At 45.6% G+C, this 576,716-nt stretch overlaps 1 protein-coding gene across 2 annotated transcripts; it reads right to left on the reverse strand.

Moving 5' to 3' along the window:
- Positions 1–74,923: 74,923 nt before the first annotated feature.
- On the reverse strand, positions 74,924–375,569 carry LOC146863776 (uncharacterized). 2 transcript variants are annotated; one of them, XM_085628004.1, is made up of 9 exons: positions 372,906–375,569; positions 363,087–363,419; positions 333,756–333,873; positions 310,073–310,159; positions 225,887–225,996; positions 145,079–145,131; positions 124,180–124,299; positions 91,765–91,884; positions 74,924–76,526 (listed from the first exon to the last, which is right to left on the reverse strand). In XM_085628004.1, the coding sequence occupies exons 1-9, from the start codon at positions 372,943–372,945 to the stop codon at positions 76,386–76,388; spliced, it is 1,122 nt and encodes a 373-aa protein (XP_085484130.1). In that variant the 5' UTR covers positions 372,946–375,569; the 3' UTR covers positions 74,924–76,385. The 2 variants fall into 2 exon arrangements, with proteins under 2 accessions (XP_085484130.1, XP_085484135.1); XM_085628009.1 differs by lacking the exon at positions 310,073–310,159 and having other exon boundaries at positions 372,906–375,567.
- Positions 375,570–576,716: the final 201,147 nt, after the last annotated feature.

Here is a 576,716-nt window from a genome sequence, read left to right on the forward strand (position 1 = left end):
AAAAACAAAGTGGCACCGGACCAGGTGACTCGTTGAGAGGATTTGGCCGCTGATAAAACCTTTAGCAAGTCCGTGTACTCCAAAAAGTACAGAATGACACCTCTTGGCCTCTGTGAAGGAGATGCACTCGATGGAAGACGTCCTAATCTATGGGCTCGCTGAATGTTGAGAGCGGTGCCTTCTGGCATGTGGAGAATCTTGGGCAAAAAAGATTTAAAGAAAGTAGGAGGGTCCGGTCCCTCTGATCCCTCCACCAGACCATAAATACGCAGGTTGTTCCGTCTATTACGGTTTTCAAGGTCTTCGACTTGGCGTTGGAGGACAGACACTTGAGATTGAAGGTGAGAGACATTAGTGTTAGTGTCCGTGAAGGAAGACATGTGACTTTCCACTGCGGTAATTCGTGTATCAAGTTGAGCCCAAGAGTCAGTGAGGACTTGTAATTTATTATTTGTTTCCTCCATAAAGGGACGAAGGGCCCTAATTTCTTCTAGTAGTGTTTCCATAGAAATAGGCGAATTAGGTTTAGGAGGAGAAGGGGGGTTGTGCTTTAGACGTTTGGTGACAGACTTCACAGCAGGTACTGGCGAGGGAGAGGGATCCATTTTCTCCGCGGGGTCTTGTGAGGATAACAGTGAATCCTCTAGTTTAGAGAAGGCAGTGAAAACTTTTGAATTTTTGATAAGGGTGTACTTGGGCGTAGGGTGTTTAGCAAGTGCGCCTTTCGTTCTCCCCATAAGAGGCAAGACCAACAGTTCGGGTAAGCGAGAAGGGCAGAAGGAGAGTTTCACTAGTCAGATGGTTAACATCACTGTCAGATCCAGCAATTAACAGGAAGTCTCATTGAAGAGCGTGTTCGAGCTGAGTTGGAGAAGTAGTCATTGAATTGACGTATCCGTGGAGATGAGGCAGTTCCATCAAACTATTTCAATATCTGAGAGAAGAATCCCCGTCAGAAACAGCCATGAGTGAGGAAGAGCTATATTATCGGAGGAGAACAGTGCAGAAAAAACACTCTCGTGAAGTGCGTACATAAAATGGCGGCTGAATCGGAGAAGAAGACGCTGCACAAACTACGCACCTCACGTATTTTTCCAAGAATATGTCATTGAGAATATCCAAAGTTGGTGAAGAAATGAAGACAAAAGCCAGAGTTGAGCAGAATAACAGCCAAAAGAGAAGAAAAATCACTTTTGCAGCATGTTTCTTCAGGTCATCAGCTTACATTCACCTCAGACGAAAAAACAAAATGGCGGCCGTTCCAAAAACGGAGCCTCCGAGGGAATTAAAGAGGGTTACATGCAGCTTACTGACATAGCGACTGCAAAATTCAGTGCTCCGGATGTTCAGACAGCTTGTCCCAACTTTGTGGCATCCTCGTACTCGTAATTACGAGAGAAAAAAATCGGCGTTGTTCTCCCGACTCCGGGAGCGTCAGGGAAGAGCCGCCATCTTCGTAAGGCGTTAGCCACGCCCCCCCACCATATACTCTTAAGTGCATTATGAACCTCGCGGTTAAATGCTAACTTTGGTTTGGCTTTATCAAAACATGTCTAGTAAGGTGTCATACGAATTGGAATACTAACCCCTCGCCAATTCTGGCGACGGGGTTAGCATTCCACCCTTCTAGAGGGACACGACATGTACAGTACCTGAAACCCGGGTAAAATCAGACATAGCCTCAGCTCCACAAAATGGATGCTGCCACCACAGACACAAGTCTGCCCTCCTGCTGCTGGGAGTCCTTCCAGCTTGGGAGGTGTGGACAAAGGGTTTCCTGCCAGGGGAGGTGCGTGCACCACCCCAGACAGGATTTTGTGTATTGGTCAGGTAGGGCTTGAAAGAAACCAGACATGCCTGAGGCTCACAAGGAGCCTCGGTGCATATGCCAGTCCAAACCGGTCCTGGGGCACACCAGTCCCGGGCCTGGGGCGAGCTGGACAAAGGATTGGGGGTGTAACCACCCCCCTTCCTGGTCCCACCCTTAGGGAGGGACCTAGCAGGTAGTCCGGCCCCTAGAATCCGCTTAAAGGTAGGAGCTGTGTCCCAAGACTTCAGACATCCTGGAATCAACTTGAAACTAAGAAGAAGACGGGAACTTCGACGCTCTGCCGCACAGAGGACTGAAGCCAATCTCCCCTGTGGTCAGGGAGTGACCACCTTGCTAACGCAAGCACCATCCAGCGAATCAACGTCTGCTTTGCCGCCGCCTCCCGCCGGAGCCCGAGCCCAGAGACTGACAAGACCTGGACCTCCAGACCTCTCACCGCCCGATCCACAGTCCCTGAAAAGAGGAGACCCGTGGAGGCACCGAGACACGTGGAGCCAGCCATCTTGAAAAGACCACGACAAGCTGCAAGCGCGACAACCAAGGCTCCCTCTGAGTTGTGCTTTGAGATCTGAGAAGCCCAACACCCGAGCAGCATCTGCACCAAAGGTGAGCCCTCCAGCATCTCCACGATCTGTGTGGGGCCCTCCTGCATTTTGCCACTCGACGCGCCTAACCGGTTGCTGGCCCGCTGGCTAGTGGCCATCTTGGCGACGAACTTTACGAAATACACCGCTGATCTGGTTGCTCCAGACTGGCCCTTGCTCCCCTCCAAAGGAGCAGTTCCTCTGACCTTGCTGGTCAGAACCATCAGCTTATTTCATCTCCTACAACAATTGCTTTTGCCAAGGCTTGTTTGCTTCGATCAAGTCGCGGACACCGCCAACAGCGAGAGCCTGCGTGGGACAGCTCGTGACTCGACTCCTGGACATCGTCGACCTTCAGGGACCACGTGGCTGCAGAGACAAGCTACACCTTTCTTCCTGTTTGCACCCGACATCGCCTGGTACCCACCTGGTGCCACGCTGGTCACTGGCTAGTGACTGTGAACACTGTCCCCTCTGCTTACAGGTCTTCAACATCACGGATCCACTCTTGGATCCACCGCATCTCTTCCGGGGCGACCGCCTGCAGCATCTTTATCTACAGGCTCCATTGAACAGATAGATGAAACCCGACGCACTTCGACGCCTATGCACCCGCTTCCTGTGGGTGAGGTAAAGCTGGCACTCCGGTGCCCAAGTGTAGAGAATCATCTCTAGTGTCTGTGTTTCCAATCTTAAGTTCCTAGCCCATCCGGAAGATTCCTTTTGCAGTAACTTTGTACTTTTTACGCACCCATTGAAACCTATGGGAGCTCGCGTGTGACTATTTGCTCTGCACACGCAACCCGTGGACCTCCTGGTCACTAACTGAAGTTAGCTCCTTGTAGGCCCAGCGATTCTAGAGGCCCTAGGCCTTTTCCCTTTTCTGTTCGTGGTACTTATACCACTATTTTAGTATATGGTTTGAGCGGCCACCAGGGCCTATCCATATAAAGTGCAACTTCTGTGTATTCTGTTATAATCTTGTTTGACGATTTGTGCTCCTGTGCTCATAAAGAGACTAGGGGTTACTTTGAGAAATAAATACATATATATTTTAAATATATATCTGTGTGGTGTCCTTTCATTGGTATAAAAGGGGGTTACATTTGGTAAAACAGCCTGCCTAACACGCTTCACGAGTTTAGCCTCAAAGACTGCTTAGCCTACGCTACCACTAGGGTAGCTAGTCCGAAAAGGTTGACTTACAACCACACCATAAGGGTTGCTTGGCATGGTACAAGGTGGTCACTTTAACTAGTGAACATCATATACCAGGCCAACTTCTCACACCCAGGTTATGCCGTTCTTGATAATATGGCCCTAAATTTGTCCGAGTCTGACAATCCTCAAAATGTTGTGAACTCCTCCTAGTGAGCAACACAAGCCCTTGAATAACATCCGGGAACCTTTTCACATGTTATGTTATGTTATGTTAGGGGCATTTGTAAAGCGCAACTGTTACCTGAGGTGTCCTGGCGCTAGCTACAGTCCTCTGAAAACATAGTTAAAAAACCGGAGCGAGCAATCGATCAAAAAAGCCAGGTTTTAAGGACCTTCCTAAAACGAAGTAAATCCGGGATGTTCCTCAGGTGGAAAGGCAAGGCGTTCCAAGCCTTGGCCACCCCTGCACTAAAGCTTTTTTCTCCCCACCTGGCCCTTTTTAGGTCTTGGCATGCGCAGTCTCGCTGGCGAGATTTAACGTTTTGAGGTCTTTTCAATAAAGGGCTTTAAGCCCCGCCCCTCTTTTCCATTGGCTGGCGTTACCGTTTATGGCAAACGGTGGCCAGCCATTGGAACAGAGCTGTGCATGACATATTTGTTCGGCTTTTTGATCCGTCCCATTTGGACGGGCTCATCTGCCTTCCGTGCGACACGAAAGGTTTCTTATCTTTATGGGGCCAAACACATGGCCCCATAAAGATAAGAAACCTTTTAGCAGGCGAGACCGTCCAAGTGGGACGGCAGAAAAAGCCAAACGAAAACGTCATGGCGAGCGCTTGTTCTTTGGGGCAATTTCCAGGGAAGCAAAATCCAAGTTTTCGAAGGTTCAAGCGAGCGGCGATGTCTCTCGGGGTCCGTCGAAGTGATGGCGCTGCTGCTGGATGATCACACATTGCTGCGTTTTTTAGGGGGGAATCCTTGAAACTCAATAAATGTATGACCGCATGCAAATATTTGTATATCTGTCCAGCTTCTGTGTGTTTGGGGTGAAATCTCTGCTTCGGCGGGTGGGGCCAGCGCGGCTTTTTTCGTGTGTTTGGGGTGAAATCTCTGCTTCGGCGGGTGGGGCCAGCTCGGCTTGTTTCCGGGGGAACAATTTGTGGAATCAATCCGAATGTTTGAAGTAAGAGGGAGTAGCGCAGATCGAACCAGGGGGACGTTTTGGACTAGATGACGGTGGATATCTGATCCTCATAAAGAAGATCCCTACAGCAGATCCCCAACTCCCATGAACCCCTCCCCGGTAGAGGACACCAAATGCAGGGGTCTTGTGGTTTTGTTTTAGGGGGGTTTAAAAATGAGTGCCCCCACGCTCCTCTTTCATTATCCGAGGGATCCGAAATGGGGTGGCGGACGTAGACCCCCAAAGTGTTTAGGGGTGTGCAACCACCACCCCCAGCTATCCCCCTCCACCTTACCCAGGGGATTTGATGCTGGTGCAGTGGCTTCAGTAGGGGGGGGCAGCGAAGAGAGTGAGTGTTGGATGGGGGCATCAGACGGGAGTGCCCCCCACTACGACCAGCCCCTCCACCACACCCCAGCCTGCTCCGACGACCCCTCCAGGCCCTGGAGCCTGCGGGAGGGAGAGGAGGAGGGAAGCCGAGTGGAATGCGTTTGTCGACTGGCAAAGGCTGCCACTTTCCAACTCGTTCTTATTCTCATATAGAGCAGTTTCTCCCCCAAGAGGCAGACTGGTCTGTGATCCTAGCTGCATCCTGTCCCAGGTCTCCCGTAGACCTATCATCTGAACTAGCATCTGCAGAGCATCACCACTCCAAATGAGCTTCCTTCGTTGACGTGTTGCTTGGTAGGGTTCAGGCAGCCACCGTCTCTAACATCATCACACCTTTCTGGAAGGTTCTTTCTTGGAGTCTCTGTAGACTTTATGCTTGAGGACACTGGTAATTGACTTTTAGTGCTTTTGAGTCACAGTGTCACGAAGTGGTAGGCCTGTGTTCAAACGGATGGCCTCTCTTGCTGGTGAACACTCAATCATGACGGCTAGCTCTGAATACAATTTCAAGCCTATCATCACTTGTGCGCCTAAGCTCATCACAAGCCTGGACCATGATGAGTCATAGAGTGGGAGGCATCCTGCACCACGATTAGTGGACTCATTCTCTGTCAGAATGCCCACTTTCTTGCTGTTATTTTAAAGCAAGTGTAGCCCATGTGATGTACCAGGTCAGGAAAGTCAAGCGTAGCTTCCCATTGATGTTCACTGATTCCCTGCCTGCAGAAAGTACTTATGACCGTTTTCGTGGGATACTGACTTATAACAGAGCTAGAATCGTGATACTTGCTGCTGCTTTTGGATATTTGGGGCATTTGTCTACGCACCCCCATCTACTTAGCCTTCCTGCTACAACGCTGTGGCAAAATAAACGTAGACGCAGCGGTGCTGCCATTTTGTTACCTGTATAAAACACTATAAAAAAAGCTTAAAAATGCGATAGGTCTCGCCTTTCATTAAGTTAAAGCCAATTGCTTTGCTGTAGAATACCATTAGCAAAGCAAATGGCTTTAACTTAATCAAAGGCGAGACCTATTGCATTTTCAATGCTTGTTGAAGATGGTGCAATCACCAGTTTTGCTTTAGAAGAGCGCAGTGGCCTATTGGGCACATACCACTGACATTGCCGCTTCAGGTGGTCAGGACCTATGCCTTGTAGAGCCTTAAATGCAGAGTGATTTAAACTGCACTCGTATTTTGACAGGGAGCCAGTGAAGTTTGCGAATCTCACTGGAGAAAGAAGCATATTTGGGTGTACCTGAAAGCAGTCTGCCTGCTGCGTTCTGCAACATTTGAAGTTTATGCAAAAACTGCTCCTGGATATTCAAATATAGGCTGTTGCAGTAGTCTAGTCTAGACATTATCAGTGAGGTGATCACCAAACGCTGACTGTCCCTTGGCAGCAAAGGCAGTATTTTCTTGCATGTCCTAAGGACATATGACGTGGCAGAGGCTACTGCATTAACTTGGGCCCCAAAGTTGAGTCTGTCATCTACAACGACTCCCAAGTTTTTTACCTTCCCGATGGGAGTCGGAAGGGAACCCATAGAGTCTGGCCACCAACTTGGGTTCCAAAAACTGTGATCGTTCCCAAACAAAACAACTTCCGTCGTATTTGAATTAAGTTTAAGGCAGTGTAGGGACATCCAACTCCCTACCGCTTCCATGCAGTCATGGAACCGTTTATCTATTCAAATCTCCTGTCCAGGCAGCAGCGACACCACAATTTGTGTGTCATCGGCATACGAGGTGGGACAAAAGCCAAAGGAGCCAATAAGGGGGGCCAGGGAGGACGCATACACATTGAAGAACTTATAGATGACCCCTGTGGGACTCCACAAGGCAGACAAAACGGTGTGGCACAGAAATCGCCCAGTGAGACCACTTGTGATCTGTCAGAGAGGAAGGACTTTAGTAGTTTCCAGGCTTTGCCCCGAACTCCACAGTCCCGCAACTTGTTCATCAACAGATCGTGATGGACCGTATGAAGGCCGCAGAGAGGTCCAGCATGATCAAGGCCGCCTTACCCCCCCTGGTCCAGGGCAGCCCTGATCTCGTCCGTAGATTTATTATGAGCGGACACCGTGCTGTGCCCCTCTCTGGAGCCAAATTGAGTAGGATCCAAGGCTTAAGTAACTCGCAAAAAGGTACTCAATTGAGCATTCATTCTTTTCTCAACCATTTTTGCCGTAACAGGAAGTCGAGAGATGGGGCGAAAGTTGTTTGGATCCTTAGGGTCCAAACTGGGCTTTTAGAGGAGTGACAGTATTGAAGCTTTTTTCCAGGCTCTAGGAAAATACCCCTCTAAGAGCATTGCATTAAACAAAGACGTAAGTGTCAATGCTATAGGTTCAGGGGCCATTTTTAATACCGCGACCGGACACGGGTCATAGGGGGAATCCCGATTTGGTGGACATAAGTAAATTATAGGTTTCAAAAGTAGATAGTGGTATAAACTTATTAAAAGTAGACTGCAGATTGGAGACTGACTTCTGTCCCTTATTTTGGTCCACTATATCTTTTGTGGATGGTTATTTGAACGTAGTGAAGATGGCCTCGACTTTACCGAAGAAAAATCTGGCAATATCTTCACAAAGTCCCTGGCTCATTGAGCTGTTTGCTGGGCGAGGGTGTGCCAAACTAGTTACTGTGTTGAAGAAATATTTGGCAGAATTCTTAGCTAGGTTTATTTGATTAGTGAAAAACTTCTGTTTCGTCTTAAAAAGTAGTTGTTTGTAGATCCTGAGGCTTTGATTATAGATGAATTTTTCTGAATCTTTGTATTCTTTCCTCCAATTTCTCTTCATCTGTTTAAAACACAATTTCTGGTTTTTAAGTTCTTGTGTGTACCATGGAGCAGAGGGCTGTGCCCTCTTTAGAACTAAGATTTTCTTTGGGGCTAGTCTATTGCAGGCTGCCTCCAGCCAGTTGGTATATAGCGTGGTGGCTTCCTCCACATCTAGAGGCATTGAGTGTGCTGTGGCTGTAAGTAGTTCTGCTAACTCTGAGCCGTCCACTTTATTCCATGCTCTCGATTCCCTCTATCTCCTAGGGGGTCTACCAGCCGCGCGATGATGTAAAACTGCCTAATTAAACAGTATTGCCACGTAGCCTGACCACTCCAAGGGCAACAGGCCAGTAATTGAGAGAGATGAATGATTAGAAAAGGTGCCATCCAGCGTATGGCCAGCCACATGCATGGGCCCTATTACTATTTGCCCAAGACCAGCACTATTCAACAAGTCTAAAAGGGAGATCGTATCAAGATCCGTATGTGCCTCAATATGAAAGCTGAATTCTCCCAACATAGTGTAGGAGTTGGCGCATAGCCCCTCTTCCAACAGATTATCAAATGATGTAACAAATGTATTCCTAGGACCCGGGGGTCTATACAATGGGGTATCTTTGAACGTATGGTGCGAGGCAAAGGTGAGGCTGAAGTCCAATGCCTCACAAGCTGTATTTGCAGCTATTTGAAAGGTTACCGCAATAGATTCATGGTAAATTACAGTTAACCCCCCCTTTCCTGTCTTGCCTATTCAAGGTATGACAAAGATATCCAGCGGGTGTGGCTTTTACTAAGTCTGGGCCTGAAGCATCGTCTGTCCAGGTTTCGGTGATAAATGCCACCTTTATTACCTCATCTTGGAATCAACTGCATCATCCGATGCCCTGGAGGAGTCTTTAACGCTTCCGGTGGCGTGATGACGTTGTGCACGCATGAGACCAGCGGTGCTTGGGAAGTGTAGTTCTTCCCGGCGCCGGTATCCTAGCAACGCCTATGAGTCTGCAGTGTTCCCACGGCCGCCGCGGTGAGCCGTGACATTTTCAAGGCCCCTGTGACCAAATTCACAACCACCTCAATAGAAGTAGGCACTGCAAACATCAAAACACCCATCTGCTGCCACTTCTTCAGACATTGGAAGTGGCACCAGTGTCAGAAAGTGGATCTCCTGAGTTTGGGACTTTTTTACAGTTAGCAAGCAGGAGGTCAACATTGCTATATGCTCGATTTGCAATGCAAGTGTTAGTTGGGGTAATCTTGGTACAAACTATAGTACCGGAGGCCAAACAACCCATTTGAGAAAACTCCACACAATCCACTAGGTGGCGCATCATAGCATAAAAACTGCAAGTGGTGTTGGTGAAGGTGGTGAGAGCCGGGAATCTTCTCCAATCACAGTGGAAGGTGAAGGTGAAGAAGAGAGTGGCATTTTTATTATACAAACCAGTCCTGTCCCCAGCAGTGCAGTTGTATCACCCAGACCAGCAAAATTGCAATGGCACACGACTCAGGTAGAGACACCAAGGCAAGAGCGTACATTGATTGTCCTGCTGAGAAGGACACTGAGTCTACCACCTTATGCTCTCAAGACGTCACCTGTGTAAGAGGCACCCAAAAAAAAATACGGGCTACGAATTCTGGCATTATTAGGCAGGAGGGGCAGTACGAATGCAACCACCCAATGGCATGTTTGTACAACGGGAAGTTGAAGGAGTGGGTTTTCTAGAATTTGAGGTGTCCATCTGTCTAAAATGGAAGGTTCTAAGCCAGATCTATTTTGCCAGAGTTGCTGTTCAAGCACTACATCATGATGTGCTGGATTGGTTGGACAAGCTTTGCAGCAGTGTGCTGTTCACAGTATCCACCTGAAAACAGACATGTGAAACAGTTGCCAATCCACTGAATACAAGTGCATCACTATACACTAAATCTCTTTTGTGGAGGTCAGAAAAATTATGTCTGCAGGTGTTGACACTGCTGAGTGTTTTTAATGGCATTCGTAAACATGCAACAGTAGCCATGTTTGCCATGGAGAGATCCCATACAGCTACAAACATATTGGATGACTTTAACAACAAGGTCTCTGAATTGCTGAGAACTAGAGGGCTTAACATTGGATTTGTTGCCACAGACAATGGCAGTAATATAGTTAAGGCCATGTCAGATGGTGGTTATTTCAGGGTCCTGTGTGTGGCACACTCAATTAACATCATTGTACAGTACTTTCTCAAAAAAGAAGACTGAGTCAGCAACTTACTGTACCCCTGCAGAAGAATATGCACTCATTTCAGCCATTCTTTTAAAGCCCTGAGTCAGCTGAGGATCATTCAGCCTGATATTAGAATGCCAGTTAGAGCACTCATACAGAAGTGCCAACATGTTGGAACTCGACCTATTACATGTTGCAGCATCTGAGCAGTACAGACTGATCAATGAATATGTAATGCAAAGAGGGGATGAAACTGTGAAGGGCTTGATCATTGAGATGGACCAATGGGGCGTAGTCACATTTACTGACAGATATGCTGCTTCCTTTTGAGGTCTTCACATAGAAAGTCAGCAAGGAGGACAGTGCCATGGGTCAAGCTATCCCGTTGTTGCATATGCTACAGGAACAGCTAAAGGAGGGGTCTGAAATGTATGCAGGTGTGGATGAAAAAAGATGCACATGAGTTGGTGGAGAGCTTAATCCTTTGTTTGGCTGTTAATACAAGGCTGCAAAGAGACATTTTGTCATCTAAACTTTGATTCTGTGCAACAAGTCTGATCCACTGGTCACTTTAATACCTTTTTCAGATGGGGATGTTTCACACTACAAGACATGGATTGCTCAGCAAGCTAGCAATGTAGAAAAAGAATGGCTGGGAATTGAAGCCCACTTCCGGGCAGAAGTTCTGGGGTGCAGCCTTCAACTTCCATAGAGCCTGACGTAAGTGCTATTGGCTCACAGCAACCAAAACCATCAACAAGAAGACCAGCAACAACAACAGGAACAGGAGGCTCTGTCCCAAAATCTGCATTTGATTGGTTTCTAAATGCGGGGCTTATGTCCAATGAAGAGGTGAAGGCAAAAGAGGTTGAGCAAGTTGGAACACCAATGCTTATTGAGAGGATGGTCCAGGCCTATCTGGAGGATCCAACAGAGGTCTATATGGATCAAAACCCAATGGTGTATTGGTACAGGAAGGGGCGCCACTGGACAGTGCTCAACATGCTGGTAATAAAGTATCTGGCTTGTCCGGTAGCCAGCGTATCTCTTCAGCCTGTGTTCAGTGCAGCTGGTGCAGTTGCCACAGTGAGAACAACTAATTTATTGGCCCAAATCTGTAGAGAATAACCATGATCAAAATGAATCTGCACTTTATACCACCAAATTACACCATACCTGAAGTACGACAGGAAGAAGATGATGGTGATTAGTCAGACTCAGGTCATGATAGTATGTTAGCTGACCAATATCTGGGTAAACCACCTAAGTTTGAGGACAAACTCAACTTCCCTGACAACTGAGTAGGCCTGAGCCAACATAGAACTTCCTATTGCCAAACTACTTTGAAACAAAAAAGGGGGAAAAGGGTATAGCTAAAGGAACATTATGTTATTTTGCTTGTTTGTGTCTGACTGACTAATGTAGTCCCACCATTTTAGACACATGTATGGCCGAATTAGAGTTGGACCAGTGTGCAGTGAAGAAGCTTCCCCCATCCCCTTCAAGGACTTTGGGGAGACAATGCCTGTTTCCATCCCATGCCTATCCTTCCTGTCACCCCCACCCCCAATAGGACTGCCCCAGAATATTTGATTTACAAGACTGGCCAATATTTGTTTCATGAATCAAAGTGGACCAGCAATGTACCACCGTGCTTGAATTGGAACAGGTTGCACTGCACCAATGAGTGATATATGAGTGATTGTTTGTGAGTGTTGAGATGATTCATGTGGTGGCAGACAGCGAGAGTTGGTGTTCAACTATAATTTGTAAGCTTGATTGTGTTTGTGATGATTTACAATGCTGGTAGGCTAATGGGTGACCATTTCTTTTCCTGAAAGTGATTTTTCCCTTCTCATTTGATACTTAGTGAGATTGCCGGATCCACACTGCTTTGTTTTCTGGTTCACACTCCTTAAATACCAGACCAGTGCATTTAGCTAACAAAGTCAAATCTAGTCTACACAGTCTAGTCTAGTGTTTCTCTTGTTGTTCATCAACAGCATTGCACTACAGGTTGATGTCTCTCATTTGAGTCAGGAGTTGGATCGGAGTTGGACTTATTCGTTACTCAGAGTCAGGAGGATGATGAAAGGACTCAGGGTGGGACCACCTCAACAACTTCCAGAAGGAAGTTATCAACTTCACAGAAACCAACATGCTGATGACTCTAAGAGGCCTACTCAGCTCTGTGAACTGGTTGATTACTTGATTTGGGAAACTGTAGGTAACTGAGACAGAGATGTCATGATGTCACATCATCACATTATGCACGCGGAAGGCTTAATGTTATGATGATAATCGTGACAGTTGTGAGTTTGATCAGCCTGATGCATGCAGCCACTTGTCTGTGATTGCTGGTTGTTGTAATTGCTCTCACTTAATTGTTCGCACATGAGTCATAAATAAATGATTGCAAAGGAATATGCTCCTGCTCTGCCTCTGAGTCTTCTTGGTGCACACCTCATGAAGCTTACCTTCGCTCCTTCACCTTGAGTCTTCAATATCATTTCTGTTTTGCAATCTGCAGGTCTTCTCCTCCTGCACAAAAGACAAAAGCACCATAACACCCATGCTTACCTTACAGGACCACTTCGTCCAGGAACCCAAGATTGATGGAAAAACGAAGAAAAATTGAACCACACAATGCACAATTTAACACTACAGCATAATTTTTCTTTTAAGAATCATTTTTTAGAGCTGTTTGGGTTCGCTTCACTTCTCCATAATTTGTATTGACTATTTTTCAAACCTAGGTGACAGGACTGTTAATAATATAACAATATAATTACTTGGGTTTCTGGGGCTGGCAGACTGTTTGCAGTGCATTTAACGTAAGTGTGTCATACTCATTCCTTCATTTCCTTCCATAACAGATTGATGATGGTTGGCTGTTAATCGCCCAGATGAATATTGTCTTTGTGTAGTGTTTGTCTTTGTCTCACCTTTCTCCAAATCCCCTTTACCATCCATTTATCAAAGCCTTAAGCACCTTCCCCCGGGCTGTGTGATTCATTTAGGTGTTACTTAATTTACACCATTACTTGATCAGACACTTGGTGTTGTGGATGTGGTGAAAGCAACATCAACTCACTGCAGGATCTTTAGTTCTATTATCTAAACAATAGCCCACACTAGCTCCATTTAACCACCTGCACATAAAAAGTGAATGCTTAACCTTGTCCACTCCAGAGTTTGAGTCCATTTCACGATTCGAGTATTTCATAACTTTAGTTTTTAATTAAAATACTAGTTCACCATTGCTCTTAAGAATTTATTATTGGCATTTGTTGTTATATTTTCACTATCAGGTACTCTTTGTTGTGTAGTAGTCTGGTATCAATTGTTTCTAAAGCTATGATATAATAATATATAACCCATTAACTCAGTGTTTTAATTTCAGATTAGTTTCCTGCAATGAATAAACCTTCTGAATAATCCTACAGTTGGAGTTCACCAAGGTGGGTGTGGGACCTCGCTTCTGATTCCTTCTCTGTGCTAGCCTGCTACTACTACCACCACCATAAGATGACACCTTAGGAAATCCTGCAGCCCTTGCTTCATTTATTCAGGTAAGAGAACTATGGAGTGTTGTTGTAGGCAATATAGTCAATGGCACCCCCACTTATTGGTCAATATAGTTGCAGACTGGAGGGGCTAGGAGAGTAGTACAAGGATACGGCATAACTAATTCTTATACACTATAAGGAGATTTTGAAAACAGGCTGCACTAAAAGGCAGGGGTGCAACGTAAAACACCCAAAAAAAGAGTTGAGGCGTAAATAAAGTAAAATAAATATTTATCACCCTTTTGAACAATATAATAAAACCCACCCCTTCTACCCACAACTCTCCCACCCCTCTCTCCAAACAAATCTCCCCAACCAATGTCAAATGTACAACAAAAAACTGAAGTCCAAACTGTCCCGTCATTCACACCCTCTCCACCCACAACAAGTCACACCCACCGAAACAACTGCTAGAAAACAGGGTAAAGAAGAGGGCACTAGACACAGCAGACAAAAGCTTTCTGAGGTGCCTCTCTGTTTCTGCCTGGCATCAATGCGCGCCAGCCCCAGCTGAATGAAACGTTGGAAGGTGTGGTCTGAAATTGATAGGGGGACAGTAGTGATGGAATGACGGCAGGTGGCTGCCAACAGACTGCGGTACTGTTGTTGTGGCTGAGAGATTGGAGAAACTGGCTGGCTGGGGCCCTGGACAGCTGCCTCCTCTTCCTCCTGGGCCACCTGCTGCTGGAACTCTGCCAGTATGGCCACCAGCCAGGATGCTACATCCTGTCTAGATGGATGACAAGCAGGAGTAGTCATATCAAGAAAGAAAACAGTCAAATTGTAAACAATGCTCTGTGCAAAACACTTGAATAAAATTATGTAATGGCACAGTATCAGTACATTGTTAGTTGCCTATAGCTATTCAATTTGATGTGCATAGAGTCACAGCCACTACCCACAATTGACTGTCATAAAACTAAAGGCAAATGGCAACTGTATTAACTGTTTGACAGGAATCAAGGCAGAATAAACAGCACACCAATTTATAAAAGCAGTTTTTTAAAGGATTTCCTAGTAAAAACTAAACAGACACTTTATTTTGCTAAATTAATGGAGGCATCCAGGCTGGTGCTCCAGTCGTACTCGTTGGCCATTCGTCGTACTTTGCTACTCTCTGCAGTCTGCAGCTGGGGCAGCTGTAATAGAAAATTAACTTATTCTAATGGCCCTGCTCTTCTCCAAAATATCTTTACATTTTACCCTTACTACAAGGAAAATGAATAATAATGAATGATACACATCACATATAAAATCATGCGGACAACCTGTCTTCCGTAAGTAGAAGGTGGGAAAAGTGAGGCACTGCAGTGCAGGGAAAGAATTAAGGATCAGGGTATAGATTGTATTTGGCACATTTGTCACAGACTATCCTATCTGCAAAAGGCAACGCACTTACTTAGTCCTACTTTACTCCCTGGCCTCACCTTCCACCAATATATATAATTATTTTTTCCCAAAATACATTTGCTTGGAAGTAAGAAAAGGAAACATAACTTACTCTACTGCAGGGTAACTTTGAGGGATTAGGTGGGATAAGTAGGCGTTTTACAACAGATTAGTGGGGTGTCACTGATCATCATCATGTGCCAAAGCTTTGGCTAGTGAGTCACTGTGGTTGACAAATTTTGAAAGGGAAACATTTGAACAAGCGTAATTCTGTAATGGAAGCCATGATGTAACATATCACTTGGCCAGAAAAATGTGGTGCATGCATGGAATGGATTTTTCACATTTTTTAGAAGGCTAGGACAGAAATTACGAGAGAATAAAGGACATAAGTACTAGGAAGTGACTGAGTGGGCACTGGGAGGAAGGGAAACAAACCTTGTTTTCACATCTCAATGCACTGAAAACTTTGTAAAGGCCACACTAACTGAAGCAGATGCACATTGCACAGCCAACACTGCATTGCCGAATTGAGCTATGAGGCAGTTAGATTATCATTGGTGGCACTGGCAAAATGCCATGGGTAGGGAGGGAGGTGATGATTGATGGGTGGGATACATAATATCTGACTTGCTTAAAAAATACTGTGAATCAATGGAATAGACAAAAATACCACCCCAAACCTTTGAATCAAAGCTTTGATAAAACCATTCCAAGCAAGAAGAGCTCCCTTGTTTCTTCATCCAAGTAACTATCCATTTATCATTTCCTTGGATTTGATATACACCATTTAAGCTGTACATTCTCTCATCCAATCTTTCACCATTGACACCATCCATCCATATATATCCATCCATCCAAACATGGCTCTCAATGAACCTTTCACCAACATCAATTTACCCACTCACGCATTCCTGCTTTAATCCACCCTAGTATTTCTCTTACCCAACAAGACCCTTTCACCCATACCCTTTCACCCAACCAGGCAGGCATTCTTTCACCGTTGTTCCCTTTCATCCATCCTTCACCCACCCATGCATCCAGTCACCCACATATGTGCACCCTTTCACCCACGCATCCTTTCACTCATATTGCATTTCACCCATCCTTTCTCCTTCCATCCTTTTTTCCCTTTTCCATCAACCCATCATTATAAAGTTCATTGTGATACTTTGCCTGCTGAGTTGCAGATAGAAGAGGCCATTAACTTCTCAACTCCCGCTGTATATGCTAAAGTTGGGTGTTCACGAGTCAACGCCCTTCCCTTGCAGAGAGTACATTATTAATTATCAATAAGCAATCAATGAGACTTACCACTGTCTGTCCCTGCCTCTGGTGTTACCCCTCTTTGACCGCCGCTGCCTCGTCAACTATGCTGAAGCTCTCACTGCCAACCCCGGCACTGGTGGTCTGTGCGGCTTGAAAAAACATTGCACATTTTAGATCCCAGATACTCCTCCCCCTATTATTTTTATTTTAGCAAAATACAACCATGATACATTACTACAGTTCAGTTACAGTATCTTCTATTTAAAAATCATGTTGGTAATTTCGTTGTTTGGCAATTTTTGAAAAACCAGGCAGTCAAAACAACCAAAATCCTTTGTAATGGAGGGGCAGAGCTATGAAGAATGAGTTATTAAAGTGAAATGAAGGAGTGGAATAATTGGTAAATTAGGGACATATGGTCTTGGTTGGCAAATTCATTGAGGCCGCCCTCATACTTCCAACCATGCAGCGTTGTCATCCACCGCTGGTATACTATTAAGACATACACAACACTGGGGGTCCACCATGATCATGGCCACTCTCGTTTTAATGTTTGAGCATGAGAAAGACAAAGAAAGCCTTCTCAACCAACCTGTGTAGAATACCTTACTTGGGCATGCAATCTTCACTGTAGAGTACCTGACATAAAATGGGTTCTCTGAGTCTTACAGTACCAGTCCACAAGAAATATAAGGGGCGAGGGAAAGCTTATTGATGAAGCAGAAGAAAGGACGCTACAGACTGACAGACGAGTACAAACGGTTATAAAAGATAAGAAGAATTTAGGAAATAGATGGAACAATGGAACAAAGAGGAGTTGGAAAAAAGTAGAAGACAAGCACAATAAAAAAAAAGGATAAATAATTCTAAATATGGAGCTGTAAAAGTTAGGGAAATAATAACAATATTAACAGGAGGACTTACTGGGGCCAGCAGAGCCATCTGCCATGGCACCTTGGAGGCACCCCCGGCTCTCTCACCAGCCTCTGTTGTTCCAAGCCCAGCCCTCTTCCTGCCCCTGGATGCTGAGGTAATAAATAAATTAAATAAAATTAAAAAATGACTAGTGGTACATGTAATAATCTCCCCAAAAATATTTTGACAGGAAAAGGCAACGCAGTAACATTGAACTTTTCTAAATAAGATACCCTGTAGTACTAGTACCGTGAACCTATTCCTAATTTCCTAAACCTAACTGTTAGACTCGGGGATCTCTGATTGGCGCAAGGATGTCCTTGTGTCAAGCAGGGACCCTCTCCTCCACGTCAGGGCAAAGGATAACCCCTTTTGGAATGACCCTTGCTCACCCTCTAGGTGCGTGGCGTGAGCAGCCAAGGCGATTCTTCAGGCGTTGTTGGTTAAGCAATTATAATCACACACACAGTAAACACATCAATCCCCCCAGAAACGGACACCAGGCTTAGGTATGTGAAAATACGCTTCTTTATATAAAAATAGTTATCTCAATATGCAGACTTATCACAAGACTAGTAACGTTGTTTCGATGCCACCAGGTTATAAAGCAGGCAAGCAGTTCTTTAAGCTGGTTCTTCTTTAGTCTTTTACCAATGTCACTTGAGGGATTCCAGTCTTGACTTACTTCAGGCCTACCGCGGCTCACGCATCTGTCGTGGGCGCGCCGGCGCCGTGCACAGCTCTTCCCGGCAGTTCCGGGGCGGCGGAAGGAGAGACGGGCGTGCGGTGCGGTGAGGATAACGGGGAAAAAAGGTGGTGCGGGCCCCGAGCCCGATACTGGAACTCCTTTAGTGATGTGGAGAGTCGGCACAGGTCGGTGCGACTCTCAGCTTGGGAAGTGTTCTTGGATCCTCAATCAGCGGGTGTGGGCAGGTAGGCAGGCACGGCCAGCGACCCTTAGCACGGCGGTGCAGGGGTGGTCTCCACAGCGGGGGCGGCGCGGCCTGGGGTGTTCCAAGGATAACGAAGCGGGGTCACAGGGCACGGTCCATGCAGCTGGTGACCCGGCGAAGATCACGATCGTCGGAAGGATTCCGGCGGGAGGGGGGACAGCGCTTTCAGCGCGCTCCAGTGGCAGGCGGTGACAGGGGCGCAGGCAACCTAGCCCGGGGACAGAGAGCGGCTCCGGACGGAGCGGGGCTCTCACGGGGTTGAGGCAGGCAAGCTCCTGAGTGTCACGGCCCTAGGAGGGGTGATGAGGGGTGCAGTCTCTTTCCAGCGGGATGCACACATGGCTCGAATTGGAGGACGAGCAAAAGCACAGAGAACCCACTGGTCCTGGGGTTCAGTTCAGGGGGCAAGCTCAGATCAAGCCCTTGGCGAATGTTCAAGCACAAAGCAGCAAAGTCTTTTCAGCAAGTCTTTTCCTCTCCTTTCTCAGCAAGGCAAGCAGTCCTTCCAGCGTCTTCTTCTCCTCCTAGTCGGGCAGAGGTTCTTTGTAGTAAACAGGATTCTGATTTCTTAGGAGCCAGGCTCCTACTTTTATACCGTGATTCTTTTGTTCCTTAGCGCCAGGGGGCCTGGGCCTGGCCCAGTCCAGTTCTGGAGCACTTTGTTATGGTGACTCTGCTCTTTCCTTTCAGCAGCAGGGCACAGACATCAGCCGCTCCACAGGGGGCGCCGCCGGCTTTGTGGTGGCAGAGCATAGGTCTATTCAAGAGTCAAGGTGTACTCCTCCCACCCATCCTGGTGTCATCTCTCTACCCACCACCTGGCAGCCAACCTGTCTCTGGGGATTCCCCAACCCTGCTCCTTACTGTTGCTAGGCAGAACACACACACACACACACAGCAGAGGCGGACTGAAATGGCCAGGTCAGTAAATACTAACTTTCTAAAAGTAGTATTTACAAACCCAGGATATTAAAATAAACTTGACTACAAGAAGTATTTTATTATTCTGAGTTCAGGCATACTAAACGCGATATTCTACCATGCTCTATGAGTCCACTGGGGTCACAGCGTGTAGCGACTCCAGCAGCCCATTCTGGCCTATGGAGAGCAGGTAGCCTTCAATAGTGAAAAACGAAAATGGCTGTAATTCACTACTAAGACATGCCACACACATCAGGGCATGTCCTACCTTACGCCTACAATGCACCCTGCGCTTGGGCCTACCAGAGGGGTGGCTAATATGTAGGTAAGGGAAGGTTTAGGGACTGGCAAGTGGGGGCACTTGCTCAGTCAGCGCGACAGTCCCAGACTGCACGCAGGGTCTGCGGTGGCAGACCCTAGACACATTTTACAAGGCCGCTTCTGTGGGTGGCGCAACCAGCGCTGCAAGCCCACCAGCAGCATTGGCATTCACAAGCCCTGGCACCCCTGGTGCACTTTACTGGGGACTGACAGTAAATCCAATAAACCAATCATGAACATCAATTACAGGTACACTTTACCTAGGGAGCACTTGCACTGCGGCACGGATTAGCCGTGGCGCAGTGCCCTGAGCGGACAATACCAGCAAAACATTTGAGGCACACCATCAAAAAAGTGGAAGGGAAACTCACGCCAAGGTGCCAGGTCTAACACTAACCCTATTCCAAATTTCCTAAACCACGTTTTGGAACTACTAATAAATTGCAACACATGATCTTTGATTCTTATCTTACTCTCAATCTCTCAACCCCCTGTGACTGGCCAACTTAGTCCGAATTGTTTTCAATGCATAAATCCATACATACTACACATCACTGGGAGATTGCTTGGGACTGTGCGAGCTACAAAAAGAGTGACACAGAGAGGTAAAAGAATGCTAAATCACTAATACTAATAACTACCACTATCTTAGTGACAGGATAGAGGAGTCTCCACATGACTTAAATATTCAGCCCAAGCGAGCGCAAACAAGTAGGGTTAGGTAGCGCCATGCACCTGGCTAGATGATGATCACATAATCTTTGTAACATAATCTTAACTTACCTCCGGATGTAAGCAGCATGCTTACTATTTGGGAAAAAATATTAGCATAGAACACAACAAATAAATAATCATTACTCATCGAGCCACGCAACCTCCACACCCAACAGGTCGAGCTATTGTTGGGTGCGACGGACCCCAGAGCTGCAGCGCACACCCCGGCGTACCCTCACCAAGCGCTGCTGATGCTCCCTGAGGCTGTACTCACTGCCAGGCCTACCACCTGCTGCAAGAGTGGAGGGGAGGCGGTGATGCATATAAAAAAAACTATCTCAGCCACCCGCACCTTTCAAAAAATGGTGGGGGCTGCACCCCTTCATGACGCCACTGACCACAAAGTAGATAGCAGGTGCTGCAGGTGGTTTGGTGGTGCCTAACGCTGCTGCTCCCCTGCCTTGCCATGGCACTGGGTGAGGGGGGGATATAGAAACAGGAAAAGGATGTAAGGTATGAAAAAATGAGGAAGTAAAGCAAAAAATGAAAACAGTACAAATGTCACAAAAAACACTTAAAAAATAGCAAAAAGCATAAAATACACAATCACAAAGACACACAATAAAATGATAAATAAAAATGAGGGGTAGATAAGCTAGATGGGGAAGGATTAAAGAGATTAAAGAAAGATTGAAAAAATAGGCCCAGCACCATAAACAGAGCAAAAAACAAGATGGCCATGCCCATGTGAACTGTGCTGTGCTGTTGACGTATAATTTCTGGTGCGATAGCGCACTTCGCATTGGAAAAAAAAGAATATGTCATACGAACGGAGCAGGGTGTAGCTCCGCCCGCTCGTGGAACTCCACATAGTGTGGCAGAGTTTTTGGAGAACTTCGCGGATTTCTACCAAGTGCAGGTCCACAAACTCTGCCTAGGCCTAGTTAGAGTAAAAATTCTACAGCTAGACACATTGCAAAAATGTGTCAGTTTTCAGTGGAAAAATGTGATGTATCCATGTTGTGTTTTGGGCAATTTCCTGTCGCGGGAACTAGGCCTACCCACACAAGTGTGGTATATTTTTATCGGGAGTCTTGAGGAAATGCTGGGTGGATGGAAGTTCGTGCCTCCCCGCAAATTCCAGAACTTTCCATCACAGAAATGTGAGGAAAATGTGTTTTTAGATACATTTTGAGGTTTGAAAGGGATTCTGGGTAAAAAAACATGAAAAGCCACGCAAATCAGCCTATCCTCGATTTCCCTAGGTGTCTTGTTTTTAAAAATGGTCAAGTTTCCTAGGCTTCCCTAGATGCTGGCTAAGTAAGGGCCCAAAATCTATAGACAGGTGATTTGCAAAATACAAGATCAGTTATCAGCGGAAAATATGATGTGTCCATGTTGCGTTTTGGGCCGTTTCCTGTTACGGACACTAGGCCTACCCACACAAATGAGGTACCATTGTTATCGGGAGACATGGGGAAATGCTGGGTGGGTGGAAGTTTGTGGCTCCCCACCGACTTCAGTACTTTCCATCACAGAAATGTGAGGAACATGTGTTTTTGTGGACAAATCTTGAGGTTAGCAAGGGATTCTGGGTACAAAAATGAGGAGAGAGCCACACAAGTCAGCCATCCTGGATTCCCCTAGGTGTCTAGGTTCCACAAATCTACAAGTTTGCTAGGTTTGCCTGAATGTCGGCTAAGCTAGGGCCCAAAATCCACACCTAGGCACATTGCAAAAAAAGGGTCAGTTTTCAGTGTTAAAATACAATGTGTCCACGTTGCGTTTTGAGCCGTTTCCTTTCACGGGCACTAGACCTAACCACACAAGTGAGGTGCCTTTTTTTATCAAGAGACTTAGGGGAACACAGAATAGTGTTATTATCTATTGTCTATCTCTCTATTTGTGCCTTCCAAATGTAAGACAGTGTGCAAAAAGATGTCATTTTAAAATATACCCTCTAATTCACATGCTAGTATGGGTACCCACAAATTCAGAGATGTGCAAATAGCCACTGCTTCTAAACTCCGTATCTTGTTCCCTTTTTGGAAAAACATAGGTTTCCTTGATACCTATTTTTCAGTGTTTATATTTTGCCAAATGAAGTGCATTATACCAGGTACACAATGGAAAACATTTGTTCAGTGCAGCTCAGTTATTGGCTCTGGGTACATTGTGTTCTTGGTGAACCCACAAGCCCTATATATCCCTACAACCGGAAGAGTACAGTGGACACAACGGTATATTGTTCTTGAAAATCTGCAATAGTTAAAAGCTACAGGAGAAAACGTAGGCAAAATGGCTGTTTTTTTCAACTCAATTTTTATATTTTTTATTTCAACCATTTCTTCCTACAAGAAAAACTTGAAAGATCCACACAAGTGGCTCCTTGCAGAATTCAGAATTGTATCTACTCTTCATAAATGTATATCTTTCCGGGATCCTCCATTGCTTTTACACCTATTTCTACCAATACCTGGAAGGAGGTTGAAAGCACAAAAATCCAAAGATAGGGGCTATGCCCCAGTAAAATGCCAAAACTAAGCAGAAAAAGTTTGATTTTCTGAGAAAAGTCTGCCTGTGCCAGAGAGCTGGTGATTTTAACACCGCAAACCCTTCATTTATTCCATTTGCAGGAACAAAACAGACGCTTTCTTCCAATTTTTCCCCGAAACCCCCAAATGTTGTTCTATTTTAGCTATTTTCTCTGACCCCTCTGGGAGAATCCACAAACCCTGAGTACCTTTCGAATCCCCAGGATGTTATAAAAAAGGCTCCCAAATTTCGCATTAATACCTTATGTGGCCAAAAAGTTATGGGAGCCTAAGCAAAAACGATCCCAAATAGCTAAATAAAAAAAGGCTTGGCACAGGAGGGGGAAAGGCCTGACAGAAAGGGGTTAAAGAACCATCCCATACAAATATAAATATCTTAATTTGTATGTCAACCACACATCAGTCACATAATAGAGCATGTGTACAATCACAGAGTCCAACATGCATAGTACTTATTTGTATATGTGCAGCAAAAAAGAAGGAAGATGGCTGCAGGATCTGTGTTTTATGCTTGTTCTACAATGTTAATGGTTTTTTGCACTTTGAAATTCTATCCTTGTTGCTGCATTATATGAAGGCAATGAAGGAGCTCAAGCATGATTGTGACCTCCCCGCCGTGCGTAAAATCTGGCCTAGTGCTATTGTCTGTGACCCTCGCTTGTACAGAGTGGGTTCTGGATTGCTGCAATACTCACCCTCTTAGTGTTAATTACATCGGGGATCAAGGGAAATGTCCACGACCTCCGATTCTTGTTGCCAGCCCAACAACAACATCAGGGGTGAAGCTTTGTCAGTGACATTTGGAGGGAGGTGAGTATCAGATTTTCCAACAATCACACTGCATTAATGTTCAAATAGATTTTAGAAGAACAGGGGTGGTTTATTCCTTAGAACTCAAGGGTGTTGCCCCGCCTCTTCAGTGTTCCGCCTCTTCACATAGTTTTCATTTAATAGGAACCGTACAAATCTACAATGAAGTGTTTTGTCCTAAGTGCCTTGCCTGAACGAGCGCTCTGTCTATTATTCCGAGTCTAGTGCAAGGTGGGGCCAATCCTGGATGAAGCAAGAACAGTAGACTTTGTGGGGGTATATGTAGTGTACGTCATGTTGGACAGATGCCTTGCTGGGTCTAGCCTGACATGCGCACTTGAGGCCTCCCTAATCCTTGCTGTAGTAGGAGCCAGAGATTTTGAAGATGCAGCCCCCCAGTTTCCTATGGAACGGAGATTTTGTCTGCTCCAACCAATCCCGACCCCTATAAGAGGCGGGCCGGCCCAACCCTCCAGCCTGTTTTTTTGTTTCTGCGCTGCAATTTCTCCAGAGCGTGTTTCAGGTAAGTGGTTCCTGCTGTAGCAGAAACATGGGTCCTTGGTTGGTGGTCCTGCTCTAGCGGGCCCCTGGGTTCTAGGACTCTTCCCCCCCTTTCTTCCCTCGGTTCCTGTCAGGGCCACTTAGGCTCTGCACTAGCGAGCCAAGGGTTAACAGGGGGGCGGCCGGGGTGGCCTGGGGCTCTGTCTGGCGGCCCATTCTGACCCCCGTCCATGTAGGCACTGTTTGTGCCTGGGCCTTCCGGCTGTTGCTCTCTTGATCTGGGGTTGTTTCCAGTTTGGTGTGTTTGCAGTCCCCAGTGTTCCGTCGCTGGGGAGGGTTGACCCTGCGTGGGAGGTGCTGTTTGTTAGAGAGGGTCCGGTTTGGCCGGGTGACTTGCACTGGCCTTTGGCATTTGCAATGGGGGCCCGGCAGTCCATTCTGCGGTTCCCTGCCTTGCCCCCGTGTTCCAATCCTGATGGCATCTCCGTGGTCCGCGGGGGTCTCGCAGAGGCAGACACTGTTTTGGTCACGAGGGGCTGGCGCCGGCTGCGGCGGGGCTTTGTTTTCTTTTGGGCCTTGGACTTTATTGCAGTGTGTGTGTTACCTGGTGTACTTGTTGCATTGTTGCTCAATCTGCTGGGTCGCTTTATCGAGTGGGCTGCCTTGTACGTGCTCAGAGCTGGTAGGTCTTACCTTCTTGATGCCAGGGCAGGAGCTGTTCCCGGGGCATGCTTGCTCTTTTTCGTACCTCTTCTGCGGTCCTCTGACCCCTGAGGGTCTTCCTAAGGGGCGTGGTGCTGATCTCGGCAGCAGTGCGGTCCATTCTCTGTGGGGTGGGCCGAGCTCGTCCGACTTCCCGCGCGGCTCTTCTCCCACGGGGGCTGAGCTCTATATTGGTATGCTAGTTTCCTGTGTAGGCACGCTGTCGGCTCAGTTTGGTTGACAGCCGACAGGATGGCTCAGTGAGTACCTATGCTCCTCACTGTGGATTTTCTGTTGCCGCCTGTCTCTGCATGGGGTGCAGCCCTGGGCAGGGCGTTGCGGCCTTTTTCCCTGTTGCGGATCTGGCCTCCGTGTTTGGGACCCAGTTTCCTTTGTTTTTGCAGGTCTCCATGTTTCCAGGGCTCTTACGGACTTCCTTTGCCCTTCCCCCTCCCTGTTACGCAGCTGGTGCTTTGGTGGCCGGTCAATCCAGGCCCAGCTGTTGTTCACATAGGGGTCACTGTGCATGGGGACCCAGAGCTGCTCACAGGGGTACTACGTACTCTGGGAGTGTGTTTTTTATACGGATGTATGTGTTGTTACTGATGTGGTTTCCGTCGCCCATTGCCGCAGTTTGTGTGTTTGCCTTGGGGCTTTCATTGGTTATTGGTGGTTACAGTATCCAATCTGTGTGCGGATACATCATTGTTTTTGACAGTTATACCCGGGTGTTGACGATGCACTGTGCGTGCAGTGTCACTTGAGCTTTAGCTCACGGTTTGTTCTTGTGCTTCTGGTGGCTCCGGCTCACACAGGCCAGGGTTCGGGTCCTGCCTCTGCTCCACATTACGAATTAGTGTTTTCTGTACGTAGGTCTTCTACATACTACTTTGGTTACATTATCTTTTTTGTTTGACACCGGCTGGTCGTTTTGATTGTTTTGTAGTGCCGTACGTGCACTGTAGCATGCACTGCAGGACACAGCATTGGGGCTTTCCATGTATTTCCTCAATCGGTCTTTGTTCTGGGGTTGTCAGGATGTTTTCCATTGGGTAGTTATACACATTTAATAGTGGAGCTGTGCCATTTGACGTTCTTGTCAATGCTGATGGCAGCACATATGTCATGGCTTCGGGCCTGCGGTCCGTCCATAATGCTCTCCTTTTTGTGGGCACATGAGCAGTCCCTGGTTGGTCTTCCTCCTGGAAATTCCGGGGGCTGTGGGCTGCTGCGTGTCTTATGGGGGCAGACTGCGGTTGGCTCCTGTCCGTCCTTCTCTAGGCTGCTTTGGTGCTCCCGTTTGGGGGTTCTTGCTTCTATTTCTGCTCCTGGAGGGCTTGCCCTTTCCTGTCCGGGGTCGCGGCCATGGCGCCCCTCCTCCTCCTGCTCCCTGGCTCAGGAAGGAGGCTCTTGCACCCCCATTCTGTCATGCTTCTTCTCACTTCCTGGGGGTTGGGGCTCTGTTGGGGGCCTGCTTTTCCTCCCATCCAGGATGGCCGCCGTCTCAGTTCCATGGGTCCTGCCTTCTGCCGAGCTGCTCCGGTGGTCGCCGGTTGTCGGTTGTTGGGCTCCCCATGCACCTGTCCGATGTGCTGTGGTCCTCTGGCTGTCCCCCTTCGGCTGTTTTCGTGTGGGCCCCTGGCTGTTCGTGTTGTGGTTGTCTCCCTTGGTGGGGGCCTTCCACAGGGAGTGCTTCGGGTGTGTTTGGACCTTGTTGCCTGGCGATGCTTGCCCGGTTTGTACATTGGGGGTCCTCCCCGTCCTGTTGGTCTCAGTGCCTCTGGGCTTTTTCCTTGACCAAGGAGCTATGGCTCTATGGTTGGTCTTGTAACTCTGGTGGCGCAGGCTCACTCAGTACATGGGTTCGTATCCTGCTTGTGTTTTCAAAGTTTCCCATAGTGGTACATGTTCATGCGGTGCTTTTCAAGGGCTTTTCCTGTTCCCATGGGGGTCCTTTCTCTTGCCCCAGTGGTTCCCTCCCCGCCATGTCTACTGGTGCGGTCGCTGGTCTTCTTGTTCTGGTCTCCCATTCCTGGGTGACGGCCTGTGGGGCGTGCTTGGGTTACCAGTCTGTACTGGGTCGGTCGGTACCCTTCTGACTGGTTTCTCGTCTGCCCTCTATTTGCCATTCCTTGGCTTGTCTGGGGTTTGCCCCTGCCCTGCGGATGCTTCTTGTTTCTATTCTGAGCAGTTTTTCACCTGCCTCGTTCTCTGGGGGGTTCCTGGGTTTGCCCCTTTGGTTTTTTGGCGTAGTTGTGCTGTCCTTGGCTGGGTCACTTTGTTCCGGTTTCCTTTTGAATCCCCGGTGGTGGCTCTGTCTACCTTCTCATCCAGGCTCCCGGCTTTGCCCTTTTCTCTGGTCTCTTTGCTTGCGTGAGTTCTGGGCTTTTTTTGGCCTGGTCAGGGCGTTTGACCTGTTGGTAGGTGCTCGCCTGGGTGCCTCTCCCTTGGTTTCTGCTGCTGTGGGTGTTGGTCCCCGGAGCTTTGGCTCACTGGTACGTATTGTGCTGGGGTCTCGGCTCGCTCGGGACACAGGTTTGTATCCTGCCACTGCTTTTGGTACTTCCCACAGTGGAATGTGTTCGCACGATGCTTTGTTTGGTCCGTGGGTGCTTGTTTTTCTCAGTTCTCCTTCCCCGGGCGGGGCCCTGCTCTTCCAGTGTGGATTTTTGCTTCCTCTTCTTCTCTGTCCCTGGTTTGGGCGTATTGGGGCCTGCTGGCTCGGGTTGGCTCCCTGGAGGTGTTGCCTTTGCTGGGGCTTGTTTCTCCCGGCTCTTCTGTCCTTCTCGCCTTTGGTGTGTTTTCTGCCTGCGGCCTTCCCTCCCTGTACGCTCCTGTACCTGTCAGCTCTCCGTGGTTCGGCTGGGTCGGGCCTGGTTGTTGGCTGCCTGTAAGGTCACCTGGGTGCTCGCTTCGACAGCTGGCTGAATTAGCTCGGATGGGAGAGCATTGGACTGAGCATCTGAAGATCCCTGGTTCATTCCTGGGTTTCAGCACAGTTTGTGCTGCTGCTTTGCTCGTCACAATGGATATTTTTTTGTAGCGGCTCGCTTTCTACTGGTGCAACGTTACTAGGACAGTTTGCTTGGCCCCTGTGCTGGGCGGTCTCGCTCCTCTGTGCTGCGTTCCCCTCCCTACCGAGTTCTATTTGCTTTCTGGTGCATGGTGGCCCCTGGGTGGCGTACGCTTCATTTCTGGTGGCTTAGTCTTGGGCCTGGTCCCTTCCACTCTTCGGGCTCCGTGGGCAGCCTTATGGGCTTTCTGCTGTTGGCCGGTTGGGTCCCCTTGGGGGCCGGGCCGTTCCTGCGGCTTCCTGGGTCTGTTTTGCCTTGTGCCTGCCTGGGTTCTCTCATTGGTGTCACGCTCCCTTCCGGGGGGGGGGTCCTTTGTGCGCCTGGGGTCCATGTCCCGTCTGTTTATCTCCTTGCTGGTGGGGTTTTGGTGACCTTCTTTTTTTGTTGTTCGGTTGGCGTGCTGGGTTCCTTTCTGCACCTCCATCCGTTTTTGCAGCTCCTGCCAGTCTGTCTTGTTTGCGTCTGGTTCTGCTGCTTTGGTCCTCGGGTAGATTCCACTCTCTGTTGTTGGTGGTCCACTGTGCGGTGTTGCTGTGTTTCGGTCGGCCTGTGTCTCTTTACTGCTGTGGCTTTTTGTTGGGTCACTGTGGTGGGGTTGCCCTCTGTTTCCTCGGTTCCGGCGTCTGGGTTTTTGCTCCCCTCTCGCATCTGGCTGTCCATTGGGCAGTCTTGGTGTGTTTGAACCGGCCTGCTACTTTCTGTTCTGGGCCTGTTTGTTGTTCCTTTTAGCCCCGTGTGGTCTGGTTCCGTGCCTTCTCTGTCCTCCTTCGGTGGTCAGTTCGGGCGGATTTTCTGATGGCCCTATGGGTCCCGGGGGTCCGGGTTCTCGGCCCTCCCAGTGTCTCTCTGCGCCCGGCTGCTTGCTCGTGGTTGCCTCTCTCTTGGGTGGTCCTTCCACTCGTCTGGTCTTTTGGGTTTGCCTGCCTCGTTGGCATCCCCTTCTGGTCCGTTGCTTTCTTGTGAGTTTCCATGAAGCCGCTTGACTTTGGTATGTGCTCACTTCGTTAGTCATGTGGCGAGGAAGACTTACGAGGAGGTAATGCCCCGGTTACTTACCGGTAATCTTCATTACTCCGAGTATAGTCTTCCTCACTGATGACATCTCAAATGACATCACTGATGACATCATCCATGTGTAAGAGTGGCAGACCTCCTCTTATCCTAATATAAACTTTGATACACACATTGAAAAATACAAACTAAAGTTTTGAAAACTATAGAGATACCAATACCAGTTAGAACAACCTATTCAGTAATTCCAAAATCTACATACGCATCCACTCATTCATCAACTCTTTTATATAGTCACTCATACATGTACTCAATCATCATATGTACTCATACACCTATACATCCTGTTACACACCTACACTCATACATTGAGTTACTCACACACATACTGACACATGCAAATAAACATCCATTTACTTGCATGTACAGCTATACACACACCAGTTCACTTACTTCTACAGAAACGTACACATACTTACTCTCTAAAACAATCACTTATAGAAACACATACTTATTTATACAGGATCTCTTCCAATCTCTCACTCTCATATATCCTCACTTATATGCATCAATACTCACATATACTAGTTCAAAACATATGGACTTACTCATAAAGACACTATTGAGACAGTCATTCACTCTCTTACTCACTGATACACACACTCATCCACCCATACTGTCCTGCTCACATACTGTCTTCAAAATACATAGAAACAGTGAGTCACTCATTCATGTGTCCATACGCTAAGTAACATCTCCCACTGAACCATACAGACACTCATACTGATACTCTAAAAACGAACTAATAACCCATATACACACTCATGCAGCTACTCTCCAACCCATGCAGCCACTTATCCACAAAGTGAGACACTGATACAGATATTTAAATATTTAAACATTCCTCACTAATACTTGTATTCACTAAGATACTGTTAATAAGTCAATTCAGTCAGTCAGTCATGAAAGCTTTATTCGATTTTCAGAGTAAAATCATAAAAGCATACATACATATGAAGAAAAATACATTACATGTTAAAAACAGATAAGAACAATTAAAAAAAAGATAAAAAGACATAACATGATTTTTAGGATGGTTGCATTGAGTTCCGAAATTTGATAATCAGTTTTAAAAAACTAGTTACTGCAGAGGTAACACATTCATCTTCTAATTGTAGGAGCCTAGTCATGGCAGATCTGCAGGTACGGATTCCCCAGGCTTTTAAAATCGGTTTTAGGAAGGCTCCTCTGGGCAGCTGATAAAATTTACAAAATAGAATACAATGTATGTTTGATTGGACAGAGATATTGTCACAGGGACACAGTAAAATTTCATTAGACCAAAGGTTACAAACAGGAAATGTAATCATGCGGAAAAAATTGCCAAATCTAAGACGGGTCAATAGCGTTCGTGCATAGCAATTTGGCTGCGTTATGAGGTACCTTTGAAGGCCTTCATTGGTAGTTACTTTTTGGAAATCAGTGACTGTAGTTTTAGATTTTTCTAAATTCCATCTCTTAGAGATTAGATGGTTAAGAGCCAACTTTCTTAAGGTTTTTCTGGGTACCATTTCCATACTTGATGGCCTCACAAAAAACTCCAAATGGCCAAGATCGATCAACATATTTTTTACATATGCAAGCCATTTAATGTTTGTCAGACCATCAAGGCTAAAACAGTCAGTAATTAGATCTCTATTTAGTGAGGTCTCAGGAGTAACCCAGATTTTATGCCACAAGAGTATGGGCGCAATTTTAATAACATCCGAGATGTATAGCATGCCCAGCTCAATGTGTATAAAATAAGTTGATGTTGATTTGGGGACTCCAAGTAAGTAGCGTAAAAACTGATTTTCTGTTTGTTGTATCAAGGATGGATTTTCAATCCCCCAAAGGCCTGCTCCATAGGTGGCGGTGGAAACGCATTTAGCTTTGTAGATTTCAATTAGCTCTTTCACTGGCCTGCCACCTATTTTTGTGGAGAACTTTTTTAGGGCGCCTAATTCTCGAGTGAAGGCTAAGTTTCTGGCATTAATTGCTGCTAGCCAGTTTCCTTTCCTATCAAAATTTATACCTAGATAGGAAAATTGGTCTATGGTCTCTATCCTCTTATTATCTAAGAAAATTGGGCAGGGCATTTTCTTTGTGCCAGGTCCACAGGCCATCGTAAAGGTTTTTGAGATATTAATTTTTAGCCCTCGTTCTTTCATATAGTTCGAGAATTTCTGGACAGCCCTCTGGAGGCCGATGTTAGTTCGAGACATGATGGCAGCGTCATCAGCGTAAAGAAATATTGGGGCAGGAGTGCCCAGAATTGTTGGGTAGTCGTACTGAGATTCCATTAATTGTTTACCGATGGAGTTTATGTATAGGGTGAAAAGGAGGGGGGCTAAGATGCACCCCTGTCTCACCCCTCTCTTAATACAAAATTTGCCAGAGCACTCCCCTTTGTTTCCAAAGCGTACCCTGGCTCCTGCATCGCTATAAAGTGCTTTTATAAAGTGTAAGATATTTAAATCTATACCCATCTCTGATAAAATGGACCATAATATCTCGTGATTCACGCAATCAAAAGCGGAACTTAGGTCCACAAACGTAACAAAAAGTTTTCCCTTTTTTGCCTGATTATATTTTGATAGAACTAAGGCCAAATTTAGGCTCTGTTCTATAGTACCTTTACCAGGGCTAAATCCATACTGTAAGTGTGACACTATCTTGTTCTCTTCCGCCCAAGATTGTATTCTGTCTAAAATTGCCCGGGCTGCTACCTTCATTAGTGCGTCTAAAAGCGATATTGGCCGGTAGCAGGTGGGGTCGTGCCTGTCTCCTTTCTTAAAGATCGGAACGACTATGGCTTCAGACCAAGACGGTGGGAACCCATGACGGTTAGAGTGGTTTAAAACATTTGTTAGCAGGGGGCCCCACAAGTCAGGTTCGGCTTTGTACACATCTGTCGGAACGCCATCCGGGCCTGGAGCTTTGCCTGAAGGGCTATCTTTGATTGCCTTTGTGATCTCCAGGCAAGAAAAGGTTATGTCTATAGGGAATGAGGTAGGTAAAGTTGTAGTTTTTTGGATAGATAACCCATCCGCCAGTAAGTTATCATAATTGAGATCTTCATGATTATCGTATAGAAGTTTAAAATGGTTCACCCAGGTTTCCCCATTGATGGCTATGTCTATGGTATCTGTCTGGTTATTTCGTAAATAGGGAGCGTTAAAAGCTTTCCAAAAAGCTGTATTGTCCTTAGCTTTAGAGGCATAAGTCAATTATACAATTAATTTTACAAAAAAAACATCCATTTACACACTTATTTACCCATTTTTTCTTCCATTAACCTTTAGATATACATATATAAAAAATATTTATTTTTCAGAAAGACACATATTCACTGGATGATGTCATCAGTGATGTCATTTGAGATGTCATCAGTGATGTCATGAGTGATGTCACTGACCATGTCATGAGTGATGTAATATGTGACGTCATCAGCAGTGGATTGCGGGCGCGCGAGTTATAGTTAGCTGAACTAACTATAACGGGGGAATTTCAATGGTTTTGTACGAGTGAAATGTCCAGCTAACTATAACATTTGTGAAACCTATGGTTTTTTCAGTGAATTTGCAAGGTTTTTTAAATGCTAATTCCTAACTATAACGTGTGTGAAACCTATGGTTTTTTCAGTGAATTTGCAAGGTTTTTTAAATGCTAATTCCTAACTATAACGTGTGTGAAACCTATGTTTTTTTCAGTGAATTTGCAAGGTTTTTTAAATGCTAATTTCTAACTATAACGTGTGTGAAACCTATGGTTTTTTCAGTGAATTTGTAAGGTTTTTTAAATGCTAATTTAGGTATGTATTATTATATTTTTTATATATTTATTTTACAATAAACTACCTATGTATATAGTTATAGATTGACTGTATCCTGTAATATGGAATGGCTCAGCTTTTCTTTTTTTTTAAATTTGGATAAAGTTGAACAGCATAGTTAATATCTTCTATAAACTTATGAACAGTTTAATTTTTTTTATTTTTTTTTTAGAGTTTTTGACGGTGCGCGCACCAGCAAAATCAAAAGCATTTTTTTTCCTCTTGCGGGTCCTTTTGAGACCCTGTGACAAGGCCTAGGGCGTTAGGAAGTGTCTTCCGTTACTTGTTTTCACATTCTTAACTTTTCTCTTTGGCTATCTACTGCCGCGGGGGTGCACGCACCGTGCGCGTACCGTGCGCGCACCGTGCGCGCACCGTGCGCGCACCGTCTTTGTGTGCGCATGCGTGCGTGCTCTGTGCGTGCTCCGTGCGTGCTCCGAGTGCGCATGCGTGCTCCGTGTGCGTACGTGTGCGTGCTCCGTGTGCGCATGAGTGCTTGCGCTGTGTGCGCATGCGTGCGTGCTCCATGCTCGGTGCGCGCACGGCAAGTCATGTGATTACAAAACAACACTTTTCATTGGTTCATATTAATTTCAGTTCCAGAATCTTCAAACACCACACCCACTCCCCTCATTATTTCTTCTTATTTTCTGGGAGAAGGAGCTGAGCAGCAATGGCAGAACAGCAGACTTCTTCAGAGAGTGAGGAGGAGACCTTTGTGGCAGCAAGGCAGAGGAAACAGAAGGACTCCTTCATCTGGAAGTACTTTACTTTTCCGGAGGGTCAGAAGAAGGTGAATGCCCCAAAAGTCACCTGCACTGTTTGTGGAGTTGTTTTGTCTCGAGGAGATCCTAAGAAAAAATACTCCTTTAGTATTTATACTATGTTGAGGGACTTTCAATCAGTGCATCCTGTGGCTTATGCACGTGAGTGTAGAACAGCCACAAGAGCCAACCCTCCGGATGCTCAGCTGAGCACATCATCTGCGGCCGCAGAATCACCGGGTTCCAGACCTCTGGATATCCACCCTCTGTTCCAGAGGGTTCATATCCGATGCAATGAGTGCAATGTTGTTCTCTGTTGTGTTGAGAGCAGCATTAACCTGATAGAGAATAAAATCCAACAGCACAAATGCACCACCTCATTTTTTTTTTGTTTTTTTCTTTGTTCCTGGTGAACAGATTTTTTTTTTGTCCACAAAAAAAACAGTTCTTTTCAGAACTCACTTCACTTCTCCAAGAAGAGCTATATTCTTAATATACTGTGTTGTAATTTTATTGAATGGATGTGTAGTGTATACATGAATGATTGAAATGGTTGAAATGACTGAGTGAAGAGGAGGAAACGACTGACAGAATGAGTGAGAAAAGGAAAGTATGATCAGTCATGAAAGGGAAGTGAAAGACTGAGTGCAACAAAAGGACTAAAGGTAGAGGATACAGGTAAGAAGAGTGAATGAGTAAGGGAATGGCAGTGAGTAATGGAGAGTGAGGGAGGGGTGAGTGAGAAAAGGGGAGTAAGGGACGGAGATAGGAAAAGGGAGTAACAGATGAAGAGGATGAAGTACAGCAGGGTAAAGGGATTGAAAGTAAGAGAAGTGGAGTGATGGTGAGATAACGGGTATGAGGATTAGAAAAGGGGGTAAGGGAAAGTGAGAGATGGGGAGTGAGGGGATGGAGGGATTTAGGAAACTGGAGTGAGAGAAAGGGAGACAGGATTTCAATGAGCAAAGCAGAGTGAGGGAGAGTGAAGGAAAGAATGCGAAAAGGTGAAGGGGTGTGAGATACAGACAGGAGGAAGTGACGTAGGAGAATAGGAGTGACTATGAGAAAAGGATAGTGACAGTTAGGGAAGGTGAGGGAAGGAGAATGACAGAGAAGGTAAAAAAATTAACACAGATGGAAAATGAGTGATGGAAAGAGGAGGAGTGGTAGAAACAGAGGGGCAGATTTATAACAAACTAACGCAGCACGGTGCAGCAAGTAATTTTGCTGCGCCGTGCTGTGTTAGTTTCGAAGCACAGAGATGCAACATATTTACAAGAATATGTCGCATCTCTATGCTTCCCCTGCGCTGTCGCACAAACTGCAGCCATGCGACGGCGCAGGCTCTCTTGCACCATGCTGCAAGGAAGCCTGCGTGGTGGGGAGATTGTTCTTGTGCAGGAAGGGACACCTTCCTGCACAAAAACAATCACAAGAGGCTTTTTCCTCTTTCAATGCGTGCTGTAGCATGCAGCACGCACTGAAAGAGGAAAAAACGAGGAGAAATGAAAACATTTCTCCTCATTGCGCCTCGCTACGCCACCTCTAGGGTGGCGTAGCATTCACACGTATCTCCAGAGTTACGATTTCTCGTAAATCTGGAGATGTGTCTAGTTCTATGGGTGTTGCGTGGGAACACCCACAACAACACCCATGGAACGCCCCTTCAACGCACAGTGCTGCGTGTGAAGTGGCTGTATTTACGAGGAGAGGAAAAGTCACGCAGGGTGGCTTTTCCTCTCCTTGTAAATATGGAGGAGCCCTCTGCGCCACCAGTACGTCATGAAAAGTGACGTAGTGTTGGCGCAGGGGGCTTGTAAATCTGCCCCAGAGATGTTAAGGATATTAAGGGTAAGTCAGACAAAGGGAGGGAGACAGAAACAGAGACAGAGAGCAAGGAACTGAGAAGGAGTAAGGCAGTTAGAATGACTGAGACATATGGAGACAGGGAGAGAAACATGGTTGAAACAATAGTGATGGAGGCACTAAACCTAGGGGAGTAGTAGAGAAGGAGTGAGGGAGTTACGAAAGAGCACTAAAGGAAGAAGAGAGAGGGAAGGGCAATGAGAAAAGCAGAGTGAGGAGAAGTGAAGAAAAGGGAGCATGAAAGTGAAGGGCTGAGAAATACAGGTATTTTAAACTTACCTGACCAACAAAATAACTTAATTAGAAATAAATGTTTTTTTTAATGACAAGAAAAATTGATTCAATTTCCTAAATTTTCTTTCTCGATCTGAAAAAAAGAAAAAAAGTAGTAATATTTAACAATACATTTTAGAATACAGTACACATATTTTTATATTTAACAAAGTAATTTTTTGCCCTTTTTTTGCTGTTTTCAGAATATATTGAATTTCACTGAAAATAGTGATATCAATTGCATTCATCACTTAACACCGGGCAAAAAAATTAACAATCTGAAAGATTGTTTAAAAAAGCCCTGAATCTATCCTCAGTAAAACATACCTTGATAGAAATGTAACATATATATTAAAAATATCTTCTAAGAACAATAACTATTTGCAATAAATAACATCTGTAAATCTTGTTGCTTAAGCACATACACCAAAATAATATCGGTCAAAGAAGTCCACAATAGAAATTTTTACCTTTCCATGAGGCCAAATGGTAATTTTTAAACCCTTTTTAGGTGAAATATCCAATGGTAATCTTATAAAATCGAAATAATGGTTTCTTCAGATGGTGCAATTTGTATCTAAAATTTTGGTTTTAGAAAAATTAAGTAGGAATTTGGTAATTCTGCAGGCAAAGGTTGCTTGAAAATCAATTGAGAATCATTACACAGTGTCCAGCCTTTTTCACATTTTATATAAACTGTGTAATGACCAGAACTTATAGAAGGTCCATCATGGAAAATGATTGCAACTGCAACAAAAGTCTTTCCTGATATTGATAATTGATTTCCTGTAAACTTCTTTATTAAAGTGTCCAATTTTGTTCCATCAGCTCTACAACGTTGCATCATTAAAATTATATACTGTCCATATTTCTTTAAAAATAACGTTGATAACATTTCTGATTTACATTGAGAACATTCCATGTTGTGATTTGCATCTTTAACTAATTTACTAAAAGTCACTGCTTTACTCTCTGGTAATGTTAAATGTATGAACATTTCAGAATCAATATTAGTGCTGCATGTGTTCATACAGTTTTCACAAGAATGTTCCCATTTATAAGAGAGACCAAACATATTTTCTATTTCTACCCCTTCATCTTCCAGTACCATAAGCATATACATTAAGAATTCCTGTGCATCTTGCTGGACATTTTCAGTAAACTGTGTACATCCAGAACATACATATAAAAGAGTTCTAACATCAGAAGCACTTTCTATTTTAGTTTTATCATTACTCAGCTTCTCATAAAGGAAACTCAGCAGAGAACAAAATCTTTTTTCATGATTTAGTATTATCTGCTCTTGCAAAGTTTCAAGATAAAATACAACATTCAGCACTACATTAGCGTAGCAGTTGACACCAGAGCTATTTTCAAAATGACAACCAACAACCTCTTCAACATTGTCCTTTTTCTTTTTGCTTGCAATCACATCACTCTCCTTTTTTTTTCTCTTCTATACATCCTCATTACAGATATTCTCAATTCTCCTTTTCCGACAAACAACACGTTTTTCAAACACAGGATACTGACCTAAATAAGGAGCATAGCTTCTTCTTAATCTATTATACTCCTTTAGACAATTTGCATCAGCACTAACTTTTGAGTCATCAAAGTCTATCATGAATAAACCAGATAATTTTTTCACTCGTGACAAAGAGACATATGACATACCTTCTTTAAACACACTAGATCCAATGTTTACAAAAGCACTATCTACAGTTAATCCTTGAGATTTGTGAATAGTTACAGCATATGCTAGAGAAAACAGAAACTGCTTCCTATGTACATATAAGTCTTTCACAAGCAAAAAACGAACTGACCAACGACTAATGTCTTTAACCTCTTCAATCTGATCAAATTTTATTTTTAAAAATTCAATTCCATCCTTTTTCTGGTAGTTAACAAAACCCACAACTTTACCCATAGCTCCATTCACTAAACCTTTTTCTACTTTTCAAATTACGTCTTAAAATTACTCGACAGTTCATACATACATAAAGATTCTTTTCTAAACCAGCTGTTTTCGATATGTTTTTCTCTAGAGAAACCAATTTAGTTTTCAATTTGCCTGTCAATGTAATAGTTATTCGTTCATGCTGTATTTTATCCACGGCTTCCATTTCCATAATCTCTTCATTTTCCAATTTCAAAAGTTCTTCATTGAATATAGAGCATTCATGTAGTGTTGGCATTAAGCAGATTACAGTATTTTTTTCTGCAATTTTCATGTATATTTTCTCTGGAACTATTTTTTCTGTTGGAAACAAATTACATAGCAATCGACTCTGTAAAGCTTTTCTGCCGTTTTCTGTGAGTAGTCCAATTCTGATATCTTTGAGAATACTTGCATAATCATCATCATTTGCTTGCCGCATATTGGTAATGAGTTCTTTGTACTCAAAGTATGACCAAATATTCACATTACCTATACTTCCTAACAACTTTTTCGTGTCTTCATGTGTAACAGTATTAAATACTGGTTGTCCTTTAACTGAAGTGAGCTGCAGTAGATCCCCAAAAACTATAACATGTTTTCCTACAAATAACACGTCATAGTCTGTCTTTAGAATTTGCTACATTCTTAAATGCACAAAGGCAAGCATTAAGTTTGATACCATGCTTACCTCATCAATAATGAGAACTTTCATTTTCTTCAACAGTCTTGAAACTTCAAAACATGCTTCTCCTGTTAGCTTGTGGTATTCTATTTTGTTCTCATGCTCTACTGGTAACATTAGCAAACGATGTAAGGTCATTCCTTTTATGTTATATGCTGCTAACCCAGTTGGAGCAGTAACAACACAAGATAAGGTGAATCAGTTTTTTTCTGTAGGTAGCTTCTAATTACTTTAATTAAGAAACTTTTTCCAGTTCCAGCTTGTCCACTCACATACATTCTGATTGGTTCAAATGCTGTGCATGAGCACTCTTTATTTTCATGTAGTAATCCATGATTAATTTGTTTTGTGACTTCTTCATAAATTTGTTGTTGTTCATCATTCAGTTGTTGTTCCAAATTTGGTAAGTCTATTAAATCTTCCTGAGCTTGATTCATGGCTGTTTCCACTTCAGTCATGGCTATTGCAGCTTCATTTTCTATGATTGGTTGTCCTAGGGGATCTTGACTGAGTGTACCAGAACTTTGACTGTCTTGAGAACTGTCTCTAGCTACTTCAGCTGCAATTGTAGCTTCTTGTTCAATTTCTTCATTTAACATTTGTACATAATTTGAGAAAGTATTGCATTCTATGTTATCTTTGCATGCATTAAAGGAATCTTCATAGCTCTGAAAATCTCCAAGTAATTCATCCTCTGAACGCCATGATTTAAACAGCTGTAAAAGTGCTAAGTAGTAAAATTCATTTTTGTCAGTAGTGTCGCAACTCAGCTTCCTGTGATTAATCAAACTTCCTTTTGTTTGTTTCACCAAACATCCTTCCTCACCAATGACTTTATATTTTCCATTGTTGATGTCTTCTGTGGCATTTCGTTTATAAATGTAGTTCTGCAGCACTTTATAGAGACACATGTTCTCAAGATGATGACTTCTGTTTGGGTAATATGTGTCCAACATATTTGTTTTCAAAATGTCTGTAGTTTCTGGTTCGTTCTCTGCTAAATATTCAATTTCTAGAATAGATTTCAGTACCCGATTTCGCATTCCTGCAAGGCCTAAACTTACCCAAATTATTCTTCTGGATTTGGAGTACAGACTTGCAGATGATAACCTATCTGAGCATTCGTATGAGCCAATTTCTCGATGTGATAACATCTTTAAACTGAAACTGTATAGCTTTTTACTGACAGTCTTCTCGTGAGAAATCTCTTCACACATTTCTTTCAATTCCGTTTTCTCAGATTTAGTCATGTAAGATGTGACATACCGAGCAACAGCAAAAGAATTGTCAGCTACATACTGAATATCCATGTTAGCATTCCACATGGATAAAATGACTGGGTTGTAGTCATTTATATATTTTGACTCTTCTTTTCTTCTTAGGTTGTAGGTATTTTTCAGACATTTTCTTGTAATGGTATGTCGCACAGCTGACATAAAACTGTTTACTCTTCCTTTTGAAAGAACAGGTCATGGAAATCCAAATCGACATTTTGTGTAGAATTTATCTTTACTCTTGTACTTTCGTCGACAGTATTTTCCACACCGATGACTTTGGAAACGTAAAACTTGCTCTTTTAAGTTTTTTTCTTTTGTGCTTTTAGGTATAGCACATGTTGCATATTCTTCAATGAAAGATAAAACTGCATCATCAGAATCTGTTCCAAATTTTGGGGCATCCTTGATCCACAGCAGCATATGAATATGAGGAGCACCTCTTGCTTGGTACTCTTTTCTTCAAAAGAAATCCACAACTTCTCCAAGAGGTGGATTTTTTTTATTGCAGATGAAGGACATCATAGCCTCAAATCTATGATTGAAATATCGGCAAACATTAACCGGATCTAATGAGCACAATTCTCCTGCTGTCTTGTATTGGATGTTTTCAATATTTGAATTTGCCTCTCGAAGAAAATCCAGTAAATCATCCCAAGCGTACTCAGCACAGCTTAGGGTAAGGAACCATGTAGAAGTTCCTAAATTCCGTAACATACATTTCAATTCTCCATGGCGTCGGTACCAATATTCATTAATTCCACGCTGACAAGCCATCAGATTAATCAATTGAGATTCCAAATGATCATCTCGCTGTTGCACTTTGTTCATAAAATCCTTTGCAGACACATTATGTAGATGTACTCCAGTTTTTAAAATGTGATTTACTGCATAAGATAGTGCAGATAAGTCACTTTCAAATTAAAGATGAAACAAATAAGGAATACTTTGATGAAATCTTGGATCTTCTGCATACAATCTTGTAGTCCGATACTCAGAAGCAGGAATCTGTACTGGACGTTCATCATATCGTCCACCTTTTCCTGTAGGAAACAGCTGGGGAAAACAACGAGCTTCCAAGCTCTCCTCCCATACACTCACTGGAGTTCCTTTTGCTTTTTTCATCTGAAACAGATCAATAGTGTTTCCCATAACTTCTTTAGAATGAAGAGGATGTATGCTGAAATGTTCATAAATTTCTTCTTCTTTTGACTTATCCATTTTTTCAATTTGCCCAGTTGGTATTCCTGTGTCTGCTAGTAAAACCTCTTCATCTTCATCCATATAAATTGATTCATAGTACTTATTATTTCTTTTCAAATATAAATTTGCTCTTTGTACTTTTCGTACATCTACTAGCATCTGCCAAATTTTCTTATTCTTTGTAGGTTCACCATTAACCAGAATAACTAATGGTTCAGTTTCCAAACTATCTGCATCAATTGTTTCAATATTTTTTTTCAAATCTAATGGCAAATAGACAACTCTTCCTTTTAAACCTCTTTGTAAATCTGAAGGAGGTAATTTACCTGTTTTGCGCTCAATACGAATTATAGTCTGAAACGGATGGACACATTGAATGAGTATAGACTCATACGTATCTAAATCACTAAGTTCTGCAGGAATATCAACCAATTCTAAATTATTATGTACAGCTCTAGCTGGCATTTTATTTTCTTCTAACTTGTTATAACAGTATTTACAAATACGCTGATCTTCACCCAAATCAAAACAATTTTCCAGAAACAAATATGTAGCAAAATCCTTCCACTCATAATTCTTTTCTTTTTCACTTTTTTTATAGAGATCAACATTCCTTGTTTGAGTTTTATAATGGCTTCCCCGGCAACAAATACAAGTAATATTTGGTCTTTCATTAGAGATGATAGTAAAACATTTGAAGATCAAATGACAAAATTTACTAACAGTGGGTTCTACATTCTCTTCCACATTTTCTTCAATAACTGTGTCATTTCCTGCACTTTCTTGCTCTGGAGCAAAGTAACAAAACTCAATATCCTCACAAACCTTCTTCACATCTGATACAGATCCACGGAACAGAGCACTATTCAACTCATGTAACTTTAGTGCTGGACTTTTAGCAAAATACAATCTTCTCACAAACTTTCTCATTTCAGTATGATGAACTGCCAGCATCCTAAAATGGTGAAAAACACTTTGACAAACTTTCCTAGAAAGACAAGCCAGAGAATGTCCTTGCAAACTAGTATTCTTTCTCACTCTGCATGGATCTAGTCTTTGGAGCACCTTAATCTTCTGTTTAACACTTTTTTTACTATATTCTCTTAGAAAGTCACGTAATTTATCAATAGATTCTTGTTGTACAGTACAAATACTACTACAATTCCAAGTGTACACTGGGGCTTTAGGACGTTTCCCCATAACCTCATCAGCTAACACTTCTTCCTCATTTCTTGGAAGCATTTTCTACTTTTCCATTACACAACCATCCTTACTTCATAAGCTCGACCACTGGTGTCAACTGCATGCAGCAAACTATTACTTTGAAGATAACTCTCTTCATTAAAAAATAGTTCAGTACTTGAACTATGCTTCCATTCTCCTAAGAACACTTTACAAAAGTTATTTTTTTTCACTAGTCTTTTCCTTTTGCTTTTTGACTTCATTACATTGACTATTTTATCTCTGGTACAGATCCTGTTCAAAATTAAAATGAATAGCTTTCTTTTTAATTCCAAAGCCTTTGCAACAATTGATTCAATATGTTTCTTTTTCTTATAAAATGTTGCTTTCTTCCTATATTTTTTCACATCCTTTAGCAAATTGAACATCACTCTTCTCTGAAACATTTTTCTACGAATGTTTTGAAATTCTGTTTTTCTTTTTAAGTCATCCTTTCTTGCTTCTGATTGTCCATTAGCATTTAGTATTTTCTGTCTATTGTCTTGTTGTTTTCTACTTGAAACACTATTTGCAGTGGATATATTGTTTACATTTTTTCTATGTTTGAAGATATTTTAAAAAAAATCCTTAGTCTGCTTACCGGAAGACTTTTTCTTTTTTCCAACATGAGGTTCTTCAACTAATTTGTGTTGTCCAGTTGTCTTCAAATATAGGTGTTTTTGCTGTTCTTTTCTCTTTCTTGATTTTATAGGCATGTTTAATTTATTGCAGTGTTGTTCACCAATACCTAAAAGAAACAAAAAAAAAAATACCTTTATGTAATTTAAATATATTACTATATTTTTTTTGAGCTTTTCAAATCCTATCATATGAGCTGCCCCTTTCCTACGAGTGCAAGTCTTACAGAACAAGAGCAACACAAATTAAATCTCTGACAACAATTCCTGTGTGCACACAGACTCATGGTGTGATTCTAGGCAGAAAACGATATTTGATTGGCAAATTCAAAGCACATTTACTACTGTGGTAGAGCAAGTGATAATTACTGTAACAGCCTGACACATTTTCCTTATAGTTTAGAGAGGCAGAAAAGAGCACATGTCCTAACAGCTACTTGTGACCATGAGCATGTGGAACCTGGGTGAGTGATTAGACTAGAGCAAAGGAAATGAGCCTTGGTGATGTTGAATGTGTTAGCGTTACACACTTCTATCTGAAATACCACACAGTGCTGAATAGTAAGCATGGGAGTGCAGGAGAAGCAGCTGGCTGTGTGCTAAAAGTGTATTTCTAGAGAATGTGTATTGTCAGGTGCAAGAGAGATCTGCATGGACACTTGCACAACTGCATGAAGACTGCATACATGTATGTAAGAGTACATATGGTAAGGGTTAATTGGGCTTTTGAACATGTAGGAACTACCTCACCCATTGCAGGAGTGGAACGAAAATCTACCATGTTGATTTCAAATGTGTTAGCATTTGCCTCTCAATTGTGAGATAGTGATTTCTGCTGAATGCTAACCATCACAGTTCAAGAAAACAAGCTGCCCCTTTCCTACGAGTGCAACTCTTACAGAACAAGAGCAACACAAATTAAATCTCTGACAACAATTCCTGTGTGCACACAGACTCATGGTGTGATTCTAGGCAGAAAACGATATTTGATTGGCAATATCAAAGCACATTTACTACTGTGGTAGAGCAAGTGATAATTACTGTAACAGCCTGATACATTTTCCTTATAGTTTAGAGAGGCAGAAAAGAGCACATGTCCTAACAGCTACTTGAGACCAAGAGCATGTTGAACCTGGGTGAGTGATTAGACTAGAGCAAAGGAAATGAGCCTTGGTGACGTTGAATGTGTTAGCATTACACACTACTACCTGAAACACCACATAGTGCTGAATAGTAAGCATGGGAGTGCAGGAGAAGCACCTGGCTGTGTGCTAAGAGTGTGTTTCTCGAGACTGTGTATTGTCAGGTGCAAGAGAGATCTGCATGGACAGTTGCACAACCGCATGAAGACTGCATACATGTATGTAAGAGCACAAGTGGTAAGGGTTAACTTTGCTTTTGAACATGTAGGAACTACCTCACCCATTGCAGGAGTGGAAGGAAAATCTACCCTGTTGTTTTCAAATGTGTTAGCATTTGCCTTTCATCTGTGAGATAGTGATTTCTGCTGAATGCTAACCATCACAGTTCAAGAAAACAAGCTGCCCCTTTCCTACGAGTCTAACTCTTACAGAACAAGAGCAACACAAAATAAATCTCTGACAACAATTCCTGTGTGCACACAGACTCATGGTGTGATTCTAGGCAGAAAACGATATTTGATTGGCAATATCAAAGCACATTTACTACTGTGGTAGAGCAAGTGATAATTACTGTAACAGCCTGACACATTTTCCTTATAGTTTAGAGAGGCAGAAAAGAGCACATGTCCTAACAGCTACTTGAGACCAAGAGCATGTTGAACCTGGGTGAGTGATTAGACTAGAGCAAAGGAAATGAGCCTTGGTGACGTTGAATGTATTAGCATTACACAATGCTATCTGAAACACCACATAGTGCTGAATAGTAAGCATGGGAGTGCAGGAGAAGCACCTGGCTGTGTGCTAAGAGTGTGTTTCTGTAGACTGTGTATTGTCAGGTGCAAGAGAGATCTGCATGGACACTTGCACAACTGCATGAAGACTGCATACATGTTTGTAAGAGCACATGTGGTAAGGGTAATTGGGCTTTTGAACATGTAGGAACTCCCTCACCTATTGCAGGAGTGGAAGGAAAATCTACCCTGTTGTTTTCAAATGTGTTAGCATTTGCCTCACATCTGTGAGATAGTGATTTCTGCTGAATGCTAACCATCACAGTTCGAGAAAACAAGCTGCCCCTTTCCTACGAGTGCAAGTCTTACAGAACAAGAGCAACACGAATTAAGTCTCTGACAACAATTCCTGTGTGCACACAGACTCATGGTGTGATTCTAGGCAGAAAACGATATTTGATTGGCAATTTCAAAGCACATTTACTACTGTGGTAGAGCAAGTGATAATTACTGTAACAGCCTGACACATTTTCCTTATAGTTTAGAGAGGCAGGAAAGAGCACATGTCCTAACAGCTACTTGAGACCATGAGCATGTGGAACCTGGGTGAGTGATTAGACTAGAGCAAAGGAAATGAGCCTTTGTGATGTTGAATGTGTTAGCGTTACACACTGCTATCTGAAATACCACACAGTGCTGAATAGTAAGCATGGGAGTGCAGGAGAAGCACCTGGCTGTGTGCTAAAAGTGTGTTTCTAGAGAATGTTTATTGTCAGGTGCAAGAGAGATCTGCATGGACACTTGCACAACTGCATGAAGACTGCATACGTGTATGTAAGAGTACATGTGGTAAGGGTTAATTGGGCTTTTGAACATGTAGGAACTACCTCACCCATTGCAGGAGTGAAACGAAAATATACCATGTTGATTTCAAATATTTTAGCATTTGCCTCTCATTTGTGAGATATTGATTTGTGCTGAATGCTAACCATCACAGTTCAAGAAAACAAGCTGCCCCTTTCCTACGAGTGCAAGTCTTACAGAACAAGATCAACACAAATTAAATCTCTGACAACAATTCCTGTGTGCACACAGACTCATGGTGTGATTCTAGGCAGAAAACGATATTTGATTGGCAATTTCAAAGCACATTTACTACTGTGGTAGAGCAAGTGATAATTACTGTAAGAGCCTGACACATTTTCCTTATAGTTTAGAGAGGCAGAAAAGAGCACATGTCCTAACAGCTACTTGAGACCATGAGCATGTGGAACCTGGGTGAGTGATTAGACTAGAGCAAAGGAAATGAGCTTTGGTGACGTTGAATGTGTTAGCCTTACACACTGCTATCTGAAATACCACACAGTGCTGAATAGTAAGCATGGGAGTGCAGGAGTAGCACCTGGCTGTGTGCTAAGAGTGTGTTTCTGGAGACTGTGTACTGTCAGGTGCAAGAGAGGTCTGCATGGACACTTGCACAACTGCATGAAGACTGCATACATGTATGTAAGAGCACATGTGGTAAGGGTTAATTGGGCTTTTGAACATGTAGCAACTACCTCACCGATAGCAGGAGTGGAAGCAAAATCTACCCTGTTGTTTTCAAATGTGTTAGCATTTGCCTCGCATCTGTGAGATAGTGATTTCTGCTGAATGCTAACCATCACAGTTCAAGAAAACAAGCTGCCCCTTTCCTACGAGTGCAAGTCTTACAGAACAAGAGCAACACGAATTAAATCTCTGACAACAATTCCTGTGTGCACACAGACTCTTGGTGTGATTCTAGGCAATAAACGATATTTAATTGGCAATTTTAAAGCACATTTACTACTGTGGTAGAGCAAGTGATAATTACTGTAAGAGCCTGACACATTTTCCTTATAGTTTAGAGAGGCAGAAAAGAGCACATGTCCTAACAGCTACTTGAGACCATGAGCATGTGGAACCTGGGTGAGTGATTAGACTAGAGCAAAGGAAATGAGCCTTCGCGATGTTGAATGTGTTAGCGTTACACACTGCTATCTGAAATACCACACAGTGCTGAATAGTAAGCATGGGAGTGCAGGAGAAGCACCTGGCTGTGTGCTAAAAGTGTGTTTCTAGAGAATGTTTATTGTCAGGTGCAAGAGAGATCTGCATGGACACTTGCACAACTGCATGAAGACTGCATACATGTATGTAAGAGTACATGTGGTAAGGGTTAATTGGGCTTTTGAAAATGTAGGAACTACCTCACCCATTGCAGGAGTGAAACGAAAATCTACCATGTTGATTTCAAATATTTTAGCATTTGCCTCTCATTTGTGAGATATTGATTTCTGCTGAATGCTAACCATCACAGTTCAAGAAAACAAGCTGCCCCTTTCCTACGAGTGCAAGTCTTACAGAACAAGAGCAACACAAATTTAATCTCTGACAACAATTCCTGTGTGCACACAGACTCATGGTGTGATTCTAGGCAGAAAACGATATTTGATTGGCAATTTCAAAGCACATTTACTACTGTGGTAGAGCAAGTGATAATTACTGTAAGAGCCTGACACATTTTCCTTATAGTTTAGAGAGGCAGAAAAGAGCACATGTCCTAACAGCTACTTGAGACCATGAGCATGTGGAACCTGGGTGAGTGATTAGACTAGAGCAAAGGAAATGAGCCTTGGTGACGTTGAATGTGTTAGCCTTACACACTGCTATCTGAAATACCACACAGTGCTGAATAGTAAGCATGGGAGTGCAGGAGTAGCACCTGGCTGTGTGCTAAGAGTGTGTTTCTGGAGACTGTGTACTGTCAGGTGCAAGAGAGGTCTGCATGGACACTTGCACAACTGCATGAAGACTGCATACATGTATGTAGGAGCACATGTGGTAAGGGTTAATTGGGCTTTTGAACATGTAGGAACTACCTCACCGATTGCAGGAGTGGAAGGAAAATCTACCCTGTTGTTTTCAAATGTGTTAGCATTTGCCTCGCATCTGTGAGATAGTGATTTCTGCTGAATGCTAACCATCACAGTTCAAGAAAACAAGCTGCCCCTTTCCTACGAGTGCAAGTCTTACAGAACAAGAGCAACACAAATTAAATCTCTGACAACAATTCCTGTGTGCACACAGACTCTTGGTGTGATTCTAGGCAATAAACGATATTTAATTGGCAATTTTAAAGCATATTTACTACTGTGGTAGAGCAAGTGATAATTACTGTAACAGCCTGACACATTTTCCTTATATTTTGGGAAGCAGAAAAGAGCACATGTCCTAACAGCTACTTGAGACCATGAGCATGTGGAACCTGGGTGAGTGATTAGACTAGAGCAAAGGAAATGAGCCTTGGTGACATTTAATGTGTTAGCGTTACACACTGCTATCTGAAATACTACACAGTGCTGAATAGTAAGCATGGGAGTGCAGGAGAAGCACCTGGCTGTGTGCTAAGAGTGTGTTTCTCGAGACTGTGTATTGTCAGGTGCAAGAGAGATCTGCATGGACACTTGCACAACTGTATGAAGACTGCATACATGTATGTAAGAGCACATGTGGTAAGGGTTAATTGGGCTTTTGAACATGTAGGAACTACCTCACCCATTGCAGGAGTGGAAGGAAAATCTACCCTGTTGTTTTCAAAAGTGTTAGCATTTGCCTCGCATCTGTGAGATAGTGATTTCTGCTGAATGCTAACCATCACAGTTCAAGAAAACAAGCTGCCCCTTTCCTACGAGTGCAAGTCTTACAGAACAAGAGCAACACAAATTAAATCTCTGACAACAATTCCTGTGTGCACACAGACTCATGGTGTGATTCTAGGCAGAAAACGATATTTGATTGGCAATTTCAAAGCACATTTACTACTGTGGTAGAGCAAGTGATAATTACTGTAACAGCCTGACACATTTTCCTTATAGTTGAGAGAGGCAGAAAAGAGCACATGTTCGAACAGCTACTTGAGACCATGAGCATGTGGAACCTGGGTGAGTGATTAGACTAGAGCAAAGGAAATGAGCCTTGGTGATGTTGAATGTGTTAGCGTTACACACTGCTATCTGAAATACCACACAGTGCTGAATAGTAAGCATGGGAGTGCAGGAAAATCAGCTGCCTGTGTGCTAAGAGTGTGCTTCTGGAGACTGTGTATTGTCAGGTGCAAGAGAGATCTGCATGGACGCTTGCACAACTGCATGAAGACTGCAGAGATGTATGTAAGAGTACATGTGTGGTAAGGGTTAATTGGAGTTTTGAACATGTAGGAACTACCTCACCCATTGCAGGAGTGGAAGGAAAATCTACCATGTTGATTTCAAATGTGTTAGCATTTGCCTCTCATTTGTGAGATATTGATTTGTGCTGAATGCTAACCATCACAGTTGAAGAAAACAAGCTGCCCCTTTCCTGCGAGTGCAAGTCTTACAGAACAAGAGCAACACAAATTAAATCTCTGACAACAATTCCTGTGTGCACACAAACTCATGATGTGATTCTAGGCACAAAACAGTATTCCTGAGTGATACCAGTACACCTTAACTTATGGTGAAGACATACTCCATAATATCTTACAAGTTCAAGGCAGTTAAATATCTTCCAAAACATAAAATGTAAAACACAACTTTAAAAGAAGAAACACATTTCTAATATTTATATCAAACTACACCACAGACATCCCCTCTCAAATTCATAACTCACCTTTAAAAGTAGTTAGTTGAGAAAGAAATGTGGCACTCACAGAGCAGATTATCAGAGCCAGAATCTCTGAACTGTACACCTCTCACCAGAACCAGTAAATGGCAAACTTTCCCTCTCTTTTTTCACACATATACATGTTAACTTCAAATCACATTGCTTCCCACATTTTTTTTAAATGGAAACACACATTTCTATTGGTTGCAAATTTCAACCCTTTTCCAAATCATTCCTACCCCCAACATGACTTCTGCCTGCTACCATAGCAACAGGTCATGGAACACTGGTGTGAGCAGAGAGGTCAGAAGTTCAGCACACAATGTTTCTAATCCAAAGAGCAAGAGTGCTTGACTTTTAAAACCTAACAGCAAATCCAAAGTAATGTTCTGTGGGAACACATTTTTCTGAACCAATACAAAACATGCTTTTAAAAATTTAAACATACAGCCTAGTTTTTAGTGTTGAATGGTCTGAAACAGCCAATGAGTTATTTTTATTTTAAAAAAAAAGTATGTAACGCTCCATTTTACAACCATCTTTCTTTTCATATTGCCATTCTACTGAAAGACACCTTCTGAGTGCATCTAGGTCTCCTCCTCACTCCCTGAAGAAGACTGCTGTTCTGCCATTTTCAAGTGAAATTGATAGCTGTTCACCTCCGTGTCCCAGGAAATAAGAAGAAATAGTGAGGGGAGTGGGTGTGGTGTTTGAAGATTCTGGAACAGAAACTACTATGAACCAATGCTTCTGAGTGGCATTTATAGAGGAGATGGTGTACATTTCACAGACTTGTGAGTGCATCCAGGTCTCCTCCTCACTCCCTGAAGTAGACTGCTGTTCTGCCATTTTCAAGTACTGGAAAACCTGTTCAGCTCCTTGTCCCAGCAAATAAGAAGAAATAGTGAGGGGAGTGGGTGTGGTGTTTGAAGATTCTGCAACAGAAACTACTATGAACCAATGCTTCTGAGTGGCATTTATAGAGGAGATGGTGTACATTGCACAGATGAAGGGAACGGAGTCTTCCTCTTCAACTTTAGACAGTGCATCGGTACTTACTTGTAGGTACCAAAAAACACTCAATGAACACAACGGCTCTTTTTAGAGCCAACCAACATCTAAACACTTAAACTTGATTTTTAATTCTATTTTTTTAATGAATTTTTTGCTGCCGTGTGCGCACCGTGCGCGCACCCCGCGATTTTTTGAAGAAAAAATAAAATGTTTTTTTCACCCTTCGGGGTCCTTCAGGGACCCCCTGACAAAGGCTAGGGGGTCAGGAACTCTATACCCTGCCCCCTTTTCACGTTCTCCACCTTTCTTTTTCACTGTCACACACAAAATGGCGGCAGACACTTCCTGATTTCGACCGATTCGACACGGTGCGCGCTTTTAGATATTTATGTGCTTTTAACTGCAATTTTCTCAGGAACTACTGAACAGATTGACACCATATATGCAAAAGGCACATGCCTGACCTGAGGACTACCTCTTTGCCAAATTTCAAGTAATTCTGTTCAGCCGTTCGGGCTGTACCTTCGACTAAAGGTCCTATTGGAAAATGCATAGGGAAAACGCGTTTTGGGACCCCCCTTTTTTCTCGGCCCCCGCTTGACGAATCACCCCGAGACTTTCAGGGTAGGAGCTGAGCAGAGCCCCCCATTAGTTTTGAAACTTTCACGAGGATTTGTCAACCGGCGCCAAAGTCATTCAAAATAGAATTTTCAGATTTCCTAATGAAACTCTGTCCTAACTATAACTATCTACTGGCGACTGCTGTGCACTGCCATTGCGATGCGGAGCTGGAGGGGTCTTCTTTAATTCCAGCGCTACACTTTCATCATTGTTGGTCCCATGAGAAAAACTTTTTAACAAGTATAAGGCAACACCCACTTGGATATGTAAATATGGACTACTAGTCCCATCATGCAAAGCGCATTACCCACCTGATTGTTATCGAGGGAGTGCATCATGCAGATTAAAGAAGGGACTAAATGGTTGAACTGTTTGCCTTTCATTTCTTGGTTTACCTGCCCAGAGGAAGGGAGTCATCCCGAAACGTGTCGGCAGCATCAGTATGGGGAGATGTTGCTTGTGTTGAGCGCTGTTCATGGCCTACCTTCAACGAGTGCGTGCCACCAGAGCGGCAACCTCTTTCCTTTCAAGTTTAGTGGCCAAGCCCAGGCCACGGCTTGCACCACCACGAGACCCGAGTGGTTCCGCTGCTGTGCACTGGCATTGCGATGCGGAGCTGGAGGGGTCTTCTTTAATTCCAGCGCTACACTTTCATCATTGTTGGTCCCATGAGAAAAACTTTTTAACAAGTATAAGGCAACACCCACTTGGATATGTAAATATGGACTACTAGTCCCATCATGCAAAGCGCATTACCCACCTGATTTTTATCGACGGAGTGCATCATGCAGATTAAAGAAGGGACTAAATGGTTGAACTGTTTGCCTTTCATTTCTTGGTTTACCTGCCCAGAGGAAGGGAGTCATCCCGAAACGCGTCGGCAGCATCAGTATGGGGAGATGTTGCTTGTGTTGAGCGCTGTTCATGGCCTACCTTCAACGAGTGCGTGCCACCAGAGCGGCAACCTCTTTCCTTTCAAGTTTAGTGGCCAAGCCCAGGCCACGGCTCGCACCACCACGAGACCCGAGTGGGTCCGCTGCTGTGCACTGGCATTGCGATGCGGAGCTGGAGGGGTCTTCTTTAATTCCAGCGCTACACTTTCATCATTGTTGGTCCCATGAGAAAAACTTTTTAACAAGTATAAGGCAACACCCACTTGGATATGTAAATATGGACTACTAGTCCCATCATGCAAAGCGCATTACCCACCTGATTGTTATCGAGGGAGTGCATCATGCAGATTAAAGAAGGGACTAAATGGTTGAACTGTTTGCCTTTCATTTCTTGGTTTACCTGCCCAGAGGAAGGGAGTCATCCCGAAACGCGTCGGCAGCATCAGTATGGGGAGATGTTGCTTGTGTTGAGCGCTGTTCATGGCCTACCTTCAACGAGTGCGTGCCACCAGAGCGGCAACCTCTTTCCTTTCAAGTTTAGTGGCCAAGCCCAGGCCACGGCTCGCACCACCACGAGACCCGAGTGGGTCCGCTGCTGTGCACTGGCATTGCGATGCGGAGCTGGAGGGGTCTTCTTTAATTCCAGCGCTACACTTTCATCATTGTTGGTCCCATGAGAAAAACTTTTTAACAAGTATAAGGCAACACCCACTTGGATATGTAAATATGGACTACTAGTCCCATCATGCAAAGCGCATTACCCACCTGATTGTTATCGAGGGAGTGCATCATGCAGATTAAAGAAGGGACTAAATGGTTGAACTGTTTGCCTTTCATTTCTTGGTTTACCTGCCCAGAGGAAGGGAGTCATCCCGAAACGCGTCGGCAGCATCAGTATGGGGAGATGTTGCTTGTGTTGAGCGCTGTTCATGGCCTACCTTCAACGAGTGCGTGCCACCAGAGCGGCAACCTCTTTCCTTTCATATATATATATATATATATATATATATATATATATATATATGGATACGTTAGAACTCCCACAACCTCCAAACGGCGAAGAAGGAGAGACGGACCACGGAAATCTTCAGGCAAGATGTTTATTCAACCATTTCTTCTCAGCACTAAGAAAGAAAACGCTCAAGGACACAGCGGGGATTTCCTCAGGGAACCTCTTTATTCACTGGTGCAGCGTGCAAATGCATTTCGGCATGATTGCCTTCTTCAGTGCTGCTGGTACCTCGTGACCAACTTCCCCCTCCTTCTTTGGCGCTCCCAATGACGGGGATCAACTACACCTGCTGGGCTGGGTCTAATGCGGTCTAATGGGAGACTGCAATTTCCAGAATGCAGCACGAAGTGTGCGCGAAGGTAGGATTCAATGTTTTTCCAGTGAACGCTGTTGTGTGCCAGGTAACATTGAGGGGGGGCCGTGTAGCAGCTGATGATTGGTCATACAAATATAGTGTTGAAAGTTCCCTCCGGTCCCCAACGCCCCAACTGCAACGTGGAATCAGCCGGGCCGTGGAGCATGTAGAAATCACACTTGCCTCCCCGTGTAATCACGGACTGCCGAAACAGCAGCCACAGGCGTGGTTCGTTGTCGTGGTGGTCCTGGGTAAATCAATCCCTTGATTGTCACACAGTCAAATGCCAACAGACTCAGGACACTTTGAAGGGCGGGTCCTTGTTTAGCGTTGTTGGCAGCCACGAAAAATATCACCAAGAAGCCCCTCCGGGAAGAAAAAGCTCAAGGACACAGCGGGGATTTCCTCAGGGAACCTCTTTATTCACTGGTACAGCGTGCAAATGCATTTCGGCATGATTGCCTTCTTCAGTGCTGCTGGTATCTCGTGACCAACTTCCCCCTCCTCTTAAAATTCTTTGGCGCTCCGAATGACGGGGGATCAGCTACACCTGCTGCGCTGGGTCTAATGCGGTCTAATGGGAGACTGCAATTCCCAGAATGCAGCACGAAGTGTGCGCGAAGGCAGGATTCAATGTTTTTTCCAGTGAACGCTGTATATATATAACCTACTGGCGGTTGCCAGTAGGTAGTTATAGTTACAACCTAGTTTCCATAGGAAAAGCATTTTTTGATTTGCTAATAACTTTGGTGTTGTTTAACGAATCTTTTTGGAATTTTCCAAAAAGTTCCACTTTTTAAGTCAGCTCCTTGAAAGTTTGGGGGTGATACCGTCAAGCAGGGTCGAGAAAAAAGGGGGGTCCCAAAACGCGTTTTCCCCATGTTAATTTCCATAAGAAATTTTGCGACGAGCTACAGCCCGAACTGCCGAACGGAATTACCTGAAATTTGGCAGAAAGGTAGAGCTTGGTTCAGAAAGCGACCTTTTTTTTTTAAATGGTGTAAATCCGTTCAGTAGTTTTTGAGAGTAGTTTTTGAAAAATTCAAAAAATAAGAGTGAAAAAATCCGTTCAGTAGTTGCTGAGAAATTAGAAAAATAAAAGTGTTGATATCTGGGCGGAGCCTAAGTCCCGTGCACGAGCTTCACTGTGATTGGCTGCAAACACTCCAAACCAGGAAGTGTTAGCAGCCATCTTGTGGCTCGGTAGAAGCGAGTCGCTAGAAAACAGAGAAACAAAGTTGGAAAACAAGAGAAGGGGGCAGAGTAGAAACACCCTGACCCTCTAGGCCTGGTCTCTTCCACTCTTCGGGGTCCATGGGCAGCCTTATGGGCCCCCAGGGCTCCCAAAATTAGTATTATTATTTTTTTTTAAATCGGCGTAATTCGCACTGGGGTCGCGGGTTCCCATGTTTTATTTTAATGAGACCCCGGTGTGGGCTAGGTCCCAGGGGTCATTTCTTAAAAAACAATAGCGGGGGCTCGCTGGGGCTGCGGATGCCCGCTGGGGTCCCCGTAGTCTTGGGGCTTCACTCATGTTGGGAGGGGGGTTGCGTGGCCCCCTTCCTGGAGCTCTCCATCTGCTTATAACTTTGGCGTCGTTTGACGATTCTTTACGAAATTTTCCAAAAAGTTTCTCTTTTTTGATCAGCTCCTCTCTTGAAAGTTTAGGGGTGGATTTTCCATAGGAGACTTTAGACAAGGCTACAGGTCAAACTGCTGAACGGAATTACGCCAAATTTGGCAGGGAGAAAGGTCTTGGTCCAGAAAGAGCGGTTTAGTTGAAATAGTGTAAATCTGTTCAGTAGTTTGTGAGATATGAAAGGGAAAAAAGATATATATATGTGGTCGGTGCCTTACTCCCAAGCACGAGCTTGCCTCTGATTGGCTGCTAACTCTTCAAAGCAAGAATTGACCTCTGATTGGCTGCTAACACTTGAAACCAGAAAGTGTTAGCAGCCATCTTGTGCCTCGCATCGAGTGAAAATATAAAAGAAAGGTTCGGGGGCAATTTAATATAGCGGAGCGCTATGTAATGATGATTTGGACGCAGTGAAGGTTTAAGATTTATTAACAATAAAGGAGAAACAGGTGAGCGCCAGACAGCACTTCCACTCCAGGCCACTAGTAGGAAGATAACCCTTTCACGCTCCGTGCCCAACATCACAACTTCGGAGGTATGCCTTTAGAAGCCGGGCCGTCAGCTCCCAGCTGTCTACCTTTGCGAGCTAGTACGCTGCTGTGCCTGTACCGCTGCGAGCTACTACGCTGCTGTTCCTTTGGGAGCGGATGGCTCGTAGTTCTGCCTCTGTGAGTCGAGCGGACGGGCCGCAGTTTTCCCTCTGCGAGCCTGGGTACGAACTGTTCAAAAGTCTTACTATATGAGCATTGAAAAGCCATTTTGTGATTCAGTCCTTCAGCTGCCATCTGTCCGAGGCATTTCTGAAAACATACTGGAGCTCTGTTTGTGAGAGATACCCCTTTCACGCTGCCTCTCCCCACATCAGCAGATAACGCACCCTCTTCCCACATCACTAGCATACCGTCAACAACCTTCTTGGGCCCGCAAGTATCCCTCTGCGAACCACTGGTGGGCTCGCAGCTCTTCCAGTGCGACTTCTTGGGCCTGCACTTTTACGAGCCAGGCCGCCGGTTTGCAGGTCTCTGAGAAGAGATTCAATAGAGGCAACGATGATGCAGGTCGGACACCCAAAAGTACTCCGACATCTCCCAGCAGCAGCTGCTTGTCTGCCATCCCGCTCACCCCCCACAAACACATGTGACAGGAACGTTTTTAAATGTGGAGCCTAACAAATCGGCTGGTGTTGCAGTTTTAATAAAAAAGATGCTTGTGAGGTTGGACAAATAAGAATCTTAGTCATGTATGGATTTACATATAAAACATTTTATTAAAACAAAACAACAACAAATAAAACTATGCGTGTAAAATATTTTATTAAAAGAAAACAACAACAAATAAAACTATGTACAGCCATGGCGTGTCATCCCTCGACAATTTGTGAATCACAGCCTGCAAGACAAAAAGAAAAATAAGATGGTGCGTTATGCGTCCAGTCAACGAGAGAGAAAGAGACGAAGACTGAGATACAAGGAAGATGGAAAGAGAGAAACAGTGTGAGAGAGAGGAAATGAGAGAAAGAGTGAGAGAGGGAGGAAGAGAGAGAGAGTGAAAGAGAAAGAGAGAGAGGAAAACAGAAAGAAAGAGGAAGACAGAGAGGAAGACAGAGAAAGAGTGAAAGAGTGAGAGAGAGAAAGAGAGATACAAGGAAGAGAGAAAGAGAGAAACACTGTGAGAGAGAAGAGAGAAAGAGAGAAAGAGAGAGACAGAGGAAGACAGAGAGAGAAAGAGAGGAGAGAGAAAAAGAGTGAGAGAGAGGAAGAGAGAAAGAGTGAAACAGCATCAGAGAGAGGAATAGAGAGGGAGAAAGAGTGAGTGAGAGGAAGAGAGAGAGACAAAGAGTGAGAGAGGAATAGAGGAATATTAAGAAAGAAAGAGTGAGATACAAGGAAGAGAGAAAGAATCAGTGTGAGAGAGAGGAAAAGAGACAAACAGTGTGAGAGAGAGGAAGAGAGAGAGAAGAAGTGAGAGAAAGAACGAATTAGAGAGAAAGGAAGAGACAGAGAAAGAGAGAAAGTGTGAGAGAGAGAGAAAAGAAGAGATGGAGAGGGAGTGTTGACACTGGAGAAAATCTTCGCAGCTCCCCTTTTTGTTTCACCGGTGTGTCTCCAACCACGTGCCGGGAGATACTGCACCCTCAAGTTTAGTTTTCTGAAAGATAGTATAGCATTAGTAATTGCAGACTATATACAACTGCATACGCATAATAGTCTCATTTGGCTCTGCGCACCCAGACTGCTGCATCCCATCCACTTCCACTGCCCAGAGGTATCTAACAGCTGCTGCGCACCCGGGGCCATATTATCGAGAACGGCAATAACATCATCGCCGCTTTAGCGGCAGGAAACTGCCGCAAAAGCAGCGATAAGGGGCTTGATAATATGCCCTTGTGAATTCCCATAGAAGCCCAGGTTTGATGTCCTTCACACCAGAACCTGGGCTTCTATGGGAATTCTCAAGGGCATATTATCAAACCACTTATCGCCGCTTTAGCCGTTCTTTATATTATGGTCCCCAGTCTGCTGTAGCCCATACACTTGCACTGCCCAGAGGTGTATAAAAGTCGCTGCACACCCAGGCTGCTGCACCTCATGCACTCCGACTATCTGGAGCTGACTTCCTGCCGCTGCGCATCCAGGCTGCTGCACCCCATCCACTCCCACTGGCCAGAGGTGAGTGCCTGCTGCTGCACAAACAAGCCTCTCTGCTCACCTTCCGCCACCGGTGTGTGTCGAAGAGAGTTGACCACTTGCCGAAGGAACCTCCTCAGCCTCAGTACACACGGTCAACGGAGCTCACATTTCAAAATGGGTGTTGATTGCCAGGATGGCCATGCATCATCGCAGTTCTACACGTGTTCAGCTCTGGTGGTGTTGGGTGGATGACAATTTATGAATCAGAGTCTGTTAGATAAAAAGCAAGATATGATTGTGCGTCATGCGTCCATCAAAGGAGAGAGGAAAAGAGTGAGAGAGAGAGAGAGGAAGAGTGAGAGAGTGACAACGGAGAAAATCTTTGCAGCTCACCTTTGTGTCACCAGTGTGTCTAAAACCACGTGCTGGGACATAGTGGACCCTCAAGCTCCCACATCTGAAAGATAGTACAGAATTAATATTTGTAGGAAAGACCAGTATGCAGGAATGAAAAGACAGAGACAGTAATTTTCTTGATGTGGTTTAATCCTCAGAACATGTTTTGTAAGCAGCAAGTATAAAGCCAAAATGAGTGAACCCCCGTTACCTTCTACCTCCCAACCTTCTCACATTCAAAACATAACATTCCCAACATGAGACAGCCACGAGCTGTGAGAGGAACGTCACGCTTACCTTACATCTTACCTCTTTAAAAAAAAACAGAGAAAGGAAAGTTTGTCAAAATTTGATGGCAAATTTAAGGGTACAAAGTATGAAAAAAGAAATACTCAACTACTTTGCTACAGATGTGGGAGCGATGGACATTAGGCTGAGTGTAAAATTTGTCCTGCTATTGGAAAACTTGTTCAAAATGCAATAAGAAAGGGTAATGGCAGGGTATATACGACTGCGTATGCCTAAATCGCTGTGCAGCCTTTCTGCATTCAGGCTGCTACACCCCATCCACTCCAGCCGCCCAGCGGTATCTGCCCGCCGCTGCACACGCAGACCTCACTGCTCACCTTTTTGCGGTCACGGCACCCTCCACATCATGCAGCTCCGTTCTGGAAAGTAATAGGTCTCACAATGGGGAATAAGTGTTGATATGACCATGGCAGAGAACATACTAGTGCACCTATCATCATCGCAGGTTGTACACCCGCTCAGTGCTTGCGTTGCTACTAACTCAATGAGAAGTGAGGCCATGTACTCTAAACTACAAAATGGCGTAGTGCACGCGTGCCTGGTCTTTTATATTAGCAGACTCACGTGTCCTGTAACGCCTGTGCTGGATGGGTGTCGTGTGGGTGTATACCAGCCGTGAGGGAGTGACTGTGGCATCAGTGTTGCCAGATTGGGCTAGATCACGCACAATAGGGCTATATTTTGCTGGTTGTGTGGTAAAATTTTGGTTTGTGCTAGTTGCCAGATTATAAATATATATACAACGCTCCAGCAAAGTAGTATGTTAAAGCACTTTTTTAGACAAATATTTACTTGGCATCCTGCTGCATCATCAATTCCAATGCATTCACCGCCTGCTTGATGCTGTCCCTGCCCCTCCTTCCCTAAAGTAGCAATATTTGGCTAGTTTGGGCTACTTTTTGGTTGGCTTTGGGCTATAGAAAGCTTAAAAAATCTGACAACACTGGATGCGGGTGTCCGTGTTGGGGTGCTACCGTCACCCGGGATGCAAAAGCCAAAGTGTCACTCTGTGAGCCAAGTCCCACAATATGGCCAACATGGAAAGTACGGGGAATTACTGACCCTATATTCATCCATAGTTCCACACAAGAAAGATGGTGGACATGAGATATCTGTGTAGATATGAATGTTTATTGCACATTCAGTGGAGTGCTGCAGCTGTAGCAATACAGGGCCATGGAAAGTTGAAGTTTCAGTTTTTGGTACATGGAGGGCAGCCAATTAGAGACAAGGTCATTGTCAGAGTTAGGCTGTGCCAACATATGTACTTATACAATCACTCTGACGATCCTCACACACTTATAAATTCAGTATACAATCTCCTTGCAGTACTCTAATGATGCAGTCTCTACATAGGTACTTGTATAATGACCGAGACAAAGTTACATAACTAAAGTTTTCCCCCACTGTCAAAGGTAAGATGGTTGCATACGCTGTCCAGAGCACTATGTAATGTGGAAGGGCCTAGGGACAGCATGTTGCATACATAATGAACACACGGACACAGATAGATAGTGGAACTGGGTACGGGCATGTGTGCTTGACTCCTTTTTATTACCAGGGTCACATGTCTAGTGACGTCTGTGCTGGATGTGTGTGGGGTGAGTGTAAGTCAGCCCATCGGGAATGGTTGGTGCTGGCAACAAGTACAACAGTAATCATTGGATCACACACGGAGATTCAATCATAAAGGATCCATGACTTGTGCTGCACTAAGGTTGGGGCACCAGATGTAAAATAACACACAAAAGATTCTATCATAAAGAGTCCATGACTTGTGGTGCACTGAGGTAGGGGCAGCAGATCTGAAATCATACACAAAAGATTCTATCATAAAGGGTCCATGAGTTGTGGTGCACTGAGGTAGGGGCATCAGAAGCATTCAGCGTGTGCGCAGCCAGCGATGATATGTAGTGTGGGCGGGCCGCACTGGGAGCAATGTCTCTTGCCTACTGGACTGCGTCATCTGCAATCGCGACTTGATCTGAATTGTGAGCCCTGCTGTCCGAAGTGTAGATCGAAGGCAGTAGTCAGCTCAGACATCGAGGAATGCTTTTTGTCACTTCTTCCTGACAAAATCGGAGGACATAGAGTACAGTTCACTCTGCAATTAATAAATCAAAACTGAATTTGAAATATGAGCTGTGCTGTCCGCAGTGTAGACTGCCATTCAGTGTTCATTTGGACTTGCAAGATGAATTTGGTCATTGTAGTAAAGCTATAAGTGATATAAAAGAAGTTCTTGAAGCAAGGATACTAAAAGGATATTGTGTAGGTTTCAGGGATGCTGTCGTTAGTAGCCTACTGGACTCTTGTGATGATGCGTGGTCTGGGCGGGCGCACTGGTAGCAATGTCTTTTGTCTAATAAATTCTGCCTTAATAAGGTTACGTGATGTTGACTTGTGGTGCACTGAGTTAGTGGTACCTCTGGTGCTCAGCGTGTAATCAGCCTGTGATGATGAGTGGTCCGGGCGGGCCGCATTGGGAGCAATTTGTCTTGCCTACTGGACTGCGTCATCTGCAATCGCCACTCCATCTCAATTGTGAGCCCTGCTGTCCGCAGTGTAGATCGAAGGCAGTAGTCTGTACAGACATAAGTCTGCGGTGCTGTGCTGCTGTGTTCGCAGGGGGCCTCTGTCGAGGAGGCCCGCGGTCATGGCAGCAGCCACATGGCAGGGTGAGGGCCGCTGCTCTGGCAGACGTGTTGGCCTTCATACAAGTGAACCACGCCCAGTGTCCCAGCCTATTTATTCACACTTCTACGCTGGAATGGCGTATGTTGGACCAGCCCACTGTACAAAACCATAGAAATTTGGCCGTTATAGTTAATAGAGATAACTATAACTCGCGCCCCGCAATGCACTGCTGATGACGTCACATATTACATCACTCATGACATGGTCAGTGACATCACTGATAACATCACTGATGACATCTCAAATGACATCACTGATGACATTACTGATGACATCATCCACATGATAATTTGATGCACCTCTTCACACCCTAATATAACCTTTGATACACCCACTCTAAAATACTGACTACCATTTTCTAAACCATAGACAAATCAATAGCAGTTACTATATACCCACTGACTACTTCCTAGTATACACACACATTCATTCATTCACCCATATAGTAACTCATACATGCAGTCACTCATCAATATAGTACTATTTTATGTACTCATACACCTATACAAACACTCATACACCGTCACTCATCCATAGAGTTATTGACACATGTAGCTAGTCATGTAAAGAATCTATAACACTGACATTTACTCACCTATACATTTATACATTCAGTATCTAACCTATTCATACAAATAGTAACATATACTGACTCTCTTATACAATCACTGACACAAGCACACACTCATTTATACAGCCACTCTCACAATTACTCACTATCACATAGAGTCATTTATATACTCCAACACTCACATATTCTGCCTTTCACATATGTAGTTACTCACACATATACCAGTGAGATATACATTCACTCTCCAACACAGTGATACACACACACACTCACCAAAACAGCTATTTCCACATGCACTATTGAACCCATGCACCTAGGAAATTAGCCACTCACACATGTCGGCAGAAAGTTTTGCACCGCCCACCCACCTACACACACAAACACTGAGCCACCCATACTAATAATTATGCTACCAATAAGTAAGCCATATAGACAGTCATGTACCTAATCATCAACCCATGCAGCAGTTTATACAACAACTTAGAGACTGATACAGACATTCAGACAGTTTAGTCACTAACCCATGCATTCAGTGAGAGACATTTAATCACTTACTTATACAGTCAGTCACACACCTATTAAATCCTCCACCCAGACACTTATACACCGACTCATTCTTCAATACACCTTGGCATTAACATATATAAAATATATAAGTTTACAAAAACACACATTCACTGGATGATGTCATGAGTGATGTCATTTGAGATGTCATCAGTGATGTCACTGACCATGTCATGAGTGATGTAATATGTGACGTCATCAGCAGTGCATTGCGGGGCACGAGTTATAGTTAGCTCTACTAACTATAACGGCCGAATTTCTATGGTTTTGTACGAGTTAAATGTGCAACTAACTATAATGTCCCTGAAACCTATGGTTTTTTTCAGTGACAAAAAAATATATATATATATATAACAAATTAAATATGCTCCAATACTATGTTATTGATAATGTTCCTGCAAACAAACAAGGAGGTAACCGCGAAAAAACAACTTAGGCAACTAGAGACCAAATACATAGTTGAGCTAGATACCAAGGCTCCGAGGGGTCTTAATTTATGTGAAGATTTACATCATTATCTTTCATTGTATCTAACCAGGTACAGCGAAAGTCTGAGCAGTCTCTGTGTAGACCTTAATTCTTCTAGAAAGGTTGATCAAAGGATGGTATAGGTACACAATTTTCATCCAACAGGGTATATATTGCGATGTCCCACTGTTTTGTCCTGTTCCAATGTTCTCTAATCACAGTACTTACTGAATCATGTACATATTTATATATAATTCTCAATGGACTAGCACGCTGCTTTCTCTCATAGGTATTTTTTCTTTCTTCTTTTTTATAAAAGAAACACTGTTTTTTATTGCACTTTGAGCACTTTTTTGTGACTATTTGCACTTTTGTAGAGCTTATGGAATTTGTTAGGCATTGTTTTAGGAGATCGTGCACACTTTGAATATTATAGTTCCTGCGTTTCAGCAAATCATTACTGATTTATTATGACCAATATTGAGTATTTGTACCTTTTATATATAGAATCAAGTGTAAGGGGATCAATTAGTTCGCAATGAATGTATTTCTTTTTTTTTTTTTTTGTCCTCATTGCTACCATGGTTTCAATGCCAGACCAAATTAACATACAAACAGCTGTCTCAGTTCATAGAAAAACTGGCAGGGATAGAGAAGCGACTTAATGGGTGCCCAATATCCCTCAGCTATTGCAGTCTCAATCTTAGAAGGCAAAGAACCAACCGGCTACCATCTTATAGGCAACCTTGGTAGGGGTGGCAGCCAAGTCAACCCGGGCTAGGACCAGGTGCCAGCTAATCTCATGGTGCAAAGGCAGGGGGGGCACCATAGTAGAGTAATCATCGGACCCGGGGAAAAAAAAAAAAAAAAAACTGATATTTCAGTGTACCCATGATAACAAGTACCAGAAAGCCCTTTTGCTCTGACTACCAGACCTAGCAAGGTCCATACGTGATGTGTACAAAACGGAAGCCTGCCATTCACTAAAGTTGGGGGGTGACGAATCCTTCCACTTCCTGCAGATCTCCCTTCTTGCCAACAGCACCGCGTAAAACACCACATTTTTGGCTGCACTTTGAACTCTTTACAAAATCCCGAAGATCACAAGAGGCAAGTCTGCGTTAACCTGGACACCCAGTGATGTGGTTAGAGTATTACTGATAGCTGCCCAATATGACTCTAGTCTAGGGCAATCAAAGAACATGTGAGTGTCTGATGCTGCTAGGAGGCCACACCTTGAGCATGCCACTGAATTGCCCTCAGAAAATTTAGATAGTCTGAGGGGAGAATAGTATGCCCTATGTAGGGTAAAAAGGTGGTTTCTGCGTAGCCATGAAGGCTTCACTATGCTACACAAGAGGCCGAATGACGCTGACCAGAGTTTTTGTAAGTTTTGACCAGAAATTGAAGGACTCCACAGCAAGTCCGGCAGACTGAAAACTCCATCCGTTTCCTCAAGTAGGAGTCTATACCACTGTGAAGTCTCCTTTTTACCCGATGGGTTGTTGACCATATTATTGATAAGTAGGCTATATCCTCCAAGTGGAAACTTATTTCTTTCGAGGGATTGAGTTTTATAGGCCTGAGTCCAACTAGTCATTTGCAAGTATTTGAACCTTGATAGGTTGGGGCCGATCTTGGCCTGAAGCTGTTCCCATGAAAGCAACTCCCCTTCAAAGAAGAGATCTCCCCAAACCTCTAGCCCTGCGTCTCTTATAGGCGCCGCTAAACTATCTCCAAGCCAGACGGGATTTTCAGGTAGCCCCCATAGCGGTGTTCTATCACAGAAATACCCTTGTTTTATAGATCTTGTGACTTCGGCCCACATTTTTGCCAATCCTTGTAAAACCTTCAGTTTGATTTTTTTTAAAGTACTTTGGGTTGCCAAATTTAAAAAGAAAGGCCGATTGGCTAACACCTTCCCCTTCTAGCATAGCTGAGAACATCAGGCCCACCCCGTAAACAGAAGGCATTTTTAACAACATACGGGAATGAGAAAACTGGCAGCCCCCCTTGTCTCTTCGCCGCCTTAGCTTTTTCCATGATATCCTTGCCTGTTTGTTGTTCCAGATAAAAGATGTTATGTCTGACTGTAGTTTAGCTAAACAAGAAGAATCGAAGTGCAAGGGAATGGTACAAAACAAAAAAGTAATTTTAGCAAGAATCGACATTTTAATTAGATTGACCCTCCCAATTAAAGAAAATTGAATATGAGACCATGAATGCAATAACCTACGGCATTCTTTAGCTTCTGCTGATAAATTAACTTGAACAATTTTTTCTATATCCTTCCCAATATATGGACCCAAATACCTCATTGAGGAACCTGCTTGTAACTCCCTAGCTCACCCGTCATCATTCCAGACGAGCATCTCGGTTTTTGTATCGTTAATCTCATAACCAGATACTTGGCCAAAAGAGTGGGCAGTCTTTAAAATTATGGGTAGTGCAGTGCCAACATCTGATGTAAGAATAAGCACGTCGTCGGCGTATAGGGCTACTTTCCTTTCCCACCCTTTATAAGAAAAAGGCTTGATAGTATCCTCCTCCCTCAGTTGTTGCGCGAAGGGCTCGATATAAAAATCAAACAACAGGGGGGAAAGTGGGCAGCCCTGCCGTGTCCCCCTAGTGATAGTTACCGGGTCAGACAGCTCTCCATTAACCAAAACACGTGCAACTGGACTGTGATATAACAAACCAATTGCCCTACGAAACCCTGCCCCCACGCCAAACTTAGCCAAAGCCCCCGACAGGTACACCCAATTGACCCTGTCGAAAGCTTTGGTCGCATCCAACGTGAGGGCCGCCAAAGGAAGGGACCGGGCCGATGCTATATCGATAGCACCTATTAAGTCGTAGGTTAGCTCAAATAATTGTCGCCCCTTCACAAAGCCCTTTTGGTCGGGATGGAGATCCGAGGGCGCTATCTCGGCCAACCTTGATGCCAAAATTGTGGTGAAGATCTTATAATCCGCATTGAGAATTGAAATTGGCCTATAGGATCCACAAGCGGTCTTTGGTTTCCCTGGTTTCAAGATAAGGGTGATTGAGGCATTATCCCAAGAGGCAGGCGGGATCTGTCCTTCCACTAAGATTTCATTAAATAGAACAGTAAGAAAGGGGACTAATTCTGTTTCAAGGGCTATATAGATTTCCGCCGGCAACCCATCGGGTCTGGCCGCCTTCCCCTTCTTACTTCTTTTAATGGCAGATCTTACCTCATCCTCAGTAATGGCATTATCTAAGAATTGAGACTGCTCAGCAGATAGCGAAGGAAGATTAATGTCCCTCAGTCAACCTTCAATGGATTCTAACGATATCTCCTTATCCTCCTCATAAATCACCTGAAAGTAATCTCTGAAGGCACCCCTGATATCCTCATCTGAAGAGAAGGTGTTATTATCAACAGTTATTGCGGCTATGTTATTGCGAACCAGATCTGTTTTGGTCTTCCAGGCCAGTAGTTTCCCCGCGCCCTCGCTGTATTCGAAATGGGCCAACTTACTGGCTTCCCATCTCTGTTGAAGTCGAAGGTTTAATATCGAGCTCAAACTACCCTTCAGAGCCACTAGTTGATTACAAAGAGTGGCTAGATCTAATCCGAAAGCCAAATACTTGGTGTCTATATCTTGTTGCGTTTGACGTATTTGAGCTTCAATAGAGATGACTTCCTCTCTATGTTTCTTCCTGCGGTATGAAACTTTCCCCATAATAACCCCTCTCAAAAAAGCTTTAAACGAATCCCAAATCATCCTGGTCGTAGCTGAACCCCTGTTGGAATCCAAAAAGTTATGGGTTTAAGATTTAAGAAATGTGATATCCTCAAAAGAAGAAAGAAGAGAGTGGTCAAAAGACCTTGTGTTGGAGGACCTCTTAATCGGTCTGACAAGTTCCATTACAACAGCCGCGTGGTCTGACAGATGTAATGGGAGGTAGCTAATGGCCTTGACGGAATCTACCAGCCTCAGACTAATTAAGATGAAATCAATTCTGGACTGGTGATGGTACTTGTAGTTCAGAAAAGAAACCCCTTGTTGTTGCCCCGACCTCTCTCTCCAAATATCAACATATCCATATTGCTTCATTACACTTTGCAGCAAGGCCCTGGTCTTAGAAAAAACTAGGGATCGATTATTAGTCGATTTGTCCAATAGGGGGTCCAGTAAGACATTAAAGTCGCCTGCCAAGATAATGGGTTCGGGGAAAGAAAGCAGGTGTGAAAATATAGACTCCAGAATGGAGGGGTCGTCCTGATTCAGACCATAGTACCCCAAGATTGTACTTTGCATACCAGACATAACAACTGACGCTATGGCCCATCTACCACTTGGGTCGACCACCTGTGATATCAGCCTAGCTTTAGCTCCTCTTTTGAATACAACTGAGCCCCCTCTTGTGTTAGTTGTTTGGGTAGTTGAAACTGCGAAGTCTATCCACCTATTTTTCTTGATGAGGGCAAGCATTTCAGTATGAGTTAGGTGCGTCTCCTGGAGCACAATGACCTGCGCATCCAAGTCCCGCAAGTATTGCATAATTCTATTAACTCTAGGCTTGGTGCGGAGGCCATTTACATTCCAGGAGAGATATTTTACACTACCCATATTTAAACAAGAAGAGAAAAAATAAGGCTAAGATTACCATTTGTTGCTTTAATTCTTTGCTCAACATCTGCCTGCTTCCATCCTTTTTAACACTTCTTCGATCAATGAGGACCTTTTTTTGCCATCTCCCACCCCCCCTCCTAACCCCGTGCAACCCCTCATCCCCACCCCCCCCCCCCTCCCTTGGAAAACCCTTGTGTTATCTAACCGGCACGTAGTCCGGTAGATAGCACCCCTTCCACAAGCTCCCGTCGAGAAAACCCCTCTACCCCAGAAAAAAGAAAAAAAATGCAGAGCAAAAAGAGTATAGGGCATAAAAAGTGAAACCTCCCCCCATCATGCCCTAAAAAAGAAGTTACCAAAGCTATTTTTAACAATTAACTAGGAAGTAGAAAGAAGAGGACATTTTAGTCAAAATAAATAAGTAGATGTGACCTAAGGTAAAGAAGCATACAGCTTCCTTTTAATAGTAGCACAATAACTATTAGGCTTATCTAAAAAGATTCACCAACGCTATCTCACAATATGCATAGTCTATTTATTCTCATTACCTAACGTCAACAAAAGCTCATCGGCTGCCTGCACTGACCTAATGTTGTACATCCGGTTATTGTGCATAACTTTGATGGCTGCCGGGAACATGAGCTGAGCTGTTGCTCCTACCTTTCTAAAGGCATCCAAACGCCTCCCAAACTCCCATTGTTTCTCCAATGTGATTCTGGAGAGGTCAGACCTAACTAGGAAAGTAAAACCTTTCCCTGTGAGAGTTTTTTGTTTTAATGCCAGGTTAAGAATCTGCTCCTTCAACACATAAGTGTGAAAGTTAACCAGTATTTTACGCGGCTTCGATCTTTGGGGATTCCGCCGAAAAGGGTCCCTATGGACTCGCCGTATATCCGTGGCTAACTCCTCAACTGAGTTCTCTAAGCCCAGGGACTCCTTTAACAAAACAGTAATGAAATGCTTAATATCTGAACCCTCAGTTCCTTCCGGAATATTGGGAATCCGTATATTCCCCCGCCTGGCGTTATTTTCTAACGTCTCCATCCTCTCACTTAGGACTTGCTCCTCTCTGGTAAGCTTCTTTATATCAGCCTTGGCTTGCTCCAAATTAATTGAAAGTGCAGCTGAGGTCTCTTCCAGGACTCCTGTTCTAATGTTCAGTCCGTCAATCTTGTTATCCAGCGCTTCACAATAGTTCCTTATCTCCAACTGATTTGCAGAGGACTCAGTAAACCCTTTCCTTATCTCCATTGTGAGCGCAGAAAACATCCCCAACAAAGAGATGGCTGAAATAGTGGACTCTCCTTCAAAGTCGGCTATACTGGCTCTAGCAGCGTCACCTTCCTCGTGCTGATCCTTAATGTTCTCTTCGTCCCCCCATTCTCCTCCGACTGCACCTTCCATCTCCAGTGTTGCTGCCAAATGTTTGCCAGAAGTTGGTCCTTCCGCCGTTATCATGCTCGGTGGGGGACTCTGTTCGATGGCAGACAAGCCTCCTGTGACTTGCACCCCCGAATCAATTTCTTGAACTGCTCCGGCTCCCTCTAAACCTTTCACATGTGGTGTGACCTGGGGTGTACCCATCCCCCCTGCTGTAACTTTGACCACAACCGGTGTACGGGAGGATAATAATAACACATTGGCAGACGGAGAAGGGAGGGCGTCCGGGGCAGACGAAACACCTGCTATGTTACGATCTTCCACGAGGTTAAGGATCTGAGGAACCACTTTGAAGTAAGATCGAAGTGAAGGGGTGATCTTAGACCCTAGAGATAATACTGCCTTAGGTCCCTTCACTTTAGTTTTAGACTTAGGCTTGTGCTTACTACCTCTAGCCTTCACTTCTATATTTAAATAGGAAGAAGATTTCCTCCTAACCGATACCTCGGAGCTCTGAGCAGTGACAGCCTCTCCAGCAGCCTCCCCCTCCTGCACATCCGCCTTATTTCGCCCTTGATTATCTTGCTCCTTATCAGTGGTATGCAACAAGTTACCAAAAGCACCACAAATAGCCGCAGACCCTGGCAATAACCCAGCCAGAGTTACAATACTCTCACTGTTCTTACCGTAGTCAAAAGCCTCTGTCTCTAGCCTTCCCTCCTCGACTGCCTTCAGAGGAGGTAACAGTATTGGTTTCTGCACCCCTCTAGAAGACGCTTTGTTAACTGCACTTCTTGAGTTTGCCACAAAGGCAGAGCCACGGAATGGCTGCCCAAGGCTCCGCAGCTTTCTCCCCCGCCTCAGCTCCAGCGCGACTGTCCAGAGACGCATCCTCGGCTTCCCCCGGGGCTCTCGCGGTATGGGTGCAGCAGTTCGACCAATTTCTGGCTCCCAGAGCGACGCTCCCTCTGAAAAACACTGGCTCCCTCCTGCCACTCTTGCCACTCTCAGAGGCGCAGAGCTTACAGCAGAAACAGCTTGGGGAAAAAATTCACGGCGTCCTCCGTCCTCCGAGAACACACACGGACAGAGGAAGCAGGCTGTTTGACGTGGGACATCCGGTGGCCAAACACGGTACTGCATCCCCAACGTGCCGCTTGAAGAGACAACCGCCGACACTCGACCAAACAGCAACCGGGCGAAAATGTGTTTTACCTGCTTCAAATGAAAAATTCTATTCCTCTACAAACTCCAGGACATATCCTACTTCTCCAACCGACGGGGTCACAGTCCTTGTCGAGGTATAGTAGGGTAGGGTTGACTCTGACGGGAGCTCGCCTCGGAGCACCACGGCAGCCTAGCTAGCTGCCGCCATGTTTTCCCAAGCAATGAATGTATTTCTTGTCGACTTGACTATTTACCTCATTTGGTTTAGGTCATGGGGTAATAGGATGTATTTGTGCAGATTTCATTAGATTCATTGGTCACTGTACGCTCAGTTTAAAGGGGGCGACTATAATGTTATGTTTCATAATACTTCACTGTATGCAAATGACCATGTCCACTTAAAGTGTCCTCTGATCATCAACAATAATGAGATTGGGTTAAAACGACATGAATCTTCATATGTAATTGCATTCCCTTTACGGATATCTTCAGTACATCCCGTTACATCATTGTTTTATCAGTATTTGCTGTATGATCACGATATAAATGTATTTTTGTCATATTATACATCTGCAACCAGTTTTCTATTTGAAGGAACTAGTGAACATTATAACTATTGTGCAACTTTACATAGTAATTTTTTCTATGTCTATGTAGTCAGCGGGCACCCAATCATGAGGCTCTTAGTCACTGTATATATATGTCACTTCCTTGCGACGCACTCATGTGAGCAAGGCCACTCAGTTGGCCGAAACACGTCATGTTCGAGTTTTTGCACTAGTCTGATGGATTAATAAATCACTACTATGGCGGGCAGTATCAGCGCAAGAACAGTTGTCTGTTTCTCCTTTCGGTGCCGTAATGCACCTTTGAGTGGTAATTGGATATATATATATATATATATATATATATATATATATATATATATATATATATATATATATTTATATATATATATATATATAAATATATATATATATATATATATATAAATAATATATTTTTTTAAATTGTCTGCTTTGGAATTTGCAAGCATTGAAGTTTAAAAAAAGCAGCAGCAGCTAGCCCTCTGACAACTTTGCACACCCCTTCTTAATATAATAATGCAGATTTTACCATTATTTATCCTCCCTTTCTGTGCACTTGTCTTTTAAAAATAACACAATTAAAACAGTTATGGTTTTGACATATGTGCAAAACCACCTCAACTGGGCCTGGGTCTTTCTCCTTTCTGTTTTGAGGCCATCCGTGTACTTTTTTTAAATACTGACTTTTTGACCATTATGGCCTCTAGCAGTCTTCCCTGTAGTGGTAATACTTCCAGCATTCACATCTCCCCCTTTATGGAAGAAGTAACAACATAGTTGAACTGCTAGTATTGAGTTGTCTGGTTGTTTTGTAGCGTGTCTTTGGTTTGCAATGTGTAAATGGTAATTAACGTGTACCAAGTATTAAAAGAAGCTTTACTCAGGAAAACAATACTGCAGTGCCCTAAACTAAACAAATATGCTCGGAATAGACAACTCTACAATATGCACTACAGAGCTCTGCTTAGCCACTCATGTAATAAACAAGACTGCCACAGGAGGTAAGGGTAAAAAGGGTAAAAAGGGTGTGCACTGTGAACCTCAAAACACCTATCTTTAAGGCACTGAAATACATCAGGTCCAAAAACCCGTGGTCATTCTTATGCATTCTTGCTTGGCCCTCACCAACATGACCCCAGAAGCTCAGCGTATCCTCTTGTCTGTAGGCTTCTGTTCACACTCAAGAATCCATAGGTGCTGCTCATCCTAAGACCTTCAGACCCTTTGCTCGCCATCAGTTGGTCTGTTAACGACCCACTTATTACCAGGACCCTGAAGTTCATTTCCACTCTCTGGTCCTCTGAGGCTCGTGCTCAAGTCCTTAGGATTCCAGCTCACTCATCATCTAGTCACGGGATTTCCCTGTTCACTGTAAGACGCTGTAGCTCTTGTTTACTCTTGCCCGGAAGCTCTAGGACCGCCTCATTTCCCTAAGGACCAAGTTTATCATAAGATTCCGCATTACTTATATATCTTACACTACTTATACTTGATGTTTTACTCACCTTAAGGGCATGAGGTGTACTATCACCACCAGACGACTGAAGCTCCTGCTCACCTTCAGTCCTCTCAGCGGGCATTGGGGGTGAACATATACTTCAGGGGCATTGCTCAGTTCAGGTCCCTGAGCCTCAAGCTCACCCTCAGGTGCCTGAGGTTTAAGCTCACTCCATGGTCTTCAATGCTCCTGCATGTCCCAATGGTTCTTGCTCAGCAGGGGGTGCTAAGGCTCACGCTAAGGGTCATTTACTTGTGGCGCCTTGTCCCACTCAAGTGCCCAGAGGTTCCTTCTCAGGGACATTATTCATTGGAGCCCCGGTCCATCTTACGCCCGTGGGGCACATGGCATACTCAAGTTTCCGAATCCTTTTATTTTACATACCAGAAGATCCTGTTTCCCTACAGATCACTGACTTTCCCAGTCACCCTGAGGTCTCCTGATATAATAAGTCAGAAAACTCACTGCTAAACTTCAGGCTCCAGTGGTAGTACACACCCAACTCTTTCATGGACCCTTTTGATTGCCACACAGAAGTATTTCTGAGTGTGATGTCTTAGGGGGTGTCACAGAGCTCAGTACTTGTTGACTTTCATACTGTGGGAAGAGACATGATCGGTATCTGCTTGACATGCTGAAAGAAACCCCTTCAACTGCAGCCCTTTTTTTCATTGTATGTATATTACCTGGGCCCTTGCTCTCTCTTTCGCTCTCCCACACATATGACCAGTCCTTCACTCCTCCTGCTAGCGTTTATCCCTCTCTTCCATTTATTTCCTCTCATTTCACCTGCACTCTAACGTTCTCACCCACCACATCTATTTAGATGTTCTATGTTTCTGTATGTCTATCCATATATCCTACCAACTTTTCATTCTGTCTCCCGCCCTTTGTCTTTCTGTCATTCTACAAATCCCTCTATTTTAGTCCCTTCCTATATCATTCTCCCTCCCATTATTCCGCCTCTCTTGCTTTACACTTCTTCTTTCCTGTCTTTCTTTCTCTGTAGTTGCCCTGATTTCCCCCATTTCCATCGCCCCTGCACTATTTCCCTTTCTCTCTGTTAGTCTGTAAACTCCCCCTCGTTCTCACTCCTCTGTCTCATACATACACTCTGTCATTCATTCCTTTTCTACCTCCCATGTCCTTATTCCCCACTCTCTTAATTTCTGTTGCCTCATCGAGTTTTACGTCAGTTCTTTTTCCGGTCTGAAAATTCTCCCATTCTTCAATTGTGTTATCTCATGCCAGTTGCCCTCATTTCCCTACACCTGTTATATTTCGTTGTGGCCAATTTTTCTGACTTGTTGCTGTCAGAAACAACTAGTTTTTTTCAAACCTTGACATTTGCAAAAGACCGTTTTCTGGAGTGTTTTCAGGTCTGCAGCGTCCAGAGGTTATTCAGGAAAGTGTAGGGGCCTTATTCTAACTCTAGTAGCGATCAGACCAAAAGTATGCTTTATTGTTGAGTGGTAAAGGAAAATCCACCTATTTCTGGAGAAATTGTTAGAAACAGTGGAGAATCCACAGGTGTCATTCCTTTTGCTATACCATCCCTTTCTTGAAGGGGTAGTTCCATAGTATCCCTTTCTTGGGTTTCACTCTAGATTTGGTGCCACCTCTTGGTACTGCCAGCCTCTAAATCAGGCTGTGGGCTGCTGGGACGTCAGAATAAGAAGTGGTTGTGACGCCTTACTCCACCCTTTTCTTATTACTGAGCAGGAACCTTCTAACACCCTCTTCTGCATCCATCCTTCACTTTGCCATTCACTGTTCTGTTTCTCCCTTTACCATCGCCCTTCTCTCCACTTTTGTTTCCTACCCACCCGGTGCTTGCGTCCCTCTTCAGAACTAGTTCTGTGAAGTGTAACCTATTGTGTACTCAGTTTTATGGCCAAGTTCTCTTTTATAAGCTGGACTGCAGCAGTTCAATAAGGAGCAGTGAATCTGACCCATGACGTTCCATTCCTGTTCTCTATGATTTTGTTTTCCAGGGCCCTACAACGTGGCTGAAGCCTCCTCTCATTCACAAACAAACATACACGCTTTCTTATCTCGGGAGACAATTTACCATGCTCACTAGTCTATAAAAATAATGTTTATGAAATGAGTGTACCCGGTCTCTTGCCTGCTTTATACCTGCTGTCTGATTTAAATGATTAATTTTCATGGCAAAATATGCCACACATGGTTGGGCTTTATAAACCAATTCGTTTTGAAAATGTGCTAAAAATGCATTATTTTGTCAGATTTTTCAAAAGCGAGAGCCCCCTTCACCCCTCAATTGGCTGGTGGACTTTTATGGTACACCACTTTCAAAAGTCACCAGCCGCCACTGAAAAACAAGGAGGGCGCATGAGAGGGGCTTCGGGGGCTTCAGGGGCAGTGGGAAGTGAGAGGATTGCAGATTGGTAGGATTACTAAATTAGAGCAAACAGAAGATTTGATCAAAATAACCAACATTTCTGAAGTCTCAGAACAGAGAGAGGGGGAGTGTGCGTGCGTTTTTATCTGTGTGTATCTAAGAAGTCTCTGGTGAAATAACACTGGCACCTCACCGTACCTGGCTGAAACCAGTTGTACCCAACTGTTCATCAAAAACTATATTTATTGGGGCATGTAACACCCCAGGCACCCCGCCGGAAGCGATACCCCTGACCACCTTCCTCTAGTCTAGAGGCGCGGCAGTGGCTCAATGCAGCAAGGAAGCAGCATCTCATACAAGCATGAGAACTAGCTGGACCCAGCTCTGGAGACGGATCACAGCACCAGCCTCCTCCAGAGCACCGGTGTAGGTAGAAGGTCCTCCTCTCTCTGCAGCAGCCGCATGCCCAAACACAGCGACTGTCCAGAGTTTCCAGAGAATCAACAACCTCATCTGGCGCGGCGTAGGGAAGACGCTCACAGGTAAGGTCAAAGGTGTCCTAGCACCCCAGCGGTCGCAAACTGCGGGCCTGATTTCAAAGCCTTTGTGATGGTTCAGTGTCACAAAAAGTGACGTGAGTCACACAGTCTTAATTTGTGATTTACTTACCAGCGCAAAACTTGAACTGCGCTGGAAAGCAATCCCAAAGTAGTGAACGTCATTGACAGCACACGCTGTCTACGACAGTGATGTAAACACTTCTTCCATGCTTGCATCGCCAATATGTAGTTCCAGTCAGTGATTAATGTGAGCCAGTGGTTGCCAGCGGGGCCCACCAGCACTCATGTTTGGGGACCAGCACTAATTTTCCCTCACGAGACACTGACTGCGAGCAAGAGAGGGAAATCACACACACAAAAAGGATGACGAGAAAGACAGGGAAACCGTCACAAAGGAAGAATGCAAGAATGAAATAAAGATGGAGGGAGTCTCTGAAAGTGGATTACAGATTGATTCAACACAACAACTCCTTTGTATTCGGCAAACCTTCATTTTAATAGACGGGAGCTTCTGAACAGAGCTTTGGGCTACTTATTCTTTCATAAATTAAGCACTGGTTCATGCATGTTACAATTCAAATGATAAGGAACGCCACAATGATGATATTTGCACAAAGTGTCCCTCTCACCATAACACCTCTGGACTTCAGCTTGCAATAGGACAGTCGGCCATTCCAGTGGATACGATCAAGCACCTCGGGGAGCCGACCTACGCCTACTCCCTCTTTGGTGCTCACCCACTGGGTGACCCTCAGGGTTTCTCTAAATAAGGGGCTATCACCAATAGAAAAAATCAAAGGAGAACTCCAGGGGACAAAGAAAAACATTTTGGGACTCCTCCCCAGTTTCTCATGAACTTTTGTCCATGCAGAAATCATTAAGGAATTTCTTAGGCTGGAGTTGCTGATACTTCACTAAGTTGCCATAGATGTACCCACGCAAGGCCACCATGGAAAGTGTGGCAGCTTTTCACAAGAAAGGTATACATAGTATCCAAAACATGCTACTAAGGCACTCTCCCATATGTTAGTGATACTAGATATGTGATCACTGACAATGTATCCTTATGCCGGAGGTACCTTTCCAACGCCCACATTTGGTGGTGGAAATTCCACCACCAGACACAGGCATTTGCAACTTTTCTACCAGAAGGCTCCAACATAAACTTGCTCTCATCAAATCAAATAGATCTGCTTGTGTTGAGAAACATCAACCACCTTTGCAGAGAACTTTAAAAGTTGCAGATTCTCCTCTGTTACCCTGACGGAGGAGGATGATTTCCAAGAAGAGTGAACAAAATAATGACCTTCTAAAGACTAAATCAATCCTAATGGTAATGAAAAATCCTCCTATTTTTGGAAGACCTTTGCTAGAGGGGTTTCCTCTAGTGTCAACTCCGCTGATTACATGATGGTGGAGGAGGAAGTTCTAAATGCAGATATCCAAAGGAGGGTTTTGCTCCTTCAGAAGATTTAGAAGTTCCTCCAGAAGTCAGAAGGTTTTCTGTGACCTCTTGAAACGCACCTAAACGTCTTTGATTTAAACTTATGAAACATTTGAAATAGAAATGTAATACAAAATACAAGGTCTGTGCTTTATGTTTGGCTTCTCTATGCAGAGAAAAGGATAGGGTTTAGAGAATTGGTGCCATTTGTGTTGCACCTTTTTGTGTCATAAAAAATCAAACTTTTCCAGTGTCCAGATGTGTTGAACTTGGTCATGTCAAATTGATTGTTGTTCCTTGGACCCCTGGTACTTAAAAAAGGAAAGTCTCATGCATTTATGGCAGCATTGTGTTAGTCAAGATGGAGATGACCTGGTAGTCACACAAGCCTGTCTGGTACATCGCAAGAGCCACTTGGCATCTGACAATGACCTCCTTCATGTCTGTATTGATTCTTCAGATGCAAAAGGAAGATCTCGACGGATTGTTCTATACTCTCACTGTGTCGTACTCGCATTCCAGAGAAGGATCTTTGCGAATAACCTGCATGTTGATGTAGACGTCTTGCTGCTGCTCAGCCTCCTTAAATTGAATGTCTGCGTAACAGACGCCCTGACTTCCTGCAGTCTCCTGAAATAGAAACATCAGTGGTTAGGACAGAAAAAGGGGGTGAACAGCAGGAGCTTGTATGCAGTGTGCAACATCAACCTATACAATTCAGGGTAGACTAGAGGGGCAGTGCAAGAGATATAGCTAGCATTTATGGGGCACTTCTATTGGCTACATACAGATGTCAGATTCATCGCTGGTGCAGTCTTTCTGAAAAATGACTCATTGAGGCCAGAGCTACTTCCGGATGCCAAAGGATGACTAGACCACGTCACACCATATGCATCCGACCCAACTCACTTCATAGAGGAAATATCACGAAGGCACTAATAATGCAGCTCTGCCTGTGAATGGGCAGGACAGTTGGAGTGCTGCGATGACACACTGGAGGTAGATGCACACGAAACAAATGCAACATCACAAAGAAAAGAATTCATCTGATTTTCTCAGAAAAATAGCATATGAAAGGAAACAAAATCCATGGCACCTGTAATTTAGCATGTAAATACACAGCAGCACAAGGGTACTTCCTTTATGAGGGTGGGGAGGTATACATGTTGGTTGGTGATACAAAGGGGCATATAAACATGCATGCACATTTAGCAATTGCTAACAACTAAAGCATGGTGTGTCGTGTGCACGTGTCTATGTATACATATTTACAGTTCACTAAGGGGTTAGTTTTTTGGGGGGCAGTTGTGCTGCACTAGGTGGGCAGAAGAGAGACCGGAGATGATGTTTATAATGACTGCAGGAGGAGGCCCAAGAGGTAAAATGTACTTGGCAGGGGGTGTGAGTACAGGGGTCAGCTAAACCATCACACAGTGAGCATGTGTTTGCCTGCACAGTTGACTGTAGTCATGAGCCCCCTGGCACGTGACTTATGTGAAGCGTGATTGCACACACTACTAAATGATGGCACATATGATGACACACAGGCGGCGATATTCACAGTGGATATAGAGAAGGCCTTTGGTAGCCTGGAATGGGCCTATCTCTATGCAGTTATGAGATGCTTTCGGAATGGTGACAACTTCATAGCCTGGACTAGGCTTCTATATATGGACCCTACGGCCAGGGCACGCACAGGGGACTATGTCGCGGCATGTTATCGAGTGGACAGAGAGACCAGGCACCGTTGTCTGCTCTCACCCTTGCTATTCACCCTGGAGATGGAACCACTCGTTGCCCACGCTAGGATGAGGAGCAAACATATACAATATAGTACACCAAATGACATTCATAAACCATAATCGATAGTCCAAAGGCAAATAATCTTTCAATTTTTGTTAGAATCTTCTTTTATTTTGAGCTTTTCAATTGGAACGGTCCTTTGATCGTGAAATATTCAAGCCGACAATACATTTCGTCCAAACAATGGACTTCTTCAGGGCAACATATGACAAGAAACAATGTCATAGCCAATAATGTGACTTCGTCAATCACTCTCTGAAAGGTAAGTCTTCAGGCTATGAAAATCCACAGCAACCACCGGCCCTTAAGCCATTACACCAGTCCATTAATTCAGGACATGTACAGCTGTGACCCATCCACACGCCCCTCAAATTTTGAACGCTGAGGACCCAAATAGAGTTTAAGGGGATAACAGCCAGACCCCACGTAAAACAGCAGGGTGGAAAAACTTGGAATTCCGAGACGACGGTCAGGTATCAAAACAACGTGAAGGGACCGTTACAATTGAAAAGCTCAAAGTAAAAAAAAATTCTAACAAAAATGTCAAGATTATTTACCTTTGGACTATCGATTATGGTTTATGAATGTCATTTTATGCACCATATTGTATATGTTTGATTTGGAAAATCCCTTTTTTTGAACTGCACCTTGACAGCGGGTTTGGATATGTGTGCACATTTTTAGGAATACATCCTTACATGACACTATTTTGGGGACATACAGATTAGGTGCGGCATTCTCAAGGGGTTTGCTGTTACTCTACGATGAGGAGCGCCTATAGGGGATTGACAGCAGAGGGCGGACACCTCAGATCGACCTATATGCTGATGACCTCCTGATCTTCTTGCACAATCCCTCAGAGGCGCTGGTGGGCGCCTGTGCTCTCTTGGATTGGTTCGAGCAGCATGCAGGACTGAGAGTTAATTGGCGAAAATCATAATTGTCCCCAACCTTGGTGGATCATTGCCAGCCACAGGATGCGCTGGGACTACAATGGGAACTGAGTTTCTTCCATTACCTGGGAGTAAAAGTCTTCCATGACTGTCCGGGCCAGCAGGAAGGAAATATAGGGAAGGTGATTAGAGATCTTAAAAGGAGCGCAGAGTTCTGGGGAATGCTTCCCCTCTCGGTAGCGGGAAGGGTCGCTCCATTGAAAATGATGGTGCTTCCGCTGCTCCTTTAGTATTTTGCGGGATTGCCAATATATATATGCCCTGGACCATGTTTTGGGACATAGATACCATTACCATAGCCTTCCTTTGTGGGACGGGCCAACACCAAGTGGATTTAAATACCCGAGTGACAGAGGTCTAGCAGTACCAGATTTAAAGACTTCATATCTGGCAACGCAATTTCAGGGGCTCACACAGTGGGTGGTGGATAAAGTGAGGCCCGGACGAGTAGAGAGACCCGATGTGCCAGATGCCCACACACTCCCCAATGTGTTCATAACACGTAAACACTCTAAAGCAGAGGACTTCAAAGGAGTTTAGGGTACTGAACCGATGTTGGGCTTGTTACTTACAGAAAAATAGGATGAAAACTCCATATGTACCGCACATACCTATGACATACTTTGATGTACTGACACATGTTGAGAAATAGTGAGGCTTGGCAGAATGGATGGAGGAAGAAGTTTCCAGGTTGGGCGACCTATTTGAATCTCAGGCACTCCTCCCCTTTGAAGGAATCTGAACAACACATGATCTGCCCAGCGGGCACTTCTTAACCTAAAGCTGTGACAAAGGCAATGCGTATGCACCGGGGGACAGTTCTTGAAGAGCCAAAGCAACATAACACTTGCCAATACATTGTCATATCAGCTGGCACTTTGACAGATGTCACCTGCTTAGATCAGTACGAGGAGATCTGTTGCTGCCTCTGCCAACTCTTTGGATCAAGTGGGAAGTGGACCTGGGGCCCCCCATTCTAGACAAAGACTGGACAGAAATCCTAGAAAAGATTTGATTTGATTTGATTTGATTTGATTTATCTACTTGTAGAGCGCGCGAATGCCCAAGGGCGTCTTGGCGCTGTGAGATGCCGCTGGCTCTTGAAGATGTTGATTAGGGCTATGTGGAGAAAAGCCACGTTTTACCTTCCTTTCTGAAGGATTTCAAAGATGGGCTGTTTTTTATGTCTAGCGGTAGTTGGTTCCAAATTCTTGCCGTGTGCACCAGGAAACTTCGTCCGCCCCAGTTAGCTCTCTTAAATCTTGGGACCCTGATTTTTTTCTTTTGGCTGGATCTAAGAAGTCTATTTGGCTCATACATTTTTAAATGGGATTTTAGAAATTGTGATCCAGTTCCATTAATTGCTTTATATGCTAGGCATAGTGATTTGAATTGTATCCTTTTTACAATTGGCAGCCAGTGCAGATTTTTTAGTTTGTGGCTGATTGTTTCAAATTTTGGTATCCCTAGTATCAGCCTGGCTGCTGTATTCTGCAGGCGTTGGAGTTTGAGTAGGATTTTCTTCCTGGCTCCGGCGTATAGGCCGTTCCCGTAGTCCAATCTGGACAAGGCTAATGCTGTCACCACTGTCTTGCGTGAGTCATGTGGTTGGTAAGGGAGGATTTTCTTGATCATTTTTAGAATGTACCAAAGGGATGACGCCAACTTACTGGCTTGGGCATCAAAGGAAAGATTGGTATCTAGAGTGATTCCCAGGTTTTTTACCTTTTCTGATGGTTCGGGACATCCTCCTAGTTCTTTTGGCCACCATGAATGGGACCATATTTTTGTGTCCCCTCCTAGTATCATGACCTCACTTTTATCCCCGTTTAGTTTTAGGCAGTTTGTTCTCATCCATTGGCTGATTTGTACCATGCAGATTTGAAATTTTTCTGCTGTGTTCTCTACGTCTTTATTTATTGAGACCACGATTTGGGTATCGTCGGCGTAGGATATTGGGGTGAAGCCACAGTTCCTTATTATTTGTGCAAGGGGAGTTACGTACAGATTAAAAAGAGTGGGGCTCATCGAGGAGCCCTGCGGGACTCCACACGGTAGGTTGAATTTGTTGGATTTTGCCTCTCCCGTTTCTACTGAGAAGGTTCTGTTCTCTAAATAGGAAGCAATGAGGGCACAAGCTGAGTCATGTAATTGTGCTGTTTTCAGGCGTGTTATCGGGATCTCATGGCTGACTGTATCGAAGGCCGCCGATAGATCAAGTAGAATCAAGGCGGCCTTCGATCCGTTGTCCAGTACTTGCCTGAGTTCCTCCACTGCTGTGATAAGAGCAGTCTCTGTTCCATGTCCTTCACGGAAACCAAACTGTGAGTGATCCAACCAGTTGCCGTCCAACAAGTATCGGGATAACTGTTTATTTACTAGTTTCTCTAAAACTTTAGCGGCATAAGGGATCCTGGCTATTGGTCTATAGTTGTTCGGGCTTTCGCAGTCTAAGTTAGGTTTTTTTAGAAGCGGCCTGATTGATATCATTTTCCAATCATCGGGGAAGATGTTGGTTTTGATAATTTGAGAAAATAGTTTTTCTAATACTATGCTCAGCTGTTCAGAGCAGATGTGCATTATTTTGGATGGACAGGGGTCCATTGGGCTACCTGAGTTAATGGTGTGGATCTCTTTTTGGATCTGTTCTGCTGTCGGGGGAGTGAAGAGGAACAATGTGGTTTGATCTGGGTGTTTACTCACTGGGGTTGTTGTCTGTAAATTATCCCTTTTAGCTGTTTCTTTGCTATGGTTTTTAAAGGAGTCATATACTGATGAAACTTTGCTGACTAAGAATTCACCTAGCACGTTGCAGAAGTCTGATGATAGTGCTTCTGGGTTGTTGTTCTCATATTTTGATAATTTTTTAACAGTGTCAAAAAGGGTTTTACTTGAATTTTTAGATTCGTTGATTTTATGGATAAAGTATTTACTTTTTTCTGTTATTATTAGTTTTTTATAGCATGCTAAGGTAGCTTTGTATTCTTGTTTGAGGTGAGTATCATAATTAGTTCTCCACTTTTTTTCCGCTCTTCTACACTTCTGTTTCTGGATTTTTAGTGCTTCCGAGAACCATGGTTGTGAGGGGGTTTTTCTTTTCAGAGTGGCTTTCTTTCGTGGGACTGTTAGCTTAACTGCATTCTCCAACCACTCATTAAATTGTTTGCAGGCTGTATTACAATCTTCGTGAAGTGTAGGGTATGATGATTGGAGTGTTTCAATAAATGCCTGGTTATCCATTTTAGACCATTCAAGGTAAGTTGTTTGTTTAATGTGTTCCATAGGTCTCCCAGTGTCCTCTTTAATTTCTAAAGTTAGTTTGTGGTCTGACCACGGGATAGGGATAGTATCTATTTTTGTTAGTCTTTCACATGAAGTGAAAATACCGTCGAATGTGTGGCCAGCATCATGGGTATCCATGTGTACTTTTTGTTTTAGATCAAAATGTGACATTGCATCAATAAATGGGGCTACCTAAAGGGACCTAAAGTGTCACAAAAGGCCTGTTTCAGTTTTGATGCATTTTTACGTACCACACAAGGCATACCTGACACCGAGATGTATTAATCAATATTTCGATACCCGAAGTGCCAACTGCCCAATATGCGGGAAAGAGGGCGTGACTTTTTCATATGTTTTGGGCTTGCACGACATTCACACCAGCAGTGAGCTCCCTTTAGGGCCCACTTAGTTCTCCCTTAATTTACCCCCATTTTACTCTAACTGCACATGGTAGGCCACTTAGCTTTGCACACATTACACATAACATGTTTGTTCTTGTGCCACAATATTTTAGAAATACGCTGCAGATGTTTTAATTATTCAGTTTCTCCTTCCTGGGATTCAGTCTGACCATTTCGTGCAAGATCAAACAACACCATGCTCTGCCATGCTCTGTTTTTCTGTGATCGGTGAGCAACATATCCTAACACTTAGACACAAAACAGAGATGCAGCTGCTGTTTTCCAACATGGCACTTCTTATCATATAAACAAAGACTTGCCTTGTTGAAAACAGAGAGGAGAAATGGTCCTGAAAAAGGCACACCGGTTTGCACAGCCTAAAATGCCGACCACCTATCTACAATGGCCAGGTATGGGGTTCAGTTTTTATCCCAGAGATTACTGATATATTTCCTGTGCTCATGTGTCAAGGGTAGGCTTAGACAAATATATCATTCACCTTGATAGGGCTTTTCATTGCATACAGTTTACTGGTAATGCTGATTATTCTGCTCAGTTGTATATGTTTTCTAATTGCAGCACAGTTCCTTCATGAGAGAGCACGGTAGTATAAATATTGATAACATTCATCGTGTCTTTCTCGTATGTATTATGGATATGCACGAGTGAGAACAAAAGGTGACAATCTGTTTCCACAGTTACCTTGGGACTAGAGTGTTGTGTTCTAGGTTTACAATTTACCTGTTACTCTTGGATGGTTAGGATGAAAGGTACGGCACTGTGGGCAAGTTGAACAGGTCCCATATATCCCACAACACTGCCTCCTCAGCTGGTTCCCACATACTGCTAAAACTAAGAGACAAGCAGATTTCAGTAACTGCCATTCCTGCTTGCAAAGCGAGAGACTACCTGAAACTGGAAAGTTCAGAGAGGCCCCTGGGAGAGAGTATGGCAGAAGGAACTCGAAAAAAGAGCTGGCAATGAGCGAGCAGTGCTGCTGGGAGAGGCCAGTGGTGTCTGGCGGCCAGATCCTAGGAAATGATAGTGGATAGCATGCAGCACTCAGATCTCTCATCGCTTGGGAACCTGGCTAATAGCCTCAAATAGCGGGTACCTATATCACAGATCCCAAACGTCCCCACCACACCAACGGCCAAGAACTTTGCACATGGGTTAGCTCCTTGACACCTTCAGGGATCCTTGTTGGCCATTGAGATTGATAGGGAACATTGGACTATCCACAAACACTGATATCGGGGGGGGGGGCACGGCAGGGAAGGACGGGTGGGACTGTTAGTGTGGGGCTGTAATGTTCCAGCGATACTGGATGAGTAATGATGACAACTGTACAATAAGATGCTTCAAACTTACAAGACATGTTGGATGGTTTATGTTAAAGAAAGTAAATAAAATCAGTTTTCAAAAAAAGAATGATTGCTTACAAATGGACATTCATGGGCACAGGAATGGTGTCACAGGAGCAGAGAAGAGGCTTACAATGGGGTTGGAGTGACATAAAAGCTGGCTGAGGAGATTATAGTATAAACTAAGAGGAGAAAATTGCTAAGGGGCAGATTTATTATTATTTCACGCAGCGCAGTAAGCCACCTTGCTGCGCTGAGTGAAAGGTCGGGAATGTGCTGTATTTAACATTATACTATGCACTCCTGTCCTTTCCGCGCACTGTCGCACAATGTGCTGCCTAGCTCCAATGCAGGTACCCTTGTGCTGTGGTGCAAGGCTGTCTGCTTTACAAATGGGATTGTTTATGTGCAGGAAGGGACATCTTCCTACAAAAATACAATCATCTGAAGCAGTTTCCTCTTTCTATGTGCGCTGCAGAATGTAGCACACAAATAAGGAGACAAAAACAGGGAGAAATAAAGATATTTCTCCTTGTTATGCCTCACCTGGGAAATGCAGCATTTTGATGCATTCCAAGGTCTAACAGTGATCTTAAATCAAGGGTGGATGCATGGGAACACCTTTGCTCCACCCATGGAACGCCACCCTCGGCAGAGTAACACAACACAGCGATTTGCGCTGTGTTACATTATTGTAGATTTATCAGGCCATCCAGGGCCACTCAAGGTGGCCTTCCGTGGTTTGATAAATCTGACTTCGTAGTTGCGTCACCCTTACAACCCCTTGTGTGTTGCATAGGCAACGCAACTCATTGATAAATCTGCCATTTAAAATGCTCTAGTAAGAGAAGGCTGTGTGTAGATCCTGCCCTGCTGTAAAATTACAAAGAGGACATTTTGAATTAGAAAACAGTAGGGTGTCAGTCAAATGCCTATCTGACATTTAGTGGTCTATCCTGTGGGAGTAATACATTCAAAAGGATTAATCCCCAGAGGAACTAAAATGTTTTCTTCTTCCTTCCTGCAAGAGCATGGCCATTGGCTTTCCTGGCTAATACCAGTGCTGTTCAAAAGATCTTTCTAGCTGTAATGGCTCTCCAGATATTGTCTTTTGAACCTGTGTTTAAACCACCCAATTATGTCCTGTACCCGCTTACAATTGTTGAAGCAATGGGTCCAGTAGATGCCCGGAGGTCCCCTGCTAATCAAGATTCAGATGAATAGTTTCTAAATATGTCACTAGTATCAAAATGTTGGACTTGGCCCTTTTTGCAGGGTCATCCCTGACTTTTTTGCCTTCCTCCTATATTTTTTCTGACCTGTTTTTGGCTGTTTTATGACTCTGGGCACTTTACCACTGCTGATCAGTGCTAAAGTGCATTAGCTCTCCCTATTGTAAATTAATGTATGAATTTGTGATTCCATGATTGGTTCGTTTGGTTTACCTGTCAGACCCTAGTACAGTGCACCAGCAGTATCCAGGGCTTGTAAATCCAAATACTGCTGGTGGGCTTGCAGCACTGGTTGTGCCACCCACAGAAGCAGCCTGTAAAAGTGTGTCTAAGGTCTGCCATTGCAGAACCTGCATGCAGTCTGGTACTGTCATGCTGACTGGGCAAGTGCACTCACTTGCCAGTCCCTAAACCTTCCCTTTTCTTCATATCAGACACCCCTATGGTAGGCCCAAGGGCAGGGTGCATTGTAAGGATAAGGTAGGACATGCCCTGGTGTGTGTGGCATGTTCTAATAGTGAATTACAGCCATTTTCGTTTTTTACTATTGCAAGGCTACTTGTTCTCCATAGGTCATAATGGGCAGTTTGGTTATTACATCTTATAATCCCAACTGACTCAGGGAACATGGTAGAAATTCAAATTTAGTATGCCTGAACTCAGAATGATACAATACATCTTTTAGTGAAGTTGGTTTTAACATTCTGTGTTTGAAAATGCCACTTTTAGAAAGTAAGAGTAGTAACAGCTTGGCGTGCACTCAAGATAAACTAGTGTAACTACTTGACCAAATAAACTATTGTTGTACTGGTTTGGTGTGCACTGCCGGAGGTGGTTCTACCCTGCCACCTGATAATAAAAATACATTTACTAGAGCGCTATGTTCTAGACAGGATGTGCACTACCATATGCACTCAATTATGAGTGTGTGTTAACAATTCATTGCCGCTTAAATGTACTCTACTTGATTGTACTTAATATAAACACGTAATGAAACACGAACTTCATAACATAATCAAAAGTATCCAAACGATAACTCAATAAACCAAAGTTGAATCCTTCGTCTACTAGAAAGTAGGCATTTTCTTGTTTAACCATTCAAACCTGCCTCTGCTAGGCTGTGTATTCCTTGTCTGGAGTTAGAGTGGCAGGGGCTGGGGAATTCCAGGGAGGAGTTGCACCTGGGACCTGAATAGGACGGTGCTTTCCATCCACAATGCTGGCTCCACCTCCTGTGGTGCGTCTAATGTCTCTGCCCTGCACTCTGAAAGGAAAGAAGGAGTCAGGTAAACAAAGTGCTCCAGGACTGACCAGAACCGGTTTGAACAAGGCAAAGGCCCCTCTGCCTTCAGAGGACAAAGGATTTTGGGGTATAAGTATTGGGACCCTGATCCTAAGAATTTAGATCACTTTGGGAAAACAAGAAGAACACTCTGCTGAGGAGAGGAACCAAGAAGAAGCTGAGGAGGAACTATCCCTGAAACTGGGGGATTGGCCTGCAGTGGTTGCCTACTGCCAAAGAGAGGAGAAAGGAACTTTGTGTGTACTTTTGCTCAACTTGTGAAGGATCTCCAAGGGCTTGGAAAAGAGCTTGCCTCATGCTGAAGTCTCAGGAACAACAAACTTCACCCCCCAGCTCCCCAGAGTTCTTTGGAAGTGCCTGCTGCTGTTGTTGGGCCTTCTGAGGGACTGTGTGTCGCAAGGAGCTGGAAGCGCGACTCAAGAAGGAGAAGCGTGCCGCCGTCGGAGCTGTTGTCGTCGCATCGCGTAAAGTGTGTCACCGCTGCAGCTGTCGCATCGAGCAGAAGCTCTCGCATCATCCAGGAAGTGTCTTGCAACGCCGAAGAAGTGTGTCGCCATCGCAGCCATCGTAGCTGACGCATTGCACTGCATCAAGAGAAGAGTCTCGCATCGAGGAAGAAGCGTGTCGCCATCACAGCCATCGTAGTTGTCGCATTGCACCGCATCAAGAAAAGCACCTCGCATCCACGGAGAAGCGTGCCTCCGTCGGAGCTGTTGTCGTCGCATTGCGTAAAGGAGTGTCGCTGCTGCAGCATCGCATCGAGCGGAAGCGTCTCGCAACGTCGGAGAAGAGTGCCGCTGCCAAGGCCGCTGTCGTCACATCGCGTAAAGTGTGTCGCCGCTGCAGCTGAAGCATCGAATCGAGTCTTCTCGCAACATCGGAGAAGCATACCGCATCTGGAAGATCTTCACGTCTTTATTTCTTTGCACCAAAATCTTCAACGCATCAACATCATTGCTACACTTTCGTTGCCCTGCGTGTCGCATCTAAAAGGTACATTGACTTAAAGTGTCGCATTTAAGAACTAAAGAGAACTAAGCAAAATTCTATCATCTAAAGTAACAGTATTGTGTATTTTTGTCGTTTAATGGTCTTGTGGTAAATCTATATAAAGAATACTTATTTTTGATAGAAAACCTGTGTGGTGTCCATCTGTAGTGTTGTCACTTGATTACTGTATGTGTTCAAAAATGATTTACACACTGCCTCTGAGATAAGCCTGTTTGATCGTGCCAAGCTACCAAGGGGGTGAGCAGGGGTTATTTTAGGAGTGTACCCCCTTACCCTGACTAGAGGCGAGGGTCCCTATTTGTCACAAGTGCATGCCTGTGCCAACTAGAGACCCCCAAGTCTAACACAAAGAGTGTACTTTTATTGTGTGAGTACGTCGTGCAGTAGCTTGAGAATGAGGCATACGTTTGGACCACTCTGGTCTTGCCTAAACTCTGCCCTGTGTTATAATCTTCTGACTGTCCGAGCCACAGTATGCCTGTACATAGATACCAGAATACTGGGCAGAGGATTAGAATCATCCTTAGTGAGGAGAGGATTTAGAGTCTGTAGTTTTATGGATTATTGTAAGTAAATGCCTCTGTTTGCATGATCACCCACAAAGTTTTGGACTAATGCTGCTGAGTTTTCGACTCAGAGTGCACTGAGGACAGCTTGCTAGACCTCAGTGCCAGTGTTATAAACCTCCACAAATCAAATGCTGAATTGCCTACCCCCAATTGCCATAAAGCAATTTACTTATAAGTCCATAGTATCTTGTACCAGGGGTACCCAGGGCCTGTAAGTTACACCGCCCACCCAGAAATGCAGCAATATTTGTGGGATCCTGAGTGTTACAACGAATAACATGGATCCAAGCTGCCGGAAGGGCAGTTTTACACTGCTAGTTTGACTTCACCATTTAAACCAAAGGCAAAGCCCCAGTTCCCCTTAATAATATACTTAGGACACCCTTAAAGAAGGTTTTGGGAGCCCCAAGGCATGGTAATGTATATTAGTAAATAAGACATGTATTTTAATATGACCTAACAATCCAAATCCCAAATGGTTGTTATTGCTGTGGAAAAATTGGTAGCACCATTGGTTTGTGCAGAGTTTCAGTTGCACTAACTTCTGATTGGGACAGCCAAAATGGATACTTCAGTGTATCAAATTAATCGTGGCACTAAACCCAAATTGATGCCAATGTTAAATTTATTGTCACTTTTAGGGAAAAGCAACTTTTAGAAAGTTGCCACTCAATTGCCTACTTTATCTGATGACCATTCAAAGATGTAGGCCACCAGACAGCCTTCTGCTCTCCTGGGGAGTGTAAATGACATCCAGACATAGGAACAAAAGTGACCTGCCACAGGTGGAGATTTTACCTCCTCCTTGCAGGAAGCCACGCAAAGTGGTGGTCCAAAAAGGCAAACTTCAAAGGTGACCACCAGTTGCAGCATCAGAGCCATAAAAGCTGCCATAAAATCTGAAGTAGTCAGTCCTGGCTAGTCAGTAGCCACCCACAAGGAATCTCTGCTGACCACCAACGTGCATACAAGAGGATCCCTACTCCAGACTCAAAAGATGCACCAGTGTCTGCCGGACCTCAGGGAGTCATCAGAGTGTGGATGGGGCACCAAATACAGACATTAACCCTCACCAAAAAAGCACTGGACCAGCTGTGTCGGGAGAACAGTAGCCCAGCTGCCAGTGGACTTCTACTAGCTCAAAGAGGACTTTGAAGGACACCAACCCCTGTGGCCAAAGTAGTCTTACCTTACCTCGGTACTGAGGAATAACTACAAGGAGACACCAGTCGACCACACAACACCCAGAGCATTCTTCAGCATCCTAAACATCCTGTACCCTCAGCATCTGGACCACTCTATTGACGTCTATGGTGTCTATGATTTAAAGTGTGTAACTGGACTTGAGAACGCTTTGGTGACCAAGTAACTGTCCAGATAGTCCTTATTGTCCTCCCTGACCTTCTCTCTGTCATAATTGGCCATTCATTCCGGGCTGGAGTAGCCAAACAAAACTCTTCCAAACTTTTTAAAAGTTTCCAAACTTAACAGTGCCATTGCTTGTTCGCGCTTTACACTAAAAAGCTGAGATTTGCGTGTTCTTTAAAAATCTATGTCTCCGGGACCGTGCGTTGGATTTTGCTCATTTAGGGTCTAAAAATGTGTAAAAATAAAGTCTATATGTATACATTGGTGTCAGGTTTCTTTTTGTGTTTTCACGACTCAATTATTATGTTGTTTATTGATCCTAAATGCTGTACTCTAACTAGTTTATTTGTTTAAGCCTTGGTGCTCAAAAGCCACAGCTACCCAGGGTTTAGGAAGATGTTTTATAAAAAAAACTTGACTGGATCTAAGATGGTTTTCCTGACAGTATTACACAATGAGGTCGCACAACCACACCATATGATAATAATAATAGAATTCTGACAATTATTCTCTCTGAATTTTAAATTTGTTGCTTCCAATGCTACTGAGTTGTCGCATCATGTGGCCGGGGCTGCTAAGACACTCTGGCTCGGAGCAGATGTTTTATAGCAAGCAGAATTCTCCATAACCTCTTGGGTGGACTCAGGCCCCATTAACTGTTAACAATAAAAACAGCAGAGTGGAAAGCAGACACCATGGGCCATTGGATCTTAATATGATTTTTCTACAGGACATTATCCTGTATGTACTATAACTATGTTTGAAGTCACCTGTTGGACACCGGAAGGTCTAGGACCCTCCATCTTTCTATGTGTTTTCTATGTGTAACTGCTCTACTCTTCCTACATGTGACTTTCAAAGTGCTTTTCTCCATAGAATGAGACAGTCAAGAGACTGCTATTGGTGTATAAATTAGGCATGAGTGATTTGAAATTTTATACATACACCGATGTGAGGTTCACAAGATTTGCATATTCATGTATTTTTGTGATAATCTTTCACTGAACATATTTTTTCCCTCCTGCAAATTTTAATAAGTACACAAAAAATACTGAAGAAAACCACAAAACTGTGATGGATGCAATGCCTAAATTAGTGTCAGTCACTGGTAATTACTCAACACTGCATCCCAATCCATCATTATTATGCACACCATGCTACCTCAACTTGGACCCTGTTATGTACAAATCAGTCTTTAGTCCTGCTCCAATTGGAACAGTTCAGCCTGAACTCTTGAGCCATTTCATCTCTGAACCGGAACACAAAGCAACCCAGGACCGGTGTTGCCCTACTTAGGGCTCATCAACCAGGCATAGCTTGGTTCCAGTCACACAGACTGCATGGGACCCACGTCTCGGCATACCTGCCCCACTTAGGGTGGCACTCTTTAGTACACAGAAAAGTGAATGATGCAATGCTTGAATTAATGTCAACCACTGGTAATTACTTGGGGGCACCCTAATTCAATGTTATTTTGCACACCATGCCACCTCAGTTTGAACCCAGATATATGCAAATCAGTCTTAACTCTGCTCCAATGGGAGCAGTCTGGCCCAAATGGCTAAGCCAGGTTGTCCCTGGAACTAGAACGCAAGCAACCAAGAAGAGGTTTTGCCCTACCTAGCACTCATCAGCCAGGTATAGCTTGGTTACAGTTACACAGTGTGCATGGGACCCACGTCTGGGCCTGCCCTGCCCTGTGTAACAACAAGAGGAGGGACAATAGGGCATTTTTTTAGGTCCAGCATACGTGCCCAGGGCAATGTGTATAAAGATGGGTATGCAGTTCCTAAGGGTGAGGAGACATATAAGGTCAGCGAGTACTAGGTTCGATATGTAGGTTCAATAAGTCAATCCTATTATTCAAAGTGAGAGGGAGGAGACCCCTCTTCGGAACTGGAGCCCTCACACACCCAGCAAGCTAGGTGTCATGCTTCATCATATGGGCTTGCTCCTCATCGGGCCGGCGCTGCAATGCCTGACGGGCTCCCATAAATGGGGCTCGTTGTCGGAGATCTTTTGTCCCTGCCGTTTGGTGCAGTGGGGGTGAGGGGCCCAGTAGTGTAGATGTAGTATAAGTGAGTTAAAACAGGTCAATTATTCCTTGAATTGTATTTATTCTGGTAGGTAAATTGCCTGATTAAAAGTCAATAGAGTGGCGTAAAGCTAGGGGTTAAGTGCCTGGATGCCTACGTCCTACTCTCATTCGGTCGACATGTTTCTTGCCTCTGTTGTCAGTAAGATCATGGGCAATTCATCACGACCAGGGTATCACATGCTATCTACACAACATGAGATACCAGACAGCACGAGGCTCTTTGCAAAAGTTGACTGGTCATCTTTTTGTAGCTTATTGCTGTATTTGGATATTAAATTCGTACTAATGAGGTACAACCAAGGCTCAGACAGTGATTAACAAGTGTAAAAATGTCAAAATAATGAAGGAACACTATTACAAAATGTGCACTTTACACCGCATAATTAACTGTTTCTTTCCACATAATTTACTCAACCCTGCGACATAATTCCTGTGGCCCTCCACTGCCACATAATTCCAGTGGCCCTGATTATTTGTATCTTACTTGTTCTAGGTCTCTGATTTCTGCATAGCATGTATCTGGAGTGGCTGAACTTGTAGCAGAAGCTGAAGCAGGAGGCTTCTTCACCACCGCGTATGCTGGGCTTTGCATAAGGTCTGGAGGCTGAAAGACAGAGACCATGGGCTGATCAGAAATGAGATGTGAGCTGCCCTGTGAATACTTAGCACAGCTGACCTGAGGTTCATGCAAAACAACTGATCCTGCTAGGTCCACCACTATCAAGGATGACTTATGCAACACACAGAGAGCTGGATTAGCAGTAGCAGGAGGGTGCACGAGAGATGGGAGTGCGGGGGGGGTGCACAAGAGGGGAGGGAGTAGTCCGAGTGTCTCCTTGTCCAAGCAGACACTGGGACTACGTAACAGACTGACTGTGCAATCCCAGGCTGCTCTCATACAATGAGCGGTACAAAAGGGGGTGGTGATGGACGGAGCATCAGAACCAATCAAACACTCACACCCAGTCAACAGATCTGGGTTTGATCCATCACCATTCTTTAGCCCACTCTGCCACCCCAGTTCAGACATGGCCATATGCAAATCAGTCTGACCCTGTGCCTCATGGGAACAGTCCAGCCCGAACTGCCAAGCCATGCCTTCCCTGAACCGGAAACAAGCTTCCTAGGACCGGTTTCTGGCATTTCAGCCGTCTTCAGCCAGGCTTGCTGACTGTGACTGCTGGCTGGACTGTTCCCATGAGGCACAGGGTCAAGACTGATTTGCATATGGCCATGTCTGAACTGGGGTGGCGTAGTGGGCAAAAGAACGATGGATTTAACCCAGATCTCTTGACTGGGGGAGAATGTCTGCATTGTCAGCATTCCGTCCATCATTTGTTTGTTGTAGCGCTCATACAATGAGAGCAGCCCGGGGATTGGCCTGAGTGGGCTGAAAAGACGCACAGCTCAGGATAGGGAGTCTATGCTGTTTCTCCGGCCTTGCTGTTTAATGTTGGAGAAACCTAAGTGTGCAGGTGTGTCTGATCGGCTCAAACGGCTGGCCAAACACACATGCGCACTTAGAGAGTGCACATAGCATCTCTCCTCCCCCTCCCATGGCTCTGGTCCCACTCCTCCCTGCTGCACGCTGGCTCAGCCAGCAACTGAAAAATTAAACAATAAGATATATTGTTTTATTTTACAGGTGCTGGCTCTGAGCCAGCGGGACGATGCTCCTCCACCACTGCAGTGGAGCCGCGCTGCATCATATGGTGTTTACAAACCAATAGGTTACACGTTTCAATCAACATATTGCACAGAGATCAGTAAATTACAAAAGTGAGCCAATAAAGTATACAAGTGAAACAGTACATTAAACATATGCATCAATATTTTACTCTTGAAAAGAACTATGAATGTATTTGGTAAGTCAACCACTATGAATGGCATGAGCCAATATGTGCCACATATCAGGTACCTAAAGATTGGTCTTCTTGGCCCTTAATGCTTAATACCTAACTACTTAAATCTAATCCTTCGATTATTTTAACTTGAAGTTTCAAAAATGGGATATGGAATGAAATTTTAGTAAAGGCAACGTCGGGTTTTAGTTCGTGTTGGGAAACGAGGAGTTTACGATTGCCTGACAACAAAATGGGCGACACCTACGTACCAAGTACGTCCAATTTACCAGCAAGTGTTCAAAACGCGACTTTCTTGAACCCGGCAATAGAACCGAAGCCCGAGACATACGCAATACCGACCAACAGAGGTAAGGAGCGGGGCAGACTTCCTAATAGACTGGGGTCTAAATTGAATTGAGACTAGAATTGAGGCGAAGTTATATTCGGAAGACTCTCCACTCACCGGATAAGGAGCTCTGTTCATCCTGAATCCCCAGACTTGCGGGGAAGTTGCCGTTGTCGTAGCGCTGGACGCTGGGGGAGCCTGATTGCCGGGACTGCGAGGACCAGGGTGCTGTCAGCGGACATCACTGGGCGCACCTGGAAGCTCTTCTCGGCCCATCCCCCCTTATTGACATTGACACTCCCATATAGATACCTTCCCACGCGCGCTAGCGGGACGCGCACGGGACGCTCACCGGGGCGAAGACCGGGCAAAGAGCGGGCCGTTTGAGGCCGTTCGAGACTGTTCGAGGCTGGGCTGGCCCCCCCCCCCTGGACGATATTCCTAGTAAGGCAAATACTATGGCAACCGGTTTTCTATGGGTGGGCAGCAAGGGGAGCAATGTTATGGGGACATTGGACAACTTCATAACTCGAGCGAGCAACGTTCTGGCTTACGAGATTGCTGCCACTGAACGAAGGTTATCCCATGATCCACTACTAGGGAAAAGATCTTCATTGGGGCCCATTGCGCTTGCTCCCTCTCCTAATAACTTCGAGCCTCCCTTAACAAGTGGCCATATAGATGAGGCACTGACAAGGGAATCATTGCCCCCTGTCGACGCCACCCTAGCCGAATCGTTTCTCTCTGGGTCCACCCAGGATGACAACTATGCCCCTGTACCCACTATTAATTGTCCCAAAACAAGGTTCATGGTTGATCGATCTGTTAGAAGGAAAAACACTGGGACAAACCCCCCAGCTACAAAGGCCAAGAAACGAGAGGGTGCTACAATGACATATCCTTCAAAAAAAAACCAAAGAACTCTAGCTCCTAACCCAGCCCACAATGCCCTCATCCGAAGCACAGACCCACAAATCATTTTGACCCAGGACCCTGATACACGTTCTACCCCCATAACATCAAGTGAGGAAACCTTGGGGGCGTTGCTCCCTAGTAATTTTTGGGATAAAATGGCCGATGTAATTGATGGAAGGCTGTCTCCTCTAGTTAGGCGCCTATCTGCTATAGAAACTAAGCTAGCTTCATTAGTTCAAAGGACCCAATCTGATATCGCACCTGCAGCACATTTAACCGCGAAATCAACTAGTCATAAACCAACTACAGTGCCCTCTAATACGCCAAGTAAAAGGCTTACAGTGAATACTACTCAGTGTAATCTAGTTGAGACTATAGGGTAATTAGCCCTCAGTGAGAACGGTAGACCTCCCCCCCCGCTCCCCCACACCAGCCGATTGCTTCCTCCATAGCGGGCAGCCTGGCAGACCCCCTAACTCAGCTTCCAACCAGGTTGCCGGGTTGAATATTCTATCCTGGAATGTGGCAGGTCTGACACGCCTGCTTGAACTCCCCGATTGGGGGGAATTCATTGATGGATATGATATCTGCCTATTACAGGAGACTTGGGCACTGAGGCCCTGCCATCGTGTAGGGTTCGCCACCTTCTGGGAACCCGCAGCAAAGTCAAAAAAGGGTAGACCGTCGGGAGGGATGCTCATTTGGGTCCGAACACATCTGGGATATGACTTCAAAAAAATATGTACTGACTCTCCAGATATTATGTGCCTAGACATGTCCTCTCAGGGTAGGCGCAAGCTGAACCTGATAAATATATACTCCCGCCCAGTGAGCTATGGTCAATTGTCCCCCACTCTGGCCAGCCTAGAGGCCTTTTTGAGTACGATTACTAACCCTGAGCATCTTATAATTGGTGGAGATTTCAATTGCCACCATGAACCATTGAATGGCCTAACCATGCCAGTATCACAGGAGGAGGATCAAGTATGGGATATACCACCACCCAATACCTATCCCACAAAGGCCTGGACGCCACTGGTCCTTCAACTCACACAAATTACACTCGCCTTTTCAGTACGAGCATGTAATGGCAGGTTTCCCCTAGATAGCCCAGGCAACCCAACTTTCGAAAGAAATGGGCAATCCTCCATTATTGATTACATTATGGTAAGTATGGGACTATGGTCAAGGACTTCAAATTTTGAAGTCATTAAACGTTACGAAAGTGACCACAATCCCATAGTTGTAACCATGGAGGGTTTTACCACTTCTCTTACTATTGCCAATGACTCACCTATCGCTCTACCGCTGACCACTACTGATAGGGCACGGAGAATCAGATGGGAGAAGATTGTCCAATCTGAAAGCGATCTCAGTGCAATGTATTCTGAGATCTATCCTCTCCTAGAGAAAACTATGGGAGAATCTATTATATCTGAGGGCTATGAAAATATTGAATTAATTGGATCCACCCATACCGAACTTTGTGCCATCCTTGGGACCCATTTTAGTCGAGTTATTAGGACTAAGTTAGCGCCAACTAGGGGGAAGTCCCCTTGGTTCAATAAATCCTGTAGGGAAGCAAAGCTATTGCTCTTGACAACTCTCAAGAATGGCAATACGCTAGAAATTAAGGAAGCCAGGGCCTCCTTTAAGAAAATCCTCCATGATGCGAAGAAAGACTGGGAAATTACTAGATGGGAGGAGATTTCTTTTGCATTGAAGAATAGGGACCTTAAATCCTTCTGGAATCTAGTTAAGACAGGATCATCAGCCCCCAACCAAGCTCTCCAACCCAACCTTGGGGAAGAAATTTGGTGTAGCCATTTTAAAGATCTATACGCTTTTAACGCATCAGCAGCAAACAAACACCACCCTTGCCCCTATGCCAGCCCACTTACTATTCTGGGGCCGGCAGAGATGTGCACCTTCAGCGAGATTAGAGTGGCTCTTAGCAAAGTATTGCCTAATAAAGCCCCCGGCTTAGACAAGATCCCAGGAGACCTTTTTAAAAGCGAGCCTGATATTTGGGTCCCATATCTCTATGGCCTTTATAACGCAATCCTAGGTGGAATGCCATTACCACCTACATGGGCCGGAGCCGAGATAATACCAATCTATAAAAAGGGCTCCCCACTCGATCCGGCTAATTATAGGCCTATTAGCCTCATCGACGTAGCTCAGAAGATTTTTGCTCGCATTCTTCTGGGGAGACTCCAGACCTGGATGGTGGATTCCAACATTTTAACTCCCCTACAGGTGGGCTTCAGAGCAAAGATGTCAACTGTGGATCAATTGTTTAGGCTGCAACTGATCCACTGGAAAACCATCATCCTAGAAGGGGGCAGTCTTTATCTCACGTTTGTTGACTTAAAGTCTGCCTTCGATATGGTGGACCGAAGCCAGCTTTGGGAGCTACTAAAGTAGATGGGAGTACCCCTTTATCTCTGCAACCTACTAGAGCGACTCCACAAAGACACTTTTGCCAGGGTCAGGTTCGGATTAAAGGGTGAATTTACGCACCCATTTGGGGTAGAAAAGGGGGTAAGGCAGGGGTGTGTCCTAGCCCCAACCCTCTTTGCCTTATTCTTAAATGGGCTCGTTGAGGACATTCTGACCCTAAGAGATATAGACGCCCCCAACCTGGCGGGTAGGAAAATCCCTGCATTAATGTTTGCAGATGACACCTTGCTTCTCTCCAGGACTCCTATGGGGATGGGAAGAGTCCTGGACGGCTTTGCAACCTTTTGTAGGAAAAGGAACTTAGTCATTAATGTAAGCAAAACTAAATATATGGTGTTCCATGCAGACACTACCAACCACCCTACCCCTAAATTGGACGGCCAGCCATTAGAACGGGTCACCACATTTGACTATCTGGGTTTGACCCTCAATAATAAAATGACCTGGGGACCCCAGATCTCTAAAGTAAACTTGAAACTTGTCCAAATAACCGGGGGCATCACTAAGATGCTCAAAAACAGCCACCTTAAATTGATCAGTCCACTTATAGAGATTTACAAAACCCAGGCCCGGGGTGTTGCAGCTTATGGGGCAGAACTATGGCGCCATACCCCCTTCCTGATTTTACTTAAGTCAGAAAACAATTTTTTTAGAAATATACTTGCACTTCCAACGAGCACTCCTATGCAGCCACTTAGGATGGACTTAGGCATCCAACAGATCACGGATATGGTTGCCTCTAGACCAGTAATGTATTGGCGCCGCCTATGGAGTACCCCTGAACTGATAAATTTTCAGGAGGAACTGAAGTCCATTCTGTCGATCCCAATGGCAGGTGCCATCCCTTGGCTAGCCTATATAAAGAAATCACTAAGGGAGATAGGGAGAGAAGACCTCTGGCACTCTCCAGAGTATGCATGCCTTTCTCTTCCAAAGAGATCCTTGGCAAAAATTCTGGAGGAAAGAAATTTGATCCACCTTATTCAATCTGCTACCACAGCAAACTTGACCTCTGCATTTTTAGAGGCCAAAATTAGTTATAAATTTGAGTCTGTAATAGACCTGATTCATCCAGTCATGGCCAAAAAACTATACCTACAGTTCAGGCACGGCTCCCTCCCGCTCTTCTCGAGAACAAACAAGTGGCAGGGCTCAGTTCGGCAATCCTGCCCTGGTTGTGGTACTCTTGAAGAAACTGAGGCACATGTCATTTTTTTCTGCCCGGCATATATAACCCCGCGTAGAATATGGATAATTCAACTTTACAAGTCTACAACTAGCTAAGAATATAGGGGCTAGACATTGTATGGAACTTCACAGGTTGCTAAAGTATGACACTTCTCCTCTATATGCTACTGTGATTGCCAAATTTCTTTTCTCAATGTGGCTAATTAGAAGAAAACTGTTACCTCACTAAGGTTAACCTGGTGTTATTACCCTTATCTTATTATTCTTTTTTTTTTTTTATCTTATGCAATGATGAATGAGTTTTATCAGATTAATGTTGTATCAATTTTAATAATATTATGTCTTTTTATGCACTTTTATGGCTAAAGCCGAAATAAAGTTTTCTGACTGACTGACTATATTCGGAAATAAGAAAAAGGGGGGACTCCTTAATACACTGGGGTTTAAATTTTAACTGTGATTACAACTGAGGCGAAGTAATACACTGAATGGACAGCTATATATGTAATGGGAGTAGTCGTAAATCGATAAGTAAAGTATTTTTTGCATGAAGGTATGGATTTAATAACGTGAGAATTTCAATAACTATTTATAATAATGGCATTACAAACTGACCTAATATGTCCTTGTAAGATTGATCACAGATAAAAGAATAAAATACACATAGGTATAAAAAAATGAGAGCGGGAGTGATAGTGCTGGGTCCATAACCATAAGCTACAACAAAGAGGATCCCATGGATTTAACATTTAGTGGAGGTCCTAAAATTGTACAGCACTAAGGAACAAAATACACAAATAAAACAGTAGGACAGGAGTAATGGTAGCGCTTTTAAATTCAAGACTATGGCATTAAAAGCAATATGTATTTGTTTATCCAATAGAAATCGGGGATCATAACAATTTAAAAGATATGACTAGGTGGATCTTGGGACCAAGGACGTTTGAAATACTATAAAGTAATGCACTTATTTAATTGATAATTAACTAAACTCAATCAGGCTAAGTTGCTACTTAGGAGTTGAAATGAATAGTCATATGCCATATAAGTTTCCGTAGGAATTTGATAATTTTGAAATCATTAAGACAATATTGTATATGTTTTTAAGGAGGTAATCTACATAATATCTGGCTATCAGTGAACCCTGAGAAATTTTGAATAAATTAAAAGTTTCCAGAGTTAGTTATTAGTTAAGTTATGCCTGGATAATTCATTATTAATGGAGGATTGAAACTATTAAAACTCATAAACCCCCCTTTCTTTACATATATCAAAGTAACATAGGTTTCTTATCTGGAAGACTGTTTTTCTAATGGATGGATACGATTGAAAAATAATAGCCTAAAATTAGAGGAAGTGCACCCTAATCTGGAGGATAGGGGCATAGAAGCGAACCTGACCTATAAAGGCATTGATTGGTGAGATGACAGGATTTATGATATATTAATGCATATAGAAATGACCCAGTGTTACAGATAAGAACCTTGGAGGTTTTTCTCAGCAATATTAGCTATAGAACTTTTTAAATAAAATTAAGATTAAGTAATAAGATAGTGCACACTGAACAAACCCAACATAGGAATGATAACTAATGTGTTTTCCTTCTCTCTCTTTTTTTCTTTTTCCTTTTTTTGTTTTAGACTGTTTATAGTCAATTGGGTTTTTAACACAATAAAGAAATACATGATTTACAAGTCCTGAAGAAGGCTGAAAAAGGCTGAGATAAAATCGCCGAAACGCTGCGTCGACACCTGTTTTATTTAATGTGAATCATTGTTTGTATTTTATGTGCAATTGTTTGAAATTATTTTAAAAGTTATATTGTTCGATACACAAAAAATAGATGTGAGTCTTGGTATTGATATGTGAAGACAAATGAGATTCTGAATCATATGCTAAAAAATACCGTGACAAGATGAATCCATCTCCATGAGATTTTAATAATATATTTTTACGTAATGTGTTACATGTTTTAATATGAATTTACTGTAATACACTGAATTCTACATATTAATTTTGTTATATAGTTATTTCGATGGAAGGTTTTGGTTCAGTGATTACTATTCGATTGACACTATCACTATTTGATTGACACTACTTCCATAAATTGAAGCACAGAGGGGAATCTTGTTGCGTATAACTTTCTTAACTAGTCCCTTCTGGTCAAACTGGGGTAACTCTCTTACTTTGTAAGATATAATTCTTGCCCACATTAAAAATTTAGGAGTCAAGCTGCTGCTCCTGTCAATAGTGTAGCCTTATAAATGTGAATACTTGTTGTTGTCAATGTGGTGCTCTCTAAAAACCACATGTAGCCTTGAAATGCATGTCCCTGTCAGCAGGCACCCCGGATGCTTACTAACCTTATAAGCCGGATACAGCAGGAGTGATCCACGACGCTAGAGTCCTCTCTCCCCAAGAACGGTATTACCTACAAGGACTCTTAGAAACCCTCTATAAGCAACACCACCCCAGGGGAAAAGGAGGGAAGAAGGATAACAGGGGAAGGGCTGCGGCGACTACACGGAACCTGCACTCAGGACACCTACTCCTGTTGAGAGAGAAGGGACAGAGTGAGCCACCGGAACCACTTACCCACACCTCAGGGAGTAACACAAATACAGAGGGGGTGATATCCCCAGCACACTCACTCAGACGGTTCTCTGTATCGCCCATGCAGTCTCACGCAGTTCAGAGGTACTCACTATCCAGCAGGTACCGGAGAGGAGGTGGAAGGAGTCCTTCCCAGTCGTGGTCACCAAGTAAATGGAGGCGGGGCCGCTCTCCGAGCCTTTCAAGCGGCTCCAAGCGCAGGAACAGCACACAGGATGGGCTCACGGCTGCAGCGTTGTCCGGGCGCTCTCCGAGCCTTTCAGTCGGCTCCAAGCGGGGGAAGAAGGGTCTTGAGGGAGATATGCAGTTCCCGAGGTGGGGAGAGACTCAGGCCAGGTCTCTAGTCGCAGCGGGGCCACAGGTAGAGCGAGCTTCAGTAATTCCCGGGACGAAGCGCCGCTAAGTTTCACACGGTGTCAAGGGTCCCGGCAGAGCGCTCTTGAGTGCGAAGGCCGTCCTTGCCGGAATCCGCAGGGTAGAGCCAGGTGTTAAATGGTAGCGGCAGTTTCAGTCGATAACCTTTTAAGTATTGCCCGGCGGTAATCGCCTCTTATACCATTCGATGATTAACCAACAAAAGAGGCAGGCGCCGGAGACTGGAAGGCAGGAAACAAAGTTTTATTCCGTCGGAGCAGAACACGTCAGATCGGACAGCAAGGTATCGTCTCGAGGTGCTCTAACCACATCTCTGAGGCCTGGCCTCTTATACACAGGTTTATTGCTTTATTACATGTGATACATTCTTGTTGAGACTTTGATGTACGGAAAGACATCCTTGGAATCCCCACTTCAAGCTTGTTCCCACACATATCTACAGTAGAAGTCCCCACCCCACCCATAGTAGGAGATGGCTATCACACAGCTGGACATTCCGCCAATTCCTGGGGGTGTGTGCGACTGGTCGGGTCTCAGGGGGTGGGATGTTGATCTACTGTAATCCCTTTGATGTGGGGTGTCTCCCTTACAGTAGGGGCAATAAACTGCATCCGCAGGGCTAGGTGATGGCCTGGGATCGGTTCGGACAATCGGGCGCAGAGGAAGGGGGTTATCAAAAGGATGCATGACCATGTATGGGATGAAAGGAGGTGTTGGTCAGGCGCGGGATGTGGTTCCATGGCAGGGTCACGCAGAAGGAGAGGGTTTATGGCCCATGTATGAGAGAGCGGGGGTGGCCGGCGCGCGGGGGGATGTTCGCAGCACCAGAGGGACGCGCTGGCGATCGGCAATGAGCGGGGAGAGGGGCCATGGTGTCTAAAATGGCCGCCGTGTGTTTCTGCGTGCGGCGCTGGAGAGAGACAAGATGGCGCAGATAATGTTCAGTTACGGACTAAATTTCCACAGTCCTCCCTTTTAACATATCTCGCCAGCTTGTTTAGTTCGGATCTATCCCCATAATACCACGTACTTCTACCTCGTACAGAGCTTTCATATGTTCTGCTTCAAAGTTCAGAGTCTTAGGGCAGATGCAGTTTGTGAAAAGTGAACATAGAGGTGGCAAGCATTGAATCCCCAGGCAACATCCACACAGTACCACAATCGGTATTAGGATAAACGTAAACAACCTCCACCCCCCAACTTTTAATAGTGTCCCAAAACCAACTGCCAAGCGACCATCCTTCTTGCTCCTGATGAACCTCTGCGGAAAGTCAGTGGAGGTGTTCAATCGCCTTGTAGACTGAGGGTGAGTTATCCGGTACGTAGGTGCAACAGCTGGACCCAATGATGATATCTACCACCTCCTAGCTGAAGAAAAACCTTGTGCGCTATTTCTAACAGAGACCTGGTTGCAAGATGGTGCAGGTCCTTATGTAGCCGCTGCCTTACCCTCTAACTATGCCATTGTTAGAGTAGACAGAGATAAACAAGTAGGAGGGGGCATCGCTGTGATCTTTAACAGGGATTTTAATTGTGATTTTGAAACAGTAAACATTCCTGGATGTGAAGCAGCTTTTTTTAAAATTTCATTGAATCCAAATTTTATGTTTTCTGGATTTCTAATTTATCGTCCTCCGGGAAACAGCAGTGGTTGGGCTGCGAACTTGGCTAATTTCATTTCGCCTTACTTTCTGAATGCCCAAAACTTGACCATACTGGGGGACTTAAATCTTCATTTGGATGACAAATCTAATAGCATAGCTGTTAACCTGTTAGAGGACTTTAATACTTTGAATATGTCTCTACGAAATGAGGGTCCCACTCATAAAGCTGGGCATCTGTTAGACCCCATTATTTCTAGTGTACAGGAGCTAAAATGGTTGAAAACAGACCCTATTTGTTGGTCGGACCATTTTTTAACGCTTTTTAGTATTACTCTTGAACAATTTAATTCGCCAGGCTCCGCTTGCCCTCCAATTTTTATGAGAAATTGGAAAAAGCTAGATCTAACTGAGTTACAGAACGCGTTACAGGCATCCCTCCTTGTTCTGGGTGCTGATATGGAAAGAAATGCGCTGGAAGCCCACACTTGGCTAGAGAGAGCAGTTGACATCTGTCTGCCCGCTACCAGGTGTAGAGGGAATGTCCATCGTCCCCCGGCCCCCTGGTATACGGAAGCACTGAAACTAGAAAAAACCAAGTGTAAGGGACTTGAGAGGAAATGGCACAAACAGTATGATCCTCTTAAAAAGGAAGCATATCGTAAGGCCAGAAACCTCTATCACACGGCCTGTGCTAGAGCTAAAGCATCCTATGTAACAGAGACCATTAATACTGCTGCCAATAAAGCACGGACCCTTTTTAACACAGTTAAAGAATTAGCCGGAGCTAATTCTATGGCAGTTGCACGTCCCCTGACCCCTCAAAAATGTCAAGACCTTGCCACATATTTTGTGGAAAAGATCGAGACTATTCTTGCCAACATTAATGTTCCGGTGAGGGATGACAGGAAAGTTCCTCCCTTAGAAAGCCTACCAGGAATCCGGCTTGTCTCCTGGCCATCCATCTCCCTGGACACCTTGAAATCTTTAGCCACCTCTATCAAGTCGGGCTCTCCATGTGACCCTCTCCCAATTAATATTCTGAGCCAACTGGACGACAGTGCTTTGGGGATTATTGCCGAGACACTAAACGCCTCCATTCATCTGGCAACCGTCCCAGCGTCCTGGAAGCACGCCATGGTCAGCCCTCTGCTGAAAAAGCCGTCAGCTGATCCAGAGGTACTGGCCAACTATCGTCCGATTTCCCTGCTGCCAGCATTCTCAAAAATACTGGAGAAGCGCATCCATGGTGTACTTTCAACTTACACAGAGAATAACAACCTACTCCATTTTTCCCAATCGGGTTTTAGGGCAGGCCACTCCACCGAATCTGCCCTCCTGGGAGTCACGGAGAAGATCAGGGGACTTTTGGACGACGGGCAAACGGTTGCTCTTGTTCTGCTTGATTTAAGCGCAGCCTTCGACACCATCTCACACAACAGACTGCTTGTCAGGATGAGTGAGGATGGTGTCGGAGGGGCAGCGCTGGACTGGATTAGATCTTACTTGAGCAACAGGACGTTTCAGATCTCGTCCTCACAGGCCCAGTCGGACATTTTTCTGTCACCCCACGGTGTGCCTCAGGGCTCAATTTTGAGCCCGCTATTTTTCAATCTGTATCTCCGCCCCCTCGCCGACTTGGCAGAGCGGGTAGGTCTAGAACTTATGACCTATGCGGACGATTCGCAGATTATTTTTTCCCTTACTAACTCAGAATCTTCATCCCCCTCTGTGCTGAAACTAGGCCTTCAGGAAATTTTCAGCTGGATGTCTACGAACCAGCTAAAGCTCAATGGGGAGAAGACAGAGATTCTTCTCCTGGGGAAAAATAAAGATCTGTGGCAGGATACCCACTGGCCACCATCTTTGGGCGCCTTCCCCACCCCGGCTACCCAAGCTAGAAATTTGGGGGTGTGCATTGATGATTCATTATCAATGAAACAGCAGGCCAACAAAGTGGCTGGTGTCTGCTTCACGATCCTTAAATGGCTGCGGAAGATTATCTGGATGCTGCCTGTGGATACCCAGAAGACCGTAGTCAATGCATTAATTACATCTAGGCTTGACTACGGTAACATCTTATACCTGGGTTCCAATCTAGCCGTGATCAGGAGATTGCAGCTGGTCCAGAACTCCGCAGCCAGGTTGCTGTGCAAGATTCCTAGGACAGCAAGGATCTCGAAGCATCTGAGGAACCTGCATTGGTTGAGGGTAGAGAACCGAGTTCGGTTCAAAGCCTTGACATACATGTTCAAGATTAGGGCAGGAACTGCACCAAAATACCTGCAAAAATTGGTTAGGCCCCATGTTCCTACACGCAATCTCCGTTCTTTAAATGGAGCAAATTTCGTGGTTCCCAGGTTCAAACTGGCCCGAATGGGGGGGAAATCTTTCTCCCATCTGGGACCAGTCCTTTGGAATTCCCTCCCCTTAGCCTTACGGAAGGAGGAGAATTTTGCCAGTTTTAAGAAAAACGTTAAAACTTGGCTTTTTAATAAATAATTGTGGTCCTTGACAGTTACTGCCTCTATGTTTTTGACCTCTTAGCCCTGGCGCCGGGAAACCCTTTGTGGGTATCTGTGCGCATTACAAATGCAAAAAATAAATAAATAAATAAATAAATGATGCGGCATGCTCCTCCACGATCAGCCAGAACCACGTCTAGAATGAGGCGGTTCTGAAGAGCTACCAGGCGGACGGCCTGAAGCTCAGCGGTGTTGTTGGTGAGGATGCCGGTTGTAATGTTCATTGTGGTTTCGACTGCCTGGGTTAGGTGCCGGATGGCACGGCTGTTTGCCATTGGACCCCATAGTGGAACAAGTCCCTTTACTGCATCCATGAACTGTGCTCCAGTGGAGTCGGCTTGTACAATGTCCTTTGCACGTTTCTGCCGGTGATGGTTTGCTGGAGCCACATATGTTGGAGGAAGGATAAAAGCGATGTAGCAGGTGCCTCCCCAACCCTTCGGAAGCCAGGTGTAGGCCTTAATACCACAGACGAAGTACATATTTGGGGAGGTAACAAAGGAGGGTGGGTCAACTGAGTCCAATGTTCGGGTGATGAGACAGGAACTGTGGCCTACCGGCTGTGTCCCTAGGCCTTCGAGGCACACCAGACCAGTGATGTTGACGACGGATAGGGCCACTGTTAGGGTGGCGGCCGTTCGTTTCCGGAGGTAAGAGAAGGTGGGTCTGGCTGGGTTGTTGAACACCTGCATTTCAACTCGCTCCTTGGCAGGGATGTCCATATGGAAAGAGGTGTTTGATCTCAGCGGACAAAAGGGGGCAGAGGTTTTTCCAGTTTGGTTCAGCCAGAACCCATTATAGAAGTGCGACACAGTTTTGCCGGAAATGGCATTGTCCTTGTAACTTTCTTGCAGGAGGATTAGCCAAGCGAGGCAGGAGCCATGGACAGAGAAGGGCGAAGGGATGAAAGGGATAGAATGTCCAGTGGCATGTGGTAGCAATCCACAGATCCAGCAGTTAGTGGCATTGGCGGCAAGATTGTGTTGCTGGAGCAGTTGCACAAAAGAGTTATTCCAGAACTCCTTACGTCTTTCTCGGAGTTGGGGTGAAAGTGAAATCAGATGGTGTTCTTTCATGGTGGTGGGTTGAGCAGTGGTCAGCAATGTCTTATGAGCGGGTGCGTTTTCTTCCATGATCCAGAAAGTGACCATGAGAAGGAGGCAAAGGAGAAGGGTAATAAAAAGTGCAATAGTCTTTGAGCTGTGCATTTTGTCAGTCTTTGGGTTTTTGTAGTGGATCTTCGGACGTCCGGTTGCTTCCATCATCTTCATGTCGGGCGCTTCCATCACCTTCAAGGGACTCGGTAGCGGGCAGGACCACAGACTTTGTTTAGTTTCTCTCCTGGAGGCCTTTGAGGTGACTAGGCTACCGCTCTGAGATTTCAACCTAGTTCGTGGTCTGCTTAGCCGAAGTTCCCTCCTTTCGTCGTAGGTTATACCCTTCTTTGGATGGCACAGTGGGATCGGGATATTCAGTCAATTCAAGTGTCTCTGTATTCGGGTAGCAGCTCAGGGATGGTCGGTCTTTGTCCAGAAGTTCCTCTTGGGCGGTGATGTTGTCCGTGGTCGTCAGGGTCGATGATACCTTCTTGCAGTGGTGTGCATGCAGCCAATTACGTTTCCCCTCCACTCGAAGAGCTGTTCGGGTGGTGATCAGGACTTGCAGGGGGCCCGTCCACCGGGGCTCCAGACTCTTGGTGCGCTGGAAGTTGCACACTAGGACAAAGTCACCGGGTTGGATGTCGTGTCCGGGGCCCCTGGAAGCATCGGGAATGGCTTGCAGCACCTGCTGATGGATAACAGACAACGTTTTAGTTAGATTGTACAGATAGTCAGACATGAGGACGTCCGGGACGTCGTGAATGGATGCTGGTTTTGGTGCAGTCCAAAGGTTCATGGGTCGCCCGAAGACGACCTCGTAAGGGGTTAAGTGGTGTTTGGTAGGAGTGGAACGCATTGATAGCAATGCTAGTGGGAGGGCGTCTGGCCATTTCAGTCCTGTGGTGGCAACTATTTTGGCTAGTTTGAGTTTCAATGTGGCATTATGTCGCTCAACCAAGCCTGCAGATTGGGGGTGGAAGACCGCATGAAACTTCTGTTTTACACCCAACCCTTTTAAGATGAGTGGGATAACTTCGGCTATGAAGTGGGGGCCTTTGTCGCTCCACAAAATTCGACAAAGGCCGTAGCGGGGGAAGAATTCTTTCAGTAGTACTTTTGCGGTAGTCATAGCAGTGTTGTCGCGGGTTGGGTAGGCTTCCACCCATTTGCTGAAGGCGCACACAACGACAAGCACGTACTTCAGGGTTTGGCACCTTTCTAACTGAATGTAGTCCATCTGTAGGACTTCAAAGGGGTGACTAGGAACCCCAAACCCTCCCCGGGGTACAGCAGTTCCTTTACCAGGGTTGTGTTGGAGGCATATCAGACATTGTTGGACTAGGCGTTTAGCTGAGTCTGGGATTTTGTCGTTGTGCCAGACTTTGGAGATGAGTTCAATCATGGGGGCAGACCCTATGTGTGCGGGGGAGTGTGTCATGGTCAGCATGGGAATCAGGTATGAGTCAGGTAGCAACCATTTGTTCGCCAGCAGCCTTCATCATCTTTCAATCCCACCCGTGCCCATTCAGTCAATTCGTGTGGTGAGCTGGCCAATTGTATGTCTCTAATGGTTTCCCTAGCATCCTTCCATTTTTCAGTTTGTGACCTGGTCACGTACATGCGTGTTGTTGACCTATTCTCGGCTGTGGTTCGGGCAGTGATGTCAGCCAGCGCATTTCCCTGTCCTATAATGTCCTTCACCTTTTTGTGTGCCTGGCATTTGATCACAGCTAGCCGTGTGGGGAGGAGGACTGCTTCGGTGTAGGATGGGTGTGCCATGGGAAGTCAGGAATCCCCTCTCCTTCCATAGGAGTCCAAAGTGGTGAACCACCCCGAAGGCGTACTGGCTGTCGGTGTAAATGTTTGCGGTTGTCCCCGCTGCTAGGATGCATGCTCGTGTGAGAGCAATCAGTTCAGCCGCCTGTGCGGATCGCTGTGTGATGCGGGCTGTCTCAACAACTGTTCGGGCCGTGGTGACTGCATAGGCGGCTGAAGTGGTGCCGTCGGGGAGCTTGATGCATGAGCCATCTACCCACAGCTCTCCGTCAGGATCTGGGAAGGCAGTATCTCGGAGGTCAACCCTACTCTTGGTCTGTTCGTCGGTGAGGGTCACACAGTCATGTATAGGGGACGCATTGGGGTCATTGTCAGGGAGAGGTAGCAGAGTGGCTGGGTTCAGAGTGGTGCATCGTTTCAACATGATGTGGGGTGCAAGCAGAGTCAGTTCATAACCAGTCAGTCGTGCGCTAGTCAGGTGTTGAGTCTTAGTCTGGTTCAGGAGGGTGTCAACTGCATGGGGTGCTAGCACGGTGAGGGGGTTCGAAAGCACGATCCCCTCACTTTGTCGGATAGAGACAGCAGTGGCGGCTACAGCTCGAAGGCATGCGGGCAAAGCTCTGGCTACAGGGTCAAGAGTGGCAGAGAAGTAGGCACAAGGGCATTGCTTGGGACCTATGGACTGGGTTAGAACAGACAACGCGCATCCCTCTCTTTCGTGGGTGAAGAGGGAGAAAGGTTTAGTGTAGTCTGGGGTTCCTAGGACTGGTGCTGAGCAAAGGGCATCTCGTAATTCTTTGAAGGAGGATTGGCATTCGGGTGTCCAGGGGAGGGGGAAGGGGACATCTTTAGCCAACAGGGAAAGCAGAGGTTTTATAATAAGACTGAAGTTTGGCAACCACTGTAGACAGAAGGAGGTGAGGCCTACCAGAGACCGCACTTGCTTCTGAGTTTTGGGAACAGGCGTTTCTAGGATGGTCTGAATTCGGTCAGGTGTAAGCTTCCTCCCACCTTTGGATAGGAGGTGGCCTAGGTATGTCACTTGGGGTTGGCAGAATTGCAACTTCTTCCTGGAGACCTTGTGACCGTTCTCCGCGAGGAAGTGGAGGAGGTGGATGGTGGCTGTGACTGCAAGTGGAGTGGTGTCGGCCGCCAAAAGAATATCATCGACGTACTGTATTAACACCACTCCGTCCGGTAGTTGAACTGCATCCAGCTGTCTTTTGAGGGCTTGGCTATATATGCTGGGACTCTCGGTGTAGCCTTGTGGTGCCCTACAAAATCTGTACGAACGGGCTTTTAAGGTGAAGCCGAAAAGGTAGCGGCTGTCTGGGTGGATGGGGATGGAAAAGAATGCGTTCTTGAGATCAATAATGGTAAAGGTAGTGGCAGTGTACGGAATCAGGGTGAGGATGGTGGTGATATCTGAGACTACGGGGTACTGAGGTATGACTCCTTTGTTAACCTCTCGTAAGTCGATAATGAAGCGGTATGCTTTCTCATCTCCCTCGCCTTGCTTCTTAACAATGGGTAAGATAGGGCTGTTGCAAACATTACTAACTACTTCTTCTACCACTCCTGCATCGACTAGGGACTGGATGATTTCCACCAATGCCTTCTCGCCTTCGGGTGATATCCGATACTGTGAAAGCTTTGGGAGCACTGCGTCCGGTCGGACAGTTATGTGTACAGGGTTGATCACCATGCGTCCTACGTCTGAGTCGGTTTTAGCCCATAGATGTGTGGGTAACGTGTCAAGTAGGGACAGGTCAGCATCGGTTATGGAGAACATACGTCGTGCGGGACAAGGCCCGAACAGATCTGGGTTATCGTGCAGTATGACTCGAACTCCGTCTGGGGAACATCTGATGGTAGCCCGGAAATGTTTTAGTAAATCAAGACCCATAATGGCGTCGGGGGTGTTGGAGGAGAGCAGAAATGTTGTGTCAGTGGTGTTATTTTCCAAGTCAAAGGAGATTGGTGCGGACAAGGGATTAGTGGAGGGCGTTCCATCAAAGCCTATTGAGGTTACATGTGAGCCAGACAAGGGTGCCCTTGGGATCAGCCATTTAGATAGCGCACTACGTGTCGCCCCAGTATCTACCAAAAATGGAGACTTTGTGCCCAGGACCTTAGCAGTGACGTAAGGACCTTGCTGGTCAACACGGAGTTCGACTGGATCCCTCCCTTGCCCCTGGTGGTCCTATGCAAAGTCATGGGTGTTTTCGTAGTCGGACTGCTGGCACTGGTTCTGTCGGGGGCGGTCGAAGGTGTTTGGTCTGTCCGGCCTGTCGTTGGTAGTGTCGTTCGTGTACCCTCGCCCCTGTCCTCTATTTCTGGGGCTGTTTGCTATGTCGCTTGTGTCCCTATTCTTGTTCATATCCAGAAGGACCGGGCACTGGGATTTCCAGTGTCCGAACCTTTTACAGAACGCATACTGATTCTCGTCTAAGTCCCTACGTCCAGCGTAGGGTGTGGGTGCATGGTCTCTAGGGGGTAGTCTTCTAGGAGCAGTCGGTTGGTAGTTTCCCTTGGGAGGTTCCCTTCCTATGGTCACCCCTTGCAATTGTGCGATCATTACCCTTTCCTTCAGCTCCTTTTTCTTTCTCTCGGAAGCCCTATCGTTCTCATTCTTTTGGTGTTCGTAGTACTGGGCCATCTGGAGGATAGCCGCGGGTTTGGAGGCTGCCCAACTACTCTCGCTGGTCTGTAACTTCTGGGAGACTTCCTGTGACAGACCCTTCACATAATTCTGGACAAAGAGGTGATGTCCGGTTGCAGTGGTCATGTCCTGGCCACTATAATCGGAAAACACTGTCTCGAATCGAGAGAAGTATTCGGATACATCCTCCTGGGGTTTCTGGCGGCAAGCCGTCACTATCGACCAGTCTACCTTCCTTTCTGGGATTAGGGTATTTAATTTCTGAACAATCTTGTCTGGAGTTCCAATATGGCCTTTAGAGGTTTCTGTCCAGGTTCTCGCTGCTTGTCTATGGTATCGAGTTGTACCCAGGTATATCCGAACGGCTCAGTGTGGTCGACTCTGCGGATTTGCTTCCACACATCAGCCGGCAGACATAACCCGAAGAACAAATCGATATCCGCCAAGGTCATTATAGTTGAACCTAAGGCCGTACCTAGTTCTGTGTAAAAGGCAGTCGGGTTCTTTCTTAAGTCGGGTAGGGTTTTTCTAAAGGTCAGGATGTCTTGTCGGTCCCATGGCTGATAGACCCAGTTATATGCAACCCTTCCCTTCGCATCTTGGTGGTTGATGTCATCGTGTGTTCCCTGACCTCGTGGGGGGACCCAGTAAGGAGCGGCTTCCTTGATGGGCATCATGGTATCAGCTTTCCCTGCCTGGGGTTCAGTCGCTATGGGGGTTTCTGTCTTGGTCGTCTGCCTGTGTTCTTTAAGATGTCGGAAGACTTCGAGTGTACGTGTGAAGAGGTCCGTCACATCGCTCTCTCCCCCTTCCCCAATATCAACCTTTCTATACAAGGTTGCTAAGCCTTCGGGACCTTTATCCTGGTACCTATCCTCATAGGCATTCAGAGTGCGATAACAAAGTCGTACGACAAAGTGTCGTCTGTGGTTGTCGGCATACGAGTTATACGTATCTGTCACATATTCCTCACTTTCCTTCCGTTCTACTAGTGTTCTCACTACCTTATCGATTCCGGCTCGTTCACCCTTTGTTAGCCGATTGATTCTGGCGGAATCTTTCTTTCTCGTCTCGGGGTCATCTAACGTTATTGCTAACGTTGTGTTTAGTACAAGAGGCTCGGCCGGCGCGGAGGCCGCGAGGACCGAGGCCCTGGTACTGCTTTCGTTTGCGTTCGGGGGTTGTGGGTGCTGCACTATAGGCTGGGAGGGAGCGTATGGAGGGGGCATGTAGATGATCGGAGGACCTAATAGCAATTCATCGTTCGCCCGTTGCTTGGAAGGCAACTCAGGGTAGAGCGTAGAGGGGGTCCTAACAGGGCACTGGCCTGACGTTTCAGATTCTTGTTTTTGTTTAGCTTCCTTTCTCTCCTTTATTTCTTCCTCTAACTTTCTGGCGGCAAGGTGAGCTGCCTTTCGTAGTTCTTTTTCTGCCTTTACGTCTTCTCTCTTTTTCCGTTGCGTTGTTTCATTGCGCCATATGCCGATACTGTCGAGCATAGTGGGCGTCGTTTTATTGCTACGTAGAGCTATTTCTAGCGTTTCTATTTTATGGTCATCAAAGGATCCCATCAGTGGCCACTGACTTTCGGAGTCCTTTTTTGTATATTTATGCCATAGTTTGCTATAAGCTACAGCGACTAGTCCATATTTAGTAAACATGTCCTTATTAGGGGTGCCTTCCAGTGGAGCCGGATGGTTCATCTCTAATAAGCGGTCCGGGCAGAACCAACTACCAATCAGTGGGGAGAAGATAGGCATGACGGGTTACAACGGGGACAAAAGTCTGCACTACCTATCTTTTCACTGCTTGCAAAGACTAGACAGAATATCTCTATTCCACGTTATTTGTAAGCAGAGAATACCTCAAAAGAACCAATATCGAACAACCAATGTTCGGACAATCAATCAATGGGGAGAAAAATAGGCACAACAGATTACAAAGGGGGACAAAATTCCGCGTTACCTACCCTTCACTATCTGCAAAGACTAGACAGAATATTTCTATTCTACGTTATTTGCAAACAGAGAATATCTCAAAGAGCACTATTCTTCAAAAACAATCAATGTTCGGACAATCAATTAGTGGGGAGAAAAATAGGCACGACAGATTACAAAGGGGGACAAAAGTCCGCGTTACCTACCCTTCACTATCTGCAAAGGGAGAGAGAGTATTTCTACTCTTCCCCGTTTGTAGGCAGTGAATATCTCAAAAAGAACAATCAAATAAGCAATACTAGTATTTTCAATCAATCAATCAATCGTTTCGCAATTTGTCGTGTTACACGACCTTACCCGGACCGCATGGACAGTTTCTCATCTTCCGTCTCCAGCGCCCGATCGTCCTCTACTCTCCGTATTTGCTGCGGCACTCCTGATGGTTCCCAGTCAGGACCGTAGATCACTCGAGAGAGGTCTGCTCGGAACCAGTGAAGTTCGGATGATCGGCTGCCAGACGAGGGTCTATCGGGCAGGATCTCTTCCCGATCGTTGCAGTCGTTCACTCTGTCGTTGGGACCTCTCCCGTTGGATCCACGTGTCGCTGATAGGCCCCACATTGGGCACCAATTGTTAAATGGTAGCGGCAGTTTCAGTCGATAACCTTTCAAGTATTGCCCGGCGGTAATCGCCTCTTATACCATTCGATGATTAACCAACAAAAGAGGCAGGCGCCGGAGACTGGAAGGCAGGAAACAAAGTTTTATTCCGTCGGAGCAGAACACGTCAGATCGGACAGCAAGGTATCGTCTCAAAGTGCTCTAACCACATCTCTGAGGCCTGGCCTCTTATACACAGGTTTTTTGCTTTATTACATGTGATACATTCTTGTTGAGACTTTGATGTACGGAAAGACATCCTTGGAATCCCCACTTCAAGTTTGTTCCCACACATATCTACAGTAGAAGTCCCCACCCCACCCATAGTAGGAGATGGCTATCACACAGCTGGACATTCCGCCAATTCCTGGGGGTGTGTGCGACTGGTCGGGTCTCAGGGGGTGGGATGTTGATCTACTGTAATCCCTTTGATGTGGGGTGTCTCCCTTACAGTAGGGGCAATAAACTGCATCCGCAGGGCTAGGTGATGGCCTGGGATCGGTTCGGACAATCGGGCGCAGAGGAAGGGGGTTATCAAAAGGATGTATGACCATGTATGGGATAAAAGGAGGTGTTGGTCAGGCACGGGATGTGGTTCCATGGCAGGGTCACGCAAAAGGAGAGGGTTTATGGCCCATGTATGAGAGAGCGGGGGTGGCCGGAGAGCGGGGGGATGTTCGCAGCGCCAGAGGGACGCGCTGGCGATCGGCAATGAGCGGGGAGAGGGGCCATGGTGTCTAAAATGGCCGCCGTGTGTTTCTGCGTGCGGCGCTGGAGAGAGACAAGATGGCGCAGATAATGTTCAGTTACGGACTAAATTTCCACACAGGTCCTGGCTCTCGAAACAAGAAAGCACGGGAAACAGGATACGCGAGGTCCGTAACCTCGCCGAACGCCAGGTGGGACTTGATTGACAAGCCCCTGGCCTTCCGTGTATAAGGCTTTTGTACTGCCTCCGGAAGTGCGTTCGCGTGTTCGCTAGGGGTGATGGGTATTGTAGTTTCATCCCCATCACCTCCCTAGCGACGCTTGGAGCGTCACTGTCTCGACGAACGCCAGCTCAACGTCGAAGCCTGACAGAACCCCCGGCAAGGGCCGGCGTCTCGACGGGCCTCCGGGTTTTATAGGATGAGCCGCGTGGAAGCGGCGAAGCAACACAGGGCAATGCAAATTGGCCAGAGGTTCCCAGGACCTCTCCACGGGCCCATAACCCTTCCAATCGATCAAGTAGTGTAGCCTACCTCTGATGTATCTGGAATCTAGTACCCCTTTAACTTCGTACTCTTCCCCGCCATCTAACAGTAGGGGCTGAGGTTTTGGGGGGAGTCTCGTGAGAGGGAGACATGGTCTTAGCAGAGAGACGTGGAACACTGGGTGTATGTGCCATGTGGGCGGGAGTGTCAGTTTCATGGCTACAGGGTTCACTACTTTTACAATGGGGTATGGGCCCACGTATTTTGGTTTCAGGCGGGTGTTCCCCTTTATTCGTAGGTGTCTTGTATCTAACCACGCCTTGTCTCCTACTGTGTAGGCCGGCTCAGAGGTTCTTCTTTTATTTGCGTAGTGTTTGTCTCTTTCTTGTGCTGTTTCCAGTTGTTTCTTTGCCGTCTGCAACACCTTTTTCAGGTGCGAGTGATGTTCTTGGATAGAAGGGTGTTTGGTTTGTGCAGGCCATTCAAAGGGCAACATGTTTGGATGGTATCCTGTTAAACAGAAGAAGGGGGAGCATCCCAGCGATGAGTGTTCGGCATTATTGTAGGCGAATTCCGCCATCCATAGCAGCGTACACCATTCCTCTTCGTGGAGCAACGTGAAGCATCTAAGGTATTGCTCCAACGTCTGGTTCAGCCTCTCCGTCTTGCCGTCTGTTTGAGGGTGGTAGCTAGTGGAGATACGGGCGTCCACCTTCATGACTTGACACAAGGCCTTCCAGAAATGCGACGTGAACTGCGTTCACCTGTCAGTAATGAGAACCGCTGGGATTCCATGGCTCCGTACGATATGTTGTAAGAACTGCTGGGATAGGCCCGCCGCTGAAGGGAGTTTCTCCATGGCAATAAAATGGCCTTAGTCAAGTGGTCTATGACGGCCAGGATGGTAGTCATTCCCCTACTGGGGGGCATATCCACTATAAAGTCCATAGACAGAGTGTGCCACGGAGCTGGAGGGATTGGAATAGGTTGGAGCAGTCCGCTCGGTCGTTGGTGCTGAGACTTCCCTTGCGTGCATATGGCACACCCTGCTACGTAGGCCGCAGTGTCCGTAGATAATGTAGACCACCAAAAATGGCGCTTCATTGCCATCGTGGTTTTATGTACTCCCAGATGTCCTCCCAAGGTGGAGTCGTGAACCCATCTGAAGGCTTGTTGTTGTAGGGAAGAAGTCGGCAGATATAAGCGTTCATCCTGATATAAGAGACGCTGCTTGGAGGACCGATGTAGCGGGTCTTCAGCTACCCAACCTACTTCATCGGCTACTGAGGTTTGGTTTCGCACTTCTTCTATGAAGTCAGGTGTAGTGGCGGCTGCCGTCCTCTCATCAGAGAACGATGCCGACTTCAGGATAAGGGGGTTGTCTGTGGCGGACGCAGGGCTCGTAATGAAGGGATTTTGGGGCCGGGACAGCGCATCGGCCTTTCCGTTCTGTGGCCCAGGACGATATTTGATTACGAAGTCGTAATCAGAGAAAAACAACGACCAGCGTAGTTGTCTGGGGGTCAGGGCTCTGGCGGTTTTTAAGAATAAGAGATTCCGATGGTCCGTATAGATTTCCACGGTGTGTCTTGCGCCGAGCAAATGATGTCGCCACTCTTCACACCCTCTTTTTATGGCCTGAAGCTCCTTATCCATAATGCTGTAGTTCACCTCACAGGGAGATAATTTCTTGAAAAAAAATGCAACGGGGTGCAACTGTCCGGTTTCTGGATGTCTCTGTGATAGAATGCCCCCTATTGCATATTGGGAGGCGTCGGTTTCGACCATAAAGGGACGTGTGGCATCCGGATGTCGGAGCACTGGGGCGGTTGTGAAGCAGACCTTCAATGTCTGAAAGGCTTGTTCCGCTGCAGTGGTCCACTCGAAGGAGGCTCCTTTCCTCAGGAGAAGGGTTAACGGTTGTATAATACCAGAAAAGTTCTTTATAAAGCGGCGATAAAAATTTGCGAAGCCCAAGAAGCTTTGTAGGGATTTCACATTGGTAGGTGATTCCCACTGGGTAATAGCCCGCGTTTTCTTATCGTCCATACACAATCCGTCGGGACCGATGACGTATCCCAAAAATTCCACCTCAGAAACGTGGAACAAACACTTCTCCAGTTTGGCGTATAGCGCAAACTTATGTAGGCGCTCCAGCACCACCGCCACGTGCTTCACATGTTCTTCCATGGACGCGGAGTACACCAAGATGTCATCGATGTACACGATGCATGATACGTCCAAGAGGCCCCTCAGTACTTCATCCATGAAGTACTGGAACGCGGCGGGGGCGTTGCACAGGCCAAAGGGCATTACCGTATATTCGAACAAGCCGAATTTGGTCTGGAAGGCGGTCTTCCACTCATCGCAATGTCTTACCCGCACCAAATGATAGGCTCCCCTGAGGTCCAGTTTGGTGAATATGTTTGCGGTTTTCAGTTGGTCTAAAAGAACAGGGATCAACGGCAGGGGATATCTGTTCTTTATAGTGACCTTGTTGATCGCCCTGTAGTCAATGCAGGCCCTTAATCCGCCCTCTTTCTTCGGAATGAAGAAGATCGGAGAGGAGGCAGGCAAGGAAGACGGACATATGAACCCAGAGGAAAGCATGTCGTCGAGATAACTCTGGAGGTACGAGGTTTCTGCTTCGGTGAGGGCGTAGATTCTACTGCAGGGTATGCTGGCTCCAGCCTCTAGCTCGATGACGCAATCATAGTCTCTCTGCGGAGGTAATCTTTTTGCCTCTTGCGTGTTGAAGACAGTCTTGTATCTTTCGTATACGCTTGGTAACTCGGTGACTGGATTTACACATGGCTGTTTGCAAGTGCTGGCAAGGAACCCCGCGGAACTTCCACTATGGGGCGAGGTCCTGACTCGTTCTGCGGTGCAGTGTTCTTGGCAAAATGAAGAATTCAGAGTCACGGTGCGTGCAGTCCACCTCACTAAGGGATCATGGAGAGTCAGCCAGGGCATTCCTAGTATGAGCTTGAAATGGGGGGCATCGATTAGGTCAAATCGTATCTGTTCGAAGTGGTTCAACCCTATTTGCATCACGAGGGGCTTAGTGTGATAACACACCGGACCCGAGGTCAGAGCCAAGCCGTCCACTGCCTTCACCATCTCGGGGATATCCTTTTGATCACAGGGTATATCTAGTTTCTTGGCGTATTGTTGGTCTATAAAATTACCGGTGGCGCCGGAATCCAGTAGGGCGTGGACAACCACAGATATGTCATGAGGCAAGTTCAACAAGACGCACACATTCATGTGGGCGACTGAGGGCTGTATAGTATTGGCTGCAGCCGGGAAGACCTCATCGATTCTAGGCCTCAAACAAGCGGTCCTCATCTTATTTGGGCTCGTCAGTTTCCCTGGTCCTCGGTCGTGTAATCCACTACGGACATGGTCTTAAGCCCAGGACTTCCTGTAGTTGCGTTCTTGGATCGACTTCGGCAGTCTTTGATGAAGTGGCCCGGCTTGCCGCAATATAAGCAGAGTTTCTGAGTTCTCCTTTTCTCTCTTTCTGCTTGACTCAGGGGGCCTCGGATGCCACCGATCTGCATGGGCTCGGTCCCTTCCCCTTGGGAAGGCCTTTCCTCAGAAACCGATCGGGGCCGGATGGGAAGGAACCTGGTATCGCTGCGATTCTTGTCCCCTTTCCGCTCTTGAAGCCGGTGGTCCAATTGGACAGTTAAATCAATTAATTCTTCACAAGTGGCCGGCATTTGTACCACTTGGGCCAGAACATCCTTGAGCTCGCTTCTCAACCCTTGATAGAATAAGGATGTTCTCTTTTCTATCTGCCAGTCCGTTTCTACCAAGAGTCGGTTGAAGGAGGTAATGTAAGTCAGTAGGTCCTATGACCCTTGTTTCAGGGTAAGGAGTTCTTTATCCAACGACATTTGATGCGCCTTGCGATCAAACAGCCTTTGCATCTCCACACAGAAGGCTGGGAAGTTGTACAGAACAGGATCATCCCGTTCGATCAAAGGGAAGGACCAGCTAGCAGCATTACCTCCTAAATAAGACATTACAAAGGCCGTTTTTGCCTGGTCATTCGGAAAGACAGTCGGTTTGCACAAGAAATGGAGCCTACATTGGCCCATAAAGATGCCATACTTCTTTGGGTCCCCAAAGAATCGTTCAGGAGGGCAAGGGGCAGCTGCATGGGCTGAATGATCTGAACCGGGGGAGTACCGGATTGGTGAGGTGTAGAGGAAGAGTGATGTGGGAAGACCCCGGAGCTTAGTGACCCCCCGCCGGAAGCCTGGGTACCCCCTTCCGCTACATGTGTTTGAGTTCTCACTGGCGGAGGCAGGGTCCAGTCTCTAATATAGGAACCCCTTTTTGTCCCAGCTGGAGGGTGACGGGACAGGCAGGCTACCTCTCTTTTCATGGTGCCCATCTCATTCTTAAGCTCCAGATTCTCCACCCTGAAGGCGTCCACTTCCGCTCGAAGCACGTTCAAGGTATCCAACGTAGTGGCCAGGACGGTAGCGGTATCCATCGCTCGGGCTGTATTTATCCATGGGCTTGTCAATCTGTCAGCAGGCACCCCGGATGCTTACTAACCTTATAAGCCGGATACAGCAGGAGCGATCCACGACGCTAGAGTCCTCTCTCTCCAAGAACGGTATTACCTACGAGGACTCTTAGAAACCCTCTATAAGCAACACCACCCTAGGGGGAAAGGAGGGAAGAAGGATAACAGGGGAAGGGCTGCGGCGACTACACGGAACCTGCACTCAGGACACCTACTCCTGTTGAGAGAGAAGGGACAGAGTGAGCCACCGGAACCCCTTACCCACACCTCAGGGAGTAACACCAGTACAGAGGGGGTGATATCCCCAGCACACTCACTCAGACGGTTCTCTGTATCGCCCATGCAGTCTCACGTAGTTCAGAGGTACTCACGACCCAGCAGGTACCGGAGAGGAGGTGGAAGGAGTCCTTCCCAGTCGTGGTCACCAAGTAAATGGAGACGGGGTCGCTCTCCGAGCCTTTCAAGCGGCTCCAAGCGCAGGAACAGCACACAGGATGGGCTCACGGCTGCAGCGTTGTCCGGGCGCTCTCCGAGCCTTTCAGTAGGCTCCAAGCGGGGGGAGAAGGGTCTTGAGGGAGATATGCAGTTCCCGAGGTGGGGAGAGACTCAGGCCAGGTCTCTAGTCGCAGCGGGGCCACGGGAAGAGCGAGCTTCAGTAATTCCCGGGATGAAGCGCCGCTAAGTTTCACACGGTGTCAAGGGTCCCGGCAGAGCGCTCTTGAGCGCGAAGGCCGTCCTTGCCGGAATCCGCAGGGTAGAGCCAGGTCCTGGCTCTCGAAACAAGGAAGCACGGGAAACAGGGTACGCGAGGTCCGTAACCTCGCCGAACGCCAGGTGGGACTTGATTGACAAGCCCCTGGCCTTCCGTGTACGAGGCTTTTGTACTGCCTCCGGAAGTGCGTTTGCGCGTTCGGTAGGGGTGATGGGTATTGTAGTTTCATACCCATCACCTCCCTAGCGACGCTTGGAGCGTCACTGTCTCGACGAACGCCAGCTCAACGTCGAAGCCTGACAGTCCCACAGCAGCTACTGGTGTTAACACTACAATGCTCTGGTATTTGTGCTGGTGACCTGATGTGGGAGTCATTATTCACTTTTGACATCATCTGGATCTGCATCTGATTCCACATGTTGCATCATGTGATTTCCTGTGAAGCCATCCGGGTCAGAGACTTCTCCATCTGTTTTCCACCAACTGACTTCAAATGTAGGGGCATATTTATGAGCCCCTTGCGCCACTGTAGCGTCACTTTTTCTGCTCTGGCAGGGAAAACAAACAAATCATGGATATGGGCTCATAGATTTGAAGGAAGGCAAGGCAGCGCAAATCGCTGTGTTACCTTACTCTGCGCTAGGGAGGTGTTCCTTGGTCGTTGCGGTGGGTGTACCCATGCAACACCCATGGATTTTGAAGCTTCTACAAATTTAGAAGGCCATGTAAAGCTGGGGACGCGCCAAAACCTTGCACCTCCTGAGAAGAGGTATAACAAGGAGAAATAACTTTATTTCTCCTCGCTTATCACTCTTTCTAATTGTGCTGCATTTTGCAACACACGCACAGAGAGGAACAAGCATCAATGGATTGTTTTTGTGCAGGAAGGTTGCCCTTTCCTGCAATTAAGCAATCATGTCAACAACACAGGCAACCTTGCACCGTGGTGTAAAGGTGCTGCATTTGCGTTAGGGTGCCGAAACTGGGCCAGCGCAGATGGAAAGGACAGGAATGCACCGTATTGTATAAATATGGTGCATTACTGTCCTTTCACTTTGACGTAGGGCAGCACAGCGAGGTAACTTGCTGCGGGTCCTACGCCAAATCCCCATAAATTTGCCCCGCAGTGTTTTAGCTGTTTTGTTTAAATCACATATTATGCAGACTATGATCCCAATAGATTTTACAGCAGCTCCAGTAGCAAAATTATGGGATATGTAGAGATGTTTAGCTATTACCAGTACCAATAAGTTTCTAAAGTAAATAAAACTGCTAGAAAAAAGTTTTAAAACATACTACCATTAGGCACAGACTCTGCAGATATTCTGTTTTGCTACCTCAGGCTTCAAAACTTAAAATACTACCTTTATTGATGCTTTTTGCAGAACAAACGCATGATTTTGTATTTTTTATAAATATGAATTGTAAAACGATATTTATGAAATGTATACTGATTACCTTATGGTAAAAATCAAAAAGGTCTTGGAAGTTTGAAAACAAAAGAGATTCTACAACAAAAGGGTTCAGTTTGGGGGTGAGACCCAAATGTTTTTATTGAATTCAATTACAAAATCCCTGGGTTATGCTGATTTGGATTCTTGTTTAAAAACAATGTCCTTGCTGACGACTACATCATTAAATTGCACATCATGTTATTCCTATTACTCATTAGTGGTCCATCGCTCTCTGTCCCAGGGCCCGGGTATAGATCACTGGACATACCAACAACCAAAAAGTGCTCCCATTTGTCAAGTAGAGGGGAAATAATAAATAAACATGGGCAGCATAGGAATCACTTAATCTCCGCACACCTAAAACCAAAAAGTTAACCTGACCTTGTGTAATGCAACTGGTGCTTTTGTTAGTCCCTTCAATATCTTTGGGTTAGTCAAGTTTGCGCTCTACAAAAATGCCACCAAAAATTACTCTGCGATTTGTAATGCAACTACTAGTCTTCACTCTTTGAAGTCAGGGAAAATAAAAGAGGCAATTTCAAAAACAGCGTATGAAGCATCTAACATTTAATCACAGTAATTGAACAGGACGGGGAGATTAATTGACGGGCACCAAAGCTGAACCAGTAAACAAGGTCAAACAGTGACACGAAGAGGAATCAAATAAAAAAATAGCCCCCCAAATGAACACATAAACACAGAAGCATAATGTTACCAGTAATTGGGGTCTGCTCTCTGGGAGGAAACCAAACACAAAAAGGAGGGACAGGGAGAAAAGATTAACCAACAGTAAGCAAGCATGTTTGAACAACAATCGAAGAACAAATAAGAAGGCAATGGGTGGGCTGTAAGCCCATAGAGTGAATTCAGCATGTCTCGAAGAGACAATACATGTGCTGCCTAGGCTCAACCTAAAAAGAAAAATAAGACTGTGAGCTTGAGGGAGGCAAAGGCCAAGCCAGGTGGGAGATAGGGTGAGGATACTTAATGTAAAAAAAAGGGACAAAGCATCACATGAAGAAGAGAGCCACACAAAGCATGGGCAGAGAAAGACATGAGGGATAGATAAAGAAGGGGGTGAGTGGAGGAGCACATGAGGAAGAAGCAACACAGACCACAGGATAGGGAGAAGCACGTGGATGAGAGAGAGCAACAAAGAGCACAGGGAACAGAGAAATAACACAAGGGAGACAGTTGAAAAACATCAGTAATCTCAAGGACAGCTGAACTAAAAAATAAAAGCCTGTCCCTAAAAAGTGGGCAGTGGAAAGGCACTAGTAAGTCAAGGAAGAGGATGGCACAAAGGCTATGTTTTAGGGGAGGTATGCACACATGATAAAACAAGATAGACAAGGAAGCCATGGACTAATGTGCAAGGAAATGCAGAAAAGAGGAAATAGTGTAACATTAAAGCCATGGACATAATGTAAGGGTTGCCAGGGGTTGCAGCTGCAACACCTGGCATGCCCATTGTAACCCCTGGCAATGCCGTTGTGACCCCTGGCCTCAGAGGTGGCAAAATCAGTGCCAGGAACACTGTGTTAGCTTGTCCTTATCGATGTTGTTTGGGGCTCCACTCTGTATTCTGTCAATTCTTTTTATTAAACTAATGTCGAATAATATTACCCATTCACTATTAGTATAATAAAACATTGACCACAGTTAGCTGGAATAAGACCTTCCCTGGCAGACGAGGAAAGTAAAAAAATGATTTTACATGCATGTTATGTGCTGCTTGCAGGTGACAGTGTGTTTACATAGTAGAGAGTGTGAATTTGTGTATGTTTAAGCGTGTGTCAGTGAAAGTAATGGTCAAAGGGCGTGCTATCTCACTTACGCTACCCCAGGCATTTTGGTGAATTGGCATCCATGATTAAAGCGAACTGTTGGTAAGAAATAGGACAGCTTAAAACCCACTGTAAATTATTGATATGCCCACACAAATGCTTACTTGCAAATGCCTGGGTCCAAATTGGGACGGCATGGTGATCAAATGAACAATGGATTTAACCCAGATCTGTGACTGAGGGTAAATGTTTGACAATGTTCAGCATTTTGTCTATCATCTTTTTGTTTTGCTATAGTTGCCCTAAGTGTGAAGGGTTTGCACAGACATGCAGCGATACTGCAGGGGTCCCAGGTCTCACATAACCTCCTCTGGTCTCTGTCCTGCACAATCCCATCAGCAGCCTACATACTGCTCTGAAATATTCACCACAGGAATCAGGAACCAGAGGTTTGAAGGAGCACCCTAGGGCAATCCCTTGCAAGCCTCTCCCTGCCCTAATTAAGAAATGAATAGTGCCTTCCCTACCATTTGTTTTTAAACTGCAATATTGGGAACTGTGACACATTCCCTTACACCGGTCGAATAAGGAGCAGTATTGCATCAGATTAATCTACCTATCATAATTACAGTTCACTCATTAAATGAGTGATAATGATTGCCAAATTATACTCAGATCCCCAGAGGTGATTGTGTGATAAGATGTCACTACTACTAGGGGCACAAAATTCCACTTATCTACCCTATTTCCAGTGACACTGGCAAGTGTGCCTTATCATCAGGTCCACTGTAATTATGGAACTGTGCGGCGATGACACATTGGCATTGTTATGAATTTGATGCATTTGCCACATAAAAAGGTTACTAAAAGCATAGTTACACGTGTTGCCGCACAGCACGAGGCCCTTTGCAAAACTTGACTGGTCACCTTTTTGTAGCTTATTGCTGTATTTGGATATTAAATTCATACTAATGAGGTGTAACTAAGGCTCAGACAGTGAATAACAAGTGTGAAAATGTCAAAATAATGAAGAAACACTATTACAAAATGTGCACTTTACACCGCATAATTAGCTGTTTCTTTCCACATAACTTACTCAACCCTGCGACATAATTCCTGTGGCCCTCCACTGCCACATAATTACAGTGGCCCTGATTATTTGTGTCAGCTATAGCATACAATGTCAGCACAGATGCCACTTCTTACTTGTTCCAGGTCTCTGATTTCTGCATAGCATGTATCTGGAGTGGCTGAACTTGTAGCAGAAGCTGAAGCAGGAGGCTTCTTCACCACCGCGTATGCTGGGCTTTGCATAAGGTCTGGAGGCTGAAAGACAGAGACCATGGGCTGATCAGAAATGAGATGTGAGCTGCCCTGTGAATACTTAGCACAGCTGACCTGAGGTTCATGCAAAACAACTGATCCTGCTAGGTCCACCACTATCAAGGATGACTTATGCAACACACAGAGAGCTGGATTAGCAGTAGCAGGAGGGTGCACGAGAGATGGGAGTGCGGGGGGTGCACAAGAGGCGAGGGAGTAGTCCGAGTGTCTCCTTGTCCAAGAAGACACTGGGACTACGTCACAGACTGACTGTGCAATCCCAGGCTGCTCTCATACAATGAGAGCAGCCCAGGGATTGGCCTGAGTGGGCTGAAAAGACGCACAGCTCAGGATAGGGAGTCTGTGCTGTTTCTCCGGCCTGGCTGTTCAATGTTGGAGAAACCTAAGTGTGCATGTGTGTGTGATCGGCTCAAACGGCTGGCCAAACACACATGCGCACTTAGAGAGTGCACATAGCAGCTCTCCTCCCCCTCCCATGGCTCTGATCCCACTCCTCCCTGCTGCACGCTGGCTCAGCCAGCAACTGAAAAATTAAACAATAAGATATATTGTTTTATTTTACAGGTGCTGGCTCTGAGCCAGCGGGACGATGCTCCTCCACCACTGCAGTGGAGCCGCGCTGCATCATATGGTGTTTACAAACCAATAGGTTACACGTTTCAATCAACATATTGCACAGAGATCAGTAAATTACAAAAGTGAGCCAATAAAGTATACAAGTGAAACAGTACATTAAACATATGCATCAATATTTTACTTTTGAAAAGAACTATGAATGTATTTGGTAAGTCAACCACTATGAATGGCATGAGCCAATATGTGCCACATATCAGGTACCTAAAGATTGGTCTTCTTGGCCCTCAATACTTAATACCTAACTGCTTAAATCCAATCCTTCGATTATTTTAACTTGAAGGTTCAAAAACGGGATATGGAATGAAATTTTAATATAGGCAACGTCGGGTTTTAGTTCGTGTTGGGAAACGAGGAGTTTACGATTGCCTGACAACAAAATGGGCGACACCTACGTACGAAGTACGTCCAATTAACCAGCAAGTGTATAAAACGCGGCTTTCTCGAACCCGGAAACAGAACCAAAGCCTGAGACATACGCAATACCGACCAACAGAGGTAAGGAGCGGGGGAGACCTCCTAATAGACTGGGGTCTAAATTGAATTGAGACTAGAATTGAGACGAAGTTATACTCGGAAATAAAAAAAAGGGGGACTCCTTAATACACTGGGGTTTACATTTTAACTGTGATTACAACTGAGGGAAAGTAATACACTGAATGGACACCTATATATGTAATGGCAGTAGTGGTAAATCGATAGATAAGTAAAACATCTTTTTCATGAAGGTATGGATTAATTAACGTGAGAATTTCAATAACTATTTATATTAATGGAATTACAAACTGACCTAATATGTCCTTGTAAGATTGATCACAGATAAAAGAATAAAATACACATAGTTATCAATAAATGAGAGCGGGAGTGATAGTGCTGGGTCCATAACCATAAGCTACAACAAAGAGGATCCCATAGATTTAACATTTAACATTTAGTGGAGATCCTTAAATTTGACAGCACTAAGGAACAACCTACACAAATAAAACAGTAGGACAGGAGTAATGGTAGCGCTTTTAAATTCAAGACCATAGCATTAAAAGCAATATGTATTTGTTTATCCAATAGAAATCAGGGATCATGACAATTTGAAAGATATGACCAGATGGATCTCGGGACCAAGGACGTTTGAAATACTACAAAGTGATGCACTTATTGAATTGATAACTAACTAAACTCAATCAGGGTAAGTTGCTACTTAGGAGTTGAAATGAATAGGCATATGCCATATACGTTTCCTTTTGAATTTAATAATTTTGAAATCATTAAGACAATATTGTATATGTTTTTAGGGCGATAATCTACATAATAACCGGCTATCAGTGAACCCTGAGAAATTTTGAATAAATTAAAAGATTCCAGAGTAAGTAAATTACGTTATGCCTGGATAATTCATTATTAATGGAGGATTGAAACTATTAAAACCCATAAACACCCCTTTCTTTACATATCTCAAAATAACATAGGTTTCTTATCTGGAAGACTGTTTTTCTAATGGATGGATACGATTGGAAGAAAATAGCCTAAAATTAGAGGAAGTGCACCCTAATCTTGAGGATAGGGGCATAGAAGCGAACCTGACCTATAAAGGCATTAATTGGTGCGATGACAGGTTTTATGATATATTAATGCATATAGAAATGACCTAGTGTTAAGGATAAGAACCTAGGAGGTTTTTCTCAGCAATATTAGCTATAAAAAATAATTGATAACATTAAGATTAAGCAATAAGATAGTGCACACTGAAACAGCCCGACATAGGAATAAGTAATGTCTTTTCATTCTCTCTCTTTTTTTCTTTTTTCTTTTTTTGTTTTAGACTGTTTTTAGTCAATTGGGTTTTTAACACAATAAAGAAATACATGATTTACAAGTCCTGAAGAAGGCTGAAAAAGGCCGAGATAAAATCGCCAAAACGCTGCGTTGACACCTGTTTTATTTAATGTGCATCATTGTTTATATTTTATGTGCAATTGTTTGAAGTTATTTTAAAAGTTATATTGTTCGATACACAGAAAATAGATGTGAGACTTGGTATTGATATGTGAAGACAAATGAGATTCTGAATCATATGCTAAAAAATACCTTGACAAGATGAATCCATCTCTATGAGATTTTAATAATATATTTTTATGTAATGTGTTAAATGTTGTAATATGAATTAACTGCAATACATTGATTTGTACATATTAATTTTGTTACATAGTTATTTCGAGGGAAGGTTTTGGTTCAGTGATTACTATTCGATTGACACTATTACTATTTGATTGATACTACTTCCATAAATTGAAGCACAGTGGGGAATCTTGTTGCATATAACTTTCTTACCCAGTCCCTTCTGGTCAAACTGGGGTAACTCTCTTACTTTGTAAGATGTCATTCTTGCCCATATTAAATATTTAGTAGTCAAGCTGCTGCTTCTGTCAGTAGTGCAGCCTTATAAATGTGAATACTTGTTGTTGTCAATGTGGTGCTCTCCTACAACCACATGTAGCCTTGAAATGCATGTCCCACAGCAGCTACTGGTGTTAACACTACAATGCTCTGGTATTTGTGCTGGTGACCTGATGTGGGAGTCATTATTCACTTTTGACATCATCTGGATCTACATCTGATTCCACGTCACATCATGTGATTTCCTGTGAAGCCATCCGGGTCAGAAGCTTCTTCATCTGTTTTCCACCAACTGACTTCAAATGTAGGAGCATATTTATGAGCCCCTTGCGCCACTGTAGCGTCACTTTTTCTGCTCTGGCAGGGAAAACAAACAAATCATGGATATGGGCTCATAGATTTGAAGGAAGGCAAGGTAGCGCAAATCGCTGTGTTACCTTACTCTGCGCTAGGGAGGCGTTCCATAGTCGTTGCAGTGGGTGTACCCACGCAACACCCATGGATTTTGACGCTTCTACAAATTTAGAAGGCCATGTAAACCTGGGGACGCGCCAAAACCTTGCACCTCCTGAGAAGAGGCATAACAAGGAGAAATAACTTTATTTCTCCTCGCTTATCACTCTTTCTATTTGTGCTGCATTTTGCAACACACGCAGCGAGAGAAACAAGCATCAATGGATTGTTTTTGTGCAGGAAGGTTGCCCTTTCCTACAATTAAGCAATCATGTCAACAACACAGGCACCCTTGCACCGTGGTGTAAAGGTGCTGCATTTGCGTTAGGGTGCCGAAACTGTGCCAGCGCAGATGGAAAGGACAGGAATGCACCGTATTGTATAAATATGGTGCATTACTGTCCTTTCACTTTGACGTAGGGCAGCACAGCGAGGTAACTTGCTGCGGGCCCTACGCCAAATCCCCATAAATTTGCCCCGCAGTGTTTTAGCTGGTTTGTTTAAATCACATATTATGCAGATTATAATCCCAATAGATTTTACAGCAGCTCCAGTAGCAAAATTATGAGATATGTAGAGATGTTTAGCTATTACCTGTAAGAGTAAGTTTCTAAAGTAAATAAAACTGCTAGAAAAAAGTTATAAAAAATTCTACCATTAAGCACAGACTATGCAGCTATTCTGTTTTGCTACCTCAGGCTTCAAAACTTAAAATACTACCGTTATTGATGCTTTTTGCAGAACAAACACATGGTTTTGTATTTTTTATAAATATGAATTGTAAAACGATATTTATGAAATGTATACTGATTACCTTATGGTAAAAATCAAAAAGGTCTTGGAAGTTTGAAAACAAAAGACATTCTACAACAAAAGGGTTCAGTTTGGGGGTGAGACCCATATGTTTCCCTGGGTTATGCTGATTTGGATTTTTGTTTAATAACAATGCCCTTGCTGACGACTACATCATCAAATTGCACATCATGTTATTCGTATTACTCATTAGTGGTCCATCGCTCTCTGTCCCAGCCCCAGGGTATAGATCGCTGAACATACCAACAACCAAAAAGTGCTCCCATTTGTCAAGTAGAGGGGAAATAATAAATAAACATGGGCAACATCGGAATCACTTAATCTCCGCACACCTAAAACCAAAAAGTTAACCTGACCTTGTGTAATGTAACTGGTGCTTTTGTAAATCACTTCAATATCTTTGTGTCAGTCAAGTCTGCGCTCTATAAAAATGCTCCCAAAAATTACTAGGACCGTTTGTAATGCAACTACTAGTCTTCACACTTTGAAGTCAGGGACAATAAAAGAGGCAATTTCAAAAACAGCGTCTGAAGCATCTGATATTTAATTGCAGTAATTGAACGGGACGGGGAGATTAAGTGACGGGTACCAAAGCTGAACCACTAAACAAGGTCAAACAGTGACACGAACAGGAATCAAATAAGAAAATAGTCCACCAAATGAACACATAAACACAGAAGCATAATGTTACCAGTAATCGGGGTCTGCTCTCTGGGAGGAAACCAAACACAAAAAGGAGGGACAGGGAGAAAAGATTAGCCAACAGTAAGCAAGCATGTTTGAACAACAATCGAAGAACAAATAAGAAGGCAATGGGTGGGCTGTAAACCCATAGAGTGAATTCAGCATGTCTCGAAGAGACAATACATGTGCTGCCTAGGCTCAACCTAAAAAGAAAAATAAGACTGGTAGCTTGAGGGAGGCAAAGGCCAAGCCAGGTGGGAGATAGGGTGAGGATACTTAAAGTAAAAAAAAAGGGACAAATCATCACATGAAGAAGAGAGCCACACAAAGCATGGACAGAGAAAGACATGAGGGATAGATAAAGAAGGGGGTGAGGGGAGGAGCACATGAGGAAGAAGCAACACAGACCACAGGATAGGGAGAAGCACGTGGATGAGAGAGAGCAACAAAGAGCACAGGGAACAGCGAAATAACACAAGGGAGACAGTTGGAAAACATATGTAATCTCAAGGACAGCTGACCTAAAAAATAAAAGCAGGTCCCTAAAAAGTGGGCAGTGGAAAGACACTAGTAAGCCAAGGAAGAGGATGGCAAAAAGGCTATGTTTTAGGGGAGGTACGCACACATGATAAAACAAAATAGACAAGGAAGCCATGGACTAATGTGCAAGGAAAAGCAGAAAAGAGGAAATAGCGTAACATTAAAGCCATGGACATCATGTAAGGGTTGCCAGGGGTTGCAGCTGCAACACCTGGCATGCCCATTGTGACCCCTGGTACTGCCGTTGTGACCCCTGGCCTCAGAGGTGGCAAAGTCAGTGCCAGGAACACTTTGTTAGCTTGTCCTTATCGATGTTGTTTGTGGCTCCACTCTGTATTCTGTCAATTATTTTTATTAAACTAATGGCGAATAATATTACCCATTTACTAGTAGTATAATAAAACATTGAGTACAGTTAGCTGGAATAAGACCTTCCCTGGCAGTGGAGGAAAGTAAAAAAACGACTTTACATGTATGTTATGTGCTGCTTGCAGGTGAAAGTGTGTTTACATAGTAGAGGGTGTGAATTTGTGCATGTGTAAGCGTGTGTCAGTGAAAGTGATGGTCAAAGGGCGTGCTATCTCACTTACGCTACCCCAGATATTATGGTGAATTGGAATCCATGATTAAAGCAAACTGTTGGTAAGAAATAGGACAGCTTAAAACACACTGTAAATTATTGATATGCCCACACAAGTGCTCACTTGCATATGCCTGGGTCCAAATTGGGACGCCATGGTGATCAAATGAACAATGGATTTAACCCAGATCTGTGACTGAGGGTAAATGTTTGACAATGTTCAGCATTTCGTCTATCATCTTTTTGTTTTGCTATAGTTGCCCTAAGTGTGAAGGGTTTGCACAGACGTGGGTCCCGAGCTCGCTACGCCACTGGATTTAAGCTAGACTAGCTGATGAGGGGTGATACCCCGATACCAGTCCCAGGATGCTTGTTTTCTGGTCCGGGGCGGATTTGGCCTGGAAGTTCGGGCTTGACTGTTCCCAATGGGTACGGGGTCAAGACAGATTTGCATATGGCGAAGGTTAAACTGGGTGGCATGGTGAGCAAACAAATGATGGATTTAACCCAGATCTGTGACCGTGGTGATTGTTTGACAATGTACAGCATTCTTTCCATAATTTTTTCGTTTTGATATAGTCATCTTTATTGAGATGGGTATGCACAGACGTGGGTTCCATTTTCACTATGCCACCAGATTTAAGCCAGCCTGACTGATGTGTGGTGATACCACAAAACTGGTCCCAGGATGCTTTTTTTCAATCCAGGGAGGATCTGGGCTGGCAGTTCAGGCTGGACTGCTCCCATGGGCGGCAGGGTCAAGAATGACTTGCATGTGGCTGGGTCCAAACTGGAATGGCATGCTGAGCAAAATTAATGATGGATTTAGGCCCAGATCTATGACTGGGTGTGAATGTTTAAAAATGTTCAGCATTCTGTGCATCATCTTTTTGTGCAGTCGGCACAGTGCGAAGAGCAGGTTGAGCGTGCAGGCGGGAAGGGGGTCTCTGGAGCTTCGTGTTGGCTGTCCCCTCCAAGCTGTTGTTGTGACCGTGTGAAGAGACGGGTTGGCAGTCTCTAGAGCTGAATTTCAGTGCCAGCTGCGCGATCTTGATGTGAATGAGCCCATTTGCGGTCGCGAAGACCCAAAAAGATCAGGAGCTCACTGCAGCTGGTTTCTGGAGCTTTTATGTCCATGAGGCTCAGATAAGGAGACTCACAGACTAACCCTTGGGTCTTGGGTTCAAGATGAAGTTGCAGGTCCAGTTCTTCTTTCCCGGATAAAAGAGCAGCAGGTAGCAGGTCCATTAGAACAGCAGTCCAGCATAGTGGTAGTTTGTATAACAGCCCACCAGTCTTTCTTCCTAGCAGAATATCAACAGGTCCAGTAGTGTACTGAAGAGTTGGTGTCTGAGGTACTTCTTTTATACACAGTTGTGCTTTTGAATTGGGGAGAAGTGTCTCTAAAGCCATGCATTTGAAGTGCATAGATGCCTTGTCTTCCTGGCTCTGGCTCCGAACTAACTACAGGAGGTATGCAGCCCTTTGTTAACTACAGGAGGTATGCAGCCCTTTCTGTGGAGTCAGGACGTAGCCTATTCAAGTGTAAGTGGGACTGTTCCTCCCTCCCATCCTGTCAGTGATGGCCCATCTAGTCACACCTAAGCTCCTAATGTGGATGGCTGTCTATGAGACAATTGTCAACCACAACCAGTCATGTGGCCCAGGGACAGGCTGCAGGCACTAAATTGCTAAGTCAAGGAAATACCAACGTTCTGAAAGTGCCATTTTCAGACTTGCAATTCAAAATCCAACTTCACTGTAAGTTAGGATTTTAAAGTAGGATTCCAGAGGCACCAAACATGATCCAGTTACCTTTCCCCATTTGGAAGTTGTGCTTATAAAATGTAATAAGGTTATTCTACGTGAGAGGCAAGCCTTAGAGTAGTAAAAAACTAATTTGAGTTTAGACATGTGCAACTTAAAAGTAAATGTCCAGGATTTTAAATACACTGCACATTGTCCTTGTGACTGTCTAGGGCCCACCTTAGGGGTGACCTATATGTAATACAAATGAAGGGTTGGGCCTGACAATTGGACGTTTCCAGGTCGAAATGGCAGCTTAGACTGCACACACAGGTTCTGCAAAGGCAGACCTGAGACATGTTTAAGGGGCTAATTATGTAGGTGGCACAACCAGTACTGTAGGCCACCAGTAGCATTTAATTTACAGGCCCTGAGCACATGTAGTGCCACTTTACTAGGGGCTTATAAGTAGATTAAATATGACAGCTGGGTATAAGCCAATTCTAGCATGTTTTAAGGAGAGAGCACAAGCACTTTAGCAGTGGTTAGCAGTGGTAAAGTGCATAAAGTCCTAAGGCCAACAAAACTGAGATCAGCAACAATGGAGAAGGAAGGCAAAACGTATAGAGGAAGGCTCACAGGTCTAACATGTCTAACAGTAATTATGAACTGGTGTTGACTAAGACTTCAATATTATCTCCATTCACATGTACATAACAGTTTGGTTAATTCTGACCTTCTTCCTTGTTGATGATAACTAATAGGAACACTAAGTTTTCCATCAACTCATTTTCATTGTAGTCTTCTTTTCTACCATGTTTCTGCACAGCGTATAATTTTGTGCCATGCAATGCACTACATACTTTATAAAAATGAATTTTTTTCTACAACCCTTGCACAATTTGCCTAGTGCTTGGCAATTTTTGCTAGATACTAGGTGAAAAGTTGATCCACAATGGTTACATACTGGTTTATCGTTGAGAGACAAGGATTATTTGGTCTTGTTGATTTTATTTGATATGTTTTTAGGTACTTCCCTTTCTTTTTAAATTAGGTTGAGAGCGATGTTTGTTGGGTTTATGTAAAAACTGAGGATTATTCTATACTTTTGATAGTTGAAATGACCTTGTCATGGCTCAGGTTTCTATGACATAGGAGTTCCTCTTGTGCCTTCACACACGTGGTATGCATTACCATCTGGTCCCGAATCATATCGTCCATATCCCTAAAAGTACATGAAATGGCCAGCATCCCTAAGATGGCATCATAAGATTCAATTGATTCACCAGGTACTTGGTATCAATAATAGAAATTATATCTTTCCATTTTTACACTCATATATGTATCTAAGTAACTTTTTGTTCTATCTTTCCTTCTATCAAAGCGTCCTCTTCTTGGTCCTCTTCCACCTTTTCAACTAACACAATGTGATCAAATAACCTCCTAACTTCCACCCCCAAACAATTGTACATCATGGCCTATTTACTGGCTGGATTATAATTAGTTCCATCGATTACCTTCAGATGTTTTTCAAGACACCTAATCCATTGGTTCCAGTTTCATTGGGTGGACCTGCAACTTCCAATAATGCCGAAAGCATAGACTACACATTCATTACTCTTTCCACGGTTATTAATTATTCTCTATCAGTTTAATAAAGTATACCAGAAATACATTTTTCTAAAAATGTACTTGATAAGGACAGTTAAAGCCAATGCATGGTGACAAAATGATAAATGATGTGAAATAATATGCTTATAGTTTTTTGATCAAGTAAAGAGCTCCACTCCCCAATTTGCAAAAAGATACAACTTTCCTCTGGTATCATTACATTGGGTGTGAGCTTCCCCACTCACTGTCCCATACGGTAAGTTCTCCTAGGGGGTAAGAAGTAGGTGTGAACTCAGTCTGTCAGTGTCAATCCAGAGGCAGTTTCTATTACTTTCCCCACGGTTGGAGACATATGGGGAAACAGCAGGATGAGGAGCCATGAGCAAGCGTAGTGGAGGAGAGCTCTGTGATTCAGGCCCAGGTGGCAAATACATATGTTCATCAATATGTCTTCATGTGGCAAGCACCGCTTAGTTGGAGATCCAGTATACAGCGCCAATTGTATGTGTATGATAATGAGATAATGCAAAATATTTTAAGATGTCTATTCAATAATGATTCTCCAAGGAATCCCATTACAAACCCACAGTGGATTTTAACCCTTCTCAACATTCTTAAATCTAACAGCCCTTGGGGCCCTACGTGCACACACCCACAAAAGGGAGAAAGGAATAGGTAAGGAAGGGTTGAGAACTTTGGTGAACAAGACCAACAAAGCAATCACATTTACTCAGCATATTACAAATGGATAAAGTTTGGCTTTCTGTCTCACCTACAGATGCATTGGAATAAATTCATATTTGTTCCCCTCACATCCTTCACTAAAGCATGCCTTCTTAAATTGCCACTTGAGTTGTTTGACAGCTTGGTAAAATATTTGGGGATCTGGGTCAGTTGAGACCATTTTAACGGACAACTAGAGAGTGACCCACAGACAAACTTGAAAAACAAATCGAATAATGGCTTACCTTACAGTTCTCTCTTACCGGCAGAATAGCCATAATGAAAATGAATGTCATAAGTTCTTTTTTTTAAATTCTTTTTGTTAACTTTTGCTCATATGACCATACAAACCAGCAATTACTATAATCTGTACATGGTTGACTTCTCAAAATTCCAAACTTTTTAACCCAGTGAGGTGCGAGGACTCGGGTCCTGCCCAGCTCAAACACCCCCAACATGTAGCAGACCATACATAAAGTGGGTTTATACAACATTGTAACAAGTCAGGTATATGCCCCACCTTTATCAGAATACCAAAATTCATATGCCTTTTCACCTATTTACCACTTATACTTACCCAAAAATTCTTAAATCCATGCAGTCCTCGCTAGTTAGACTTGTGTGGGTTGGCAAACAATCCACGTTTAAGTCGGGAGTACTTACTCAACTGTACGATAAGGATGGTTTTACTGCAACAGATTTAGAGTTCTATTACCACTGGGCTCAGTCCCAATTCGCCCAGCACTAGTGGTCCTGGTGCAAAAGGCAACATGCACATGACTGGGCAGCCACACTGTCCACTGCACCATGGCTGCAACTGGGCACCAGGGCACAGCTGAATTTGTTTTATGTACGAGACCTTCTACTATTACACCATCCTATGCTCACTGTGAGCAGTGAGAAAAATCCTTGCAGATCCAAACAAGTCTTAATGGAGGCACTCTAAGTGATCTTTTTCGTGTTGGTGATTTTCAAAATTTTAAATTCAAGATTTTGATAGACATGAGGATTCATTTCTTCTATCGACACCACAAATCCTGAAGATACTTTCACATGCAAATCCTCACACTTTAAAACTCTTTTGCTACTCTTCTTTGTCACGGCTCGAAAGGGGTAACACGTCCATACAACTTTATGCAGATGGTTGTGCCTGTCATTGCCATGTCCTCTTGGGATTGGTGGAACTGTATACTAGATCAACTGCTATCTGATGCAGGTTTGTCATTCTGCTGGTCACAAACTGGAGCACTGCCACCAAAGAGCAAATTGTTTCTCATTCATTTCAGGTTTCCACACAGATTTCAACACACAACACACAGCCTGTCTTAGGGAAGATGTGCAGTGTCTAGAATATAAAGTCCAAGATGCTGACTTTTTACCCGTAGTGTGAGGGTTCCCTGGGAATCGATCATATTGGTATAAAATAACATTGAGGTTGAGCAGAAGAACTGCATATAACACCTCCCCACACCTCTTTCTTAGGTCTGGCTAAGAACGTCCCGGTGAGTGTATGAACTCTTGTCGAAATTATGTTGCTACTTTGCGAAAAGGTGAGTGTCTGGCTAAAGAGACACGAGAAACTGCAAATAGCCTTTTTCCTTGAGTTGCCAGCTGACCAGTGATAACTGGACCTGTAATGGACCTTGCTTGTGTGCTCTGCTGCAGTGAGTTCTGGTTCCTAAGTGCTGTTGCTAAGGTCATGGGCGCTTCAGAAGAGACCATGATAAAATGCTGCGGAAAGTGTGAAAAGATGGTACTTAGAAAATGTTTAGACTTGGAAAACTTCCTGAGCTTCTGCATGACTTTGATGCAAAGGTGTATGCCGTAGTTTGGCACCGGCACTTATTTCATACTACGGGCACATGTTTATGACAGTCCACCACATGCTATCTTACAAAAAAGCACATGTGCAAAGTGTTTAAAACTTCACCATACACTGAAAAAATATTGCCAGGTTGTTCCTGCCATTATTACAGCCTTGGGTGTCCATTGTTTGTAGGAATGTAATGGTAAGTAGGAGACATTGGTACTGGTATGTGGTAGCCAGGTATGGCCCATGCAGGTAAGAGCAATGGTGAGGGGGGCAGCATTGGGGGGAGTAGACAGAGGATGACGAGGGAAACTCAAATTAAAAAAAGAAAAACACTTACCTTGTGCTTGCCGCATCACCAACTTGGTGTTGCGGCGAGCATAAATTGTGTTTTTCATTTTTTTAATTTAAGTTTCCCTCGTCATTGTCTGTTGACACCCCCCACACCACCCTCCCGCCCCAACCGATCATACCGGCATGGGCCACACCTGGTGATAGCTCTGGCAAAGACCTTAGGTGGTGCAAGATGCAGTATTCTGTCGAAAAATATATTGGGCCCTTGCACTTAATATTTTACTAATTAAGCACAGGACTAAGGGGCATAATTATGAGCCCATTGCGCAGCAGTAGCGTCACTTTTTGTGACGCTCCAACTAGGCCAACCACAAAATCATATTTATGAGGCCTCTAAAGCCACTTTGCATTACTATGAATGGCCTCATGGATATGGAGTAAGGCAAAGCAGAGCAAATCACTGCGTAGCTAACTCTGCGCTAGGGAGGTGTACAATGGGCATTGTGGTGGGTGTTCCCATGCAACACCCACGGATTATGACGCTTTCCCAGAATTACAAGATCATGCACAACGGGGGATGCGCTAAAACCTTACACCTCCCCAGGGGAGGCGCAATGAGGAAAAATAACTTTATTTCTCCTGGTTTATTCCTCTTTCCAAGAGTGATGCATTCCGCAGCACACAAAGAAAGAGGAAAAGGTCTCTCTGGATTGTTTTTGTGCCGCAAGGTGCCCTGACCTGCACAAAAACAATACTGCTGACAACACAGGCACCCTTTCACTGTTGTGCAAGGGTGCCTGTGTTGGCGCTAGGCTGTCGAAACGGTGCCATTGCAGGGGGAAAGGACAGGAATGCACCAGATTAGATAAATACAGTGCATTTGATGTAGGGCAACACAGATGAGTGAGTTGCTGTGCTGCCCTACTCCAAATCCCCATAAATCTGTCCCTAAAGTTCTGATTTTGAGCTGGCTTTGTTGGATACAGCTTCCAGTTTTACAGGATTACCTGGCTGGAAGAATCTGAATTCCAAAAAAGAGTGGTAGACAGAGCAAAATGTTAAAAGTAACTGCCTGATGACAGGGTTTCAGTGGCTGTGAAATGGAGTGTTCACGCTTGGAGGTTTTCCTGCTAAAACCAAAGGCTTCAGTGGGATCTCATTCAAAGGCTAGTCATCTATGAGAGGAAGAGCCAGACCCGGCCTTGCTGCAACCGTTCATAGTCATCCATGAGAGGACCAGAGCCAGACCCGCCCTTGCTGCAACCGTTCATAGTCATCTATGAGAGGACCAGAGCCAGACCCGGCCTATGAGTGGTGTGGCTCACTGGTTAGAGGCAGCAGACCCGGAAGCAGAGGACGGCCCGGGACCAGGGTTCAATTCCCGACGCGGCAGGGTCGTGGACCAGGGCCAGCGGACTCGATAATTCTCGCCTTGGTGCCTACTCTAACCAGGGATCACACTCGGCAACTCTGGGCATTAGCTTGCCTCATCTCCACAACGGCCCCCCACATTCGCCGGGGATGCCTGGTTTCACCTTGGAGATACCCAGGAGGGACCATCTCACAGGGATAGCCAGGACGGGTTCCCCAGCGGTCTACAGCGCCACGACGCCTCAGGGCAGCAGTGCGCTTTACAAGACACATACATTTACATCTATGAGAGGACCACAGCCAGACCCGACCTTGCTGCAACCGTTCATAGTCATCTATGAGAGGACCAGAGCCAGACCCGCCCTTGCTGCAACCGTTCATAGTCATCTATGAGAGGACCAGAGCCAGACCCGTCCTTGCTACTACCGTTCATAATCATCTATGAGAGGACCAGAGCCAGGCCCGTCCTTGCTGCAACCGTTCATAGACATCTATGAGAGGACCAGAGCCAGACCCGGCCTTGCTGCAACCGTTCATAGTCATCTATGAGAGGACCAGAGCCAGACCCGGCCTTGCTGCAACCGTTCATAGTCATCTATGAGAGGACCAGAGCCAGATCCGGCCTGGCTGCAACCGTTCATAGTAATCTATGAGAGGACCAGAGCCAGACCCGGCCTTGCTGCAACCGTTCATAGTCATCTATGAGAGGACCAGAGCCAGACCCGGCCTTGCTGCAACCGTTCATAGTCATCTATGAGAGGACCAGAGCCAGACCCGGCCTTGCTGCAACCGTTCATAGTCATCTAAGAGAGGACCAGAGCCAGACCCGGCCTTGCTGCAACCGTTCATAGTCATCTATGAGAGGACCAGAGCCAGACCCGGCCTTGCTGCAACCGTTCATAGTCATCTATGAGAGGACCAGAGCCAGACCCGCCCTTGCTGCAACCGTTCATAGTCATCTATGAGAGGACCAGAGCCAGACCCGCTCTTGCTGCAACCGTTCATAGTCATCTAAGAGAGGACCTGAGACAGACCCGGCCTTGCTGCAACCGTCCATAGTCATCTATGAGAGGACCAGAGCCAGACCCGGCCTTGCTGCAACCGTTCATAGTCATCTATGAGAGGACCAGAGCCAGACCCGCCCTTGCTGCAACCGTTCATAGTCATCTATGAGAGGACCAGAGCCAGACCCGGCCTTGCTGCAACCGTTCACAGTAATCTATGAGAGGACCAGAGCCAGACCCGGCCTTGCTGCAACCGTTCATAGTCATCTATGAGAGGACCAGAGCCAGACCCGGCCTTGCTGCAACCGTTCATAGTCATCTATGAAAGGACCGGAGCCAGACCCGCCCTTGCTGCAACCGTTCATAGTCATCTAAGAGAGGACCAGAGCCAGACCCGGCCTTGCTGCAACCGTTCATAGTCATCTATGAGAGGACCAGAGCCAGACCCGGCCTTTCTGCAACCGTTCATAGTCATCTATGAGAGGACCAGAGCCAGACCCGCCCTTGCTGCAACCGTTCATAGTCATCTATGAGAGGACCAGAGCCAGACCCGCTCTTGCTGCAACTGTTCATAGTCATCTAAGAGAGGACCTGAGACAGACCCGGCCTTGCTGAAATCGTTCATAGTCATCTATGAGAGGACCAGAGCCAGACCCGGCCTTGCTGCAACCGTTCATAGTCATCTAAGAGAGGACCAGAGCCAGACCCGGCCTTGCTGCAACCGTTCATAGTCATCTATGAGAGGACCAGAGCCAGACCCGGCCTTGCTGCAACCGTTCATATTCATCTATGAGAGGACCAGAGCCAGACCCGGCCTTGCTGTAACCGTTCATAGTCATCTATGAGAGGACCAGAGCCAGACCCGCCCTTGCTGCAACCGTTCATAGTCATCTATGAGAGGACCAGAGCCAGACCCGGCCTTGCTGCAACCGTTCATAGTCATCTATGAGAGGACCAGAGCCAGACCCACCCTTGCTGCAACCGTTCATAGTCATCTATGAGAGGACCAGAGCCTGATCCGGCCTTGCTGCAACCTTTCATAGTCATCTATGAGAGGACCAGAGACAAACCCGCCCTTGCTGCAACCGTTCATAGTCATCTAAGAGAGGACCGGAGCCAGACCCGGCCTTGCTGCAACCGTTCATAGTCATCTATGAGAGGACCAGAGCCAGACCCGCCCTTGCTACAACCGTTCATAGTCATCTATGAGAGGACCAGAGCCAGATACGGCCTTGCTGCAACCGTTCATAGTCATCTAAGAGAGGACCAGAGCCAGATACGGCCTTGCTGCAACCGTTCATAGTCATCTATGAGAGGACCAGAGCCAGATCCGGCCTTGCTGCAACCGTTCATAGTCATCTATGAGAGGACCAGAGCCAGACCCGGCCTTGCTGCAACCGTTCATAGTCATCTAAGAGAGGACCAGAGCCAGACCCGCCCTTGCTGCAACCGTTCATAGTCATCTATGAGAGGACCAGAGCCAGACCCGGCCTTGCTGCAACCGTTCATAGTCATCTAAGAGAGGACCAGAGCCAGACCCGCCCTTGCTGCAACCGTTCATAGTAATGTATGATAGGACCAGAGCCAGACCCGGCCTTGCTGCAACCGTTCATAGTCATCTATGAAAGGACCGGAGCCAGACCCGCCCTTGCTGCAACCGTTCATAGTCATCTAAGAGAGGACCAGAGCCAGACCCGGCCTTGCTGCAACCGTTCATAGTCATCTATGAGAGGACCAGAGCCAGACCCGGCCTTTCTGCAACCGTTCATAGTCATCTATGAGAGGACCAGAGCCAGACCCGCCCTTGCTGCAACCGTTCATAGTCATCTATGAGAGGACCAGAGCCAGACCCGCTCTTGCTGCAACTGTTCATAGTCATCTAAGAGAGGACCTGAGACAGACCCGGCCTTGCTGAAATCGTTCATAGTCATCTATGAGAGGACCAGAGCCAGACCCGGCCTTGCTGCAACCGTTCATAGTCATCTAAGAGAGGACCAGAGCCAGACCCGGCCTTGCTGCAACCGTTCATAGTCATCTATGAGAGGACTAGAGCCAGACCCGGCCTTGCTGCAACCGTTCATATTCATCTATGAGAAGACCAGAGCCAGACCCGCCCTTGCTGTAACCGTTCATAGTCATCTATGAGAGGACCAGAGCCAGACCCGCCCTTGCTGCAACCGTTCATAGTCATCTATGAGAGGACCAGAGCCAGACCCGGCCTTGCTGCAACCGTTCATAGTCATCTATGAGAGGACCAGAGCCAGACCCACCCTTGCTGCAACCGTTCATAGTCATCTATGAGAGGACCAGAGCCAGATCCGGCCTTGCTGCAACCTTTCATAGTCATCTATGAGAGGACCAGAGCCAAACCCGCCCTTGCTGCAACCGTTCATAGTCATCTAAGAGAGGACCGGAGCCAGACCCGGCCTTGCTGCAACCGTTCATAGTCATCTATGAGAGGACCAGAGCCAGACCCGCCCTTGCTACAACCGTTCATAGTCATCTATGAGAGGACCAGAGCCAGATACGGCCTTGCTGCAACCGTTCATAGTCATCTATGAGAGGACCAGAGCCAGATACGGCCTTGCTGCAACCGTTCATAGTCATCTATGAGAGGACCAGAGCCAGACCCGGCCTTGCTGCAACCGTTCATAGTCATCTAAGAGAGGACCAGAGCCAGACCCGCCCTTGCTGCAACCGTTCATAGTCATCTATGAGAGGACCAGAGCCAGACCCGGCCTGGCTGCAACCGTTCATAGTCATCTAAGAGAGGACCAGAGCCAGACCCGCCCTTGCTGCAACCGTTCATAGTAATCTATGAGAGGACCAGAGCCAGACCCGGCCTTGCTGCAACCGTTCATAGTCATCTATGAGAGGACCAGACCCAGACCCGGCCTTGCTGCAACCGTTCATAGTCATCTATGAGAGGACCAGAGCCAGACCCGGCCTTGCTGCAACCGTTCATGGTTATGTTATGTTATGTTACTGTTTGTTTTGTAGAGCGCTCAGCTGCTCCAAAGAGCGTCCCGGCGCTTAAGATCATCACACCAAATACCAGCAGCAAACAAACAGCCATAACAGAAAACATAACCAGAATTAACCATAACAGCATTACAAAGCAAACAGATAGGTTTTAAATCCTTTCCTAAAAACCGAGAGATTGGTGCACACCCGCAACGTCAAGGGCAATGTGTTCCAGAGGCGGGGTGCAAGGTAACTAAAGGAGCGACCTCCACAGCGAGCACGCTTCACTGTTGGAACGATAGCCTTGGCCTGGGCAGCAGATCTTAGAGGTCTAGATGGAAGATAGAAATTGACCCTTCTCTGCAGATATTCAGCGCCGAAATTGTGAAGCGCCCTAAAAGCTGTAGTTAGGGTCTTGAAGAAGATACGCTTACGAATCGGCAACCAATGCAGAGAGACAAGGAGATTGCTGGCCCTAGATCTTCTAGTTAAACCAAAGATTGCCCTGGCTGCAGAATTTTGAACTATCTGCAGACGAGTCAGCAGATACTCAGGAAGACCTAAGTAAAGGATGTTGGCGTAGTCTAGGCGCGAGCCAATTAATGCTTGCACCGTAATTTTCTTATGCGCCAATGATAAATAGGGCAGAAACTTGCGCAACATCCTTAAGATGGCAAAGCACTTCCCAGTCAAGCCAGCAACCTGGGTGTTAAAGGAAAGAGTGTTATCGACCATCATACCCAGGTTCTTCGCTGTGACCGAATCGCTGGCAGGGGGAGACATGGCCGAAGGCCACCATAACTTCCAACGTGGGTCTGCAGGACAGCCAAAGAACAATATCTCGGATTTGTCGGAGTTGCATTTGAGGCCATTTTTCCCAAACCAGTCAAACACAAACTCCAAACACTTCCGAATGGCTGCTCCATCGAAGTCACAGCCCCTGTCACAAGTGAACAGGAGCTGTGTGTCATCCACATAGGGTATGATCTGGGCCCCTAGCTCCTCCACCCGTGCCGCAAGAGGTGTAAGGAAGATATTAAAGAGGGAAGGACTCAGTATGGAGCCCTGCGGGACCCCTACCTTAAGCTGCGGCATCCGGGTGGAGAAAGGGGGAGCCCAGATCGTTTGTGTCCGATCGGCCATCTACGAGAGGACTAGAGCCAGACCCGGCCTTGCTGCAACCGTTCATAGTCATCTATGAGAGGACCAGAGCCAGACCCGTCCTTGCTGCAACCGTTCATAGTCATCTATGAGAGGACCGGAGCCAGACCCGACCTTGCTGCAACCGTTCATAGTCATCTAAGAGAGGACCAGAGCCAGACCCGGCCTTGCTGCAACCGTTCATAGTCATCTATGAGAGGACCAGAGCCAGACCCGCCCTTGCTGCAACCGTTCATAGACATCTATGAGAGGACCAGAGCCAGACCCGGCCTTGCTGCAACCGTTCATAGTCATCTATGAGAGGACCAGAGCCAGACCCGCCCTTGCTGCAACCGTTCATAGTCATCTATGAGAGGACCAGAGCCAGACCCGCCCTTGCTGCAACCGTTCATAGTAATCTATGAGAGGACCAGAGCCAGACCCGGCCTTGCTGCAACCGTTCATAGTCATCTATGAGAGGACCAGAGCCAGACCCGGCCTTGCTGCAACCGTTCATAGTCATCTATGAGAGGACCGGAGCCAGACCCGGCCTTGCTGCAACCGTTCATAGTCATCTATGAGAGGACCAGAGCCAGACCCGGCCTTGCTGCAACCGTTCATAGTCATCTATGAGAGGACCGGAGCCAGACCCGGCCTTGCTGCAACCGTTCATAGTCATCTATGAGAGGACCGGAGCCAGACCCGCCCTTGCTGCAACCGTTCATAGTCATCTATGAGAGGACCGGAGCCAGACCCGGCCTTGCTGCAACCGTTCATAGTCATCTATGAGAGGACCAGAGCCAGACCCGCCCTTGCTGCAACCGTTCATAGTCATCTATGAGAGGACCAGAGCCAGACCCGGCCTTGCTGCAACCGTTCATAGTCATCTATGAGAGGACCGGAGCCAGACACGGCCTTGCTGCAACCGTTCATAGTCATCTATGAGAGGACCAGAGCCAGACCCGCCCTTGCTACAACCGTTCATAGTCATCTATGAGAGGACCAGAGCCAGATACGGCCTTGCTGCAACCGTTCATAGTCATCTATGAGAGGACCAGAGCCAGATCCGGCCTTGCTGCAACCATTCATAGTCATCTACGAGAGGACCAGAGCCAGACCCGCCCTTGCTGCAACCGTGTCTTTATCAACTGACTTTAGATAGACTCTTTACTTTTTACTGCCACTCCCATGCAACTTTTTGCCCTAAAATGTTGGAAAATTATTTTTCTGGCTCTGCTTATTCGGTTTTAATAATTTTTGTGCAGTTTCTTTAATTAAGATTCCCTCCATTGTTAACATTTGGCTGTGGGATTTTTCTTGTGTTGTGTTTAGACCTTTGAATTGTTTTGGTGCTGCTAAATATTTGTCTGCCACAGCTAGATAGCAGGGTAGAGCTCAGGTTCATTCATGGAACTTGTGTGCTGGACAAGACTTAATACTTTATACTTGAGAAGCACTCACAACCTCCCCAACTAATCAACCATTTTCTTATCATTTAGCGTATGTGTTATTCTCTGACTTAGTTATATTTTTGTTATTTGGAAATCTTCAGAAGCCTATGTCTATGGAACTGTTATTCAACATATTATAATTCTGCTTTTTCAAAGTTTATTAGCTTTGATACACGTGATATATTATTATTATTATATTTATTGTTAATATTATTATTATTGTTATAATGATTATTATTATAGTCTTATTATGCCCTACTGCTCCTTCCTCCCTCTACCTCTCCCCTTTTGATTTTTATTCAATGATTGTTTAGTTCTTTACTTTCTCACGTTAAGTTCAGGCTAGTTATATTCTTACCAAAGTAAAGAACTTTTGGTTCAGTTTTGCATGCATCAAACATTTTAGATATTTTCTAATATTTTTAATAGTCCTGAAGATGAGATGCCTTTTGTAACCTTTTTGACACATGCACGAGCCACATGTTAGGCTCAATAAAGCTTTGAAACTATATACTAAATAAAAAAAAAAACATGAACCAGTGATGTCACTTACCCTGTCAGGTGGCTGCATGGTCCCATTGGTGGGTGAGGAGCTTCTATCAAAGGCTGAAAAACAAGAAGGTATTTCAATTCAGTGGCAGAGAATCTGAGACTTGATAAACACAGTTGCCAAATGACGACTGGACTAGGACAGGGAGCGGTGCAACCGGGCACCCCGCTCTGATGCAGGCACTGCAGCAGAAAAAGGACACTGGCTGCAAAAAAACAAAACACGGGCGTCTCCCAACTGAACAGTGATATCTAATTCCAAAATGTTATCAGGACTTCAGAGCAAACATTCCACCAATGGCCAAGAGCTCTTTCTCTCCCTCAGGCCACAGAGCAGCACACAGGGGCCAGCATGCTAAAGCTGACCAACCACTGAAGAATGGCACTTTCCTCTTGCCATAGGCACAGAAAGGTGAAACTCTGTGAACTGGCAGAAGAGGATATATGCAAGATATATCTAGCAGATAGATGCTCGCATGACTCACATGCATGTTCTTTGATAGGAGCGCCTCTGGCAGAGCACAGCTGTTTGACAGATCTCTGGAGGGTGTCTAACCCAAGGAGGTGCATCATTCAAATTAAAACTATTGCTACTCTATTGAGGGAGCTAGGGATGCTGGATGGACATTATTTACATTGAGCACTGCAAATGTTGCAATATTAAACATGGAAGCTACAGAAATGATGAACAGAGATGTACAACCAGAAGTAACCGAGAGCCAAATTAGAGACATCTGTAAAGGTTTAAGAAATAGTGTAACAAAAGGTGTAAAGTATTAAAGAATATTGGGGCATATTATCAAGGACCGTGTTAAAAATTATCGCCGGTTCAACGGCAGAAAACTGCCGCTAAAGCGGCGATAATGGGCTTGATAATATGCCGCAGAGAATTCCCATAGAAGCCCAGGTTGACACCAGAACATGGCCTTCTATGGGAATTCTCTGCCGCATATTATCAAGCCCATTATCGCCGCTTTAGCTGCAGTTTTCTGCCGTTGAACCGGCGATAATTTTTAACACGGTCCTTGATAAAATGCCCCATTTTTCTTTTAGTTCTTGTATATTTGTGTAGTCTTAAAAATCATGGTTATTATGCACAAAGTCAAAACTTTTAAAAGTGACAGGTGAATGGAGATGATAATTCGTGTTTATCTTTTCAGTTGGCCTATAAATGTCTATGTGCCAAATTAGAAAAATGTGCTAAAATATATTATTAAAGGTGTATAGAAGAGGAGGGATGTAATATGAACATATTCAACATTCAGTATAACTTTAGCCAATACTGTTGCTCAAGCATAGCACACAGGCTGTTCATGGTATCGTGAATGAATGATTGAATAAATGACTGAATGAATTAATTAAACTATATTTGTAATCAGTGTTTATATGCCAAGGAGTCTAGGAACTGTCTCCCCTTTAGCCCAGAGAGAACAAACATATCTGAAGGTCACGGTTTTAACTGAAACAACCAGATGTTAACGCTTTTTCTGCAGGGATGATGGATTATAATATTTTCAATGTCCAAAGAAAGGGTGTTCCAAAGCTCAGCTGTTGGAGGGAAAGAGGTGTGCCTCTTTGGTTAGTCTGGTGTCAGTGATTGATAGATTATACGGGTTTGCAGATCTTAGGTGGCACGTGGGAAAACACCACACAGTGTATCCAGGTCTTTCCCTTGAGAAGGGCTTTATGGACAATGCATGGGACCTTCAGCATAGATGTCTTGTGTATAAGCAGCCAGTGCAGGATCCTCAGAATGAATGAAATAGAAGAGTACTGGCTTCTTTGCAGATGCCCCCTTACTTTTTGCCTCATTTCAGACTGCAGATTCTCGTTTTTGACTCTGATAGTGCACTGGGACCACTAACCAGGCCCCAGTGCTTGTGCGATTATCCCTAAAAGTGATGCTAAATTGGTACACCCAATTGACAAGGTATTTTGCCCCCTTATAAGTCCCTAGTAGATGGTGCCAAGGGTACCCAGGGCAAGGGTGGTAAAGGTGTCACCAGGGCTGCAGCACTGTATTGTGCCACCCTGTGTGACCCAGGTAAAGGTACGTCTGCTGAGCTGCCATTGATGCCCTGAACAAAAAGCCTGTCTGCTCGAGAGGGACTCTACACACACACAAGGCACTGCAGAGATACACAACTACCTTAATGTAAGTAAGTCACTCCTAACGTTGTCCTCCTAAGCCCAGGAGGTAGAGTGCAATATATGAAAGTTGTGATTATATATGTTCCTACATATATTTTCCTACAATAACCCTGTAAAGCAATGTTTTACTGTAAGTGACCAGTGGTCCATAGAGTAACATAGTCTGGCTACCAAGGAAACTCAAGATAGCCACCTCTATTATGGAACGACCGAATGTGTCATGTTTGGTGTCAAACACCATGCTTTTTCACACCAACACGATTCTCGTGTTGAGGGTGAGCTGCCATGCACATAGGTGCCACCCTAGGATGCCTTGCCCCAGTACCTTGGTGGGCTCCCCCAAGCCATTTGCCCCCAAGACAAGAGTCTGCCCTCCCGGGGGGATGTTCTAGCACTTCCTCAGGATGGAGACAAAAGCCTTGGCAGGAAGGAGGTCACATCTCCTCCCTCCTGGAAGGCTAGTGTTTACAGATTTTAAGGCAGTGAGTCTCAAAGGCTTTGCCGCTCTTGATACGCAAGAGACATGTCCGCCACTCGAGGACAAAGTCCTTCCCACCCTGTCCAGTGTGAAACGCTGGAAAATCAGTTACGCAGGAGGAGGTCTATACAGCCAAGGAAGGGTTCCGCCATGTTGGCAGACCCTGAAATGGAGGACTCTGGGTAGAAAGGTCATGTACACCACCGGATGTTGTCACCTCAGGGGTGGGTTAGCAGCAGGGACCAGTAGCACCTTGCCCACTGACCCTCACGTCCTTAACGCCCTCTAAACTAGGATTTAAGGTGCTCCCCTGGCACCAGAGCCTCAGGTCTGCATTTGAATTTGAGAAGAAACACATAGAAGATGCCGTCAACGAAGACAGGACTTTGGACTCTGCCGCAGCGCACAGAGACTATATACTGAATCCGAGTGTTGATGTGTGTCCGTGGTGAAAACTCATTGCCCCCAGCTGGAGGGACTCCAGTGGACGCCAGACACCAAAGCAGACTCCCTTAGATTGGTGGGACCAGTCCCCTGCAAGCTGCAGGAAGATTAGCGTGCTGCGAGACAAGAATTGCAACCTGCTGGGTCTGTCTAGAGTGATCCCAAAGAGAAGTAGTATCCTGCAAGTCTGGAGTAGTAGCCAAGCTTTCACCCAGTTTCATGATGCCACTCCACACCTGTCGTCCTCCAGACACCAAAGTAACCACAGACTATATTTGCCACAGCCAAGGCTTGGTGATAGCCAGTCAGGTGATTGATCTCTTGAACAACATCTCCAGACCTACAGCACCTCATAGCAACAGTGATTGACGTTGGTAACAACCCCACTGGTTTGTTCCTGCATCCTGAATTTGGTGTTGTCGAGTGTGCAGCAAAGCATCTTTGGCGCAACCTGCCCAGGTGAGCTGCCAGCTACCTTTGTACCCGGAGCCGTCGAGCAAGGTAGAAGAAATCCAGCCATTGAACCCAGATCCTAGGACCCCAAAGGCCTCTACTCCCCATGAGTAGAGTAGAACTCCATCTGCAAGTGTGGTTTTGTCAAGTTCTGTAAGTTTGACAGCTCCCACTGATCCCGCCCTGTACCAAAAACAGACAATTCACCTCTGCACCCGGACTCCCTGTGCATGGTAACAACTGTAGGAACTTGGTCTATGGACCAACATGACTGTATCCACAAGAAAGTTCGTTTGAACTCCCCCTGCAAATGAGTGTAACCTGTGTTTTTCCACATTGACTTCAATGGGACCAGTTAAACTCTTTTAACTCCGGCTGCATGTAGGATACAAAGTTCATTTTGGTGGCTATATTTATATAAAAATACACTCTATTTTTATAAATTGGTGTCAGATTTCTTTTGAGTCGTGCACTTACTTATTTGTCAAAGTTAGTTCTGTGAAATTCTCAACACAAAACATGTTCCTCTCGAGTATGCCTAACTGTTCAAGCTACACTATCAAGACCGAGCTTAGTGCGAACCTGATGTCAACTTTTGTATATTGTGGTAGTATTACACGATAAGATCCCCCAGACAGGTCATATAATACTTCTACTTTGCAACAAGGCCACATCATTTAGTACAACCACTAGCCCTCAGCCATGAGATTGGTAGCAGCAAGGTTCTTCAAAGAGTCGCAGTATTGTAAACGAAAGGACATTAAGGCCTGCATGACCACTTCACAAGACGAAGCAGGAATGAGCAGAAAGATTTACCTAAGTGTACACAAAATAACGAGGTATGCAGATACAACTTGGTTACTCCTAGCGGCAAATGAAAGTTGGTTATGAAATGTAACTTCCAGATATCTGGTGGAGCTGACTGGTAGGTGAAGGATGCCCTCTAGGATGCTAACCAGACAGTGCCTGTCCTGTCTCCATTCAGCTAATTGCAGTTGGAGGTCCAGCGGGTCACCTTACGCACATAGTGACATATTTACAAGCCCCTTGCACCGCTGTTGCGTCACCATTTGTGATGCATTGGTAGACCAAACCACCAAATCATATTTATAAGGCCACGCAAAGTCACTTTGTGTAGCTTTCAATGGCCTCATAGATATGGAGTAAGACAAAGCAGCACAGATTCCTGCATTGCCTTACTCTGTGCTAGGGAGGCATTCTATGCACCCATGCATTTTGACGCACCCATAGAAAGAGGAAAAAGCCTCCCAGGATTGTTTTTGTGCTGGAAGGGGCCCCTTCCATTACAGGGATTCTGCACAAACACAGAACTATGCGCAGGATTATGGGACCTCGGTGTATATGGGCTAAGCCTACCCACCACCTTAGTGCCCACGAGCCCAGGACCGACTAGCTATAGTGTCTCACTTGCTCTCCTACTCACTCACAGAGAAGCAAATTATTAGACACCCCAGAACACAACACTCCCAGCTCTCTCAGGAATTGTGGTAACAAGACACCCCCTTTTGCTCTCACTCTTCTACTCGCCCACAATAAGATCTGACAGAGACACAAAACAGTTTAAAATATTTCTTTTAACTAACCTGCCCTAGCACGCAGCATACGTTCCACGGCAAGCAGGAAAATGCATAGTAGAAATATAGTCAGCATAGCAGCTAGCCCATAAATCATGAAGGGAGTTGTCATCATAAAAAGACAGTGGAGCCTATCCTCCTTCCCCTTGCTAAGAAGCAGTATTAATATATATTAGAAGATCTCTGGGCATTGTCAGCAGACCCCATACCTTAACCTATTGATGGTGAATCTACATCACAGGTGCTGTGTCATTCTTCTCCCTGGAGAGGTCTCTCTCCATGTGTGTCTCACCTAATTTGTGTACCCCACTAAAAACTATAGTACGCTGCCCAAACAACAACTGCATTGGTATGTTTAGTCAAAGGGCTAAGAACAAAATAACAAGGGCCATTGTTGTTCGACGTTGCACATAATGTTCAGTCAAAACCCCAGGAACATGCAGAGTGTTAAAACAGAGATGAGTTCTCATGTGAAAGCAGTCATTGAAATATTGCCAAAATAAAGACGTGTAGCAACATGCGCAAAAGCAGCAGGCAAGCTACAACATGCTCATGCTAAGTTAGTGAAAAACGACAAAGTCACCACGGGCCAAATGACACTTCCTGCACAATATCAATCCTGCATGCAACGCAGACACCCTTACACCATGATGCAAGGGTGCCTGCATTGGTGATAGGCTGCCAAAACTGCACCAACTCAGGGGAAAAAGACAGGAATGTGCTGTATGCCGTAGATATGGTGCATTCCATATGACCCTGGGCAGCACAGAAAGGTGGCTTGCTGCGCAGCAATGAGCCAAATCCTCCTAAATATGCCACATAATGTCTGCAGTTCACGTTAATGCTGCCAAGATCCGTGATGATAGTGATGGTTCTCTGAGTGCCTGATGGTAAAGCCAAAGGATCTCACTCGTGCTGTGGAAGGCAATAAATGGAGTGGAAGTCGGGTCATTTAACGGCATGTTTGGCTAGGACTGAGTGTGTTGACTTTAGAGCCTTACTGCAGATACCTGATCCAGCTAGACAAGAGATGCTAACCACATGTGACAAAGGCTGCGGGAAGGCCAAAGGTAGAAGGGTTACCAGCTCCCCTCTATCAGGGGCCAGTCTGATATCATCAGTAATCGCTTGCGGCTGTTTTAGTGCTATGACCAGTCTGGAACTGGACTGAGAGTATCTAATAGAGTAATTTGTTCTAAAAAAGGGGAATGTTCAAAATTCATAGCCTTTTCTAGGATTTTTATCATAAGTAAAAGAGATAGTGCCTCAAATTAGTAGGGTCACAGGAGGTTTTCTTTTCCATACAGGCTCCAGCAAGAGTTTTTTTAATATTCAATTTTAGAGGTGTAGTAGGCCACATTGATAGATTTAATTTGGAGCTTATAGTTCATGATAGCAAATCAATACCTTGCTTTTGTTTCATCATATAGTTTCCTCCATTTTTGTATTAGCCGTGTACACTGCCATTCGACAGTTCTAAATTCACTGGAGGCCCCTTGCACAGATAAAGGCAATCCTTGGTGCCTAATAGCATGCATGGGGCAATGGAATCCAGAAGGGAAGGAATCCATCCATTAAAATCCATTAACCTGAGATGAGATGTCAATGTCTTCTCTAAAGCACAAGCTTTTCATTTGCTTTGTTCAGATTAATGTGTTGAACAATAGTAAGTTTGAAGGGATCCACTGCATCATCAGGCCGGTTGAAGGAGTGCTCTATCTGCCTCCAAAAGATGATGGTTAACAAAGATGGAGCCAAGGGTGCGACCTGCAAAGAAGAGCAGGAAAGTCAACAAGTGTGAAACCCTCAGCACTCAATGAGTCACTGCAGGGCATTGAGATTTGGGATAAACAACCATTGAGACCACTGAGACGTGGGATAAACAACCGTTGAGACCACTGAGGCATTGGATAAACAACTATTGAGACCTCTGAGACATGGGATAAACAACCATTGAGATCACTGAGACATGGGATAAACAACCATTGAGACCACTTAGACATGGGATAAACAACCATTGAGAGCACTCTCTCTTAATAATAGCTGGATACCTGCATTCAACAGATCCCTTTCTAATGTCTTTTGACTTCGCTTTAGCATCGGCCTCTGTAAATGGTGGAAAGCGCCTTTGATCTAGAAACCCTCTCTCCTCCGCCTACCCATGTTGTGGTCCCCCCTTCAAAGCCTCACCCAGGCAGCCCTGCACGGCCCCTTACATGCCACATCCAACCCATCAGCCGGTCCTTAGACCCCTCTTGTTAGCCCTCTATCAACAAACTCCTCTTTCTCATTCAAAGACCCCCTCATGGTCCTCAGGGCGCTATCTACAGACGTTTACAGCCTCCTGCAAGTACTGACCTTGGGAAGTTTGACATTTATTGCAGGACTTTTCATCCAAAAATGCAAAACAAAGCTACCTTTAATGCAATTAATTTTATATACATGTTTGAGTACTAGAAAAAAGAAAAAAACATATATATTATTACTGTACAAGCCTAAGGCACGTTATTGCATATGTAGTCATTTAAAGGCTGGCGCTTAATACAGTTCGACAGTTTGGGACCGGGAGCCAGTTCTACTGGTTATCTGACATTTTGTTCACCCTTTTAAAAAAAATATGTAATTACATTTTCATTAGAATAACAATAAACATTAACAAAACACAGCGCAGCAGCCAGCAGTAGTAGATTAATCTTTGTACATGGACAGGAGGTGTCAGCACAGGCAGGGACATTTATTGCCCGAACGAATGAGTTGCTGTACAAATAATTCTAAATTCCTGCCTAGGATGAAATATCACTTAATGGGGAGAGACGATTATTAACCCCTTTGCTGCTAGGCCTTCCCCCCCCCCCCCCCCCATCCCCCCTGTGATAAGCCTTTTTTGGGCTATATGGGGTAGTTCACGCTTAGGCCCCTGTAATATTTTGACCACATAACGTATCCACGTCAAATATGCGTCCTTTTTTTCCAACATCATGGGGATTCTAAAGGTACTTCATAGAGGCCGGACATAACATCAGCCAATTGAAATTTTGTGTCTTAGAAATAATCACAAAAATTGAAGGTAAAGACAACCACAAATCATTACTACAGCGAGAAAATTATTGGATACGCACACTGAATTCCATGAAACCCCATGGGATGAATGACCGTATGGAATTTACTTGTTATCTCTGATTGACTTAACTCATAACCATCATCGTAATCTAAAAGACAATGCATTTAATTCTGATATTTGATTTATCTTGATGTCAATTTAATTATGATTTAATTTTTATGCTTGATGTTTTTATGTTGATGTCTCATAACATTCAAATGAAAGCTCATTGAACCGCTTGTACAACCCGCAATTCACCACACACTATAGTCTTTTTTCACTGCTAGTTTCAGCTAGATAGTCATATATCTATTTCTACCCTTTACAAACACGGATATTCAATGCCGGCGTTTATCCTCACGGTTACCCGCCAGGAGCAACACCAGCACGCCTCCACACCGAGCGGGCTTGAGAGTCTTAACCATTCACATCTTTCACATCGTAAGTAAGCGAGGAAGCGTATGCGACCAAGCGAACAACTTTAACTTTTTAGCTCTTTTCTTTCCTCTCTTGGTGTAACGTACAAGTGGGATTAGCAAAACATCACCATGTTCTCATATGAATTGCCTCATAACACCAGATTAATGAGCATGAATGTTTTAATAATAGTTCACAAACACGCCCCCAACTTAAAATACTCCGCACCATCTTGAAGCACGTGTAACAACGATCTCGTAAATAACTACCACACACCAGCGACATAAAAGAACCGATCTGATTGAAAGTTTAGGGGCACAACTCATTCAATTCATCTCACACCGCATGGTCTTTAAAACGCTTAAAACAACAACATAATCACATAACTGCATATTGAGCTTAGCGCATATATTATTAGTTTTCAGATATTCCCCAGACGAAGGCATTGAGCCGAAATGCATTGGGATATACAATAAAGTGATCGATGTAAAATGAATGCATCATGGAAATGAAGATGAATTTCTTGATGAACAATTAAACAACAAACAAACTAACAACATTGATGAAACTTTATTGAAACCATATAAAATTTCAGGAATCGCAAACCAGTGCCCAGGGGACATACCCTATTTTATAGGGGTATGCAGCCTACATGATTCTAAAGGTACCCAAGGTTTGTAGGTTCCCCAGGAGGGGACCCAGAAATTAGCCAAAATAGAGATACATTTTGTTTTTTTGGGGAAAAATGGGAAAAAAGGGCTACAGATGAAAGCGTCTGTTTTTTCCCCTGCAAATAGTATCAAAAAAGGGGTTGTGATGAAGAAATTACGATCTTGCCAGATTTCAGGGACAAGCAGACATTGTCAGAAAACCACAATGTTTTACACAGTTTTGCCATTTTTCTGAGACATAGGTCATTTTTGCTATTTTTGTGCTTTCAACCTCCTTCCAGTGGTAGAAATGCGTATGAAAGCAATAATGGATCCTGGAAAGCTATACATTTTAAAAAAGTAGACAAAAATCAGAATTTAGCAAGGTGTCATTTGTGTAGATCCTTCAAGGTTTCTTTATAGAAACTAACAGTTGAATATTGAAAAAAATGAAAATTAGTTGAAAAAAACAGCCATTTGTTTCAACGTTTTCACCTGTAACTTCTTCTAATTATGACAGCTGTTTGATCGCAATATACTGTTACATCCGCTGGACCTTTGTGGGGATATATAGGACTTGCAGGTTCACCAAGAACCCGACGAACCCAGAGCCAATAACTGAGCAGCATCTTGCAATGTTTTTTTATTATGTACCTGGTATGTAGCAGTTCATTTGGGAAATATATACATGGAAAAATTGGTATGAGAGACACCTATGGATTTCTGAAATTGGAACAAAATTTAGAGTTTAGAAACAGTAGATATTTGCACATTTCTGAAATTGTGAGTACCCATGAGAATTATAGGTCATTTTTTCAAAATGACAATTTTTTTACACAGTGTCTTTCATTTGGAAGGCAAAAATGCATTGAAAGTCAATAGGTAATAAAAGGGGCTCTACAATATTGTGTTACCCTAATCCTCCCAATAAAAATGGTACCTCACTTGTGTGGATAGGCCTAGTGCCCGCGACAGGAAATGGCGCAAAACTTAACGTGGACACACTTTATTTTTACACTAGCTGTAGATTTTGAACCCTAGCTCTGCCGGCACATAGGGAATCCTAGCAAACCTATACATTTTTGAAAACTAGACATCCAGGGGAATCCAGGATGGGGTGACTTGACTGGATCTCACCAAGTTCTGTTACCCAAAATCCCTTGCAAACTTAGAAATTTGTAAATAAAACCACATTTTCCTCACATTTCTGTGGTGGAAAGTTCTGGAATCTGCATGGATCCACAAAATTCCACCCAACCCGCGTTCCTCAAAGTCTTCTGAGAAACATGGTACCTCACTTGTGTGGGTAGGCCTAGTGCCCGTGACACAAAACGGCCCAAAACGCAAATGGACACACCACATTTTCACTGTGAAAACGACCCTTTTTTTGCAAAGTGTCTAGCTGCAGATTTTGAACCTTAGCTCTGCCGGCACCCAGGGAAACCTAGCAAACCTATACATTTTTTAAAACTAGACACCCAGGGGAATCTAGGATGGGGTGAATTGACTGCCTCTCACCAGGTTCTATTACCCAGAACCCTTGCAAACCTACAAATGTGTAAAACAAAACACATTTGCCTCACATTTCTGTGGTGGAAAGTTCTGGAATCTGCGTGGATCCACAAAATTCCACACAACCCGCGTTTCCCAAACTTTTCCGAGAAAAATGGTACCTCACTTGTGTGGGTAGCCCTAGTGTCTGCAACAGGATACGGCCCAAAATGCAACGTGGACACCCCACATTTTCACAGTGAAAACTGACCCTTTTATTGCGAAGTGCCTAGCTGTGGATTATGAACCCTAACTCTGCCAGCACCTAGGGAATTGTTAGAAATGGGGGTCTCTAGTTGGCAAGGGCTTGCACCTTTGTCCAAATAGGGACCCTTCTTCCTAGTCAGGGTAAGGGAGTTACACTCCTAAAATAACCCCTGCTCACACCCTTGGTAGCTTGGCACGAGCAGTCAGGCGTATCTTAGAGGCAGTGTGTAAAGCATTTGCACATAACCAACAGTAATACAGTGTAAGACCAAAACGATAAAAATCCACAATACAGTACTTAAAAATCTTCAGTTATCAAAATAACCTTGTAAAACAGTTCCTTGATGTCGATAGCTCCGTCCGGGGCTATTACGGCGTCGTGAGCAAACAAATTCAAACAGTTCTGGATGACCGCGGCGTTGCGGGCCAGCTATGGCATCAGGAAGGCCCACAAACAGTACCTTTCAGAAATGCAGGGCGTCCATGACCTCTCTTTGAGCTTCCGAACACACGTGTCTGCAGGCGTCGGTTCCAGAGATTGGTGCAGGAGTCGTCAGTGCCCTCGAAGTCACACGCGTTGCAGGTCGATCTCCTCTCTGATGGGGTCAGGAGTGCTGGCGTCGCCCAGCGTTGGGTGTTGCGGTGCGGATTGCTGCGGTGCGGTGCCCTCAGGTCACGGTGCGAGCAGCGGCTCGGTGGCGGCGTCAGATTGCGTCGTCAGTGAGACCAGGGTTTCGGTGTGAGATGAAGGCGGTGCTCGTCACTGTGCTGGCAGGTCACGGTGCAAGCAGCGGCGTTGTCGTTGCTGAATCGTCGGCTGACGAACTGGAGTCGATGGCACCAGCGTCGGTAGGCCAAGGCTGCGGTGCGGGATGAGGGAGGTGCGTCGTATAACTGTATGAGTGGTGCCCTCAAACCACGGGGCAAGCAGCAGTGTCGATTCCAGTGCGCATTTTGGGATACCAAGGCGTCGTCGTGAAGCAAGGCGGTGCAGAGTGGGGTGCCCACGGGTCGTGGTGCGAGCAGCGGCTCGGTGGCAGAGTCAGCAGGCGTCATCGGTGAGACCAGGGTTGCGGTGCGGCATCGCGGCGTTGCCCTCTGCGGTGATCCTACATCTTCCCCACACAGTAATCTGAGTAAAATTGCTTTTTTCAACAAAATTTGAGGTTTGCAGGGGATTCTGGGTAAAGAAATGTTGGGGGACCCGCACAAGCCATACCTTGCTGGACTTCCCCGGGTGTCTAGTTTTCAGAAATGTGTGGGTTTGGTAGGTTTCCCAAGATGGCCGCCAAGCCCGGGGCCAAAAATCCAGGTGACCCCTCTTGGAAAAACCAGTTTTTTTTTTTATGGGTCATTTTGATGTCTCCTCAATACATTTTGGACCGTTGCCTGTCGCAGGTATTTGACCCACTGTTAGACGGCGACCTCAGAGGAGCCCGGAAGGGGGTCCTGACTACCCTGAGACCCACCCTCGTAGTATCGTAGCCGGGCACTGGCGGGAGAGTCCCCAGGGGGAGGAATCTCGCAGCTAGGATCGTACTTCTGGCACCACACGACACAGAGTAACCACACTGGGTATTCTCAGAAAACAATCTTTATCAAGTAGGTTATCACGGCAAATATGTACAATGTGAGCACGGGCTCAAGAGTCTCGGAAAGGTAGGGGGTAGCGGGACAGTCTTTGGCAAAAGTTCAAGCAGGGACGTATCCGGCGCACAGCTCACAATCCTCGAGCTGGGGGATACGTGGTCGTAGTCGGGGTCCGGCGGGACCGTGAGAGTCTGGGGGAGCCGCGAGTCACTCAGCAGGCTTAGGCACAAGTTCGAAGGTGTTACGATCTTCCAGGAGCCGCGAGTTACTCAGCAGGCTTAGGCACAAGTTCGGAGGTGTTACGATCTTCCAGGAGCCGCGAGTCACTCAGCAGGCTTAGGCACAAGTTTGAAGGTGTTACGATCTTCAGGAGCCGCGAGTCACTCAGCAGGCTTAGGCACAAGTTCGGAGGTGTTACGATCTTCCAGGAGCCGCGAGTCACTCAGCAGGCTTAGGCACAAGTTCGGAGGTGTTACGATCTTCCAGGAGCCGCGAGTCACTCAGCAGGCTTTCGTTGTTCCAGCGTCGAATCTGCTTGACCGCCCCAGAGCACCCCTTGTTATAGGTCGACCCCTCTTTGATGTCCGGAGTCGGTGGCGGCAGGGGTCTTGTCACCTGGGGGTCGCTTGTCGGGGTTTCCTGCTATTGTCTTTTGATCTCGTTCAGGGCCGGGGCGGGAGGAGTCCCAGACACCCAGCAGGCGTGGAGCCAGCTCTCAGGGAGGCCGGAGGGCCGATCGAAACCCATCGTCCCAGGGGAGTCCAGAGGTGCGATAGAAACTGCTCCTCCCTCTCTCATCCCCTGGAAGTGTGATGTCCTCCAGCCGGAGTGGCGCCTCTAGGTCAGGGTCGCGCTGGGGCCGGGCGGCCATCTTGACGCATGAAGTGGGCATGCGGGCCTGGGGTGGCCGAAAGGAGAGAGGCCATGGACGAGGATGTCCGGGCCGGGTGCGGGTGTTCTGGTAGGAAGGACCGGCTGGGCCGGGTGTTTGGGGCTGCAGGTACCAGGTTTCGGTGGTGCGGGTGCACGGAGGGCCGTTCTACGAGGCCGGGTCCAACACGCGTCCCCCCCAGCTGAAAGCCGGAGAGAACTGCCCATCATCTTGGGGGGTTCTCTTCGCTGAGGCGGAAGAACCGGGAGAGGCCGTCAGCGTTGGCGTGGTCCGTACCAGGGCGGTGTTCTACGGTGAAATCCATCCCCTGGAGGGAGATTGACCACCGCAGTAGCTTGGGGTTTTCTCCTCGCATCTGCATGAGCCATCGCAAGGGCCGATGGTCAGTTTGGACTCTGAAATGCGTGCCGAACAGGTAGGGTCGTAGCTTTTTGAGTGCCCAGACCACGGCAAAGGCTTCGCGCTCTATGGTGCTCCACCTCTGCTCTCGGGGCAGCAGCCGCCGACTGAGGAAGGCGACGGGCTGGTCTAGGCCTTGGTCATTCACTTGGGACAGGACGGCCCCAATGCCATGTTCGGAGGCATCGGTCTGGACTATGAACTCCTTGGCATAGTCGGGAGCCTGGAGGACGGGAGCAGTGCACATGGCCTTTTTTTAGAGCATCGAAAGCCTCCTGGCAGGCAGCCGTCCACTGCACCTTCTTTGGCTGTTTTTTAGATGTGAGTTCGGTGAGAGGGCCGACCAGGCTGCCATACCCCCGAATGAATCGTCGGTAGTAGCCTGTGAGTCCCAGGAAGGCTCGGACCTCCGTCTGGGTGATGGGTGGTTCCCAGGCCAGGATGGCGTCGATCTTTGGCTGTAGAGGGGCTACCTGGCCGCTCCCGACCCGGTGCCCCAGGTAGACTACGGAGCCTTGCCCGATCTGGCACTTGCTGGCTTTTACTGTGAGGCCTGCCTGGCGCAGGGCGGTTAGCACCCTCCGGAGGTGCTGGAGGTGCTCACTCCACTCTGAACTGAAGACGGCGATATCGTCTAGATATGCCGCGCTGAACTGTTCCAACCCGGCCAGGACCCTATTCACCAGTCGCTGGAAAGTGGCCGGGGCATTTTTCATCCCGAAGGGCATTACGCGGAAGCGGTAGTGCCCGTCGGGGGTGGAGAAAGCGGACCGCTCCTTGGCCCCTTCGGTGAGCGCAATCTGCCAGTATTCGCAGGTGAGGTCGAATGTGCTGAGGAACCGGGCTGCCCCTAGTCGGTCAATGAGTTCGTCGGCTCGTGGAATGGGGTGGGCATCGGCTCGGGTAACGTCATTGAGCCCCCGGTAATCCACGCAGAATCGGAGCTCGGGGGCGACACCGGGGGCCGCTGCCTTCGGGACCAGGACCACGGGGCTGGCCCAGGGACTGTCAGAGGGCTCAATCACCCCCAGGGTCAGCATCTTCGAGACTTCATCTTGAATGCAGGACCGGACCCGGTCAGGAACCCGGTAGGCTCGGTGTCTCACCGGCGGGCTGTCCCCGGTGTCCACGTCATGAACACACCAGTTGGTGACCCGGGGGGTCAGAGAGAAGAGGTCGGCAAATTGTCTTAGGAGCTGGCGGCAGTCCGCTTGTTGCTGGGCAGTGAGGGCTGGGGAGAGGTTCACTCCCTCCACGGAGCCATCCTGCTCCTTGACACACAGGAGGTCCGGGAGGGGATCCGACTCATCTTCGGCCCCGTCATCGGTGGCTAGCAGGAGGCTCAGTTCTGTCCGCACGAAGTGAGGCTTGAGTCGGTTCACATGCAGGACCCGGAGGGGGTCCCGAGGCGACTGGACGTCCACCAAGTACGTAACTGGACTCTTCCGCTCAACCACCTTTTAGGGCCCAGTCCATCGGTCCTGGAGGGCGCCAGGCTTCACGGGGGCCATGACCCACACCTGCTGGCCCGGCTGGAACTCAACCAGAGTGGCATTCTGGTCGTACCAGCGTTTCATCTCTTCTTGACTCGCCTCCAGGTTGGCCTCGGCCAGTTCTCGGAACTTCCTGGTCTGGTTCCGGAGGGCCAGGACGTATTGGAACACATCTCGGGGGGTGGTCTGGGGTGCCGCCTCCCACTCTTCCTTAACCAAACTGAGGGGACCTCGGACGGGGTGCCCATAGAGTAACTCAAACGGGCTGAATCCTAGGGACTTCTGGGGGACCTCTCTATACGCGAACAATAGGCAAGGGAGCAGGACGTCCCACTTACGCCGGAGGGGTTCTTCTAGGCCAGCGATCATCCCTTTCAAAGTCCTATTGAACCTTTCTACTAGGCCGTTTCCTTGGGGATGGTACGGGGTGGTGAACTTATAGGACACCCCACATTGTTGCCACAGGGACGTCATATACCTTGAGATAAAATTAGTGCCGCGATCGCTCACGACCTCGCGGGGAAACCCCACCCTGGAAAAGATCCCCATCAGGGCCCGGCCCACCACAGGGGCCGTAATGGTGCGCAGGGGGATAGCCTCCGGATAGCGGGTGGCGTGGTCCACTAGGACCAAGATAAAACGGTGGCCTTGGGAGGTGGGGGGGTCCAGTGGTCCCACGATGTCGATCCCGACTCGTTCGAAGGGGGTACTGACGACCGGGAAGGGTTGGAGGGGAGCCTTGAGTTTCCCTCCACTCTTTCCACTAGCCTGGCACGTGGGGCAGGACTTGCAATGGGCCTCTACCGCTGCTCTCATCTTAGGCCAATAAAAATGGGTCACAAGACGGTTGTAAGTCTTGTCCTGTCCCAGGTGACCGGCGAGGGGGACGTCGTGGGCTAAACCCAGGAGGAAATCTCGGAAGCGGAGGGGTACCACCAGTACCCGTCCGGATCCCAGCTCCACCGACTTCTGCTCACTGTACAGGATGCTATTCTCCCAATAGATTCGGTGCGTCCCGGTCTGGTCACCTGCGGCTTGGCCCTCGGCTTGGCGCCGCAGCCCGACCAGGGAAGGACAAGTGGCTTGCTCCCTGCAAAACTCTTCCCGGGTGGGTCCGCCCTCGTGGCGCCATTGGGCCAACTCGGGTAGATCGCCTAACTCAGGGACCGGGGCAGGGTCGGATGGTGCGGGTTCATCGCTAGCGACGGACCCTTCTGATGGGGGGACGGAAGGACCCTCGGCGGGGACTGTTCTGATCTCTTCGATCGGGGTGCTCTCGACTTCCCTCTGGGGAGTGAGTCGGGTGGACATAGATCGGGTGGTGGCGCACACCCACTCGGGGAGTCCCATCATTCCCAGGTGGGCCTTACGCTCTACGTGCTTCCATGGGGAACTCTCTAGGTCGTTCCCTAAAAGGCAGTCGACCGGCTGGGAGGTTCTTACGGCCACCTTGAGTTTGCCTATCACCCCTCCCCACTCAAATGGCACCAGGGCTACCTGGCATATGCTCTCTCTATTGTCTGCGGATATTACAGGGCAAAAGACGTTGGGGAGGATCTGCTCTTCGGGGACTAGGTGCCTGAGGACACCGGTGATACTGGCCCCGGTGTCTCGCAGGGCCTCTACCTGGTGGCCATTGATTTTGACAAGCTGCCCATACTTCTGGGTGTTGGAGGGGAGGAGGCTACCAGGGATCATCTCCCTATCTCCCAGGGATACTAGGGCCATTGCTGCGGGTTCCCACTCTTCGGCTTCCTCCACCCCCTCCCCCAGGGCTACGTTGGCTATCTGTCTTGTCGGGGGGACTTGGGTGGCCATGGGGCACTCTGGGTCATTGGCGTAGTGCCCGGGTTTCTGGCAGCGAAAACATGTGACGGTCACCCGGTGTCCCCGTTTCCCAGGGGGCCCGGTCACTGGTGGAGGGGGCGCTGGGAAAGGTGGAGGTGGTGTCTTCGGGGGGCTAGGCTGGGACTCTCTCGGCCCTCCCTGGTTCCCTCCTCCTCTCTGGCGGGGTGGTCCCTGACTGGTTCGGGGGTACTCTCCTACCATGCCCCGGGAGACCCGGGTGTTGGTCCAGCGGTCGGCCTCCACAGCCAGCTTCCGGGGATCTGTGAGCTTACTGTCCAGCAGATGCTGACGTAGTTCTACGAAGCAGTTCGCAGCTAGATGTTCCCACAACATGAGATCAGTGAGTTCGGCCAGGGTGGTGACCTTGCTGCCCTTGATCCACCCATCGAAGGCCCGACTGAAAAAGTTTACATATTCCACCCATGTGGTGCCCGGGATCTTCCTGCAGTCCCGGAACCGTTGACGGTACATTTCTGGGGTGAGGCCGTATCTTGTGAGTAGAGCCTCTTTCATGTGGCTGTAGGAGGTCTGCAGGGAGAGGGGTAGGTCGAGCAGGGTGTCCCTTCCTTCGCTCAGAAACCGCCCCCACAACCCCGCCCCCCAGTCCTTCTGCGGGATCCGATGGGAGGTCATGGCGACCTCGTAGGCCCGAAACCATTGCTGAATGTCATCGTTTTTATAATATTCCTTGACCACATCCTTCGGGATGTGGACCTTCTGTTCCGCTGGGGAGGCCGTCTCTCGGTTACCTGGGGGCCTCCCTTCCTCGTTTCGGGCCTTGAGCTCGAGTTCCTTTAAGCTGCGTTCGTGCTCCAGCTGGAGCTTCCTTCCTTCGTGCTCCCGTTGGAGCTTTTTCTCCTCCAGTTCGCCTTGTACACGCATTTGTTCTACCGCTAGCTTTTTTTCCGCTAACTTCAATTCGCCCTCAATTTTGAGTTTGGCCAGCTCTAGTTCATGATTGCGGCTTCTCTCTCTGTCCGCGAGTTCTTCTGGGGATAAGCCCCCGTCTGGTACGCCGCCTCGCACCTGATTGCTGCCGCTTTCACTTTGGGGAGGTTCGGTTTCGTCGGGGCGCTCCCCCGTGCCTTCCGGGCGGGAGGCCCCGGTCTCCACCCAAGTTTTCAGTGCTTTCTGCAAATCTTCCTTCGTGTTGAGACCAGTGGTAGCGATTTTAAGTTCTTTGCAAAATTGCTTCAGCTCCTTGTGTGTATATTCTTCTAGATGCTCCACCTGGAACACCCTGTTGGCGTTGGTTTCTGCGGGGCTCATGGCGCTTCCTTCTGCCATCCTTGTCGGTAGTGCGTCCGTTGTTCACGGTACGATCTCTAGGTGATGGGCCCGAATCCCGTCGCTTGCCACCAATGTTAGACGGCGACCTCAGAGGAGCCCGGAAGGGGGTCCTGACTACCCTGAGACCCACCCTCGTAGTATCGTAGCCGGGCACTGGCGGGAGAGTCCCCAGGGGGAGGAATCTCGCAGCTAGGATCGTACTTCTGGCACCACACGACACAGAGTAACCACACTGGGTATTCTCAGAAAACAATCTTTATCAAGTAGGTTATCACGGCAAATATGTACAATGTGAGCACGGGCTCAAGAGTCTCGGAAAGGTAGGGGGTAGCGGGACAGTCTTTGGCAAAAGTTCAAGCAGGGACGTATCCGGCGCACAGCTCACAATCCTCGAGCTGGGGGATACGTGGTCGTAGTCGGGGTCCGGCGGGACCGTGAGAGTCTGGGGGAGCCGCGAGTCACTCAGCAGGCTTAGGCACAAGTTCGAAGGTGTTACGATCTTCCAGGAGCCGCGAGTCACTCAGCAGGCTTAGGCACAAGTTCGGAGGTGTTACGATCTTCCAGGAGCCGCGAGTCACTCAGCAGGCTTAGGCACAAGTTCGAAGGTGTTACGATCTTCAGGAGCCGCGAGTCACTCAGCAGGCTTAGGCACAAGTTCGGAGGTGTTACGATCTTCCAGGAGCCGCGAGTCACTCAGCAGGCTTAGGCACAAGTTCGGAGGTGTTACGATCTTCCAGGAGCCGCGAGTCACTCAGCAGGCTTTCGTTGTTCCAGCGTCGAATCTGCCGGACCGCCCCAGAGCACCCCTTGTTATAGGTCGACCCCTCTTTGATGTCCGGAGTCGGTGGCGGCAGGGGTCTTGTCACCTGGGGGTCGCTTGTCGGGGTTTCCTGCTATTGTCTTTTGATCTCGTTCAGGGCCGGGGCGGGAGGAGTCCCAGACACCCAGCAGGCGTGGAGCCAGCTCTCAGGGAGGCCGGAGGGCCGATCGAAACCCATCGTCCCAGGGGAGTCCAGAGGTGCGATAGAAACTGCTCCTCCCTCTCTCATCCCCTGGAAGTGTGATGTCCTCCAGCCGGAGTGGCGCCTCTAGGTCAGGGTCGCGCTGGGGCCGGGCGGCCATCTTGACGCATGAAGTGGGCATGCGGGCCTGGGGTGGCCGAAAGGAGAGAGGCCATGGACGAGGATGTCCGGGCCGGGTGCGGGTGTTCTGGTAGGAAGGACCGGCTGGGCCGGGTGTTTGGGGCTGCAGGTACCAGGTTTCGGTGGTGCGGGTGCACGGAGGGCCGGTCTACGAGGCCGGGTCCAACACCCACCCACACAAGTGAGGTACCATTTTTATCAGGAGACCTGGGTAAATGCTGTGTAGAAGGATATTTGTGGATCCACGTAAATTCCAGAACTTTCCCACACAGAAATTTGAGAAAAAAGTGATATTTTTCAGCTAAATTTGAGGTTTGCAGGGGATTCTGGGTAGGGACATTTTTTGGCAGACCCACACAAGCCATACCCTGCTGGACTCCGCCCGGTGTCTAGCTTTCAGAAATGCGTGGGTTTGGTAGGTTTCCCTAGATGGCCGTTGAGCCTATGGCCAAAAACTCATGGGACCCCTCTTGCAAAACCAGGTTGTTTTGTGATAGGTAATTTTGATGTTGCCTCAATAGGTTTTGGGCCCTTGCCTGTCGCCGGTACTTGACCCACCCACACAAGTGAGGTACCACTTTTCTCAGAAGACTGTGGGGAATGCGGGGGAGGTGGAATTTTGTGGATTCACACACATTCTAGAACTTTCCACCACAGAAATGTGAGGAAAATGTGTTTTTTGGACAAAATTTGAGGTTTGACAGGGATTCGGGGTAACAGAACCTGGTGAGAGCCAATCAATCAATCAATCAAAGACATTTATAAAGCGCACTACATACCCGTAGGGTCTCAAGGCGCTGGGGGAAGGGGGGAGCCGCTACTGCTCGAACAGCCAGGTCTTCAGCTTCTTCCTGAAGGAGAGGTGGTCTTGGGTTAGGCGCAGGTCGGTAGGGAGGGAGTTCCAGGTCTTGGCAGCCAGGTAGGAGAAGGACCTTCCTCCTGTCGTCGCTCTTCAGATGCGGGGGACGGCGGCGAGGGCGTGGTTGGCTGATCGGAGGTGGCGTTTGGGAGCGTAGAAGTTGATTCGGCTGTTGAGGTAGCTCGGTCCTTGGTCGTGTAGGGCTTTGTGTGCGTGGGTGAGGAGGCGGAAGGTGATTCTTTTGTTGACGGGGAGCCAGTGTAGGTCTCTCAGATGTCCGGAGATGTGGCTGGTTCGTGGGATGTCGAGGATGAGTCTGGCTGAGGCGTTCTGGATCCGCTGGAGTCTCTTCTGGAGCTTGCCGGTGGTTCCGGCGTAGAGGGCGTTGCCGTAGTCCAGTCGGCTAGTGACGAGGGCCTGGGTGACGGTCTTCCTGGTCTCGGTGGGGATCCACCAGAAGATCTTCCGTAGCATGCGTAGGATGTTGAAGCACGCCGAGGAGACGTTGTTGACTTGCCTGGTCATGGAGAGGGAGGAGTCCAGGATGAAGCCCAGGTTGCGTGCATGGTCTGTCGGTTTGGGTGCGGTGCCCAGGGCGGGAGGCCACCAGGAGTCATCCCAGGCGGAGGGTGAAGAGCCCAGGATGAGGACCTCCGTCTTGTCTGAGTTCAGTTTCAGGCGGCTGGTCGTCATCCACTCGGCTACCTCTTTCATCCCTTCGTGCAGGTTGGCTCTGGCGGCGGCGGGGTCGTTGGTCAGGGAGAGGATCAGCTGGGTGTCGTCGGCGTAGGAGATTATGCTGAGGTTGTGTTGGCGTGCGATGGCCGCGAGGGGGCTCATGTAGACGTTGAAGAGGGTGGGGCTCAGCGAGGATCCTTGAGGGACGCCGCAGATGACTTCGGTGGCCTCTGACTTGTACGGTGGTAGGCGGACTCTCTGTGTTCTTCCGTCGAGGAAGGAGATGATCCATTCCAGAGCCTTGTCCTGGATTCCGACGTTGCTGAGGCGCTGTACTAGGGTGCGGTGGCAGACAGTGTCGAATGCCGCGGAGAGGTCTAGGAGGATGAGGGCCGCTGTTTCTCCGTTGTCCATCAGTGCTCGGATGTCATCGGTGGCGGCGATGAGGGCGGTCTCGGTGCTGTGGTTGGCTCGGAAGCCAGACTGTGAGGGGTCGAGGGATCCATTCGTCTCGAGGAAGGCGGCCAGCTGCTTGTTGACGGTCTTCTCGATGACTTTGGCTGGAAACGGGAGAAGCGAGATGGGGCGGTAATTCTTGAGTTCGGTGGGGTCCGCTGTGGGTTTCTTGAGTAGAGCGCTGAGTTCGGCGTGCTTCCAGCTCTCAGGGAAGGTGGCGGTGTCGAAGGATGTGTTGATGATGTCTCGCAGGTGGGGTGCGATGACAGCGTCGGCCTTGTTGAAGACGTGGTGAGGGCAAGGGTCGGTCGGCGATCCGGAGTGGATGGAGTTCATCGTGCGGATGGTGTCTTCGGTGCTGATCGGGGTCCAGGCGTGGAGGGTGGTGGTGGGGGGTGGTTGTTCGGTCGTGGTGTGCGTTGGTTGGGTGTTGAAGCTGTTGCGTATGTCCGCGATCTTGTTGTGGAAGTATGAGGCGAGGGAGTTGCAGAGGTCTTGCGATGGGGTGATGTCATTGTTTCCTGCGCTGGGGTTGGATAGCTCTTTCACGATGTTGAAGAGTTCCTTGCAGTTGTGTGCGTTGTTGTCCAGCCGGTCTTTGAATGCAGTTTTCTTGGCGGCGCGGATCAGCTGGTGGTGCTTCCGGGTGGCAAGCTTGAAGGTGGTCCTGTTGTCCGGTGTAGGTTCCCTTCTCCAGACTTTCTCGAGGGCTCGGCAGTTCTTCTTGGAGCTCTTGAGTTCGTCGGTGAACCAGACAAGTCACCCCATCCTGGATTGCCCTGGGTGTTTAGTTTTCCAAAAAGTATAGGTTTGCTAGGTTTTCCTAGGTGCCAGCAGAGCTAGGGTGGAAAAACCTACAGCTAGGTACTTTGCAAAAAAAGGGTCAATTTTCACTGTGAAAATGTGGAGTGTCCATGTTGCGTTTTGGACCGTTTCCTGTCGCAGGTACTTGGCCTACCCACACATGTGAGGTACCATTTTTCTTGGAAGACTTTGGGGAATGCAGGGTTGGTTGAATCTTGTGGATCCACACAGATTCCAGAACTTTCCACAACAGAAATGTGAGGAAAATTTGTTTTTTGGACACATTTTTAGGTTTGCAAGGGATTCTGGGTAACAGAACCTAGTGAGAGCCACACAAGTCACCCCATCCTGGATTCCCCTCAGTTTTTAATTTTGAGAAATATACAGGTTTGCTATGTTTCCCTAGGTGCCGGCTGCGCTAGGACCCAAAACCACAGGTAGGCACATTCCTTAAAAAAAAGTCAGTGCCTAGTGGGCTTTCTGCCACCCTGGGGAGGGGGGATATCAGGGGCTATTGCCCCGATATGTCCCAGAGGGGGGCAGAAAGACTGTGTCTATTCTTTTGGGGGGTTGGGGGCATTGGGATGCCCGTTCTGGTCAGCCCCCAACCCTGCGCATATAAAAGCCAGCATATTCACTGGTGCATAGGGGATTTCTGCCCCCCCCGGGGGGCAGATCAGGGGCTACTGCCCCCATCTGCCTCCTGGGAGGGACAGAAAGACTATGGCATCTTTTTTGGGGTGGGTGGGGCCATTGGCATGTTCATTCTTAGCAGCCCCCACCCTGAAATCTGTGGGGGAAAAAATCCCTGGTGACTAGTGGGCTTTTTGCCCCCGCGGAGGTGCACATAAGGTGCTATTGCCCCATCTGCCTCCCAGGGGGGATGCAGAAAGACTGTAGCATTTTTTATTTGGGTGGGGGAATTGACATGCCCATTCTGGGCAGCCCCCACCCCTACCTATATAAAAAGAAATTATGGCGCTTAGTGGGCTTTCTACCCCCCTCGGGGGCAGGTCAGGGGTTATTGCCCCCATATGCCTCCTGGGGGCGCAGAAAGTGTTTTGTTTTTTTTGGGGGTTAGGGCAGGGGTATTTGCATGGCCATTTTGGGCAGCCCCCACCCCGGGCCTATAAAAAAAGAATCCCTGGCATCTAGGGTGTTTTCTGTCCCACGGGGGGGGGGGCAGATTGGGGGCGTATTGTAAATTTGTATGAGCACCTGAAGACCCTTTTCACCCATCTCTGTTAACTGCAATTAAGGGCAGGCAGCTCTACACGCACATTACTGTTATTATATTCAAAATGAGTGACAATTTGGACCGTGATAGGATGGCAGCAGAGTTATTGGATAACCTGTACAAAGGGAGTACTGTAACTGAGGCGGTCAAAAGTGGTAATTGTCCACAGAATGAAGGCTTACGTGACAAATTCATTAGATTGGAAAGACTGAAGCGTTCGGAAATGTCAAAGTGGTGGGACGGCGCCACTTTGAAACAATATGTTAAACTTAACAGGATCCCAAGAGGTCTTGGTTCACAGATCATACCGACATACGATGATCTGGACGAAGACCTACTTAATAGTTGGGAAAAATAATTAACATCTAGTTCTACGAAGTTAATGGACATTCTGATAGAGAATGCAGAGAGGAAAGTAAGGAAACTACGAACTGAAATAGCACAGCTTGAGTCTGAGATTGAGGCACTTAACATGCCACAGCCTACAGCCAAAAATTATGACATTCTGAAAAAAGTTCTATCAAACCATCAGAATGACATCAAACAGAGAAAAGCTCGTAAATTGAAACGGGATGAAGTGGATTATAATGCTGTAACTTTATTAGGTGGCAATGATATACGTTTGTTTGTCGATAATTTAAAGGTTGACTCACAATATTTTGCCCATTTCAATATGGCGTGGATGTTTTCGGTAGAGTAGTCACCTTTTTGCTTTCTATGAATATTTTTGAATTTCGGAAGGGACGAGGAGTCCGTCTTCACCGTATGAGGTAGTGGCATGATGATACTTTGATAATAGGTATGTACAATGTTGCGACCATTACTTTAGTATAATTTTGGGGTCGTTTTGAAGCCGTTCTTGATACTCGGCTGTGTTTTCTTTCATTTTTTCACAGGGTACCCTGTTCTGCAGGTACCTGTTGTAATTGACGGAGTTAGAGTTTCCGTTTCGAATTTTAGCCTTGAGACATTTTTGACCTGGATTCGCTGGTCTACTAAACTAGTGGTAAGAGATATTTATGATTGGTTTGAATAGTGATATGGGTATTGCTTCTTTGCCCGGTACTCTAGGGACCATTGGTATTGTATAGAGTGCACTTTATCGACATGAAGATTGAATTATTGAGGGGGGCGTGGCCACGCAAGCGTCCGAAATGGCCACTCGCGATTGAAGCTCCATTGGCTGGACTACCTTTTTTTTGCATTATCATCCTGATGCCCCGATGCCACTAACCTGAAAATGGCACTCCCGGCCAAGTGAAGTGCCTCGGAATCCAACGGTCCATTCCTTTGAACCCAGTGACGCTCCGATCCTCAGAGACCAGCTGCTGCACGTTTTGGCCATGGTGTGACGAGACTCGCCGCCCTGGGCTCTGCCTGCATCGCTGGAAGTGTGAGGTGCCGCCTGGACTGGAGGTGAGTGGGGGCCGCTGGTCGGTGCGCCCATGCCGGTGGCAACTGCCAGCTAGTAGATTTTGGTGCCCCCCCCTGCTGTGCATATCGCGCTCATCTTCACACGGTGCACTGAAGCGCATGCCCTGCGCAGACCGGCACTGCCCTGAATGGGGGACCGCGTTAGGGACAGAGCCTGCCGGTCCCCCTGTTGCTGGGAACCTTCAAGGGGTGTGGTGAGCATGGGGGGGGCAGCCTTCTCGATCCCATGCATTGCATTGCCACGGCGGGCGGCGCAGCTCCTTCTCCCTCCTTCCTCTGCGCTTTCAGTTTGCCCTCCTTGGTGGTGACTGCCCTGCGAGTTCGGGAGCATTGTCCTTGTTGGTCCCGCCTGGCTGCTCTCATCCTGGGACGGCGGGGGAGACCGCGCAGGCAGTCTCACTGACTGGCAGTTTCACCCTCTGTAACGGCCAAACCCTACCACCGGTATTTACTGCACCTGCCTTCTACAAAGAGCCGGGGGCACCTAGCGAGGACAGCTTGTTCACAGCCCCCCTATCCTTCCCTACACCTTATTGTCAGGACTCACTGGACAGGTAAAGGGCTCAGTGCGATCAAGGGAAACAACTGCCTGAGTGTTGGTCTCTGATCCAGGATGGCACCTCTATGCCCATGTCATTCACGGACTTCAATCCATCCTCCTAAGCTCTGAGGCGCTGATCACGCTTTCATCTCCCTCCCACTGCACCGCTTCCAGAGTTTACCACTGTGGGGGCCAAGCACACAGTGATGAAGAGGGTTAAGTAGCTCGCAGGGAGCCTGGTCGGTTACTCTTTTGCGTGCTGGGTGCAATCACTCACTGCTCCCGGATCCTGTAGTTGCTCGTTAATCCCCCTATAATTCATGAATACATTTGTGAGCCTGGCTTTCTTCCTTTCTGGAGGCCGTCCTTGCAATGGGTGACCTCATTGAACTCTACAACCTACTGGAATCACATTGCTCCTCCTCGGCTGCTGGATCTGCGGTCACTTGCGTCACGATCGCAGATTCTGTTTCTCTCCACGACTGTATACCTACTACACAACGCCTACACAACCTCTGGTTTCCTGCCCACGAATCGGCCCCACCGATCACTTTACCTCCGCATTCCTTCCACATCCTGCGGCATGGGCCGAAAAGATCCTAAACAAAGGACACTGCCCTACGGGAAAGTAGCGGACATAACCACTGAAGAGCCTCCCGCCATGGCTGACGGCGCCCAAGGGGCTTAGGAAATGGACGACCTTCCGGTGCTATCAGCAGCAATGCTACAGGAGATGAGGGCAGGATTTAAGGTCCTTGACAGCAGATTCGATGCATTGGACAAAAGCTTGGCAGACATGAGTGCCAAAGTGCAGGCGCACGACCGTCGCTTGGATATGGCGGAGGCCCGAGTGTCAGACATCGAAGATAGCACGGCGCAGTCTCTGAAACGCCTGGACAGAGTGGAGCGGATCCTGAAGGAGGTTGCAATTAAAAATGAGGACCTAGAAGCGTGCAGTCGGCGCAACAACGTGCGCATTTTGGGTGTTCCGGAAACAGCGACTACTGGTCGTATGGATGTCTTCGTGGAACGATTGCTATCTGATCTATTTCGCAGGGAGACCTTTACTCCTGGATTTGTCGTGGAGTATGCCCTAGGCCTAATCCTGGCCTTCCACCGAAAACAATCATTGCGAGACTTATGAACTTTAGAGATCGGGACTCCATCTTGCGCCTTGCCCGAGAGCGGGGTGATGTCAACTGGCAGGGCTCTAAACTGTCTTTCTTCTCAGACTTCACTGCTATGGTCCAGGATGCCCGCTGGAAGTTCAACGGGGTAAAAGCTACCCTGAGGAATCTGAGACTACGATACGGTATGCAGTACCCGGCTAGGCTTAAGGTGGATGTGGGGGGCAAATCCCGCATTTTTGACACTCCAAATGAAGCACAAGAGTTTTGTCACACTTACAAGAACAAACAACAAGGAGCTGCAGAAGGAAACAGACCACAAGTCGCCCTCCTCTCAATCAATAATCATACACAATAGACTGGGTCTATGAAGGTATCACCACCATGTGACAAAATAAGCTGTGGTCCAAATGCCTATATCTTTCGGTATTTTGAACTCCCCTCTTTTCTTGGCTTGAGGTAGTCACCAACAGTCTTTCACCTTCAGCAAGGCAATACCATGCCCAACTAATCAGTTTGCAGTGCTGGCTAAATGTACATCCGTATATAAAACCAGCGAAAAGGCACTGCCATATCGGCTGGAACAAAAACCAAAACAAGGTGTACACCATGAGGTGTGACAACACCACGTCGGCCGGACCACTAATTTACGACAACATAGCTGAATGAAAAGCATTATCATCATCATTATGGCAACACAATCAAAAGACAAGGATAGTATTGCCTGATTAACCAGTTCCTGTATTGGAAAATAGCTCCATGCTAGCCTCGGAACCGCTCTGTGGAGGTGAAGAGTGCTGTCCCGCATTCACGGCTCAATTGTTGTTGTTCTTGAAAGTGTAATAATCATACACAATAGACTGGGTCTATGAAGGTATCACCACCATGTGACAAAATAAGCTGTGGTCCAAATGCCTATATCTTTCGCTATCTTTCTTTGGGTGTTCCACCAAGCACTCCCAGTCTTTGTCCCTGATCTCCCTGTCCGTGTCTTCCGCCCATTTAGCACGGAGATCGTTCAGCTGGGTGCCCACCTGGGCCCGGATTCCGGCTTAAAGCCATTTTATTAAATGTCCCCCTGCCCCCATATAGTATAACAAATGTACCAGTTCATGCTGTGTCGGTTCCGCACGTTGAGGAGCCCACGTGTTTTTAATATAGTGTACTGTTGTGGCGTGCAACAAGTAGTGGCGATCTGTGGTGCCCGTGACCCGCACAAAAGTGTGATGGTCCAGGAGGGTACCATCCCCAAAGAAGGATCCCACTGTTTCCACCCCGGCTTTCTCCCAGACCCGCAATCGATTTGTTGTCAGTCTGCCAGTAGGAAGAGGTATACCCAACAGTGGTATATTTGGAGCATATGGGATGTACTTTCCAGTGTACTGTAGGGCCTTTCTCCAACAGTGCAAAGCTAGTAATAGAAGAGGGGGGGCATTGCGTGGTATCCGTGCCCCAGGCAGGAGAAGCATATGCAGAGAACCTCGTGTCAAGTCGTCTGGAGTGTACCCTATCTCCTGGATATTCCGCCCCGCCGTCCAGTAGGACAGCCATTGTAGCTGACTGGCCAGGTAATACGCCTTAAAGTCAGGTACCCCCAATCCTCCGTTCCGTGGCGATAATTGCAATTTCTTAAGGCTAATCCTGTGTCTGCCCCCTCCCCAGATGAGGTCCAAGAGAATGGAGTCAAGTAGGTTGAACATGGCCTGTGGTATTAATAAGGGCAAATTGACAAAGTAGTGTAATAGCCGGGGGAGCATCACCATTTTTGAGATGGCTATTCGCCCCATCACTGACAGTGGTAGCGAGGTCCAGAATGCCACGCTAGATCGCAGAGCCGTAACGGCCCTCATGAGATTACCATCTAATTGGTCCTTATGTTCTCAATAGACCTGAATCCCAAGATACTTAAACGTGTGGTGTGCAGTCAATAGTGTAGCGCCACCAAATGGGATCGTGTCTGAGTGGACTCCTTCCCAGAAGTAGAAGCCATGTGATTTCCGATAATTAATGGCCAATCCCGAGATGTTTTCAAAGGTACGGAAGAGAGACGGAATTGGCTCGATATCCGAGTCTAGATCCCGGATATAAAGGAGGATATCGTCCGCATAGATTGAGAGGACATGAGTAGTACCATCCAACGGTATACCGATGTGGGGTGCTCTGGCTCTCAGCGCTATCGCCAGCGGTTCAAGCGCTAAGACGAACAATAAGGGGGAGAGAGGACATCCCTGCCGGGTGCCTCTATGTATAGTGTATGCATTAGAAATATGATTACCGGTGCGTACTCTAGCCGTAGGGTCCGTATAGAGTAGCCGCACTAGTTTAAGGTAGTCCTCCGGGAGTCCGAACCGCTGAAGAGCCATAAACATGTAATCCCACGCGATGGAATCAAACGCCTGCCTCAGATCAAGGGTCAGGCAACCTGCGGCAGGGTACGCGTCAGCGCCTGCAGTCATAATATAGTGTAATCGTCTAGTGTTTAGGGATATATTGCGATTTGGCAAAAATCCAGATTGGTCCTGGTGGATAAGGCGACACAGCAGTGGTTGTAGGCGATTAGCTAGTACCTTACTTAAAATTTTATACTCGGTATGCAGGAGGGAGAGCGGCCTATAATTGCCCTGAGGGGATTGTTGACTCTGTCGGCTTCTGCAAAACTTCCACCCGTGTGTGCACAAGTTTATCCCTTAAGTTGCTAGATCTTTTAAAGGCAAACCTTGGGGGAGGCATAATAAAATCTTTAGTTGACAGTAATGACCAGTGCTTACGTATAGACTGACGGATCCGTGTTGCTAAAGGATCGAACGTCATAACCACGGGCAAACATTCGTCTTTTGTCCTTTCATTTTTTTGGAGCAACACACTCCGCGGAGTGTTAATCGCTCTTATTCTCGCTTGTCTGACAATTTTGCGAGGATATTGCCTCATCTCGAGTTTCGCACATATTCCTTCTGATTGTTCAAGAAATGCTGCGGTGGAGGAACAGTTCCTTCGGTACCGAAGGAACTGCCCCACCGGCAGGTTATCTTTCAGGGCTCAGGGATGTTAAGAGTTGTAGGACAAAAGTGAATTTTTATCCGTGGGTTTTTGATGAACTCGGGAGCATAGTGTATTCCCTTCAGCATGTATGTCTAAATCTAGATATACCGCCATCTGACTGCTGTAATTCCATGTGAATCTCAAACTAGCATCCTGATGGTTAAGCCAGTTAAGAAACTCCAGTAATGTATCTTCTTGTCCCGACCAGATGCAGAACACGTCATCTATGTACCTCTTCCAGAGGCGGATGATCCTCTGGAAGGGGTTAGACTGATGGTATATGACGTGTTCCTCAAAATGGCCCACATAAATACAGGCCAGACTGGGCGCCATCGTAGCGCCCATTGAAGTACCTGTTGTTTGTAAGTACATATTGTTTTTATAGCTGAAATAATTCCGTGTAAGAGCAAGTTCTATGCACTGTAACACAAAAGATTGTGGAGCATCATAGAACCACTCTTGCCAATTAAGAGCACGCGCTGCTGCCACTAGCGCAGCATCCTGAGGTATACACGTATAGAGTGACTCTATATCAATTGTGACCAACAACTCACAACCTGGGTCAAAATGAAAGTCCTCTAAGATGTTAAGAATCTCAGTTGTATCCTTTACAAAGGATTGTTGGTTGAGGACTGACTCCCTTAGAAAAAAGTCGGCAAACTGTGAAAGGGGCTCCAACACCGATTGGATCCCCGACACAATCGGTCGACCCGGCGGGGGACGTTGTGGCTTGTGGATCTTAGGTAAAATGTAGAAGGCCAGAGTTCTTGGTTTTTTATTAACCAGGAACTCCGCCTCCTTGGTCGTGATCCATTTACTTTCTTTTGCAAAACCTACCATCTTCTTGATGGTCTCTTGGAGTTCATTTAGGGGGTCGTGTTTGAGTGGACGGTAGTTATTACGAACGCCTAGCAGTCTCATCACTTCAGTGTCGTAATCGGTAGTGTTCATGACGACAACTGCTCCACCCTTATCAGGTTTTTTAATAGTGAGCTGCGGATTATTCTGCTGACTATTTACCGCTTCCCAATCATCACGGCTCATGTTGTTATATTTAAGCACTGTGCCTTCTTGTTCAAACGACAAAATGTCTTGTAGGACCTTATTTTCAAACACCATAACTTCCGGACCAACCATCGTGTGAGACGGGCAAAAGTTTGAAGGTTTCCTTAAGGTCGTGTTAAACGTTAGTACTGAGTCTTGTGGATTGTTAGCAAAGAATTTCTTCAATTTCACTCTTCCCAAAGTTTCGTGAAACTCGACCCTACATTTAAAAGAGTCATGCGTAGGAGTGGGAACAAACCCTAACCCTTTATTTAAAACCCTTTCCTCATTCGTGGTGAGTACATGATCTGATAAGTTCACCACGATATTATTTTCCTTCATATCTGATTCCGTCCACGACTTCGTGTTATCCTCGGGGAGTGAGTTTGCCATTGCTGGCTTTGATTGCCCCTCCCGCGGCCTCTGCCGCCCAGACCTCCCCCTCTGTTGCCCCTCTGGTTCTGTCCTAAAAAAGAGCGTAGGAGGGCGCCTAAATCTTCGTTACTCTTCTCCTGTTGGTTAAATCTCACTCTAGCAGGATTAGTCTGTGGGTCTGACTCTTCCTCTTCACTGGAAGTGTTATCGAAAGTCCAGTTGTTAGGTGTACACTTATTTTGTTGTCTCCCGCCTCTTCCTCTTCCCCCCTTATATGGTTGCTCAGGTACTGAATTGTAATGTTTGTCATCTGCATAGGGGAACGCCCACTCATGGGAAAAACGATCAAGATTCCGTTTCAAACCTTTAATTTTTTGGTTGATCATATAGTTCTTATAATCACTCAGATCCTCCTGGATTCTTAAAAGCTGCTCCTTGGTGTCAACAAGAGTAGTATCTCGCCTAATGCTTTCTTCTAAATCCAAAATCTCTTTTAGTAATTCTTCACTTAATCGTTTAGCAGTATTAATTATAAGGATTAGCCAATCACGTGTGCATTTGTTGGCTATATAGCTCCAATCCAATCTAAAAGTTTTGTCTTCTAGAAAGATCTTGGGTTCTATCCTCACCAGAAGACTTGCCGGGGCTGCTCCCGCTCTCAAATATTCGGTCATTAAGGCCCATGGAGAGCTATCCTCACTTGTTTTTTCTTAGTTGTACTGAGTCTTTCCCACTTTTCCCTTGCTGATGTCACATTCAATAGAGGGGCGTCAGGGAACAGCGAAGGGCCTGACAAAATCGCTGCTATCTGCTCGTCTGAAAAGGCTAAACAGTTTCTATCCATTTGTCTATGGGCAAAGATCTGATATGTATCCACACCCAACAGGTATTTAGAAAAAACTTAAAAACGTGTGTGTGTCTTAAAAACCAATGTAGTTACAATTGTTTTTAAAAAAGCTCTCACGGCTGATCCGCCGTCCTAAATATACAAACAACAAGGAGCTGCAGAGGGAAACCGACCACAAGTCGCCCTCCTCTCAATCAATAATCATACACAATAGACTGGGTCTATGAAGGTATCACCACTATGTGACAAAATAAGCTGTGGTCCAAATGCCTATATCTTTCGGTATTTTGAACTCCCCTCTTTTCTTGGTTTGAGGTAGTCACCAACAGTCTTTCACCTTCAGTTTTTTTCTAAAACCTACAAAAAGTTTAGCTTACAAAAAGTTTTACTTGTGGCAATCCCCACTAATAATTCTCTCAGTAAAGATGCAAAAAGAGAATATCAAGTCCCAAATCAACTACACCAAGTGTTCTTGGATTCTTGAAACAAAATGTTTTGAAAAAAATGTGAAAAGACAAGATGACACCTCACGTGCGCAACACCAATTGAGCTTGCTGATTGGTACTCACCAGCTGTGCCCACTTTTATCATCATCGGTTGTCATCTTGCTTAGAAAATATAAATAAAGTTGCTAGAAGGGGAACATATATAAGCATGTGAATACATGGCAGAGAGCAATGGTTAAATTACGTTAAATAATCAAGGCTGTGTGTCAAGTTCCCAGTTAGCTCAGTCAGAACTCTGTTCGGTGAGCGTTAGATAGAAGATTGAATAGGGGTGCAGGGTCTAATGAGATACTTCGTTATTTCTAGATTTGCATTACAGCTGTATGCAAATCCATTGCGAGGACTCACATATGGAGCCCGTGTTGTAACCTGTAGAAACGAGCTGGTACGAGGAATTATGGCTCAATAAGGGTAAAGTATATATTTAAGTGAGCGCTTTAGAGAGAATGCCCATTTGTCTAAAATTGGTTATTTAGTAAGAATTGTGTGTGTTGTGTCTTTTACTTTTGGCAGTTCCCGAATTAAAGGTTAAGAGGTGTCCCCGACTGGTGCCAAGCGACTGTGTTTGCCCTGAAGAAATCGCCACAAATTTTTTATGGCGATGAAACATGTCGGCATAATACAATGGTATGCATATTAAGCAACCTTTTTAAACTTTGAATTAGGTGCACATATAAGGAGGAATAAAATTGGTTCTATAAAAAGTGCATCTTTTTCATTTTTACTTTCACATTTCAGTCGCATCTTGGTATGTGATTGTTTCACCACTTATTTTCACAATTTGGGTTCAATTGCGTGGACACTTTATTTATATTTTCTAAGCAAGATGACAACCGATGATGATAAAAGTGGGCACAGCTGGTGAGTACCAATCAGCAAGTTCAATTGGTGTTGCGCACGTGAGGTGTCATCTTGTCTTTTCAAATTTTTTTCAAAACACTTTTTTCAAAACATTTTGTTTCAAGAATCCAAGAACACTTGGTGTAATTGATATGGGACTTGATATTCTCTTTTTGCATCTTTACTGAGAGAATTATTAGTGGGGATTGCCATAAGTAAAACTTTTTGTAAGCTAAACTTTTTGTAGGTTTTAGAAAAAAACTGAAGGTGAAAGACTGTTGGTGACTACCTCAAACCAAGAAAAGAGGGGAGTTCAAAATACCGAAAGATATAGGCATTTGGACCACAGCTTATTTTGTCACATGGTGGTGATACCTTCATAGACCCAGTGTATTGTGTATGATTATTACACTTACAAGAACAACAACAATTGAGCCGTGAATGCGGGACGGCACTCTTCACCTCCACAGAGCGGTTCCGAGGCCAGCATGGAGCTATTCTCCAATACAGGAACTGGTTAATCAGGCATTACTATCCTTGTCTTTTGATTGTGTTGCCATAATGATGATGATAATGCTTTTCATTCAGCTATGTTGTCGTAAATTTGTGGTCCGGCCGACGTGGTGTTGTCACACCTCATGGTGTACACCTTGTTTTGTTTTTTGTTTCAGCCGATATGGCAGTGCCTTTTCGCTGGTTTTATATACGGATGTACATTTAGCCAGCACTGCAAACTGATTAGTTGGGCATGGTATTGCCTTGCTTGGGAGTGGGTGAGACTGGGTGGCGGGTGGGGGTAATTCGCAATTGTTGCGTGTTTTTAAAGATTACATAAAAAGGTTATTGTCACAAAGATTTTTAGACGGATATTTGCTTGCACATTTCTTGACACATGCTTGTTATGGCACATTTAGGTAATACGTCTGGACCCTCTGATTGTCCCTTATGTCATGGAACATATGATGCCTCAAGAACACCCACAAAAGACGCCAAGTGCTTAGTTATCTTTTGCGAGATAACATTGATATAGCCTGCTTGCTGGAGACACACTTATCAAAATCGGATACCGCCCGTGTGGCAGCTAGCTGGGGGGCACAAAGATACTTCTCTAATTATAGCAGTTACGCCAGAGGTGTCGCCATCCTAATACATAAAAGGATCCCTTTCAGTCCTGGTAAAATGATTGAAGACAGGGAGGGCCGCTTCCTTATCGTTACAGGTACACTAATGCGTCACTTTATTGCTTAAATAGGTGTCTATGGCCCGAATGTAGGCACTTCAGAGTTCTTTCACGCCTAACATGTACATTTGCTGACATTAGAATCCTGTCTGATTATTATGGGTGGTGACTTCAATCTGTTATTAGATCCCTCACGGGACAGTACATCCACATCACCTGACACCAAATCACGCTACCGACGTGCATTGCAGGACATTTGTCAACAATTTTCTTTGATAGACATAAAGCGAACACACAAAACTGTCTCCACGTCCTATACTCACTACTCTGGTTACCATGACATCTGGACCAGAATAGATTATTGGTTAGTCTCTCCGGGAATAGCTGGCTGTTTCCGGGCTGTAGATACGCTTTCACTGACTTATTCTGATCATTCTCCTGTGGAATTAAGCCTCGCTATCCCTCGCCCTGGTGGCCTCGAACGGCAGTGGCGGTTTCCGAGAAGTGCACTTCAGGATCCTGTCTTCAATACAGAGGTACGTGAGGACATTGAAGATTATTTTGCCATTCATACTGGATTGATAGATACATGGGCGGTCCTCTGGGAAGGTTTTATAGAGTATATAAGGCGGGTTTGTATTGGTAAAAATGCGGGAGTACTAAAAGACTTGCGTTCCACCCTTGCCCGCATTGAGTGGGACATATTGACATTAGATTCAGAGCTACTCAAGAACGCCTCTGATGAAGTGGAGGCTCGGCGTTTAGCTCTTTTGGTAGAATTTCGCGATGCAGCAGATAGAGAATTGCTCCATTTGGGTAAACATCACACTGCTAGAAGGTATGGGGAGGGCGAGTGACCTGGTAGAATTCTGGCACAAATGCTTTGCCCCCGTACAGCAAAGCTTACATAACTGAGATCTGTACCCCCGTAAACCAGTCGGTCTATTCTACCCCTGAGATTCGCGACACCTTCTTGGATTATTTCAAGACCTATACAGTTCCAGGATCGATGACGATTTTAGTGCCCAGGAAGACTATTTGTCGGAAATTGCGCTAGTTTACCTGGAGAAATATATGCAGGACTTCCTGGCTGTGCCAATATCCCAGGAAAGCCTTGTTGAGGCCATAGAAGCACTCCGTGGATCCTCGGCTCCCGGTCTTGATGGGTTCTCTGGAGACTTTTATAAGGCTTATAAAGACATTCTTGTACCACGGCTGATTGAGGTTTATGCAGAGGCACTTGAAAAGCAAGTCCTTCCCCCTACGTTCCATGAGGCTGTCATTATTCTCCTTCCTAAGCCTGGTACAGACCCTTCTTTATGTAGCTCTTACAGGCCCCTTTCATTATTAAATCTGGATTATAAAATATTGGCTATAGTTATTGCCATCAGACTTTCTCTGTTAATGGAATGTATTAATTCTCCGGCACAGTCTGGATTTGTTCCTCTTTGTTCCACCTCTCTTAATCTTCGGACTCTTTTTGCTATCATCCATAGGAAAGATCCAAAGGTTCCTGCAGCGGCGGTGCTATTGGATGCCGAGAAGGCTTTTGATTCTTTAGAATGGCCTTTTTTCCTCTCGGTGATGCGCTGCATGGGTATGCCTACAGGTTTTGTGGGCACTACGGCTTTATTATATACTAGCCCCAGAGCTAGATTGCGTATCAATGGCACGCTATCTCAACCCTTCTTGTTGACACGCGGCACACAACAGGAGTGCCCCCTATCCCCACTTTTGTTTATATTAGCTATGGATCCATTAATTAGACATTTTCAGGAGCGCCATCTCCATCGGTGTCTGCGATTCAACACAGGACCATTATTAGTGTCACTCTATGCAGATGACACTGTATTATACGTACGTCATCCTCAGACCAATCTTGAGCCAATCATTTGGGAAATACTTCAATTTGGCCTCTTCTCAGGGCTCGGAATCAATTGGCACAAGTCTGTAATTTTCCCATTGGCGGAAAGCACAACCCCATGGGATTGTGAGTTTCCTTTTGAATGGTGCCAAGACACAGTCAAATACATTGGCATCCACATACATTTGGACAAGGCTAGCATTATTAGCTTAAATTATGGGCGAGCCGTGAGCTCCTTGGAGTCACAGATAGAACGATGGCTGCATTTTCCGTTGTCAATGGCTGGCAGGGTTGCTATAATCAAAATGATAGTGCTCCCTAAATTTTTATATTTATTTAATAATATCCCCATCCCCCTCACTAAGTCTTTTTTTCTGCAGCTACGTCAACACCTTCTAAGGTTGGTATGGGGGGGTAAAAGACCTAGCGTTAGTTGGCAGGTTTTGACTCTTCTGTATGATAGGGGTGGTTTCGGCATCCCAGATTTCTATTCGTACTACTTAGTGGCCCAGTGCAGCTATGCATATGCATGGTATCACCCGGATGCACGAATTCCCTTTCTGAGGCCAGAGACCGACTTTATGCTTCCTTGGAAGCTATTCACTGTGCTACCAAAAGGTGTCCCTAGAGACCCAATTGACATACAGACCGTATCCACTACAAGCTGAGCATGGGATAGGTTACGGAGACTTCTGGGACTTGACACACTGTACTCACCGGCTTTACCCCTCCCAAATCCCCTGTGGCTCCCCATCATGGACGAAACACTAGTACAATGCACGCTGGCCAAATTTAACATCACGAAGATATGTGATCTATATCCGAATGATCATATCCTCTCTATATCCGAGGACACACGGTTTCAGGACAGGTCCTTCATGGATGCCTTTATAATGAAACGTGTTCACTCTGCACTTGGAGCCACACTCCTTACTTATCCGATTGCACCAGAACCTATGGCCCCGTTGACGTTGGTAATTGAGAGTAAGACGGGTACCCATCTCATTTCTAAAATGTATAGGTCCTGCACTGGTATCCGACAGGTTACCAACGATAAAGTGCGCACTGCATGGGAACGCGATCTCGGCCATTCCATTACTGATGATCAATGGAAAAAATGTTGCATGGTGACGAAAGAAGTATCCCTCAACAGTAGGCACAAACTCATTCACTTTAAATTCCTCCGCAGGTTATATCATACGTCAGCTTGGTCACACAAAATTGATCCTTCCAGGCCGCACCACTGCCTGAAATGTTATGCCCCCCATGCGGACTTTGCCCATCTTACATGGACTTGTCATAAACTACAGACATATTGGGAACAGGTGCATGATGCACTGGGTGCAATGATATCGCTGACGCCTCTTCCCATGCCAGAAATTGCTCTCATGGGATACACAGTCAACTTTCCCAAAAAGGTCAGGAGGTTTGCTGCACTTCGGCTATTGTTAGCTAAACGGGAGATAGCGCTGCTATGGGGTAAGTTTACGGTCCTATTTTACAGGCTTGGCTGCGTAGCCTCGCATATTGTAATGTAAATTGCGAAATATACGCTTCCCTCATGCCAAGTTCCTCACGCCCTACAGATATAGGCGGCCCGTACAGGGTGTATATTGAGGAGAGAAACCGTGAGTCCAGCTCACAGGTTGAAAGGGTAATGGTGCCGGAGGGGATAGGACGATGGGCCATATTGTTAGATATGTGATTTATATTATCTGAAGCGTCCTTAGATTATTTTTATTGTATATGTTTAAACATTTTGATAAAGTGGACGAGTGGTTAAAAAAAACACAAAAAAAACATGCTAGAATTAGTAATCAACTGACATGCTGGAGATATTGCTTGGAAAATCCGAGAGATTTGATGTCACTGTTTTTGGTATTTTGAACAGCTCTCCAGCTGTGATGCCTATTACTTTGCTCTATATGCTGCAAGCATGTGACTGATTTGTGATGAGACACCTGACAATGTACCGCATTGGATGTTGTTTGTTTCTTAATGTATAAGTAAAATTGGAAAATAAAGGATTAAAAAAAAAAAAAGATTGAATTAATGAGGGCTGGGATATTGACGGCTAGAATTGTGGCTTTTGCGTGACACCTACAGGTAAGCACAACTACGGATATTCGTGATAACAAAGGGTTGTAATAAGGAGGTTATAAACATTTCTTGTGTTGACTTACAGGGTCACAATTGGAATTTTATTGAATAATTTTTTTATAAAGAATTCGAGTTACGTTAACAAGAGAACGCTTACATGGATTTTAGATTTTTTAGAAAGGTAAGCCTTGCCTCGAGAGTATGGCGATTGGTGGTTATAATTTGACGTAATGAATGACTGTTGCCTTGAGTACTGAGAGCTAATTCAGCTTTCTAATGTTAATCTAATTTTGCAGTGACAATTCAGGAATAATACATTAAGGTACCATTAATTTCATTTTCAATGCATTCGTGTTGCAATTGAGCGTGTTATGCACTTGTGGTTTATTAATTACAAATTGCACATTGGCTATTATTATGGTTTTGTGCTGACTCACACGAAGGTGATTCTGTGGAATTGTATGTACATGCAGAAAATATTTGTTGAAAATTCTGTACTTTATTAATGTGTATGTACTTTGTTTACTTATTGTATCTCAGCATGGAACTAATGCACAAGTTCCTTGTGTTGACTAGTCCCTTGACGCACTAAGGTTATGTATGGGCTTTTATAATGTAAATTGCACTTGTATTAAAAATTTTGGTATACTACAATAACTCTATATGTATTACTTCCAGCCCTGAGGAAGTTGTAGGGTACATGCCCAAAGACGACAAAATGCGTTGGTGTAAGGGAGTGGAATATCTTATGTAATAAAGGACCGAACAAGCCTAAAGAAATAGAATCTTTTTGTTCCTTTACATTATTGTACTGCTTTGTTGTGATAAGTTGCGTGTGCTTCAGAAATTGTAAAATGCTCCCATGAGAGACTGTAATTTTGTGGGGGGGAGGGGTGGGGGCATTGGCATGCCCATCTTGGGCAACCCCCACTCCTAAATTCATCGGGGGGAAACCTGGTGTCTATCGGGCTTTCTGCCCCTGGGGGGCAGTTTGGGGGCTACTGGCCTCATATTCCCCCGGGGGGCAGAAAGACTGTACCTATGTGGCAGGGTGGATGGGGGCATTGGCATGCTCATATTGGGCAGCCCCCATCCATAATTAAAATGTAAACAAAAATCAATGGTATCTAGTGGGCTTTCTGCCCCCCCGGGGGGGAGATTGGGTGCTACTGCCCCATCTGCCCCCCAGGGGGGCAGAAAGACGAAATTTGCCCAAATAAATATGGGGGGAGCTAAGGCCCTTGTCCAAGGGGCCGCGCCCCCCTCCCTGGTGCCTAGTGGGTGGATCCCTGCTTGGGGATCGCCCTCCTGGGGCGGTCCTGAAGCAGGGATCCTCTAGGGAGGGGTACAATTGGAAAGGGAAAATTCTCCCCTTTCCAACGATACCTCTCCTGAATTTCTACATGCTCAGGTGGCAGAGATAGCCCCCTAAGCATGTAGAAAGGGAAACTGAAATGAGCCTCTTTGCTCATTTCAGTTTCGGTCTCACTGAAATGAGCGCGCTGATTGTCATTTCAGGGAAACCAGGTGGGGGGGGCCTCTAGGGCTGGGGAAGCTCTTCCCCAGCTCCCGAGGCTCTTCGGGGGTAAAGGGAGTTTTGATTTTTACAGGCACCAGGAGGGATTCCTAGTGCCATGGTGTCGGACGCGCGGGAGCCGTCCGACGCACATGAGCATTGATGCGTCGGATGGCCTGCGCGTCCGACGCTTCGAAAGGGTTAAAAAGCAAAACTCCGGTACTGCCTCCTCTCGGTTACCTAAAGTAGCTAAAACAGACCAGAGGGAATGACCCTTATCCTACACACTATCCATTATAGCCAACCAATTTGAAAAGACTTCCTTCACCTTCATCAGGTTTATTTTTTCTAAGAAACGGATGCCCTCCCACTCACACTGGATGACATGCATCATCATTGGGACTTTCCTCACCTGCACCTTACTGATACTGTGTGGGTTCATCCTGGTCTCTTTTGAAAAAGGTGATCCTTCGAGGTGGAGGGAAGTGTTTCTTACAAATTAAAATTGTATTTGGGCAAGAAGTAATCCCTTACTTTATTATATTATAGGAGTGGGCTAGAGGTAACTATTATTAGTGGACATGTTTCAGCGCTATTTGAGTACCTAACAAGTGCCAGGGCTGCCTCAATCACACCCTCACAATCTTCCTTCAAATCTTTAGCAAAATGCAGGAAAGAACAATTGTGGTTCACAGTGCCTATCTGCATGAATTCCTTAGTATGTTGGCCTGTAAAGGACATGCATGATCATTAGCACATGTACACAAGATTCTTCTGCATCATGGCAGGTGCTCCCTCGTCTGCCTACAAGAGCATGCACATCTCTACATCTAAGAACCTATTATCACATGCATGTAGGTTCAGAGACTAACTCTTGTTCACACATTACAGCTGGAACTGCTTTTTGGCTAATGTTAGGTCTTTACCAAAACACACAGTTAACATATGGGACCTGCTCTCCTCCACACACACTTATATAGGGTTCCTGACAGAAACCTGGACTAAACCTTGATCTAACCCCGCAATTGCAGTGGCACTTCCAGATGGTTATTACATTAAAAAAAATAGATAGACCGCACAGGGCGGGAGGAGGAATAGCCATTGTTTATAGGGACCCTATTAACAGTTCCATCTTAGATTAAATTTGCAATGACCAGATGGAGATTCTAGTTTTTAAAATTGATTTACACCAATGTCTCAGCTGGAAAGGAGCTTTGGTATATCGACCCCAGGACCACTCTCTAACACCACTTCACAGCTCATGGAATTCATCTCCCCACATGTAATCTCAGCCAGGAATTTCTTACTTCTAGGTGATTTTAACGTGCATAGTGAAAACCCCGATAACCTAGATGCCGCCACCCTTCTGACAGACCTGTCCACACTCAACCTATCTAAAATAAATGATGAGCCCACTCATCAGGCAGGACACACGTTGGATATAATTCTAACAAGCTCCCCATTATTTCTTACGGGGCAACATACTCCTTAACATGGTCAGATCATTCCATGATCGAGTTCCGGATTAACGGTCCAAAGGCACAGACTGTACACAAACACTACTCTAAAAAAAGTTACAGACAATGGCACAAACTCATGCCCTCGCCTTTTCAAACTGCTTTTATTCCTCCACAAATCTCTGAAACCGATAATGTAGAGGAGCGCCTAGTCTCCTTTAATACCAGCTTGCTATCTGCTATGGACAGCTTAGCTCCCCTGAAACAGTGCCCCACGACCATAAAACGCCACCAGACGCCGTGGTATTCTGCCACCCTTCGCCTCGAAAAAAAGTCAGTGTCAAAAACTTGAACGTCAGTGGCGCCGCTCACATGACACACTAGATAAAGACAGATTCAAGTATGCACTGACACAGTACCACAAAAACCTAAAAAATGCTCGCAAAACGCACATCGCATCCCTACTTGAACAAGCAGGGAATAAGTCGAGAACTCTCTACCAGATTTTAAAAACATTCACCAACCCCAAGGCCTGTGACATTGAAGCTGACCCACCTCAAACATTGTACGACAACATAGCTAGTCATCTAACCCAGAAAATTGACATGATCTATAATAAAATCAACTCGACTAAGGACTCACACACCAGCCCTAAGTATGACCTCCCATCAGCTATTCCCATTTCCCATACTTTGGAGAATTTCCCGATACTTACAACTGAGGAGACTGAAGCTCTAATAAAAATTGCCAAATCAGGGTCTCCATTGGATCTCATTCCTGCAATAACAGCTGCCACACTATCTCGACAACTAGCCGGCCCCATTTGCACTATCCTAAATTGCTCCATGAAGGAAGGCATTCTCCCACTGGAATGGAAAGCCGCTCAGATTCTTCCAATTAGGTAAAATCCTAAAATTTCCTCAAAAGATGTCACCAACTACCGCCCCATTTCGCTACTTTGCTTAGATAGCAAACTCCTGGGGAAACACATTAACAAGCACTTGTACGATTTCGTTGAATCCTCGAACTGCTTGGATTCCTATCAATCTAGATTCCGACCCCATTACAGTACAGAGTCTACGTTGGTGGCAGTTACAGACAACATCAGGATGCTGTTGGACAAAAGGTCAAGCGGTATTCTTGGTGCTGCTTGACCTATCTGCCGCATTCAACACCATCTTCCACTAGACTCTACCTAGGAGACTGGGAGATGTAGGCCTCAAAGTGAATGCCCTGAAGTGGATGGCTATCTTTCTGTCTGAAAGAACTCAGACCATTAACCTGGGTCCCTTGCGCTCATAGACTACTAGGGTGGCCAAGGGAGTACCACAGGGCTCATGTTTGAGCTCTACCTTGTTTAACATTTATATTACTCCCTTGGTGAGACTATTGAAGAACTTGGGATTTATTCCTATATCCTACGCTGATGACACCCAACTTCTACTCTGCTATGACAAAACCAACTCCAATATTCAGACCACCTTTTCAGAGGGTATGAAGGTCATCGCGGATTGGATGAAAGAAAACTTCAGAGACTATGCTGTTTAGTGAAGCAACGGTGAAATAGTCCCCTAGCTGGTGGACAGAGGAACTAGGTCCTGCCCCAAGTCCAAAACAGGTGGTAAAAAACCTAGCAGTGCGATTAGACCACAAACTCACATTGGGGGAGCATACCACCTCTACTGCTGGAGCCTGCTTCCACAACCTTAGTCTACTCAGAAGAGTTTTCCCTTTCCTACTATTATCCACTCGAAAAACTTTGATTCAGGATTAAGTCCTAAGCCACCTGGATTATTGCAACACCCTGCTGATTTCAGCGAATGAAAGCTCCATAAGCAAATTGCAGGTTGTCCAGAACACTGCGGCCCGCCTGGTGACCAATGCCCCTCCCCAGAACCGCATCGCTCCCGCTTCTTCAAAAACTTCACTAGCTACCAGTGCGGAAGAGGATCAAATTTAAGATCTGCTGTATTGTATACAAGTCGTTAAACAACCTAGGCCCCAGCTACCTCAACAACAAACTTGTTCGCTATGTTCCTTCTAGACCGCTAACTTGGGCGCTAAAGCACTGCTCCAAGTTCTGCGTTTCAAAAAAACCCGCTTAGGTGGCAAAACCTTTCACCACCTGACCCCACGCTACTGGAATGAACTTCCCATACACTTGTGTCAATGCACGGACCTTCTGGCGTTCAGAAAGCTGCTGAAAACGTCACTGATCTAGTTGTCCCTCCTTGATTAACTAAGGCTGACTTAGCGCGGAGATACCCTGATGGGGTGATTCGGGCACTTTATAAATATATATAAATAAAATAAATAAACAGCAAAGTGGTTCCACATGGTATTTGTCTATGTGAAATCTTGTAGTAATAAAATACGTGTCTCAGTGACGCCATTACAAGCCGGTGAATCAATTAGCCTGGAGGATCTTGTGAGGACAATGGGTGAACAGTTGCTTGACCAGTAACAAAGGTAGGCTGCTAATTTCCTGAGCGACTTTGATATATCCAATCCGCAGCCAAGGATCACTATCATATGGGTGAGTGCAAGACCTCTTAGTACCATTCTGGATAATATAGGAACACTGGTGTGCAGAAGCCTCTAATTCTAGGACACAAACAGTCAATATGAATTAATTCTCTAGTTGAGTACCTGCATCAATGGGATTCCTTGACTGACTTGTATGCCTGAAAGATCAAATTTGTTGATTTTTAGCAGAGTACAGTACAGATGGGGCAAACATTTAAAATATAGCCACATCTGCAATAACTCAGAGATATGTGCATGTTATGTGAGCGTCAAAACGTATATGTGACATTACAATGCATGTCATTACATCACATGCCGTTGCAACACCAAACTTTACCCCGACTTACTGTCCGGGGAGCGCTCGAAGTTGGAATAGAAGTTGGAATAGATTAATTTTCTATTCCAACTCCTGTGTGTGCAACAGTAGAGAAGGTGTTGGAGTTAAATCCAACACCTTCTACCCACTGCGGCACACCTTTTTCGTTGCAACGGCATGCGATGTAACTGCATGCGCTGGTACTGAGTGTGTTGTATTGGCTGAGTCCCCATCAAAACCTCTAATGATCATCAGTATGTGGAATATTCGGGTCGTGATCCTGTTGCTCCCTACTCTTGTGTTATAAGCATTTCACGCCCTCAAGAAACTCCCGCAGACCCTCTATTCTCAGTTTCAGAAGGATATCCTTAGGTTTTGGTTCCAAAATTTTAGACCCAAACGGTAATGCTGGCAGGGACTTCATCACCATATGTGCTCTACTGTAACATTCTGACACTGTACTCAAGATACTATGTGCTTCAACATGTGGTCCACGACGTTTGTTCACAATATCAGCCTAATTCAATGCAAGATTATTCTTACTCACAAGGGATCTGACTCACAAAGGTACTAAACTTACACTTTTGTGTTAATTCACTACTTTTTAGTATTCACAAACTACATGCAGAGTTCTATGATACAGCACTTACTATACCAGTCTGTGTGGAGTTCTCCGGCCAGATTGCGCAGGGGTCATGATCAGATCCGACACACCACATGCCGTTGACAGATAAATATAAAGTATTATCAGTACATTGCAGTTGTCAGGCGGGACTCACTTTCTAAGAGCTCTAGGCTTACAAGTCTGAAAGCTCTTTGTTTTAGGAGTCCTGAATTTTCTATTGAGTGCTCTTCTCCTTTAGCATCCTACAATAATTTATTGTCTCAATTGAATTGGATAATATAACTTATTCTCAATAATTCCCAGAGCTTTCACACTTAGAAGAATTGAGCTCTTAAGTGAGTCCCACATGACCATTGTGATGTGTTGATAATATTTTACCTCCGTCCCGTTGGCATTCATGGTGGTCCTTGTTGTGTATACAAGATGAATAAAGTAAGCTCACCTTCTTGTAGCATCACCAACAGGGTTCAAACTCTGATTTTAGGAGACATTTGGCTTACTCTCTTACGAAAGCTTGGTGGACAGTGCACTCTGTTGCAAACATGGCTGAGTACCGTGCCATGCAAATCTTGGTCCGTCCCCCTTATTTAGAAAAGAGCGGCCAGAAGCTTTCCACCGACAGAGCCCCAACTGGCTCCATTGATGGAAAGCTTCCTCCAACAGCCCCATGAGGGAAGCTTCTGCCCTACTCAAGACAAACTGTGTAATGTCTTGTTTTTTATGCCTGTCAATACCACTTAAAACCTGTGAAGGACAGAAAAAAACAAATATTGACCCCCACGCAATGGGAGAAGACTGCCAGGGTGTGCGAGGCAGCAATATTTTTTGTTTTTCTGAAACAAACTCCTGCTTTGGGAGTTTGTTTCTGAAGAATAAAAAAGTTGGAAAGAGCGACTGTCCACCAAACATTTTGTACTTTTGAAGGGTAATACCATGATGGTGGTCCCTTCTAAGGTAAAGAAATGACCGCTGGGCCATCGGCCATCTCTTAATGTGACGGACAGAGTTCCACCCTGATGGGTGAGGTCATGTCTTCTGCCATCTTGATGACTACCACTCCGTCCATCGAAGTCTGACTCAAGCCCAAAATTCTCATTGCTGGTAAACAATTTGTTGTCTTTCTTAATAAGCTCGTGTTCTTGTCAGTGGCAGCATGTAGGTAACGGTCGTGGGAGATGGGGTTTAGAAGAAAAAAAAAGACTTATCTGCATGTTGCTGCAGCCTGGTCAACCCCCTCGATGTTCTGCTGGCTCCCGGCAGCACCCAGGCTCACCTCGGCCAATCACAAAGCTGCTGTCTCATAACAGCAGCCTCATGATTGGTCTGAGCACCTGTGCATGTTCAACTACAGGCTGTGCATTACAGCCCGGTGGAGAACATGCAAAGTGTGCTTGACCGCTTAGATGGCCCAAGACGGCCAGCCAAACCATCATGGGCACTTTATGCAACCACAATCACTCCCGCCCTCGATGTCACGGGAGCCCGGCCTAGCCTGGCTCTAACCTGGCTGGAAGAAACTAAAAATAAAAAGATAATAACTCCTGCTATAATCATTTTATTTTTCCTTGTGCGCAGCTCCAAGAACGGTGAGGCGACGCTCCTCCACCTTAGCGGAGGAGCCGCCACTGTGTTACAGCACAGCAATGTTTATGGTATCACTGTGTGGAAATGTTTCCCGCTTCCAAATCGCAAAATAAAACGCTGCTTAAGGAGCTTCATGATTTGCCTTTAATATAATTATGTGGCAAAGGTTCCTTTCTCTAATGGGAGTTTGTCTTTTTCTAAGGAGAAAGAAGTTATGAGTGAGACATGGAGGAGGCGCTAGGTGGTGCACAGCAGAATGGCTGCCTTCGGGTGAAGCTCCCGCAGCCCAGCGAAGAAATCCTTAATAATCCTTCCTGAAAGTCGCATTTGATAGCCCGCGCGGGCCGGTGTGGGTGGACCGACGCCCCCACCGCAGTTGGAGCGTTGTCTCATCCCTGGCGACCCGGTGGTATCGGACTGCGACGCCGCTGCAAGTTGTGCCGGCTGTGGTGGACGTCCCGCTGGAGCTGTGTCCGGGAGGCTGCTGCGACGCGAGTCCGGTGCGTCCCACGTGGGTGACAGGCCTCGCCTCTGGATCCGCGGCTGCGGGTGGCGGCCCTGCGGCGTGTCAGCTGGGGTTCGCTGGGGCCCACGTTGGATTCCCCCGGCCGGGGGCAAGAGGACGGACTGGACTACGGCGTGGTGCACGACAGGCGCGGGCGTTGGTGAGTGGCGCGCCCGGCTGAATCCCCGGCTGGGGTCGCCGCCTTCCCTGCCCCGCGCCGGATCCTTATTGCGGCGCGGTGCCGGCCCGCTCGTACCGGCCTGCGCGGATCCCCCCCCCGGCTACCCTACTGCTAGCCCACTGGGGGCGATTACGCGTCCGACGGAGGGCCAGATCGGAGGAGGTGCGAGAACCGGAGAGACTGTTGCCTGATGCGCTGACCGCTGACCCTCCTGCGCTGAGGCCTTCGAGGTGGTGCCTACGCTGGGGAGAGACGACACAGAGGAGGTAGCCATCGAACAGAGGGGGCTAGACGGCGGAGTGTGCCTGGCGTGCTCACGATCGCGAGGCCGGCGTGTGGGGCCCCGACTGAGATCCTCTTTGCCCCCATCTACCGGACTCTCTTCCGCTGGAGCTCATCCCGTTCACTCACAGAGAGTCGCTACGGGCCGTGGAGGTGAGCGGTGTGCTTGTGGGGTTGCGGTTGGCCCCGGGGGGAGCTACTGGTCCCCGGCGAGATCCTGCGTGGTAGGTGGAGGGGGTTGCACGAGGTGCTGGTGGTTGAGCCAGTGACCTGCTGCACGATCTGGCCGATCTTCCTCTTCCCTAGGCTGCTGCTCCCCCCCTCCTTGGCCGCTTGCCCCCGGGGCCCACCCGGGCGTCCCCCCTGATCCCGCCGAAGGCGGCCTGGTGGCGCCGCCATGGGGAAGCCGGACAGCCGACAGCCTCGCCTTACTTTTGAGTCCAAAAAGCAGACCAGGCCGCAGCCGGAGGCAACTGCGGCGGGGTCGGTGCCGGTGGAGGCCCCGCCGGGGGATGATGTCAAGTCCATTTTGCTGGACATGCGGCAAAGTCTTGCGACCATAGTCGACAAAATGGATTCCATGCAATCCCGCATGGACTCGATTGTACATAAGGTTGACAGCCATGGCGAACGCATCACGGAAACGGAGAGACGTATCTCAGACAACGAAGATCGCACAACGGAACTGTCCGCCGCCATGGCGCGCATGGACAAAGTCCTCCATGTAATAGCAGCCAAAAACGAAGACTTGGAAGCGCGCAGTCGGAGGAACAATATCCGTATAATTGGCATACCGGAATCGACCCACACGGGCAAGATGGAGGACTATGTGGAGGGTCTCCTGCGCGAGGTGGTGGGCACGGACTCCCTATCCCCCCAGTTCATAGTGGAAAGGGCGCACAGATCTCTGGCCCTGAGGCCACCGCCGGGGGCTCCCCCTCGCCCTATTATAGCACGCCTGTTGAACTTCCGTGACCGAGATGTCGCGCTTAGGACGGCGAGGGAGAAGAAGAGCCTATCCTATGGCGGCAATGCCTTCACCATTTTTCCGGACTTCACCCCGGTGGTTCAGGAGGAGCGAAAGAAATTTGTCCAGGTCAAGCATAAACTACGCGCTGCACAAGTTGACTATGCGCTTCTTTACCCTGCCCGCCTGCGCATCACGCATCAAGGGAAACAAATCTTTTGCACTAAACCCCAACAGGCGGAGGAGTTTTTGAAACGACTCAAGAAACGTGATCAGGACTGCTCCTCACCGCCGGCATCGGACTGATGGGTCTGGAGTGTTGACCTGTCGATTTGGAGACTGAGGCCTTTCGGTTGGTAAGGTGGTGCGAGTAGCTGCTAGTATGGGACTTGATGCGGTGACCCATGGGCCCGGCTTTATCCACTGTGAGGAACTGATAGCGGGGTGTAGAATCTCTTTTTCTTGCACTAGACTCTCAGGAAATCATCGCCTCGCTGGGCACCCTCTTTGACCATGGGGAGAGCCCGGCCCAAGGGCGGGAAACTCTATCGTGGCTCTAGGGGTTTATTGTGTATTCACCTAGACTGTCCTCCCAAGGGTATTACCCAATTGACTTTACGTTCTCATGTTGCTCCACTGTGGCCTTTGCTATGGACGGAGTTCGTTAGGGGGGGGGGGAGGGGGGCCGTCCAGATAGCATGTTTGGGATGCTGCTGTGGGAGGGGGGAGGGGGGGGGCGTTGGGGACTTGTAAAGTTTGTTAAGTTTGTATGGGATGTGGCGATGTTGGCATGGTCTTCTACATACGGGTCGGGGGGTGGCGTTTGCACTATATTGCTAGTCTTTTGGTCTTCCATGAGTGATCCGCAAACACATAGGGATTCTACTGGGCAGCTTAACTTTCTATCCTGGAATGTGAGGGGCTTGGGAGACCACAGGAAGCGCAGGCACGTCCTAGCATACCTGGACAGGCATCACGTAGGAGTGGCCTTCCTTCAGGAGACGCACCTAGATCCCTCCAGGCCGGTGCTATTTGCCTCGCGCTGGGCGGTGCACCGTACCTTCTCCTCCTACTCCACCTACTCACGTGGGGTGGCCATCCTCATTAGGAAACATACTCCGTTTGTGCACATGGGCGAGCGTATAGACCGGGAGGGCAGGTATTGTCTTGTCTGGGGGCGCATGGGCACGGATACGCTCACTCTAGCGTGCTATTATGGTCCTAACACTGATGATCCGTCTTGTCTTCAAGCGCTGTGGGGAGAGATTCTGCGGGTCGGTTCCACCCACCTAGTGTGGGGGGGTGATTTTAACATAACTGTTGACCCCGGGAGTGATAGGTCGAAGCCGCACCCACACCATTACTCCCGCTCGCAGGCATATGTGCATGGCCTTCTTACTGAGCGTCATCTACTAGACACGTGGCGTTCCAGGCACCCGGTGACAAGGGAGGGCACGCACTGGACTGCAGCGCACTCCACATGGGCGAGACTGGATTATATCCTGGTTTCACCGGGGCTTGCCCCCGCGATAGGCTGGGTAAAACACCTCGCTCGCACGTACTCCGATCACGCCCCGGTCCTGCTGAACTTTGTCATGACTGACCTCGCCGGGTCTCCAATGTCGTGGAGATTGCAGCCCACTGCCCTGCTGGATGACGTATTCAGATCCGAAATAGCGCAGGAAATTGAGAGCTTCTTCCAGCGCAACGGTGGCACGGTGGATAGTGTTGCCGTAGTGTGGGAGGCCTTTAAAGTCACGATTAGAGGGCTATGCATCTCAAAGGGGGTGGGGGTCCTCAAGGTCTTACGTAGCACCCTTTGTAAACTCGAGACTGACTTGAAAGACCTAGAGAATGCCCCCACGTTTCATACTGATGCTGGGGCTCAGGCCCGCTTTCGGGAACTGCTGACAGAATATAAAGACACAGCGGACAGAGAGGTCCGGTTCAGGGGGAAACACTTTCAGGCTCGTAGATACGGGGAGGGGGAGCGCCCGGGTAAATACCTAGCTTGGGCAATCCGACCGCCCCGCTTTAACAACCAAATCCTCGAGATTCAGGATGGGTCGGGGGAGCTCCACAGAGACACCCACTCTATCATGCAAACATTCGTTACTCATTATACTGACCTGTACTCATCCGCTCACACGGCACCGCCGGAGCTGGCTCCCTATTTGGGGGAGACCACATTGGGATGGCTATCTGATAGGCAGAGGAAGTTCCTCATGGCACCGCTCGGGATTGACGAAATTCGGGAGGCCATCATGCAAATGGCCTCGGGGAAAGCCCCTGGCCTCGACGGGCTCCCGATCGAGTTTTATAAGTCATACATAGATATCCTTGCCCCGATCTTGAAGGAGGTGTTTGAGGAGGCCCATACGCTGGGAAAGCTCCCCCCTACCATGAGAGAGGCATTGATTACTTCCCTTTTGAAGCCGGGTAAACCAGCGGCCTCCCCTGACTCCTATCGGCCTCTGTCCCTCCTTAACTGTGACGTAAAGATCCTCTCTAAAACTCTGGCTAACCGGCTGTCGCTCCTTATGCAGGGACTAGTGCTCCCGGATCAGTCGGGTTTCATACCGGGCAGGGCGACGTCGCACAACCTGCGCACGCTATTCGCCACTCTGCAGAACGTTGACCCCAGCCTCCAGATGGCGGCCGTCTTTTTGGACGTGACGAAGGCGTTCGACTCCCTGGAGTGGGATTACCTTGTGGCTGTGCTGACTAGTATGGGCTTCCCCCTAGTTTTCCTGGGCTGGATAACTATCCTTTACGGTGGCCCCCGTGCCAGGGTATTGATCAACGGTAGGACGTCGGAGCCCTTTGAAATCGCCCGGGGGACCAGGCAGGGGTGCCCCTTATCCCCTCTCTTGTTCGCACTGGCGGTAGAGCCCCTTGCTTCGCGGTTGCGACAGCGTCATCAACATCGGGCGCTTATCTGCGAGCAGAGGCAGCTTCTGCTGTCGCTCTATGCAGATGACATAACTTTGTATGTGCGAGACCCCCAAAACAACCTGAACCCGCTACTTAGGGAATTCATCACATACGGGGAAATGTCAGGCGTGCGAATCAATTGGGCCAAGTCTCAGATCCTCCATTTGACGGATGGATGTCAGAGGTTCTCACTTGACTATCCCATAGAATGGTGTGAGTCTGACATCAAATATCTAGGCATCAGAATATCTCGTGACAGGGAAGAACTGATGCGCTCCAACTATGGTACGGCGCTGACACAGGTCTCCTCCTGCGTGGACCGCTGGATAGCGCTCCCCCTCTCGATGGCAGGACGTGCTGCCTTGATTAAGATGGTGGTGCTCCCCCGCCTTTTGTATCTGTTCATGAACATTCCCTTCCCACCGGGCCGGCATTTTTTCAATCGACTGCGCTCGGAACTGATTCGGCTAGTTTGGGGAGGGAAGAGACCTCGGCTGAAGTGGGAGGTGATGACCTCCCCCTACTCCCGGGGGGGTTTGGACATACCGGACCTGGAGTTGTACTACTATTGCGCTCAAGCACACTATGCATATTATTGGTTCCACCCCATTGCATTTATGCCCCAACTCGCTGCGGAGGACTGGCTGGCGGCTCCTCTGCCACTGCACGGTCTGCTGCATAGTACTCTCCCTCATAATACCTCGGACTATAATGCATTGCAAGGAACGGTACGGGCATGGCTGGAGATAGCTAAGCGAGTTGCGAGCTCGTTCTTGTACTCGCCCCTTCTCCCCATTGCCTACCACCCGCAGCTGCCTCTTCTACAGGAAAGACTGTTTCAAGACTTGATCCACAAATTGGGGATTCAAAGGTGGGGTGATCTATTTTCGGCTGGGCGCTTCCGAGATCGGGAACACTTCTTTGATGGGTACGCGCCTAACCCCTTGGAGCTATTTACCTACATGAGACTGAGGCACGGCATGCGGTCCATATTACAGACATTCCCGGAGGAACCCGAAATCACTGACCCATTGCACAGAGTCTTACAGGCGTCCTCGCCCTCCCACCTGGTCTCCATACTATACCACACAATTCAATCTGACACTGCACTTGACGCCTCGCGGGCTCGTGGGGAGTGGGAGCGGGAGTTGGGGCTAGAGCTGGGAGATGACAGGTGGTCATACTGTTGCATACAGACAGAGCAAATTTCTGCAAGCAGCAGACATCGTATCATACACTTTAAGTTCCTAAATCGTCTGTATTGCACACCGGTCACCAAACACAAATTCAAACTGCAAGACTCGGATAATTGCGAGAGATGTCATGCCCCAGGACTTCCTGCACTTGTCCTGGGATTGCCCTGCAATTCAGACCTACTGGACCCATGTGTACTCCGCTGTCTCACAGATGGTGGACCTACTCCTTGAGCCGGACCCGGTGCAGGCCCTATTGGGGTATACTAAACACATTCCGCGGGCAGTCCGCAGGTTTGTCACGGCGGCGCTGCTGCTGGCGAAGCGGCGGGTGGCATGCCGTTGGGGGCGGGGGAAGGCTCCGAAATTTAAGGAATGGCTTAAAGACCTTGTCTACTGCCAAGAACAGATCCTGGCATACTCTGACCTGCTCCCGGCTCGATCCCGCCCCGCCGATATCTGGGGCCCACTACAATGTTACCTACTGCAATACCCGGAAGCCCTGACCGGGGATGCCCCCCCCCCAGCCCTTGATGGCGTTGCTTCTGCTGCTCATGCTTCACAACTTACGCAGGGGGTTGGTTGAGTTGTTGCGGTGCTGTGGGGGCGGGAGTTCTGTTCATGTGCCCCCGGGCTTTCCCCTCTCCCTGTGGGGCCACTCTGCCCTTTCTTCCAAGATTGCCAGGCCGGGATGATCGGGTTGCATACCTGTTACACGTGTCTTAAGGATTGCGGTCATGCCCTGGGAAAGGTGTACGGCATGGGGAAGGTCCGCTAAAGAACCCCCCAGGACTACACTGTTCGCTCTCCCTGTGTGTGGCTCTGTTGCTGGCTGTTCCTGCCCAAGGTCCCTGTGCTAAGACTCATGATAATGACTGTTTTGCTGTTCCCGCCCCCCCCGGACATGCATTGGATATACTGCTGTTATGATTCAGACCTTGAAATGCCACTGAAGTTTGATTATGATAACTGTGTGATTGTATTGTTTTGATGCAAAATCCAATAAATAAAGTTTAAAAAAAATAAAAAAAAAAAGTTATGAGTGAGACATGGTGCTCACTGAATCCTTGCAAATAATGCAAGGATTGTATTTATTTTACTAGGGGAAAGTTAAAGAAAGACACGCTCATATGTTCCTAATAATTCTGATCATTTGGTAAACAGAGCACTGCACTGCATGTATTGCAAAGAGGAAGTGGAGCCGAGCAGCAGAGAGCGAGACTTGTCTTTTCTGCAGAGGCACGCTGACCTTCGACCTTTCTCACAGGCGACGTACATCTCTCGAAAATAAGTTCCTGTTTTTGGAAACCACTTTTTTTGCACTTGAGACCGGAGGCAACACGAAAAAAGTCCTTGAAATATTCGGAGTTCCGCTTTCTGTGAAGCAATTTAAAACTAGTCTTAAATTCTCATATTCAGCACATGTTCATGGGGCGCTCTTCCCTTACGGCAGCGCTGGTAAAATATGATTTTTTTAAAGACCCGTTTTCAGCTTGTCTTCGACCAAAACAGCCTTTGTTTTTTCACTGAGGACTTATTTCCTATTTGAATAGTTCTTACTTGCTTCTAGTCTCATTTCAAAACATTGTCTGTTTCCATTGTTTACCTTCGTAAGCCCATTTTGTAAGTTCTGTGGTTGTGACATGGGCGTGTCTACGACACAAGTCGCTGTCTTGGGGTGAAGGAAGAGGACACTTCAGAGCAGCAGAGCTGCTGGTACCTTTTTATGGGCATGTTTACCACTCCATCCCTTTGGCAGCACCAACATGTGAGTGACCTCTTCTGTCATACCTGGTGCCCCTGTCTGGGTGGACTGGTCTACAGGGCCATCTGGGAGGGCCAAATGCACTGGTCTCAAAGGTCAGTGTGTGGGCCATTTCTTGGCTGTTCGTGGGCATTTTTTATGGTCTTGTGGGCTGGTTAGATCAAGTCTAGACAGCGCCGACTCTCGATCTGTTGTATACTCTCAGTGGGCTAAAAGCCGCCCACTGGCTTTTTATTTGTTGCTTTGATTGTCCTATCCAAAGTCTCTTCGTCTTCAAGGTGGCAGCAGCTCTTCAGCATAGGTTTCTAGTTGAGTTTTGGAATATGCTGGATCATGGAGCCCCTCAGCATGCTTTGATGCCTTCCTCCCGCCCCAACACATTGACACTCTGCGTTTAGAAATCAACAATGACACTGCTACTAGTTTACGATTAATGGGTTGAAGCGATTTGATAAGGCCCAATAGGCATACCCTGGGAGAACATTCAACCGGTTCCTCTACCATCGCTGATATGGTATGTGTGATCTGCGACCAGTACAGGGCGTCCACACCAGATGCAAGAAATCCACCATTGCTGCCCCACACGACACACAGGGCACCTCTGCCCACAAACCAAATCCGTGAAGTTGAAGAGGGGAATATTAGGCCTGCTGTAGATATTTAAAATGTATGTTTCTGAGATTGCAATTGGATGTGAGTTTACCCAGTGGGATACAGCAGAATTCCCAATCTGCCTGTGTTAGCGGGCTGTCTAAAATGTCATTCCATTTGCCCCTTGCAGTGCCCACAGACACTCCCCGCTCGCCATGGGAGGTGTTATATAACTTGATGATAAGTTTATTTTGGTCTATACATGAAAGTAAGATCTGTAAGGATCTCAGTGAGGGTGGCTCTTGTGGAAAGGAGGTGAACAGCGCTTTCATTGCCACTCTCAGTCTATAGCACACAAAGCCCTGCAGGGGATTGCAGGCCCGATTTCCCCCAAACTCAGCAAGCATTATATAGGATCCTTGGGGGAAGGCTTTGCCCATCACCCACAGTCCCACTTCCTGTAGTAAGGAAAGGGCTCCTGGCTCTTTAGTGACTGACTGAGATGGATGATGTATTAGAGGTAGCGGAGGGGCATATAGTGGAGTCCTGCATGCACACGAAATGAGTGCCTACTAGGCTGTAGTCATGCTATTCAGTGGGCTGCCCTGACGAAACAGGGGACCTGTCCAGATTTTGATCCAGCGGGAAGTTGGGGTTCATCAGAGTTGGGGCCATGTATATTAATTAGGGTCAGAACTGTCCCCCGCAATTCCCTTGGCAGATAATATATGTTCCCTGGTCGTCTATCTCAGAGTGGAGTATGCTGAAGGGTGTGACCATACGAACCAGAATGAGGACACACCTAGAATAGGAAGAATAGAAGGAGGCCAGTGCCGTGAGTGCCCCTTGATCCCCGATAGTGGAGGCTGATTGTGCACTGAGGTGCGTCTCCTGTATGAATGGAATGTGGACCTGTTGGCTATCGAAGTGCGGGAGTACTTGCCAAACCTTCTTGGGGTTGTTCAAACCGCGTATGTTCCACATGAGCAGGCTGCGGTGGCCACCTAACATGCCCATCTTACATCCCACCTGCACTGTAATGGCAAGTAGGAAGGCAACAGAACAAGGGGCATGCCAGTACAGTTGTCTCCTAAGGAACGCATGCCCAGAGTCTCAAAACAGAGATAACATACTCACCCCGCACCTACTCCAGCATGAATAACTTGCCAAAGCCATCCTAAATACAAAGAGAAAGTACAGTACATTCGTAAAAAACACATTAGTCATAGAAGACTACAAAAACAGTTTAAGTGTATCAAAACCCAGTGGGGTATACCCTCGTGGGGGAGCGAGATGCCATCTACCCTCTTATGGAACAGAGGGGTCCAGGAACCTGGTAAATTCTGCCGGGCTATAGGGGGATGTAACTCAGGGGAGAGCATTAACTGTAGATCAGCTGTGAAACATGCCCCTGACCTAGCTGAACTCATCCTTGATCAGGGACTGGACCCCCTTATCCTCACAGAAACCTGGCTTAACGACTCGTCAGGTCCCCTCCTCAACATCCTAATCCCAACTAGCCACAACATCATCAGACTCAATCGAATTAAGAAAACTGGTGGTGGTACTGCATGCATCTACCATAACAGTCTCTCAGTAAAGCAGTCCCGGCAGCAACTCTTTCATCCTGTGAATGTGTGCCTAGACGTCATCAGCAAACACAGACATTTATGCAACCTGTACATCTTTTACCATCCTCCGGGAGACAACCTCCCTCTGGTCGAACAAACTATGGAAACCATCTCGTCCAGCTTAGGTCTCCACTGCCCCCAGATCTTCCTGGGCGACTTGAATCTACACTGGAATGACCCTAATGATCAGGCAATGAATAGTTTCAAAAACGTCATAGCCAACCTCAACATGACTCAATTCTGTGACAGCCCAACGTGCAACTTAGGCTCAACCCTCAATTTAATCATCTCCAATCCCAACGCCATTCAACCTCAATCTCTTCCAAATCCTAGAAAGATGGACTGTTGGACCGGTCTGCCGCATTCGACACGGTCAACCATGGTAGGCTGCTGCAGAGACTTGGTGAAGTGGGAGTGGAAGGCACTGCATTGCTCTGGTTTCACTCCTACCTTCGGGACAGAAGACAGGCTGTCTCCCTTCCCCCTTTTCAATCCGCCTTTGCACCAGTACCCCAGGGAGTCCCTCAGGGCTCCTCCATCAGCCCCATCCTTTTTAATGTGTACCTCATCCCGCTAATCAAACTGATCCAATCCTTTGGGGTCAAAACAATAAATTACGCGGATGACACACAGCTCATCCTCTCGTGGGAAGGTGAAGATGCCATTCCTTTTTCCACCTTCCACGACTGCCTAAGAGAGACGGCTGGATGGCTACACAGAAACTCCCTCCAGTTCAACTCCGCTAAAACGGAGGTCCTGTTTTGCTCAGGCACTAAGATACCCCGTCAGTTTCCGAAGGAATTTTGGCCCCCGGAGTTTAGAGACAAACCTCTGCCAGTTCCTTCGGTGCGCAACCTGGGAGCCATGCTGAACAACAAATTAAGTATGGAAACCCAGGTGATGAAAACTGTGGGGATCTGCACAGCCCTGCTTCGATCACTGCGGAAAATCATGCCTCTTCTCCCGGCACAAGCCAGGGCGTCGATAGTCAGGTGCACGATACTCAGTCGCCTTGACTATTGCAACGCCCTGCTCCTGGAGTCTCCAGTCACGATGATGGACCGACTACAGCGAATTCAGTCTGCCGCCGCCAAGCTGGCTCTTGGCTGGACGAGGAGGGCCTCGGCCACAGCGGATCTGGCTGAGCTACACTGGCTACCCTTAAAACAACGAGTGGCCTTCAAGTCCCTCTGCATTGTCTTTAAGGCTCTGCACGGACTTGGACCCAAACCTCTGCAAGCCCTGTTTCTGTGGTACACTCCTGCCAGAGACCTACGCTCGTCCTCTGCCTGTCTGGTAAAGGTGCCCAGATTCAACAGAACCAGAACAGGGGGCAGATCCTTCAGTGTTGCAGCGGCCAAGCTGTGGAACAGCCTGCCCACTGACATACGTCAGATATCACAGCTTCTTCCATTCAGGAGACGTATCAAGACCTGGCTCTTCCCCAAATAAATTGTCTGTCTGACTGTTCTCCCGGTTATCCGTTAACAGAGTAATTTCCAGCGCCAGGAAGCCTGCAAGGTGTCAGTCGCGCTTTACAAATTCTCAAAAAATAAAATAAAATAAAAAAGTCCAACCATTGAAACAAAAACACTGGAAAAGAACGTTGCAAAAGGCAAACATAAATTAGCTCATATCACGTTGCAATCTGTCCCTACCTCCTCCTGCAGGCATGTCCGACGTCCACGATCTCACTGATCATTACAACAACTCAATGTTGACAGGCTTGAATGCAATTGCCCCCCTTCCACTAAAAAGAAAGTCCAAAAAAGACTCCAAACCATGTTTCAATGACAGCCAAAACTCTGACAGACGCAACCTGAGACTAGCAGAACGTTCTTGCAGATCCTCTCCATCTACTCACATCCTTATGATTTTAAGGCTGAGATGGAGTGCCTACAACAAACACATAAGAACGGCAAAAGCGTCATTCTTCAGGAGCCAACTTGACAAAGTCAAAAATCGCCCCAAAATGCTGTTTGATCTGATTAAGCTACAATCCAATAACACGCCCAACCTACCTCCACTCCCCTCCTGCCCACAGCCAAACTGTGAGGACTTTGCCGCTTTCTTCCTTGATAAGTCTAGCAAGATTGAATCTGAACTGAGGTCTGTCCTTACCGATCTTGCACTCTCTCCAGACTCCTACTTACCTTCACAGCCTCTTAGTGTTCCTTGTCTCTCCCCTAAAAATAATGCCTCTTGGAGTAATTTCTCACCCTTCAACGACACGTACATCTTCAACATTCTCTTGACCCTTAAACCGTCCAATCACTTCAATGATCCCCTTCACCCTAATTTCTTTAAAGAAATGATGAGGTCACTGGTCCCACTCTGGACCAAGATTTTCAAAGCCTCACTTCTCCTAGGTGTTTTCCCGGACTGCCTGAAGTCAGGTCTGGTTCTGCCTATTCTCAAAAAACCTACGGCTGACCCTGAAGATTTGAATAATTTCCAACTAATCACTAACATCCCTACTCAAGCAAAACTACTCAAGAAATGTGTGCATGAACAACTTTGTAACCACATTGAGGAATTCCAACTCCTTGATCAATTCCAATCGGGCTTCCGTCTTAGCTACAGCACCGAAACAGCCATCGCTCATATAATGGACGACGCTCTCACAATGCTTGACCAGAACCATTTCTGCTTATTAATAATCCTTGACCTCTCATCTGCCTTCGAAACTGTCAAACATGACAATTTACTGAATCTCCTGGAACGTAGGATGGGGCTCTCAGGCTCAGTACTAAAATGTTTTTCCTCTTTCTCAACAACAGATTTCAGAGAGTAAAGTCCAATCAGTCACTTTCCAATTCCAGTCCCTGCACCTTGGGGATTCCCCAATGGTCATGTCTCTCCCCCACGCTTTTCAACCTATTCATGGAACCTTTTACTGAAATCCTCAAAGCATCTAACATCCAATATCACATGTATGCGGATGACACCCAGCTGTATATGAAAATCTCCTCTCCTGAAGATATGAAGACACTCAACGAAACCCTGCACAAAACTCAAAATTGGTTAACCTTCAACAACATCAAACTGAACGCCCTCAAAACGTAATTCCTTCTTATCTCACCGACGAAGCAAGCTCCCATCATGGAGAAATAAAAAAAAAATCTCTCCACTCTCAACTGCACACCGCTCATCATAGACTCTATGAAATCGTTGGGAATAATGCTGGATAAGAACTTAAACATGAAGGATCACATCAGCGCAGCTACCAAAGGAGCGAAAATCCAACTCCGCATCCTTTGGAAACTTAAAACATTTCTTCCTCATGACGACTTCAAATCAGCTGTGCAAGCGTTAGTCATATCACGGCTGGAATCCGGCAGTGCAACCCTCTGCGGCCTGCCGAGATACAGTTTCGCCCCTCTCAAGGCATCACTGAATGCAGCTGCTAGGCTCATCACAGGCTCCAGCTCCTTGCGCAGCAATGACCTCCGGTGTACTAGAATATTTAGGCACACACAGAGGACATGTATGAACATTTCCTTTGCTCGAGGGCACAAGCAACACAATGCATCTTTAGGTTGGGGCTCCTTATGCCACTTGGGGACGACATCAAGGGTAGGGAGGCATCCAAATCGCATCTTAATCAGTTCCTGCTTGATGGTCAATGAAAAAGCTGCCTCGAAGTAGGTCTTCTCCTTATTTGAGTCCTTTGAATTTAATATTAACCACCCATGTGATAGTTTTGTCAGTGCAACTCTATCTTCCTACCTGCTTTTCTGCTGTTTACATTTATTCACTTATTTCTTGAAGGTATAGCTACTCGTGTTCAGTTGTGCCAAAGCCGGGCAGAAACCACCACTCGGGGTAAGGGGAAAACACACCATAGATAACCCCTGATCACCCCCTTGGTAGCTTGGCAGGAGCAGACCGGCTTATCCCCAAGGCAAAGTGTAAAGTATTTGCATTAACACTCACAGTAACACAGTGGAACACCACAAATTGAGACCACACAGGTATTTATAAAAATAAATATCTTTATCTAAATTTAACCATGACCAAAATGACATAGATCCGACATACACAATAAAAGTGGTTTCACCAACAAAGATCCTCTTGTAGTGTTCTCTTTTTGAAACGTGTAGAAAAGGTTCTTTTTTGCAAAAGCGCACTGATTATGTTAAAAATCCTTGTGGGCTCCATAAGGCTGTGAGACCTCCTTTCTAGAGTGTAGAAACTCTAACAATGGTGCCTGTATCAATGATCGCCCTGCTGTACTTGTAGCACGGAGTGCGCTACCTGGACGTGCTCGCTTTCACCTTTGGGGAATCATCCCCTCACTAAAGCGCGAGCGTGCGCCAGTCACCAACAGGCCACTGCCTTCAACTATTGCCCACACTGTATCTTCCAAATGCCCTCGTTGCCCTTTAATTCACATGGTCCACCGTTCTTTTTAAATGGCCCCGCTGCAGTTGAAATCAAACTGGGCTTTCAAAAGAGTGAGCGCGCACTAGTCCCCGCCAAGGACGCGATCTTTGGATATTGCCCTCGCTTTGCTCTGTCCAGAGACGGATCCACTCTGCTCCCGTGTTACATCAACAGTCTCATGCAGCCCCCGCCGGTTCCCCCACCTGCTCCTGACCTCGCACTGAAAACAGCGTGGCCGGGAGCGTGTTACATCGGGCTGCTCTCACGGAGGCAGTGATCCTCAGGAGATTCTCAGCAGGAGCCCTTCTCGTCCGGCCGTGACGCGCTTGTCGAGACGGGTCTTCCTTCTGGCGGCCTTCCTGCTCTTCGCAGCGATGACGTCCACGCAGGCGTCCTTGTCACTAGGCAACCCTCTGGCTTCACTCTATGGTGACACGGCCCTTCTTAGATCACGGACTCGGCCTCGGGCAGGCTGCTCGAGTAGCGGCGGTAATTTCTCTGGGCCCAGCGCTTCGCTTCTTTTCTGGACCGGTCCGGCGGCAGTGAAATCAGTGAACGTACAGCAATCTGGGGCAAAACAGACTCCCCGCAGGTCCTCAACGGCACGCTAGTCTGCACAGAGCGCGAGAAGCATGATCCTGGGGCAGGTCATGCTTAAGGCAGAGCAGATCTCACGACACGCCCCCAACTGTGTGCCGATGAGCACACCGAGTCAAATTTCACACGGGCAGCTTCACGAAGGCACAGGCTGTACGCAGAGACACGCACACCACGTTGATTAAAATGGTTTCTTCTGGTAAACTTTTGTGTTCCTGAGTTTTAACAGGAGGCCAGCTCTCTTCTGGCCCTTGGAGACTCTCACAACACAGCACACAGCAAAGTCCTTGGTTTTCAAGTAGAGGGGGGACACAGCACACAGCAAAGTCCTTCAGCCTCATCCTCAGCAGAATCAGCAAACTGCAAGCCAGCCCCAGAACACACAGCAAGGGCAGTACTTCTCCTCAGTTTCTTCCGTTGATCTCCTTTGGCAGAGGTTCCTTTTGATTGTAGAAGTCTAATTTAACTGGGGTTTCAGTTCTTACTTTTATACCCCAAAAGTCTTTGTTCTTACATATGTGAGGGGTCCAGGATCCAGTCCAAACCAGTTATAGGTGCCCTCTGCCAGGGCATGTCTTCTTCCTTTGTGATTGTGGGTCTGAGCTATCAGACGCAACGCAGGAGGTGGAACCAGCATTGTGGGAGGCAGGCACAGCCCTATTCAGACCCAGGTGCTACTCCTCCCCACCACTCTACATGTAGATAGGTCTATTCAGCCTAGTGCTGACTCACCCAGCCTCCTGGAGCCACCCCCAGCCCCTGTCACTCACAAACCAGACAGTCAATACACAAACAGGCAGAGGCACACAGAAAGGTTGAACAGGAAAATAGCCACTTTCTAAAAGTGCTATTTTCAAACACGGAATTTCTTTCCTAAAAGATGCGTTATCAAATTCTGAGTTCAGGGATACCAGACTTCAGCTTCCCATCTTGCTCCTATTGGGAGATATGCAGGTACACATGGGACACAGCATTCCCCATTCTATCCTATGGGGAAGATGGCCGTTCAATAGTGAAAAACGAAATTGGCAGTATTTCACTATCAGGACATGTCACCCACACTAGTACATGCACTACCTTTCACATACACTGCACCCTGCTCAGGGGGGTACCTTGGGCCTACTCTAGGGGTGTCCAATGTGTAAGAAAAGGGAAGGGTCAGGCCTGGTCGGTGTGTACACTGGCCAGGACAACATGGCAGTTCACAGACTGCGCACAGGCACTGCGGTGGCAGGCCTGAGACACCATTTTGGGGCTACTCATGTGGGTGGCACAATCAGTACTGCAGGCCCACTAGTAAGATTCGAATTGCCAGCCCCGAGCACACTCAGTGCACTTTACTAGAGACCTACTGCTAAAACAAATATGCCAATCATGGATAATCAATCACAATAACAATTTACAGCGAGAGCATATGCACTTTAGCACTGATCAGCAGTGGCAAAGTGCCCAGAGTCCTATTGCCAACAACCACAGGTCAGGAAAAACAAGGGAGGAAGAAGCAAAAAGTTTGGGGATAACCCTGCAAAAAGGATAATTTCCAACAGGGTAGAATATGTTTTATTCTGTGTGGAATTTTATTAGTAGTATCTTTACGACTGCGGAGTCTCTGCATAAGTGTCGGGGACTTTGCACATAAAAAGATTGACCTGTCCTATCTCGGGATGTACAAAGTCTCCACCACGAGTGTCTCCGCAGTAGTAAAGATTCTTCTCATAAACTTTGTGCGTGAGTAGCAAAAAAATGAAAATGTACACAAAAGTGTATGTTTACCTTTGTAAATCATGCCATGCAGCTTTTTACAAGTTTAAAACTGCCCTGATTTGTAAATGTGGGCCGCTTATGTGGGCTCTCTTATTTGCGGATGGGTGACACTCTTAATTAGGTACCTGAGGCTTATTTATTTTCTGGCCCAAGTCAGACCCTGTCAACTGTGGAGCTGCAGCTTCTCCGCAAAGGCGAAGGAGTGTCGCCCCACTGCTCTCTGAGCAGTGCAAAAAAGGCAAATAAAATGATAATAGCACAATGTTATTATCATTTTATTTTTTAATACTGAGCCAGTTTTGGGGTGGGCGGGCTGGGCTGCCGTCACAGCCAGCAGGGGAGGAGTGGTTGGTGCACTTAAGTGCACATGATGGTTTATCCGGCCGTCTTGGGCCGGATAAACAGTCATGCGCCCTTAACATGTTTTCTATCTGGCTGTATTGCTTAACCTCGGTGGATAACATGCACAGGCTCCCACTTCCTGTCTCCGCACCGAACCAGGCTGCTCAGTCCAATGACAACGCTGCTGTCATGCTGGTGACAGCAGCATTGTGATTAGCTTAGGGGAGTCTGGGAACCTGTGTGATTTATTTATTTGTTTATTTATTTATTTGCAGAGATTTATATAGCGCTGGCTAGACCCGTTTGTATCAGAGCGCTTTACATGAGGATCAGCGAGTTACAAGTTACAAAATAACATCAGTTACACAGTGATTGAACAGTATATATGAGTTACTAGAGAATAGCAAAAGAAAGACACATAAGAAAACAGTGTTACACGGTGACATGAATTACTAGAGCATAGCATAACAGAGAAAAACATGTCCTATGGGGCATAGAAAGTGAGGGGGAAAAAGTAAATAGGGGTAAGGAATGCAGATCGAGTCAGCAAGACCATCAAGTGGGAAGGAACTTCAGGGAGATAAAATAGTCAAAGAGGAAGATAAACCAACTAGTGTTGGACCAGCCATTTTAACATCCAAGGACTCGGAGACTGTATTAGATAAGAGGAGTGTAGGAGACCTAAGGAGGGGGGGGTCGGTTGGAGGAAAAGCTTAGTCAGGAGAACAGGGAGCAGATTCAACGGCAAAGAGAAATGGTCAAAAGCCACCAAGATGGAGGATCCAGGTCAAGGGCACCGAAAGCATTAGCCCAAAATGGCAGGATACAGATAAATCCAAGCTAAAGAAACAACAAGGGAGCTGACTCCACAGAGTAGGGCTGGAAAGGGGAAGCAGCTACAAGATCAAGGACCAACGCCTTGGAAGCAGGTAACAATTATTCCCCTCCTCAAAAAACCATCCCTGGACCCATTTACCCCTGGAAATTACCACCCTATCGCATCGCTCCCTAGCCTGGCCAAGGTCTGTGAAAAGGTGGTTACCAACCAACTCCCTGAGTACATTGAGGCCTCGGGCCTGCTCCATCCAGTGCAATCGGGGTTCCGGGCGGGTTACAGCACAGAGTCTGCTTTACTGGAGGTGTGTGAGGCAATCAGAGAGTGCCTTGATGCAGGCGGGAGGGCAGCCTTGGTTATGCTGAACCGCTCGGCGGCCTTCGATACTGTGCCCCGTGCCCTGCTTCTGGATCGCCTCCTGGAGATTGGAGCTTCCGGGTCCATGTGGGGTTCGATTAGGTCTTTTTTGGAGGGCCGCTCTCAGCAGGTTTAGCTTCCACCGTGTGCCTGTGCTCCGCAAACTGTGGCCACGGGTGTGCCACAGGGGTCATCCCTTAGCCCCTTTCTTTTTAACATCTATGTTACTCCGCTGATCTATCTTGCGGAAGCATTAGGGGCTAAGGTGATGGCCTATGCTGACGACACCCAACTGCTGTTTTCCTGGGGACAAGACGAGGATTCGGTTCTCCCTGCCCAACACTGCCTATCCTCGGTTTTTCAGTGGCTCACTCAGGCACAGCTCAAACGCAATGAGGAGAAATCGGAGATCCTCTTGTATGGCGCATTCCCTGATGACTTTGGAAAGAAGTTATGGCCCCCTGGTTCTCCCCTTCCCAGCTTTAAGGGTGATTCCGTTAAGAATCTCGGGGTCTGGTTCAGTGAGAACCTGATCTTCTCCTCGCAGGTCAAGAAGCTGGTGGGCTCTTGCCTTAGCATCCTCAAGTCTTTGAGGAAGTTTCTTCCTCTTCTGCCTAAGGCTGCGAGGAGACTGTGGTTCGTGCTTTAATTCTCTCGCGCCTCGACTATGCTAATGCATTGTACGCTGGCATTCCAGGTTACCTGTTGGATAAATTGCAAGTGATTAAAAATTCAGCCGCACGACTCCTGCTAGGTCTTTCCAGCAGGTGCAGTGTGCGTTCTCATCTGCGATCTCTTCATTGGCTCCCGACGAAGGCTCGGATAAAAATCAAAATTGTATCCATTGCTCACTAAGCTCTTTATGGGCTAGGTCCCATCTATCTACAGGATAGGTTGGCTTTCTATACTCCGGCAAGACAGCTGCGTTCGTCCACTCAACTTTTGGCAGCGATTCCTCGATTCAAGCGCCAAAGACTTGGCGGGAGCTCTTTTTCCCGGCTGGCGGCGCAGGTGTGGAATGCTTTGCCATTGGCTTTGAGGGGCATTAAAGACCCTTTGATCTTTAAAGAAAAGTTGAAATCTTTTCTGTTCTAGTTCTTTTATCTGTTTTTGATTCGGACCCTTTTTAGGCACTCCTCGGAGTATCTGAGTGCAGTACAAGTGTATATAACATTACATAACATAACAAGGAGGGAGGAGGACTGGAGGTCGCTGATCATATAATTGGGTCGTCAGAGTGTACAGGTTTCAGGGCCGCGGGGCAGCAGTGTCGACGTTTCGTATGCCAGAAAGTCAGGGAAAGTCTGCTTGGGCGCACAAGGCAACAGCCCCGGAAGAAGGGAGGCAGCAGCGGGGACCAGGAAGGCGCGCTTCCATTGAGTCGGAAAGTGAAAGCAAGTTCGGGGGCACTGGACCACAGAGCCGTGGCACTCACCGCCGCTGCAACCCCATCATGGGCAACAAGACTCACGCGTCCCAGTGGCGACACAGGAGGCGAAGCAAGAGGTCCAGCAGCAGGTCAAGTAGCAGCGGCCCAACCCCGAAGGCAAGGGGACAGCCAGGAGGGGCGAAACTCAGCCCAGCTCACTCAACAGCCATCCGGAGTTCCCGACCAGGCATTGGCCGCGCCGAGACTGGCTCCGTCGTCAGCAGATCCTCAGTAATTCATCCGAAGGAGGGGGAGGAAGGAGACAAACAGTGGAGAGATGAGGAAAACCGTGCCCAATGTCTGGCTGGGTAGGTGACGGCCAAGGGAATGAACCCGAGCTAGTTTCCTCTATAGCCAACCAAGCAGCTCTACCGTATATTGGGAGTCAAAGAGGACGGAGGAGAGGCAGCAGCCCTACAGAAGGTAATGTTTTTTTTTAATCTAACCTCACTCCCCCTACACCACCACCCCTGTTCTGTATAGACTGCCACTGAACCCGTGCACAGCAAAGTGGCATTCTGGGAGTGTCGCCTATGCAAATGAGTGAAGACCTACACCTGTCATAATGCGTTGCAACACAGATGCATGTGCATGTCCAAAAAGGCCCCGGAGGGATGCACAATCAGCACACCCTACAGGAGCTGAGGGACAGTTAGTACACCTAGCACAGGACACACTGTTGGAGAGCACACGAATTGATCCAGGCACCATCTCCCGAATACGATATTAGATTTTGTACTGGTTTGGAAAATGCAATCGTTTTTTTACCACTACTGTAATGAAGCTGATCCAGATTATTTCCTGCAAAGTAACAAGCTGCTCTTTGTTGTAAATTGTAGCTTGGTGAGTAGTTGCGAAATATAAGGTACTGAAACTATTTTTTGCTACAGAATCCAAGCAAAATGTCAGTAAAATGTAACTCTTTGAGATGATCGTCACTTTGAACATGAGTCCTTATCCAAGACTAACGATTCTGAAAAACATGGAACAATAGAAGACACATTTTGAAATGTTTTGGACTCATCATAGGTGTGCTGTAGTCGGCATGCTTTATGATTAACAGAGCACTAATGATACAATACTTACCTCATCTGTTAGGCCCGGGGGCCCGAGATCAGTGACAGCCCGAGAGCGCCAGCTCCCCTGACAAAGAGTAAAGCTTCTGACGAGCGCAGCACCGAGCCCTCCGAGGCGGCAGTCTGTGCATAAGGGGAGCGTTTGAATAAGATACGAGAGCTCCGAGCTTCTAGGTGTGTATCTGCGAAAACACTCCCAAAAGCGTCCCTGCCGTCAGCAGTGACCGGCAAAGGGAGACGAGCTGCAGCTGTTGGCAAATCAAGTCCAAAACAAATAAACAAGCATCTGCAATGCAATAGGTCTCGCATCTAGGCGAGTTTGAGCTTTTGGCATTGTAACTGACAATGCCTTTTTTTATGTTTTGTTTTTTAAAACATAAATGAAAGGCATTGTCATTTACAATGCCAATAGCTTAAACTCTCGCAAATGCAAGACCTAGTAAATTGCAAATGCTTGTTTAAAAGTGTGTGTGTGTGGGGGGGGGGGGGGCGTTGCAAATAGAAGGTAGCAGAAAGAACACATACGGGGGGTGTGGGGAATGAAAACTGAGGGTGCAGGTGTGGGGAAGCCAAAATGATGGCGCGGTAGGGAAAGGGGTATGGAGGGCATTGGGAAGCAAACGATAGACAGAGCAATGTGGCGGGCAGGGGGAGAAAAGCTATTGAGCGAGAGCAACATTAAGATGGGGTGAAAGCACACCCTTTACAGGTAATCTGAGCCGAGGAGCAAAGCGCAGAGAACTGCCACTTTGGAACTGGAGAACTGCCCAGTAGAGCGCTCCAATACCTTCTGGTCGGTTCCGCACTTGCGGTTGCGGGAGAGTCTGTCCAAAGAGACATTTGCAGCTAAAGAGTTTCTTTCTTTTTGGATCCATTTCACACAGGGACAAATTGAGAAAAGAGGCTAAGAGCCCTTTGTTGAAGTCATAGTTTTTAGCAAGTGAGTGGAGGAGCAAACGTAAAGCATGTTTAAAATAGATGTTAGTTCAGAAAATAAACAAACACGCCACATCTAGCGGAATTTACACCACGCACCTTTGACCTCACTAAAGGCATCGCTGAGTTTGCCCCTTCTGTCTCCCATGTCCCCTGACGAGCTCCCCGTTTACTACGACTTGAACAAGCCAGTGGTCACAACTGCGCATGAGAGACCCTCCTGCCCTCGTGCAGTAAAAGAAACTCCTTAAAGAAAATAGTGCTTACAGACCAATAAACACGGACCGTGTGACAACCGAAGTAAAAGGGCAAGTCTTCATGGGAGGGTACAAATGAAGACAAGGCGGTACTAAGGAGGGAGTCACAAGCCTAACAACGAATCAGAAGCCAGCATTTACGTAGGATAATGGCACAAGTCAATGACAAATATGGGCGGAGAGTGGGGGGGCTGCAAGTACATACTCCAATACAGCATGGCTCGCAGCGCATGCGCTGTCCAGGCTCGTGTATTCGATATGAAAAAAGTCTATTCACTGCAACATCTACATTTATGCTTGATTGACTACTAGCTTCAGTATTTAGGTCTCGCCTGACCCAGCGCATGCGCTGGTCTGGCGAAACTTTTTGAGAGGGCTCCAAAAAGTGCTACCAGGCCAGCCTAGAGGTACAGTGCATGTGTGCGGGCGCACGCACCACACTTGACGCATTACTTTCACTTTCACGGCCGCTTAGGTGTTTGATCACGATCACTTTTGTGGCATAGCCAATAGGTCTCGCTTTTGGGACCTTGACTGCCAATTTCTGGGATCCCTCGCTTTTGGGACCTTGACCGCCAATTTCTGGGATCCCACAATAAATCTTTTCCATTTCCGATACTATCTGCAGATCATTTTTTTTCGTGTTTATTTTCCTTGTGGACAGAAGGTGGAGCCAGAGCCACAATTATCCTTCTTCTCCATTGTTCACGTCCCTGGATCTTTCACAACACAGCCTGTGCAGCAGCTGGTTTTATCTCGGAAGCTCTGGCTGCAGCGAGGAAGCAACAGACATATTTCTGCCTCTCTTTCGATTCCGCAAGTTCCACTTTAGGTGACCATGTCGTAAGGAAGGACTCCATGCTGCTAACTAACTGTTCAACAGGCAGACATAAAAGTAACGTATTGAGTTTTACAGTGGCTTGAAACTTTCCCAACTGTGAATTATATTCTGTATATTGTGGGTAGCTTGTTCTTTCATACCCATTGCAACTACTTTCCTTTACCCAGTTCCGAGGTGTGCAAGCCTGGAATGTAAGCAATTTACTCGCACGATTTGTTCGTAAGTTTTAATTGACAAAAACATGCAGAAAACATGCCAGATGCTCCATTACCGCTCCATTTATAATCGTGAATCATGTGCAAATTAGCGTTTGCAATCGAACTGGGATTTGCATCGGAAGGGGCATGGGGGTTTAAGAGCTCTGTTTACTTTATGTACTTTCTATTTCTTGCCTTTCTGCAGCAAATAGGATGATGTTGAGGACAGAAGGGTGGGGCAAGAGCCAAACTTCAAATGCCCACAGGGGTCAGAAGGTGAGTGATATCACTTCCACTACTGGAATTGTGGTATTATGACGTTCACATCCGTCCAAGTGGTCGTTCAGAAAATGGCTGCTCAATGTATTGTGTTGAGACGCCACATTTGACAAGGAAAAATAAAAACAAAAACATTGTACTAAAAGTGCTAATTTTGGGTCCCGAAAGAGCATGCTACTCGCCGAAAGAAGCACTTTGCAGCCGTGTCCCAGGTTGTAAGCGCTACATAAATACATTTGCAATTACAAATAAAGAAACACTGAAAAAAACATAATTCACCTGTATATGATCTTGCTGGAAAACTCATGGTTAATACATCAACTGAGGAGACAGCTTGCAACACGTCCACACCAAAGGCAGACTTGCCCTTGAGAAACGTCTTAATGGATGCTGGTGTAGATCATGCAGAAATGTGTTGTAAATGTGATATACGTGCGTGTGTTATGCATACAACAAAAATATATGTTACACGCATGTAAATTCCAGCTGAATTTGCAAATGCGGAAGGACACGTCCAGAAAATATTACTATAGTGGCAAGAGAAATGCAATTCAAATTTGGAATAATTCCTCAAACTGTTAACTTTTTATGAATTCAGAAACATTCCCACTCTGGGTATGGACTTCTCACACTAAACTTACATCCAGGTAGATCCGGCGCAAGTCATGCTCAACGTAGAGCTGTGCAGCAGTCGGTTCATTTTTAGGTCTGGCCCAGACATTTTGTATGCAGGTTTTCCAAGTGCTGCCTGTGGCCTAAAGCTTGCGTGCAAGTGAGCGTGCACGTGCGCAGCCGCCATGTGTCTTACTCCGCCGTGCTTGATCGCGTCCGCGATCACTTTCACTTTCGCGGGGCGCGCGGATGTGTCATTTTCACAGCCGCGCGGCCAATGCTTGTTTTACTTGTCCGCGTGCATTCTCCGCGTTAAACTTTTCATAGGCCGTGAAATGGGTATCCAATGGTTCTTGTACGCATGCGCTTTCTTTGCAGTGCTCAACTGATAAATAATGGTAATATTGTTTGAGTATGGAGCGAACAGAGAGGGCGATTAATGCTAACATCCGTGAACAGGGTGCAACTGTTTTCGCGTTTATGGAGATCGCACATTTTTCATCCGCTTTGGGTTCTTTATAACGGTGTATACAATGTATGATCTGGGTTTTTAACGAGTGCTAGTAAGGTGTTCTCAGTTAGAATACATGACCATTGGGTGGAAGTTGCTACTGGTCGCAAAAAGGTGTTTATTTGTGACAATTTTCCATTTATGCAGGGTTACTCATTCATTTGTTGCTTTATATCCCGTACTAGGTCCATAAAGGATGCAGAAAGCTTTACATTTGCAGCAACAATGGAACAGGTGGATTTTCTTTTTTCTCGACCTACAAATCCTATTGTTTGGGAACAAGAACAACACTTTTTCAAATTTATTTTTGCCCACTTAATAAGTAGGCCCAACATCCTTCCTAACAAACCGTTTACCTTGCTTGTAAGATTACCACAGTACTTTTCTGTGAAAGAGGAATGTTTGTCACTAATACTACATTCAGTGTTAATCTGCTTGAAATAGAGACTGTACTTTTAGAACCGTTGCTTGACCACGGGCAGCTAACGTGGACCTGCCCTCACTTTACTGTGTTGTCTCTGCTTCCTGCAAGGACAGACTTTTATTTTGTTATAGGACTTCAACCAGCAAGCGTTCATGGTAAAATGAGTACCACTGAGTCGGGAACAATAAACACCCATTACCCCCAGGTCCTGCCGTCCACGTCCCATTCCTCACAAGTGGAGATTACTATCTCCGCGACAGAAAAAAGAACAGGAGCATGCTGGGATACCTAACCCACTCCCTCCCACCGGGAGTACATAAGCGGTACCAGCCCAGCATGCAGCCTGTTCTTTTTTTCTGTCTTCCGACAGAATGGGACGTGTTGCTGACTTACCTGTGTTCTTCAATGGATGTCTCGTAGGGCTGCTGGGCTGTCCTCGACGTCCTGGTCCGCGTCTCCTGGCCTGCCGGGCTTGCTGGGAGTCGTGTTGATGGGTGCCGGGCCCTTTGCGGCTGGGGCGCTGGATCTCCGGATTTCTTCCGGGTTACAGCGCGCGTCTTCCTACGGCTTGGCCAGGCTGGAAGACGCGCTGATGTGGCTGTTATGGGGGTCCAGGGGCTGCGCCGGGCAGTGCTCCTGGTCTCCCTGCCTGGCTTGTTGGTGTGCTGCTCGCCTTCTTTCCTCCCTGTTGCCCCTGCTGTTCCTGATGTTGGTGCAGGGGCGGACCTTGATGGGGGTCGGTGTCTGGCCGGTTGCTGCAGCACTCTTCCTCGCCCAGCGCTGGTGTCTTGGAGGGGGCCTGGGCTGGATCTTGGGGGTTGGGCGCTTTTGGTGTGCTCTTCCTGCCCCTGTGGTGAGTACCGCATAGCGGTTCTGCTTTTCTTCGCTACATGTTCCTATGGCTCTGTGGTCTGTGCTTTGCCTGCTGGGTCTGGCTGTGCGCGGTGGGCTGCTTCGGCGGTCTTGGCTGGGGGAACTGCTTGGCTGCTTCGGTGGTATTCTCACCTTGCTTGCTGCTGGCGCTTTCTACTCTGGGACCTGACATCCTCTGGTCTCTCCGTCTGCTGGTTGATTCCTGTTGGGGATGGTCCGTGCTGGCTTGTGGTGCTCCCTGTTCCTGCTTGCTGGGTTGGGGGCGTTGCGTGGCTTTCTGCGCTGTATCTCTGCCTTGCTTCCCAGTGCTGCGGGGGGGGGGGGGCTTCCTCCTCCGGTTGTGGGTTCCCTGTCCTCCTTGTTTTCCGCTTGCTCGGTGCTTGTTGCTGGATGGCGTCTGGGTGGGGGGTTGGGGGATGGTCTCTGTTTGGAGGTGTTGGCCTGTCCCCCTGGTGGGTGCCACATTTCTTTCTTCCCTGTGCTGCGCTCTTCTGCTGTACTGGCCTGCGGCCTTGGCTCCCTGTTTTCCGCTGCTGGGGGTCTGCCGGGGCTGGCGAGTGCTGTGGCCGTCCGCCCGTTCCCCGGTGCACGCTTCTGCTCTCCTGGGCTTTTTCAGTTTTGGGTGGGGTTCGGCCTGGTTCGTTCCTCTGGCCTGTGGGCTTCCGGCCTTCCTGCCCTGCGTGCTTCTGTTCCCCCTGGTTGGTGCCTGGTTGGATGTCCGCCTTGGTTGCCTGTTGCCCGGCTTCTTCCGCCTACTGCCTGTCCGCCCTGTTGGTTCCTGCCTGTTCTTGTGGATTCGGGCCTCGTGCGTGCCTATCTGGGTGCCTGCCTGCGGCTCCTGATGCTGGGCGCTTCTTGCAGGGGTGTTGGTGTGGCCCGTGCTCGGGGTGCCTTGTTTCTTTCTGCCCCCCTGTGCCTGGCCGGTGCTCTGGGCTTCACTGTGTGGGTCTTCCTGGCCTGTGGCCTTTCCTCCCTGGTGGCGCCTGGTCATGTCTTGGTGTTGCGGCTGGGCGCGCTGGTGCCCTTGCGTTCGCTCCTCTCCTGCCCTCCGGCGTGCCCTCCTGCCTGTGTTGGTGGGCTCCTTCCCCGGCGGGTTCCCTGTGGGTGAGGTTCGTGCTGGTTGTGGGTTGGGGAGGTGGGCCTGCGGCCCCCCGGTATTCCCCCGTCTGCGGCCCCTCTGCTCTTACGCTTGGCCCCTGCTTGTGTTTGGCTGGGTTGCTTCTTGCGTCCTGCGTCGGGGTCTTTGGTGCTTCCGGCCTCCCTGTTTCTTGGGTTCCCGGGGGGGGCTGTTGTGCCCTCCCTCTGTCCCGGTAGGTCTTGGCCTTGGTTGGCTGTTGGCTCCGGGGCTGTCCTGGTGGGGCCCCTGGTGGGCTTTCTGGCTGGTGTTGCTGCTTGCCTCTTACCTCTTGCCTGGTGCTGTGTTGTGTTGTGCTGGGTTGGCTGATGGGGTTTGGTTTCCTGTTGTGGTTTCCTTTTCCCCTCGTGTCTCTTCTTTGTGGCTTGGGGTCGTTTGCCTCCCGCTGCTGCTCCTTTTGCCTCCTGTGGTGGCTGGGTGTGGTGGGTCTTCCTTGGCTTCTGCCTGGGTGGATCCTTGGTTTCTTGGGTGCGCTGCTTCTGTGCCCCTACCTGTTTGTGGGTTCGGGCTGCCCTGTGCCCTTCTTTCCTGCTTGTGGGTGCCGCTCCCGGTGTCCTCCTCGCCGTGCCTTCTCTTGGGCTTGGCCGGTGGTTTTGTTGGTGGGGCTGCCGGTTGTGGTCTGGTGTCGGCCTCCCCTGGTGTGTGGGTTGCTGCGTCCCCGCTCCCCTTTTTCGGCCTTGTGCTGGTGGTTGGCTTTGCCTGAGCCCTGGGGCTGTGGTTTTCCCCCTGTGGGCCTGTCCTTGGGCTTGTGCGTTTCCCGCTCCAGTGTGGCCTGCTTTCGGCCTGTGGTGTCTCTGGCCGTTGCTCTTGCTTGCTCTGCGTGGTTTGTTCTTCCCTTTTTGGGTATGTTCCCGCTCCCCCCGAGGGTCGTGCGCCTTTGGTTGCTCCGGGCTCCTTTGGTTTGGGGGTGCTGCTGGGGCCTCCGCTCTGCCTCTGTGGCTTTTGCTTCCTTTGCGGGGTCCCTGCCTGGGTCCCTGCCTGGGTTCTTCCCTGGCCGCTCATTCCCTGGTGCTTTTGGGCCTCTTTTTGGCCTCTTGCTGGCCGGTGGTTCTGGCCCTGTTGGTCTGGGTGCCGGGTTGGTCCTGTGTACTTTCCTGTGCTGCTCCTTTGCGCCTGGCTGGTGAGCTGTGACCTTTGTGTTGGTTGCCGGTTGTGGCTTGCCGGTCTCCCTCTCTGTTCCCCGGCTGCTTCTCCTCTCTTGGTGGCTTGGCTTGCTTTGGTGCCGGTCCCTGGGCCCCTTCTTGGTTGGGGTTTTTGGGGTTGGGTCGGTTGGCCCTGTGCCTCTCCTTTCGGGTTCTGTTGCTCCGTTTTGGGGTCCTCCGGGCTGGCTGGCTTGTGCGTTGTCCGGTTGGCTTCTTGGGTCTTCTGGGCTGCATGCGTTGTTTGGCTGTTGGCCTCCTTGTTCACTTCCTGTTTTGCCCTTCTTGGGGTTCGCCTTGGGTGGTTCCTTGGTGTCCTCCTGACCTGTGGGTCAGCTCTTGGTTGGTGGGGGTTCCTCCTTCCCGGTTCTGGGGTTTGTTTCCCCGGTTCTGTGTTCTGCCCTTGGTTGTTCTCTCCTGGCTGTTCGCTGGCCGTGTGTGGAGTCTGCTTTGGGTGGCGCTTGTTGCTCTCCCTGGCCTTGCTTGGGTGGGTTCCTGGGTTCGGATCCCTGTGTCTCCTGCTTGTGGTTGCCTCGGTCCTGGCCTCTGTCTGGTTCCTGTGCCCGGGTTTTCTTCTCCCGGTGTGGCGGCCTTGGCTGCGGCCATCCGGTGTCTCTGCTGGGGTTGGCGGCTTGTCTTTCCTGCCTTTTGGCCTGGGCCTTCTGTGGGTTTCTGTGCCTCCGGTTCCTTTTGCCGCGGTTGTCGGCTGTTGGTCGGTGGGAGAGGGGGGCCTTGTCTGGATGCCTTGGCCCCTTTCTTCCTGGTTTTTGCTCTGGCTCGGTGCCTGTCTACTTGTCTGGTTCCTTCCTCTTCGGTCTTTGCGGCTCTGTGGGTGGCTTCCCCTGGTGTGTTGGGGTTGGTCCTGTGGTTGGTCGCGTTCGGTGTTTCTCTGAGTTTGGCGTGCCTCTTCGTTCTCCTCTTCCTTCCCCTCGCCTCTTGGTGTGGTATTTTGTGGGTTCGTCCGGCTGTGGGTCGCCTTCTTCCCTGTTCTGGGGGGTTCGCTCTCTGTCTTGCCCTGCTGTATTCCTTTCTGGGCCTTTGGCCTGTCTCCCTGTGCCACCTGCTCTTGTGCGCTCTTGAGCGTTGGGCCGAGATGTGCTATTTTGTCCCTGTTGGGGCGGCTGCTTGGTGGTGCCTGGGGCTGTGGGCTTCTCCCTTGGTGGTTTTTCTCCCATGTTGTTTGCCCTTCCTGGCTGGGTTGCTCCGTTGGGGCGCTTCAGCTTCTCCGGGGCTCCCTTTCCCTGGTGGTTCGGGGGTGGTCTCTCTTTTTGCCCCTCTGGGGGTTCCCTTGGGTCTTGCTTCTGGGTGCGGGGCCTCCTTCGGGCTTGCCTGGGGGGTCTTGTGTTCGTTTGCGGTCCTTTCCTGCTCGTCCCCTGCTTGTTTTGGGGTCTCGGCTCTGTCGGCTTGGTTGGGGGCGTGGCTGGTTGTGTGCTCCTGCCTGCGTTTTTTTGTGGGCTCCCTTCTGCTTCTGTTGGGTGCCGTTTTTCTCGGTCTGGTGACCCTGGCTTTGGTGGGGTTCCGGAAGGCCGGGTTCTCTGCTTTGGTATTCTCCACTTGTGAGGAATGGGACGTGGACGGAGGGACCTGGGGGTAATGTCCTATTACTTACCGGTAATCTTCATTACTCTTGGTCCCGTAGTCCTCGTCCCATTCCTTACTTCCCTCCCTCCCTCCCTGGCGGCCGGCCTTCCGGTTGTTGGCTTGTTATTTTCAGGCTGCATGCTGGGCTGGTACCGCTTATGTACTCCCGGCGGGAGGGAGTGGGTTAGGTATCCCAGCATGCTCCTGTTCTTTTTTCTGTCGCGGAGATAGTAATCTCCACTTGTGAGGAATGGGACGTGGACGGAGGGACCTGGGGGTAATGGGTGTTTATTGTTCCCAACTCAGTGGTACTCATTTTACCATGAACGCTTGCTGGTTGAAGTCCTATAACAAAATAAAAGTCTGTCCTTGCAGGAAGCAGAGACAACAAAGTAAAGTGAGCGCAGGTCCACGTTAGCTGCCCGTGGTCAAGCAACGGTTCTAAAAGTACAGTCTCTATTTCAAGCAGATTAACACTGAATGTAGTATTAGTGACAAACATTCCTCTTTCACAGAAAAGTACTGTGGTAAATCTTACAAGCAAGGTAAACGGTTTGTTAGGAAGGATGTTGGGCCTACTTATTAAGTGGGCAAAAATAAATATGAAAAAAAGTTGTCCTTGTTCCCAAACAATAGGATTTGTAGTAGGGGTGGGCGGAATTTGCGGAATTAACTTTCGCAAATTATCGCGAAAATGTTTAAAATTATCGCAAACAAGCGGAAATATTGCGAAGATGCGGAAGTTTTTTTCCGGCATGTTCGCGAGATTTTCTGCATGGTTGCGGGTCGCCAACTTACCCATGTGGTTGCTTGCGGGCGCGGCCATCTTGTTTTGAGTTGTTCTCGCGGTGCAAGATCGCGAGAAGAAAGACGTGATCGCGCGACGCATGACGTCACTGCGGGCGCGAACTGTCGTGAGACAACGCAAATGGCTAAAAACAATACAACATCTCATGGAGAACGCGACCGGATCAAGAAAACTTGTCGGCGAACGCAGGGACTCAGGTAAGGCGATCGCGCGCGCGCGAGAATGTATTATTTTACAGCGCGAGCAAGAAACAAATTATCGCCAAGCTGCGGAAACCGGAATTTTTGACATTTTCGCGCTCTCCGCGGAACGCGAAAATGTCAAATTATCGCAATTTCCGCGAACGGAACGAAATTTTCGCCCAGGCCTAATTTGTAGGTCGAGAAAAAAGAAAAATCCACCTGTTCCGTTGTTGCTGCAAATGTAAAGCTTTCTGCATCCTTTATGGACCTAGTACGGGATATAAAGCAACAAATGAATGAGTAACCCTGCATAAATGGAAAATTGTCACAAATAAACACCTTTTTGCGACCAGTAGCAACTTCCACCCAATGTTCATGTATTCTAACTGAGAACACCTTACTAGCACTCGTTAAAAACCCAGATCATACATTGTATACACCGTTATAAAGAACCCAAAGCGGATGAAAAATGTGCGATCTCCATAAACGCGAAAACAGTTGCACTCTGTTCACGGATGTTAGCATTAATCGCCCTCTCTGTTCGCTCCATACTCAAACAATATTACCATTATTTATCAGTTGAGCAATGCAAAGAAAGCGCATGCGTACAAGAACCATTGGATACCCATTTCACGGCCTATGAAAAGTTTAACGCGGAGAATGCGCGCGGACAAGGAAAACAAGCATTGGCCGCGCGGCTGTGAAAATGACACATCCGCGCGCCCCGCGAAAGTGAAAGTGATCGCGGACGCGATCAAGCACGGCGGAGTAAGACACATGGCGGCTGCGCACATGCACACTCACTTGCACGCAAGCTTTAGGCCACAGGCAGCACTTGGAAAACCTGCATACAAAATGTCTGGGCCAGACCTAAAAATGAACCGACTGCTGCACAGCTCTACGTTGAGCATGACTTACAGGACCAGGAGTAATGAAGATTACCGGTAAGTAATAGGACATTAATCACACGTAGGGGTGATCCCAAACTTTACAAACACTGCTGTGGTCAGAGCTGGCTTGTAGACATGGGAAACTTTTGTCCTGTTAAAATAACTGCCAGTGCTGAATGGTTACTGGAACAAAACAATATCCAATGTAATGCTCGCTCTGATGAACAATGTTAGCTCGAAGGCTCAAGGGACAAATTAACCGGAATGTTCATTGCAGCGAATGTTTATGGAGGCTGTACAAAATGATGTTGTGGTGCATGCGCAGTATGACGGACTTTAATATTTACAATAATTTCAGCTACTAAATGTAAGTAGATTAGGTGTTTTTCTGAAAGTGCGGCTTTCCCTTAGATGTTTATGTTGAAACATAAGCTGACATTTAATAATTAAATCATGTTTAAATAGACAATAATACCACCGTCTAGGACTCCTTCATAAGACTAATTAGCAATAAATTAAATTCATGGTCTAGTAAGCATTCTGTTCCATTTCAAAAAAAGAAGAAACGTTCAAAGGACTATTTCGGGAACGAGAAAAATTGCTCCGGAGCTTGGCCAGTACAAAATATTGTTTTTTCCATTGACCGCTTTCCTCATAGAATGGACAGGCCCAATAAAATTGCTATATGACTTTCGCTTGCACTGTGGGCCTGCCACGCGCTGGAGCTACACCTCGGGACGGCGTCTTTGCATCCGGTGCAGAGGCCGTGGCAGTGAGAGAATGCGCTGCATAGCACAGGCTGTTCATATTGGCAGAATGAAAGGGTTAAAGGTCGCCGCATGCTTCTTGTCTCCGCTTGCTCTTGCCAAGGGGAGGGCGTTCCATCTCCTTCAGTTCAGTGAATGTGAAATGTTTGGAAGTGAAAGCCGACACCTGATTATTTAAACTTTGCTGCAGGCTTTGCTTTTGGATTTTCGAAAACCGCATTTCTGAAGTATGCTCGTCTTCAGGTAATTTATGAGGTCTGGAAGATGTTCTAGAGTAGCTGTCCACTGTCACCCTTTGTTGCTTATCCCACACTAGTTTTCATTAAAAAAACGTTTTTACACTTTGGTTTTTTGGTAATTATTATTATTATTATTATTATCATTCATTTAAGTTACAAATTGGGTCCGTAATTAAAAAGAAAACAAATTATGCGCAGCAACCGCACCTCACCTTTAAACATGTTCTGCTAAAGCGTGGGTGCCGCTTTTGCTGGGGAAGAAATAGATTTTTTTTCTATTTCAAAGAAAAAATTATTATTCTGTTTTGCAAAATTTCAAGAATAATTGCCATTCCATTCCATTTCGCCTTTGGGAACTTTTAAGTGTTTAACCATGCAACAGTTGATGTTGCTGCACCAAGGATATTGTGCTGGATAACTAAATACTTATAAGGTCTCAAAAGCGAGACCTATTGGCTATGCCAATGCTTGTTATCTTATGAGGGGTGGGTGGGGCATACGCGTTAGATAGAAGTGGTTTGCGTGGAATGCATATGGGGATTAAATATTTTCATCTAATTGTGGCCAGATGTTCTCGCCCTGTACTTTTATTAATCAATTAATGCTTTCGGGAGTTTTAGTCTTGGTTCGGTTCAAAGGAAACAACTGGACCAACAACACTGATTTATTTTAAAAAAAAGAACCTTAATCTGGGAAATTGGTGTTTAAATAACAATGAAAATAAAAGCCAATGGGGCTAGTCAATTAAGAGAATTACACATTTAAATATTCTTTTTACCAGTGGGCTGGTGTGTTACGTTATGTTCATAGCTGCTCTAGCTTATTTCGCAGAGAAAAAGCTGTTGACATACGGAGGCATTTAATGTCATCTGTCCAAACTTGTTGGTCGTTAGTTCTCTGCATGGTGGCCCGACATACTTGCTGCCACCTGCCTGCCTTCTCATTTCGTTGGTGCGGTGTGCAGACCTCAAAGGCATAAAAAAAACAAGCATCACAGGAGTGGAGAGGATGTGGCTCAGCTGCCAGAGCTGCTGACTAGAGAACTGGGACGCCGGATTGAGGCTCGGTTGCGCAACATCTAGTGATTCTGGGCAAATCACTTGATCTCTGCGAGTTGCGCTATATAAATCTGCTGCAAGACAAAATAACAGAAAGAGCAAAACTTTATAGAAAAACTGTTCCACCAAAGCGGATGTTAACAGTATTTCTGCCATGGGAAACTGATAATAGACGCATACTAGGAACAAGCATTGGTAAATGCAGGAAAATATGCTATGGAGGAAAAGTAAGTACCAAGCACATGAACAAAAAAAAGCCAGGAAAGCAAGCGGGCGGATGGAAGCCCCTTTTACGATTTATATTAAAAATCAATAGATTACACAAGCACAGTGCTCTGCAGGTGAAACCTAAAAAGAAAAAACTATATTTAGAAGTTTAAATTCCTACGACGCCAGAGCACTTTTCAAATGAGTACTGATATTTAACACGTTTTTAACCACAGTGAGTGCACGACAAGAGAGCACAGAGAGTTAAAATGCACATGTTGGTACAAATCCTGTACCTGGTGTCTCAACCTTCCTGGCTACCATTTCAGTCGCACGGGGTGACCTTATGCCTTCCCTTGACTGAGAGCAGAAGCTTCAAGATTTACCTTTTTTCTTGTTCCTCTGTGATCTGATCAGAAACACTGCAGCCAGGATCAACAGAATGAGCAGCACAGCACCAGCTGGAAGCAGGTAGAGCACAATCCAGTCAGACGACCTAAAAAAGAACCAATGGCATTTTAAAGATCAGGTTGGATTAACAAGTAAAAAAAAAAAAATAATAATAAAAAATATATATATATTACCTACTGGCGGTCGCCAGTAGGTAGTTATAGTTAGGACCACGTTTCCATAGGAAAACCTCAACATTCTATTTTGAATAACTTTGGCGCCGGTCGACGAATCCTCGCGAATTTTTCAAAATAGGTGGGGCGCTACGCTCCGCTCCTACCCTGAAAGTCTCGGGGGGATTCGTCAAGCGGGGGCTGAGATAAAAGGGGGGTCCCAAAACGCGTTTTTCCCATGCATTTTTCCATAGGACCTTTAGAACGAGCTACAGCCCGAACGGCTAAACAGAATTACTCAAAATTTGGCAGAGAGGTAGTCCCTAGGTCAAGGAAGTGCCTTTTGTAGGTTTGGTGTAAATCTGTTCAGTAGATTCTGAGAAAATAGCCTTTGAATCAATATATATATCTGTATGCGCGCAGAGTGCGCGCTGGGTGCGCGCACCTTGCCGTGCGCGAGCGCAATTCTGATTGGTTGTTAGATCTTAGTAAACATTCGAATCGGAGGAAGTCAGGAAGCGGCGGCCGCCATTTTGTCTATCGCATAAAGAGGGGGTGATAAACAAAGGGGGAGCACTTGAAAAGGGGGCAGAGTGGGTAGAAATAGACCCAGTAGGCATTGTAAGGGGGTCAAAGTAGGACCTTGTAGGGCAAAAAAAAAGAATAATATTTTGAAAAAAAATATCGCCGAGTGCGCGCACCCTGCGCGCACCCGGAAAAAAAAATAATAAAAGAAATTTAAAAAAAATTGCATTTAAGTGTTTAGATATAAGGTGGCTCTAAAAAGAGCCCTTGTGTTTATTGTTTGTTTTTCGGTACCTACAAGTAAGTACCAACGCAGAGTCTGAGGTTCAAGAGGAAGACTCTGTTCCCTTCATCATTGAAGTGCACACCATCTCCTCTATAAATGTCTTGCATGTCGTAACGCAAGTTGTTGTGGTAAATGGAACCCATACCATAGTCACGGAGGAAAGCAGAAACAGATTTGTTGACGTGCTTCCTTGCTTTGTCAATCTGCGGACAAAATTGGTTGGACCAGTTCCACTTTTGCCTTTGGCATATGTTAGAATATACAAAGGCAGATTGAGGAAAAAGCGACATTAATTGCACAAAGGTGTCCTTAATAAGCATTTCCAAACCTACCCCAGTTAAAGTGCCTAGATCATTACCACCACAGTGCACAATAATAAGGTTAGGCTGTGGGAGATGTAGAAAGGTTTTCACCAAAGGCATTAATTGGTGCCACTTTAACCCTCTCTGACCAATCCACTTGATGTCTACATTTGGCAAAGCAAGGTCTCTCACCATACCTCTTTTCTCTGCAAATTTTTCACTCCAGAAGACATAGCTGTGTCCTACAATCCACACTGTGAACATCTTCAAAGGAGATCTGGATGCACTCAGGAGGTGTAATTCAGTAGAATGGTAAAAAGAAATGAAAGACAGTTTGGAAATGGAGGCATACATATTTTTTATAAAAAAAAAAGAACTGATTGGCTGTTTCATACCATTCTACACTAAAAACTAGGCTGTATGTGTAAATTAATAGAAGCATGTTTTGTATTGGTTCAGAAAAATGTGTTACCAAAGAACAGTACTATGGATTTGCTGTAAGGTTTGAAAAGTCAAGCACTCTTGCTCTGTGGAATTGAAACATTGTGTAGCGAACTTCTGACCTAACTCCACACAGCAGTGTTCCATGAGCTGTTGCTATGGTAGCAGGCAGAAGTCAAGTTGGGGGAAGGGTACTAGGCAGAAGTCAAGTTGGGGGAAGGGTACATTTGGAAAAGGGTTGGTTTTCAAGCAATAGAAATGTGTGATTACATTTGAAAAAAAGGGGGAAGCAGTGTGATTTGAAATTAACATCTATATGTGTGGAAAAATAGAGGGAAAGATTGCCATTATCTGGTTCTGCTGAGTGGAGAGAGGTGTAGAGAACAAAGGTCCTGGCTCTGATAATGTGCTGTGGGGTTTTGAGGTTTCAGTCTGTAATGCAAATACATTCAGCATCACTAAGGCTGGTTGCCCTTGCTGGAGTGTAGGCAGTCACCCAGCATACACATGGTTTGTGGTCTGAAAATGCAGTCTGGACATGTGCATTTAAAAAAATCTGAAAAGTGGATTCATAATGTGTCAGTCTGTAAAAGTAATTTGCACTTGCCAACAAAAAAGAGCAGTAAGTGTGCATTCAAATTGGCAAAGATTTTTCGTTTTGTGACTAATGTGAAAACATGACTCTGTGTGCAAATAGGAATTACAGGAAGAGATTTGTTGCGTTTTCCTCTGGTGATTTCACAGTTGCATTAGTAGGAAAAAGGGGGAGTCTCTGAAAAAAAAAAAAAATAAATAAATAAATAAAAAAACCTTGGGTGCGCGCAGGGTGCGCGCACCTCAAAAAAATTTCCCAAAAAAATTTCAAAAAAAAAATTTTTTTGGTTAAGTTTATAGGTGGCTCTTAAAAGAGCCCTTGAGTTAATGGAGGGAAACAGGAAGAGAAAAACGCAAAAAATGAAAAAAAATCTATGGCCTAGTGCATGAATGCGCATCAAATTTTCTCTGAAGGAGATCAAGACTGGTCTCCCCCACAGAAATAAGTGAACCGCAATCAGTGCACCGTGTAGACAACCTCGCCAAACAAGGTGGACCAACAAGAGGTAAAGAAACAGGTGAAGGCACCATCGCAGCTGAAGTGCTCCCCTGAGCTGCCGAAGATGTGCTCGGCTGAGCTGCTGCTGATGTCGTCGGCTGAGCAGGTGAATAGTTTTCTTCAGAAGCTCGACGAAAAGATACTGGGTGCATTTTGTCAACATGTCTTAACATAGTGTGAATGCTAAAAGAATATTTCTTGTTAGGATTCCCACGAGATAAGACTTTTTTACAACGTACACATGTAACTTTCGGTGCATTTACCTTTTTCTCATTCTCTGGAAAAGTGAAAAACTGCCATATAAAGCTGTCTTTCTGCTTCCTGTTCCTCTGCCTCTCAAGAGTGTCCTGCTCACTGTCTGAAGTAGGTTGCTGTTCAGCCATTGTCTCTCAACAACAGAATAGCTCCTTCTCCAAAGGAATCAGAACTAATAATGAGGGGAGTAGGTGTGGTTTGGGAAGAATCTGGAACAGAAAGTACTTCAAACCAATCATAAGTGATGATTCTTGATCACATGACTTGCCATGAGGGGATTGGGTGTGGTATTGAAACAATTAGAAACTGAAAGTAATGATAACCAATAAGAAATGTTGTTTTATTATGTATAAACCCGAGGTGCGCGCACTGCGCAAGCTCCGAGCGCGCACCCCGTGATGACGTATGCACGAACGCGTAAACGCGCAGGTGCATACGTCATATACGCGCACCTAGCGCGCATACGTTTAACACGCGTATACGCGACCGTTATTGCGCGTAATTTTAGCGTATGCGGAAGTAAACCGCGTCGAGGGCGTAGGACGCATGCGTGCGTACGTACGTACGCATACGTACTGGGTGCGCGCTCCCAGCGCGCACCAACAAGTATATTTGCGTACGTAAATAACATACGCCGGAATTCATAAAAAACATACGAAATAGTACTAGGTGCGCGCTCAGAGCGCGCACCCCAAGAAATTATAAATAAAAAAAAAAAAGAGGACATTAAATAATTTAAACAATTATAAAAAAAAAATATCCAAATTGAATTATTTAAAAAAATAATTTATAAAAAAATACAGATAATATATAAATGAATATAAAGTAATTTTATTTAAATAAAAAAAAATATCTTTAATTAAAAATACATAACTTAGCATATAAAAAACCATACAAATTCTCAGAAAAAAACATAGGTTTCAAAAACGAAATATTTAGGGATTAGCATTTAAAAAACCTTGCAAATTCACTGAAAAAACCATAGGTTTCACACACGTTATAGTTAGGAATTAGCATTTAAAAAACCTTGCAAAATCACTGAAAAAACCATGGGTTTCACACACGTTATAGTTAGGAATTAGCATTTAAAAAACCTTAGAAATTCAGTGAAAAAACCATAGGTTTCACACATGTTATAGTTAGCTGGACATTTTACTCGTAAAAAACCAATGAAATTGCCCCGTTATAGTTAGTTCAGCTAACTATAACTCGCACGCGCCCGCAATGCACTGCTGATGACGTCACATATTACATCACTCATGACATGGTCAGTGACATCACTCATGACATCACTGATGACATCTCAAATGACATCACTGATGACATCATCCTTGTGATAGAGTGGCAGACCTCCTCTCACCCTAATATAACCTTTGATACACACATTGAATAATAGAGACTAAAATTTTTAAAACAATGGACATACCAATACCAGTTACAACAACCTCTTCAGTAATTCTAAGATCCACATACACATCCACTCATTCACCAACAGTCCTATACAGTCACTCATACATGTACTCACACATCATATGTACTCATACACCTATACATCCTGTTACACAATGCCACTCATCCATAGAGTTACTCACACACATAGTCACTCATGCTAATAAAGAATCAAACATACATTTACTTGCATACACAGTTATACACACACCACCACACTTACTTCTACAGAAACTTAAACATACTTAGTCATTTAATCAATTACTTATAGAAACACATACTTATTCATACAGGAACTCTTTCAATCTCTCACTCTCACATATACTCACTTATATGCACCAATAGTCACATATACTAGTTTAAAACATATGTAGTTACTCATAAAGTCACTATTGAGACAGTCATTCACTCACTAACACAGCCATACACACACTCATCCACCCATATAGTCCTGCACACATGCTGTCTTCAACACATACAAACAGTGAGTGACTCATTCATGTTCCTATGGACTACATAATACCCCCCACCGAACCATGCAGATACTCAGACTGACACTCAAAAAACCAACTAATAACCTATATAGACACCCATGTAGCTACTCACCAACCCATGCAGCCACTTATACAAGTGAGAGACTGATACAGATATTTACATATTTAAACATTACTCACTAAGCCATGTATTCACTATGATACACTTAATCAGTCAGTTACACAATCAATTTTTAAAAAACAAATCATCCATTTAGACACTTATATACGCATTTATTCTTCCATCAACCTTGAGATATACATATATAAAACATATTTAATTTTCTGAAAAACACACATTCACTGGATGATGTCATCAGTGATGTCATTTGAGATGTCATCAGTGATGTCATGAGTGATGTCACTGACCATGTCATGAGTGATGTAATATGTGACGTCATCAGCAGTGCATTGCGGGCGCGTGCGAGTTATAGTTAGCTGAACTAACTATAACGGGGCAATTTCATTGGTTTTTTACGAGTAAAATGTCCAGCTAACTATAACATGTGTGAAACCTATGGTTTTTTCACTGAATTTCTAAGGTTTTTTAAATGCTAATTCCTAACTATAACGTGTGTGAAACCCATGGTTTTTTCAGTGATTATATATATATATATATATATATATATATATATATATATTCACTGAAAAAATCATAGGTTTCAGGCACGTTATAGCTAGGAATTAGCATTTAAAAAACCTTAGAAATTCACTGAAAAAACCATAGGTTTCAGGGGCGTTATAGTTAGCTGGACTTTTCACTGGTACAAAACCATAGAAATTCCCCCGTTATAGTTAGTTCAGCTAACTATAACTCGCGCGCCCGCAATGCACTGCTGATGACGTCACATATTACATCACTCATGACATGGTCAGTGACATCACTCATGACATCACTGATGACATCTCAAATGACATCACTGATGACATCACTGATGTCATCATCCAGTGAATGTGTGTTTTTCTGAAAATTACATATGTTTTATATATGTATATCTCAAGGTCGATGGAAGAATAAATGGGTGTCTAAATGGATGATTTGTTTTTGAAAAATTGATTGTATAACTGACTGATTAAGTGTATCTTAGTGAATACATGGCTTAGTGAGTAATGCTTAAATATGTAAATATCTGTATCAGTCACTCACTTTGTGTATAAGTGGCTGCATGGGTTGGTGAGTAGCTCCATGAGTGTCTATATAGGTTATTAGTTGGTTTTTGAGTATCAGTATAAGTGTCTGATGTCTGTATGGTTCGGTGGGGGGTATTACGTAGTGCATGAATGAGTGACTCACTGTTTGTATGTGTTGAAGACAGCATGTGTGCAGGACTGTATGGGTGGATGAGTGTGTGCATGGGTGTGTTAGTGAGTGAATGACTGTCTCAATAGTGTCTCTATGAGTAACTACATATGTTTTAAACTAGTATATGTGACTATTGGTGTATATAAGTGGGTATATGTGAGAGTGAGAGATTGAAAGAGTTCCTGTATGAATAAGTATGTGTTTCTATAAGTGATTGTTTAAAAGACTAAGTATGTGTAAGTTTCTGTAGGAGTAAGTGTGGTGGTGTGTGTATAACTGTATATGCAGGTAAACGGATGTTTGATTCTTTATTAGCATGAGTGACTATGTGTGTGAGTAACTTTATGGATGAGTGGCGTTGTGTAACAGGATGTATAGGTGTATGAGTATATATGATGAGTGAGTACATGTATGAGTGACTGTATAGGACTGTTGGTGAATGAGTGGATGTGGATCTTACAATTACTGAGTAGGTTGTTGTAACTGGTATTGGTATGTCCATTGTTTTGAAAATTTTAATTTCTATTTTTGAATGTGTGTATCAAAGGTTATATTAGGGGGAGAGGAGGTCTGCCACTCTATCACAAGGGTGATGTCATCAGTGATGTCATCAGTGATGTCATGAGTGATGTAATATGTGACATCATCAGCAGTGCATTGCGGGCGCGCGAGTTATAGTTAGCTGAACTAACTATAACGGGGGAATTTCTATGGTTTTGTACGAGTGAAAAGTCCAGCTAACTATAACGCCCATGAAACCTATGGTTTTTTCAGTGAATTTCTAAGGTTTATTAAATGCTAATTCCTAGCTATAACGTGCCTGAAACCTATGGTTTTTTCAGTGAATTTCAAAGGTTTTTGAAATGCTAATTTCAAAAACCTTTGAAATTGATAGGACATGTGAAGAAAGAAGGAAAAACGCACAGAAAGAAAAAAAAGAAATGCAGAAAGAAGCAACAGAAGTCCTCAAAGACGAAGAAAAGTGCAGGAAGAAGTATAATGTGCAGAAAGAACAAACAGAAGAGCAGAAACTAGCCTTGTTGCAAAATCATCCTGTACCCTCAACTTTTTCAGACGGATACTGGTGGTAACTGAGTCTGACTAACCAGTCCTAGAGCCAGTGCTATGTTAAAAGACACTCAGAATACAGTGAAAACACCTACATACACTAGGGAACATTATGCGTTGGGGTCCCCCTGTGATTAACATGACCTCCTCTGTAAGCCCCTAGTATATAATAGGGCACGGGATTAAAACTACCTCTTTAAACGCACCACAGGGCGTGTTTGAACACGTCACCTCATGCCCCGTCCCCTCCCTTACCCACTGGGTAAACACGCCCTGTAGCCGTTTTAAGTTGGAAGATTAAGTCCCCTTGAATACTGAATGTCCCTAGGGTCCAACTAGACCACTAGGTACCTCCAGTAAGCGCCACAGAGCGGCGTTGCAGAGAGGTGTAAAAAGTGGCACGGCCTGCACCACCGCTCTGCAACGCAGAGCAGTGGTGCTTACTGGAAGCACCTGGTGGGCTAGTTGGACCCCAGGGTCCCTCAGGATTGAAAGGGAATTATTTCCCCAACTTAAAAACGCGCCACAGGGTGTGTTTGCACACATCACCTCAGGCCCCGTCCCCTCCCTTCACCACTGTGTAAACGCGCCCTGTGGCCGTTCTGAGTTGAGAGATTAAGTCCCCTTGAATCCTAAGGGTCCCTAGGGTCAAACTAGCCCACTAGGTACCTCCAGTAAGCGCCACAGAGCTGCGTTGCATGGAGGTGTAAAAAGGGGCGTGGCCTCAGAACACCTGTCTGCAACGCAGCTCCCTGGCGCATACTGGAGATACCTGTTGGGCTAGTTGGCCCTCAGGGACCCTCAGTATTGAAGGGGAATTAATTCCTCAACTTACAACTGGCCAGGGGGCGCGTTTGCAGAGTGCTGCAAGGAGGGGGCGTGGCCTCCGGCGCAATGCCGGTCTTTTTTTTTTTTTAGAAGGAGGGCTGTGTGGCCCCCTTTCTTTTTCTAATTTATTAGCCCGGGGACCCCATCCCCCAGGGCCTGCACCCTAATTTATTTTGTTGAAAAAAATTAATTTGGCCCTCCCAAGGCCTTAATCGGCCCCGGGGACCCCAACCCCCGGGTCATGGCCTATTTTTTTTTTTATTCTTTAGGAGGGGGGCTGTGTTGCCCCCCTCCTCAGGCCACTTATGACCCCGGGGACCCCATCCCCCGGGGCCGGCCTTTGATTTTTAATTTTTTTAAAAAATATATATTTATAGAAACACCTAGGACATGCTGGACAAACCATATGTACCTATCACCATGACGATTTGCGTGATATTCATTAAAAGGCAACTATGCATACAATGAATCCACGTAGAATGTATTCACACCGCTAGTGAAGCTCAGACATGTCTGACACCCTACCGTGCCAAATCCTGGCGCCCCCGCTGGTGGGTACTCTCCAAGTAGACACCCTTGTCGTTTATTTATACAAACATGGGTAGCTATTGACGGGCACATTTAATACACATGCACACCAAGCCATTCAAAGGGGATTCAACAAAAATTCGACCAAACTATGCAAGAAACCCCCTCACGGTTAATAAAACACACATCCACCGCCGGGTGTGTAATACTTTTTATTTTACTCTCTGGAAAGGAGACAAACCTCACTTGAGAGTCACAGCATGCTCCTGGCTGAGCCCAATGCTGTGTTACACCCACCAGTGCCCGCCGAGTGCCACACACCTCTGTGTTGTATTCCACCAGCTAGTGCGTATGCTATGATACTCTCTAGCCCATGTGCACTGTAACACCACCCCGTGAATATGTCATGCCACACTTGCCTTTGCACGGGTTATATTGCCCCATCTAACGTGCCTTCCTCGATGCCTATGTTAAAAGCACAGCGCTATGCCATACATATTATAATCTGGGATCCATATCTTTGTCACAGTGCATATGCAATGTTACACTACCCAGCACATATTTTATATTACAACTTTAGAGACTACTTAGGTTACACAACACTGCCCTGTGCATATTACACACCAAGGCGCATATCACATAGCAAACACTAGTGCCTGTGCTATCTCGCGCTCTCCAATGAATCTGTCATTGCGCACAATGTATTGCATATTATATTTCAAGGCCCGGTTCATCTTATATCACACTTTTTGGTGCATAGTTTATACCATATACCATATCTAGTTTTCATTTTCAATCGTGCTCTCAGGACTATGTTCTATATAACACTGCGTCCACCTACCCTTTTCACGGGCATTACATTTTGCGATGGGGGGTGGAGGGTCAGGGGATGTTTCTGCCAAGTGAGCCCGGAGTCACAGTCCCAAACGTCCTCTTCTTCCTGAATAAAAGTGAGATTATGCTGCATACTTGTTCATATTTTAAGTAGTTCGCAAAGACACACATTTTAAAAACAATAAAGTTCCTAATAGCCACCTTCTATGAACAGTTAGCTTGCTGCCCCATCCACCTCCTCCCTATCCTCTGTTGTCTGAATCCATGGACTAGCTTCCTCCCTCCTGCCATGCATGGTCTGATGTGCTGCCACTGCCCTCCATTTAGCATGATGTACCAGTCCACTCCTCCTGCCCTCCATTGCCCAATTCTATGGCCCATCATTGACCTCCTGCTTAGCCTCTGTGCTTAGCTTGCTGCCCCTATTCTCCTTCCCCCTGCCCTCCGATGTCTTTGTGCATGCCCCTGCTCCATCCTTTTTGATCACCATGTTCCATGGACCTGCCACTCCTATCTACTCTGAGTGTTCTGTTGAGCTCCCCTCCCACCTGCCTAGCATTGTCAGATGACTGTAACCTGTCCCTGCCACCTCCACCCTGCCTGTCCACATGCCATGCCCCTATCCCCTTCCTCCTGTCCTCCATTGTCCATTTTACTGCCACACCCTTCTGCCCTCCCTGGTCTGTTGTGCTGCAACTGCTCCTCCTGCCTGCCCCGCGCGGTCTGTTGTGAGGCCCCTTCCCCTGAACTCTCTTGTCTGTGCCCAGGTCCTGACCCTCCTTTCTATCCTCCATGGTCCTTTGTGCATGCCCCTGCACCCTCCTTCTTGCCCATCATAGCCATTGTGCTGCCACTTACCCTCCCGCTTGCATTGCATGGTCTTCTGTGCTGCCATGCCCCCTCCCACCTTCCCTCCATGGCCTGTGTGTATGCCATCATAGTCTCACTGTTGCTCTCCATGGTGTGTCTTGTTTCTAGTGCCCATCCTGCCTGACCTCCATGGTCATCTTGCTGCTCCTGCCCTGCCCCCTTGCCACCAGCCCTCTGTTTCCATGTGCAGACCCCTATTCCCTCCCTCCTGGCTTGTCGGTTCCATTGTAATGCCCCTGATCCGTCCCTCCTGCCCTTTATGGTCTGTTATGCTGCAGCTTTCTCTCCTGTCTGTCCATTATGGTCAGCTAGCTACCATTGCCTCTTTCCCCTCTGTTGTCTGTTGTCCATTTGCATGGTCCTGTCCCCTCCTTATTGCTTTCTATGGATTGTTGTGCTGCACTCCCGTCCCGCATGCCCTGTGTGGTGTATTGTGCCTCTGCAAACCCTGATGCCTGCCCTGTAGGGTCAGTTTGGTGCACCTCTCAATGTCCCTCCTGTCCTCTGTTATCCGAGTCCATGTCCCTACCCCAATTCCTCCTGCCTACCATGATCCAATGTACCATACTTGCGAACATTTTGAACTTGGTAAGAGGGAGATTTTGAAATAAAACTGGGGTATTGATTTTCCCCTTTGAGTTACATTGAAAAAGAGAAGATTGTAGACAGGAAACAGATCAAGTAAAGCCCATTTGAGCTTAAAAACATTGGACGTTTCCTGGCTGAAACGGGTCTGTTGGCATGTATGGTTGTATGACCGCTGCCTCTTCCTTCTGCCCACAATGATCTATTATATTGCCACAGCCTCTCTTGCCAGTCCTGTATTGTTGGTTTGTTGCCCCTGCCCCCCTTTCCACTGCCCTCCATAGTCTGTTGTGCTGCCACTGCCCTTCCTGCCTGCCTAGTGTGGTCAAATTGTTGCCTCTGCACTCTCCTACCTGCCTTTAATTTTCAGAGTCCGTGCCCCTGACCTCTGCCTCTCAACAGTATCCCAATGAACAACTAGATTGCTAACATTCTATATTTATTACAAAAGTGTGGAACACCTGACGTCATCTTGATGTAATCAAAACTGTAATGCCTAGAGCATTTCCTTTAGAAATTACATATATGAGAGGGTCTTATTTGCATCAAAATTATGGTTAGTGCTCTAAAAAACTAAAATGAGGACATATTTTCTGAGTTTTCAAATTGTAATCTTAGTTTTTTTATCCAGTTGACCACTTGATTAAATGTTGCATCCAAGGGGAGAGGGTGTGGTGTTACTTCCAGAGCTGCAGACTTTGCACCTGGGGAACCAGGTTGGAGTTTCTGCTTCAGCTCAACATTCTGTGATTCTGGTCAAATCACTTAATCTCCCCATGTCTACAACCAAAATGAATTTGATCTTGTGTGATGTAACCGATGCTCATGTAAAGCACTCCAATACCTGACAAGTCTGCACTATATAAAACTGCAAATACACAAAAAATAAGTGTTTTGCACACTTCTGTCATTGGGCTACATTTGTGCTACATCTGGGTGATATTTGGGCTGCATTTGGGCTACATTTGGGCTCTTTAGTCTCTGGTGGCCATTTTAGGAGATTTATTTGTTATGAAGTTTCCTAATTTCCTCATTTACTGCAGTCTCCTCAGTAGGAAATGCTTTCAGTTTTTTACTTTGATTCCATCAAGAAGGTATTCAGATATGTCACACATTTGCCATAAATTCTGAATGTTAGCACTCTAGTTGCTCATTAGATCACTGTAGTAAAGCTACTGCTCACCACGGAAGTCTGCTGCTAGTATTAGAAGTGCATGTTTCAGTCTGCATATCAGAATTTTTTAATGAAATAGAAGAGGATTTGAGAAGTCACTCAAAATGTGCCCTAATTTTTCTTTCTTCAGCACTAATCATAATTTCTATGGCAAAAGGAACCCCCTCGTTGTGTTCCTTTTTAAATTCAATGTTTTAAGTGTCACCAGTTTATTCCAATCAAGATGGCTTCAGGTGTGCCATACTTTTGTCATAAGTAAGACAGTAAGCGCTCTAGTTGTTCTTAAGAACACTCTGGGACATTCTGTCATTGGGCTATAGTTGGGCTACATCTGGGTGATATTTGGGCTACATTTGGGCTCTTTTGTCTCTGGTGGCCATCTTGGGAGATTTATTTGTTATGAAGTTTCCTAATTTCCTCATTTACTACAGTCTCCTCAGTAGGAAATACTTTCAGTTTTTTACTTTGATTCCATCAAGAAGACATTCAGATGTGTCACACATTTTCCATAAATTCTGAATGTTAGCACTCTAGTTGCTCATTAGATCATTGTAGTAAAGCTACTGCTCACCAGGCAAGTCTACTGCTGGTATTCAAAGTGCATGTTTCAGTCTGCATGTCAGAATTTTTTTATGAAATAAAAGAGGATTTCAGAAGTCAAAATGTGCCCTAGTTTTTCTTTCTGCAGCACTAATCATAATTTATATGGCAAAATGAACCCCCTCATTTTGTTCCTTTGTAAATTAAATGTTTTAAGTGTTACCACATTTTCCAATCAAGATGGCTTCAGGTGTGCCATACTTTTGTCATAAGGAAGACTGTTAGCGCTCTAGTTGTTCTATAGAGCACTCTATGAAGCTGCAGTAGAACACAAAGGAATCAACTGACAGTCTCTGCCCTTGTTGGATGTACATGTTATACTGAGAATGTCAGACTTCATTCTTACATGACTGAGAAAGATAATGTGAATTTACAGAAAATATGCTCCCAGTTTAGCTTATAGATCACCTTCCAAACCTCTGTGGGAAAAGCATGAGAAAATAGTTTTCTCTCAAACATGGTTCATGATATCACAGCAGAAGGCTTTTTCACATGGTAAAATCACCTTAGAACACACCACAATTCCTAAAATGAGTATGGTACCATCAACAAATGATTTATAATGTAACTAAAGTCTTAAAACCTTCTATTAACTGCAATGCTTTTTAATGAGGTGCTATCATGTATATTGAAGTACTGACAGCCAATCAGATCTCACGATGAGATGTGTCGTTAGGCTCCGCCCGGATATGTATGTGATTTTACTTTTGATTTTCTCAGGAACTACTGAACAGATTTACACCATATATGCAAAAGGCACATCCCTGAGCTGAGGACTACCTCTCTGCCAATTTTCAAGTAATTCTGTTCAGCCGTTCGGGCTGTACCTTGGACTAAAGGTCCCTATGGAAAATTGCATGGGAAAAACGTGTTTTGGGACCCCCCTTTTTTCTCAGCCCCCGCTTGACGAATCCCCCCGAGACTTTCAGGGTAGGAGCGGAGCGGAGACCCCACCTATTTTGAAAATTTCAGGAGCATTCGTCAACCGGCGCCAAAGTTATTCCAAATAGAATGTTGCGGAGTTCCTATGGAAACACGGTCCTAACTATAATTATCTACTGGCGACTGCCAGTAGATAATATATATATTCACTGAAAAAACCATAGATTTCAGGGGCGTTATAGTTAGCTGGACATTTCACTCGTACAAAACCATTGAAATTCCCATGTTATAGTTAGTTCAGCTAACTATAACTCGCGCGCCCGCAATGCACTGCTGATGATGTCACATATTACATCACTCATGACATGGTCAGTGACATCCCTCATGACATCACTGATGACATCTCAAATGACATCACTGATGACATCATTGATGACATCATCCAATGAATGTGCGTTTTTCTGAAAATTAAATATGTTTTATATATGTATCTCTCAAGGTGGACGGAAGAATAAATGGGTATTTAAGTGTCTAAAAGGATGATGTTTTTTTTTTTTTAAATTGATTGTATAACTGACTGATTAAGTGTATCTTAGTGAATACATAGGTTAGGGAGTACTGTTTAAATATATACATTTCTGTATCAGTCTCTCACTTTGTGTATAAGTGGCTGCATGGGTTGGTGAGTAGCTACATGAGTATCTATATAGGTTATGAGTTGGTTTTTTGAGTATCAGTATGAGTGTCTGAGTGTCTGTAAGATTCGGTGGGGGGTATTACGTAGTGCAAAGATGCATGAATGAGTGACTCACTCTTTGTATGTGTTAAAGACAGCATGTGTGCAGGACTGTATGGGTGGATGAGTGTGTGCATGGGTGTGTTAGTGAGTGAATGACTGTCTCAATAGTGTCTTTATGAGTAACTACATATGTTTTAAACTAGTATATGTGAGTATTGGTGTATACAAGTGAGTATATGTGAGAGTGAGCAATTGGAAGAGTTCCTGGATAAAGTAGTCTTTGTTTCTATAAGTGATTGCTTAAGAGAGTAAGTATGTGTAAGTTTCTGTAGCAGTAAGTGTGGTGGTGTGTTTATAACTGTATATGCAATTTAACGGATGTTTGATACTTTGAATGTGTGACTATGTGTGTGAGTAACTCTATTGATGAGTGTCATTGTGTAACAGTATGTATAGGTGTATGAGTACATATGATGTGTGAGTACATGTATGAGTGACTGTATAGGACTGTTGCTGAATGAGTGGATGTGTGTGTAGAACTTGTAATTACTAAATAGGAGTGTTGTAAGTGGTATTGGTATGTCCATTGTTTTGAAAATGTTAGTTTCTTTTTTGGAGTGTGTGTATCCAAGGTTATATTAGGGTGATAGAGGTCTGCCACTCTATCACAAGGATGATGTCATCAGTGATGTCATGAGTGATGTCACTGACCATGTCATGAGTGATGTAATATGTGACGTCATCAGCAGTGCATTGCGGGCGCGCAAGTTATAGTTAGCTGAACTAACTATAACGGGGGAATTTCACTGGTTTTGTACGAGTGAAATGTCCAACTAACTATAACGTCCCTGAAACCTATGATTTTTTCAGTGAATTTCAAAGGTTTTTTAAATGCTAATGTGTAACTATAACGTGTCTGAAACCTATGGTTTTTCCAGTGAATTTTTAAGGTTTTTTTAAATGCTAGTTTCTACCAATGCCTACAGAGGTACGACATGTGAAGAAAGAAGAAAAAACAAACAGAAAGAAACAAAAGAAATGCAGAAAGAAGCAACAGAAGTCCTCAAAGACGAAGAAAAGTGCAGGAAGAAGGAAGACGTGCAGAAAGAACAAACAGAGGAGCAGAAAAAGGCCTTGTTGCAAAATCATCCTGTACCCTCAACTTTTTCAGATCGGTACTGGTGGTAACTGACTCTGACTAACCAGTCCTAGAGCCAGTGCTATGCTAAAAGACACTTAGAATACAGTTAAAACACCGACATACACTAGGGAACACTATGCGTTGGGGTACCCCTGTGATTACCATGGCCTCCTCTGTAAGCCCGTAGTACATAATAGGGCAGGGGGATTAAAACTACCTCTTAAAACGCACCACAGGACGCATTTGCACACTGGTGAAGGGAGGGGGGACCTGAGGTGACATGTGTGCAAACACACCCTGTGGCCGTTTTAATTTGGGAGATAAAGTCTCCTTGAATCCTGAGTGTCCCTTGGGTCCAACTAGCCCACCAGGTATCTCTAGTTCGCACCACAGAGCTGTGTTGCAGATAGGTGTAAAAAGAGGCACGGCCTGGACCACCACTCTGCAACGCAGTGCAGTGGTGCTTACTGGAAGCACCTGGTGGGCTAGTTAGCCTCCAGGGGCCCTCAGGATTGAAGGGGAATTATTTTCCCAACTTAAAACGTGCCATAGGGCGTGTTTGCACATGTCACCTCAGGCCCCGTCCCCTCCCTTCCCCACTGTGCAAACATGCTCTGTGGCCATTTTAAGTTGGGAGATTAAGTCCCCTTGAATCCTGAGGGTCCCTAGGGTCCAACTAGCCCACTAGGTACCTCTAGTAAGCGCCACAGAGCTGCGTTGCAGAGAAGTGTAAAAAGGGACACGGCCTAGTCCACCTCTCTTCAACGCAGTGCAGTAGCGCTTACTGGAAGCACCTGGTGGGCTAGTTGGCCCCCCAGGGGCCCTCAGGATTGAAGGGGAATTATTTCCTCAACTTAAAACGCGCCACAGGGCGTGTTTGCACACGTCACCTCAGGCCCAGTCCCCTCCCTTCCCTATTGTGTAAACACGCACTGTGGCCGTTTTAAATTCGGAGATTAAGTCCCCTTGAATCCTGAGGGTCCCTAAGGTCAAACTAGCCCACTACGTACCTCCAGTAAGCGCTGTTGCAGAGAGGTGTAAAAAGGGGCACGGCCTGCACCACCTCTCTGCAATGCAGTGCAGTGTCACTTACTGAAAGCACCTGGTGGGCTAGTTGGCCCCCAGGAGCCCTGAGGATTGAAGGGGAATTATTTCCCCAACCTAAAACACGCCACAGGGCGTGTTTGCACACGTCACCTCAGGCCCCGTCCCCTCCCTTCACCACTGTGTAAACTAAGGGTGGGCGACCAATTCCGTTCCGCTCGCGGAACTTGCGAAACTTCCGCGATCCGCGGCGGAACGAAAATATGCAGGGCGGGATTCATTCTGGCATGATGCTCCTGTCACAAAAATTAAACATCAACAGGAAGCACTTACAGATATAAATAAAGCAGGTGCCCGAGTTGAAGCTCAAATTCAGTAACGCATTAATCAGTACAAAACATTTGTGAGCACGGTCGAGGCTAGGCAGGTGTGCTGTCACCCCATTTCTACCATCAACAATTTGCTGTAATCCTTGATGGAGCTCTGTCCATCCATGAGTTTCTCGAACGCTATCCCCGTGTAGATCCTGACACCAGGAGGTTCTGTCTCCTCATTTGCTGCTCTGATCAGTCTCTGGACCTTTATAAACAAGAGGCATGTGAACTGCATGGAAGCCCTGCCCGTTTGGCCTCGGCCCACACACCAGCGGTGTGCAACGTCTTCCCGCCCTTTCCCCCACTATAATGGACAGCTCACTCGAGGGACCCCAGCGCCCGTCGGCGCGGTGGCAATGTTACAGACACACATGGTCTCTGTGGACAACTCTTCTGGTCCTTTGCGCAGCTGTAGTGTAGGAAAAGCACTATACATTTACCCAACGAGGTAGCACTTACTGATTAGCCGCTAGAAAGTACTCCAGTTGAGTAGAGGTATTGCACAAAATGGTGGCAAATTCTTGGATAAATATGCAGGGCAGTATTCATTCTGGCACGATGCTCCTGTCACAAAAATTAAACCTCAACAGGAATCACTTACAGATATAAATAAAGCAGGTGCCCAAGTTGAAGCTCAAATTCAGTAACGCATTAATCAGCACAAAATCTCTGCGAGCACGCGAAATTTCGCGTGCTCGCAGAGATTTTTTGCTGTTTCGTGATATTTTGCGAAAGGCAACTTCAAAAATTCCGCCCACCCCTAGTGTAAACACACCCTGTGGCAGTTCTAAGTTGGGACATTAAGTCCCCTTGAATCCTAAGGGTCCCTAGGGTCAAACTAGCACACTAGGTACCTCCAGTAAGCGCCACGGAGCTGCGTTGCAGAGTGTTGTAAAAAGTGGCGTGGCCTCTGAACACTTGTCTTCAACGCAGCTCCCTGGCGCATACTGGAGGTACATGGTGGGCTAGTTGCCCCCCAGGGACCCACAGGATTGAGGAGAAATGAATTCTCTAACTTGAAACGCACCACAGGGCGTGTTTGCAGACATGTCACCTTAGGACACGCACCCTTCCTTCACCACTGTGCAAACACGCCCTGTGGCGCGTTTTAAGTTGGGGAATGAATTCTCTTTAAATACTGAGGGCCAAATAGCCCAACAGGTATCTTCAGTATGCGCCAGGGAGCTGCGCTGCAGACAGGTGTTCAGAGGCCACGCCCCTTTTTACACCTCTCTGCAACACAGCTCTGTGGCGCTTACTGGATGTACCTAGTGGGCTAGTTGGACTCTAGGGACCCTCAGGATTGAAGGGGAATAATTTCCCCAACTTAAAACGCGTCAGAGGGCATGTTTGCACAGTGGTGAAGGGAGGAGATGGTGTAGGAAAGTGGCTCTATATATACTGGACCGAAGTAAAATCATCTGAACAACGAATTCCGATTTACTCACCTGTTATCAGGAAAGACCTCTGTGCTGCATCTTTGAGCCCAGTACTGATCCTGAAAAGTAATTCTAACCGTACTTACCAGTAACTTGAATTTCCTTCCATAGGCTAACATTGACTGGTTTCACTTGGAAATTCTTCTAAGTGTGGAGTTTTGGAACTTTAAAATATTCACATAAAATCATCCAAACAGCAAATTCCGATTTACTCACCTGTTATCAGGAGAGAACCCAGTGCTGCATCTTTTAGCCCAGCACTGACCCTGCAAAATAATTCTAACCGTACTTACCAGTAACTTGTATTTCCTTCCATAGGAATCCATTGTCTGGTTTTCATCTTAAAAATCACTAGTGTAACCAAAACGCTTTTACTCAACTGTTTACAGCAGATGTCCCAGGACTGAATCTAGGATCCAGTCCTGTGGTTAGAAAAGTAATCCATAAAGTAACTAATTACATTTAAGTAAAAATTCCCATTGAGCTCAATGTTGCTTGGGTTTGAAATTGTGTTGCCCAACTGTAACTACTGTACTTAAAAGTCTATTGCCTATTTGCAAAGTATTTAAACTAAAGTAATTCATTCTGAGAAAGTATATTTTGTAATGTAATTATAATGTAATTTAATAAATAAAATATCTAAAAATAAATAGTTTTAAAAAAATTAATAAATCAGTATCAAAAAAATAAATATAACAATTAATACATTTAAAAATTGTCATTTAAAAAACCTTAGAAATTCACAGAAAAAAACATAGGTTTCAGGGGCCTTGTAGTTAGTTGGACATTTCACTCATGCAAAACCATAGAAATTCCCCCCTTATAGTTAGTTTAGCTAATTATAACTCGCGTGCCCGCAATGCACTGCTGATGACATCAAATAATACATCACTCATGACATGGTCAATGACATCACTCATAACATCTCAAATGACATCACTGATGACATCATCCTTGTGACAGAGTGGCAGACCTCATCTCACCGAAATAAAACCTTTAATACACACACTCAAAAATAGAAACTAACATTTTCTAAACAATGGTCATACCAATACCAGTTACAACAACTTATTCAGTAATTCTAAGTTCTACATACACATCCACTCATACACCAACAATCCTATATAGTCACTCAAACATTTACTCACTCATCATATGTACTCATACACCTATACATCCTGTTACATACCGCCACTCATCCATAGAGTTACTCACACACATAGTCACTCATGCTAATAAAGAATAAAACATCCATTTACTTGCATATACAGTTATACACAAACCAGCACACTTACTTCTACAGAAAGTTACACACACTTACTCTTTTAAAAAATCGCTTAAAGAAACACATACTTATTCATACAAGAACTCTTCCAATCTCTCACTCTCACATATACCCATTTATATACAGCAATACTCACATATACTAGTTTAAAACATATGTAGTTACTTATAATTACACTATTGAGACAAAGATTCACTCACTAACACACCCATACACACACTCATCCACCTATACAGTCTTGCACACATACTGTCTTCAACACATACAAACAGTGACGTACTCATTCATGCATCTATGCACTAAGTAATACCCTCCACTGAACCATACAGACACTCGGACACTCATACTGATACTCGAAAAACTAAGCAATAACCCATATAGACACACATGTAGCTACTCACCAACCCATGCAGTCACTTATACACAAAGTGAGAGGCTGATACAAATATTTACAAATTTAAACATTACTCAGTAACCCATGTATTCACTAAGATATACTTAATCAGTCCATTATACAATCAATTTTCCAAAAAGAAAATCATCCATTCAGACACTTATATACCCATTTATTCTTCCATCGACCTTGAGATCTACATATATGAAAAATATTTAATTTTCAGAAAGACACACATTCACTGGATGATGTCATCAGTGATGTCATCAGTGATGTCATTTGAGATGTCATCAGTGATATCATAAATGATGTCACTGACCATGTCATGAGTGTTGTAATATGTGACGTCATCAGCAGTGCATTGCGGGCGCGCAAGTTATAGTTAGCTGAACTAACTATAACAGGGGAATTTCTATGGTTTGTACGAGTGAAATGTCCAACTAACTATAACGCCCCTGAAACCTATGGTTTTTTCTGTGAATATATATATATATATATATATATATATATATATATATATTCACTGAAAAAAACATAGGTTTCAGGGACATTATAGTTAGGAATTAGCATTTAAAAAAACCTTAGAAATTCACTGAAAAAACACATAGGTTCCAGGGACGTTATAGTTAGTTGGACATTTGACTCTTATAAAACCAGAGAAATTCGCCTGTTATAGTTAGTTGAGCTAACTATAACTCGTGCCCCCGCAATGCACTGCTGATGACGTCACATATTACATCACCCATGACATGGTCAGTGACATCACTGATGACATCACTGATGACATCTCAAATGACATCACTGATGACATCATCCAGTGAATGTGTGTTTCTGTAAAGTTTAAATATGTTTTATAAATATATATATATCCCAAGGTGTATTGAAGAATGAATGAGTGTATAAGACTCAGGATGGATGATTAAGTAGGTGTGTGACTAACTGTACAAGTGACTAATTCATTGCGTCTTGCTTAATGCATGTGTTAGCAACTGATATAGACATTCACACAGTTTAGGTTGTTAGTTGGTGTGTAAGCAGTTCCATGGTTTGGTTAGCAACTAAATGAGGATCTATTTGAGCTATTAATTGCTTGTCTGAGTACCTGTATGAGTACCTGAATGTCTGCGTGAGTGGGTGGGGGGTTGTGACTCTCTGCATAGATGTGGGAGTGGCTAATTCAGTAGGTATGTGTGTTCAAGTCTGTATCTGTGAAGGTCTGTATTGCTGAGTGAGTTTGTGTATGAGTGTCTCGGTGAGTGAATAGATGCCTCAGTGGTACATGTGAGTAACTCCATATTTGAAAGGCAGTATATATGATTGTTGGACTATATGAATGACTTTATGGGAGAATGAGTGATTGTGAGAGTGCCTGTATGGATCAGTGTGTCCTTGTATTAGTTATTGTATTAGAGTGTAAGAATGTGTTAGTATATGTTTAAATAAGTGATGTGGTATGTGTATAACTGTACAGGTGAGTAAATGAAAGTGTTATTGATTATTTCCATTACTGACTAGGTGTGTGAATAACTCTAAGAATGAGAGGCAGTGTGTGAGTGTCTGTATAGATATGTGACTGGATATGATAATGCTGTAGTGATGGCTGACTGTATGTATGAGTGAGTGTATAGGTAAATGAATGGATGTGTGTAGACCTACAAATTAGAGAGTGGATATGCACTAACTGGTATTGGTGTGTTCATGGTTTCGAAAATTATAGTCTGTATTTTAAACTGGGTGTATCAAGTGTTATATTGGGGTCTGATCAGGTGCATCTGATTTTCACGTGGATGATGTCATGAGTGATGTCATGAGTGATGTCACTGACCATGTCATGAGTGATGTAATAAGTGACGTCATCAGCAGTGCATTGCGGGGGCGCGAGTTATAGTTAGCTCAACTAACTATAACAGGCGAATTTCTCTGGTTTTAAATGAGTCAAATGTCCAGCTAACAGTAACGTCCCTGAAACCTATGTTTTTTTCAGTGAATTTCTAAGGTTTTTTAAAATGCTAATTTCCAACTATAACGTGCCTGAAACCTATGGTTTTTTTAGTGAATTTCAAAGATTTTTTAAATGCTAATTTCTAACTATAGCGTGCCTGAAACCTATGGTTTTATCGGAGAATTTCATTTTTTTTATTTTTATTTATTATTATTATTTTTTATTTATTTAAAGTTTTGCTGCAACAAACAGTCATACATTGAGCAATATATAAAAAAGCCAGCATATTATAAATAAAATACAGACAGCAAAAATACAGAAATAGGGGAAGCATCTTAAATCCATTTGGTGACTGGATCCCAAATTTTTTATCCTTGCCTTTTTTTCCTTATCCCCTTAAGCCTGTACATAGCCATTTCTATATGATAAATAGAGAGTAGCTTGCATTGCCAATGGTGAAAGGTTGGGGGTTCATTATCAATCCAACGAGAAGTAATGCAAAAGTGGAAAACGGACATACAGATAAACAGAAATGCTTCTTCAGCAATAGGTCTTATCCCAGACTGATCTGCTTGAACCCCAAAAATTACCAGTTCAGGAGAGAATTTCACACCAATCCCTAATTTATTATTAATAAAAAATTCAGTATCAATAATAAAACGGAAACGTTTCTTACATTTAAAAAACATATGGATAGAGTCCGCATCCGCCTCCTTACAACGATTACATCTTGATTCACCGCCAGCCTTCCACTTAGCTATCTTAACAGGAGAATAATAAAGATCAAAGACAGACATATAATGTTGGCTTTGGAGGGATCCATTAAAGAGTACCTTCATGGATATATCGATTGATCTTCCTATATCGATATCTACTAAATCTAGCTTCCTTTGCCATTTATTCTCTACAGAAGATAAATCATCTTCAAGTTGATTAATAATCATTTGATAAACTGGGCCTATTTTCTTTGCTTTCCTATTAGTTTCTAATATCTTATTAGAGTTCATACAGGAGTTAATAAGTAGACCTTTTGATTCTAGGAAACTCCGAATCTGAAGAAACTTAAAAAAGGGATGCTGTGGTAAGCCGTATTTAGTTCGTAAAGCTGAAAATGAAGAGAATTGAGCCTCTTCATATAAATCTCCCAGAATCTGTATTCCTGAGTGAAGCCATGTTCTGGTGATTTGATCATGAAAAACAGAAGGTAGGGCAAGATTATTAAGTATTGGAGAATAATAACTAATTTTACTCAGACCAAGAATTTTTTTCCTGAATTGTCGCCAAATTGTAGCACAAGCTAAAATAATCTTAAATTTGGTTTTTTTATAATAACTGGGTTCAATAATTTTGACTAAACATTGAGGAGCCGCCTTACCTAACAATAGTTCATAGACTGAAGGATAAGCGAATTCTTCAGTGACCATATCCGAAAAGAGGAGTATACCCATAAATCTTAAAGAAATAAGCCAATAATACAACCGAAAATTAGGGACTCCCCACCTCCCTTTTAGCCTGGGCAAAAAACCCCATTTCAACGCTCGACGAGAGCGATGATACCCCCACAAGAATCTAGAGATCATTCTGTCAATTTTTGTGAAATAACATGCCGGAAACAAAAGTGGTATGGTTCGGAATAAATATAGAAACTTTGGTAAAATTAGCATTTTAATAATACTGACTCGGCCATAAAGAGAAAAATGCAAATTATTTAGTCTCTCCAGAGTCTTTTTAGAAGAGTTCAGGACAGGCTCGATGTTTAAACGTACATCTCATCAACCCTGGATGAGATCGTTATCCCCAAATATTGGGCTTCAAGATCAAAAACCAATTCATTAGGTCGGCCAAAATCAGAGTGAATTAATTGAGTTTTGGCGACATTTAATTTATAACCAGATAGCAAGCCAAATTCTTCCGCCAACAGAATGATTTTTTGTAGTGCACGTCCGATATCTGTGGTAGTTACGGCAACATGATCCGCATAGGCGAAAATTTTAAATAAATTGGTATTAATCTTTACAGGTATAATATCTGCCGCAAGGGATAAATTACGTAGATATGGTTCTAGATATAAAGCGAACAGCAAGGGGGAACAAGGACAACCTTGTCTAGTCCCCCTTGTTATCGAAAAGCCCTTCGAAAAAGAGTTGGTTATTCTTATGGCAGCTTTGGGTTGAATATAAAGGGCTTTCACTGCATTAATATATGTAATGGGAAAACCCATCCAGAGCATGACAGACCATAAGAACTCCCAGGAGACCCTGTCGAACGCTTTTTCTGCGTCCAACAGGGCCACCAAAACCGGAGATTCAGAGGTCTGAGCCCAATCTAATAATGCTATTATTTTTTTTAACATGGTCTGTGGTGTCTCTTTTCAATATAAAGCCATGTTGTCTAATGGACACAAGGGTCGGCATAAGTGGATTCAATCTATTAGCAAGAATTTTTGAATAGATTTTGCTATCGGTGGAAATCAAGGAGATGGGTCGATATGAGCCTAGTTTTTCACTATTTTTTCCTTTCTTTTTAAAAATTACTATTATAGCATGGGACCATGATTCAGGTGGGTTGCCGGCGAAAGCCGAGCAAAAAATCTTCAACAGTTCTGGCTTTAGAATTCCTCTAAATACTCAATAGAATTCTAAAGGGATGGAATCAGGACCCATGGCTTATCTGACCGCAAGACCAGTAATAGCTAGTTCAATTTCTTTCCAAGTTACTGGGGCGCTGAGACACTCCACGTGTTCTGCAGACATTTCTATAGTGTTAATCTTATCAAGATAGTGTGTTATGGTGAAAACTGCAAACCTCACCACTCTTCCATCAATACCTTACACCAACAAAATCGCCACAAACAAGAGCCACATCTAACGCTAATGAAATGCACAGTACGCGTTCCCGTGCAAAAAAAACATGAAAACACCACTTCCCCATATTTTCAACGGCCAGTCAAATCTGAAATGCGATCCAAAGAACAGGCTATAAGCCGAGTTAGCAGTAACAAATTAACATCAACCTTTAACTGGTGTAAGGAGGTCGACTATCTACTCCGTTATTTCGACCCAACTCACAGCCACATCTAAAGCCCAACATGTGATACAGCTACTGATCATGCAGCTGCGACACCCAACAACGCCACAACACCCAGCCCCACCACCACCAGAACCTCCCCCCAGACCACCCCCCCACTACCACCGAGGCAGCACAAAACAGAACAACGGACCTTCCCAAAACGCCATGTTCCTCAGCCACACAATAACTGAATGTTGGGAGATGAGCAACCAACTATATATGAAGGAGGCAAGTCACCGATCACTGACAAAGCACACAATGCCAAGTGTAACGCTCGTGTGCTGCTCAGACTTCGCTATGCAAAGCACAAACCTCTCCGTGTGGAGATATACTATTGATACTTGTAGTGTAGTGCACAGTGGACGCAACCATGTTACCTCAGGCAGTGGGGAAGATCTCCGTCATGTAGCTGTGTTGTCCTCACCTGAAAGCAGAAGCGGAGTGGGCTGCTCCAACGTACGTCACTCCAGCGTAGGAGTATGAATAAATAGACCAGGCCCTAGGCGTGGTTCACTTGTGGGAAGACCAACAAGTCTGTCAGAACGGCAGCCCTCACCCTGGCATGTGGCAGCCACCATAACCACTGGCCTCCTCGACACAGGGCCCCTGCGAACCCAGCGGCACAGCACCGCAGACTTATGTCTGTACCGACTACTGCCTTTGATCTACACTATGGACAGCACGGCTCACAATTCAGATGTAGGGGTAATTGCAGATATTGCAGTCCAGTTCACAAGACACGTTGCTCTCAGTGCGGCCCACCCAGACCATGCATCATCGCTGGGTGCGCACATGCTGAGTACTCCAGGTGCCACTAACTGTGCAGCTCAACTCAACGCCACGTGGCTGTGCGCCCATCCTGACCGCTGCCTCCGCCCTACACTGGACTAACATGGTTCACAATTCAACATTAGTAGCGACGCAAATTGTGTGAGAGACTATAATGGGTTAAGAAGGCCAAATGCTCCAAATCTGTGCAGCTCAAGTCAACATCACCTGCCTGTGGGCCTTTGCTGACCACTGCCTCCGGCCTACACTGTGGAAGACCGGCAACACTTGGTGCCAACTAACCCTGTTCAACACAAGCCGATCCCACATGTGTAACTGTGTCCTGAGTCCTCAATGGCAGCGACCACTGCACCAGACTCCCTTTGATCACCGAGGGCTTTTTCCACATGGAAGACCGGCGACACGTGGTGGCACTGAACCTGTACTACGCAAGGTTTGTTTGGGTCACCAATGTATGCACGTGGCTGTGGACCCTAGCTCACCGCTACCTGTGCCCCACACTGTGGGCGACCTGCGACAAATGGTACCACTAACCGTCTTCAACACAATCCAATCGCACATGTGGAACAGTGTCCTGAGTCCTGAATGGCAGTGACCCCAACTTGCCAGCGACCACAGCACCAGACTCCCTTCGATTAGTGTGGCATATTTGCATATCCAAGTCATCAATGTTGAAAGTATTGCAGACGAAAAGATAACGCAAAAGATACATTTTACACAAACTATTGATTTCCCTTTCCACGTCCAGTCATTTCCAAAGGAAGAGTGAACAGTTTTATGTCAGCAATGAGACATACCATCGCTCGAAATTCACCCAAAAATACTTATAATTTAAAAAGAACAGAAGCATCGAAGTACAATAATGATTACAATACGGAGATTTTGAAGTTGTGAAATGCAAATATGAACATACAATATGATGCACATATTTCAATTGCTGTTTCTCACTATGCCACGTCATATATTACCAACTTTGAGAAGACTGAATTGAAAGAAATGTGGGAAGAAATTTCACAGAAGAAGACACTTAGGAAAAAAATGTACAGCTTCAGTTTGAAGATACTTTCACATTGAGAAATTGGATCCTACCAATGTTCGGATCAATAGACATCTGCAAGTTTATATTCAAAGTCAACAGGAACCATCTGGATAAGTCTAGGTTTTCCTGCGGCACAAAATCGAGTTTTAATATAAATGTTATAAAACAAATTTGTGATGATATAGACTTACGTTTCTATGCTAGTCAAGAGAACTGTACAGAAAATAACAGTTGGATATGTCTAGGTGTTGATCAACAAATGGAAGATAATACTGTTGTGAAGTTTGAAAAAGAAATAACAAAGTATAAAGTAGTTTGTGGTGAAATTCCCAACTATGTTTATATTTATTGCCGACGTACTCATTATAAAATTCTAACTAGGAATGTGGAATACCCACTAGGGGGAGAAGATCGGCAACGAATACGCACACCGAGGTGTGGTTGCCAGATTGGGACAGTGTGGTCCACCCGTGCACGTGAACAGGAAATGTGACCAGTGCCGGACACACTGAGCAATGTTAATTGACTGTAACCGCATGACACTGTTAACACATGTTTAGGAAAGCTATTTCTGCCCACTACCCGCTCAGCAGATATCTTCAGATCAACTTTTAAACATTAATACTACCAACATATAGAGAAGCAAAGGCCCCAATTTATCCATCAGATTAAATACAGTATCGCCAAGATCAGTCCGCTTCCTCTAAGCCCGATGTCACAGCTGCACCCTCCGTTCCATGTCGCCATGGTCTTGACTTGCAGATCTGTTTCGTGAATTTTAGGGCCGACTTTGAGTCCGTAAAGAAGTGCGCCTGCCCCTCATGCGATATTTTCAACTTAGCTGGGTAGAGCATAGCATAAGGCACAGATGCAGCCTGCAACAACTTTTTCGCTGGCACAAACTCCCTCCTAGCTGCCTGCACCCCTGTAGTCCGGGAAAAAAGATAACGTGTCGCCCTTATAAGTAACGAGGCCTTAGCCCTGGCCTCCCGCAGGATAGCGTCTCTGTCAGCATAGTTCAGAAGGCGCGCAATTATCGAGCGAGGCGGGGCACCCGGCTGAGGCCTGGGACCCAACGAACGCTGCGCCCTTTCCACTATCATCACTGGGGACAGCACCGAGCCAAACAGAACACAAAACATCCCGTCAATGAATGTCTCCATCTTGGAAATAGTGGTGGACTCCGGCAGGCCAATAATGCGAAGGTTGTTGCGCATAGAGTGTGCGTCCAAATCCTCATTCTTTGCACGTATAATTTCCAATACCTTCTTCATCTGCAATATTTGGGTCCGTGATTCAGCTTGCAAATCCTGCGTGTCAGATAATCTATTTTCCAGGACGTCTAACCTGTGCTCGTGTTTATCCACCTTCTTCTTTACGACATCCAGTCCGGTCGCCAGCGCGTCTATTTTACTATCAATTGACTTCATGCCAGCTCGCAACTCCAGCAGGATGGTTCTGGTGTCATCTTCATTGTCCTCCCCGAGGCACCCTGCAATCCGGCCTGATCTCCCGCCATTTCAGTAGCACGTGTGCTGCGCTTATCCTCAAATTGCAGCTTGGATTGCTTAGGGTCAGACTTTCCCATAGTGGTGAGGATGTCAGCAGAGGGTTATGCAGTATCCAGTCTCACCACTTTATTCACACTCAGCCTCAGCGGTGCCTCCCGCCACAAAATCCACAAGTAGCACACCAACTCAGTAGCCCCACAGCCGACAAAAACCAGGGGGGGACCACCAGTGGCGAGATCCACAAGCTGTCGTCTACCATGCACTGTGCCTCATGCACGCCCATGCATATCTGTGATGGCTCCACCGCTCAAGGCGTGTCCAACCGGTTCCCAGGGATTCAGCCGCGGTTCCAAATAGACCAGCAGCTACCGCCACAGAGCCCAGCGATTGACATGTGCGCAGCCGCGCACTCCTCTCATGTACTGCTCCTGCCCAGGCCCAGCAGACGAGCCAATGGGAGACTTACTGGGCGCCTAAAAGCTCGCAGCGCACACAGAGCGACACAGAGACCTTCCCCTCAGCAGTGCGGGAGCCCCCAGTGGCGCCCCGTGCCCACCAGCCCGAGAGAGCAAGCCAGTTGGTTCACCAGACTGCCCCAGCTAGCACCCCCCCACCACAAAGTATCAGGTCCGTGCCCCCTCAGTGCCCACAGCAGGAGTGTTGCACTCCTGCACCCAGCAGGGCCAGGCAGTTCCAACCCCTCCAGGCACCACCACGAATAAATCCTGGGGTGTATAGTTAGGGCTGCACCACCCAGTCCACACCAGGCCCAGAATGCGCCCTCACACCACTTACTGCAACATCTCTCTGCCACCAGCAGCACCAGGCTCCTTGATATGCCCGTCCGCTACGTCCCAGCCAGCTCCGCTCTGTGGCCCTCAGCCTCTCCGGTACTCTCACTCTCCATCGTCGATGGCTCAGTTCCGTGTGTAGCCAGACTGCGACAGCGCCCGCACTCCGCAGCTCCACGACTCATGCAGTAACAGTCGTCCCGGTGTAGCGGCACCCGCGTTACCTGGGTCCGTGCACCGCATCCAGCGCCAGCTCACTTTCACAGCGGAGCTACTCAGCACCTCCAGGTCGGGCCGGCGCACTACACCGCCGCGGCCCCAGGCTCTCCGGTCCGCCCCACCTCCAGTCAAGACCGCGGCAGCGCCGGGCGCGGTTCAATCCTCTGTTGGCCAGACTCATCACCGCACGTTGTTGTTCCCCGCGGCCGGCCCTCCGCTCCGACCTCGATGTTTTAGGGGCTCAGCGTCAGCAGGTATCAGCCACAGCAAAGTCTCTCGGCAGACAATCCTCAGACGGGCGCCATTTTCTTCCCGGGCACGTGAATACAAACTCATCTCCTTAGGGCAGTTTAACGGCAGTCATAGGGATGGAGCCTTCCCCACTGTTACGTTTCATTCCCTGTTACAGCCCCATGCCGTTCTGGTGGTGCACAGGCGATTTTGTCGGATGGTAGTTGCCGGATTGGGAATCTGGCTTGTGGAGCCCCCTCAAGATATATGTATATATACCAATAACATAAAATCTATTAAAAAAAAAAACATTCTATAATAAAGTTAAACATTAAACTATGTAGAATCTTTAAACTTAAATTACCCACTCCAGTCAGTGCAACAGTTGGGAAAGTGTTGGATATCGAAGTAGTAATAAGCCACGTCCTCTCAAACTAGTAATGTAGATGTGCTATCACTAACCCTGTTCAACACGAGTCGATCCCACATGTGTAACTGTGTCCTGAGTCCTGAATGGCAGTCACCCCAAGTCTGTGGCAGCGACCACAGCACCACGCTCCCTTCGATCATAGAGGCATATTTCGATATGCAAGGCCAGCGACAGGTATTCCCACTAACCCTCTTTAACACAAGCCGATCCCACATGTGTAACTGTGTCCTGAATGGCAGTAACCCCAAGTCCGTGGCAGCAACCACAGCGGCATATTCTCTTTGATCAGTTAGACATATTTCCATATGCAACGGCAGCGACACGAGGTGCCAATAACTCTGTTCAACACAAGCCGATCCCACATGTGTAACTGTGTCCTGAGTCCTGAATAGCAGTGACCCCAACTCCGTACCACCACACTTCCGTTGATCAGTGAGGGGTATTTCCATATGCAACTACAGACTCCAGTAGGCAAGTAAGTATCACAGTCCTACACCCTACATATTATCCTTTTAGTATCCTTGCTTTAAGAATTTTTTATTATATCAGTTATAGCTTACTACAATTATCAAATTAATCTTCAAATGCAAACTAAAATGGAATAGCAGTCTACACTGCAGGCAAGATTGTACTCAGAAAATACAACACTTCATCAGTGTATTCTATACTTAGTTCATCTTTTCATCATACGCCTACACTGCACTCACTAGGGCTCCCAATGGAAATTATTTCTTCATTCATTAACTACAGAGTCAACTAGGCAAGTAACTATTACAGGCTTCAAATCTACATAATATCCTTCTAGTATCCTTTCTTCTTGAACATTTTTTATATCAGTTATACCTTTAGTACAATCACCAAATTCATTTTCAAGTACAAACGGACACTCAGCAGTCTACACTGCGGGCAGCAGACCTCGCAATTTGAATTTTGGACACGTGGTGCCAACTAACACTGTCCAACACAAGCGGATCCCACATGTCCTGAATGGCAGTGACCCCAAGTCCATGGCAGCCACCACAGCAGCAAACTCTCTTTGATCAGTTAGCCATATTTCCATATGCAGTGACCCAAAACTTCATGGCAGCGGCCACACCACCACACTCCCTTCAATTAGTGAGGAGTATTTTCATATTGAAGGCTGGCGACAAGTGGTGCTACTAAACCTGCACTATGCAGGCCGGTGAGCCCACCAACGTATGCATGTGGCTGTGGGCCCTTGCTCACTGCTACCTCTGGCCTACACAACGATCAGCAGGCCTCACAATTCAGATCGAGTCGTGATTCCACATGACGCAGTCCTATAGCCAAGACATGCTGCTCCCAGTGCGACTCGTCCACACCAAGCATCATCACAGGCTCATACACTCTCAATACTTCTGGGGCCACTAATCCTCTTTAACAGAAGCTGATCCCACATGTGTAACTGTGTCCTGAGTCCTGAATGGCAGTGACCCAAGTCCGAGGCAGCAACCACACAACATACTCCCTTCGATTTGTGAGGCATATTTCAATATGCAAGGCTGGCGACACGTAGTCCCACTAACCCTCTTTAACACAAACCGATCCCACATGTGTAACTGTGTCCTGAGTCCTGGATGGCAGTCACCCCAACTTAATGGCAGCGACCACAGCACCAGACTCCCTTCAGTCTTATTTGTTGTTCCTTTCTTTAAATAATTTTTTTTATATGTAAATCTATACATGTCTAAGACTCCTCTTTGTCCAACTGCACAGGGACACTTCCGGGCCCAAGACGGTTGTTAGGGGTTTGATGGTAATGTGGGAAGAGGGTGCGTTATCTGCTGATGTGGGGAGAGGCAGCGTCAAAGGGGTATCTATCACAGAAAGAACTCCGATATGTTTTCACAAATACATCGGACAAATGCCAGCTGACGGACTGAATCACAAAATGATTTTTCAATACTTATGTAGTGTGAGTAATGAACAGTTCGCACTCAGGCTCGCAGAGGGACAGCTGTGCCCGTTTGCTCCACTCACAGATTCAGTACTACGAGCTGTCCAGGCCATTGTAGCTATCCCTGCCCTGTTCCGTCCTACACCATGCCACGCCACGCCATGCCACTCAGATTACGTTCCGACGATGGCCCCACATACCTACCTGTCACAGGCGTACTCGCTGTTCCTGTTCAGCTCAGTGGTCTAGTTCTCCACATCTCCCACCCACTCCCTGAGGGCACCTTTACCCACACACCACACCCGTCCAGCACATGCGTCACAGGCCATGTGACCACGCAAATATAATAGATCGACAACGTCACATCCTTTATTGCCGCTGCTGACTAGATGCCGGATGCTCCACATGTCTCAACCAGAAAGAGTCTTTCAAAACTTGCGCAGAAATTTACTCGCACCCTAATCTGTATAACCCTCAGGGGCCTACCACCCCCTTGGCGCGGATTTCAGATGCACAGGGTTAGTGCCACCTGAAGCTCATATGGCCATCAGGGGCCTACCACCACGTGGCACGAACTTAACTTCCACAGGCATAGCGGCCCCAAAAGCTGATGTGGTCTCCGCCATTGATGACTCAGGACTCAGTGACATGTGTGAGATCTGCCGGGCCGTGGAGAAGATGATGTGGTCTCCGCCATTCATGACTCAGGACTCAGAGACATCTGTGCGATCCGCCAAGCACCTGATGTGTTCTCCGCCATTCATTACTCAGGACTCAGAGACATATCTGGGATGAGTTTTGACGGGCACGTGGAGTGCCCACTGCTGCACACTGCGATGGCACCAGGTAATTATTTGCTCAGGGATGAGCTGGGTATGGCAGTCTCTCTCTCTCTCTCTCTCTCTCTCTCTCTCTCTCCCTCTCCCTCTCCCTCTCTCTCTCTCTCTCTCTTCCTTCTTTTCCTTCTATCTCTCTAACTCTCTCTCTTCCTTCTCCCTTTCTCAATCCCTTTCTTTCCTTCCCTCTCTTTTTCTGTCTGGCTTTTATTTTCCTTCTCTTTTTCTCTGTCTCTCTCTTTTGATATGCGCATTTCACACGTCCTTATTTTGTGCTTTATTTTCCAGGCTCTGTCGTCCACATCCATGGTCCCCACAGCAGTGTTCCCCCTTGTTATTTAGTATTTTTTTTGATAAATTGTGCTTATTACTTTATCGTTGATATATGTTAATAAAAAATAAAGTTTGAAAAAAATAATTAATAAAGTTTCTGCTTGTTTTCTTAACTGCTGTGTAACTCTTTCTTGTTCTTATTACTGTTATTTGATGAAGTCCACAATGGTCTTAAATTTTGGAGGACTTATCGCGGGAATACTGGTGATGTCTGCAGTTTCCAACAACTTCTGAATAGTGTGTTAGATTTATCTCAACTTTACATTAAAGTGCTGATAATGAAATGCAGACAAGCCGTTCCCATGCAAAAAGACACGAGGTGCAAAATCCTGTATTGAATTGCAATGACGTAGTGGCTGCACTCACAGCGTACACACAAACCTCATTGTATTTATATTGATTGGGAATCGGGCGTCAGGTGCTGGATCTTGACGAGATATGCTGCCCAGTTCGCATATTGTTCTGCACACACAACATATCACATCACAACTTTCACACCAACTGCAATGCGAAACAAATTCCGGCGATAAGCCACGTTAGCACCAGGGATTTTACACCTGCTTTCTGATGGTGTTAAGCAGGACGACTACCTGCACCATGAAAGAGAACACAGCCAAGAGCCACACCAGAACACCCACAGGTGCCATAGAATAAATGAGCATGATACAGGAAAACCCATAAAGGCCACAAGGCTCTTCGGAACAACTCCGGGAACGCCAATGCCCCCCAAACCCGCATCTGAGCAAGTGTGTCCCTCTGGTCATTGTAATAGGCACCAGCCCTGCAACATCACAGTGTGCATTCACCTCAGCGTTGGCAGTGAGCCTGGACATGTAGCTACGCACGCATCCTCCTGCATGCACAACCGGCGTGTGCTGGTTCGGAGTACACAGGTCAGCGCAGGGGTGTGCCTATCCGACAACGGGAACGGGGTGTCTTGGACATCTCCATGAACAGGAAATGCTGTAAGTGTGTCTCTGTGTTCTGGTGTGGCCTGCCACAAGGGCCGCAGCAGTCGATGTTGTAAAGTGACATGCACCACCTCCAAACGGCACTGTGATGATGTAGTTGGAATGCAGCAGGACATGCGCAAATAGGCATTACAATGGTGTGCCGTACGAGTGCACAAGATACAACAGCGCACCGTACAAAGGTGTGGGAGCTCGTGGGAGGGAGGAGCAGCTGTTTGTAACGTAACAGACAGTAAACTTGCCCATGTGTCACGTGCTGGACATCTCATCCATGATGATCACGGTCGCAGACCTCCCACAACACCAACGACCTGCCTATGTCCACATCCTCTATGAGTGCAGCGTGGTTTTCACTTCTATGCTCGTTCACTGGTGTGATATTGGCGGGTTGTGTGACTTATGCTCCTTGTTGGTGTGTTTCATTTTGGCCATTGTTTGTCTATACTTGTGCTATACTTAATTGTGCATGTTTGCCATTCTGCCCATCTCCCCCTGTCCCCCCACTCCCTGCTTCTTCCTCTTCCTGGTGCTGTTGTGTATATAACTGTGTTGCTCCACACATAAATACATGTAAAGAACAAATTAGAATAGTTCCTTGATTCTTTTAGGTTTCAAAACTTCTCTCTCTTGGTTTCTTTTTAATTTTCCATATAAACAGTTTTTTTTTATATTCAACAACACATAGAAGTCAGAAGTGCAACGTATTCTATCAAAACACTTTCTAGAACATTCTACAACACATGCAGGTTAAAAGTTCATCAATCTTTTTAAACTTAACCATATATTTTTGCAACATTTTCTTGAACATTTAACGGCACGTGCAGCTTAAAAGTTAACGATTGTTTTAAGTTCGAACAGTGATTCCAAATGGAAGTAGCAGGTGTGGTTTAGTTGACAACTTTTATCCCATGATATGTACTCCACGTTGAAACTGATTTTTCTTAACTAATCACAAAGATGCTTTTCCACAAAATGAATGTGCACCCTACTTTTAAAAAAGAATGCTTTTAGTCTCCCAATCACGTATCGTTTTGTATGCGCCGACGCCCTCACACCACTAAAAAACCCCTCCGGCAAGCCCAGCAACAAGAAAGCCACCTGGTTCACCTACGACCTCAAAAACACAAAGAAATCATGCTGAACCCTCGAGAAGACCTGGTGCCACGACCAAACAGAGAACCTCACAGCTCTCAAGAACGTCACACCCAAACACCACCAACTGATCCGCACCACCAAAAGGGCCGCTTTCAAAGAACGCCTAAACAACAACGCGCACAACAGCAAGGAGCATTTCAGCATCGTGAAAGAACTCTCCAACCCCAGCGCCAACTCCAATGACATCTCACCCTCGCAAGACCTCTGCGACTCCATCGGCACCTACTTCCACCGCAAGATCGCCGACATAGACAACAGCTTCGACGCCCAGACCCCACTACCAGCCACCGAGCCAATGCCCCCCACCGACAACCTCAGCACCTGGACCCCCGTCAGCATCGAGGACACCACCCACATCATGAACACCATCCACTCCGGCTCACCATCAGACCCCTGCCCTCACCACATATTCAACAAAGCAGACACCGTCATCGCACCCCACCTCCGGAACGTCATGAACAACTCCTTCTTGTCCGCCACCTTCCCAGAGAGCTGGAAGCATGACGATATCAACGCCCTACTGAAGAAACCCACAGCGGACCCAAAGGATCTCAAGAACTTCTGGCCCATCTGCGTTCTTCCCTTCCCAGTGAAGGTCATCGAGAAGACCATCAACAAACAGCTGACCACAAAGCAGGGATCCAAGGAAAGGCCCTGGAATGGATCACCTCATTTCTCTCCGACATAACCCAGAGAGTCCGCCTCCCTTCCTTCCGGTCCGCGGCAACCAAAATCATCTGCGGCGTACCCCAAGGCTCCTCACTCAGCCCGACCCTCTTCAATGTCTACATGAGCCCCCTCGCCGCCATCGTACGCAAACACAACCTCAACATCATCACCTACGCCGACGACACCCAGTTGATCCTCTCTCTCACCAAAGACCCAGCCACCGCCAGAATCAACCTCCAGGAAGGAATGAAAGACGTCGCGGAATGGATGAAATACAGCTGCCTAAAGCTAAACTCAGACAAAACGGAGGTCCTCATCCTGGGAACATCACAATCTGCCTGGAACGACTCCTGGTGGCCCACTGCGCTGGGCTCCCCACCGACACCCAAGGACCACACATGCAACCTAGGATTCATCTTGGACTCCTCGCTCACCATGTCCAAACAAGTCAACCCCATCTCGTCCTCATGCTTCAACACCCTGCGCATGCTTCGAAAGATCTGCAGGTGGATCCCCACCGAAACGAGAAGGACGGTCACCCAGGCCCTCGTCACCAGCCAGTTGGACTACGGAAGCGCCCTATACGCAGGAACCACAGCAAAACTTCAGAACAGACTCCAGCGCATACAGAACGCATCCGCACGCCTCATCCTGGACATCCCCCAACACAGCCACATAACCGCCCACCTGAGAGACCTGCACTGGCTCCCCATCAACAAAAGAATCACGTTCAGGCACCTCACCCACGCACACACAGCACTCCACAACGCCAGACCCGAATATCTCAACAGACGCCTCACGTTCTACACTCCAACCCGCCAGCTCCACTCCGCCACCCTCGCCCTCGCCACCATCCCACGGATCCGCAGAACCACCACCGGAGGCAGATTGTTCTCCTACCTGGCCGCCAAGACATGGAGCTCCCTCCCCGCCCACCTACGTCTGACCCAGGACCACATCACCTTCAGGAGACACCTCAAGACCTGGCTGTTCGAGCTGTAGCAGCACCGCCCCCCTCCCCCCAGCGCCTTGAGACGCTCACGGGTGAGTAGCGCGCTCTATAAATTTCTTGATTGATTGATTGATTGGCAATAAAAATTAGTTCCCCATCTTTAAACGTATCTCATATTCTACCAAGGAACTGCATGAGCTACAGACATCTTTCCATACCTTCCAGCCATACCTTCAAAATGCTAGTGTGGATCGTAGGACATAGCTATATTTTCTGGTGCAAGAGGTATGCAGAACCAAGACGTATTGACTTAGACCTAGGTTTACAAAATGTGGACATTAAGTGGTTTGCACAGAGAGGATTAAAGTGGCACCAATTGTTGCCTTTGGTTAAAACCTGTTTGCGTCTCCAACACCCTGACCTCATGATTGTGCACTGTGGTGGAAACAACCTAGGCACATTGACTGGAGTAGGTTTGGAAATGCTTATGAAGGACACCTTTGGACAATTGATGTTACTTTCCCCTCAAACTGTCTTTGTATATTTCAATATATGCCAAAGACAGAAGTGGAAATGGTCAAAACAATTTTGTCCTCAGGAAGAAACTCAACAAAGTTGTGTCTGCATACCTTAGAGACCACAAAATGGGGTCCATCTACAACAACAACATACGTTTTGATATGGCTGATATCTACAGAAGTGATGGAGTACACTTCACAGATCACGGAAATCAAGTTTTCCTGAATAACTTGAAGCTGTGCATCCGCACGTATATGTAGCTCCATCTAATCAACACAACGGCTCTTTTTAGAACCACCCTATAACTGACAACTAAGGCCCGCTATTTTAGGGACAGGTAACGGCAACTCCCGGACCCTCGCCAAAATGTATTCTACACACAGCTGTGACTCAGTGGCCAGACCATCTGACTTTGCAGCACAAAGCTCTCACTTTGATCACCACCTCTACTCCCCCATAGGGGTGAGTAGTTTGCGCTTTACAAATACTGTTTTGATTTACCTTCGCACTCCCTGTACGACACAACCTAAGCATAATATACAAGTTGGACAAGTGTGGCACAGCGCCCAGAGCACATGACTTCACAGCATAGAAAACACAGGCTCGCGGTATCATACCCGAGTCCAGCAGCAGCTCAATTTACCAGCATGACACTCTAGGCAATACCTCACTTAATTTCCGTACCCAGCACTTTCAGACCAGTAGGGGTCAGTAGTTCACCGGCTTTACCCCGAGTCCATCAGCAGGTCAGCTTAGGCCCCCAGCGCCATCAGACCCGTAGGAGTGAGTAGTTTGCACTTTACAAATACCAAATTGATTTGATACGCACAAATTTACCTTCGCACTCCCCGTATAACACCCCCTAAGCACCATACACAAGTTGCATTGTTTGAAACAAAAGTTCCTCCGAGTAGGTATAACTACATACTGAAATAACTTGGACAGATGTGGCACAGTGGCCAGATCACATGACTTCACAGCATATGACACACTGTTTGGACTCACGCTTTCATCCCCGAGTTCGGCAGCAGCTCAACCTAGCACCATGAGACTGTACACAATATCTCACATATTTTCAGTACCCCAGGACTTTCAGACCAGTACGGGTCAGTAGTTCCTCCTAGTAGGTATAAACATGCTGACACTACTTCCACAGGTGTAGTGCAGCGGCCACGGCACATGACTTCACAGCATAAGACACAAAATTTGGGCTCACGCTATCATCCCCGACTCCCGCACCAGCTCACCTTAGTAGCATCAGACTCTAGGCAATATCTTACTTAATTTCCGTAGCACAGCACTTCACACCGCTAGGGGTGAATACTTCACTTCACACCCCGTCTATAGCACACCCTAAACACCCCACAGAGGTTACAATGCTCCTACCCTCCTCGTGCCCACTTTTTTCACCCTTTTTTCCCCATACTCGCTTCGACAAAATCACAAAATGGCAGCCAACACTTCCTAGTTGCAACCGCTCGTAGCGCTCACAACCAATAAGCAGCAAGCTCGTGCTCGTAACGCCTCAGCCAACCAGATGGCAGAATTCCCAAATATCGATATCTGTAAATTTCGATATTTCTCCAAAACTACTGAACGGATTTACACCAAATAAACAAAAGCGTGCTTTCTAGACCAAGACCCTTCTCCCTGCCAAACTTGGGGTAATTCTGTTCACCCATTCGACCTGTAGCCTTGTATACATTGTCCTATGGAAATTAACATGGAGAAAACACGTTTTGGGAGCCCCCTTTTTGCTCTGCCCCCTCTTGATGAATCACCCCCAAACTTCCCACATAGGAGCGGATATGAACAAAGAAGATTCATCATACGACGCCAAAGTTATAGGCAAAAGAAAATGTTTTCTTCCTATGGAAACTTGGTCCTCACTATAACTACCTACTGGCAACCACCAGTAGGTAATATATATATATATATATATATATATATATATATATTACCTACTGGCGGTCGCCAGTAGATAGTTATAGTTAGGACCCCTTTTCCATAGGAAAACCGCAACATTCTATTTGGAATAACTTTGGCGCCGGTCGACGAATCCTCGCGAATTTCTCAAAATAGGTGGGGCGCTACGCTCCGCTCCTACCCTGAAAGTCTCGGGAGGATTCGTCAAGCGGGGGCTGAGATAAAAGGGGGGTCCCAAAACGCGTTTTTCCCATGCATTTTTCCATAGGACCTTTAGACAGGGCTACAGCCCGAACGGCTGAACAGAATTACTTGAAATTTGGCAGAGAGGTAGTCCTCAGGTCAAGGAAGTGCCTTTTGTAGGTTTGGTGTAAATCTGTTCAGTAGATTCTGAGAAAATAGCGTTTAAATCAATATATATATCTGAGCCAGCTTACGGTACGCTTACCGTAAGCTTACCGTACGCGTACGGTGGCGTGCGCGAGCGCGATTCTGATTGGCTCTTAGATCTTAGTAAACATTCGAATCGGCCGAAACCAGGAAGCGGCGGCCGCCATTTTCTCTCTCGCACTGAGAGTTAGGTTGTAAAATAAAGCCAAAAAACATGTAAAGGGGCTGTTTAGACAGCTCCCACACACATAGCCATGTTGAGGGAGTCCCCAAGGACCCCCCAAGGCCAAAAATGCAATTTTTATTTTTTCGGTAATTTCGCCGATTATGCTTACCGTACGCGTACGGTAAAAAATACAAAAAAAAAACACTATCCACACTCTCCCCACCCCCTGCGCTTTTGGTGGGCGCAGGCCACCAAATGTGCCGGGCTTTTTAGATGTGTGAAAAACCGCAATATTTTAAACAAAAATAATAAAAGAAAAAGTTATCCACACTCTCTCCACCCCGTGTGCAAAAGGTGCCCGAAGGGCACCATTTGTGCATGGCTTATAAAAATTACGAAAAATTAAAATATTACCTTTCAAAACGAAGTGCATCATATGTCCTGCCTCTCCAGAGTGATGAGTTGGATGAGTCTGAACTTCCTAAAACTAAACACTGAGAAGACGGAGGTGATAGAATTTGGCCACAAGCCGTCCATCTGGAACCATCTTTGGTGGCCATCTGAAGCGGGCACCTGTCCAGTCCCCGCACCCAAAGTAAAGAACCTAGGTTTCCTGATGGACAAAGACCTCTCACTGACGTTCCAAGTCAATCAGGTGACTTCGGCCTGTTTCCTGATGATCAAAATACTCCGGAAGATCCTACCTTTTATCCCGTTTACCTTGCGGAAAACAGTAGTGGGGGCCCTAGTCCTCTCTCGTATAGACTACTGCAATGCATTGTATGCCGGGATAGGGGAGCGACAGCTTTCTAAGCTTCAATCCCTGCAAAATGCGGCTGTCAGAGTCCTGCTTGATCTCCCGAAGCATCATCCCACTTCTTCTTACATGAGGAGACTCCATTGGCTTCCTGTCCGTAACAGGATCCAGTTTAAGACTTTATGTCTAGTGCATAAGGCTGTACATGGAGGAGGGAATGACGGCATGAAATCCCTATTTCCTACCTATTCCCCCTCTCGCACACTCAGATCCTCTACCATGGGCCTAGTCTGCCCATCAAAATTTAAGAGGACACGATGGGGAGGCAGGGCCTTCTCGTTCCAAGCAGCAAGACTTTGGAACACCCTTCCAACAGCACTCCGACTGGGAACTAATATGACCCCGTTCAGAAAGGCCTTGAAAACCTGGCTGTTCACCAATTCTTAATCTAGTTCCACCTCGTCCCTTCCATCACAGCGCCAAGACGCCTCGGCATAAGTGCGCTTAATAAATAACTCAGTCAGTCAGTCAGTCAGTCAGTCCTCCATGTGCGCACGGTGCGCGAAGCGCATCGTGCGTACATGGCCCATCTAGTGTAACGTGGGCACGCGGTGCGCATAGCGCACCGCGTGCCCACCGTGCGTGCACGGCACTAACTGCGTAAAGTGGGCGCGTGGTGCGCGAAGCGCACCGCGTGCTTACTGTGCGCGCACGGTGCGCGAAGCGCACCGTGCGCGTACGGAACGAACTGCGTTAAGTGGGCGCGCACGCCACGAATGGCGTAAAGTAACTTAGCATTTAAAAAAACGTACAAATTCACTGAAAAAACCATAGGTTTCACACACGTTATAGTTAGGAATTAGCATTTAAAAAACCTTGCAAATTCACTGAACAAACCATAGGTTTCACACATGTTATAGTTAGCGGAAATTTTACTGATAAAAAACCAGTGAAATTCCCCCGTTATAGTTAGTGCAGGCAACTATAACTCACGCGACCGTAATCTTCTGCTGATGACATATGTGTCTTTATGAAAAAAAAATATTTGTAATATATGTATAGCTAAAAATGTATGGAAGAAGACATGGGCAAATAAGTGTCTAAATACAGTATTAGCATCAGCAGAGGATTGCGGTCGCGTGAGTTATAGTTGCCTGCACTAACTATAACGGGGGAATTTCACTGGTTTTTTATCAGTAAAATTTCCGCTAACTATAACATGTGTGAAACCTATGGTTTTTTCAGTGAATTTGCAAGGTTTTTTAAATGCTAATTCCTAACTATAAAGTGTGTGAAACCTATGGTTTTTTCAGTGAATATATATATATATATATATATATATATATCAAGGCTCCAAGTTCACTCTTCGCTGCAGAACTCTGGGCGGGTGCTCTCTCCTGCAGACGTGAAGGGTGAATCCCGTTAAATATAACAGCTCCAAAAAGGAGGCCCAGCACTCACGGGACTTACATTGGTTTTATTACAAGCAAATGCATTTCGACTTTCCGCCTTCCTCAGTGTCCGTGTTCAAAACGCCATCAGGCCACATGTTGGAATTACATCACAAATTGATATCTCTAAAAAACAAAACCAGTACCATTTGAACTTAAGTTACACACTAAGATATGGCTGGCAGAATATCGCCAATCAAAGTATGAACTGTGCCAGTCCTTTGTTGCTGTCAACTTACTTGAGCACCCCCAATGAAATCACCTGAGAAGTATTTAAACTTGTGATGTAATTCCAACATGTGGTGTGATGGCGTTTTGAACACGAGCACTGAGGAAGGAGGAAAGCCGAAATGCATTTGCTTGTAATAAAACCAACGTAAGTCCCGTGAGTGCTGGGCCTGCTTTTTGGAGCTAATATATATATATATTCACTGAAAAAACCATAGGTTTCACACATGTTATAGTTAGCGGAAATTTTACTGATAAAAAACCAGTGAAATTCCCCCGTTATAGTTAGCGCAGGCAACTATAACTCACGCGACTGCAATCCTCTGCTGATGCTAATACTGTATTTAGACACTTATTTGCCCATGTCTTCTTCCATACATTTTTAGCTATACATATATTACAAATATATTTTTTTCATAAAGACACATATGTCATCAGCAGAAGATTGCAGTCGCGTGAGTTATAGTTGCCTGCGCTAACTATAACGGGGGAATTTCACTGGTTTTTTATCAGTAAAATTTCCGCTAACTATAACATGTGTGAAACCTATGGTTTTTTCAGTGAATTTGCAAGGTTTTTTAAATGCTAATTCCTAACTATAACGTGTGTGAAACCTATGTTTTTTTCAGTGAATTAGTACGGTTTTTTAAATACTAAGTTTTTTTCCCTTATAATAAGCCCTGTACATTTGGTGGCCTTCGGCCACCAAAAGCACAGGGGGTGGGGTAAGTGTGGATAGTGTTTTTTGCCCTTAACATAAGCCCTGTGCTTTTGGTGGCCTTCGGCCACCAAAAGCACAGGGGGTGGGGTAAGTGTGGATAGTGTTTTTTTTATTTTTATTTTTTTTACCGTACGCTTACGGTAAGCGTACGGTAAGCGTACCCCGCGAAATTGCCGAAAAAAAAATAAAACCGTTTTTGCACTTGGGGGATGTTTGGGGACTCCCTCAACATGACTATGTGGGAGGGAGTTGTCAAAACAGCCCCTTTACATGTTTTTGGGCTTGATATTTTAAAAATCACTCTCAGTGCGAGAGACAAAATGGCGGCCGCCGCTTCCTGGTTTCGGCCGATTCGAATGTTTACTAAGATCTAAGAGCCAATCAGAATCGCGCTCGCGCACGCCACCGTACGCTTACCGTAAGCGTACCGTAAGCGTACCGTAAGCTGGCTCAGATATATATATTGATTTAAAGGCTATTTTCTCAGAATCTACTGAACAGATTTACACCAAACCTACAAAAGGCACTTCCTTGACCTAGGGACTACCTCTCTGCCAAATTTTGAGTAATTCTGTTCAGCCGTTCGGGCTGTAGCTCGTTCTAAAGGTCCTATGGAAAAATGCATGGGAAAAACGCGTTTTGGGACCCCCCTTTTATCTCAGCCCCCGCTTGACGGATCCCCCCGAGACTTTCAGGATAGGAGCGGAGCGTAGCGCCCCACCTATTTTGAAAAATTTGCGAGGATTCGTCGACCGGCGCCAAAGTTATTCAAAATAGAATGTTGAGGTTTTCCTATGGAAACGTGGTCCTAACTATAACTACCTACTGGCTATCGCCAGTAGGTAATATATATATATATATATATATATATATATATATATATATATATATATATATATATATAATATATATATATGCAAAAAAGAAGCAGAGAACTCTGGGTAGTTCTCAAGTTTAGGTGGAAAGCAGCTCCTGTATGGAGCACTCTCAACACCAGCGACACTCTAGATCTGCTCACCTCAAATGTCTGTTTTTCTATCAAAATCTTTAAGCATAGGATTAGCACAGTGCCATCCACGCCGAGATAGAAAAGGACAAAGTCTTTTTCCATTTGTACAGCAAAGTCTTTAAGCATAGGACTAGCACAGCGCTGTCCTTGCCGAGCTGTAAAATGACAAAAGCCAATTACCACTCCAGGCACAGTATTACAGCTTTGAGTTGGTAAAATACCAATCAAGCCAACCTGAAATGAGTAAAAGCAACCCCTGACACAGTGTTTCGCTCTAATTAGAGCTCTTCAGAGAGGTATAGCTTTGTCCAGACACAAGGGAGCACCCAGTATAAGTCAAAGAAATACCCTTTCAGGCATAGAGTGACGAATAAATTATGCAAAAAAGAAGCAGAGAACTCTGGGTAGTTCTCAAGTTTAGGTGGAAAGCAGCTCCTGTATGGAGCACTCTCAACACCAGCGACACTCTAGATCTGCTCACCTCAAATGTCTGTTTTTCTATCAAAATCTTTAAGCATAGGATTAGCACAGTGCCATCCACGCCGAGATAGAAAAGGACAAAGTCTTTTGCCATTTTATATATATATATATATATATATATATATATATATATATATATATATATATATTCACTGAAAAAACCATAGGTTTCACACACGTTATAGTTAGGAATTAGCATTTAAAAAACCTTGCAAATTCACTGAAAAAACCATAGGTTTCACACATGTTATAGTTAGCGGAAATTTTACTGATAAAAAACCAGTGAAATTCCCCCGTTATAGTTAGTGCAGGCAACTATAACTCACGCGACCGCAATCCTCTGCTGATGCTAATACTGTATTTAGACACTTATTTGCCCATGTCTTCTTCCATACATTTTTAGCTATACATATATTACAAATATTTTTTTTTCATAAAGACACATATGTCATCAGCAGAAGATTGCGGTCGCGTGAGTTATAGTTGCCTGCACTAACTATAACGGGGGAATTTCACTGGTTTTTTATCAGTAAAATTTCCGCTAACTATAACATGTGTGAAACCTATGGTTTTTTCAGTGAATTTGCAAGGTTTTTTAAATGCTAATTCCTAACTATAACGTGTGTGAAACCTATGGTTTTTTCAGTGAATTTGTACGTTTTTTTAAATGCTAAGTTACTTTACGCCATTCGTGGCGTGCGCGCCCACTTAACGCAGTTCGTTCCGTGCGCGCACGGTGCGCTTCGCGCACCGTGCGCGCACAGTAAGCACGCGGTGCGCTTCGCGCACCGCGCGCCCACTTTACGCAGTTAGTGCCGTGCACGCACGGTGGGCACGCGGTGCGCTACGCGCACCGCGTGCCCACGTTACGCTAGATGGGCCATGTACGCACGATGCGCTTCGCGCACCGTGCGCACATGGAGGACATATGATGCACTTCGTTTTGAAAGGTAATATTTTAATTTTTCGTAATTTTTAAAAGCCATGCACAAATGGTGCCCTTCGGGCACCATTTGCACACGGGGTGGAGAGAGTGTGGATAATTTTTTCTTTTATTATTTTTGTTTAAAATATTGTGGTTTTTCACACCTCTAATAAGCCCAGCACATTTGGTGGCATGCGGCCACCAAAGGCACAGGGGGTGGGGAGAGTGTGGGTAGTGATTTTTTTTTTTTTTTTTTTACCGTACGCGTACGGTAAGCGTAATCGGCGAAATTAGCGAAAAAAAAAAAATTGCATTTTTGGCCTTGGGGGGTCCTTGGGGACTCCCTCAACATGGCTATGTGTGTGGGAGCTGTCTAAACAGCCCCTTTACATGTTTTTTGGCTTTATTTTACAACCTAACTCTCAGTGCGAGAGAGAAAATGGCGGCCGCCGCTTCCTGGTTTCGGCCGATTCGAATGTTTACTAAGATCTAAGAGCCAATCAGAATCGCGCTCGCGCACGCCACCGTACGCGTACGGTAAGCTTACGGTAAGCGTACCGTAAGCTGGCTCAGATATATATATTGATTTAAAGGCTATTTTCTCAGAATCTACTGAACAGATTTACACCAAACCTACAAAAGGCACTTCCTTGACCTGAGGACTACCTCTCTGCCAAATTTCAAGTAATTCTGTTCAGCCGTTCGGGCTGTAGCCCTGTCTAAAGGTCCTATGGAAAAATGCATGGGAAAAACGCGTTTTGGGACCCCCTTTTATCTCAGCCCCCGCTTGACGAATCCTCCCGAGACTTTCAGGGTAGGAGCGGAGCGTAGCGCCCCACCTATTTTGAGAAATTCGCGAGGATTCGTCGACCGTCGCCAAAGTTATTCCAAATAGAATGTTGCGGTTTTCCTATGGAAAAGGGGTCCTAACTATAACTACCTACTGGCGACCGCCAGTAGGTAATATATATATATATATATATATATATATATATATATATATATATATATATATATATATATATATATATATATCACCTACTGGTGGTTGCCAGTAGGTAGTTATAGTGAGGACCAAGTTTCCATAGGAAGAAAACATTTTCTTTTGCCTATAACTTTGGCGTCGTTTGATGAATCTTCTTTGTTCATATCCGCTCCTATGTGGGAAGTTTGGGGGTGATTCATCAAGAGGGGGCAGAGCAAAAAGGGGGCTCCCAAAACGTGTTTTCTCCATGTTAATTTCCATAGGAAAATGTATACAAGGCTACAGGTCGAATGGGTGAACAGAATTACCCCAAGTTTGGCAGGGAGAAGGGTCTTGGTCTAGAAAGCACGCTTTTGTTTATTTGGTGTAAATCCGTTCAGTAGTTTTGGAGAAATATCGAAATTTACAGATATCGATATTTGGGAATTCTGCCATCTGGTTGGCTGAGGCATTACGAGCACGAGCTTGCTGCTTATTGGTTGTGAGCGCTACAAGCGGTTGCAACTAGGAAGTGTTGGCTGCCATTTTGTGATTTCGTCGAAGCGAGTATGGGGAAAAAAGGGTGAAAAAAGTGGGCACAAGGAGGGTAGGAGCATTGTAACCTCTGTGGGGTGTTTAGGGTGTGCTATAGACGGGGTGTGAAGTGAAGTATTCACCCCTAGCGGTGTGAAAGTGCTGTGCTACGGAAATTAAGTGAGATATTGCCTAGAGTCTGATGCTACTAAGGTGAGCTGGTGCGGGAGTCGGGGATGATAGCGTGAGCCCATATTTTGTGTCTTATGCTGTGAAGTCATGTGCCGTGGCCGCTGCACTACACCTGTGGAAGTAGTGTCAGCATGTTTATACCTACTAGGAGGAACTACTGACCCGTACTGGTCTGAAAGTCCTGGGGTACTGAAAATATGTGAGATATTGTGTACAGTCTCATGGTGCTAGGTTGAGCTGCTGCCGAACTCTGGGATGAAAGCGTGAGTCCAAACAGTGTGTCATATGCTGTGAAGTCATGTGATCTGGCCACTGTGCCACGTCTGTCCAAGTTATTTCAGTATGTAGTTATACCTACTCGGAGGAACTTTTGTTTCAAACAATGCAACTTGTGTATGGTGCTTAGGGGGTGTTATACGGGGAGTGCGAAGGTAAATTTGTGCGTATCAAATCAATTTGGTATTTGTAAAGTGCAAACTACTCACTCCTACGGGTCTGATGGCGCTGGGGGCCTAAACTGACCTGATGATGGACTCGGGGTAAAGCCGGTGAACTACTGACCCCTACTGGTCTGAAAGTGCTGGGTACGGAAATTAAGTGAGGTATTGCCTAGAGTGTCATGCTGGTAAATTGAGCTGCTGCTGGACTCGGGTATGATACCGCGAGCCTGTGTTTTCTATGCTGTGAAGTCATGTGCTCTGGGCGCTGTGCCACACTTGTCCAACTTGTATATTATGCTTAGGTTGTGTCGTACAGGGAGTGCGAAGGTAAATCAAAACAGTATTTGTAAAGCGCAAACTACTCACCCCTATGGGGGAGTAGAGGTGGTGATCAAAGTGAGAGCTTTGTGCTGCAAAGTCAGATGGTCTGGCCACTGAGTCACAGCTGTGTGGAGAATACATTTTGGCGAGGGTCCGGGAGTTGCCGTTACCTGTCCCTAAAATAGCGGGCCTTAGTTGTCAGTTATAGGGTGGTTCTAAAAAGAGCCGTTGTGTTGATTAGATGGAGCTACATATACGTGCGGATGCACAGCTTCAAGTTATTCAGGAAAACTTGATTTCCGTGATCTGTGAAGTGTACTCCATCACTTCTGTAGATATCAGCCATATCAAAACGTATGTTGTTGTTGTAGATGGACCCCATTTTGTGGTCTCTAAGGTATGCAGACACAACTTTGTTGAGTTTCTTCCTGAGGACAACATTTTTTGACCATTTCCACTTCTGTCCAGTCCATCATTTTTCACCCACCATGGCACTCTAGACAAAAGCCCACCTAATGCAAATCCGTACCAACTCTGCTCCTCATGGGAACAGTCCTTTCCAAATTGGCAGGCGAGGCCCACTCCAGAAAGAACCGCAAGCAACCCCAGACTGCTTTTGCCCTACTTGGGGCTCATCACCACAGTGAAGCCTGAGTCCTATGGCACAGTGAGCACAGGTAAGCATGGGTCCCATGTATGGGCATAACTGTCACACTTAGGTCATTGGCCACAACAGCAAGATGAAGGATGGAATGATTGACTTAATCTCAGTCACTGGCAATCACTCGAGCTGAATCATTTTGTTGTTGGTGGTGAGGGTCTGGAGAAAGGATTAGGTGTACCATTGTGTATGTCAACCATCCAATCACCAATTTAAAAAATACCCTGTTAACGTTATCGAATTTGGAACCAGCAATACCTATCACTTAATTGAGTACACATCACTCTCACCCACACCCTTCACTTGCAACCAATGAAAAGGAATCTTTAGGTACTTCAAGTAGATGTATTTATTAAAGGTACTTTGTTAATTCTCTTTCCTGAAAAGCATAATTAATAGGCAGGCGATTCAACTTGTCATAAAACATGTGTTCTAGATTGGACTATCACAAACGCATTTACGAGACATATACCAATACATCATAGACCTTGGGATGAGCATCTGAACTAACATGGATCCTCTGTAGGTAAGCATGCAGCTCATCGCTGCAGTATAGCCTGCCATAATCAGTTAATTGTACTACAGGAGATTCATTTGCGATAAAGTTCACATCTCACGTATGTAAGTAGTGCAAAAACAAAAACGAACCCCCACCCTCCGCCAGATGGCAACCCCACCCATTCGGCCCTCCCCCAGACGTGTTATGGAGTACTATGCTCAGGTAATCTTCCAAGAGCTGCTCTCTAGCAATTTCCAACCATTCATCATAGGATCCGTGGCTCAAGAGTACTGCTGGTACAGGAGCATCCCGCAGCGTCCTCTCCCCCCTCCCATGCAACCACCCAATGCAACTTATTATTAGTCTACAGGTGGAGTGTCTCTATTAATCTCATCTGCAATGTCATTTAGCTGCTTCAGGTATAGCATCAGAGCCTCCCAGGCCCTGGCTGCATCCAGGGTCTTCTCACACCCATTACATCAAGCGTCTCCTAGCTGTGTTGTTCCCTCACAGCCTGCCCAGCGCTCAAACTCTCTTCTCCATCTACCTATACTAGGACCCACCTTCCCTTCCAATGACTCGTGATATCCCGCTTCGCTAGTATCAATCCTAGATCCTGGAATTTACTGGTGACTTTGTTCTTGGCAGTGTGATGGACTCTGTGAAGAAAACAGTATCCTGGATTCATGTGCACTTCCTTTTCAGTAATTTTGGCTAATAGCTCAGTCACCTCTCTCCAGAAATGTAGCTGGGCAACCTCAAAACATATAAAGGAACTCTGCCCCTATTTCTCTACATCTGGGACAAGCTGCCGTTACCATATTAAAATACCTATTGAGGCATCCTGGGGTGAGGTACGTCCTATGGAAAACATACAAATTTACCAGCTGGAACCTAGCATTCCTGGGGACCTTACTAACCCTCTCCGTGAGCTCTTCCCATGTTTTGGACTCTATGGGCTCCCCTAAGTTCTCCTCCCACTTCTGTTGCAACCCCTGAAGCGGCAGGAGTGTCGCATTGCTCAGCCTCCTATATAAGCAGGTAACCGCCTTGAAAGTCCTAGCTGCTGAGACCACATATTGACACCCTTCATTTAAAGGTGGTACAATCAGTTCACTCCCCCAGTGCTTACAGATTGCGGCAGTCAGGGACGCATAAAGCAAGCAAGAAGTCGCCCCCCAGGGATCTCATTGATGTCACTAAACAGTCAAACAGTAGTAAGGCACCATCCTCATGTAACTGCCCCAGGGTGAGCACTCCAGTCTCCTCCCACGCCCCTAGCCTCCTCCAATCTGCCCCGTGCAATAGTACCATGCAGTACTTCAGAGGTATCTCCAGCGCATATTGGCACCTCCTTTTAGCCTTCTGCAAACTGCAGACCCAACAATTATGCGCCTCCCGAAGTTCCGCTGACATATCCCTTTCTGGCACAGGCAATCGCAACACTATTCTAGACAGGAGGTCTGGCGCTGGACACCCATCACCCTGCTGCACAGCTCCCCGGAGCTGGCTAGCCACCCATCTAGTCAGCCACTGCAGTTGGGCTTCAATATAGTAATATTCAAAATCCAGCACCGCTAGTCCACCTTCCGCTCTGGGAATCATCAAGGTCTTCAAAGCCACTTGTCTCTGTCCAGCCCACCACAGGAACTCTGTCGCCATCGTTCAGAGCTGCTGAAACCTCTCCGCTGGGATCCACACCGGCAGCACCCCAAACACATACAGGAGAGTCATCATCTTTAACAGGGAGGCCCAGCCCACCAGCGACAAGGGGAGTGTGCCCCAGAAGTCAAAACTGGCTTTCATTCCCGTATGATTTTTCCCACATTGCCCTCTAAAAGGTCTGCCCTCTCATGATATATTTGCACCCCGAGATACAGGACACATCTCCCCTCCCATTCAATGCCCTCCACTATCTGCGGCTTCTCCCGTCCCTGCATGATGGGAAACAGACATGACTTATTCCAGTTCACCTTGAGGCCTGCTACTCTCTCAAAGACCAACAACAGGTCTTTAGCACCCTCTAGGTCTGGCCCCATTGTGCTGAGAAACAGAATCAGATCATCTGCATACAGGGCTATGTGGTAGACTCGGCCCTCTACATTGAGCCTGCGGTACCAATTTCCAGTTCTGACTTTAGCAGCTAGCCGCTCCATAGCCATCGCAAACAGTAAGGTCGATATCGGGCAGCCCTGCCTCGTCCTTCGCTCCACCTCATACCTGTCTGATGTAAGCTTTCCTGTTTGAACCCAAGCTGTGGAGTCTCTATACAACATGGCAGTCCACGCTCCAAATTCATGTCCTAACCCGAAGGCTTGCATCACGCTAAATAGATACTGCCATTCAAGACTATCAAAAGCCTTTTCGATGTCGACTGTCAGTATAGTAGCCTCCTCTTAACAATAAGAGTCCGCCCCCATCACTCGCAGCAACCTTCGCACATTCATTGCCGTATTGCATGTTGGTATGAAGCCAGCTTGATCCCAGTGTATAAGACTCGTCATATGTGGCAATAGTCGAGTGGCCAGTATCCTACTCAGGATTTTATAATCAAGTTTGAGCATCAACAATGGGCGATATGCCGTCTTGTCACATGCCTGCTTCCCTGGTTTTAATAAGGGGACAATCAGTGCCTCCCTAGTGGTTCCAGCAAGTTTCCCCTACTGTTACGCCTGATTATATAAAGCTACCAAGCGGGGTTCCAGCAGGTCTATATATGTTGCATAGAACTCTATGGGGAGCCCATACATACCCGGCGTCTTGTTCCTGCCCATGGTCTTAACAGCGCTTGTAACCTCATTAAGATCTATAAACCCCCCAAGGCCTCAGCCTACTCTTCATCTAGTGTTGGCAATGCAACACCCTCCATAGAATTGGCAAGTTTGTCAGTGGTGGGGGAAACTTTACTTTTATAGAGGGCGGTGTAATATTCACAGAAGTGCTGGTTGATATCCTGCTGGCGGTGCCATACATCTTCTTGGTCCCCTCTCATTTCCAAGATAACGGAACCCCTCTTAGCCAAATTGGCCAGTCAAGCCAGTAGAGCTCAAGGTTTGTCCCTCTTGAGATGCGCCCTTACCATATAGTTCTTGTAATCAAAACAACACAACCTTTCTACGTGTCTCTCCACCTCCTCCCTGGCCTCCAGGAGCTCCTTCTGTGTAGCTACATTCTCTGGCCTGTCGCGCTCAATAAGTTGCAGCCTTTCCTCTGCCTGTAGTGTGTCCTGCAGAAGAGTTATCCTCACCTCTACTGCTGCAGAGATGCACCTATCCCTAAGCACCACTTTAAACGCTTCCCACTCCGTTGTGAGTGTCAAAGCTGTCCCTGCGTTCTCTGCAGAGCATTGTTCAATAACTGTACGAATTCCAGCCTCATACACCTGATCCTCCAAATTCTCCGGCGAAGACACCAAGTGGGGATCCCCGCTCTAACCCCGGACCAGCTAAGTCAGAACAGCCAGGGATTATGGTCCGAAACCATGCCTGCCAAATACTCACTATTCTGGACATCAGGCTTGCACAAAATGGCGTCCAATCGGACATGTAATTCATGCATGGGGAGAAGAAAGAGTAGTCCCGCTCCCCGGGGTGCTGTACCCTGCAGGAGTCCACCAATCCCCTATGTTGTTGCCAGTTACTGCGTGCCTTTCGCCACTCTGTGAGCAGGAGAGTCATAGCGGTAAAAAAGGGGGTGGTGATGGACGGAGCATCAGAACCAATCAAACACTCACACCCAGTCAACAGATCCGGGTTTGATCCATCACCGTTCTTTAGCCCACTCTGCCACCCCAGTTCAGGCATGGCCATATGCAAATCAGTCTGACCCTGTGCCTCATGGGGACAGTCCAGCCCGAACTGCCAAGCCATGCCTTCCCTGGACCGGAAACAAACTTCCTATTCAGCCGTCTTCAGCCAGGCTTGCTTGAATCCAGTGGGAAAGTGAGCAAGGGACTCACGTCTGAGCATACCCTGCCAACTTATGGCGAACAAAGCGGTCCAAAAGGGGGTGGTGATGGACGGAGCATCAGAACCAATCAAACACTCACACCCAGTCATGGACTGTTCCCATGAGGCACAGGGTCAGACTGATTTGCATATGGCCATGAACTGGGGTGGCAGAGTGGGCTAAAGAACGGGCTCTAAAAATGGAGCAGGCAAGCAATAATTGGTCTTGGCGGCGCTCCAGGCTTGCAAGGCCTGGCCAGCACCCTGTGCGCCCTTTCAATGGCGTAAAATCTAGACAGTCCTTCGGGTGCCACATCTTTCTGGTTCCAATCCTCCAAATACTGCACGATGATGCGTAGGTTATTGCGGCGAGACTTCCCTTCGCTGTCCTCAGCACGGACCTCCAAAATCTTGACTTTTGCAGCTACCTCCGTGGGAGATTTCTTTAGTTCCGTAACCCCCGATGGAATATCTGCAATCAGTTTCTCCGTACCAGTGTCCCGCTCAACTAATCAGTGATGGTCGTCCTTCAGGAGGCCAAGGTTGGTACCAATAGAGTCTATTTTGGTCTCAAGCACTTCTTGGGAAGCCGGGATGGCTTCCATAATATCAGCTAATGTAGGCTTCTAGGCGAACACATCTTTCCAAGGGTCCATGGTGTCCTCTTCGTCATCAGTTTGGGTGCCCCCACACCCTGCAGCCACAGTACTCTGCCACCTGCGTTTAGTGACTTTCCCCATGGTCGTCGTCTGCTTTTGTCCTCTATGCGGGGGCTGGCACAACCTATGTGCAGGGCACCTTTGTTGTAGCCACCTCCTGACGCCAATCTCTCTATGGCCTCAAAAAGATGGAGCAGCAATGATCGCCCTGTGTGTCCAAGATAGGGGACTTGCACAACTGGGTCCTCTTTGCTCACCCATAAATGGATGATCTATACCTCGGATAGCCACTCCCACCGTCCTGTACCACCTCGCACCTCCACCTTCTCCCCTCAGGGGTCTCGCTGCTCTTTCTAGTGTCTTGCGCAGGGGCTCCAAATCTCCCAGACCCTGTGCGAGGTCTCACCGATAACAGTTGTCGGTCCGCCCATTTCAATAAATAGCCTGGGCTCCCCTCCCCCACTCTGTGTGGTCGTTATGCAGGCCTCAACTCTCCCATGTTTCAAAAGCCATCTGATTGTGTTTTTGCCTACTATGTTATCTACCCAATTAACTTCATTAAATGTTGTTTTCCGCATAATGCATAAAAGTCTTGTCATTAATTGAGAAGGGCTGCAAGTAACAAGCTGTGCACGTTTGTGCCCCTACCAATTCCTGCACACTACTTCACGATAAATAGTGCTCTGGGGAGACGAGGCGTTTTTTGGAATAATCAATTCCCATTTGTGTGGTATTCGCTGAGTGGAAACATCTGGGAAATGTAGGAATTTGTGTACATGCACGTGCACCCCAACATAACCATATATTTGATCATAGGCAGGTAGAAAATATGGAAAAATATATATATATATATATATATATATTCACTTAAAAAACCATAGGTTTCACACATGTTATAGTTAGCTGGACATTTCACTCGTGAAAAACCATTGAAATTCCCCCGTTATAGTTAGTGCAGGCAACTATAACTCACGCGACCGCAATCCTCTGGTGATGACGTCAGATATTACATCACTGTATTTAGACACTTATTTACCCATGTCTTCTTCCATTAATTTTTAGCTATACATATATTACAAATATGTTTTTTTCAGAACGACACATATGACCCCCAGTAGATAATATATATATATATATATATATATATATATATATATATATATTCAGTGAAAAAACCATAGGTTTCACACACGTTATAGTTAGGAATTAGCATTTAAAAAACCTTAGAAATTCAGTGAAAAAACCATAGGTTTCACACATGTTATAGTTAGCTGGACATTTTACTCGTAAAAAACCAATGAAATTGCCCCGTTATAGTTAGTTCAGCTAACTATAACTCGCGCGCCCGCAATGCACTGCTGATGACGTCACATATTACATCACTCATGACATGGTCAGTGACATCACTCATGACATCACTGATGACATCTCAAATGACATCACTGATGACATCACTGATGACATCATCCAGTGAATGTGTGTTATTCTGAAAATTACATATGTTTTATATATGTATATCTCAAGGTCGATGGAAGAATAAATGGGTATATAAGTGTCTAAATGGATGATTTGTTTTTGAAAAATTGATTGTGTAACTGACTGATTAAGTGTATCTCTCACTTTGTGTATAAGTGGCTGCATGGGTTGGTGAGTAGCTACATGGGTGTCTATATAGGTTATTAGTTGTTTTTTTGAGTATCAGTCTGAGTGTCTGTATGGTACGGTGGGGGGTATTACGTAGTGCATAGATGCATGAATGAGTGACTCACTGTTTGTATGTGTTGAAGACAGCATGTGTGCAGGACTGTATGGGTGGATGAGTGTGTGTATGGGTGTGTTAGTGAGTGAATGACTGTCTCAATAGTGTCTTCAGGAGTAACTACATATGTTTTAAACTAGTATATGTGAGTATTGGTGTATATAAGTGAGTATATGTGAGAGTGAGAGATTGGAAGAGTTCCTGTATGAATAAGTATGTGTTTCTATAAGTGATTGTTTAAAAGACTAAGTATGTGTAAGTTTCTGTAGAAGTAAGTGTGGTGGTGTGTGTATAACTGTATATGCAAGTAAATGGATGTTTGATTCTTTATTAGCATGAGTGACTATGTGTGTGAGTAACTCTATGGATGAGTGGCATTGTGTAACAGGATGTATAGATGTATGAGTACATATGATGAGTGAGTTCATGTATGAGTGACTGTATAGGACTGTTGGTGAATGAGTGGATGAGTATGTGGATCTTAGAATTACTGAAGAGGTTGTTGTAACTGGTATTGGTATGTCCATTGTTTTGATATTTTTAGTCTCTATTTTTGAATGTGTGTATCAAAGCTTATATTAAGGTGAGAGGAGGTCTGCCACTCTATCACAAGGATGATGTCATCAGTGATGTCATCAGTGATGTCATCAGTGATGTCATCAGTGATGTCATGAGTGATGTCACTGACCATGTCATGAGTGATGTAATATGTGACGTCATCAGCAGTGCATTGCGGGCGCGCGAGTTATAGTTAGCTGAACTAACTATAACGGGGCAATTTCATTGGTTTTTTACGAGTAAAATGTCCAGCTAACTATAACATGTGTGAAACCTATGGTTTTTTCACTGAATTTCTAAGGTTTTTTAAATGCTAATTCCTAACTATAACGTGTGTGAAACCTATGGTTTTTTCACTGAATTTCTAAGGTTTTTTAAATGCTAATTCCTAACTATAACGTGTGTGAAACCTATGGTTTTTTCAGTGAATTTCTAAGGTTTTTTAAATGCTAATTCCTAACTATAACGTGTGTGAAACCCATGTTTTTTTCAGTGAATTTGCAAGGTTTTTTAAATGCTATTTTTTGTTTTTTTTCTTCATTTTTTTCAAACATATTTTTAATTTAATTTTTTACCTTTTATAAAGACTATGCTTAATTTTTTAAAAACATTAAATATTTATTTTATATAAATTTTTTAAAATAAACAAGTGACATTTATTTCCAGATTTTTTTTTTTTTTTTTTTTTTTTTTATAGTACGCGTACCGTAAGCTCACGGTAAGCGTACGGTTTACGCACCGTCCGTAATCTATCTACGCTGCTTGCGTATAGTTACGTACTTTGCGTAGCGCGCGTACTGCGCGTGGGACGCGTGCGCGCTTACGCAACACGCGCACGTTACGCGGAAGTGCCGGGAAATGACTGTTATGCGCATGCGCGCAAGCGCGTGTCTTTTTTACGCGCACGCGTACTTTTTGCCGTAAGCGTACCGTAAGCGTACCGTAAGCGTACGGTAGGTCATGTGATCTTGAAACACAACTTTTGATTGGTTGAAACTACTTTCAGTTCTAGAACTCTCCTACACCACACCCATTCCCCTCATTTCTGCTTGTGATCCCTTGGGAGAAGGAGCTGGTTTGTCTTTGGGATACGATGGCAGAACAGCAGAGCTCTTCTGAGAGTGAGGCTAGCACCAGCAGCACTGTCTTGAGGCAGAGAGCGAGGAAAGTAAAACCTTCTTATGTTTGGGATTATTTTATTTTTCCAGAAGGCCAGCAAAAGGTGAATGCACCCTTAGTTACTTGCAAGCTGTGTCAGCGTGTACTTTCTAGAGGTAATCCTGACAGGAAGTATTCCTTTGGGAATCACACCATGATGAGGCACCTCAAGGATGTACACAAAAGGACACATGCTCAACTTTTTGGAGGTAACTCTTCAGAAAGACGAGCCAGTACATCCACAGCAGCTCAGCCTGGACCATCACCTGCAGAGCTTACTCCTTCTTCTGCAGCTCAGGTGAGCCCTTCATCTGTGGGGGGAGAATCTCCTTTTGCTGGCCCTCTGGAAATGAACCCTCGATTTCGGAAGGTTGATATTCATTGCACATTTTGTAAAGCTCTAATTTGTTATAGGGAGACCAGTGTTTCCCTAGTGAATAACAAAATAGATCAGCACATTTGTAGCTTTGAATGATTTTCCCATGGTTCCTTTCCTCTGTCCCTGCATGAACACAACGGTTCTTTTAAGAGCCAACCTTATCTTTCATCTTTTTTTTACATTTTTTTTTAAAAACTTTTTTTTTTTTTTTACCGTACGCGTACGGTAAGCGTACCTTTTTTTTTATTTTTTAAAAAAAACACTAAAAATCATTTTTCACATTACAAGGTCCTTGAAAGACTACAATTATTACTATTGACTTACCATACTCACTGAAAAAAATATTTATTCATTTGTTTTTTTAAAAAATAGTTTTTAAAATGGTTGTAGTTTACGAAAATTTTCTATATCGATCTGAAAAAAAAGAAAAAAGTATTAATATCTTTAAACCATTTTATAATACAGTACACATATTTACATTTTTTACCAAAAAATATTTTTGCCTTATTCTTGCTGTTTTCAGAATATATTGCATTTCACTATAAATTGTGAAAGCAATTGCATTCATCATTTTACAGCGGGCAAAAAAAAATAACAATCTCAAAGATTGTATTAAAAAAGCCCAGAATCTCTTCTCACTTAAACTTATCATTACAGAAATGCATATTATTCTAAAAAAATATCATCTAAAAACAATACTTTTTTCTTTAAAATACCGTCTGATATTTTTGTTTCAGGAGTATAATCACAATATTATATCTCAAATAACTCCAAAATACATCTGATTTTATTTCCTTTAGGCCAAATTGTATTTTTTTTTTCCCTGGAATAAATTTCCAAGGGAAAACCATTAAAATTCTAAAGTTTAATCTGTCCAGATCTCACCGATTCTCTGTAACATTTTGGTTCACAAAAAATTTTTGAATAATTTATTTAGTCCACAATAGAATTGCTTACTTTTCCACATGGCCAAATAGTAATTTTTTAAATCATTTTTGTAAAAATTTCCAATGGCAGTCCAATAGCATTCCAAAATTTAAAATGTGCAGAAGTTACCGATTATCTCTAAATTATTGGTTTTTCAAAATTGCATTAAAAATTTAAAAAGTCCACATTACAATTGGTTATCTTTCCTTTAGGCCAAATGATAATTTTAAAAAATATTTTTTCTACAAAATTGCAATGGTAATCCAGTAAAATGGTAAAATTATTTTGTCCACATCTTGCCAAGTCTCTCTAAAATTTAGGTTTCAGAAAGATTAGATAGGAATTTGCTAAATCAAAAGGCAAACGTTGTTTGAAAATCAATTGGGAATCATTACACAGTGTCCAGCCTTTTTCACATTTAAGATAAACTGTGTAATGTCCAGAAGTAACAGTAGGTCCATCATGGAAAATTATTGCAACAGTTACAAAAGTTTTTCCTGAAATTGATAATTGCTGTCCTGTAAACTTCTTTATTAAAGTATCCAATTTTGAACCATCAGCTCTACATCGTTGCATCATTAAAATTACATACTGTCCGTATTCCCTTAAAATTAATGTTGAAAACATGTCAGAATTACACTCACCACATTTCATGCTATGATTAGCATCTTTAACTAATTTTGCAAAAGTGACTGTTTTACTCTCTGGCAATGTCAAATAAATAAACCTTTCATTATCAACAATAGAGCCACATATATTATAACAATTTTCACAACTATGTTCCCATTTATAAGAGAGACCAAAAAAAATGTCAATGGGAACTCCTTCTTCTTCCACTACCTGAAGAAAAAACAACAAGAATTCCTGTGCGTCTTGCTGTACATTTTGAGAAAACTGTGTTCGTCCTGAACATACATCTAAAAGTTTTCTAATGTCAGTAGCACTTTCTATTTGAGTTTTATCTTTACTCAGCTTTTGAAAAAGGAGACTGAGCTCTGAACAGAATCTTTTTCCCTGATTTACTATTATCTGCTCTTGCAAACTTTCCAGATAAAATACAACATTCAGCACTACATTAGCGTAGCAGTTGACACCAGAGCTATTTTCAAAATGACATCCTACAACCTGTTCTTCATTTTCCTTATTCTTTTTGCTTGCAATTACATCACTCCTCTTTTTTTTCCTCTTCTCTACATCTTCATTACAGATATTCTCATTTCTCCTTTTACGAGAAACTACACGTTTCTCCAACACAGGATACTGACCTAAATGAGGAGCATAGCTTCTTCTTAATCTATTATACTCCTTTACACAGTTTGTATCAGCACTAACTTTTGAGTCATCAAAGTCTATCATGAATAAACCTGATAATGTTTTGACTCGTGACAAAGCTACATATGCCATACCTTCTTTGAACACAGTTGAACCAATGTTCACAAATGCACAATCTACAGTCAATCCTTGAGACTTGTGGATAGTTACAGCATATGCTAGTGAAAACGGAAACTGCTTCCTACGTACATATAAGTCTTTCACAAGCATGAAACGAACTGAACAACGACAAATGTCTTTAACTTCCTCTATCTGATCAAATTTTATTTTTAAACATTCAATTCCATCTTTTTTCTGATAATTAATAAAACCCACAACTCTTCCCATCGCTCCATTCACTAAGCCTTTTTCAACATCCAAATTTCTCCTTAAAAACACTCTACAGTTCATGCAAACATATAGATTTTTTTCTAATCCTGCTGTTTTGGAGATATTCTTCTCTAGTGAGTCCAATTTATTTTTCAGTTTGCCTGTTACTGTGACAGTAATTCTTCCATCCTCAATTTTGTCCACTGCTTCCAATTTCATGATGTCTTCATTTTCCAATTTCAAAAGCTCCTCATTAAATATTGAGCATTCACGTAGAGTTGGCATTAAGCAGATGACACTTTTGTTTTCTGCAATATTCTTGTATATTTTCTCTGCAACTATTTCTTCCTTTGGAAATAAGTTATGTAGCAGCCGACTCTGTAATGCTTTTTTGCCAACTTCTGTGAGTAGTCCAATTCTGATATCTTTCAGAATACTTCCATATTCTTCATCGTTTGCTTGCCTCATATTAGTTGTAAGTTCCTTGTACTCAAAGAAGGACCAAATATTTGTATTTCCAATGCTTCCCAATGACTTCTTCGTGTCTTCATGTGTCACAGTATTAAACACTGGTTGTCCTTTAACTGGAGTAAGTTGCAAAAGATCCCCAAAAACTATGACGTGTTTTCCACCAAATAACACGTCATAGTCTGTCTTCAAAATTTGCTGCATTCTTAAATGCACAAAGGCAAGCATTAAGTTTGATACCATGCTCACCTCATCAATAATGAGAACTTGCATCTTCTTCAATACTCTTGACACTTCTAAGGATGCTTCTCCAGTTAGCTTGTTGAATTGTATTTTGTTCTCATGCTCCACTGGTAACATTAGCAAACGATGTAAGGTGATTCCTTTTATGTTATATGCTGCTAACCCAGTTGGAGCAGTAACCACACAAGACAAAGTAGAATCCGTTTTTTGCTTTAGGTAGCTTCTGATGACTTTAATTAGGAAACTTTTTCCAGTGCCAGCTTGTCCGCTTACATACATCCTGATTGGATGAAATGATGTGCATGAGCACTCTTTTTTGATATGTAGAAATCCGTGATCAATTTTGTTTTTGATCTCTTCATAAATTTGTTGCTGCTCTTGATTCAGTTGTCTTTCCAAATTTTCTAAGTCTATAAATTCTTCTTGAGCTTGATTCATAGCCGTTTCCACTTCATTCATGGCTATTGATGCTTCATTTTCAACGATTGGTTGTCCTAGGGGATCTTGACTGTATGTTCCTGAACTTTGGCTGTCCTGAGAACTGTCTCTAGCTATTTCTGCTGCAATTGTAGTTTCCTGTTCAATTTCTTCATTTAACATTTGCAGATAAGTTGAGAATGTACTGCATTGTATGCTGTCTTTGCAAGCATTAAAAGAATCTTCATAGCTCTGGAATTCTCCCAGTAGTTCATCCTCTGAACGCCATGGTTTAAACAACTGTAAAAGAGCCAAGTAGTAAAATTCTTTCTTGTCGGTAGTGTCGCAACTCAGCTTCCGGTGATTTATCAAACTTCCTTTGGTTTGCTTCACCAAACATCCTTCTTCACCAACGACTTTATATTTTCCATTATTGATGTCTTCTGCAGCTTTCCGTGAATAAATGTAGTTCTGCAGCACTTCATAGAGACACATGTTCTCCAGATGATGACTTCTCTTGGGATAATATGTGTCCAACATGTTTGTTTTCAATATATCTGTACTTTCAGGTTCGAACTGTGCCAAATATTCAATTTCTCCAACAGATTTCAGTACCCGATTTCTCATTGCTGCAAGGCCTAAACTTGCCCAAATTATTCTTCTTGACTTCGAGTAGAGACTTGCAGAAGATAATCTATCTGAACATTCGTAGGATCCAATTTCTCGATGCGATAACATCTTCAAACTGAAACTGTACAGCTTCTTACTGACAGTCTTCTCGTGAGAAATCTCTTCCCACATTTCCTTCAATTCTGTTTTTTCTGATTTCGTAATGTAAGACGTTACATATCGAGCAACAGCAATGGAATTGTCAGCAACATACTGTATATCCATGTTAGCGTTCCACATGGATAAAATGACTGGGTTGTAGTCATTTATATTTTTTGATTCTTCTTTTCTTTTAAGGTTGTAGGTATTCTTAGGTGATTTTCTTGTGATAGTATGTCTCACAGCTGACATAAAACTGTTGACTCTTCCATTTGTAAGAACAGGTCTAGGAAATCCAAATCGACATTTAGTGTAGTATTTTTCTTTGCTCTTGTATTTCCGTCGACAGTATTTTCCACACCGATGACTTTGGAAACGTAGAACTTGCTCCTTTAACTTTTTTTCTTCTGTGCTTTTAGGTATAGCACATGTTGCATATTCTTCAATGTAAGATAACACTGCTTCATCAGTATCTGTTCCAAACTTTGGGGCATCCTTGATCCACAGCAGCATATGAATATGAGGAGCACCTCTTGCCTGGTACTCTTTTCTCCAAAAGAAATCCACTACTTCTCCAAGGGGTGGATTTTTTTTATTGCAGATGAAGGACATCATAGCCTCAAATCTATGATTGAAATATCTGCAAACATTAACCGGATCCAATGAGCACAGTTCTCCTGCTGTCTTGTATTCGATGTTTTCAATGTTTGAATTGGCCTCTCGTAGAAAATCCAGTAAATCATCCCAAGCGTACTCGGCGCAGCTTAGGGTAAGGAACCATGTTGGTGTTCCTAAATTGCGTAACATGCATTTTAGTTCACCATGGCGTCGGTACCAATATTCATTTGTCCCACGCTGACAAGCCATCAGATTGATCAGTTGTGTTTCCAAATGATCATCTCGGTGCTGCACTTTCTCCATAAAATCCTTAGCAGACACATTTTGTAAATGTACTCCACTTTTTAAAATGTGATTTACTGCATAAGACAGTGCAGACAAGTCGCTTTCAAATAAAAGATGGAACAAATAAGGGATACTTTGTCGAAATCTGGGATCTTCAGCATATAGTCTTGTAGTCCGATACTCTGAAGCTGGAATCTGTTCTGGACGTTCATCGTATCGTCCTCCTTTTCCTTTAGGAAACAGCTGGGGAAAACATCGAGCTTCCAAGCTCTCCTCCCATACACTCACGGGATTTCCTTTTGCTTTCTTCATCTGAAAGAGATCAATATTGTCTCCCATAACTTCTTTCGAATGGAGAGGATGTATGCTAAAATGTTCATAAATTTCTTCTTCCTTTGACTTGTCCACTTTTTCAATTTGTCCACTTGGTGTTTCTGTATCTCCTTGTAAATCTTCTTCTTCTTCTTCTTCTACTATATAAATTGATTCATACCATTTGTTATTTTTTTTCAAATACAAATTTGCTCTTTGTACTTTCCGCACATCTACCAGCTCCTGCCAAATCTTCTTATTCTTTGTAGGTACACCATTAACCAGAATAATTAATGGTTCAGTTTCCAAAGTATCCGCATCAATAGTTTCCATATTTTTTTTCAAATCCAAGGGCAAATACACCACTCTACCTTTTAAACCTCTCAGTAAATCTGAAGGAGGTAATTTACCAGTTTTGGGCTCCATACGTACTATGGTCTGGAACGGATGAACACATTGAATGAGTATAGACTCATATGTATTTAATTCAGAAAGTTCAGCAGGAATAGCATCCAATTCTAAATTATTATGTACAGCTCTGGTCGGCATTCTATTTTCCTCTAACTTGTTGTAGCAGTATTTACAAATACGCTGATCTTCACCCAATTCAAAACAATTTTCAAGAAATATATATGTTGCAAAATCCATCCACTTATAATTATCTTCATTTTCACTCTTTCTGTAGAGATCAACATTCCTAGTTTGTTTTCTATAATGAGTTCTGCGGCAACAAATACAAGTAACATTTGGTCTTTCATTAGAGACTATTGCAAATTTTGTTATGTGATCATTAAATGTCTTACTTACACAAGGTTCTACATTCTCTTCCACTTCTGCCTCATTTACTGTGTCCTTCTCTGCACTGTTTTGTTCAGGACCAAAGTAACAAAACTGAATTTCATCAACAACCTTCTCTACATCTGATACCGTTCCTCGGAACAGAGCCCTATTCAATTCATTTAACTTTATTGCTGGACTTTTGGCAAAATACAACCGTCTCACAAACTTTCTCATTTCAGTATGATGAACAGCCAGCATCCTAAAATGATGGAAAACACTATTGCACACTTTTCTAGATAGACAAGCAAGAGAATGACCCTGCAAACCAGTATTCTCTCTCACTCTGCATGGATCCAGACTTTGAAGCACCTTAATCTTTTGTTTTACACTTTTTTTACTATATTCTCTTAGAAACTCTCGAAATCTGTCAATAGATTCCTGACGCACAGTGCAAATACTACTACAATTCCAAGTGTACACTGGGGCTTTAGGACGTCTCCCCATTGCCTCATCTGCCATCACTTGTACCTCATCTCTTGGAACCATTATCTCCTTCTCCATTATGCAACCATTTTTTACTTCGTATGAACGACCTCTGGTGTCAACTGCATGCAGCAAACTATTACTTTGAAAATAGCTCTCTTCATTAAAAAAAGGTTCACTACTTGAGCTATGCATCCACTTTCCTAAAAACACTTTACAAAAATTTGTTCTGTTCACTACTCTTTTGCTTTTGCTTTGTGATTTCAGTACATTAACCATTTTATCTAATGTACGCATCCTATTCAAAATTAATATGAATAGTTTCCTTTTTAATTCTAATGCTTTTGCTGCAATGGCTTCAATTTCTTTTTTTCTCTTGTAATATTTAGCCTTTTGCTTATATTTCTTTATATCCTTTATCAAATTGGACATAACTCTTCTCTGAAACATTTTTCTACGTATCTCTTTAAATGCTGTTTTTCTGTTTATGTTAAACTTTTCAATTGCAGAAGGTATATTTGCATTAACTAAATCCTCAATTTTTTGCTGTTCTGTAGGTTTTTTTACATTTTTCCGACAACAGACATTTTGTACATTTTTCTTTGTTTTGAATAATTTGTTTATAAATTGTTTTTTTTGCTTACCAGAAGATTTTTTCTTTTTCCCTACATCAGCATCTTCTACTAACTTTGGTCCTCCAGTTGTCTTCAAATATAGTTTTTTTTTTAGCGTTTTTTGAACTCGAGATTTTGTAGGCATCTTAAATTTTGTTCACTGTTCTTCAGCAATACCTGCAAAAAAACTAAAAAAAAAATCCTTTATTGTATTTAAATATATTACTACATTTCTTTTCACAATAGTCACAAAACGAAATTTCTTTGCCAATTTGAATGCACACAAACTCCTCTTTTTTTTTTGGGCAAGTGAAAATCTGTATAACAAACTGTCACATTATGAAACCAAGCTGTTTTTTTTTCAGACCACCACCGTGTGTATTCTCTGTGACTGCCTACACTCCAGCAGGGGCAACCAGCCTTAGTGATGCTGAATGTATTTGCATTACAGACTTAAACCTGAAAACCCCACTCGCTTCTAATTACTGTGCATGACTATACATGGCAAGCACATGGGTGTGTGCTAAGCCTCTGCTTCTTCCCCCAAAAATTCGCTCCTCTTTTCCATCTACTGCAACTGTGAAACCACCAGAGCAAGACGCAATAAATTTCTGCCTATAATTCTTCTATGCACACAGAGTCATGTTTTCACATTAGTGCCAAAACGAAATTTCTTTGCCAATTTGAAAGCACACTTACTGCTCTTTTTTTTTTGGGCCAAGTGAAAATCTCTTTTTACACTTTGAAATCACTTTTACAGACTGACACATTCTGAAACCTTTTTTTTAAATTTATTTAAATGCACATGTCCAAGCTGTTTTTTTTTCAGACCACCACCGTGTGTATTCTCTGTGACTGCCTACACTCCAGCAGGGGCAACCAGCCTTAGTGATGCTGAATGTATTTGCATTACAGACTTAAACCTGAAAACCCCACTCGCTTCTAATTACTGTGCATGACTATACATGGCAAGCACATGGGTGTGTGCTAAGCCTCTGCTTCTTCCCCCAAAAATTCGCTCCTCTTTTCCATCTACTGCAACTGTGAAATCACCAGAGCAAGACGCAATAAATTTCTGCCTATAATTCTTCTATGCACACAGAGTCATGTTTTCACATTAGTGCCAAAACGAAATTTCTTTGCCAATTTGAAAGCACACTTACTGCTCTTTTTTTTTCGGGCCAAGTGAAAATCTCTTTTTACACTTTGAAATCACTTTTACAGACTGACACATTCTGAAACCTTTTTTTAAATTTATTTAAATGCACATGTCCAAGCTGTTTTTTTTTCAGACCACCACCGTGTGTATTCTCTGTGACTGCCTACACTCCAGCAGGGGCAACCAGCCTTAGTGATGCTGAATGTATTTGCATTACAGACTTAAACCTGAAAACCCCACTCGCTTCTAATTACTGTGCATGACTATACATGGCAAGCACATGGGTGTGTGCTAAGCCTCTGCTTCTTCCCCCAAAAATTCGCTCCTCTTTTCCATCTACTGCAACTGTGAAATCACCAGAGCAAGACGCAATAAATTTCTGCCTATAATTCTTCTATGCACACAGAGTCATGTTTTCACATAAGTGCCAAAACGAAATTTCTTTGCCAATTTGAAAGCACACTTACTGCTCTTTTTTTTTTGGGCCAAGTGAAAATCTCTTTTTACACTTTGAAATCACTTTTACAGACTGACACATTCTGAAACCTTTTTTTTAAATTTATTTAAATGCACATGTCCAAGCTGTTTTTTTTTCAGACCACCACCGTGTGTATTCTCTGTGACTGCCTACACTCCAGCAGGGGCAACCAGCCTTAGTGATGCTGAATGTATTTGCATTACAGACTTAAACCTGAAAACCCCACTCGCTTCTAATTACTGTGCATGACTATACATGGCAAGCACATGGGTGTGTGCTAAGCCTCTGCTTCTTCCCCCAAAAATTCGCTCCTCTTTTCCATCTACTGCAACTGTGAAATCACCAGAGCAAGACGCAATAAATTTCTGCCTATAATTCTTCTATGCACACAGAGTCATGTTTTCACATAAGTGCCAAAACGAAATTTCTTTGCCAATTTGAAAGCACACTTACTGCTCTTTATTTTTTGGGCCAAGTGAAAATCTCTTTTTACACTTTGAAATCACTTTTACAGACTGACACATTCTGAAACCTTTTTTTTAAATTTATTTAAATGCACATGTCCAAGCTGTTTTTTTTTCAGACCACCACCGTGTGTATTCTCTGTGACTGCCTACACTCCAGCAGGGGCAACCAGCCTTAGTGATGCTGAATGTATTTGCATTACAGACTTAAACCTGAAAACCCCACTCGCTTCTAATTACTGTGCATGACTATACATGGCAAGCACATGGGTGTGTGCTAAGCCTCTGCTTCTTCCCCCAAAAATTCGCTCCTCTTTTCCATCTACTGCAACTGTGAAATCACCAGAGCAAGACGCAATAAATTTCTGCATATAATTCTTCTATGCACACAGAGTCATGTTTTCACATAAGTGCCAAAACGAAATTTCTTTGCCAATTTGAAAGCACACTTACTGCTCTTTTTTTTTTGGGCCAAGTGAAAATCTCTTTTTACACTTTGAAATCACTTTTACAGACTGACACATTCTGAAACCTTTTTTTTAAATTTATTTAAATGCACATGTCCAAGCTGTTTTTTTTTCAGACCACCACCGTGTGTATTCTCTGTGACTGCCTACACTCCAGCAGGAGCAACCAACCTTAGTGATGCTGAATGTATTTGCATTACAGACTTAAACCTGAAAACCCCACTCGCTTCTAATTACTGTGCATGACTATACATGGCAAGCACATGGGTGTGTGCTAAGCCTCTGCTTCTTCCCCCAAAAATTCGCTCCTCTTTTCCATCTACTGCAACTGTGAAATCACCAGAGCAAGACGCAATAAATTTCTGCCTATAATTCTTCTATGGACACAGAGTCATGTTTTCACATTAGTGCCAAAACGAAATTTCTTTGCCAATTTGAAAGCACACTTACTGCTCTTTTTTTTTTGGGCCAAGTAAAAATCTCTTTTTACACTTTGAAATCACTTTTACAGACTGACACATTCTGAAACCTTTTTTTTAAATTTATTTAAATGCACATGTCCAAGCTGTTTTTTTTTCAGACCACCACCGTGTGTATTCTCTGTGACTGCCTACACTCCAGCAGGGGCAACCAGCCTTAGTGATGCTGAATGTATTTGCATTACAGACTTAAACCTGAAAACCCCACTCGCTTCTAATTACTGTGCATGACTATACATGGCAAGCACATGGGTGTGTGCTAAGCCTCTGCTTCTTCCCCCAAAAATTCGCTCCTCTTTTCCATCTACTGCAACTGTGAAATCACCAGAGCAAGACGCAATAAATTTCTGCCTATAATTCTTCTATGGACACAGAGTCATGTTTTCACATTAGTGCCAAAACGAAATTTCTTTGCCAATTTGAAAGCACACTTACTGCTCTTTTTTTTTTGGGCCAAGTAAAAATCTCTTTTTACACTTTGAAATCACTTTTACAGACTGACACATTCTGAAACCTTTTTTTTAAATTTATTTAAATGCACATGTCCAAGCTGTTTTTTTTTCAGACCACCACCGTGTGTATTCTCTGTGACTGCCTACACTCCAGCAGGGGCAACCAGCCTTAGTGATGCTGAATGTATTTGCATTACAGACTTAAACCTGAAAACCCCACTCGCTTCTAATTACTGTGCATGACTATACATGGCAAGCACATGGGTGTGTGCTAACCCTCTGCTTCTTCCCCCAAAAATTCGCTCCTCTTTTCCATCTACTGCAACTGTGAAATCACCAGAGCAAGACGCAATAAATTTCTGCCTATAATTCTTCTATGGACACAGAGTCATGTTTTCACATTAGTCCCAAAACGAAATTTCTTTGCCAATTTGAAAGCACACTTACTGCTCTTTTTTTTTCGGGCCAAGTGAAAATCTCTTTTACAGACTGACACATTATGAATCCACCATGTGTAACTACAACAAAAACAATTCCCATTTCTATTATTCATTTCTTAAGTTACCACATACATCCCCTCTCAAACTGTAAACTCACCTTTAAATTTAGTTAGTTGTGAAAGAAATGTGTCACTCAAACAGCAGATTATCAGAGCCAGGATCTCTGTTCTGTACACCTCTCTCCTCTCAGCAGAACCAGATAATGGCAAACTTTCCCTCTATTTTTCCACACATATACATGTAAGTTTCAAATCTCAGTGCTTCCCCCTTTTTTTCAAATGTAATGACACATTTCTATTGGTTGAAAACCAACCCTTTTCCAAAAGTACCCTGCCCCCAACTTGACTTCTGCCTAGTACCCTTCCCCCAACTTGACTTCTGCCTGCTACCATAGCAACAGCTCATGGAACACTGCTGTGTGCAGTTAGGTCAGAAGTTCGACACACAATGTTTCAATTCCACAGAGCAAGAGTGCTTGACTTTTCAATCCTAACTGCAAATCCATAGTACTGTTCTTTGGTTACACATTTTTTTGTACCAATACAAAACATGCTTCTATTAATTTTCACATACAGCCTAGTTTTTTTTCTAGAATGGTATGAAACAGCCAATCAGTTCTTTTTGTTTTGTAAAAAATATGTATGCCTCCATTTCCAAACTGTCTTTATTTTCATATTGCCATTCTACTGAAAGACACCTCCTGAGTGCATCCAGTTCTCCTTTGAAGATGTTCACAGTGTGGATTGTAGGGCACAGCTATGTCTTCTGGAGTGAAAAGTTTGCAGAGAAAACAGATATGGTGAGAGACCTTGCTTTGCCAAATGTAGACATTAAATGGATTGGTCAGAGAGGGTTAAAGTGGCACCAATTGATGCCATTGGTGAAATCCTTCATGCAAATCCAACACCCTGACCTCATAATAGTGCACTGTGGTGGCAATGACCTAGGCACTTTGACTGGGGTAGGTCTGGAAATGCTTATGAAGGACACCTTTGCACAACTGTTTACACTTTTCCCTAAAACTGCCTTTGTGTTTTCCAACATATGCCAAAGGCAAAAATGGAACTGGTCCAATCATTTCTGTCCACAGATTGACAAAGCAAGAAAGCACGTCAACAAATCTGTTTCTGCTTTCCTCCGTGACTATGGTATGGGTGCCATTTACCACAACAACTTGCGTTACGACATGCAAGACATTTATAGAGGAGATGGTGTGCACTTCAATGATGAAGGGAACAGAGTCTTCCTCTTGAACCTTAGACTCTGCATCGGTACTTACTTGTAAGTACCACTAAAAAAATGACTCCATAAACACAACAGCTCTTTTTAGAGCTCCCTAATTTCTAAACTCTTAAATCTGATTTTCATTTATTTATTTTTATTTTTTTTACCGTACGCTTACCGTGAGCTTACCGTACGCGTACCCCGTGATTTTTTTTAAAATCAATAAATGTTTTTTTTGTACTTTTCTGTCCTTCTTTGACCCCCTTACAATTGTTAGGGGGTCTGTAACTCTCCTCATTGCCCCCTTTCTTTGTTTTCACTCTTTTTTTTCAGAGTGAAATACACAAAATGGCGGCCGCCGCTTCCTGGTTTCGGCCGATTCGAATGTTTACTAAGATCTAAGAGCCAATCAGAATCGCGCTCGCGCACGCCACCGTACGCTTACCGTAAGCGTACGGTAAGCGTACCGTAAGCTGGCTCAGATATATATATTGATTTAAAGGCTATTTTCTCAGAATCTACTGAACAGATTTACACCAAACCTACAAAAGGCACTTCCTTGACCTAGGGACTACCTCTCTGCCAAATTTCTAGTAATTCTGTTCAGCCGTTCGGGCTGTAGGTCGTTCTAAAGGTCCTATGGAAAAATGCATGGGAAAAACGCGTTTTGGGACCCCCCTTTTATCTCAGCCCCCGCTTGACGGATCCCCCCGAGACTTTCAGGGTAGGAGCGGAGCGTAGCGCCCCACCTATTTTGAGAAATTCGCGAGGATTCGTCGACCGGTGCCAAAGTTATTCAAAATAGAATGTTGAGGTTTTCCTATGGAAACGTGGTCCTAACTATAACTACCTACTGGCGACCGCCAGTAGGTAATATATATATATATATATATATATATATATATATATATATATATATATATATATATATATATTTATGGATAGATATATAGATATATAAATTTGTTATGTGTATATATGCAAATAAATATACATATACATACACAGATAGCAATTTTCCATTCACCTTTACATAAATGCATACATTCTTACACCCATGTTGGTTATAGCACAATGTAAAACACTATAGCCCCATGAAGAAAGATGAATATCTTATGGATTGCCCTTTGTGCACGTCACATATATGAAAGGCTTCTTATTAAATATTTATATGTGTGTGTGAAAACGCACATATGAATGCATGGACATAAATATATGTACCTACACGTTTATGTATCTATATATGTACATCCACGTCCATGTATATTTGTTTATTTAGCTTGTGCTGCTGCTCCTACTTAAACATGGCAGAGATTTGTGGAGACTCCTGGATTCCTCACGTGTATCGTTGCTGGCTAGCTGCGGTGCGCACACGCATGAGAGTTTCCTTGCTACTCTGATATTCAAACCTTTGTAACAGCCCTACATTACGAAACCGGATATGTTGGGTAATATTGATTTATACATGTCAGGGCTCGTGCTACAGCTGGTACTCTGACAGCCTTGCTTGCATGCAGACCGGCAAAGCTTATACCTCTCTCTAAACAGTTATAAGGTCCCAAAGGCAAGACCTATTGGCTATGCCAGTGCTTGTTTGTGATGCCAGGGCTCTGTTAAGTTGGTACCGGGTATACCGGTGCTGTCATGTCTCTCCCTCTAGAAGGGTGGGATCATACTCCCACATCAGTTACTGGTGTGGGGGTATGGTTCCCAGGTGTTTGACACCAAACACGACATGTTTCCATGCAGCCATTCCAAAGTTAGCTTTTATCGTGTGGTTATAATGCACTTAAGAGTATATGGTCTGGCTGCATCACAAACAACCCCGGAATAAAGGTTCTGAAAGCTGCAGAGGGGCTCTGTTCATGCATGGGCACCCTCCCACATCAAACCCAACACCCTGTCTTCAGGATTGTTAAGGCCTGCCATAGGGGTGACTGATAGATTTACATGTGCAGTGATATGGAGAGATATAGTGAACCTATATCTCAGTAAGGGGTGCATACACCACCTTACCCAGGCTGCAGTAGCAGACCTGTGGGATCATTTTGGAAGGCTTTCCAGGGGTGGCACAATACATGCTGCAGCCCCTGGTAGGCCTCTGGAGTACCTATGCCCGGGGTACATAGTACACCATATACTAGGGACTTATAAGGGTACCCCAGAATCCAACCTGGAGTGTACCTAAAGTACTGGTAATCAATTTAGAGAGGAAGCAGCTAGGCTGGGGTCCTAGTTAGCAGGGCCCCAGCCAGACTAAAGTCGAAAAACAGTGAAACATCAGCAACAAGTGGGGGTAACCATAAGAAAAAGATCCTACTCTCCTACACAACCCCCCCCCCAAACGCAGGGACATTAAACTAACCTTGACCAGTTGAGTCTTCATGTTCTGGAAAGTGGAAATACCTAGAGTCCATCTGCATTGGCATGGTTACTCCCAGGTCTATCTTCCACTTTATAGTTCATCCCATGTAGGGAAATGGACCACCTCAAAAGTTTGGGGTTTTCACCCTTCATCTGTTTTAGCCATAAGAGGGGCTTATGGTCTGTCTGAACAATGAAGTGATTGCCAAACAAGTATGGCATCAACTTCTTCAGAACCCAAACCACAGCAAAGGCCTCCCTCTCAATGGCTGACCAACGTTTCTCTCTGGGGGTCAGCCTTCTGCTAATAAAAGCTTCTGGCTGATCCTGACCTTCATCATTCAATTGTGATAACACAGCCCCAACCCCCAACTCAGATGCATCTGTTTGAACAATGAATTCTTCGGAGTAGTTAGGACTTTGCTGAATGGGAGCAGTGCACATGGCCTGCTTTAGGTCATCAAATGCCTTTTGACAGCTGACTGTCCACTGAACTTTCTTGGGCATTTTCTTAGAAGTTAGGTCATTTAAAGGGGTCACTATTTACAAATCTTTTAGAGTACCCAGTCAGGCCTAAGAAAGCTCTGACCTGAGTCTGGGTGGTTGGAGCAACCCAGTCCATTATGGTCTGGATTTTGCTCTGCAATGGTTGAACCTGGCCTCCACCCACAAGGTGGCCCAGGTGCACAACCCTACTCTGCCCTTTCTGGCACTTAGTAGCCTCGATAGTTAGGCCTGCTTTTTGCAGGGCCTCCAAAACATTTCTCAGGTGGACCAGGTGATTCTCCAAGGTGGAGCTAAAGACAGCAATATCATCCAGATATGCTGCACTATAGGCTTCCAGGCCTGTAAGGACTCTGTTCACCAACCTTTGAAAAGTGGCAGGTGCATTCTTCAAACCAAAGGGCATCACCACAAATTGGTAATGCCCACTAGGGGTAGAAAATGCTGTCTTTGGCCTTGCATCATATTTTATACAAACAAGGGAACACGAAAAATGGCTAAGGACCACGGGTATCAATTATATATGTAGAAAACAATGGTCCTGAGCAAACACTATATTTTACATAAAATTGAATATAGACCACAATGGGTTACTATATACATCCGATGTCCAGCCAGACAGGGGCTTTTTTATTCATCAGATACTCAAGGATATGGTCAAGTATAATGAAAACACTACATTTATCGTGGGGCACAATCCTGCACCCTACAACATGGGGAACGTGCGAGGGAAAAAAGGAATAACAATGCAGACAGTTTTGGACAAACAACAGTTACAGGCAAAGACTGAGAGCTGTAGCAACTTGCAGGCATACATGGAGTTGTGGCAAGTTTGACAAAATAGAGACCACAACGAGTAAGCACAATGGATATTTGTGGCACTATTTTTTACAAAGTCGACGTTTCGATCCCAAGCTCATTGATTAACGGGATCATCTTCAGGACTAAATTTATAACATTTGCCTGGTTTTTAACGCCTGTTAGAGTAAAGAAAACAAAGAAAATAGCTTGTGTGAACAAGGGAAAAACTTAGAACATATTAAGATTGCTCGAAAGTTATAGCATGTCAGAAGGTCAGGGTTATCAATTGTGCACATGGAGTTGTGGTTCAAACGATCGTGCTCGGGCCTATTCCGGTCAAGTGAGTGGGGATTTGTTTGTGAGTGTGCTATGGCAAGCGGGATTTTATAAGTGACATTCAATGGGGGAATGGTGAATGACTGAAAGGTGTTTTGCATTTAAGGCCTCGGCGGGCTACCTAGTTTCTATGTAAATGGTTTAAAAACTAGAACCGCGTGAGATATTAAAAGGTGTGTGAATACACATTACGATCGTGAGCGGCATGGGGGACAGTCGTGTTTATAAAAAAAAATTGAGAACCGGTATCGGGAAGACGTGAAGTTATGAGAAACAAGTGACCGGGGGTGTTATCCATTTCGGAATGGCGCGTGACTCAGTGAGAAAAATAAGTGTAAGGTGTATGCTTACCCCAATTGAGGACATAGGGGTATCACATATGGCAGATCAGAGTGGAAACTGGCAATGAAGACCAACGTCAAGGGTGTTGCTTTTGGTTTGGTCGCTGTGAAAAAAGTTACATTGCGGTTGAAATTGGTGTGTCATAATCGATGTGGGATTGGGATGTAATTACGTCTAGGGCACATACCTTGCAATTAAGGTTTCTATAAACCTTAGTAGGCGCTTGAGCGTGCTGCTCCTTGCCTGGATCGGATGTTGGGTGGTTAGATTGTGGTGCAAATGGGCCACATTTCTATGCGCCGAGGTATTGCTTCAATATACTAATATGTTACAGTCCGGGCTTAAAGGAATTGAAAATGAGGGGAGGTTTTAGTCAGAGGCTGCCTAAATGAGGAAATTCTAAAACCAGTCAATTACATCGGGGTAAGGGGTTGTCTTACCTATGGAGAGACACAGCAATGGAGATCTCTGTCCTCAGCAACGATGTGCTGTGTAGTGACCGGCTCAATGGCAGGCACTGGGCGCTAGTGTTTAGTGCTCTAATTTAAATAGAGCGGGAAAACAATAGAGGGCCTCAGAGGGGTGCCAAAAGGGAAGAAGGACTAAGGATAGGTGAAAGCTGTGTGTAACAGCGGTGGCCATCTTGGGTGAGTGAAAAACCAAGTGCGGTTAATGTGAAGTGCAATGCAAGGGCGTGCGTAAGTGTCATTGTTTCACATAAAAGGAGGAATTTACGCATTAACTTATTGCAGTTATTTACAGAACATGCTTAGGATAATGGCCTGCACAATTGGAAGTGAAATTTGAACATTTACTAACAATTGTAGTATATACAGTTGAAAGTCACAGTTTGTGGCATATACAGGTACAAGTCAAGGTTAGGAATTTTCTCAAGAGATCAGCCAGAACAACCAATTAAAATCCAAGGTATTACAGTATGGTATTAGTCAATTCATAAGAGGGTAGTCCAGTCCTCATTCCTATTCAAGCCATTTTTGATTGTATCAAAAAGGATTATTGCTTTAAGTTCTTCACGGTTTAACAAGTGGGTCATGTTGCCTCCTCTCTGTGGCAATTTGAGTACCTTCAGAATCGTCCAGCGGATGTCATCTTCGTTGTGTTTGGCATCCGTGAAATGTTCCACAAGTGGTGCGTTGGGTGTGTTACACCTGATACGACTTCTGTGCTGTCCAATTCTTGTCTTTACTTTTTGTGTAGTTTGGCCAATGTACAGTTTCATACAAGGACAATGTATTAAATAGATAAAATTGCAGGTATTGCAATTAGAGAAGGCATTCGAATTTACTGTAATGTTATTGGCAGTGAAACTTTTGCCTTCAATCGTAAAATCACAGACATTACATCCACCACATTTGAAATGTCCTAGGATAGGAGAAAGACCCCAAAAAGAATCAAGTGTTACGTGGGGGACAGTGGTGGCAAGAGCTGCTCTTACCAAGTGATCTTTCAAATTTCTGCTTTTCCGGAAAGCGAAAAGCGGTCTTTCAATGCTGAGACTGCCTGCATTAATGACTGGCCAGTGCTGAATTATGGACTTTCTTATTTGGTTGGATACTGGTGAAAAGGTAGTGACGCAGGCTATTCTTTCCAGTTCACTTTTGGGTTTGGGAGCCAGAAGGGGTTAACGCAGCAGTAACCTTGAACCACAAGCGTATTGGATGTTCCCCGACATTGCGCGTATTTTCTTTATACACGTTTGCAAGCCGTGTTTTTGGAAGCTGATTACTACATTTCCCATGAGGCAGCTAACTTTTCTGTAGTTCTGTAAAAATTTCCATGGCGCCCTCCGTAGTGTCCGGTTACGCAGCGTGAGGCGTGCCCTTTGAACTCACGGTATTTCAACACACCCCCTGATCCTGCACGCTGCCTCCCACCCTGCTCGGCAATCCCTGGGGCAACGACGGACAGGTGAGGGCTGCGAACCGAGTGTTCGTTTCTTGTTGGTTTGCTTTTCTCTTTTCCAGCAGATTAGGCTGAGATATGTTCAGGCGCCACCCGTATTCGTCTGAATAGGGGCGTTTGACGAGTGCAATTAGGCAGACTGGCAGACATTCTGTTGTATTTTGGAATTGCGAAATGCATATAATGATAAGCTAGATATTCATCCTTATGCCAGTCAGGGTCATTCATGATGGCCAAATCATGCACTTCTGTAATTTTAATGGCACCACCTCTGAGAGTTGGGTTATTGGGATGGAGTATTATGTACTGAAGGGGTGAGCCTACCATGAAAGCGCTAGGAGACTTTGCGTTTTATTTAACGCGAAAGAGTGATTGGGAGTGATTTTGGCTCTCCTTTGTCTCAAAACAAATTTTTTTGTTCTTTTACCCATGATTTAGAGCGGGGCCTCCTTAACCTGAGCCAGGTTCCAGGGTAGGTGAGGTGAATTCCCTGATCACGCTGGGTAAGCATTGCGTAGATTTTTTCACAGCAACATACCAGGCACACTTAATTAATTTGCCTGCTTGTAGATGGCACACTTTTTTGAATTGGTTTATTATGTGTGTTAATTGTCCTGTCTCCCCAGGTGATGCTCGCACCCTGTGATACAGAGGATTAGGACTACGTGAGGTAGTATTTATTACTACTTCTTTGTTTTGGTTTAGTTTCACATTTTTTCACATGCACTATTTGAATTCCATCAACTGAATGCAGTAGCATAACATTTATACAGGTCCTGAAGAAAGCCGTGGGCCACAAGCCCTTGATGGCTGAAACATGTCGACCCTCGTTTAGCAGCGACTAGTTAGCACTGCTGGTTATTTTGTTACACTCCTTTTTAATTGAGATGTGTGGAGTGAGTTGAATTACATCATACTCTTCACACAATCCCTTTTTAGAATTCACATCTTTCTTTTTGCACTGCACTTCTACTTTGTCTGGTGGTCACAGTTTGTCACGTGTCTTCCTGACGTTTCTCTATCAACCCAAGGGAGCAATAGAGCCTTTAACTAACGAGGTAGTCTCTACGATCAAGAGACATACCTCTGCTTGAGTTGGATACCATGTGATATAAACTGATCATGAGAGGTGCCTTTGCTCTCACTATTTGTCTCATTGGTTGAGTAAGTTTGATGGTTATCCACGCTCTGCTCTGATAACGTATGGGTTTGATTTGACTCTACACACTTTTCTCCTTTTTCAATCTTTGTGCTGTCTACTATCAGACCCCCCATTCTGTTATGTTTGTATAGTCAGAAGTACATCACGCGGGCAGTACCATGCCCTTTTGGATGCATTTTTTACTATCCTCTTGGGGTAACCACGATCTTTCAGTTTAGACGAGAGAGTGGCTGCCTCTCTGAAGTAGTCTGCTTTGGAAGAGCAGTTACGCCTGATTCTCAAAAATTGAGAATATGGAAGTGAATCCCTCAGGGACCTGGGGTGGTTACTTCCGTAACTGAGCAGCGTGTTCCGCTCAGTGGGTTTTCTGTATAGGCGTGTAAGTAATTCGCCTTCAGAGTGGAAGATTGTCAGGTCAAGAAAGGCAATGGCAGATTTATCAGTGGAGATCGTAAATGATAGGCCTGAGCAATTGTTATTTAACCAATGAAGGAATTGTTGTAGTGCACTGATGTCATGTCTCCAAATGATAAAAATGTCGTCAATATATCTTCGCCATAAGCAAATGCCTGGGAAGAATGGATTTGTGTCAGTGAGAATGGAACCTATCTCCAATTGGTCCATGAACAGAATCGCTAAATTGGGGGCAAAAATTGCGCCCATAGAAGTCCCTTTGATTTGTTGGTAATACAGGTTATCAAAAGTGAAAAAATTCCTTTTCAAACAGATTTCTAACAGTTGTAAAATGAATAGTGTTGGAACAGTATGGGGGCGGGGGCGGGAGTCAAGTGTTTTTTGTATTACCAATAGAGCCGCTGTCTGGGGAATGTTGGTATACAGGGACTCTACGTCCATGGTGCATAGTGTATCTGATGTGGGGTCGAATGGATGGTGTTCGATAAGGTTTATCATAGCCATGCTATCTCTCACATAGCAGGCAGTGACAGGTACAAATTCTTTGATGAAGAAATCCACGTAAGAACCAAGAGGCTCAAGGATTGAGCCGCAGGCTGACACAATTGGGCGTCCAGGAGGGTTGGTAGAATTTTTGTGGACTTTGGGAAGGGTATAGATGACAGGTGTGCGTTGTGATTTCACATTTAAGAAAATGAATTCTTTTTTGCTTAAATAGCCCTGACTGACAGCTTCAGTTGTAAGTTTCAAGATAAGGGCCTGAATTTCCTTGGTAGGGTTGCCTGGAAGTCTCTGGTAGTGTTCAGTATTGCCCAATTGGCGTAGGATTTCTGTTGTGTAAGTGTCTCTCTCCTGGAGCACTATGCCGCCACCTTTGTCAGCACTCTTTACCAACAGGGTTTCTATGGATTTGAGCATATTAATCGCTTGTTTCTCTTGGAGAGTAATGTTATAAGGTATAAATCTTTTCTTGCTCTCCAGATTGGACAGATCTTTAAGCACTAACTTCTCAAAAGTCAGAATCTCCACTGGTAACATATTAGCAGTGGGTGAAAATGTAGATGGGGGACGGAAAGGGGTATTAGCAGTGTTAGTAGGGGATGGGTGGAGTTGAAAAAAGGCTTTAAGGCGGATCCGTCTAAAAAGTCTGAAGAGTTCCGTTTGTAGCTCCATAAAGTTGGGACGGATAGTGGGCACAAACGAGAGCCGTTTCTTAAGTAAGGAAAGTTCAGACTCTGTCAATGTTTGTTTGGACAGGTTGAAAATAGGAATGACATCCGTCATTTCTGTGGTATCGATGGGGGGACTCTACCATTTGTAATAGTTGTTGCGTGTTTTGCGTTCCCCTGGTGGGTTGTACCACCGTTGTGTTTTCTTCGCTTTCCCTCGTTGTGGTGTGTCTGCTTGGCCTCTGCCTAAACAATTGTCAGAATGAGCACCTCCTCGTCTTGTTGAGTTTGATCCTTCTCCTTGATCTGAGCTATCTGAGGAGTCGGCAGAGGTCTCTGAAAAGCCTACCAAGTTTTGGCGCCTGTTGAAACGCCCCCATGGTCTACTATGTTGAGGGTTAGAGTAGAATCTATTGTTGTAAAAATCTTTTTGGAGATAGGGGTAGGTGTTTTCTATATTGTATAGTTTAATATCTTTTTTGATTTTATTAGACTTTTTGTTCTGCTCTAGTCTATGGAAGTCAGCGATTGTTTTTTTGACCTGTTCTAATAATTTCTTGCTTTCTGCTGTACTTCCTGAGTCTTGAAGCTGCTTTTCAATGTCCAAAATCTCAGCTTCTAATGTTTTAAAGGTTTCAGTTGCAATATCTATTCCTAACACTAGCCAGTGTCGGGAACAGGTAGTGCCATTGTAACTAAAGTTGGAGATATATTTGGGATTGTCTGTGAAGATACCGGGGATGTTCCTGACTTGTAAGCCTACGGGGATTACGTCTGCTTTCAAATATTCCGTAAGCATTAACACCATTAACTGTAACCGGATTTGTTTTTTCTTAAGTTTTTCAAGTTGCTCGGGGAGAGAAGAGTTAGTGAGGGTTGGGGCATCCGGAGTGTCTGAAGGAAGGGAGGGACCTGAGCATATTTTCTTAATGTAATCGTCTGAATAAAGAGGTGCAAGTGCTGACATTCTGAGCTAAAGAGTAATAGAGGGTGTAAAGACACATACAAGTGAGAGGTACTAGGAAGGCCCTGCCTGTAAGAAGGTAGGGAAGGGTATAGAAAACCCTTGCAATCCAGCGATTGCGCTAATCGTATTTTATACAAACAAGGGAACCCGAAAAATGGCTAAGGACCACGGGTCTCAATTATATATGTAGAAAACAATGGTCCTGAGCAAACACTAAATTTTACATAAAATTGAATATAGACCACAATGGGTTACTATATACATCCGATGTCCAGCCGGACAGGGGATTTTTTATTCATCAGATACTCAAGGATATGGTCAAGGATAATGAAAACACTACATTTATCGTGGGGCACAATCCTGCACCCTACAACATGGGGAACGTGCGGGGGGAAAAAGGAATAACAATGCAGACAGTTTTGGACAAACAACAGTTACAAGCAAAGACTGAGAGCTGTAGCAACTTGCAGGCATACATGGAGTTGTGGCAAGTTTGACAAAATAGAGACCACAACGAGTAAGCACAATGGATATTTGTGGCACTATTTTTTACAAAGTCGACGTTTCGATCCCAAGCTCATTGATTAACGGGATCATCTTCAGGACTAAATTTATAACATTTGCCTGGTTTTTAACGCCTGTTAGAGTAAAGAAAACAAAGAAAATAGCTTGTGTGAACAAGGGAAAAACTTAGAACATATTAAGATTGCTCGAAAGTTATAGCATGTCAGAAGGTCAGGGTTATCAATTGTGCACATGGAGTTGTGGTTCAAACAATCGTGCTCGGGCCTATTCCGGTCAAGTGAGTGGGGATTTGTTTGTGAGTGTGCTATGGCAAGCGGGATTTTATAAGTGACATTCAATGGGGGAATGGTGAATGACTGAAAGGTGTTTTGAAGTTAAGGCCTCGGCGGGCTTCCTAGTTTCTACGTAAATGGTTTAAAAACTAGAACCGCGTGAGATATTAAAAGGTATGTGAATACGCATTACGATCGTGAGCGGCATGGGGGACAGTCGTGTTTATTAAAAAAAATTGAGATCCGGTATCGGGAAGACGTGAAGTTATGAGAAACAAGTGACCGGGGGTGTTATCCATTTCGGAATGGCGCGTGACTCAGTGAGAAAAATAAGTGTAAGGTGTATGCTTACCCCAATTGAGGACATAGGGGTATCACATATGGCAGATCAGAGTGGAAACTGGCAATGAAGAGGGGATACAGGCTAATGTCATACCCAGTACGCCGGTGTGCATCTCACTACTTTATTCATGTTAACAGATTCCGTCTGCTTGTGAGTTTGCACCCTGAGTTAACCAGCATGAGTACAAGGACAATGATGAAAGCACCTTTGACATGGGAAAATCAGATATTGAACGTAGGAGTGTGTTTTTTGCCACGATGAATTGCTACAAGATAACAAAATATTTACAGGATTAAGTTATTAACGAAGCATCAATAGTTTAAGAAATTTAATTGCATCATGACAGGTTTTTAAAGTGATTAGTCAACATACGCAACAAACATAAAAGACGCCGTTGGTTTATATACAGGCTGGAACAGTGAGACAGAGACTTTTGGGTGGTGATGGAAAATGTAGTGTAATTACTGCATTACGAGCGAAGGTTGAGGTACTTGGTATTGTTAGTCCGTCCGCAGTTTCTAGTGGACTCGCACTGTGGTGAACAAGTGATTAAGCACCTGCGCGTAATTAGGGAGGTGAGATTTAAACCGCACGAGAGGCCAGCATTTTTGACTCGGTTGAAAAATGAAGAATATCGACGCAGTGGTGCGTTGCTGAAGCATGCAGAGGAGCTCGGCAGTTTGAATGAGTTTGCTGTATTTTAAACATATAATCATGCAAGTGTCACGGTAAGCGTTGGTTCACGCGCTTCAGCGGAAGGCAAGTTTAAGTCTAGGGTTAACTGCGGAAGGTTGAGGAATAAAACACTGCTGACATTTCTTTTGTGTTGCAATGTTCTTGCTTAGAGCCACGATGATGCCAGATATACATACGCAATGGGGTGCGCAAACGGGCATGTCTACATTGTAATGATAATAATGTTGTGATGCATAATTTTGTTTCGTTGTATTATTCAGCGAAGATGATGGTATCAGTTACTTATGTATGTAATTTTGCATTTTAGATACCCCTGACGAAGGGATCCTATTCCCGAAATGCATTGGGTGTTTTTAGTAAAGTGGCATTTGGACATCAGAACGCCTCCTATGTTCCTTTGGAATGAGTAAAATGGATTGAATGGATAAGTGAAGAAATAAAAGGACGTGGAGAAAATTAAGGATAAATTGTTTAAGGAAATAAGAAGAGCATTTGATTGATTGGATTCATTTCAGTACATGGCTGTGCATCGTGAAGTAGCACCGAAGGAGGTGTTAAAAGTGTTCTGTAATGTCATACCCAGCCCATATGATACATCAAGGATGATGGGAGGCACACCATACTTTTCAATTTAACTATATTTAACGCAATATCCAGTCCATATTACATGTACTGTCAAGGACAGGGCCATCAGCACAGAGCTCTAACCATCCTCCCCATTGGCTGTATGTGGCAGCAAGGGGCTGGGACAAGAGTAAGGTGGAAGAGGCTGTAATAAGAGAGAAGAACTTACTGTTGGCTCAACCAGCTGATATGCATGAGCATTCTGGGACCTTGAGGTACTGAAAAGAATTTCCAAGAAGGCGTTAGTCTAACCCTCTATGAGTGACACTTGGCAAGGCTAGTTTAGTGACTGCAGGTTGCTGTGTTCCTTCAGTTTTGCGGCCATGGTTGGTGCCGCAGGAGTAGGAACAGCTGTAGGGGAACTGCTCTAGTTAACTAGCAGTTGCTGTCAGGCACTGCTTATTTGAGAATGAGTTGGATGGTGGTTACATGTGGCCTGCATCTGCATTCAGGGGTATTTTTTTAAGCCCAATTAAACCACATAAGGTCAGTGACCATGGTTGGGTAGGCACTGCTCCTTCTAGTTTTATTTAGTTTGCTGCGTGACTTCAGCTTGTAGCCTCATTATTACACACACTCACTACACTAAGCCTGGGCAAAGCACTACGCTACGCTCGCGTAGTTTGTGAAGTTCGCGCTACTTCGCACTACGCGAATTGCACGTAGCACAGTGCTTGCTCGCGGTCCTCAACGTCAAGTTGGCGACCGCGAGCAAGCAAAATGACATCCCGGCAAGACTTTTTCCTTGTTCGCGATCAGCAACATCATGTTGGCGATCGCGAGCATGGAAAATAAACCTCCTGGCGAGATTCCCAACGCGAGAAGGTCAGGTTTCTCATTGCGAGTGGTCGCGTATGCTCGCGACCGCTCGTGATGAGAAACTACCAGTTCGCCTTGAGAAAGCTGCTGCTCGAGTAAAAATCTACTGGAGCAGCAGAAAACTACAGCTCGCACTGTGCAAGATGCCGTTTTCAATGACTGCACAGTGCCGGTTGCTTGTCCGCACTGTGCAATCATTGAAAACAACATCTTGCACAGTGCGAACAAGGTACTACGCAGTTCGCGAAGTGCTACGCGTAGCTCGCGTAGTGCGAAGTGCACTTTGCGTAGCTTCGCGAAGCGCTACTTCGCGAACTACGCCCAGGGTTACACTACACATGGGTTCAGTTCAACCAGATTGCTTACTGACAATTTCAGGGCCTTCTGTTGGGTAATTGGTGGTCATGCGAAAAACACTCCACTACCTTTGGTACCTAGGAAATGAATGTCACCTTGTGATATGTAACGGGTGTGTAAAGCTTTCAAATAATTCCAGTACCTGGGAAGTGAGTGTTGTCTTGTGGGGTGTGGATGGTGGTCGTGGGGGCCCTCCGGTGTCTTTGGGTCAGGTTTGTGCTCTACGAAGCTGCAAAAAAGAAAAGAGAATAAAATAGAAGGATAGCAGTATAAAAGAAATGTCCTTCTGTCGTACTTTGATATTTGGGACCGCGTAGGAGACAGGGCCCTACCCCTGTTTATTCATGTATTAGCAAACCGCGATTGGTGAATGCGGTATTTACAAGCGCTTTGCATAACGTCCCATTGCCAAATGCACTATGTATACGTTATTATACATTGACTCCGTGGGTTCCATCTTGGAGCGGTGGCCATCTTATAGTTGCCCTCACATAGACAAACACATTATAAGCAAGTACGGGCCTTTAGAATACATGTACTTTCTACTTGACTTCTCCATGACCTGGGCAGCTGGTCTCCGCTGCCCCAGGTCAGTCCGGTCTCACGAGCTCCCCATCCTCCGGCCACCTGTGATTAGCATCAGGGCATGACACACCATAAAACCTTTCTCATCCCACACAAGCCTCCGGCTAATCTCTTTCACACCTGACTGTTCCTGCTTTATGGGCTGTTTTTCTAAACAGGAGATGCCCATGTTCAACTAGGGCCTGTTGATATCTGATGTGGGATCTGAGCCTTGCTGGGTAAATAATTGCGGGCTGGTTTAACTGGAATGTGGGATGGTCATCATGACTCTGCTCTTTCGTTTGTAATATATACTTATTAATGACCATACCATAAACTGAAGAAAGTGTGCCTGAGGCACAAGATTGTGTATATAAGGGAAGACTGTTTTTTGTTCTGGAGACTGCCTCATTCAGTTGCTAAGGCTTCTGTGCGACGTAGTCTCACTCATTTGAGTTTAATAAAGATGTCTTTTCATATTTCAGCTTCTGTTGCCAAGTTCTTTGTGATATTATCAAGATATGCAGAATTTTATAATACCACATCAGGAAGTACTCGAAGTCATAGGGTGCTACCCCTAGCACCTCTGGGGTCTCAAAAATTGGAGTACTTCAGTTGGCGCCCACCAGCTGGGCCTCATCGGAGAAGTGACTTTCTGTGGGAGTGATCTTGTCAGGAGACTGAAATCTACTGGAAGGACAGAACGGGATTCTACCAAGAAGGTACTCTGTGCACAGGGATTCTGGAGATTCTTTGATTATGTAGTCCGGTATATTTCTGCTCTTCCTGATTTTGATCCTCCACATGATGTCACTCAAAAGGTGAGAAAAAGAACCCTTTTGGCGTGAGTATTATAAAAGACGTTTGGGCATGTAGAACTTGACAATTAGAATTTGGATAACCTTTTGATTATTAAGAATAAGAATTAAGTATAAGTGGGTCGCTCCCAGTCCTTTGGTTCTTTGGGTCTTTAATTTGGTTATCGCAATTACCAAAGCCGAGGGGTTGGTTTCTTGGTTTCTGATTTGGTCATTGCAATTACCAAAACCGAGGGTCTCGCATATTTGCGAGTTTATTGGTAGAGATAAACCCTTGAAGTTTGAAGCTAGATTAGTGAGCTATAAGATGCCTGATCTTAGCAAATTGGGAAATGTAGCTTTTGGTGTGTATAGGTTTGGATATGCGAATTGCAATTTGCGTAGGCAGGTAATGAGGAGATATTTCTCCATTTGGTTTTGATTATAATACTTGCGTTTTCCGCAGTATTTTTGGCATGCCTGTTTGTAAGCTCACATGGAAAAATGTGTTGCTTTTTGTTTTAAAAGGTACCATAGTGTGGGAAATATCTAAATAGGTTAGCTTTAAAAACATATTTCTTCCTTGGTGATTTTGTATCCCCAGGGAATTAAAATATGACATAATACAAAACAAGGATCCTTCGTTCTGCGCAGTTTCACGAATGAAGATATGCACAACGATTTTGTGTGGTGTTCTGCTAGGCAGAGCTAGTGAATTGAGCGCATTCACTACTTCTTGGACATGCATCTGTCTGTGGGGCTGTTCATGCAGCCTTTTGGAACACTATTGAAAAGCGTTGCTTGTAAATATGACCTACAACAGTATTTGCAAATGGTTTGTTTTAAGTATAGTCTGTGAGCTGTTCTTTCTTTCTGTCATGCGTATTGATTTGTAAGTCAACTGTGTGTTTAAATGTCTGTGGTTTTTTTATCATTAGTGCAACTTCTGTAAGTAAATTGCGACGGCGCTATTTATGAAAAATGGCTAAAGCGCGCTGTATTGTCTGTTTAACCCTTTTCTGTTTATGTCTGAAATGAGCTCAATATGTGTTTGTGGGTCTTCTGATGTTTCCAATCTGTTAAGTAAATTGTTGGTTAATTAATATCAAGTACAAAACTTAGAAAAGGAATCCAGAAATGAACCATGTGATGTGCTAAAATAGCTATATGGTGCTCTTTAATTTATAGAATGAGCAATTGTGCACATATACAAAACTGCTGTTAAATGCTTGAAGGATAAAATTAGAAACACATTCAATAGATATAAATCATGCCCCAAAAACGAAATTATCTATTTTTTGCAAAAGTAAATAAATTTATATCATTTTCCTTAGATGCATTGTATTAGATGTTCACAGGCAAACTTTTCAGCTGCAGTATATTTGATAGGAATGCTCCTTCAGCCAGCACTTTCCCAGTTAAACACGGGTGGAATTTTGCAGAACCGTCCTTTTAAATGAAAGTGGCGCAAAAAATGTAACGCGTTTCAAGTTGGGCTTATGCGCTTAGGCGTGTGAGTTAATGTGTCCAAAATGATAGGCAAGGGATGCAGCTTGTTTTTTATACATGGAATTATCACAAAAACGAATAATTGGGATTTTTTTAAAGAAAATTATTAATCATGGGAAAAATTATTTTAAAAAAATAAGTGCTTTTCAAAATCGTTTTTTGATATTTATAAAGCTTAATACTCATACTATGACCTCCTAGCATTAAAATTTGATTTAAGTTGTGTTGCATCACTAAAATGACAAGCATTCGCGCGTACAATTTTCCCTTGGCGCAGGCGCAAACAAGCTCATTTTTATAAAGTATAAGTTATTATTTCCAATGCCTGACTCATGGGTTATGTAATAGACATTCTGGTAATGCATATTACGCAAGAAAATTGTAGGATATTCATTTTTTAATGCTTAAAATATCAAAGTCGAATTTGGGTAAAAAGACTGTTTCAATTGCATTTTCTTTCATTCAGAGTACTGTTTAAAGTGTCTCAGGCTTCAGTAAATGCATACGTTTAGGTTTTGATATATATTTACAGGTTGTGCCTTCTTATGATTCAATGAGTCAATGTGCCAGTACAAAGGCTTGTTTTAATATCAGGGTTGAAGGTTCTAACTTTAGCTGTGTCTGTCACGATACTACTGAACACGCTATGAAAAACAAGACCTTTTTAAAAAACTTGGGGAGATTAAATAAAATATGGTGTCGCAACCCGCAACTATTTGATGTTAATAAAAAACGGCCTTAATGGAGTCAGCACCCACATAGAGAAAGAGAAATGGAGAATGTTTTTTTTTTGATGAAGGAAATAGAGGATGTTTGTGAGCAGGTACGTGATGAAGTCAGTAATGATAGAGGGGTGGAAAAATGTAGAACTACGGTTATAGGAACTGGGTAATACGTAGGAAGGAGAAGAACAATTGGGAAAGTACAATGCCGTGGAGGGAAGAGAGATGATGAAGGGGAGTAATAAAGACATGAAGAGTAGCGTGAGGAAGGTTGTATTGACGAAGGGAATAAAGAGGAATGTGGTACCGGTTTGAGTAAGTAGGAGGGGAAAGATGAGATTGCAGGTTCTAGCAGTAGGGGTGAAAATATTGTAATTACCTGGCGGGAGGCACTGAGTTTCATATGCTAATATGAAAGCGATAAACAGAGCTTGAATAAAGGCAAATGACTAAATGATGAAGAAAATATCAAAACTCATTGCGAATACAATTCACAGTGCCAGTGGACTGGGGCAGAAAGCGGTCTCACTTGCTGGAGTTCAGTCTAACTTTAGCTGGGCCTCCTGAGACATTCATTCATTTAAGGTTGATGAAATGTATATCATTGCATAGGATTGCAACAAGCATTTATTCTAAAAACTGGTATGTGTGTTATTAAGTTTTGTGAATTATTCACAGTACATGTAGTTTAACAATCTGGGAATAGGGATAATTGTTTAGCGCCTAAAAAGGAGAAATTATTTTTCAACATAGAGCGAATTATTGCAAGTTAGGAGGAATTAGGAAGGCCTTCTGGCTTTGACGAATTCAGAGTGTCAGAAGCTGGGGGATGGGAGAGCTGCAGAGGCTGGCTCGGTCACACTGCTGAGATGCTATCTTTCCCGTAAACAATGGAGTTGACATTTATGACCTTTTAAATTAGGGCCTTGCCTCTGTGGAATGCAGAATGACCTTGCTACACGGGCCTCTAAAGGTGGGGTTTCTGGTTTCGCCATAGCATCGCTAAAACTAACGAACTCAATTCCACCGGGAAAATACAGCAAAGGGGTTTTCTTTGAAAGTCCAAACATCATGTTAAATGCTTTGCTGATACATTGGTGCTCTAAAAAAAGAATATAGGATGATGCCTGCTATAGTTGCTCTTCTTTAACAGAAAACGAAGTGTTGCATTAAGTCTTAGACAGACAAAAAGATTCTAAAATGTTTTTTTAAGGCTACATGCCTAAATGTGAACGAATTGCTATCATGAATTGTTCTTGCTGGTCCTGTATGTTAGAAGAGCAACAGTAGAGTTATGTTTGACAGCAGATTTCCATTGCCTGGTGATCTACTGTCAAAAAGGAGGGTAAGTATTTTAAACCTGACAAATTAAACAGGCCCAAATATTGGGTTTTGGGCTGCAGATTTACAGTGCATAAAGTACATGACATGGTGTTGTGTGTCACCGCTTTTTACATATGCTATTGTTTTGTCTATGCTTTTTTTGTGCTTGATATACAGCAAGTATATCTGATGGCTTGATGTTTTGTGCGTTTTTATTATTTTTTGCATGTTTTCGTTGTTTTTGTTGCTGCTTTTTATACTATTACAAGTTTACCTGTGTTGTGAAGGGGATGGTCATGACGATGCCCATCGCTACGCAACAGTTGGTTGAACTTGTTCTGGTTACTAAATTCCACAGCTAATGATATTTTCATGCTGTGAGCATGAGAGACAACACTTCACCAGTGCATGTCTAAATTGGCTATAATGGTATTACAGAAAACTAAAAGAGATCTACAGGATCAAAGTGTGTCACCTGTCACCTGTCACCTGTCACGTTACTGCCCTTCCCTTAAAGGAACAGGCAGCCCTACATTTATGTATCCTTGATTGGACCTAAGGATGAAATTATAGACCTGTGACTCAAGGTGGCCTAATTTCTATATTACATTAGGTAATGGTGTCCTGTCTCCTAAATAGCATATGGCCTTTGCTTCTTAAAGGGAAACTAGGTTTTCATTTTTCCCTGCAGAAGGAACTGGAACATTAGCTAAGATTACCGTATATGGTGTAGTCGCCAGCGGTAGAGTTAAAACGTATGTGACTTTGGCCTTTTGTGTATCACCCGTACTCTTGGTGATGTCACATGCCTGACTACCACCCAAGTAAATTCTTGTCCTTCCTATAGATTTTTATTTTTTATTGCTTTTGTTTCTTCCCTGCCCAATGTCACATTATGCTTAGTGATTGGGGATTTCAGTTGTGTCCTAGTTCCAATTCCCTTTTCCGTATTCCTTTCACCAGTCAGCCCATTTATTATTGTAGGTGTATTGTTCAGGTACATACTTCCAGACTGCAGTGATGCACCAGGAACCCCCATATTATGTACAAATTCCCTTTTTGCATGACCAGACTGGTTTCCAAGAATTTTCCTTAGGCCTGCTTCAATGTTTTCCAGCCTGACTGTCAGGATAGCGATAGACTGGCTAACTGACTCAATATTATAGTAAGACAAGTTTTCCATACCAATAGGAGATATCTTACGTTTACCCTTTTGAACATGACAAATTTTCAATGTCTATTTTTTAATCTAGCTTTTACCCTTTTGTTCCTGCTGCTTTAATTTTCGGTGGGATCAGAAGTTTCTAATCATGCAAATATCAGGACCCTCTAGTTCTTGTCTTTTGTTTTCATATCTGACTATTAGCCTGTGTATTGCCTAGTGCACCTGATGTGAAAGGTTTCTACATGCCTATGATAATCTGTATCATGTGATTTCTCTATTGAAATGTCCTAGATAAGGAATTTAGAAACACTTATATGTAATCATTCAGTAAAAAAAAAATGTGTTTGCCCTATTAGACAATGCCACCATATGTGAAGACATCCATTTTAGATAGAATTCTCGTGTAGTTATCTACCCTTAGATGATGGAGGCTCTCACACGGAAACCCAATTGAAAAGCTTAGAGGCACTGTTTGCCTACTGCCTTTTTATTTGTATTGCTTCCTGAGAAAGACAGTGTATTCTGAACCAAAATTGTCCCATGGCGTGTGGCCACTCCTTTGAAGGACCGCAGGCCACCTGTTTACAGTCCCCTTGTTATACAACAAACTGTTTAAAGCATCGCACTTGCTTCATCAGAAGGCGTTCAACATCAGAAAAGAAGGAGGAGCTGGTTTTGCCACAGAACCAGAATTCCAGTGCAAAAGAGCGCCTGTCATGTGCTGGTAACCTCTGACAGTGTGCAGTCCCTTGAGCCCCTTGGCCTGAGTTTTTGGCCACACACCCCCCTCTTTTCCCTTTGCTCCAATGGAAGTGCAGTGCACCGGCGGATCCAAGATTGACAGAAGGCACTACATTCCAGTGCCTATAGAAGAGCAGCCTGAGCGTCCTCTGACACTGAATGACGAGTGTTGGAGTCTGAGAATGGTCCCGAATCTGCACGAGATGACCTGTGCCCTTGATCAATGGAGAGCACACTACCTGTAGTGCCTGCCGCAAAGGAAAAATACTGGCGCACTGCCTTGAGATATTGAGACCTTTTTTTCGAGTGAGCTGTGGGTGTTTGCCAGGAGGGCACTCCAACTAAGCAGTACTTTTCTCATGAAAGGCTTGAATGAAGGGGCCCAGGCAAAAGAAAACAACAGAAGAAGATTTGATGGACAATAGAAGCCTGCCAGAGAGGCTTTTTGAACGGACTCTGGGCATAGGTGGTTTCACAAGAGGTTTCCGTGTGATTGTATAGACTAGGTGTTAGAAGACTGTTTGTCTTGCTGGCATTGTCTAGTATGAGCAAAATAAAATCCATTTTCTGTGGAAGAATACCCCCTTTTCACCTCAGATCATTGATGAGGGTCACCACTGTTTCACCTGAACATACAAAAATGTATAGGAGCCCTAAAATGTTACTAAATATTTCATTTGTAATAGTGGTCGCTACTTTCTCCCGTTGTCTATATATTCTTAATAACGTGTTTTCTAGTGTTTTTTTAAACATGACGTTGTCATTTATGGGTGGGATTGATTTTCTCTACTCAATTGACTTCTGCACCCTCTGCCCAACCTATGTCTTTTCCCACTACTGTTTCTTTGCACTCTTTTCACCCTTTTCCTGAACATGAGCAGGTTAAAAGATCAGAATTCGTAAGCAATTCTTTTGTACAGCTTCTGCATCGACACTAGTTAGTAGTAAACATCACTAATTGTTGGGGGTGTGATCTTATGCCACCTAGATAGAGGTATTCCTTATTTTGTCCTGTCATATGTGGCCTTTGTGCTTCTTCGTGTTCAAGGAGACCTGTCCAGAGAGAGAGTTACCAAGTACTAGGATTTTGCTCCATCAGCTACATCTTGATGATCTGGTGAATGTAGACCTGGACTAAGATCAGTATGAGTATAGTGATTGCCTATGTAAGGGCAAAAGGAGGGTCTGTCGTACTTTGATATTTGGGACCGCGTAGGAGACAGGGCCCTACCCCTGTTTATTCATGTATTAGCAAACCGCGATTGGTCAATGCGGTATTTACAAGCGCTTTGCATAACGTCCCATTGCCAAATGCACTATGTATACGTTATTATACATTGACTCCGTGGGTTCCATCTTGGAGCGGTGGCCATCTTATAGTTGCCCTCACATAGACAAACACATTATAAGCAAGTACGGGCCTTTAGAATACATGTACTTTCTGCTTGACTTCTCCATGACCTGGGCAGCTGGTCTCCGCTGCCCCAGGTCAGTCCGGTCTCACGAGCTCCCCATCCTCCGGCCACCTGTGATTAGCATCAGGGCATGACACACCATAAAACCTTTCTCATCCCACACAAGCCTCCGGCTAATCTCTTTCACACCTGACTGTTCCTGCTTTATGGCCTGCTTTTCTAAACAGGAGATGCCCATGTTCAACTAGTGCCTGTTGATATCTGATGTGGGATCTGAGCCTTGCTGGGTAAATAATTGCGGGCTGGTTTAACTGGAATGTGGGATGGTCATCATGACTCTGCTCTTTCGTTTGTAATATATACTTATGAATGACCATACCATAAACTGAAGAATGTGTGCCTGAGGCACAAGATTGTTTATATAAGGGAAGACTGTTTTTTGTTCTGGAGACTGCCTCATTCAGTTGCTAAGGCTTCTGTGCGACGTAGTCTCACTCATTTGAGTTTAATAAAGATGTCTTTTCATATTTCAGCTTCTGTTGCCAAGTTCTTTGTGATATTATCAAGATATGCAGAATTTTATAATACCACATCAGGAAGTACTCGAAGTCATAGGGTGCTACCCCTAGCACCTCTGGGGTCTCAAAAATTGTAGTACTTCACTTCTTGGTTACAAGGGCTGTGTGTGGCGCAATATAAGTTATATATATATACAAATATGTATTTCTTTTCCTTCTTTCAGAGCGCCATGCACATTATTTTATTTCAGTTCCAGTGCACTTGCGATTGTTATGCACTGCGTTCTCGGTTCCTACTTGGTGGCAGCTTATAGGTGCCATGTACACTGAATTCTTGTTGGGGTTCTACACACTGTCAAGTTTTAGTGTGACTGGTTATAGTGCAGTTCATTTGCTTCTATATTTTACTTTTGGTAGCAGCTATTTACCACCAAGTAAATCGTAATTCTTTTCCTCTGCTATTTACTTGATGGCAACTAAATAGTAGAAATTATTTCATATTTAGCTGGCACCCTTGAAAATAGCAGATAAAGATAGCTATTTACCCGGCCAGTGGCTAAGTGGTAGAGGTTTTGCATTGTTTGGCTGGCGGCTGTGCAAACTTCCCTATTTACACACCAACTCGCTAAATAGTAGAGATTCTGCACTTTTCAGCTCACGACCATGCAAGTAGCAAATAAACTTCACAATCTACTCGGTCACTGGTTAAATGGTGGAAATTCTGCAATGTTTGGCTGGTGGCCATGCAAATAGCAAAAAATGTCACTTTTTGCTGGGTTTACCAGGCTGCCTGCGAGACAGTAGAGATTTTACACATTTTGGCTGGCAGCCATGCAAATAACAAGGAAGGTTCGCTATTTACATAGCCACCATCTAAATAGCAGTGGTTGGCTGGCAGTCAAGCAAACACACTTCACTCATTACCCAGCTGCTGGCAAAACAGCAGGTATTTACAATTAGGCCAGCCCATGTAAATAGAAAATAAATGTCATTATTTATGTGCTGCTCGTTAATAATCTACCAAGAAGATATCTGGGTGGGCGGACCCCATACGAAATGCTCTTTGGCATTAAAATGCTAAGTTGTGCCAGACCTTGATGGTCTAGATGTTGTGGCGGCTGTCGCAACATTTGACGTAGAAAACCATTCGACTATGTTACAGGAACTACAGACCTACAAAATCACGCTGGCTACAGATCATTCTCCCTCGTCCACTGAAGCAGCGGTCCTGATTCCTGTTACTTGCTGGCTTCCTAAAGTTGGTGATCTGGTCAGAGAAAAGCTGGAGAACAAAAGGGAATTTGGTCCCTCTTATTGTGCACCTGTCCCAGTTCTTGGATTAAAGGGTACTCGTACAGTAATTTTGCCTCCTTTGCCTGGCCACAAGGAAAACTGATTTATTTCTATTGAAAATGTCACGCTACACTGTATGGCCCATTCTGAATAATGGGCCTATGAGCATTCCTCGTTGGGATGTTTCTTTGAGTCTAATGACTTCGCCTGCTTCACCGTCAGCTACACAACTGGAAAGTGATGTGGAGACTCCTGTCGATTTGTTGTCCATAACTCCATCAGCTTCAATCGCGCATGAATATGCCTCTCCACCTTTTGAGCTTACTGAACGGAAATCCGCTCCTCTTCTAATACAGAACAGCCCCCATTGTTTCACCTGGGTGCCAGTGGTTATTATATGGACAGACATAGCTTTTCCTCAACTTCCACTTCATATTTAGCTTCCACTGAACAAGAGCCCCCAACTCGTATTTGCATTTTCATCTACTGGTTTCGTTTAACTTATCTGGTTCCTCCTTGGACGTACATCTGGATGGTGCTTACGATGGTGTTTCTCTTTATGTGGATTGGTTTTGTGATAGTCTTTTTTCCTTCTAATAAATGGCCATTACTTACGTGAACGCTCTGCAGCCCATCTGGAAGATGGAGTATTGGCCCGACACACTTTGTCTCATAAAATGAAATGGGATCAAACATCTGTCAATATTTCATCATTTCCAGTTAGTGATGGTACCAATTGGGACAAAATTCCATTCGAAATATAAGGTCCGACTGAGATAATTCAAATTTCATATGTGTTTCATGTTTCTTTAGGTGATATCATCACACCAGGAATACATTCAGACAACTGGGATGTCAACACAGTCCGTTCTCTGTTTTCAGATTAGAAATATTACACAGTTTTTGAGACTGAAGATTTGTATTTAAATTCTGCAAACTATGCTGACTAATTCTGTTTCCAATATCATGGTCATCAATATTTAGACAAAACAAATACTGTCAGACTTGTAGTGAATAATACACAATGGGAATATTGTATTTAAAGGGAGTTTACAGACACAAAAAAAATAAGTTTGTGTATTTTTCTGGATATAATCTTTCAGACTAGACATCGTTGTATTACAAACTGAATACACAAACACATTCGAAATTTATGTTGACCCAAACTAAATTGATATACTCTTCTTCATTCATAACCGACCTGTCCCTGAAGGGGTATGATTACTGGAAGGACACCACTGATTTGAAATTAATATGGGGTACCAAAGGTTGGCAGGTCCAGGGTACTGAATCATTACATCGTGCTTGTTTATTTCCATCACAGTTGATATTTTTAAATGACATGGTGCAACAGACTACATGTTTTGGTTTAGCTACTACTAAAAATTTGAATGCTCCCTGACTTCCACAATTGTCTGCCTATGGCGCATGGCCACACTACAAAAATTATTCTATGGCCTCCCTATATGACATAGTTCTAAATGGTACTATTAACTCCTCTGACAGTAATCAGTTTGGTTGGTTGATGTGGCCAATAAGTACCAATGCGTGTCAATTACGCTTTTCTAACGCTTCCACCACGTTTACGCTCAGTATACCTGACCCTTGCTTCCCTCAGTCACATACCGTTACTATGTACTCAGTTGGTAAATTATGCCAACAATGGTTAGGACACTCCACATTATCATCTGTCAAACAACATTTGTCTCTTTTAAATGGGGACATAGATTTTCCCAACTTCATTTTGGGGCGTAAATCCCCTCATAATAAAATTTATATTTCCTGCATATAATTAATTTTGGAAACTGTCCCAAATGGAAGCTGCTTTCCGCTTATGACAACTTGATCAGGATAATTTACGCAAAGGTCTTGATGTGGTTGATAATAGCATTAACACATTGTCTTCTCGTATTTACACACTGGATACAATTGTTTCATCTGTGATTGATATCATACAAAATGATGCATCTGTGCTATACCATGGTCAAAATCAATTACGGTCTATAATGCAGTTTGGTTGGACATTGTAAATATTGAAAAATGGAAAAGTTCCATGGGATTATTAGAATGATTCTGCCTTATTTTTTACCATTTATTCTGACAAATAAACAGAAGCTTATGTCTATGAAAGCTGCAACATACAGTATGTTGCACATTGAAAAGTTAGATCAGTTACCTTTCACTATGACTGAGACAGAATCTTCGGTCTGGTTAATACATGGGGTTATATCATTGCCTATTTCCCTGTTCCAAATCACAGCATGCATGAAGCATTATCCGATTGGTAGGTATGTACTGCTTGGTAGTACTTTTCTCAGTGAATTATGATCATTACCCTTTCAATTCCGCTCTCAACATAAGGAGAAGGAAGTATTCCTTACAGGGGAGGACTGTGATTCTACTATAGGAAATTCCTTAGTATGTAAACAAGTTAAATTGCATGGCGCTTGCAACGTGTCAGCCCATAATTTGGCCTGTTTTTAAAAAGGAACTCCAGTCTCTACGATAATACCCATGCTAACTTTGCTTTCTAAATGTAGTTATCTTATCCTGAATAACCATAATTGCTGCATCTTGCGGGCAGGCATCGCGTATATAGTAACTGTTTCCCAACGTGTTACATGTTGCAGCAATGTTCTCTTTCCACCCCCACGGGGAGTTGTTGATACCTCGCTGTGGTCTTAAATTCCAACTTTGAAGACAGACGTCAACAAGTTAAGCAGACTCAAAGCGCTATTGTTTCAGCAAGAAGTCGCTCTCCCATCGGCGAGAGAGACCTTCGAATTGCAGGTGGCGAGAACTTAAAGTGAGATTCAGTCACTGCTGAATACAAATCTCCCACTCCATTTTGGGGTGTTAATACACCAAACATTTAATGGGTCTGACACTGAAGGACTAGCTCATTTTTTCAAACTTGTGGGATCCGGCCTGGTGTCATCACTTCAGACTATATTTGGTGTTATAGCTGCTTTTATTCATTCTATTTTTTGGTGGATTTTCCCTGGTGTTCTTGCTGATTGGCTGTCCACTGCTTCTTTTCTGCCTGCTACGTAATGGCTGCCCATCCTGTGGTTCGGCCTAGCCCTGTACAATTGCGGCTGTACCATGAATGAAAGCAGCAGCTTTTTGGATGCCTCTTTGGGAATCAGTTATCGTTTCAACTTCCGCTATGCCTACACCACCTGCGTGCAACCTGTGTTCTACTGTCGCCGGTGCCCCTTCAATTAGGCCCTGGATATATGCCTCTCCAATACATCTTTTGTTAACCTGGATTATGAACTGTTGGTGGGTCCATGTGGGCCCACAACCCGGACTGTTCCGGGGATGACCGCTTGATGTATGCAGTTACTCTTGGAGTTCTGGCTGGTTTGAGTACCTTTGCTTCTGCGCAGAGCCTCTTACAGCAGTGCGTCCTTTACACAGGTTGCCCTCTAATGCTCCTCGAAGCACAGTTTTATGAGGAGCACATCCGTTCATTCATTTTGCTTGATTGGATGGCAACCCTCTTTGGGGGAAGGGATGCGGATGCCGTTTTTAGAACTGATTGCCTTGTACAGTACACATGATCTTTTCGCTTTCGTTGGACAGTCATAGTCTGACTTGGGAAACCACCTACAAGGTGGTCTTTTGACATTTTTAGCTGCACCTTCTAAAAGCTTTTCCATTCTTTTTTACTTTTTGTTCAGCTTAATTCTAAACTAAATTAACAAAACAAGCATTTACAATGCAATGGTCTCGGCAATATTATAGGTAGAGCTATTGGTATTGCTCATTATTTTTTTAATCATTTTTGTATCCCTAAATAAATGGCATTGTCATTTCTATTGGCATTAGTTTTTTTTTGCATATGTGATACCTCTGCACTATCCGCAAAGCCTATTGGAGAAGGGCTGGAAATAGCTATACAGATTAACAGCACAATATACCCCAGGCGAAACCTTAATTCAACGAATTCCAACCCGATGGAACATCGGTCATTCAAGCCATGAAATACAGAAGCAGATCACTGTGAGTACAAGGCATGGGGCTGTAGAAGATGATCAGCCCCTCCCTGAGCTCTGAACCCCATCCTTTGGCCTTTCAGAAACGCGTTAAAAAACTGACCATTTCGGCCGCTTTCTATACTGGCCTGTCAGATTAAGAGCGGCTGAGACTGCAGAACATCTGCTACAGCAACCTACCTTACTTATTAGACGTTCTTCCACACTAGCAGGCTTTTTCAAACTGAACATGGCTCCATTTTCCCTTACTCTCCGAATTAACCGAAAGGTTACACATATAACACATTTCTAAGCTCTAAAATAAATACATTAGATAAATATATTAATGCAGGCGCGCAACACCCATTGGACTCAAAGGGCTTCAGCCCCCCCCCCCCCCGTCGTGTGCGGCAGCCCGGGATGAGACACCTTCCCGGGCAAAAAAGCAGCCGCACCCGAGCACTTCACAGGTCTTTGAATGACCATTTGCATGTTAATGAGGCCTTGCTGTTGTTTCACCCCTTCTAAGAGCCCCTGCAGCTCCACTCTGCCAATTGCTTAAAGTTTAGCCCCCCCCCCCCCCGAAATTTTTGCTCAGCCCCCCCCGAAATTTGGCCCTAGTTGCGCCTCTGTATTAATGGATACATAAATAAATCAGAGAGGCTCTTTCATTGGGGTTCATACCCCCTTCATTTCACACCAGAATTTCTCAAATGCGCAAATCTAGGATTTGAACTTTAGTGCAGGATGATCTCCCAATGTTAGGAAATTAGATAATATGGTCATTTTCCAAGTTCCAATTGTACTAAGTCATGCTGGGTTTTGTCTCAGTTTTTAGTAAAAAGCGCAACAACGTCATCTGCTCCGGGACAAGTCACCCAGAATGTGGCGCAAAAAGCTTCAGATTTCGCGCTGCACTGTTAAGTGGACTGGATAGATCAGAGCGCGCCAAGGCCTAACATGCTGAACACATGTACATGTATTTCATTTTAATGCCCTTCTTATGTGAGATAGCCAGGCTTTATCTCACGCTCTCCTCGGTGCGCAGAGACCGCCATACATCCAGGGAGGCTCCGGCTGCCGTGTCAGAGGGCTTCCACTCGCAGCTCTCCTTCGTGATGAACGAGGCTGTTCATCTAAACAAATAAGCACTTCAGAGGGCTCCCCCCTTACAGAGCTGTTAATCACGGGAGCCTGTGTTATTGCCGCAGTGCTCGAGGGCTGAGCCTGAGCAGCTTCCCTGCACCGCCTGGTGCTTACCCGCCGCTCTGGCGCGAGCTGAACATAACCACCGCGTCACATCTCACAGAACCATTTCCTTCTTTCTTTTGCTTATTATGTTGCGCGGTGTGACATGCCGCAAGGGTTACACACGACTAGGGGTTGCCATCTTTCGCGGGTGACGGTGCCCACATTTGGATTTTGGGCAAAGGTGTGTGTATATGCAACCCCTTTGGAAATAACGCCATGTATTGTTTCTCGCACACCCAAGTTATTCTATTACTCCCACATAATTTCAGGGCTTTGCTTCCATAAAATCTGCAAAGCTACTTTTAAAACTTTGAAAGCTTTCTGAAGTGTAAAAGTTTAACAAGATATGTGCCGAACACGGGAGCCGAGAGCAGGGGGAGAGGACGCCATTAAAACCACTGCCTTTCTCCGAGGCGAAGCATAAATGCCTCGGAGAAACGCAGTGGTGTTTTCAGATTTGGGGGCGTGTTTCTTTTTCTCTCCTCTTGCCATTGGCTGGAGGAGAGAAAAACACGCCTAAAAAAGGCGTTGCTAAAAAGTAGAAAGAACAGCAAGAACACACCCCCGAATCTGAAAAAGACGGAGCCTATTTGGAGGGACGGCTCTCTCCTCCAATGGCGGGCCTCCGTTTAGGAAGCCAGCCAATGGAGGAGAAGCAAAAAGAGAGGCGGGCTAAATAGCCACTCTAGGAAACATTAAATCTTCCGACTTCCGGTTCTGCCTTCGGCAGACCGGTAGTCCTCGACCTAAAAAGGAAAAAAAATATATATTTTTTTATTTATAGCAAATAGCTTTGGCTCTGCTTACTTACATGTTCTCTTAGCATCAGTGCTACTGACATAACATGATAGTTCAAATAAATATTAGAAACTATTTTGTGTCTCTGTCAGACTTTATTGTGTGGCAAAAAGAAGAGTGCGAGTGTAAGCATTTTGCATCGATACTGTGATTCCTGAGAGAGTCGGCAGTGTTGTGTTCTGGGGTGTCCAATCATTTGCTTCTCTGTGAGTCTGTAGGAGAGCGAGTGAGACACTGTAGCTAGTCGGTCCTGGGCTCGTGAGCACTAAGGTGGTGGGTAGGCTTAGCCCATATACACCGAGGTCCCATAATCCTGCGCATAGTTCTGTGTATGTGCAGAATCCCTGCAACAATAGCTCTTATTAAAATGGTGATACTACCAAGATGTTTGAATGCTTTACAGGGAGCCATGAATCAGATCCCCCAGGGAGTATTCCAGGAACTGAACTGTCTGTTGGTGGGGCTCCTGTGGGCTAGTAAATGAGGTAGAATAGCCCTTAATACCCTTAAAGAAGAGTGGGATAGGGGCAGGATGGAGGTTCCAGACCGGGAACTGTATTTTCTAGCGAGCACCTGTGGCATGCTATACTTGGCTAGATGGTGAGGCCAATTGGAAAAGAGCGCATTTGGAGGGCACACATGATGGTCATCAACTGCAGCCACTATTTATGAGGGGAGGAGATATCTTTGCTACCTTCCCATGCCTGATCCGACTATGGAGCCGCCTGTGGGAGAGAGCAGATGCCGTATGCTCCCGACCTAGATTTATGGATAATGCGCACATTTGAAGAAATAGCTCGGACAATGGCAGTTGACAAGTGGCAGACAGGGGGGCTTTATTATGCTGTTGGACCTTTACCCAGCAGGCTACTTTATCAAAATATGTAAGATTGCGATTGAGGCATTTGACTTGGGTAGAGGACAATTCCTCCGAAAAACCAAAATTGCAGCCATGGCACGCCAGCTACGGCCGTCGATCCTGGGGGCACCTGAACCTACGCAGACATCAGTGACTATTTTATCCATGGTGGGCAGATGTAGGTTCATAAAACACATATATCATGCGCTGTGTGCAGATATATGACTAGCGCAACTGCTAATAGAAGAGTCCTGGCAGCGTGTATGTGGTGGGTCTATTATGCCAAAAGCCTGGCTTAAAAGACATGTAGGAGTGGGCAAGGTGTCGGTTAGTGCAAGGTTTAAGCTGATTCGATATAAAATAGTTCATACGGCATATCTCTTCCCTGAAAGGCTGCACACTATATGTCCCACTAAAACTCCAGATTGTGTGAGGTGTGGCACCTCTGTGGCAGATTTTCTGCATGTGCTGTGGCATTGCTCAGCTCTCACTTCCTAATTGGGTGGAAATAGTATGCCACCATAAGCATGTAACGGGCTGGGAGGTGCTACACAAGATCTGACAGTGAATGCTGGGCCTGCTCCCCACTTCCCAAAGAACAAATTGCACAGATAATTTACCATGTTGGGACTCATGGTGGAAAAAGGACGCATTGCAATTGACTGGCTGAGTGCTAAGCTGGGTTAGAGGAAGTGCATACCAGGCAAACCTGCCAAGACACGAAAGTGGCTGATGACCTGCTTTGCTGGGGCGCCATGGTGCAGAAGCTGCTGGAACCTCACAATGAGACCAGTATGTGCGGGATAGTTAAATGAACAGTATGGTAAAGTGATTGACAGAAAGAAAGGGTGGATTCACAATGGACACTGAGTGGCCACTCATACTGTGTTACAGATGAGAAGTCCCAAGTGGAAGACTCACAGCATTTTTTCTATATCAGCCAAATAGACGATTGGAAGCTAGGGAGGTGGGAATGAGAGGGATGTGGACAATTTGGGCAGGTATGTGGTAAAAACTGGTATTTTTTTACCATTGTTGTTTTTTCTTTTTTAAGGACAAAACCGCTGTGCTTTACTACTGTAACGCGGACGGAAGCTGATGCCCACTTAATGTGATAAGAATATGTAATGCGTTGGAAGACAAATTGTTCTGTTATTTGTAATGTTTAGTTTACAGGCAAGTGTTGGAGTCTAAATATTTGTTATGTAGGAAAATGTTGCCATATGATGTACGCTGTCTCACTACTTGAAATAAAAAGAAATGTTCCCTGGTTTGCTTGTTCTTAGTCCATCTGCTTATGGTTCTACTAGACCATTTTGTCCTGGTCTTAGTTGTGGTACGTTTGGTCCTCATGTAACAGTGTTCTGGTACTGATCCCACTGATCTTGGTTTCATTAGCTCTCCCATTCCCTCAATCTTGTGCCCCATTCTAGTCCTACTAGTCCTCCTGGTTTGCTTATTCCACCTTTTTCTTGTCAATCCGACCATGGTCCCATCTATCATGGTTCCCCTAGTAATGGTCCTCTTGGGGCTGGTCTTCCTCATCCTCATGACACTGGTCCTGAGCCTGGTTCTCCTAGTTCCCATGGTCACCCTGATTCATATAGTCTGTGTCGCAGTGGTTTAGGATCCTCTTGAGTCTGACCCTTATGTACCTTCTGATCCTGGTTCCACTGAGTTAAGACTTTCTGGTCCATTATATCACCCAGGTCATTCTAATCTAGGGTCTCCAATTCCTGCTAGCCCAGGTCCTTTCTGGTTGTGGTCTTCCCGGCGGGTCTATCCACTTCTGGCCCCTTGTCCTCCTTGATCTGATCACTCTGGTGTTGTCAATCCTGCCTCAGGTCCTTCTTTCCATTGCTCTCTGTGTAATGGTCCTCTTTAATCTGTCTTTCTGGGTCTGCTACTCCTAGCCCTGGTTGTCTTCATTTGTCTGGTCCTGAATGGTGCTTTCAGGCCTGACTCATCATTGTAGTCCCAGGGCCTTCTCTCACACACACATACAAATCAAAATAGATTTACTCATCATTAATGTCTAACCACACACAGGTAAAACAAAATAGAATCCATAGAGCACTCAGTCAAATATACACACACAGGCTCCACTCACAACCTGTGCCATACTGACAATGAACATTTGATCTCATATGTGGGAATAAATGAACCCTGTTACAGGGCATTAATAGAATATTTTAAACAGGTATGAATCTTCTCATAAGGAGAAAGAAAAAAAACTTGTCCCTTTACTATATTTAGCATTTCCACCACAGCAGTTACACAAGTTCCATGTAGAATGGGGGTTGTAGACTCTACTAAGGAGCGGTGGACATTGGGCTCCCCTCATTCTCAGAGTTGCAATTTAGTAACTTGAACCATTTAACAAGTAGACCCTACAATGGGGGAACAAACAAAAAAACAGATTTCATAAAATGGAAAAATATCATAGGGCAGGACAGTATATTCTCACAATGGAATTGTGCAACCCAACGGAGCTGCTTCCACTTACTATTCCAGACTGATGCTCCTTGCTCCTTTACTGTGATCTGCTTATGACCTATGGCACCACCTACCTGATCACCAATGTTGGAGAAATCCGTCAAAGCCTCACCTCCTCCTTCTTAGTTCGAAACTAACATGCCAGGCACCACCCTTGCTTTCTGCCTGTCCAAGCTTTTGAAGATACTACTGACTTCTTATACTCCAGCACCCTCAAACATACCGCAAAACCAGCCACCCATCATTCAATCCATGATGATTCAAGTGGTTAGCATTTTTGTCTCTTCCTGGACCACTCATGATTCCTGCTTGGTTGAAACACGAGGCACTACTGGTAGAGTCGAAGTAGAAAATGTGCATATTATCTTATACTATCTGCCCCATCTCAACTCACTCATTCCCTGGCCTTCTAATGACAAAAACAGATCCTATTTGCTACATATCCATCCAGTTGGGGATGGGCGTTTCCCACCTGTACAATCAACCTCTATGACCCACATAAGGGACAACCTGGTTAGTTCTAATGACCACAAGAGGCGTTATCTCTAGTGCTAGTAGCCATGCATTGGGTACAACACATATACCTCCTCCATTGCTAGAAACAAATCATGATTCTCGGCAGCTGCACTGTATCAATAACATAGAGCACTCATGATGACCTTGCCCACACCAATCCTTTGCCCCCATTGAACCATACATGTCCTTTCTCCCCATCCTCCAGACATAATTCATCATGTAATATTCTTGGAAATCTTTCTCACAGCACACACTTACCTAGTGCCCTGTTTAAGGTAATGGAACAACAAGGTGAATGTTGGTTTTACTCTCAGTCACTGGCAATCATTTTTCACCTACCATGCCACTCTAGAGTATAGCCCACCTTTTGCTCATCAGTACTGACTCTGCTCATCATGGGAACAGTCCATCCTGAACTGCCAAAGAAGGTCTCCTCCAGAAGGGATTGCAAGCAACCCCAGATGGTTTTGACCTACTTAGGGCTCATCAGTGAGGCATAGCTCGAATCTTATGGCACAGTGAGCACTGGACCCAAGTCTGGGCAAACCTGTCACACTTAGGGCGAAACTTGCACCAACAAGGTGTTGGATGGAATGCTAGAATTAAAGTCGGCCATTGGCAACCCCTCGGGCAGCATTACAGTCCATTGTGGGTCCCATGCTCACTGTGTCACTGGAACCAAGCTCTGCCCTATGCCCTATGTCTTGCTTTGCTTGTGTTTCGATTAAGGGAGGACCTGGCCCGGCAGTCCAGACTAGATTGTTCATATTGGAGCAGGGTCAACACTATTATTTTCATATGGCTGGGTCCAAACAGATGGCATGGTGGTCAAAAGAACCTGGGGTTGGAAAGGAACCCCAAGCAATTTTCATTGGTTAGACTTATAACAAGCATGACTCCTAACACCTTGTGTTTGTTTCATATACCACGCTAAGTGGCAAGAGAATGACCAGCCATGGGTCCTATGCTTACTTTGCCACAGAAACCAAGCTATACCCGACTGATGAGCCTTAATCAGGGTGAAACCGATCTTGGGTTTCCTGAGCTCAAGTTCAAGGAGACCTGGCCTGGTAGTTCAGGCTACACCTAGTGGAGCGGGGTCAAGACAAATTTTGCATATGGCTGGGTCCAAACCGAAATGGCATGGTTGGCAAAAGAATGATGGGTCAGAATGGTACCCAGATCAATTGACAGTGGTTAGACTTATTGCACCCATTCCTCTCATCAGCTTATGTTTGATGTACTGACTAAGATAATGAATTAACATATTTGGATAATGACTCATATCCGAACTAAGGCCAGTAGTATTAGGGGCCTGCAAAATGACACCTTTAAACCAAATAATTTGTAATCATTACACCCCAAAAGAGCACCCCACAAAACAGAGATCCTATGAGACAAATGCCTAAGGGGCCGTATCATACAGAGTGCTCGGGGGGCACAGTGGATGTTTGCACCCGCTTTCCGCACCACCGGAGCACTTTGGTATTACAGAAAGGGCAGCATATGCTTGTTCAGCCCCTTCTGTAATACAGATAGCGCTGGCGCACATATAGTACCAACACTATCATCAAAGTCAGTTTCCTCATTTGCATGGGGTGCAGTGGACCCCCAGACACCTCCTTGCAGGAAGGTGCAGTCCCTCACTGAATCCACCTGCAAGGGTATCTCTCACCCCTCATCAAAATACAGCGGGTTTCGGCCTGCACAGTAAAGCATGGAGCAGCTGTTACAAAGCTGCTCCGTATTTCACTTGAATGAACTATCACCAGGGCAGCGCAATTTCACTGCAGCCCTCTGAGCAGCGCATTCAATCGAATACGATGCATTCTCCTTGTTGGCGCATAGCGCACCTTTTGCAAGGTGCCCTCAGCATAAACAGGGAAAATGTACTGCATTGTGTAATACGACCCTAGGTGTCCTCAGTACCTGCATTCTGTTACATCAGTCACCCGATACCTTTAATTCTAGAATCATGCAGAAGCATCACTGATCCCTCTCTGGTCTAAAATTCATGATGTGAAGTAGAAATGTGGAAGAGTGAACAAACACCAGACATTTGTGGATAAAAGAGACAAATAGAGGGGCAGTTAGACTTTCAACAGTTTATGGGAGACCAATGATAAGAGAACCTGGCAATCCAAAACTTGGTCCCTCAGTAGTTTGAAGGAACAGAACTGTCAAACAGTGGGTCACTAGGATCTTACTGGTATTCAGTAACCAAATGGACAATGGGCTGGTCTGGGGTTTCAGATGAGGGTACATAGTCAAAGAAACCCCAAGAGATCAGTAGGAAAGTAGAAGAACAGCTCTGAGTCAGAGAAATCCCAAGGGGCTAGCAGCGAGCTATTTGAATGGGTCAGGTGAGAGTAGTGGAGCGATTCCTTTCACTTAGATGACAATCATGACCCAACGGTACAGCAACAGGGCTCTGAAACAGGGGATTCTAACACTGACATTACAAGGGGCGCTCCTAAGGAAACCAGACACATGATAAGGCAGAGAAAACAGATCAGCTTCATGAATTGAGATGAGTCACTGCAGCAGATATGTGGTGGGAGAGTAGCAGGGCTGACTGTGACTCCCAACCAGATCAAGGAGGGAAGAGCCTCTAAGAGGGAAGGGTAATGGTTGCTTGCCTACTTGGTACAAAGTGTTGGGGTCCCTCATGCGCATTGCACAGCATATCCTGTTATCTATACAAACAATATATATCAATGCAGCTGGTGAATCTCACAGGGTTAAACTTCGCAGCACCTAATATATGGCTTCAGCAGGAAACATTAGGCAAAACACCCAGCAAGTATTCAACAAACTGTGGTCCAGTAAACAATACAGGTGGAAAGCACAGTGTTTGCAACAGCTCTCCCCTCCAATAACTACATCAAATACTCCACTTAATATATTCAACTGTACTTTGCACATTCATTCAAAACAGCTCAGGTAGAACATAAAGGTTGTTGTCAATGAACTCACAACAGCATGAATAAAAATAAAGAGCACGTTAACTGAGTTCCCAACACAGAGCTGTAGTTGTATGAGTGGACCCTTCCATATGCGACTGCCTCTTAAACGTTATTGTGAAACAATACACTCACAACAGTACTGGTCACAATAGTAAACAATCACAACTTCCTGCAGAACCCAGTACAATGCACAGACATCCAGCACAGTTCAGAAACTCTATATAATTGGGCTTCACCAAGCTCAGAATATCATTACGCATATAAAATACCACTCCAAGAGAACACATAACACACTGAACCAACATCAATCCAAAACCACCATCAACACTGACTGAAAATGAAATCTGTGTATCCCAGTACACCACCATATTCTCAGCTACTTCAAACATCATGCTTACGCTAGGGCAACGTGCATCTCAGTTCTACATATATCTCTTACCCAGATTGTTAAGGATCTCTGGATATTGACAAAGCAAACAACATTCAATATTACAACACACTTGCAACCACACATGTCAACAAAATATCAATTACACTCAGATTGTCGCTGAGTCTACTGAAGCAGAAACGTCTTTGATCTGTATGTGAATCCCCAAGAGCCAGGTGTGAATATACCCAAACCTAACCCTACTGCCAGGTCCTACCACTGGCAATGCAGTGCTATAGTAATCTGTGCTAACATCCATTGCAATTCTAACTTTCAGAAGATCATAGTTTATGCTAGCATTTAACCAGTCCTAAAGGGCTGCAATGTGTAAGCAGTGTCTTCATGGATCAAATCATGTGTGTTTAAACTTGGAAAATACCCAATGCAGCTAGCCCCACACATGCTGGAGGAGTTAGTAAAAAGTAGCGATAATGAAAGGATAAATGTTCCAATACCAGTAAAATAGAGGTTCCCATGAGACTTACCCTGTACCTGAAGACTCGGTGTTTGTGATGGAGGGAGCATTAGCGGATGGTGAAGGTGATGGGGTTGGAGATGATGCTGTCTTCACTGAAATTGTAGTTGGTGGTGAGGGACTAGAAGCTGAAGATCAATCAATAAATATCAATCAACCAATAGGCACACACTAAACATTGATAACACAGCCAAAGTACATTGCCCAAATCACGCTCAATACTGTCACCTTGGTATAGGATGATAAACCAAGTATTCAGGTTCCATCCTGGTCAATGTCTCAGATGTATGTAACAATGTTCCATATTTGTGCAAGCAAGTTTGCATACCGCACATTATTTCTGGTATAATTGAATTTGAGAGAATATGGGAAAGTGAGTTGATGTTTAAGCTGTTCAAGGCATGATATTCTTTAGGGTCAGTATATAGAACATGAACATCTTTACAAACATTAATGAGTCCTTGCTCCATATCTTTCATAATTATTGACATTTTTCGAGTTACTTATAAATGTTTTTATGTAACATTTTTTAAATGATTAATTTGTTATGAAGCAGCAGAAAACATTAATATACACCAACACAAAATGAAGGTCATAGAAATATAAAAATGATTATATTCATAATTTATCTAAGGTGTTTCCTGCTACAAATTTAGATAGCTTTTCTCTGCAGTAATTTGGTAAGAGTGTCTTGTGTGATGGTCATTTGATTTTGACTTTCTTAAGCCTTGTTAACATCTTTCCACTATTCAAAATAAGTTGCAGCTGAATTCATTTTTAAATTTTTGGCAGTAAGCTTCCATGCAATTGACAAACTTTAAAAAACAAAATCCATATTATATAATTCAAATAAGATTATACAGAGTTCAGAGGTTACCAGGGATTGCAATTTCGACTTACGTTTTGCCATGTAGTAGTTCAGAACTCATCATAATTTAGACAGGTAGCAAACATTTGAATTTTCATTCTGATCTGCTGACAGTTATGTTATGTTATCGTATATTATGTTATGTTTTGTTATGTTACGTTATGTAGGTAGGTTTGTGGAGGTTTATGTGGTTTCTGAGGTATGTGGGGCCAATGTTGTGGCATGTTTGCTATGTGTGGGTGAGGAATTTGAAGAGTGCTTGTTTGTGGATTGGGAGCTAGTGGAACTCTTTGAGGTGCAGTGTGAGATGAGTGCAGGGGGTGAAGTTAAGGGTGAGGCAAGTGCCTGTGCTTTGTATTCTCTGGAGTTTATTGGCCGGTTGAGCGTTGATTCCAGCTTAGAGTGCATTGTCATAGTCCAGCTTGCTGGTGATGAGGGATTGGATGACAGTTCTGCAAGTGCTGATCGAGAGCTAATTAAAGATTTCCTTGAATAACATTAGTGTGTGGAAGCAGGCAATGTAGACTGTATTCACTTGGCTGGTCATAGTGAGCTAGTCCTTGATTACTATTCTCAGGTTCTTTGTGTGGGTTGCGGAACAGGTGTGGTCCAAATTCGGCAGGCCACCAGTAGGAGTCCCAGCGAGCAGTGTCTTTGATGAGGATTACTACTTCCGTTTTGTCTGTGTTGATCTTGAGAAATTAGTTTTCATCCATCTTTCGACTTTGGTAATGCTTTTTGAGAAACTGGCCGAAGTGTTTGGCATCTTGTTGTAGAGGAAGAGTATGAGCTGGGTGTCATTAGTATAGGATATTATGTTGTTTCCATGAGTGTGGATGATCTTGTATGCATTGAACCAAATGAGTGAGGATCTTTGTGGCACTACAGATGAGGTTGATGACATCTAAGGTGAAGGTGCTAAATTGACTTACTGGGTGTGGCCTGCCAGGAAAGAGAAAATACAGCGAAGTGCAGGATCTTGGATGCCAACTTTGTGCAGAGGTTGGATATGGATAGGTGTCGGAGAGTAGGATCTGCTTCACATGGGTACCTCCACTTTTTCCTGGAATTTCACTGTTTTTCGACCTTAGTATGGCTGTGGCCCCACTAATCAGGACCACAGCCTAGCTGCTTTCTCTCTAAAATGGTTTCCATGTACATTAGGTACATTTCTAATTGAATTCTGGAGTGCCTTATAAGCCCCTAGTATATTGTATACTGTGTACCTAGGGCATAGGTACCTCAGAGGCCTACCAGGGGCTGAAGCATGTATTATGCCACCCCTGGGAAGCACTCCAAAATGACACCACAGGTCTGCTACTGCAGCCTGGGTAAGGTGGTGCATGCACCCCTTACTGTGGTATAGACTACCTATATCACTGTCATTGCACACACATATAAAACCTATAAGTCACTCCTATGGCAGGCCTTAACAATCCTGAAGGCAGAGTGCTTGGTTTTTATGTGTGAGGGTGCCCCTGCATGAGCAGAGCCCCTCTGCAGCATTCGGAGTACCTCCTCTGATGCTATTTGTGGTGCAGCCTGACCATATACTCTTAAGTGCATTAAAACCTCGTGGTAAATGCTAACTTTGGACTGGCTGCATGGAAACATGTCGTGTTTGGTGTCAAACACTTTAGAATACTACCCCCCATCAGTTCTGGCGGCAGAGGTGGCATTCTACCCTTCTAGAGGGAGAGACATGTTCACACTGGTCTACCCGGTAAAGACGTTCTACAGCCCTGGCATCACAAAATGGATGCCACTGCCACAGACACGGGTCTGGCCTCCTGCTGCTGACCGAAACTCCATCAGAGCTGTCCTGAACAGTAGTTTTCCTGCCCCAGGGAGATGTAACCACCTCCCCAGACAGGCAGATGTGTATTGGGTCTGGGCGGGAGCACTCTCTGATGCTTTGAAGTCCTGCACTGGGGGCACACTTGGTGTCCCTCTGCATAGTCCAGTTCAAACTGGTTCCAGGGGCTACCTGCCCCTGCTCTGGCGTGAAACTGGACAAAGGAAATGGGTGTAACCACCCCTCTTTCCAAACCCTCCCATAGGTGAGTCCCTAGAGCATGTCCAAACCCCAAACTTAGTATAAGTATTGGAACCCAGTCCTTGAGACCTTAGATTACCCTGGACGAATCTCTGCAACATATATCCTGGACCTTCGACATTCTATTTCAACTAGAGGACTGAAGAAATCTCCCTTGGGGTCAAGGAGTGACTCCCCTGCTTGGCAGGCACCAAAGAAGCAACTGTCGGGTCTGCAACTCTGAAGCTCCCGCCAGACGCCGAAGTTTTTGCATCACCAGAGGTGGATTTCCAGACTTCCCCGAGACTACCCTGAGTCCACTGCAAGGCTGAGGCCCGTGGCTATCGTGGGTGAGGTGGAACCGTGACCCCTGGACACCGTGATCTTTTGCCGGTCCATCATCTTCCTGGTCTTCCTCGAAGTTGTGCTTTGGGCTCCGAGTAGCTCCAGCCTTGGGCATCTACAGCACCGAAGATCTCTGGCCTCCACTCCACGAGTGACCCGTGGGCCAGTTTCCAGTGCGACTGCTCGAGGCTCCTTTGCGATCGCTAGCCCGTTGGCTAGTGGGTCCCCACGAAGGCAACTCCTCTTCTGATTGGGCTTTCCTGGTTGCTCCAGATGTGCCCCTACTTACCCCTGCTGGGTGAGGCCCCCGGCCTTTGCTGGTCTGCACCAAAGTCCTTTCTCTGTTCCAAGTGACTTGCCGTTGCCAAGGCTTGTTGGGTCCAATCTGGTCGCCGACACTGCAGCACTCATCAGACTTTGTGGGACAGCTCGCATCCAACTCCTAGTCATCATCGACACCTCCTGGACATCGTGGCTGAAGAGTCAAGACACCTGTCAACTCACCTGAAGCGCCCGACATCTGTGGGCATTGGACTATCGTGCCCCTGGTCACTGGTAAGTGATCCAGACTCTGTCCCCTCTGCTTTCAGGTTCCTTCCATCCTCGATCCAGGCTTGGATCTGTTCGGACACTTCTCCTCTTCATGGCAGCAGCACTTCATGAGCAGCTTCCATTGAAAACAACACTGCGACCCGACACCATTTGACACCTATGCACCCGGCTTCCCTGGGTGAGGTAACTCGAGTACTCCGGTGCTCCCATGGGTGTTGGCCCTAGATACCTCTAAGTCCAAAAGGGTTTGCTTGTAGTCGTCCTCTAAGGGTCCTTAAACTCTTAATTCCCAACCGCGACTTTCCCCTTAGAAGATAACAGCAATTCGCAGCTGTGTTCTCACACTGCACGCGTCCCCCGTGGGTCCCCTGTGTCACTGCCTTGGGTGGTTCCTTGTGGTCCAAGCACTTCTACAGGCTCTAGGCCCTGTGTCTAGTTCAGTCATGGTTCTTTTACCATTTTATTGGTATATGGTTTGGTACGCCCCTAGGGCCCAAACGTGTATTTGTGCTTTTACTGTTCATAACTGACTTGAAACTTATGTACTTCAAACTCTAGCCTCATAAAGAGACTAGGGGTGTGTGTATAGAAATAAATACATATATTTTATATACATACCTGGTGTGGTACTCTTTCATTTGGTCATTCTAGAGATTATAGACTGGTAAAACAAGCTGCTTTACATTCCTTCAAGACTTAGCCTGAAGGCTGCTCTCCATAGCTACCACTAGGATAGCTTTCAATAAAGGTTGTCTTTAACCTAATACCATAAGGGGTTGTTTGGACTGATACAAGGTGTCCACTATAACTAGCAGCATATATCAGACCAACTTCTCACAATAGGGAGGGAGATGGTGTTACACTATCACCCACCATGGTCATACCGCTGTCGTCCACAGTGGTGGTTGCAAATGAGGTGGGTGGCTAGATGTTTGTTTATCATCTTTTCCATGACTTTTACAAAGTAGGCTACTCTCTCAGAGATGTCGGTCGCTTGCTACCATCATCGGATATGTTGAGGGTTTTTTGAGGAGGGGGATACAAAAATATATTTATTACATAAATTAAATTTAGTTACTGCCCACCGTATAACCCCACAAAACTCACAACTTGTACCTAAAACTTAACTTCAAAAATCAAAGTATTAACATTATTAATATAAACATTTATCAACAAACTAATTATCATTAATTAAATATTAATTAATTATAATTAATGTACTTTTCACAATATACCCGCATAAAACACACAACACTAACAAAATGTAACACAATTATTTACAAAATTAACATAATTAATTATCAATTTAGCAATTAATTTAAATGTTCAAATTAATTATTAATTACTTAAAATGTATTTACTCCCCATCCCATACCATTTCAAAACCCACAACCCACAGCTAAAAACTTTTTTTAATTAATTGCGCAATTAACATAATTAATTCTCAACTAAACAAATATTATTCATTACAAAATTAAATATTAACTCAATAGAATACATTTATTCCCCACCCTTTACTCCTATAAACCCCATAATCCGCACCTAAAAAAAAAATAACACAATTGACATAATTAATTATCGTTTAATTAATATTAGATAACAACTAATAGTTGAATAATTAAAAAAATAATTACTTCCCACCGTTTTCCCCTCTAAACCCCACAACCCACTAAAAAAAAACTTAATAGCACAATTAACATGATAAGATATGAATTAAATAAATAATATTAGATAAAAAATATTCATTAATATATTGTAATTAAATTACTTCCCACCCTATACCCCTATAGACCCACAAGCTTCTACGGCACTAAAAATGACAAAAAATAAATTACATTAAATTTTATAACTACTAAAAAATATATTACAAAACGTAAACAATAATTATACAAAACATTTACATTATATACATTTAAAATATATACTAAAATTCATAACATTAATTAAAAAACAATATTTTAAACAACGTTATTCTTGCAAACGATAATAATGACTTCGATATTTTAAAAATCGATATTACTTACTTTAAAATTTTTATTCTTGACAACGATATTCTTGCTGGCGATATTTCCATATCTCAATATTTTTTACATAATATTTTGGTATGGCAATATTTCTTTCTCTCAATATCTACCATACCCAGCAGGTCCTGTTCCCTATCCAGGATGTCCGTCCAGTGGCGCATCAGCTGCCCCTGGATGCACAGAACACCTGCTGTGCGGTGCATACAGTGCTGCACTCCGCTCCATAGCACCTGTAGGGCGTAAACCTTCACAGGCCTGCTGATAACATGCAGGGGAAGTGACACAGCACCGAGAATATGAGTACAGTCACTTCTGTCTCGCTGTAGACAGGGCAGGGCTCACTCTTGCCTGTCTGTGTCACCCACAAGGGGTGCGTGTGGCTGCCTGCTTCTGCCATTGTAGTCGTTGCTCACAGGATTGTTATAGGTCGGAGTTGGGGTGGAAGTCGGACTAGGATGAGAAGGGAAACAAGACAACATTCCCACATTGTCCCCATTGATTGGTCTGACCACCACCTTGTCCTCTTCACCATTAATTGCGCCATGCCTCACCCTTCCCCCACAAACATCAAACATAGGAAATTAACCAGAAATCTTCACCTTATTCCTCCAGGCGAGCTGGAGACTAAGATTAAAGCAAAACTTCAACTTACACCTCCCTCACAAAATGCAAATGACCTTGCCGAACACTACAACAAATCCATCATCGAGGTCCTTGACCAAATCGCCCCAGCCAAACTAAAACTTCAAAAAAACAACCCCACCAAATCCTGGTTTAATACTGGATTCAACAATGAGAGACGCTCACTTAGGCTGACCGAACGCATGTGGAGGCAACATCCTTCCCCCTTAAATCTTGCTCTCCTCAGAGCCGCAAGGGTTAATTACAAAAAGCACATCCATAATGAGAAGGCCTCCTTCTTCCGCGCACAACTGGATCGGGCTAAATATAGACCCAGGGAACTATTTAGCATCATCAAAAATCAAACGGCTTCGCCCCCCCCCCCCCCCAAATTGATGGCCTCTATTGAAAGATGTGAAGAAATTGTGAACTTCTTTTCTGAAAAATCTCCAATATCGATCAATCCTTTAACTTAACCCCACCTCCACATTGCTCATCACCCCTCTATGACCTCCCCTCCAAGTCTCCTTTTACACGTTTGCCCCCCCCTGGCTCTGTTCATCTCCCACTCACTGTCGCCCCTCCTAAACATTTCTTCACCAACCCACAGCTAAAAAATAATGCTTCTTGGCTTAACTTCCGCCAAGTTACAGAGCTTGAAATCTTCAACATCATCACCAAGCTTAAACCCTCCTCTCATACCATGGACCCTCTTCCCGCTAAACTTGTTCAAGACTTAAAACACATAATTGCACCATATTGGACCACTATCATCAACTCCTCCTTGGCCATGTGTTGTGTCCCGGTTTCCCTCCAGCTTGGCCAAATCACTCCCACCCTTATAAACACTACAGCCGACCCCAACGACCTCAACAATTTGCGACCTATCTCTAATCTTCCGCTTCTATCTAAGACCCTTAAAAAATGCGCCTTGCTCCAATTAGACAAGCACATTGACTCTTTTAACCTTTTGGACACATTCCAGTCAGGCTTTAGAAAGGGCTGCAGTATTGAAACTGCTATGCTCAACATTATTGATGATATCCACCAATCCCTTGACAAGTGGGAGGCCTCCCTTCTCATTCTCCTTGACCTCTCTGCTGTTTTTGATAATGTTAACCACTTCGCCTTACTCAATACCCTCAAAGATCGTTTCGGCTTCAATGGTCCTGTCCTCAAATGGTTCACCTCATTCCTTCAGCACAGAACCCAACAAATTAAAATCAACAATTGCCTCTCTAAACCTATTCCTGTCTCATTGTGTGTTCCTCACCTTCTTTTCAACCTCTTCATGGAACCCTTCACCCTAATTCTTAAGCAAGCAGGAATCAACTTCCACATCTATGCTGATGATACCCAACTTTACTATAAGATCAAATCCCAAGCTGACATTCTACACCGCAATGCTGCCCTGACTAAGATTCTACACTGGTTCCATCACAATCATCTTAAACTCAACCCTAAAAAAACGGAAATCATTCTCTAAGCTCCTAAAAACAACCGGCTCCCCATTCATCACTGGATCTCTGACCTTAAGGCTCTCAACTGCTCTCTTTCCACTTCTAACTCAGTTAAATCCCTCGGAAATAACATTGACCAGAACCTCAGCCTTACTCCCCACATACAAAATTTGGCCAAAGGAGCTCTCTTCACTCTTCATCACCTCAAGAAAATTAAACCCTTCATTCCTGCTGATGACTTTAAATTAGTTGTTCAATCACTCGTACTGTCTACAATGGACTATGGTAATACAGTTCTCTCTGGAACACCGAAAGTCCATTTAGCCCCAATCAAATCAGTCCTCAACCTCGCTGCCAGGCTTATTTCTGATTGTAGACGGTTTGACCACATCTACCCCGTCCTCAAAGGTCTCAAATGGCTTCCCATCGAAGGCAGATCCACCTACAAGATGCTTGCATTAGGCATAAAACCTTGCATCATCACATCCCATTGCATCTCTTGGATAAACTCCACAAAGCGGGCTGCACTAGAGAAAGGAGAAGCACCAATGCTGTCATACTAGTTCCTCCTTTGTTACACAAGAAATCTACTCAATCACTCTCCTTCTCCGGAAATGCGCCTTCTATCTGGAACTCACTTCCTAAAGATCTACTTTGCAACCCCTCCTACCTTAGCTTCAAAAAAGACCTCAAGCTGCACCTTCTCAACAAATACTGGGGTCCTTAATCCTTGTCGCCTAGCATGATGTCTCAACCTGCTCCTGACTGTACTATGTTCCTGCCACATTATACCTGACTCACTCCCCCCTCTTCTCATTTTATCCATATACTTCTAACCTTCCCCCTCCAGTTCTCTTATAATTACTGTCTACTCCTGCATGCTATCACTTCTCCCATCACCTTCCTCAGTTCCCTCCTTCTTTCATATTTCCCCCCCCCCCTCATCCCAGACCTCCCACGCTAGTTTAACTATCCAATACTTGTTATGACCTAATTTTTATTTCTTATTTTCTTGCCCATGTTATAATTGTCCGATGCATACTGTTCTTACAGTCCTGCATTTTACCTTTTTGTACAAATGTTACGTTGCAATTGTTTTCCTCACCTAACCATTGTAAAGCGCTCTGATAACCTCAGGTCTAGCCAGCGATATATAAAACCTAATAAATTAATAAATAAATAAAATTAAACAGAAAACAGGTCCAGTAAGGAAAACAAAAAACAATGTATAAAAAGGTCACAAAAAACCCACACAGAAAGTAAATACACACATGGAAAGTCAGACAGTAATAAAATAAAGTAAAGAAAACAGTGGGATTGGGAAGTGGATGGTCAGATGGGGTGGATTAAGTTGGATGGAATTTGGAAAGTTAGGAATCATTGGGAAAGCTAGACAGTACAGGAGCAGGTAAAACAAAATGGTTGAGTGCTTGCGCTGTGCGTGGTTCTATTTGTGATGATTTTTCAGCATGGAACGCACTACTGGTATTAAATCACAGCACGAGCAGTATGATATGCATTTTCCACCCATTCGCAGAATTCTGTTGAATCTCACTGAGTTTTTTTTGCAACGTTGAATAATTCTGCAAAGTAAAATTCTGCAAGTTTCGCCGACCCCGAGAGAAAATGGTTACAGATAAACGGTATTATGGAGAAAAAAAAATCTGTTGATTTAAGTGGTAAAAGTTTCTGTTTAAGCAATACTTAGGTTAAATATTATGGGGCCGATTACAATGCTGGACGGACCCGAGTCCATCCGGCATCAGTCTGGAAATGGAACAGAAGGACCTCCAGTTGCAATCCTATACTTTGCTCTTGGAGCATGCATTGCGAACGGAATGCATGCTCTCATAGCAAATACCTAAGGTTTAGTTCATCCCTGCACTCCGAGGCAGGCACCTCAAGGTGTGTGCCACTGGATGCAGGGATCAACGGGTAACCCCCTAGGCCGCCATTCGGCGGCCTTGCACCCAAGGGGGCCTTGCTGGGGGCCCCCAAAGCTTTTTCCCACTGCCTTTTTTAGTTGGAAAGGCCGGCACAAAAAGGCAGTGGTAAACTGCCATAGTAATCTCTCGGCTGGAAAGAGGCGACAGGGGGATTACTGTGAGCCTTCTGAATGGTGGGCAGGCTCTACGAGCCTATCGTAAGCCATTTGGAAGACTGGTTCATATTCCCTTCTGACCGGGCCCATTGAAATGGCTCGATCGGTAGGGAATCTGAACCAGTGATTACGATGCGGGCAGGAGGGCTCCGATTGATGGTCGGAGCCTTTCCTGCCCACATCGTAATCGGCCCCTATATATGTATTACATCTGTAGAGCAATGGCTGGTGTGCTGTAAGGTGTACATTAGGTAAAGGCTAAGGCTTCAGAAGTCTTTGAGAAGACCCATTTTTGTAGGCCACCGTTGTTGTCGATAATGGATCATTCACACACAGGGCCTTATTACGATGTCGGACGGTCGTCCGGTGCGGAATCAGAACCGATGACCTCTGGTTGGCGGTCCCAACCGTAGCATTTCCATTTCTCTATTGGAGCTTGTGCTGCAGTTGTAAACCAGCCGCAGCAGAATCTCCGATAAAGAAACCGGAGATCCTCAAGGTGCAGGGATTAATAAGGGGGCACCATAGGTGCCCTTTTAGCCCCCAACTGGAAGCCACAGGGAGAAGGGGGCCCTGCTAGGGGCCCACAAAGTCACTTTCTGACAGGCTTTCCATGTCAGAAAGCTTGACATGGAAAGACTGTTGAAAACCGACATCGTAAAACCGACGGTGGAAATGCCGTCCATAGGGATTAAGGTGAGGCTTCCAACTGGCTGACAGGCTACTTGAGCCTATCGGAATCCAGCCGGAATGACCGGCTGCTTTCACTTTCGACCTCCTGCATTGTAATGCGGCAGTGGAAAGTAAACGCACGATGTGACTCGGAAAACCTCTGACCTGCGGTTGGAGGCTTTCTGAGTCTCATCGTAATGAAGCCCTTAATATGTATAATAGTTGTACAACAATGCAAAGAGACATTAAAACAGTACCGAGTGAGTAAATGGGACATATCTAAGTGGTGATATTGTATTTTGGACTAGCATAGGATGTTGACCATGATAAAGGCAGCTTGTAAATTATTTCAAAACATCAGATCGATGGTGGAGATTTCTGTTGGTGAAAAAAGCTATATTTGTATGTAGTCTTAGCAGCACACTATGCACACTATGTGAAGGATTAAGCAATCCACCTTTCCAAAGCAGACCCCTTACTATTCACTTTAACCTGTAACAAACTGGAGTATGACAAGCATGTCAGAAATTTCTGTGGGGCCTGGGTCCCTATTTATAGAGGGAGCCCTTATAGTAGGAGGCTCCTTTTCCTTTCCTTAACCATTTGATTACAAGAACACAAGCCAGAGCCAGCATCAGGCACCATCTAGTGGAATTAGCACTTTGCAATGCAACCATGTATTGAAGCCTATAACCACATCATGATGTGTACGCATGACCCTGAAAAAGTGGGGAACCCAAGGAATAGTGGCCCCTCTGCTCCCCCTTTCTGATGACATTGAATATTGCTCTGCTCTGCAGGGTATCTATCCATAGGCCTCTGGTTCAAACTCTGAGAGGTGTGCACTGAAGCCAGACTAGTGGTTATGTACCTTAGTGGAGCTTCAGATATAATATTGCTCCTAATTCATTTAAAGGAGAATCCTGAACATTACTTCTCTATGCAGGTTCAATTGTTTTACATTTAGATGTACAGCAAATATATTTTTCTTTGTCCTGGACTTCTACCTAAGCATACCTAAAGCATACTTATAGATTATCTTTCTAATCTGAAGAGGTTGCCACTCCATATAGATGACTGGGAGGATGCTCGCCAGTCATATGACAGCCTAATCAACTGATTTGCCCCAAGTAAATATTTGCTGGATGTGCCCAGCTGACCTGCTGCACTGGACCTGCCTGGACTTGCAACTGGACCTGACTGAGATCTGCTGGCCTCTGCTGAAGGGAGGTCCTGATCCCCAGGAGGTGCCTTTCCAGCTCCCGGACCCTTGGCTGGCATGAAGTAAAATCCTCCTGTGATGAAATGAGAAATCTTTAACTTTTGGGCTCTTTGAATCCACAAGTAGGCCCGTTTGTACTTAAACTCTGCTGCCCACAATGACCGCTTATGGGAAGCGCCAGTAAACATGACTCTTTGCGCTACAGTGACCGCCGGCGATGACTTTCAATGCAAGATCTGCACTTCGCTTGACAGCAATGACAGCCCACAGTGACCGCCAACGCCGAGCTCTAACAACGACTGTCCTCAATGCCTGACCAGATTTTTGTGCTACAGTTACAAATGTCCATGACGCCAGACCTGCTCTGAAACAGCGATTACCATACGTGATGCTCTCCCTGCTCTTCTCTGCATCCTCCACTGCGAACTGGATGGACTCTTTAAGCCTAACTTTGAGAAGGGAACTTTTTCAGCAGAACTAATTTGGTCCCTGCATCTGGCTTGAGCTCAATCGCGGTTGGCCTGAATTATGACTTTTCCCTGGTCTTGCATGACCAGATGACTGTAAGTGGCGCTTTATGCTTTTAGGCCCTATATTAACCCAACATTTTGAAATTCTCCACTTCACCTTATTGAATTTTTGTCATTTGGTCTCATTTTATTTATTAAAAATGATTCTACTTTTCTACATTGGTTTGGAATTTTTCTTGCGTGTTGTCAATTTAATGCTTTTTGTCTGCTGCATAAATACTCATACTTTATAAAACCCCTGAGGTCCAGCGCAACATTTCAACACACAAAATTATATGGTTTCCCACATTTTCGGTTCTTATCTGACATAATGCACAGACTCCATAGTTTCATTTCAGAAAATAAATTTTTCTCTATTCGTAAATGTTCATCTTTGATAGATGAATTTTTATCTTCTTTAGTGAAATTCAAAATGTAATCTCAGTAAATTTAAAATCTAGCCAGTCTACATTTGAAATTAGAAAATAATTAAAGAATAAAGAAAAATTTCTGTTCTGAAATGAAACTATGTAATTTTGTATGCTGAAATGTTGTGCTGGACCCCAGGGGTATTATAATTTATCATAGGAAAGTGGTAGCTTTGCTTTTAAAAAAAGGGGGGTGAAAGAGGCTGGCTCTCCCGGTCCGTGCACCATTGCTGTTCATTATAATGTGGTACAAAAGGGGGTGGTGATGGACGGAACATCAGAACCAATCAAACACTCACACCCAGTCAACAGATCTGGGTTTGATCCATCACCGTTCTTTAGCCCACTCTGCCACCGCAGTTCAGACATGGCCATATGCAAATCAGTCTGACCCTGTGCCTCATGGGAACAGTCCAGCCCAAACTGCCAAGCCATGCCTTCTCTGGACCGGAAACAAGCTTCCTAGGACCGGTTTCTGGCATTTCAGCCGTCTTCAGCCAGGCTTGCTTGAATCCAGTGGCAAAGTGAGCAAGGGACTCACGTCTGAGCATACCCTGCCAACTTATACAGAGTGATAGTTGTGATAGCAAATTGTGTTAGCCTCTTTTTTGTAAATTGGCCGAAATACACGTTGGGGCATATTCTCAAGGATCTATCGCCGAGTTATCAGCACTTTATCTCAGCCAAAGTCACGATAAATTTATCGCCCCATGCACAAGCTGGTGCAAACAGCTGCTACCACCAGTTTACCTGTGATAGCAGCAGCAAAAAACATCGTCATGGATGACCCCGGCAACTATCACTAATGAGATGCAGAGTAGGCATTCCCGAGCAAAAAGCTGCGACAACACCACACCTCAACATTCTCAACAACCAGCCAGATCTGCGATAAGAACACAAAAAATGCGATAAGGCGTGTTAGCAGCAGGAAATTAACACCTGCTCTGACCTGGTGCAAAGTCGGACTACAAGCTGCACCAGAAAAGGGAGCTACCCACCCCCGGACCACTAACACCCCCCCACCCCGGGCACCCACCACCTCCCCCGAACCAAGAGATTGCACATCAACGTCACGAAATCATGAACAAAATTTGCCCGTTGCCGCAGAATCACATCAACTAACAGTCATGTGACTACAGAAAAAGCAGAATCAATCATTCATCATTGAGAGCCCAAACAAAATATCACAATCAAATTTCTCACCAAACAACTCTTTGGAAGAGTCATGGCAGGTCATCCCTGGACAATCTGTAAGTGACAGCCTGTAAGACAATGTCCCAGATAACAAGGTGAGTGCGGCACTCATCAAAGGACAGAGAAAGAGAGAGAGAAAAAGAGAGAGAGAGAGAGACGTAACAAGGAGTGCAAGGACAATCGGGCCCATGGCTCATACATGCCAACTGTTGCGTGTGTTTCGCAATTGGTGCACTCTAAATCTAAGGCCTGGCAACAATTTCAGTGCGAAGGCCACATCACATTTCAGAAATGCAAGCAGTAGTCAGACTTAAATTAGGCATGAAAGCTCCTTTGTCTCAATACACAAGGCGGAAGGACATCCGAACCTCCAACCTTGGTCTTCAATGCGCCCTGCACCCCCTGAGTGAGATACCATACCAGACTCTGGCGACTCCCACACCACGAACTGCGCTAATGAAAGAGCAACGTGTCCACACCCCACAGTCACTTGTCCCTGCTCGAGCTACACCTGCATGGCATGCCCCAAACACACTGTTAAAAAACAACCCATACGTCCAAACGTTGAACACACATATGACTCATTGTACGAGCTGTGGCGCATCGTCCACAGAACTGCCGCCGGTCTTAGGCATGCCGGTGGTATGAGACCAACAAACGCAATGGAAGGCAATCCCGGGCACATGCACAACCCCAGTCACGTGGAACTGTACCGTGCATGAATGCTGCATCTCTTGGGAGCTTTGCCAATGGCAGTTTTGCGAATCAGTTACCGTCTGAGTTTCCGGCTTGCGTACGTCACATGCGTCCAGCCCTGGTTCCACTGTCGATCATGCACATTGAAGTGGCCCATGGAGGTCTGCCTATCCAACACAACGGTAGCTGAACTGGATTATGGCTTGTGTGTGCACCCCCCTGTTTGCCCACCAACAGGAGTGCAACCGGAATACCCGGGCATAGGATGCCTTGATATGCGGTGTCTGTGCCGGCAGCAGTGGATGGGAGATTGCACAAGTCATCGTGTGCAGTGACCGCATTGAGGCACTCCCCTATTGGGCTGTGTTGGGGATTGGTGAAACTGCGTGGTCGGAGCACATCTGTCCAGACCAGTTAATGGATTGGCTCTCCCTCGAGTTCCTTGAATTCGAGAACGACGTACTTCTGGAACTGATTGCCTATGAAGCAGTGCTCGCATTCATGAATGAGTAACTACCTTCCTGCAGCCACAACTGATTGACACCCAGATCACAGGACCCAACACCGTGTTGCATCGTGGAGGAATGGTCCCATAAGCCAGAACAACAGTGGACATGTCTGCATTCGCTCGGACTCAGAATGCATGTGCGCGCACCTACGCGTGTTGTCACACACCTGTGCAAGGTGCTGCAGCCCCGTGGGCGGAGCTGCACAGCGTCGATTGGCAAAGTTTCTAAATCTGACATACTGCTGGAGGGAGAATACACACAGGGCAATGTAGCACGACATGTGACCTTGTTGGTCCCTTTCACCTGCTCACTGTCAGCATAACACACAGTCGGCGCAGTTTGGTGGTACAGTTCCATGCAGATCCCATGGGCTGTGAGCCGTGTCCCCTGACACGGGGCTATGAGCAGACGCCAAACATCCCATGACTCGACTGGCAATACACGGTGGGCTGAGACCGTTTCCAGCCGTAAGGACATGTGTTCATTTTTGCCTCCCCATGTCTTGCACCTCGACACGTTCCCATTCTACCTGTAAGTGTCTTATGCATTTGTTTGCCTGTTGTGGCCCATTACTTGCCCGTACTGACATGCACATGCTAAAAAAGTCTACGCAACTTCACCAGTGTACAACTGTGATGAATGTTGATTAGTATGACAAATCGTGTGCCTCAATGAGCATTGTCTTTACACAGGGAGGGATAGAATGCCTCTGGTACATAGGTGGTGAATCCCTATTGGCAGCTCCACCTCTGTGAGCCAGACATTGTATTTGGGATAGTTGCTGGTAGACCTGTGCCCTTCTGTGTCTTCAGCAATGTGAGTATGGTGTCCAGCTCCTTGCCATGTGGATCAATATGATCCATTAAAACAGACTGTGTCCACAATGATGTGTGTGAGTACATCATGTGAAGAGATGTTCTGTAGCCACATTCGAGGGGGGACACTACTTCAGCTGGGCTAGCGAATCTGACATTTACACACACAGCCCGATATAATACATGGACGTGGGGCTGCGTTGGGGGATGCAAGATCGTTGTTCATGTGCAATGAGGCCACATTTTGTTCACACCTTCACATTCATCTAATTGGCCATGTGGGTCAGGGTCAAAAATGTGCATTGATGACATTTACCAGGGTGTACCTTTTTGTGCAATTAATGTCCCTACATTCATTCATACTTGTACACGTGAGTGAACATAGACATGACATCTGTGTGATTTGGAATGTTTTATTCACATTCTGGGGAGTGTCGGAGATGTAGGGATACATGGCCAGTTCAAGCCCACATTACATGGTTGCCCAGTGGTTGGACAACCAGGGTCCTTGGGGGAATGCAAGGTTGAGCTGAAGAGGAAGAGATCAATCCGTAGCCGGATTGCAGTGTCATTGGTACAAGAGCAGATATGGCAGTCCATGTCGGGGTCCAGGTGAATGTCGCAGAGTGTCCTGGGGGACAGTGGGAGGTGTTGTTCCAGGGCATGATGCATAGGGCTGAACCAGGCAGGGACAGGCCATGTGGTGGGTACGGATGCTCCTGCCTACTTCCTCACACAGTCATTATCCTCCACATCTTACTCCTCTGAGACGTCTTCTGTGTCCAATGTGTCAGGTGTGTGTGGTGGTGTTATGGCTGCATCACTGTGGGCCACTGACACATCAGGGTGCGAAGGTGATAGGGCTGCATCACTGTGTGCCAATGACACATCTGGGGGCGGAGATGTGTGTGTCGAAGTTCCAGCAGCAGTTATCTGGGACAGGCTCTGTGTCAGCAATGGCAAGATGAGGATCTGCAAGGCCTGGAAGATCCCAGCTACATCTCGCTGGTGTTCAGCCGTGACAGCCCTACTTACAGCCTGCATCCGCTCCATGGTCTCCATTGTCCTCCGCATCTGTGCCAACTCTGTGCTGTCATCGCTGGAGCCTGTCTGACTAGACAGTTCTTGTATCTGAGTAATGGCCCCAGTGAGGTCAGCCAAGGATTGTCGGTGAGCATGGTGCGGACAGTGGGTATCCGTTAGGGACTGTAAGTGGTCCCTGATGGGACTCAGACACCTACGTATGGCATCGAGTTTGGCTGCCACGAGGTCAAAACCCACCCGCAGGTGATCAGCCAACTCTTCCTGACACGCAAACACATAGTGTTAGAATTCCATGTGTTGGTTGTGGGGGTCCTGTGTGCCAGCCTTGGTGGTGTGTGCTTCCTGCTGTGTGGTCTGTGCAGGGTGTGGGGTCACCGCAATGCAGCTGGACTGCCCTGCTGCTGGGGATGGGATGCGGAGGCTGTCCATGAGCCGTTGGAGGGTGTATGGGCAAAAGTGCAGGGTGTCCTCTTCATCATCACTTTAGAGATGTGTGGTCTGCTCTGCAGGAGGTGTTGATTGTCCCTCTGCAATTTAACAGGGAGATGCAGGTTAACAGTGTGTTGCATGTATGTTCACGTATTGTACATGTTTACATACAGACTGCATGACAATGTACATTGTGACTGTTTTGGAGGAGCTGGCTATTTGATGGGAGGCAGTGGACATTTCGACTACATGACGGATATGAGGTTGTACTCGTACATTATCATCTCACAGTGTCATGCAATGCCAGATGTGATTGGCCAGTTTCTACACACGAGCAGCACCAGTTATGTCCTCTGTCCTGTGGTGTAAGTGCTGCACTTTGTACCACATTGTCGTCAATGTTGATGTACGTTGATTGCTATGTGTGTGTGCTGCATTGTTGGCGAGTCGGCCCTACAGCTCTGATTTGGCGACCCCTTATTCCTTTGAGTCGATGTGCATTTGACTTGTGTGCTTTTCAGGTGCTGTGATGTTTGCAACTTGGGTCATTGGTGATCTTGGACATATTTGTACTCTTGTGCATTGTTTGTCTGCAGATGTGTTGTTGACGTCATGGGTTGTAGGTGCACGTGGATGTGTCAGATTGTGACCTGCTCCTTTACGGATGTGGTCCACACTCAGCCACCTCAAAGTCGTCTCATGCACCATGTCATGTATTGTGACTGCAGCCATGCTATCTGTCATGCAGTGTCACCTGCATAGTCCGTGTGGCTCACAGAGCCGCTGCTTTTCTGGATTCCGCACATGTGCATGGGTAGGGTGTGGCATTGGTGATATGGAGGGGGGCCCATTTGTGCACATTGTGGACGGGGGCCTACTTGGTGATGTGTGCTGCAGTGTGTCAAGGGTATCAGGGACATGTTCCACACTCATTGTGGGTGTGCCGTGTGCTGCACATAATTGTGCATGTGTGCCATTATGCCCATCTCCCTCTGTCCCCCAGGCCCTGGTCGTTACTCACCCTGTTGCTGTTGGGTCAGGTCATATCGAGCTGTGTCCAGACCACCGACTCCTTGCACCGTCTCCGTACTGATGACTGTGGCCACCATTTCCTCCAGCTCATCCAGCTCCTCCTGTGGTGTAGGAGTCCCACCTCCAGTCGCCTTTGCTACCTTCCTGTTGGCAGCGAGTTTCTCCTTGGTTTGGCTGTGCACTTCATGCCAGCACCTCTTGACCTCCTCCATTGACCTCCTCGACACTCCAACTGCATTCACGTTGTTGACGAGGGACTGCCATATTTCCATTTGTGTTGCCAATGGCGCAGTGGAGGTGACGAACAGTTGTTGGTAGTGTTCTATCCCCTACGTGACGATGATCCGGTCTTCCTGCGGACTGTACCCCGTCTTCCTCTTCCTCCTCTCCTTGCACTTCCCTGAGCACGGAGTTCCTGGCTTGACCTCCGTGGGGCTTGTGGGGTTCAGGTTGTCCTCTGCTCTTGGTCCGGGTGCATCCATGGTGCTACACAGTTTAATTTGGTTTTGGTGTGTTTTTTTTGTTGCTTTTATAGTACATTTTCTCTCATGACGTGTGGGAATTGCAGGCTGGTTTTCGCTGATTTTTGTATCGTGCTTGGCCTCATCGCAGTTTTTTTTGCATTCGTGTTTTGCATTTCTGCAGTGTCGGGTTGACTTTTTCACGAACATTTGACATGTTATCGTGAGCCTATTGCATGGTACCGCCGGCTTGGAAATATGGTGTTACCACGGTGTTATTTTCCCGCGATAGACTGCGATGTGAAGAGTTGCATTAAGCTATATTTGCAATTGTTATCACACGTTCTTGAGAATATCCCCCTTTGTCTCTAAGTTAAGCATGATTGCATTTGTGTCAAACTATGAGAAGGTTAAGCACTGAGTAATTTAGTGCCTTTTGTGGTTCACTATGACAAGGATTGTGGTTTCTGCTTGAATAGGGTTTCACCCCTCTCAACCCCACCCAATTTCTTACTGAACACATCTGCACACAAGTAGTTTCCGTCCGTGATAGAGACTACTATGGCAAAATGTGCTTTTTGAGACCACAAAATTATTTTTGCTTTTTTCCAATTTTGTATGTTGTTTAATATTGAATATTGGCAATGGCCTGGCAACTCCCACAACAATGTTTTCTATAAAACATATCTAAAAACACAATTACTGACAATATCACAGCCTGGCAGACAACACCAGTCAGATTTGCTTTGCCAATCTTTGTTATGTTTTGAAACCTTTCTTGCATAACATGTAGGATTGCTCACATTGGAAGAATAATTCACTTGATGGTACAAATCAATTTGTGAACACAAACCTCCCACAATTGAATACAGGATTTCAGAAGTGGAGTAACTGGTGAAGACGATAATGTAACACAATATCTAATCTGAACTGTGACACAGAATGGCAACCATACAGGTTGCAGGTGGTGTGAGGATACAGTGAACTGGACGCAGAGAAGCAGGAAACGCAGGAACACAGGAGATGCAGGAGGCAGGGCATGGTGGCGTGTCGCAGGTTGGCAGGCCGAGAACTTCCACCCCCATGGAATGTCACTACTGAGCCCCGACCACAAGCCTGACTCCTGCTGCCTGCTACTAATTACTTGGCGAGTGCAGCCACCATCAGTTGGCAGCGGCTGAAAGATGCCCCAGGTGTCCTGCGGAGGCAGCCCAGTTAGTCCCGGGCGCGGCTTGCGGTCCCACCAGGAGGCCCCCACTCACCATTTGCCTGAACCTGACATGGTCGAGATTCTCGGGCTCCATCAAGCTCCTGTTAAGCCCCACACAAAGATTCCAGGCAAGCCTGCAACCAAACTGACCTGCCCCTGGCCATAGAGGATCACAGGCCCAGGTCAGAACAGAACAGGGCAGAGCAGAGGCACAAGGCAACCAGGTGCGAGGCTTGTGGGCATTCATACTCTTCCATGGGCTCTTTCCCAGACTCTAGAGATGTATAGAGCTGTAGAAAAGCTGAAAGGCTGCAGAAACTGCAGAAGTAGCAGCAAAAGAGGCCTAGAGAGGGGCCAGAGAGACAGAGAGTTGCAGCTGGTGAGCTGTTCTTCCCCCCCTCCAAGCAGAAATCGAAAAAGGGGCCATTTGGTCCAAGATGGTCCCGGACAGACAGTTGGTCCCAGATATTGCCGCAGTCACTACAAGCCCTAAATCCCCTTTCCACAGCCAGGAACGAGTATGGTGGGAAAAAACACCCTAAGACCTAGAAGGACAAGGGCCAACACTATGGATATGATGGAACCCAAGCGACAGAAGACTCCGAAGCAGACACAAACCAGGAGAAGCAACCAGACTCTGTAATCCCCTGCTCCCCACAGGCTTTCGCAATGCCCCACGGCAACGCAGCAGAAAATCATGAGCTTGCCCACCCAATAGGGATTATGGGCTTTTTCCATCGCACAAGAAGCCAAGCCCTAGTCGGGAGCTCAGAGATAACAACTCCAGAGCCCGTAGAACACATTACATCAGCTATCACACGGACCCCAAGGCCAGCAGCTCCGGCACTGTCACCCGGCTTAACCTCAGTCCTAGCTCTTGATCAAACTGACCATACGGTGGACGGAACACCGGCCACATGAAGTGATATAACCCCTCTGCCATCAGAGCAAGACTGAAGTACATCGTCCCGTTCTGGGCTAACGGTACCTATGTACCTACCTACAGCGAACGCCCAGCCAGCAACCTCAATTCTACTGCCCAGCGAAAAGAACTGGCTGCTACTATCCGGCTTCCCAGGAATACCATCTGCAGTACCTACAGCTCCCTCAGTTGACTCAAACAGAAGCCACACACCGGACATCCTTGGATCAACAGGCCCCAGAGCGGGCCTTACAGCTCCGCCTGGATGCACACCTCGATTCAACTCAGGCCTGGATCACAAAGGCTATAGCTTAAATGCAACAAACCCCCCTTGCCAAGCCAAATTAGCCCAATTGCTCCAGGCAATTGTAAAGGTAGAACCTTCAATGAGCGGAAACTTAGAGCTGGGCTCTACAGGTGGACACGCAAATGTCCACCAGACTTCGGAACGGACAGGAGCAAGAGCATATGAGACACAAAAGGGGAACAGTCCACAATCATACTTAGGAGCCTCCAGCTCAACTCATCGTTCATACTTAATTGGCTCCGCTTTATCTTCATCAAGCCTCCTTGAACAAGCTGCATTTGAAATAGGCTCTGGAAGCCACGACCAAAAAATCCCGAGAAACAATGATCCTTCAATATGGTCAGACAGCACTTCCAAAGATCATCGCTCCATATCATCCAATACAACCAATTAGCCTTCGAAAACTGTGGTATAAGAATCAAACTAGCATGGGTCAAGGGTCACACAACAGCCTTCCTGGACGAGCTCCCCAGCCAGCCTACCTACTCTATATTAAAAAGTTGCCAGTGCTCTCAAAGCCCAAAACCCCCCACTGCTTTTATTCGCACTGTTTTCCAAGGGATGCGATGACCCAGGAACGAAACCAGACTAGAGGACACAGCCGCAGCAGAACAATGCATCATTCTTTTGCTCACCATGCCACCCCAGTTTAGACCTGGCCATATGCAAATCAGTCTTGACCCTGTACCTCATGGGAGCAAAAGAATGATGGATTTTACCCAGATCTCTTGACTGGGGGTGAATGTTTTGATTTGTTCTGCATTCCGTCCATCAATTGTGTGTCTTTTGCTTTCTCGCCCTAAGTGCACCAGGTATGCCCAGACGTGGGTCCCGGGCTAACTGTGCCACTGGGATCAAGCTATCCTGGCTGAAGAGGGGTGAAACCCTGAAACCGGTCCTAGGATGCTTATTTCCGGTCCAGGGAGGACCTGGCTTGGCAGTTCGGGCTGGACTGTTCCCATGAGGCACAGAGTCAAGACTGATTTGCATATGGCCAGGTCTAAACTGTGGTGGCATGGTGAGCAAAAGAATGATCGATTTAACCCAGATCTCTTGACTGGGGGTGAATGTTTTGATTTTTTTCTGCATTCCGTCCATCCATTGTGTGTCTTTTGCCTACTCTGACTTATGGCAGTGAAGTCACTCAAGGGAAGGAAACTTGGCCTGGGGACAAACTATTCACAAGAATCTGTAAATCCACCCTGCGCTTGCCAAAAAGAGCATCTCCAGCCTAAGTGAGATTTGATATGACATCACCAAGCAGCGCTGGGCAACCGGTGGTTGCTTTCACAACTTCTGCCACCAGCTCAGATTGTCGCCGCGTGAGTCTGTGCACGCTCTGATCTGGCTTGAACTGGAGCACTCAGGAGGAGGATCGTCATACAAGATCCAACCTGACACCTTGCTGAGGGGCTTCTCAAGAATAGAAGCCTGGAGCAAACACCTCTCCCAGCAAGTATTCCAGAAACTGACCCCTGCCAAGGCCCAAAAAAAAAATTGACACTAGAGGACAAAGCAACTTTGTGTAAACACGTGTACGCATGGTGAATGATGACTTTGCACACCTCAACAAAGCAACAGAGCTACATAACTAATCCCTATCCATTATGGATTCCATCCAGGCTGGTGGCACTAAGAATGGGGGAGTGGAACGTCTTTGGACCACCTTCCGTCGGGCTGGCGACGCTCTGCTGACCTCGACACAAGCTGGAGCAGGTGGCAAGCAAATGGAATGTACAAAAGAGCTCAATCATTCATTCATAACATTAACAGCACCATATGTCACGCTTCGGCCAGTCTCATGCCGCACATTGACGGGCAAATAACTAGTTTCCCCGGGCTGGTATAACTCAAGTTCTGTAAGGTAATTATCTTCTACGAGGTTGTTAACTTTATCTCGGTGCCGTTCTCTATATTACCGGGCTTGGTATAATTAACTCTCATTTACATTGCAGATGAGATAGGGTGATTTCTTCCCCTCTCTATGGATTCATTTTCTTCCCTATTCAGCTCTACGGCTAGTTCTCGGATAATCCCAAATGGATTAACTACAACTACACTGCAACTGTGATGCGGGTAAGTGTTCTCCCCGTTTTTACTATCATTGATTGATCCCATCATGGAATGGGTAATCTAACGTGCACCTTCATCCTTCTTACAAACTACCCACCCCCGGGAGCAGTGATCAGGGCCATCCAACTACAGGCACCTGGAATAGGTCAGTAACTTAGGCACCTAAAGGTCCCACTTACGAACACTAGTTTGCATCATTTAATGATCTCCTTCTCATACTTATCCCTATAGGTTGCTTCCTACACTCCCCTTGTCCTGAGGAAGACCTGCAAGCAGAGGATTAAAATACCCTCTACGCATTAAGTCTGGTCAAAACATCAACATTTATCTCCTGTGGAGCCTGTGCCATATGTCATAGTATTCCGTCCAACCAATGGATGATATCTCTCTGCAACCTTTACAAACTGTGTAGATTAACAACAAAAATAATGAACTGTGGACAGGCCATAACTAGCTGCTGCTAATGTTATTTACAACCAGTTTAGATTGTAAATTTGTTGTAATTACCTCCATTGAACTATCCTCACTCTGTGACCTTTTCACCTCCATCTATTGCACGCACGAGCACTACTCCTTTACACCCCTTCCTTTTAGAGCAACTTTTTGATTACTATAGAACTTGGTAATGTCTTTACCTTCTCATTTTCTTCTGTGAATAAAACAGATATATTCATTAAACTGTTGGGTGCCTTATCCTTCTCCAGGTGCATATTTGAAAGTTTTACATGTATTGATTACCATGTGCTGATTTCATGCATGCAACAAATGTTATTCAAATTAGAAACATCTTTGACTTGATGCGAGATAAGAGAGTCTAGGACCATCTGTTTCCTTCCTGGACAAAAGCAATCCTGCATGCAGCAGAGGCACCCTTGCACCACGGTGCAAAAGTGTCTGCATTTGGGCTAGGCTGCCAGAACAACTCCAGCTCAGGGAGAAATTACAGCACTGCACCGTATTGCATAAATATGGTGCATGCCTGCCCTTTCACTTTGGCGTGGTGTAGTGAAGCATGGTTGCTTGCTGCGCTGCCCTATGCCAAAATCTCATAAATGAGGGCCTTAGTCTATGCTGCATCTTCAGAGTGTTTGAGCTATAGGTCTGCTTGAGTGAGTGATATTTATTGCATGTTTGTCATTGCCTAATTTTTTTCACTAGTGCCTCCAGCTATGCTCCATTGAGTACCGCCTCATGGGACTGAAGTGTAGATTGTGCCGACCCCTGTGACTTATTCGTGCTGGAATGTACCTTAAATAATGTCCTCCAGTAGTAAGGTGGGAGGGGGTTTCTATGCAAAGTCCACCTCCTGTGGCTCTGGCTTTGGTGGTCTGACTGCTGGTCTCTCCTCGGTATGGCACTTTAAGCAGCATCAAAGCTTGGACACTTCCTCAGTTATCCTGTTTGTGACGCCCACTGAATTGTTTCCCTCATGCAGCTCAAAATTAGATTTGTGGTTTGGTAAGAGAGAACTTTCCAAAGCGCTTGCCATCTCGGCCATGAACTCCTTCGCCAGCATTTCTAGATCTGAATCACTAAACCTTCTTTTCCTCTTGTAGTGAACAACTTCCTGGGACTCCTGACTTCTCATCGTGCTCTGCCACACTGCTTCTGAGCACCTCTACCTTCTCAACTCACACTGAGCCTGGCTCACTTACTGGTTCGCTGATGTCATCAGACACCGCCCTTGCGACATTCATAATTTGTTAATGATACCAATTTGGCAATTTTGACTATTTGTTTGGCAAATGGAAATCATAACATTTTGCCTATGCTAATTCTTATGGATCGGTATACTTCAATTTGTTAACAGTCGTTAATTTTTGCGAATTATAAATAGGAAATGTTGCTGTTCATATATCACGGCCTTAGTTATGTATTCTGATATAGTAAAATAAGGTATAACACCGCTCACTAGACAGCATCTGTACACCCATGTAAGCCTGTTATGAGCCCCAATGTACCCCAATATAAGCGTAGGTAGATACACAACCTTTTACCTACATCTGTCCTACCATCGTTTTACATAATGGGTCTGGCGCTGAACTTTTACCTAGTTAGGTGCTACATGACTGTTGTGTGGCTTTCTCCGAAAAACTATCCTCATGTATTATGCATGAGAATTCTCAGTATTACAGCAGGTTCACCATCTTCTGCATAATAACTCTGTATAAGAGTCACCTCTATCCTTAACCTTGCCCGACATACCCATAGTACACTTCTAGATAGAACACCTGAGGGTACCTTTCGGATAAATAAGCACTACATCTTCACTGGGCAAGCTAGAGGAGAAAAAGACTTCCATGCTGACGCGAGGCGCTGCGGTTCCTGCACACAGACACTCCAGCACGCAGTGGTCTGACTTCCTTCGCGGGGTGTCCTTCTTGAGACCAAGTTTGGGTCCTTCGCTCTCCCACGTCAAGTAATGGGGTTGGCTTTATCCTTAGGGGATTCTTGGCTTTACACCTACATACATGCTAGGTACATTTAGGCACATCTAGTTAGGGTTGACATCGTAGGAGTACGCATTATTACTGTCATATATCCATATGCTTGCATATATCCATTGTTTTAGCACTATGGTAGAATTCTACCTTTTCTTTACTCTGCTGGTGCTTATAACCGTATATATTTGTTTCTGTCTCACGGTTGTTGCATCACACGTATTTTACACTAGAATGACGCTGGTTCAATAAGTGCTTATTGAAAATGTCCCCTCCGTTTATTCTGTGTGTCTCTCTGAGACAAAGTGAGCACGAGGGACTGAGCAAAAAGTACTGCACTGTTTCCACGATCCCTGAGGGGTCAGGATTGTCATGTTCAATGGTTGACAGAAGCTATCCGCTCCTTGGTAAGAGGGGCTAGTAGTGGCACTGTGAGCTAGCTGGACTGACAGACTAACATATCCTTTGAGGGTGTCTGGAATCAGTCTAGATACCAATCCCTCAGTTTATGTTGTGTAAATGTGCAGATCCTATATATATTTGTAGGAACTACACGACAATCCTCCCCAGGATAATATCCATATCCCTTCCCAAATTCGGTTTTTCCCTAGCAAGAGAAGAACGATTGCTTTAATCTAAAAATCTAAAAAATTTATTTTATATTATGTTAGGTGAATTTGCAAAGACAACTAACACCAGAGCCCTGGTCTCTTGGCGCTATGATACATGATTGGAATTAAACTCATACGCACAGTCTGTAATCCCTTCAGTACACCATCATCCTACATTAAAAACAAGTTTCGCGTTGAATAAGGCCTTATGTCTCAGGGCACTGACAAGGAATTCTCTTTTCCAAGCCAGGTAATTTCAACAGGAAAGAAGAGTAAGAAGGTATTTTAGGACAACCTATAGGTAACAAGAGTGGTATTTGCTCATCTAGTATTCTGTCCATGGCTGTGGGAAAGAATTTGAGAATGGACCTCAACGTGAACGTTGGACACGAAGAGCTGGGACTCGATCTTTTGAAGAGACAGCTGGAGAACATACTAGCTGAGAGTTGTTGCTCATGAGTTCTGTGAATGTGACGCGTGACAATTAGGGGTGGGCGGAATTTGCGGAATTAACCTTCGCAAATTATCGCGAGAATGTTTAAAATTATCGCAAACAAGCAGAAATATCGCGAAGATGCGGAAGTTTTTTTCCGGCATGTTCGCGAGATTTTCTGCATGGTTGCGGGTCGCCAACTTACCCATGTGGTTGCTTGCGGGCGCGGCCATCTTGATTTGAGTTGTTCTCGCGGTGCATGATCGCGAGAAGAAAGACGTGATCGCGCGACGCATGACGTCACTGCGGGCGCGAACTGTCGCGAGACAGCGCAAATGGCTAAAAACAATACAACATCTCATGGAGAACGCGACCGGATCAAGAAAACTTGTCGTCGAACGCAGGGATTCAGGTAAGGCGATCGCGCGCGCGCGAGAATGTATTATTTTACAGCGCGAGCAAGAAACAAATTATCGCCAAGCTGCGGAAACCGGAATTTTTGACATTTTCGCGCTCTCCGCGGAACGCAAAAATGTCAAATTATCGCAATTTCCGCGAACGGAACGAAATTTTTGCCCAGGCCTAGTGACAATCACTTGCATTTGGTAAAACGGTATGAAGTTGGGAAGAAGGCTTTCAGGGCTAGAAGTCAGAAATTGAACCTCTGTTTTTTGGTTAAAGATTACAGTCTCTGTTCTGAGAGGGTTCAGTTTGAAGATGAAATCTGGAATGGTATTACTTACAGAAAACTTTTCAGCCAACAGACATTGAATGGAGATTTGATTTCTATACTTGCACAGAAGATTCAGGGGGTTGCAGTGCGAGGGCTTGGGTCCCAGTGGGCATTGAATCTGTATGATTAGTAACAGATAGAGAGAACAGCTGCTCACCAGGGGGCACTGGGTTTAAATGACCCCCAATGGTCCTAGCAAAGCGAAGCGTCCTTCAAGAAAGCAAGAAAAGGAGAATTAAAAGAACACATGAATATTTACATAGCATGCCTCATGAAATACGTAACAATCCTGCTGATTTAATGCTCCAATATCTGCTGTTAATTTCATGCATTCATTTATCCGAGAGTGGGCGTGGTCCAGGAAGTGTTCAATGTGCTGTACAGCAAGGGGCAAACATAGTGTAGTATTGCACAGTGATATACTGGGTATATCCAAGCAAATGCACATGCGTACAATGAAATAACTGTTTATATTATAAAGAAAAATACAAAGATATGAATAGTTTATGACCGAATTAGAGAAGAGATGTATCTTTACAACTCAGCAGAAGTGAATAGTTGAGCTCATCACATGTTGAGTTGTTGCCGGGAAGTGGCTCGTGGCTGGCAAAGGCTGGCATAAGCCTGGCCCTCCAACATTCTTTCTGGTTCTCTCTTTTTCAAATCAGAACATTCCAGCCTCAGTGGGCGGAATGTTCCTACAGCAGTATAGTCCTTCTGCCCCGGGCTATACTGATTGTTAAAGGCCCTCTCCTTTGGTAGGTCAGTTCAGGGAATTTAAGGACCCTTATATGACCGGCCAGCGGTCTTTAAGGCTGGGTTACCTGACTGGAAGTGGGCATTCCCTCATTTGTGTGGGCTCTCGACTCATGCTAATTAGGGGATGCCCATGTAACTGTGCCAGGTGTATTGCTGACACTCGCCCCGGGGTAAAATAGGTTTGTGCGATGCTAGGGACACAGGGCGTGAGTACTTTTGGCTGGTTTTATGATTTTTTAACTGGTTGGATGCATTTGTACATAGATAATTTTGTGTTTATGTTTGCAGCATACATTTGTGAGCCTTATTTTTGGTGAGTGTGCAGTTTTGGAATTGATATTGTCGAACGTTTTGGCTTTGGCCGGAAAAGAGCCTTTCAAATGTCAATTGTTAACAGCCAGAGCGATACTTGGGAAGGGCAAAGGGAACAAGGAGTCGTTTGAATACATTGATGGCACGGAATAGCTTGATACCACTGTATACAATAAAAGAGTTATAGAATATGGTGGCTCCTTAAAGTAGTTTCACACACAAAAGGTCATGATTTTGTATTGCCCTCAACACAGTAGTTTTCCCAGTTAACAGCTTGCTTCGGTCACTGGGCACCCACGCATGTTGAGTTCACTGTGTCTGCCAAGCCAGGTTTGCTCTATACAAGTAGCATTGCATGTAAACACACATGCGTACACACATGCACACATACAGACATTCATACACACATACATATATAAACATATACATACATACATGCACAATATCACTCCCTGAAACCCCCTTTCCCCAAGCAGCACTCAGAGGCAGGGTGACTATTGATGCCCGCAGAGCGTGAACTCACCTCTGAGAACAGCCACTGACACTGAGACCAGGGGATCCAGTAAACCACGTCTGTCTATTCCACACCGGTAGCTCCCGGCGTCTTCCGACCGCAGCCCCTCCATGACCACCGTGAATGACCCGGTCTGCGGCGAATCCCTGATGGTCACGCGGCCCTCAGTCACCTCTCGCTCAGAGATCGATGTTTGTACAAGTTTGTCGCAGAGCCGGGTTGCTCCTCGACACCAATACTTGGAATAATCGCGGTCTCCTGCCTCATATCTGCATTCAATGGACACCGACTCTCCAAGGGTCCCTGTGACCTCTTCTGGACCGGTCAGAGCCTGGCCGCGTGCTTGGAAGAGAAATGACAAAGTGACCCATGAGCACGGGCAGCCTGACCCCTCAGTATAACCATTATCAGAAAAAAACGTGCTCTTAAATTAGATATGTTTGTAAAATTTCTGTTCACTGTCTTCTGATCAACAATTAGTTACTCAGATATTTATTAACCTGAAAGGGAGATAAAAAGAAACAAAATACTGCAAATCGAATAAGGAATGCTGGCTTTACAGGGAAATTACAGAAAAACATTAGCAAGAGCAAACTGTCATCTCAATATAACCATTATCAAGTCAAAAAAAAGATTTATTCTTAAATCAGAATTCGTTTATGAAATGTGCTGTATATCTTGAAAGAGCAATAAAAATTAAGAAAATACTGCAACTAGAATAAGAGATGTTGCAGATACCTTTATGAATGGAATTTGTAAGTTACAAGCCACAGTTCACCGTGGATCCGTTCTCCGTTACCACCAGGAGACTCTGGAAGTTAGCTTGAGCCCAGTTGAAAGCAGTGGCATAGCTAGGGAGGGCAGTAGGGGGGGTCCGCCCCAGGCGGCACTCTCTTTTTGGGCAAGCAGATGAGCAATTTGTCTGTCGACTACCACCTGTCCCCCCCTCTTACCTGCTCTGCTCACCCAACTCAGGGACCGTCCCAGGAGGCAATATGTCTAGCTGCGCCATTGGTCGAAGGTCATCACAACTCCATTTTTAATGGTTTTCTGAAATGCAAGCGGTTGGGTCATGCACTGACGGGGCGGCTCTTCTGCTATGGCGGAGCAGCGTTGTCAAACTGCTGGAACCAGCCGATGTATGTGAACTAAAATGATCGTAAACCTGTTATAAAACTGCTTTATGATCATTTTAATTTACTCCATAGCTGAGCCGAGTCTTGAGGACGGGGCCAGCAAGAGGATTGGTGGGCTGAGGCCACACTGCCAGTGCGCATGTCGGTTTGGCCGGCATCTATGGCCGCCCAAACCGACATGCTCCCTTGGGTATCTCCAGGCTATTGCTTGGCGATATCAGCAGGCTCAGGAGCACAGGCTCCCAGTCCCTGGTAAATTAAATCCAATAGGCCGCACCCTGCTCGTCACACCAGCAAGTTGCCCCAAGGAACTGTGGTCAATGTAGTGGCGACGGCGAGTACGCCTGTGCCACAGTGTTTACAAAAAAGTATGTGTCGCATTAGCCATCCCTGGACACGTGTTTCGAGGTAGTTGCCTCTCGTCAGCAGGGAGCAGGTAAGTGTATAGGGGTGCCGCGTGGACTGCCAAAATGTAATTAAAACAGGTAGAGTACCTCTCATGGCGCGCAGGTGCAGGTCCAAGGCTCGTCAGCCCGATAGCTCAAGGGAGCCGTAATAAATTAAATCCAATAGGCCGCACCCTGCTCGTCACACCAGCAAGTTGCCCCAAGGAACTGTGGTCAATGTAGTGGCGACGGCGAGTACGCCTGTGCCACAGTGTTTACAAAAAAGTATGTGTCGCATTAGCCATCCCTGGACACATTAGCGAGAGCAAACTGGCATCTCAATATAACCATTATCAAGTCAAAAAAAAGATTTATTCTTAAATCAGAATTCGTTTGTGAAATGTGCTGTATATCTTGAAAGAGCAATAACAATTAAGAAAATACTACAACTAGAATAAGAGATGTTGCAGATACCTTTATGAATGGAATTTGTAAGTTACAAGCCACAGTTCACCGTGGATCCGTTCTCTATTGCTACCAGGAGACTCTGGAAGTTAGCTTGAGCCCAGTTGAAAGCAGTGGCATAGCTAGGGAGGGCAGTAGAGGGGGTCCGCCCCAGGCGGCACTCTTTTTTTGGGCAAGCAGATGAGCAATTCGTCTGTCGACTACCACCTGTCCCCCCCTCTTACCTGCTCTGCTCACCCAACTCAGGGACCGTCCCAGGAGGCAATATGTCTAGCTACGCCATTGGTCGAAGGTCATCACAGCTCCATTTTTAATGGTTTTCTGAAATGCAAGCGGTTGGGTCATGCACTGACGGGGCGGCTCTTCTGCTATGGCGGAGCAGCGTTGTCCAACTACTGGAACCAGCCGATGTATGTGAACTAAAATGATCGTAAACCTGTTATAAAACTGCTTTATGATCATTTTATTTTACTTCATAGCTGAGCCGAGTCTTGAGGACGGGGCCAGCAAGAGGATTGGTGGGCTGAGGCCACACTGCCAGTGCGCATGTCGGTTTGGCCGGCGTCTATGGCCGCCCAAACCGACATGCTCCCTTGGGTATTTCCAGGCTATTGCTTGGCGATATCAGCAGGCTCAGGAGCACAGGCTCCCAGTCCCTGGTAGAACTCGGAGCCAGCCCGCTCCACCCAGTTCCGACGCTTCTCTCATGCCGGGTAATACCAGCATGAGCGTAGCGTCTGGATTGACGCAGGGGACTCTAGGAGCCCGTGCATGCATCGGAGCTGAAGAGGCGGCGAGGATGAAGGTACGTTTTGCTTGTTTTATTTTTTAACCTCATCCTGCCTACACTGATTTCCCCTGCTTGCAGCCACTAATTAGGCCAAGATTCAGAGCATTACAAAATGGCGCTCTGTTAATGAGGCGCTCGTGAACCCATTCTTTAGAATAATGTGCCAATAGCAATGACCTTTAAGCCAGCAGTTCAGCAATCCCAGGGGACATTCTTGTTTCTTTCCAGCTAGACTTTCACAGAGTGTGAGCTTTCGAGCATGGAAAGAAACCAAAATTGCCAAATGCTTGTATGTGCACTGACGCCATACTCAAGTGAAGAAGGTACATCACCCCAGAGTAAACCATTGGGGAGACATCAGAACTTTAACCACATTTAGAGTTCATGTAGCCAAAATATACAAAGATGGTGGAGAGTAGAGGGGCTAGAATGATTCAAATGTGGCACACTGATTTATAATTTTATGGTCAATTCAGAATATGTATTGCACACCCAAGTTCAACCTGGTGATGAAAGGTGTGTCATCTGACTACAACACACTATGAGAGAAACACTGATAATACCAGTCCCAAAACCCACAGAGACCCAACGCTACTCGCCTGCTGTGAAAGCTAAGCACTGACTATCCTGTGTAGTGTTCACAGTGAGTAAGATACTTAAGAAAAAGCCCTACATCTGATAAGCAGACTAATGCACGAGGAGTAATCAGGGCTTCTCCCAGGTAGAAGCACAACGCTTAGACGGGTCCTACATTTTACCCACGGGTTATTGGTATCTGAAGAAACCTATGTACTCAATATTAATTATGCATTTGACACACTGGGGTGGGAATACATGTGGCTAGTTATAGAAAGGATGGAATTGGATCCAATTTTTCATAGCTGAGTCCAACGATCACAGGGAGCTGGAAACTCGAGAGAGGTACCAGACAGGGATGCTCCCCACCCCTGACACTGTTTGCATCACCTATGGAGCGAATAGCGTGTAAGGTGCATAGAGATCTGTCTCAATAAGGGGGCAGGGGTGCAGTGGAGCTGGAGCGGGGGATGGAACCCACGCCAAGGATATATTGGTGTATTTAACAGAAGAGGGCCAATCAGTTCCTCTTCACCACAAGGAGTTGGACAGGTTCACGGATGTAGCAGGCCTACTCACTAACTGGGGGAAACAAAACTATTTCCATACCTGGAGGAGCATGTCCTCTAGGGTTTTAAATGTACTCTTCCTCCATTTAGAATAAAAGTTACTAATAAAGCCAGGAACAATGCTCAATAAATATGGGAAAGGGTCTGGGGACTGATCGACGCAGGAGGATTCTGGAAAACTCTTCCATTATCTACCATGGACGGATCTCAGTGGCTAAAATGGCCTTTCTCCCACAATACCTTTACACATTGCAGAACCCTATGGCCCGATCCCAGTTAAAGTATTCCAGTAATTAGGTATGCTCCTGTGCTGTCTAGTCAGGGCCTGCAAATATAACAGTGTTAAACTGGCCACTCTCAGTTTTAAACTTGCCACTCTCAGTGTTAAACTGGCCACTCTCAGTGTTAAACTGGCCACTCCCAGTGTTAGACTGGCCACTCTTAGTGTTAAACTGGCCACTCTCAGTGTTACACAGGCCACTCTCAGTGTTAAACTGGCCACTCTCAGTGTTAGACTGGCCACTCTCAGTGTTACACTGGCCACTCTCAGTGTTAAACTGGCCACTCTCAGTGTTACACTGGCCACTCCCAGTGTTAAACTGGCCACTCTCAGTGTTAAACTGGCCACTCTCAGTGTTAAACTTGCCACTCTCAGTGTTAGACTGGCCACTCTCAGTGTTAAACTGGCCACTCTCAGTGTTAGACTGGCCACTCTCAGTGTTAAACTGGCCACTCTCAGTGTTAAACTGTCCGTTCTCAGTGTTAAACTGGCCACTCTCAATGTTAAACTGGCCACTCTCAGTGTTACACTGCCCATTCTCAGTGTTACACTGGCCATTCTCAGTGTTACACTGCCCATTCTCAGTGTTAAACTGGCCATTCTCAGTGTTAATCTGGCCACTCGCAGTGTTAAACTTGACACTCTCAGTTTTAAACCGCCACTCTCAGTGCTAAACTGCCCACTCCCAGTGTTACACTGGCCGCTCTTAGTGTTAAACAGGCCACTCCCAGTGTTACACTGGCCACTCCCAGTGTTAAACTGGCCACTCTCAGTGTTCAACTGGCCACTCTCAGTGTTAAACTGGCCACTCTCAGTGTTAAACTGGCCACTCTCAGTGTTAAAATGGCCATTCTCAGTGTTAAAATGGCCATTCTCAGTGTTAACCTGGCCACTCTCAGTGTTAAACTGGCCGTTCCGAGTGTTAAACTGGCCACTCTCAATGTTAAACTGGCCACTCTCAGTGTTACACTGCCCATTCTCAGTGTTACACTGCCCATTCTCAGTGTTAAACTGGCCATTCTCAGTGTTAATCTGGCCACTCGCAGTGTAAAACTTGACACTCTCAGTTTTAAACCGCCACTCTCAGTGCTAAACTTGACACTCTCAGTGAGACACAGCCACAGTCAGTGTTAAACTGGCCACTCTCAGTGGTAAACTGGCCACTCTCAGTGTTACGCTGTCCATTCTCATTGTTAAACTTGCCACTCTCAGTGTTAAACTGGCCGCTCACAGTATTAAACTGGCCACTCACAGTTCTAAACTGGCCACTCTCAGTGTTAAACTGGCCACTTTCAGTGTTAAACTGGCCACTCTCAGTGTTAAACTGGCCACTCTCAGTGTTAAAATGGCCATTCTCAGTGTTACACTGCCCATTCTCAGTGTTAAACTGGCCATTCTCAGTGTTAATCTGGCCACTCGCAGTGTTAAACTTGACACTCTCAGTTTTAAACCGCCACTCTCAGTGCTAAACTGGCCACTCCCAGTGTTACACTGGCCACTCTCAGTGTTAAACTGGCCACTCCCAGTGTTACACTGGCCACTCCCAGTGTTAAACTGGCCACTCTCAGTGTTCAACTGGCCACTCTCAGTGTTAAACTTGCCACTCTCAGTGTTAAACTGGCCACTCTCAGTGTTAAAATGGCCATTCTCAGTGTTAAACTGGCCACTCTCAGTGTTAAACTGGCCGTTCCCAGTGTTAACTTGCCACTCTCAGTGAGACACAGCCACAGTCAGTGTTAAACTGGCCACTCTCAGTGGTAAACTGGCCACTCTCAGTGTTACGCAGCCCATTCTCAGTGTTAAACTTGCCACTCTCAGTGTTAAACTGGCCGCTCACAGTATTAAACTGGCCACTCACAGTTCTAAACTGGCCACTCTCAGTGTTAAACTGGCCACTTTCAGTGTTAAACTGACCACTCTCAGTGTTAAACTGGCCACTCTCAGTGTTACACTGGCTGCTCCCAGTGTTACACTGGCCACTCCCAGTGGTACACTGGCCACTCCCAGTGTTAAACTGGCCACTCTCAGTGTTAAACTGGCCACTCTCAGTGTTAAACTGGCCACTCTCAGTGTTACACTGCCCATTCTCAGTGTTACACTGCCCATTCTCAGTGTTACACTGCCCATTCTCAGTGTTAAACTGGCCATTCTCAGTGTTAATCTGGCCACTCGCAGTGTTAAACTTGACACTCTCAGTTTTAAACCGCCACTCTCAGTGCTAAACTTGATACTCTCAGTGAGACACAGCCACAGTCAGTGTTAAACTGGCCACTCTCAGTGGTAAACCGGCCACTCTCAGTGTTACACTGCCCATTCTCAGTGTTAAACTTGCCACTCTCAGTGTTAAACTGACCATTCTCAGTGTTAAACTTGCCACTCTCAGTGGTAAACTGGCCACTCTCAGTGTTACACTGGCCATTCTCAGTGTTAAACTGGCCACTCTCAGTGTTAAACTGGCCACTCTCAGTGTTAAACTTGACACTCTCAGTGTTAAACAGCCACTCTCAGTGTTAAACTTGCCACTCTCAGTTTTAAACTGGCCACTCTCAGTGTTACACAGCCACAGTCAGTGTTAAAGTGGCCACTCTCAGTGGTAAACTGGCCACTCTCAGTGCTACACTGTCCATTCTCAGTGTTAAACTGGCCACTCTCAGTGTTAAACTTGACACTCTCAGTGTTAAACTGACCACTCTCAGTGTTAAACTTGCCACTCTCAGTGTTAAAATGGCCATTCTCAGTGTTAAACTGGCCACTCACAGTATTAAACTGGCCACTCACAGTTCTAAACTGGTCACTCTCAGTGTTAAACTGGCCACTCTCAGAGTTAAACTGGCCACTCTAAGTGTTACACTGGCTGCTCCCAGTGTTAAACTGGCCACTCACAGTGTTAAACTGGCCACTCTCAGTGCTAAACTGGCCACTCTTAGTGTTAGACTGGCCACTCTCAGTGTTAGACTGGCCACTCTCAGTGTTAGACTGGGCACTTTGATGTTGCTTTTCCTGTGGGCCTCATATGCACTCTTAAGGGGTGATTTACGAATACATAAAAATAGGTTTGTCTTACATTGCAAAGGCACAGCTCCCACATACGTGTCACAGCAGTGCATTTAAACTGTAGCCCATCCAGTGCAGAGTGTTGCCTCCCTAGACGCCACTTACGATGGATTTAAATAGAAGCTAATGCGCTAAATAGGGAGTTCCAATCTACAGCACATGGTTCAGCCGGGAAGCACAGGTACTTTACGACACTTAGCAGTGGTAGGTAAAGTGCGCACCGTTCTAATGACACCAAAAACAGGGTACGTAAAAAGGTGAAAAATCTGCAGTGATCCTGCAGAAGAAGCAGCTGTGCTGCACACTACAAGACTGGCTATCCTCCTAACAGAAAATTATTGACTGCACCACTTCATTTGGCATTGTCCTTGCCAGGAGCATAAACCTGAAGAAATATCAAAGCTTCCAATACAGAACCTGGCTTTTAAAATGTCATACAATCCCTAGCCTTCTCCAGACTGGACTATGGGAATGCACTATTCACAGGGAACCCAAAACAGCACTGGCTCCAGTGAAAGCCACACTCAATGTGGCAACAAGAATTGCACCTGGAGTAAGGTGCTTCTGTTATATATTACTTCTGCTCTGAGTAGTCTCAACTCACCTTCAAAAGAAGTGAGAAGCATTTTCAAAGTAGCTTGCATTACCCACAGAGCCCCGTAGAATATTGGTCTTTACATCGCATGCATTGTAAACGCATGCTATTACAAGGCGGTCGTTATAATGACCGCGTTGTCACATCACAGTACCATTACAACGCAAGTCGTTACAACGACTTGCTGTAGGGGGCGCACTGGACTTAGGAATAGTATAATTTACTATTCCAATTCCAGTGTGTGCAACAGTAGGGAAGGTGTTGGGATAGTAAATTATACTATTCCTTAGTTTAGAGCGCCCCCTACAGCAAGTCCTTGTAACGACTTGCGTTGTAATGGTACTGCGATGTAACAACGCGGTTGTTATAACAACCGTGTTGTAATCGCATGTGTTATAACGCATGCAATGTGATGGCTGTTTCCCAGCCCCGTACTGTCGCACCCTAAAATATGTGCCACATAAACGGGTCCATTGTGAGACTCTTGTTCCCCTACAAGTGCTGCATATGTTTTCCTGTAACCACCCAGTTTCAAGGAACAAAGAACTATCTCTGGGTTTTTCTCAGTAAGTGCTTCCAGAGTCTGGACCTTATACTTTACTGACCACTGGCTCTTCCTTTAACCCCTTCAGTGCCCGCCCCTTTCCCCGCCCTGTGCCGGCCGTTGTATTAGCAGGCGGGGTCTATGACGAGCTGGACTCGTCATGGGCACAGCGCCACCGCGGCCCATGACGAGTCCAGCTCGTCATGGGCACTGAAGGGGTTAAAACATTCAAGAAGAACTTATAGCACTCAGGGCTTGCTTACGAGTGGGTTGGTTTTTTCTGACTACAGCGTATTCCCGTTTGCGCATAGGTAGGAATTACAAGTTGGAAATTATTTATGACATCGGATAATTATCAGATACATTAAATACTTCAGACATCGTTTAAGTTTGTCAGATCAAACCTGCCGAAACTTGACAGGGGAAATTGTTTGGCTTTTACTGTTTCTTGCGGATATGGGGACACATGCATCAAAGTAGGCTTTTGCGAGTCCTTAATTGCGATTATTAAGTAATCGCAATTAGGGACTCTCAAAAGCCTACGCATGTAGAAATCGCTATTAAAATCGCAAATTGAGATTCCTTATATGCAATCGCAATTTAAGAAATTGCAATGAATTGTGATTTCTTAAATTGCGCGTGCCTTACACTTTGATGCATCGCAAAAGCCCTTTTGCAGGCGCAAACGGCCGATTTTTGTGAATCACAGGATTTGCGCTTGCAAAAAACGTTGATGCATGTGCCTGTAAATGTCTGCTTTGTGTGCATTAAACACCAAAATCTGCATGTTATTCCCCACAAACTCGTAACAGGTGTTATTTATCGTACACAATAAATAACGCACCCCTGGTATTGTTATTTATCGAGTGCGATAAATAGCACCTAAACTTGTAATCAGGTCCTTCCTGATTGAAAAATTCCTACTGAATTAACTTTTCGGTTCTTTATTTGCGTTAGAAATGTGATCCTGATTGATTTTCTTTCTTACGGATGTTTATTTACTTAATTAATCTCTTCCTTGATCTCCTCCTGCTGTGTTTCCTGATGTGTACTGTAAAGCGTTCTGATACTCGAGTATCATTTGCTCTATATAAACCTGCAAACTTTATGAATAAATAACTAATTAAATACACGAATGAGCTGCTTAGAGTCGCTGGGTGTCATTCCCTGCCTTCAGTATCCAGGCCTCATAAAAAGAATGAGAGGTTCAGCCTGGTAAAGCCGGGCTGAGGAATGAGCTGCTGCTGCTGCTGGGCTTTGATGCTAGACTCACATGGGATGGAGCTGGCATCTCCCACCCCCCCCCCCGCGCAGGGGGCCTGGGATTCATCACAGACACTACTTGTTTTACTACATGATGGTACAGATTTGAATTATGAGTTCACATACATGAAAAATACTCAAAAATAACCTACAAACAGACCGGCTCTCACCTGCTGAGAAGATGAGAACCAGAGCGACCAGTGCGCTCATTCTGCAGCTCCTCTGCTCTTCCCTTGATGATGGATATTATCTGTAACTCAGTCTCACACTGGTCTGCAGGGCAGGGTTTCTGCCCTCAGGGTTGGTCCAGGGAATCTGCTGGCCCCAGTCTGAAGGCTCCTCAGAGGTCACTGCTTCTCCAGAGCCTGAGCTGACCCTGACCCGAGGGTGGGCTGAGCCTGGGCACCGGGGACCCCTCCCTCGGCAGGAACAGAAACCAGGGATAACCACGGCCACATCCAAGGACAGGCGGGGATGTGTCACTGATCGCTGCCTTCAGTGCACGACTGACCAGGCACACTCCGGGTCAGAACGTCTGTGTTCAGGGCTGTCCCTTGTGTGTGTCTGTGCTGCAGGTCTGTCTTCAGTGATGTCCCTTGTGTGTCTGTGCTGCAGGGCTGTGTTCAGTGCTGTCCGGTGTGTGTCTGTGCTTCAGGTCTGTGTTCAGTGCTGTCCCTTCTGTGTCTGTGCTTCAGGTCTGTCTTCAGGGCTGTCCCTTGTGTGTCTGTGCTGCAGGTCTGTCTTCAGTGCTGTCCTCTGTGTGTCTGTGCTGCAGCTCTGTTCAGTGCTGTCCCTTGTGTGTGTGTGCTGCAGGTCTGTCTTCAGTGCTGTCCGGTGTGTGTCTGTGCTGCAGGTCTGTCTTCAGTGCTGTCCGTTGTGTGTCTGTGCTGCAGGTCTGTGTTCAGGGCTGTCCCTTGTGTGTCTGTGCTTCAGGTCTGTCTTCAGGGCTGTCCCTTGTGTGTCTGTGCTTCAGGTCTGTCTTCAGTGCTGTCCCTTGTGTGTCTGTGCTTCAGGTCTGTCTTCAGTGCTATCCCTTGTGTGTCTGTGCTTCAGGTCTGTCTTCAGTGCTTTCCGTTGTGTGTCTGTGCTTCAGGGCTGTCTTCAGTGCTGTCCGTTGTGTGTCTGTGCTTCAGGGCTGTCTTCAGTGCTGTCCAGTGTGTGTCTGTGCTGCAGGTCTGTCTTCAGGGCTGTCCCTTGTGTGTCTGTGCTGCAGGTCTGTCTTCAGTGCTGTCCTCTGTGTGTCTGTGCTGCAGGTCTGTCTTCAGTGCTGTCCGGTGTGTGTATGTGCTGCAGGGCTGTCTTCAGTGCTGTCCGTTGTGTGTCTGTGCTGCAGGTCTGTGTTCAGTGCTGTCCGTTGTGTGTCTGTGCTGCAGGTCTGTCTTCAGTGCTGTCCGTTGTGTGTCTGTGCTGCAGGTCTGTCTTCAGTGCTGTCCGGTGTGTGTATCTGCTGCAGGGCTGTCTTCAGTGCTGTCCGTTGTGTGTCTGTGCTGCAGGTCTGTGTTCAGTGCTGTCCGTTGTGTGTCTGTGCTGCAGGTCTGTCTTCAGTGCTGTCCGTTGTGTGTCTGTGCTGCAGGTCTGTCTTCAGTGCTGTCCTCTGTGTGTCTGTGCGTCAGGTCTATCTTCAGTGCTGTCCGTTGTGTGTCTGTGCTGCAGGTCTGTCTTCAGTGCTGTCCGGTGTGTGTATGTGCTGCAGGGCTGTCCGTTGTGTGTCTGTGCTTCAGGTCTGTCTTCAGGGCTGTCCCTTGTGTGTCTGTGCTTCAGGTCTGTCTTCAGTGCTGTCCCTTGTGTGTCTTTGCTTCAGGTCTGTCTTCAGTGCTGTCCAGTGTGTGTCTTTACTTCAGGTCTGTCTTCAGTGCTGTCCGGTGTGTGTCTGTGCTGCAGGTCTGTCTTCAGTGCTGTCCGGTGTGTGTCTGTGCTTCAGGTCTGTGTTCAGTGCTGTCCGATGTGTGTCTGTGCTGCAGGTCTGTCTTCAGTGCTGTCCCTTGTGTGTCTGTGCTGCAGGTCTGTCTTCAGTGCTGTCCCTTGTGTGTCTGTGCTGCAGGTCTGTCTTCAGTGCTGTCCTCTGTGTGTCTGTGCTGCAGGTCTGTCTTCAGTGCTGTCCGGTGTGTGTATGTGCTGCAGGGCTGTCTTCAGGGCTGTCCGTTGTGTGTCTGTGCTTCAGGTCTGTCTTCAGGGCTGTCCCTTGTGTGTCTGTGCTTCAGGTCTGTCTTCAGTGCTGTCCCTTGTGTGTCTTTGCTTCAGGTCTGTCTTCAGTGCTGTCCAGTGTGTGTCTGTGCTGCAGGTCTGTCTTCAGTGCTGTCCGGTGTGTGTCTGTGCTGCAGGTCTCTGTTCAGTGCTGTCCAGTGTGTGTCTGTGCTGCAGGTCTGTCTTCAGGGCTGTCCCTTGTGTGTCTGCGCTTCAGGTCTGTGTTCAGTGCTGTCCGATGTGTGGCTGTGCTGCAGGTCTGTGTTCAGTGCTGTCCCTTGTGTGTCTGCGCTTCAGGTCTGTGTTCAGTGCTGTCCGATGTGTGGCTGTGCTGCAGGTCTGTCTTCAGGGCTGTCCCTTGTGTGTCTGCGCTTCAGGTCTGTGTTCAGTTCTGTCCGATGTGTGGCTGTGCTGCAGGTCTGTCTTCAGGGCTGTCCCTTGTGTGTCTGCGCTTCAGGTCTGTGTTCAGTGCTGTCGGATGTGTGGCTGTGCTGCAGGTCTGTCTTCAGGGCTGTCCCTTGTGTGTCTGCGCTTCAGGTCTGTGTTCAGTGCTGTCCGATGTGTGGCTGTGCTGCAGGTCTGTGTTCAGTGCTGTCCGGTGTGTGTCTGTCCTTCAGGTCTGTCTTCAGTGCTGTCCGATGTGTGTCTGTGCTGCAATCAGGGCGGATGTGACAGCCTTCCTCCTGTGGAAGAGGCGGTGCCCACCTCCCGTCTGTCCCACAGCCACACTTCCTCATTTGTGTCTGACAGAGAGTGGCAGCTGGGAGGAGGCGACACATCCGGAGGAAGAGAAGTAGCAAAGCTTCAAGGCTCTAGCTATCAACGGTGCAGCAGAATTTTCCCACAAAAAGTAAAAATCTTGTTTGTCATCAATAATGTCATTTGGCATATCGTGTGATGTCATCTGTGAGGCCATACGCAGTCCATGATGGACTCAAGTTACAGGTAGATCACCAAGTTATAAGGGATGAGTTTGAGTGTGTTTGTGTGTGTTCTTAACATTGGTTCTTCTCATTTCAACACCTAACTATAACTGTAATCATTGTGTTTTTTTGTGAATTTGTTTTTTTCCACCTATATTACGATATTATTACTAAACCTAACTACGTCAGAATAACCTTTGTTTCTTCAGTGAATTTCTGTGGTTTTTTATCACATTCAAAGTTAAGCACGAGGAAGCTGGCTCTCTGTAGTGTGCTAAAAAGAAGGACACTAGGCAGAGGGTGAAGAGGATCCCCAAATTGTACCCAGAGGGAAAAGCAGATAATTCTAATGCTCTTTTTGTGGTGGTCTGGGCGGGCAGGGAGGCTTATAAGAGGGAAGTGCTAAGCATTTGCTGTACTCCAGATAGGTAATAAAAGCAACACAGACACTCAAGAATAATTCCAAGACCAATTTATAAAAATAGTGTCTCTTTCGTAGAATTTTTAAGACCAAGATCATAGTTCTAAGGTAAGTACTTTCCGAGTTACGATTTTTCAACGTTCATAAACGATATCACATTTATGCGAAAATAGGCACCATAGGAGGTAATGGGGAAAAAGCAGATAAATGCATAGAAAATCTGGCAATGCTTTCACGAAGTTCGCCTTCGGCTGATGTTGGGACCAGGTTCAAAGTTTCAGCAGGAGACGTTCGGGGGTGTCCCGGGTCAGCCAGGAACAGAGTGCTGAGGTTCTTGGAAACTGGTGCGCAAAGCCGAAGGGGGTCACTTGAAAACACACTGCACAGGTGGACTTACAGGTAAGTCTGAGGGGAATCCTTAAACGGAGGAGGTTCCAAGGGCCTGGGGACTATGGAAGCACAGCAGTTTAGTCAATGCCGGGGCGGCCGGGTGCAAAGCGAATAGGTCAGAGCACCTTTAGGTCATCGCGGTTAGGAGCAGTCAACTTCGAGAGGCGATCTCGGAACAGCTGGGCCCCTTAGGAAGTGGGTCTTGTGTGTCTCAACATCCCTCGATGAGTGCTTGCTTCTGCTGCTTTGGGAGTCCAGAGTGGACTCTTCTTCTTGGTGTTTGCCATTGGGGGTCCGGGACCCTGGGTGTTGGTACAACACGGCTCCGGTAGGTCCTGGTGTCTCCAAGCTTGGTGAGGAGATAGTACTGACCCCACGGAGCTGTTGTATCTCTTCTTCCTTTGGTGCTGTGTCGAGCCCATCGAGGAGCAGCTACTCGACAAACCAGACTTCATGGGATTGGTGCCTGCGGTGTGTAGGGGAGTGATGCCTTCACTCCAAGGGAGCTTCTGTGTGAATTCTTGAAGCTGGAGGTGCTTTGGGGTTTATGGAGTCCTCTCAGGTTTTAGGATGACATAGCAGCAGCAATTGTCGAGTCCTGGGAACAGCAGGTAAGGTTTGGAACCTTTTTCTTCTGCAGCAAGGCTTCAGTTCTCGAACCGCAGGGCTTCTTTGTCCTGGTCTAGTCCTTAGAATCTGATGTTCAGGTCTCGGGGTGGCAACTAAATACTGCATTTAGGGGAGTTACAAGGAGAGACAAGTAGTAGCCAATTATCAACCTACCTTTAGGGTATCTACACTCTCTAGTTACCCCTTCCAGTGGAAGGGGGCACTACCCTAGCACTACCCTAGCCCTGATTGGAGGATTCTCCACCATTCCAAGATGGTGGAACTTCAGGAGAGAGGTTTACATCACCTCTCCCACCCTAGGGTGGTGTTGTCTAAGTGGAGACCCTCCTTCTCACGTCACTTATTTTCCCGCATTTCCTCCCACCAAAAGTAGAGCAGGAAAGCAGGCTTGGACTCACCCACGATCTGGAGTTTCCTGGATTGGATTTCAAAGGCAGCATCGCCTTTGAAACGTCCTGCCCAGGAAGGCCATCCTGTCCAGGAGAAGGTGTGAAGCATCTCTGCCAAGAGCAGGCTTTGTCTCTGTCCTCTGAGAGCGCTGGCTCTCACCCCATGAGGTCAGAAACATGTGTGGGAGTCGCAGGCAGGCGAAAACAAGTCAGGAACCACACCAGTGCTTGGTAGGTTATTGAGGATCCTCTAAAAGTGTCACCTCTGTGAATATATTAATAAATCCACCACTGGCGTCAGTGAGGGTTTATCAAGGCAAGATATTTGGTACCAAACATCTAAGAAATCAGTGAAGCCATCATGGAGCTAGGAAACTCGTGTTGACAAGTATCCAGCCCATGTATTCTTTATGACTTCCCTGTCCACTCACAACATCACAGAATGGAATGGACATTGTTGGGCATATCTGATTATGCTGATATGCCCTCACATAAGATATAGTGCACCCTGCCTTAGGGTTAAAGGCCTACAGTAGGCAAGTTACTTGTGCAGTGTTTGAGGCATGGCACACAGAGGTGTATGCCATGTTGGCTCCTTGGATTTTCCTGCACCAAGACACGCAGCCTGCAATGTGCATAGCCTTGGCGAGGGGTCCCTGGTGCAGCGCAACCAGTGTTGCAGCTCCAGGGGACCTTCTTCAGTACCCATGCCCTAGGTACCAGGGGTACCCCTTTACTAGGGACTTACAGGGGTAACTGACATTGTGCCGATCGTGGTACAGTGTTTGGGAATGAGATTTGGCATTGGGAACCTGGTTAGCAGGGACCAAGTGCATTTACAGTCTGAAATCACATCATACATAAAGTGGGGGCTAACCATGCAAAAAGAGGCACTATCCTACAGAGCACATACATAAACCCCATATACAATAAACCCACCCTGTCCACAACTTTCAACTGTGTTGCACCCACCTCTGGGAAGCTTGCTCTTGGTGGCAGAGTTTCCATGGATGGGCACCTTCAGCCCGTCTGCAGTCAGGCCCCTTGAGTCTGGGGAGCTTGCCTCTATTGGTGGCAATTTCAGGGGTGGGGCCCACAATGCAGCTGCAACCCTTGAGTTTAGGAAACTCACACAAATCAGCAGAGTGTCTCTGGGTTGGTAAGCCCCTCCACAGACAGGGTGCTTGAGACTGGGAGCTTTTATACTCCTGTGGACTTTTTGGGGATACGCAAGCCCCTCCAAAGTCAGGCCCCATGAGTCTGGTATGCTTGTACCCATCCTTCAGAGTTTCCTGCAGATGGGTTAATTATTCTGAGGATGGACAAGCCCCTCCATAGACAAAAGCCTTGAGTCCAAGAAGGTTCCATCCATTGGCAAAGTGTCCAGGCCAGGGTAGGGGGATCCAAGCCCTCCACAGCTGGGCACCATGAGCTAGGAAAGCTTGCACCCATCGGTGGAGTTTCTGAGGGAGGGCAATCCCACCCCTCCACTGCCAGACCTCTCGAGTGTGGGAATCAGCAAGTTTGTTTGATGGGCGAGTCTCTACACAGGTGGGTTGCTTGAGTCTGGAATGGCTGTACCCAACAGCAGACTTTCTGAGGTTAGTCATGCTCAGCCAAGCTGAGCCTATCAGTACAGTAAGCTTACACCCTTTAGAGCAGATTCCTGGGCAGGAGAGCACCTAAACAACTGGTCACATTTGTTCTGTAAGGTTGCATCTGTTGGTGGAGTCCCCGAGGGTGGGCGAGCCTCTTGAGACCAGGAAGCTTGCACTCATCATTTGAGTCTCAGGGGGCTGGAAAGTCCCTCTGCAGCTGGGCCCCTTCGGTACCAGGCGCTTGCACCCATCAGCATAGTTCAGATTGTGGGCACCCCCAGCCAACCACACACTCCTGAGGCTTGAGCCGGGAGTAGGAAAAGCGCGACACTATTTTAACAAGCAGCATTCACCGCATACAGCGGCTCGAGGTGATTGGTTTTATCTATTTTAGAAATCGTTTGCTACATATATTTGCACATCTGTTGGCACGCTTATTTGCACATTTGTTTTAAAGCGATTTTAAAAACAAACAGCGCATTGCAGCAGGTCTTACCGTCTTCCTCTTCACCCTGACGCAGCATCGACCCGAACAGGTTTCATCTGTGGAACGGGCTTACTGCTTTAGCGGCGGCCATCTTTGAAGGCTAGTTGCAGGTGGGCGGTCTAGTCTTTCGGAGAACGCCTACATTAGGGGCACTGGCACGACCACGCCGCTGGCGCGCCGAAGGCGAGCCTAAGGCAAGCCCGTCTGCGCCCGTCCGTGCCCAGCGCACAAATCCCTGCCCAGTTGGATTCGGGTACGCATAAACGGCTCCAGTACTCTAGAGCCGCATTGCTGGAGCTAAACTCGAGGGGAACTAATGGCAAATGTACTCGTCGGCCAGCTGAGACTGGCTACTCTCAGTCCCAGGGCTTGTGCCCCAATTGTTCAATGCCTCTCCCACCTATATGCCCAGGACCCAGCAAAGCCTTGACAGAGGGCGAACTCCCAACTAGTGCTGTGGGGGAGTCCGTTTCCTGTATTCTAATAAATGCCAGATCTCTGGTGAAGCACAGCATTGAATGTGCTCACCTACTGATGGATCTAGACATCAAAATCGCTTTCATCACAGAAACCTGGACGGACGAGGCATCCGGTCCAGACTTAATCAAAGCTACCCCCCCTGGTTTTCAATGAGAGGTTCTCAACCGACCTAACAAGAGGGGGGGCGGCCTGGCCATCCTTTATCATAGCGCATTTCTGGGAACTTTTAAAGCGCTTTCTCTGCCGGCTTGTGAAGCACTCCCATTTAACCTTAGGTTAACAAATCATTTTTCCTTTAAAGGCATCCTCATTTACAGACCCCCTCGTGCTAAACATTCTTTTTTTCCCACGTTAGGAACCCTTTTAGAGGATGCCCTGCTAGGGAACTCGCATACCATACTAGGGGATTTTAATTTTTACCTCGAGCAGGCAGACGAGCCAGACACGGCTCGCCTCCTAAATTTTATGGAAACAGCAGAGCTGTCACAACACGTAACTGGCCCGTCTCATTTGGCTGGACACACCCTTGATGGGGTTTTCTCTAACACCCCTGAACTTTCCTTTTCAGCTTTGTTACCTCTGGCCTGGTCAGACGACGCGGGAGTGTGCTTCAATCTCAGACCCACACTCCACACAGCCAATGGGCAGTACCAAACAGAGCGGAAAGAAGTCAGAGCCTGGAGCAGGGTGGAATCGGAGACTTTATCAAAGGCACTTACCACCTCTTCCATACCCATGGCCAGCAACATGGAGGAGGCTGCATTGTCTTACACAAAATGGCTCACGCAGGCCTGTGCAGACCTCGCTCCCCCCAAACAAGCCGTTTTTAAAAGAATGGTGCCCTCAGCCCCCTGGTACTCGAGCGATTTTAAAGTGCAAAAATGTACTTGCAAGAGTTTGGAACGAAACTGGAGGAAGGATTATACTGAGGAGAAAAAATTGCTTTATCTGGCAAGTCTAGCCACATATAAACGGTAACTAGACATAATATCAAAAAAAAAATATCGAGTAGCCAGAATATCAAGTTTTTAATATCGAATGGACAGAATATCGACTTGCAAAAATATAGTGGTGAAGAATATCGAAAAACAGGTAAGGAATATCGATTGCAATAATATAGAAGTAAGTAATATCGACAGTCATAATATAGTTGTTGAAAATATCGAATTTTTTATAGTGTTTTAAGTGTTAGTATATGTGTTAAAAGTATGTATTAATATTGGAATGTATGTTAGAATATTTTTAAATTAATGAATTTTATGTTTTTTTATTTTTTTGTAATTTAATTCCGTAGCGGGTTGTGGGTTTATAGGGGAGTAGGGTGGGAAGTAATTTAATTATAGTACATTAAATAATAATTTATAGGAATTATTAATTATTTTTAATTTAATTTTGCGTTTTACTTCTGTAGCGGGTTGTGGGTTTATAGGGGAATAGGGTGGGAAGTAATTTAATTATAGATTATTAAAAATTAATATATAGGAATTATTAATTATTTATAATTTCATTTTGCGTTTTACTTCTGTAGCGGGTTGTGGGTTTATAGGGGAATAGGGTGGGAAGTAATTTAATTGTTATTAGTTAATTATTAATTGGTATTGAAAATTAATTGGTTGTTGATGAATTATTAATTGGTAAATAATTAGTATTAATTGGTAATTAATTTGTATTAATTGTTTAATTGATAATTATGTTAATTGTATTCATTTAATATTTGTAGCGGGCAGTGTGTTTATAGGGGAATATGGTGGCAAGTAATATAATTGTAAATAAATAATTATTTAATTTATTTGTGTATATTGTTAATTAATATATCTTTAATTTAATTTTGCATTTTACTTCTGTAGCGGGTTGTGGGTTTATAGGGGAATAGGGTGGGAAGTAATTTAATTGTTATTAGTTAATTATTAGTTAATTATTAATTGGTATTGCAAATTAATTGGTTGTTGATTAATTATTAATTGGTAAATAATTAGTATTAATTGGTAATTAATTAGTATTAATAGTTTAATTGATGATTATGTTAATTGTCTTCAATTAATATTTGTAGCGGGTATTGTGTCCATAGGGGAATATGGTGGGAAGTAATATAATTGGAAAAAAATAATTATTTAAATAATTTGTGTATATCCTTAATTAATATATTATAAATTAATTATTAATTGGTATTATTTGCATTTATTAATGTTTGTTATTGAAAAACAATTGTTTGTTAATTAATTATTAATAGTTAATTAATTAAACAAAAATGTATTGGTATTTATAAATGATCAATTCTTGTGTGATTGGTAATTAATTGTAATACTTGTTTATGTATTAATAATTAATTAATTTAAAAAAAATACATTTAATATTGTCTCTACTATTGCACTTACTTGAGTGGGAATAGTAATTTTTACCCCTACGCTATCCAATGCTTTCCCTATTATTGCACTCTCTGGAGTGTGAATAGTAATTTTTACCCTCCCGCTATCCAACACTTTCCCTACTGTTGCATTCTCTGGAGTGGGAATAGTAATTTTTACCCTACCGCTATCCAACGCTTTCTCTAGTGTTGCACTCACTGGAGTGGGAATAGTAAATTTGACCCTCCCGCTATCCAACCCTTTCCCTACTGTTGCACTCTCTGGAGTGGGAATAGTAATTTTTACCCCTACGCTATCCAACGCTTTCCCTACTGTTGCACTCTCTGGAGTGGGAATAGTAATTTTTACCCTACCGCTATCCAACGCTTTCCCTACTGTTGCAGTCACTGGAGTGGGAATAGTAAATGTTACCCTCCCGCTATCCAACGCTTTCCCTACTGTTGCACTCTCTGGAGTGGGAATAGTAATTTTTACCCCTACGCTATCCAACGCGTTCCCTACTGTTGCACTCACTGGAGTGGGAATAGTAAATGTTACCCTCCCGCTATCCAACGCTTTCCCTACTGTTGCACTCTCTGGAGTGGGAATAGTAATTTTTACCCCTACGCTATCCAATGTTTTCCCTATTATTGTACTCTCTGGAGTGGGAATAGTAATTTTTACCCTCCCGCTATCCAACGCTTTCCCTACTGTTGCACTCTCTGGAGTGGGAATAGTAAATGTTACCCTCCCGCTATCCAACGCTTTCCCTACTGTTGCACTCTCTGGAGTGGGAATAGTAATTTTTACCCCTACGCTATCCAACGCTTTCCCTACTGTTGCACTCACTGGAGTGGGAATAGTAAATGTTACCCTCACGCTATCCAACGCTTTCCCTACTGTTGCACTCTCTGGAGTGGGAATAGTAATTTTTACCCCTACGCTATCCATCGCTTTCCCTACTGTTGCACTCACTGGAGTGGGAATAGTAAATGTTACCCTCCCGCTATCCAACGCTTTCCCTACTGTTGCACTCTCTGGAGTGGGAATAGTAATTTTTACCCCTACGCTATCCAATATTTCCCTATTATTGCACTCTCTGGAGTGGGAATAGTAATTTTTACCCTCCCGCTATCCAACGCTTTCCCTACTGTTGCATTCTCTGGAGTGGGAATAGTAATTTTTACCCTCCCGCTATCCAACGCTTTCCCTACTATTGCACTTACTGGAGTGGTAATAGTAAATTTTACGCGCCCGCTATCCTACACAGAAAATATTGAATATTTTTAATTAATATCACGTTAAGATATATGTATTAATTTTTTTTTTTTACTTACTTTAATTATTCATTAAGTTTACTGTTATTTAAGTATTTTTAAGTATGTGTCAGTTAATTATATGTAATATTTCTTTAATTTAACATTACTTTTAAAACATTTAAAAAATTCGATATTTTGACTAACTATATTATTTACAACGATATTTTGGATTCGATATTTTTGTAATTTCCTGTTTGGAGATAGGACTTCGATATTTTGGTATTCTATATTTTGGCATCGATATTTTTGTAAGTCTATATTTTTGTAGTCGATATTATGTCAGTGATCCCATATAAACGCATGTTACGCGAGGCCAAACAAAAGTATTACGTCGCTCAGATATCAGCAGCTAAAAATTCAACGAAAGAGCTTTTTTCCACCATTACAAAGCTAACCACAGTCAAATCTGCCTCAGTCCCGTCTAGTACAGAGCTTTGTGAAAAAATTGCTTCATTTTTTTCAACCAAAGTTAATAACATCTTTACCAGTCTCAGCGACTCAATTAGGATTGAGCAGGAGTCCGAGCAGGCGGCCAATGAGGGGGCCATGTCGACGGTCATCCTGGAGGCGTTTAGTCCTCTCACTCTACAAGACACTTTGAACCTACTTGCCAAAGCCAACTCTGGATCCCCTCTGGACCCTTGCCCTTTGAGAATCATTAAACTGGCTCCTGTGCCTATAGCTATCCACCTTACTCCTATTTGTAATGGCATGTTTGAAGGAGGAACATTTCCAAAAGTCTGGAAGGAGGCCTCTATTCTCCCTCTGCTGAAAAAACCCAGCCTGGATCCGTCGGATCCAAACAACTTCCAGCCAATTTCCCGTCTCCCCCTTCCAGCTAAACTAGTGGAGAAGGCAATGAACCTACAACTCACTGCCTTTGTGAAGAAAACCTCTTTGCTGGATGCTTCCCAGCATGGATTTAGGGAGGGACACAGCACCGAATCCGCCCTGATCACAGCCACAGAACAGATCAGGTCAGCGGTGGATCAGGGAGGCAGAGCGGCCTTGATCCTCTTGGATCTATCGGCCGCGTTTGATACGGTCCATCACGGTTTGTTGATGGACCGATTGAAGAAGGTGGAATTCAGCAAAAAGCATGGGAACTGCTAAACTCCTTTCTCTCGGAGCGAAGTCAAACAGTAGCCTTAGGAAATTTTTCTTCCCTACCTTTTTCTCTACCTTGTGGGGTCCCGCAAGGGTCCTCACTGAGTCCCACCTTGTTTAATATCTACGTATCCTCCCTTGCTCCCATTATTAGACGCGACGGTTTCAGTGTCACCTCGTACGCGGATGGCACGCAAATCATCGTGTCTCTACTTCCCGGATGTGAACTGGGGTTGGACCACAATTTCCAGGCCTGTATGTCGGAGGTGGCCCACTGGATGGCTAGCAACTGCTTCAGGCTAAACTCAAACAAGACCGAGGTATTGCTGTTTGGGAATAACCCTAGCTTCTGGACCCCATTATGGTGGCCACAGGAGCTAGGGGCCCTTCCCAGCCCGGTTAATAAAGTAAAAAAACTCGGGATGGTGATGGACGACAAACTCACTATGGCACTAAAGGTTAAGGCGGTAGCCTCTAAAACAGGCTTTATCCTGAGAATGCTGAAAAAGATTCTGTTTCTGCTACCTTATGAAAGCCGACATATGGTGGTCATGGCCCTTGTAACTTCCAGGCTGGATTACTGCAATAGTCTGTATCTGAACATTCAGGAAAACCTGCTGCACAGATTACAGCTATTGAAGAATGCGGCTGCCAGACTGCTAACCGGCATCCCAAAATTCTCTCCCATATCTAAGGCCATCCGTGACCTACACTGGCTGCCAATTAAAAGCAGAGTCCAGTTTAAGTCTCTGTGCCTGGTGTTCAAGGACTTTAATGGAGAAGGCCCTGAATACCTTACAAAACGATTCATAAGATATGTTCCTGCCCGGCGTCTTCGCTCATCAGAAGTCAGTTTTATCATGGTCCCTGTCATAAAAAAAGCCCGCTGGGGAGGACGCAGTTTCTCCTACGGGGCAGCCAAGCTCTGGAACGGAGTGCCGCTCCACTTGAGACGCATGGATAATCTATTGCATTTCAGGAAAGCATTGAAGACCTGGTTGTTCGGCAAATAATTTCGGCCTATAATATCAGGGAGTAGTGGACAGCGCCAGGACACCTACTTGGTATTCGCGCGCTTTACAAATCACCATAACATAACATAACATAACCCACAGCTGGGCCCTTTCAGCTCGGGAAGCTTCACCCATCAAAATTGTTTTCAAAGGTAGGCAAGCTCCTCCGCTGGTGGGCCCCTAGTGTCCATGAAGTTTGAAACCATTGACTGACGTTCTCAGGGCAGGCAAGCCCCTCTGCAGTCAGGCACATTGAGTCTCAAAAGCATGTGTCCATTGTTAGAGTTTCCTCCGCAGATGGGTCACTTGAGTCTCGAAGAGTAGTACCTGTCCACATAGTATTTAGGGGCAAATGTGCTCTCCTGCAGTCAAGTCCATTGAGTATGGTGAACTTACACCCGTTGGCTGAGTTTCTGGGGACAGGCAACTCCAAACCTTCTGCAGCTGGGCCCAAAGAACCCTGGAAGCTTGCTCACATTGGTGGAGTTTCTGAAGGTGGGCCCTTGAGTTTGGGAAACAGTAACCCATTGGCTGAGTTTCAGTAGAGGGATAACCTCCTCTGCAGCTTGACTCCTTCAGTTTGAGATGCTTGCACCCATTCGTGGAAGTTCCGGGGCAGGTGACCCCCTCCCTCCAAAGTGAACTACTTTAGTCAGTGTAGATTGTACAAGTTGGTGGCATTTCCAGGGGCAGGAGAGCCATTCCAATGTTGGGGCCTTTGACTTTAGGATTACTGCACCAGCCTACAATGTTTTTGGGGCTGATTGCCCCATTTCCTCTTCAGCTAGGTCCTTGAGCCTATTGGTGGAGTGTCTATGGGCCAGAAAGTCCTTTGAGTCCAGTGAGCCTTCCCCTATTAGAAGAGTATCGATGGGAGGGCAAACTCCTCTGCAGCTGAGCCCCTTGATTGAGGGAAACTTGCACCCGTCAACAGAGTTTCCAGGGGCTGCCACTCTGCAGCTGGGCTCCTTGAGCCTGGATAGCTTGCACCCATTGGCGGAGTTTCTGGGTGCAGGCTTAAATTTACACTCATAATCAAAGTATCTGGATGTGGGTGAGCCTCTCTGGAGCCGGACCTCTTAAAATGGGGTGTCTTACATGTCAATAATAAAGTATCTAAAAAAAGAGTGGGGGTCGGAGGGATCAGATTTAAAGACTCAAATAGTTTCAAAATCCCCAAATCACAGTATTATAATACACAAAGAAAACTATGAGTCTAATAATATGTAAGACCTAAAGACTATTACAAAGAAAATGCTTCGTTGAGTCAGACTGCTAATAGATATGTGTCGGTAGATGTATATAAAAATGTATGCATATACAGAACAAAAAGATTCCCATCATCCACATAAAGTGGCTCGCTTCATCATCTGGGAACCCGGAACCTGACAGAGAACCGTCTTCTACTTGTATATTGTAGATATTGGTCTCTTGCACGTCCCAGATATATATAACAGTGTGTTATTTTTACTATGATGAAGGAGATATTCTAAAGTAGTAGTTCAGGATGATGACTGCAGTGCAAGTGATAAGTGCTTGTGAGAAAGTGCTATTTAAAATTGTCTATCAAGGCACAAAAGTAGTTTATTCAAGCGCTGCCTTGATGACAAAAGGTGCTGCAACAGTTTAAACAAATAACTGTCATGAAAAGATGGTCTACATGTTTCAGCTACCGGATATTGCTATCCAAGCTTTCGTCAGGACCAGAAGAAAGCTACTGCAAAAGTGATATTGTGCCAAAGTAACAAAGAAAAAAACAGTTATGTTACGACCTGAACCCTGTTATTGGGCCAAGTGGATCCGTAGAGAACAATTTTACTTGATTTACCTAAAGAAATAAAAGCAGAACAAACTCAGAAACAAAGCATAGCCAGTAGTATAGTGACATTATTAGGTCAAACAGTGCATATAAATAGATATCTAGTATGCAAATACTCTCAATGTATTACATGTCGACAAAGATTGCCGGGGCGGGTTCTCCCAGCCAATCCATAGCTGTGCCCTTGGTTGAGTGAGCCACTCTACAGTCGGGCCCTCGAGTATGGGAAGTTTGCAGAGGTAGGTGAGTCCCTCCACAGCTGGACCCCTTGAATCCAAATAGTTTGCACCCATTGGCAGAGTCTCCCGGGGCAGACGCCCCCAGGCCTTCCTCAGCAGGGCGCCTTATGTCCTGGAAGTCTGCACCCATTAGTGGAATTTCCAGAGGCAGAGGAGGCCCACTACGGCTGGGCCCCTGGAAACTGGTTAAGCAGAATCCCATCAGCAGACTTTCCAGGGGAGGGTGAGTCCCTCCACAGCAAGGCCCCTTGAGCCAGTGTAGTTTGCAGCTGCCAGTGGAGTTTCCAGGGGTGGATGATCCCCATCTCAGTCAGTTCCTTGAGTACAGGAAGCTTGTACCTATTAGTGGAGTTTCCACTTGCAAATGAGTCTCTCCATAGACAGACGCACCAAGGCCCTCCACAGCTGGGGCCGCTGAGCTCTGGAAACATAAACCCAATGACAGATATCTGGGGGAGGGCGATACCAGCCCCTTCACAGCCACACCCCTTAAGTCAAGAAATCTTGTACCTGTTACATCACCATGTATTTCAGGTGTCATTAGTGATGTAATATGTGAGGTCATAAGCAGTACAATTACGTACAAATGGTGAATTTCAGAGCTTTTTTGGTTTTAAAACAGTAGTTGTTCAACTATTACAAGACCTACTTATAACTCCACTTTAACTTTTGGTTTTTTTTCAGTGAATTTCTAACTATCTTACTTACGTATAACTCTATTGGTTTCTTTAATGTAAACTAATTATTATAATGTGTAAGTGACCAACCTCCGGCATGCATGGCCAGCGTGTGAAACCCTGCTCCCAACACCCCACAGGCACCCAATCCCTCACTGCACAAAGCCAAGTGGGGTTAGTCGCAGGGCAGCCCAAAGGGGGGGATCAACACCCATACAAATGTCAAACCAATCACAGACCCCCCACCTCACTCACTCCTGTATCCTTCAAAAATCACGAAAAATAGATGTAAGAGGGCACGGTAGGGACACTGTGCCATCCCAGGCCTGTTGGTCTACAAATGTTTTTTATTGTTTTTTTCAATAGACGCTAGCACTACAAAATAACAAGCATTGAAAATGCAATAGGTCTCGCCTTTTATTAAGTTAAAGCCATTTGCTTTGCTATACAATACCATTAGCAAAGCAAATGGCTTTAACTTAATCAAAGGCGAGACCTATTGCATTTTCAATGCTTGTTTTTACAGTCCTGTGGAGAATTTGCCTTCATGTCACCCTATACACGCCCGGTGTGTACAGTACAAAGAGTCAATGCCACAAAGTGCCCTTTGATAGCTGAGCTACAACTCTGCCGGTAAACAGTGCTGCTGATGGGCGGCACATGCACCAGCCCTGCTGAAAGCGTCAGAAAGTGCGAGCAACCGCCAGCGGGCAGATGCCGGAGCTCCCGGCTCCCGGCTCCGTTATTCAGTGATTTCTCTGGTGTTAGTTCTCCAGTGGCATCTGTGAAACCCAACCCCAGCGAAAGAACCGGAGAACCTAAAAATACCGAAACAGCATGCAAGAAGGAGCTGACTGTGCAGAAATACACCGAGGTGTTGAATTGCACATGTAACACACCATACACACAAAATACAAAGGCGATAGTAACACCCGTTCGTGCATATTTACAACAACGCACCAATGGCAGGTCGGCATGTAACACTCACGTAAAACTTAGAAAAAATGCCAGGCAGTTCAAGCAGACAGGGAATGTACAAGTACGCACCAAAGGTCTGTAAATATGTGCACATACTGTGCACACAGAGTACAAAGAAAATAACACCAGGCACTTTAAGCCGACAGCGAATATCCAAAAACACACCAGATGCCAGTCCATATGAAACTTGAAACACACACCTCTCTTGGAAATTAAAAAAGCAGCAGCTTCAATTAGACAATAAAAATAAAAAAAACATACCAAGGTCAAATCAACACGTACCACGCTGCGCACATAAAATACCCGGAAATAATTCATGCAAGTTTAAACAACCAGTTAATATATAAAAACCCACACCGGACCAGTCGAACATTCAGCACAACAAGCACACGGAGTACCTAGAAAAGGTCAAGGGCCGGCTCAAGAAGACAGATGGTAGGGAGAGACACCAAAGGAGTCAAGGACAGTCCACATGAACACACTGGGGCAGATTTATGTTTCCTGGCGCATCCCTGCAAATCAGCAAGGATGCGCCAGGAATGATGCGTCACGCAAGTTTACCCTTGCGCCACACATGATGCGCCGCATTTATAATGCGGCGCATCATGGCGCAGTAATAAACAGATGCGTGACGCATCCAATGGCGTAAGGTTGGCGCAGTGCTTCAGTTGCGTCGCAAGCGCGACGCAACTCCAGCACTGTTCCAACCAACCCTATCCCTAACATGGTGCGTCAAGCCTTACGCCTGCTTCAAGCAGGTGCAGGGTTTTGGCGCATCAGCGTTGGGAAAGTGACTCAGTCAAATCTTATAGATTTGACTGAGTCACTTTTCAGGGGCGTTCCTGCGACGGAACGCCCCCCCCTATGTCGACACGCCCACGTGAAACCTGACGCAGGTTTTACGTGGCGCAGGGCTTTACATCGTGACGCATCTCCATAGATGCGTCACGATGTAAATATGGCGCAACGTGGCGCAGGGTTTACACCGCCGCTGCGTCACAAAAGTGACGCAACGGCGGCGTAAAAGTGGCGCATCTCCGACATAGATCTGCCCCACTGTGTGAACAGAACAAATGGGAAATAACTCCAGCAAGTTCAGTGAGCAATCACACTCCGCGCAGCTAAACTCTGGAACAAGCTGCCTCAAGCTATGAGGCTTCAAGCCAACCTGCAGCTATTCAGAAAAAGCCTGAAAACCAAGCTTTTTGCAGCTACATAGGCCATACCATTTTGGCCTTTGTTGTCACCACACTTACAGCGCCAAGACGCCTCGGCATTCGAGCGCTATACAAACATATAAACATAAACATGAAACAGTGAATATGTAAAACCACACTAAAAACACTGTCACATACTGAGCATATAAAAATGGGCAAAAGAAAATACCATAGCAATTTCAAGATGGCCGTAAACATATTGAAAATATTAAGTGCCACGCAACTAGTAAATGCAAGATGTTAAACAATCTAATAGCCAATGCATACAGTAAAGAAGTAAAGTCCGAGTAGGACTTGGAAAAAGCCTGCTGCTCTGCCCTTTGCGTCCTTCTTAATGACCCCTCGCCACTGGACTCGATAACCTGCATATGGATTAGTGGTCCCTCCTGATTTACTGGACAATCAACAGAAGAGCCCAGACCCTAAGAGTTAAGCAGTGCACCCAAAGTGTACTCTCACCCAATGGTAAGGGTGGCTGCAGGCTTTAATTCTAGTCTGTGAAGTGAGTGGCACCTTGCACAGCCAATTAAGAGTATAGTGCACGCTTGGCGAGGAGGCTGCGCACAGCTCTCTGTGAAAAATATCAATACCAGGGGAGTACCGGCACTTCTCAGGAGAAGGCAGGTACTCTAAATAGTGATTACCGGCGCTTCTATAGTTCCATTTAAAGCACTGTGTACCAGCGTGTCTCTCATTAATAGTATGTCGGTCTGTTCACTTTCCTCGAACGGAGTGTCCTCTTGTCCGCCTGTTCATTGCGTGCTAGCCTATGTTTCGTCTGGTGCTGTCAGCCTGTCCTCTGCAGCCTCCTTAATAGTGTGTCTGCCTGTATCTTCTCTGAGATGTTACCAGCTCACTTTCTCATGTGTCATTCTGTCCACTAGCCGCACAACTGGGTCAACCTGCCACCTCTTCGACGGTGTGTCCGTCAGCCTGTCCGTTGTACGATGCGTTAACCTGTCCACTGTATGAGAATGCATCAACCTGGCTGCTTTCGGTGTACGTTTGCTGTCTTCCCTCTTCTCTTATTGTATTGGCCTGTTCATGCATTGAAATTGCGTCCGCCTGTTCCCTCAGTAGATCATCAGATTGAGGGACAGCATTTTTTTCGCCCTCCGATGGTGTGCCAGCCTGTCTACGGTTTGAAAGTATGCTGGCCTATACATTCCCTTCTGGTAGTTTGTCGTCCTTTCCACACGCTTCTGACAGCGTATCGCGCTAACTTCTCTTCTGCTACCGTGTTTGCCAGCCCACCACTCTACTGTAGTATTGTATCAGCCTGTATGCTCGCTGATGGTGTTGTCACACAATTCTATAAAACACTGACTATAGAAAACAAGCATTTGCAATGTAATCGGTCCAATTGCATTACAAATGCTTAAGTTTAAAACTGAGCGCGGCGCCGCTTCACGGACACCGCGCTCGGTTTCTTTATATATTTCTTAGCTTAAGCACTGAGCGCAGCGCCCGCTTCACGGACACCGCGCTCGGTTTATTTATATATTTCTTAGCTTAAGCACTGAGCGCAGCGCCCGCTTCACGGACACCGCGCTCGGTTTATTTATATATTTCTTAGCTTAAGCACTGAGCGCAGCGCCCGCTTCACGGACACCGCGCTCGGTTTATTTATATATTTCTTAGCTTAAGCACTGAGCGCAGCGCCCGCTTCACGACACCGCGCTCGGTTTATTTATATATTTCTTAGCTTAAGCACTGAGCGCAGCGCCCGCTTCACGACACCGCGCTCGGTTTATTTATATATTTCTTAGCTTAAGCACTGAGCGCAGCGCCCGCTTCACGGACACCGCGCTCGGTTTATTTATATATTTCTTAGCTTAAGCACTGAGCGCGGCGCCCGCTTCACGACACCGCGCTCGGTTTATTTATATATTTCTTAGCTTAAGCACTGAGCGCAGCGCCCGCTTCACGGACACCGCGCTCGGTTTATTTATATATTTCTTAGCTTAAGCACTGAGCGCAGCGCCCGCTTCACGACACCGCGCTCGGTTTATTTATATATTTCTTAGCTTAAGCACTGAGCGCAGCGCCCGCTTCACGACACCGCGCTCGGTTTATTTATATATTTCTTAGCTTAAGCACTGAGCGCAGCGCCCGCTTCACGGACACCGCGCTCGGTTTATTTATATATTTCTTAGCTTAAGCACTGAGCGCGGCGCCCGCTTCACGGACACCGCGCTCGGTTTCTTTATGTTTCTTAACTTTAACACTGAGCGCGGTGTCCTTGAAGCGGGCGCCGCGCTCAGTGCGTAAACTAAGAAATATATAAATAAACCGAGCACGGTGTCCGTGAAGCGGCGCCGTGCTCAGTTTCAAAGTTAATAAGACGTAAAAAGCGAACGAGCACATTGTATCACCTTCTGGCCAGGCATGGCGTGTTGTGTCCTGCTGGACACAGTCTAGTGTTTCTGCCAGCCACTCCCCCGAGGACTGGCCCACACACACCCCCTCACCCATCCAACATGGGTGTCACCAGTCAGGTGACCCCGCTAATAAAAGGGCCCGAGTGCACGGGCTCGTGGCTAGTCATCCGTACCACCTATCCATGTGTCTGTGTGGTCGTTCATCCATTATGTGGGCCTAGGGCCCAGAACATAACACTGGCGACGAGCGGGTTTCCCCGCGCGTGCAGCCGCCGTTTGTGAAGGTGGCGTGAAAGGAATGTGCTGCCTGTGTCTCGGGCGCCCCCTGCAGCTGGCACAGATCAGTTGAAGTCCCGCGGGGCGTGCAAAGAGCCCTGGTGTGCAAGTGCGGTGATCGGGTGCCCGCCACGCACCTGCAGTGGCCGTCAATGCATGGCGGCACCTAAACCGAACGATTGCTGAGACTCCGGTGTGGCGAGAGAGGAGCCGGTGGCGAGCCCTGCCACCAACTTGCTGAGCCCCCAACAGAGGCACGAGCTGAGCGGAGCCCACCCGCATCGGCCGCGATGACCCAGCGGACGCAAGGAGAGCCTCCTGTGAAACGAGGGAGAAGGGAGTAGCCGCCCGCCTCAGCGAGGAAAAGACATTATGCCCACAAGGGGCCAGCCGTCTGCGGTGCCTGCTCAAGCCCCAGCGTAGCGCATGCATGAGAGAGGCTGCTGGGCGGGGAGAGAAAGGAGGAGACAGCGGCCGGCAGAAAACGAGAAGAGGCCCCCATCGGAGTACACCGACATAGTATGTAGGGCTGCGTGAGCGGCCGTAATGCCGGAAGGGCGCGGCCGGTCCGTGGTGTGGTAAGGACCCCGCTCATCAGTAGTACATGAAGGCTCCAATTTAAACGTAAATAAAAAAAAATAAAAAAACAAAAGAAAGAGATTGCTAAAACTTACCGCGCTGTGCGCAATGCCTGTGGAGCCACAGGAACTGCCGATGCGGTGCACTGGGACCCGAGGACGTCCAGGGGTGTCTGCACCTCGAGGGACATCGGCCGGTGTAGAGGGGAACACTCCGTGCGAGTTGCCTGTTGGTTCTTGCCTGCAGAGACGCGACGAGCTGCAGAAACAAGTAACCGATCAAGGTTCCAGGGTGAAAGTAGACTGCCGGGGACAGCGTTAATAAGCCAGCAGCACCGCCTAGTGGTCTGAAGTGGTACCGCACCGAAAGGACAACCTCGTTGTTTTCAAAACCAATAGACCAAGGCAACGGACACTGGCCCAGCCATCCCTACAGCCCCACAATCATTTACGATACAGCGACCCCAAAAGGGCTCTCATTCTTAAAGGAGACGAGCTGTCCGGAATGAGATAAAGCTGGTCACCCCTAGCATACGGTAAAAGCACACCGAGATGTACCAGGAAGCACTACACCCTCACTCCAGAATTGAGGAGGGAAGCAGGATAAGCACATTCAGGGCAGCCAAAACAACTATGCATAAGGGAAGGCGGCAGCGAAAATAAAACAAGACTGGCCCGAAGAGCATGCTGCACCATTCTCCCTCACAAGACCCAGGCACCCTGAAATACCACCATATAATTTCACGGTGACCCAGAGAGCACAAAGGAAACAGAGAGGGTGAGGAAAGCGTCGTGCATGCCACCTGTCATTGGTCTGCCACCTACCCCCGAGAAAGTTACCAAGAGTCCCATTTTCAAGAGCAGCCATGTCGCTAAGCCTAAGGTGAGCCAATGCACGACTGCACCAGAGTGAGACAACTCAGACTGTTTTCCTAACCGAGAGGCAGTGCAGATGAGCTCAGTTGGAGTCTCCATAGAGACTACTAACTCTCCGCCTGACTGCTAGGCCCAACGTTGGCAGCCAAGAAAGCTATCCTAGCAGTGAAAAGGAAACTTAGAAACTCTCCCTCCTACACGAGGGGAAGACCACTTTCATGCTCCTGATAGCAGGACGTCATCACTGCAACAAAGACCAAACTGAGCAAAAGTGCATATAGACAAGGGAAGTATCGAAGGCCAAACAAGGTCCAGTGCAGGGGACAGGACGGTGAAATAATAAAGCCCAAGCAGACACGGCGCACAGGAGAAGACCCCAGGCCGGTGGAGAGAATAGAGACCCCAGGCTGGTGGAGAGAGAAGACGAGCCCCCAGGCTGGTGGAGAGAGAAGACGAGCCCCCCCCAGGCTGGTGGAGAGAGAAGAAGAGATCCCTCAGACCGGTGGAGAGAGTGAGAGACCCCCCAGGCCAGGGGAGAGAGAAGACGAGCCCCCAGGCTGGTGTAGAGAGAAGCAGAGACCCCCTAGACCGGTGGAGAGAGTGAGAGACCCCCCCCAGGCCAGGGGAGTGAGTGAGAGACCGCTCCCAGGCTGGTGGAGAGAGAAGAAGAGACCCCCAGGCTGGTGGAGAGAGAAGAAGAGACCCCCCAGACTGGTGGAGAGAGTGAGAGACCCCCCAGGCCAGTGGAGTGAGTGAGAGACCCCCCAGGCTGGTGGAGAGAGAAGACGAGCCCCCAGGCTGGTGGAGAGAGAAGAAGAGACCCCCAGGCTGGTGGAGAGAAGAAGAGACCCCCAGGCCGGTGGAGAGAGAAGAATCCCCAGGCCGGTGGAGAGAGAGAGATCCCCGACCAGGAGAGAGAGAGAGACACCCTGATGCCACTACCAATGCCTCCAGTCAGAGAATTACCTACCCTGGAAAGCTGAAAGTGTAGTGAACCGAGAGAAGAAGTCACGCAACAGTGACAAGATTTAATGGAAAATGCGAGTATTTGCACGCCAACTGGCGGTGAATGGTCCCATCGCAGTAAAGAGAACCTGGCTGATATTTCTCAGAAAAGTGAGAGACAAGTATATACACTAGTTGTGGCAAGTGACCACCACAGAAAGAAAAGCAAGTATACAGCACCACTGCTGCCAGAGCAGAGGCAAGGAAAAGAGGAGACGGAAGGGCGATTACCCGCCATCTGCAAAGCACCAAGGAAATTCCCAGAAGGGAGAGGGGCCATGTGTGGTCCGAAAGCAGGAGGAAGAGAGATCGTAATCACCCAACCTGCATCAAAATCGCCCAGCAGGGAGCTAGAGATTATTCAGGGAGTGCCCCCGCTATTGCCTTAAAGACTGTGGTGTGCAACGGTCCATTTGCAGGCAGGAAGAGAGTCCAGCACTCCGAGTGGCACGTCACCACTACTGACGCAAGAAAAGGGAGATATGTACCCCCTACAGCAATCCGAAATCACAGCCGAAACATACGGATCCCTCAAAGCATGCCTACTCCCACTACCGTCCCTGAAGTTGGCAGACACACCTGAGAAGACGCCCAGTTTTTCTGACCGGACCAGACTGGTGAGTGGTCCGTGATGGGAGAAGATGCAAAGCCCAGAGAACACGACGGAGTGAGCAGTAGATCCCTACAAGTTTGCGTGGCTTTTCTCGCCACATCTTCAGAGAAGCTACGGAGTGGAGAATTATAGGACGGTAACGGTCCTATTTCAAGAAAGCAGACGACCACTGGCGCGCAGTGGAAGTCAACAAAGGGACGCCGTTCACCAGAGTGCACCTTCTAACACACGCCAGCCACTGGGGTGCGGGGACGTCATTTTTCTCAGTGACCGTCAGCCACCTGTCGCCGGCTGCGTAAAGAAAAGGGCATCCCTGTTCTACTTACACAAATGCCAAATCAGAAGAGCTGCACCAAGTGTCCGACGAGTATCATGACTGCAAAGATTCGCCAGTCATCCCTACTCACTGCCAGTTATCACCAGATGTGGTGCGAGTCGTCTCATGACATCCACTCCATCATCTGTCATGTGCATCACTGCCATCCTTGGAGCATCAAGAACAATAACTGGAGTCCCACACCACTTGCCAGAACAATCGACGATCCGAAAATACAGTGACCATCTGTTTAACCGGCGCATGTCCTGATCCTGGTAGCGAGAGCATGTTTCTGACCAAGACACATCCACCCCTGAAGTTTGCACGAGTGACGAGGCAGTGGCTCCAGAGTCAGAGCCCATATACAGTCCCGGGACAACTCATCCAAGGGGCCTCCCAGAGCGTGAGAGATGGACTTTACTGTGCCCCACCAATGGATTCCAGGAAGTAGCCAGGCCATCCAACCGAGAATTTCAACAGGTCACAGAATGCCAAGACTGTCGTCAAAGGATCCAGCGACACAGTCGTCAGGTTTGCAGTGGACTCATCTATCCGCTCCTGATGCACCCATGTTGAACAATAAGACACTAATGGCCTCACAGCAAGAGTATGCTGGACTGATGAACATCACGTAGGTGGACCATTCCTCAACTGAAGCGAAGCCGAAAGGTCCGGATATCATCAGCACCGTGTTCGTCCCCAGATATACCTGGTTAAAGTATGGACATGTGCCAAGATGTCTTGATGCTCACAGCTGCACCTGTCCACCGCTGTCCTGCGAACTGCATCTCTGAACTGTGAGACTTCCATTTCTTTTAGTTTGTTTTTCTCATTTTTTTTCCATAGGTTGGACTTTTTTTTCTGTTTGTTGTTTTTTCGTTTTATTAAAATTTGGGAGGAATGTTGTGTCCTGCTGGACACAGTCTAGTGTTTCTGCCAGCCACTCCCCCGAGGGCTGGCCCACACACACCCCCTCACCCATCCAACACGGGTGTCACCAGTCAGGTGACCCCGCTAATAAAAGGGCCCGAGTGCACGTGCTCGTGGCTAGTCATCCGTACCACCTATCCATGTGTCTGTGTGGTCGTTCATCCATTATGTGGGCCTAGGGTCCAGAACATAACATGGCGTGGCCAGAAGGCATAAGTAAACGGGCCGGGTGGCTCGGGACTTCCGGTCCACACTAGTCCACCAACTGTGTGTGTGTCCTCTGATTTGCGCAGCCCGCAGCATGTAACACTTACCCCCGACAGTGTGGACAGCGTCATCTGGCGTCATCTGGCCACCCTAGCAGAAGAAGTCTCTGATCAAGAGTCGCAGATGGAAGATTTCGTCAACATGGTCGCCCAAGGGGCAGCCCAATTGCCCTCACTATCGCAGAAATCGAAGAGTACACCCAAAGAGACACAGTTCTAAGGAAGGTGCTAGAAGCGCTTCAGAAGGGCTTGTGGGCTGGGTTCTTCCACGACATCAATGGATGGAACGAAGCCAACCGACCCCGCTTCGGAAAGGTCTGGAGAATCCATAAGGAGCTGAGCGCCACTACGACTGGTACAGTACTGAGAGGCTCACGTATTGTCATGCCCCTGAGCCCTCAAGAATGAATGACTGCATTGGCTCAAGAAGGCCATCAAGGCATGAAAAGGATGAAAGCCGGGATGAGAGAAAAGGTGTGGTTCCCTGCTCTAGAAGAAGTTGTAGATAACTTTGTGCGTGGGTGCCAAGCATGACAACTCACGGGCGGCCCCAAATCTCCGGCTCCTGTAATAACGGAAGACCCAGCCCCGTCGCCCTGGACATGGGTGAGCCTTGACTTCGGGAGTTTTCCAGATGGACGAGTCCCTGCCGTCCTGGTAGACAGCTACACAAAGTACCCAGTCGTGGAAGTACTGCCTTCTACCGCGTTCAACCACCTCCGCCACCCAATGCTAGAAAAGACTTTAGCATTCTTTGGGTTACCACACATAATTAAGACAGACAATGGACCACCATTCCAAGGGAATGAGTTCAAGAAGTTTCTGTCCCATCTGGGAATAAAGCACCACCGCATCACGCCCAAATGGCCTCAAGCCAACGGCGAGGCTGAGCGGTTCATGCGGACCCTGAACAAAATACTACGCATAGCCGTAGAGGGACAGTCGGACCCGGAGGTCACGCTCCAGCATTTTCTGCGAGAATACTGGAGCACCCCCCACTGCACCACCCAGAGGTCCCCGTGGTCACTGATGTTCTATGGACACCGGCAGGACACCATCCCAGTAGCTGAAGGATGGAAGCCAGAACCTTAGGACCCCGTGAGCGCTCAAGCCCGAAGGTCAGCGACCAATGAGAAGGCAAGCCGGCAGCGGAGAGCACGGGTTCGACCAGTGACACCAGGATGTGCCGTCCTGGTGAGAAGCCGTCGCAGCGGTGGTAAATTCCGAACCCCGTATGAACCAGGACTATGGCTCGTCAAAGACGTCAGAGCGACAGCTGTCACCGCTGAAAAGAACTGAGAAGTCATCACACGAAATATCTCATGGTTCAAGAGAGTACCCAATCCAGACAACGAAAGACCAAGGCCTGAGGCTCTTTGCAGTGGTGAAGGAGTGAGTAAAGATGCAATCCCGGGTGCGACTGAAGACCCGGGTCCAAACCCAGCCGAGCCAGCTGTACCTGGAGACACCACACCAAGAGAGTTACCCGGCACAGCAGGGCTAGCCGGCCCGAGGGGTAGCCCTTACCAACACCGGTATAACCTGCGACCTAACCCGAAATCGAATCAAAGACTTAATGATTTTGTGTGCTAATATTTATTTTGTGTTGTTTCATTTTTGATCCGATTAGGGATGGGATGTAGCAGTCTAGTTGTTGTCAGCCTCGTATCCCTGAGTCCCCACCCGGAACCATATACACACATTGTATCAACTTCTGGCCAGGCGTGGCCAGAAGGCATAAATAAATGGTCCGGGGTCGCTCGGGACTTCCGGTCCACACTAGCCCACCAACTGTGTGTGTGTCCTCTGATTTGCGCAGCCCGCAGCATGTAACTTACCCCCGACAGTGTGGACTGTTGCCTTGTGAATTATCACTGAAACTAACCCCTCTCTAAAGATAACCTCTCTGTGTGGGGCCAAGTGCACCTTGTGGCTTCTTTTGAATGTGGCGAGACTCGGTGTGTGAATGGCAGATACCTGCTTTCAGGAACAGATCCCTCAGCTGCCTTAGCCACGGAGGCGTGCACCTGCGGAGCCATCAGCCGGGGGCTGCGGTGTATAGGGGCAGTGCTTCTGTGCGTCGCTCCATTTTAAGGCAGCCATGAACGTGAGGAGGAAGGCATGAGTCAGGCTGGAACCAATGGCTCCGTAGTGATGCACTGTTAACACCTTCCCACCCTCGTTGAGTCAGAGCAATTTACCAAGCGGCTGGGTTTTTGAAGGGAAAAAATATGACTCGGAAGATGGGAGCTCGCAGTCGTGCGTGAGCTGCTCGGCTTTGAGGAGACTTTCTGCACTTCTGTGGACTTTTTCATGTCAAAAGGCTGATTGTTCTTGGGAGAATGGAGGTAAGAGTGAGTTGTTTTATACGAGGACAGTTTCAGCTTCTGAATCGATATTCCGACATTGTGCACTGCGGTACTTCTTTTGATATCGACACAGCAGATAATGAGTCTGTAATGCCGCAGTGAGAGAGCCAATCCCGGTGGGCGGGGCTAAAAGGAGACAAGGCGGCAACAAGGAGGGACTAAGAAGCCTCCTTTGCAATCCTGAGCCTGCGTTTTGCATGCAATATGACGCCAGCCAATGAGAAAGATGGGCGGGGCTTCAACTCCGCCTCCGAGAGCTTTGGAATCTGTATTGATTCCAAGAAGCTCTCGTATGACGAGAGTAGCGCATGCGCGCTGCTTTCGCCAGCTGAGACCTATAACCTCTGGAGTGGGCTAGGGCAGGGCTATTAAATATTCATGAGAGGGGGACTTGTGGTCTGTTTCTCAGAGCCTCTGGGAGGGCGTGCAGTCACCATCCCCCGGGGACATCATAATTAGAAAGGGGAGGCGGGATCGTGTCCTCACCCAACCTGAGCCTGCAAAGGGCCGAGAAGGCAGAATAGAAAACAAGCATTTGCAATGGAATAGGTCTCGCATTTATTAGAGTTTGAGCTATTGGCATTGTAAATGACAATGCCTTTTATTTACTTGTTGATTTTTACAACATAAATAAAATGCATTAATATTTACAATGCCAATAGCTTAAACTCTCACAAATGTGAGACCTATTGCGTTGCAAATGCTTGTTTAAACGTCTTTCTGGTCCTGCAGGCACGATGTGCAGCGCGCCATGCGTGCTTTTACTTTCAAATGGGGCTGCCCACACCACTTTTAGCTCAAATGAACATTTAGATCTGCGTCTTAACGTCCACTCTGCCACCTTACATTGTACTGTTCTTTCATGTCATCTTAAATATAATTACTATTTTATATATCACGTATAACGAGCCGCGACATCGACCTGATGCACAAGCATATTTTTTAAAGTAATTCTTTAATGTCATTAAATAATCGTACATGATTCACCGTTTATGATACATGAGAAAGGTTGTTTTTTTTCATACAGTGATTTGTGTTTCACTCGCAGGCCCCGTGGGCTCTAGCATCCACAGGGACTCCTCTCAGCTCTGACTCCAGTGCATGTAGACAGCGTGAACTTTCACCCAGCACAGCCCAGAGGTAGGCCTTTCACACAGTGCAGCTCATGCTGAGTGCGCCTGTCACTCAGACCCTGCAGGTTACACCAGCGCGCAATGGTCTGGACTCTGCAGTAACTTAAAACAAAATGGGAAGATGGCGCAGAGCATGTTCCGCCGAAGTCCAACAGCCCCGTTTCCCACATGCATCGTTGTACAGCTGCTAGCTGAAGGAGCGTGAGTGGCGTTTTAAAAATGACATGCATTGTAACGTTTTGCTTTTTATTTCCAATTAGTCTCATAAAGGCATCAACTCCCGTTTAGAATGAGCTAACAGTGCTGACTGTTTATTAGCACAATCAACGTGTAGAGCCTGCTGAAACACAGAGATAAAACCCTCCTTCTGCACATGTGGGTGAAATGTGTGTCCAGTTTTCGGAGCACTTCTGAAGACACTATTTCCACCTGTCAACACTGCACTCGATCCTGTTGGCTCCCGCGTCAGACCGCAGAGCTATCCCTGAGCTGATAGTGTCACTCAGCAGACTATAACCACTGCACTAATCTTAAATGTTCAGGGCCCAGACAGCAGAGCTACCAACCAGGGAACATGACTCTTGTAGGCGCAGGCCTCAAGTAGCAGAGCAGCCCTGTGCTTGTTGTTAAAGCTAGTAGCGCGATGAGTAGTTTTCATCCACAGAGGCGTGGCCAGGGTGCCTTGACCAAAACACAAGATAGGAAAATGGTCCCTTTCCAAGAAGCTCTTATCGGGGGTACGATGGCCTCCCTCACAACCCTGGCCTAACTGATGGAGTACTGATAGCTAACCCTTGTGCCATTTCTGTTCAAGCTGATGTTTACTGCATGTGGCCAGATAGCATTCTGCCCGATCGTGTGAACACACACCACTCCCCCGGTTCTTGCACGTTTCACGAGTCCCGGCTCCAATCCAAAGCTATTGTTATACATCCTTGTACTACTCGTGTCGCTATAATACACACGCGTGTAGAGGGTAAAATAGGAGTGTGTGCTGGAACAAAACATTCAGCAGTAAAATGAGTTGGACGGGCAGGTTAATGTCCAACATGTAATTGTGGTGAACGTGCCTGGGTAGATGTTAATTCGCTCGCTCGCCTGTTAATACACGCCAGCGTGTGTTGGGTAAAATTAACAAACATGTAGGAGAAATACAGGCATGTTTATTTTCAAGAAAATACATGCTAACCTGCATGTGCAGGCTGATGTGTTAAATCTGTTATCCTTTTGTGAAAAGTAAAATGATCTTCGCGTCATGTATGTTCTCTCCAATTCACATGTGTATTGGAGACTAGAGAACATACGTGTGTGTGTTGGCTGATAGCGATATGTACTTGTACATCTGTGTGCCTGGTTATTTGGGCATGTCTGCTAATATGCAAGTGTGTTTACTGGGAATACAGCTGTATGTGCTAAAATAATAATATATGCCTATGCGTGCGAGGCAATGAGGTACGAGTGCGATAGAAGTGTGGCCAGAGCTGCCGACCTTGGAGCTCAATGCCTTGCAGTTTGCAAGGAGACGAGTAGAGAGGAAAGACCACCCTCGTAGTTTTTGGGAAAGAATCCCGTGGTGGCATACAATAGAGAATTAAAGAAATGCTGCAAAATGTACTCAGGATTAAAATAAAATAAAGACAAACACAACGCTCTCAAAAAACGCTTAGATCCTTAGTATTGACATTCATGTGATTAACTAATGTGGAACAAGCGGCCGTGCAGCCGCGAAAGTGAAAGTGATCGTGATCGCGATCAAACATCAAAGCGGCCATGCGGCCGCGAAAGTGAAAGAAAATGGTGTGCAGGCTGCCAAATGGTGCGCGCGCCCGGCGCACATGCACTGTATTTGGAGGCCTGAAAGAACTCGTTTGCACTTCCAGATCCCCCATTTACAAAAGCTCTCGCGAGAGCAGCGCTAAAGCACTGGCTCAGGCGAGACCTAAAAATGGGAAGGGGCAGTCACCCCGTCCCCAGTTTGAAAATGGCTCAGGGCCCCCTTCACCCAGGGTCAATGTAAAAAGAAAGGGGAGGGAAGACGCTGCACCCCTCTCAGAGTCTTGAAAGGCACCCATACCCTGCCGTTAGCACACCATCTGTGCCCCAGGGAGCCTACTCCATGACACTTCTTCTCCCAACTAGATGGATGTATGCAGTGAGATGGCAGGCTGTGGGGACTCTGGGACTCTCCCAACTGTATTATGTGGTATTCCAGGGGACACAGAAGCCCACTAACAACATTAAAAACAAGCATTGGCATAGCCAATAGGTCTCGCTTTTGGGACCTTTTAAGTATTTAGTTATGCAGCACAATATCCTTGGTGCAACAACATAAAGTGTTGCATGGCTCAAAACTTATAAGGTCCCAAAGGCGAGACCTATTGGCTATGCCAATGCTTGTTTTTATTGCAGCTATGTTGTCCTATCCGTGCACTTGCTTTTCTCGAATAGTGACAGCTGTGCCACCCAGACTTTTTTGTCTCTAATTCTGATTTACATAAGCAGTGTTTTGTATGGAAATATATGTTTTTTGAAGAATACACTGCTTTTATTGCTTTATGTGATTCGTTCTTAGGTGTATTTCTTTCTGTGTGAAATAAGTGTGAAATAAATAGTATTTTCCTAAATGTTGCAAAAGAACATTAACTTTCATGGTTGCACTTTATTTATAATATCTGATCAGCGACGCTGGCGGAAGGCCTCAAGGAGTTCGCCCCAGATGGGGATGTGGGGGAGGACAAGGACAATACATCAACCCCGAGAAACAAAAGGGTAGATTTGAGGGAATACAAGAATAACAAGCAGCAGGAATTTAAAGAGAAAAAAAAAGTCAGAGGGAGGAGGTTTTCTGCTGGAAGGCGAAACGTGGGTGGAATTCGGTGGAAGAGAAGTAAACTGCCGGGGGGGCGACAGAGAGAGAATAACACATTCAAACTCTTTTGTTTTTTAAGTGAAGAGCGGCCTGTGAGAAGAAACAGAAGCAAAGGTAGGGTTCTGAGCGGAAGCAAAAAGGGAGGGTTGGGCGGGGTATTAATCTGGAGCCACACTGGGTAACATGGAAGCAGCAGGGGGGGCGGGCGGCGGTGAGTGCTGAAGCAACACAGGGAAGGGTGATGGGGTGGATGTGAGAGCAGCATGGGGTTGGGTGCGGGGATGGATACGAACTCAACATGAAGAGGGCAGGAGGGACGTGAAAGCAACATGGGGAGCATGGGAGGAGTGAAGGCAATGGGGAGAAGCATACAGGCAAGCGAAAAACACAGGGGAGAGAAGTGCACGAGGAAGACAGCTAAACAACGCACCGCGGCCGTTCGGCCGTGAAAGCGATCAAGATCGTGGGGACACGCTCTGTGGTCGGGGAGGGGTGGAGGGAGGTGCGCTGCATTGGAGAGGCGGAGCGAGGCGCGCGCGCTTGTGCGCGTAATGGCAAGCTGGTGGCCAGGAAAAGCCTTTGGTAGCACTTCGACAAGCCACTGACTAAATGTCTCGCCCAGGCCAGCGAATGCGCTGGATCAGGCAAGACCTAAAAACAGTTAGTCTCCTGAGCCATTAAATCGATGAGCCCAAGAAAACCTTCCATATTTTTTTAATCGCTCCTAGCTAGAGCTCCATGCCTTTCCGCTGGACTGCAAGGCCCTCTTGTGGTTGTTTTTATAACTGCATGTTGTGGGCTGAAAATGTCTATGTCTCAGAGATATGTTGTTTTTTTGAAAGTCTGAGTCTTTCTTTTAACAATTTTCAGGCCAAAGAATCACAGATATGATCATTTCATATGTGTTATTATAACTTTATTGAACATTTTTATAATACTCACTTTTAATAAACATTATTTTGTGTGAATTAATTAAATATACATTTGATTAAAAATACTGGTGAAAATTTGGAAAAAGATGATAGATCGGCTTTATTGTTATGGGTACCCCTTGATAAAACCAATAGACCCACTTTTATTTTTTGGTGACTGTTTGACAAAATCAGTAAGTGTGCCTGAGTGAGGCTAGGACCTGCCAGACCAACCACATTCTGCACGTCAGAAATCCATGCATAGTGTGAGGTTGGCAGCCTGGGATGGGTTGGATGCAGGGCCTGCTGCGGTGGTGGGGTTGGCTTCATGGATGATAACATAATATTACTTTTCGTTAAAAAAAAAAATTGAAATTCACTGAAAAAAAACAAAGAATAAAGTGACATTATAGTTAGGAGTTGTAATTATGTCTTACTTTACATGGAAAAAACCTTGGAAATTAACTGGCAAAAAAAAAATGTTAAACTAATGATATAGCTAGATGGAAATGTCTGTTAAAACATACTGCTTTAAATTAACAAAACCACCAAAATTCACCCGTTATAGTTATCTCAAGTATCTGAACGAATTTACACCAAATCACTAAAAGCAGGATTTTACCTCAAATGAATCAAAATTATTTTTATTACATAGTTAATTAAAAACATTGGCAAAACAACAACACAATATTCAAAATGTAGGAAATGGGGTTTCTGGTTGGAAGAGGTATGCACCGTGCAAAAGCAACAAGGTCCTAGGAGGCTCGACTGTTCCCATTGGGAGAAGAGTCAAGAATGATTTGCAAAAAGCTTGGTCCCAACTGAAAAGGTGTAGTGAGCAAAAGAACTATGGATTTAGGCCCATATCTCTGTAATAGGGGTGAGTGTTTGATATTGTTCAGCATTCCGTCCATCATTTGTTCTTTTTGCATTTGTTACCCTTGGATGCGTATGCCCAGACATGGGTCATGCCCTCACCATGCCACTAGAGCCAACATATCCTGGCTGATGAAGGTGAAACCCAAAACCGGTCCTAGGATGTTTGTTTCCGGTCTGAAGAGTACCTGGCCTGGCAGTTCATGTGGACTGTTCCCATGGGAAGAAGGATTAAAACGGATTTACATGTGGGTGGGTCCAAACTGGAATTGTGTGGTTAGCAAAAAAACTATGGATTTAGGTACAGAACTCTGTAATGGGGGTGAGTGGTTGACATTGTTCAGCATTCTGTCCATCATTTGTTCTATTTGCATTTGTATCCCTAAGTGGGATGGGTAAGCCCAAACAAAGGTCCTGTGCTCATCATGCCATCAAGGTCAAGTTATCCTGGCTGATGAGGGGGTGCTTCCCCAAAACCGGTTCTAGGATGCTTGTTTCGGGTCTGGGGAGGATCTTGTCTGGCAGTTCCGGCTGGACTGTTTCCATGGGGAGCTGGGTCAAGACTGATTTGCATATGGCTGGGACCAAACTGGAGTGGCATTGTTCAGCCTTCCGGCCATCATTTGTTCTTTCTGCATTTGCCACCCGAAGTGTGTTGGGTATGCCTAGACAAGGGTCCCGTGCTCACCATGTCATCGGAGTCAAGCTATCCAGGCTGATGAGTGGTGATCCTCTGAAACAGGTCCTAGGTTGCTTGTTATGGTCTGGGGAGGACCTGGCCTGGCCATTCAGATTGGACTGTTACCATGGAGCAGTCAGGCTTATCTAATGAGAGAATGTGTAAAGTATTTGTGAAACACACACATACACACCATAATACAATAAAAACACCACAAAAGCACTCCACTCTGGTTTAGAAAAATAGACAATAATTCTATAAACAAATCAAGACTAAAACGACATAAATCCAATAAGTAGAGGTCAAGATATGAATTTTTAAAGAATAAAAAGAGTTATGGCGCTTAGAAGCAATACGTAACAATGGAGGTTATCTGGTTGCTCTGGAAGGGGGCAAAGTCAACAGTTCATGCCGACTGCAATGGAACTCTGGCTGGGCACAAGAACCACGCATGTTCAGTAAACAGAGTACCTTGCTCCTGATCGCAACAGCAAGATGCGGGGTGCAGACGAGCGATACATCGGTGTCAAGCAGTTGAGGTAATGCGCCAATTTATTCACACAGTGGCGGCGATGCATCGTCTCCGTTGATCAAAGTGCCGGTTCCCTGGGTGGCGATTCAAAAGGCGATGCACCGGGTTAATCTACACAGGAGGGCTGATCTTCTCCATCCATTGGCAGAGATGTGTTGGTTCCGAATCTGTGGTTCTGGATGCACTGTCATGGTTCAGAGTGTGATATGCTATTTTTACTCCCGAAACAGGGTTGATGCGCCAATTCTGCTACATGCAGACTGGAGATGCATTGATTTCTTTGGTGCAAGTATCTGGGTCCACTTCCAGTTTACCACGCATCGGAGCACGGGTGGAGCCTTTGATAGCCCTGAGTGTCAAGCAACAGGATTCAAGTCAACAAGCGCTGGGAGATCACTTTGGTTCAGCTCTCCCTGGGTCTCCCAGGGTGAGAGAGCAGGCAGCAGGGCAGCACAACTGAAAGCAGGCCTTCAAAGTCAGCAATCCAGCAAAGTGTTACTCCTTGATGCAGTACAGGAGTTCTTGGGACAGAGTTCAGTTACAGGTCCAGAAGTGTCTGATTTGATGGGGTCAGAGCTCCAGTACTTATACCTAGTTGTGCCTTTGAAGTGGGGGTGGATTCAAAGAAGGGTTTTTGAAGTACAAACAGGTCCTTTCTTCCTAGCCCTGGTTCCAGACTATCAGTAAGGGGTAAACAGCATTTTGTGTGTGGACAGGGCGCTGCATTTCCAGGTGTATGTGTCAGTCCCTCCCTCCGTGCCTGCCTAGGAAGAGCCATCAGAATGCAGATGAGTACTCGAACACACCTAACCTTCCAGTGCTAGTGGCTGTCTAGAGGGAATGCATAAAGTGTAGCTGTCACCCACCCAGACATGTATTAGAGACAGGCTGCAGGTACTTATAGCTTTAAGAGCAGAGAAATGTCCACTTTCTAAAAGTGGAATTTCTAAATTATTACAGATAAACCCAACTCTACCGGTAAAGAGGATTTATCATTACCATTCCAAAGATATAAAACATGACACAGCTACTCCTTTCTAATCAGCAACGACAGCTAAAAAGTGTATTAAGGATTTACCAATGTTCACCTATAAAAGGAGTAGACCTCACAGTAGTGAAAAACATATTTAGGTGGTTTTCACAACCAGGACCTGTAAATCCAAAAAGTACATGTCCTACCTTTAACTTGTGCAGTGATATATGAATAATAAAAGGGGACTTTGGGGTTAGGCAAAGGATTTTAAATGCCAAGTTGATGTGGCAGCAAAATTGCACACACAGGCTCTGCAGTGGCAGGGCTTAGGCATGTTTTAATGGCTGCATGTGTGGGTGGCACAATCAGTGCTGCAGGCCTACTAGTAGTATTTAATTCACAGGCCTTGGGTATATGGTATACCACTTTACAAGGGACCTACACGTAAATTAAAAATGCTGCACAGGTGTAAACCAATTATACCATGTTTAGGGGAGAAGCACATGCATTTTAGCACTAGTCAACAAAAAGAGGAGGTAAGAAGGCAAAAGGCCTGGGGGAACATCGCCCCAAGGCTGACAGATCTAACACGTGCCCTCACACCAGCTGAAAGGGAGTTCTCATTAATAAGGCGAAAACACCAGGACAGACCATGAGCATTGGAGTCATCTACCCCTGGTCTGTGTTCAACCCTGTAGGGAAATGGACCACCACAACAATTTTAGATTCTCACCTCTCATTTGCATGAGCCACCTGAGGTATGGTCTCATCTTTTTCAGTGCCCAGATCACAGCAAAAGCTTCTCTTTCTATAGCACTTCACTGTTGTTACCCTCGGAGTAATGCCTGGAGATGAAGGCTACAGGGTGGCCTAGGGCCTCTTTATTAATCTGGGATAGTACTGCTCCTATGCCATGATCTGAGGCATTTGTCTGAATGATAATCTCCTTGGAGAAGTCAGGGGCCTTGAGCACAGGGACTGTGAAAAGGGCCTGCTTAAGGGAGGCAAATGCTTTTTGGCATTCATCAGTCCAAATCAAATTTCTGAGCTGCTTTTGAGTCAGTTCTGTCAAGGGGGCAACAATGGTGTCATATCCCCTGACAAACCTCCTGTAGTAACCAGTGAGGCCTAAGAATTCTCTGACCTCAGTCTTGGATTTGGGGGCTTCCAGGTCATAATAGTTTTTGTCGTTGCCTGGAGGGGCTGCACCTAACCCCTGCCCACCAAGTGTCTCAAGTGCACTGCTCTCTCTGGCACTTACTGGCATTGATAGTCAGGCCTGCCTGTTGCAGAGCCTGAAGCTCTTCCTGGAAGTGTAAAAGGTGGTCATTTCAGCCGCTACTGAAGACAGCTATGTCATCCAAATAGGCAGCACTGAAGGCCTCCTTACCAGCAGGGACCTGGTTCACCAACCTCTGGAAGGTGGCAGGAACATTTCTGAGTCCAAAGGGCATCACTCTAAACTGCTAGTGGCCCTCCGGAGTAGAGAAGGCTGACCTCTCCTTTTCTCCTTCTGCCAGGAACTGCCAGCAAACTGATGTAAGATCAAAGGTCCTTAAGTACTGGGCAGCCCCTAACCTGTCAATAAACTCATCAACCAGGGGGATGGGATGAGACTCTGTCTTTGTGACTGAGTTCAGCCCTCTATAATCCACACAGAACCTGAGTTCAGGCATGGTTTCCGGTGGGGCAGCTTTTGGTACCAGTACCACAGGACTGGACCAGGGGCTACTGTACCGTTCTATCACCCCCAACTCTGGCATTTTGGACACCTCTTCCTTAATGTTCGCTCTCACCTTGTCAGACAACCTGTAGGATTTGTTCCTGACAGTAAGGTTGTCTCCTGTGTCCACATCATGGTTACAAAGGCAGGTAGTATCAGGGATGAGGGAAAACAGAGGCATACTGCCCCAACACTTAGTGGGAGTCCTTCTGCTGGTCAGGAGTCAGACTGGGGAAAATGATTACTCCCTACACAGACTCATGTTTATCCTTGGAGGCTAAGAGGTCAGGGAAAAGATACCCTTCTCTTTCTCTTCTCCATCTGTCACCAACAGCATGGTGAGCTCAGACCTCTAAATGTGGGGTTTGAGGCGGTTTATAGGGAGCACCCTGTGGGGATGCCTGAGGGTCTTGAGGTTCACCAGGTATGTGGCCTCACCCTTCCTTTCAACCACCTTATAGGGCTCAGACCTTCTGTCCTGGAGGGTCCTGGGCTCCACAGGTTCCATAACCCACACTTTCTGCCAAGGTTGCAATTCAACAGTGGTAGAAATATGGTTGTACCACTGCTTCATCACTTCCTGACTGGCTTCTATGTTGTCTGAGATTTGAATCTACAACTTAGCGATTTGGTTTCTGAAGGCCGGCATGTAGCTCACAGCATCCTGAGGAATCTCTCTGGGAGCTTGCTCCCATCCTTCTTTCATCAAACTCAGAGGTCCTCTAACAGGGTGCCCATACAGAAGCTCAAAGGGGCTGAAGCCCACTCCCTTCTGCCGTACCTCCCTGTAGGCATAGAGAAGGCATGGCAAGAGGACGTCCCACTTACACCTTAAGGAATCAGGCAGTCCTTTATTCATCCCCTTCAGGGTCTTGTTGAACCTTTCAAAAAACTCATTGGTTTGTGGATGGTAAGGGGTGGAGAACCTTTAGGTTACCCAACACTCCTTCTACATTGACTAAATATAGGCACACATGATGTTAGTGCCCCTGTCAAACACCACTTGCTTGGGGAAACCTACTTGGGTAAACATTCCCATCAGGGCCTTTGCACCGACAGGTATAGTAATGGTTCTCTGAGAGATGGCCTCTGGGAACCTAGTGGTATGATCTACCAGAACCAGGATACATATCTTGCCTGAAGCAGTCTGGGGATCAATAAGATCAACAATGTTAATGCCCACCCTCCCAAAGGGTGTGGCAACAACAGTCAAGGGATTAAGGGTGGCTTTTAGCCTCTGCCCTGTCTTTCCACTAGCCTGACAGGTCACACAAGTCCTGCAACACCCATATGAGGAAGCCTTAATCCTAGGCAAATAGAAGTGGGGAACAAGCCATGCAAAGGTCTTGTCTTGGTTCAGGTGTCCTGCCAGGGGAATTTCATGAGCCAGGCCTTGTAGCATTGGGGGATAACCAGAAACCTTGTTGTCACATGCACAGCAGCCTTATGCTCACTGTAAAGGAGGTTGTCCTCACAGTAAATGTGATGGCTTCCAGAGGCATTGCCTGCTGCTTGGGCTTTGCCCTGTTGCCTCATGCCCTCAAGGGTTGGGCACTCAGTTTGTGCCCTACAGAACTCAACCTTGGTGGGTCCTCCTTACACATGCCAGCAAGCTCTGCCAGGTCACCAAGGGGAGCAATGCCTTCCTCAATGGGCTCTGCAGCGGCCAGTGCAGGTGCCCCATCAACCTCACTGGGAACACATTCAGGGGCTGGTTTCCCACACCCCCTGCCTTTCCCCTTCTTAGCAGCTGGCTGAGCCGTTTTTACATGCTCTAGCCCTATTTGCCTCCCATCCTGGACAGCCATGGACCTCATGGTTGCACAGATCTGATAAGGGAACCCCACCATCTCCAAATGAGCCTTGAGTTCCACTTCCTTCCATGTAGTGTGCTCAATGTCATTACCCAAAAAACAGTCCACAATCATGGCATGGCTCATTGCAACTCTCAGAAGACCTAAAACCTTTCCCCCACTCAAATGGAACAAGGGCCACTACATAGTGAACCTCTCTGTTGTCAGCTTCCACAAACTGGTGGAATGCATTGGGTATCGACTGCCCTGGGGACACCAGCAGACTATTTACCATAACCATGCTAGTACCTGTGTCTCTCAGAGCCTTAACACCTTGGTGACCCATTGCCTATACTTTGCAGTATTAGATGGCACATGGATCTTAGGAACCATATCACTGTGGAGTGGTGTGGCTCACTGGTTAGAGGCAGCAGACCCGGAAGCAGAGAACGGCCAGGGACCAGGGTTCAATTCCCGACGCGGCAGGGTCGTGGACCAGGGCCAGCGGACTTGATAATTCTCGCCTCAGTGCCTACTCTAACCAGGGATCACACTCGGCAACTCTGGGCATTAGCTTGCCTCATTGCCACAACGGCCCCCCACATTCACCGGGGATGCCTGGTTTCACCCAGGAGGGACCATCTCACAGGGATAGCCAGGATGGGTTCCCCAGCAGTCTACAGCGCCACGACGCCTCTGGGCAGCAGTGCACTTTACAAGACACATACATTTACTGTCACCCAGGGACACTAGAGTAACCCCACTAAACTCTCCCCATTAACCAGGAAAAGCTCCTCCCCCAGCACTTAACGCATCACCCCTTTCCTCCAGTAGAGGTTAGGCTCTTTTTTGGACACTTGGGATCCCCCTTGTAGTGTCAGTACTCCAAACACTCATAGCACTCGAGTGTTTTGGGCTGCTGACTAATGTCAGAGTAGTTTTTCTTCTGGTGGACGGAATGGAAATTGAACCTTTCCCCTGAGAGTTTTTTTGGGGGCCTTGAGAGAACTCCTTTTTATCTCCCAACACATTCATCTGATGGGAACCCTGGCCACCCTTTCGGAGTCCCCACCAGACACCTTCTTGGAAACTCTGGTGATGACCCAGATGTCTGCCTCCACAGCAAGCTTCCTGGTGTCAGAAAGCTTAGTATCAAGTAGGTGTTGATGCAACTCTGGAAAACAAATATCAAGCATGTGCTCCTTCAACATCAAGTTGTACAGTCCTGAATAATTGTCTGCCTTGCAGCCCCATACCCAGCTCTTCAGTGCTTTGCTAGCATAATACAAGAAATCCACCCATATCTATGATGAGATCTCATGGCTGCCCCTGAACCGTTGCATATACTTTTATGGGGCAGTCCAAACTTACTGACTAATATGACCTTAATTGCAGTGTAGCATGCATGGTCTCCCACCTCTTGTGTAAGAAGTGTGTCCCTCTTCACTGTGGGCATGTACCTGCATAAAATACCACCCTAGGACTCCTCTGTAACCTTGTGCACTCTCAGAACCACTCATAGGCTGCGAACCACTTATCTATGTCATTTCCCATCACATAACTGTGCACCAAGTCTTTGGGTATGTGGATCCTTGTCTCAAAGTGGACACTGCAGGTATGCTGCCAACATTACTGCTGCTGGACCCCACTTGTATGGCTCTTATGTCCAGCTCTGTGAGATTAAGCTCATGGACTAATTCCCTCTCTTCAAGAGCCAGCTTCTTTCTCCAGCGTTAGCCTAGTAAGCTATAGTTTGAGCTTTCTTTCCTCCCTCCTGTATCCATGCTCCTCTGGGGACAGGTTATTTGAGGAGACACTGCTCCCTGCTCTGGGAACCACTATTACTTCAAGCAAGTTGTTTGTCCCCTCCACAGTCAGTCCCAGATCTGCATCAGACTCTAAGATCAGCTTATCCTACTCCTCCTCAATTTCTTGCTCCTCCTCCTCTAGGATCTCACCCCCTGCATTGTGGGCTTCTGCCCAGGCTCCTAAAGCGTTCTACAGCTCCACTTACTAGGTGGAGCCTTTAGTGGACTCTTGAAACCCCTTGCAAAAATCTTTAGGTTGGGCCACAGTGTGGGACTATAACTTGGCCAGTTCAAAATCAATTACTTCAGTTGCTGTTTCTTCAGAGAGAGACACGATTTTACAAAACAATTCAAACAGCCAATTAGGGAGAATTATAAAGGGTTTGAATTGGTCTTTACTAAAGAGTAGTAGTAAACAATGGGTTAATATATGGTATTGAACAAACACAAATGCTATCCTCACCACTGATCACCAATGTTAGTAATTAAGTTTCTGGTTGGTAGAGGTATGCACCCTATCCAAGCAGGAACCCCAAGCTACATACACATATAGGGCCAGATGTATGAAACGAGTTTGCATTTCTTAATGGACTGGATTGCTGTTTTGGGCTTTTAAGACGTTTAAAATCAGCATTCGGTATGTACAAATGCCCAGAGCGTGGTCGCAAATTGTGATTCCTACCCTGTTGCAATTGCAATTTGGAAATCGGTTAAATATGGAATCAGAAATATTGATTTCCTATTTGCAAACCACAGTTACTAAGGATTACCTAATAGTGACTAGTCAAAAAAGGTGTCTTTTAAAAAATGCAATTACCACTGATTCTGATCAGGTGGTAGCCATGTGCAAACTATAAAAATGAGCCTCAAATGCATCTGGCTCTTTCACAATGGTGGCTTTATACATCCTGGGGATGAGGATGAGGCTGTTGGCTGTGAGGGACAGGAGGAGGAGAGAGGAGAGGATATTTAGGGTGAGCGTCACCCTCATTATCCTGACAGAGGAGGAGATCATAGACAGGTATAGACTGAGTAGTCAAGGTATACTTGATCTGATAACTCATTTATAACCCCAGCTACAGGCACCAACACTGAGGAGCAATGCTGTACCTTTCCATGTGCAGGTATTGTGTGGCCTACACCTCCTAGCACCGGGGAGTTACCAGACAGACATAGCAGTGGCAGGGGGTGTCACAAAACATGTTTTCAAGGTTATTCCACAAGTTCTTCGATGTTATGCTTGGAAAGCTACCCCTATATATATATTATATATTTCCCAGATACACCTCAATAATTTCAGCAGACAAAACTGAATTTCTATAGGGTAGCACAGTTCCCCAATGTACTTGACTGTGTTGATGGCACACATATAGCCATATGTCCCCCTGCAGCCACAGAAAACATCTACAGGATCACTGAATGAGCAGGTGGTGTGTAATGCCTCGTGTCATCATTTACCTTGTAGCCAGATACCCAGGCAGCACCCATGACTCTTTCATATTTTGCCACAGTCGACAACAAAGCCAAAAATTATCTCAAAGGCAAATCCGTCTACCTATAATAGCCCGCCAAGATATACAGAAATAATTTATAGAAAAAAAGAAAAAAAGAAAAGACGACCATTTGTCCCATAAGACTCTATTTGGACAAGAGGTAATATGCAGTTTCCGTTATAAGGCGTTTTAGGTTTATTTAGCAAATTATGCATCACTTCACCCAATTTCTTTATATTCACTGTCGGTGATATGACAGATTGGGTAATAAGGTTGACTCACACCTTGGGTGTTTGATTTAAAACTTTTTCTTTTCTTGTATGGGCCGCCACTTCAGTTTTGAGTTTTTTGTAATATAATTGTAATATAGTGTATTTTAACATCGTTCTGTTTGTTTCTGTGTATATAATGTATATAGAAATAAGATGGATATTAATAGGGACAATTGATTTGTTCTTATAGGTTGAAAATTATTTGTTCGGATGCCCTAGTCCTGATGAGGCCGAAAGAGTTATTTGGCTGAAACGCGTCGACATTTATTTTGAAGACACTCGCTGGATTGTGTTTTGTGGTTTGGATTGATTTTTGAAAGAGCACTCAAAATAATTAGGAGATTGTAAACGATAAAATCTCGTAGTGTCTCTGTAGAAGTGATCTTCGATATATAGGAATGCTGTTTCAAAAAAAGCCCATAAGCATCCTGGTATAAACAAAGGGCGTTTGTTGATATGTATATGTTTAGTGGTTTTGCTATATGTAAGTATTGTAAATATTGTATTTGTTTGTATATATATGTCTAAAAACAAAATAATTTCAAAAGAGTGGGGTATAAAATAAATATCCTTACACTTACTAAAAAGTCAATTTATATATTTTTGGTTTTCATTGGAATCGCCGTTGACTTGGTCATAAAATAAAGTAACATAGGTTTTGTTGGAGAAAAAATATTACTCTAGGGAAGAGATAATTTATCTATCTCTTCGCCTAAATTTATGTGAGAGTATCAGTCCCGAGGCATTATCTTTTTCTATATATCATTAGAAGCAGAATACAAGCATTAAACTATTGATCCCTTATATAAGCATGTGCTGCCACCGCTTATGTTGTCAGCCTGGCCCTCTTCCTCAAGCCTCACCATCTGTAGCACTTTTCTGTTCTGTAGGTAGTAGTATTTGGGAAGTATGGCAATAAACTCAGACAACAATGGAGACTGGGCAACTTGAAAATAGCAACAACGACCAAATATAACTACCTGGGGGTTTGGCTCATGAGCAATGGGAAGTCCACTGAACATATCGCTTCCATCGAAACAAAACCTAAGGCAGTGACGTATGCCCTATGTAAACTAAATTCCAAACTAAGCAGCCCATCTACAAAACCCATTAGAAAGGTCATAAATGCCAAGCTTCTCCCCTCAATCACATACGGCCAACTAGCATTTCCCGTAGCTTTTAGAAACATCATGGAACACGTCAATTGCCGAGCATTCAAGCAGATCTTCCAGATTCCAACTCATGCTCGGAATGCCCTGATACAATTGGAATTCGGGCTAAACAAACAAAGTCACGAGCATTGGGCTGCGATTGTGCAGTTCTATCGAGGGGTATGTGGGGCCTCACAACATACAATGAAAGCAATTCTAAAAACAATTTTTGTGAAAGAAAACAACCCGTGGACCAAAGGCTTACACACTGCCTACACCGAACTGCACCTTGACATGACCAATTGGCAGGACTTCATTAATCAGCCCGGTATTCTAAAATCAATTTTTTTTTTAAACAAGTCAGACTACTTTCCAAGGAAGAGGACATGAAGGAACTGAAGCTCTCCAGCAGTGACTAAGGCAGCCATATCCGGATGCCTCCTTAAACAAGTCAATCTTAAGGCGAATTTTTGCAGTGAGACTCATGGTGCTGCCGATAAAAGACATCGACGCACTGGAAAGCTCTAGAGGCGGTCAGTACTTGCAGACTCTGCTACCAGTATGAGGAATCCATGGCTCATCTGGTTTGCACATGCCACTGTTTGGCTCAGGCACGTCGCACTTTACCGAAACCATTGTTTTTAAAATACAGAACGCGTAGTTGCGCAGATGCCATGAAACTTCTTTTTAACTTGGACATCCCAATGGGACTGGCCAGATTTGCAAAATTTGCACATAAGGTGAAAGAACATTTAGGTAATGCCACGCAGGTGGCACTTTACTGAAATCTCTGTGGTTAAAATATCAAACAGGTACCTGCACCGATGCTACGAATGTATATTAGAACTGTTAAATACGCACCTATTATAACTGAAGTAATCAAGTGTAGGGGTAACTTTGTTTGACCTCCATTGTAACAATTTTAGTTAATTGACACAATGAAATGTATTTATTACTGTGGGTTCATTTCAGATGGCTCACCAGGGAACGGAAGCTTGCTCAATGAGGGTAGCCAGTGCTAGCTCCCTCTCCAGAGCACTACGACCCGCCCTGCAAGCAAGTCTCGTACACAGGCTACCTGTGATGCCCACCCTCTCCTTTACAAGTATTAGTGCACGTAGACTGCTACCTGGGTGGTCCCAGGGCCAGTGAACCCTTCCATCCTCTTTTCTCCCCTTCCCAGGACTGGGCACCAGCTTCGACGACTCGGGCTATGGGGCAACCCTGACCCTGGTCCGTGCCGGGGTGGTTTGGGTACTGGCGCATAGACCACTGACCTTGCCCATCACCGTGCCCTCTGTGCTGGGCCTGGACTCCTCCGTTTCCACTATCTTTTCAAGGAGTGCTTCACAGTTAAGAGTGGGCTTTGGGTGACGTCTGCAGGCACTATGTCATACATCTACTCCTGGCTTGAGGGCGCTATGTGCTATTATCATTCCTTAGGTATCTGGGTATTATACACCCTGAAACTAACCAAATCCCTCTGGTTACTGAGTGTGGTGTCTCACTGTGGCACTGTCTGTCTTCACAGCTTCAAAGCTTAATATCTTAAGTTTCCACCATCGCTACCTTCCCTTCTTGTAGGAGCTATAGCACACTGCCTCATTGTACTTCACCCAAAGCCTGAGTTGTGGATAGTATCTCTCGGGGGGACCCCAGCCCCCCACCAGCCCTCAGTGGATAGTCCAGATGCTCACAGTGGGGGAGTGCAGGGTATGCGCCACCTCCCGGATGGAGCTATGCTGAGCTATTGAACTTGTTTGGCGCCAAGTGCGACCGAAGAATCGAATAAAGGTGCCCAACTCTAGTCTGCATTGAACAGAAACAGAGCTTTGGTGGTCAAATAAATCTCCTAGCCATCCTTCGAACCTGTTCCAATGTATATTGTTTACCTGGAAGGGCACTGGAAATTTGGCACAAGGTCCTTTTCTCCTTGTTAATCTGTCTATTCCCACAGGTTCGAAATTTGATCCTCGTATTAATTCCTTCTTTCATTTCATTCTTCAGGTGGTGGATACAGAGAATACCAATAAACTAATCCTTGTGGGGCATTATAATGCAAAGGTATCTAAAGGTGTCTGTCCACGCCATACTTTCACTATCCAGAGCCCCCCTCATCCATCCTCATGTAGGGCAGACAAAGAGGAAAGCGGCTCTTAGAGGCGCGCAGGGGTAGTGACTCCTTGATTGTAAATGGAGGATGGTGCACAGATATTCCTGCCCCTTGGACCTGTGGTTGTGAAAAGGGCAGGTCAGTGATGGACTGTACACTGTCCATATTCGGCTCATTTTCAGATTTGGAGATATGAGATGCCTCCTGGAGTGACCGCAGATTAATATCTTTTCCCATTGATTGAGTCCTGCCTCACATCTTGCCCTGGGGTTTGACGGGAACTAAAGGGTCGTTTTAGCTCCACCAATGGAAAAGTGACGTGAGTAATGTTTCCAGCAAAGAAAACATAAAAGCAGCCTTGGAAGACCTTACAAGATAGCGCAGAGCGGGACTTATCGCATGCGAAACTCGAGCAAGGCATGTTGCATTGTGTGGCAGATACATGAGCTCTGACACGCTCCACTATGGTAAATAAAACTGCATTTTCAACTCTCCAAGAAGAATTGATTTTAAACAAACTGATAATAAGTTACAAAGGTAGTTTCTTTTGTCTTTTTCAAGAGAGAGGAGGAAATTAATTACTTTATTAAAAAGAAGATGGTCAAGATGGAAAGCCACTCTATAAAAAGAACGGGCTGATAAGATGTTGATGGACCTTCGTGAGGCTGCTTCTCACATAGACTCTGGAACATTCATAATGACATTGGGTGTGGGAGCCGCCTGCAACCTAAAATCAGTATTATCCCAGAAGAGTGGCCATCCTATATTAATGTCATCAGTGAAGTGGGTTCTTCCCCTCTGCCCGCCCTTCATTCTGAGGATGGTAAGCTGTTTTGCTCAGTGGCATCATTCATAATGCTGGAGCCGCTGCTCAGGGTCCCAGGTCACATTTGTATTATGTGGACTGCCTGGCTGCATTATTACACGTTGCTATCTAACTAGAACTGATCCCATGTCCCGGAGAGGCAACAGCACACCGCCCCTGCATAAGAAAGGCTCACCTACTCTCCCTAGTGATTAGAAGCAAATGACATGACTTTATTCCATGGGGAGAATTATATCCAAACTCCAGTGCTGGGAGGGTGCTAATACTATCATTCCATTGGAGCGGGTGGGTATTAAAGGAAACAGCTCCACTCTGGATAAGGCCACAGTTTTGCAAGTGATACTCGAGAAATATGTTTCATCAGGTGCCATGACTGTCTACGTGGTAAATATTGATTTTTCTAGCATTTGACCGCGTGGACAGACCTACCCTGTGGTGAATGCTTCATGTTTTGAAAATTCCTGAACCACTCCTCAAAATGATAATGGCAGTCTGCTCTGTTATTGGTGCCAGGATCTACACTGAGGTGACCCCAGTCTGTTCCCTGAATTTTTAACAGCGGATCGGGCCCCACAAACTCCAATGGCCAATGGTAACTTGAACGCTGATGCTTTTACACGCACCCCAAAGGAATTGGCGCCAAAGTTTCAGGGAATGGCTCGATATACAGGGGACTGAAGCATGATATTGTTGATGCACTCAGCCCAGTTCTGTACAACTTCCTCCTGTCTCCTGACAAAAGGGACATTATCAATAACAAAGCCCCAGGGCCAGATCAGCCTATCTTGGGCAAATATACGAGCTTCAGCATGACGGCTGCTCCTGTGTACACAATGCGACCTACGCACTCTGAGGAGTCGCACAGAAGGGGCCCAGTCAGGGCATGGTGGGGGCTAGTGCAGCACTACTCCACTAGGAGAACAGGGGCAGCACCAGGAGTCCCGAACTTCGCCCAACCGAGCATCACCTCAGTCTCACCAGCGTCTTGCTCCAGTGGTCTGCGTGACTTCTTGAACAGATGTCACCTTATCCCTAAAATCTCCAGCAGGGTACAGAGTCCCTCTCTTGGTTTATCATGGGTCACCTTCATTACGCCAAATTCCAGCGACAAAAGAGAAACCGCCATAACGTGGTTGGCAAATAAAATCATGAATGGGGTTTTGCTCTTTTTGTGTGCGCTGCAGAATGCAGCACCCAGAGAAAAAGCAAGAATGAGGAGAAGTAAAAGTATTTCTCCTCGTTGCACCATTCCAACGCCTGCTCTAGCATGGCTTTAGTTTTTGGCGCTACCTCAGATTTACATTAAAACCTGGAGCAGCGTAAAAACACAAATGGGTGTTGTGGTGGAATGCCACATCCCTTTCATGCTAAGTGATGCGTGAGAAAGGGCCGTATTTACAAAGCGGCATTAAAAGTGCAAGAATGGATTAGGGCATTGCTCCACAGGAACATTGCTGAAAGTGACGTTCTGGTGGCACCTTGTAAATATGCCCCCTAGGTGGAACAGCTTCTATAGCGCACTGCATCCATCCAATCGGAGGCAGAACGCAGCAGCAAGGCTGGGGATGGATCTCGCACAATACCACTCAGTTCCAGCCTCCCTGAGCAAGCTGCATTGGCTTCCTTTAAATCGAAGAATTCAGTTCAAAGCACTATGTCTTACCCACAAGGCGTTCATGGCCTTGGCCTGGATTCTATTAAGGGGCACTGCCGGCGCTATGTCCCTGCCAAGCAGCTTAGGTCAGCTAGTAAAAATCTGTTGGTAGTCCCAAGGTTCAAGAAGGCTAGATGGGGAGGCTGGGCTTTTATTATTGCCGCTGCTAAGCTATGGAACTCCCTCCCCGGCGATCTCTCTGGACAAATATCTCACTCTCTTTTCCACAAGGTTCTTAAGACCTGGCTCTTTACAGAGTCCTCAGCTTGAGTTTTTCCTTTCTTTCTGTATGACAGACCCTCCTGCCGTGCCTTGACGCCTCTGGGCTAAGTTCGTGCTTTAGAAATCTAATATGCATTCATTCATTCATTCTGCCTTTGCTCGGTTTCCACAGTCGAAATGAAATGCAGATGCCACAACCACACAAAGCAATAGGCTAGAGGCAGAGAAAGCAAGGCCCATCCTCCCCTTTTCTACCCAAAGGTAAGCAAGCAGCACCACAGCCCTGGAACTAACTCTGCTGGGTAAACAGACAGCCGGAGTAGCAAGGCCAACCACGACTATGAGCAGACCCCTGTAGACGCTGTTTAGCAACTGCGGCTTGTAGCTGCTTTCACCCTCTGTGCACCTTTGGCTGGTGTGCTTGTTGCTCTATACTTGAGTAAACGTGCTCCCCTGATGTGTGCTGTGGAAAGCACAGCTGCCCCTAGAACGGGCGTCTGTGCGAGTGTGCAGCTCCTACTACCACTCACGGAGACATTGGACGCGCCGGTGAGAAAGGCAATGATGAAAGCTCGGCTGTGAGCAGTCAGTCGTTCGTCTGAGGGAGGCAAACATATAAACATAGAAACAGCTGTGAAACAAAGTCTATGAATGAAAGGCAGCATCTCTGGTTTCAAGAGCTATTTGGAGAAAAGCAGCTTTGTACGTTTATATTTGTCCATTTAACAGTGAGTTTTCCACATGGCCTAAGAATGGTGCTGTTTGTCCTGAAAACACCTGTTGTGTGCCACATGTATCATGCTTTTTCTAAGTCGTAAATGGCCTTATTCGCAGAATCATGCCGTTTGCGACCAGTAAAATGCATTTTGGTAGGTATGAATTCCAGTCCGCGATTCGATAACATGTTACCGATTCACAATTTGGAATTACGAATACATACAAATCCGGTATTAGGAAGAGGCGTGTTTAAGGCGTCCCTTCCTTTTACTGAATCGCAGCGGTATGTAAGAATGTTTTATGCCCGAACGGCAATGGCAAAACATTCACATTTTACCATCTAGTTCAATTGGTGGTAACCCATTCTTAAATGGAAGGGGCCCCTAAGGGACCTCATCCTCTTCGGGAATGGCCCCCAAACATTTATTCAGAGCAGGCAGTGGTCCCACAGATCACTTCCTGCTCTTAAAAAAACAAAAAGAAAACTTTTCCTGTTTAAATACAACCTGTTTTCCTTTAAAGGAAATGGGCTACATTAAAAAAAAATATTGCTTTATTTAAAAGCAATCACGGACAAGGTGGTCTGCTGACCCCAGCAGGCCACCATCCCTGTGATTTTAGTGACTCCTAATGGGTTGCAAATTGCGACCTACCTCATGAATATTCATGAGGTAGGTCAATTTGCGACCCACTAGGAATCGTTAAATGAAACTCCTGGAGTTTCATACATTAGGAATAGTGATTACCTAATTGCGATTGGCAGAGAATCGCGATTAGATAATCCTATTTCCAATAATGATACATGTGGTCCTTTCTTCCTAGCAAAGAGGCCAACACGTTTCCATGTCGTGATCACTGATGAATATGAATTAGCTGTTGTCCCAACAAACGAGGAAACAGAAGGCCCCCGACGGACACTATGGCAGCAGCAGTTACAAGCCTTATTCCTAGAAGGATTTGCTGGGTCTGTAATCACTGTGTTTTATTACAAATCATCCATTTCCACAAATAAACAGCATCACGCAGCTGGATATTAGAATTTTATGGTTCATAATCTTTTCTTGACTATTCTTTCCAGGGTTCTCCGCTGCTAGTTACAACAAGCATTTACAATGCAATAGCTCTCTCATTTACGCGTGTTTAAGCTATTGGCATTGTAAATGATAATGCCTTTTATTTAAGTTTTAAAAACCAAAATCTAAAAAAAGGTTTTGTCATTTACAATGCCAATTGCTCAAACTCGCGTAAATGCGAGACCTATTGCATTGCAAATGCTAATTATTTCACCAGTCCAGTTGCTCCGGTTCTTTCCCATACATAAGTGCAATATGCACAAGGAATATGTGACACATGCACATGTAAAACCTGCACTCCAATTCATGCAGAGAGGATTCTGAGATTTTTAGATCTGTAAATGACCATTCCAGCTGTGGTCCATCTGCAGATCTGCTAAAAGTGACTCCTTGTGGTGGGATAGTGACCGTTCCCAGGTAGAGCAAATGTTATGAACACCCACAAACTCGGAGGTTTAAAAGAAAATATGTTATACCAAACCGGCCTGACAAGGTTTCCTACTGAAGCTTTAAACTTCTGCAGAGGCATGTCTTAGTATACATTGCTGGTGTTTTCTGTGATTTTACTGCATATGAATCATGCATCTTACATGGCTGCTTATTGCACTAACTTAATTAACCTTTTCAGGCATCAAAGTGTGAGTGCACATTTTTCTGTTAGATAAAGGTGGAGATATGCTAGCTCCAGCTTCATTTTTCCATAAAACACAAAACAATTATAAATACAAATAAAATGAGCAAAAAATATATGGATAAATACAGACAGAAAGGACAAAAAATAAATACCATAAAATGGAGCCCCAGTTATAGTAGGGAGTGTGGTTTTTTTGATAGCCACCTATGCTGTTTGCACATATGTATGCGCTTTCAAAGTGTGGCCAGGGGCCTGCGATTCTCCCATTGAGGATAATTGTGTGGTTGCAGGGTATTCTTAACAGGAAAAATAATGTTTGTACGGGAATAAAAATTACAAATTAATAGCACTGACCTTTCACAGTAACTAAAAGCAAATACCTGTGGATTTTCAACAACAAGTGCTGTATGCACACGTATGGTTGGGACAAGCAGTCGTATGTCAAGCAAATTAATACAATTGTAGTTTTCACTTGTGCGCGCTTGGCACTTTTGTAAATTGACTAAGTAAAAAACTCAGCGGCAGAGAGATATGTGTGCCTCTAGGGATTTCTGACTATTTTTAGATGAATCAGACTCGTATACTCCAATGGCCAGAAACCCGTCTAGTGCAACTGGATCCAATAGACCTAGGTGCCGATCACAATCCGGTAAAAACCGGGTACGAACCGTCGGACGGAGCATATTCTCCGTCCGACGCGTACCCGGTCGTCAAAATATACAAACATGGAATTACGATTCGCACGGGTACACCATTACCGTACGAATCGTAAAAAAGACCGACCGAACAAAAAACACCTACCAATGCGATCCGGGAAAGCGCCGACCTGACGTCGGGACGCACGCAGCCAGCCATTCACGACCCAGGAATCACGATTCGCACCGACGTCACCCCGCACGGTCAATATTTTGCGGCAGCCAAAAACTGCCGGGAAATCAGGACGACGCGAACAAGGACCACCAGTACGCGACGGACAGACGGCGACGCGAACAAGGAGGACCAGTACGTGACGGACACACAGGACGACGCCACCAAGGAGGACCCGTACGCGACAGGACGACGCGATCAAGGAGGACCCGTACGCGACAGGACGACGCGAGCAAGGAGTACCAGTACGCGACGGACAGACATGGACCCGAACCTACGAGTCATCCCTGCCCTCATAGCAGTACACCTCCTCTACAGGTTACGACGCAGACGCCGCAGAAGGTCAGAATAACTAAGGGAGGGGGGAAAGTGGGGTGGGGTGGGGGTGGCACGACCAGGGCACGCCACAAAACAACCACATGAGTGACACACTACACATGGACTGGACATACCTGACTCCCATGCCCTGGTCACCACGAGGGGGTGGGGGCGTGTCCTGATAATCCAGCGACCGCCACAACGGAAGTCCGTCACCACGCGAACCGGCAACACAACCAGACAGGTACGTCCCGTACCCACGCCTGAAGAGCGTGGGTACGAGTCGGACCACGCCCACACACGTCACCCCAACAATGGCGGGACGGATCGCACCCACGTGGCAAAGGCCTGGGTACGGGCCGCACAAACATCACATAGCGTGGGGACGGATATGTACGGACCCTACCCCCACCCCGTATGCAAGGAGCGTACCCCCCAGCCCAACAGTGCAAGTACGACCCGTACCCCCACCCGCGGACGTACGGAGCGTACCCCCAGCCCAACAGTGTAAGTACGACCCGTACCCCCACCCGCGGACGCACGGAGCGTACCCCCAGCCCAACAGTGTAAGTACGACCCGTACCCCCACCCGCGGACGTACGGAGCGTACCCCCAGCCCAACAGTGTAAGTATGACCCGTACCCCCACCCGCGGACGTACGGAGCGTACCCCCAGCCCAACAGTGTAAGTACGACCCGTACCCCCACCCGCGGACGTACGGAGCGTACCCCCAGCCCAACAGTGTAAGTACGACCCGTACCCCCACCCGCGAATGCAAGGAGCGTACCCCCCTGCCCAACAGTGTAAGTACGACCCGTACCCCCACCCGCGGACGCACGGAGCGTACCCCCAGCCCAACAGTGTAAGTACGACCCGTACCCCCACCCGCGGACGTACGGAGCGTACCCCCAGCCCAACAGTGTAAGTACGACCCGTACCCCCACCCGCGGACGTACGGAGCGTACCCCCAGCCCAACAGTGTAAGTATGACCCGTACCCCCACCCGCGGACGTACGGAGCGTACCCCCAGCCCAACAGTGTAAGTATGACCCGTACCCCCACCCGCGGACGTACGGAGCGTACCCCCAGCCCAACAGTGTAAGTACGACCCGTACCCCCACCCGCGGACGTACGGAGCGTACCCCCAGCCCAACAGTGTAAGTATGACCCGTACCCCCACCCGCGGACGTACGGAGCGTACCCCCAGCCCAACAGTGTAAGTACGACCCGTACCCCCACCCGCGGACGTACGGAGCGTACCCCCAGCCCAACAGTGTAAGTACGACCCGTACCCCCACCCGCGAATGCAAGGAGCGTACCCCCCTGCCCAACAGTGTATGTACGACCCGTACCCCCACCCGCGTATGCATGGAGCGTACCCCCATGCCAACAGTGTAAGTACGACTCGAACCCCCACCCACGAATGCAAGGAGCGTACCCCCCTGCCCAACAGTGTAAGTACGACCCGTACCCACACCCGCGGACGTACGAAGCGTACCCCCACCACACCAGTGTCAGTAGACTCGTACCCTCACCTCTAATGCAGTGTGCGTAACCCCACCGTGTATGTGCCAAGCGCACATATCCAGAAATCGGAGGTGTGTGTGCAGAGTCCACCCAGCAGTGCCCTGAGACAGGAGTGGTGGGTGTGGAGTCCTCCCAGCAGTGCCCTGAGACAGGAGGGGTGGGTGCCCATCACTCCCAGCAGTGCCCTGAGACAGGAGGGGTGGGTGGTGAGTCCTCCCAGCAGTGCCCAGAGACAGGAGGGGTGGGTGCAGAGACCTCCCAGCAGTGCCCTGAGACAGGAGGGGTGTGTGCAGAGTCCTCCCAGCAGGGTCCAGACCCAGGAGGGGTGTGTGCAGAGTCCTCCCAGCAGTGTCCAGACCCAGGAGGGGTGGGTGCAGAGTCCTCCCAGCAGTGCCCAGAGACAGGAGGGGTGTGTGCAGAGTCCTCCCAGCAGTGTCCAGACCCAGGAGGGGTGGGTGCAGAGTCCTCCCAGCAGTGCCCAGAGACAGGAGGGGTGTGTGCAGAGTCCTCCCAGCAGTGTCCAGACCCAGGAGGGGTGGGTGCAGAGTCCTCCCAGCAGTGCCCAGAGACAGGAGGGGTGTGTGCAGAGTCCTCCCAGCAGTGTCCAGACCCAGGAGGGGTGGGTGCAGAGTCCTCCCAGCAGTGTCCACACCCAGGAGGGGTGTAACACATGTGTGTGATGCCACAATTACCCACATCCATACTGCCTACAAGGGAACATGTCCCCATGAACTCATGTCAACTGACTCCACACACAAGTACAGTGATCACCAAGGATGCCACGATTGTTGCAGGTGGAGACATGCCCATGCATGCATGGCCAAAGTAGAAGGGCTCCGTCACACACACAGCTCATGTACACACAGCTCTGCGCTAAACATTGGGAACACCCTGCAGGGAAGAAACTGGGTACACAGAGGAAGGAATACACCCTGGGACAATTGAACCATGCAGTAACTGCTGACATGACCTAAGGAAGTTAGCCAACACCTTGTGATGGCACACAGATCCTAGGGTGGCCCCAAAGAGCAGAACACTACTACAAATCCCACACACCCAAAGCCTTAAACACCACCCAAAACAATGTAGCAGCCCCACCAACACCAATACCACCATAGCAGGAGTGTGATAATGAAAAAAAAAATAAGCTTTATTCAGCATGAGCACAATGTCCGTGGATCAAAGGCAGTTCAAAGTCAACAAAGGCCATAGGGCAGTCAATTATTCCCAGCTGCATGGGGGACACAGTGGGATGTGTGTCCCCTACCTTGCCTGCACAGTCAAATGCCATCGTCTTCCATACTGGTGAGGGCATCAGGGGGGGGGGAAGCAACAGGCACCGCAGGGACATCAGGGCAAAGGGGCGGCGTTGTGGGTGCAGGGATGGAGGACTCAACCACAGGGGGTGTGTCATGGCCAAAGGCGGAGGCCAGGATGGCACTACACACCTTAGCAAGGTCCTCCAGGGAGTCCCCTGCACCCGAAGGGACCTCAGGCCCCAAGGAGGGGGGGGGTTCAGAGGGATGGGTTGCAGCGCCACCGGGGGAGGGTGGAGACAGGGGGGGAGACTCAACCACCCTGACCGAGGACTTCCTTGACCGCTTGCGTGGTGGCGTAACTGTGGGGCTCAGGGACAGAGCGGCCATGAAGGAGTCCTTGGGGGAGATGTGGCCAGGAGAGCTGAGGGGAGGGGATTTGGAGGGAGTGGATTGTGTGGAATGCGGACTCCCACTCTGGCTGCGTGTCACACGTTTGCCCCCCGACCCAGTGGGTGTGCCTATCTCACCCTGTGTGTGCGTGTCAGGAGGAGTGCGGTGGACCTTCCCTGCTGGTGTGGTGCCTGTGTCTGTTGTGGTGGGTGCATGCCGACGTCTGGGTGTACGTGGGACAGGCATGGAAGTGGGAAGTGTGGATGGGGCAGGGGTAGGTGGGGGGAGGTCGCGCTGCAGGAGACCCACTGCTGCAGTCAGTGTGGAGTCTAGGGACCTCAGCAAGTTGCGTTGGTCAGCCTGCAAAGAATGAATGCCCTCCAAGAATGCCTCGATGTTGCTGAGGGTTTTCCCGTGGGAATGGAGGACATTCAGGATCGCAGCCTGACCAACCTGCATTTGCCGCTGGATGTCCATAGACTCAGCATTGGCGGCAGCAGTGGAGACAGGGGCAGGGGGTGCGGTGCCTGGCAGGAAGGAGACATGCGGTGACCGGGCACGCTGGGAAGGGACACGAGCAAGTGGGAGGCGGTTGGTGGGAACTGAGGGGGCGGTGGCAGGTGTTGTTCCACTGTCAGCTGCTGGTGCAGCCTCCGCCAACTCTGAGACATCCTCCTCGGACCTGTCAGCTTCGTAGTCTGATGTGCCAGTCGACAGGTCCTCGGCCACACTATCCTCCGCCTCTGTCCCACTCGATGTGCCAGCCCCGATGTCACGGCTGGCACTGGTGCTCGGTCCCTCCGCCTGGTCCGTGTCCATGTCTCCCTCTGTGTCCCCCGACGATGCTGTGGGCAGGGTGGAGAGACAGAAATTAATCAGACACCTGTACACATCTGTCACATGAGTCCAATCTACATAGTCAACATTGCATAGCCTGAAGAGGCAGATCCCTAACATCTGCAAAACAAGGTACCGATGTAGGGCATGAAACACAGTTGGTTGAGCCACCATGCCACTGAAATACCATGGAGAGCATGAGACAATAGCTGATGACAGGAAACGGAGTCTGACATAGCACCCAGGCCCTGGGGACAATCCTGCACTGCCTCTGCACCACACAGCGTTTGTGAAAATACCTATGACCAGGGACAATATCCATGACCTTGAGACACATGCTGCATAGGTAATGCTGCAAACATGCCCAACATAACTCGGTCACTGCACCTTGCGTGTGTGTCCAGTAACATCACACACTGTCCAGACCCAGCAATTAGGAATCAGGATTTGACACATAGGCATTGCCCGCCCCAAGCAACCCCCACACGATGCTAATTGCTGAGACACAGGTGGCACCAACATCTCATAGTCTGGGTGATAAACACAGTGGCAGGCAAAAGGCAAGATTGGACGCAAAACAGCAAAGGTGCGCCTGTACAAATAATGAGGTACCAGTGCCCATCCTCAGATGAGTATAACAAGACACACAGGCACTGGCAACTGTGAGTATGAAGAGGGACAATCAGGTCAGGCTGCACAGTGGACACCTGTACATAATAGCACGTCTATATACATGGTGACAGGGGACAATGGCACAGAGCACAACCTACGCTGTAGACAGTGAGAGTGTCCACGTTGATGATGACACAAACAACACTGAGGATAAGGTGCCCCAGGGGACAGTATTGGGCACGCAACTACATGCTACTGAATGGGAATGACTGCTACACACGTCACCATCCCTGCACTATGCGTAGCGCACACTCATGCACATCATGTCACAGGCCACTACATAGGACATGCGCGCTGTAAGGCATGACACATGAGAGACCAACTCCCATGTCTGGAGCCAGCATCAGTGCCAACTGACATGGAACCCACATGCAGTGAACTTGACAGTTCACAGGCAAGGTCCCACAACCTGTTACCCACCACCACCACCCATGATGCTACAGTCATTGTTCTCGTGGACAAAGCGCCAGCCTACATTACCTTGTGAAGGAGTGACTACACACAGACCAGGGAACACATTGCAAGGAGGGGAAGGGTGGCAGGGGCGCAGCGCTACACTTGGGCAAACTGGATGGGCACAGCACCTTAAAACCCTGCCAGTGAATTAATGCCACTGTGCCCTTACAAATGGCGGTGACACACAACAAACGCACATGTACCTACCCCCTTCCGGCTGCTGCATCGCCTGTAAGCGCCTCTCCAGGTCTGGAAAGACCACCGGCAGCACACGCCTGTGGAGGTGGGTCAGACGGCGGCGGCCGCGGTTCTTGTGGCTCTCAGGTGAGTCCCCCAGCAGGAGCCGTGCAATCCTCCGCGTCCAGCACCGGATATCCTGCCAGCGTTTCCTCACCTGGGACAGGCTCCGCCTCCGACCATCCACACGCCTCACGGCACTGACGGCGGTCAGCCAGATCTGCTCCTTGGCAGAGGCGCCTACCTGTGAGGAAGTACAAGTGACACCACATCAATACACCAGCCACATGTCACAGAGAGACATATGTGAACATAATAGCTGGTTACTACATGGCATGTAATGCAGCCAACGCATTGCACCTCTGTCATAGGGACATCATCCTCTGGTGAGGGAAAAGGCAGTACGTGCCATAGTGGGTACTCAGGTGGAATGATGGCAATGTCACAATCAATGATCAAGGCTCACACTGTGCATCACACCCACCCCTCCTGTCTCAGGGCACTGCTGGGAGGACTCCACACCCACCCCTCCTGTCTCAGGGCACTGCTGTTAGTGATAGGTCCCCACCCCTCCTGTCTCAGGGCACTGCTGGGAGGACTCCACACCCACCCCTCCTGTCTCAGGGCACTGCTGGAAGGACTCCACACCCACCCCTCCTGTCTCAGGGCACTGCTGTGAGTTATAGGCCCCCACCCCTCCTGTCTCAGGGCACTGCTGGGTGGACTCTGCACACACACCTCCTGTCTCAGGGCACTGCTGGAAGGACTCCACACCCACCCCTCCTGTCTCAGGGCACTGCTGTGAGTTATAGGCCCCCACCCCTCCTGTCTCAGGGCACTGCTGGGTGGACTCTGCACACACCCCTCCTGTCTCAGGGCACTGCTGGAAGGACTCCACACCCACCCCTCCTGTCTCAGGGCACTGCTGGGAGACATCAGGCACCCCCCCCCTGGTACCCCCCCGACAGTACATGGCATGTGTGTCACACCGGGTCACAATGCCTGAAGACACAGTCACAACATAGGGACAGTCTGTGGCAGTGGCCTATGCACTCACCTGATACCCTGGTCGCCCATACAGCATGGGGTACTGTGGGAGGATCACATCCAGCAGAGCCATGTTCTCCTCCAGGGTGAATGGCTGTGTCCTCTCCACAGCCCTTGACATGGTTCCAGGGAATCAGTAGCAGCAGCTTGGTCGACAAATGCAAAGATGTGCAGGCAAGTAATCCCTCATGGGACCTGGCTGCCTTATATGTGGCCTTCTGCCCAGTCTCATGCACAGGAGTACAGGGTGATTGGTCACTCACATTTGCATCCTATGTTTCCACCAATCCCTTCAAACCTAGCAGTCTGTGGGTTCTCTATCGGTTTCATTCTCCTGCATGATGTCAGCCCCACAAACACATTGCAACAAAGTAGAAGATTTCCAACTGACTTCTGCTGTGCACCTTCCAGAACAAAATCGAAATTTGAACCTGGTCGCCATGACAACCAGCATGCATGTAGGCCTTAATACTTGTCCCCTATGTAATTAGGAGAATCACACACAGGTACGGTGCGTTTCCGGGCCCTAGGGCACCCCAAATGCATGGCAACGGCCCGTACATGCATGCCTACGTTCAAAATCACTATGGGTCTGCACGCGTATGCGTACTCGTTGTGGTACGGACCGTACAAATGCCTGTACGCTCACTATCACTATGGGTCTGTGTACCCGTAGTGATAGTGAGCGTACATGCGAGTGTACGGTCCGTACCACTACGTGTACGCATACGCGTGCAGACCCATAGTGATAGTGAGCGTACAGGCATTTGTACGGTCCGTACCACAACGAGTACGCATACGCGTGCAGAACCATAGTGATAGTGAGCGTACACGCATTTGTACGGTCCGTACCACAACGAGTACGCATACGCGTGCAGACCCATTGTGAGAGGGCCGTACACTCGCATGTACGCTCACTATCACTATGGGTCTGCACGCGTATGCGTACTCGTTGTGGTACGGACCGTACAAATGCCTGTACGCTCGCCATCACGATGGGTACACATACGGCAGCACTCCCACAGTGATTGGGGAACATACACAGGCCCTCTTAGCAGCAGTACGCCGGTTTGTACACATCACTGTGGTGATAGTCGACACACAGGTAGGAATAGGGCGGACATACTTGTCCATGGATGGACATACTTGTCCAGGAATGGACATCAAGGCATCGTCTGTGCATTACTACATGTGTGGGGCACAGGTGTGACAGGCTGTGATGTGGAACATGCCTCCTGAGTGGAGGAGGCACCAGATGTATGATGAGATGTGTACAGGTGTACTGTGTGAGGGTGCAATGTGTGCCAGGCATGCCCTTGACTCCTTTGACATGTGTGCATGTCGTACTGCGCACTTGGGGTGAGCGTCACTGGCATGGCACGGACACCAACACACGGAAGTGTCCCATGATGGCCGGTACAGGGGTCATGAAACCTGACTTGTCACTACCCACAGTGCACAATGTGACTATGTCATTTATGTGTCCGGGATTTACATCAGGTTGATGTTGTAGCACCCTCAAAAGCTGCAGCCGTTGCAGCAACCAACATGTGTCTGTGTGTAGATTATCATTGCACACTGTTCCGCACACCATGCCACATGTGGTATCTGATGTGAGGTGCACATGTATGCATGGGACACGGAGTAGCGTGACAAGGCCATGTCAGCATCCTCACAAGGAATGTGTGGTGAGTCATGACATGTGCACCTTCATGGCAAGGTGTGTGGGCAGGCCTAGTGTAATGTCATGTGACCTGTGGCTCCGGTGTTCCGCTACCAGTCTCTACAATCGGCATCCTACTTCTGCTGATGTGTGGGTGTATGTCACTTCTGTCTTGCGTCGGGCTGTTCACTTGCACTGGGACACAGCTATTCCCATGGCGTGGCATGGGGAGGTTCTCAATCACCGTGTGTGGCTGGGTCTTGGAAGGAGTGTCACCTTGCATCCATACGTGTCCTGGGCATGTAGCACATGCCTGACTCCCTATGTGGCATGTGTGTATTGGCAGATTTACATGTGCTCAGTAGACATGCGTTGTTCTCGTAGTGCACTCACTCTTCCTTGTCACTTCCAAATTACTGCAGAGCGCCTCCTGTTGCCCGAAGAATTCCAGACTTGGCCACCATGCAGGAGAATGACAGGATCCGGCTCTACCGCTTCACCCAACCGTTGATTCTGGAGCTGACGGCGAGACTGGCACCACACCTGCAACCGCAGCACAGGTATCCTACGGCACTGACACCCCAGCTGAAGGTAATGGCTGCCCTACATTTCCTTGCCACGGGTACCTTCCAATATACCATAGCTCATGTTGGTGGCATGTCCCAGAGCATGTTCAGCGGTGTGCTGCATGATTTCTTGGAGGCCATGTTGATTCACCTGGATGACTTCATCAAGTTCCCAACCCCTGAACAGATGACTGAGGTCAAACGTGGTTTCTATGCCCTGGGAGGGATGCCCCATGTCATTGGGTCCATAGATGGGACACATGTAGGTTTGGTACCACCACACGCACGGGAGGTGGCGTACCGCAATCGGAAGCACTACCACTCCATCAATGCCCTTGTGGTGTGTCTGTCCAACATGGTGATTTCACATGTCTGTGCTCGTTTTCCAGGATCAGCACACGATGCCTACATCATGAGGCGTAGCGGGATGCCTGATATGATGATGCAGCTGCGCAACGAACGTGCATGTGTTGTTGGTGGGTACAGTCTGTCTGTCCTGTATTCTGTTTGGCCGAGCAGCACTACCGCTTCGCCTGTTCTAACGATATCCATGTGCTTTCCATTTAGGGGACGCTGGCTATCCCAACATGCCTTGGCTGCTGACACCTCTCCGCAACCCCATCACGCCGGCACAGCTCCGCTACAACACCGCCCATGGCCGGACAAGGCGAGTGATAGAGAGGACGTTTGGCATGCTGAAGAGCCGATTCCGGTGCCTCCACAAGACCGGCGGCGCACTCCCATATGCCCCGGCGAAGGTCTGCAAGATCTTCATGGTCTGCTGCATGCTGCACAACATGGCAGTTGAAAGAGCTGTGCCCCTCATCCTGGATCAAGATGACGAGGACCATCCACCCGTGGAGGACGAAGGGCTTGGCAATGGGGCTAGTGATGTGGAGGATGTGGAGCCGCAAGAGGACATCCGGACTCGGCTCATACGCGACTTCTTTGCTTAGTGGTGAGTACCAGGGTCTGAGTGTGCACGCATTGGTCCCCGTGTGGCATGCGTTGTGATGTGTGTCTCCACCTGCATGTATGGCACGTGGGTCAGAGGTGTGTGTGGGTGTGTCACTGGAGTGATGGTGGCAGTGATGGTAGTATTTCCCCAGACATAATTGTGACCTAGCATGTTGTCATACATACATGTGTCGAGTACATGCACATGCAAGTGGCTGTGCTTCTTGTGGCTGACTTCTTGTGTGTCTCTCTTCCCCAGGTACCTGCGCATGCCGTTTGCTGGTTGCATTGTTGTGGCACTGCTATTCCTCATGGACATGGCATCGTGGGCTGACTCAGCGTTACAGGCACGGACACGTTTGGAAGTCTCCATGGGGTAAGGGATGCATCTGGGGTGTATTGGGTGTGGCAGTTGTTCACGATGTGTGCACACTGCCCCGGTCGGGGTTTGGGTCCTCTGCAGACATGTGGCATCCCCATGGGACACGACATGCAGCTGGGTACACCTGAATAGATGGGCTGCCTGGTTGTCAGTCATCAGTGATGGGATGGTGGATTGTGATGAAGGCATCAATGTGTGTGACACTGCCCTCGGACACATACGGTTAACATTGTCTTGACATGGCGTGGGACTTCCACATCAGCGGATGTATGTTGTATGGCAGGCTCTCCGTGAGCAGCTGTGGGTATTTAGCTATTATCCGACACTTGTGTGCCAGTTCCATGGCTATCACGCATTTGTGCTGCAGAAGGGGGGTGCCAGTGTTGGAGCCACATGTTACTCCACATGATGTGTTCATGTGTACTTCAAGTTGCCTCTGCAATCCCAAACACATGACTATTAAAGGTGTCCCTATGCCTCCAAGGTGCCTCTTCTCAGTCAATGCTGGTGTGTTGGCACGGTGCATCCTGCATGTCTGGCATGGTATTCCCTGATTGTGGCTATGTGTCAATGTGTCGAGTGGCAAGATGCAAGCTGTGTGTGTGTGCTGAGACTGTGTAATGGGCATGATGTCCATGACTGTGTGGGTATTGTGACATGTGCCATCCCCATGCATCCAACGTTGTCCATGACCCCATTCTCTGCATCCACCGGACTCAAGCTTGCAGGACATGGTTCTGCCACCTGTCTACACGTACCTGGGTGCCCCCCAGGACACGGGCCAGGATCCCTGACCTCTGCGCATGACTGTTGCTGTACTCAATGTGTCTGTCAGCACGGTTGTTCGGCCACCCCCTCAGCTGGTTCTGACCATCACGGGTGTGTATGGTGCTCCATGTCTGTCTTGCCTAGAAAACTGTGACCCATGTGTCCTGTGCCAGACTCAGGCCCCAGGGTGTGGATGGTTGAAGTGAACAGATGACTCAGGCATGTTTAGACTGTACAAGACACATGTTAGGTAATAATGCTACCAGCAGGCATCTACTCTTAATAGTGTGATTTATTATTGGGGGGGGGGGGCCAAGTGAGGGCCTTTCCGGGATTAGGGAATCCAAAGTTCAGTAGGGGAGTTGGTGTCCTTGCCATTGGAAATCCTCAGAGTCCATGCCACAGTCTTTGTCAACATTGGTCAGCCAGTGACCAGCAGGGCCATGTGGCAGAGAATGTCTCTTGATGCTGTGATGCTGTTGCTCCAGTGGGCCAGGTGCCAGGCCAGGTGTCCTGGGAGATGGTGATGTAGCAGCCACCCTCACGGTCCTTTCCGTGGACGACCCGGCTTCCTGCGGGGAACCTCAGCAGCAGGCCGTGACGACGTCTGGGATGCTCCGTCGGATGTTTCCTCCTCCTCCTCATGATCCCTCCCTGTGGGTGGTGATGTTCTCCGCCTTCTGGCACAGGGAGGGTCGGCCATGGTGTTGGCCATCCGACGGAGTTCAGCGTGAATCCCCTGGGACGCCGTCAATTGCTCAGCCTGTCTGTCCTCCATCCTCCGTTGGTGTAGCTGTAGACAGGCTATTAGCTCCGCATGTTACTGGGCCTGCTGGACCTTGATCCCCTCGAGGACGGACACAACCTGGGCCATGCCCGTGGTGTCCTGCCGGTATGAGTCCAGGATGTTACGGACATGGGAAAATACCGGATCCCCAGCCAACTGGTCAGGCTCGCGCCTCCGCCGCTCTCCACTCCCACCACCCCTGCCCACTTGCACCTGGCCTGCACTTGTGGGCACATGGGGTCTCCGGGACCCCTGAGGGGTGGCATTGGCGTTGTCGCCTGCCTCCTCCTGGGTGCCCGGGACACCGTGTCCCTCCTGGCGAGCCTGGCTGCATTGTGGTGTTGGGGCAGGGATCCTGGGTGTCTCCTGGGATGTGGCAGGAGTGGGGGTGGTGGTTGGCACGGTTGTACCTGACGCAGGTGCTGCAGGTGGTTGAACACCAGAGGGGCCAGGTCGGTCGGGGTCGTCCGCAGAGTGGTGAGAGTGGTCGCTGCCGGTGGGATCGGTCTCCTGCAGATCCGGGTCCTGTGAGTGTTCCCCCCCAGTGTTGGGGGGTGCAGCACGACGTTGACCTGTGTGTGAGAGAGACAATGTTACTTTTGATCCATGCAACATCCATGTTTCATCCGTTACAAAGTTGGCACATTTCCTCTTGGAATTAGGATCTGTCTTGCATTCCACTCACAGTGCACTTGTGCATGTGTGTGTCCCTTGGGCACCAATTTGGCCCCTTTAACTATGTGTGGCACAGTCTTACTTGCTGCGTCAAGTGTGACTGCAGTCAGCAGTGGAGTGTGCATGTGTGCCGAGCTATGCGTTTGCGCCTTCCTTGTAGCACTGTACATGTGCACATGGAGTGGATCCACACACTCATATGATGCAGGTGGCTGTCCTTGTGCTCGTGTACAGGTTGTAACATGGCCCTGCGTTTTGCCATGATGAAGAGGGGGGGTTCTGGCACTGGGCACCCTTGTCTACATGCACACAGTCCACCTGCTGACGAGCAGACATTCCCACACACCAAAGGACTGATTTGCTCTCCCTGTGTCTCCCTCCTTCTCTGTCCCCCTCTCCCGCCCTCTCTGTCCCCCTCTCCCTCCCTCTGTGTCCCCCTCTCCCTCCCTCTGTGTCCCCCTCTCCCTCCCTCTGTGTCCCCCTCTCCCTCCCTCTGTGTGTCAGCCTCCTCCCTCTGTCCATCTTCCTGTGTCTCCCTCCCTCTGTGTCCCCCTCTCCCTCCCTCTGTGTGTCAGCCTCCTCCCTCTGTCCATCTTCCTGTGTCTCCCTCCCTCTGTGTCCCCCTCTCCCTCCCTCTGTGTGTCAGCCTCCTCCCTCTGTCCATCTTCCTGTGTCTCCCTCCCTCTCTGTCCCCCTCTCCCTCCCTCTCTGTCCCCCTCTCCCTCCCTCTCTGTCCCCCTCTCCCTCCCTCTGTGTGTCAGCCTCCTCCCTCTGTCCATCTTCCTGTGTCCCCCTCCCTCTCTGTCCCCCTCTCCCTCCCTCTCTGTCCCCCTCTCCCTCCCTCTGTGTGTCAGCCTCCTCCCTCTGTCCATCTTCCTGTGTCTCCCTCCCTCTCAGTCCCCCTCTCCCTCCCTCTGTGTCCCCCTCTCCCTCCCTCCGTGTGTCACCCTCTGTCACCTTGGCCCAGCTTCCTGGGCACACACTGTTAGCAGATCTTTGAGTGGCCCTTGGCCTGTTGATGTGAGTTTGTTTCTGATCTCCAGGCACCCATTTTGTCTGCTGTGTGTCTGTGCGCTGCTGCTGTGGTGGTGTGTGCTGCCACTCTTTCACACTGTTGGCTGTTCATTAGCTGCTGGCATGTGCAAAACAGTGCCTTCACCCCCATGTGTTGATGCAAGGCATCCGCCATTTGCTGGCAAGTCATTCCTGTGTTGGGACACAGTGTTTGTCTGGCTGTGACCTAGGCCATATGGGCAGAGGGCATTGTTGTCTGCTTTGGAGTCGCACTATGTGATTCTTGGTGCCCACACTCCCGCCATCCGGGTTACCGTGTCATGTGTTGTTGTCTTCTGTGGCCTGTGACTTGACATTGTCCAGCTGGGTGCATGGGGCATGGTGGCAGCAGTGGCATGTGCCTGCTCATGGAGTGTGGTTGAGTAATGCGATGGCTTGTGGTGTTTGCGTGCCTGTTATTAATTTTGGTTGTGGTTGCAGTTCCCCCCATGTGAGGTACGTTGTTTGTGTACTCACCCGGGTCTCGGAGTCCTTCTACTCCTTCAACTGCCTCCACCGGCAGTATGGCCATCACCCTCTCCTCCCAGGGATGGTACTGTACGGCTCTGCGGGAGGGCCCTCCTCCGGTGGCGTTGGCCTGGTCGTGTTCCTCCTGTCTCTTGGCTCTGACCCTCCTCCGCAGATCGTACCACCTGTTCTGGCAATCCTGCTTGGTCCTCCTGGTGTCCGCAACAGCATTCACAGCATCGACGATGGTCTGCCCACCGAGACCAGGAAAACAGTCACCCAGGCCCTCGTCACCAGTCGACTGGACTACGGCAACGCCCTCTACGCCGGTACCACCGCCAAGCTCCAGAAGAGACTCCAGCGGATCCAGAACGCCTCGGCGAGACTCATCCTCGACGTCCCCAGACGAACTCACATCTCCAGACACCTGAGAGACCTGCACTGGCTCCCGATCAACAAAAGAATCACCTTCCGGCTCCTCACCCACGCACACAAAGCCCTACACAACCAAGGCCCGACCTACCTCAACAGCCGCCTCAACTTCTACGCTCCCAAACGCCACCTCCGCTCGACCAGTCTCGCCCTCGCAGCCGTCCCCCGCATCCACAGAGCGACTACAGGAGGTAGATCCTTCTCCCACCTGGCCGCCAAGACTTGGAACGCCCTCCCCACCGAACTACGCCTGACCCAAGACCACCTCTCCTTCAGGAAGAAGCTCAAGACCTGGCTGTTCGAGCAGTAGCGGACCCCCCCCCCCCCCAGCGCCTTGAGACCCTCCGGGTGAGTAGTGCGCTTTATAAATGCCTTTGATTGATTGATTGATTGATTGCCACATGGCTGTTTTGGCTGCCTGGCTGGTGCTTCTGACCAATGTTCCAAAGATCTGTGGCTCGACTCTGAGGATTTGATCAACAAGGACCTCCAACTCTCGGTGACTGAACTTTGGATTCTTGGTAGTGGGCATGGTGAGGGGTGTGGGTGGGGATGGTGTGGGTGTGGGGGGTGTGTGGATGTTGGGGGGGGGTGTGGATGGTTGTGTGTGTGTGTGAATGTGATGAGAGGGTGTTTGTGAGGGTGGTCGTGTGAAGGTGTGCAAGTGTAAGATGTGGTGTCGCTTGTAGTCTGGTTCTGTGGTGTCTGGCAGCAGTGGGTCTGTTGCAAAGGCTCATGGTTTGTGTGTGTGGGCCCTTTTTATTGGTCCATGGGTGGGTGTGGCAGTGTTTGAATTTTGGGTGGGTGTGTTATAAGGAGTGGTGGTGTATTGGGCCTCTGTTTGTTTTTGACAGTTGCAGGTCAGTGATTGTGTTATTTTAGTGGTTGTTGGCCATGTTTGGTGGCTGTGTGCCTTTCGAATGGTGTATTCTTGTGGTGTTTTGTTTTGTCCTTGTTGTGTACGTGCGTTTTGAGCGTGTGTACGGTGTGTACATGGGCCATTTGGTTGTACGATTATGTCCTTGTGTGTGGCTTTGTACGACTCGTACATGCGGTTGTGATGTTGGGGCATGGGGTGCGCTCCGTACTTAGGAGGTTGTGTTGGGGGTGCGCCAGGAACGTACTGGGGTGGGGGTACGACTGGAACGTACTGGGGTGTACATAGACGGTGGTACGACACGTACAGGGGTGGGGGGGTGTACATTGACGGTGGTACGACACGTACAGGGGTGGGGGGTGTACATTGACGGTGGTACGACACGTACTGGGGTGGGGGGTGTACATTGACGGTGGTACGACACGTACAGGGGTGGGGGGGTGTACATTGACGGTGGTACGACACGTACTGGGGTGGGGGTACGACTGGAACGTACTGGGGTGTACATAGACGGTGGTACGACACGTACAGGGGTGGGGGGTGTACATTGACGGTGGTACGACACGTACTGGGGTGGGGGGTGTACATTGACGGTGGTACGACACGTACAGGGGTGGGGGGGTGTACATTGACGGTGGTACGACACGTACTGGGGTGGGGGGTGTACATTGACGGTGGTACGACACGTACAGGGGTGGGGGGGTGTACATTGACGGTGGTACGACACGTACTGGGGTGGGGGTATGACTGGAACGTACTGGGGTGTACATAGACGGTGGTACGACACGTACAGGGGTGGGGGGTGTACATTGACGGTGGTACGACACGTACTGGGGTGGGGGGTGTACATTGACGGTGGTACGACACGTACAGGGGTGGGGGGGTGTACATTGACGGTGGTACGACACGTACTGGGGTGGGGGGTGTACATTGACGGTGGTACGACACGTACAGGGGTGGGGGGGTGTACATTGACGGTGGTACGACACGTACTGGGGTGGGGGTACGACTGGAACGTACTGGGGTGTACATAGACGGTGGTACGACACGTACAGGGGTGGGGGGTGTACATTGACGGTGGTACGACACGTACTGGGGTGGGGGGTGTACATTGACGGTGGTACGACACGTACAGGGGTGGGGGGGTGTACATTGACGGTGGTACGACACGTACTGGGGTGGGGGTACGACTGGAACGTACTGGGGTGTACATAGACGGTGGTACGACACGTACAGGGGTGGGGGGGTGTACATTGACGGTGGTACGACACGTACAGGGGTGGGGGGTGTACATTGACGGTGGTACGACACGTACTGGGGTGGGGGGTGTACATTGACGGTGGTACGACACGTACAGGGGTGGGGGGTGTACATTGACGGTGGTACGACACGTACAGGGGTGGGGGGGTGTACATTGACGGTGGTACGACACGTACAGGGGTGGGGGGTGTACATTGACGGTGGTACGACACGTACTGGGGTGGGGGGTGTACATTGACGGTGATACGACACGTACAGGGGTGGGGGGGTGTACATTGACGGTGGTACGACACGTACAGGGGTGGGGGGTGTACATTGACGGTGGTACGACACGTACAGGGGTGGGGGGGTGTACATAGACGGTGGTACGACACGTACAGGGGTGGGGGGTGTACATTGACGGTGGTACGACACGTACTGGGGTGGGGGGTGTACATTGACGGTGGTACGACACGTACAGGGGTGGGGGGTGTACATTGACGGTGGTACGACACGTACAGGGGTGGGGGGGTGTACATAGACGGTGGTACGACACGTACAGGGGTGGGGGGTGTACATTGACGGTGGTACGACACGTACAGGGGTGGGGGTACGACTGGAACGTACTGGGGTGTACATAGACGGGTGGGGGTATACATATACGGGGGGTACGTGTCGGACGTACGGGGGCTGGGGGGAGTGTTGGGCGCGTATGCGGGCACATGTCTCCATGGTTGCTATTGGTGTTCGGTGCGGACGGTGTTTTTTCCATACGGTTGTAGGCTCGGACGCACGGGATGGATCGTGATTCCTCGTTCGGACTTGGATTTTTACGTTTGTAAGGTAAATCGTCCGAGGACGTGTCGGACACATTTTCCGACCCGGGGACGTGTGGGGAATGATTCCCGGTGCGGGTCGTATGGACTTTTTACCAAGCGAATCGTGATTGCCAGTTCGTACGGCACTTGTACGATTCGTACGGTAAAAAGACCCGATACGAGTCGCACGGGGGAATTTTTTACCGGATCGTGATCGGCACCCTAGTCATCTTTTTTTTTAACGGGTTTATAGCGCGAACTTGACCGAAAGCATCAGAGCGCTTTACGCGAGCCGCAGCTGCGTTACATGAGGGCACATTCAGAGAATAAGTGGTTTGCCCAGAATCACAGGATGTTGTGCCTCGAAGCCAGTTCCCCAGATTGAAGTTCGGCCACCCTAGCCATTAGGCCAACTCCTCTCCCCAACATCTTCGAAGCTCTTCAGTTCCCTGGCCAGGGCTCCCATTGAAATTGGTTTGAGCTGTTCTGTTAGCGGGCACTAGGAACTTTGTGTATTTCCACAGCTTAAAGAAGTTTCTACAACAGAAACAGAAGGACAGTGCATGTTTTCAGGCAGAGTTTGAAGTTATGAGGGCATTGGGGGTAAGAGAAGCTCATGGGATCCACGCAAGGCACACCACCCTGGATTCCTTTGTTGTCTAGATTGAAAAATGTCCGTGTTCATATGTTTGTATGGGTGGTGCCACAGCGTGGCCCCAAATACAGCAGCTACCCCTATTGCTAATGTCTCAATGAAGCACTTTAAGGCCTTTTGTGTCATGGTCTCTTGGCCGATCCACACAAGTGGGGTAACATTCTTATCCAGAGACGTGTGGAAACTCAGGGTGGTAGGATATTTGTAGCGCCCTACAAATTCCAAAATTTTCCATCACCGAAAGGGCAACACACATAACTAGTCAGTGTGACTATGAATTGGACTCTACACACATAACACATACCGTTTGGGGGATGGATACTCTGTCACAAATGTACAGGAAATTCCATCCACCAAATTACAAGTGCATTCCATGCAAGGGCATGCTTAGCAACAGCATCATTCTAAATGAGGCTCAAACTGTAAACAAACAGGATTAACTTTATTTTGTGTTACGAGTCGTCCTATCTGTAGTCAACACACATTTATTTTTTTATTTTGTACTGATAAAACACAATCACATTTGTCCATGTTCGTCATTTCCCTACTGCATGCAGAGCTCCACCCTGAGCAGAGAGTCTCCACATTGGGGCAGAGGCATCGCAGTCAGAAAGGAGACTCTGCATACCACGAATACACCTGAAACTAGATACAGGCAATGACCACCAGGAAGAGGAAGATGGCCATTCTAAAGTCATTCTGCACCATCCTTTCCTAAGGGAAGCAGCCTCCACCATCCTGCTGCTCTCTGAATCAAGTGTGCCCTAAACATGGTTGAGGTACTTAATCAGAAGGCACCCCATTTCACTGAAAGTAAATTGAACATCATAAGTGTGGGGTGCTCACAAAGAACCCTCAGCTTAATAGGGTACATGAAACCCAGCTGAGTAAAGCAGCAGATCCACATATCTGGCTGGACATTGCCACGAGCTGCAGTGCAGTGGGAGTGTACAATTGGCTTGGCTGGGAGGACCTGCAAACCTGGATCAGCATCAAGGCCCAATACATCATGGGAATGTACTCCCATCTGAATTAACAGTGGTCTCACATGACCCCACTGTCCTGGAGGGTCCTACAGGCTGCCTGGCCAGCCCTACAATGCTCAGCTAGAGGAGTTTGAGCAGCAGAAACATGGTAAGTATATGTTCTGTATTAGTTGTTGTGAGTGCTGAGAGAGATGTCCTTTCATGTGTTGTTTGTGACCATTAACATAACTTGAGTCACAGTTGTAAACATTCTAAGGTCCATGCATCAGTATTTTATGAGCCAAAACATTTTTCACTGGGAATTCTGGACTTGTAGCTTTCAATTTCCAAATGCATAGAATTGCATTACAAGTGTATTTATGAAAGTAAAAAAATATGGACTGGCATAACTAGTGACCAAAGGACCATATAAATGTTTATTTCTATGAATATTTTTTTTTGTCTTGACATGACAGTATTTATTGACAGTATGACAGTTTGTGATGTTAGTGTGTTGTAGTGACCATGCGTTTTGCTTGTGTTGTGTCTTAAATACTATTTGTTGTTTGAAATATAGTTAAGGCAGGAAACAGCCTTCACAACGCGGTCATTTCATCGCGTTACCTTTACAACGCGGTCATTACAATGACCCCGTTTTTACAACGCAATGCCTTTACATCGCAAGTCATTAGATCGACTTGCTCTAGATGGCGCACAAACCTAAGGAATAGTATAATTTACTATTCCAACAACTTCCCTACTGTTGCGCAGGCTGGAGTTAGAATAGTAAATTATACTATTCCTAAGGTTGGAGCGCCATCTAGAGCAAGTCTCTCTAATGACTTGCGTTGTAAAGGTATCGCGTTCTAACAACGCAGTAGTTGTAACGTCCGCGTTGTAATGGAACGCGATGTAATAGCATGCTTTGTGACATGCTATATTCGTCAAGGCTGACATTGTGTAACCTTACCCTTCTTCATATATTTCATTTTGTCTTTGGACTATTTTATTTTGACCCTATGTATATAGACACTTCCTGATGCGTTATTGTTATTATTCTCAACCAACTCCAAATTCCGTTGCCTGTTCTTCCTGAAGGCTACAATTGTGTTTGTTTATCCCATTCCATCTGATGCTTTTTTATGTTAATTGAAAATGTATTTTTGAAAAATTCCAAAACTTATATACATTTTATTTTCTAAACAACTCTGTTGATTAGTCTGCATAATCTCTGATGCATTCAATGTGGTAATATGTAAATGTGCTGGTATATCCCTTATGCTTTCAATAAACAGGCGTGTAACACAAATAGATTTTTTCTGGTCTACATGTAGTACTCATGACAGGGATAATGAAATATATGTCCTAGGTCCGTTAAAAAAGCAGATTGCAACAGATGAAGTATATCACATACCGATTTAAGTGCTACAACATTACAGATTAATGGAATAGATCTTCTTCTATGTTTTTTTAAATTACATGTGATAAGGAGTTTCTTTAAAGCAGCATGAGACAGCTCAGAGATTAGCAGAGATGTGATAAACAAACATGTGAATTGCAAACTCAAACTAACATACTCCAGCCACAGATCTGTGTGGTGTGGATATCCCCTGTGAGATGAACTGCTAAACCCGGCTCCTTAAGTTTGAAGTAGAAGCATCCAGCAACTTCAAAATAAGTTAAATCTTCTATGTTTTTTTATTTTTCTCATTTATCAATATGTCACCATGAAACCAAAGCAGGGACAACACACAAGGTATTTGTGGAAATTAGACACCGTCATACCATGATCAGAAAAAGTCGGATAGATTGTCAAACTAATTTCTACAAAAGTTAGTTATTGTGTTACCTATTCAATTATATTTAAATCTACAAAAATTGACACACTCACTTGATGGACGGATGGCAGAGGGTTTAATTGCTAGACCCGCGCGGAGTTCGCTGAGTCGCGCTAGGAGGAACTCCGCGAACTGCCACAAAAATTATTCAGCACTATGCATAGTTCCGTGAGCGGTGCAACTGCTTGTGCGCCTGTTTGCACGAGATACACAACGCAAACTGAGTTCTTGCGATGGAAATCATGCGCAAATGGCACCAAGTGGTTCACATGGGCACAGTAATCTTGTTTTTTGATCTGTTTATGGTGCTGCTGCCTGCATTTTGAATCCCTCTTAATCGATTTAATCCTACACGTCTAAAACTTGTCTACCCCTCATTTTTAGGTTGATCCTACAGCGTTTGCGCTGCAGGATGATCTGTTGTGTGTACTTTGTGGAGTTTGAGTCCTCCCACCACTTTGGATTGGCTATTTTCTGTGAAATTAAAAAATGGTGGCCTCCAAATGGCTAGTGGTTGGTGCATGTCCCACCTTTTTTCAAACGTTAACTCCCCTGGAGCATTGGCTAGGGAACGAGCAGGGATGTGCACATAACCCTTGCGTATGGACATCCGAGGAACTGAGATGCAAGTGTAATTTGGCACATTATTACTTCCCATCTAGCTCTCGCCACTTCTCTGCCTCTCACAGCATGCTCACCCATCTCTGCAATTCACCTACGCCACCCCACCCAGGTCGCTACTTGCTCGTTATTAATTTGCCCTGTGGTTGCTTCTTTAAATGTAATTCAAATTCAGCATTAGTAAGTAAAAGAGGGTGCACACACTCCATGTTTTCCGTACTGTCCTTTGGGGCTGAAATGCATTCTTTCGTAAAGCACACGGCCACTCAGCAGCTAGCCCCGCCCCCAGGCATCCACACGAAAGACCGACACCATGGCCCCGTGTCTCTGGTTCAGCCATGCTGCAACCTGTCCACAGTGATAAAGTAGCCCGAATATTCTCGTCAAATGCCATGCAATGGCTCCTGGGTGTTTCACTGGAAGGGTCAACGAACATGGGGGCATATCAGAAACGAGGCGATATAAAATTATCGCCGCTTTTGCGTCCGTTTTTGGGTGAAAAGCGGTGATAATTTTATCGCCTAATTAGTCAGATCATGCTATCGCGTGAAACCTTGCATTAGCACCCGGATTCTTAACGCCCAGCTTTGCATCTCTAATGAGATGCAAAGTGGGCGTTCCTGACCTGACATGACTGGAGAAATGTCACTAAGCGACATTTCTCTTATCATCAAGCACCACGCTATGAAGCATAGCAGCAAGAAAAGTAGCGATAACCCCTGTTATCGCTACTTTCCTTACGCCTGCTTCAGGACTGACTTAGCCATGATATCCTATGGAAGGTGGATATCATGGCTAAGTTTGTGAGGCCCTATGAACAAGTTAAGGCCAAACTTTGTGAGATTATCGCGGGGTTTCCAGCGATAACTCATGTTTGGCAGTTAGCGCTAGGATTTTTATCGCTTTTGAGATAAGCGTTGCTAATAGCACGCTATCTCAGCGATAAAAATCCACGTTAGCCAGCGATAATTATCCTAGCGCTAAGTGCGCTTAGCGATAATTATCGCCGGTTGTTGCTGATATGCCCCATGTTTGGGTACACTGACGCGTCTTTCTTTGGGGATTCGATGACCTATGTATGGATAGTGGCAGTAGTATGGGGCAGGTGCGCAACGCCCATTGGGCTCAAAGGGCTTCAGCCCCCCCTCACCCCCCCCTGTCGTGTGGCAGCCCAGGCTGAGACAGCTTCCCAGGCACACACAGCTACAACCGAGTACTTCACAGGTCTTTAAAAGAATATTTGCTTGTTAATAAGGCTTTGGTGTTGTTTTCACCCCTTCCTAGAGCCCCTGAATTTCCACCCTGCTTATTGCTGGAAGAATTACCCCCCCCCCCCGACATTTTTTCTTAGCCCCCCACCCCACAAAAAGATTGGCTCTAGCTGGGCCTCTGGTATGGGGCCTCCCATGATATCCCGGTGGAGGTTAATGCCAGGAGCCCCTGCGAGCAGCCACAGAGAGCTGTTCATGTGAGAGCAGCCACAGAGAGCTGTTCATGTGAGAGCAGCCACAGAGAGCTGTTGTCCATGTGAGGGCAGCCACAGAGAGCTGTTGTTCATGTGAGAGCAGCCACAGAGAGCTGTTCATGTGAGAGCAGCCACAGAGAGCTGCTGTTCATGTGAGAGCAGCCACAGAGAGCTGCTGTTCATGTGAGAGCAGCCACAGAGAGCCACAGAGAGCTGTTGTTCATGTGAGAGCAGCCACAGAGAGCTGTTGTTCATGTGAGAGCAGCCACAGAGAGCTGTTCATGTGAGAGCAGCCACAGAGAGCTGCTGTTCATGTGAGAGCAGCCACAGAGAGCTGCTGTTCATGTGAGAGCAGCCACAGAGAGCCACAGAGAGCTGTTGTTCATGTGAGAGCAGCCACAGAGAGCTGTTGTTCATGTGAGAGCAGCCACAGAGAGCTGTTGTTCATGTGAGAGCAGCCACAGAGAGCTGTTGTTCATGTGAGAGCAGCCACAGAGAGCTGTTGTTCATGTGAGAGCAGCCTGTGCACAGACGCTTCTCTCCCTCCCTCCAGTTCTGTCCACACCGACTCTCCCGGCTTGGCAGGTAGGTGTCTGTTTCTTGTATTAATTCCTCCGGGGCTATTGTTTTCAGCTTCCATTTTAATATTTAAAAACAGCACATGCACGTGGCAATTCCCCCCTTTTCTACTGTCCCTCCTGTGTAATAGGGAGCCAACTGCCGTTGGAAGTGTCAAGAGGCAATGTTTTTGGAAGTGGGCGCTAGATGCAAGAAATAAACACGCAATTGGGGCTTACCTTCAGCCTTATGCAAGTGAAAAAAGCCGAATTGGTGACAACGTGCTTCCTATTTCACTGGCACTTGAAGCTTTCATCGCGCCTTCCAACACCCCTCGGAGCGCTAGACGGAGCTGGCTGCCGGCTTCCCATTTGTAGTTAAAAGCTTTCTTTCACAATCCTCGCCTTACAATTTGTTTTAACTCCACTGTCCTCGCAGCAGCGCTTGCCACCGCAGACGTCTGCAAAGTATACTGATTAGAGCATTCTGCGCGGACACGCATGTCTGAGCTCAGGAGTGTGTGCGCGGGGTGAGCCGGTCGCATGCAAACGGCATTCTTGGCCCTCAGAAGCATATATCTCCCTCAAAAGAGCAGCTACGGCTCACCAAGTGCTACGCCTGGGGAGACAACTGCACATCTGACAAGGAAACAAAGAGGCAGATTTACAAGCCCTTGCGCCACTTTTGCGACACTTTTAACATGGCAAACGTGACGCAAATGTGGTGCGAGTGGCTTGTAAATCTGCCACAAAGTCTGCTTTTATGAATGGGGCTTCTTTGTCACATAATGCATATCTCATTACGATTGGGAAGTTGGGGAAATAGCACAGTGAGGCTGTTCCGCAGATATAGTTATGTGGTTTCCAGAAAACATTTAAATTTCTTGGGTCTGTTTCGCATGTCAGAGGGTCTAGTCGTGATGGGTGGAGAGAAGGGAGAAGCTTTCTGCGGAGTATTGCCTGCACCTGTTCACAGCGCTACGATTACGATCGACTGACGCACAAAGGGGTATATTATCAAGACACGGCGTTAAAATTATCACTACTTTAGCAACAGAAAACTGCCGCTAAAGCGGCAATAATGGGCTTGATAATATGCCGCAGAGAATTCCCATAGAAGCCCATGTTCTAGTGTCAACATGGGGTTCTATTGGAATTCTCTGCGGCATATTATCAAGCCCATTATCGCCGCTTTCGCGGCAGTTTTGTGCCGCTAAAGCGGCGATAATTTTAACGCCGTGCTTGATAATATGCCCCGAAGTGTTTTCTAGAAAGGCACTACTATTCCAAAGATTGGGGCATATTATCAAGCCAGGCGATAAAATTATCGCCGCTTTAGCGACAGAAAACTGCCGCTAAAATGGCGATAATGGGCTTGATAATATGCTCTATGGAATTCCAATTGAAGCCCATGTTAGACGTCCTTCACATTTAACATGGGCTTCAATGGGAATTCCATAGAGCATATTATCAAGCCCTTTATCGCCACTTTAGCGGCAGTTTTCTGCCGCTAAAGCGGCGATAATTTTATCGCCGGACCTTGATAATATGCCCCAATGTTCTTCAGGGCTTCGAGGATGCATGCCGTTGCTGCTATGTTTTCAGATATACCCTTCCTTTTAATGCTCTGGGTGGTATGCAGCTGAGACCACAGGGCTGGCAATGGAGCTTGGGCTCTTGCGCCCCCCATGCCAACACTGATGTCTGTCCTCTGTTGTCTTAACCACAAGAAGCGCTGGCACCGTCAAGAATGCGTCCGCCCTGAATAAAGTAAGCAGGTGCAGCTGGAGAGCATTTACGGCCTGTAATTAGAGGGATGAAGTGACGCGGGCAGATGGTAACCTATGTCCGCCCAAAAGTAAAACAAATCAGACTCCATTTTTTATTTTCAGTTTGCTGAGGCACAAACTCCACCCAAAGGTATTGGAGCGCTTTAAATAGGACCAGTTACATACACAAGGTCACATACCTTTTTTGGTAGGCACGTGAAGATTAAGTGATTTGCTCGGATTCACACATTGTGGTGCCGATTACGATCCTGAAAAAACCGGGTACGAACCGTCGGTCGGAGTGTTTTCTCCGTCCGACTCGTACCCGGTTGTAAAACTTTACAAACATGGAAGTACGAATCGCACGGAAACACCATTTCCGTACGAATCGTAAAAAACACCGTCCGACGAAATTATACATACCAATGTGATCCGGGAATGCGCCGACGTGACGTCGGGACGCTGTCAGGCAGCGTTTCACGACCCAGGAAGTACGATTCGAACCGACAGCAGTCCGGACGGCAATATTTTCACGGCACTCAAAAAGTGCCGGAAAAGCGAAGTACACCGCAAAACGACCAGAATAGGGGGCCCGGTACGCGCCGTACCCCCCCCCCAGCCCCCGTGAGTACGTGTCATACCCCCGTGTATGTACACCCGTGTACGTGTCAACCCCCCGTGTATGTACACCCGTGTACGTGTCGTACCCCCCGTGTATGTACACCCGTGTACGTTCGAGTCGTAACCCCGTGTATGTACACCCGTGTACGTGTCGAACCCCCCGTGTATGTACACCCGTGTACGTTCGAGTCGTACCCCCTGTGTATGTACACCCGTGTACGTGTCGAACCCCCTGTGTATGTACACCCGTGTACGTTCGAGTCGTACCCCCGTGTATGTACACCCGTGTACGTTCGAGTCGTACCCCCCGTGTATGTACACCCGTGTACGTTCGAGTCGTACCCCCACCCGTGTATGTACGGTGCGTACCCCCTACGGGGGGTACGACTCGAACGTACACGGGTGTACATACACAGGGGGGTTCGACACGTACACGGGTGTACATACACGGGGGTATGACTCGAACGTACACGGGTGTACATACACGGGGGTACGACTCGAACGCACACGGGTGTACATACACGGGGGGTACGACACGTACTCACGGGGGCTGGGGGGGGTACGGCGCATACTCTCGGGGGCGGGGGAGGTACGGCGCGTACTCACGGGGGCTGGGGGGGGTACGGCGCGTATGTGGGCACATGTCTCCATGGTTGCAATGGGAGTTCGGTGCGGACGGTGTTTTTTCCATACGGTTGTGACATCGGACGCACGGGATGGATCGTACTTGCGCGGTTGGACTTCACTTTTCATGTTTGTACGGGAAATCGTCCGGGGAAGTGTCGGACACATTTTCCGACCCGAGGACGTGTGGGGAATTATTCCCAATGCGACTCATATGGAGTTTTTCCCATGCGAATCGTACTTGCCAGTTTGTACGGTACTTGTACGATTCGTACGGTAAAAAGACCGGATACTAGTCGTACGGGGAATTTTTTTCCAGGATCGTAATCGGCACCTGTATTTCTCTCTCTTCACTGTACCACACAATTATCACTCCAACTTTAACAACATACCGCTAAACACTATCTCTCTCTAATTCTCTCTTCACGCTTCCTCTCATTTATATGTGCAAATAACTCAATGCATTTCCTATTGAATACCCTTCCAACCTATCCAAAAACGCATCGAAATGCCTCAAACATAGAATCCTTAGGGCCCACCCTGAAACTCTAATCTCTGACCCAAACCGCTCCTTAATCAAGGGAGCCAAGACCAGTGACCTCATCTTCTACTCGATAAGAAGAGTTAAATGGAGGAATGCTATCTGTTCTCATCTCTTCCAAGGAATTCGCTCATGGAACTAGGTCAGTGGTAGCCCCCTCCCCCACCTTCAAAGCTGATGCTACAATCTCCATCTATAATACTGGGATAATCCTCATCCAAGCTGCAGACCGCCATCTCGGGATTTTTGAGGACATCTTTCACATTATCAAAAACTCCTTCTCTAGCCAGGCTCCTGACACTTCTAAGCATGGGCTTAGTGCCCCACCCTCATCCTTCTCCATCCAAACGACCCCCTCTGGTATCCTCCCCCTCCCTGTCTCTCTTCCCCCTAGCTTTTCCATCCAAACGACCCCCTCTGGTAACTTCACCCCCATGTCACTCTCCCCCTATCCTCCTCCAACTCCCCCAGCCCCCCTCTTTTGCCCATCTCGCCCTCAAGGCGCTGGGATATGGGCTCTTGATGGGTGAGTGTCTTCACCTGGAATGTGACCCATGGCTAGAGAGATTGTAATTGTAATTGTAAAATCACTTATATAGCGCATGGCTACCCGTAGGCATCCCAGCGCTCTTGGAAAAAAACAGTGACCCTAGGCTGATCCGATCTGCAATCCTACTAAGAGCTGGTTTTGGGGAATAAAAAGGTTTTTAGTTTCTTCCTGAACTGAAGAAAGGTCCGTTCCTGCCTCAAATTACCTGGGAGGGCATTCCATTCTCTTGCAGCTTGCAGAGAGAAAAGTCGACCGCCCGATCGTGCTCGTTTTATTCTGGGGATGATTGCCAGATTATGTTCGCTCGAGCGAAGGTTGAGTTGGGGCTTGTAGGGACTTATCAGGTTTTCCAGAATGGAGGGACCTTCTCCATGCAGGATCTTGTAGGTAATGCATAGGGATTTAAAACGCACCCGTTCCCTCACCGGGAGCCAGTGAAGTGATCTTAATGCTGGCTTCGCCGACATATACCGACTAGTTCCCGTCAGAGTTCGGGCAGCATAATTCTGCGCCACTTGTAGGGTCTTAAAGGTGGATACCTGTGCCCCAAGATAAATAGCATTCCCGTAGTCAATTCGGGATAACACCAAAGACTGAACTACGGTTTTCCTTGCTTTTTCAGGTAGTTGGGGCAGGATTTTGCGCAGTGACTTAAGTATCCCATGACAGACTGCAGACGTCTTTCTGGCCTGCATATCGAAAGACAGGGCGTTGTCAAGCCAAAAGCCTAAACTCTTTATTTCCGGCTTAGGCGATGGTCTGGCACCCATGCACGCCGGCCAAGTTAGGCTTTCGGGAATATCCTGTTTCCCCAGGAGCATCAGCTCAGTTTTTCCTGCATTGAGTCTGAGCTGAGACACGTGCATCCAATTTACCACCACCTCCAAACAATTGGCCAAATTGTTCGGGGGGGCATCTGTTTGCTGCAGGGAAAACACCAGCTGGGTGTCGTCCGCGTAGCTTATTAGCTGGATGCCAAACGGAGTTACTAATTCCGCCAACGGGGCCATGTAAACGTTAAACAGTGTGGGGCTAAGGGATGACCCCTGTGGAACCCCACACTGTAACGGGAAAAGGCGAGAGCAATTGTTTCCATCAAACACTTGAAAATATCTTTCCTCAAGGAAGGATCTCAGCCATTCCAAGGCTTTCCCGGTTACTCCGATATTTTGGAGTCGCGCCAGCAACAGGTGATGACTTACTGTATCGAAGGCGGCACTGAGGTCCAGAAGGATAATGGCCGCGCTGCCACCAGCGTCCAAGATCCCTCTGGCCTCTTCTACCACCCTCAACAGTGCCGTCTCTGTGCCTTGTCCCTTCCTAAAACCCGTCTGGGATGGGTGGAGAAGCTTGTATTTCTCCAGAAATGCCGCCAATTGAATATTTATCAGTTTTCGGTTAATTTCCCCATCCCGGGAAACAAGGATATCGGGCGATAATTCGCCAGGTCTTCTGGGTCAAGGTTCGGTTTTTTAATCAAAGATCTCACCATGGCCAGCTTCCATCCCTTTGGTACTGTAGCCAATTCCAGGGAGAGGTTAACCATTTTGATTACCGATTTACTAATAGTTGGCAGTACCTGATTTAGTATTGCCAGAGCTGGATCTCGTGGGGATCCACTTTTTATACTCCTCATCAAAGAGAGGAGAAGCTCTTCCGTGAGGGGGGCAAACTCCGTGAGTGTTGGACAGTCCGTTTTGTCTTCAGAAGGAGGCACCCTGTAGAGTGAGGCCAAATCCAGTACCGGGATCGTCTCTAGAATTTTAAGTATTTTCATGTGAAAAAAATTAGCCATATCATCACACCTTGTGTCCTGCTCATCTGCTTTTGTGGGGGGGTCTGGAGTTTTCGTTAGAAGCTTTACAATCTTGAACATTCCCTAGGGGCATTGGCGGCGGATTCGATTTTATTTGCAAAAAATGCCGTTTTGGTGGCAGTGAGGGTGGTTTTATATTTCTTCAATGTGGCTTTGTAGTTAATCTTCCTTTCCACACTAAAATCCTTCCGCCAATGGCGTTCTGCCCTTTTACATTCCTGTTTTAATGATCTTAACTCTGAGGTGAACCATGGATGTTTCAGCTCTCCCTTCCTAATTGTTAAGGGTTTTTTCGGTAAGACCTTATCTAGGGAATGGGTAATCCACTGATTAAAACTGTTGACAGCCCCGTCCAGATTAGAGTTATCCGGTGGTTTAGTGCTTTCTAACAGTCCCTTCCACTCATCCATGTCAAGTTTTGTCCAGGCTCTTATAAGTCCTCTATTCGAAGAAGTATTAGTGGTCATCCTGGAAATTTTTCAGTAAAAAGGAATCACCGAGTGATCCGACCAGGGGACAGGGTAAGGTTCCAGGACTGTTACATTTTCCATGTTGGTAAAAATGGGGTCAAGTGTATTTCCTGACTTGTGCGTAGGGCATCGAACCTTAAGATTAAGATTGTAACTCTCTAAATCTTTTTCTAGGTCATTCGCTGTCCTATCTCCTGGCTTATTAAAATGGAGGTTGAGATCCCTAATAGCAGGAAATTCGTGACCGTGCAGACCCCTCCTATAACTGCCTCCAACAGGCTTTCATGAAATCTGCCGAGGGGGCCTGGAGGTCTATATATCAATATCCCTGTTACCGAGCTCTCACATGAGGGGTGGAGGGTAAAATGTGTGCTTTCGCATCCCTGGATCCCGGTGTCCTGTAATCGACAGCTTATACTCTCCCTATGGATAACTGCAATCCCTCCTCCTGCCCTCCCTGGACGATCTTTGTGTTGTGCTGTGTATCCTGGGGGCAGTGCCTCGACCAGATCTGGGCCAGAATGTTCCCCCAGCCAAGTCTCTACAAGGAGCAGGACGTCAAGATCTCCGGAGGAAATTAAGAGTGAAATTTCCTCCTTATGTCCAGGCAGGGAGCGGCAGTTCAATAAAGCCATCCTCAAGATCGTGGTCTGTTTAGACTCCTCGAGGACCTGTTCCGATGCTTGAAAAGGGCAGTGATTACATGCTCGAAGGCCTTTCGTCAAATTTATCGTGTGTAGGCATCGGGGAATGGTAGATCCCTTAAATGCTAGAAGGTCATCACGGGTATAAACTCTTACCTGAACAGAGTGTCCAGGCCCAAGGCCCGATCGTGCGCGAACGGGCTTTCCTCTGGCGCTCCTCCGGCGCTCATCAGGCGCTCCCGCTGCGCGTTACCGCTGCGCGTCCTCATGACCTGCTTTTGAAGGCTCTCCTTCCAAGCGCGTGAGCGCTAGAGCGCTGCTGGCGAAAATGGCGCCGGGAAACGGCGCTTCCTCACCAAATATGGCGTCCTAGGTGATCCGGGGCCCGCTCTAAAAGCGGTGAGTTATTCGCCAATGCGAACTTTTACAATGCAAGTGGGGGGCAGCGTGCGCGATCTCAGCGCAGTTAAAATCCGGGTAAAGAAATAATATTCAACCCAAATACAATGAGGGATAGTTATTCAAAATATGTATTTCGCAAGCGCAGCACGCTCCTGTCCTATTGCAGTGCTAAACAGCGCGGCAATGCTCTAGGGGGGCACCTTATTCCAGGCTGAACCCACCTGAGTCTCTGGCTTTTGAAGGCTCTCCTTCCAAGCGCGTGAGCGCTAGAGCGCTGCTGGCGAAAATGGCGCCGGGAAACGGCGCTTCCTCACCAAATATGGCGTCCTAGGTGATCCCTTCCCGAAGTCCGATTCCCCTCCTGTGATTTACTCCAACACCATGGCGTCTCCAGACATCTTAATAGAGCAGCTTAATAGCTTTCCCGTACCCCCTACCATCTAAATAAGATTTCCTTATCAACCAACCCAGACCAGGAGCTCACTGGCCATCAACTCACGACAGCTCCCATCAGAACTCCTGCTCACCCTTTGGGATCCCTGATTCACTCCTCGGAGTCTCATCTGCACTCTGTACCCTCTTCCACTTTGGAAACTATCTCGCTTGATATTCAACAACTCAAGGCTGACTTACAAAAGCTCATTCTCATCACCACTAAATTGGCTAATGATAGATGTACAGACAGGTCGTCTGGGATCCACAGACACAATCATATCCCTGTTACTTCCCTTCATTCCAAGCTGCCATTCCCCCCTTTATCTATGGTCGTTCTTAGTCCTCTCGTTGGAGAACCATTCCCTTGCCGGATGCTGCTTCTAGACCCTCTAGATCCAAGAACTCTTTCTCAGGGAGCGATATAGACACTCTCCTGCGCTCTTATAATCCCTCTCTCTTTGACAAGCCATATATTCATGAACACATTCTACCCATTCTTCCGAACCCTCTCAGAATACCCAGTCACAACACCAATACTATAAATCACTCTAACCTTAAGCCAGTTCCCATGTCACAGCCCGCTCTCTCTGTCATCACTCCACATCTTAAGTGCATGCTCATCAGTTGTAGATCAGGCGTGAAACATGCCTCAGACATTGCTGATCTCATCCTGGCTCAGGATCTCAACATCCTCATACTTACTGAAACCTGGCTAAAGGAATCCTCTGGTCCGATCCTTGACATACTAGTGCCCCCGAATCATAACATCATTAGGCTGGACAGAGCCGATAGACCTGGCGGTGCGATCGCATGTATATACCATAATAGTCTTATTGTTAAACAATCCCACTTTGAGGCTGGCACCACCTGCAAAGACCTCTGCATTGACATCACCAACAACAGCAGACCAGTTTGAAAATTGCACGTTTTACCATCCGCCAGGAGACAACCTCCCCTTCATTGAAGATGTCATGGAAATCATTTCGTCAAATGTGGGTCATCATCATCCCCAAATCTTCCTCGGAGACATCAACCTTCACTGGAATGACTTCAAAGACCTGGCTGTGACCACTCTGAAAACCTTCCTTGCTGACCTCAGCCTCGTTCAAATATGTGATAGTCCTACACACTATAGGCTCGATCCAGAACATTATTAAAGCTAAATCAAATGCTATCCAATTGGTTTTGATTGCGCCGTGTGGCTGGTCTGATCATCACTATATCTCCTTCCACATCATCGAACCCTGGTCCAAGAAAAGATCACAGGACAATAATCCAAGGCTTTGGAAACACTCTCTTCGAAACTCAAACATGGATGACCTGATCTCCATCAGCAAGAACACCTTGTTGCCCCTTCGACCTCACAGATCACTACAACAGCTCTATACTGAGTATCCTAGACTCTGTTGTCCCACTACAACTGAAAAGACAGTCCCCCAAAGACTCCAAACCCTGGTTCAACGATAGCCTAAATTCAGAGAGACACAATCTTAGACTGGCCGAACGATCCTGGAGAGGATTCTCGTCCCCGGAACACCTCTTGCTCCTGAGAACTAGAAGAAGCTCTTACAACAAACATATCAAGATGGCAAAATTTAACTTTTTCAGAAGCCAACTAGATAATGCCAGAAACAGACCAAAAAAACCTTTTTGAACTGATCAAACTCCAATCCAACTATCTTCCCATCCTTTCCCCATCGCAGGCGCCTACGCTGTCAACCTGTGAAGTGTTTGCCTCTTTCTTCCTAGAAAAGACTACTAAAATCGAAAATGAGTTATGAGCTCTACAAAGCAAACAACCTACTTTCCCTTGTCAGACTAACCCTACGCCCCTCCCTCCAACTCTTCCTCTGCCTGCCATTGTTCCCTCTTCCAAAAAAATCTCCTGCTGGAGCCAACCCACTCTACTCCAGCCTCTTCCTGACATAGGACTTTCACCCAAAAATAACACTGGCTGGAACCAATTCACTCTCTATGATGATTGCTCTATTCTCAACTTGCTTACTACTCTGAAACCCTCTAACCACTCCAGTGACCCTCTACCCTCCACCTTCTTCAATGAAATAAAAGGGTCCCTAGTCCCCCTCTGTACCAAAATAGGAAATGTCTCCCTACATCAAGGTATGATTCCTAAATGTCTGAAGGCAGTGCAGGTTTTGCACATTCTCCAAAAACCCACGGCTGACCAAGAGGACCTTAATAACTTTCGCCCGATCACTTGCATTCCAACTCTATCGAAGGTCCTTGAGAAATATGTTCTGGTCCAACTATGTATCCACATTGATCAATTCCAGCTCTTAGATCAATTCCAATCGGGTTTTCGCCAGGGTCATATTACTGAAACGGCTATTACTCATATAGTAGATGACGCCCTAAAAATGCCTGATCAGAATGTAGCCTGCCTTCTAATCCTCCTGGGCTTATCTTCAGCGTTTGATACGGTCAAGCATGATAACCTCCTAGAATTACTGAAATGAAGGATGGGTCTCTCTCGCCCTGTTTAAATTGGTTTGCCTCCTTTCTCAACAACAGAACGCAAAGATTTAAAGTAAATCACTCCCTTTCCAATTCCTTGCCATCCACTCTCTGGGTTCCTCAGGGATCTACTCTCTCTCCCACGCTCTTGAACTTGTTCATGGAGCCTCTTACGGTTTTACTCAATTCTTCCAACATTCAGTATCACATGTATGCTGATGACACCCAACTTTACCTGAAAATCTCTTCCCCTGACAACATCAAATAACTGAACTCTACCTTACTCAAAACTGGCTGACTACCCAACATCTTAAGCTCAACTCCTCCAAAACTGAATTCCTCCTGCTAGTACCAACTAAAAAGATGGCCATCATCGCTGATTACTTGAAACACTTAACAGCTCAAGTCATTGCACATGCAGGAACACATTAGTGCAGCCACCAAAGGGGCCAACTTCCACCTGTCTATTCTAAGAAAGATAATACCCTTCCTCCCCACTGACGACCTCAAGTCTGCTGTGCAAGCTCTAGTAATCTCCAGGCATTCAGCTGCAAGGCTCATCACAGGTGCCAAAAGAAATAGCCACATATCGATGGTTCTGAAATCTTTAAATTGGCTACTTTTGGAGGCTAAGATTAATCTCAAGATTGTGTGCATGATGCACAAGGTCCTTCACTTCCAACACCCCGATGTACGTAGCCCAAAAACGGAAGCCCTCTGGCAGGAGCCGATCTTCTAGGAGTTCCACCACACTGTTGCTGAAACCTCAACAATTCCAGAAAAAAAAAACGTATAACCGGGCGTTTTCGGGTACTGCCCCGAGAATCTGGAACTCCCTGCCTCCTCACATCAGACATTCCCTCTACGGTGTCTTTCAAAAAAGACGTGAAAGCCCTGTGGATGAATGCCCTTGTTTGACGGCACCTACCTCTATTGACTATTCCCACTCCGTTGGCTTGTGCTCAGCTGCTGGTGGTTTGTTGCTCGTATATGCTACATTATTTCCTCCTGCATATTTTACTGTTCCTGTATCGTTTACAGTACCTTGCTTATCATTGTTGTTGTTGTTTTACCTGCAACTCTGTTTTCAACTCTGTGCAGCTGTAAAGCGCTCTGATACCCGCTTGGGTCACATTTGCGCTATGTAAAACTGTATAAATGAATAAAATAAAAACTCTAACTATCTCTTCGTACCATCTCTCTCTCGCTTTCTATCACTTTCACACTCATGCGCTTTCTCTCACGTAAGTAAAAAACATTTCCATTACAACACCAATAGCTCTAACTCTAAAAAGAATATGGAGACCTCTTGCATTGTAAATGCTTGTTATTTATTACCTTACCCTTTGTCTTTGGGTTTTTGTATTTCACATTTCTAAATTGCTTTGTGTTTTTGCTTGACTTTTGTACTTATTTAATTTTTACTTTAGTTTCTTTTTTTCTTCCTTCTTTTTCCTTCTTGTTTCTACATTCTTCTCTTCCCCCCAGACCCAGCGCCACGGCAGAGCAGGGTAGCTGCAGCGCCAGCACTCCCCCACCGAACCATTACCACCAGCCACCTACCTTGTGGTCGGCCATGCCGTGAGGGAGTGCAACTCCGCGCAATGTTCTCAGATTTGGAGGTGGCTGCGCTGGTATTTTATATGCAGCTCCACCTCCCCTCCACCCTGGCAGCAGGCCACAGGTCTGGCAGCGGATATGCCCTCCGGGAGCATAGGAAGTGCTGGGAAAGGGTGCACTGGGCTGTGCGCAGCTTACACATCAGTGGGCTGACATTCTGGATAGGGACCAGGACCTGCTCGACCTACTGGGTGTGGAGGTTGCAGTGCTTGGTGAGTAATAATTATTTATTTGTTATGTTCTTCTATCTATGCCAATATTCTATTCCCAAATAGTACGCATGCCACTCACAACCAGGTAAGTTAAGTTTATGTTACAAATATTATGTGATCATAGAGTAGACAGGTGCGTGGCCACACTACCTAATCCTACTCTTTGGCACTCGCTTTGGCTGTTTATTTAGGTAGTCAGCCAGAGACTCCTCTGTCCTGTCACTAAGATAGTGGTAGTTATTAGTATTAGTGACTTAAAGAGTTCTCTCACTTCTCTGTGCCATTTATTTTTGTAGCTCGTACAGTCCCAACTTCAAGCAATTTCCCAGTGATGTGTACTATGCATGTAACTATGCATTGAAAAGAAATGCAGACTGAGTTGGCCTGTCAAAGTGGGTTGAGATTGAGAGATTGAGAATGAGATGAGAAGCAAAGATCATTTGTTTATTAGTAGTTCCAAAATGTTATTTAAGAAATTTGGAGTAGGCTTAAGTTTAGGAAATTAGGAATAGGTCCACAATACAAGTAGCACTGTAGGAAATCTGATTTAGAAAAGTTCAATGTTTGCCTTGCCCTGCCAAAATATTTTTTGTGGAGATTTACTGTACCACTAATCTTATTATATTTATTTATTACATTAGCATCTAGGGGCAAGAATAGGGATGGGCCTGGAGGATCCAGCGAGGCGGGCAAGGGAGCTCGAAGTGTCGCTGCCTCCACAAGTGCCTCAGCAGATGGCTCTGCTGACCCCTGTAAGCCCTCCTGTTGTTAATATTATTATTTCCCTAACCTTTACTGCTCAACATTTAGAATAATTTTTCTGTTTTGCAGTGCCCGCTTCCCTATTTTTTTCCAACTCCTATTCGTTCTATTTGTTTCCTAAATTCTTCTTATCCCTGCATTATCCTATTTACTTATTTTTTATATTTCAAGTTACGGTACTTGCCATCAAACTGTCTGTACTAGTCTTTCTGTTCTGTAGCTTCCTTTCTTCTGCTTTGTCAGTAAGCTTTGCATTATATATCTGTGGACTGGTGGTTCTGTAAGACTCGGGAAACCATTTTAGGTCAGGTACTACTTCTCTACTGTGAAGATTGCATGCCCAAGTAAGGGATTGTACCCATGTTTGTTGAGAAGGATTTCTTTTTCTTGGTCATGCTCAAACATAAAAATGAGAGAGTGGCCTTGGTCATGGTGGAACCCCTAATTTTGTATGTATTATTATCATAGTATTCCAGCATCTGATGACAGTGCAGCATGGCTCGAAGAATAAGGACAGCCCCACTTCATTTGCCAACCAAGACCATATGCCCTTCGTTGGTCAATTATTCAACCCTTCATTGTGCTCCATTGACTAAGATTCATCATAGTTGCCCTCTCCATTACAAAACGTTTTTGGTTGGCTTGACTACCTGGCTTCTCAAACATTGCCAACCAACAAAATGCCCAACGCTACATTTTGAATTTGATAGAAGATACTGTAACTGAACTGTAGTGATTTATTGTGGTTGTATTTTGCTAAAAAAAAATAACAATGGGCGGGGGGGAGGCGTATCTGGCACCTGGAATCAAATGTGTAATGTTTGTTCTAGTCACACAGAACACCAGTGCCAGAGCCGGCAGTGAGGGAGCTAGTCGAGCAGATGCTGCAGCAGCAGATGAAGGGGTGGTCCCAGCGGCAGCAGGGACGGGCGGTGATACGTCACATTGCTTGCTGATTGACAATTAGTAATATATACTCACTGCAAGGGTGTTGACTCATGAACACCCCACTTTAGCAGATACACTGGGAGTTGAGCAGTTAATGGCCTCTTCCATTTGGAGCTCAGCAGACAAAGGTAGATAATGAAGTATAACAACAATGAGTTGATGGAAAAGGGAAAAAGGGATGGAAGGAAAAATGATCAGTGGAATGTAATATGAGTGTAAGATGAGTGGGTGAATATGTGGGTGAAAGGATGCATAAAGGCGAGTGTTACGATGCATGGATGGGTGAAGGATGGATGAAAGGATATTTGCCATGAAAGGATAACTGCCTGGGTGGGTGAAAGTACATGTGTTAAAGGATGTCTGCTTGGGTGGTCGAAAGGTATTCTTGGGTGGGTTAAAGCAGGATGGGTAAAATGGGTGAAAGGATGCATGGGTGAGAAAATGTATTTTGGTGAAAGGTGCATTGAGAGCTATGTTTGGATGGATGGATATATGTGGGTGGATGGATTTTAATGGTGAAAGCGTGGATGAGAGAATATATGTAAAGCTTAAATTTAAATTGTGTGTATCCAAGCCAAGGGTGAGGATCACTCAAACAATGAAATGATGAATGGACAATTGCTTGTATGGGGAAACAAGGGAGCTCTTCTGGATAGGGGCGTGCACTGCTCACCTACTTTGCTTGCTCAGAATGGTTTTATCAATGCTTTGAATCAAAGGGTTGGGATGGTATTTATGACTACTCCATTGATTTGCTGTATTTGTCTAAGTAAGGGAGATATTTGTATCCCATCCATCATCAATCATCACCTCCCTCTGTACCCAAGCCATTTTGCCAGTGCCACCCATGATGACCTAACTGCTGCAAGGCTCAATTTGTCACTGCAGTGTTGGCTGTGCATTGTGGGTCTGCTTGAGTTAATGTGGCATTTACAAAGTTTTCAATGCGTGACTTTGCAAAAAGAAGGTGTGTTTCTCTTCCCTCTTAGTGCCCACTCAGTCACTGCCTAGTAATTCACTCCAATATTCTTTCCCAAGTTTTGTCTCAGCCTTCCCAAAAATGTGAAAAATCCATTCTTTGCATGCGTCACATTTTTCTAGTCCAGTGATATATTTCATCATAGCTTCCATAACAGATTCACGCCAGTTCAAATTCTTCCCTTTCAACATTGTTGTCAACTAAAGTGACTCAGTAGCCAAAGTTTACGCACATGATGATGATCAGTAAAACCCCTACTTACCCGACCTAATCCCTCTAATTTACCCTTCAGTAGAGTAATTTAAGTTTTCTTTCCTTACTGCCAAGCAAATGTATTTGTTGGAAAGATAAATTATAAAGTGTGGAGGAGGGTGAGGCTAGGAAGTAAATTGGGATTGAGTAACTGCCTTGACATTTGCGGATGGGATAGTCTATGATGAATGTGTCAAATACAAGCTATAACCTGTTCCTTAATCCATTCCCTAAAATGCAGAGCATCGCTTTTCCCACTGTCTACTTACAGTAGGGGTGGGCGGAATTTGCGAAATACACTTTTGCAAATTATCGCGAAAATGTAAAAAATTATCGCAAACACGTGGAAATATCGCGAAGATACAGAAGTTTTTTTCCCGCATGTTCGCGAGATTTTCTGCATGGTTGTGGCTCGCCAACTTACCCATGTGGTTGCTCGCGGGCGCAGCCATCTTGTTTTCAGTTGTCTCGCGGTGCATGATCGCGAGAAGAAAGACGTGATCGCGCGACGCATGACGTCACTGCAGGTGCGAACTGTCGCGAGACAGCGCAAATGGCTAAAAACAATAAAACATCTCATGGAGAACGCGACCGGATCAAGAAAACTTGTCGGCAAACGCAGGGATTCAGGTAAGGCGCGTGCGCAAGAATGTATTATTGTACAGCGCGAGCAAGAAACAAATTATCGCCGAGCTGCGGAATGCGGAAATTTTGACATTTTCGCGCTCTCCGCGGAACGCGAAAATGTCAAATTATCGCAATTTCCGCAAACGGAACGAAATGTTTGCCCAGGCCTAACTTACAGCAGATAGGATGTCGGCATGATTGATACGTGACATGTAGCAATATTCATCTGCCTTGTAGTCAGTTTAAGATTGAAAGGCATTTTGGAGGAGAGCACGTTCATTACAATAAGATAATTGTCTATTACAGCTTACCCTGCTGCAGATTGCAGAGAGTAACAAAGTATGAACAGTAACTAGTACATATAGGGCGCCAGCTGAGCTAGCATGCCTCCATTAATTTAGCACAACAAGAGAGTTTTACTCTATAGTGCATAATGCCTTACTCATTATTAATGGGAGATCATGGATTTTGTTTTTTTCACACAAGGTTTCTTTTACTAGTAAATCCTTGAAAAGAAAGAAAAATAACAGTTTTTTAAAACTGGTGTGCTGTGTGTATATCCTGCCTTTCAGATAGTGCACTTGCCATTTGCCTTTAGTTTTATGTCAGGCAAGTGTGGGTAATTGGCGTGACTCTAATCACATCAAATCGAATGGCACTAGGGGACGAGCAATGTACTGCTACTGTGCCACCTATAACATAATTTTAAACAAGTGTTTTGCACCAAGCATTGTTTATAAGTTCTCTTTTTTCTTTCTAGCTACTTCTGCTGTCACTGGTCATCCGCCTCGGCAGGATGTAGCAACCCAGCTACAGCAGCAGAAGCTGGAGGTGATACGTGATGCGTACTGATGGCTGGTGGCCCAGGAGGAGGAGGCTGCTGCCCTGGGCCCCAGCCAGCCACCAGTGCCTCCGGTCTCTCACCACCTGCGCCGCAGTCTGCTGGCAGCCTCCCACCGGTGTTCCATCACTGCTGCCCTCCTCAATTTTTGACTACAGCTTACGCCGGATTATGGCCAGGCTGGACTGCATGGAAGCCCGGCAAAATAAGAGGAGCCTTTAAAAGCTCCTGGCCTGTCGTTTTTTAACATTTGTTTAGGTGGATGGGACTTGTGGTGGGTGCGATGGGCGTTGGGACCGGGACAGTTTGGACTTCAGTTGGACTTTTTTGGACATTGGCTGGGTACAGTGAGAATTGTTTGGAGAGAGGGGTGGGGCAGTTTAAGGTTGATGGGGTGGGTTTATATAATATTTGTGTTAGCTTAATATTGTTTTTTATGCTTTAAATCTTTTTCAGGTGTTTTACTTTGCACTGCTGTTTTTTAGCTCAGCAACAGTCTGTTTTTAGAATCAGCTGATAGCGCATAACAATTAGTTATGTGTTACCCTTGTCCTTCTACTACTCTCCTAGACTCTTCAGTCTGTAACTATATTGACCAATAAGGGGCGGGGGGAGGGGGCGGGTTTCCAACTTTCCATTGCCCATATTGCCTACCACAACAATGCTCCATAGTTCTCTTACCTGAATAGATGAGGCGTGGGTTGCAAGGTTTCCCAAGGTGCCATGGTGGTAGTAGAGGCTAGTGCACTAACAGTAAAGAAGAAGAGAGGTCCTACTCCTACTTAGGTGAAATCCAATTGTAGGATTAATTGGAAGGATTATTGATCGTATGCAACTAAATTTAAATAATAACTGAGTTAGCGGGATTATACGTTATATTATATCATAGCTTTAGAAACAATTGAGACCAGGCTACTATGCAACAAAGAATACCTGATAGTGAAAATATGACATGCAGTACTAAATTATTCAGAGCAATGGTGAGCTAGTATTTTAATTAAAACTAAAGTATTAAATACTTGAATCATGAAAGGGACAAGGGTAAGCATTTACGCAACACAATGCCTGAATGAAGATGCTGACTAATTATGTTCTTCTATATCTAAAATATCAATCACTTTTAGGTCTATGTGGGTAAATGGGGCCAGTGTGGGCCATTGTTTCGGTAATAGAAGTAGAACTGAAGATCCTGCACTGAGTTGGTGTTGCTTTCACCACATCTGCCCCACCAATTCTGTGATCACTTAATTGGGTAAATTATAAAGTCACGCTTCAAAAAATCACACATCCCGGGGAATGTGTGGGAAAGGGGATTTGGGGTAAGGTGTGACAAAGACAAACACTACACAAAGACAATATTCATCTGGGAAATGAGCAGCCAACCATCATCAATCTGTTGTGGGAGGAAAAGGAAACGAAGGAATGATTATGACACAGCTAAATGCAGTGCAACCCAAACAGTCCATCAGCCCCACAGAGACCCAAGTTATATTATTATCTGTTACCTAGTTTTGCAAAACAGTAAATACAAATTATGTAGTAGTGAGGCGATCAACACACATAGTTTTAAAAAATGATTATAAAAAGAAAGATGATATTTTATTGCCAAATTGGGAGGCGCATCTGCATTCTTCTTGGATTATCTACCAATCTTGGGCACCTGCCTGGCTGATGTGGTCCAGTAAGGTAAACGTGAGTGTTATGGTACTTTTGTCTTTTTGTGCAGGAGAAGAGAAGGCCTGCAGATTGTTAAACAAAAATGATATTCTAAAATCAAAGAGAAAGACTGAGGTCAAACTTCATAAGAAGTGCACCAAGAAGACTCAGAGGCAGCTCAAGAGAGAAGATTAGTCCTTTTTGCAATCATTCATTTTATGACTGATTTCCGATCATTTAGGTTAGAGCAATTACAACACCCAACAATCACAGACAAGTGGCTGCATGTCGGTCTGATCAAACTCGCAACTGTCATAATGATCATCATAATAATAACAATAATATGTAGCCTAGCACATGCATAATGAGAGGATCACCGCATGTCTGTCTACAGTTACCTACACCAACTGGCCCCCCCACCCAACCACCGCATAGTTTTAAATTTGAGCCAGCCAGCACACACTCTAAGCAACATTGCATTTTACAATTCAAGTAAAATCAATGCACCTCTTTCACCACCACTCCACAGAGTTGAGTAGGCCTCTTAGAGACATCACCAAACGTTGGTTTCTGTGAAGTTAAAAACTTCCTTCTTCTAGTGGCAGTTTTTGAAGTAGTCATGCCCTCAGTCTTTCCGTCAGCCTCCTGACTCCAATTAACTAATGTGTCCAACTCCCTACCAACTGATTCCCGACTCAAATGCGATACATTGACCTGTAGTGCAATGCTGTTGATGAAGAACAAGAGAAACATTGAATCATTTGTTGTGTAGACTAGATTTGTTTTTGTTAGCTAAAGGGACTGGTTTTAGTAGGGTCTTTGAGGAGTGGGAAGCAGAAAAAAAAGCAGTGTGGATCCAGCAAAGTAATCTCGGTAACTGTCAAAGGGGAAGAAAACAAATCTCCTTCAGGAAACAAAATATTCACCCATTGTTAGGCCACCAACATTGTAAATCAAGCATCACAAACACAATCAATCTTAACAGTTATAGTTAAACAATGAACACCCAGTCTGACTGCCTGCCACCACATGAATCATCTCAATACACTCTCAAACATCATTCACTCTTCATATACATCAACCTTTGGTACGTGCATGCCATTTACCTGTTCTAATTTAGGCGCGGTGATGGTGGTACATTGCAGATCCATTGTTTCACAAAACACACATTGGTCAGTCTTGGAAATCAAATAATGTGGGCCAGTCCAACTAGGGGAATAAAGAAAGGAGAGATAGGCACAGGATGGAGGCAGGCACAAATGTGTCTCTCTAGTGTCCTTGAGAGGAATGGGGAGGCTTCTTCAAAGAACGCGGGTCGAAAACTCCATTCCGGGGATAAAATGTACCTTAAACGGTGGTGCTACATTAGTCAGTCAGACACAAACAAGCAAAAGAAAATAATGTTCCCTAGCTATATATTTTTTTCCGTCAAAGCAGTTCAGTGATAGAAATAGAACGTTCTATAGTTGGTGGCCCAGGCCTATTAGTCAGGGTAGTAGAGTTTGCCTTCACACTCAGGTGGTTCACCCAGAAGTAGGTCAGCTAACACACTACTGCCATGACCTGAATCTGACAAATCACCCTCATCCTGCTCCTGTTGTACTTCATGTATGTTGTAATTCTAGGGTATAAAATGCTAATTCATTTTGATTATGGTTAGTCTCCACGTTTTGGGGCAAGAGACTGATACTTCTCACTGTGACAACTGCACTAGCTGCACTGACTGGACCCACTGGCTACCGGGCAAGCCAGATAGCTTATTGCCAGCCTGCTGAGCACTGGTCATTGGCGCCTCTTCCCATACCAATACACCAATGGGTTTTGATCAAGATAGATCTCTGTTGGGTCACCCAGATAAACCTTGACCATCCTCTCAATAGTCATTGGTGCCCCATCTTGCTCGACCTCTTTTGCCTTCGCCTCTGCACTGGACTTAAGATAACTTAAACCAATCACATGCAGATTTTGGGGCTAATGCTCCTGTTGTCACTGGTGTTCTTGTTGTTGGTTTTGGCTGATGTGAGCCAACAGCACTGCCCTCAGGCTCTGAAGTTGAAGGCTGCACTACAGAATTTGTGCCCTGGAGGAGTGGGCCTCTAATTCCCAGCCACTCTTGTTCTTGGTTACTGGCTTGCTCAGCAAGCCACTTCTTGTAGTTTGAAACATTGCCATCAGAAAAAGGAATGAAAGTGGCCAGTAATTTTTTGTACCGTGGATCAAGAATTGCGGCACAATGCAATGTCTCTTTGCACGTTGTTTTAACAGATAAGTGAAGGATTAAGCTCTTCATCAACTCATGTGCATATACCTCTATAGCTGTTCCTGTAGCATATGCAACAACGGGATAGCTTGGCCAATTGTACTGTCCTTCTTGCTGACTTCCCGTGTGAAAACCTCAAAAGGAAGCAGCATCTCTGTCAGGCATTTGACTAGGTCCCATTGGTCCATCTCAATGATCATGCCTTTCACAGTTGGATCCTCTCTATGCGTGGCATATTCAATAATCGGACTGTACTGCTCAAAAAGACGTTGCCACCTGTAATAAGTTGAGGTCCAACATGATGACACCTCCTGTATGAGTGTTTTAACTGGCATTCTAATATTATGCTGAATGGCCCTCACCTGCTTCTGGGCTTTAAAAGAATGGTTGAAATGTGTGCAGATTCTTCTGCAGGTGGACAGTAAGTTGCTGACTTTGTCTTCTTCTTTGAGAAAGTCCTGTACTATGATGTTGGTGCAGTTCACCAAACACAGGACCCTGAAGTAGCCACCATCTGCCATGGCCTTAACTATATCACTGCCATTCATTACCAGAAATCTCTTACCCACACTGACAGACTCCCGGTAGGATACAAATAAAGCAACATATAACCATGCACGTCGCAGAGCCCCCCCTCCTCTGCATTTCCCCTACGCATATCCATAAACAAGCACGTTTGTGGTGCTCTAATGGGACCCCCAATATATGCACGTATGGCACATATACAGATTATATAAAACAGGTTCTTTATTCCTTTTTTTTTCTTTATGTATCTTGTTGATGATGTTGGAAATAATATACTTATGGTACAGAATAATAAAACTTATGTAAATTTATTGTGATCATGATTGCATGCTATTTTAATAATGTTGCAGCTGTCCTTTATTTGTCTTTTCTATTGTATGCGGTTGCACCTCATTTTGTCAAAACGTTATGGTACAGGGGTATATGGACCCTCTCCCCATGCTTCGAATCTTATTTTTGAATTCTTTTTGGGAAGGGTTACCTTTCCACTGCTACTTGCTGTGCTGGAGTTTGATTGATTGATACGTGACATGTAGCAATATTCATCTGCCTTGTAGTCAGTTTAAGATTGAAAGGCATTTTGGAGGAGAGCACGTTCATTACAATAAGATAATTGTCTATTACAGCTTACCCTGCTGCAGATTGCAGAGAGTAACAAAGTATGAACAGTAACTAGTACATATAGGGCGCCAGCTGAGCTAGCATGCCTCCATTAATTTAGCACAACAAGAGAGTTTTACTCTATAGTGCATAATGCCTTACTCATTATTAATGGGAGATCATGGATTTTGTTTTTTTCACACAAGGTTTCTTTTACTAGAAAATCCTTGAAAAGAAAGAAAAATAACAGTTTTTTAAAACTGGTGTGCTGTGTGTATATCCTGCCTTTCAGATAGTGCACTTGCCATTTGCCTTTAGTTTTATGTCAGGCAAGTGTGGGTAATTGGCGTGACTCTAATCACATCAAATCGAATGGCACTAGGGGACGAGCAATGTACTGCTACTGTGCCACCTATAACATAATTTTAAACAAGTGTTTTGCACCAAGCATTGTTTATAAGTTCTCTTTTTTCTTTCTAGCTACTTCTGCTGTCACTGGTCATCCGCCTCGGCAGGATGTAGCAACCCAGCTACAGCAGCAGAAGCTGGAGGTGATACGTGATGCGTACTGATGGCTGGTGGCCCAGGAGGAGGAGGCTGCTGCCCTGGGCCCCAGCCAGCCACCAGTGCCTCCGGTCTCTCACCACCTGCGCCGCAGTCTGCTGGCAGCCTCCCACCGATGTTCCATCACTGCTGCCCTCCTCAATTTTTGACTACAGCTTACGCCGGATTATGGCCAGGCTGGACTGCATGGAAGCCCGGCAAAATAAGAGGAGCCTTTAAAAGCTCCTGGCCTGTCGTTTTTTAACATTTGTTTAGGTGGATGGGACTTGTGGTGGGTGCGATGGGCGTTGGGACCGGGACAGTTTGGACTTCAGTTGGACTTTTTTGGACATTGGCTGGGTACAGTGAGAATTGTTTGGAGAGAGGGGTGGGTCAGTTTAAGGTTGAAGGGGTGGGTTTATATAATATTTGTGTTAGCTTAATATTGTTTTTTATGCTTTAAATCTTTTTCAGGTGTTTTACTTTGCACTGCTGTTTTTTAGCTCAGCAACAGTCTGTTTTTAGAATCAGCTGAAAGCGCATAACAATTAGTTATGTGTTACCCTTGTCCTTCTACTACTCTCCTAGACTCTTCAGTCTGTAACTATATTGACCAATAAGGGGCGGGGGGAGGGGGTGGGTTTCCAACTTTCCATTGCCCATATTGCCTACCACAACAATGCTCCATAGTTCTCTTACCTGAATAGATGAGGCGTGGGTTGCAAGGTTTCCCAAGGTGCCATGGTGGTAGTAGAGGCTAGTGCACTAACAGTAAAGAAGAAGAGAGGTCCTACTCCTACTTAGGTGAAATCCAATTGTAGGATTAATTGGAAGGATTTTTGATCGTATGCAACTAAATTTAAATAATAACTGAGTTAGCGGGATTATACGTTATATTATATCATAGCTTTAGAAACAATTGAGACCAGGCTACTATGCAACAAAGAATACCTGATAGTGAAAATATGACATGCAGTACTAAATTATTCAGAGCAATGGTGAGCTAGTATAAGATGCTGACTAATTATGTTCTTCTATATCTAAAATATCAATCACTTTTAGGTCTATGTGGGTAAATGGGGCCAGTGTGGGCCATTGTTTCGGTAATAGAAGTAGAACTGAAGATCCTGCACTGAGTTGGTGTTGCTTTCACCACATCTGCCCCACCAATTCTGTGATCACTTAATTGGGTAAATTATAAAGTCACGCTTCAAAAAATCACACATCCCGGGGAATGTGTGGGAAAGGGGATTTGGGGTAAGGTGTGACAAAGACAAACACTACACAAAGACAATATTCATCTGGGAAATGAGCAGCCAACCATCATCAATCTGTTGTGGGAGGAAAAGGAAACGAAGGAATGATTATGACACAGCTAAATGCAGTGCAACCCAAACAGTCCATCAGCCCCACAGAGACCCAAGGTATATTATTATCTGTTACCTAGTTTTGCAAAACAGTAAATACAAATTATGTAGTAGTGAGGCGATCAACACACATAGTTTTAAAAAATGATTATAAAAAGAAAGATGATATTTTATTGCCAAATTGGGAGGCGCATCTGCATTCTTCTTGGATTATCTACCAATCTTGGGCACCTGCCTGGCTGATGTGGTCCAGTAAGGTAAACGTGAGTGTTATGGTACTTTTGTCTTTTTGTGCAGGAGAAGAGAAGGCCTGCAGATTGTTAAACAAAAATGATATTGTAAAATCAAGGAGAAAGACTGAGGTCAAACTTCATAAGAAGTGCACCAAGAAGACTCAGAGGCAGCTCAAGAGAGAAGATTAGTCCTTTTTGCAATCATTCATTTTATGACTGATTTCCGATCATTTAGGTTAGAGCAATTACAACACCCAACAATCACAGACAAGTGGCTGCATGTCGGTCTGATCAAACTCGCAACTGTCATAATGATCATCATAATAATAACAATAATATGTAGCCTAGCACATGCATAATGAGAGGATCACCGCATGTCTGTCTCCAGTTACCTACACCAACTGGCCCCCCCACCCAACCACCGCATAGTTTTAAATTTGAGCCAGCCAGCACACACTCTAAGCAACATTGCATTTTACAATTCAAGTAAAATCAATGCACCTCTTTCACCACCACTCCACAGAGTTGAGTAGGCCTCTTAGAGACATCACCAAACGTTGGTTTCTGTGAAGTTAAAAACTTCCTTCTTCTAGTGGCAGTTTTTGAAGTAGTCATGCCCTCAGTCTTTCCGTCAGCCTCCTGACTCCAATTAACTAATGTGTCCAACTCCCTACCAACTGATTCCCGACTCAAATGCGATACATTGACCTGTAGTGCAATGCTGTTGATGAAGAACAAGAGAAACATTGAATCATTTGTTGTGCAGACTAGATTTGTTTTTGTTAGCTAAAGGGACTGGTTTTAGTAGGGTCTTTGAGGAGTGGGAAGCAGAAAAAAAAGCAGTGTGGATCCAGCAAAGTAATCTCGGTAACTGTCAAAGGGGAAGAAAACAAATCTCCTTCAGGAAACAAAATATTCACCCATTGTTAGGCCACCAACATTGTAAATCAAGCATCACAAACACAATCAATCTTAACAGTTATAGTTAAACAATGAACACCCAGTCTGACTGCCTGCCACCACATGAATCATCTCAACACACTCTCAAACATCATTCACTCTTCATATACATCAACCTTTGGTACGTGCATGCCATTTACCTGTTCTAATTTAGGCGCGGTGATGGTGGTACATTGCAGATCCATTGTTTCACAAAACACACATTGGTCAGTCTTGGAAATCAAATAATGTGGGCCAGTCCAACTAGGGGAATAAAGAAAGGAGAGATAGGCACAGGATTGAGGCAGGCACAAATGTGTCTCTCTAGTGTCCTTGAGAGGAATGGGGAGGCTTCTTCAAAGAACGCGGGTCGAAAACTCCATTCCGGGGATAAAATGTACCTTAAACGGTGGTGCTACATTAGTCAGTCAGACACAAACAGGCAAAAGAAAATAATGTTCCCTAGCTATATATTTTTTTCCGTCAAAGCAGTTCAGTGATAGAAATAGAACGTTCCATAGTTGGTGGCCCAGGCCTATTAGTCAGGGTAGTAGAGTTTGCCTTCACACTCAGGTGGTTCACCCAGAAGTAGGTCAGCTAACACACTACTGCCATGACCTGAATCTGACAAATCACCCTCATCCTGCTCCTGTTGTACTTCATGTATGTTGTAATTCTAGGGTATAAAATGCTAATTCATTTTGATTATGGTTAGTCTCCACGTTTTGGGGCAAGAGACTGATACTTCTCACTGTGACAACTGCACTAGCTGCACTGACTGGACCCACTGGCTACCGGGCAAGCCAGATAGCTTATTGCCAGCCTGCTGAGCACTGGTCATTGGCGCCTCTTCCCATACCAATACACCAATGGGTTTTGATCAAGATAGATCTCTGTTGGGTCACCCAGATAAACCTTGACCATCCTCTCAATAGTCATTGGTGCCCCATCTTGCTCGACCTCTTTTGCCTTCGCCTCTGCACTGGACTTAAGATAACTTAAACCAATCACATGCAGATTTTGGGGCTAATGCTCCTGTTGTCACTGGTGTTCTTGTTGTTGGTTTTGGCTGATGTGAGCCAACAGCACTGCCCTCAGGCTCTGAAGTTGAAGGCTGCACTACAGAATTTGTGCCCTGGAGGAGTGGGCCTCTAATTCCCAGCCACTCTTGTTCTTGGTTACTGGCTTGCTCAGCAAGCCACTTCTTGTAGTTTGAAACATTGCCATCAGAAAAAGGAATGAAAGTGGCCAGTAATTTTTTGTACCGTGGATCAAGAATTGCGGCACAATGCAATGTCTCTTTGCACGTTGTTTTAACAGATAAGTGAAGGATTAAGCTCTTCATCAACTCATGTGCATATACCTCTATAGCTGTTCCTGTAGCATATGCAACAACGGGATAGCTTGGCCAATTGTACTGTCCTTCTTGCTGACTTCCCGTGTGAAAACCTCAAAAGGAAGCAGCATCTCTGTCAGGCATTTGACTAGGTCCCATTGGTCCATCTCAATGATCATGCCTTTCACAGTTGGATCCTCTCTATGCGTGGCATATTCAATAATCGGACTGTACTGCTCAAAAAGACGTTGCCACCTGTAATAAGTTGAGGTCCAACATGATGACACCTCCTGTATGAGTGTTTTAACTGGCATTCTAATATTATGCTGAATGGCCCTCACCTGCTTCTGGGCTTTTAAAGAATGGTTGAAATGTGTGCAGATTCTTCTGCAGGTGGACAGTAAGTTGCTGACTTTGTCTTCTTCTTTGAGAAAGTCCTGTACTATGATGTTGGTGCAGTTCACCAAACACAGGACCCTGAAGTAGCCACCATCTGCCATGGCCTTAACTATATCACTGCCATTCATTACCAGAAATCTCTTACCCACACTGACAGGCTCCCGGGAGGATACAAATAAAGCAACATATAAACATGCACGTCGCAGAGCCCCCCCTCCTCTGCATTTCCCCTACGCATATCCATAAACAAGCACGTTTGTGGTGCTCTAATGGGACCCCCAATATATGCACGTATGGCACATATACAGATCATATAAAACAGGTTCTTTATTCCTTTTTTTTTCTTTATGTATCTTGTTGATGATGTTGGAAATAATATACTTATGGTACAGAATAATAAAACTTATGTAAATTTATTGTGATCATGATTGCATGCTATTTTAATAATGTTGCAGCTGTCCTTTATTTGTCTTTTCTATTGTATGCGGTTGCACCTCATTTTGTCAAAACGTTATGGTACAGGGGTATATGGACCCTCTCCCCATGCTTCGAATCTTATTTTTGTATTCTTTTTGGGAAGGGTTACCTTTCCACTGCTACTTGCTGTGCTGGAGTTTGATTGATTGATACGTGACATGTAGCAATATTCATCTGCCTTGTAGTCAGTTTAAGATTGAAAGGCATTTTGGAGGAGAGCACGTTCATTACAATAAGATAATTGTCTATTACAGCTTACCCTGCTGCAGATTGCAGAGAGTAACAAAGTATGAACAGTAACTAGTACATATAGGGCGCCAGCTGAGCTAGCATGCCTCCATTAATTTAGCACAACAAGAGAGTTTTACTCTATAGTGCATAATGCCTTACTCATTATTAATGGGAGATCATGGATTTTGTTTTTTTCACACAAGGTTTCTTTTACTAGTAAATCCTTGAAAAGAAAGAAAAATAACAGTTTTTTAAAACTGGTGTGCTGTGTGTATATCCTGCCTTTCAGATAGTGCACTTGCCATTTGCCTTTAGTTTTATGTCAGGCAAGTGTGGGTAATTGGCGTGACTCTAATCACATCAAATCGAATGGCACTAGGGGACGAGCAATGTACTGCTACTGTGCCACCTATAACATAATTTTAAACAAGTGTTTTGCACCAAGCATTGTTTATAAGTTCTCTTTTTTCTTTCTAGCTACTTCTGCTGTCACTGGTCATCCGCCTCGGCAGGATGTAGCAACCCAGCTACAGCAGCAGAAGCTGGAGGTGATATGTGATGCGTACTGATGGCTGGTGGCCCAGGAGGTGGAGGCTGCTGCCCTGGGCCCCAGCCAGCCACCAGTGCCTCCGGTCTCTCACCACCTGCGCCGCAGTCTGCTGGCAGCCTCCCACCGATGTTCCATCACTGCTGCCCTCCTCAATTTTTGACTACAGCTTACGCCGGATTATGGCCAGGCTGGACTGCATGGAAGCCCGGCAAAATAAGAGGAGCCTTTAAAAGCTCCTGGCCTGTCGTTTTTTAACATTTGTTTAGGTGGATGGGACTTGTGGTGGGTGCGATGGGCGTTGGGACCGGGACAGTTGGGACTTCAGTTGGACTTTTTTGGACATTGGCTGGGTACAGTGAGAATTGTTTGGAGAGAGGGGTGGGTCAGTTTAAGGTTGAAGGGGTGGGTTTATATAATATTTGTGTTAGCTTAATATTGTTTTTTATGCTTTAAATCTTTTTCAGGTGTTTTACTTTGCACTGCTGTTTTTTAGCTCAGCAACATTCTGTTTTTAGAATCAGCTGATAGCGCATAACAATTAGTTATGTGGTACCCTTGTCCTTCTACTACTCTCCTAGACTCTTCAGTCTGTAACTATATTGACCAATAAGGGGCGGGGGGAGGGGGTGGGTTTCCAACTTTCCATTGCCCATATTGCCTACCACAACAATGCTCCATAGTTCTCTTACCTGAATAGATGAGGCGTGGGTTGCAAGGTTTCCCAAGGTGCCATGGTGGTAGTAGAGGCTAGTGCACTAACAGTAAAGAAGAAGAGAGGTCCTACTCCTACTTAGGTGAAATCCAATTGTAGGATTAATTGGAAGGATTATTGATCGTATGCAACTAAATTTAAATAATAACTGAGTTAGCGGGATTATACGTTATATTATATCATAGCTTTAGAAACAATTGAGACCAGGCTACTATGCAACAAAGAATACCTGATAGTGAAAATATGACATGCAGTACTAAATTATTCAGAGCAATGGTGAGCTAGTATTTTAATTAAAACTAAAGTATTAAATACTTGAATCATGAAAGGGACAAGGGTAAGCATTTACGCAACACAATGCCTGAATGATGCTGCTGACTAATTATGTTCTTCTATATCTAAAATATCAATCACTTTTAGGTCTATGTGGGTAAATGGGGCCAGTGTGGGCCATTGTTTCGGTAATAGAAGTAGAACTGAAGATCCTGCACTGAGTTGGTGTTGCTTTCACCACATCTGCCCCACCAATTCTGTGATCACTTAATTGGGTAAATTATAAAGTCACGCTTCAAAAAATCACACATCCCGGGGAATGTGTGGGAAAGGGGATTTGGGGTAAGGTGTGACAAAGACAAACACTACACAAAGACAATATTCATCTGGGAAATGAGCAGCCAACCATCATCAATCTGTTGTGGGAGGAAAAGGAAACGAAGGAATGATTATGACACAGCTAAATGCAGTGCAACCCAAACAGTCCATCAGCCCCACAGAGACCCAAGTTATATTATTATCTGTTACCTAGTTTTGCAAAACAGTAAATACAAATTATGTAGTAGTGAGGCGATCAACACACATAGTTTTAAAAAATGATTATAAAAAGAAAGATGATATTTTATTGCCAAATTGGGAGGCGCATCTGCATTCTTCTTGGATTATTTACCAATATTGGGGCCCTGCCTGGCTGATGTGGTCCAGTAAGGTAAACGTGAGTGTTATGGTACTTTTGTCTTTTTGTGCAGGAGAAGAGAAGGCCTGCAGATTGTTAAACAAAAATGATATTGTAAAATCAAGGAGAAAGACTGAGGTCAAACTTCATAAGAAGTGCACCAAGAAGACTCAGAGGCAGCTCAAGAGAGAAGATTAGTCCTTTTTGCAATCATTCATTTTATGACTGATTTCCGATCATTTAGGTTAGAGCAATTACAACACCCAACAATCACAGACAAGTGGCTGCATGTCGGTCTGATCAAACTCGCAACTGTCATAATGATCATCATAATAATAACAATAATATGTAGCCTAGCACATGCATAATGAGAGGATCACCGCATGTCTGTCTCCAGTTACCTACACCAACTGGCCCCCCCACCCAACCACCGCATAGTTTTAAATTTGAGCCAGCCAGCACACACTCTAAGCAACATTGCATTTTACAATTCAAGTAAAATCAATGCACCTCTTTCACCACCACTCCACAGAGTTGAGTAGGCCTCTTAGAGACATCACCAAACGTTGGTTTCTGTGAAGTTAAAAACTTCCTTCTTCTAGTGGCAGTTTTTGAAGTAGTCATGCCCTCAGTCTTTCCGTCAGCCTCCTGACTCCAATTAACTAATGTGTCCAACTCCCTACCAACTGATTCCCGACTCAAATGCGATACATTGACCTGTAGTGCAATGCTGTTGATGAAGAACAAGAGAAACATTGAATCATTTGTTGTGTAGACTAGATTTGTTTTTGTTAGCTAAAGGGACTTGTTTTAGTAGGGTCTTTGAGGAGTGGGAAGCAGAAAAAAAAGCAGTGTGGATCCAGCAAAGTAATCTCGGTAACTGTCAAAGGGGAAGAAAACAAATCTCCTTCAGGAAACAAAATATTCACCCATTGTTAGGCCACCAACATTGTAAATCAAGCATCACAAACACAATCAATCTTAACAGTTATAGTTAAACAATGAACACCCAGTCTGACTGCCTGCCACCACATGAATCATCTCAACACACTCTCAAACATCATTCACTCTTCATATACATCAACCTTTGGTACGTGCATGCCATTTACATGTTCTAATTTAGGCGCGGTGATGGTGGTACATTGCAGATCCATTGTTTCACAAAACACACATTGGTCAGTCTTGGAAATCAAATAATGTGGGCCAGTCCAACTAGGGGAATAAAGAAAGGAGAGATAGGCACAGGATGGAGGCAGGCACAAATGTGTCTCTCTAGTGTCCTTTCATAGGAATGGGGAGTCTTCTTCAAAGAACGCGGGTCGAAAACTCCATTCCGGGGATAAAATGTACCTTAAACGGTGGTGCTACATTAGTCAGTCAGACACAAACAGGCAAAAGAAAATAATGTTCCCTAGCTATATATTTTTTTCCGTCAAAGCAGTTCAGTGATAGAAATAGAACGTTCTATAGTTGGTGGCCCAGGCCTATTAGTCAGGGTAGTAGAGTTTGCCTTCACACTCAGGTGGTTCACCCAGAAGTAGGTCAGCTAACACACTACTGCCATGACCTGAATCTGACAAATCACCCTCATCCTGCTCCTGTTGTACTTCATGTATGTTGTAATTCTAGGGTATAAAATGCTAATTCATTTTGATTATGGTTAGTCTCCACGTTTTGGGGCAAGAGACTGATACTTCTCACTGTGACAACTGCACTAGCTGCACTGACTGGACCCACTGGCTACCGGGCAAGCCAGATAGCTTATTGCCAGCCTGCTGAGCACTGGTCATTGGCGCCTCTTCCCATACCAATACACCAATGGGTTTTGATCAAGATAGATCTCTGTTGGGTCACCCAGATAAACCTTGACCATCCTCTCAATAGTCATTGGTGCCCCATCTTGCTCGACCTCTTTTGCCTTCGCCTCTGCACTGGACTTAAGATAACTTAAACCAATCACATGCAGATTTTGGGGCTAATGCTCCTGTTGTCACTGGTGTTCTTGTTGTTGGTTTTGGCTGATGTGAGCCAACAGCACTGCCCTCAGGCTCTGAAGTTGAAGGCTGCACTACAGAATTTGTGCCCTGGAGGAGTGGGCCTCTAATTCCCAGCCACTCTTGTTCTTGGTTACTGGCTTGCTCAGCAAGCCACTTCTTGTAGTTTGAAACATTGCCATCAGAAAAAGGAATGAAAGTGGCCAGTAATTTTTTGTACCGTGGATCAAGAATTGCGGCACGATGCAATGTCTCTTTGCACGTTGTTTTAACAGATAAGTGAAGGATTAAGCTCTTCATCAACTCATGTGCATATACCTCTATAGCTGTTCCTGTAGCATATGCAACAACGGGATAGCTTGGCCAATTGTACTGTCCTTCTTGCTGACTTCCCGTGTGAAAACCTCAAAAGGAAGCAGCATCTCTGTCAGGCATTTGACTAGGTCCCATTGGTCCATCTCAATGATCATGCCTTTCACAGTTGGATCCTCTCTATGCGTGGCATATTCAATAATCGGACTGTACTGCTCAAAAAGACGTTGCCACCTGTAATAAGTTGAGGTCCAACATGATGACACCTCCTGTATGAGTGTTTTAACTGGCATTCTAATATTATGCTGAATGGCCCTCACCTGCTTCTGGGCTTTAAAAGAATGGTTGAAATGTGTGCAGATTCTTCTGCAGGTGGACAGTAAGTTGCTGACTTTGTCTTCTTCTTTGAGAAAGTCCTGTACTATGATGTTGGTGCAGTTCACCAAACACAGGACCCTGAAGTAGCCACCATCTGCCATGGCCTTAACTATATCACTGCCATTCATTACCAGAAATCTCTTACCCACACTGACAGGCTCCCGGGAGGATACAAATAAAGCAACATATAAACATGCACGTCGCAGAGCCCCCCCTCCTCTGCATTTCCCCTACGCATATCCATAAACAAGCACGTTGGTGGTGCTCTAATGGGACCCCCAATATATGCACGTATGGCACATATACAGATTATATAAAACAGGTTCTTTATTCCTTTTTTTTTCTTTATGTATCTTGTTGATGATGTTGGAAATAATATACTTATGGTACAGAATAATAAAACTTATGTAAATTTATTGTGATCATGATTGCATGCTATTTTAATAATGTTGCAGCTGTCCTTTATTTGTCTTTTCTATTGTATGCGGTTGCACCTCATTTTGTCAAAACGTTATGGTACAGGGGTATATGGACCCTCTCCCCATGCTTCGAATCTTATTTTTGTATTCTTTTTGGGAAGGGTTACCTTTCCACTGCTACTTGCTGTGCTGGAGTTTGATTGATTGATACGTGACATGTAGCAATATTCATCTGCCTTGTAGTCAGTTTAAGATTGAAAGGCATTTTGGAGGAGAGCACGTTCATTACAATAAGATAATTGTCTATTACAGCTTACCCTGCTGCAGATTGCAGAGAGTAACAAAGTATGAACAGTAACTAGTACATATAGGGCGCCAGCTGAGCTAGCATGCCTCCATTAATTTAGCACAACAAGAGAGTTTTACTCTATAGTGCATAATGCCTTACTCATTATTAATGGGAGATCATGGATTTTGTTTTTTTCACACAAGGTTTCTTTTACTAGTAAATCCTTGAAAAGAAAGAAAAATAACAGTTTTTTAAAACTGGTGTGCTGTGTGTATATCCTGCCTTTCAGATAGTGCACTTGCCATTTGCCTTTAGTTTTATGTCAGGCAAGTGTGGGTAATTGGCGTGACTCTAATCACATCAAATCGAATGGCACTAGGGGACGAGCAATGTACTGCTACTGTGCCACCTATAACATAATTTTAAACAAGTGTTTTGCACCAAGCATTGTTTATAAGTTCTCTTTTTTCTTTCTAGCTACTTCTGCTGTCACTGGTCATCCGCCTCGGCAGGATGTAGCAACCCAGCTACAGCAGCAGAAGCTGGAGGTGATATGTGATGCGTACTGATGGCTGGTGGCCCAGGAGGTGGAGGCTGCTGCCCTGGGCCCCAGCCAGCCACCAGTGCCTCCGGTCTCTCACCACCTGCGCCGCAGTCTGCTGGCAGCCTCCCACCGATGTTCCATCACTGCTGCCCTCCTCAATTTTTGACTACAGCTTACGCCGGATTATGGCCAGGCTGGACTGCATGGAAGCCCGGCAAAATAAGAGGAGCCTTTAAAAGCTCCTGGCCTGTCGTTTTTTAACATTTGTTTAGGTGGATGGGACTTGTGGTGGGTGCGATGGGCGTTGGGACCGGGACAGTTGGGACTTCAGTTGGACTTTTTTGGACATTGGCTGGGTACAGTGAGAATTGTTTGGAGAGAGGGGTGGGTCAGTTTAAGGTTGATGGGGTGGGTTTATATAATATTTGTGTTAGCTTAATATTGTTTTTTATGCTTTAAATCTTTTTCAGGTGTTTTACTTTGCACTGCTGTTTTTTAGCTCAGCAACAGTCTGTTTTTAGAATCAGCTGATAGCGCATAACAATTAGTTATGTGTTACCCTTGTCCTTCTACTACTCTCCTAGACTCTTCAGTCTGTAACTATATTGACCAATAAGGGGCGGGGGGAGGGGGTGGGTTTCCAACTTTCCATTGCCCATATTGCCTACCACAACAATGCTCCATAGTTCTCTTACCTGAATAGATGAGGCGTGGGTTGCAAGGTTTCCCAAGGTGCCATGGTGGTAGTAGAGGCTAGTGCACTAACAGTAAAGAAGAAGAGAGGTCCTACTCCTACTTAGGTGAAATCCAATTGTAGGATTAATTGGAAGGATTATTGATCGTATGCAACTAAATTTAAATAATAACTGAGTTAGCGGGATTATACGTTATATTATATCATAGCTTTAGAAACAATTGAGACCAGGCTACTATGCAACAAAGAATACCTGATAGTGAAAATATGACATGCAGTACTAAATTATTCAGAGCAATGGTGAGCTAGTATTTTAATTAAAACTAAAGTATTAAATACTTGAATCATGAAAGGGACAAGGGTAAGCATTTACGCAACACAATGCCTGAATGATGCTGCTGACTAATTATGTTCTTCTATATCTAAAATATCAATCACTTTTAGGTCTATGTGGGTAAATGGGGCCAGTGTGGGCCATTGTTTCGGTAATAGAAGTAGAACTGAAGATCCTGCACTGAGTTGGTGTTGCTTTCACCACATCTGCCCCACCAATTCTGTGATCACTTAATTGGGTAAATTATAAAGTCACGCTTCAAAAAATCACACATCCCGGGGAATGTGTGGGAAAGGGGATTTGGGGTAAGGTGTGACAAAGACAAACACTACACAAAGACAATATTCATCTGGGAAATGAGCAGCCAACCATCATCAATCTGTTGTGGGAGGAAAAGGAAACGAAGGAATGATTATGACACAGCTAAATGCAGTGCAACCCAAACAGTCCATCAGCCCCACAGAGACCCAAGTTATATTATTATCTGTTACCTAGTTTTGCAAAACAGTAAATACAAATTATGTAGTAGTGAGGCGATCAACACACATAGTTTTAAAAAATGATTATAAAAAGAAAGATGATATTTTATTGCCAAATTGGGAGGCGCATCTGCATTCTTCTTGGATTATCTACCAATCTTGGGCACCTGCCTGGCTGATGTGGTCCAGTAAGGTAAACGTGAGTGTTATGGTACTTTTGTCTTTTTGTGCAGGAGAAGAGAAGGCCTGCAGATTGTTAAACAAAAATGATATTGTAAAATCAAGGAGAAAGACTGAGGTCAAACTTCATAAGAAGTGCACCAAGAAGACTCAGAGGCAGCTCAAGAGAGAAGATTAGTCCTTTTTGCAATCATTCATTTTATGACTGATTTCCGATCATTTAGGTTAGAGCAATTACAACACCCAACAATCACAGACAAGTGGCTGCATGTCGGTCTGATCAAACTCGCAACTGTCATAATGATCATCATAATAATAACAATAATATGTAGCCTAGCACATGCATAATGAGAGGATCACCGCATGTCTGTCTCCAGTTACCTACACCAACTGGCCCCCCCACCCAACCACCGCATAGTTTTAAATTTGAGCCAGCCAGCACACACTCTAAGCAACATTGCATTTTACAATTCAAGTAAAATCAATGCACCTCTTTCACCACCACTCCACAGAGTTGAGTAGGCCTCTTAGAGACATCACCAAACGTTGGTTTCTGTGAAGTAAAAAACTTCCTTCTTCTAGTGGCAGTTGTTGAAGTAGTCATGCCCTCAGTCTTTCCGTCAGCCTCCTGACTCCAATTAACTAATGTGTCCAACTCCCTACCAACTGATTCCCGACTCAAATGCGATACATTGACCTGTAGTGCAATGCTGTTGATGAAGAACAAGAGAAACATTGAATCATTTGTTGTGTAGACTAGATTTGTTTTTGTTAGCTAAAGGGACTGGTTTTAGTAGGGTCTTTGAGGAGTGGGAAGCAGAAAAAAAAGCTGTGTGGATCCAGCAAAGTAATCTCGGTAACTGTCAAAGGGGAAGAAAACAAATCTCCTTCAGGAAACAAAATATTCACCCATTGTTAGGCCACCAACATTGTAAATCAAGCATCACAAACACAATCAATCTTAACAGTTATAGTTAAACAATGAACACCCAGTCTGACTGCCTGCCACCACATGAATCATCTCAACACACTCTCAAACATCATTCACTCTTCATATACATCAACCTTTGGTACGTGCATGCCATTTACCTGTTCTAATTTAGGCGCGGTGATGGTGGTACATTGCAGATCCATTGTTTCACAAAACACACATTGGTCAGTCTTGGAAATCAAATAATGTGGGCCAGTCCAACTAGGGGAATAAAGAAAGGAGAGATAGGCACAGGATGGAGGCAGGCACAAATGTGTCTCTCTAGTGTCCTTGAGAGGAATGGGGAGGCTTCTTCAAAGAACGCGGGTCGAAAACTCCATTCCGGGGATAAAATGTACCTTAAACGGTTGTGCTACATTAGTCAGTCAGACACAAACAGGCAAAAGAAAATAATGTTCCCTAGCTATATATTTTTTTCCGTCAAAGCAGTTCAGTGATAGAAATAGAACGTTCTATAGTTGGTGGCCCAGGCCTATTAGTCAGGGTAGTAGAGTTTGCCTTCACACTCAGGTGGTTCACCCAGAAGTAGGTCAGCTAACACACTACTGCCATGACCTGAATCTGACAAATCACCCTCATCCTGCTCCTGTTGTACTTCATGTATGTTGTATTTCTAGGGTATAAAATGCTAATTCATTTTGATTATGGTTAGTCTCCACGTTTTGGGGCAAGAGACTGATACTTCTCACTGTGACAACTGCACTAGCTGCACTGACTGGACCCACTGGCTACCGGGCAAGCCAGATAGCTTATTGCCAGCCTGCTGAGCACTGGTCATTGGCGCCTCTTCCCATACCAATACACCAATGGGTTTTGATCAAGATAGATCTCTGTTGGGTCACCCAGATAAACCTTGACCATCCTCTCAATAGTCATTGGTGCCCCAACTTGCTCGACCTCTTTTGCCTTCGCCTCTGCACTGGACTTAAGATAACTTAAACCAATCACATGCAGATTTTGGGGCTAATGCTCCTGTTGTCACTGGTGTTCTTGTTGTTGGTTTTGGCTGATGTGAGCCAACAGCACTGCCCTCAGGCTCTGAAGTTGAAGGCTGCACTACAGAATTTGTGCCCTGGAGGAGTGGGCCTCTAATTCCCAGCCACTCTTGTTCTTGGTTACTGGCTTGCTCAGCAAGCCACTTCTTGTAGTTTGAAACATTGCCATCAGAAAAAGGAATGAAAGTGGCCAGTAATTTTTTGTACCGTGGATCAAGAATTGCGGCACAATGCAATGTCTCTTTGCACGTTGTTTTAACAGATAAGTGAAGGATTAAGCTCTTCATCAACTCATGTGCATATACCTCTATAGCTGTTCCTGTAGCATATGCAACAACGGGATAGCTTGGCCAATTGTACTGTCCTTCTTGCTGACTTCCCGTGTGAAAACCTCAAAAGGAAGCAGCATCTCTGTCAGGCATTTGACTAGGTCCCATTGGTCCATCTCAATGATCATGCCTTTCACAGTTGGATCCTCTCTATGCGTGGCATATTCAATAATCGGACTGTACTGCTCAAAAAGACGTTGCCACCTGTAATAAGTTGAGGTCCAACATGATGACACCTCCTGTATGAGTGTTTTAACTGGCATTCTAATATTATGCTGAATGGCCCTCACCTGCTTCTGGGCTTTAAAAGAATGGTTGAAATGTGTGCAGATTCTTCTGCAGGTGGACAGTAAGTTGCTGACTTTGTCTTCTTCTTTGAGAAAGTCCTGTACTATGATGTTGGTGCAGTTCACCAAACACAGGACCCTGAAGTAGCCACCATCTGCCATGGCCTTAACTATATCACTGCCATTCATTACCAGAAATCTCTTACCCACACTGACAGGCTCCCGGGAGGATACAAATAAAGCAACATATAAACATGCACGTCGCAGAGCCCCCCCTCCTCTGCATTTCCCCTACGCATATCCATAAACAAGCACGTTGGTGGTGCTCTAATGGGACCCCCAATATATGCACGTATGGCACATATACAGATTATATAAAACAGGTTCTTTATTCATTTTTTTTCTTTATGTATCTTGTTGATGATGTTGGAAATAATATACTTATGGTACAGAATAATAAAACTTATGTAAATTTATTGTGATCATGATTGCATGCTATTTTAATAATGTTGCAGCTGTCCTTTATTTGTCTTTTCTATTGTATGCGGTTGCACCTCATTTTGTCAAAACGTTATGGTACAGGGGTATATGGACCCTCTCCCCATGCTTCGAATCTTATTTTTGTATTCTTTTTGGGAAGGGTTACCTTTCCACTGCTACTTGCTGTGCTGGAGTTTGATCCTGACGCTGGAGGATTGAGGAAGCGTCTTGAGGCTCACAGCTAGCGCTTTGTAAGGCGCTACCTTTCGCCGGACCCGCTTCTCGGGTCCCGCTTCACGGTGCTGTGGTTTGCTGAAGCCTGGACACATCGCACTGAGGGCTTTTGGTAGACAGGGCTGCGAGCGAGAATACCGCAGGACTCCAACTTCCAAGAGTCCCTGCTGTTTCCTTCACCCAATCCACCTGGTGACGCTCTTCCTGTAGGCCACGCCCCCCTCTACACCCAATCAATATCAAACGGGTCACTGCTCCGCTGCGCGGGAGCGCGCGGGAAGCGCCCGGGAGAAGCCCGGGACAAGGGCGGGCCCTCTGAGGCCCTCAGAGGCACGAGAAGGCTAGGCTAGGCCAGTCCCCTAACATCTGTCTATCCGCATACTGTTCAGCCAGAGTACCCCCACCTGTCTTGTGACCTCCTCGCCCCATCTGAAAAATGTTTTAGAATGTTTACAACAATCTGAGAGGTTCCGTAGACATAGATTATCAGGCCTAGGATTAGTTTATTAAATTTATACCTTAGAGAAAACTGCCAAGTATTTCAGCCTAGATGCACTAAATAGTAATTTCCCCTACACTTTTTATCGTTTCTCATTGTTTGTTTGTGATGATGACAAAGAAATTAAGGTCTGGGAGAATACTGGTAGGAAGATCAGGCTCAAAAACTAGATCGAATCCCCTCCGAAATAAGCTCAGCCAAGCCACTAATTTGAAAAGCACTTGCCAGCTTTTTAATCTTTGGGAAAGGGGTAAGAATAAAGCTATAGTGGCGGACAATATGTCGGAGGATATTAAGGACTCTGGAGCTATCCATTCAGACATATTACCCAATACTTTGAGAGAGATGCCTGAAAATAAAAAGGTAATTGTGGATAATAGTTCAGTAGTAACAAAAGTAGCACCTTTGTCCTCTGAGTGTGGTTTTTCTCCTCCCCTATTCTCTACAATGAAAAATATTATTGAACTGGTACCAGAAGTAGTTATAAAAACAAAGAAAAACATAGAACAAGATAACTTACATATAGAGAAAACTTCACACGAAGAGGCCCATCATACAGTAAATATATCGCCAACAAAAGATTCTTTCAACAATGGTCTGTCTCCAATGGTCCTTGACAAAGACCTATGTCAAAGGTACATAGAGACCGACCTGGTCAAAGCCGAGATGGACTTAAAAATCCCGGTAACATCGACCCATGCTGGCTTGCATCTTTACAGTAGTACCCCTTCCAAGTCCTCACACTCAAATGTTTCCATAAGCCCCAATTTAAATCTGATTGGGATAAATGCACTACAATGTCAGGGGACAGACAAACCCATTTCTGATTCCCTCTATATATTAGAACACTTATTGTCGTCCATTTTACAATTATTGGAAAAATTTGTGGGGGGATCCGACTGTGTACTTGATACAGTGACCCAAATTTTGAAAGTTTTATTGGGCACTCAAAAAGAGAAGGATGCAGTCCAAAAGAAGCAGTCCTCCTCCTCTGTAGTATCAGATGAGGTAGGAATAAAAGATCAATTATCTGTAGTTAATAATGTTCCAAATAGAGTATATGAGGATGTAAAAACAAGTGCTACCCAGCCATCCCCCACCCTAAAATGTTCTTTAGTTAATGATTCAGAAATTAAATTTTGTGGGGAACTCCCTCCAAAAACTGGGAATGACCTTTTTCCTATTTTTAAGAAGCAACAGGGAGAAGGAGATAGAGAGGTGGACGCCACTCCGGTAGGGAATGGTAATAAAGGGAAGTCAGTGATAATAAAAAAGAACGGAAATAATAAGAGGAAACTATTGAGACGGATAGAAAAAAATAGGCGGAGGAAAATCCTCTTTAGAAAACATCTTAATTCCCCCTTACACAATGAGGTATATCAAACTCAGGTGGTAGCTGAAAAGGATAATAACCCTGAAAATAAGATCATTAAAGAAAATATTGTGCCTCCGCCCTTGGCTACTCCAGCATTATTATCTACTTCCCCCCCCTCCCCATCATCAACAATTGACACAAATATCCTCTTCCAACAAGTTACCATCAATAGGGATATAATTGGGTCAAAAAATCCAACATTTTCAGAACAGGAGCAAAACCCCTCCGACCAAGTAGCTCCAATACTTAACCCCCTAGCAACACCTTTCTTGGGAGTAGTTGCAAGAGGTGTCCCGTTAATAGAGTCTAAGGAGAAAAGCATAGATACCGTATGGGTAGAATTTTCTCCCCTTTTTGATGCTGAATGCATTCTGAACAGATCCCTCTTGCTTAAATATTTTCAAGAATCTGCTAACTTGAAACTAATACAATCAGCCGATTTAGATAGGGTACAATTATTAAAATCAGAAGTGGGGATGATAACTAGGGTGAAGTTCCACTCCAAGTTAGTAGCCAATCTAATTCTGCAACGCTCAGAAGATCTGCAGAGCAGAGGAATATATGTAATCCCGTTGTTGGGGCATACTAGACAAAACAATATCCTTAAATCCCAAACTCGCCAGAAACCCCCCTTTTCTCTGTTGCAAGCAGCAACAGGTAGTATAAATAAGGTGGGTGAGCTTACAGAGTTAAAAATATGCAAGTCTAAGGATTCTCGTTTAGTATCCTATGCTAACCCTTCCTTGCCACCTTATCAATCTGATATCGGAGAGGAAAATGTTCAATGGAATTGGCTTCCCAGAGTTCTTGCAGAAAGATCCCTAAATAAACAACTATCTAATTCGCATCTTTAGCAAAGAATTATTTATAATATCCTGGAATGCAGCCGGTTTAAAAAACAGTCCGGAGAAAACGGCATTCCTTTTGTCCCTGGAGGCAAATATAATATGCCTCCAGGAGACATGGTGTACCGATAAAATTCAAATAGGGAAAGATTATTATGTATTGGAAGGTAGCGCCACCCCGAATAAAAAAGGACATGCCAGTGGGGGGATAGCCTGCCTCTTATCGAACCGAATAAATTGGAACTATGTGCACTATATGGATCCGAGTAAACTCTTCCAAGTAGTAACCTTATTTGAGTCTGGCAATCCTAAAACTGGCAATCGTCTGGTTCTGATAAATGTCTATATACCACCGGAAGCTGGTTTTAATGCAATCTTAAAAAAGGTTTTCTTGCATAGCCAGAGTATCAGGGAGAAAGATCCAACGGCGGCTATAATTTTAGTCGGGGACCTGAATTGCAAGGTCTCCAACTCAAGCATAAACTTATTCTGTGATAAACTTAGAGAAGAAACTCTCCATATTCCTCGGGCAGCGTTTCCTGAAAATATAAAAACAAATAAACGTGGCAAACTTTTACTAAATGAGTTGGCAGAAATAGATGGGATTATTGCAAATGGGAGACTCCCCTCGGATTCCCCGGCTAAGTTCACGCACAAATCCTACCAAGGGGAATCGATTCTTGATTACGTAATAATGGGGTCCCAATCATTCGAGTTATTGAAGGATCTCGATATTATTGATACACCGTTAAGTGATCACAGAATCCTCTCCATCTCGATGAATGTAAAGCCATCTAAATGTGATCAGTGGTCTCTGAATAGTGATCAAACAAATTTCGGTTCCAAATCAGGAAGGTGCTACTGGAACGCAAGGGCGTATCGAAATTTGGAAGAAATGCTCGATGTAGCAATATCTGAGCTTCCTTCCTGGTATGGCTCTGAAATTGAAAATTTCTCTCTGTTCTTGAAGTCAGTGATAACAGGGGCAAAAAAGCTCAATAGGAAAAAGTCCTTTGGAATATTTACTAGCCCTCTGAGACTGCTTAACATAGAAATAAATAAATTAGTAAGGGCCCAATATTTAAATAGATCTGTTGTTATAGCACAAAAAATAACAATGTTAAAAAGGAAACGGAGAAGGCTATTAACCACATTGCGCAAAGAAAAAGAGGATGTTATCTGGGTAAAAATAAGAGAAGCTGCTATTAACGGGGAAATGAGGCAATTTTGGTCCCTTATAGGTGAGGGGTGCGGACTGAGAACAAGCCCTTTACCCATCCCTATTGAGGAACAAATATGTAGGGATTTTGTCTCTAATCTTTATGCAAGCAATAATACGGTGACCTCGCAAGTACGGCCAAACGAAATGAGCTTGTCTTTAGAGCCATTTACAGAAAAGGACATAGACTTAGCTATTGGAGAAATGAGGCACTCCGGGGCTATGGGCCCGGATGAATTGCCCATTAATGTACTAAAACAGAACAGGGCTAAATGGAGTATGCTACTCTGTCCAATTTTCAATATTTGTTTATCTAGAGGTAAGGTTTTACCCTCTTGGAAGGGAGGTATCCTGGTACCATTGTTTAAAAAGGGAGATCGTTTATCCCCTCAGAATTACCGCCAGATTGCACTGTTGGATGCAATCGGCAAAGTTTTTACAAGATGTCTGCTCAAACGAATAAATGATTGGGTGGAGCATTTAAATATTCTTCCTCTCGAGCAGACAGGTTTCAGGAAAAACCACAGTACCTTGGACAACTTAACAGCCCTCCAGGTAATAACCGATAAATATATTGGAGCCAGAAAGGGGAGAGTCTATGCGGCATTCATAGATTTCTCCACGGCCTTTGATAAGGTCGACCGACAAGTACTGTGGAGAAAGCTACATGCCCTGGGAATGCCTCATAGACTCTTATGCTTGGTACAAGATTTGCACGATAACACGTGGTGCAGAGTGCTATTGGGGGGTGAAAGGGGCTTATCCCAGCTTATTCCATCGGCAAATGGCCTTAAACAGGGCTGTCTTTTAGCTCCTCTTTTGTTTTCCCTTTACGTTAGTGATCTCCCCCTTATCATATCTGCATGCGAAGGAATTGCCCCACGTCTGGGAGACAGATATATCTCTTGTTTAATGTATGCGGACGATATATTAATCCTAGACCTTACTCCAAAAGGCCTTAACAACCGTCTGCATTCATTATACGCATTCTCCGAAAACCATTTCCTGAAAATAAACATTTCCAAAAGCAAGGTAATGTGTATGGAGCGGCGAAAAAAACTGAAGTTGGAACACATTAGCTGGGAGCTGCGAGGCCTAAAACTAGAAAGAGTAAAATCATACGTATTTTTGGGTAAGGTTGTAAATAGCAACTTGAGCAACAAATCCCATATAGAAAATAGTTCCCGCAAGGCAAAGTCGCAGGGAAATGGGTTGAGAGCATTATACAAATCAACCGGTAAAAGACACTTTGGTTATTTGCTGGAGGCTTTCCGGGCAAAAGTCCCCCCAACTTTGCTTTACGGCATAGAACTTATCGACCTAGTCGAATGGGTTTTTTTGGACATTATCGAGGGCTCCCTCTTGAGAAGCTTAACTTCAGTTAATAATAGTTGCAGTGCAGCAGCCCTTCGTTTAGAATTCGGTCTAAGAAGTAGCTGGGCACAGGGTCTGGCAGGAGTCATTCGCTGGGTTATCTGTTTGGTCAAAGGAAAGCCAGCCACACTAAGATCCCTAATCACAAAAGAGTTGATGGGCCCACTAAAAGAGCATTCGATTCTTATAAAGAATTATAGGAAGGCCATTACACTCTTGGACTTAGAGGAAGCCACTCTTTTAGACCTTTCTATGCAACAATTAAAATTTACATTAAAACAAACCACATGGAAGCTAAGCTACGAAAAGGATCGTAACTTGATTGTACAAAAGAAGGGGGCCACTCAAGCTGTTGATTCCTATTTGTTTAAGCAAATACAACCTTACGCCTCCTGGAATATACCCCACGGTTTGCGCCGTTTCTGGCTGCTTCTTAGGCAGGATCTCCTTCCACTGAATAAGCTGTTGACCAAATGGCATGGTATATCTAATATATGTAACCTTTGCAATATCTCAGTCCAAGACTCTATACATGTCCTGCTAGTCTGTCCAGCATTAATGGCCCACCGTCGTCTGTGGGTAAAGCCTGTATGTATTCAGTTTTGTATTTTATCCGCAAGATCTCAGATAGATGCTATCTTCAGTCCCCCAAACGAAATTGTCTGTAACAGAATTTTTAACTTTTTCAAATGTTTTTTAGAATTGTATTAGATGAACATTTTTTGCTAGAAAAAGTCGATTATATGTGGACTCATTTTATTATATTTTGGCTGTTATTTTGTAATATGTGGATCTCCAAGGAGTTCCAAAATCATATTTAAATAAAATTGAATTGAATTGAATTGGGAAAATTACTAAAGACAATCCAACCAAAAAAATATATTACTACCATTGGCCATGGCAACAATTTCAATGTTAGGTCCGCTTGGTTGCAGCCATTCAAAGACCTTGTTGTTAAAGTCTTCCAAGACGTGTGCAGCAGTATGGGATTTCTCCATGGCGAACATGATGACACCTCCTGTATGAGTGTTTTAACTGGCATTCTAATATTATGCTGAATGGCCCTCACCTGCTTCTGGGCTTTAAAAGAATGGTTGAAATGTGTGCAGATTCTTCTGCAGGTGGACAGTAAGTTGCTGACTTTGTCTTCTTCTTTGAGAAAGTCCTGTACTATGATGTTGGTGCAGTTCACCAAACACAGGACCCTGAAGTAGCCACCATCTTCCATGGCCTTAACTATATCACTGCCATTCATTACCAGAAATCTCTTACCCACACTGACAGGCTCCCGGGAGGATACAAATAAAGCAACATATAAACATGCACGTCGCAGAGCCCCCCCTCCTCTGCATTTCCCCTACGCATATCCATAAACAAGCACGTTGGTGGTGCTCTGATGGGACCCCCAATATATGCACGTATGGCACATATACAGATTATATAAAACAGGTTCTTTATTCATTTTTTTTCTTTATGTATCTTGTTGATGATGTTGGAAATAATATACTTATGGTACAGAATAATAAAACTTATGTAAATTTATTGTGATCATGATTGCATGCTATTTTAATAATGTTGCAGCTGTCCTTTATTTGTCTTTTCCATTGTATGCGGTTGCACATCATTTTGTCAAAAAGTTATGGTACAGGGGTATATGGACCCTCTCCCCATGCTTCGAATCTTATTTTTGTATTCTTTTTGGGAAAATTACTAAAGACAATCCAACCAAAAAAATATATTACTACCATTGGCCATGGCAACAATTCCAATGTTAGGCCCGCTTGGTTGCAGCCATTCAAAGACCTTGTTAGTCTTCCAAGACGTTTGCAGCAGTATGGGATTTCTCCATGGCGAACATGGCTAGTGTTGCAGGCTTCTAAGCTCCATTAAAAATCTCAGCAGTGTCAAGACCGGCAGATATAATTTCCCTAACCCCCACAAAAGAGATCCAGTGTGCAATGATGCCCATGTAATCAGTGGCTTGGCAACTTGGCCGTATGTCTGTGTCAGGTGGATATTGTGAACAGCACTCTTCTGCAAAGCTTGTCCAAGCAATTCCAGCACATCGTGATGTAATACTGGAACAGTAACTCTGGCAAAATAGGATCAGCTGGGAACCTTCCATTTCAGGCAGCTGGCTGACACAAATTCTTGAAAACCCACCCCTTCTACAAAAGAAAAAGAGAGTCTATAGTGCAATAAGCCCCAGGGAGGTGGTGGGCCCCGGGGCAATAATATGTCCCTGGGGGGCCGTATACACCCCCTTCTTATTACATAAATGCCCTCTGGACCTGACCGACCTGGGAGCTGATTAGAAACAAAGCGTGGGAGCCCACATTTCATTATTTAAAAACAATTTAAGCAGGATTCGCAGATCCCGCTGATAATGTTTTTAAAAAATGCTTTTTTTGGCTCTGCTGGTTCCCTGTGGGCCCCCCCTCCAAGAGGGCTAGGGGGTCAGGATATTTCTACCCTGCCCCTTTTTCCTTTTTTTGTGGGACTCTCAAGATGGCTGCCAACACTTCCTGGTTGAAGTGTTGGTAACCAATCTAATTTCATTAGGATTTTGGGCTCCCAGATATCTATATTTTTTAAACTTAATTATCTCTGAAACTCCTGAACACCAAATCACAGAAAGCACGCTTTCTGGATCAACATCTAGAGTTCTTCCAAATTTGTTGTAATTCCATCCTGCGGTTTGGGCTATAGTCGTGTTCAAAAAATATAAAATCCCCATAAATATAACATGGGTAAAACACGTTTTGGGATCCACCCCTGTTTCTCTCACCTTCTGCTTGATGGATTACCCTGAAACTTCCAATACAGCAACTGAACCAAATAGGGGAAGTTTTTTACAAAAAATTGTGACGATTCATCAAGCGGCAATAAAGTTATTGGGAAAATAAAAAATGCTTTTTCTATGGAAACTATGGTCCTAACTATTGACTACAAAAAAATTGTGTCACATAATTATTGTGGTAAATACAAACATATTGGCAATAAAACATTGTTTACCATTAAATTCATTCATATATATTTGTATATATCTATATATGTATATATATTTAAAAAAAAATATATTTTTGTATGTTTTGGATGATATTAGTGGTAAACGATGTTTTATGTCTGATATTTTTGTATTCACCATAATAATTATGGGGAAACAATATTTTAGTAAACAATATTTTGTACACAATATTAGTGTCAAACAACATTGTTTACTTCAGTAGTGTGTTAGTGATCCATTATGATTAGAAAGGATCATGGAAGATTACTACATATTTCATTTCCCTCTACGATATAACATATTTTCAACATGCCAGATTAAATTTGGACTCATATTAGGAAATGATCTGTATTCTCTCAATAGTACAGCTATACTTTAATTGGCTATGTTCCCATTGTTTCACAGTCACTACATTCTAGCATTTATCCGAGCATTTTTATAACTTTGGTTCATATATCCTGGATGAGAGGCACATACGTCCTTTAAAAAATAGATGCATTGTGATGACTGAAATGCCTTTTTGGAGTTTTTTTCTGAAGATACCTAGGCAGGAATATATATGTTTGCAGACAAATTGATCAATGTTTTAGCGTTGCCCCTGTGCCATGTAAGCCAACGCAGGGTGATGCAAAACCAAAGCCTTTTTTTAAGCAGACGCTAGGACGATCTCATCTGGCTACCAATGCCATTTCTTTGGTGACAACACTGTTATTTTTATGGATTGTGTTTCAAGAGCGTAACTGCTGACATAAACCTTCTTAAAGGAACAGTCACCTTGATCTAAATTTGGAGCCTTGAAGAAGTACCTGTGGGGACGAAACGCGTTGGCTAATCGATTATGAATTTTGGATTTTATCAACTTGATGTATTTTGCCATTCTCAATAAAGAATAAATTTCATTAGGAAAAAAGAACACAACGACTTGGATATTTCTTCAGGACATCACCATTCATTTGTGTTAAACTGACTTTGAATGGACAAATAACTTTTTGTGTGCGGAATCCATATCTTTTGTCAATTTAGTTTTGGGTTTCCCAAGTAGGGAGTTGAGCACCAACCATCATTTTCCTGATCTTTTTTACAGGTGCGTTTTTTCCGCCTTTGCCTTGCCTTCTTTCTGTTTACTTTATATGATGCAAAACTTAGATTCGTATTTACCAAGCCTTTCAAGGCCACCATGCTTGCTTGGGAAATCTGGTGTAATGAATTTGTGATGTTACATCACAGTCTTCACAACACGATACCTTTACAACGCAGGCATTACAATGCAAGTCGTACCACCGACTTGCGCAGGAGTGTGATGGACTTAGGAATAGTATGATTTACTATTCCAACTCCAGCCTACGTTACAGTAGGGAAGGTGTTGGAATATTAAACCATACTATTCCTTAGCTTAGAGCGCCATCCAGTGCAAGTCATTGTAATGACTTGCGTTGTAATGCCCGCGTTGTAAAGGTATTGGGGTGTGAATACCGAGATGTAACTGATGTTTCCCGGTGTAATAAAAGGAAGCACAAGTCACTTCCTTGCATTACACTCCTTGGTGGGCATTACATGGGTGCAATGTGGGTGTTTCCTTGCATCCACCCATGTATTCTGTAACATTGTTCCATATTTACCAACACTGGTAGACCTGAGAATGGGTCAGAATTAAGGGGCACAAGCATCAAATATTTTTACGATCGCAAACGGTGCGATTTGCAAAAATCCGCCGTTTGTGATCGCAAAATGGGTTTTACAATGCATGAAACTATTTGGCATGCGCAATTTCGGTAATTGCAATTTTTTGTGATCTCCCAAATTGCGCTTGCATTTAAGGAATCGCAATTTGCGATTCCTTAAGTGCAATGCAAGAAGCACTGTGAAATACCGATTTTGCTACTTGGGGCTGCAAATTACTGAGCAATTGAACTGGTCGGTAATTTGCTAAAACTTTGAAAATTGCACTAAAATGCATTTTCATGTTGCACATACACATGCCCTTGGGGCATGTGTGTGCGCAACATGGGTGCACATCACAATTTCAGGGGTGCAACAGGGTGTCCTTTTGATACCCTTGCACCCTTGAAATTGCATGCGCAATTTGCTAGCACGTATTGGTAGTCGCAAATTGCGCATGCAATTTGCCATTAATTCCTATGGAATGAATGGGAAGCCATTCCTTAATTGTGACTCACAATTTGTGAGTTGCAATTAAGGAATGTTTAGGAATCGCTATTTTTATAGCAATTCCTACATGCATAGGCTTTTGGGAGACCTTAATTGCGATTCCTTAAAAATTGCAATTAAGGACTCCAGAAGCATGTCTTGTTGCATGTGCCCCTAAATGCCTTCCCACCAGAGGAGCAACAAGGATAAATATTGTTATTTCTCTTTGTTATTTCCTCTTTCTGAGTGAGCTGCATTCTACAGCAGACTTAGAAAGCGGGAAATGCCTGGTAACCCTTCCTGTACCATAATCTATCCTGCCTGCAATGCAGTCACCCGTGCACCATAGTGGAAGGGTGCCTGCATAAGAGCAAAGCAGCACATTCTGGCCCTCTTCATTTCATGCATTTTCGCGAGGTGTCCTGCTGTGGTGCGTTGTGTGAAACCTTGGTGTATATAAAACTTAGCAAGGGAGGGGAGTCCAGACTAATTACTTAGTCCTTAGATGGAGTTGACAGTTACATCAGCCTGTCACGTTCTATGATGTATATAATGTTTAATATGTTGACACATGCAGTGTTTAAAGTCTTGTGCATCAAAGTACATAAGTTCAAAATTCTCAATTATCTCTATAATACCCCACCCTGTTTTTATAAGTTGGGCATAAGACAGGACTTGCAATGTTTTTGATGTGATATGTCGATGTGCTATGGAGGGGCTGACACCACTCACAATTTTTCCGACATCTTCATCGACCAATAAATTGGGATTTTATAGGGGTGTGCGTAGCTCGAAAGAGTTTCACTCCGCGGAATTCTGCAGCGTTACCATCAAAATCTGCAAGATTTGGTTTAGTTCCACGACCTAGTGGAGTAACCTGATGATTGCAAGTCTTTGCTCATAAAAATTGGCTACATGAAATAAGAGCTATTCTACACCAACTGTTGCCAGTAGATGGTGGAATTGAGCTAAAAAAGAATCAAGTAATTACTTCTTAAAAGCAATCCTCTATCTTCATTTTATTTATCATCAAGAAGATAGTAAACACCCAGCTCACCCATCACCTCGAAGACAACAACAATCTGGACCCGTCCCAATCAGGATTCCGCAGCAACCACAGCACCGAGACCGCCCTCATCGCCGCCACAAACGACATCAGGATCCTGCTAGACAACGGCAAGACGGCGGCCCTCATCCTCCTGGACCTCTCCGCCGCCTTCGACACCGTCTGCCACCGCACACTACGCACGCGCCTCCACGACGCAGGAATCCGAGACAAGGCCCTGGACTGGACCACCTCCTTCCTCTCCGGCAGAACTCAGAGAGTCCACCTCCCTCCGTTCCGATCCGATGCCTCCGAGATCATCTGCGGCGTCCCTCAAGGATCCTCCCTCAGCCCGACGCTGTTCAACATCTACATGGCACCACTAGCACGCATCGCCCGACAGCACGACCTCAACATAATCCTATGCCGACAACACTCAGCTGATCCTCTCCCTCACCAAGGACCCCCTCACCGCCAAATCCAACCTCCACCAGGGAATGAAGGCCGCCGCCGACTGGATGGAGGACAGCCGCCTCAAACTGAACACAGACAAGACGGAAATCCTCATTCTCTGGTCCAACCCCTCCACATGGGACGACTCTTGGTGGCCCACGTCACTGGGGTCCCCCCAGCCCCCACCGACCACACACGCAACCTGGGAGTCATCCTCGACTCGAAACTCTCTATGACCAAACAAGTCAACGCAGTCTACTCCACCTATTTCAACTAGGGGTGGGCGGAATTTGCGAAATTCACATTCGCAAACTATCGCAAAAATGTTGAAAATCTCCGCAAACATGTGGAAATATCGCAAAGACGCGGACGTTTTTTTTCCGCCGGTTCGCCGTAATTTCTGCGTGGTCGCGGCTACCCAACTTACCCATGCGGTTGCTCACGGGCGCGGCCATCTTGTTTTCACTTGTCTCGCGGTGCATGATCGCGAGAAGAAAGAAGTGATCGCGCGACGAATGACGTTTCTGCGGGCGCGAACTGTCGTGAGACAGCACAAATGGCTACCAACAATCCAACATCTCATGGGGAACGCGCCCGGATCAGGAAAACTTGTCGGCGAACGTGGGGATTGAGGTAAGGCGATCACGCGCATGCGAGAATGTATTTTTTTACAGCGCGAGCAAGCAAAAAATTTCCGGTAAGATGTCGATTGCGGAAATTTTGACATTTTCGCGCTCTCCGCGGAACGCGAAAATGTCAAATTATCGCAATTTCCGCAAGCGGAAACGAATTTTCACCCAGGCCTAGTTTCAACACCCTCCGCATGCTCCGCAAGATCTACAGATGGATCCCGACAAACTCGAGGAAAACAGTCACCCAGGCCCTACTCAGCAGCAGACTCGACTACAGAAACGCCCTCTACGCCGGAGCCTCGTCCAAGCTCATCAGCAGACTACAGAGAATCCAGAATGCCTCTGCACGCCTGATCCTCGACGTCCCGCGCCACGACCACATCACCCCACACCTGAGGAACTTGCACTGGCTCTCCGTCGACAAAAGAATCTCCTTCAAGCTCCTGATCCACGCACACAAGGCACTGCACAACACCGGCCCAGCCTATCTCAACAGTCGACTCTCCTTCTACATACCCAACAGGAAACTCCGCTCCGCCAACCACGCCCTGGCCACAATCCCACGCACGGAGAACTAATTCGGGAGGTAGATCGTTCTCCCAGAACCTGGAACACCCTCCCCCTCCACCTGCGACAGACCGAAGACCTGCTGACCTTCAGGAGACAACTCAAGACCTGGCTCTTCGACCAATAGCAGCAGCACCTCCCCCCCCCAGCGCCTTGAAACCCTCACGGGTATGTAGTGCGCTTTACAAATTATGTGATTAATTGATTGATTCACAGATAATCACCTGAAGATAAACTCATGTTTGGCCTGATTACTTTGTTTTCCAGATATTTGCAGTTGTATTTGCCTAAATGTCATTTGATTATAGGAAAATAAAGAGGCATGCTTTAGTAAATGAAGAATTATATCAGGGATGAGGCCCTGGTTTTAAAAACATGGCGCAGAGTTATTATACCAGGCCAGCAAGTATTACTTCCTTCAATCCATGCCACAGGTGAGTCACTGCTGGGCAAATGCCTCTATGTCACCTGCACAAATATTATCTTGAGTGACTATTTTGTGATTAAGACTGATATGGATAAGGGAAAAGGTGTGGCGCTGTGGCCAGGGCGACTAACTCCGGAATCTGGGGATCACGGTTCGATCCCTGGCTCCGGTGACAGATTAGCTCAGCACCATGTGACTCTGGGCAATAGCTTGCTTAATCTTCCCGACGGTGCCTAGAGACCCTTGCGGGTGATTGTTCGCGCTTTACAAATGTGGATTATTATTATTGGCGGACAGCCAAAGGTGAAATGAGAATGAGGTGTTCTTCTCATGATAAATAGCAGGCAGAAGACCAAAAGTAGTTGAAGAAACAGAATAAGTTTATTGTACATCTCATGCAAGGGACCTCAGCCACCAACAGTCCAAGCCAACTGACAAAAGCTTTCCAATAATGACATTCTCTCTCAAGGGGGAGAGTTCCACAATAGAACACAAACTAGCAACCTCAGAAAAATAGATTGCGCAACACAAGGCACAGAAAGAAGAGACATAAAAGCTGAATACCACATACCTTCCCCCTTATAGCATAAACATGAAGCACTACAGAGAAAGAAAATCAAACAAAGAAAAAATAATGAAATACTCAGCGAACACAATCTTGTAAGTGACGAGGAGTGGTCCTCAAATGAAAAGAACACCTCCTGGGCGCTTGAGAAGTAGAGCAAGCAGCAGGAACCCCAGTACCAAAGTCAAGTCAAGTCAAGTCATAAAATTTGTATAGCGCACTACGTACCCAGAGGGTTTCAAGGCGCTTAGGAAGGGGAGGAGGATTATTTGTCAAATATCCACGTTTTAAGCTGCTTTCTGAACGCTAGGTGGTTCTGGGTGAGGCGAAGGTAGGCGGGGAGTGAGTTCCATGTTTTAGCAGCCAGGTATGCAAAGGATCTGCCTCCCATGGTGGTCTTGTTGATGCGAGGTATAGTGGCGAGGGCTTGGCTGGAAGATCGTAGTTGGCGGGAGGGGGTGTAGAAGGACAGTCGAGAGTTGAGGCAATCTGGTCCGATGTCGTAGAGTGATTTGTGTGCGTGGGTAAGCAGTCGGAAGGTGATCCTCTTATTGACGGGTAGCCAGTGGAGGTCTTTAAGGTGATCAGAGATATGTTCGTTGCGAGGGATGTCTAATATGAGCCTGGCTGATGCGTTTTGGATTCGTTGGAGTTTCTTCTGGAGCTTTGCGGTAGTACCCGCGTAGAGGGTGTTTCCGTAGTCCAGTCGGCTCGTGACTAGAGGGTGGGTAACTGTTTTCCTTGTTTCGAGGGGGATCCAGCGAAATGTTTTTCTGAGCATGCGAAGAATGTTGAAGCAGGAAGAGGATACGGCGCTGACTTGTCTGTTCATTGAGAGTGAAGAATCCAGGATGACGCCTAGGTTCCGTGCGTGGTCTGTCGGGATGGGTGCTTTTCCGAGGGCTTCAAGCCACCAGGAATCGTCCCATGCAGAGGGGGATGTACCTAAGATGAGGACTTCAGTTTTGTCTGAGTTCAGTTTCAGACGGCTTTGTTTCATCCATTCGGCAACTTCTTTCATTCCTTCGTGTAGGTTAGTTTTGGCGGTGCTAGGGTCATTGGTGAGAGAAAGGATTAGTTGAGTGTCGTCCGCGTAGGAGATGATGTTGAGGTTGTGTCGGCGTGCGATGGCCGCGAGGGGGCTCATGTATACGTTGAAGAGGGTGGGACTGAGTGAGGATCCTTGAGGGACGCCGCAGATGACTTCAGAGGCCTCGGACTTGAATGGAGGAAGGCGGACTCTCTGGGTTCTTCCGGTGAGGAACGAGGTGATCCATTCAAGTGCTTTTCCTTGGATTCCGATGTTATTGAGGCGTTGTAGAAGGGTGCTGTGGCAGACTGTATCGAATGCTGCAGAGAGGTCGAGGAGGATGAGGGCGACTGTGTCTCCGTTGTCCAGTAGAGTTCGAATGTCGTCTGTTGCTGCGATGAGGGCGGTCTCAGTGCTGTGTTTGGCTCGGAAGCCAGACTGTGAGGAGTCGAGGGATTTGTTGGCTTCGAGGAAAGCGGCGAGCTGGTTGTTGACGGCTTTCTCGATGACTTTGGCCGGGTATGGAAGAAGCGAGATGGGGCGGTAATTTTTGAGTTCGGTGGGGTCCGCTGTTGGTTTTTTCAGAAGGGCAGTGAGTTCGGCGTGTTTCCAGTCTTCTGGGAAGGTAGCGGAGTTGAAGGAGCAGTTGATGACGTCTCGGAGGTGCGGTGCTATGACGGAGTCTGCTTTGTTGAAGATGTGGTGAGGGCATGGGTCTGTGGGGGATCCTGAGTGGATGGAATTCATCAGGCGGATGGTGTCCTCAGTGGAGATTGGGTTCCAAGCGTTAAGGGTGTTCACGGGGGGAAGGTGGTCAGCAGATGGTAGGGTGGGTTGGTTTCCGGGTTGGTTGTCAAAGCTGTTGTGGATGTCTGCAATCTTGTTGTGGAAAAAAGAGGCTAGGGAGTCGCAGAGGGTTTGAGAGGGGGTGATGTCGTTGGAGTTGGCCGAGGGATTGGAAAATTCCTTGACGATGTTGAAAAGTTCCTTGCTGTTGTGGGCGTTGCTGTCAAGTCGATCCTTGAAAGCTGTTTTCTTGGCTTTTCGGATCAGTTGGTGGTGGGTGCGGGTGGCGCTTTTGAAGGCGTCCTTGGTGCTGGTGGTTGGGTCTTTTTTCCAGGCCTTTTCAAGGGAGCGGCAGAGTTTCTTGGACTTCTTGAGATCATCGTTGAACCATGAGGCTTTCTTGCTGCCAGGTTTGCTTTGACGTTTTTTCAGTGGAGCTAAGGTGTCGGCGGTGTTGGATAACCATAGGGTGAGGTTGGCGGCGGCTTCGTTGGCGTTAGAAGAGAGGGCTGGGGAGTTTCGAAGGAGCGATGCGGAGATTTGGTCCGTGGTGATTTTGTTCCAGTTTCTTTGCAGGGTAGGTTGGGAGTGGATGATGGGTTTCGGCTTGTTGAAGATGAAGTGAACGCAGCTGTGGTCGGTCCAGAGGAGATCCGTAGTGTGGCAGAAGGAGATATGATTGCTGGATGTGAAGATGGGGTCGAGTGTGTGACCTGCGATGTGGGTGGGGGAAGTGACTAGTTGTTTAAGTCTGAGGTTGGCGAGGTTGTCCACGAGGGTGGAGGTGTTGTGGTCGTTGGTCTTTTCAAGGTGAAAGTTGAGGTCTCCCAGAAGGATGTAATCTTTGGAGGGGAGCGCGTGTGGGGTGATGAAGTCCGTGATGTCTTCACTGAATTTTGTGCGGGGTCCTGGTGGTCTGTAGAGGAGAGTGCCTCTGAGTGTTGTTTTGGGGTCGATGTGGATCTGGAAGTGAAGATGTTCGGAGTTGGCGAGATTGACGTCAGAGCTGGTTGAGATGCGGATAGATTTCTTGTGGACGATGGCGATTCCTCCTCCTGTGTGGCTGGTACGGTCTTTGCGGGTGATCTTATAGTCTTCAGGGATGGCAATGGTGATGTCTGGTGCGGAGGAAGCATTCATCCATGTTTCCGTAAGGAAGGCGATGTCCGGGGAAATGGTGTCTAGTAGATTCCATAGGTCAATGGCATGCCTATGGACCGATCGGGTGTTGAGAAGGATGCATTGTAGGTGGTTGGGGTCGGGAATCTGTGGTGTGGACGTAGCAGAGATGTTGTCGGTGCCGCTGAATTTGCAGGAGTAGCAGGAGAAAGGGCCATGGGTGTGTCCAGGAGCGGCATGGACGCAGTTGGGGGCGCGACCGGGGTCGAGGGCTAGGAGGGAGGCGGCATCGTAGGTAATGCGGGAGGGCTGGGCAGCTCGAGGGGCAGGGGGTCTGGCGCTGGGCGCGGTCCAGGCGCGGACGGGTGTAGACGGGCTTACCTTTGGCACACCTTCGGCGCGGGTTGGGCGCAGACGCTGCGCGTGGACGCTGCGCGCGGGAACTACTGTCATATATGGATAGCGGAGGGGGAGGGGCGAGGGCGGCTCAGCTGGGAGGCGTGGCGGGCTCAGGGGAACACAACAACAGCAGGATCAAAATGGAGGGGAGGTCAGAGCAGGGCGCCGGGGGAAATCACACACAACAATGCAATCAAAGCAATGTAAGCGCTGTGGGATAATAGCGCTATGAAATTACGAAGCTTACTAAAAATGGAGCTATGCAGATATCACAACTTGGTTACAATGCAGCAATACGATACCACGCTGTGAGGAGCAGCGAGGGGAGCGATCACTCAAGGCGGAAGCAGCGAGTGAATCACAGCGCTGCGAGGTTTGGGGAATGCTTTTGGGTGCTTGTGGGAGGGCGGCTCAGCTGGGAGGCGTGGCGGGCTCAGGGGAACACAACAACAGCAGGATCAAAATGGAGGGGAGGTCAGAGCAGGGCGCCGGGGGAAATCACACACAACAATGCAATCAAAGCAATGTAAGCGCTGTGGGATAATAGCGCTATGAAATTACGAAGCTTACTAAAAATGGAGCTATGCAGATATCACAACTTGGTTACAATGCAGCAATATGATACCACGCTGTGAGGAGCAGCGAGGGGAGCGATCACTCAAGGCGGAAGCAGCGAGTGAATCACAGCGCTGCGAGGTTTGGGGAATGCTTTTGGGTGCTTGTGGGAGGGCGGCTCAGCTGGGAGGCGTGGCGGGCTCAGGGGAACACAACAACAGCAGGATCAAAATGGAGGGGAGGTCAGAGCAGGGCGCCGGGGGAAATCACACACAACAATGCAATCAAAGCAATGTAAGCGCTGTGGGATAATAGCGCTATGAAATTACGAAGCTTACTAAAAATGGAGCTATGCAGATATCACAACTTGGTTACAATGCAGCAATACGATACCACGCTGTGAGGAGCAGCGAGGGGAGCGATCACTCAAGGCGGAAGCAGCGAGTGAATCGCTGCAAAGGAAACATAAGGAGGACACTTGGCAACCCTACCCAGGTTCCAGATCCTATGGTCACTGGTCATGATGGCATTGTTGAATAATTTATAATTTGCAAGGGATTACCAAACTTTGAGGCAGCAGCACCTTTTCTTGATAATTTCACTCTGACCCAGTCACCAACAACTACGGAGGTTTTCTTAGCAACCTTCCTCACATCAAACAAATCCTTCCTCCTCTGCATGCACCCCAACTCCTTTACCATCCAAGCAGTATCTTCACACCTACTGTTAGACATTTTCCTACAGGAGGCCACCCAAGATGGAATTATATTAGTAATGGCTGACCTACCCTTAAATAATACAAATGGAGCCACTCCCGTGGATGAATGAGGTAAAAAACTACATTTACCAACCTTTCTTTTGATGGCCAACTCCCAAATATTCACCAGTAACAACTGCTAGCTGCATGGCATCTTTCAACACTTTGACAAACCTTTCCACGGCGCCGTTAGACTCTGGGTGAAATAAGGCAGCCTTTTTATGTTTTATACCCCTCTCCTCCAAAAATTCCTCAAAGAAATGCGAAGTAAACTGAACTCCGTTGTCAGACAATAAAGACATTGGGAACCCTTCACACTCAAAGAGCTCTTCCAAAAATTCCACACCAACCTGAGATTCAACAGAATTGACAATTTTAATTTCAGGCCACCTAGAATATAAGTCCATACAAACCAAAACAAATATATCCTGAGACCCTTACTTCACATGTCCCAAAATATCAATTGTAAGATCAACCCAAGGACCAGAAGAATGTTCCCGATCGATCATTGGTTGCGTCCTGCACTTCAGCACCTTGTCACTCCCAGCACACTTGGTGTAATTGTGAACAACCCTTTCTATGAAAACATCTATCGCTGGCCACCAGTAAGCCTCTCTCACTTTTTCTTTGGTTTTTGCTATTTCCATGTGACTCACATGGGCATTGTCCACCAGCTTATATTTCAAAGCGTCAGGAACTACCAATTTACTGCCTCGCATCAAGATACCACTCACCTAGGTTAACTCATCTATATGACATTCCAAAAGCCTTTAAGATTTTCATCACAGTCATGCTTGTTGCCCCAGCCATCACAAACTTTCACCAACACAAGTTTCAATACATTATCCTGATCAACATTTTCTCTCCACACTTCCTCTGAAAAGAAACCCTCAGTGATAAACCATTCACCTCTTCTTCAAACTCTTCGCCAGAAAAGGACTCAGACTCCTCTGGCACATCAGCAATATCATTTTGACAACAAAACCTGGAGCAACAGTCTGGCAAAATGTTTTTAGAGCTTGAAAATAAGAAACATCAAATTGAAACTCTTGCAAGGCAACAACCCACTTCCTAAACCTGTGCGAGAAAAAGTCAACCCCTTTCTTGCAGAAAACACCTCTAAGAGGCTTGTGATCAGAAACACCATGAAACGATTTTCCACACAAAAACGTCTTTAGATTGCGAATGGCCCAGTAGACTCCCAGAGCCTCTTTCTCCACTAATGAATAATTACACTCGGCACCTCTCAAGGGTGTGGAAATGAAAAGAATGGTCTTTTCAGAACCACCAGCTTTCTGTACTAAAACGGCACCCAAACCTTTTGAACTAGCATCTGTCATGAGATATGACTCTAACAAGGGATCAAAGCTAGATAAGAAAGGGGCATCATTCAAACACTGTTTGATGGCATCAAACTCTTCACTACAGGCATGACTCCACACAAACTCACAACCCTTTTTTAGCAAGCTACACAAAACTTCACATTTATGTGTGCAAAATTGGGAACAAACTTATTATAAAATTCCGCCATACCCAGGAACTTTACTAGTTCCTCTTTGTCCTTAGTGTATTCCAAGTTAGAAATGGCTTGTACCAAAGAGGGTTTGGGTTTAATACCAGAACCTGAGATTAAATGACCCAGGTACTCAATTTTCCCAACATTAAATCTGCATTTTTCAGACTTCAGAGTGAGACCAGCAGAAAAGAGCCTTTCTAAAACCAGAGTTAACCTTTTTTCGTCTTGATATACTTTGATCCCAGCAATACCACTGAGAACTCTCTCCATCACCTTCTGAAAAACAGAGGCTGCTGAGATAAGTTCAAAAGGCATCCTGAGACACTTGATGGTACCAAAAGCGTCATGAAGGTGGTAAGATCTTGTGAAGGTTGATGAAGCTTGACCTGATGGTACGCTGATGAAAGGTCCAATGTGGAAAAATGTTTGGCTCTAGCCAAAGAGGACAACATTTCAGTGATATTGGGGAGAGGATAATGGTCCACGATGGTCCACGATGACTTCTTTATTCAACGCCCTCAAATCTATGCATAATCTAGCCTCCCCATTGGCCTTGCGAGCCATAACGACTGGGGAAATCCATTCAGTCGCCTCTACCCCTTGAAAGATTCAATTTTTGATAAGCTTATCTAACTCATTTTTCATGCTATCCTTCACCAGTAAAGGAACACCCCAGACCTTTGCTACTTTGGGTACAGCTCCTGGTTTGATCTTTATATGGTGAATATAGTTCTTGAGGCAGTCTGATTTCTTGCTAAAGACTTCTGGATGTTTTGCAATCCAGACATCAGCCCCATCATTTACAGCTTAAACAGCTGGCATATCCGTCAAACATACCAAGGGTGTTTGATTTGGATCTAGGTACACCTAAAGATCCCGCTGGTGGAACCAACTACTCAAATAATCCCGTTTCATAGAGATATGCATTTTCCCAGGAATTATCCTGCCTTTGAATTCAATAGTGCACCAGAAATACCCCAAAAGAGCAATAACTTCTCCTCCATAACTTCTGGGTTTGATGACTGGCTTGATTAATTTGACCTTGCTAAATAGCTGTTGATCATAAAAACTTTTAGGAATTAGCGTGACTTTGGCACCAGAGTCAAATAGCATTTTTACAGACTGATCATTTATCAATACATTCTTGAAAGGCCCCTCATTGCTTGAATCAACAACTTGACAAATCTCAACAACCGTACCATCTTGCTGGTAAACATCAACTTCCCTAACTTTCTTCTGCTCCCTCTTGGATCTACAGCAACGCGAAAAATGGCCTTTCTAGCCACAATTGGAACAGGAAACCTTCCACCCAGGACAGTCTTTAAAGTTGTGTTACGTATCAATGGGGAGACCCGGAAGACTACCAGACCCGGGTTAATAGTACAGTACAATAACAAAGTGGTCAGGTAGTATACAATCGATTGAAAAAAACACAGTGAATCACATCCACAAATTTATTCAGAGTCCAATGTATTGGATCTCTGTTTTTGTTCATTGCAACATAGTTGCACAATATTCATCAATTGGTACAGTATATATATAAATATTTACACGATTTGGTGCTCAGGATACAGAAAGGGGAAGAGGAGTGCTTGTGCACATTGTGGACTTGTGAGGGTAGTGGACATGGACAAAGTGGTGTGACATATATCCATCACATTTGCATTGTGATACTGATCTGGCCTATAGCATAGGTCAATAGTTCCACATGAATTACATAGCTTCTCATGGACACTGTTACACATATACAATTGTCCTTGCTTGTAATCTAATCGGTACTTGACGACGTTTCGACTCCTATAAATAGAACTAGGTGAGTCCAGCCTTAGGGTGGGGTCTTCATCAGGACTGTGGTGGAGCATCTAATTGTAGCTTCCAGCATGTGTCTTGGTGCTGGGGATGTAGAAGAGGATATAGGCTCAAAAGTACTCTCACAAGGATGGACGGCCTTCCGTGCACGTCATGTGGTAAAAGACAGGTCATCCGTTCACTGTCATCTCGCAGATGAATCTGCTGTCTGTTACAAAAATGCCGTCTCCGGATCTGGCAGCAATTAACAAAAACAGCATAATAAATCGGAGATCCAATACATTGGACTCTGAAAAAACTTGGTACTGAGGATGTGATTCACTGTGAATCGATTGTATACTATCTGACCACTTTGTTATTGTACAGTCTTTAAAGTTGGCCATGTGCCCAGGATTGCCACACCTAAAACATTTACCTTGAAGCAAAGTGTTATTAGAAGGTGAAAAACTTTTAGAAGGTTTGGCTAAGACCGAAGGCCTATCAGATCCACGTTTAGATGGAGGTTTGATACTAACCTCTTTAACATCTCTTTCGCTTTTCCCAACAGCACTGTTTTTTAGCACTCCTTTCTAATGGTGTCAACACAAGCTTTAGAATGCTCATGTAACTTCAAAATAGTAATAACTTCTTGGAAGGAGGAATTATCTTTTTGCCATAAACTTTCCTTGACTATATCAATAGAACAAGCAAGCATTAGTTGATCTCTCAACCTCTCCTCCAAGGTTGCACCAAAACAACAAGTAGAGGCTAGTTTTCTTACAATGGTAATACATTGATCTGCAGTTTCCTTTTGTCTTTGCATTCTCTTCCCAAAATGAAAACACTCAAGAACCATACTTACTCTGGGACGATAATGTATGTCAATCTATCTAACACATATTTCATATTCATTTAAAACGGCAGCTTCACTGTCCGGAAGATCAGGGAGATGTTCAAAGACTTCCTGACCCTCCGAACCCAGACAATGCATAAACAAAGAGGCTTTCCTTTCCACACTTTAGAAAGTGCCACAGACCCTGGCATAATTGGCAAACCCTTTTTTCCATGTGATCCACAAAATTAAAGGATCACAGGTTGCAGCTAGAAAGAATTGAGCCATTACAAAATAATGGGGTGACCCATAATAGTACATGGACCTGGCTAATGCTCGGTACAGAAAACAATGGTCCTAGACTAATTGCCTTAGGAAGGTATTCATTAAGTCAAAATCTATGAACATGATACACATAGAACTCAAGTAACATCATAAGTGTACCCCAGTAGTTTCTCAATTAAATTAGGTATCTCCTCAAAAAGACACACAAGCACCATAAATAGCTTCAATAGTGACACTTTAATCTCACAGTTATTATAACAGATCACTGTAGGGAACGGTTCAAAACAGAAAAGAGGGTTGCTCCAGGGGGAGTGTGGAAAAAGGGATTGTGCTCGTGAGGATAGAACAGAGGTATAGGGAGGGAAATCAGAGAGTAGTTAAAACAATCAATTACACATAGTAATGTCCTGGTTGTGGTTTACAGTAGTACCAGTTTTACAATGGGGCCTGTCTCTCATGTATTCAAAAGTACTTTTCTGGTTCTTGATGTTGTACAGAGTATAATCTTAATAATCTTCTATATTCTTCCGTAGGCCTCCAGGCAAGGTCAGGCAAATGTAGTCCTCCAGGCACAGACAGGCAAGCTTAGGCCTCCAGGCAAGGTTAGGCAAATATAGGCCTCCAGGCAGAGACAGGCAAGCTTAGGCCTTCAGCACTGAAGACGTTAGTCGAGGGCAGCACACCTGATGAGCCTCACAAAGGATTTAAGGTAAAAGCTACCTTATATCTTCAAGCATTGAATAAATCTTCAGAAGGGGCTGAGTTGTGTCGCCAACATGAGGTGTTCTCCTCAGGATAAATAGCAGGCAGGAGACCAAAAGTAGTTGTAGAAACAGCATAAGTTTATTGTACATCTCATGCAAGGGACCTCAGTCACCAACAGTCCAAGCCAACTGACAAAAGTTTTCCAATAATGACATTCTCTTTCAAGGGGGAGAGTTCCACAATAGAACACAACCTAGCAACCTCAGAAAGGGAGATTGTGCAATACCACACACAGAAAGGAGGCATAAAATCAGAAAACCACAGAGAGACTCTGATATTGTCATATAAAAATAGCGCATTGCTAGCACTGAACCTGAAAAAATACTGTAGAGGGGCTTAAGTTCACCATGCCTAATACAGGGTCTTAAATGACCCACCATCCCCTCATGTCGACACAGAGCATGCCATAGCATTTCCAGAGAGCTCCTTGAAGTAGCACTCTAGGTAAAGTGCACACACCAACCCAAGAACAGTATGTGTGATGTATGGCAGGGTGGACGAGTCGACAACTTGCAACTACAATGAGATTGAACGTAGTGTACTCTCCTCAGCTGCACTGTGTGACTATTCCCAATAAACCAGTTGCACTTGAAAGAGGATAACAAATAATTGGGATTTAAAACTTTAGAGACTTCTTTAGGAATAACATATTTAATATATTAAAGGCACCTAGGATGGAAACTACTGAATGCATTAGGCATGTCTTTTTTTTACAGGAAAGAAAATAGGCATGTCCAAGTCAATCCTGGACTTCCCTGCTTAACTCAATACAAAGAGGCCCTCATTAGCGGTTGTGATATCCCATGTGAAGCGTGGATACAGTTCCTCACATTACAAGTAGCACCATTGTTTCAGAACTAAAATTTCAGATGTGGTCTGAGTTCACAATGCATGGTTTGGCATCTGTCAAAAATGCTGAAGGGACAGGGGCTGTGACCGACAGCACAAACCACACAATCACAATTATGCCCAAGAAGACTAGAGAAATCCCAGATACGAGTGCATGCAGAATGCATGGACCAGCTGCTTGTGCGCAAGTAGTGCGCTCACTACAAGTGCAACCCCTGCATTTATGCAGGTTACCATACCTTCATGTGTTATTGCTTATCCATGGCAGCGCAGCCCGCCAGAGTCTTAGCCTCCTCTCCTCTTCCTTTGCCATTCTCCTGCTGCACACTGTGCTGACTTTGCTGAAAAGCCTCTGGTTTGGAGTCGGGAGTGCAGCTGACAGCAAGAACTGTGCAAGTCAAACTGCTTGAAGGCCGAGCCTTACCCGAGGAGATCCCATGATCAGGTCAGGAAAAATCCATCATTTTGATTGAGGATGACACCGGGTAAATTCCGCTCCACCGCGGGTGTGAAGTTTTTGCCAAAATTTGCGCTCCAAGCGCTGTAAAACTCTGCAAAATCAGCTGGTGGAGCAAAGTTAACTGCCCTCTCTTACATACAGCTTGGAACTCTAAATTGATTTTGTTGGAACACTTCCCGGGTATTACAGTGATACGGGTATATATTTTGTGGCAGTTGAACTGGCAAGACTAGGTCTTGCATGCTTGTGGCTGCGGAAAGAACCATCCAGTCCCTCATTACAATAGTCTGAATTTATCATCATTTATGGCTTGCAAATTTTAATTCTCTTAAGTGATACATCTGAGATCTTCTGCAAGCCTGGTTGTTTAATCTTGTCTCTGGATATGATCCAGGGTTTCATGGTTATGGGGCTTTCCAGGGCTCATGCAGCAAAAAGAAATTCAACAGTTATAGTTCTACTTATCTCAAGAATCTATAACTCATGCCCTAAGGTAGCTATAACTCTCGCCCGGGAAACAGTGTTTACAACGCTGTTTCCACAACGCAGTGCTATTACAACGCGGTTGTTACAGCGACCGTGTTGTTAGTACGCAATACCTTTACATAGCACGTCATTACAACGACATGTTGTAGGGGCACAAAAGTATTGGATATAAAATCCAACACCTTCCCTGCTGTTGCGCAAACTGGAGTAGGAATAGTAAATAATACTATTTCTAAGTCCTGCGCGCCCCCTACAGCAAGTCGTTGCAATGAGTTGTGATGTAAAGCTATTGTATTTGCATGCAATGTAACATGCTATATTCCTCGCGCCCTCGTCATGCACTGCTAATTTTCCCACATATTACATCACTGACGACCTCTCCTATCAAAAAGTTTATAGTATCACTACAACTTTTGCATTAAAATTATTGATGAAAAAAGGCTGCATGGTGGAGGCATGAGTTATAGTGCCTTAGGGCACAAGTTATAGTTTCTTGAGATAAATATAACTTTAACTGTTGAATTGCTAAGGTTTTGTGTATGTAAATATATATATGTATTTCTCACATGCTGTTTTTTCAATAAAGCATAATCAATATGATTATAATTCTCCAAAGATTGTTGTTTTATTTGAAAGACTAAAGCTTTTTTTCCTGGGACATAAGCTCACTGCATAAATCACATGAGTGAAATATTTAGCAGTCAAAAGTCAGAAAATGTTTCTTTAAAAATTATACTATGTCATCACCTTCTACACCCTCTGAGAGATGATAAAGACATAGATTATTGTTCTTATTTTCAAGCTCTTCGGTGTGTTTCTTGAGCTGTGAGACATCTAATTTCATGACAAGACCAGAGGCTATCGTTATGCATTTTATTTTTATTGCCACCTCCTTGCAGCACTTCAAAGTATTACATCACTTAAAATTTAAACTCTAGAACTTAGAATGTCCAACAATATATAAACCCCAACACAGCATCCATCTTTGCTTTTTATTTGCTGCTCCTTGCAAGATAAATAGTCTGTTGTATGTTTAAATTTGGAAGATGCAATAGAGTAAAGGTGTAATGTATTAATGTTTAGATTAAAATTATATTTGGATAATTATAGAGAATAAGCGGTATTTATCTGTTTATAGATATAATAGTTGTGTGTTCTATCTTGGTGTTTTGACCCAATTAATGGGTTTCATGTAGTCGTTTCGTCAGGTAAGGTTTAGGCAGTATTTATCAGGGTTTCTCTAAGTTTAAGTAGCTTTTTAAGAAGGAAAAAGAGTTTGTTTATATTGTACCGTTGCGCTGCAAGCACGTATTGTTTTAAAAACAGCTCGCAGCGTGTTGGAACGTACTCACCGAGCCGTCAAGTGAGACAGTAGGCTAAGGTGCGTCATCACGCGTACGTTCATGGGGACGCATTGCGGCCATCTTGAAGGAAGGCTAGAATGCTAACTGTGGTTTTTCACAGGCAGCGGGGTACAAAGCGCTTGAGCGGTGTCAGTTTCAACTGCCGTTTCAGCTGTTAAGAGTCAGCTGACAGTTTGAGGTTGACATGGTCAAGTGGACAGCGCAATTGAGGATGCATTTAGTGGGGTAGAGAAAGAGAAGATAATTATAAAAAAATAATGAAAGAAAGAGAAGAAAAGGAAAATAATTTTGGGAATGTTGATTTGAATAAGTAGTGGTTAGTGGTGAGGTAAACCATGGAGGTAAATGAGGGTGCTCAATCGTCAGGTGCAGGGGATGCAGATATAAGAAATATAGTGCAAGAAGAGGTAAAGAGTTTAATGAAGGAGGTTTTGCAGAGTGTATTGAAGAGAAAAAGGAGAGAGGAAGAAAGTTCTGGGGATGAATATTGGTCTATGGAGGATAAGGAAAGTAATGAAAATAGGGGTTATGGAAAAAGAACGAGAAAGTAAAAAAATATAGAGGTAGGTGTTCCATTTTTAACAAAAGGAAAAGGTGAGCCTAGCGCCACAAAAGGAGATGGTGTTCAAGGAAGCAAAAGGTAGCCAGGTCCTCCGGGGTTTGTGAGGTTGCTGGCCACAAGAGATGCCGGGTTGGAGCAGGAGCAGGTTCGAGGGTCGACAGGCCGGTAGGGCTGGGGCCAAAGCAGCTGGTGTCTTCCTCTTCTTAGCAGCTGCAGGGCAGGTCTTCTTCCTTCTAGCTCTTCTTCGGATTTTGGAATCTGGAATCTGGGGAAGGAAGGTTCAGGGTGCCTACTCAAGTACCCTTATGTAATTGATGCGAACAACGTTCCATTTGCTCGAATCCCTGGAGTGGGGGATAGGTTAATTCCAAACAAGCAACGTAGATTAGGACTGACCCTAGCAGCACATGAAGGGATAGCCTCTGCCCATGCAGGTGTTTCTGCAACAGTATCTTTACTAAAACAAAGATATTGGTGGCCCGGCATTAGGAAACAGACCAAAAACTATGTTTTGGAATGTGAAATATGCCAACAGATGAAAGTCTCCACTGTGAAACGTCCTGCGCAGACGACCCTGTTGATTTCAGACAAACAATTAGTTTGTGTTTACCTGGACCACTGCGGTCCCTTGCAAAGGGATGGTAACTATAAATATATCATGGTCGCAGTGGATTTGTGCTCAAGGTTCCTGTGGATGTGGCCTCAGCGCTCGGCTGACGCTCAAACTGTTATAAAAGATTTGCGAGTCTTTATCGACACTTACGCAATAGGCACACTACACTCTGACCAGGGACCTGCATTTAGCTCTCGGGCTTACAAAGAAGCCATGGCCAGTTTGTGCGTTGCATTGCGGTACTCCTCTCCGTTTCATCCTGAAGGAAATTCTGTTGTGGAAACGAAAAACCGGGACATAAAGCAGTCTATAACAGCTAGAGTATTAGGTTCGGGTGATGGGTGGGTCAAACATCTTTATGGGGTCCAACGCTCATTAAACAATTTGCCAAGAAGTTCTCTAGGGGGGTCACTCCATATGAGGTCCTATTTGGGACAATAATGTGGGTTCCTGATCTTGAATGTAAAGCCACAGTGGTGGAAAATAAACCCTTTGCTATAAAAGATTGTTTGGCTGTTTTACAGGATCTAAATGTACTAAGATAGAAACAAAGCAACGTGTTCCTGAAGCCAACCACCACTGGGGAAAATCCAGCCATCCCAGCAAGGCCTGTCTGGATCCCAAAAGTTGGGGATCTAGTCAGAGAGAAGATTGCGGACAAGAAGTAATTTGGTCCTTCTTACAGACAACAAGTACCTGTCCTAGCCATCCATGGAACAAGAACAGTACTTCTGCCGCCCCTTGCTGGAAGAAAGGAGAAAAGATTTGTGTCAATCGACCTCATCAAACCACACTATGTGGCCAATACTAAACAGTAGTCCTTGTGGACTCCGACCAAGTAGCAGACGCACTCCTCTCGCTACTATCCAAGAGGTTCAGACTGACAGACTCATAACCATCGAGAATTCAGATAAGAGATGAAGGACTAAGCAACAATGCTATGGAACTCATCCCTCTTGAAACTCAAGTAACAGTACGTCCTGATACACCTGTCTACACCAACGTAACACGTGATCAACTGGTTCCAGCGATTTCAACGAATCCTGATGAAATTCCAACAATTGACAGAAGGGCTTCTGGCTATTTCATTAACTTTGATACGTTTTCTGAGGATACAAGCGAGCCTGAAACGACCCCAGCCCAAAGAACTTTCAAAGATCAAGTACAAGACTTTTTTAATTTCCTGGAAAAGACTTATCTTGTTTCAGCATGGATTGAACTATGGATACTTTCTGAAATATTTTTCTTTCTGCTTTGGCTAGCTTTAGTAATGACTCTTATAAATGGAAGATATATTTATTTGGACACGGAAAGTAAAAATATGAACTTACTTTTGAAACCACACAAATCATCCCATCGTGAAGCAAGAGACTTGTCAGCAGTGAACATCACAGCCGTTCCTATACAAGATGGTATAGTTTGGGACAAAACGGATTATGATATATTCGGCCCACTGAAACTTTTGAAGATTCCACACTTATTTAAAATTTCATTAAGTGACTTTATTACCTTCAGTACCTATTTTGATGATTGGGACTTTGAGACTTTTAATAACATGATGTCTGATCTAGAAAGGTCTGCTGCGTTCTCTAACAATGAAAACTTAGAGGGTTCATCAGACTATGAACAGCTTTATTGTTACAACCACTATGGTCATCATTTCCTGCATAGATCTGCAACACCTAGAAATGTATTTATGTATAACCAGTGGGAACACTGTCCTACTCCTCCAAGTGGTAGTTCAACAACGTTTTGCAAATAAGTTTCCATATTTTTCAGGGTACAATACACCAATGCAGAATTACTTTAAAAATATAAACAAAACAGGAACAAAAATATGTTAACTAATACAAAACAGATTTATTCTGCAGCCTTTAAAGCCCAACTGTCTAGACAAGGGTTCCACTTTTGGAAAGACACAATTGACAGAAAATCTGTCTGGCGTTGAAAAGATTGGCAAGTGCAGGGGATAGAAGCTTTGTTTAGAGCCTACAGCAAATAATGTTTTTGAATGACACTGTCCAACAAACATCTTGCCTTGGATTAGCCAAAATCAAAGACATGAACACACCTTCTGTACCAAAACCTGCAAGTAATAGCACTACACAAGGAGCGGTCACAGTAGACACAATTCTACAAAACAACAAATCAGATTCTGAATGGGAAAAATGGTTGCTCTGGCCCACAGACACAAACATCTGTCAAGAAAGATTCTTGAATAGAATACAGGGTTTTACTATCAATAGGCCAAACACACGTTATGTTCAAAGACCGCATCCAGGGGTAGTGACAACATACAGTGTAGGAAAATTATGCCTTGATTGGCTACAAAAATCTACACTCGAGGATGTGAAAGAACACTTATCTTTACTTAAAGAAGGCGCAGACCTTAGGGATTTCTTGCTAGGTCCAAGAAAATCGCGTCAAAAACGTTTCATATATGCCGGCATCTATGCTGCTTATAATGAAATATGGAAGGTTACACAAGCAGAGGCCGCAGAAAGAATATGTGAAATTGATCGTATTAATTTAGAGAAATCTCTCGCTGTGGTCGACAATGGGTAACGTCTCTGTCATCCAGAATATATTCACTGGGCAACATTGTATCATCTGCTATAGAATTACTGGAACAAGATTTGACCATGCTGCAACAAGGCCAATCTCAGTTACGCTCTATTATGTTATTAGGCTGGACGCTGCAATCCTTGCGTGCCGGCTATGTGCCTTGGCGTTTTATCAACACGTCGTCTCTGTTTTCAGAATACAATCTCACTGAAAAACAGATCGAACTGGCACACAGGGGAGCAAAGTATGCAGTGCTGAGCATTGAAAAACTGAAAAAAGTGCCATTTACGGTAGCAGAAAAACCAGCTACAGAATGGATCATTCATGGCAACAAATCTCTGCCTCTCATAACTTTCCATTTTCAGTATTGCCTCAAACAAATGCAAGCAGGCAAATATGGAAGGTTGGGTAAAGAATACATTAAGATATCCTGGGATTTACCTTACACACACGGATGTTGGAGTGGGGGGCGTGAAGTGTTTCTAAGCGATACACACTGTGAAAATGCACTGAGCGGTTCACTCATATGTCGGGACATATCTTTACACGGGGCTTGTAATGGTTCAGTAGCAAATTTGTCCTGCCCCTTGCAAGGTTCACCAGCTGCTGTGATTAATCCAACGTTTGGCCAACTTACCTCATGTTGAATGGTCAGAATTGCTGTGGCATGTTGCTAGGAATCCCATATCTGGTAACGGTTAGCTCCAGGGTTAGTTGTTATATACAAGTATTGTTCCCCCAAATAGACACAGTCAGGGAGTTGCCTCTATGGCCTTCATTGAATGTCTCTTTTATATGTTTTGATACTTTGAGCAGACTAAAAGTCATGCTTTTGAAACAAACCATGCCTTTGACCTCGGCCAAAGAAACCTATGATCTACAAATTGCAAGGACTTTGGCTGAGATACAGGCTTTGTTACGTACAAACTGCCCTATACATTTCACAGAAATGATGGGATGTATCTTAAACATGTCTGATACGAGCGGCATTGTACATGTATTTAAGACCATTTGTTCAGGACTGTTAACACCTTTTGAGGCAGTCCTCGAAATCATTCCAAACTTCGTGCACTCGGTGTTTGGTGGTCTGCCATTAATTCTAGCACTCATAGCAGGAATCCTGTTTTTCTTCCTACTACTACGCTATGGCAAACCTATCCACCGGCTTCACTCCCAGCAACTTGGAGAAAGCTCTCCTAGAACGGAAGTGCCATGCGCACATAGTGCAACTTTTGGGCTTACCTCGTCTACGAGAATTAACTACAACATGGTTTCTGTCATTCAGACCAATCTGGCAAGATTGCATCTTACCTGTTCTATGCTGCCTGCTTTGCGGTGAAGAATGCGTGCTAGACACCTGTCTAACACTCCCATCAGTCATGCCAACGGATATCGATACCCTGCTGGACTCGATAACGGCCCATGCTCTGTATTGTCCCCAGAGGCTACCAATCCTGATGACGGCATTCGTTGAGATCTCACAGACGCAACATGCTACTGCTGAGGTGCGAGATGGATCAACAGGCACACAGGTAACAACGGACGCAAACATTGCTGTAGCATCCAATGCTTATGGTGATGCTTCACATATATGTGTGGTTAATCTTCTAAAACGAGGTATTCAAACTGTCACCAACATCGGTAGATGATCTTTTGTCTACAGGAATAGAGGATTTCATGTTTTCACCAGACCCATACACTGACTTTGATTCGGCTCACAGTGTACCGGGAAAGCCATGAATTTGGCCTCCATAGTTTCAAAACAAAAACAAACCTTGGAACTTTTTCCTACAATTGATTTTTTTTCATTTTCTATCTAAAATTGAATTTTCATGGCAATTTACTCTGCTTACAGTCGAACTATTCATATAGAACAGATTTCTTTGAATATTTCCAGGGACACATTGCCACCTTTATTTACCACACTTTCATTTAAGTGCCATGACATGAAATGGCTTTGAGTTTTGAATAATTGTGAACCATTTCATCATATGTTTATATTTATGTTCATTTATTATGGTTGAAATATGTTTAGAATGAAACACTGCTTTACTATGCACAGTTCCTTTGCACTTCATGTTTAGCAAAAAAATAAATAAAAAAGAACATTCTTTTAGTATGCTTTTACAAATGTTTTTAGCTACATGTGGTACTCAGTTTTAAATGTTTAGCATTTTATTGTTTAGCATTTAGTACTATCGTTCATTCGTAAGTGGAGTGTGTGTTATATTCTGCTTTAGGTGTCCGTATATAGGTTTTCCTGAATCATGTCCTTATATAGGCACAATTCGCATTGCCCTTAGATAGGCATAAGCTTCCAGTCATTATTTAGGCATTAACCATGCTATCCAACTACAGACATGGTCACCTACATCCATCTACCCCAACATCACAACGAGTTCTTAGAAACCAGACCCTTAAGCTGATGGGAGTTTCCCTAGCCCAGGATTATTGATTTCTCCAAGAACTCATTTATTATGCATGAACCGCTATTCCTTAAGGGTTTATTCATGACGTCTTCCTCTGCCCGACTTTACGTCAATGCAACCATTCCTAAGCACCTTCCAGGTATAAATATACCTTCCCTTGCCACAGCAAGTACGACAAGTACGGAGGAGACCACGACTTTAGAGGAGTTTGTGTCCCGGCCTGACGCACTCACAAGAGACGCTGTTATCCCTGCTTGCAGAGAATCCAGCTTCCAGTGTTCTGACTCCCTTCGTGGGGTGTTAGAGTTTGAGACCCGGAAAGAGATTCCCACCTTTCTCATTCTAAGGTATGGAGCTGACGAGAACCCAGAGGGACTCTTGGCATACCAAACTATAGCCAATACTATAGAATACAGCACCTACTTCTTACCTTGTACCACACTTAGGTTAAGTACACTGGGGTAGAACTAGTTAGAGAAGCATCATCCGAGTATTCACTTTTTACCCTGTGTTATTTATGTATATGTATATGAATATGTGTCATAGCTAAAAGACAACGCTATTGCAGTATTATTTCTTTCTACTGTTTACGCTGTACATAATATATCTCGCATACTGTCTTACGATTGTAACAGCTCATATCTCTTACACGAGAAACAAGACTGTTCAATACATTCTTTTATTGAAACGCCCGTCTATTCCTTTCTGTGTAACTCTGAAGAAACTAAGCATGCACAATTAGCTGAGTGAAACTGTTATCTATTGTTTCCACGATTCTGAGAAGTGTTCCAATTCTAAAGGGAAACAAAGTTGTCATGTTTATGCGGTTGCGAGAAACTACTCCCTTCTTGATTACAAGGAGTTTCTAGTGGCCTCTGAGTTAGCTGGTACAAAGTAAATTAAGTTTAATATACTCGATAGGGGCATACTGACCTCAGTCCTATGCCAAACCTTAGGGTATATTATTCCAATGCGCAGAGCCTATTAGTGAAATAGGAGCTACACTATATCACTTCTATCTTTGGGAATCCAAAAACAAAGATGCCACCGAGAATAGAAAGATAGGGAATGAGACTAATGGATTATGATTTCAGAATTATTCATAAGCCTGGAAAAGAATATAAATAGGCAGACTACTTAACCAGACACCCATTCAACTCAAAAACAGGCCAACAATTGGAAGCAGAAGAATATATTTGTTTTATAATCAATTCAGCAATACCTGGAGTTATTACAGAAACATTATTGATAGAAGCCACATGCTTAGATGATACTATTCAAGAAATAATCAAAATTATACATGAACATTATTGGAGATTGATAAATGGTGCAAGTCGTTTCAAATCAAGTGTGAAAAGAAGTGATATTTTGAGGTTTAAAAACATACAGTCAGAGTCGTCAGTGGCTTCTTCAGGAATATTGGTTAGAGGAAATAAGATAATTATCCCAGCTTGTCTACAATGATGAGTTATTGACTTAGCTCATGAAAGTCATAGAGGTATATCTGCTAAAAAAAACTTTTTAAGAGTAAAACTATTGTTCCCAAAGCTGGATCAACAAGTGGAACAAATATTTCAGTCATGTCACATATGCCAATGTACCTCAAGAGAAAAAGTAATGGAAGAACTACACATATGGGAACTGCCAGATGCTCTGTGGGTTAATGTGTCAGCAGATTTCTATGGACTTTTAGACTCAGGACATTATCTGTTGGCCATAATAGATGAATATTCATGATTCCCTATTGCAAAAGTAGTATCATCAACATTGGCAACAGTAGTGCTCCCGGTTTTGAATGACATTTTTTTAACTTGGGGAATACCTAGTATACTGAAAAAAGATAATAGTCCTCCGTTTAGTGGTAATGAATTTCAAAAATTCATGAACTATCTAGCAATTGTGCATCGAAGAGTAACCCCTATGTGCACCCAAGCTAATGGAATGGTGGAAAGATTAATGGTCACCATTTCAAAGGTTGTGTGGGAAGAGCGAAACTGTCACAAATATCAATAAATCAAGTGTTATGTCAAGAATTAGGAGACTACAGAAACACTCCACATACATCTACTGGAAAGTGTCCTTCAGAGTTAATGTTTGGTCAATCCAGACATAATCGCCTACCACATTTGCCAGTAAATCCACCAAACATTCACAATGAAACACTAAAGAAAGACAAAGAGGCAAAGGAAAGAGTGAAATACTATGCAGAGAGTAGAGCAAGATATCAAAATCAAGAATATCAAGTAGGTGATTTAGTAATGGTTCGTCAACAACAACAAAGAAGCCACAAAGTAGATTTCATCCAATGCCTATAGAAATAACAAAAGTTCATGGAACAGCATTAACGGCGGGAAATGAGAGCAGGACAATAACAATAAGACATTCTTCAGGAAAGCTAATCTAAATGTTGAGCTTAAATGCACCAAATACTCAACAAGACAATTAAACAGAAAATCTGAAAGAATTTCAAAGAAACCCGACGTATAATTGAACATTGCTAAATGTGTTTTAAAAAAAAAATCTCCTTTTAAAAAGGGGGAGGGAGGAGAAATGTAATGATATGTACATTATGATGTAAGATAAGAATTGTATGAGGAAGGCATTCTAGGATGGAAGGGAAGGGGTCTTTCAAGGGAATACACGTTCAGTTATGACTAGGGACTTGGGGAGAAAAGGAACTGATCTGCACATACCAAAAAAGCAGTCAAGAACGAACATACTTGGTGTCTGGAGTAAGTTATTATACAATAAATGTCTGAGCTGGGTGAAAGCTACACATTGTGTATTTCCTCTAGACAGCCACAAACACGGGCAGGGCTGGGTGTGACAGAGGATTCATCTGCATTCATCTGCATTCTGAAATGGGCGAGGTAACTCACACATAAATATGAATAGGCTATGTCCTGTCCTCACACAAAGGGGCTGCATACCCCTCACATATACTCATTACACAAAAGAACACAGCAGAAATGCCATTTTTTTCCACATGCACATCTATAACCTTTGTTCGTCGGAGAGTAGTTTCACCGGATTTTGGTATGTTGTGGAGCTCTCCAAGCATAAGAACTTCCTCTGCCGGTAGGAGGCTGAATCAACTCTCAAGGTGGAGCAACGTCCCACCTGAGGTTTAGGCACACAATGCACAAAATGCCGAGGCACACAAAGAAGTCCAGATACTGTGCAACTGGTTTCAACCAACCAAATATGCAAAAAGGAAGTCCGTAAAGCAGTCTCTATTTTCCTTGGTAAATCCTTTATTTCATATCAAAACTGATTTCCGAAACAGGCAGCCGGTACATGTTTCATACGAAATGATTTTCTCATGGCTACGCTCAATAGTAAAACTTTCAGTACTTCAAGCTTTTCTTTCGTATATAAAGTACCACACCAGTATTGTGAGTGTACTTGTAGCAGAAAGAATCGGTAGAATTTGCTTCCGCTACATTTTGTATATATTCGAACAGGTCTTGATACACCTGCATTCAAGGCCAGTCTGCAAAGTAAACAGTCCCGACGACAAGGAAAATAGAGACTGTTTTATGAACTTCCTTTTTGCATATTTGGTTGGTCGAAACCAATTGTACAGTATCTGGACTTCTTTATGTGCCTCTGCATGTAGTGCATTGTGTACCCTCACATATAGCCTGGCAAACAGGACTGGATTAAAAGAGATCCTTGTGCACTTCAGAGAAATCCTTTAAAGACTCCTCCTTATTCAAAGGCAATTTTGAGTAAGTACCAGGGCTCTCACCCTACCAAATCAGTAAACTACTGGACCTGGAAAGAACTCTGCTGGAGTAAAGACTTTGGTGCTGAAAGGATTGCCGCTTTGCTGTGATTAACTGTTCTGAGGAACTGTGTCTCTGCTTTGCTGAGCTGCTCTGCTGCTTACTAATCTCTGCCCTGCTGAGGATAAGGACTGGACTCATCTCATTTGAACCCAGAGTGACTCCAAGGGCTTACTGGCTTGCCTCCTGTTTTCTGAAGTCTCGGGGACACAAAAGACTTTCTGCACTGCTGCTGGACCCTGCTATCTTTGAGTACTACCCTTGCCTGAGGTGTCCCCTCCAGTCCTGGGCCTCAGAAGTTGTTTCTTCAGCTGATTACTGCAAAAAACGACATTGCCTAGACTGCATGAGAATTTCCAATGCATTAGCTGCCGACGCAGAAGCTGCTCGATGACAAATCAATCAAGGATTTTGTAGAGCGCCCTACTTACATGTCAGTGTCTCAAGGTGCTGGGGGGAGGGGGGATTTCGGACATCTCCAGCTCATCTGAAGAGTCAGGTCTTGATGGTATTTCTGAATGCTTGCAGTTTGGGGGGTGTCTGATGGTGAAGGCGAGTGTTCATTCAAAGTCTTGGCTGAGATGTAGGAGAAGGATCTTCCTCCCATTCTGGCTTTGCGAATGCGTGGGATTTTGTCTAGGGCAAGGTCCGTGAAGCGGGGGTTCCTCTTGGAGGCGTATAAGGAGATTTTTTCGTTGAGGTATTGGTGTCCAGTGTTGTGGCGGTCTTTGTAGGCGTGTGTGAGCAGCTTGAAAGCCGCACTCTTTTTGACAGGGACCCAGTGGAGGTCTCGTAGGTTGTAGGTGCTGGGTGATGTGGTGTTGTCGTGGGATGCTGAGGATGATTCTGGCAACGGCATTGTGGACGGTCTGGAGTTTGTGGAGTAGAGATTTATTGGTTCCGGCATAGAGGGAGTTCCCGTCATCCAGTCTGCTGATTATGAATGCGTGGATGATGGTCTTTCTGGACTCAGGGATATCCATTTGAAGGTGTTGTGGAGTATGTGGAGGGTGTTGAAAAAACGTGGACGATACAGAGTTGATCTGTCAGTTCATGGTGAGAGAGGAGTCGAGTCTGATGCCGAGGTTGTGGGCGTTGTCCTTGGGTGTGGGAGGGTTGCCGAGGGTGTGAGGCCTCCAGGTGTCGTCCCACACAGAGGTTGAGGATCCAAGGACAAGGACTTCTGTTTTCTACAAGTAGAGCTTCAGACAGCTGCTGCTCATTTAAGATGTGATGTCCTTCATTCCTTCCTGGAAACTGTGTCTGGTGATGTTGGTTTCCTTTGGGAGGGAGAGGATGAGTTGGGTATAATCGGCGTACGATACTATGCTGAGTCCCTGTTTTCTGACAATGGCTGTTAGTGAGGCTAAATACATGCACTTGCTATTACTGTATGGTTAGTCGAGCCACCTGATCCCCTGATAACTGATGTGGTTTGCGGCCCTTTAACCCTTCCTAACCTCTACATTGGACTGGCACCTGACTCCACTGCTCCCCCCTCTGAAACGCTGACCCATTCTCCACGTCCCACTTTGCGCTCCCTCTCCTTTACTGTCCCCGCCACCTACTACCATGGCTGACATCACTCCTTGACCTCTGATACCCAGCCCCACAATTTGGTGAAGATCTGCCCAATCTCGCACTCCCTAATTGGGATCCACTTCCCTAGCAATTTGTCATTCATGGTGAGTTTCCCCCACTTACTCCCCTCTGGACGTCCTCACTGCTTGAGTCCCTCCTCCTCCTGCCCTTTCTTACCTTGTACTAGTCAATTGTGCGGCTTCCATTCTTCGCTGGCGCGCATCCCCTCCTCTAACAGTTGCCCCATTACCCATTACTCACTGGTACCGCCCTTGCTCTTTACACCACCCTCCCTTCATCTCTCCCCCCTCTCCCTCCTACTTATTCACCACACATGTCACCTCCCATTCACGTGATCGACACCCAAAACCCTTCACTAACCAGACATGGCCCCAACTCCTGGATCATTCCTTAACCTCCCAATCTTTCCAAAAATGCTAAGAAAAATTTTAAGCATAAAACACTAATCAGACACCCTAAAACCTTAATTGTAGATAATTACCACAGCCTCTCCTCCCCCATTATAACCAATTACATCTTCTACTCGAAGCGCCCTTCGAAATGGAAGAATATTTTCTTACGCCACCTCCCAGTCTCGAAAACGTACAAAATCCCCTACGGATTCAAACTATCCACCTCTTCCTCTCCAACCTTCCCTGGGAATATCGACATGTCCATCTTCAAAACAGGCAACATCCTCATACAAGCATCGGAACATCACCTCACCATTTTTGAACTTCATTTCAGCACTTTATCCTTCAAACTATCCAACTCTCCTCCAAATCCCACTCCCACTCCACCACAAGATCTCCGTGCTCTTCCCTCCTTTCCCTATTGTAGCCCTTCCTTCCTCAGTTAACTCTAACCTTACCGATGCCCCCAGTGCCTCTACTCCTAATCACTCACTCTCTCCCGATGTACCCCCTCAGGACATCATCAGCCCACTAGACATCTCCCCAACTCCCTCGCTTGCCAATAATTTTACCCTCATCTACTCTAATAACCTGTGCCCCCAAACTCCAAATTCCATTTCTAACCCCTCCCCAACTACCCGTGCCCTCCATATTGCTCTTCCCTCTATTTGTCCTTTTTCCCCTACTTCATCCTCTTAGTCACTCTATTCCCCCAAACTCTGATGGTACCTCTCCTCCCACCCCTCTCGTCCTCTCCTCTTCCCCTCTTTCCCCTACTCAAGCCTCTACTTCTAACCAATCGCTCTCTCCTGACTCCCCCCTTGACACCCCCTAATACACCCTTCACTACCCCTGCCCCTTCCGCTCCCCAGCTCAACCTTCTTACCCAAACACTCATCAACATTGACCAAAATATCTCTACCTTAGTGACTGAACTCTCTCTACTTGGAGAGGATTATAAACAACTCATATCCCTCTACCCCAGGACCCCCCACTTTACTTCTACTTCTCCCTTCTCTGGCTTTCAAAAGGTCCGTTACCCCAAACACTGGAGTACTACTCCCCTCCGCTGCCGTACTCATAGGCATCATCGCACATTGAACTGTCTCTTGAACGCTGACCTCTCTGCCCTGTGCAAGTCTTACCTTCCTTCAACACCGCCTAAGGATTTCTCCCCCCTCACTCTCTCATCCCAGTTATCCTGGGGACTAGTGGAATCCCCCTCTCTCCCAGCTCCCCCAGACTCCCCCCTCAACGTTCCACCATCCACTCCCGCTCTCCCCACAAAACCAACCCTAATCCCCTAACCTGTATGCTTGTTAACAACCACTCGACTGTTTGCCATGCATCCGAAATCTCTAACCTGCCTTCACCACCACCAAAGGATCTCTCCCCCCTCACTCTCTCATTCCAGTTTTCCTGGGGACTCGTGGAATACCCCTCTCTCCTAGCTCCCCCAGACTCCCTCCTCAACGTACCACCATCCACGCCCGCTCTCCCCCCAAAATTAACCCTAATCCCCTAACCTGTATGCTTATTAACTGCTGTTCAGCCGTTTGCCATGCATCCGAAATCTCTAAAACCATCCTGAGTGAAGCTATTGATATCACCTTCCTCACTGAAACATGGTTGAATTATCACTCATCACCCATCCTTGACCTACTCTGCCCCCCTGGTTACTCTATCATCAGAAAGGACAGACCAGTGGGGAAAGGAGGGGGAATAGCTATAATCTTTAAAAAACAACTCCAACTCTCTCTTGCCAAGAATAGTGACTACTCAACTTTCGAATTCTTGGGTGCCAAACTCAAAGTTCAAGGTGCTCCCCCAATTCGCCTACACAATATGTACCACCCTCCTGGCGACAATCCTCACTTTGTAGATGAATTATCTGACCTTCTTACTCAATCCTCCCTCTCTAACTCCAAAAATCTCTTCCTTGGAGATCTCAATCTCCACTGGAATGAACCTTCTTTATATTTTCCTAGAGATGAATGATCTCAAACAACTCTGCCTTTCCCCAACTCACTCTAAAGGCGCCATTCTTGATGTCATCATCTCTAACAATGACCTGGCCTCCCTTTCCAACATCATCCCTATTGACTGGTCAGACCACCACCTCATTCTTTTCACAATCTCCCCCTCGGCCCCGATCCCCCCACCTAAAAACACCAAAACTGTGAAATTAACCAGAAACTTTAATCTTATCCCCCCACGAGTATTAGAGTCCAAACTCCAAGCTCAACTTCGCCTCACCCCTCTTTCTCTTAACGCCAATGAGCTCACCGAGCATTTCAATAAATTGGTCTCTGATGTTCTAGACCATATTGCCCCACCTAAACTAAAAACTCAAAAAATATCCCGTCTAAATCTTGGTTTAACTCGGACCTCAACACAGAAAGACGTGCTCTCCGAATGTCCGAAAGAACCTGGAGACTACACCCTTCTCCCTCCCATCTTTCCCTTCTGATAGCTGCCAGATCCTCCTACAAGAAATACATCTTTAATCAAAAGGCAGCTTTTTTCCACTCGCAACTCTCTAGTGCCAAAAATAGACCCAGAGAACTGTTCAACATTGTTAGAAAACAAACCTCCGCTCCCACCCTTAAGCTTGCGGCCTCCACTACCAAATGTGAAGGAATCGCTAACTACTTCTCTGAAAAAATTGCCAAGATTGATCTATCTTTCGCTCAAATTCAGACCCCTCTCAACCGTCAGGGTACCCCGGACACCACCCCTGTACTCCCCACCTTATCCATCCTGCCCCCTGTTTCATCCCCACACCTTCTTGCCGCAATCACACCTGAATCCAACCCTTCCACCAACAACTTAAAAACAAAGCCTTGTGGCATAATTTCCTCCCTGACTCCGAACTTGAAGTCTCTAATATCTGGTCTAAACTAAAACCGTCATCTCACACAAAAGACCCTCTCCCTTCTAACCTTGTCCAAGATCTTAAACATGTCATTGTCCCATACTGGACCAATATCATCAACTCCTCCCTTACCTCGGGTTGTGTCCCTGTATCCCTCCAACTTGGTCAAATCACCCCCATTCTCAAAAACCCTAAAGCTGATCCTGATGACCCTAACAATCTCCGCCCTATCTCCAACCTCCCCCTCCTCTCCAAAGCCCTTGAAAAATGTGCCCTACTCCAATTGGACAAACACATTGACACTTTCAACCTTCTGGACCCTCTACAATCTGGCTTCCGTAAAGGCTGTAGCACTGAAACCGCATTGCTAAAAATAGTCGATGACATGCACCACGCCCTGGATAAGGGTGAGTCCTCCCTACTCATTCTCCTTGACCTCTCTGCTGCAATTGACACAGTCAACCACACAACCTTACTGAACACACTCAAATGTCGGTGCAGCCTTAATAGCCCTGTCCTTAACAGGTTCACTTCCTATTTTCAACATTGATCTCAACAAGTCAAAATCCAACATTGTCTCTCAAACCCTTCTCAAGTCTCACTTGATGTCCCCCAAGGTTCTATTCTCTCTCCTGCACTCTTCTACCTTTTTATGGAACCCCTCACTGCCATTCTAAAACAAGCCGAAATTAACTACCACCTATACGCCGATGACACTCAACTATACTATAAAATTAAATCCCATTCTGATGTCCTGTACCTAAATAACACCCTGATTTCGATCCAATCCTGGTTCCACTCCAATCGTCTCAAACTCAACCCTAATAAAACTGAAATTCTTATTTTCTCCCCTAAAAACAATTCACTCCCTATACAATCTTGGATCTCTGACCTCAATGCCCTCAACTACCCACTCTCCTTATCCAAATCTGTCAAAACTCTGGGCATCACCTTTGATAATAAGCTTACTCTCAATTCCCATATAAAAAAACTCAGCTAAAGGAGCACTTTGCACACTCCACCAGCTTAAAAAAATTAAACCATTCATCCCTGCTGAAGATTTCAAATCAGTAGTCCAATCCCTAGTCCTCTCGAAAATTGACCACGGCAATGCTATCCTTTCCGGAACCCCCAAAGTCCACCATGTCCCCCTCAAAACCATACTCCACCTTGCGGCCAGACTTACAACAGACACTAGATGTTTCGACAGCATCACTCCTGCCATTAAAGTCCTTAAATGGCTTCCTCTCGAAGGCAGATCAGCCTACAAAATTGCCTGCATTACACACAAAGCCCTTCACCTAAAGTCCCCAATCTACCTCTCAGGTAAACTCAAAATAGCGGGCTGCTCCCGTCCAATGAGAAGCACCAACACTCTCCTCCTCGTCCCCCCTCTGCAAAAACAGAAAGCCTCTCAATCTCGTTCCTTCTCTGGTAATGCTCCCAACACATGGACCACCCTCCCTATTGATTCACGCTGCAACCCCTCTTACTTCAGCTTCAAAAAATACCTCAAACTCTACCTGCTTAATAAATATTAAGGCCCTTAAATCTTCTCTCTTCCCGCATGCTGCTCCCTCTCTCTCCTTCCCACCTATCCACCACCACTGCCACCCCCTTTGACTTCTCTTCTCCTTCTACCCTACCCTTTCTCCCCTTCCCCCTCTCTCTTCCCCCTCTCCCTTACCCCATCCCTCCACGCCTTCACCCCTCTGTTCGCTCCAAACCTCCTCCCTACATACACTGACCTTGTAGTTCACCTCTTGCTGCTGAAAAAACATGTATACTCATTATATCCTATTCTGCAATAAATTCCCTCCATCACTTATTTACCAACATAAATCTTATGTTTATTATGTTCCCCATACTGATATTGTGTGATTACCGCTCTTTTTTACTGTATTATTTACTTTACGATACTTTTCAACTGTTTTATCTTCATTTTTGTGAAGCGCTCTGATACCCATGGGTGTGGCCAGCGCTATATAAAACCTATCTAAATAAATAAAAATAAATAAATAAATGTTAAAGAGCGCGGGAATGACGGAGGATCCTTTGGTTACTGATTCTTTGAGTTAGGCCGGCGAGGAAGGAGCGAATCCAGTCTAGGGCAGTTTCCTGTATGCCGGTGTCTTGGAGTCTGGTGGCTAGTGTGCGGTAGGAGACAGTGTCGAAGGCTGCTGACAGTTGTAGTAGAATGATGGCTGCCGTGTGGCCTTGGTCGAGCAAAGTGCAGATGTCATCCGTGGCAGCTAGTAGGGGGTCTCGGTGTGTGGTTGTTGTGGAATCCGGATTGAGAAGTGTCGGGGATTGAGTTGGATTCTATGACGTTTGTGAGCTGATTTTTGATGATCTTTTCGGCGAAGGGTAAGAGAGCGATGGGTCTGTAGTTCTTGAGGTCCGTCAGGTCAGCAAAAGTCTTCTTGAGGAGGGGTTTGACTTCTGCGCATTTCCAGTCATCAGGAAATGTGTCTGTTTGGAGGGTGTAGTTAATTGTACTTTGTAGTTCAGGTGCTGTGGCGGAGGCGGCCCTGTGGAGATGTGTGGCGGGCAGGGGTCATTGGGAGCTCCGGAGTGTATGCTCCTCATAGTCTTTGAGGTGTCTTCTGTGGTGACAGGGGTCCAAGCGGTGATGGTCGGCTGGGTGGTGTTGCTGGTGGCTGGTGTTGTGTTGGTGTGTTGGTTCTGTTCTGTGAAGCTGTCGTATAGAGTCCTGATCTTGTGAGCCGAGTTTGTTGCAGAGGTCCTGGGCGGGAGGGACATCAGAGGTTTTGCTGGGGGGTTTGGTGAATTCTTGCATAATGCTGAAGAGTTCCATGGAGTTGTGGGAGTTGGAGAGGATTCTGTCCTGGATGAAGTTCCTCTTCGTGGATCTGATGAGTTGGTGGTGTTCTGTCATGGCGGTCCTGTAGGCGGTGCATGCTTCAGAGGTTTTGCTGTTCCTCCAGTCATCGGTACAAAGGGGGTGGTGATGGACGGAGCATCAGAACCAATCAAACACTCACACCCAGTCAACAGATCTGGGTTTGATCCATCACCGTTCTTTAGCCCACTCTTCCACCCCAGTTCAGACATGGCCATATGCAAATCAGTCTGACCCTGTGCCTCATGGGAACAGTCCAGCCCGAACTGCCAAGCCATGCCTTCCCTGGACCGGAAACAAGCTTCCTAGGACCGGTTTCTGGCATTTCAGCCGTCTTCAGCCAGGCTTGCTTGAATCCAGTGGCAAAGTGAGCAAGGGACTCACGTCTGAGCATACCCTGCCAACTTATGGCGAACAAAGCGGTACAAAGGGGGTGGTGATGGACGGAGCATCAGAACCAATCAAACACTCACACCCAGTCAACAGATCTGGGTTTGATCCATCACCGTTCTTTAGCCCACTCTTCCACCCCAGTTCAGACATGGCCATATGCAAATCAGTCTGACCCTGTGCCTCATGGGAACAGTCCAGCCTGAACTGCCAAGCCATGCCTTCCCTGGACCGGAAACAAGCTTCCTAGGACCGGTTTCTGGCATTTCAGCCGTCTTCAGCCAGGCTTGCTTGAATCCAGTGGCAAAGTGAGCAAGGGACTCACGTCTGAGCATACCCTGCCAACTTCGTACTGGGGTGAATGTATGACATTGTTCTGCATTCTGTCCATCAATTGTTGTTTTTGCATTTGTCACCCCGAGTGGGAAGGGTATGCTCAGACGTGAGTCCCGTGCTCTCCATGCCACTGGAATCAAGCTATCCTGGCTGACGAGGGCTGAAAGCCCGAAACCGGTCCTAGGATGCTTGTTTCCAGTCCAGGGAGGACCTGGCTTGGCAGTTCGGGCTGGACTGTTCCCATGGGGCACAGGGTCAAGACTGATTTGCATATGGCTGGGTTCAAACTGGAATGGCATGGCGAGCAAAAAAACGATGGATTTAGGCCCCGATCTCTGTACTGGGGTGAATGTATGACATTGTTCTGCATTCTGTCCATCAATTGTTGTTTTTGCATTTGTCACCCCGATTGGGAAGGGTATGCTCAGACGTGAGTCCCGTGCTCTCCATGACACTGGAATCAAGCTATCCTGGCTGACGAGGGCTGAAAGCCCGAAACCGGTCCTAGGATGCTTGTTTCCAGTCCAGGGAGGACCTGGCTTGGCAGTTCGGGCTGGACTGTTCCCATGGGGCACAGGGTCAAGACTGATTTGCATATGGCTGGGTTCAAACTGGAATGGCATGGTGAGCAAAAAAACGATGGATTTAGGCCCAGATCTCTGTACTGGGCTGAATGTATGACATTGTTCTGCATTCTGTCCATCAATTGTTGTTTTTGCATTTGTCACCCCGAGTGGGAAGGGTATGCTCAGACGTGAGTCCCGTGCTCTCCATGCCACTGGAATCAAGCTATCCTGGCTGACGAGGGCTGAAAGCCCGAAACCGGTCCTAGGATGCTTGTTTCCAGTCCAGGGAGGACCTGGCTTGGCAGTTCGGGCTGGACTGTTCCCATGGGGCACAGGGTCAAGACTGATTTGCATATGGCTGGGTTCAAACTGGAATGGCATGGTGAGCAAAAAAACGATGGATTTAGGCCCAGATCTCTGTACTGGGGTGAATGTATGACATTGTTCTGCATTGTATCCATCAATTGTTGTTTTTGCGTTCCTCCAGTCATCAGCACATGTGCTTGGATTTTCGGAGGACCGTGGTGAACCAGGTAGCTTTCGTGGTGCGCCTGTCCATCAAAGTTCCAGAGGTGGACGAGCATTTTAGCGCAGTCGGCGATCCATTTGTGGAGTTCGTTGGCTGCAGAGTTGGTGGTGGTCGTGGTGGGTGGAGGAGTGTGGCTGAGGGCGGAGTTAAGGTGCTCTCCAGTGATCTTGCTCTAGTTTCTGCATGCGGGGCATGGCGTAGACTTGTGTGCGGTGAGTTTCGAGAAGGAGAAGTTGACACAGTGCGAGTCCATCCAGAAGGGCTGCGTGGTGTGACTGAAGTGAATGTTGTTTCCTGCTGTGAAGATGGGGTTGAGGGTGTGGCCTGCCTTGTGGGTGGGGGTGGTGACGAGCTGCTTCAGTCCGATGTTGGCGAGGTTGTCCAGGAGGGTGGTGGAGTTGGGGTCGCTGAGGTTGTCGAAGAATCCACAGCATGTGTGGCTCGACATAGATACAGAGGCTGCTCAATGAGGAAGCTTTGCATTGATTTCAACAGAGCCAGCGATTATGTGGAACCCTTTTTGTGCAGCTCGACGATGATGCAGTACACTCTCAATGTCGATGAAAGCTCCATTCAAGGTATTTCTTCAGCGGGACCTGTCTGGGTCCTGTAGCCGACCTGCCCTCTATTGTGGTGAGCCTAAAATTGTATCTCTACACTGGTCCCCCATGATCTCAAGTAACCTTTTGACCGCTACTGATTTCTAAGCGGTGTTTTCATATTTCGACTTCTACATATTGGATTTTCGTTTTTTGGTCTTGTTTAATCAAATACATATTATAAACCTATGTGGAGTATTTGTGTGGCATTTTCTTTGAGCTACTGTAATTTAAGTGTTATACAAATACTTTACACATTGCCTCTTAAGTTAAGCCTTACTGGTCTGTGCCAAACTACAAGAGGGTGAGCACAGGTTAATTTAGGTGTGTGCATCTAACCTACCCTGACTAGAGTGGCGGTCCCTACTTAGACGGGGTGAAAACCTGGAAATACCCCAGATGATACAGAACTCAGCTGCCAGACTCTTCATAAACCATCCAGACAACTGTGCTCCACCCCGCTGGCCCTTGCAAGCAGTCCCTGTATCCGCCAAAGGCACAATGGAGGACGCTCCTTCTACTACCTAACTGCCAAATCAAGGAATGACCTTTCCCTCCACCTCTAAACAGCACCCTCACTCCTGAAATTTATAAATGGACTTAAGAACTGGCTCTTCGACTGATCCCAGCAAAAACATAGCACCTGAATACACTTGTGGGTGATTAGCAGCACTCTATTAATTTGGATTGATTGATTGTACACCGTAAAGCCCAAATTTTAATTACCTGTAATCAAATTAAGACCAAGGTTAGTTTCAAACCCAACTTTCATCACTAGTATAGCAATAATATTCAAGAAATTCTTACAGAGCTACTGGAGATTATATGGAATTTGATGACATTTTCTTGACAGTCACCATGGGGTATTCAACATTGCAACATTCTGCTGTTGAACCTATTCCAAGGTGTGAAAAAATATAACATTATAAGGCACCAGCAAAGGACACACATTTGAGTGAAACCTTCTCCAACAGTCACCTAGTAATCCAGGAACATAGATTCTGATTAGTGTAATTAAAAATAAATGAAAACTGTTGATGAAATGCTATACAACTATTGTGGATGTTTAATAAATAGGTAATCAGATGATTTCTGTTGCTTTATAGATTTAACTGTCACAAACAATAGGCATCCATTTACAGGGATAATTCTCAGAGAATATTCCAAAGACGGCAGAGTAACCATGACTAGAATACACTCCACAACACCAGAGTATCTCACATCCTTTCCCTATCCTCTAGTCCCCTCATTCTGGTCCTAAAATTAGAGAAGGTTACCTGGTAGAGTAAACTAGGGTGAGCTGGATTCTTTGTCACTTCTGCATAAATTGTATATGCAGAATAGTTAACTAGTCATTTACACTCTGTGCTGGTTTATCTGTAGTCAATGATAACACTAGTGAGTCATAGATTAGATTGTCCCAGGAAACAGGAGCTTTTTTTTTTTTTAAAAAAAAGAAGAGTATAAGATGACATCTTTCATCGTATAAGATAACATTTTAATGAAGTAGTTTATATAGACAATATATAACAATTAAAAACAGTTGGGGTTATTCACAAAGGTAATTTATGCTTGTGAGTAATTTGCACAAATAATTTGTTATGTTATGTTATGTTATGTTAAACTTTTATTTCTATAGCGCACGGCTACTCCGTGGAGTGTCCCGGCGCTTTACTCTAGCATTCCCTCATGGAGATGATAATGCTTCCTCATCTGTTATATTATTTCACCACACTCCTGGCTATTCCTCACTGCACGCTTTCATGACCTACAGCAGCTATTGGGGGATCTTCTCTGGCACTGTAGCAGACACAGAGTGGCTTGTGCTAAGCTACAGCTCCTACAGAAGACCTAATTCAATATTAATTAAATAGTTTTGCGCCATTTTTTTTCTTTTAGTCTACATTTAAAATAAATATATAAAATGAATGTACAAAAATATTTAACATAAAAAAGAGTATTGATTTATTATTAACTTTAATAAACGTTTTTTTCATTTTTTTTTAACTTTACCATAGGAGATTTCCCCTTCTTGGTCTTCCCCAAATCCCAGTAATATATACACCCCTTTTCAACATTTAAAATAAGTATATAAAATGAATGTACAGTAATATTTAACATAAAAAAGTGTATTAATTTATTATTAACTTTAATAAAAAAATGCCTTTTCTTTACACCTTACCATAGGGAGATCTCCACCTTCTTAACTCTCCCAAAACCATAGTAGTATATACGCTTCTTTTCTAATGTGTGAGGCTCTCCCTATAAAAATATAGTGATTGAGGTGGGGACTTACACTAATAGGTTTATGAATAGCATTTTGCGGCAGTTTAGTAGTAGCATAGTAGTACTACTAAATGTTCTATACAATGCAGTTTATTAATAGGGCTCATACATGCAACTTCATGGGAATAATTGATAAGCCTCTTGTAAATTAATAACCAAAAATATAAAATAAAAAGTGGCATACTATATATTATTTACTCCAAGAGGTTAAATTATAGTTGGAAAAATGAAATAACATTCATAAACTGTGTAAGTAAAACCTGTACAACCATATGAGTATCTAGAAGAAACAGTACCGGACTTGATGGCATACAGACTTTTTAAAGAGAAACATCACAATAAAAGTCATGTCATCTAATCAATTGTTTGTCTAGACAATCAGATATGTTGACAATGTTCCAAACCTTTCATCATTAGTGGGCCATCATCAGGACAAATGTAAGTAGACTATTAGCACAGTGTTCTACAAGTAAATAAGAATAGATCTGTTAATAAAAACACCTATAATCTGTAAACCTGAATGACTGTGAAAACAAAAGGTGGTGCAAATGTATCCAAAAAGTTGCAGTTATTAACAGTCAGGGTAACCGGTCCCAAGGGAAAAATAGATTACAAAGTTCAAATAAAAAGAAAACAATTAATATGATGAAATATATGTGGCAAAATAAATGATGGAGAATAATCATCACCATTCCATCTTAAAAAATCAGAAATCATAAGCAAGCCTGGGCGTAGTGGGCATAGTGGGGCTACATGGAGCAGCGCGTAGTGAGCCCAAATCTACGCACACTCGCGCCCTCCGCGTAGCCCCACTAAGTGCCGCCCGCCCGCCCTCCTTTTAAAATTATGTAAACTATGATAAAAACATTAAATATAATGCCTTACCTGCAGCGCGGCGTCTCGGGGGCTCCCTCTTCCTAGTTGACAACTTCTTTTCACAAATGCGCATGCGCGGACGCCCGCGCATGCGCATGTCTTGCGAGAAATGCGCGGGCGTCCGCTAATGCGCATTTCGGCAGGCATGCGGCAGGCAGCTCTGCTTCGCCCTGGCGTGTGCGTAGCGCTGCCTGCTATGCCTACTTCGAAAACTGCGAAGCAGGCAGCGCTACGTACACTTCGTGGGCGAAGCGGAGTACTACGCCAGGGGTTAATCATAAGTAACATATCGAAGCGTAGCCTAGGAAGTCAGTAATGAAAAATAAAGTAATTTTATTCAATTGTCAAGTCAAGTCAAAAGCAATGTTTATTTAGACCATAGTCTTAAAACAGCAATAAACAACAATTAAAATAATAAGTCAATGCAATTTCATCAGTAATTCCATATGAATAGGTAACCTTTACACAAAGAATTTACAACTGGAATATCCCACATTAAATGACACAATAACATAATTTCCTAATATGAATCTATCAGTACGACTCCATTAAAATTAATGCAAATTCGAGTTAATGTACATTGTCTAGTTAATAAATAAATACATATTAATAGCATTCAGCCTATAGGATCACCAAAAATACGTACATTTTCCCTAAAAACTTTTTATGGCCTTCATATAATTTCCAATTGTGATTACAATCTCGAGATTAGGCATATCTGTAAGTAAATCTACCGCCTGGGCTCCTGACGACGTATCGTGTTTTAAAAACAATTGTGCGTAAAATTAATTTACGCTGGACTAAAACTGCTGCACAGTCTAATAATATGTGCAAAATATCGCTTTTTGTTCCCAGGATACATTTACAGATTCCATCAGGCTGGATCCTTTCTGCCTTTATTTTCTCATTTGCCAACCAAGGATTAATGCCAGTTCTTAGTCTTAAAATTTCACATCTAAGCCAATTATTTGGTAGGGTGTCCAGCTAAGGGTACCAGGATTCCTTCAACCAAGAAGCCTTCATAAATTGTACCGATTTTTTCGTACCCAAGTACTCCAAGTCTACCCTTCTGGACGATTCCTGGCCTTGTGATCTAAGTATACCCTTGGTAAATTCTGCCTGCAGTGATTGTTGACAGATTCTCACCTTAAAGTTCTCACCACCCATATGCAATTTCTTTCTCCTTGGCCCATTTTAAACTACTTAGCTGAATCTCATTTCTGCACCAGTGTGAGACCTTCTGTACCGCCCCGGGATCCTGGCGTTTCCAGAACCTTAGCAAATTCACTTGAGCCTGTACAATCCATGATGTTGTTCCTAGCTCAATTCTAATGGCCTGGATCATTGCTGAGCCTGGGAACGACAGCAGGGATTTTAAACACTTCCCTTCCTCTAAGTCCCAGTCACTTTTACCACTTAGGTAAAGGACTTCTGCTCCATACAGTACTTGAGAGGGAATCATTGCTCTATAGGCCTTTAACAGCGGTCTATGGGACATATCTCTGTAATCTCGATTACATTTTTTCAACCCACAAACCGATGTAAAGGCCTTTGTTTTCTGGGCTTCTAAGTGTGTATGCCACTTTAGAGTACTGTCGGAGCAGACCCCGAGGTATCGGTCACGATTTCTAATTTTAATGGGCCTAAAAAACAACTAAAAGTAGGGTCTCTTTTCCCAAACCATAAAACTTTTGTTTTGTCCACATTTACACTAAAAAACTTTGTCACACTGTACTCTCTAAAAACATTTAGCTTCCTTTGGAGGCCTAGCTCGGTCTGATCAAAAATTGCCAGGCCTGACAATTTTTTACCATTCATTTTCAGACTGGCACTTCTGTCGACCTCTAAGGCTAAGGGCAAATCTGCAAGGAATATGGCGAAAAGCATGGGGGCCAACACACTGCCCTACCTAAGGCCATTCTCAATCGCCATTTTTGGCGTTAAGGACCCCCCCGTATCCTCAATAATCTGCGCCCAGTTTCCTCTATGTAACTCTTTAATTATAGCCAGAAGACCTTCTGGTATATTATAGTTTTCCAAAGTCTCCCAGAGGCATTTAAGGCCCACTAAATCAAACGCGGCATGGAAGTCAACAAAGCAGCAATATAGCTACCCTTCTTGCTCGATTGACTTCCATGCCACTGCCCATAGTGCGAAGCAGTGGTCGACAGTGGAATGGCCTTCCTAGAATGCCACCCAGTTCTACCGGCACAATCGATCACTGCTCTACCCAATCCTCAAATCTACCTAATATTTTTGCGAATACTTTTTCCTCAATGTCTAATAAGTTAATTAGTCTGTAGTTTTTCAGGGCTTTCATGTCAACCTTCTTGTACACCAGTCTAATTACTGCTCCCTTCCAGTTCTTAGGAATTTGTCCACAGTCTAAATGACTAAAAACACGTGGGACAGCAATTCAGCCCACCAGTTCAACTGAGACTTTATTATAATGGCTGGGAGGTTATCAGGTCCTGCAGCCCTGGTTAGCTTAGGCTTTTTTATCGTATTCATCACGTTCGCTACCGAAAAGTTCCTATTAAATATTCCATTAACCCACTCCAATACAGCGGCTCTCCATGCTCAGGTGCACTACAGGAGGTATACAATTCCTTCAGATATTCCACCCATGCGGCCTCTTCTACTACGCAATTCATAGCCCCCACAGGGTGTTCTGCTGCTGCCTGTATCAGTTTCCAGAACTGGCATATATTCTTTGTTTCAATAGTTTCCAACAGGTTTAATCAACATTTTCCTTTTTAAACTCTTTTCAACTACTGATTAACATTTTATATTCTCTTCTCAGTTTTTTGAGATATGAAAGTCTAACCGGGTCATATTTAGCTCTAAGGATTCGTACTTCTCTCCTTATCACCTCTTCTTCTTTAAACATTCTACGGAGAAGCACTTAGCTTGCCTTTCCAGAATTTTTTGTTGGTGTATTGCCCCTGTTTTCTCATTTTTTAATTCAACTCGAAGGCATTGCACTACCTATTCTGTTTTTCTTCAAGCCATTCCAAAATTTTGGCCTCTAACTCTTCCCAAGTCTGGCTTCTGTTGTTATTTTGCCAACTTTGTTATGTATTCGTCTGTTAATCTAGTAGTCACCCGTCTTTGTAACTCTACTTGTTGTGGGATCACTTTGTCTCGTGGGCTCGGGATCACACCTCGGACCTCAAAGTGCAGGGGGTTATGGTCACTGCCTTCCCTTTGGGATACCCTAAACCCCTTTATTAATGCGAAGTTCCAAGCAAAAGTAAAAACATAGTCTATTTGGCAGTTTTGTGAACCTATTTTAAATGTTTTCTTTGCTGGACAATCTGTTTCTGTCCTGCCATTCAGGCAAAATAGGCCCTTTGTTCCTTAATAAGAGGCAACTACCTCGAAACACGTGTCCAGGGATGGCTAACGCATACACATACTGTTCTATTTACATTCTGTGGCATAGGCGTACCCGCCGTCGCCACTACATTTCCCACAGTCCTTTGGGGCAACTTGCTGGTGTGACGAGCGGTGTGCGACCTACTTTTTCACAATTTAAACGGCTTCCTTAAGCCAACGGGCTGACGAGCCTTGAGTCTGCACCTGCGCGCCAGGAGAGGTACTTGACCTGCTTTTAATTACATTTGGCAGTCCACGCGGCACCCCTTTACACTGACCTGCTCCCTGCTGACGAGAGGCAACTACCTCGAAACACGTGTCCAGGGATGGCTAACGCATACACATACTGTTCTATTTACATTCTGTGGCATAGGCGTACCCGCCGTCGCCACTACATTTCCCACAGTCCTTTGGGGCAACTTGCTGGTGTGACGAGCGGTGTGCGACCTACTTTTTCTCAATTTAAACAGCTTCCTTAAGCCAACGGGCTGACGAGCCTTGAGTCTGCACCTGCGCGCCAGGAGAGGTACTTGACCTGCTTTTAATTACATTTGGCAGTCCACGCGGCACCCCTTTACACTGACCTGCTCCCTGCTGACGAGAGGCAACTACCTCGAAACACGTGTCCAGGGATGGCTAACGCATACACATACTGTTCTATTTACATTCTGTGGCATAGGCGTACCCGCCGTCGCCACTACATTTCCCACAGTCCTTTGGGGCAACTTGCTGGTGTGACGAGCGGTGTGCGACCTACTTTTTCTCAATTTAAACGGCTTCCTTAAGCCAACGGGCTGACGAGCCTTGAGTCTGCACCTGCGCGCCAGGAGAGGTACTTGACCTGCTTTTAATTACATTTGGCAGTCCACGCGGCACCCCTTTACACTGACCTGCTCCCTGCTGACGAGAGGCAACTACCTCGAAACACGTGTCCAGGGATGGCTAACGCATACACATACTGTTCTATTTACATTCTGTGGCATAGGCGTACCCGCCGTCGCCACTACATTTCCCACAGTCCTTTGGGGCAACTTGCTGGTGTGACGAGCGGTGTGCGACCTACTTTTTCTCAATTTAAACGGCTTCCTTAAGCCAACGGGCTGACGAGCCTTGAGTCTGCACCTGCGCGCCAGGAGAGGTACTTGACCTGCTTTTAATTACATTTGGCAGTCCACGCGGCACCCCTTTACACTGACCTGCTCCCTGCTGACGAGAGGCAACTACCTCGAAACACGTGTCCAGGGATGGCTAACGCATACACATACTGTTCTATTTACATTCTGTGGCATAGGCGTACCCGCCGTCGCCACTACATTTCCCACAGTCCTTTGGGGCAACTTGCTGGTGTGACGAGCGGTGTGCGACCTACTTTTTCTCAATTTAAACGGCTTCCTTAAGCCAACGGGCTGACGAGCCTTGAGTCTGCACCTGCGCGCCAGGAGAGGTACTTGACCTGCTTTTAATTACATTTGGCAGTCCACGCGGCACCCCTTTACACTGACCTGCTCCCTGCTGACGAGAGGCAACTACCTCGAAACACGTGTCCAGGGATGGCTAACGCATACACATACTGTTCTATTTACATTCTGTGGCATAGGCGTACCCGCCGTCGCCACTACATTTCCCACAGTCCTTTGGGGCAACTTGCTGGTGTGACGAGCGGTGTGCGACCTACTTTTTCTCAATTTCATAAGCTTATGTCTTGACTAGAGGAACCACAATCTGGGAAGGTTGCCACTTTTATATCGTAAGCTTCCAGAATTTCCCTGTACCAAGGGTTTAACTTATTTGGATTCAATTTATGGTTAAAATCACCCATTATTAAAAATATATCAGTGCCGTACTTTTCACTTAAAGTATCCATGTCTTCTTTAAAATGCCCCATCTCTGTCCCATATTCCTCAGGGCCCCCCCCACTGCATGTAAGCATTTATAAGAACCAAATCTTCGTACTTTTTGTCTGAGACCAACAATAATAACCAGCATGCAAGCAACCATTTACATTTTACGCTTAGGGGCGTCACATCCTTCACAACTTTTGTGGACAGAAGGGTCATAATACTGATGGAGCAGGTAATGAAAATCTTTATTTTTGCATGAAGATACTAATTAAAAAATCTACTAATTATAATATTATTAAACTAGTATTGCATGTGTACTAATCAACTTTATTAAAACTCGAATTACATATGGGATTTGCATTTTGCATGGCTAAATAACTCTTATAACTTAAATCTGTACGCATACTAACAAAAGTATATGTGGTAATAGAATACTGCATGTTATATGTTGCTTTTGTGATGTTTGCTTTCCTGATTGGATCGAAAAGGTAAATATAATGGCTTTAAATGTCGCTATATGCTAGATAAATACAAGCACATAGAGAGATTAGCAAGGGGTTAACATTAGGATCACCAATTCCATGAATTAATTATTATTTTGTGTTTGTTTCGCTTAAGTTGGCGTTTAGGCCTAAATCAAAGATGGCCACTGTCACCATACGACAAAGTGGCCATTGTCTCATGAGGCGCGGAGTGAGCTGTGCATGTGCAAGAAATCTCCTAAACCTCTCAGCGATCTCTGCACAGACTGTCCCTGGTCAAGGATGGCAAATGGGATTTTCGCCAAGAAAGGGGAATAATCATCCTTACAGTAAACCGGAACAAGCCAATACTTCGTTAACCAATGACCTCACCCCTCGAACTGTACTGAAAATCTTGGGACAGTGGTCGTACGATCTCAACCAGCCAATCATGACTGCTCTAAAGTTTAAATTTGTATCTTCTATGATTTGTTTTTATTACAAAAGGCTAGTAGAATAGAGAGGGAAGCTACCTACCCCTACCTATAGCAACAACAGCGGATGCCACGTTCGTTGTGACGCTTTTTCTGATGATCCAGATGCTGCCTGATTGTTTGATGACTGCGAACTTTTCCAAAATCTATGGGCTATGATAGATGCTTGCACGGCTTCTGGTCCTTTGATAAATTGGGACTGTAGCGTGCTGAGCAGAGGACTTTGAGCTTTGGCCTGCTCTTCAGTCAATTTACAACAAAATTTGGTTATGCAGAGCCAATGAATTAGAGGACTTCAAATAGCCAGATTAGGTGAATATGATGTTCTGCGATTTGATTTGGATTGATCTAATCTCTAAACTTTGACGAGACAAATGCAAATAATAATCATTCTGAAAATTTAGATAAACCATTATTGATTAACGAGAATTAATGAGTTTGTGGTTATTCCTGAATCTTAAAATGTGTTTTAGCTGGTTCTAAATCACCATCAACCAATCCAACTAAATTGGTCCATTCGACCAAGTGGGAGGAGTGCCTTGATGTTTGAGATTAGGGTTCTGTAGGCAAAGGATGTCAATGTATAATTTGTAAAATAACTTTTCTCTCCATATAGGTTTTAAGGTATTCCCCTCACATGTCCAGCGCTTGAATTACTCATCCCTCCTGTGTGTGCAGACTCGTGAAAGAGACGTGTAAGTGTTGGTGTTATCTTTATTGTTTTGGTTTGGTGATTATTGCCTGTAAATTGCGTATTGATTATTGATTGTGGATAAGAATTGGTTTATGTATTAACACTCTATGTTGAGTCGCGTCGAGTTCTATGGTGTTTGACGGCTTCTGGGATATAGGAAGTCGGAAGTTTGTAATGGTTCCATAGTAGAGCAGAGGTAAGCGCTGCTCTCAGGAAAGACGGAATTGTTGTTGCCCTGTAGGTACACGGGGAAAACGTGTGACGATTGGAGTTGCACGACGCATTGTCTGGGTTCGATTTGGCAACATCGTCGTGTGTTACTGTTAGGGACTTTTCTGTATGAAAAAGGTGTATTGTAGCGAAGGTCACCTGTGAAATTTTGGTCTTAGGTACCAGGAGTCCAGAAGGCACTCTGATTACGCTTATCACTGGAAGGGTAATAGGTGTTCCCTAAGCTTGCTAGAAGGATAAAGTAGAGGAAAGTGCTACTTTATTAACGAGTGTCATAATTCTGTAGTAGGGCAGACTGTTCGCTGCTCTCGGGAAAGACAGAATTCTGTGTGAATGGACTACATTTTCTGTATGAAAGTGCATGAATGAAATAGCATTCAGGTTAATTGTGAAACTCTGGTTTTATTTCTCAGGAGCAGAGCGTCTCCAACTAGGTGTCTTAATTCTAGAGAAACGGTTAGCTAATGCTTGCCAGAAGGGTAAGGTAGAGGGATGTGCTACTTTATCAACGGAAGTAACGATTCTGTAGTAGGGCAGAGGTAAGCGCTGCTCTCGGGAAAGACGGAATTCTTGTAAGAAAGGTCATTAACTATTCTTTTGTTAGCGAAACAGATAATGGTGGCATTTTTATGTCGTTACTAACAGATTTGTAAATCAGAAAGAACGTTAGAAAGTTTGCCGATAAATTTTGTAAAGGAGGGGTCAGCAGAAGCAGGAGTAGTGAGAAAAGCTGACGTCAGAAAGACTGCGCTGGGATTGGCCAGTCAGTAAGAAACGAAGACGCTCCTAATTGGTGCATTAGTGTATGCCGCGCTGAGAGTGGAAAATTACAGGGTGACGTAGGCGCTCCTGATTGGTGCGTTAGTGTGAGTCGCGCTGGGATTGGAGAATTGCAGAAGTGACATAGACGCTCCGGATTGGTGCGTTAGTGTGAGTCGCGCTACGATTGGTTAAAACAACAGAATAGTCGTAGGGAAAATCTAGCGATACACGGAAGAGAAAATGATGTATTACGATCCACCAGAAAAAGAGAAAAAGTCCTAGTTTGGAAAGATCAAGAGTTTATTTAAAAAGGACAAACCGATTGTGACTAGAGAGGGAAAATTGCTTCCCCCACCAAAATCACCTGCATCCTTTATGGCTGCGAAATACGGATATCATACTTGTGTTTGGTTGGACAATTGGGCAAAGTATACAAAAGATGGTGGAGTTTTGGCAATTCCGGAACATGGTTCATTTAATGTAGCGGTTTTGAGAAATTCGAGAGAGAGAATGATGAACTAGAACCGAGACCTAGATCAACACAGTTTGAAGCATTGACAGAATGGGAAGATGAAATGCATGACAGAGAGAGACAGAGAAGTGGCAAAAGGTATAAGTACTTGTTTGGTAGATCATATGGACAGGAGAATCATGATGATAGAATGAGGAGATGGCGAAGTGCAAATATGGCTGATGGTTTGTTCCCTGTGAGACATACTGAAGAAGTTACCAGTAGAAAATGTATGGAAAAGAGAAATATTATCGAGTCAAAAGGATATGGTGTGCATGAATCGGAAGATGATGTTCTTGACGACATGTTTTATAAAAATTCACCCCCTTATCAGTCAGATTCCACCTTATTGACACCAAGTGCCCCAATGAGAGAGACTTCACAGAATATAAAATTTGAATCAGTATTACAAGAGACAGGAAGGAATAATCCTTTTAAAGAATTAGAGCAAACACAACATGGCAAAATGGGTAATGAAAATTCAGCTGAACTAGCGAAAACCACTTTAGAATTAACTGAAAAGATTAGGGAATTAACAAAAAATTTGGAAGCCGTAACTGTTCCTGTAACCATAGGACCTGTAATGCCTATTTTTGATAAACAGAAGGATAGTGAGCATTGTCTGACGATTCCATAAACCAGTAATAAACAAACAGAGAAGCCAGAAAAGAATATAGACAAGAACCCATGGAGACAAACAACAAGTATTTCAGAACAAAGTACGCCTAAAAATTTGACAGTAAATCAAAGTTTGGTGGATAGGATAATAATGACGACAGAATCAGTCCCAGGAACACCAGAGAGATTAGCACAATAAAATACTGAGAAAGATAGTGTAGGGCCTACTTCAGAAGAATTAAGTGAATGGCTAAGGAGTTTGCAGCAAAAAGATAAAGAATCCCAATATATAGATGTGGCTAAGCTGAAGATTGTTTTGGAAGAATTAATAGTAGGGACTATCCCCACGGAAAAGTTAAAAGCCTATCAGGATGAAGAATTGCTATTTTTATGTAAAAGTATAACATGGAGAGCAAGAAACCTACATGAAAGACTAGAAGAGGTGGAAAATGAAATGGGTATAGACTTCGAAAAAGTAAAAGCTTTACAGAAACCATATAGAGTAGATTTTTCCCAAAAATATATTGAAAATCTGAATACCGCAGGAAGAACAACCCGGATCAAAGACATAATCATTTTGTTAAGAAAATAGGGAGATGTAGATAAATGGAAGAGTAGGTGGTTTCGAAAATGAGATGATGCCTCTGACAAAACGTTTGCAGCTTTCCCCGTAAGAGAAAAGGAAAAGGTAGTAACTGAACTGGATGGCAGATAATTTTGCGGAACGTTCAAATGATTTCCTCTTGGAAGCTGTTGCAACTTATTGTGCTTATACCTTGATGGATTGACTTTTGCCCTGCTCATTTCATGGTGCATCCATCGATGTTATATTGTTTCCCCTTTTACATGGTTAATTTCCCTGCAACATCGTTTATAATTGAAATTTCTTTTCTGACTTTTTCGCTTCCCTTCTATGGACTTCCAGTTCATGCCCTTGGTTCCATTCTATCAAACTTGAACTCTGCGTTCTTGAATTTGCGCCCCTAGTGGTTAGTGGTACGAACAAGGGGGGGTGTAGTGATGATTACTATCTCCCTATGTACAATTCTAAGTTAGCACCACCGCGTTAGTTGTTAGAAAGCCATCTTGCCAATTTTGCTGCTTTTGCACGCGACACTGTAGTTGCGTGTTATTAATTGAAAAATGCCTACTCGAGTTTGCTTCACATGAGAACTGTCTGTTGTTTGACATCCTTCACAGTGAGCAGCGAGCTTGTACTGTACATTGTGTACACAAACAGTCTGGGTGACTAGACGGTGCATGTGGTTGTGTGCAGGTTGATCGTCCCACTATTTAGCCATTACATGCACGCAGCTGCAGATACCTGATAGACGAGTGCTTTTCATATTGCAGTGCAGCACGTTTTAGTTTCATTGTGATGGAGAACTTTCGCAGGAGAAGAGACTAGCTGATCCTCTGATGTGATTCCACTGAGCTGATCTGTACGGTGGGGGGTCCCCCATTCAAGCCTAGAGACCTTCTATTAGTCTAATGATACTACTATTAGTTTACTGGCGACAGGAAGGTTGCTGTTTCCACTGTAATTTTCTTATGATTGCTCCTTTCATTGTCTATGATATTGTAAGAATGCTGATGCTTCTGAACTCAACCATTTGTCTGCTTATGTTAGCCACAGTACTGCATCTTAGGACGCGAGGTTCATTGAATGAACTCTTTCAACTTTACCGTGTCTTTGTCTATTCTATTGTGGACTGATCTGAGAATAATGACGAACAGGTATTTCTGATTCCCACCATTCCTGAGAATATTGTACGTCGCTTGTTCTGTCGCTTTCGGTTTAACATGATCCATTTAACCCTGGGACATTTTCCTTAGGCCTGGGCAAAATTTCCGTTCCGTTCGCGGAATTTCAATAATTTGGCATTTCCGCGTTCCGCGGAGAGCGCGGAAATGTCAAAATTTCCGCATTCCGCAGCTTTGCGATAATTTGGTTCTTGCTCGCGCTGTAAAATAATACATTCTTGCGCCCGCGCGATCGCCTTACCTGAATCCCCGCGTTCGCCGACAAGTTTTCCCGACCCGGTCGCGTTCTCCATGAGATGTTGTATTGTTTTAGCCATTTGCGCTGTCTCGCGACAGTTCGCGCCCGCAGTGACGTCATGCGTCGCGCGATCACGTCTTTCTTCTCGCGGTGCATGCACCGCGAGAAGAGTGAAAACAAGATGGCTGCGCCCGCAAGCAACCGCATGGGTAAGTTGGTGAGCCGCGAACACGCAGAAAATACCGCGAACGGGCGGGAAAAAAACTTCTGCATCTTCGCGATATTTCCGCGTGTTTGCGGAGATTTTAAACATTTTCGCGATAATTTGCGAAAGTCGCTTTCGCTAATTCCGCCCACCCCTAATTTTCCTACCTGGTGCACCCCTGAAAATGCTATGCCGTGTAAATGTGACAATTTTTCGATCCAGAACACAATGCACTTTTTTATGTTTTGTGACCACTACATGGCACCTAGGAAGAAATATTTGATCCCAATTCTAAAAGAGGCAGGGTTTATACAGGTTAAACCTGCAATTCTGTACTTACAGCTTTTACAGACCCCCAGGATTATGTTTTATGTCGCTTGTTTTCTAGTGGGGGCTGTTAGGATTAAAAAAAGGATGTTGTTTAATAATCATACAAATATGGTTTTATAATGGTTATACTACAAATATTGTCCATAGGAATTGGCCTCACCCAGAATTGATGTATATAAATGTAATATATAAGTGATGTTAATAGAATGTTTTATTTTACTGACCTCTTTTTAAATATTTTAATATTAGAATTTTTTAGGAAATGATGATTGTATGAAATTGTGTTGTAGTGTCTTCATGTCTTTTTATGATATTTATTTATCGAAATAAAAGTATTTTAACTGACTGACTTTCTTGTTCTGGGTTGTCTATACATTGGGACCGCCGAGCTCAAACTCGGCTAACGAATGGGACACTAAGCTAGTCGGATAAGGGGTTCTGGGTTCTGAGGGGAGTTTGTGGTACACCAAACATGTCTCCTTCGTGCCAGGCACCGCACCCCCTGCCCCTGTCTCCCCTGCTGCCGTCAATGCAGAGTCTGTGGACATTCAGCGCCAGTTGCAGGTTGGTCAGACATCGCTGCTGCGTGTCCTCCATGGCCACACTGCTGACACGGATGGTGTCGTACATGGATGGCATGTCATCAGCGATGTCTGACCAACGGATGTTGCTGAGGTCCATGGACTCGTCACTGATGGCAGCAGTGGGTCTCCTGCAGTGCTCCGTCCCCCCCCTACCCCGGCACCATCTGCACTTCCCACTCCCATGCCTGTCCCATACACACCCAGACGTCCCCATGGACGCACCCCACCAGACACAGGCAACACACCACCAGGGAAGGCCAAGCGCACACCTCCTGTCACGCACACACAGGGGGGAGAAGGCACAGCCACTGGGTCGGGGGGCAAACAGCAGCCACGCTGTCACAGTAGGAGTCCGCAGTCCTCACGACCCACTACCTCCAAAACCACTCCCCTTGGCTCTCCTGCCCAACAGTCAGACAAAGAGTTCTTCATGGCCAGTCTGTCCCTCAGCCCCAGTGTGACACCACCCCGCAAGCGTTTGAGGGATTCCCCGGGCAGGGTAGTTGAGTTTCCCCCCCCTGTCCACACTCTCCCCCAGTTGCGCTGCAACCCATCCCTCTGACCCCCCTCCCTCCTTGGGGCCTGTGGTTCCTTCGGGTGCAGGGGAGACACTGGAAGAGCTTGCGGGCGTGTGCAGCGCCATACTGACCTCCTCATTTGGCACTGCCCCACCCCCTGTGGTGGAGTCGTCCGTCCCTGCACCCACGACACCTACCCATGACCCTCCTGTCCCTGCGGTGCCTGGTTCTTCCCCCCCACATGATGCCCCCCCTTCTGTAGATGATATGGTACAGTGAACTGTGCAGGCAAGCTAGGGGAGACGCGTCCCAACGTGTCCCCTTCCAGGACTTCGCATCTGGCGTGGCCTATGGGCTTGGAGAATAGTGTACTGTAGCTAATTTTCTTCGAAATGCTGAATGTGTTTTTTTGTTTTTCGTTTGTACACTATTGCTTTTCTGGAATTGCTGTTGGTGCTGCTGCTCCCTGAGTTGGGGTGGTGATAATGTGTTGGGTGTCTGAGAAATGTTGTAGTGTGCTGCTCATGGGGTGGACCCTGGTATCTGTATGCCGTCACAAGGTGTCTGCATATATTCTTAGGTCATGTTAGCTCTTACTGCATGGTGACATTGTCCCAAGGTGTGTTCCTTCCGCTGTGGCACCTGATATCTTCCCTGCAGGGTGTTTCCCAATTGTTGTGCTGAGCTGTGTCAACATTTCCTCGGTGTGTGCCACATCCCTTCAACTTTGGCCATGCATGCTCTGCAATGTCTCCACCTGCATCGTTTGTGGCATCCTTGCTGGACACTGTACTTGTGTATGGAGTATATTGACATGACTTCATGTGGACATGTTCCCTTTTACGCACTATGCATGTGTGTACTCCCTGCCTCACACACATGTGTTATGTGTTCTGCAGGGTCTTTGGGCACATGACTGACAATTGTGGGCATTGTATCTGTGTGTACTCCACCCTTTTCCTTCCATGGGAGGCAACAACTTGTTGGCTGCCACGCCACCTGTACATTCCTATCAGTCCTGGAATGTGGGTGACAGTGTGTGTTCCCTTAGGCTCTCTTAGTTTAGTGGTGCTTAACATGAGGATACAGTCTTGTTGCATGATCTCAGTGTGTGTATTGTGCTGCCTCCGCCAGGGGCGGGTATGCATGTGTAATTTGTCATCACACCCACATGTGGTGTGTCATGCAGTGGGGGAAGGACATCCATCCTCATGGGAGTGGGACACTGCTGTCAGTGATGTGTTGTCATGGCACTCTCAACATTGTCGCACATTGTGGATGCCTTCATGCACCCATGGAGTTTAGCTCATCGGAGGATGATGTACACACCCCCATGTCTCTGTCCACTGCTGGGAGTCCTCTGCGCCCACCCCATATGTCTGTCCACTGCTGGGGTCCTCTACACCCACCCCTCATTTGTCTGGGCACTGCTGGTCGTGATAGGCACCCACCCCTCATTTGTCTGGGCACTGCTGGTCGTGATAGGCACCCACCCCTCATTTGTCTGGGCACTGCTGGGAGTGATAGGCACACACCCCTATGTATCTGTCAACTGTCGTGGTACGAGCCGTACCCATGTGCTGATGGCCTGGGTATGGCCGTACCCCTACGGCACCCCAACTTTGGGGGTGCGGGCCGTACCCATGCCTTTGGGACGTGGGTACAGGCCATACCACCATTGTTGGTGTGACGTAGGGGTAGGCGTGGTATGTGCCGTACCCACGCGCTGAAGGCCTGGGTACGGCCCGTACCCCTACGCACCCCAACTTTGGGGGTGCGGGCCGTATCCATGCCTTTGGGACGTGGGTACGGGCCGTACCGCCATTGTTGGTGTGACGTAGAGGTAGGCGTGTGTTAGACCTGGGGATTTCTGGTTGGCTAAGGCTGGCGCCAAAGTCAGGCAGAAACCACCACTCTAGTCAGGGCAAGGAAGTTACACGCCAAAGATAACCCCTGCTCACCCCCTTGGTAGCTTGGCACGAGCAGTCAGGCTTATCTCTGAGGCGATGTGTAAAGCGTTTGCGCGCGCACCCAGCAACAACACCCAAGGCCCACCACAAAGGAAACTCCACACAAGGTATTCTATAAAAATAACCTTTGTATTATACACAACACATTAGATAGAAACACACACTTTACAATGTGCCAACAGGCACGGGCAGAATTTACAAGGGATTAGGTACAAGACAGGGCCACCCGGACCACTGTCAGGAATTAGCACTTTTTAGCACATGAAATATATAAAATCACTGTAGCACAAAAATATTCTGTATAGCACACAACCAGTACTCACTGGTATCGGGGGAGTACCACCTACCTAACCCTGACTATCTCAGGAGACTGTCACGCAGGGAACTAGAACCTCACTAGCACCACCTGTACTAGGAGAAAGCAACAACCACCTACGTATCACAATACCTGTAGGGGTAAGAGAACGTTACACATGATGCATCACATTCAGAGGTGTATGGAAGGAAAACACATGATGCCTAAAACATTCAGAGGTGTAAAAGCAATGGCACATGATGCATCAACACACATTCAGAGGTGCAAGTAGGAACACAATTGCGCAAAACTCCTATGCCACCACCTGTGGCAGTCCCTGGGCCAACTGGCCTGGAAGGGGCTAGGACGCCCTGCGTTCAACAAGTCAGGGGCAAGGCTGCGCAGGAGGCGCAGTCCAAAGCTCCGAGGGCCCCAACCTAAACGATGCAGCTGCCCACTAAGTGCTGGGCAGCTGGAGAAAGCAACGTGGGCACCACTGTGCCTGGGAAACAACTCTTGTCGCTCCCGTGGAGCCTCCCTGGGCTCTAAACCAACGAACTGCCCTCTAGAGCCTCAACCGGCTCTGCACTGATACTGTACTGCAACGTTGGAGCCTCGCTGGGCTCGGAAACACTGCCCCCGTGTTCGGAGTCACTCGTGGGAGTCTCACCGGACTCGGTCAAATACTGCCACCACGTTAGAGTCACACGGGGCTCGAGGCACACTGTGGACCTGTTGGAGCGCCACGCGCTCAGAACGACAATGTCCCCCACGTTGGAGCGTCTAGCGCTCTAGACACTCAGGCTCCCCTCTGTTGGAGAGCGGAGCGGCTCTCAGCAACTACGGGCCCCCGCCGGAGGCGGGGGCTTCTTACAAAAGGAGCCGGTCTGGGACCGGCACCCACGATACTCGGGCAGAGTCCCCAAGCCCTTCCCCACTCACCGGGCCATCCTCGGGGGACTCCGCTTCTGTTGGCCGCACTTCCTGGTCGCCGGAGCGCGGGGTGGGCTCCCGCCTGCTCCCTTCCTCAGCGCGACGTCTCTCGGGGCCGGGGAATACGTGCGTCACACCCCCTCCCGCTGAACCAATCACAGCGCGGCAGGGGGATGACGCGACCGGGAACTCCGGGCTGCAGCGGTGATCGTTTCCGCGATAAGAGGGGTAGGCTCCCTCGATAAAGGCAATCTTTGGCGGGGTAAATGCCGGGTGGGCACCGGCCCTCGAAATACGAAAACAAGCGGGGTGGCACCCGCCCACCCTGGCAGATACCGGCGGAATCGCGGGGTGGGCACCCGCTATCAGGATCACAGCGCACACAGCGCTAGGGAGACAACCAGCGCGCTCAGCGCTATAAAGTCCAGGAAGCGCTCCCCGGCGCTACAAGTAATGTCCAGCCACCAAAAAGGTCCTTCAGAGAGCAGGGGGGCAAAGGCTGGGCCCAGAGCCAGCTCACAGGGCCCTCCAGCAGGGAGGCAGTCCCCAGTGGCGGTCTCTCCTGGCGCCCAGCAGCAGCAGGCCCCCCCTCAAGTGGATCCTGCAAGAGAACACCAATGTAAGGGGACACAGCCCCTTTTTATACATTACAAGGCTTTGTCTAAGGTGCAGGGAAGGGGCGAACCAGTTCCAACAGGTTCCTGAGCACTTTGTTTTGCTCAGCCCCTCTCCCCATTCACTGGCAGGGCTAGGGTCATTAGACGCACCACAGGGGCCGGCGCCAGCATTGTGTGGGGGGCCCTGTCCTATTCAGGACCCAGGTACACTCCTCCCCAGCCATCTACATGCTAACTCCCTATTCACCACTGGGTGACTCCTCCTGACTCTGGGGAATTCCCTAGTCCGTCACCTGACCTCACCAGCCAATCACCAGACAAGCCACACATTTCAGACTGCACACTGAAGTGCCCACTTCTAGAAGTGGCACTTCCACACCAGGTACATGCACGCCGCACACATCAACGCGCAGCATTCACTCCCACGAGTCCGCACATACCAAACACGGGCCTGCACACCCCACGCATCAGGAACTACCGGGACGCATACATTCCCCCATGCATTCCTATGGGAGGGCAGGCCAACCTCAACACACGCACGCACTTTACCCTGAGACACAGCGGTAAAGTGCGCAGAAACCAAAATCCATTACTCCAAGTCATCAATAAAAAGCGAAAAGTCTCGGGGGTGAACCTGCCAGAAGGGCCAAGTCCAACAGCGTGGTATGTGCCGTACCCACGCGCTGTAGGCCTGGGTACGGCCCGTACCCCTGCGGCACCCCAACTTTGGGGGTGCGGGCCGTAACTATGCCTTTGGGACGTGGGTACGGGCCGTACCGCCATTGTTGGTGTGACGTAGGGGTAGGCGTGGTATGGCCCGTACCCACGCTCTGAGGGGCGTGGGGACGTCCCGTACCACCATTGTGGTGGTGACGGGTACGCGTCCACGTCCACTTCCGTTGTGGCGGGACGTGGGATTGGTGGACACGCCCCCTGAAGTGACCAGACCATGGAGGTGATTGTTGTGCAGGATATCTTTGTTTTTTGTGGGGTGTGGGTTGTGTTTCCTGCCCCTTGCACACCCCCCCCTTTGCCCCTGGGTGTTGTTCTGACCTTCTGCGGCGTCTGCGTCGGTTTCTGAACACGAGGTCGTAGGCTATGAGGCCCGGGATGACGCGTAGCTTGGGATCCATGGCTGTCCGTCGCGTACCGGTGCTCCTTGTTCGCGTCGTCCTCAATTTCTCGGCAGTTTTTGGCTCCCGAAAAAAAATGCTACGTGCGGCGTGACGTCGGCACGAATCGTACTTGCTGGTCCGTGAAACGCTGCCTGACTCCGTCCGGATGTCGCGTATGCGCTGTCCAGAATCACATTTGTATGTATTTTTTTGCCGGTCGGTGTTTTTTACGACTCGTACGGAAATGGTATTTCTGTGCGAATCGTACTTGCGAGTTTGTAAGGTGTTTTTCCCGGGTACGAGTCGGACGGAAAAAACGCTCCCTACGACCATTCGTATCTGGGTTTTACCGGATTGGAATCGGCACCTAGATGTCGATGCTCTGGGCTAACTCTTTTATGCTTTCTTGTTTTACCAATTCTCCAAGACCATTTATATTCTAAGATATAAACTTAAGGCTATGCGACCACCCACTTTCCTACTCCACATCATTTAAACAATCAACTTCCTCATTATACCACTGGGAGGGGCCTGCGAGGCTGCCTCCTTGGCTCCAGTTCCCCCATAATTTACAAATATATGAATTAATGACTACTATATTAAAGTTTCCATCATCTTCCCCTTCTTCCTCAAGCAACTTCACCTGTCTCTTACCTCATCCTGCATTGACACTTTAGGAAGCCTCCACCTGATTGGCTGCTCTCCTCAAATTCACCCACTGGGATTAGCCTTATTCCTTCCTTCAGTATCTCACTCTCTGCTTTCTCAATTGCCACCTTTACCAAATCGGAGTAGACTAACACCCTGGTGATTTCCTTCTTCTCAAGGTTATATCTGAAACCCACCTGTCGCAGGTCTTTAATACCAGTTCCTCTCAGAGTCGAGCATTTTGAGAATGAATATAGGAGTTGAGACCTATTAAGGGGCAAGATCTTCCTTATTTTTCCCCCCTTTTCTGGCTGTATGGGTTCAAAATATAACCACTTATTTCTAGCTGCCTTCTTTCCCACCTTTGGGGTTCTCACTCGTACTTGCCAATTAATCTCCTTGGTGGCAGCCCTGGGCTTTCTCATAACTTATTTTTTATCCCTTTGGTAAGTTTCTCTTCTGGGATTTTTCCCCGGCGTTGGTTCTTTAGGACTCTCACTAATATGCTGCGGGGGCGATTTTAATTGGGCCTTTCTTAATACCCCTACAGTGACATTCTTCCGTCCTTTTTTGGATACCTTTCTCTCTTCCACTGTCCTAGGGATCTTAGTGGGCGGCCACTCTTGGGAGTCAATTTCTGGGGTGCTCTCTTCATCCCTCCCCCTTTTTGCAACGTTTACCTTCACCTTTCTTGGTAACTTCCTTCCTATTTGTCTCCTGTAGCTACTTGGCCTATATCTTAAATGGTCACCCCTTCTTTTTATGAACATTGGACATCTTGAAATATATACATTCTGTACATCTTCTGGTATCACCGTCCCGCTTCGACACCGCATCTCTCCCTATCTTCGACAACTTCATTGGCTGCCTATTGCAAAGCGAATCGAATTTAAGGCTCTGACCTTTGCTTTTCGGGCAGATAAAGGAAAAGGGTCGGCCTAACTAAGGAGGAGACTTCGTCCCTATCAACAATCCAGATCCTTAAGGTCCAACAACAAACACTTCCTCGCCATCCCTCGGTTCTCGAAAGCCAGAATGGGTGGTAAATCTTTTCAGGTGGGCGCCACTAAATGTTGGAATAAGTTACCCCCCCATTTACGCTTGATTCAGTCTAAACAAGAGTTCCGCAAGTCTCTCAAAACCTGGCTCTTTAGTCGAAATGACTAGCCTTTGTACATTCCCTCGCCCTGCTCTCTGTCTGCTATAGCGCACGGACACCCCGTTTGGGGTAGCTGTGCGCTTAATAAATACCTTTATTATTATTATTATTATTATTATTATCACTGTGACACCAGCAGAGGGACTTGTCTTATCATAGTTGGCATTTGGCCCCTAATTCCTTGTAGTTCCCCCACGATCTTCTGTAGTTGGATTTTTGGGGTTTTTAGAACATCATTGTTTAACATTGTGACTTCCAATAACCCTTGTAAAGTTTTTTGCAACATCACCATTATGTCCAACATTGAAGAAGCAGGGGTTGCGGAGATGTTTAAATCTAGTGTGAGGTTTCACCACAGACCTTCCATCCACTCAGTTCTCTGGGTGCCAGGCTGCACTAAGCACGGCTCTAAGCTCGCATTCATATTTGGCCTTCAATCTGTATCAGAGACCTCCCCCCACCCAATCCTTGACCCCTCGCTGTTATTCACCAGTGGGTCTAACAACCCCATTTCTTGATGCTTCAATGAGGTGATCCGTGGGGATGAGGACAGCCGAGGCTCCGCAGTAAGGTCATTGTGGCTTGGGAATGATTGATTTGCCAAAAAAGATGACTCAGCTATTTGTACACAATGATCAGATGATCCATTCCCATTCTGCTATTCGACCTCTAAAGGCTTCATTGGTGAGCGCATTCTTTTAAAATGTTTACCCACGAAGTCCTTTATTGACTTGGAGGATACCCCTCCCCCTTTTGTTCCTTGTATGGCTCCCTTGACTGCTTCCTTAGTTACTCTCCTTGTGGGCTGTCTTTTTACTCTTTCTCTTGAGCTTTCCATACTTTCCCCATGAAGCCCTATTTTCCATAGAGGGCTCTTTAGTCACAGATCCTTGCTCAGATTTCTCTTTCCGGCATTTGTTCCTTCTTGGAGCCATCACTAGTCATTCATCCTTAGGGTGGCTTAATTATTTCCTTATTACCTAAACAAGTCCAGTGTACAATCAACCTTGTCTCCCCAAGATGAACACGTCTTATGCCACCAGCGTCCTTCCTGGCTACTTCCCAGGGTTCTTACCCCCTCGTGGGCCCTGCGAGTAATTAACTGATCCAGAGGGGGCTAAGCCAATAATTAAATACACCCGCATGCTTATCTCTGTTGTACCGCCAGTTGAAAGACCTTGCCCTGCGCCATGTCGCTACGATACAGCCACAATTCCTGTTCCTTTACTGTTCCTTTACTTTTAATACTTGTATGCTGAGCACTGCCACCTGGAGACCCGGCGCCTTCATTCAATCACTGGTTCCTACGGGCTGGTCGATAGTCTCCTTATGCCTAGGGGGCGAGGCGAATCAGTTCTAGAGACCAGGGGGGCAGGGCCAGGAACAGCACAAATCTCCTGCCCCTCGCTGACACCTCTAATCTTCCGGGTACTTTCCGTCTTTCTTCTCCCAATCAGGGAGCGGGGGCCTTATGATACAATATCCCCCTCACGTTCCCCTGCTCTCCCGTCCATATAGATTCTTTGGCTTGTAGTGTAGTTCCTATATCCCTGATTGGTTCTGTGCATTGGAATTACATACACTATAGATTTGACATAGGACTGAGGTCAGTATGTCTCTATCGAGTATATTAAACTTAATTACTTGTGTGTGCCAGCTAACTCAGAGGTCACTAGAAACTTCTCGAATAAACAAGAAGGGATTAGTCTCTGACAACCGCATAAACATGACAACTTTGTTTCCCTTAGAGTCGGAACAATCTCAGAACCGTGGAAACAATAGATAACAGTTTCACTAAGTCAATCGTGCATGCTTTGTTTCTACAGAGTTGCACAGAAATATAGAGATGGGCGTTTCAATAAAAGGGTTTATTGAACAGTCTTATTTCTCATGCAAGAGATATGTATTGCTACAATCGTAAAACAGACTGCGAAGTACAATATGTACAGAGTTAGCAGTAAGATAAAATAATACTGCAGTAGCACGGTTTGTAGCTATGACATATATTAATTAAAATACATACATAAATAACACAGACTAAAATGTGATACTCATCTGATGCGTCTAAATAGTTCTACCCAGTGTACCTAACCTAAGTGTAGTACAAGGTAAGAAGTTGGTGCCGTTTCTAAAGTATAGCTAGCTATATTTTAGTTTAGCCAAGAATTGCCAAAGGTTTCTCTATGTTCTAGTCAGCTCCATACCTTAGAATGAGAGAGGTTGGAATCTCTTTTCTGGACTCGATAGTCTAACCCCCGCAAGGGAAGTCGGAGAGCTGTGGAAATGTGGATTTTCCTGATCAGTTATGTCCCCTATCTTGGACCCCAACGGTTCTATATGCATGTTACAAGTACATGTATGTTCCCTCCAGTTCCAGTTTCTAAGACGCAAACATATGTGTGTCTACCGTCGACATGTTCTCTGTCAGATCCGCCATCGATGGGCTGGATATTCGATTCCTAAGTATGAAAGGCCACCGACTTTATATGGCTAAGTTACTACATTTTTATAGTCCAGGCAAGTAGGCCCGATTCTGTCCTCAAAGCCTTTCCCTGCTCTCTGTCTCTGACGGTTTCAGCTTGAGCTCGCATCTGTATCCATGAACTTTGTCCTACTCCCTGTGCAGCTAACGGTGCCTGCCTCGGCCAGTTTTCGCCTGCCTGCCAAGAAGCTGTATTTCACCTTCGAATTATCTATTTTGCTCTCCAGCCGATGCATTCCTGTCTAGTGATTTAGGTAAACATTTCCTTTAGCTCACAAGCAAAGGACTCAGCCTTTCCGTCCTCCTGCAAGTGATTCATAGCCCTGTTGCTATGGAAAGTTTTCTGCCCCTCGCATCTCATATAGACACTTAGACGCTTGTACACGCACACACAGTTAGTATAGAATAGATTCTGTCCGAGAGTCCTTCCTTGTGGATAACATAGTTCTCTAAACATAGGATGGTAGATATGATTTGGGATTAGGTTGACTTGACCCCCCAGACTTCTCGTCTCCACATGTAGAGCTAAATGTCAAGTCCCCTTCACCCCCTAGTTGCACGTCAATCACACGTCATACTGCTGCGCGCGCATCTATGTTAAGTATTATCGTATAGATCCACCTATGTAAGATAACCAGAGCCAATCATGTTTCTTTTTTGCTCCTTATTACGCCTAGTTTCAATTACGTATCACTATGTTAATTTATCTTATCAATTGTTACGCCTTTTTGCATTTGTTTCATTGTAAGTGTATGACCTATAAAAGTTACTTCTTGTCAATAAAGTATTGTACTTCACTTCCTGAACCCTCGTGGTGACGGAACCTGAAGGCCGCGACTCGAGTCGGCCATTTTTGATGGAATAAAGCCCATTTAGAAAACCTCTTATACCACGGATTCTGCCTCTTGTTATTCTGAGCTATTTTACTTTATTTTAAAGATTCCGTATGAAATTCAGTTTAGGTAAAAAAGAATATTTACCACATAATGGCGCCCGAACAGGGACACTTTCTCATCTCACGCGCCGGCGGTGCGTTGCAGGCCCGGTCTCCTGCCACAACTGGACGGACCATAAACGCGTACCAGCAGGATTTCCTGTAAGCTCCCTCCGGTCAAGCGGGGGCGACTGAGGCTGCGATCAACCCAGACGAGGCGGTGAGAAGTGCGAAGTATCCCGACCAGAGCCTAGCTGAGAGAGCAAGATCCGAGGTATACAGAGGCCCACCAGGTTTCTCGAAATCCCGATGTCCAGAGGGTCCGCTGTCCGCAGTCATCGAGTCCTGTCCTTTCTCTGAGGCCTTCCGTTTCAAGGAGCTACTCGGTGAGTACCATCGCCGGGGAGGCGTGTTGACGCGCACATAGGTTGTGCCGGTCAAGACGGATTTGGGTACACAAATCCGGTCTGCACTGTTTAGCAGTGTATATGTACTGTTTAGCAGTATATCAAGTATTCCGAAGTATTCAGTTACTGTCAAGAATTCAGCGTGGTGATTAGTTAGGCAGACTGTCATCATTGTCGGTCATTGTTAAAATATTTAATGTTCAATCTTTAAAGTGTTTAAATGTCTTGCATATTGTGGTATGAATGATTGTTCATTGTTCACTGTTCATTATTGTGTTTTTCGTATTAAGTAAATTCAAGAGTAAGTATCAGATCAGTTGTCAATATGCCGTTTTTCTCGAAGTTAAGACAGATTACCACCAGAAAAGGAGTGCTTGAAGAAGCAGTTCCTATTCCTCCTAGGGACACTCCAGGGCATTTTATGTACCATAAGCATGGCTTAGATGCCATATTGTTTCTTGATCTATGGGTAGATTATACCAAGGGATTGCCGGAAAGTCAAAGGTGGCCCGTAGCGGGAACCTGGGATGCAGAGTGCATCATGAAAGTGGAGGAAGAGTTATGGAAAAGAAAGGTCAGACAGTCTCAGAAAGACGCTGTTGAGTTATGGCGTAAAGAATCTCATAGACGAACAGAAAAAGCACGTAGACAAGAAGAGAGGAGTAAAGAAAGTTCAAATAAAGTTCAAGAAAATCTATTAATTGAGGAAGGTATCCGAGTGAAATCAGAACAAGTAAATAGACAAAGAAATGCTCTTATGAATGGAATGTATCCCCTTCTAGCCGAAGGACTACCTAAGGCTGCTCCAGAGATGCCAAAAGACTTGCCACCCCCATTATTTCCAATTAAGGTACATCCAAAAGGGCATCCCAGAACCGCAGAAGATGTTTTTCTTTCCTCATATCTAGACGATGCAGCCCCCGAGTATGCTAACGCCACACCACATAGACCGTCTGGCGGAGGGGTTCAACGTCAGGATCAGGTATCTGTACCCGTGCAACAGCAAGTCCCGACGCAAGCTTCGGCAAGCACATCTGTTTCCGCATCTGTCTCCGCAGTCGATTCTACAGGGGTGTCGACGCCCATAGTTGCTGTGTCACGTTCGACAAACCCATTCACACCCGACGCCCCAGATGGGGCCACGGGAGGTGCTAGCAGTACCTTTACACCACCCAGAATAAATAAACTTGTTTTTCAAGAGTCAGCGCATTCACGTACACCTAAATTCGTAAGTGAACGTACGCTTAAAGAACTCCTTGTAAATTGTAGATATGACCCGGTGGTTGGTAAAGAGGATGAAATGGTCCTGGCATCATTACGTATCAGGCGAGCCGCAGAGTATTTAGCGAGGTTACCAGGGATGATTACGCATCTAGATAACATATATCATTTTGTTCAAACAGGACGAGATCCAGGATGTATTCACAGAGCTATGGAATTCCAGAAAGTAGAGATACAGGGGGAACTGTTACGTTTCCTCATAAACTGTGTGATCAGAAATCAAGATCGTCCGGGGGTAGACCCGAATGCAATGCTTATTCTTACAAGATGGAGTCAGAATATATCAGAAGGGAGACACGATAAGCAAAATTGTATAATAGCCATGTGCCGAAAAATCCGTAAAGAAATAGAGCGTATTCATGAAGAGAGATTGGGAACAGACGAGTTTGAGCAAGGTGAAGTGTCCGAATCAGGGAATTCCGCAAGACAGTCAGAGACCATAGCCTATGTAGGCAGAGGAAGATCCTGTGAAAATACTAGATGTTTTTCTGATCCCATACACTCTGTATGTCCAAATAATAGCAGAACGTATCCGACGCCTGTAATAAATCTGAAGTCTCCTGAACATTCGTTTCAAGCCGCAGATAAAATACTACGAGAACGAAGGGGTTACCACCTCCTCGATTCCATGGATGAGCAAGAATTAGCCAGATCAGCTGTTCACTGGATTGACAGTCCTGAAAAATACGGTGATGAGACCGTAGCACACACGTTTTTTAATCTCAGTACAGATGAACAACGTTTAGCTGGAATCTATATGATTCAGCAACTCCTCATATTATATAAGAGCCAACATGCTGACCCTGGTCCTTTACCTGATATATTAACGGAACTACTCACAAACAGATGGAGAGGTTCTAGTAACAAGCTAATTAAAGAGATATTAGTGTCACGTAAACAGTATGTCCTTTTTGTAAGTCCGGATTCTCTCTCGCTGCCCCACAGAGAAAGAACGCCGTACTATGTGGATAGACAAAATCCTTTACGGGAAGTGCACCCAATAAAAGGCGAAGACAATGAGTTTCACCGTGTATTTGTTTACACACCCATATCAAAAATGGAATTATTAGAAATGAAGAAAGTAGTACCTAGTCATGATAAAGACCCAGCGGGTTTCCACCGAGAAATTAAAGACATGTTACTAATGGGAGAGTACACCTTTCCTGATATTATGACGATATTAAAGGTGCTTTTGCCTGCTGGCATTTATGAAAAACTGAAAGAAAAAGAGTGGGAAGTGGGAGACCAAAAGATAGACTGGACAGCATTAGCAGAGGAAGAAAGGGGCCGAACTGCAGGTTCAGGGCTCGGGGATAAAGTTAAACTGTTACCAGGTTTACTAGTACAGGTACTGCCACGTTTATTAACTACAAAAAAGGAAGATTGGGGTGCAATCACAGCCTGCAAACAAAAGCAAGATGAAGACACAAGCGATTATTATGCTCGATTTGAAAAATGTTTTGGTATAAATAGTGGTATAAAAGCAAGTAGTGACTCATATCCACATCTATTTGTGACAAAATTAGTGGAAAATGCATTGCCCCCAGTGAAGAATAGAATATTGAAATTCGAGAGTACCTGGCAAAGTAACACTCCGTCGCAAATGCTACAAATGTTACAGTATCATCACAATAGAATTAGGGATGAACAAGAACACGAGCATAGACGCATGAAGGATACAAAAATGAAAATGCTAGTTTCTCAGACAGTACCAGCAGATGGTCACAAAAAGGGTGTGACACATTCTGGTGATTCTGCAGCTCCTGTAAAAGGAACCTGCAATCACTGTAAACAACTAGGCCATTATGTACACGATTGTCCAGTCCTGAAACGTAATATAGCTACAGGTATTGCAAAAGAGAGACCACGATTAGTTAGACCAGATCAGAATGAACAAGGAGCTATGCAGCATGGACAGTCCATGCCAGTTCAGCAACAGTCCATGCCAGCCTCACAGCAACCCATACAGTTTGTGCCAGCTGCACCACCGTTGCCTGCTACTGCCACACAAACCACAACACGACAAATGTATCAGACTGCCCAGTATGAATATCCTGAGTATCAGCGTTACGCATGAACAAGCCTAGAGAGGGAAGTTGACTTACCGCTTATCGAGATTCCTGTAGATCAAGAAGGACCTTATGTACATAGTGAATTATTAGGTCAAGATAGAAAATTCTTACTCGATACAGGGGCAAGTCGAACAACTATAAAACGTAGTGAAGTTCCAGGGGCACCCCTCTCAGGCTCTCAAAATGTTTCCCTTGGTTTTTCAGGAAAACCTATTGTTAATGAAGTATCACAGCCTCTACCACTTACGATAGGACCTTTGACACGAACTACAGATTTACTGCTTACTAAATCATGCCCAGAAAATCTGTTAGGAATTAAAACTCTGAAAGCACTAGGAGCCATAATATGTTGTTCTCCGGAAGGAGTAAGGTTGTTTTTACGTGATTTTAAAGGTCACTATGTGTCTAGGGACATGGATCCCCGACTACAGACTTTACCGGTACATCTATGGGCACAAGGCCCTACGGATGTTGGCTGCATGAACATTACACCATACCGAGTCACATTGAAAGCAGGAGTGGTACTACCACGAATGCGACAATACAAGTTACCGCATGATGCTGTAGTGGCTTTGCTGAAAATCATTGATGAGCTAATTGCCCAGGGAGTAGTTGTAGAAACAGACTCCAATGTATGTAATTCACCGATAATTCCGATTCTTAAACGAACTGATCCTACTGCCCCACCAGTATACCGATTGGTTATTGATTTGCGTGAACTAAACAAGTGCATTGTACCACAATTTCCTGTGGTCCCTGATATATCATCATTATTGACAGCAATTGATTCCGAAGCAACATTCTTTACTGTAATTGATCTCAAGAATGCCTTTTTCAGCGTCCCAATAGATCCGGAAAGCCAAAATTGTTTCGGATTCAGTTTAAATGGGCGCAGTTTTAAATTCTCACGCGCTCCCCAAGGATTTACAGAAAGCCCCAGCATTTACAGCCAAGCACTGAAACGAGAACTTGACAGTATCCACATGCCAGTCAATACTGCACTGCTTCAATATGTCGACGATCTGCTGATCACCGCGAGAAGCGAACCTGAATGTGAAAAGGCTTCTCTGACAGTTTTACATTTTCTAGCCGACAAGGGGCACAAGGTGTCTCCTTCTAAGCTGCAATTCTGTGTCCAGCGAGTTATTTATCTTGGTCACTCGCTGTCCAAGGAGGGAAGGCAGCTTACACCAGATCGCATCCAGTTAATTGCTAACATGTCAATACCCCAGACACAAAAGGAGGTGCGGGCTTTCATAGGCCTCACTTCATATTGTAGGCAGTGGATCCCTCAGTACTTGTTTCTAGCAAAACCACTCATTCAGTTAACCACACAGGAGGCAGCCACATCGACTGTTCTCCCTTGGACTCAGGAACATACACAAGCTTTTGAAAGCCTAAAGGAAGCTTTATGTCAAGCACCTGTTTTAGCAACACCATGTTATAGCAAACATTTTATACTCTTTGTCACAGAACGCGAAGGTACTGCCTTGTCAGTACTCACTCAGGATCAAGCAGGATCACGCAAGCCATGTGCTTATTTTTCCAGTACATTAGATCCCGTAGCTCAGGCTTTGCCTGCATGCCTGAAATCAGTGGCAGCGACAGCTTTAGCAATCAGACAAAGCGATGCCATAGTGTTAGGACATCCATTGACAGTACAAGTACCACATGCAGTAGAGGTTCTTGTGAACCGAACACAAACACAACACTTGACCATAGCAAGACTTACCGGTTATGAACTGACATTGTTTCAACCACACATAGAGATCCGACGGTGTAATACATTGAATCCTGCTACACTATTACCTGTAATTGGAACAGATCCACTAGCTCATGATTGTGTTGAAATCATTGAAATAAAGACGAAACCTAGACAAGACTTGACAGACGTTCCATTGTTAGATCCAGACCTGACGTTGTATGTAGACGGATCGTGCATGAGAACAAGTACAGGAGATTTAGTGGCCGCGTATGCAGTCACAACAGACACTGAAGTTATTGAGACAAATTGTATAGATACTTTGTCAGCCCAAGCAGCAGAACTTATTGCCCTAACGCAAGCCTGTATTCAAGCCACAAATAAGAAAGTTAATGTATACACTGACTCACGTTATGCATTCGGAGTTGTACACGACTTCGGCGTGCTGTGGCGAGAGAGAGGTTATTTAACCTCCCATGGTGCCCACATTCAGCACGGACCCCTCATTCATGCCTTGTTAGACGCAATACATCTACCCACTGCTATATCGATTATAAAATGTAAAGCACACACGAAGGTTACTGATATCATTTCTCAAGGCAATGATTTAGCTGACAGAACAGCTAAACAGACTGCTCAGAATCGCACATTAGACATGACAAAGCCAATAGTTCAGGCACCAACACAATGTATGACAATTAAGGATCCCGCACTTGACGTAATTGACATACAGACACATGCCACAGCAGAAGAAATAAAGAAGTGGACTGAACTAGGAGGGATCCAGACAGATCAAGGATGGATGACGAAGGAGAAATCTGTATGGTTTCTCCCTGATTCCATGGTTCAAGCCATTATAGCTACAGTTCACAGTCCAGCACATTTAGGAGAGAAGGCTATGCTAGACAGCATTCAGCACATTTGGTTCAACAAACATTTACGAGCAGCAGCTAAACAAAAAGTTCGTACCTGTATGATATGTTGTCAGTTTAATCCAGGAAAGAGTGTTCCCGTAGAGCAGGGTGGATTTCAGCCTCCTGACCATCCTTTTGAAGTCCTCCAGATGGATTATATTCAGATGGAACGTTGTCGAGGATTCAAATATGTTCTCGTAGTTGTCTGCGCTCTCTCCCGTTGGACAGAGGCGTATCCCGTATCAGATTACACTGCCCCGACTACTGCCAAGCAGCTAGTTCGAGAATTCTTCCCACGGTACGGTTTACCACGTGTTGTATATTCAGATAACGGCCAGCCTTTCTCATCCGAATTAATGAAATATGTCTCACTTTTGTTGGGATATCAGTGGAAATTCCACTGTGTCCGACACCCCGAGGCAGCAGGTCTCGTGGAACGACATAATCAACTTTTAAAAATCAGATTGTCTAAAATATGTCAGGAAAAAGGTGTGGACTGGATAGTAGCCTTACCAGTTGCGCTATTTTACATGAGGATGGTAGCACACTCTCGAACAGGGCTATCCCCTTATGAGGTGATCTTTGGTAGACCACCGAATATGTGGGGGACGCCTATACCCCGTAAAATAACTGATGTTGACTGTAATATGCTGACAGATTACCTGGCTTCCTTGATGTCTGCACTACAATCTTGTCGTTCACAGGTAGTCGCAGCTTTTCCCGACAACACCGAGGTGAAACCTCATGATGTAATTCCCGGCGATTATGTTCTCGTCAGGAATTTCGATCGGAAAACCCAACTGGAGCCAAGGTGGAGGCTTCCTAAGTTGGTCCTGCTGACGACCAGAACAGCTGTGAAGATCGAAGGGAGAAAAGGCTGGGTGCATTCCAGCCATATCAAGAAATTTCATGGACTTCCTCCTGACACAAACAGTACTCCCCGTGTGTCTTCCCCCATTGACTCAAAGCTACCTTTGGCTGAGGCCAGTAGCACCGAATTCTATAAGCAGAAACTCAGGTCCAGATCCAAACTGTCGGACGATTTGATTGTTTAAGTCCTCTCCAAGGTGAAGCGGTTGAATCTGTCCCGACATGTATCCCTTAGGTCTGAATGATGTAGAGTCCAGAATCATAATGAAACGACATGCTTATTGTAAATTACTGCGTAGCCACTGTATTGTGACTTTATTAATTTTGTTTTCCTTGAGTTTTTTAATAGTTACTGCAAGTATATTGTTGCATATGTATTATCCTGTTTCTAAACGTGCTTTCAATATAACTGATGAACATTCTTTTAGTGACCTACTCCCACATGAGTTGTCCTATAGACTTGCGCTGCGCAATAACACATTCATTAGTATGTTACATCATTCCCATCAGACTAGTAATGCCACCAATTGTTGGGTGTGTGGCCGACTCCCTCCCTATCAGAATACCAAAGGAGTTCTGCCTTTCTTTCCACATCCGTTCACACACAATGGCTCCTGTGGAGCATGGTTTAGTTTATTAAATTCCATAGACCCAGACACAGCAGTTTATCAACAACATTGGATATGGGGAAATCTGAATCTAGTTTTATTCAAAGTCTGTCACCCCAATAAGGAGGGTCACCCCAGTAGAACAGGAACTGATTTAGAAAATGAAGTGTATAAATTAGGAAATTTTACGCCTAATCTTATGATTTTGAATGTCAAATCCGAAGTTGAACTAATTCTGCCCACTATGTCTGTATTTCCAGTTAAGGGTGAATTATGTGTGAGAAAAGTTGGTTCCATACATATGGGCCATAGCCAATGCGTTACTACAGTAGAATATAGTGATCAAGGTAAATCTTCATTTAGAGCTTCTCGCCATTCTTACTTTATATGTGGTCAGACGGCATATATGCGTCTGCCTCTAGATTGGGATGGTACCTGTTACATAGCATTCCTTTTGCCACCTGTTTTCCTAGCTCCCCCTGATTATTATCGAAATGTTCATTTAGTACACAAAAGAGAGCGTAGAGATCTCCCAGTTGTCGATTATACTGAGACGGCATGGGACAAGTATGTAGATTTCAATAAAGGTATCTTTCCCTATATAGGTACCATATCAAATAGTAAGCTGATACGCAGACTCACCAAGACTCTTGAAGCTGTAGTAAACGAGACTATAGCCGCCCTAGGCAATCTGACAGAGGAACAATCAGTGATGAGAATTGTTGTTCTCCAGAATCGTCTTGTCCTTGACGTCATCCTGGCTGATAGGGGCGGAGCTTGCAGGGTCATCGGATCCAGCTGCTGCATATTCATACCAGAAAATTCGCCATCTGTATATAAAGCTATAACACGCCTTCATAAGATTGTAAGCCAGATACACGAAAATCCAGGCACTTGGACGTGGTCCGGGTGGTTTTGGAGTGTGATATCAGCCTGGGGATGGAGAGTTCTATCCTTCCTAGGTATTGGCCTTCTTATGCTCTTCAGTTGTTGTTTATGCCTACAATGTGGACCAGCGATTTGTGGTCTGTGTGCCACATCATGCATTCCATATCACAGTTCTCATTCAAAATACCGGAAGAAGAAGGAAGAAGAAATGATGCTCCATGAGCAAATCGATGGAATGATGAAGATTGATATCTCTTGAAGGGCAAGTAGGGGACAAGGAGGGAATGTGGAAATGTGGATTTTCCTGATCAGTTATGTCCCCTATCTTGGACCCCAACGGTTCTATATGCATGTTACAAGTACATGTATGTTCCCTCCAGTTCCAGTTTCTAAGACGCAAACATATGTGTGTCTACCGTCGACATGTTCTCTGTCAGATCCGCCATCGATGGGCTGGATATTCGATTCCTAAGTATGAAAGGCCACCGACTTTATATGGCTAAGTTACTACATTTTTATAGTCCAGGCAAGTAGGCCCGATTCTGTCCTCAAAGCCTTTCCCTGCTCTCTGTCTCTGACGGTTTCAGCTTGAGCTCGCATCTGTATCCATGAACTTTGTCCTACTCCCTGTGCAGCTAACGGTGCCTGCCTCGGCCAGTTTTCGCCTGCCTGCCAAGAAGCTGTATTTCACCTTCGAATTATCTATTTTGCTCTCCAGCCGATGCATTCCTGTCTAGTGATTTAGGTAAACATTTCCTTTAGCTCACAAGCAAAGGACTCAGCCTTTCCGTCCTCCTGCAAGTGATTCATAGCCCTGTTGCTATGGAAAGTTTTCTGCCCCTCGCATCTCATATAGACACTTAGACGCTTGTACACGCACACACAGTTAGTATAGAATAGATTCTGTCCGAGAGTCCTTCCTTGTGGATAACATAGTTCTCTAAACATAGGATGGTAGATATGATTTGGGATTAGGTTGACTTGACCCCCCAGACTTCTCGTCTCCACATGTAGAGCTAAATGTCAAGTCCCCTTCACCCCCTAGTTGCACGTCAATCACACGTCATACTGCTGCGCGCGCATCTATGTTAAGTATTATCGTATAGATCCACCTATGTAAGATAACCAGAGCCAATCATGTTTCTTTTTTGCTCCTTATTACGCCTAGTTTCAATTACGTATCACTATGTTAATTTATCTTATCAATTGTTACGCCTTTTTGCATTTGTTTCATTGTAAGTGTATGACCTATAAAAGTTACTTCTTGTCAATAAAGTATTGTACTTCACTTCCTGAACCCTCGTGGTGACGGAACCTGAAGGCCGCGACTCGAGTCGGCCATTTTTGATGGAATAAAGCCCATTTAGAAAACCTCTTATACCACGGATTCTGCCTCTTGTTATTCTGAGCTATTTTACTTTATTTTAAAGATTCCGTATGAAATTCAGTTTAGGTAAAAAAGAATATTTACCACAGAGCACTGGAGCTGGATTCTCTGTGAAGAGGATGGCAGCGTCAGTTCAGTGCATCAGGTTGGAACTCGATCTCCTTCCGAACTTGCCGTGGCGAACCGCGTGGTCTGGGTCGGATCGAATCCTCCGGGAATCATGGTTTGCTAGGGCAAGTGCAGGTATATTTATATCTTGAAGGTGTTTAGGAATGCTAGCATTGACGTAAAAGTCAGGCAGAGGAACGTCATGAATGAACCCCTAAGGAATAGATGTTCATGCATACTAAATGAGTTCTTGGAGAAATCAATATTCAAGCTGAGGGCTTAAGGGTCTGGTTTTCCAAGAATTAGTTGTGACGTGGATGGACGGATGTAGGTGGCCATGCCTGTATTTGGTTTGTACGGACAATGTCTAAATAAGGGCCGGATTTCTATGTCCAAATAAGGGCAATGTGAATTGTACCTATATCAGGGCATAATTCGGGAAACCTATATACGGAATCTAAATTTGCACACAACAGGCTCTTTGGCTCTTGTCGGCTGCTGCATCCACGGGCATCCAACAGACCTGCGGTGTCCCCTCCTACAATTCCACGCTGTGTGCAAGGCGTGGCTAACGCGGCATGAATGACAACTGCCGCAATGACTGCGGCTGTGGGCTGTGGTCAGTGCAGTCAACAGAGGTCACTTCAAAGGTTTTTATTCAATTGGTTTTTAAGTATAAAGAAGGATTGGTGTGTAAAACCTGTAGCAGTAATAGTGAATATCTGATAAAGTAATCAGGACAATTGAGTATGAGACTGAAGCATGTAAAATGTGAAGGTGGACTAAATGTTTAAACATGGTTGAGTTGAATAAAGCTCTGCGTTAATCGCTGACTTGACTTAACGAATTTCATAAACAATGAGGCTTACTGAGTATGAGAAAGAGCCTCTTTTTGTTTGGTCACTCCCATTTTGTGTAGACTGATACTGCTGTTTTCTTTTATCTCTACAAACACCTAAAATATAGTAAGATTGTACTTAGCATATTTAATTTACCAATTAGAACATAGTTTATTGTGCAGTAAATACATCAATGGCATAGAAAGGTTAAACATCACATGTGGACTGCCGCAAATATTGTTCCATTGCCCAGACTTATAAGAAAAGTATAGCTTCAGGCTTAATTTTCTTGCCTGAGACCTGCAGATTTTAAACCAGTAGGCAGTAAAAATTCAATATGTTTTCCTTATGTAGGCCCTGTAGCTCACAGGGTAGGCTCCCTAATAATTATGCTCATTATGTATCATTGAATTTAGTGTCTGCATGTAGTCTCAATAATTACCCCCAAAAGCTATTTTCACTGCGATGTGCTATAGCTGTCCTTTGAGAAAAACTAAAGTTTAGAATAATATCATACCTCTCCTATCTGTGATTTGGGACAAGCTACCAGAATAATTCAAACACTGCTTTTTGTCTTCTACTATTATATTTTGTATCCAAAATTGTTATATTTTCTTTTCCAATTAGTTTGCTAATAAGTCCTTTTTACTTATAGTCTCACTTTTATTTGTTTTATAGTTGCTTCCTGAATACCACGTATTTTGTCCAGTATATTCTAGTACGCTGTGCAGCAGCAGTCTTTACTCTTGTGCTCTTCTTTGTTTTACCCTGACAAGCCTAATACCTCAATGTCGCACCTATTGTGGCGATGCCAATCAATCAATCAATCAGGGAGTTTTAGGTGCACTACTCATCCGCGAGGGTCTCAAAGCGCTGCAGGAGGGGGGAGCAGCTCCAGTCAGTCGAAGAGCCAAGTCTTGAGGGTCTTCCTGAAGATGTGCGGGGTGGATGAGCGTCTGATGTCAGTCCGCAGCTCGTTCCAGGCCCTGGAATGCTTTCCTTTCTTTAATGGTAATTGATGTTTTGTATAAGAAAGTGGATTACTGATTGGAAAGTATGGGAGTCCACTACAACTAATAAGGCCTCAAACTTGGCAACATAAACAAGGTAAAATAAAGTTTCAATATTTAAACCTGGGCTCAACTCCAAGTATCTATGTCACAGAACAGACATACTTAAACTAGGAAAATGTCTAAAGCATTTGACAGCAGCAAAGCAGTCAAAAGTTAACCACAACTTTTAGGAATAAATTGACACCAAATAACAAAAAAATAGAGTGTTTAACGATTTTATGTAGCAAACACGATGAAACACGAAAGCACCAATCAGGAGTCAGTGTCCATGGTTGACTGGGATATAGGCACAATTTCAGGCCAATCATGATGGAGGCAGATGAGCCGCACCAAATAAATTTATCCAGTTCAAGGAGTTTAACTAATATGATTCTGAAACATAAGCACAAAACCTCAAGTGGGGCAATGTTGAAGGCTGTCTCTGCCATGGTCCTTGTTGAAGGCAGTCTCTGCCATGGTCCTTGTTGAAGGCCGTCTCTGCCATGGTCCTTGTTGAAGGCCGTCTCTGCCATGGTCCTTGTTGAAGGCCGTCTCTGCCATGGTCCCATCGATGCTGGATAGTCACTGGGTGAGGTCACAATGAAGTCACTGGTTTTGGCAAGAAAAGTGCAGAGTGGTCGAAATTCAAATTTCACTGGTGCTGCAGTCCCTGCATCAGCCTTCTACTTTCCACACCTTTGCCAACTCATGTTTTCTGCCTTTGGGTCTGATCTAGATCTTGGCATACAGGATACTCCATCACAACAGTGAAAGTTATCCAGTCTGACGAATTATAAATCCCATTAAATCCAATGGGATTTATATTTCGGCCATGGGATCTCCATCACAATTTTGACGGAGTAACCCGGCCGCCAAAATCTGAAACAAGGCTCTTAGTCTTTTATGGATTTCAAAATCCTCCAGCAGGATAAGCATGAAGCTGTATCCAATAAAGTCTGCTTGATCTTTGCGAGATTCCAATAAAACACAGATCTTGGAATCCAAAAGTTTTTTAAGTCACAAGTTGCCAGAGTTTTTAGAGCAGCTCCTCTTTGCCACTCCAAGGGCCACATGTCCTCAAGGGGAGCACCGGGAGGGGAGGGGGGCTCACTCCAGCAGAGGCCACCAGCCGGGCCCAACTCAGGTCATGTTCCTATTTAGCTCTGTTAGACATTCAAGAAAAAGGCTTTTGGGGTTTACTGTGGGGCTGTAGACACAAAGGAATTCATCCAGCTCACTCTTGGAATCGACCTCTTACCCCTGGCTACAGTGGGAGAATACCTAGTCATTCAGGTCTCCACACAGGTCTCAAACAGCAGGTCTAGTCCTATTCTGTTCTACTGTAGGTCGCGAAAGTGTTCTGATGAGCTGTTTGTGAGGTTTCCTTTGTAGGATTTACTAGCAATCGGTGGGGTGATTCCAAGACACTAACCAATGAGGAGGTGGCAGACTGGCTACAAAGAGCCCAGCAAACAAAAGGCTTCTCTTCCCCAAGACTCATTCACATGCATATATTTATGGGAAGGCCTCCCCATGGTTCCTTTCAAACTGACGAAGTTCCAGATCTCCCCAACTTTCCTTTCTGGACTGAAAAGAGTCGCATACATCACACCTAGCTCTTCTTGCCTAAAGATCTAAGGCATTGTTTTTGCTTAGAGAGTGGTTTTCCCCTCTAATTAAGGGAAAGCACGGACGGGGTCAGTTGCTCGTTGGTGCTAATTAGCCCACTAGAGGTTGAGTTGTCAAACATATCATCGATTATGTAATTTAACATGTCATAAGTTATATAATATATGAGGTTATAGACAGTGCATGGTAAGGCCACAAGTTATAATTAGCTCAGTAAACAATAAGTGGTAAATTTAATTTTTTAGGTGTTTTGATCATGTTAACTAAAACTGTAAACTAAAGTCTTATTATCATACCTTTATAGTATTTAAACCTTCCTTTTAGTGAATGTGTATGTTTTTTTTCCACGTACAATAAGATTTTATTACCATTTCCAAATGTAAAATCACTTTAACTTTTGGTACTCTCAGAGATTTGGTTTCAGAATCATATTGACCCAACTTTCTCATGTAGCTTTTGGCCAGACATAATGGTGAATCGCAAAAGAAAAAAACAATTTTCTATGAAAATTCTGACCTAACTAAAACTAAACAGTGGTGACTGTCATTGTGTAATGGACGTGTATATGTATATGTTTATGTATATGTGTATATGTATATATGTATATGTATATAATAAGTTCTCCTTTTCCCCAATTCTGTTGTACTTCCAACACCTTATGAAAGCCATAAGATGTGACACATGTCAAATAAAGTTTCTTAGTTTGCAAATTGCATATGTTTCAACATACCAGTAGAGGCCTCTTTCTAATGGAGATACTGATTGTCAGTCGAAGATCAATTATTATGCACATATTGATGTACTGCCTCATGACGCAAAGTTTGCTTCTCAATGTTTTGAAGAATGTTTGAGATAAACATATGAATTTTGAACTGTGTCTGTCTTCCCTATTTTGCATAGTAGGTAATTAATTTGGGGGTCTGGGGGTCACTAAAGAATGTTTGAATTGTGTAATTTTCATCTTCATGTTCCTCATGCCTATAAAGTATTTAATTCTGAAATTATACCTGCTGAATCCCAACAGACAAGGATTTATTATTGGGGTGGGATGTTCAGACCCTTTTGCGTTCATGGCAATATGGGGTTTGTCGCTAATTCGTAACAAAAATTATTAACCCTACAGGAAAGAATAATGTATTCTATAGCACTGTGGTATGCCACGCCTCACATCGCACAACTGAGTAATCTATTTTTAATTATTTAAAGGCACTTAACGGAAATACAATTTTCCTTTTCTCCCTTTACGCCTTGCATCAGTGAATAGTGCAGTAAGTTAGTAAGTTACCTAATGATGGAGCTTCGGAGAATTTATTCTTGGTTACCTTTAATGATACTTCTTTCTTAGGCATTATCCACATGGGATCCATAATATTGGGGACACTGTACCAAGCCTTTGAGTTATAATCATGCAGTCCGTGAAAGGAGCTGAGTTCCTCTTTGCTGTTTAAGGCAGATGCATTTGTTACAATCCCTACTCGGCGAAATGTAGGTTTAACTCCATCCTTCAAAAGGAGGGCCCTAAGTATGTAACTGATCCTATCCCATCTTGGCATTTTTCCATATTGATTATTAAATCAGCATTTCTCAGCCTTCTAATATTTTGAGAAGTTCCTTGAGAGTGGTATTTCCATGAATTGACATATCTTCCTGAAAGTTATACACAATCAGGAGACATTCTAGGATGTGTTACAGGTGTTAAGTAATCCCCTTAAAACTGAAATATTCTCAAGAAGAGAGGAAACCAGATCTGGCGCTCTTTGGTCTGAGGTGGATGAGAGCGAAGTCTGCGGATAAGACAATTGCCTCGGCACCTGCTGGGTTTTTTGTTTTTTTTTTTCCCAGGAAAAGTATGAGTTTTAATGAATTTTGATTATCAATTCCATATGTTTATGTAAATTATATGAATTTACTCATGAACTATTGATTGTAATTATTAGTTGTAAATTTTTTAGCTGTAATGTCCTTTAAAATGTATTGTTGTTTTTTTTTTTTATTTTTTTTTTATTTCCATGACAGTTCCACTATTTTAGACATACATGACTTCAATGCAAAAAAAAAGAAAAAAAAGGAACAGAAAGCAAAAACCAAATCACAGATACTACGATGTACTTATACTATCAGAGAGAAAATTCATGAGGGCTCCCCAAATTAACATTCCCAAACATTTCTTCCTGGTTCCTTTCAAGACATACAAATGCATTTCAATTTCATAAATACGATACAACTTAGCTCTCCAGAATTCAAAAGTCGGGGGCTCAGATGATAGCCATTCTGTTGCAATACATAACCGGGCGACCGTCATTGCAAGAAATAGAAAATACCAATGTTCTTTTAAGATCTGATGACTGTATGTTTTTTGACAGCAGCCCAGTATCATAAGTGAGGGGGAGATCTTCAAAGGACAAGCTAGTACCAATGATATAAATCTTTCGACATCAGCAAGAAAATGCGACAGTTTTGTGCAATTATAGAAAATATGCAACATGTCAGCTTCCTGATCTCCACACCGAGAACATTTACCATTGTATTTATCTCCCTAAGTTGCCATACGTTTAGGAGTGTAATATTCCCTAAAAATCGTTTTATAAACTTGAGCTTTTAGATTAGCTGCCAAACAAATTTTTTTAGCGAGACATAAAGATTCCACTATTTCAATTTGAGGGTCTCCCAGTTGGTTAATCCAATACTGGTTATATTTTTGAATATCATCGTTCCTATATTCCATTAAAATCGCATATAGTGAGCCGATCCTTTTTTGCAGACGGATCCCCTCAATTAAGTTATTAGGAAGAGCGTCAATCTGGTTTTTCAAGCAAAAGTCGCGAACTTGAAGATATTTAAAGAAAAACGTCTGTGGAAGCTGATATTTGTCGACTAATTCTACATATGTTGCGAATTTTGCATTTGTATCATATAAATCACCAATTCTTGAGATCCCTTTTCTAATCCATATCTTAGCATTATCGTCCCAGAACACAGAGGGGAGTATTTTATTGGCATCAAAAGGAGTGTAATATATGATTTTACCTAATTTAATCATTTTCTT

This window comes from Triturus cristatus, chromosome 2_1 (assembly GCF_964204655.1).
Source record: "Triturus cristatus chromosome 2_1, aTriCri1.1, whole genome shotgun sequence".
Taxonomy (NCBI): domain Eukaryota; kingdom Metazoa; phylum Chordata; class Amphibia; order Caudata; family Salamandridae; genus Triturus; species Triturus cristatus.

Excerpts from the sequence above, each read along its gene's own strand:
- LOC146863776 (XM_085628004.1), bottom strand. The coding sequence starts at position 372,945 with ATGAGCGCACTGGTCGCTCTGGTTCTCATCTTCTCAGCAG. Across the intron at positions 333,874-363,086 it reads GTCAGTGGCTGTTCTCAGAG|CTTCTAGTCCCTCACCACCA; the intron begins GTGAGTTCACGC and ends ATTGATCTTCAG. Across the intron at positions 91,885-124,179 it reads AAATCAGAGACCTGGAACAA|CCTCCAGACCTTATGCAAAG; the intron begins GTAAGAAGTGGC and ends TCTGTCTTTCAG.